Source organism: Pithys albifrons, chromosome 3 (genome assembly GCF_047495875.1).
Source record: "Pithys albifrons albifrons isolate INPA30051 chromosome 3, PitAlb_v1, whole genome shotgun sequence".
NCBI lineage: Eukaryota > Metazoa > Chordata > Aves > Passeriformes > Thamnophilidae > Pithys > Pithys albifrons.
Genome location: NC_092460.1, coordinates 72,440,745 through 72,974,168, shown reverse-complemented (window position 1 = coordinate 72,974,168; position 533,424 = coordinate 72,440,745). Strand labels below are relative to the sequence as shown.

General features: G+C 38.8%; 2 protein-coding genes across 3 annotated transcripts; both read left to right on the top strand.

Moving 5' to 3' along the window:
• The first annotated feature begins 13,956 nt into the window (after positions 1-13,956).
• On the top strand, positions 13,957-237,223 carry CNTN1 (contactin 1). The gene is made up of 24 exons (XM_071552378.1): positions 13,957-14,346; positions 81,070-81,115; positions 160,770-160,899; positions 173,661-173,790; positions 176,321-176,493; positions 178,446-178,541; positions 179,532-179,738; positions 180,996-181,092; positions 181,248-181,429; positions 182,572-182,696; positions 184,647-184,764; positions 186,358-186,508; positions 186,971-187,098; positions 189,632-189,807; positions 199,001-199,121; positions 203,365-203,523; positions 206,815-206,964; positions 210,116-210,186; positions 213,677-213,911; positions 217,477-217,580; positions 223,583-223,769; positions 225,203-225,315; positions 226,446-226,602; positions 234,850-237,223. Exons 3-24 carry the CDS (start codon positions 160,788-160,790, stop codon positions 234,927-234,929), a joined length of 3,072 nt encoding a protein of 1,023 aa, XP_071408479.1. The 5' UTR covers positions 13,957-14,346; positions 81,070-81,115; positions 160,770-160,787; the 3' UTR covers positions 234,930-237,223.
• A 44,583-nt stretch (positions 237,224-281,806) lies between these two features.
• Positions 281,807-517,416, top strand: PDZRN4 (PDZ domain containing ring finger 4). Of its 2 annotated transcripts, XM_071549986.1 has the most exons (10): positions 281,807-282,412; positions 284,740-284,826; positions 288,817-288,921; positions 478,161-478,414; positions 479,532-479,634; positions 499,846-499,944; positions 502,142-502,204; positions 505,709-505,810; positions 509,067-509,183; positions 515,301-517,416. In XM_071549986.1, the coding sequence occupies exons 1-10, from the start codon at positions 281,807-281,809 to the stop codon at positions 516,825-516,827; spliced, it is 3,063 nt and encodes a 1,020-aa protein (XP_071406087.1). In that variant the 3' UTR covers positions 516,828-517,416. The 2 variants fall into 2 exon arrangements, with proteins under 2 accessions (XP_071406087.1, XP_071406088.1); XM_071549987.1 differs by lacking the exons at positions 281,807-282,412; positions 284,740-284,826; positions 288,817-288,921 and adding an exon at positions 416,426-416,741.
• Positions 517,417-533,424: the final 16,008 nt, after the last annotated feature.

Genomic DNA, 533,424 nt, shown 5'->3' with positions numbered 1-533,424 from the left:
TCATTATTCATCTCAGTTGGCTACTGTGTTCTGGATCCTCAGGCAATCAAAAACCAATTAATACTTTATGCATTTAAGAAAACATTGTCTCTAGTAGCCCCAGAGCTAAGAGTTTTCTTCTATTTTCCTCCTACAAGTGACTGAGAGTGACCTCCACACTGTGAAAAGCAATATTCAGAATGGACTTGGCAATTTAGTGCTTCTGCTAATGGGGCACATATACAGTGGGCATTAGCATGGGATTTTGCAGAGGAACACAGGTTTAAATTCTCAAAAACCAAGGTTAAAGAGTGCATTCTGCTCTTTTCTCAATGATAAAATGGTGTTTTATTGAAAATCCTGAGATTGGAAAGGGAGCCATTTTCCAGTAGAAAAATCTGATGACTGGAAGTGAAGTGCTCCTTTATTTTAAAAGATTTTTTTTTAATGATTAAAAATATAACAATCTGATAATGAATATATGACTCCAGACATAGCATGAACCTGATATTAACACTTCATCTGGAGACCCCAAGGAAAGAAATATTATGCTTTACAATCTAAGAGGCCACTCTAGTTTAGAATAAACACCAGTCACGTATACAGCAGTTTCAGTCGACTCTTAAGCTGAAAGATATTTGCCCTGATTTTACACATATACATAAGTCACTGGTTTTTACATAATTTACGTGATCAAACTTCCTTCTTATAAGGTCTATCATTTCAACTTTATTCACAGTCTCTACCTCCTAGCTTTATCTGCTGTTGACAGCTGGAGGAGTTAATTGAGAGGTGGAATGAGGTCTCCCTATTGCCTTCTCTTTGCAACAGATGCTAGGGATCACTGTTGTGTATCTAATACGGTTATGTGGATACTGTTGGACTCTGAAATCAACACACCAGATAGAATTTATCTTAGAGAATGAGGATATTTGCCATGGGGAAAAAGAAGCAGTTCTATTCACCTCACCCTGATACGGACATCTAAAATAAGTCAAATGAATTGCATCCTAAAATTGCCTAGTTTCTCTGTTCCTCTCGGAGATCAGCATGAGGCATGCAGTTGTGGACATTTATGCTGCAGACACAGGAAGGCAAGTGAGATTAATCTGGTCACTGTCTTGGCATTTTCAATAGTTCTGTTTCACAATTGACAGGTTATGCTATGGCTGAGCAGGACCCAGGTTGGGAAACACTGTCTCTGTTGCAATATCTTCTTATGGAAAGCAGCAGGTGTTTCCATCATCATTTCGTTAATGCAAAGTAATATAGGCAAAATAATATTTTAGTTTCAGAATGCAATATTGTTATGGTCTGGATAACCTAAAATGCTACTAAAGACATTTAGGACTCAATTTTGCTGTTGCCTCTGGCTTTTGAGACAAGAAAAGAGTCTAATTGAGATTTAGACATCAATAAAGCAATCAATCACAGGGCTGAAGGAGCTTTACAGAGACCTAGTACAGACAAATTCCTGAGGCAAGATCATCTTTAGTGAAATTATTGTTGCTTTCACAAAGCTCCCAAATTGGAGACTTTAAACCTCTAGTATTTAAGCTGATGCTTCCTAGTGGTAATTTACAGCCATTGCTTCTTGTCTTCTCTACCATAGGCTTGAACAACAGGTGAACTTCTCTTCAATCCTTTCCATAATAGACTGCTGCCCTGTAACCACTTAGTTCCCTGTTTTCTAGGCTAAAAAAATCTCATCTCTGTCCAACACCACACCCATTTGCTGTTACGTTCAAAACCAGACCAGAGATGGTACTATAAGACAACCTTGCGTAAGGAGGAAGGACTGGCTCACACATTCTGCATGTTGTTGTTTGTAAGTCTCAGTACAATATTTGAATTTTTTGTAGTACTGTGACACTGTTTGCCTGTTCTCAGGAATCATATTGGTTAACCCACAGAACCTTTCCTACGGTGCACAGTTTTTTTCTGATCAAATGTCCACTTGTCCACTCTGCTTTGAACTAACACTTGTCACCTGGCAAGCTAACTGCCTGCCATCTAGACTGGCTGAATTTAGTACGTGTCGTGGAGCAATGAAGGAGAATTGGGTCCTGGCATGCATCCTCCTCCCAGTCCTCCACCCCCTTTCACTATGTCTGATGGACAGTGTGGTTTGTCCTATGATGAGAGCACCAGGTTGGTATTGCAGGAGGAACCATCTGCATGTTTGCATAATTAATTTGTTCCAGAGATGGGGGAACTGAGGTGTTTGCCATTTACGTCGGTGTACATCAGCCCACATAAGGGTATAAAATCCTGCTGGAGACTGGGCCAAAGGGGCAAACTGGTCTTGAGGTTGCAAACAGCTTCTGTGTGGATTCTTCACCCTTGGCAGGGACTCCTTCAGGGTATGTTCAGCCCAAAGATGAGGAATACTCATTTTTGGACGAGTGATTTAAAAGTGCTAAGATTCAGTCAAATATGGAGATAGAATCCTAAAGCAGCTAGCTACATATGTGCTTTGTTGGCTTGCAATTGTGAATTCCACAAGGCCAAAGACTGTAAACCTGTATGTTTCTAGCTGAACTAGCTTATATTAATAACTTCTAGACACTTACTGTTGACCAAATCTGAGACTAAGTGGACTGAGCTGCACCTAGAAGTTTAGAAAGCAAAGGGGTCTCACTGAAGCTCATGACTCAAAAGGAGGGACCATAAACCTGACTGTACAATAATCGATTGTAATAGATGATAGAGTTGTTATTTAGATACTGCACTGGCAATATTTAGATACTGTGTTACCAATAAATCTATTCATAATCATCTACATAATTACTGTGTCCTACTTCTTGCATCTGTCTGAGAGCCTTTTTTTCCACTACTCTGCCACAGTAAGTCAGGCAGTATTTTCTATCATTCCTCTCAACAATGAAAATATTAAACAACACCTGGGCAGGCCCTTGACACAACTCTCAGGACATAACCCCATTTTGACTCTGAGTCACTGCTAATTACCCTGAATATGTTTTTCCAACTGCTTTTGTAGGCAGGCAATAGCATGTTTATATAAATGCTCTTCCCCTGTTTTCTCAGAACATGTTATGAGAAACCTTAAAAAAAATTCCAGTATTTTACATGCAATGCCTTTTATCAGTCTACAAGATAGGTTGGTTAGGCTGTTGTATGAAGAGATTAGACTAGTCTGTTACAATTTGGCCTTGACATATCTGCAAAGAAACAGACAGATAGATTAACAAAAGTGCCACCTAACTGTCATTTCAGATATCTAAGATTCATATCCTCCAAACACATAGCTTCTCATAACCTGAATTCCCTGGATTGTAAATTTCCTCCAGGAAGTGTGTATTTCCCAAAATGCACTCTGCACCCCACTAAAATTTAGCTCCTGAATTCCAGCAGAATTAAGAATCTCTCACTGAAACTATGAGGAAAATAAATGAAGATTTAAATAGGAGACATATGAAGAAGAAAAAAATTAAGTCATTAATCCAGGACAAAGACCTTCAAGTTCCAGTTGCTGTTCAGAACAGTTTCTGCATTTTCCATTAGAATGTCACTGGATTAAAAAAAAAAGAAAAACAGATGGATAATAAGGTTGAACTTCAATTTTTCTTTCTAAACCACTCTTTTAACAGAGGAATTGTGTGCATTGTACTGTAATGATGCAGCTTGTTGTGATTAGTCATGGAAATGTTAGGAACTAGAGACATTAATTGTGAACTGTAATTGTTGGGAGGTTTTTCTCCCTGAGGTATATATAGCACCTGCTAAACACAAAAAGCATCAAGCCACTACAAAACAAATCCTAACTTCACTGGAGCTGTAATTTCTGACTTAACTTATTTTTATAGCCTTGTTGATATTAAATGAAATGCTATATGCATAATAGTGCATTTCTCTTAGAAATTTTATTTCTCATTTGGCCTTCTGAGTTACATTTCAGACTTTCAAAGAAGCCACAATAAAGTTTTTATTTTCACAGAACATGCCAAGTTGTCCCCCACACTTCTGTCCAGCTTCAAGTCCAGCTGAGCTTTGGCCACCTGAATTTTCTCCCTATAGTCACAAGCAGCATCTCTGAATTCTTCCCATGTCGCTTGGCCTTGTTTTCCACTGGGCATACACCTTTCTTTTTGGCCTTATGTCCAAGAGAAGATACCTGCTCAGTCAAGCCAGACTTCTGTCTCACCTGATTGGCTTCCAACATTTGGGAATTGCCTGTTGCTGTGCCCTTAGGAGGTGACGTCTGAAAAGTGACCAGCACTGATGAACCCAGGACCTACAAAAACATTTTCCCAGGGGACTGACCTTACTAAATCCCTGAGAAGCCTGAAGTCTATTTCTATGCTCAAATATTATTTCTATTCATGTACTTACAACCAGATAAACATTCCGCATGTCCACATGAATTGCATGTGAATAATTGTCACAGTTGGCTGGTAATCAAGCAGGAAAGCATCCAAGCACCAATATGTTAGCACAAAATCAGGTAATGATAGAGCAAATTTTGGATGCTAATTCAGCCGTGTTGATGTAACAAGCAGACTGGACTGTCTAAAACTAGGCTGTTTGCTTGTGTTTTACTCTATGAAAAATCTCAGTTTCCAATTAATACTGCACTAATCCTGCAGAACTGGAGATAGAGTTTTCTTATGGGTAAGTTTGAATTTATCTATCCTAGGAGCAATTTACGTTGAATTTAGGACATCTGTGGGGATGCTCCAACTCATGCAGATTTTATGATCTTTATTAGAATGCAGTTTTTCTTTAAATTAAGCCATTTACAAAGTGTTCCTATTTTGCCCTTTCTTCACTAAATGTGTAAGAATTTAGTGTGGACACTTCAATACTTTAAATTTGACCAATGGGTTTAGAGCTTTTCAAATAATCACATGGATTAGCGTGATGGAAACATGTACACTGTAAATACAGAAGCATAACTTCTATCAAAAAGGATCATAAAATTAAGAGTTAGATAAATGAGGCTGACACTGTCATTCCTAGAGCCCCTCAAAGACTCATCTTGTAGAAAGACATTCTGCTAATCTAAAATGATAAATGCTTAGTTTTACTCTGAATCCTAAGAAGTGGAGGTAAGAAATCCCCACACTGAAAACTTGATATGACTATAATCCATGTTGCCTTTCTATATAAGATCATTAACCCATGTTAAAGATGTTCTGTTCAGAATGTGAGACAGATAATTTTTACAGTTCTCAAATACGATGTTAGCAGAAAGCAAAGACTTTGACAAGGAACATGAGAATGTAGGAGATCACATGGATCAGATCCATTCCTTCTGAATAGCAGAAAACTAGACAGCTTATCTCTACTTTGGAATGGTCCAAATAACAATCAATCGTGCCACCATATGCAACAAACCACAAAGCATTTCCTAATATATAAATTCCACAAGCAATAATAAGATGCAAGCAAAGGAAAGGGGAAGATCAGAAACGTGACTAATGCCCAGGCACTTGAAAGGGTACATGTGGCTGTGTGAATAAACATATAGTTTTTCTTGTTTCTGAAATTAATTGTGCAGTTCTTATAACTTAGAGTTGCTTGTTGTGACATATTCCATTCAGAAAAGAGGGCATATTTCAGGGGAGGATTAAGTAATGCCATCTATAGAAATATCTCAATATGTGTAATGAATACACTATAGTACTTAAAAAGAAATTAAAATACTTCATTCTGCAAAATACTTACAGACATATTAACCTATATAAAATATTCATCCCTTTTGAAAAATAAATGTCATTGATGTTTCATTATATTATACATACATATAATGCATATGTGTCCACATGCATGGATTTATTTTAGAATGTCCTGTGTTAATAAAAACTTACTAAGCATATCTATATTGAATGTACTGTGTGAATCAGGTCTTGGAATTATGTGGAAAAGTCTCATATCCTGAATAACCAGAGATTGCAACTTTATAATCATTATACTTCAGAAGCTGGAATTTTCTGCATCAGAACATGTATGGGACAATATCCTGACTACAGAATCACAGAACCTGTGAGGTTAGAAGGCATTTCTCCAAATCACCTGGTCCAATTGCCATGCTTAAGCAGGGTCAGTTAGGGAAGGTAGCTGAGGGGCATGTCCTGGGAGATTGTAAATATCTCCAAGGATGGAGCCTCCACAGCCTTTCTGGACAACCTGTCACACTGTTTGACCACTCCCACAGTAAAAATGTTTTGTAATGCTTAACAGAATTACTTGTATTTTAATGTGTGCCCCTTGCTTCTCATCGTGTCACTGAACACCACTGAGAAGAGCCTGGCTCTGTCTTCCTTACACATTCCACATCAAATATGTTTCCATATTTGTAAGACACACCTGAGACTTCTCCAGAGTAAACCATCCCAGTGCTCAGAGCTGGAGAGAATGAATCCTCTCTTAAGTCAAATGGTTTGGTGTCTGAATCAGCTTTGTGATCCTTCACTAGACTTGCTCCAATAGGTTCATGTCTCACTTGTACTGGAGAGCCCCACACCATGCCCAGCACTCCAGATGTGTGTTCAGCAATGAGGAGAGGGGCAGGTTCACCTCCCTCAACCTGCTGGCAAGGGTCTTCCTGATGCTGTGGGTCCTCTTTGCTGCAAGTGTGCACTGCTGGCTGCTGGCACTTGTGCCAAGTTTCTTGGTGGAAATCCTGACAGCTCAAAATGGGAAAATATTTTAACACATTTCCTAACATTAGACATTTGAAACTTGAAAATTTGGAACACATTGAGCAAAATACACCACAATAATTATGACTGTAGATTTGCAAAGAACTTCATGAATCTCATTTTAACTTTCACATGATCACAGGTTTAGGAATGTGGGGTTTTTTTTCAGTTTCTTTCTCATTGTTAATCTTTTCTAATCCAGTGCTAGCATTCAATAAAATAAATTCAGAAATATCAATGGCAAAATGCATTAAATACTACATTAAGATATATAAACCTTTTAAAGTATGCATTTTGTTACCTCTCCCTTCATTTCTTTCCTTTTGTGTCCTCTTAGAAGGAAAACACCTTGCTTGGGAAAAAAGATGAGTGAAAAAAGTATAATCTTTTGAAGTGGAAGTTTCTGGTCTACTTTAAAGATTATTCTTTTATTAGATGATCTGAACTACTGAGCAATGAATTTGCATCAGTCCCATGAGAATTCTTTACATTAGGTTTAGTCGCACATTGCTGAGAAGATTAAAGACTTTTTGGAGCTTTGAAAGAAAAGACTGCATTGGGTGAAAATTAGGACATAGTCCTTCTCATTATTTTCTTTCAGATCAAAACTGTTCGAAATTCATTTGTATGATAGGACACGCATACACGTATGTATCTGTCTATATCAACTGTATCTATATTTGATCTATACCTCTATCATGTATCTGTAATCTATCTATATCATCTATCTACATCTGTATCTACCTAAATGCACATGCAGTCAAGGCAAGATTTCAGATATGGAAGTTTCAGGGTTTTAGCCTTGTCATTAGCCGTAGTAGGTATGTGACAAATTTTCATGTCCTTCATGATGTAGCTGTAGAGCTTTGGAGCATCTACATGGTCACATAAAACCTTGCTATGGCATTCACAAAATGTACAATCCTACCAGAACAGAAGGAAAGAAAAACTGTGCTAGATGTAGTACAACTGAAGAACTGATAAAGCTGGAGGCAGAGCATCTAGGACAGTACATTAAGAAAACAGAGATACAGTAGAGAATGTGATATTTAAGAAGGGTTGTTCTCTAATGAAATAAGAATTAAAACTAAGGGAAGATGATGACAGTCCTTGCAGATGTATTCTGATGCTGTTACAGATTACTTATCATCAGTACATCTTTTGATACACCTTATCTCCCACACTGATTATACTCTGGCAAATGTGTTGGCAAGCAGTAAACTAGGGCTTGCCTTTACCACTGAGCTGATGCTGTGGTAGTTTTGTTGAAGAAATTTGAATGGTAAGATCTCCTCAGAGCAGCTTTGCAAGCACTGCAGCGCTCCAGCCTCAATGCAGACATGTCAATATTCCTCAGCTGAAGACAATAGCAGTAACAAGGAGGTCACCCACTACTGACCTTGATGGCAACTAACAGCACAGGTAGCAGCAGCCACACAATTTTTAGCACTAATCTGTGTCTCCCATTTCCCTCCACAATTAGACAGAGGCTGTATCGGTTTCTGTACCTTGTCCTGTCAGGCTGGTTTCAGAGAGGATCTAGGAAACAACCTAGATTAAATCACACACTGTTAATAAGTAATGACTAGCAGGCCAGTGAGTGTAAAAATAAATGTGCTATAAGTCCAAGGCATCTGTCACACCCTAGAGGAAAGCATCCAATACTAATGCTAAGTATATAATACACAAATACCTACTGTGACTGAGAGTCTTCCATCAGAAGTGCTCATTCTAAAACAGCTTCTGAAAATATCATCAAAGAATAGTTCAATACTCTTCAGAAAACTGGAGCATATTGTAGCTTCTACAGATATGCTGAACCCTATTGCATAGAAAGTCTTCTCCTTTGAAGTAAATGAATTCTTTCTTTTTGCATCTCTGATGAATATTTTATTTTAAAAAGCAAGTAAAAAGTGACATTGAAATATGCATTATATATTTCTCTTAAAAAATGATGGTGAAAGAAGACCAAAATCCAAAGGCCAAACTAAAGATTATGTTTGCATTATTACTGAGGTTTGAATGAAGTGACTTTCTTTGAAATCTGTGTATTTTCCTGTGAAAACCTGACACTGCATGATTTCAACAGAAAGAGCTTAAAGCAAGTTATCAAGACAGGAGAACTAAGCTCTGTATCTTTCACAGGCTATGTGTTAACTGTGCAAGCCACTTCAGTCATTTTTATTTTTAAAGACAGAAGATGTACTCTTTATTCTTCATTCAACCAGCCTGAAGTGCCAGTCAAACCTGATTTTAAGGAATCTTTTCTACCTTACCCTTCCCTGAAAAAGAATATGGAAAAAGTTTAGGTTTTCTGAAACATCCAGGTTATCAGTATTTTGAGTTGAATATCTAGCTGCTGAGGTATTTGCAATTTATTTAGAAATTTCCACATGTCATTTTGTATCTCAGTTACACATGATGAAATGAAGATAAAATCTTTTCATACCTGTATTTTTGGAAGAAAGATTTCAAAGTCAGCAACCTTGGAGAACCCTTGGGAACTGCACTCATGGTCATAATGAAAAAAGAATAGGAATTTTTATTTAGCTACATTTAGCTGTAAATTATGTCTGAATTAATTAATTGTTTAGAATATAAAGAAATATTACAGAGATGCTGTATCACCTACAATCACTTTTTATACTGAATGACACAAGAATTCACAGGAAAAAACCCAGTAAGCTAATGTAAAGGTTCATATAATACATAAGAGTAGGGTTACAAAACTAAGGTTATACTATAATTCTTAATGACCTGCAACAGTACTAAGTACTAGTACCCTTTTTGTGTAGTGTTTATGCAGATTTTCACATACACTTAAGGAAAACTGAAGCATCTTCCCTGTGTATAAAATTGTCACTAACCTGAGGAATTTTGTGTTCATGACATGATGGTCTCTCACCTGGGCTACATCAGTAACTGTGGGCATCAACAGAACAAGTATCATGTGTGAGAAATAGAATCATAGAATACACAGAGTTGGAAGGGGCCCATCAGGATCGAGTCCAACTCCAGGCCCGGCACAGGACACCCCAAGACTCACACTATGTGCCTGAGAGTGTTGTCCAAATGATACAGGGCCACACAATCTGCTTTCTAAAAATGTTTGTTTTGGGTTTTTTTCCTTTGTTTTGCTGTAAGAAGGCTGTGTCTGTGCATCTAGCTATTAACATCTATGGACTGGACTGGTGAGAGATTGTATTTTTGACTCTGGAGAGAATCTGAGCAATTTATGTGTCTCTGAAGTTGCATGTGAGTCACCTGTCTTGTGGTACAAAGTTGATATCCTGTTAACAGCTTATAGAGAAACCAACCTAATGGGCGAGTTAAACATTTTGCTTCATGGGACTATATTCATGGGAAAGTTGAGATCTGCTTACGGAGATGAAAAGCTAATTTTATATTGACTAACCATGATCTGATGTGACTGCTTCTTGAACAAAGGCAGTGTAACTTAGAGCAACCTAATGCCCAAAGTTTCAAGCTCTGGACTGGAATCCAGAGCACATGGTAGCAGTCAGTGATCAACAGAATGTAAACATACTGTCATGTCATCCTCTTAATTTCTCTCCTGTTTCAGTTCTTTGTCAGATATTAATATTTTTGTTTGTACAGAAAAACCTGACTGAATGCTAAGCTACTCTTTTTGCCAAATCTCTAGTTCCTAATTCCTTTTGTTGAGTGAAATAGGGACAGTATTCCCATTTAAAAAATGGTTATAGAAGTTGTTCCTCATTAAGAGTACCTAATTTTGTCCCTTAGTGTCCTCAATAATGTCTGAATCATTTTCCAGAAACATTTGAGTCATGAAAGAGACCAAGTAGAGGAAATAATAGCCTCGGTGATTAAACTGCAAGCTATTGAAAACAGACTTGTAAGATACAGAATCTATTTCAAAACTAAGTCTTCCCATATGCTCTATTTTAAGCTCTATGATTAAAATTACCTTTCCAATGTCTTTCATTCACTTTGAAGAGTTCAGAATTTAACAAGAGTAGTGTGCAGCTCAGTTAGGTGTGACTCTGAAACTCTTACTTTCATTTGAAAATGTTTAAAATCATGGGAAATATTTTGCATCATTTAGGATTAATGAAAAGGAACCTGTGTGCATCAATTTCATGGATGATAGGCTTGGATATAGCCAGAGTTCAAATTATCTCTGCAAATATACATCTGGAATTCAAATAACCATGGATTTTTAAATGGATTGTTAGCATTGTTAGCCTTCTTACAGCAGCATAAGCTGTAGCAAGATTTTTCAAAGAAAGAGTACTCTTAAGCTACTTTAATGCATTACACTCTACCAGGTAAGACTCCACAGCAGTAGAAGTGAAGGGCAAATGAATTGTTAGTTTTTTTTGTAAAATTTGCAGTTGGAACATAATATTCATTCTTTGCTTTTAATAGTATTCCAAGGCAGCACTGGAGTACGAAATAACATATGGTCATTTATGTATGTTTACAAGAAAAGCCATTTTTCAAAAAAACAGCCATTAGCAAAACAATAGGGGTTCCTAATCTTATTAATCCTCTAAAAGATTGCTGAGACTGGATAGGGATATATAATGCTCATGCTGGCCTGTGTCTCCATTTTATTATCATAACAGAAAACTGTTGTCCCTGCTTCATACTCCCCATCCCCCTTTCCTTCCATGGCTGATGCTATGAGTGTTGTAAAAACATGAAGTTAAGGTCAGTGGTTGCTGTTCCTCCACAAGTGCTGGAGGCTGCAGCTATGTCTCTTTCATCCTTATGGTCGGATGCCAAATGAGACTTGTGCCTCTTTCCAGGGAGCAAATTCCTCACAGGAATCAATTATCCTGGGATGTAGGCATGCATGTGAACTAAGATATAAACTGATCATAGGGAGAGTGTTACAGAATAATGAGCAGCTGATGATTAAAAACACACAGGATGCTGAAGGCACTCCGTTTCTGCTTTTTGTATGTCTTCTGTTCCTGTTTTGCTTTGCTGAATTCCTGCCTCTACTGAAGGATATTCATATCAAGCAAAAGAAGAGACAGGGATATTCTGTGCAGTGCAGAGACACCCACTGGTTTATTTAAGTAAAAAAATGAGCCTGCCTCGAAATGCGCAAGACAGCCATCTTACCTTCTGGCAACAAAATCAGGAACTGAAATACTGAACATTAGGAAGTAACATCCTTCAGAGAGTATCCTAAATGTTAAATAGCATATAGCGTATAACTAACTATATGTGGCAGCATATAGCAGCCTCTGCTGTACAGGCGAGGGGACACACCAAGCAGGCCAGCACTCCCTGCAGCAAATCATCCTAGAGCTGACTTTGTGTTTTAGCTGCAAAATGCAGCCTGAGGCAGTTTTGGAACCAAACGCCATTCAGAGCAGTCCTAAAACTGCTCTAAATCCAGGCCAGGGCTGAAACAGTTTTATGGTCCTCACTGTGTGAAAGCAGTTAAGGTGTTTAAAAATCACAGTTCATGAGAAGACTGTGTCAGAGATTCAAAGCTCACTAATACCTCAAATGCCTCCTATTCCATTACTATGTATTGTGCCAATATGCATAATCTAACTTGTTTACCCTAGTATGATGTGCTATTCAGTCTTTTATTTCCCTCTTTTTTTCTGTACCATTGTTACCACCTTGTTTTGAGAGCACACCCACTGTGACGGCTCTCCTCCTCTTCTGCATGTTTATGCACACATACCATGCTCGGTATGGATTATCCTTGAACAACAAGCTTCTGATCCACATGGTTCTGAGAGTATGATCTCTCTAAATTTGATTTAACAATGTTTAGTGCAATCTGCAGACAGTAAAGCCATAAGGTCAGTGCTATCTTGTGTTTTAAGAGGAGCTGTCAGACATGCAAAAATTACCCAAGAGGACAGCTAAAAATAAAGCAGTCCTACCCTTTCTTTCCATGGGTTGTTGAGCAAAAGGACTTTGGATGTCTCTCTACTGCAGGGAGCTGTTTTTTTCATTCGGGCATATGTATGTGCTTTGGTGTTACTCCCAACATAAAGGATTGATCACAAAGGCTGTCAGACTGAGGGCCGTGGATTAGCTGATGTTTTCCACTCTCTGGTTCATATTGCTGTGCACATGGCATAACCTAGCCAAGTGTTGTTTGTGCTGTGCCTGCTAGCGACTGCATGTATCTGTTTCTGTAAATATTGTCATGGTTGCAACCCTCCAAAACTTGTATTTGACATACAGTGGGAATTCATGTCTCAGAGTTTCGCAGGTTCCATGTTCCATCCCTCATAAGCCCTTCCTGGAGCAGTCATCGCAGATTTTGCAACTTGTGACTCTTCATTGGATGATGGCCCTGTTTACTTCCTCCAAGAAGGTATGAAGAAAGTCTTTTTTTCCCCCCTCTTTTGAGTTTTGATTTCTGCAGCAATTTACAATGTATATACCACAGGACTTGACCTCAAGGGTCCGGTAGAGACTTCAAAAATAAATTTAGCCTTTGTGGCAATGAAAAAGAACTAAGAAATATGGTCCTGCATACAAGATGCAAAGTCCAGAAAATAAATTGAGGCTGAAGAAAAATCCTGTCACGTCAAAATCAATTCTCCTAACTTGGGAGGAGGGTTTTAATTAAAAGTTTGAACCCGATGTTGCTGGGCACTTCCCTCGAGGGGCCCGAGCCTCTTGCCCAGCTGCATCTCTGACGTCCGTTCTGTCTCTCGCCTCTTCTGCAGTCCGTGGATGCGGGCGCGGCTGAGGGCACACTTCGGGGATGGGCAACAGCTTAACCTGGGCTTCTTCCGCCCCCTGGGCATATGCAGCGTGCAGGCCTGTGCCCGTGTAACTGTCACGGTGTCTGTGTGTCCCTGTCACTGTGACTGCGTGCCTGTGGCTGTCACTGCGTCTGTGTCACTGGGTCTGTGTGTCCGTGTGACTGTGACTGTGTGCCTGCGACTGTCACTGTGTCTATGTGACTGTGACTGTGTGCCTCCGACTGTCACTGTGTCTGTGTCACTGTGACTGTGTGCCTGTGTGAGAGCGGCAGTCGGTCTCGCACACGCTCCCTGGACAGCGCGGGGTGCTGTTCCAGCTGCAGCCGTGAGGCACAGCCAGCGGGACGGGCGTGGACGGAGGGATGCTGAGCCGCCCGCGCCCCCGGCCCTGCTCACCTTCGCCCCTCCCGCTCTGCGGCGGCGCCTCTCAGCCCCCTCCCTCGCCCGCCGCAGCCGCAGCCGCAGCTGAGGCCGGTGCGCGCCTCCGAGCCGCGGCTCTCCTCGCTGCCGTTCCAGCACACTCGTGCCGCTGCTCGGGAAGAGGGGAAGGCGCACCGCACCGCTCCGCACCGCACTTCTCCGCGTTCCCTCCCTCGCTCTCCCTTCACCTCTCCCGTTTCGCTTCCCTGCCGCGCTCGGGCGCGCGCTCCCGCTCGCTCGCGCGCGCCCGAGTGACATCACCCCCGTCCAATCAGCCGCCGCCGCTCCCCGGCCCCGCTCGGCCCCGCTCGGCCCCGGCGGCCCCGCGCGCGGCCGGGGCGGGGGCGCGCGGGCGGCTGTCAGACCAGCGCCGCTGAGCCGAGCAGAGCCGAGCCGAGCCGGGCCGGGCAGGGACGCGCCGAGCCGAGCCAGTCGTGCCGACCCGCCGGGGCGGGCCGGACAGGGCAAGGCAGGCAAGAGCCGTCCGAGCCATCCCCGGTGCGCAGCGGAGGCGGCGACGCGGCGGGTGACAGCCCGGCACTGCGCAGGTAGGGCACGGCAGCGGGCGCGGCGGTGTCACCCCCCGCCCACGCTGCGAAGCGAGGTCCGCGGTACAGCAGGCAGGGAAGGGACAGGGCAGCACAGCCCCCGGCACCGGGGAGGGGGCGCCGCCCCGGGTGGGTTCCCCAGGGGCGAGGAGTCACAACTTCAGCGGTGCGGGCGGCGGTGCCGGGGAGCTGGGGCAGGTGCGGGCGGCGGGGCAGGGGGAGCTGGGGCAGGTGCGGACGGCGGGACAGGGGGAGCTGGGGCAGGTGCGGGCGGTGGGGCAGGGGAGCTGGGCAGGCGCGGGTGGCGGGAGCGTCCCGAGCCCCCGCGGCCCGCGGGCGATACCGGAGCGCGGTCCCGGACGGTGGGAGCGCTCCTGGGCGGCGGCCCTTGCCCGGCCCGGGGGTCGCTGGCACGGGAATCCTCGGCCCCGGGTGCCGGGACGGGCCGCCAACCCCGCGGGAGCCCCGGCGGGATCCCCCCGGTCCTGGGCTGGCGATGGCCGCGATGCTGCCGCAGGGAAAGCCTCGTGCGGCGTTCCCTCTCCGGTTGTTATGAGCACATATGGATTTTGGCAGCGTGTGGAAAAATGCGTCCGTATCGTGGTGTTACAGACATCATTTCAGCACCGCGGTCTGTGCCCGAGCAGCCGCAACGCCGTCCGCTGACTTGTTTGCCTTTGGGTGTGTTTAATGGTGACCGGCTAAAGAGGGTTATTTTTTTGTCCATTGAACCGTCTTACACTAAAACCAATAGGGTTTCACGCAATTTCCCCCTTGTAAAATGCTAATTATGCCGGGTTTCAGTGTCGCTTTTTCGTAATGTCAGTAATTCAGACGGACTGGCAGTAACACCTGCTGGTGAGGGCAGAAATGCCATTGCTGAGCTGCGCTAAAGGCACCTGGAGCGGCTGAGCCGCACCCGAGCGAGGGGCTCTCCAGGAATTCCATCTGCTCTATGAGGCGCTGTTTAATTCTGCTTATACCGGAGATTATCTATGCAGTTAATCAACTATTCTCCATTTCATAATGAAAGTAAACTATGACCTCTGAGCTGCGAATGTTTTCAAGTGTTACATCGTAGCATGTTTATGTAACAATATTATAAAGTAGTTATGTTAAGGCACATAAAATATTTAAAGTTTCTTAACATTTTAAAAACAAATCATTATGTAATTACTGGTCTGTACGACTTAGACAAAAATATGCCTTAAAAATGCAGCCCCCTTTGCAGACGTGGCTGTATCAAAGAAGGTGTTAACCAATATACTGTATTTAGTATCATTCTTTGTATAAAATTACTTGCAACCAGTAAAAATAGCTGATACAGGACTTGAAATTTGATAAGAACAGGGGAAACCTTTATGAAATAACCTGAAGTTGTAAAAATTCTCAGTTTTTCTCTTCACCATTAGTGACTTTTAAGTGTCCTTCTTGTAGTGCAAATATTGTACAAGTCTTTAAAAAGGATGATGTTTGGCCCATGCTGTGTAGGTAATAATAACCAAAATTTTGTTAGTAGGAACTTTGCTTAATGTTTCTGGAAACTGTTGGTAGTATGAAGCTTTTGTGTTGTTATTAACATTCAAATGTATATCATCAGCATCAGTTGCTTAGTTTTTGTATTTGTCTTCAGTGATAGTTGACATGATAACAAAATATACCTTTTCCATACCTACATTTCACAATTGTAAAAATAACCTAGGCAAAGTGCTTCTGTTCTTGTCCATATTTGTATTATCCACAGTGATGTTCCAAACCCACAAAAGATTTACAGTTTTACTTCTGACAGATGTGAATAGGTAATGCAACCTCAACACAGCTTCATAATAATGTAAGAAACTATTTGTTTTCATAGAATATTAAACTGAGTATCTTAAACACCTTCTGTAGAAGAAATTCCACATTAGTGATATGGAATAAATATCTTTTAAGTGCCTTTTTGAGCATGTCCTTCTGATACAGTCTTAACTACATGATCACATACTTTTTTTTTTCTACAGGAACCCTGTCTCTTTCCCTACATGGAATAGATGGAGCTCACTTAACACAATTCAGTGTTTTTCACTGATCTTTGTGTGAGCCCATGATTTATTTATTCCATGTTACTTGGCTCTGCTTTGAAGACAGAACTGATAACATCTGTATGAGCTTTGCTCAAATGCTTATCATTATGTGATCAGAATGTCTCACAAAGAATTATTAGTTTATCAAACACTGCCTGAGACAAGACTTGTACAAATGGTGAACAGAGACATGAAGAGGGGTTAGGTGAAAAGTATTTACTCACTTTTGTTGTTCAATTTGAAATGTCTACAATTCTTGTAAATACCTTAGCTCAAGTTATGCTTGCTACTGTGTTTTGCAACAGGCCTGAGTGCTCCACATGTCTGAGAGTGGATAGGGAATAGGAGGAATTCACAGTTAATTACGAACTGTGGCAATTTTGGGTTAAATGGTGTGCTGTGTAAGAGTAAGAGGAACGGGAGGAACTATAAAAAGGGAGAACTTCAGTAATTAAAGCCTTTGCAGTATATTACAGAGCCCCTGTGCCTTTTTTGTTTCTGCAAGCCCTCAGTTACTACACATGTTCCTGTTCTTCAGTAGGTAATACAAGAGTCTTACCTGCATTAGGTTCTATATCATCCTATGCATACATGTCCCATATACTTTCTTAAAATATAAAAGATTAAGGGAATTAAAACCTCAACAAACAACAAATCCTGAAAATGCAGAAGAAGTTGTATTTTCAAAGCAAATTTCTTCTTGTCTTACTATATTGGAGCTATAGTTGCTATCAACAGGATTGGAAAAGTTGAATCCTCTGCTAAAGCTCTGGAACTTTCACCATTATGACTGATAGCATTAAGAGAACACAGTGCCTTTCATATACAACAGTGATAAAGCAGAATGGCATAACTTGTAGTACATTTGCTTAAGTACTGTAAAAGTGGTTGAAGACTGTAGTCCTTTCTGTTCTAGGCTTTAGAGAATATTACCGTGGGAGATGAGGGCTCTTTTGTTAGTCTTCTGCAAGAACAATCCTTTTCACTTCACTGTTTCTATGTATCATAAAACGTAGAAATAATAATCATAATACTAATAATAGTCTCCTATTCATCGTGTAGCCAATCTCAGTCTTAATTGTTTAGGTATTCCTGGAATTGAAACCATTCCAAATTTCAGTTTCTTGTCTCAGTCAGTCCTGTCTCTCCTTGCTTTTTGCCTGTCATCATTCCTTCCACTTACTTTTCTTTATTCCTTGCAACTTCACCTTCTTAATTTGCTACATCAGTCTGGTCTATTCTCCTTTCCTCAGTCTCCAGCCACTTTTTCTGTGCTTATTTTTTTTTTTGTAATTCCTCTTCGTAGAGGAAGCCCAAGTAGTTTTTGTTCTTCTCCATTGAAACAACGCAGTTCAAACCAGAAGCTGGTTGGATTTTGAGACATTTTTAGAGATACATGAAAGAACATAGCATTGACTTAAATAAAGCTCCTCTGTGCTGATGACTTCAAAACATTATCATGAACAGTTTCTGAAGTAAAAGACACTTCTGCTGAAAGAAATTAAAAAATTGTTGTGTTTCTCCTCCATTGTTCCTTTTAAAAAAATGAACTCTTGAAGAAATTTTTCAATGTGGCATGTAAGTTTGCGTTTATATGCATTGGTAGAAAGCAAGGACAGACAGGACATTTTGTCCACGTTGTAACTGCTAGTAAACATAGAAATAATAAACAACCTAAATAGTCCTAATTATGAAGAGAAATCAGCAATTCTGACTGGAGCATATACTCTGTTTTTGCTTAACTCAGCTACGGTTTGCGGGGCTCTGTGCTGACAAATAAAATAACTGATGTTTTGAATTTTGTTTGCATCCATACTAAGTTCTTCATTTTATGTTAAGGTTTAGTTACAGCTTCTTTAGAGAAATATTTACAAAAAGGTGATGTAAGCCTCTCGGTCAATTGAGATCTGAATAAAACTGGTGGAGCTACCACTGCACCACAGTATTTTGTTCACATAAGATAGTCTTTTTGATGTGATAGAACAGTGATGCTGAAAGGGTTTTTTTAATTTTTCAATTTTCATATTTTGTAGATTTTAAGAACACAGTAGATATAATGCTGTAGATTTTAGTGAATTAATATTTAGCAGTTTGTAGCATAAAGTCCTTCTATCTCTACCCCTGCTCCAGAACAGGCAGCTAAGATCTGCCAGCTCTTTAGTCTTATTCTCAAGGTACCAGATTAAAGCATATCAGAAGAGAACATAAACATGGAGCAGTGTGACCCGAAGCCCTGGAGAGTGTCCAGAGAACCTTTGTGTGCTGAAGAAGAGGAGGTGGATGAAGACAGAGGGTCCCCAATTCAACAGGGGTGGGAACTGGGAGGGGACAGAGGTGGAACTGGACATGTGGACAGTAGTGATTGGATAGGTTATATTATAAAAGCTATAGAATTTAGAGCTTGCTAGGGTGTGCATTGATGTATTCCTGGATGAGCGGGGTTGCTCATTAAAGTGCCTGCCCATTATCTTATCTCCTACAAAACTTGGCTTGGAGTCTTTTTTACAGACTTTTACGGCAACAACAGTATTTACAATAACTTGGTAGCTTTCATGTCTGAAATGAGGGGCATGGTTGAGCTGTGCTTGGCACTAAGACTGAATAATTAATGTGAGACAATATCTTAAAGAAATATATATATTTGACAAGTTCTTTGTTTTTATGTAATGCTTTTACAATTTGCACACAGTGACCAGATTATACATTGTTCCTATGCAAATGAGTTATCTGGGACATAGAGATCAGGATTTAGTCATGAGACAAGTGATCTTTCTATATTTTTACTGAAAACATCCTGCTTTACCATAGACAGTTCAATTTTCTCCACTTTAGCAAGAGTTGAACACAAGAGTTGAACTTAATGAAAGTTGCTGTTGATTCCTGGTCAAGCCAGTACTCAAAGTTTTTACACATGGACTTGAATTTACTGCTGTATTAGTTTTTCCATGAAATTTCTTTTCCCTAAAGTGAGTAATGCACTTCAGCTTCACAACAGCTAAATTTCATTTGTCAAAATCAAGGAAAGGTGTTCATATGTTCAGTTGAGCATTGGAACACATTTCTCAGACAAGTTGTGCAGTTTCTCCCCTTGAAAGTTTTCAAGACTCAAATAGATAAATCCCCCAGCAATCTGATCAAGTGTCTTAGCTGACCCTGCTTTGAGCAGGAGGTGAGGATGGAAATCTCCTGACCACCCTTGCAACATGAATTATCTTATGACATCCTGACATCACTTACAGAATGAAGTACCCTATAATGTTATTCTGTCATTTTCTGTAAGGGGAAAACACCAATATGCAGCCTGAACAGCACTTTCTGAAAGGGGCAGGATGGCTTTGCCAGCAGTCAAAATATTCAATGTGTGAAGGAAGTATTTGGTGTTACAGACCAAGTTCACTTTATGGTTTTCATTGGTAGTTGTATTTAAATGCCCTGCTAGATTTGCTGTGTGCATTAGGTGGGCTTGATGTTATGTTATAGATCTGTTTTAAGGGAGATCATACCAGAATTCAGTAGCTTGGTCTGTTGAGATTGGTGTGTTTTAAGTAATTGTGGTACTTTATCTTCAGTTTCACTGAAAGAAAGGATCCCTTCTATTAATACAGCTGTTTTATATTATTAAACATATTTTTATACAAAATCTCATACTCTTAACCTGAATGTAAATATTTAAAACAAACACTGGGTGCTGCAAGTGGAACAGACTGTTTATGTTGTCTCGATGTAGTTCCAGGTTAAGATGTTAATGTTTATGGGAGTGATCAGTGCTTGCTAAATGAGATACATAATTAGGTGCCTTGTCTCAAGCAGAGGAATAGGACAACAGAAAAGTGACAAGTTCTACTGTCAGCTGCAGTGAGATGGGAAGTTTTGGGTTTACTACAACTGGGACAGAAGTCCATGTCATTTTAAACTTCTGTGTTCTGTAAAACCAACGGGTTTTTTTGAGTGCCAACTTATAATTCAAGTAATATGTGATGCCGTGATGAAAATGTAATTTCTTGAAAGCTGTCTTGATTGTGTGTTTACCATGAATTCACCTTTCACATATAATTTTGGTTTTCACTATATCTATACTTCAGATCTTTTGTGTTGAAGACTAATCATAGTTTAGGAGAAATAAACCAATTTATTTTATTTCTGCTTTGAAAAAGAGAAGCAGCCGTATTCCTTAAATATTTCTTAATATTTATTAATGAAGACTTCGTTCTAGATAAATTTATTTTCAACTAGAATGCTTTCTTTGAAACTTGAAATAAAGCTGACTTTGTTTTGATAAAGGCAGTCAGTGGTCTTGCCAACTACTCACTATTAAGAACTTAAATAAAGGTGAAAATAAATGTCTCTCTCCCCTAGGGTAAATTTTCATTTTCATTTACCAAGCATTATTAACAAACTTGTAAAAGTGCTTAGTAGGATAACTTGCCTATTCGTAAGGGTTGGTGTTTCCAGCATGAACACGAGCGCTGCTGCTGCTGGTAGTACTTTAAGGTAAAGCATGGCAGTTTTTCACTAGGAACATTTTTGAGCAAAGCAAAAAGAAAGTAATTGAAATAAATGAGAAAAAGCAGCTAGAAATACACATTTTTTGTTTTCTGAATTTCTTCTCCTGAGGAATAAGGCCATCTCTCTTTTATACTATTGCCAGAAGGCCAGCTCTGCTTTCATCAGCAGTCCACAGTTTGCTTCTTTCATAAAAATGAACTTTGGAATATTGAACAGTTTCCACTTCAGATTTTCATTATAAAGGAGCTCCAAGGGACACCAGCTGCTGTTGAAATAGATCTTGGGAAGCCAGGCATTCTGAAATGCTCTTTTATCCCCCTGTCCTGTCACTTCCTCAACTCTCTTTGTGCTGTATTTTTATTATACCTTTTCCCTCTGACTTTTCCTGATCCTGCAATTTTTCAAAAAAATTTTAGTATTTTGAAAACGTGTCCAGTTTTGCCACCTAGATTAGGTGTTGCCATGATATCCCTGGAAAATGCATAAACAGGACATCACAATGGCAAAAAATTAGTCTACAACTTGACTGTGGTAAATTGTTTTTAAAAGCCACAAACTGAAGAACGATTAATGTGAAAGTTCAGCATTAACTAATCTTTCTGTGTGATTTTGATTTTATTTGCTTTAATTTATTTCATGATTTTTTATAAAGCACTTAAGAACTCTGCCAGCTATTGTGAAACAAGCAAATAAAAACCAAATAAAACCACAAGGATAACTACTGCAACAGTGCCAGTGCTGACTTCCCTTCTGACTGCCTGGGGTGATGGTTATACTTCGTTGTTTAAACATCTTCCATGCCAGTTTTGCACGAGGTCTTGTCAGATGGATGCTTTGGTTTTGGGTTCTGGTTTTCGTTTGTTTGTTTTTTAATTTAGTCATTGTAAGAGAAGAAATTTATCCTCAGAGTTACAAAGTGAATGGTGAGTGAGATCCTAATTTCTTTGGCTCATCATAATAGTTTGTTGCCTCTTTCACTTCTTGGTGTTGATCTGGCCCATTCAGAAGTAGATTTACTGATTCATTAACTGAAAACTTCCAATATGTGGTGAATAATTCCCATTACAACCAATTTAACTCATTTTTCTTGTCTTTCTATTAAGAGTTTATCAGAGTAAGCATAGTATTACCAGTTTAGATGAAGAATTGATTTCCTTTTTAAGTAGGTGATATTTATAAACTAAGAATCTGGAAAGTGTCAGCAAAACATCATTAAAATTATTTAAAAATTACTTAATGGGAAAAATGCTTAATTGAGCACATCCAATCACTATTACATTGACTTATATTTTTATACTCAGACATATCTGTATGCAAGGTCTTTCTCCCCCATGCACTCCTATTTGTTTTAAGATAGTGAACTGAAGAAGAAAGTTCTATTAAACACTCAAAAAATAACAAAAGGGAAGGGAAGCAGATAATCTCAAGTACGTTGATTTTGAAGAAATTAGTTTAGACGTTACTAATTGCATTATTCAAATGTCAGTGTAAAAACTATTTTGAGTTACTTTCATTGTGTTACGAAATGAACGAGAACAATATGTGCTTACTTGGTAGTGGATGCTTTTTATTCTCTGGGGATCTTCTGCCAATATGTACAAAAAATGAGTCATTACTTGAGGAATTTTCTTGAACTGAACTATTTCTCACCCCTTCTTCTTGGAAAAATATTGAGTATGAATCAGCAGCAAGATCAATGTATAAACTTTCCTTCTGGGATAGTGGAGTGGATAATTGTTTTAAAAATGCTAATAGTGTTTTGTTTTCAGTGTGATGTTGATCTGTGTTTTATCAGCTAAGAACACTTGAGATGACTAAAGGATTTTGAGTGAAAAAGACTTGATTGTGTTTTCATTACCAGCAATTTGTAGGTTCATTTATTTTTTAGCTGTGTGATTACAAAATGTGATTTTGGGGCATGGAGGAAAGTGATATGTCTGAGAAGAAGGGTTCATTTGCACTTAGCTATAAAGGTGGAACACAGAAAAAGGTAAATCTGACTAAAGTAAGTGTTCTGTTGTTGCGGAAATGGGAGTTTTTAATCTACTGCTCATAATGGCAGAGAGTCCTACAGAAACTTAAAGGCATAAAGAAAGTTTTGTAGTTCAAACAGCCCCAGGTTTGTAATAAAGCCCAGCTGTTCCCACTTCCGCTCACATTCTTTTATTGTAATACATTCTGAGGGTTCTCTACAGACCAGCTGACCCAGTCTTAAATGTGGCTGAACCATAAAACCTGTTTTGTCTCATTTCTATGAGATCTCCCTTGAAGCGGTCAAAAGATATAAAGACTTCTTTTCCTTCAGAGTGGTTAACTCCAGTCCAGTGTGATGTTTGTGTCTGAATTTGCAGTAGCTTAATGTAATTCAGACCTTGCCTGTGCAGATACTGGAGGGAAGCCCAGAGATTCAGAATATTTTATTATTTTATTTTATTTTATTTTATTTTATTTTTTTCATTTTAAACTAGGACAACTCTGGAAGAACTGTGCTTCCGTGTATTACCATATGCTTGCGTATTACTTCAGTTTTATTTACTTTCATGTAGCAGGCTTTTGTGACCTACTGAATATTTTTAGCTGATCAGCCCTGGCAGTGTTGCCAGCACAGTATTTAAACTGACAGTGATTACATAAAGCCTGCAAATAGACACTAAGGTTTCCCCTGTGTATGTTGGGGTTTCCTTTTAGTTTTTAGGAAACAACTATCACCCAAACCAACAAACATCAAGCAATATGGTACTGGTGTGACAAGAGAAGAAAGGAGAGTGTAGAAGTAATATATGTGTCTTTTTGGCCACTATCTAAAGAACTCTAATAGAGCACATAAACCAATGAAAACAGGTCAGAATTTACTGCTGTGTTGTTATTTAATACTACCAAAGCACCTACACATATTTTATGTAAGAGAACTAATCAGCTTTCAGATATTCTTTGCAGATCAGCCTGAAGAAAAACTGGTGGATCAATATAAGCACAGTGAAGGTTATAGAGCACCTTGAAACATAATTTTTATTCCAGCAGTTTAGCACCTGTCTGTAGACAGTCCATTGCTCAGGTTAGCACTCTGCTAGGTAGAACTATTTTGGTACTTATTTGTGACTATCTGAACTAAAGCCTTCCAAACATACAGGATATCCTTGGCCTATTTTTAAAGGATTTTTGTGGTTAATGAGGTAGTAATCTCTTTTTATAGATGCCAAATCCCTTTATAAATGAATAAAACATCTATTGCATGGGTACTGGCCAGATACTGTGCTATTTAATGGTGTGTGAAAGTAGATGAAGAGCAGTGGTTTCTTTTGGATACGTGGCCATCTAAGATAACCCTTATTTTCCTTTTAAGTATTTTGTTATCTGTATAGCTACCAAACTAAATTTAGAAAGTTTTGGTTTATTGGCAGGGAAATTCCAATTCAGCTTCATAAAACACAAGTCATCATCAAGAGAGTCAAGGGGCTAATTCTTGCATGCTCTGGAGAATCAGTTGTTAAATACAGACTCTCAGTATTTTTTTTTCTTTTCACTTGATCTTATTCATCTGAAAGTTTTGTCAAAACTCAGGATTTGGAGTTAAAAGTAGGTGAGTTGAAATGTTAGCATTAGGTCTTTAACCTTTATCATCTACATGCAAGTTTGTGGCTGGATTGAGCTCTCTCTGGCAGAAGGTGTTTAAAATAATATAGATTATCAGTATTTAAATGTTTGGAATAACTTCAGTGAACACAGACACTTGTTCTTCTTCTAAGCAGTCCTTCATGATGTTTGCTAAGCACTCGATGTAAGAAGAGTATTTATGTTTGTGGTTTTATGGCTGTTAATCTACAGGATAATGATATTTATTCTGATTTCATTATTCCTGTTCTATGGGATCTTTCCCTGGAAATCTATTTGGTACACATGAAAAAATGCCAGTGTGTGCATTTAGATAACATTTTTAAACTTAATCTTCCTGTAAAACAGCAAAATTTTCTGTTGCTGTTTGTATTAGTTTGATATATTGTTTGTGCTTGTCTCTGAATTCAAGGCCCTTAAAGCTTGTACACCAGGCTTTCATCTTGGGTGATTCTTTCATCTTCCCCGAAAGTTCCACTGATTACCTGAGAAGTCCTTGGGTAGACTTGATCTCATTTCTAGGAGTGAGAAGTGGTGAGAGGCTGGGACCAAGGAGGTAGTAGATAACAAGTGCAAACACACATTTTGCTATTTGCCTAGCTTGTTCTGCACTTCAATCTGAAGTTGCCTCCATAAGCTTAAATTCACATCAGTGATTTAAAATAAATAATCTGATTTTGTCCTAGTGTGGATGAGACGGTCAAAAACTACACGATCCCAGCATGGGGAACAAAACTGGAATCCTTTATTGAACACTTGACCACTTTTTAAGGTTTCAGGGAGACACATGCTAATAGGTAGGAAGGGTTATGGTAATTTCAGGAATTTATGGAGGGAAGACAGCAGGGGATTACAACACAATCTGATAACATTCATTCTAGACTCTTTTCTTATGTTAAGGCAGGAGACAGCTTATCTTCAAGTTGATCATTACCAAGCCTCCTCTGTTCTTGGTGATGGAATTTCTCTCAGCCTTTGTTGACCAAGCTTGCTGTTTAAGATTTCTAGCTCTTCTTGCTGTAAGCTGGATTTCAGATTCCTACATGTGGATGAGGACTGCTCATAAATTTTCTGACTGTGTCTCAAAAACAGTTGTGTGAGACAGCTTTCAGCAAGTGGTAGGAGTGCAGCCAGTTTATGTTCCTGCAGTTGTCATGTTCGGTCTTTCAAGATTCTTCCAAGTTGGGAACAAATTACCTGTGAAATCATTGGTCAGCTTAGAGGTAGTTATCTTTAAGACTTCGTTTTCATGAAAGGCATGCAAGAATTGCATGCTCACTTGGTGTGTAAACATTTGCTATTAATTCAATGATAATTCAAAACATCAGAGTCTCAGGACTCTTGACAAGCCAGGATTATGGCCTTCACTTGATCCCAGGATGTAATACGGGAACCCAGTACTTAATTGATGATTTGAACTGTAACCTGCCATCTCTCAAAATATCTAAAAAAAATGAAGCCTTATGAAGAAGACTGTGACACCAGCCAAGGACATAACTTTCCTGTATGAAGTTCAGGAGAACATAATCAAATCAGAGATTCAAATTCTTAATCATTATTTGAAGATTTGATAGAAAAAGCCCCATGAAACTGTAATTGAAGCCAGGCAATTTAAGGAACTACTTGATGATTGAATGTACTGATAGTGTAGAGTGCATTTTTTTTATTAAAACCTTTCACTTTTGGATACACAAAAGTCTTTGCATTTTTAAGTATTTGTGATTCAGTTGATGTTGTTATATTTTAAATAATTTTGTGGTTCTTCTTGTATTTCTACATTTCAAATGTTTCTAAATAAAGATAATCTTTCTTACTGGGCATATCATACACATTTTTGCATGTATTTATGACTTACTGTGTGTAATTGGACTGTTTTTGAGGGAGGAGTTATAGTTTACCAATTAATTTATATTTCAGTTTGTGGGACGATGGGGACACTTACAAAGTTGAACTTTTTAGTTGGAAAGCTTTGCAATATTGCATGTAGATAAGTAGAAACATCTGTATTCTTGTTTATCAGTCAGCCAGATCTAGAAGGCTGTGTTGGAAGACCCTTGAGAGCAACGAAGGAATACTTCACAGATTTAAAGTCATTGTCCAGAATTTTAGGTTTAAATGGTTTCTCAGTGCAGTGTGATATAAAAGCAGAAATATTTGTTGCAGAGTTTTAAAAATATTCTCTTAAGGTTTTACAGACAGTTGCAAGTGGTGTTTTGATTAGGTGTTTTTTTTTTTTAAATTCTGAGTGCAGAAGTGTGGGAATTACTTGTGAGCGTATGTTGTGAAGTGGACCCAAGGGAAGGGCCGTGCAGAAAGACATGTTGAACTGTACAAGCCACATGCATGAGAGACTTGTTGGAGTTCAGAAAAGTTCTGTGCCCCACTGCATGGTTTCTACACCCTCCGCATTCCTTCCCCCCGTGTGTTTCTCCTGTGGTTTTTCCTAATGAGCTACGGAGGTGCCATCTCTCCTGGGCCAGGCTGGTCCTGCCCAGGCACGTCCCCTGCCTGACTCCAGCTGCCACCATGGCCGGCTGCACTGCCATTGCCCAGCGACAGCCCCACGGCCCCTCCGCTGCTGTCGTGGAGCACCTCTGTGCCTGTGCTCTGTGGTGGGGGCGGCGGCCATGGGTGGCACTCCAGGGCTGTGGCGTCCGGGCTCCACTGGTGGGTCCGAGCCCCTTCCCGGGGTGCCATCTCTGCACCATGTGGCTGGCGGTGTGCTGTAAATGCGCCTGTCTCTTCCGCCCGTCCTGCTCCGATCCCCGAGCCCCTGTTGGTCAGTTGTCCTGTCACTTGACGGGTGTTTCCCCCTTGGCTGTTCGGGTTATCAGGTATCCATTCTGCCCCTCAGATTTCCTCCCTCTTTCCAGGGCTCTCTTCTCATTGGATGTTGGCGGTTACCGACACACGTTCCACCCAATCCCTTTTTGTAGGAAAACGCTGAAATGAATCCCAAGGAGAAGCACCTTGAACCTGAGAAGATGCATACTAAGAGACTTGTTGCTGAAGTTTTAAAATTATGTCTTTACTTGTTATGGGTTTTTTAGTTGCAAAGTTTATGTATCACCTCTCTGTTACAGTGCCCTGTGGGGCTGTTACACCCCACCCCACCTTGTGTTGTATCTACCCCTCCCTGTCTCCTTTGTGTCTCCGGGAGGCTTTTTGTTCCCCAGATGAGTCATCGAACCTGATGTTGAGCATGTTACTGTTTCTTCCCAGGCTGGGCAATAGCCTCCCTTCCCCTGGGGGGTCCCTGGGACCAGGACATCACCATAGCCTCCCCCCACGGGAAACCCCTGGGGATCAGAAGGCCCCCCTCCCCTCTCTGCCCTGCTATTCCAAGGTGGGAAGCCCTGTGTGTAAGATCCCTATGCCTCGTGGTTGGAAGGGCAGGACCAGGACTCCAGCCAGCCCTGCCCTTGTCCCAGTTCCGTTGGTTAATGGACCTTAGACCCTTCCCCTTCCTAGGTTTTCACCCAATACAGTCCCAGATCTGGCATCTTCCCCCAGAGATCTTATGAAACCTCGGGATTGTCCCAATAAGCGCTCTCTCTTACCTGGACTCCTGGACTCCTGGTCTTGTTTCCCTTCTCTGCAACCCCTTGGATAAGGGGAAAGCAGAGACCTCTCCCTTCTCTCCAACGCTGCTCACCTTTTGAGTTTCCACCCCATTCTAAGCACCTACCCGACCCCTTGCAAGTCAGCTCCTTCCTTCAATAAAGACTTTTTTGTTTCACCCCCACGTTATGTGTGGTGTGTTCTCTGAGAAGCCGTTCCCCCTGGTCGGTTTCTGTTCATTGCTGTGTCTCCTTTTTCTCTGTTAGTCTGGTGACAATTGGCAGGTGCTGCCTTCCAGTGAGAGTAAGCTGCACAGCTTGGTAATTGGCAAGGAAATTGAGTAAGGAAGTTGCCTCCTTCTTTTATGCTACAATACAGGCTTTCTAAGACAAGTTATTTTTTCCAGAGAAAATCAGCAATTATTAAATTTTCTCAGAGAAAGAGTGCATATGTGTAGGCAGCATGAGGAAAAAGTCCTCTGAATGGCTTTTGTCACTAAGAGCTGACAGCTCAATCTCCCCAATATTTTTGAAAACCAGTCTAAGAATGTTTGGAGTTGAAGTGGGTGCCAGTTGGGAAGAATTTCAGAGGTACCTGTGTGAAATGAGTGACAAAAGATAATATTGTACAAGGAAAATAACCAATCTGCAGTTATACTTAGAATGACTTATTTTCCCCCACGTTAAAAATAACATTTCTATAGTGTGAATATGAAAATGTGATTCTTTACTTCTTCATTTTTCTTTTCTTTCATTTGTTTGGTTAGTCAGGGTATTTTTTGGTTTTGGTTTCACTTATTTTTTAATGGAGCAAAGTGCAGTGAAAGGTGAGTTTTTTTGTGAAAATTTAGTGCTGAAAGACACTAAATGCTTTTAACACTTATTGAAGACTGTGGCAGTGTGTATGGGTACAAATCACAGTGCACTTAAAACCAGAATTACAGAATTAACAGAAATGTGTCATTCTGTGAGACTGGTGGAGTCCTTTCATGCCTCAGATACAAGATTTGAGCTCATCATGTCTTTTAGTTTGTAGTACCTTTTCTTCTTATTAAAAGCCTAGAAACCCATTTATTTGAGTATAAAATTTTATAATTTTTATAAAGACAAATTTTATAAAGAACAAAACTGCATGTTGGGAAAAACACGTTATTCTGCAGGTATTATAATGTGTGTCAGGGTGAGGAGGAGGTTGGATCCTGATCACATTTAGAGCATCTAAACATGCTTATAAATTCTCTTTTCCTTTATAGGGGAGTGAGTCACAGAGAGATATTCTAATGAAAATGTATTAGAACAACTTTTATTAATTAAGCTTTTATTATTAATAGAATAAATCTATTATTGAAAGCAGATGACTGTTTGCATAGTACCTTTGCCTATTTCCTCCCCCTGTTCTCACCCCCAGGGAAACACTCTCACACAGACACTGCCACACACCCCCGTCCAGCCCAGCTGTTCACTCACTGGGGAGAGCTGCACTGGTGTGACAGTGCCCTCTGGGCAGGTGTGCAAAGAGTCCCTCACAGGTCCCAGGTTTCCTCAGCAGCACATGCAGACCTGGTGTCTCTGATGATGGTGCACAGCTGCCACTGGCACCTCGGATGTGGCCTGAGCTGCACAGCCCCCTCGTTGGTGCTGGCACGGCCTGGTGGCCTTACACACACTCGGCAGGCTCTGCATCTTTTGTTTCTTGAAGATACAACAGGACAACAAATCTCTGTAGCCTGTTAGTGTTTGACAGACTTTTACACCTTCTCAGCATGTACATTTCTCTTTCTAGTTTGCTCTTTTCTACTGCCTGTTGCTTACAGGTTGCATTTACAGAAACTCCCAGCGACAGGGTTTTTACAACAACACAGCTCTGGTACAACTGGTACTTCATTGGGAAACTGCAACTGGATGTCACTGACCTGTGGAACACTTTTCTCAGTTTTTCTTTATATTTGGAATTAGAGTATAATCTATTTGAATTTTGGAGTTTCATTTTCTATTCTAATTTAATTCACTGGTACCAACTTCAGTTCCATTTGCCAATTCTTGTGAAAATAGTAACAAAAAATGACAATTTGACCTAGTTTCTGTTAGTCAATTCCAATGCAAATGTATTTATTATAACTGAGTAAACTATTTCTGTGGAAGTACTCATCCTTATTTCAGGATTCCTCTTCCCTTAATCACAAATACTTTTTGTCCTCTTTACCAGAATTTCATAATTCAAATTTCTGCCATTGAAGCTCATGTTACTGTGAAACTTTACAGTCGATGTTGAAAATGGACAGAAGTAAAATCTACGGCGTTAAGGTACATTTCACCCTCTGCAGGTTTTGTAATTCCAAAAATACATAGAAGAAAGCATTATGGATTTTCACTGTGATTAGCTGGTTATTAGGGCTGACATTAATTACAAATGTGGAGATATGCATTGGGAATAATTTAGCTGGGGAGTGGCACTGACGTAAAACTGTTTTTAATGAGCTTTATCTGTAGAGAGCTTTGAAGATGAGAAGTAATTTACATAGCATCTTACTTTGTCCATGGAAAAGTAGATTAATTCAGCTTTTTAGTTGCTATTAATTGGACAGCTGTCAAAGTACTATTTGTTCACTGCAAGTAAGATGAAAAGATCTGACCTGTAACTGTTAAGAACACTACAATTACTGTTCTGTCAATGCTATTCAGTATTGTTCAATCAACTACTTTTGCTACATAAAATTATTTCTGCATGCCTGAACAATATTTGAACCCTCTTCTAACAGGATCCCTTTATAACCTCCTGTCTTACTTGCTTGGAGGTCACTCTGAGTATCTCTATGTATGGCCAGGCTTCACAAACCAAGGTTTGGAAAGGGCTATCCCCACGTGGGTGTGCCCTTCCAGCCTGCACAGTGGATTTTTTAGGTGGGGCACAGCGTGCATGGAACTGGCCCAACCCTTTAACTCCTCAGGTTCATCTGCCATGGTCGAGCGAGCTTGGACGGTGACATTGAAGTCCTCAGGACTAGAACCTACAGCCCCCGGTATTGCCAGGAGGTCTCCCATCCAAGTACTAACTGGGGCTGACCCTGCTGAACTGCCAAGATCTGATGGGATCAGATGTCAGGGAGGCATTAGATTCTTAAGCACTATATATAATACTGGCATTATACAGAAATTGTTGCCAAATACCTCTGAAATCGTTGGGATAGTATAACCCTCCAACACGGCAATTTTAGTGAGAAAGCAAGGCATTACTTTATTCGCTGCGCCAGGGTGTGTATGTGGCTGGCAAAATCCCAGCCTCCACAGGGACACAGATTCAAAACTTTTTCACTTATTTATGCATTTTTAACTAACAAGCAAATTAATGTTCATTGGTTCTAAATTACATATTCTTCTTTCATTAATTTCCTATCTTCTATTGGTTATGGATTTCTCACTTTCTATCCTAATTACTCCATATTTTTAGTCATTTTAGTATCTTTTTCCTCTGGAAAGAACTTTCCAACATATATACTAAGTCTTTGTTAGCTTCTTCTTCCACTTCTGTGCTTGTGGTCTATAAATTCTGTATTCCAGATGTCCATCCTCAGCAATACATCTTTCTCTCCCAGATTTTGTTCACTGAAGCACATCAAGGCTAGTTTAACAAAACTTAGTTTTAGTACTTTTCACAAGGTGTGTTCTTACAATGGCAGCTTATGTTAAATTCTGCGGAATGCTAGTTAGAAGTGATTTAAGGCCTAACATAGAGTTACAGAATCAGTTGGGTTGGAAGAGACCTCTGAGATCATCAAGTCCAACCTTTAATCCAACCTGACTTTGATTACTAGATCATGGCACTCATTGCCACCTCCAGGGTCAGAGAATCCAACCACCTCCCTGGGCAGCCCATTCCAATGCCTGACCAATCTCTCTGTAAAGAACTTCTTCCTGATATCCAACCTAAACCTCTCCTGGCAGAGCTTAAGCCCATGCCCTCTTCTCCTACTGTTGGTTGCTTGAGAGAAGAGACCTGTTGTAGCCCCACCTGGCTACAACATTCTTTCAGATAGTTATAGACAGTGATAAGGTCACCTCTGAGCCTCCTCTTCTCCAGGCTAAACAACCCCAGCTCTCTCAGCCTCTCCCTATAGGACTTGTGCTCCAGTCCTTTCACCAGCCTTGTTGCTCTTCTCTGGACCTGCTCCAGCCCCTCAATATCTTTCCTGAACTGAGGGACCCAGAACTGAACACAGCACTCAAGGTGTGGCCTCACCAAGGCAGAGTACAGGGGAAGGATCACTTCCCTGTTCCTGCTGGCCATGCTGTTTTTGATACAGGACAGTATCCCATTGGCCTTCTTGGCCACCTGGGCACGTTACTGCTTCACATCAGTTACAATTAATTAAAACAACTAACCAAATGGTAATTAAAACCGTGTAAAAACTTAGAAAAGTTAGATAATTTCCAAAAACTTGTAATATCCCATCCGATGATCTCATGAATTTTCTCATGCAAGTACTCTTACTTTCCATGCATAGATACGTAAAACAAGGATGAAATTGTTTACCACTCTGCAAAAGCCATTTCACTATCTGTTTTATATATTGATTTGTCTGCATTAGAAAGGCTGTATTTGAAGAACAATTTTTTTTAAATATTGCTTATGATTTAATAATTTTCATTTCTGATGCTTCCTAAAGGCTACTCAAATATTTCATAATGCTGATAAATTTAGTTTCTGCTTTTCACATCTGAAAAAAGTTGAATTTCTTGTGAGTGTTGGCAGTAGACATCAAGCTAGTTGGATTTACCATTTTATAAGACAGGTATGTTGTATCTCTGCTCTGTGGTGTCCATGGGTGTTCAGTATTTCATATGTCCTTTAGATACAGACTAAAACATGGAGTGATATTTTAATTTAATTTCAAGATTCTTAATTACCTGGACATTTCCTTTGGCACTGATGTGTACCTTTGAGCATATTGGCTGCAGAGTGTTCACTTGATGGTTTCACTATATGGGGTTGTCAATTTCATTTGATGAATAGCTCAGTAATTTTGGAGGCATTCCATATTTCATAACTCTGCAGTGAATTGAAAATCCCACTAATTATTTTAAAAATCTAGTTCAGATTCTTTAGGAATCACTAAACTGTATTTTTAAATAGCATATTTATAATTCTAGATCTAGTAATATTTTTTAAGAACCTGTAAGTAAATTAGACAATTAGATTTGATGAAAATTAAATAAAAGCTGCATTCTCTCAGGAAGTTTGTGTCTATCATATTTTTTTATTTTTGTTCTGTATTATTATGCTAATGTAAGTAAACAATTTCAATTTGTCACTACTGTTAATACAGACATAAATATTTGAACACTTTAGTTTTTAGTAAATAAAAAGTATTAATTTAGAGCCATGGGATCGTTGAGGTTGGAAAAGACCTTTAAAATCATGAAGTCCAACCATAAACCTTGCACTGCCAAGTCCACCACTAAGCCATGCCTGCAAGTGTCACATCTAAACATTTGTCAAAAACCTCCACAGATGGTGCCACAATTGCTTCCCTGAGCATCCTATTCCAGTGCTTGACAGCTCTTGTGATGAAGACCTACATCCAGTCTAAACCTCCTAAATGAGGCCATTGCCTCTTGTCCCATTGCTTGTTACATGGGAGAAGAGCCTTGTCACCCACCTGGTTACAGGTAGGCGGTTGTAGAGAGTGATAAGGTCTCCCGTCCCCTCAGCCTCCTTTTATCCAGGGTGGACACCCCAAGCTCCCCCAACCATTCCTCATAGAACTGGTGCTCCAGACCCTTCACAAGCTTTGTTGCCTTTCTCTGGACACGCTCGAGCACCACAGTGTCTTTCTGGTAGTCATGGGTCCAGAACTGAACACAGGATTTGAGGTGTGACCTCACCAGGGCTGAGCACAGGGGGCAGTCACTGCCCTGGGCATGCTGGCCACACTATTGCTGATAAAAGCCATGATGATGTTGGTCTTAATACTAAAGGCTGAGGCAAAGTCGACATTAAGTAACAACTCGGCCTTTTCCTCATCCTTTGTGTTTCGCCTCTCATCCGGCAAAGGATGGAGAGTCTCCTTAGCACTCCTTTCATTGCTGATGTATTTGTAGAAACTTTTGAGTAGCAGAAGGCCATATAAACAATGCTTAACTAAAGCTACTAAGATATTAAGAAAAAAAAAAGGCTATTCTTATTTTGTGATAGCTGCTTTGTATTTTACAGCTCTTGGTTCCCTAAATAGTTAGAATCAGGCATATCAGATAGTACCTGTATACCCCTTAACTGTATTGACTGATGTGTAAACATAGTGCTGATTATTTGGGAGCAGGGAGGGAAGAGTTGCTTTGGTAGACTTAATTTTTTATAGTTTTGCAGTATTTTTGAGCTTCATTTGTTGATAATGAGTTTCCTGATTTTGTTTCTGTTTTCTTCTAAATCGTTTCGTATGACCTGTGAATTCCAAAGTTTTTTTTTTCTCATTTTGGCCATCAAAAGGATGCAGAAACTGAATCTATGGAGGGGTATACTGCCATATTTTCAAATGGCATGCTCAGATTATTTGTTCATTTGGAATAGAATTGAATATGTTTATAAACATATTTATAAACATGTTTGGGGTGGAAAAGTAAAGCATTTGCAACACTTGTTTGAATCCTTATTTCATGTCTCTTTGGTTTAGTTTCAGTATTGAAATATGTGAATAGATCAAGGGAATGAATGCTGTCCCAGATGATTCAATCTTTTTTTCCCACAAATGCAATATATTAAATTTTGAAAAAAAAAAGCAGAGAGTGATTACATATATATTTAGTAGATGAGCTCTTGAAAAGTTTAAAGCTGTCTTCCCCTGCTTAAAAAAGGTAAAAATAATCACCTTAACTCTATTGGGTTTATCAATAGTGATGGGTTAGGGCAAGATTTCTAACATTCCTCTAGTGAGCTGTTATTTATATAATAGGCAATATTTCATATAAGGAACATGAAGAAGGTGACAGAGAATAACTTTCAAGTGTCACCCTGCAAGAGACTGTTTTTTCCCTGCCTTTGAGTGTCTAATTTGGTATTTTTTTTAAATATGAGCAGGTTAAACTATGCCAAATTCTTTTTCTCAAAATTCCAACCTCATTGCAGTTTAATGTTTTTTGCTTATTTTAATGGCAGTACCTGATTGCATCCTTTGATTTGGAAGCACTCAGAGCCCTTGGCTGGAAGAAAATAAACCACTTTTAGGAGAATCTGGGGAAACACACTGACCCCACAACTACTGTCTGAACAGTGCAAATCTCAATGGTACTTTAACAGCAAGTTCCCTTAAAATTTTCTGTCAGTGTCCTTTATCTCCTCTCACCTGCCTCTGTGGCTTAGTTTAGCTCACAGACAATGCGGAGTCTCACCAGATAATCCCTAAAAAACAGTGCTTGTATTTGTTATCTTTCTGGGCACAGTGTTTTATCTCCTGTGAAAACATTAGTTACAGGTTTCTGGTACTTCTCTGAGGGATATACCAAGTAATGTCCTTATAGATATTTGCATGAAGGATTGTTAGCATGCTGTTTTTGTTGATATGCTGTATTTTAGATCTATTTGTAACCCTTCCCCCCCCCCCCCCAGTACTCAGAGCTGTTGAAAGGTGTAAGCACAGTCAAAAAATGGAACAAAGTTTGAAATATTATCGTAGATGCAAAGAAGAAACAAATCTATTGAATTTCCTTACCTGATGACAAGAAGATCTATTTCAGTTTAAATCAATAAGTAATGCTGCAGGGGTTTCGGTGTGGGTGTGTGTGGGTTTTTTGTTTGGTTTGTTCAGAGTTTTGTGCATAATGGTATTTTTAGAATACTGATTATGTTTAATTTTGTGAAAGTTTTGTATTCTATTTTAGGATTTTGATAGCTGTTCAGACAAGAATATTTTGTATCGACACATGCAGACAGATGGTTGTCCTGTACAGTATGTGCAAGGATGTTCTTTTCTCAGGGACTGAATTTCAGCTTTGACTGTTAAAGAGTTGGGGATTATGTTCAGTTTCCCTCTGTGATTCAGGCACTGTTGTAGCCCCTGGAGAGTAGTCTTCTGGTTATCACTAAAGACAGTAAATGAAATCTGTAAGACAGAAGAAGTAGGTCATGGTTTATGTTCTGGTTTTATCAGTAAGCAGAGTAATAGATAAGTCAATGCTTATTGAAACCTCGGGTATCAGCTTTTGGTGCTGATACTGGAATGAGGTGGAATTTGACAGGTCACTGATTAAATATTTGCATGATTCGGTTTCATGAGAAAAGAGATGATGTTGATGTTTCGGTTTGAACTTGTGTATGATTTTAGTCAAATAGAAGTGAGGGTTCCCTTGGACCTTTTTTTTTCTCTATGTAGACATGGAATTGGTTTTAGTTTATTTGTCTCTGAAGAATTTGCTTTATAAAAGATACCACCTTTTTAATGACGTGGTAAATTCTAGGAAAAATAGATTAAAGATAATTTAAAAACCCTGTCACTTACTACAACTTATTATGACAAGAGTTCTCAGTTAAAGATCTCTTATAACAAACAAAAAACCCCTCACTTAATGCTGAAATTGACTATAGTAAGACAATGGGAAAGCAATGTTATTTTGTTTTCTTGTGGTTGGTTTTCATTATTTGTTTACATTTTTTGGACATGTGTATCTGAGTTACCACTTTATTCTTGTTATAAAAATATTATTTTTGTCATACTGTTAAGCTAGAAGTTGTGCCTGTTACCAGAAGTCATGTATTGCAGTTACAGCACAGTAATGGATAGAAATTTGGTATTTCTTACCACATGTAAATGCAAGAGATTAAAATACACATGCTTCAAATACACAAAAAGCATGCTTTTACAAAAATGATTGTTTTGTTGTGTTTTTTAATACCCTGTGCATAAATAGCTTGCTCTTTGAGTCATTCCCAAGAAGTGCCACATAAACTTACAAATTTTCTGTTTCATAAGCTGCCTTATTTTTGTCAGCTCCTGTATATACTGATTACTAAAAAAACAATACCAACCAACAAAAACCAACCATAATACCCCCAAAAACAAACAAATAAGTTATGGCCTTCTGTATTTCATTGTATCATAGTTTTGGGACACATGTTTTTTTGGAATGGTTACATGTTTTGATATGTGTGGTTTCAGTCTTCTCTCTCTTAGTGGGTGTGTTTTGCTATGTATTTCTGTCAAAGTAGATTAGGTCACTAAGCTAGGATTTTATTACACCAAAATCATGAAGCTGACAAAGTGTTGATGAATAGGTGAGAAAGGAAGAATGAAAAATTCCGACAAGTAGAGGGAATGGAGTTCTATGTGAGGGTAACCTTGGCTCCTGACGGCTGTGCATCTGTAGGCTTGGCTGAATGGCAAGTGAAGCAACACCTCACCGCCTCTTGTGTCTTATATGGAATCACTTCCATTCTTTAAAATTCGTTTCCTCTTCATTATGATAGTCTTATTCATGTGAAATGAGTCTCAGTTGTGTGCACCTATTTCTGCTTGTGGGATTTATGGGGGAAATGAACTGAAAAGGGATGCGAGGTCAGACACTCCAGGCTATGTTGATCTACCCAACTTCCCCTCTGGGCTTGGTGGGCTCAGCCCCTCTTAGGTTTGAGTGGTGTTATACCTGTCCTTGAATTTCCTGTGCTCTGAGCAATAAATAACCAGTGCTGTTCCAATGACAGCTTTTCAGTAGTGCCGTTAAAGAAAAATTCCTTCAGGGTGAAAACTCTTCTCCAACGGTCGCCATGGAGATGGAGAACTGAGTGATTATATGGCTTACTATCTCAGTTACATGTAAATGTTCTGCAACCTTTTCTGCCTTATCATTTAGGAGAAACATTGATTCTCCAATTATTAGTACTTTCAGCTCCATTATAGCTTAGATTTGAGATCATTCTTTAATGCAGAAAAATAGCTATCTGTGTAAATAAATGGTACAGTTTCATAGAGTCCTGCTGGCTGTTCAGGGTTTTAGTAAGCAATGTTGTTTTCTGTTGTTGTTGCATAAGGTGCATTTTATATACTAATATCCAGGGACTATTACTATTTTTTCCCTATCACAGCCCCTGTGACATTTCTAATAAAAAAAAAATTGCTCAGGAGCATTCCAGAAAATCTGTAAGGCAGGAGATACACCTAAATTGATCATAATTGCCTGAATATGCTGCTTGTTACTAGTGGAGGCAAATTATTCCAGTGTGTTGTGGTCAGGTAGAGGAGTCACAGTGCAGTGCTGGAATGTCAAATTCCTCCATCCATGAGAGAATTAAATTTCTGGAAAAATGCTATGTGAAATTTAACTTAATGTTGACTGTTTCTCTTTAACAAAAGCAAGTATAATACCACATTTATTTCAGTTTTTTAATGTGGTGTAACTTCATGTCTACTAGCAGTGTGATACTGATCTGAATGTCCTTTTCCATTTCTGTGGAGTCTCTAACATAAAATGTAACATTCTAAAGGTAATTTTAGTTTGATCAATTTCTATGTGGAACAAAGTTTTAACAGTATATTTTTATTTTACTCTGGCACAGGTCTTTTCATTTTGTTCAGTACCAGTGTAAGTGTACTCTTACAGTGAAAGAAGAAATTGCATGAAAAACCAAACTATTCTTATTTGTTATATCTAAGCTTTGCTTTATAATTGCATTTATTATTTAAGTGCTGTCTGGATTTACATTGAAGATTGCAGCGCTGTCATTGGGCATGTGAGCTCTTAGCCTGTGCACCCCTTTCCAACAAGAGCCCAGTGAGTGAGTCTTCATGGTTTTGTGCATAAATCAGGTTAAAGTTGAAGGAAGATACTTCAAGAAGTATCTCAAAATATTATTTTACTTTGCTTTGCTGGTAACTGAAAGCATAGCTTGATTCCTATCATTAGTGATTATTCTTTCTAACATTCATCCTATTTTTGGGTTTTACCATGGAAAGACCAAAAGGACGGTTGTGTTTGAAGTGACATCTCGTGATTAAAGATACATTTTTGTGTAAAGATGTGACTGTGGATGAAAGCTGATGTCAACAGAGAAGTTAGTCTGGGACAGAAAACAAGCTCTTTTTTGCTTTAAGAACAGTACATATGATAATGGAGTGTACACAGATCACAGTGACTGGTGTGGGTGTCCAGATGTGTAGATATTTAGATATATCTATACATCAGGATATGAACAATAGATACATAGTTCTTAGCTGATAATGTTCATTATTCGTAATGACGTTTTTGTTAGCAATTCAAATGTTAGCTGTTATTCTGTATGAGCCAAAAATTCATGTTGCCACTGTACACTTGTCGCATGAAAATTGCATGTTTATTCTTTCCAGATGTTGTATAGCTTTAAGACAGTGTCAACACTGTCAGCCAGAGCATCTCCATTTTCCAAGTGCACTGACTGTACTGAGGCAAGGTGGATGTTACACAAGGTCAGTAATTATTTTTTGTGTGCAGTTCCTCTGATGAACATAGAAGGAGGATCAGTTGAATATTACCAGTGAGATTAGACAAAAGTCTGAGTGACCAAATAAAAACGTGAGGTTTTAAATGAAAAAATATAACTTTCCCAAATAAATCTTTAAACTCTAGGTGCTACCAATGCTCAATTAGAATAAGAAGCAGTTAGTTGCATGATTTTTGAGATACTGGTTCTGCCTAGTATGTGAATGTGTAGGCATAATACACAGTCTTCATACGTCTTGCTGGAGTTCATCTTAGAAACACTTGCTCTGTATCTGAACTATGCTAGTCAAAGAGAGGCAATATTCAGCAACCTGTCCTGCTTACTTGTTTGAAGGATTTTTTTCTGGGACATGCAGAAACCTGAGCATAGTTCATGAGTTAATATGGATCCGAACCATTTTCCAGGAGAGAGTTTGTGTCTGCTCAGCTCTGCTGTGTACAGTATTGCAGTAGTGTGGACATGGGCTATGGCAGTGGAACTCTTAGCTTAGGTAATATAGTTCAGAGCATCTTTAATTCCTAGTGCAGTTATAGGTATAATAATGTAGGCTAACTTGAAGGGCATTAAAAGGTTTAAAAAGCTACCAGGTATTGTATTAATTAGCCAGAAATTTAGGAAAAAGTGACACATATATTTGAAGGTCTGGAAAATCTAATTTTACTCTGGAAAACTTTTATTGGTAATTAGGCCCTACATTATTCTACTGAAGGTATTCTCTTGGGGTTCATCAGCTTGTAAATCCATATGCAGGATAATGGGCCACCTGTGATTGATTCAAGTTAAGGTCTGAGGCAAAGAAATACTTTCTCTAATTCCAGACAAAACGTCTAAGCCCATGTGAGTGTGGATTTGTCTGTGCTAGCAATTTTCTCATCACGTTTCTCTTTGGGAAATCATCCTGAAGCTGAAGGAAGTTGTAGTGACTCACTGTGGATTGACTCCTCAGGTGGCACCAGCAGTTCATCTTACCCAAGGCAGATCCTCCTGTGAACAGCAGAACTTGGTTTCTGATTCAAGAGGAGGAAGTGTGTTTGAGGAGGAATGTTTTTGAATTGTACTTTGGGTTCTGACCTAACCACCTCTTTAATTGTTCAGTGACACTACCAAAGTAATTTCCAGACTCGTGACACAAAAGGAAGTGTGGTAGACAAACTCAGAATCCATAAACAAACTCAGAATCCGTATCACATGAACACTCATGTCTGCAAACCAAGATGAATGGTAGAGTTCAAATACCTAAGGAACTGTGGTGTGCATGATAAGGAAACTTCAAGAGTAGTCCTTCATCAGAAAAGTTTGTGATAGTTGATTTAAGAAACTATATTCAAGGGGCAGCAAGGGAATATGTTACATATGGATAGATATAGCTATACTGATCATATTAGTTTCAGTGAGTTTCAATCAGATTGATGGGCAGTGAGGGCAAAGTGGGACATCCCAAGCTATGAGGATAGGGAATTGGGCACCTTCTGATCTGGATGGACTGCATGTCTTTTCTCAGCACGGTCTGAGACTGCATTGAGAATCCTTAATACTCCAGCTCAAAGTTCAGCTCATTGACTGCATGCTGGTTGTAAGACATACATATATTTGTGGGTAAAATAGTGTTGTACTTATTTCATTCTGTTTCAATTTTGAGTTCTTCCCTCTATACCCACACAGCCCTTTCCATGCCTTCCCTCAGTTCTTTAATTTGGCAATTTATTTAAAAACCTGTCATTCATTCTGCTTGCTATCCTGGAAATGTCTATCTTGTAGAGAGCTACAGGTGGTGATCCTTACAATTTAGGAAATTGTCATGGTAGTTTCGGGAAAAAAACCTCAAAACCAACTAAATCCCACTGAAACTGAGGACAATATAGGTGCATAACAGCAGGTGCCTATTCCACTGTCAGAAACATTATTTTTAGAATTCATAAACATGCATGAGCTAACTTTAAATTCACTTAATTGGGTTAATTGCTAAGAAGACGGTCTAGGAGAATGGAGCTAAACAATAGCTGCAAAGGGCTCCTGGGCAATAACTCTTGAGCAATTAATCAACAATTTCTTCCATGCTACCACACTGATATAACTGTCAACACTGCACCTAGACAGTGTAAATATGCTGCAATTATAATTTTGCATAAATCACTTTAGTTTTAGAAATGGGGCCATAAAATCAAAGCATTAGTTTGCTATGAAGGGATTCTTTTAGCCAAAGCAGACTGATTTTGTTTTTGCCATGAACATACACTTTCGTTTTGGCTTAATCTTCAGTTCAGAATAACAACTGCAGTTTCTGGGACACAGCCACACAGGGATGTGGGTGGCATTCACTAATAGTAAGAAGGGGCCAAATCCTGTTAGTTTGCAGAATTTTGCCTAAGAAAAATTGTATGGAAGCTACATATGAGCATTTTTGGAATAACAAGGCTCCAGACTTTGTCATTAGTTCATGCAAGCCTCATCCTCTAAGACACATATCTGTTTCTTGTGTCTGTGGAGTGGATTTATTTTATTTACCTGTTCAGTTTAGGGTAAAAAATTCCCATATCCCACTAAACTGTTCAGCTGTTTCATTAATCTTACAAATTGGATGTTGATTTGAAAGCAATGTCAGCATACAGGTATCATAAAGTAGGTCACACTAACCTTTTCATTTTTGGGGGGGAAAAACAATTTTCTAAAGCAATGACCTTGAAGTCTCTGTTTGAACAAAGACTACTCAGGAAGGCCTAATGTAACCGGTACCAAAGACAAAAATGCATTTTTGTTCCTGGGGAACTTGTTTCACAATGTAACATTTATTTTAAGTGAAAGCACTAGCATTTTAAAACAGATAAAACATCAGGTGTGCTCATGGAGAATCACTGGAGTTCCCTAAAATAAACCATTTGCTCACAACAAGTATTGGAAGAAGAATGAAAAAGGGTAGGACAATGTAAAAGGATAAGAAATGACACACAGGCAGCAATGATAGATGTTTTTAATGAATTAGTTCCTGTTAATTTCATCACCAGTTGTATTACATGCCCTGCTTTATTGCTGAAGTGTCAGTATTTGATTATTTTGTGAACTGGTTGATGTTTATTGTGTCTCTTGAATTGAGGTGTTGTAAAATGTCTTTGCTGTGCTGTGCATTTAATTTGTGTACCATTTATTGGTGTTTCTACAGAGCTGAATGTTGTAGTAAAATGGAACAGTAGATTACCCTAATTAAGTATTTCAGAGGGATATGTGCTAAAAATAAATTGATAAGTGTCAGCAATTTGCTGTTCTTAGTAGTTATAAATGTGTAAAATATAGACCACAACTTCAAGCCTATACTTGAATAGGATTTATTTTAAGAGCTTATTTACAGCCTGCATCATCAGGGGATTTCTGTGATTTCTTTTGGAGGTGGATCAAGGCCAGTAATGACTGAACCATTTACAATATCCCAACATTTTAATTATCAATTATCTCATTTTTATGTGGCCTTCAGTCTTCAACTGGATACTTTATAGAATGACAGGCATGGGAGTAGTGGTTAACACTTCTAGAAATATGATTTGCCAGTGTGTTTCATGCAGCAGTCGTGGCACAGCACGGCTCTCGGAGGACTCCATGACATTTGTTTCCCAGCAGGGATAATACTGTCCATTGTAGTTTTGTTGACACTCAGCAGAGCAGTTATGGATTTATCTGGTAGTGCAGAAGTGCCTGACACATTGACAACTGCAAAAATTATTTCATTTGGACTCCATACAAGCATACAGCTAAGTGCTTATTAATAAAGCAACATTTATAAAGTAAACATTATGATGACAATTTACCCACAAAAGTGTAATTTGTGTTTCTTGGAAATGAATGATGAATCAGGAATTTCATTACAAGACAAAAAACGTTAGAAAATGATGATGCAGGTAGATTCATATAACTAGTGTTTTTGTTGATTTAATTAAAATATGCTAATCCTGTGAAAATGTGATTGTTTCCTTCAACTAAAGAGAGCTTCATTAATGGCATTTAATACTCCATAAATCTATTAAGTGAAAGAGCTTTAGGACTTCTTTAATAGAGAAGAAATACGATATGCTCTGTGTTGGAATATTACTACTTAAATAGCAGTAATCCTAAAGTTATTATGAAATTTAAATCATCGAATGGGCACTGTTAAAAGGAAGAATGTGTGTGCATGTGTGTCATTATGTTCATAGGAAGATGTAAACATGAATTAGAAAAAGGAGACCTTACTGCTTATTACAAGTGTATGAAAGGAGGTTGTAGCAAGGTGGGGGACAAGAGGAAATGGCCTTAAGTTGCACCAGGGGAGGTTTAGATTGGATGATAGGAAAATTTTTTCCCTGAAAGGGTTGTCAAGTATTGGAACAGGCTGCTCAGGGTAAGATGTGTAGATGGGGCACTTAGGAAAAGGGTGTGGTGGTGGACTTGGCATCTCTCCTTGCATCTTAGTTCTATTCTTTTTTGATCAAAACTTGGATAAATAATTCACAATCTATTTTACAAATAAGAAAATATGGAAGTTGGCTGAGGTACTTAATTTCCACAGCCAGAGAAGAATTTTCACAGGCTGGTGGTTCCTTTTCAGAAATTATCAGGCTACCTGTAATACTGATGGGATTTAACCAGTTACATGCTTGGTGATACATTATTTCACCTTAACAACAAATTTTTGACAATTTGATTAAACAGGAAGATGCCTGGAATGTGTGTCTTCTGACTGAGATAGTATAATATTAATGAACTCATACTCCTGTTGAAGCACCTTTGATCAGTAATTTCAAAAAGTGCTCTATCAGTATTGTTTTTTTTTAATTCAATTAATGAATACAGACTATTTGAAGTTTTAACAGTATTCAAAGCTATGCTACAATTATTTGTTGTGTAGTGGAGCTGAAGTTTCTTCAAGGCTTACAACAAAGAATAGGCCAAAGACAGTTCAAGTGAAAATATTTACACCAAGGCTGCATGTTTCTTGACTTGATACTCTGTGCCTTATCCTGCCCCTTTGAGAAGAATCCTATAGCTCTGCTCATTGCAGATAGCAATATTTGCACATGGTTGTTTAGTGAGCTGATGGCAGACTGTCATTAACATAAGATTTGTATGTCAGTAGAAGCAGTTAGACACTCTGGAATGGAGGGATGCTCTGTTTATTTTCATTGCTCTCTGTCTAGTTTAGTTTTTATAGGGTTTAGCCTCTAAAACAAACATGCCAATCTTGATACCAATCCTGCACAGATGGGTAAAGAGAAAACCCACAATGAGCACCTGTGGAATTTTTTTCTTGTTACTGGGATTGATTCCTGCTACAAGTAGTGGAACAATCCTGCTTCACTTACCCAAATCAGAGATGTGTTTTGCATCTTAGCAGTTTTGCTTTTTTTCTCAGAGTTAACAGTTTGGGTTGGTGTTAGCAGCAGTAATGGCAAAAACTACCAAGAAGCTGAAGATGAAGTATATTCATGCTTCTTACTATGCTGTGATTCATTTTAGTATATGTTAGAAAAAATTGCCAAAAGAAGTAACAGCCATAGTTATTAATAAAGTACTTCAACCCTCAGAAAGCTGATTGTAATACAAAATAATGTTTGGTGGGAAAATGGCAACTAGAATCATAGAAGTTTTAAGTTTTGCTTAGTGTCTTTATGTGTTTATTTGTTTCTTTTAAAATTACCTCTCTATATATTCTGAGTGAATATTTGCTCAGATCTCTGTGCACATAACTGTCCCTTGACTTGCTGGAAGGTGCCTCCTTCATTACGACTGATTATTTTGTCTCTAAATTAATTTTTCACATAAATACTTGTTGAAGTTACAGCTTGTTGAAATGTTTGTTCACTGTGGGTTAGTTAATGGTTTACTTTCTACATCATGGATGCTATACTTGTAAGTACTGTAAATTTTGCTCCTGTTTTTTGATAGTCTCCTGGTTTTTGCTTTAAAAATAACAGAGGGTTTTGAAATGCTGCATCTTTTGTCTGTGTGCAACTCCTGAATAATTTCAGAAATTAAACATAAAGAGTTCGGAAGTTCATTCAGAAATGAAAGGATATAACAGCTACTGGAAGGGGATAGATTTAATTTCACAGTGGTTTTCCAAGTCCTTATGTAAGAGTTGGCGAATTTGATTTGGGGTATCTTGTGGACAGGAGCTCTGACTGTGGAGGTGATAGATCTCTCCGTGATAACACAAACTGTACATATTGGCTGATGTGTTCCTTCTGTAACATACAGCCAGATGAGAAGTCTCCATATAAAACAATAAATGGTAATTTTGGAAATTATATGGCCATTTTGGTTTAGTTCTTTCACATATATTCCAAAACAAAAGAAATGGAGTTTGGTAAGACCAGTGGTTTGTCATTTCTTCCCTTTTTCCACATCTGTGAAAGATCTGAAGGCACAGAGCTCATTAGAAGGGTACTTTGTGGTCTAGCAAAAGCACCTTGCAGTGACTGACTTAAGGAGCCCAGTTTATTTAGCTTAAAAAGAGGAGTTCAGAGTTGACAGGAACAGACTGCAAATACCTGCACTGGGAAGAGAAAACTACTGTTAGTGAGGCCTTTAATTTGACAGGCAAAAGTACAGCAGGACCATAAAGCTGGAATTTGAAAATGCAAAAAAAAATCAGTAACAGTACAGTAAAATGTATTTTTTAGATGAGGGTTAATCACTCGTAAATTAACCTTAACCAAGATGGCCTATTTCATAAAAGCCTATTTCATAACTGCAAGTTATGAGACCTGATGCAAACATTACTTGTGATGGTTTGTGATACGTATTATACATGTATTACACTAAACTATTATGGCCATTTTGTTCACAGAATCTTTTTCAAGTGCATGTCCTAGTGGTTCCATAATTGCTTTGTTTTGCTGTTGCAGAAAGCTAAAAGTGTATTTTGTGGTTTATTGTCCTTAAGCTTTAACTACATTCTGTATCACCAAAAATCCCTCTCTCTGGCATTTGTGGCTTTCCATAATATATTATGGGAGTATATTGGCAAAGAAAATTACAGTAGTATTATGTTGCATAGTAGTTGAGATGTACAGGCAAAAGAACTGAACTTGTAATAGTGTTAGTGTTAATCCAAATAGAAAACTAGGTTTGGAAAACTTAATTTCTCAGAAGCATAAGCTGCATATAAAAGAATTAATGTAATCTATACTGTATGGGAAAAAAACCCTAGTGCAAAACAACCTAGATTTTTGGGGGGTACTGAAGTATTTTAAAATCCATTATAATGTTGTCTTACTTTACAACATTTTCATTTTTATTATAGAGTGATATAATTGCTTTCTTTCTACGTAAGATTGACAAGAAGTGTAATAAATATTGTATTGGCAAAAGCTCTAAGATACGTAGATGTAAGGGAGACTACAGAAGTGTACAGATGAAGTGTTAGACAGAGGTCAGATGTCATATGGAGAGAGAATTTTCATCCAAGATAGTAGGAAACCACTTCATTAAAACAATTTCCCATTTTTCTTTCTATTGGCACTTTTCCAGTAGTTAAACAAACGGTGACAGTATGCAGCACCCTCAGCATAGTACAATTGGTATGACCCAGCAAATACCAGAATAAAAGTAGATTGTTTCACTTACAAAGCATCTAACTCATATTATTTAAAGTGTACTTGGCATGATGTTACACTTAACAATGAGTTCTAGCAGCTTCTAGAAAGTTTTCAAAATAGTATCAAGTGAATTCATAAATTTCACCCAAGTTCTTGGAAGCACATTAAACTTCTTTAGATTTGAAGTACCTAAATAAGTAATCTAATGAGCAAGGAATAGCATTTATGCTATAAAGTGACTAAATAAGCTACATGAATCCCAGTCAAGTTACTTTTATGTTCTACTGTTACGAACTGATTTGACTGAATAAAAATTCCTTCTCATGTTCATTTGCCTCCAGTTTTCCATGCCTACTATATATTTTCATATGCTTGATTCCCGGAGAGCTGCAGCCAAGTACCTTCAAGTCTGTTCCCTTTCCTTTTAGACATAGCCTTGCTCATAAAATTTGATCATTTGATAATAATATTCTGTAAACAGGTTGGAAACCAACAGCATTAACTCTTTGGAAGTGCTGTGAAATATTTTTACCATGTCTAACTAGGAAAGTGAGAAAAGATTACTTCAGTAATTATAGACATGCCTTTCCATAATTCACCTAGCTGATGTTATCTTCCTCTCAATAGACAAAAGAGTTGTGTCAGCTGAGTCTGAAATGCAAAGAATGTTCTTTTTGGTAGGAGCTGAGAGATCGTGTCCATAGCCATTGGTGCTGGCTTTCCCTTGCTTGTGGCAGCCCCTTCTCTGCAGTTCTGTGCTCAGGCCTTGGGAAGTGTGGGGAAGTCTGGGATGTTTTCATGATCCATCAGAATGCTTCCTTAAATATTTTACTGATATTCATCTAACCCAATTCAGGCATCTAAAAAGTAGATATTTATGTCTGAGTTAATCACTCAGGAGAAAAACTAGACATATTTGCATAATGATTTGTTCAACCTAGTTCTCTTTGAACATGAAGTGAGGGCAAGTGCCCGAGTCAGACCCAGGTATTTAAACATATAAACATTAAAGACCAGATCAGGGGATTTCAAACCCTTTTTTTTCCCCCCTTCTGTTTTGAAATAATCTCTCTGAAACTACGGAGAGTGGAAATGGATGATAACTATTCACATCACCCCAGTTTAGCCCAGATTTGTTCTAAGAGTTAGCTGGGTCATACTGTTCACTCTTCACTCATGACAAAAGGGAGAAAGCAACTATGCCAGAGTGTAATGTAGAACAAGAAACTGAATAGGAAACAGCCTTTCCCCTAAAAAGGGGTCCTTAAGGAAATAAATTGTTAATAGGGGGTGGTAAGTGAGCTTAAATATTCTAATGTATTACTTAATCCTTTCAGTGTTTTCCGACAGTTTGTTAGGCTGAAACTGTGCAGAAAGGCCTGTGGAGCAGCAAACAGTTCTGTAATGGTAGGTGTGACTTGCAGCAGTTGTGCCTGGAAAGCTGGAAATGCGCTTGGCTGACGATTGGGTGCATCTGCATATTTGCAAGAGCATTCCATAACTGTGCATGTCTTAAGGCACTTCTGGACAGAATTAGCTGTGCTTTTAATTCTGAAGTGGAATGTAGTAGATTCTCACCAGCAAAAGTGTTGCTTTATTTGTTCCCAAATTCCCCCCATCCCATGAAAAAACCTCAAAACAAACAACCCAACACTTTTTTTTTTAATACCTGGTGCAATACGATGAAGCTTGAAATTGTAAATAGAGAAAAATAACTATGTTTAACTTACTTTTTACATTTAGGAACCATTCATTGTGGACATATGAAATGAAAAACAGATGTTGTGGCTATTTGCAAAAGTGTTTCTGGAATGGTATGCTGAAAATAGACACAAATAGAATTAAGATTCTTGCATACTGATCTTGCATGCCAGATCTGTTTCAGCATTAAAAACTTGAGATAGTTTGCCTTCTTTGTTTATTTCTCCATCAAAATTATCCTTTTTCTTTCAAAAATAGTAAAATTCAAGTCCTAGGGCACAAATAGGATGCAAAATGTTCTGCAGGTAGAACACAGCTCCATGTATTAGATGCACACTTTTCACTTTTATGTTTCAAACTGCAAATATGTTTACATTCTGAATAATGAAACTGAGGCTAATTTTATACCCATGAGGCATAAACACCAAGGACTATATCCTCAAATGTCTTCAGTTTATATATGGCACAAAACAATAATGTTGGCAGAAGTATTTTTAGAAATTACTGAGAGCGTAAGGGAGAGAAAAAGATCTCTGTATAGATTACACTTCCCACTCTTACACTGGTCTTACACTACCTTCTGAGAAATTGCTAACACTTTAGATCAAGATCAGCAGGTCAGTGGCAAACTTGGGTTCACTTTTCATCACACACAGAGCGACTGTAGCAAGTCAGCAGCTGTACAGCTCTTTCTGTAGGCGAGGGGTGTAATACCTGATGTTCTGGGCTCTGAAGTTTAGCAGGTCAGAGCCTCACTGGGCTTCTCTCTTCCACTTACGGATGTGTGAAGAACAGCTTTCACCAGACCACAGAAGTATTTTTCCATCTGAAACAAGGACCTGAGCAACAGATGGGTTATGCTTTCTTTCAGAGTGAGCCTTAGAATTAAGTGAAGCAGGAAAATGTTACATCCCGGTCCCAAAGGCTCAACTTCTACTGGGTGTTTCACCTTAATTTCAGGCTTCAAGAGTTTTTGCTCACACAAACTCTTGTAAAGCCTCTGGGCTTTTTGTACATTGAGTTCATGTTGGGAGAAAAACTATACTTTTTTCTCTAAGAAATTTCTTTTAATTTGGTGAGAATGTAGGCATTTTGACAAAAAGCATTTTACAGAAATAAACACGCAACTTTATGAAAGCATTACAACAGATTACCAGGACTAACAAACATTGTTATAGAGAGCCTTTATTAAACACAGCAAACGCAAACTCCATGCAGCTTAAGTAAAGTATGGAAAATAGGTTACCCACAAGAGGAGGAAAAGAATCATGAAATATGGATTTAGAGAAGAAAGAGAAAAGAGAGAAACAGAGGAGAGAAAAAACATAGTTACCTCTCAGAAGGTCACATGTTGACAGCTTTAAAGAGACCAAGGCAGGGCCCACTTACTAGTATTTCCCAAATAAAACCCAGTGTTTAAGTTCTCATCCTGAAATGCTTAACATCATAATGGTATAAGTGTGCAATCACTATTTCCTAAACAGATATTATTATAAAAGTCAGGTGAATGTGTATTTCTATTTCAAAAGCCTTTCAAAGCAGGTTCATTACCGTTCCATGGATGCAAAACAGTGAAGCAGTTTGAACTTCATTCTCTTTGATACAGAGTCCCTAAATAAAACACTCCAGTCTTTGAAGCTTTTGCACAGAAAAATCTCGTGAAGTTTGCTACTTGCAGATGCCTTTATGTCAGTTTTCCAGGTTGAATCCGCTCCGAGAACTGTTTCAGAATGAGAACAAAGATACTACTGTGTTCATGTTAGTCATATGTTTGTAAATGATGAGCTGCTGATGCCAATGATGGCTTTGTTTTGTGCTGATTAGTCCATGCCGTTCTGCCGTGGAGCTTGTCTGGAATTCTCTCCACTAATTTAGAGCAACACAGTGCAAAGGAGAGACTTCTGCTGGCACAGTGTGCTTCGTGGATGGGAGCTGAGCTGCCTGTGTCTTGCTTTGCAGAGAGCTCAGAAGGAAAGTGCATCTTTTGATCTTTAAGAATGAGCATGCTAAATGTTTGATTTTTGGCCGGCTGAACATGGTATTTCCAGCCGCCTTGCCTTGCCTTGCTGTTTCAGTTTGGGAGGTCTGGGCATTGTGAGGCTGGAACATCCTTCCCATCTCAATCTGCAACTTCATTGCTGCCGTTCTGTTTTTTTGACTGAAGATTTCACTTAATACAAAATGACACATGAGTAGTGGTATTAGCCACTAAGAAATACTTGTGTTTTACCAGTGATCTTTGCTTGCTGGCTTTCTTTACACTGTGTGGTTATTGAGGATTAAACTTTGAATTGCCTAATAAAAGATGATCAGAATGTTTTCTGTGCGACCTGTTAAAACACTTCCTCACTGCTTTTCTGTGTATATAGGAGGTTGCTGTAATTGTATTAAGGTGCCACTTTGGATGTACTTCATATTTTTTATTTTCAAGTACATGGTGAACAGAGATCTGCATGATAAAATTCTTCTTGTGATTTCTTCCCATGGCACAAAAGTTTTCATGTGACAGTTTTGAACTATTTATCTATGGACTTTTTGAAATCATACTGAAAAATGCAGCAATGTAAGTAGATAAGCATACTTATGTATTACAAAAAATTCAGTATGCGTAAAAATACTGTGATTGATTAGAAATACTTTATCAGTAAATTAACTGACCTGTTAAAGGAAAAAATAAGAACTACCTATTAAACACTGAGTCTTTCCACAGCTTTTACACTCTTCTATGCACTTCGTTTAGGTTTTTTTTTAATGTGATTCTATTAGCATGTAATTTCTAGTGGTTAGTCTTAGTGCATTGATTGTCAAGACTTTTGGGACACTGAAGAACCACTTTTTAAATAAATTCAGAGAATTCAGATGAAGTTCTTTGAGAGCTGATTTGAATTTTCATCTGTATAGTGTTGTGCTCTAAAAAGAGTGAAATTTAAATGTTATTTTTCAATAGTATTTTCTATTTTTTTCCCTTTTTTGTACTTTTTGGAATTTTTCCATTTGAAATCTGAAATAAAATAGCAAGGATTGATGGTTTATATGGCTAAGAATATAAATATTGGGTGTTATTAAAACTGTTCAAGAATTGGAAGTTTATTAAAAAATGTGCAATTCTTTAGAAAGTTGCTTATAACAGAGTAATGCATTTGTCTTTATCAGCAGTTTCTTTTGTAGAATGAACAAAAGGCACCCACCTAACCAAGGTAAATGTCAGGTGCCTCAGGTTAAATACAATGTGCATATGTACATAATAAAAACCTCTTTACATTTTTGTTTGCTATCAGATACTAAAACACTGTGCTAACATACTTACAGCATCTGGTTCTGCTCTTTTGTTTAATCTGAGCTGCTATGGTCTATTTTTTGTCATATAATAAAAAATTAATGGTAGAATAATGTTCCCTCTAAGACGCGTTGTCTCTGCTCAAAGAATTTATTAGATAGCTTCAATTCAGTTTATGCTCTGAAGTGATAATGTCATTACTTTATGTTCAGTAAGGCTGTTGGGTTTTATATAGTACTAATTACTGTCTCAAACCAGCCTAGTATAATTTTAAATTATGGATGTACTAAGTATGAAGTCATAATAAATTGAAAAAGTAATGGTTTTAAAAATCCAATTCTTTTAACCCTGATTATTGTTGTATGTGCCTCAAGGGTTGGTAAAGGGATATGAAAAGGGTACAGACTTCCCTAAACTGTATTCACTGGTGGGGTTTTTTTTGTAGCATGCACAGTACTGGGAGAAGTAATTCATATGTATCTTAGCTCTTCTGAAATAAGTTCTAAAATTAGGTAACTTACCATTTAACTAATTAAACTTCCAGTAGTGATGAGGGAAATGTACTTCAATGCTATTTTAAAAATATAACATATGCTGCAGATATTGTGTGCTCAGTTGCTGTAAACATGTTTGTAAGTAATCAATTGTGAAAATTAGTCAGTGCTTTTTCATATATTATCAATAGAATGCATTTTCAATATTACTAAAAGAAGCAAATAAATTATGCTTTTTTAGTGGTACAGAGGCTGGATACAGTGACCTCTCTCCCCAGCAAATAGATTATGTACAACCCGATTCTTTGCTAACCCTGCATTTGCCCACTCACATGGTGGCATGAAAAACAGCAAAGTCTGTGAATCTAAGGAAACCATTAAGAGAGGCTTCAGAATGAAATTGAGAAAATTAAATTCACAAGTGGAAATAAAAATAGTGTCTTCTGTGTGGGATGATCAAAGCTGCATGTATGATCGCTTGCCAGGACAGGTGATGTGGGTGTGCCACCAGGGCACTCTTGATTGCCCTTTGGTACTTTGGAGTAGAGAGAATATAATCTTTAATTTGTTGATGCAGAAAGCTGACAAATCCTTCTATTGAGTTGAATAGATGAATCCAGGCTCTCATGATGAAAGGCAGCATGGGGTTTATGGGGGTAGGGCTTTCTTGGTCACTGAAGATAAGGTCCTTAGTTGTGTTTCTATATGAAAGGAGCCAAGGGTGTGAAGAGGAGGCTACACTCCTGGGAAGAGGGGGAGTTGCTTTCTTTGGTTTTCTCACCTGGGAAGCTTTTGAATGAAATGAAGATCAAAAAAGGTAGAGAATTAACTGAGAAGCTGGAGGTTTATGCCAGTGGCAACATATATACTTGTTTTATTGACCTTTCTCAATAGGCTGAGTAAACTACCCTGTGTTTATTGCTTTCTGGTCCTTTGCTGAAGGGTCAGGATATTGAGGCTAGAGTATCTGGGTTGCATCTTCTTTGGAGAGAGAGCAATTCCTTGAAGAAATTGTCCTACTGTCCAGAGTGTTATGTAGAGTGCTGTTCTGTACTGCTGCTTTTTCTGTAGGCTCTCAGCATTTTAAAATGTGAACTAGAGTGTAACTGATGCCATCACGCTTGCTGACCATCTGAAGCTACTTCTGTGAAGCTGCCTCAGCAGCTGTTCTGGGATATTGACTCCGTTGCTGGCATTGTCATTCTTTTTCTGTTTCTCTGCTTCTCCAAGTGTTTACTGTGTAGATCCAGCAAAGTCTTTATCATCTCTTACCGCACTTTGCTCCTTGGAGTGTGTGGACTTAGGAAGGAGCTGTGTTTTCCCAGATTTTAAAGACTAACAATGGAGTCTGCCTGAACTGAAGGGTTCAAGGGGGAGTCAGCTGTGTCTGCCACCTACAGTTTGGCATCTTGTATTGGCACTGGCTGTTGTTGGAGATGAGTTTGTTTGCAGAGTTTAGAGTACTCTTGTCCTGGCTGTGCCTTCCTCTGCCTGTATTTCCAGCTGGTCCTGCTGACCACTGTTGGCTGTGTCAGAGTGCTCCACTGCTGGTCCTCTGGTCTGCTGGACCTTTGCTACCTGCATTGAGGAGGTCTGTCCTTTGTTTGTGGTCCTCTGTCTTTTTGGGACTAGGCTTATTTCAGTTTCAACCAGAAATTGTCCTGGGATTCATCACAAAAGCTTCCTTATCTGGAACAAACTTTTGGATGAGTGCTGCGCTGTGTCCCCACAGCTGAAGAGCTGGGGCCTATCTGCCTCCACCTGAGCTACATTTCTCCTTTATGTATATCACCTACTGGTTGGTGTCTTGAGTACTGTATTTTTTCAACTGGTTAACTACTTCTCCCATAAAATAAGTATATAGATTTAAACAACAGTGGTTTGGGTTGGGGGTGTCGATCTTCAGTGCTACATTTGGATAACAAGGCCATGTCTTTTCTGGAAATGTTTAGCCTTTGGCTCACCTGAAGATACGACAGTTACACAACTCCTTTTTCAAGCCTTCATAGCACTGCTTGATCTCTTATCGGCTTCCCGTAGCACCTCTCCTTTCTCCTCCACCTTTGAGAGGTGTCAGCATTTGGGGTGCTGGTCAAAGCCCTGTCTCAGTGCAGGGACAGGGATTGCACTTCCAGCTGTTGAATACACATGTGGGATGCTGCTAGTTTCTGTTCAGCTGCACATTTTGATTAATCACGTTGCCGGTTTTTGTTTCCTCTGTGTTACTAGTCCTGTGCCAGTTGTTGTTTGGACCAATAGTCATAACTACTGTTGCTATTCACAAGCATTTCTGATTTCATAATTTCTTTAGCATATATTTAAATATGTCGAATCGTGTTTATTTTCATTTCTGAAATTACAGAAAAACAACCTTTCAGAATTTCATTTCACCTGTTGTAGACGACAGACTATATCTGTATAAGGCTCTGTCTTCACTGGGACAGTTTCTTCAGTGGCTCAAATTCCTTTCCATTCTTCAGCATCATTTTTGTGTATTTGCCTGTTTCAAGCTCCAAGATCTGTGTTCCCATATTTGATAGTGGTGATTCCTGTATCTGAGATTGATGCTTTCTAGAACTGTAAAGGTTGTTTTCTAGAACTGTAAAGTTGAGATAATTTCCTTTTGTCTGTGAAATAGGAATATCATAAAGAGTATAATTATTTATAAATCACTGATCACAAGTAAAATCATGGGCGCTAGTTGAGTATAATTTTGGTACCACATACTATTTCATAATACTAGTTGGTTAGCTAAAATAAGCAGAAAAGTTAATGACTAGAAATCCCTAAGAAGCAGGATTTTTGTACTTCTTAGTGGAAATACTGCTCAGTGTATCCTCTGCTTACTTGGGCAAAAAGAATTTCTGCTCCAAAAACACACTGAGGAAATAATGACATCCTTTGTACTGTGAGAAGCAATTTTCTTTATTCTGCTATAAATTTGTCCTGCCATCAATAGAGAAGGTCTGGCATCCTCCTTGCTCTGAGCTGGATCTTCTTGTCCTCTGGCTTATATTGGTATTAGCATTTGGAAGCCCTTACAATGATCTGGATCATTGAACTGGTGCAGTTAAAAAGAAAAATGGTTCAGAAAAAGCCCATGGCACTGGTAGCAACCGGTGACTCATCTAGACATTTAAGCAAATCCTCGTCATCTAAAGGTGTGTGTCTATTTAAACTGTGCTTTCTCTGTAGTCAGCAGTGAGAAGGAGGCTCCCCCAAAGGGAAGCCATTCCTCCAAACGTTCAGTGGTGCAGATGACTAACTTGCCTGACTGAGCAGACATCCAGCTTTTTTGGGCAGTGGTATTTAGGTGAGAGCCGAGCTGGGTCTTGCACTTTTCAGTACTGATCTTTGCAAAATTTGGGTATTTCACTTTCCTAAATGATTCTGATTTTGACCGTATAAGTCTTTTGCTCGTTCAACTGATCATCAAATGACATAAAAAGGGAATTTGTTACAACTGAGAAACAATTTAGGTAAGTTCTGTTTATTGACCTATCATTCTCTTCTACAGTATTGTAAAAGTAGTGCTGGTTTTTTTCACTGAAGGCACCTGTCTCCTAACTGAGCTAATTAAAATTAATGTTTTATTAGTGACCACCTATCAGTCATTAATAGATACTTACATATCATATTTTGAGATAAAAGTAATGAACTAATGTGAAGGAGGCATTTTGAGGTTTCAGTCCTCAAGTATGCAATCAGAGTGATTTATGAACTGAGGGGAAAAAGAATTATTACTAATTCATGCTTTGGCATTATTCCTGGATTCCTGCTCTGGAATCTTTGAGCCAGTCACCATTTGTCAGCATTGCATACATTGTTCAGTGTACAGAAAGTTAGTATTGAATAAGAACACATTTTGTCAAAATTTATTTAATAGTTAATAGCTTGTCTAAAGAAACTTGTCATTGGAAAGGTCAGGGAAGATGCAGGTAGCTGGAAAACAATTATTTTATTAGTTGAAATCCTGTGTGATAAGATGTTAATATTTTACTCTCTCTTGGAATTACACCCTGAAATACTGTGATTCTACCTTAATGGCTTTTGACTGTAAGTTAGTAGTCCATTTTGTACCTGTCATTGTTCATAACTCCTAAAGACAGTTCAAATGAGTGGTTATATTTTACAACTAAATTTGTGGAATAATAAATGTTATTTTAGAGGTAAAGAGATGACATATAGCAGGCAGAATAAGGTTATTTCCATTTTGATACTTGTCCCCAGAACTTTAAGGGCTTATCACACTGTTATGGATTGATAGAGAGCTCCAGCACAGGATACTTACTGCATGTTTATCTGAAAATCCAGGTACCAGACTGGTTAATTTTAATGTTACTTTATTTCTTGTTCTTTTAATTTGCCATAAGAAATAGGCAAAAAAACAGATCTAAATGAGAGCTTTGTCTAAAATAGGACTTGGGCTAGCCTTAGGTACACAAATTCCCACTTCTGTAGGAGGTTTCTAATACAGTGGTAATTTTCTCTGTTTGACTAACAATTCCCAAGGCTCCTATACTGATTTTGTTCCATCTTCAAACATTCCCATTCTTTGCAACCAGTACGTACCAAACACATGACACAGCCTATGTCTCTCCACTCATTACATAATGACCCTACATGGCATGGTGATTCTTGAAACTTGGACCTCTTTGTGAAGTGCTATATTTAGATGGAAGGAATCTTGGTTTAAGTATTACTTCCCCTAAATCCTCTGAAGTCATCGGTCTTCTGCATGTGTTCAAAGGATGAAAATCTCGTACATCTCTATAGGAGCAGATCTGTGGCAAAACGCAGTATGGTCTCAGATGTTGTTTCTTTTTAGGATAGTCAGGGGATGGGTTACCTGCCTTTTCCTGTAGAGCACTCAACCAGGAACTGGAAGACCTGACTTTCAGCCCAATGGAATTGAAGTTTTTCTGCCTCTCAGGTCTCAAGTTCCTTGCATGCTAAGCTAAATTGTGGGTATGTGCATGTGAGGTGACTCCCAGTTGTGAAGACATGTCATTTGGTTAAAAATAGTCCTTCCAAATAATATGTGAGGTCTTTCTCTGTCTTCTCAAATGACAAGTATTGAGTATTTCTTGTATTGGAATGTGTAGTGCTGCAACATGGCAACACAAATGTATTTCCAGGTAATATTGTGGAGTTCCCATAGCAAATTTCTTAAATTCCTAACACCGAAACAGGATGGAATATGAAGTGTAGAAATATGACTGTCAAGAAAATGAATTCTGTCTTGAGAGTAGGTTCATACCTGTAACGTAAATAGCTCTCACCCTCAACCAGGACTCAGGAATTCAGTCAGTAATTCATGCTTTGTCACAGGATTTCAGAGCATTCAAAACCTTTTATTACAGAGAAAGGCAGAGTCAACTTGTATGAAGTTGCCATCATCTTCCCAATCTTGCCAGGAACACAGGGAACACTCCTGAATGATGCTAATCAAGTGCTCTAAACTCTTGTTTTCTGTAGAATCAAATTTGTGCACAGAGTGAGTTACAAGCATGCCCAGCCATGACGTACCAGATGGAGAGCAATGTAGAGGGATGGATCACCAATTTTCTGTGTTGGTGTTGCATATCATGAAACTGCTTCACCTACTGCGGCACAAGTGGAAGTTGTAGCCTAATCACAATTGCAGATACCTAGATTTAGATACCTAATGTAGGCATTTAGATCAAATGTTTAAATGTCATCAGCTGGATAATGTAGATCCTAGGAAATCATGTAAATGACTCCTCTCTATGGCCTTATTCATATTTAAGTGTTGGGGAAATAACATACAATGAGCTAATTACTGGTGAAGGCTGATGTGCTCCATGGAAGTGGTCTGCCTGTGTAATTAGCAGATGCGGATATTGTGGGTCTCATAACTCATGGGATGGCTCTTCTGTCAGATACTGCAAATAGTACAGGCAATAAGAGGGATAACAATATATCAGTACATCACTTGTAATTGATTCTAGTGAGACTGAGGGACTCTGCTGTGGTCACTTTGGGTCTCATGCCAGGCCTGGCCAAAGCAATTTTGGATGTACTGAGTGTCTCATGACACCTGCTACATTTTCTCTCCCACTGCATCAAGTGTACCTCACTCTTTAAAATGTGGTGGGTGGTGTTTTCATTCTCTCCTGCCCAATTATCCAAATGTCGATTAGACAGTGAAGTTACTGCATTTACCCCACCTCTGCTTACCATAATCAGTCTCACTGCTTCTTAAAATTAGATCAAAGTAATTTTGATATGTTTCTGTACCCTGTATTAAATTTCCTTGCTGCCTTACGACGAAAGAATGTCTTCTCAGGAGCACAGGGACAGCAGCACTATCCTGTTAAGTGTTTGGAAGTGCCAGTTCACAGCAGAGTCAAGGTCTTTTTGCATGAGAAGAGAAGCAGGTGAGTTTTCCAGTCTCTGAAAGTGCCAGAGAGGAAGATACCTACTCATAACAGTATTACTTCTGTGTTTTCCTTGTATAAAATACATTAGTGAGGAATATTACTGTCCATTTTACTGTGGCTTAAGACAGAAGCAGTCAACATCATCTGGTCTTAAAGAGATGAGAAAGTCAATGAGGAGGAAGCAGCGTGGGATGGGTCTTTGTAGACTGATTTCTTTGTTATTTCTGAAAGATGTAGATGGCTGGAAGCAAAGGGATTGTCTGTGTGAACTCTGTTTCAGTGTGTTTTGTGAGTAAACTGGGATGACATTTTAGGATCTTTTTCAGGGAATTAAATCTATTTCTAATCACATGAAAATGTCAAATAGCATTTTCCTCAAGATGCCTTTGTATTGCTTTACCTTCAGCTGAAAATAGACTTCTCCACTCCACTGCATCTCCTCTTCCTGTCACTGTAAAATTGGCCAGCCTGTAGGGTTTCAGCCACATGCAGCTCATGGGATAGTTCAAGTGTCTCTCCAGTGCTGTGTCTGTCATGGCTAACCCCAAGACTGTTGCCGGGGAAGCAAGCCTGCAGAGCGCCAGGGGGAACGTTCTACATTGTCCTGGAAACATGTTTATACATCCAGCTCCACCCATGCAAAATGAAAATTCACATAGAAAACAGTTTTCACCTTCCCACTGTGCAGTGTGTCTTGTAGCTTTCAGTTTGTCAAACATGTGCTGAAAGGTTTGCTAACTCTCTGTTGATTCTTTGACAATTACCCATCAATAAGGTAAAAGAACATTTAGTAGATACCTAAGCACATGGTCCAGTACCTCTTCAGACCATTTAGGCAAGACAGAGATGATATAAGGCTAATGTAAAATTATGAAGGTAACAAACGGCAATAGAAAGAGTAGTGCTTTTACCTCTTATTTCTCATAACTGTAATGAAAAGAAAATTTTTAGGAAACTAGAAATCATCCAAATAAATATGCTGATTAAAAATTATCACCTTTGAAGTTAGTGCACAGTAAAGTGGTGGAATTAAGTGACACACATACCATTGAGGGAAAAAATAATGAGGGACAAATAATAACTGGTAAATTTATGATCATCAGGGTGAAGATAAGGAGAATGGAATTGTTGAAGAACTCTGCCATTGGTTAGCTAATAATAATCTTGGACTGGAAAGTAGTTTCTGGGAATGCATCAGTAAACAGTTGTCCACTTAAAGGGAGTTGAAGGGCTTTAGCAACTGCCCATTTTAATACAGAGTATGAAGTCTGTGAACTTGAACCACAGACCCCTCTCACATATGGTTATCAATTTTAGAATGGCAGAGGATCATGATGGTTTGGTAAAACACATTCCAGAAGCAGACATGGACTGTATGACATGGTGGGATGCCTCGAGGTAGGGAATGTGTCCTGAGAAACCATAGGTGGAACTTTATGTCATACCTGCCTGTCAGAGAAGCTTTTGGGGAGCAGTGAACAGCAGTTGCTGAATGACTTGTTTCAGTGTTTTTCTAATACCCATAGCAGTACCAAGAGCTGTGTGCCCTGAGAAAAGGATGTTAAACACAACTGAGCTATGGAGTTCACTACCTGTATCTACCTATTAGAGAGGTCCTAACCATTTGATACACCTTGTTTCTGAGACTGTGAAAAGAACTGTGTCTTTTCTGGGATTTGATTTAATATATTTAAGAATAAGGTCAACTATGCATGTTTTCCAGGTTCTTTCCTATAGGTAGTAAGACTTAATTAATAATTTTTTTTTGTACTACTGTAATCTGCACAATCCATAAACTATCTTTTCAGTTCTGCCCTTGAAATGTGTCCTGTGCAAGGCTGGCAACCTTTGGGGTTTTTCTGTTAAGTATTTAAACTAGTTCAGCAATTTTAAACATCAAAAACTTTCTAGTAGAAAGTTCTACATCTTTTTAGTGGAATTGTCACAGAAGTATCCTGTTTTAAGATTCAGTTCTCAGAAAGAGCAGGCATTGACTTTTAAGTTTGCATCTCCAGCAACAGATTTGTAATGTTTGTTTGTTGAAAAGTTTATAACAAGTCTGGTTACTGGGGTGTACAGAATAAAGTGGTCATTGTGCTTTGTTACATTGAACTAAAAATTACATATGAAAATTGTCAAATATGGACAAGGGACCAAAACACATAAGCTGGTTAAATGGAACAAATTACTGGGGTGGGACGGGGGGGAGGGAAAACTTCCAGCGTTAACTATACATTCAAAAACCCTGTGTGGCACACAGCCTGCAGTGTTCATTTCCATGAGCAGTGAGTATGATGACCTTCGAGAGACCTTTCTAGTTCCAACTAGTTTGGGTATGAATATTGGAGAAAGGTGACATGTTGCCTTCTACTCTGCTCCACCATTGCTGGGTGCTTCTTTCAATAACCAGATTGTCTTTTTGAGTTCTGTGTGCGTATCTTCTGTATAAATCAAAATGAAATTTTAATTATAGCTTTTTAATAGGTTTGAAAAAGTTTGGGGTTTCTTAATTTACAGATCACAAATCAGATTAACCTCTATATTTGGGTTTCTTCTTTCCTCTACCTTTTGTCAAATTTTTGTTTTTTTCTCCCTAGGGGCACGGTAGTGCACCTGTCAGGAAATACCTGTGTGTGTGTGTGTGTGTATATATATGTGTGTGTGTATATATGTGTGTGTGTGTATATGTGTGTGTGTGTATATGTGTGTGTGTGTATATGTGTGTGTGTGTATATGTGTGTGTGTATGTGTGTGTGTGTATATGTGTGTGTGTATATGTGTGTGTGTGTGTATGTGTGTGTGTGTATATGTGTGTATATGTGTGTGTATATGTGTGTATATGTGTGTGTGTGTGTGTATGTGTGTGTGTGTGTGTAAATCAAGCAATGTATTTCAAGCATACTGTACTGAAAAATGAAGTGATATCCCCAAGAAGTGATTTGATTTGTTTTAGAGTGGAATGAACTGTTGAAGCCCTCTGGAAGTTCTCCAAGCCCTGTTGTGATGGGGTGTTGGTTCCTGCTTGACAACTCAAGGTCTGTGTCAGCCACCAGGCACTGAAAGTGTTATGCCCTGTGAATGGCCAGTGGCACATCAGTCACCACTGTCAGAGCCAGCCATGCACGTATGTTATTAATTGGTGTCAAGATATTCCAAATGGTGGCTTTAACATTTGGACATGGGAAGAGAAATACTTGGGTGTATTCAACTTTGAATAGAAAAATTTATGTCAGTGTGGCAAAACAACATCTTGCCTTAAAGATCTCTGTGCAGAGTGTGCTTTCAGGAGTGGAGTAAGTTTTCTAACAAGATGTGAAATACTTAAAAAGTTCAATGAATAATTGCCTATAACTACAGAAAATGCTTAGTACTGATGAGCTAGGTACATTCATGGTAGTGTAGGCTGCTTACTGTACATCACCTTCTGCAGGTGAAAATGTAGAAATCCTAGGTCATTTCTCCAGTGATACATTTTATCACCTTAACAGTATTTTCATTATGCTTGGTGTTTTTATTAATTTGCTGACCTTGGTTCATTCCTGTGTCTTGCATGGGTTGGGTCCAAACCACATTTTTTCATCCATGTTGTCTTCATGCTCTTGGGCATTTGATACCCAAATTCTGTAAATTACCTACTTTACAAGACAGTAAATTCAGAGCTTCAGTGTATAGTTTTTGTATGCAAAATTGTAGCTTAAATGTCCTTCCCATATTTCTTAGGTATTTGCTGGATCTCAGTAACAGGTAATTTTTTTTTATAACTCTGGGCTCCTATTGCTTATTTTATTCCTTCTTTTGCCTTATATAGATAAATTATACTGTTTTAATAATTAAAAAATCTCCAGTAACAAACTTAGCAATGAACATTATTGAATGAGCACTAAATAAAGTCACTCTGTTCATTGCTAATAGTAAACATTGAGGGTAAGACTGACTGCTTTTTTTAGTTCACCTTTTTGTTAAAACAGATAAAGGTTATTTTCATCTCCAGTGTTTGCTGGCTGGTCACTGTGTTCCATGTCAGAGAGAGGCTTGAATAATCTCTTTGAAGGCAGTATTGAGGCAGAGAATTAGCATTCTCTCCAGCCAGACTCCATTGCACACAGGTTGGTTTCTCATTTGTTGTGGCAGTGTTTTCATTAGGTCAACTGAAAAGCTGCCCTTCTCCTCCTCAGAATGCAAAATGAGCAGGGAATAGAGTGAAATGAAATTACAGAAATAAGTATTAGATAATATATGTCAATTAACCATGAAAGCATTGACATTTAATCTTACACAATTTTTAATAATTTGCTTGAGCATACAAAAGGCAGAACCACAAATGTTTTGTGCTGGATTTACAGTTCACCTTCTTTTCGTGAACTGTAGAAAATCAGGTGAGTTCCCTATATGCAGTGAGATTGGGCGGCAAACTATGAGGAAATGAGAACATTTAGCACCTCTCCTGACTCATCATCCCTCTAGAGTTCTTGGAAGTGTGTTTTCATGCAAAAACAGAGAGGTTTGACAGAAATTCTGATAGGATCATTAAGAAAACTAAGTAATAAAGCTGTAGTGATTCCTGACACAACAGTAGTTTAAATTTTCATTGAGAAATACTAACTTCATTCTTATATTTTATGTAAAACAGCAATACCACTATTCGGGGGGTGGGGTGGGGTGGGGGGTGGTTAATTAAAAAAAAATCACTAAAATATGGAGAACGTTGCATAAAATGTGTGCCTCTGAACATGAAACTGGTAATATCCTTATTTAGCCGATCTACATTTAAAGAGTTCATTTAGAATATGCAGTTTCATTAACTTAGAGTATTTTGGGTTGAAAATAAATGCCTTATATGCAGGAAAAAAGTATGCAGAAGCTTAATAAGAATGAGAGATGACCAATGAATATCAGCTAGAATAAGAAATTAGCAATTTTTGAATTTACATAGGAAGAAGTCTCTTAGCACATAATTTGTCTCACTATCAAACTGGTCCTTCCAATGCTACCTGAGTTGTTATTTTCAGTAAAGCAATTCCTAGCTGGAAATTCAGTAAAGTAATATTTTCCGATTTTTGCTAGAAAAAAAAATTGATCTTGGTATAGTCTGTGCATGGGACCTGTTGAAACAAAACCAGATCTCTACCACATGCTGGATTTTAATAATATAAATACTTCAGACTTCTAAATTACATAAATAGAGCAGACAATTTTCAGTCCTCAAAATAACTCTTACATGCAGCTGGTGGATATGAAGTTGTTTATTTTGGATTATACAATTCCCATAATGGAGAAAAAATTATGGGTTTGCTGTCCTGTTTTTATGTTGCTGATCAATTCTCTTTGCACAGTAAAGAGATGATTCTGTTTCAGATTTATGGTAAGGTTTGATCAGTCTCTTGCAGACCAAAGGGCAAAGTTCCTTGATGTTACTGTTTCATTCTCATGGTTTAGTATTCTTGCCTTTTCTTTAGCCACAGAATTTGGTTTGGGATTGAAACAAAACAGATTCACCAGAAGTGTAAGACTCAGTGTTTGAGACTGACAGCACACCTGTCAAGTGCTTGGCCACTGCTGCCAACAAGGTCAGCCCCAGCTGTGACAGCAGCACTGGAAGGAACTTCAAGACTCTGCCTTCTTCCCTACCTCTTAAGAGAAACAACAGTAACAGAGATAGTCCATTTGTATTTAGAAAAGGTTGCCTCACAGAGCTGTAAGATCTGCTGGTGTGGTTCGGCTCAGGAGTGAAACTCAAGCATGCTCTGCTGTTCTTGGCAAAGGTTTATGTGTGCTTAGGTCTAAGTATTTGCTTGCCTTATCTCTGCTGTTGGGGGAAGTAATCTATCCTTTGTGTACAAATATGTGAAGAATTCATAATTTTACAATTATAAAATACGTCTGATCGCATGTTCTAAATATACTGCTCAAAAGATACCAGAGGCTCTGCATTTCAGAACTGTCTATTCCAAAGTGTCCCGGCTTCCCCAGGTCATTTCTCAGGCAAGCAGTGCCAGCTCCAGCCGTGGGGAAAGCAGACTCCAGGGCCTGCCATCAGCAGAGTGTTTGGCACTCTCCTGAGTAAAGCCTGGTAATTCCAGCAGGGGTCGAATGCTGTTCAGTTCTTTATCACTGAAGAAATGACTGCACCATCAGTTACAAAGGAAAACCTCCTGAGTGAAAGGCTGTTGCTATCCAGAAAAAGAAAGAAAAATTGCTGGTTATTGTGCCTTCTAATCAGAAATTACTTCTACACCTCCCTGAGGTCTCCAGGGGACAGGTTATTGTAAAGAACTTTTGCACCACATTAAAATTGAAGGGGATCTTTTTTTTTTTTTTTCAATCCAGTGAAGTTACTGAGCTTTATACTTACGGGTGTAATTAAAGAGTATGTTTGGCTGAAGGTCATGTTCTGGAGTGGCTTTCGTGTCTACTCAGACCAGTAAATGATCAAATACTCCAGCCACATAGGGAAGATTGAAACAGAACTGAAAAGTAGATTTGAGATACGAATTCCAAAAGAGCTTAAAGAATGATTCAGCTAAAGTTCACTGTTTTTTCTTCTCACAGCCAGTAACCAAATACCACTTTTAGAACCTCATATAAAAAGAAAAATAACGTTGGAAAAATAGAAATAAATTTGGTGGTGTACAGTCATGTCTGTATCTGAGCATTTTAAGGTTTAGTATTTTTAGTGATGCCTGATTATCATACAGCTTGTAGGGATTTCCTTTCCCTTTGAAAACAGTCATCAGTGTGTTATGTAGACTATAGAAATATCATTTGAATGCTTTGTAAAATTCAAATACTACAGCTCTACAGTCACAAGATTCATACAGCTTAACAGTGCTGGGCTGCTGCGATTTCTCATTTTTCCTCCCATACCCCATACTTCTCTTCATTTTGGTTTGATAAAGCCCTGTGAGGTAGAATGGTGTCCTTTATGCTTGAAGGCTGCATAGTCCAAGTATTTCTTGCCTATTTTGAATCTTTCTTGGTGTTTGTGTGTGTTATCTTTGTTGAAGGACCTGAACATCCAGTTGCTTTTAAAGGAAGAGAATGGTTTACAGAAATGCACACCAACATGTTTGTGTGCTCTTTTTCAGTTGTTTGTGCTTTCAACCCATTCTTCAGTGCACTCAGGAAGTAGAATGAAACACCAAATACAGGCCAAACTTTCTGTATGGAAAACGTAGCCTGTCTTGCAGTGAGAGAGATATTGTTCATTTTGAGGCATAACTGGAGTAAATACTATTCTGAAAAACATGACATGTATGGTATTTAAATAAGCTGTTTTTTCTAAAATTAAATAGAAATGACTGAAAACAAAGCAAATAATAGATAATACTAAATAATAAAAACTTTATCACAGTGTCATATAAAAGGTAGGAAAAACTGCTGTTCAGAGATGACCTTATGACAGTCATCCACAATGGAACACCATGAGACGCAAGTTACACTGACCAAGTGAATGAACCCCTTTGAGAAACAGTGTCTGTGGGTTAGCTTGACATGGTGCTATGGATTTGAGCTGTTGTTGTCTGTATATTCTGCACTGCGATAGGCACTCCCAGATCTGTTGTAGCTCTGGAGAGCTGGCAGGAGGGACATGGAAAATGTGCTGCCTGCTGGAGGGCCCTGCTGGGTCCTACTTCATATATGAGGGAAGGGCTGAGTTAGACTGCCTAGGTCAGGTCCATTTAGAGTCCGTGCCCAGTCTGGGTGGCATGACTGTGCTTTTCCATTATAGTGTGATAAAGGAGTTTGCTAAGTGATTTCGGTCATCTGAATTACATGTTGTGGTAGACTCTGCTGTAAGAACCATGGCAAGAGATGTGAAAATGATCTCTGCCCTGCTGGTCTCAGGGTCCAAGAGTGGTGCCAATGGAGGTGGAAGGGACTGTGATGAGGAAGCAGGGTATGAGTTGTCAAGTGTGATGGCAGATCTTCCTGTAGACAGTACAGAGTGTCCTAAGGAGATGATATAAACCATGAAATTATAAAAACAAAGAGAAAATCAATTTGTGAGAAAGGGAATTATACTGGACACCGGAGGACCAGGAAATCTAGAGAAAATGGTTCTTGTAGCAGAGAAGGAATAGTTGTAAAAGCAGTCTTATTTATGCTTACTTTTCTGCTACTTTATTATTGCTCAATGTAATACAAAATTAATCACATACAGATCTTTTTACTTGTCCTTAGAGCTTGCACTCTGTAGAATGAATTAAAAAACACATTTTTAAAAGGGTGCACTAACACCAGTATGCACTTACCACTCCTCCAGTGAAGGCCAGAATCACTCATTTCTAGAGATACATTTTTAATAAATAGAGCTGGTAATACAGAAGGTAAGTGCAAATATCAAGAGTAAGTCTTTAAGTAGGTAGGAGATGGATACATTTCAGAAGTCTGTCTTGAGCATGTAAAATAAAGTAGGCATTTTCAACTGCACTAGTACCTGTGGTAATGTCATAAAGCTTAGCAATATCCTTTTTAAAAGTCCATTTCTACACTACCAAGTTCAATAAGATGCAAGTATTTCCCATGAGCCAGAGTTCTGACAACTCTGCGATTCTGAAAGTGATATCCTGAAAGTGATTGTGAATTTATTAGACACAATACATTACAAGTATGTACATCCTTCTGTAAATGTTACCATATGCAGTGGTCTTCAGCAATCTTCATGCCTCCAGCAAAGTCGTGTAACCCATTTTACCCTGCAATTGCACTGCAGCTTGTTCTGGCCATGGTGAAGACAGAAAGCACCAGCTATGATTTCCATCCTGTTCTCACAGTCATGGCAGATGAACTTTAATAATGAGCAGGGCTGGAAATAAATATTGTTAAATTGGGCAAACCAAACATTTTTCCATGATCTTTCAGAACCCACAAATCCGCTTGAGAGTGACTACTCACTCCTCAGCACTGATGACACTTTGAGTATCTTGTGTGCCTTAACAACATACAAAGTCTGCACTGTGCCCTTCCAGCGCTCTGGCCTCAGCAGACTCCAGAGATGCACACAGTTAGTTGTGTGTAGCTGGTGCAGGCAGTGGGCAACAGGGCATTCCTGGACCCATCTTGGTTTGAGTGGGAGCTGCTGCATTGCCTGAGCTGTGTTCCTCTTACAAGTAGGATGCTGTTCTCTCGACACACTGACACAAGGGACTGGAGCCTTGTAGAAAGCTTTATGGTTATAACAGATATTAAAATTGAATTTTTTTAATTAAATCTTAATTTAAAAAGATTCTGCTTTAGTAAAGAGCATAACAAAGCATTGTTTTTCCTTGATAGGCTTTCCTCCAGTTAGTCTTCATATAAATTCATTTACTGTCCTTTTTTTCTTGAAAAAATCCTTTTATAACCAAACTGACAGGTAGTGTTTTATATTATATTGTTGGAATATAAAGTATAATATTTAATTTTATGGACAAACATTAGTAAAAGCATATTAATAAATACAAGGGATTCAGGTCTGATGCGTTCCCCCGTCCCCCTCCACTAGGGTTTCTTTTTGCAGAAATGTCTGATAACTATCACGTTATTATGTAGAATCTCATTACAGGAATACCTTCAGATAAATTTTACATTTGAGATTTAAATGAAAATACGGGAGAAAAAAGATGTTAAACCATAGCTTGGCTTTTTTAAGTTATGTAGGCATCCTCTACCTTAATAGAGAAAAACAAAAATAGTGGAAATAAATCTCCCTCCATTTCAAGATGAAAGTATATACACAGGCAAATTGCCTTCATTGTTTCTGCTGTTAAGGAGCACATGATGGTCAATCCTGGAGCCATGACCACCCTTTGAATTCCACTAGGTTGTACAGGTCACTGTAGGCAATAAACTGATGGTGTGAAGTGCAGTAAGCTGATGATTCTTTCTTTCCTCCTTGCCTCTCTCAGACTTGTTGATGTGCTTTGAAAAATGACAGCACTATCCAGTGGATTTCATTTTTACATATGTGTTCATCTGCAGTGTTTTCGTTGTGTAATTTCAAAGTATTTAATATCAATGGAGAAAAAGTAAATCTCACGTTTTCACTCCCGTAGGCTCTGGTGTAGTTGTGCTGTAATGGAACTGTCATACACCTGCCGGAACCAGCCCTGCGATTCAGGCTGTTCAGTTGTGTGATGTGTTTTGTCAGGGCTATTTTGGGCAATGTTGTCAGTGGGCTGCTATAGAAAAGCTTGTGGTTGCTGAAGCACTGGATGACTGTAGGAGAGCTGGAGTAGCACTTACTACTCTAAAGAGAACAAAAATAGTTCAGAAACCAGAGTTCTCTCAAAAGCCAAAAACCCCACTTTGATGTGAAAGGGGAGTAATGGAAGAAGGACTTCAGTCCCTCAAGTGTGATTCAGCATCACTGTGTCTGTGTCTGGCATAATTTGGCACTTGATGCCATGTGTGTGTGTGTGTGTGTATGTGTGTGTGTGTCTCTCTGTTAGCAGAGCTGGCTGGCTGCCAACATCTGCAGAAATCCGTGTAATCCTCTCTCTAGGGAGGAACCTGCTCTCTGGGGCAGAGGGTCCTGTACAGCTTCTGCTGCATTTTCCCCTGCTGCACCTCCTGCTATCACTGACCCTTCTGTCCTATTTCAGCTCCCCTAAAGTATCAAAATAGAGCTGAAATACCTAACTTTGAAGTTTCAGTTTTCCATCCAGGTAACAGGCTATAGTGGATTTCCTTATCTGAAATTGAAACCCTAATTTTGAAATAGCTTTGGTTTTGAAAGACTAAACTTAAGGATGCAGAAGCAGCAGGGCCAATGACAACAGGAGTCTAACCATAAGAAAGTTCATGAAATGTTAATACTTTTCTTGGATGACATTGCATATACAGAACTGAGCTCCAGATTTTGTGACATGTCATTTAAAACTGAATGTAGCATTTTAGTCTCTTCTTATATTTTTTTGCTGGTTCCCAGCTGTCCTAAAGCCTTACTTATTTGAATAGACTTAACTGTGAAAAAAGTCTATTAAAAGTGTTCCCAGTCTGAGTATGCCCTGGTTTTAGTAATTAATCAGTCACCATGTCCATCTGAATTGTGGCATGTTTTTTCTCCATTTGTTTTCTGCTAAACGCAGCTTTCTTGGAAATTATTTAGTTATGTGAATTTCAGAAATGTAGTTTGCTTGCTAGAGAATACTCTGGTCTAGGAAAAATGAGTTTCTGGTCAGTATTCTCGTGAAACATACTGGAGAGACATGGGAGTTGGGGAATTATTTCCCTCCCTAATTTCCCAAGCTTTGAAAAAGTAAAAGCACAGGAGAAATTAGATTTGAGAAAAACATGACCTGCTGGGTTCTATTGTTAAGGTTTCCTTAATAAAATAAAAAAACCCCAGTAGTAAAAGAAAAAGCAGATTGGACCACTCTGTCAAATGGAAACAAGCCTTTTTGGGGAGCTTTTCACCAAAAATACATAATTACAGGAAGTAAACCAGGAAAGAAAATAGAAATAATTTCATAAATGATCTCAAAGGAAGGAAGCAGACAGGTTAGCCATCTGTGCACATCTTGCTGTGTTGTTCCTGTAGCAGGCACCTTCTTAATATTTTGTAAACCATTTTCATCTTCCAGAAATTCTCATCCACATAAAGTCCTCATCATCCTCATTAGTGGTTTGTCTCCCCCCCCCCGCCCCCTGCCAGTGAATGTGTCATATACAACATAAATTCCCTTCCAAAAGCTTTAATTTACTGACTCCAAAAATTCTTATATCTCTAAACTCATTCTTCAGTTGGAAAACATTTCAAAATTTGTGCCTTTTTTTTCATTATGTGACTTGTTTTGGAGAATTACCATGTAAACAAAATGTGAGAAATTAATTTCAAGCCTAGTAATGAGAGATCTGAAATAGATTGGAGGAACCAATTCCCACTTACAATAAAAATGGAATCTTAGCTGTAGAGATTTCTTCCCAGATTATCAATTGTGTAAAGGAGTCCCAGTGTGAATAGTGTTTAGTAACACTTAAGCATTCAAGTAATTCACTTAGTTTTTGGGAAATACAAGCATGTTTCGAAGTCCATTAGGACATTTATAATTTTCTTTTCTAATGCTGTTTTTGGCTACCAACTTTTAGCCAACCAACTTGGTCAATATAGCCAGATTTTATAACCCACCACTCAGGCCAGGCCAAAGCTCACAGCAGGCATGAAAGTTTACTGGGCATGGTTCAGCCAGTTGTGAGGCACAACTCAGCCTTGACACAAACAGAACTGGAGTTTGACAGGGGTGTAAACAGAGATATGTTGTCTTTCAGTGGCATTAAAAGGGAAATGATAACTTCCTTTAAAGTTGTGTCTTACATAACCTTTTATTCTGAAGCTTAGCCTTGATATCTAAACATATAGCTGATGTATGTGTGCTCCTGCATGGGCAAAAACAAACAATAAATCAAATCTAGATTTATTTTTTTTTTTGTAATCCATCATTTTTGAATTATGCAAACATATGCTCCCTGGTTTCAAGGGACCGTACTGGGGAGGGCAGGGTTCAAAGCACATGCTTGGAGTGCAGGAATTTCACAAGCAGTGTGAATCTGTTCTTGCAGTACTTTTATGATGTGCAATGATGAATTAACTTCTCTGAGTTCATATTGTAAGGGGAAACCTAGGAGGATGCGGTCACTGTTGAGGTTGTAGAGTTAGTACAGGATGCTGAATCCAATTTGATTGGTGAAAAATTTTAGAGCAGAATTTCGCTGTTATTTTGCAAATTCATATGGAAGAAATTATTTATTTATTGGTACAGGCTTTCTAGAAATGACAAGTAAGAGAGAAACTTGAAACTTACATGTAGCATCATGTAATGAAATCAACATTCATTTTTCCTAACTCCTATTTTTTATGAGATATAAGCACCACAAGGCTAAAGTTCAGTGCTTTGTTTTGCCAGTGGAGAAATTTGTTTATTATGAATCATAGAAATAGAAAACAGATGATCAGAAATTCAGAACAGTTATTCTCCCCCAGTAACTGTGCCATAGTTAAGGTAATATTGTTTACATTGCCATCATTCTCACTCCCCTCCAGTCTGAGGAAATTGCAAGTGTAACCATGAACTCTGCAGAAAAAGAAAATGTGCTTTCCACCCACTGCTTCTTTCCACCTATATTCACTAAAACATTGCCTTGCCTTGAGGAAGTCAAGTCTAAAGGTGTGTGGTTCCATCTAGTTTATCTTGGGGCACAGGTCAGTCTCCTCAGCAGATAATTATTCATGCTTGTTACATTTTTGTTATGAGGCTAATCATAGATCCAAGTCTATACATCATAACATTAAGATACATATTTTGATGCTTTTACGGTATTGCTTCAGAAAAGAGATGACTCTTTGATGAAGGTCTGGTCTGGCTGCATACCCAATATGTGGATAGGTTTTTCATAACTTTCAGCTTTTAAGCCCAGGAGGGAAGCAGAATAGAATAAAAGAGGAAATGGACTATAAGGGATGCTGTGGTAAACGAGAGTTAGTGTTTTCTGGGTCTAGAATGCCAGTTGTGCCAAACAGTGTGAAATCACACATAGTGGTTTTACAGGAGAGAGTTGGTTCACTGGATACCAAGATAAAATGGTTAAATCATTCAACATGGAATATAAGTTGGTATTTCAGAAACTGGGCAGTAAAGAAAGAAAATAAGTGTTTTTTACTTAAGACATTTGGAAGGGCACACCCACGTGGGGACAGCCCTTCCCAAATCTTTGTTCGCGAAGCTGAGCCACACACACACATTTTTAGACTTAGAGGAATCATTCTCTGTTTTTTGTTTATTTTTAACGTAAAAAAAAAGCCTCTGTGGAAAAGTAGTTTGATCAGGGAGTGTGTAATGCAACAAAAACAGTTTTGATTTTAGTTCTGATTGAGTCCAACCCAAGTGATCAGTATCTTACTGGAATTAATATCTGACATTTAGAGATGGTAGTTCATGTGACAGGAATTAATAATACAAGTTCAGTTCTCAGCGAACTGATTTTACATAAAATAATACTTTCATTAATTGATTCATTTCAGAGAAGTGAAAAAATTTGCCTTATTAACCCAAGAGAAGCTGATTTACCCTGGCTGTGTACATTTGAGATTTACATTAGTAGAATGGCAAAGAAAGCCCATGACAGGCTTCATGAGTAACTAGTTTTCCAGAGAAATATTTAATGAAAAACAAACCCCTGCATATTGTTTAGCCTGTTTTTAAGAAAATAGGACCTAGGCAATTGTACAGTCACTGGTGTTTCTCTGGCAACTTTTGAACCTCTTGTGCAATTTCGACTTCCTACTTGAGGAAGAATGGAGTTTTCCAAAATAACTGCACATGGCCCTGTTAAGGAGGAGTGTTACCTGTTCTGCTGGGAGCACACACAGCTGCAGACCTGCCTGTGCCTTGATAAGGTCTTAAGCAACTTACATGGCTGGTTGTTGGACGCTGTAAGTGGAAGGCAATTTACAGAGCATGGACATCAGTTGTCCATCAATTAAACAGTAATATGTTTATTCCTGAGGCTTGATAGTTGTGGTAGTGGTATTTGGAATATCCCATCTGATTTTGTCAGAGAAACAAATCAGTTAGAGATGCAGAATTATTAGTGATTTTTCTTTTTGTCTTCCAGTTTGAGTTCTTAGACTGAGTTATTTACCATCCTGCTATCTGGCAGAAAGTTTAAGGCATCCTACTCCAACTAATACCAAAAATTGTTTGGTTGGTTCCAAGCAGCAGATACAATGTAATTTCTGATTCTTAAGTACAGTTAAATCCAGATCTTTCTAGTTTCGAGGATGCACGGACCATCTAATAATCCCACAGTGAAGAATTGCATAATTCATTAAAAATTTGTGCACTGTATCATAGAAACAAGGGCAGATAAAACAACTTGCTCTTCCCAGTAAACCCAGGCCTGGGTAACAAACTGAGAAGTGGTGACAGTTTTATGTTCTCTGGAGTAGAAATTAATTACTCTTTCTAGACCAGATGAATTAGAGTTTAGAAGGTAAAGCAGGCTGCCTCTGAAGTCCAGAAGTCAGCAATCAGAAAACTTAAATGATGTGGAACTCATAATTTTCTGCAATATTTCTTTCTGTTGATCCCAGTGGTAATTAAGTCTGAATGATTTGGCAGTTCTTGGAACACTTTTATCAAATTCCACAGTGATGCATTGAAGGTCTCCATGTCCAGAGGTGAACAGGGTTGTTACCGTAACTGCCTGAGCAGGTTGAATGTACTTTGCTAACATTATTCTCAAGGGTAACATATGATTTTTCTTTCATGCACTAACGGAAATATATTACAGATCTTTGACAGCCCTAAATTTGGAGGCCCTTGATAAATTGTTTGAGCTTAGTTTGCTCTGGCAAACCTTTTTGAGTTGATGATTTTTATTTCAGCAAATGTTTCTATTGCAGCCATTTTTTCAAACTATCATGTTACCTTTCAAGCAAATATAGTAGTGCTACAATACATGAGAGTGAGGGAAGTCAGTAAACGTTTGATTTTCTCCAACTTCCTGTCATGTTTGGTCTGAAATAGGAAAGCACTCTTCATATCTGTCTTTAACTGGGCTAGCAATTTCTGTGGTCAGTGGTGAAGAACATCCTTGGAAATACCACCCTAGGCTGAAATACTGGTACATGATTGAAATACCCCCTAAATCTTTATAGATGTGCCCTTATAATGATATAGTATGCAGGGTGATGTCAATTCTCTGGCTGTAACACCTTATATGTGACTGAAATTTGTTCACATGAGTCTGAGTCATTTGGGGGTGGGACTAAACTGAAACAAGTATGTTGTGGTTTAAACCCCTGCAGGCAGCTGAGCACCAAGAGCCACTGGCTCACTATCCATGTTGGGGTGGGGGAGAGAATCCGTAGACTAAAGGTGAGAAAACTCACAGGCTGAAATCAAAACAGGTAAAGCAGAAGCTGCACACACCAACAAAGCAAAACAAGGAATTCATTCCCACTTCCCAGGGGCAGGCAGGTGTTCAGCCATCCCCAGGAAAGCAGGGCTCTGTCATGGGTTAGCGGTGACTGGGGAAGACAAATGCCATCACTCCAAACATCCCCCTCTTCTTCCTTCTTCCCCCAGCTTTACATGCTGACCATGACACCAGATGAGGTCAGCTGGGGTCAGCTGTCCTGGCTCTGTCCCCTCCCAACTCCTTGTGCACCCCCAGCCTCCTCACTGGTGGGATGGGGTGAGAGGCAGAAAAGACCTTGACTCTGTGTAAGCTCCCCACAGCAATAGCTAAAACATCCCTGTGTGACCAACACTGTTGCCAGCACAAATCCAAAACACAGCCCTAGACCAGCTACTGTGATGAAAATTAGCTATCCCAGCCAAAACCAGCACAGGCTGGAACAGAGACACCTCACAAACCCTTGTGCATCTAATGCTCAAAGTCTAATTATATGCAAAAGATATGGCTGTCCAAACATACTCACTGGATCACTGAAATCCAGTAAATAATAATCTAGATTTGTCCTTCAGTGAAATGGCAGGTTTAAAGATACACAAATGTCAGTAAAGTCAGAGCTTGAAAATACCACTTAATAATGAATGGCTCAGAGAGAACGTCTTGATGTTGGGTGTAGAATAAAATTTACTAATTCCTTGAAAAATACAGGTTACCATTTAAATATTCCCATCTTTTTAGAGAACCTTATTTCATTTCCCAAGATGGTATGGGGGTGGTGAGGGTAGCTATGAAATAGATTTTTTTCTTGGGTTTCTGATGTTTGATGAGCATCAAAGTAACACAGAAATGAGGGGGCTTGCAGTTTAGAGTGGTTCTAACTTGGCTCCTGCTGAGAAATTTGGAATACTAGATCTCTCTCACACACAGGACATTACAAAGAGACTTTTAATGTTTTCTAGTGCTATAGTATGTGGTAGAATGGTGACTTACATAACTAAGGTTTATGCTACCACATGGTTTCTGGAACAGTACTAACAAAACAAGCTTGGAGATTCTCTAGAAAAAAGGGTGGTTTAATCAAAAAGAAAAAAAATCATGTCTTTGTCAAATAGCACAATGTCTTTGGTTTTCCCTTTTTTTTTTAACCTCTTTTTGTATTTACAACAACAGAATTTCATATTTATATTTCACTTGCCACAGGGGGATCTTTTGGCCTTGCCAGAATCAATTTCTGTCTTGCACACTCTGGTGAGTAATACCATTATCTGAAAGTAGTAAGCTAGAGATTTCCTAAGAGATGGAGAGGATCTCCTTCTGTATTGTTTGGACTAGACAATATGCTCTTCAAATGCAAATTGTTTATATTATTTCAATAATATTTTAATATGTTGGAAATCCTCTTAGCAACACCACAGATGAGTCAGGGGTAGAACAATGATATAAACAACTATGTGCTGTTTGTATGTGCTCAGTTTCTGAAGAAAGATTAAATAAGGTCCCAGTCCTGCTGCAGGATTATTTGTGTGAATAGAGTTCCTGATATGCAAATCTTTTCAGGATAAGTCTTTTTAATTTCTCAGCAGGAGCTGTATCTGCCTCTCTGCTTTATGATACACCTCCAGTATGAATGCCTAACTAATAATACACAATTTTAATTCCTTGTGAAAGCAGTGCCATGGCTTTGGCCATGAGTTAAATTCAGAATAGATGGGAAACAAGCATTACAGAGGCTCTTAGCACACTGATGATGCTCTCTTTTGCACTGGAAGGTTGTCTTGTTTACAGCCTGGGTTTGCAGTGGGCTCATCTGAAGAAGGGTGAGACCTTGGATATCCACTGCTCAAGGATTTTGTCACTTGTGTTTGCAGACCTCAGTATCTAATGAAGCAGCCTGGAGCTTGTGGAAGGTGATGAGATGTAAAAATTTCTTAAACTCGTCTTAAGTAGCAGTGGCAGCTGGAAGTGCAGTTTTTTCTGTCTGTTTTAGGAGCTCTGGTCGAGGCAGGGCTCTGGTGCTCAGCCTGGGGCTGCAGGGCCTGTGCTTCTGTTACAGGGACAGAGGTAGCTGGGAGTCATACGTGGAGCCAAGGGTTTATCTTTATCCTAACTATAGTCTTAACTTTCTCATCAAATTACAGAGTTATGTTAGTCCAGCTCTGCTGGTACAGATAATAATACAGTTTAGACACAGACTTTCAAGTGCCTGTCCCCTCTGTGGTGTGTGCTCACCCTTTTAGCATCCTGTGAGTCTGCAGGCCGATGGTGTCGATACCTCTCAGGGAGAAGTGGAGGGGCAGATGAGTGAGGTTATGATGAGCCATTAGCACACTGGTGCAAGGACAGGTTTCATGCTAAAGTCCCTTACTGCCTCCTCATAAATCCACTTAGAGATATTTTTGCAAGCTTCCTAGCACAGTTGGCTTACTTTCACTTTATTGATTCCTGGTTCCACATCATACTTGTTTTTGTTAACTGCTACTGAAACTGGTTTTACCCAACTCACTCCTTATGCTGTGATTTGTATATGCTAGCTGATATTTTCCTATGCCAATGTTGTGCTACACTTTGGGTTTTTTCCTCGGGTTGTGGATAGTTCTGTGATTTTTCCATGACTCTACAGTTAACACTTTATGCAAAAGTTCAGAGTTTGTTTTTTTTTTCAAAATCCTTGGAAATGGGAAGGAAGCCTGGAGTGAAAGAACTTTCTGAATATTGGGCTTTTGATTAAATGAAATTGTGTACACCAGTGCATACCTTCCAGTGAATGCAGCTGTTTTTTAAGTGAACCTAAGCCGGACCTTTAGCATTTGAGCTTGGTTAGTTTAGCATCTCCAGGAAGGCTGGTGTGACCACTAAAATAGCCCCAGAAAGAGGTAAACTATGTCAACTTTTTTTCCGTTTTCAAGCATTTGTGGGTTTTTGTAGTTGTTTGTTTGTTTGTTTGTGGTTTGGTTTTGTTTGTTTTGGTTTTTTGTTTGTTTGGTTGGTTTGGGTGAGTTTTGTTAAGAACTTGTGGGATAGACTGTATGTGTTGGAAAATGAAAGAAGATATTTAAGTTCGAATGCAATTTATGTCTTTAGAACTGCTTTGTCTTATGGTTGGTACTAAGGTAATTTATTTTATTGTGGCAAACTAGCATATTGATTTCCAGTTGAACTTTAATATCTCTAGGTAGGTAACAGCTTTGCATGTCTTTGAAGCTTGGAAAATCTAAGCTCCTTGACATGCAGAAAAAACAATGCTTTTTTTTTTTAATTCATGCAGTCCTCTACATACTGTATCCCCATCCAGAAGCCATTCCTAAGCAAATCCTAAATATACAAATATCTTTTTGATGTAAACAAAGTAATTGTCTTTCAGTTTGGTAAAGTTCTTATCTTCCCTTTGTTTCTTTTCCATGGATGATGTTTTGCATGACATACTCCTGCTATAGTGTTCCCCACAATGGATTAATATATGTAACAAGTACTATAAAAAAGCTTTTCTCTGAGTGCAGGTTAATTTATAATGGCCTTTTTTTGACATTGCTATGCACAGCCAGTGCCTCGTGCTGAGAACTGATGACTTCTGATTAGCATAGTCTGAAAGTGACTTTTTCAAGAGCTAGTTATGATGGTTTAGGCAGTATTGTGTTGAGCAGCAGTCTGTCTATGTCTCAACTCTCTCTCTTGCCTCACACTGTGTTTGAAGCTGAAGAAGTGAGCAAAGATGATCTAAAATTCTGTGTATTTTTTAAAATTTTTAGTTTTCATGTATGGAGATTCAAGAAAATCAATTATCTTTTACAGCACACTGTGAATGGGAAAAGTGGGATAAAACTGAAGAAAAAAATTCTGCCTGTCTTCATTATGTTGTGAGCTAAAATTATCCAACCATGTTTTCATAACACCTGATGCAATATTGTCTGTCTTCATAAAATGAATACCATCGCTTCCCAGGTGACTCAGTGGCTCAATTCACTATCAATAGATACAAATAATGAGACTTCCAGTGCTGTTGCTTAAATATGAAAGAGGAGTCTACTTTCAGTTCCCAGAGTCACCTGTGGAAGATGGCTCATTTAGTCACCAGGAGTGAATCTTGGAGCATCTCCCTCCATCCACTGTGCCCGTGGCAAGCAGGGAGGTGCTGAGCTGTGAGGACTACATTAATGTCCATTGATTTCTTCAACCTTTTTATTGCTTCCTACATTGCATGGCAGTCACAAGCTTCAGTTGAAGAAAGGAATGTAAATCTATTAACAAATGCAGAGTTTGGTATAACACAAATGGATATTGGAAAACAATATATAGAAGGTTATGTAGTAGTGTTAGGGAGTTTCACTGAATATGGTAGGAAAGAGTTCTCAAGCCTTTATGGTAGAAAAATACATAGTTATCTAAGGAAACTTTAATAAGAAATGGACATTTGGGGCCTAGCTAAAACCACTATAAAATGCTTGCCATTTTAGGAAACCATTAAAACCTTGTTGGTTTTTTCTGCCTTTTTTCACCCCAGATAGTAAGTTATGAAGCAAACAGGTAAACCATTTTATGTAGATCTGGAAGAATGACAAAATACATTGCATTATTCTGATGGTGTACACGATAACTTGTTACTCCACCAACCTCCTATTTGAGATAAATGTGTTTCTAAAAACCAGTTTTCAGAGCTACTAAGACTTCAAACCATGCAAATATGCACTCAGCAAGGAAATAAACAGAGACTAAAACTTAGCAAAGTGAGACTTTTTGTGGCTCTGTAAGAGAAATTAAATTTTTTTTGTTCACAGAGTGTCAGGAGCAGTTCACAAGGAGGTAGAAAAAGAAATGATTTTTATAGATGAGCAGTATTTTGGTACTCTGTCCAGGTCAGCAGCAGCAGAAGGATTAAGCCTTAACATGTACACTGACTCACTCTCAAAGAAAAAGAAGGTACAGTCATGGTCTTCTCTCAGCACAGTGAAAAGACTGTGACATTGAGCTTCAGGAGACAAGGTGCCACAAGGAAGTTGTGTCGCTACACAGACATGCAGCAAAAAGAGAGAAGTGGAATTACATAATGTAATGCAGCCTTATGAGAAATTACCACATTTCTTCAATCTTGGCGAATGGTCATCAGTCACTGACAAGTGGATCTGATTCTGGGTTGCAGTAAATCAGAGTGTGAGAGAAACAGAGTAGCAAACACACTTTGATAAGCTGCCTCCCAAGTAGTACAGCTTGGGAGCCTGAATGCTTTGGGTATTTATTTGTGTCATCCATAGAAGCAGCAATTGGACTTTATATATCTAAAAAAATTCCTTTGCTCACATTCACATACTTAAATCATTGACGATTTGGCTATTAACACAATTAAAAATTCTGTTCATAATAGAGATGAACTGCAGTTACAAAAGAATGTAAAATACAGGCATGGGAGTCAGCTGGAAATCTCTTTGCTTTATGTAGCCACCTTCTGGAGCAAGTTCTCTGTATGATACAATGTCTTGGGCTGCACTAAATCTTGGAAGCATTTGAAAAATTGCAAGTAGTGCCACTGTAGTGTAGTTCCTACCTTGTATCCATTGATCGAGTAGTATAGAGGATGTTACTCCTGAACTACTAAGAGAGGCAATGAAGATTTAGAGATAGTTTGACTATTTACAGCTGTGAATCACAGGTTTGGGAAGGAGAAATCAAAGCTAAAGTTGTATAATTTTTTTGAATCTTTCTGGAAGGGCATGCCAAAACTTGACATGTAGAGACAAATCAAAGGAAGGCTCACAAGAGATACTACAGAGGGAAGAATGAAATATATTGGAAAAAGTAAGAGTTTGGTGATGGTGTACCAGCATGTGTCTGAGCAGGCATCTGTCTAATTTACTGCAGGAGAGAGCTCTAGGATCAAGTTTCTCTGATAAGGAGTTAATAGCTTGAAAAAATAGCTAAATGTGCACCCAGTCTTATTTTTAAAGGTAGTCTATAATAGCTTGTATTCCAAGTAATCAGGAAAAATAAAACTACACAAACTTAATCTGTTTTTGAACTTTTAATTTTGGTAGAATTTTATGAGTATGTCTTATATTTAGACAGGAAAGTGACTAGCTGGAAACCAACTTGTTTATGAGTTGCTGCAAAAATCTGGAAAAAGCTAAACAGAATTGGTAATTAAAAAACTGAAGATTGAGCAAAGAACTAAATCCTGTCTTTATTCAATTCTAGCTCCTGCCTCTGGATCTGCATGGAAACAGAGCCCACCTTATTAGAGGTTTGTGCCTTTTCTTTTCTCAGTTTTTGCATATAATTTGTAAAGTAATTATTTATTACCATGTTTATGTAACAAACTGAAAGATGTGATTTTCTTAGGAACAAATAATTAGTCCCAGTCAAATGGACGAAGTGATTAAAACACTGTTAATTCCGAAATGTATGCTGAAGTAATGCACAGAAGCAGAGTTGTGCTTTTGACCTCAGCAATGTTCAAATGTTACCTCTATAGAAATATAACTTTGTAGCATTAGGTCTTTTGACAAGGCTTTTTTATTTAAATGGTTCTCTGTTTTGAATTGATCTTTGATATGTATACCCATGTCCATCAGTTGCTATTTGAAGGTTGGAGTTATCTGTACTTCTGAGACTGGATCTGTCATGAAAGCCTCAGTGAAAAAACTTTTTGTTTGTGTAATACAGGAACATAGGACCTGATCTGTATTTATTTTGGCTCTTCAGAAATTACCTGTTGGGTTCTACAATGTGTATATGTTGTTTATATGTTTGGAACATGGAAGGTGGTACCCAGAGATTGGGTTAGAGAAGGCTGAAGCCTCTCCTTCCATGGCTCTGTATGTACATACTGCTGTGCAGTAGGAGCCCATAGGTCAGTGATGACTGTTCACTGCAGGAAGTAAATATATGGGCTACTATATAAAGTCCTGTTACACTACAATAAGCAACATTTCATGCCTCTGAGGAAACTAGTCTGGTGGGATGGACAGTTAAAATACTAGTGGCAGCTCAGTGGAGCGTAGTGATTTCTAACCCATCTGGTTTCCCATAGGAATATACTTAGCTTTTCATTGGGGATGTGCAGGTATGACTTTTTCCCCTGGAGTGCACTTAAAGATTGCATTAAGTTAATGTACATACCTAGGACAGTCATTCGAGTAAGAACATAAACAAGAGGCATTTTAATATATGGTTTGAAATGCCTGAAGAGAAGTTTACTGTTCTTTTGCAGAATGGGACGAGAGGAAGTCATGGCTTCTAATGACAAAACATGGTTCCTTGTCTTAAAGTTATTTAGTACTGGCATATTTAACTTCTATGTCTTTTACCTTCTTGAACTTCATTTGTTTGCTGCTGCTGGACAAGTAAAACACCAGCACAGAGTAATGCTGTAGTGAATCCTGAAGGTACCTTCTCTAGCCCAAATCTTAGTGAGAGTCTGAACCTTGGTGTCTTTGACTGATATATTGACAAACTATTTTGTTGAATATTTCTGTAGTACTGAACCCAAGATATCTATGTAATATAACCAAATGACAGTAATTCTTCTTATGCATTAGAGGTTTTTGTGAAATACTTCTTTGCATTTCTATTTCACATACTGCTTCAGTTAATTTTAATTTAATCAACAAATTAATGTAGATCAAACTTAATTTTTTAGTCATCATTAGCTAGCCTGTCTGAAAACTAATAAATCTCCGATTTTACTGTTTAACTCATTCTTACAAGAGTCAAATATTTATCTCTTTTGTCCGTTTCCAAATTTTTTGTATATGTAACAGTATATACATTATATATTGTGTAATGAATATACATTTATTATGCAATATGACATGAGTATATTGTTCGATGCTAGTGAAATGACATATGTTTTTGGCGTAATTTCAATCTTTGACCTTGATTTATCATGTAACTCTTCCATTCAGCTGTTTTTTTATTTACATTCTATAAAGATGGTTTCTACATTAACAAAGACATAAGTGCAGCTTATTAATAGTTACTTGTGACTGCAGTTGCCTGATCAGTGTTTCTGGAAGTTTGGCAATGCCTTTCCATTTGGATTATGAGTATGACATCAAACCACACTGTCATAGTTCCAGTCCTTACAGAACTGTTTTTAGGCTCTTACTTTCATTTACAGATGTAGGTGAAGCTCCTTATCGGCCAGATCTGATGGAGCTCATAGCTGGCCTTGTGTGACAGTGCAGGAGCCTGGTGTGTTTCTCAAACTTGCAGCAATGCATGCTGCTGCAACCAGACTTTCATAGCAGTTCTGTCCTCCCTCTGTGCTTATAAATGCATCTTTTTTTTTCCATGGGACAAATGTTTCTGAGACAGATCTTTCACTCCTGAAACCTGTTCTGTATCTGAAATGAGATACATCAGATTGTTCTTGCACACCTTTTCTGCTTGAGAAAGAGTTTATCCACCTTTGTTGCACTATTCCTCAATTTTCCAAAGTACATGTTGTCATACTTTTCTTATCGATAAGCCCATAACTGGCATGGCACAGGCTGTTGCTCTCTTATTGAAGAACTGCTTATTGCTCTGTATGAATGAGCTCCTGATCCCAGGAGCAGCTGGATATACCTCATGCTTTTTGTCTTCACCAAAATGGCCAGAGTCTCACGCTGTTTCTAATTTATTATTGTCATCAGTAAAAATGATTATTATGTTTATTCTCTGTGTGGAAAAAAAGAGCAACGTGAAGGACAGGTGTCCTTATGGAGGTGTGGGAGGTGGAAATGCAGGAGTCTGCACTTCCCTACAGTGGCAGATAGCATTGTTTATTTTCCTGATGGGAGAGTGCACCTGCCTGCAGGCCCATCAGTACTGCCATGGGTCTGTGCAGCTGCAGCAAGCACAGGTCAGGTGTAAGGTAATCCAGTACTTCTCCCCAGGGGAGGAAGCAGCTGGGAGTAAGCTACCTATGTCCCTGCACAGCTTTCTCCTGAGCCCCAGGGATGCAGAGAGGTAGCAGGTCACATGCTAAGCATATTATTAGCTGTGTTCACCATCTTTAGACAATGACTGTCATGTAAAATGACAGAGCCTGGGGGTGGAGCAGCACAGCTGTAATGCGACACTGTGGCTCCCTATTCCTCTCTGACCTTATGGCAATAGACACTGTTGTGTAGGGTCTGTCAGTCCTTCATGTTGTGTTCAGGACTGGGAGAGATGCTGAGCTGCCACAGAGGAGCACTTTCTGGCAGGACTGAGCACTGAGGACACTGTTTGTCTGCAGGCAAGTGGCACAAGGTACTTGTTGTGTGCCCCTCCCACAGTCTGACTCAGAGACATGATTTTGTGGTAAGACCAAGCACAATGACTCTCATCTATTTGATGAGAAAGTTGTAGAGGCAAGTCTATCATTCATCATGTATTCAGCAGAAGTTCTGCTGTTGGGGTAATGATTGAATACGCTGTAGCATCTCATGTAGCAAAGCTCTTTGATGTTTGCTGTGAGCTAATGAAATACACAGACATTCAAAACTAATGCTTTCCATATATAGTTGTATTTCTGTGAAGTAATACAGTATCTTCCTATTAAAATTAGGCATTGCAGTGCCTCAAATCTTTAAAGATTAGATCTGTATTTGGATATAACTGTTACTTCAGACTAAATATTTCTCAGTAATCTTGCAGAATTTATTTTAAATATATTCAGATGAGCATCAACAGTTACAATCAACATTTTCCTGGAAAGGCCTTCATAGGATACATTGTGATTATTATACATTAGTTTCTGTAACTGTGCAGCTGCCTTTTATATTGGAGGCATTATTTTCAAATTGCTAAAGTATTTTAAAAGTGATGCTCTTGGTAGAGGCCAAAAAAAAAAGCAAAGTACAAAGGCCAGTCTGTTTTCCACATAGTAGATTTTTGTTCAAGAGTTTGTGCCAGCCAGTACAGAGAGTGCAATATTATCTTATTCCACTCAAGAGAAATGAATTACTCAACTGCTTCAGCTCCTGCAGCTTCACATTGTTATCCCGATATTGCTGAAGTGGTGTGCACTTCTTCATGGAGCAGCCAGTGTAACTGGCAGAAATGTAAATGTGTAGCATTGTCTTCTTACAAAAGATCTTCACCTGTGAGCTGTTCTGGATATGCCCCTGCTTTCCCAACACTGCAGTTAATTTTGTGTTTGAGATTTTTGTGTTTAAAAGAAAACCAGTAGATTTTTTTTTCAACAGTAACTCTGCACAGCAATATCTATTAAAACTGCTGCACATTTGCAGAAATGGAGCTATTGATTGATATACTGTGACAGCCCAGGTTATTTATCTTGCCTTTTTTCTGTTCAGAAAATTTAGTTTAGGCTTGTAATTTCCTTGGGTGTTTGGAACAGGTAGGGACTGTGAAAAGATGAGGTAGATCCAACTAAGATTGTCTGATTCAATTACATTTGTTTTTTCAATGCATTTTCCTGTGAGATGTAGCACTGTGTGCCTTCAAAAATTAATCTTTTTAAAAGTTTGTATTTGCAGGTACATACATGCTTTGGTGTGGTTAAAACTGCAATTTCTTAACATGCCTCAGTACTGTTAGACCCCACTTGGAGTAAAAATGTGACTGGCACACTACCTGAAGGGCACCTCCCCAGTGCTGCTGCCACTGGTGATAAAACCCTTTAACTTTGCCAGGACAGCACTGAAGCACATATGTAGCTGTTGCAAAGCAGAGAGTAGAATCATCAAATCAGCAGCAAATTCTGAGCATCAAGCATGGCCGTTTCTGTATTGTGGGTGTGCAGAGAGTGTTTGCTAGACTGGTCACAAAAAACAATAGCCTTTGGAGGAAACACAGTAACTGAAGTGACAGAGGCCCTCGATTTGCAAAAGGAAATTAAACTGACATTTTGTTCAGAAGTAGTACTTGCTGCATAAACAACATAATTTATGGTAGATTCAGGATCAGAATACTTGCAGATGCTCAGAACCTTTCCCTTGTTTCTGCGTCAGTGCTCTGTGCTCCCTAGGCAAGGCCAGTGGGAGAAAGATTATCCAGATATTTGTGTAGCCAACTGCTGGTATTGATGCTGGGGTTGGATATCACCTCCTTTTCTTGAGGAAGGAAGGGTCAAGGCAAGATATTAACACACTTTTATGTGTTGCTGGCCTTCACATGTAAACAAGAAGAGATTCATATGGATGAAAACAGAGTGTACCAAATGACCTTGCAGGACTCCAGACTCCTTCAGTATGTGACTTTTCACTTTGCATCAAGAACAGTGTGTGCTTTTTATTAAAGAGAGACCAGCTCTGCAGAATATTGCATATTGGAGCTTCCAAGAATTGTGCAAAGCAGTTGTTATTCATAGATTTTAAGATGCTAAAGCAATCACTAGACAGTTGCAGACGGCAGAACTTGTTCCCGATACAGACATTAATTGGGACTGCATGGGTTTTTTTTTAAGGACATCTCAGTAAGATGCTCCAGTTGTTGATACTTGCACTATTAAAAATGCTTATTTACTATAAAGAGATTCCAGATTAAGAGATCAGATGTTTACACTACAGACTTTTTAAAAAATAGGCTGTATGAATCCCACCCTTTGTTATAAACATTGTAGTTACTATGAAATCTATTCTTGTCTGCTGGTATTTATGGAATATGCTATTCATCTTAGCTTTCTTCTGAATAAACCAGGTAGGCTGAAGCTCTTTAGGTCTTGCCTGAGGCATGTTTCACAATCGCGACTGTATAGAAACTTTTCTTTAGTCTTAAACATTCTTTTGAGGTGTTCATTCAAAGACTCATGCAGAATACTAGTCATGACTTCACTAACATCATGTACTGGTCCTAGTTATACCAAATGCAAAAGCATAACTTACATAGTAATTCTAATATTTATGTATTAATATATAATCCTCTTGTTTCTCTCTTCAAGGATGCCTAAAACTTCACACTAGAAGTTCACCTGCAACTGTTTTCCTGCTTCTTGCTGAGTTTGCTTGAGAGCTTTCTGTGATACAGCTCTCCATTTTAGAGATAAGATTTCATGCTTATTCTTTGAAATAGTACCATTCAAAAATTGAAAAAAGGATAGAGGAAACACAGTACTTTATAAATGAGAGCTTGATAAAAATCTGATCCAAATATGAATTATAAATGATTCACTAGAGCATACCTGATTTTGCAGACGGGGTATAACAAATGGCTGAGTTATATGTGCTCTGCTAATCCTGCATCATGGTAATTTAAACAGCACTGTTGGTAACAGTTCCTCATCTATTTTTGATGTCATCTGTGTACATCTCCATGTCTGTATGCACATGTATTAATGTGTATACACAGGAAGATGGATTTTAATTGAATTGGTGTCTTTTGGATGATGCTCATTTTAGTTAAGTGCATGGAGTAGGTTTGTATATTTGATTGATCTCACAGGATAATCTTCAGAGAGTCTCAGTAATCTCCTGTAAAGTATTTGACTAATAGGGAGTGTATCTTCGTTGCTGTTTGAACATTTGAAGGTTTCTCAAAAACTTTGTAGCATCTTCCTTTAAGTGCAGAGCATTGCAAATGCCAAAACAACATTAATATTTCAGCTATTACTTCTGCAGATTAGATTAGGGCTCACTGTGCTTACTGCTGACGTAGCATACAAAAAATCCAATATTAGTCTGATTAATGGTGTTACGAGTTCAGCTTCTGGGTGCATATCATGTGTGGACAGCAGAGAGGCCATCTGCTGTCTACTCTGTGCTGTCCTCCTGGTGAGAAGAGCTGCATGGGGAGCTGATGGGAAGGCAGTGAGTCTCTTGGCAGCAGCCAGGTTGGCTGTTTTTGATCCCAGGAGTTAAGCTATAGGAGAGATAATGGATCGGAAAAGTAGCTTCCACAGCTGTAGGTGAGAGTGGTGTTGGCTGGATTGTTGATTTTCATGATAGATTTGAGTCTGCTGTCACCAGAGGCTGTAACTGGAGAGCACTTTAGGAGACCTAGATGCATTTTTCATCTGAGTAGTGGCAAAGGAAATCTGCCTGGCCAAAGAAATGCTAGAGGTGATCTCTGCAGAACCAAGAGCGGTGATGGCCTGCAGGAACTGCTTGGTTTTATCTAGAAATGACTTCATTTTGAAACTTGAATTTCTTTCTAGAGCTCTGTCAAAAGTAGACATTCAAAGTGTGAAATTGTGCAAAGTGATGTATGTGGGATACAAACTGAAATAGATGGTCCAAGTGTTTGCTCTCTATTCTTCTGTTGAGTTTTTGTGTCTCATTCTCCTCCTGTCCATATTACCCCATTTTTCATAGCTCATTTTTCTCTCTATCACTACTAATCCTGCTGGAGTAATTGCTTCCACTGAAATCCAGTGCTCATTAAGAATTTTAGGCCACTAAACTCCTGCCAGCAGTTTTTCTCTGCACTTAGTATTGCTAAAGAAGAAAACAAAGACTGAAAGTAAAGACTCTTCAATCACATCTACCCCTTACTGAGCTTACAGTTTCCTACCAGGCTCTTCATAACCCTAGCAAAAATAAAACCCAATGCAGTGATCTTTTAAGCAGTAAGTAATTGTCCTGCATAAAAGATCACAGACGTGAAGCACTGAGGGTGACAAACCCACCAGCTGCCATCTCTCCGCCAGGTCTGCACAGGGGAAAGAGAAAATGGCAACAGATGCCAGGACAGTATTGCTTTATGGCCGCAGACCTTGTTACATCTTGAAAATACTCCTTCTTTTTCAGGATATAGCTTGAAGCTGAAAATATTCTTCTAAATGAAAATATTCTTCTATAGACACAAGATGCATTGAAGTTAATAAAGAATTTAAACAGTAATAGAAACCCAGAACAACAGTATGTGTTTCATTTTATCATAGTTAGGGAGATGGAGCTTCATTTGTCTTCCATTATGTTTTGAAGTTCAAACTCAGCTGTGGCTTACAATTGAAGTCTCCCTCTTGCTTAGGCTACTGAGCCCTACTCCCTTTTGTGGCTGTGCATTTCTTAGATATGTTCTGGCTGTGTGTATCTGTGTGTGTGCTTTTTTGTGCCTGCAGTACTACTTAGTACTACTTTATAAAATTCATTTTATCAGTTTTGGTAGTGAAATTCACCCAGGTTACTAAGGAGTACATTTCTGGGCTGCACTAACTAGCCGTCAGTTACTTCCCTCATCACCAATTCTTAGAGAATTTGTCTGAGGATCATAATTAAGATGTGGGATGCAACTGGTGTTTTTCTGATCTCTCTTCCCCTAGTTTTGTAGAACAATGGAAAACCGTACTTTTCAAAATGAGTGATGTTTGTGGAGGCTGGGAATATGTCTGTGTGAATTCTGCATCAATTCTGTGAACAGCATCTTTATCACAAGCTCTGTTTTGACAGGAGGCTTTCATTTAGCTTTGTATAGTTGTTTCATGAGAGGCATTTTCATGTAATAGCCCAACTACATCTGGCAAATTATGACAGAAGCAATCAGGCTGTGGATGTTTTTACAGGTAAAACAAGCAGCTGGTTACCAGCAATACTACTCAGCTCTGAGCAACGCCTCTCAGTGCAGGGCTGGGAAGGGGAACCTGGAAATTCCTCATAAGGAGTGCAGAAACCAGGAGGGTATTAGAGGGTTTTTCAGGGGCTTTCCCTGACTGACTGGAAACCACCCGACAAAGACAAGGAATGTTATTTGTCCAAAGTGCACAAACAAAAATCTGGACTAGTTGTTCCTTAGGCATGTAACTAAGAAGGGAATAAGCAGTTATGCAGGTTTTAGGAAAGAAAATACTTAAGCAACTCTGGATCTTGAAGAGCAGGATTCAGTCACTTTAGATCCAGTTCAAAGCCAGTCTACCCTTGGAGAAGGCATGGACTCCAGAGACAGCAGTAGAGTGAGCAAGACACAAATCGTGTTTGACCTTCTCTTTCAATGCAGAGTAAAACTAAAGGTTGTTTATATTCATGATAAAACTGAAGAAAGATGTAGAAGCTGTGAAGACTCGCACTGAGTAGCTGACAGAATGACTCTTACAGCTGGCTCCTGAGCCATTCCAGCTCCTTGCTCTGCCTGTTTAGGCACAGTCTTGGGACTGTGCTCAGACGTAGCTGTGTTAACAACCACTGTCACTTCGTACTCCAGCTGCTTAGCCTCGGACGTGTGCAAGGGTCAGCCATATCTCATCACCTCTTCAGTTTGGTTTCCATTTTGATGAGGGCTAAAGTTAAAAAAACCCCTAAAAATCGTCAATGCAATTCAAATGCTGTTGGGAGTTTATTTCATACCTTATAATACAGTAACATAAATATGTACTCATATAAACTATAGCACGTAGGGTACATAGAGAATTCAAAATACACATTTTAAGATATATTTTAATACATAAATTTAACTATATTGTGACAGTAATTTCTGTGACATATCTCAACAAATTTAAGAAACTGTTGAAATTTTCACAGAGCTTTTGATACCAGCACTACTGATGTAATGGAGCTTTAGTTTGGTGTAATATTTTACTGTTTCCCAAGGAAACAAGGATTGTGCAATTACTTTCTGCCTGTCAGTCCTCTCTATCAGATTTTGAACTGCTGATCTATCTCCCACAACATAGGAAGGAGACTTCATGGAAGTCTTGAAGATAACCAGGTTCTTAGAAGTTTAGCCATGGCCATGGCTCAGTAAAGAGGAAAAACCCAAATCTGACCCCCTCAGGAGTGGAAAGCTGTTACATATTTTCCTTGGCAGCAATCAACATAGACATACCTCCAGGCTAAACACAGAGCAGGTGTTGTCTCCCGCCCCTAAGACATGTCAGAAGTACACATGGGAGAGAAGCTGAATTTTTTTTCCTTAAGGAGCATGAGAGAAATAGAATTTCAGTCTGTAGGAGATTCTGTTTCAATAAATCTGTTTCCCATGGAACAAATCACTACCATTTTTTTTCATTTCATCATTCATATTTCAGTTTTCAAGCAATGTAATTCCTGAATTCACCAAATACAGTTTTAGAGATGATGCCCCTGAGATGAGAATGAGTAGGAGATGGAGAGTCCTTGTAAATTTATGCTTAATGCCGATAAAGCCATTTTGCTTCATGTTTTATCTTTAGAATTATTAGCTGTGAACAATTTTTGGTTTTGTTCTCTGACACTAGTCTGACTTGCAGCTTCAGAAATACTTTCCTCTGGCCTTTCAACAGATTAGTGTTAATGCTCACTGAAACATGATAAGAATGTCAGTCCAGAAGACCATTTAAAAAATAGACTTCTATATGGAGTCACAGTGTCTTTAAATACTTAGTCATTGGTATTAGTCTGGGAGCTAGTAATTGATGTTCTTATTTTTGTTACTATCAATATATTTACTTACTGTATTGTGACAGAAGGAGTGAGTGCTATAAATAATTTCTAAAACAAAGCATAAATTTAGTTTGGAAGTCTTGCTTTTATAAAACCTGGAATGGCCTTCAGGATCAAACCAGAACAAAAAAAAAGGTGGAAATCAAATAATGCACCTTATGCAGGCTGAGCTGAACAAAACAGCCTTTCTGTGTGCTGTAAAATTTGGCATCTGACAGGCAGTCAGAGATGCAGGTTCCCAGTGTTGAGAGATACGACCACCACTGGCCTGCCCTTGTCCTCCTTGAGTCACCAGTGTGTCAGACAGCTCAGCAAAGAGTTTGTGGTAAGATGTGGGACACAGAAAAAGTGGTATTGCTCCTAAATGGGAAGTAGTTTTGATAAAAATAGAAGTACTATGAGTGAAATATGAAGAAATAGAGCAAAGAAGAGAGCCTAGGATAAAAAACAAAGGGAAATTATTTGGCAGCATAAAAGCCTTCAAAAATATGAAGAGGTAGATGTTTTAGAGAAATGTTTTGACACATGGATGGATTGATTTGCAAATTAATTTATTAGGACAGTTCATTTTGCAGATGCAACAAAGGTGTAACTGGAGAACTGCAGTTTCATCAATGGAAGTTGACAATCTGTGTATGTAGTTCCACATAATTTTTCAAATAATACTAATAAAGAAGTGATATAGTTAGAGAATATTCAAAAAGTATTTTGAAATTAATAAAAGGAAACATGTTTTTTTAAATTACTTATTGAAGTCATCACCTTGCTTTATTATGTCTAAGGAGGTTAATAAAATTCCAAAGAATAGCCAAAGATGATTCCCTAAGAGAGGATAAGGGGAATAAATTTCATTTTGTTTAAGGGCATAAACTTTGAAAAGGTTGAGGACAAAGGGTATTTTTTATGGTAATCCAAACACTTTTCTCTTTATGTTCCTACTTGCTGCACTTAACTGAGATTGGGATAAATGAAACTAAGCTCTGCTTGCCCGTAGGTATGCATTCCACCTTTGGTGTACTCTGTTCCTGGGATATGTGCACAATCCAACAGCCCTAATCTGTAGACTTTTATGTTAGAGGATCTCCTGAAATTCAACACAGCTTCTTTCCAGCCTTTATTTGAAAGGAAAATGATGCACTTTGAAAGAAGAGTGGGAGAAGAGAAGGCAGTACAGTCTCAAATGATCTAGTAAATGGACTGGAGTTGGACCAAGGGTTTTTTCCAAGAGGTCTTTTCCAACCCAATCGATTCTATGATTTTGTGATTCTATGAAATCAGGACATAGGTAGCGTATGGCATATAGAGTCAGCACTGTCATGAAATATGGAACACAGTTTGTTTTGTATGAGCCATGACTTGTTGGTGATATCTGATATATTTTTACCATCAGTGTGGGAAAGACTGTTATGTAAAATTGTGGCACAGCAACCACATCAGGTACTGAGCTCTCCCAGCAGGCACATGGCATACAGATAAACTTTTTATTCTAGACTGTCACCCTATTTTTCACTATAAAACATTTGCTTCAAGTTTAGGAGCTATACAAAATTGCATATAATTAATGAAATGTTCTTCAGTGGTCGTGTGGGGGCTTTTGCTTTTATTCCATTTGGTTTCTGAAACCTCAGGATTAACCTTCAGCCTGAATGAATCAGTCCATTTACATTCCAGAAGCAGTGCATGTCCTTAACTCAAATATAATTTGTTCTAATACACTTAATGATATTTGTAATCATATTTTCTGGTACTGAGCTATGTTTAATAGAGCTGAACCATCATGCAACATGTAAACCTTAAAATGGCCTTTGCATCTTTTCTTAGTTTTCTTACTCTTTTGTTCTGGTTGTTTTGCATGTTCTGAGTAGACAGAGGGAGGTGGGTATGATTTGACATTAAAAGTTCTAAGTATGTAATGTTGAAACCCATTGACATTACTTTAGGAACATTAATAATCTAACCATAAAGGTAGTTATGGAGGCTAATTAAAAATGTGTGTTATAGAAATGGACTGTGGATGGAGAGATGGGAAATGGTTGTCTCTGAATCTGCACTGGAGTAGAACTGATGTTCACTGACTGCTCAGGGAGAGGGGAAGAGAGGTAGGAACCTGCACGTAAAGTTTGGAAGGTTACATTATAAAAGTGTCTGGAATTTGGACAGAGCATTTGAAATGTGATTTTGTGCAAAACTCCTCATTGTATGTTTGATTCTTAATTGTGCTGAATTAATTTAAAGGGAGAATTCTCTGTCTGGTAAAGGGCAAGAGACAGCCAACAGGTGTAGGCAGAAGTTTTGTTATTGGATGCTGGTGTTGAATTTATTGGACTCTATACATAAAATGAAATATATCTACAAAGATTCTAATGGATCTGAAATGAGAGAAAAAGTAACAGGAGAGCATGATCAGAGGCTGTGGAATAAAAAGGCAGGAAGTGGGTCATGTTGTTCTCAAAAACTGCCTATCAATTTATTTGAGTTCTTAAGAATTAATTCTGCTGCAGCTAAATGCAATTTAAATTATATTACAGAATTTCAAATGCACTCTTCCTTGACCGCTACTGTTTTCATGGTTGGGGGGGAAAAAACCCAAGGAAGATGCATGTTGATAAGGCTGAACACCATTATTGTTTATTTGTTAATTTTCAGTGTGCTAAAGAAAGTCTTTGGTCAAAAGAGAACAAATTTCCCTAGGGGCCTCTGAATAGGTGCCCTGCTTCTTTTAAGCAGGTGGGTAGGTAGTTTTAGGGAGTCTTGACACGCTGTGACAATCTCACAGACTTAGAGGTAGGCTCTCCTCATTGGGTAAGATGAAAGGGATTGGATCCCTTCACAGAATCATAGAATGATTTGGCTTGGAAGGGACCTTAAAGATCATCCAGCTCCAACCCCTTGCCATGGGCAGGAACACCTCCTACTAGATGAGCTTAGTCAGAGCCCCATCCAGTCTGGCCTTGAACACTTCCAGGGACAGGCATCCACTGCCGCTCTGTGTGACCTGTTCCTGTGCCTCAGCACCCTCACAGTAAATAATTTCTTCCTAATACCTAATCTAAACCCATCCTCTTTCATCTTAAGGTCATTCCTCCTTGTTCTGTCACTGTATGTCCTTGTGAAAAGTTCCTCTTCAGCCTTCTTTTAAGCACCTTTAGGCACTTCAGGGTACTTCAAATATCTTTGGCACTTGCTCTAAGATCTCCCCAGAGCCTTCACTTCTCCAGGATGAACAGCCTCAACTCTGTCAGCTTGTCTTCGTAGGAGAGGTTCTCCAGCCCCATGAGCATCTTAGTGGCCTTCCTCTGGATTCACTCTGATGCTGTGAGAGAACCCAAAACCAGGACTCCAAGCCAATTTAATATGGGATAAGATAAAAAGGTAGATTCTTTAATGTCCAGGTTTAAGGCTTTTAGGAATACATGATGACATGCTCCCGAACACTGATTTCCATGGTTTTTATAGTATTGCCCACCCAATCATTACTTTACACATCTCTAGCTCCAGCCTTGGTCCCACCCCTGTTCCAACCCCTTAGGATTTGGGTCCAGGGTCACTGGGACCCTCTGTCCTCATCAGTTCTTCCCTTCCTCTGGTTTCTGGAGTTCTTCCAATGTTCTGAGTCCCAAGGCTGTTTGCTTATATTTATGTCTTGTTCTGCAGACCTTCTGATATTCTTTAGCCCTTTACCTTGAAGAGAGTCTAAATAAGACTAAATAACTAAAAGAATTTGAGCTACTGATAAATGGCAGAGGTTAAGATGTATAAACAATGAACTCAGGCTGCTAGAAGTATTAACCTACTAAAAACCTACTTTGCTACAACTAGTGTGTTCCTAAAACCTACAAAATGTGAAAATCAAAAACCCTTCCTGCATCAACTCCAGCAGCTCCATGTCCTTCTTGTGTTGGGGCCCTCAGAGCTGGACACAGCACTCAGGTGGGGCCTCACAAGACCAGGGTAGAGGGGCAGAATCACCTCTTTTGATGCAGCCCTCTGGGCTGCAGGTGAACATTGCTGACTCACACTGAGCTTTTTGTGCACATGCACTCCTAAGTATTTCTCCCCAGGGCTACTCTCGATCTATTCTCCAGAAAGGTTACAGAGGCTTGGCAGTTTGTCCATAACTGCTTTCATTAGCTCCTACTCACTACTCCAAAAGCAAATATTACCAAGATGTTTAAAAAATGTGTTCTTGTGTTTCTTTTCTTCTATAAATTGTGACTGAACACCCAATTGCCTAGCTCAGGTCTTGTTTCTGAAAGAGCTTGTGCAACTGCTTATTGGAGAATATGAGTAAAGAAGAAAATATATTTCCAAATCAGATGTGAAAGACCTGGTTCAGGGTTTGGGTTCAAGTTAAACACTTGAATCTTAGCCTTATGTACCAGATACGAATCTTGTGACCATCTTGCTCTTTGTTTTATGTTTAAGAGTCCTTGGGTCCCTAAAGAATTTTTTTCTCCAAATTAGTTTCTATAAAAGTTCTTCATTTTTTCTGGTTGTCTCCCAGAAGAAAGCAGCTCCTTGGAGAATATATGATAATGGTGTAATATTGAGGCAGAGTTCTAGCAGGGGTTCGTGGATTACTTTTATAATACTTCTACTTGATTTTCCCATTATAGGCTTAACACAGCCAAGATTATCTTAACCTAAGTGTGTCAGTCCTGTTCAAATCCAGTTGGTTATTTTCATGATGAAAATTAACATTTTAAAGTGCTTTGCTGGATTGGGGCCCAGATGATTGTTACCTCTTTCAAATTAAAGCTTGCTTGATCATCGTAATAAGGGAATTATACCAATAATTATTAATGAATAGTATTACTGTGTAAATTCCTCTGCATTTATCTAACTGCATACAGAAATTAGAGTCTTGGTTCCAGTATTTAATAAATGCAATCTTAATCCAATTTATTTACTTTTTTGCTTACTGGTAACTATTTCTGATAAAGAGATGTCCTTTGTAATTTGGAGGTGGGTATTTTGATCACATGGGAATAGAATAACAAATCTTCAAAGTTGCCCCTGTTGAGGAAAGCAAGACAGTCTGAGCAGTCTGAGTTGATTTTTTAAAAATTCCCCTTTCAAAAGTAAAACTCTTTCTTTTCAAATCTAGGAAGAGAAGCAGCAGAGCCTTAGGAAGACTGGAACCTTACAACAGATCTTGCATGTAGGTCTTCGTGTCAGTGAAAAGGAGAATTTGGGGAAAAAAATGGCTCAGCTTAGTGAGAAAACCAAGGCTGGGTCATTTTGACAAACTTTTCCTACTTTTCTGTGAGTGTTTCTGTAGCTCCTTGAGGTGAATATTGAAGAGAAATTGTAGCACTAACCCACTAGACCTTTCCTGGTGACTTAAGCATCACTGAATTTTGCCTTTCCATTGTGATGAACATTCTGGGAAGAGTCTTGATGAAGATGTCTGTTGCTGTCAGTGGCAATTTTGAACACTGAAGCAGTTTAGGATGGGTCTCATTTTGCTTTTATGGAATGCTACTTGGTAGTCTTTTTTAACTTTTATTTTAATAAACCTAAGAGAATTGCAGTGAAACTTCTGGATGTCAGCACCCAGGAGAAGTCATCTCTTTTCTTGATCCAGTTGGATGATGAGGAGCTGAAGCCCTTTCTCCTAGCAGTCCAAGGCTTGGGTGCCTGCCTTGGGTGCCACAGCCGTGATCACAAGCCCTACTCCTACCAGCAACGCTCCCAGTTCAGGGATGATTGGTGATGAATAGAAGCTTAATGCTGTGGCTGAAGGAAAGCTGGAAAGAGCATAGAGAATGTGACTGGCTGGAGTCAGGTGTGAAGTAAGTTTGTTGTACTATCACACATAGACTGAAGTGGGCAATGAATAGAGAAATCATGAAAGTTGGAGATGCAACCAGAGTTTAGTTCAGGTTTTTTGTTCATTTTGTATGTGTGTTTTCCTAGGAGTGTGAGTCTTGAAAGGAAAACCCAGAAAAGTCACCTGGTTTGGTTGAGGGGCAGAGGCTACCACAGACCAATATTCCAACTAATTTCCACTGCTCTATGTCTGCAAAGTTTTTTAAAGTATTATTTTATAACAAACAGTGTAGGTACTTTCCAGATACCTTGTAGCACCACAGAGAGAGCCAAAGATGCCACATACTTTCTCCAATTCGTCTCTGATGCTTTTGTTCTCTGGTCTTCCTGTCATGACAAGTAAAATCTTGTTCTGTGCCAGCTTTCTGACAAGTCCATCCCTCAGAGTGCTTGATAGTTTGGTGGTTTCCTCTAACAGCATTTCATGCTTCTTTTCTTGGATGAGACTATATATCAAACTGAACAAGGCATCAACCATACTTAGATTCTGAAAAGTGTTCATTAGTAACCAAAAGATGGACTGAGAAGTCAGAGCATTTTTTCGCAATTCATTTATGTGACAAGCTTGTGTTTGTTTGGAGTAATAGAGGTAAGAGAAGTGGCAGAGGTAACAGGTTTATCTTTTCCTATCTGCTGACTTACTCAGAAACACCAAATGGGATTTATAAGATATATTTCAGTACTACACAAATTAATAAACTGGAATGAGTATCATTAAAAAAAATCAGTAGGCAAAACACATTCAAATAAAAGGCTTTGAATACCCATCTCTCCATCTTCATCCTTGCAGAGCTCACTTTTTCGTCTAGTTTTGTGAAACAAGTATTCAGTTCCCCTTGGGTGCCTCAGTTTTGTAAGCAGTGAGGAGTGACTTCTGATCTGCTCCTTCCTTACCATGGAGAAGTCCCTGATCATCTTTGGGATTTCCTACTTGCCTGGGGCTGCACAATCAAAGCTTGCTGTGCCTCACTGCAGCAACTAACCCCCACACTGCATGGTAGGCATCTCTGTGGGTGACATCCTGGGACAGAGATCCCTAGGAGGCCTTGTGGGCTTGTTCAGCTTGGGGATCAATGCCTGCAGAGAAGTCATGCTTATCCCTACCTCTGAAGGTCCCAGATTCCATGTGTCAGGCATCTAACCCAATTACTTCTTCCCTCCACACTATTTTTACTGTAAGCATAATCCTTCAAGGTACACATACATCACTAACTAGAGGTGGAAACGGAGGAGCCAGTGAAACATCTGTCACTGGAGGGTTACATGGTTTGGTTTTTTTTTGACGGACTCTGTTGTCCTTCATGCAGGTCCCTTTCACAGCTTGTTGTCAGAACATCATAGTCACTGCACATGGTGCCTTACAGTGTTTACTGCTTGCTTGTGCAAACCCACCTCCTCCACATAGCCTTAGATACATGTTAGAGACAAGCATTTTTGTCCCTTCCTCCTGTAGCCCCAGTTAAATTCATACTGTTTCTTCTACAGCAACATTGGTGTTCATGCATATCTCAGCTTGTTTTTATGGAGATAGCAGATGTCTTTGTATGCTTTTGTGATAAACATGACTAAAACAAAGATGTCCCACACTTGAACAACCTCACAGTCTGTTGAAGTTCATAAAAAAATTCCTGTTGCTCTATGGCAAAATTGGATCCTGTGGGTTAGAAAATGATCTTTCAAACCCTGACCACAGTTTTTAAGCTTCCATTGATCATTTAAATGTCACTAATTTGTGCTTTGTGTTTTGTGCAGCACAGCAGCAATTTTGTTTTATATTAGAAAATAAGAGAAAAATTCTAGTAAGAGACATCTACCAAATTCAGTGTTTGTTCCTAATGCAAAAGATTACTAGCTTTTTAAGAGATGATAATGCATCAGTAGTTTGAAAATACTCTGGTAAGATTATAATTGAATTGTCCAGAAGATTCCTGTCCTTCTTCATTGTCAGGTTATCTTAGGATATTACTCAGTCTGATAGGAACAAAACCTTTTAGATGCTTTTTGGCAGAAAGTACATTGAAAACAACGTGAAGAGGTGGAATATGGCCAATTTCACTCTTAAGTTCAAGACTAACTTAATTTCATCTTTAGAGGTCACTAAATACATTTGTATTTAAATCTCTAATGGATGAATTCTGTTATTTATTTTTAAAGTTGTATGCCTGCAGTTGTTTTCATTTAGAATACCCTCATGCTTGAAAGAAATTAATAAATTCTATGAGAAATTGCACGGAACTTCAATATAAAGAAGCTTCTCAGAACAGGTGGGCTGTGTCAGTCACATTTAGTCAAACCTTAAGAGCCAGATGGTATATTTGCAATTGTGTTTCAGGATTTGGCCACAAATGCGTTGTTTGTCAGTATCCACAGCTCCTACTGCTGTTGTAAGTAAACACTCTGTGTACAGAATGAGTCCATCACTTCTCGTAAACTCTAAAAATTATAGCCATGAGCATGCAATTAGGCTAATATAGAAGAGGAGTATCTTCTCATATTCTTCAGAAGTTAAAATCTTCATGTGGCTATCAGGCTTCCATATTTGCACTTCTTATTGATGTTGCTACTGACCTTCACAGGCACATAATGGTGGGTTACTGTAGATGTCCATTAAGCTCTTCATTGCATCTTCCTTTCCTTTAAAACGTGCTGTGCATTTTTCTTTCAAAAAATAGTCTCTGTTGCCTGTTAATACCTCAGCTGAAAAATAAATGAAAAATTAATGGCTAACTTCCATGAACTCAAAGACTCAAGTGGGTAATTTCAGTTATTCCCCTCACTAGTCTGATGGAGAACCATAAAAAGGCAGTATTGCAACTGCCTTTTTTTTTTTCTTTGTGCTGTCTTTTAGCTTCTGCATTCCATAAGGCACAGTGTTTAGTATTTTAATTTTATTCAGCTCCTATGGAACATTTTCTGTGTTTGTCAAGGAGCTGCTGTTTGTTTTTGCAGACCTCAGTAACTGAAAGAACTTTTGGAAAATTTTATTTAATTGCTGTTCATAGGACCGTTCATGCTTTAGTGCAGGTATGTGAGTGTCTCTGCAAACAGCAGGAGAACGTCGCAGTCCTTCACAGCCATCCCATTGTCAGCCACAGGGAAAAAAATGTTTCGTCTTCGAATTATGGCAGAAAAAAAGAACTGACCAACAACCAGAAATACTTAACTTTGAGTGAAATTGCTTAGAGTTAATTTTTTTTTCCAAATATGTGAAATTGTTAGCTTAATTTTTGTGTATTAAAAATTGGTGAACATTTATATTTCTGTACATAAGACACGTTTGTGATACTGAGTCATTTAGTTTCATTTTATTTTTCCTATTGGTTTTTGCTGCTGAAATCGAGCAAACTGTGCAATATTACAGTCTTTTTACCAAAAAGTATTATTCTTTCAGAAACAGATGACACTCATTCAAAATTTTCCTTTATTTTTTATTTACATACTTATTGTTTACTCATTCAAAAATAATATTCCTGTGAAATATCCATTATACAGCAGCATTTCATTTTGGGACTTGAAATTGAGCTCATACTTCCTCAAAGAAGACAGTCACAGTTAGGAATTTGATTAGGAAGCATTACTTTAGTTTCTTTTAAAACAAGCAAAACAGCTCACGTGGTTGCAATGGTTGCAACCCTTCATATTTTGTAGTTCATACCACTTCTCACAAAGTGCTGCCTTCTATTCCTTTGTCTGTTCAGAGAAAGTTTTAGACATTGGTGTGTTCATTCCAATTTCAGCATCTCTCAGTGGAAATAATGTGTTCCGTATGTGTTGGTGAAATCTGCCTTTTGTTGAAAAAATGTCACACAAAACCCCCAAAAGTTTATGCAGGCTTACAGTTTGGAGAGGAGGAATTAGAAGTCATGTAAACCAATTACTTCGGGTTAGAAAATAAGAGTTAAAGAAAAGAGGTCTTCTCTTTACCCCAGATGTGTGAAATTTACAGATTTAATTGATTTTCCACTAAATTCTCACTGATGACTGAAAGTTTTCTACTTCCATTAATTGCTAGACTCTTTTTCCCTGCAATCTGTGATGCATATTTAGAACTGCTTTTTTAATATTGTCTCTGCATTTGCAGTTAGTAATTTCTCACTGTGCATTTCTAAGGAGGAAGTGGAAGATTAAAAACATGATTGCTTTTGGGTTTGGGAATGCTTATTATGGTGGGGGGAAGATCCTTCCTAGGAGAACCTGAATGTCTGATTCAGTTTTCATTTGAAGGAACACAGTTGTTCCCAAGCTGAAAATAATTTCTGTTTTCTGTTTGTGTGTTTATTTTATCTCTGGTCAGACAGGGCTAACCATGTGTATCGTGCAGTGGAGCATCTGTTGATTCAGAGAACTATGAACACATGGAGATGACAAAGTCAAAAGCCGTGCTCTAGCAGAGGAGAGAGGGCTGTGTGCTTGTGGTTAATAGCAGAGGATGATTGTCACTGACAATTAAGGCTGTTGGTGGCATAGAAGTAGGAGGCTTTCTGTTTATTTTATGTCACTTTTGCGTCTTTACTGTTAAGCTACTGATCCAGTTTGCCCTGCATTTGAAAACACTGGGTGGTACTGACTGGCAAGTAAGTTGACAGGAGGATGAAGATTAAATACTGCCTTCCCACTTGAGTTTTTATGTGATTTTCATGCAGCCAAGTGTTCTCTCTTGCTGCTTATTAGGGATAGCACTGGCATTTTCTTCATTCAAAAGTGTGGTGTGACATGCACAGCTAGCAGGAAATGGAGTAAAATCAAGCAGATAAATCATGTCTTTCTTCCAGCATTCTAGAGGATGGCTGTGGGAAAAGGCACCCTCATTTTCTACATCATACAATGCAAAGGACAGCAGTCTGCTCTGGAAAGTAGCTGTGCAATATGCCCTCTCTGAACAGTTTGCAAACTGTATAGAAAACAGATAAAAATCCAAATGTGCAGATTACAAAGTGAGCAGGAGAAAACACTCCGACTGTTATGTGCTTTGTTGAGAGTATTAATTTGCTGCAGACAACATAAGTTGGTATCTGTGTGGTTCGACATCTAAAACATGTTTTCAGGGCACCAGGTTCCTGTGGCCACAAGATCCTGCTGAATCAGGACCACGCTGTTCCCAGGTTTCTAGACTTGGCAGGTGCATTCAGCAGATCCCTGTGCTGCAGCAGACAGAGGGGCAGAGCAGGCACGATGGAACCGTCTGTGCTTTCAGTCTCACACTTCTGGCACATGCCGTGCTCTGGAGGGGACCTCAGACCTGCCCTATTGCAGTGGTTTTGCCCAGTGATCCCGATCCATGGATGCCCTGGTTGCCATCATCCCAGTGCCACACTGCTTGGCCAAGGGCCAAGGGCTTGTGCCTCAGGGGTGAGGGTCTCCTATGGCTCGAGGCTACTCATGCACCTGTCCTCACCCAATGTCCCCTCCCATCCAACCCTTTTCAGAGCAACCCCAGCAAGATGTTTGTTTGCAGCAGTTTGTCTCTTGCTTGTGTGGTAAATGGCTTGTCCTTAAAACATTTCAGTCAGCTAGAAACATTCACTGGGCTTGAGCTTCGTGCTTAAAGAGCTGGCAGCCCTGAACTTGCTGTGCTCTGCACAGGCAGTGGCCCTAAATTTCTGCTTATAGTAATGAATATTTGGCTTTTTTCACTTTTCACCAAAACACGTAATTGAGTTCATTCCTGTGGTGTCCCTTGAATTTTTGTAGGTCTTTGGATGAGGATATGGGAAAGCCAGCTTTAAAGCCAAGCAGCCCAACAAGGAATTGCAGCCGGGTCAAGGATACACGTGCTCTGTTTATCCAGTGATGTCAGTTGTTACTGTGGTGCATGAGGGCCAGTAAAGCAATTGAAGGGAGTTCTTAACTAATGAGGGATAGAGCAGTCAATCCAGAGGTCAGGAACATCATGGAGGAAGCATGCACAGTAGAGTGCAAAAGCAGCAGTAATGAGGATATGGGGAAAAATCACATCAAACAGATTTATAGCTAAGCTCAAAATGTATGGAAAGGTTCAGTGTTTGAGAGTGGTGGTGGTGGTGTTGAGCTGTTGGCCTGAGGAGAATTATGTGACCAGAAAACCAGGTGAAGAAAAGACCTGAAGGACAGAATTTTTTCATCAGTGTTACAGTCAGTCTGTAGAGGTGCATACTGCAGCAAGTCATGCTGCACTTTGTGCCAGTTTTGAAGTCCCAGCTATTTGAAGTAAATCACTCTGTAAGTATGGGAAGCTGTTTGAAGGGGAGTTTTTTGTGTCATTGTGGATACAGCCTTTGTTGCTGTTTGAGAGCAAAGACCAAGGAGAACATGAAAGTAATACTCTCACCAGCTCTTTATGTGTCACTAACTCTTGAGAATCAAATGATGTTTGGAGTAACAATTGCTTCATATTGAGGGTGTCCATAGAAGAAGAAAATCTTAGACTTCATATAGATCATGTGAACGTAGCGTGACATTTTTCTCTGTGACATTTTTCTCAGAATACATGGAATCTCCTTTACACCTGAAATATGGCCACTATATACATATAGAGTACTCTGCACTCTGTCGTAACAATAACTAAGTTTCTGTTTTATTTTTATTTTATTTTAAGGTATAGCTATAAATACATAATATGATATTTTAAACCTGTGCTGTATCATGGAATACAGTATATATATATGTAATAAGGACAATTATACTGGCATGCAATTTATGGAATTGTATTAAATGTTAAGATTGTTTCAGAACAATGATTAAAGAATGATATCTTAGAACACGACTTAAACAATAAAGCAGAACAAACAGTTTTTTTGTTGGGGAACATGTTTAAGTCTCAACAGCAAAGTGGTCTATAGAGGAACAAACTCAAGTTTTCAGCTTAAATGACTTAACTGGCAGCCTTGATTTCATTCAGCCTCTTATGACTCATCTGTAGGAAGTACGGGCCAGCGCAGATTCTACTCCTGATGGCACAGGTTCTTTAAGATAGTCCCTGTTAAATTCCCAATCTCCTATGCCCTCTGGTACTTTTTATTACTGTAGTGCTGAAAAGTCAGAGTCATCAAAGAGCAACCCTGTCAGCAAACAAAAAGTCTGTCCCCTCCCAGTGAAAATTATTCACAGTAGTTATGAGTGGAAGTGTAACAGAAAAGGCAAAGACAGATGGGGAATTGCAAAGAAACAGTGAAAGAAAAGGATCATTTCAAGACAGCGTTCTCAGCTTTCCTGAGCAGCCTACATGCTGTCAACTTTTTTGTAATTATCGTAGCAAACAAGATTTAAGAAAGGATTCAAAGGAGAGCAGTGCAATGACTTTGCAGCTGTTGCACAGAGTCCTTTGGTATGAAGTATAATGGGAGGAAGCATAGAAGTATTTAACTGAAAATTTAACAAGGGGCTCATGAATAATAACTTGCATACTAATTGTAAGTTGACTGTTCAGTACCAATTTAGAATAATAATGAGTGGGGTACATGGAAGCCAGTGTGAACTTGGTTGTATTTGACATACCGAAGAAAGAAGTGGAAAGAGACAAGGATAGAGATCACACAGTCAGAGTGATGCACCAGAAGAATGGTCTTTTCAGCAACACTCTGATTAGATCCTATGTTTGTCCAGACCAGAGGACACGATTTGGATTAATTTAATCCTGAGATGATGAGGATCTGGACAAGGGTATTAATGAGGGGCATATTAAAAATTGTATATGAACAATATTATGCAGAAAGGTTCTTCAAGACTTGGTTTAGATTTGATGACCTAAAGATCATCTGGGTTAGAGATGACATTTGAATTGGTGACTTAAGTGGTGGGCTAGATGGTGCCACTGTACACAGTGATTCTGGAAGGATCTGATGGGCTGGGCTTGTGGGGGCAGTTAATAAAAACCCCAATTTGTCGATGTGGAGCTTAATCTGATGCTTTAATTTACAATACCAGAAATACTGGTATTGAATACTTCTACCTAGGTATAGTAAAAATGTGAATGCCTCATACGACCTTTTATATTAAAAGTGTGGAACAGGAACAATTTAGCAAAGAGAGCAGACCATCTTCATTATTTGCTTTTTATCACTAGCGAATCAGGGAATGGTAAAAAGTACAATTAAACACACAGACAAGACTGCATATAGAAGTTTTCTATCAGCACGGATTGTCAGATTTTTTTGGGATGCATGTCTAACACCGTGAAATACATAGGCAGTACTTCAATATAATGGAATACACCTAAACCACTCATATTTGTGTTTGCTGACACTAGTAACTTCAACAAAACACTAATTTGTCCAGCTTCTAGATCTTACTCTTTTGAATAGTATCTTTGTGATCTTGCAAAGAAAGTGGAACCAGTTTCAATTTTCATTGTCCATGCTTCTTGTGAAGTTCCCTGATAGAGGGAAGACTTTATTCTCCAGAGCTTCTCAGTCTTCCTTAGAGGAACCAATCAGATTACATAGAAATTACAAAATACCAGGCAAAGACGATGTCTTTTTCAACACAAAATTTATTTAAGTGATGTGATACAATACAAATCACAACCACATTTCAAATAGGAATATCAACTCTGAATTCAGTGTGTAATTTACCTTTATCTCTCCATAAAATGGAGAGTTAGTTTCTTTCTGAGTCAACAATCAAAATTCATATTCTGGAGAAAACCGTCCAATATGGCACCTGTGTCTTGGCATTTGAAATCAGATTTAAGCAGTTACTCATTGGCTTTGTGGAACCCAAACATAGCTTTAATAGGGAGAGTAGGAGATGACCAAGTGATCCTGTTTCAAAAATTACATCTCTTCTGTCCCGTACCAGTGTAATACTCTTGTTAAACCATGTGCAGGGGGGATACAGTGACAGATTGAGATCTGTAAATTAAATGGTCTACATGCTGATATCTGCATGTGATTCACGTGTCTGCAGCCTGATCAGAATTGGCAGAAATCTAATTGACAGAGTCCGTGGTTTTAGGAATTATTTATTTAACTCCCCCTTAAAGACCACAAGGGCTGGACAGCTGAGCAGGTTCTGACAGAGGATGGGCATCCTACTCTTGAGTAGGCACTCCACTGCTAGCTATCCAAATTTAGACATCTATCTGGAACACAGTCCCAATGCAGAAAGAAGTGGCAGATGTCCACTGTAATGGGCAGCATATGATGAGCCAGTCTGCAGTACCTACATGAGTGTTTTTGTCCCTTAGAACTTATTAGAGTAAGACCAGAGTGAACTTGTGGGCATTTTTGATGGTTTTGACTTGGCAAAATGCCAAGTAATCACTTGGGAGAAAAAGTCCCTCCTTCTCCCCCCAAAAAACAAAACACAGGCCATAGTTCCATAGGATATGGTTTATTAAACAGAAGAGAAAATAAAATAGAAACCAAATAAAATACCAACTACACACTAGAATAAGTTTGCAAGAGCAAACAGAAAATAAATTTCTACTTCCCCAGTAAAGGCAAAGAACTGCCAGAGGGCATTGGTCTCTCCCCAGGAGCTCTGAGCTGCCACCCAACTCCTTGCTCATCCAGAAGGAAGAAGAAAGAAGTTCCCTTCTCCCTCTCTTTTTATATCTGAGATGACATCAGGATATGGTATGGAATATCACTGGCCAGTAGAAGTCAGTGTCAGCTGGCCTGACCCAGCCTGAGTCAGCTGATAGTCCCAGCCCTGCTCTAAAACCCAAAGCCTAAATCTGGGCCTAACTAAAGCCATGACAGGATTGCATGACCTGGGGCACGAATCTCATCTCTGTGAGGCTTCTTCCCATTCTAATCTGGTTAATTAAGCAGCAGGTTCACTACCTCACATTTTCTGGTATGTCTTGTAATTTCTAGTTTGATGCTTGTGAGAGATGATTGTGACCCAGCACTCAGTAGAGCAATTGGTGAAGAATTTGGCAAACTAAACTGATGTTTTTGATGTATACCAAACCAGAGATTAACTGCTGTTGTATTATAGACCTGGTAGCTGTTGAGAAAGAACCAGACATACAGTAATTTATTGGTGACATCTTTGACAGCTTACTGAAATATATGGGCATGTCTCAGCTTAAGGGAAAGCAATAGACACTGGGTGTACTCAAAGGTGATTGCTTTGATAAGAGACAAACCAAGAAAAACTTCTTCACAATTTGCTGCTGAAAAAGCCTCCATTCATTCAAGTTTTGGTCTGTATGCCAAATCCTGCTCACTCCAGACAATTTTCCATTAATTTACTTGTGAGGATTCTGAATGTATAGAGTTACAGGACAGTTGATAGGTTAGATTCAGATTTTCATCAATATGTGGAGTGTCTCTGTTCATGCTGCAGTTCCGTCAAGATTTTTTTTTGTTTTGCCAGTTGTACCTCCTTTGATTCTAGCAAGAAATAATTATTACTGGTCCTACCAACCTCTTGAATATCTATTAACAAGCCTCAATAACAGTTCTTTCTTTTTTCTTTTAGTGATGATGATGTATTTTAGTGATCAAAGATCAAAGATCACTAAAATCTGTCAAGGATAAGGAGCAATTCTATGGCTTTCAAGAAACTCCAGGTCTGTGTGGTTCACACACCAGTGACTGTGTTGGTTGTCAGTACTGGAGAAACCAAAGATTCTTGTAATTTTATTTTTAAATACCCTTTTGGAGGTTCACTTCAGTGATGGCTCTAGTATTTTCCTTTTGTCCATCTTTAATCTCTCATATTTTTCTTCTGAAACAGCGGCATTTGTGGTTTTCCTGTGTATGGTGGGAGAAGCATGTGATACTCAGAGACTGGGAATGCCCACAGGCAGCTAAAGACAGGGGTGGTACACTGCTGATGAATCACGTTTAAATGACAAGGGTGCAAGAAAAAGGATTATGATGATGGCTGGAAGATGTTTGAGGTATGGGAAGAAATTGAAACTCTGGGATGTGTTTTAATTGATCTGGCAGATACAGATTATGTGAGTTGTGCTAGACAAAAAATAATGCATGTGTGTGTGCAGATAGAATACAATCTATGCACTGTAACAAAAGTATTCAAGTAAGAATCGGCTCACCTGGTACAAACAAGGTGCAGGTATATGTGGGGCAAAGAATGTGTCGTGGGGTAGATAGCTTTTACATCTGCCCTTTGCTTGTGTGGTTCGAACATGGGTTTAGGAAAAAGCACACTTGTTTCTCATGCTGCATAGAGTTAAAAGAGAAACAGTCTGCAGGGAATACAGGCTGCAAATAAAAGGCTCAGATAACACAGCATTTTTTGGAGGTCAAAGAAATGCAGAGTCCAGGTTAAACATTCTGCAGTATGTAAATGCCACGCCATGTATGTTGGAGTTATGGTTGAGTGCTGCAGGGAGGACGCTTGTGTCTGCATCCTGTTTTGGATGGAATATTGTTTGTTGCAGCAAAGCAATTGCCCAGCCCCGATTGTTTTACCGATGGGCTGATCGATACCCCATTACTGGATGTAACAGTTGCTGCAGGAAGTGCACAGAAGATTTTAATGCATGAATTATGTATGCTGTCCTCATTCTTTAGTCTCAGAGCAGAGTGACAGAGATTGTAAAGATGACTGGGTTGTTTCTTGCACAAAGTGACTGCAGTGAAATGCTTCATATTTTCATGCACACAAGCAGCATTGAGTGGGACGGCCTATTTAAGAAGATATAAATCCCTGAGCTTACAGCACGGAATGCTTGATTTGAAAGCATTGCAGCCATGTACAGAGTCAGTTTTCCTGCTGTCTAACCTGCTTTCCACTGAAGGTTTGCTGAGGGATGTTCACAGCTGTGCTCTGCTCTGAGGTCACAGTTTGAAGTCATCCTTTTTTTTTTTTTTTTTAATTTGCTTTCTGCCGCAGGAGAGAATCTGTGAAGTTTATTGGTGCTACCATTCCGTACATTTTTCAAAGATACAAACTTGGAATAGTTATTATGAATAAAAGCACAAGGAGGAATTCACCATCTAAGGTAAAAAGGGATATTTTTTATTTATGAATTTCAGTGCAGGAGAGGGAATATGCTGATGCAGGAATATGATGATGCAGTGTGGTTACATTGACTCAGATACCTGCACTGGAATGCAGAGTCAGGATTCTCAAGTGAACATGGCTGTACAGATCCTGCTAGTCTGATTATTTTTCACTGGTTGTTTAAATATTGGTAAGACTAAAACCGTGTTTGAATCCTACAGTCTGTTCAAGAATGTGCATTTCTGACCAATTTTTGTCTGCTATAGATGACTGCATTGTGGGGAGGGGCAGGCCAGTCACTGAGATGATCAATATAATAGTGTGATCTATTTCATTAGAGGTCCTGACTGAATAATGACAATGAAATTCCATTGACTTTGTTTTTCCCTCTATGTGTACATTTTCATTTTCTGTAGCATTTGCAAGCTACAGTAAAATTTGTGTCAGGAAAATGAGTCCCAGAATCTATTGCTTGTCTGTCCTGTAAATAACCAAGCTGATCATCCTGCTACATTTTAGATAAAAGTCTGGGCTTTCATTCAATGAATAGACAAGCCTGTCCTAACTGTCCTTTAGAAAACTATGTACTCTCAGATATTTTACATACAAATACAGCTATTTCTAATTATTGAATTTGCTGGAAACTTTAAAAAAAAGGCATCTTTTGTTTTACTTGCACATTTGACAACTTAGGGTACAGTCAAGAAAATGGTCTAACCAATATGGATGTCCAGTAAAGATATCACCTTCATAAAATACAGAAGTTTTTTCTATTTAATTATTTAACACAATGAATGCTTAAAAATCTATATTATTAATATTGTTTTGCACTTGTATGTTGTCATATTTTGGAAAAAACCAGTACAAATGCTTTAATTTCTGCATTCAGTAACTTAAAGATGTATCCATACATTCAGAGACATGTTGTCACAGAATATTGAGAAACAGTTGCTAGTTTAATAAACCTGAAAGCTTTTTGCTGTGTGATCTGGCAGAGCATTACAGGCAATCCCAACAGGATGCTTGCTACCCTTCTTGGGTAAATGCCTTTTATTTTGAGTTTACGTTGTTTGTACTTGCCTCTAATAACACCTGATGGGCCAGTTTGGAATCTCGGAGTCTTTATGCCGTGTTGCACAGAAGCACATATGGAGCGCTGTCTCAGTGAACAGTGTGTGTTCAGTTGCTAATTACCACACAATCAGCTGGAAAAATAGCGTAACAGAGATCAGGCATTGTTAGTACTGCTCGACTGAAAACGTGTCGAGCAATGCTGAGGCTGAAGCGGCATTTTTGAACCCACCCTTCTGTGCGGGAATGCACTCCCTGTGTGCGGGAGTGCATTGCCCTGTGTGCGGGAGTGCACTGCCCTGCGAGCGAGGATGCGTTGCCCTGTATGCGAGGATGCGTTGCCCTGTGTGCGGGAATGCATTGCCCTGTGTGCGGGAATGAATTGCCCTGTGTCCGGGAATGCACTCCCTGTGTGCGAGCTCACCGCCCACCCCCGCTCACGGCCGGGGCTCGTCCTTTCAGCCCCTTTGCCTCCGTGCGGAAAGCTCCGTGTCTCGGGAATACGGAGTGTGCGGGGTCCCGGGATCCCGAAGGGTGCGGGATGCTGAGTCACAGCCCGGGCGGGAAGGGCTCACCCGCCTCTGCGTGGAACCACATCAGGTCTCGCGGCGAGATAAAGCCTGGGGAAGGGAAATAGAAGCATCTAGACGGGAGGGAGGGAGAGGGGGTTAAAAATCCTCCCTGGCAAAGACTGCATCTCTGTTGCGATGGGTGCAAACACATTCCTGGGCGTGCAACTCCAGGCTGGGAAGCCAGGGCGGGGACGGCAGCGACAGCAGTGAGGAGCTCACACAGAGTAACAAGAGAGATGAGTACGATAGCTGGCGGCTTGCAAATGTGCTAGTCATTCTGCATTTGCCATGGACTGATTCTCTTTCTCTGCTTCTGCCATGAAATATCACCTGAAATGCGTAATTTGCAGATTGAGCAACCATGAAAACAGATATAAAAATGGGAATCATTAACAGCAGGAAAAACCCTCCTAAACAACTTTCATTTGGTTAATTAGGGAATGCATAACTTCATCTATCATGGAAAGTAAGTAAATTAATGGAAATATATTTCTGAGAGAGAGAGTGACACACGTGTACAGTTCAGGGTTGCACATTCAAATACTGAATTTGGAACATACATAGTTTACTGAAATATGCATCAGCTGTTCAGTGCTTTGCTACTATATCCAGATGTATCAGTGAATGAACATGGCTTACATTCTTTGACTATCATAAATGAAAAGCATCACAGCTACATTCACAGTGATATAGACAGATGTTAATCTTATAATACCACGTCCTCATTTTTTCCCTTTGAAACTGAGATACTTAAATGACGTGTGTTTAATGAGGAAACAGATATAGTAATAAATAGTAAGAAGTGGAAATACCAATATTTTCTGAGAAATAATGTCCAGAGTTTTCTGAGGCACTTGAGGGAATTATCCAGGTCCATTGAAATTCACTAGGGTCCATGATCTTTAGTCTCTTTGGCTATGATTTTCAGAGGAACACATATAAATATTTTATTCACTACAGAGAAAACAACTTGAATAAAAAGCAAGGAAAACAAAGGCAGCCCTACTGCAGCACTATTTGCTGTTAGTAAAGTAATTGGAGAAAGAACAGAAATTTTTGTTATTGTTCTCCCCAATCTCCTCAGATAATTGGGTAATTATATAATTAAAAAACCCAATAAATAACCTACAGTACTATACAGAGAAAGAAGTGAAGAAGGGAAGATCCTTCAAGCATCTTATTAGTAAGGGATACTATTAGAAAAAAAAGCAGCTTAATGTGAACAGAAGTCTCCATTAATAACCTGTTGGAATATCGCCTTTTTTGTTCTTATTATAATGTCAAAGATTCAGTTACAGTACTTGATTTTCTCAAGTTGCAACTTTGCAAATTTTAAGCAACTTGGACTTAATTCTGGAAAATTGTCTTGTAATAAATACATTTGCAATCAGAGAATTGATGCCTGCTACCATATCTTACTGATTTTGTTCTTGCTCTGGGGTGCAAAGCAAATCCATTCAGTACACGTAATAATGAAGGACTGACTGCTCAGGAAAATCAGAAGCTTCAAGAGCTGATGTTTAAGTATTGTGTGAACTTGAGTGAACACAGATCAGTTCTCACTCCCTGTTTCAGTAAAGTGGCATTGTCATACTTCTGCATTTTATGCCCTTGTGATAGGTAAAAGGAAAGGTTTGTCCTTCTGCTCTGTATTGGTTTTCACTTTGTGCTATAAAAAGAAAGCAGAATTAATGAATATTTATAAGAGGAATTAATAACAGGAATTAATTCCTATTAAATTGGAATTGTTCCAAAAGTGGCAAAATATTAGAATAGCAGTAAAGAAATGCTTCTAAATCATTAATAGCATGGTAAAAAGTGTGTTTTGTCCTGTAATTCAGTGTTATATACTGTTACTAATCACGTATTTATTTTTACATTTCATCTTGTGGTGTAGAAGTGATCAATGAGAATAATCAGATTGCTTATGATGACTGAATACATTTTCAGACACTTAAAAATCAGTAATTGCATAGAATCATTTTAAGCACGTAACTTACAAGTACTTTACAAGTGTTTGTTAACAGAAAAATATGTCAGTATGTTTGCCTGTATGTAATACCTTCTTAGTCAACAAGTCTGTTCCCTGAGTACTCATTTTTCAGCAGTAACTGAGAATCGGCACATTTTTCCTTCTGTTAAAATTTACTGAAGGGATGACAGAGGTGAATTCTGTTAAACATCATTCACTGATAGCACCAAAACCTCATTTGAATTAGCTGAGTGGCAAGAGAAGCGAAACTATCCCATTTGCTGAAGATATTATTCACAGTACAGTAACATTTTGGTATGTTGGAAATTAGGTCTTTAGTCTCAGGAGAAACTGGTAAGAGAAGCCTGTGTCGTAGGATTTCTACTGGTAGCATTTTTACTAAAAAAAAGTCTGGCACACTAAAGATTACTTTATAAAAATAATTATTCACCTGCTTTTTTAACTGGAGGCTATAAATTCATTGATTAATGTAGGTCAGTGAAACTATTTAGAATTTTTCAGCTGAGATTTTTGAGCTATATCTCATCTATTTTAAAAATTAATTTAGTGTTTGAAAGCGTGGGTCTGGTGCAGGTATTCTTCCTGCCTCCTGCACAAAGGACTGGTGCAACAGTGTGGCAGAAAATAAAATCGTTATAAGACACCAAAATCTGTTCCTCAAGGCTCAGTGTTAGAAGCAGGTATACTGCATTAAGATAATGGCATTGAAATTCTGCAGTCCTTTCAGGATGGGGAGTTCAAACACAGGCTGTTCCTCTGGGTGCTGGAATCTGACTTGACCACAATGTTCATTCCTGTTCAGCCCAGCAACCAATGTCTGTGTCCCCCCCCCCCCCCCACCCCCAAGTCCTTCTTCAAAGGGATAGAAATGATGATCTTATTCATTAGATACAAGGCTGTTCCTGTTGCACCCTGTTACAGGGTGAAATAAATTGCCCTTGGGCTGTTTGCTTCTATGTGGAGAAGCCCAGCAGACTCCAAAAGTCTCACTGTGCTCTTGACATCAGCTGAATGCCAGCAGTTTGACATCTTTGTGTCACAAGATTTCATACTAGTTGTTACTGAGTAAAATATGGTGTTGAAAATGAAATAAAAAATTTTGATTGGATTAAGCAATGGAAGTGAAAAATTGTATTGTTAAGTGTACATATCTGGGTATGATAATGATGATCACTTTGATAACAGGAGACACTTGAAAAAAAGCGTGTGCCATATTTTCTTATAGGAAAACACTGATATCTGAAAAAATTGAATCTTTTAACTCATTAGAGTACCAAAATAATGAACTTACTTGTTAGAGACCATCATCAAAAAGTGTTTTGAAATTCTAGGACCTTGTGTTCAGCCTGTGACAGATTCTAGCTTAGGCTCTGTGACAGAGGCTCAACTGCTCTTAAGGACCAAAGTATGTGGCCTTTCACAGTAGGGCTGGAACTAGACTCTTTTTAAACTCGCTCTATTTAACTTTCCAGGTCTGGAAGACTTGCCCCTTTGAAAATATTCTTAGTGGAGGATGAGTGGGATTTCATAGCTGCAGGGAATGACTGCAGAACAGTCACAAATTTGGTCGGTCTTTGTCCTCCTCCTGGGGCAGAGCATGCTGTTCCCTTGCAGTCTTTGGTGAGAAAATTTCAGGGACAGCCTCTGGAGAAGTCTCAGACGGGAAACTGCCAAGGGCTGTGAGCTGGGAACCAGCAGACAGCTTTCTCCTGCCAAATGGGACAGAGGTATCAGAAGGATTTCAGCTTTGTTCTGTTTTTTTTTTTTTACTTCTTTTAGAAAACTTTTTTCTTAGAGTAACACAAATTGAGTGCTTTCAGGTACGTTCACATCCAGTTTAATGGAAATGAAGCCAGTGGAAACTTCCATTACTGTTGTTTCTGCATTCAGTGGGATGCATTAAGGAAAAGGGTTTGGGATGGAGAAGGGGAAGCCTTGCAAGGAAAAGCAAGAGCTTCTGCAGACTCCCTTGCCAGGGTGGTCATCTGGAGTGACCAGAGGTTTATTTAGGTTGATCTACAGTTTGAAGCTGCCATGGCTAGCAATTTTGTCTGCAGTATGTGAATACAGTCAGGTCTGTTCAGTTAGAGCTTTGCCAACTTTTCAGAGTAATTTAGGATAGGGTGTTCTCCAGGCTAAATGATTCTATTATTCAAAGATCACAAGTGAGGAGCACATGAATTACTGATAGCATTGATTGGGTTTTGATGCTATTGATCAGATACTTGATTATGTAGAATGACATTTATACAAATTGTGATTTGTCCAGGCAACCCACAATCATCTCTGACATAATTATTACATCTTACATGAATCAGACACTTCAAAACAAAGCCCAGTGTGAATAGAAATAGTAGCATAGAAGTATAAACTCTGCTTCCCTGCACTGGGATTCATGGGCCTCAGTAGCAACCGGCAGTGAAAGCCTCAATGCAGTGTTGCTGGTTCCTTCCACAGCTGATGTTTCAGAGAACTCAGCAAACACATTGTTCTTAGAGACCATCAGCTGTGCATAGGAGCTGTACCTGAACTGGTTATGAACTACACACAGCTCCAGATCTTGATGTTGGCTACTGCTGCCAACCCTATCGCTTCTACACCCTCTTCTTGCCTGCAGGAACACCGTACTTTGGGAGTTACTCAGGGTTTTTTTGTGGATAGCAAAAGAATTTGGGATGTTAACCTGCATAAATAAGTGCTTTTTTATCTTAAAACAGAAAAAAAATCCCAAACTGGATTTTTAAGACATTACTACATTATTGATGGTAATGTAGCATTGTATTATCATAGCTGCATTTATACAGTCACTTTTGTACTTCCTTTCATTATTGGTTTTTTACTCTGCTTAAAGTAGGGGAAACTACTGGAAAACAGTTGTATAGTTCTACTATTCCAGAAGAAAATAATAGTTTTGCTGGTTTACTGGGTTCAGAATGCACACTGCAATGGAAGTATGAATGCTCTGCTATTTATCTATTACTTGCTATTACCTATTAATCTGCTATTAGAGCTCCTGACCTGATTTTTTTGTTTCTTTTCTTATTCCCATAGCTGATTTGAAACATCCAGTTGAAAAATATTTGGGGAAGGAAAAGAGTGTATGTGTGCTGCTAGTGTTAGAGAAATGTTTATTAGTTACTACACCTTGCCAGAGCACCTTATGCAAACCAGAGCTGTGTGAATTCCAGGGGCAGTGGGTGGGAGTTTGCTCCTTTTACACCATCCTTACTAGAAAAGTGCTTGATGCTTTGCAGCAGGCTTGTGTGTGAGTGGATTCTGTTTAGCCTGCTGGGACAGTGGCCTGCTGTGGTTGTGGAAACGCATTCGAGCAGAACTAGCTCACCAAGTTAAAAACAGTGCATTAGTTCCTGCTGATTTTCTCTCTTCTTCTTTTCTCCTCCTTTCTTAAGTCCTCATCATAGAGCTAACCTGCTCTTTCTGCTCTGTCTCCTCTGCCCCCCTGTTCCAGGGCTCATGTAGTAACTAACCTCAGACCCCAAAGCACCCCAAGAGTCAGTACTTGGGTTGCGGCATGCCATCCTCACTTTCACTGCAAAATTTCAACCCTTGATCGTGAGCACTTCATCCTCTTACTAGACAGCTTCAACACACTGGGAAAAAGTCACTCTTTCCTCTCTTCCTGTCCTCCTAGCATACATAGCTGCTCTGAAACCTATGGGCAGCTTTCCCATTGGAAAAGTTAGACTTAGCTAATTAATAATTTGACACCAGTGATGTATGGCACTCTCCTGTGTATTTTCTCCGTATGATTTTAGTCATAAGAAGCATGGAAAAATCCAGAAGGAGAAATTTATCATTCAGTCTATTTCTAGCTTCCCGAGGGTTTCACATGTACCATATGAAATTGTAGATTATTGGTTAATTCACTGAATAGGGGAGAAGAGTTCTCTTCCTGATGAGAAGGTACTGAAGGGATAATCACAAGTTGCAAGGGGCACAGTAGGTCATCTAGTCCAACCTACTCAAGCATGGTCATCCTAGAGCACATTGCACAGGATTGTGTCCAGACAGTTCTTGAATATCTCCAGGGAGGGAGACTTCACAACTACTCTGGGCAATCTGTTCCAGTGCACAGCCACATGCACAGTAAGGAATTTCTTCCTCATATTCAGGTGGAACTTCCTGTGCATCAGTTTCTGCTTGTTACCTCTTGTCCTATTGCTTGGCACCACTGAGAAGAGCCTGACTCCATCCTCTTCACACCCACCCTTTAGATATTTATACACATTAACGAGGTCCTCTTTCAGTTGCCTGTTCTCAAGGCTGTACAAGCCCAGCTCCTTCAGCCTTTCCTCATAAGAGAGGTGCTCCAGACCCTTGACCAATTTAGTAGCTCTCTGCTAGACCTGCTGCAGGAGATCTGGAGCTCTGGAGCCGGGAATTGCACACAGTACTCCAAATAGGGCCCCACCAGGGCTGAGTCACCTCCGTTGACCTTCTGGCAATACTCTTTTTAATACACCCCAGGATGCTTTCGGCATTCTTGACTACCAGGGCACACTGCTGGCTCATGGACAGCTTATTGTTCATCAGAACTCCCAGGTCCTTCGCAGAGCTGTTTTCCAGCAGGTCAGCCCCAGCCTGTGCTGGTGCCTGGGGTTGTTCCTCCCCAGGTGCAGGATCCTGCATTTGCTGTTGTTGAATTTCATGATGTTTTTCTCTGCCATTTCTCCAACCTGCTGAGGTCCCCCTGAAGGGCTGCACAGTCCTCTGGGGTATTGGCTGCTCCTTCATCTTTGTGTCACCAGTGAACTTGCTGAGGAGGCACCTGCTCCTTCATTCAAGTCATTGATGAATAAGTTAAACAATACTGGGACTAGTATTTTACCATGGGAAACACCACTAGTGGCAGGCCTGCAACTATACGCTGAACCACTGATCATGGCTCTCTGGGGTCTGCCACTCAGCTGTTCTCAATCCATCCCACTGTCTGCTCATCCAACCCACACTTCTTAAGTTTGTGAGGATTTCACCAGAAAGTGTTGAAAGCCTTTCTGAAGTCAAGGTAGGCAGTATCCACAGCTCTCTCTTCATCCCTCCAGGTAGTTGTTTCATTGTAGAAGTCAATCAAGTTGGTTGGTGACTTACCTTTAGTGAACCCATGCTGAGTACACCTGATCACCTTCTTGTCTTCTGTGTGGGTAGAGACTATCTTCAGAATGGGGCGCTCCATCCCCTTTCCAAGTGTTGAGGTGAGGCCAACTGGTTGATAGTTCTGGGTCCTCCTTCTTGCCCCTTTTGAAGACTGGAGTGGCATTTGCTGTCTTCCAGTCCTAAATAATACTGTGCATCATTGCCACTAAAGGTAGGACTGTAGCACTTCAGGGCAAACTCTTCTAAAATGCATGAGTCTTCAAACTGATGGCATTGCACAAGTGGCTGCAACCCACAACACAGCTTCAGAATGGAGACAGGTTAATTTATAAGAAAATCCATGCAAATAAAATTTTTCTGTGGAGGCTCCATATCCTCTCATGATCCTAGGAAAGCAAGAAAATGCAGTAACCTTCTGCTCTGGAAATGCTCCATTGCTGTTTACTTCTGCCTGCCATGAGAAGGATACATTTCCTTTCGTGGCCAGGGCATTCCCTAGTTTTGTGAGTGGGCTTTCAGCTGTACCTGCAGAGGTGGGGACGGGATCTGCCTCAAAAACAGTAGCTCACTGCTGAATGCAAGGCACTGAATTCAGCCTTTTCCATCTGTACTTTGGTTAAGTCCTCCAGATCTGTTTGATTCTTGAACTGGGACTAATTACAGCAGAGAACATATATATTTACATTTTACAAAAAGTTTCTGACTCTTGTACACTGTAGCACTTTCCTCTTGGATTTTACCTTATAGAGCAAATCATCCTCGAATTGTTTCTGGAGTATTTTAGTGGCCATCAGTTTATATACAGCTAGCATGAAAAAGAAATGGTTGATTCATTGTATATAATTTTCTGTATTCGAGTTGGTCATATCTAGTCTGATTATTTCTTTGGTATTGCTAAGAGGAGAAAGCCTGATGTGACACTGCGAGAATTACAAAACAGGAAGAATTTTGTGGTTAAGTAACCAGATTGTTCAAAACAAATGAAATAGCATAGATGTAAAGTATGTGTCTTGAGCCTTGGAAAGAGGTGGCTGAGTGGAGTGAGGGGAGCTCTAATATTATGAAGGGTGTGCAGAAGATGACTGTTGCTGTTTCTTGTAATTATTTAATTCTTATCTTGCTCTGTAGTGAGAAAAGACTCTTGTTGTTTCTTGTAATTATTTCATTCAAATCTTGCCCTGTAGTGAGAAAAGCTTCAGAATAAGCAAAAGACAGCATTTTTCATTTGAGAAATGATTAAACTGAACTGTTTGTGTTATTGCTACAGGTGCAAAATGTTCTTAGATGAGCTGTGAAAGTGATGAGACAAATTTGCAGAGGAACAATTCATTAAAGGCTATTAGGCAAAAAGGCACTACTTCTGATGCAAGATGTTTCAAAATCCCATAGTTCTGTAAGGAGAAAGTGTTTTGAGGAGCTGTCAGGCTTGCAGCTTCCCAGGCAGATTCTCTGGGGCGCTGTCGGGAGCAGGACTGCCAGGTCAGATATACTGTGGTCTTACTCTGCTTCTTGTTCTCAGGTATTAAGGTGCAGGCTGTGCCAGTGGTGTGGCTGGCAGTCAAACAAGCTGCCATGTGTGGGGCTGTGTGGTGCTGTGGAGGGTCTGGGCAGTAGAGCTGTCCATATGCAGGGATCACAGGCCACTGGGATGTATCCAGACTCCTCCAGACCATCTGGGTTATGCCACAAGCTAAAACTACAGACCAAAATCAGAAGGTTACTTTTCCTGGCACTGATGATAGTTTCTTCAGAGGATTTTTACCTTCTGTCACTTATTAGTGGAATTACAGTGCAGATTCATCTTTGTCATTTTGGGGTTTGCCTTTTGGGATTTTTTTAATTCACTTTTTTGTAATGCTCCGTTTATTGCAATCTTACAGAGTAAGTAATGAAAAATCCTTCTAGACATTGTGTGTTCTGTAAAATAAATAGATATGTTCACACATGGGGTCAGATAAAATAAACCAGTACAACTTGGAATAGAAACAGACACACTTGTGTGTGAAAGTCTAATACTTAAATATACTACAGGAGCTATAGTGAAGCTATATCTAGGAATCACACTTCTCCCCTCCCTCCAACACCTGCTCCTCTGAATCGCCACTTGGGACACATTTAAAAATAAAACAAGCTTCATTAATTTGCACCTGAAATCTAGTTAGTAATGAGGTAAGACATTGAAGAATGAGATGCCAAACAGTTGAACACCATCGGGCTTAAAATATAGACCCCTTTTAGCTGTTATATTTGTGTTGGAAAGATCTGTCTGGGCTACAGCAACCAGAAGTCCATTGCTGGCCTGTAACCATCCAAACCCTGAAGATGTTTTATGGGCTTTTTTTTAAGAAAAATGAGAAACATAGTTTTCCAGAGGCTGGTAAAGAACTGTGGAGGATTGAATCCAAGTAAGCATTTAGTAGTATTCAGAAAACTGGTTGCATTGGGTGACTTTGCTGCCATCCTTCCTGCAGAGCATCTGTATCTATCTGAGACACTCCGAACTGGCTGATCACACATGATGTTTTGGGTGCAAGTGGATGCAGTACAGAGCTGTTGAGTGGCATAATGCAAGGCCGTAAGGATGGCTGTGCTGAACCAGCCCTAGTCCAGCATCTTACCTTGAATAGTTGCTAACAACAAATGCTTCCCTGCTTTACTTATCAGCTTGCAGCCTTCAACTGCTCAGAGAATCCCTGATCCAGAGCCAGCTGGTGGCTGTTCAGTAGCCTCTGATTAACCTGTCCACCAGGAGTCTATTTAATCTATTTTTGAACTAGTATTTCTCTTCAAATGCTCATAAAAGCATTTTCATGACTCTTCTCTCTGTACTTCTAATATGTTCTTGTTTTCAGCCCAGTGGGAGTTTAGACAGTTGTGTCAAAACTACCTCAAACAGTGAAAGTATGAAGATAAAAGAATTTAAAAACAGAAATATGTACTTTCCCAGAGAAACTTCATTCTCTTAACTACTACTGTGTGTCTTGGATGCTGTAATATGCTTTATCTTTGTCCCCCATGGTGGAGGTGAATGGTGCGCCTCAGTACTTTCCAAGGTGACTCTTTTTAAGAGTTTTTCTCTTTTACTGTTTGCTGTATCTCTGCTGTGCCTGCAGAGATTTCACAGGTGATTTTGCTTTCCTGGTTCTGGTGTGCATCTTACCATGAATTATAGACTTCTTTGTATTTCCAGCTATTTATAATGGAGTCGGGGGGGGGGGGGGGGGGGGAGGGTCTGGGGGTGGTGAAGAAGAGAAGTAAATGTGTGCTGTTCATTTCTATACTTTCCATGTTTGTTTTCTCTCGGTCTGACAATAGAGCCTTATATAAATGTTACTATTTTGCACTAATAATTTGTTTATTGGATTATTTTAAATAGTGAATATGATGGTGAGACTCAGAAAAAAACCCCTAGAGATCTTTTTTCAGTCGTGAAAATAAAAAATCCATACAGTAGTTTCCATTTGTAGTGCCGTTTTATCCGTAGGCTGATTTTTGTGCATATCTGAAATCTGATTTACATTAAATGAAATTTCAGCTTCAGCTTCTAATGGAGGAGGTACTTTGAGTAACTGAGAGCAGTGGTTCTTGAACTAATGGCAAAAAGAGACTGGTTGCAAGAGTTTAGCAGTTGTGAAACCAGACCCATTGCCTGCCCAGTGGCTTGACAGTGTGAGTCAAGTCCTTTGGTGTAGGTGCCACATGGCTGTGCAATGGGATGGCTCTTTCCTGAGCGAGGATTTATCATGGGGAGTAAATACCAGGACTGAGCTCTGCTGTCAGTTGCAATGAAGGACAAATCAAAAAGGCTGAGCATCTTGTTTCACCTGAGCTCATCACATTGAATATGAGAATAGCATATTTAGAATTCCATGTTTATTAATCTTGTTTATTTGGCATGAAATGCTTAGGAAGCACAATTAAATTTTTTGTTGTATCCAGAACAGCAGTTTTTGAGCTTTCATTTTGTCCTGTAGCACAGATAATAATTGTATCCTTGATTTTAATTACTTTCTCCAGCACTGGCAGATGTCAGAAGTCTTTTTGTGAACATTCTATACATCTTTGTCAGTATTTCTTGCTGTGTGGAGCTCAGCTGGCAATGGCTGCATATAACCCACTCACTGTAACTACTTTTGAGGGGAATTCCTGCAATAATGTCTGTGCTGGAAGTATATAAACTAAAGGCTAATGCGTATTTGTTCATGGAAGCCTAAAGAACGATAATTAAATAAATTTTTTATTTATTAATAATAATTTATAAGTAATTACTAAGTAAAGTATGAGGGGAAGAAATTATATCTTTGGGGCAGCAGACAGAGGTGAGGGATTTCTAAGCTGAATTGTGAGTTTGAAAGTGAAGGGTAAATTTCAGGGTGTGGACATTTTTGCTGATTTGATCGACTTTCTGTTCTATCATTCATGAATAGCAAGTAGTTGGATTTGTAAAAAATTCTACCAAGTCGCTTGATTTTGTCCAGTAGCCACAGGCCCCTTTTGCAGGTTGCAAACTCAGATGTGCTGTGAGGCCACAGCTGGGAGACAGCTGTGTCCAGTGGTGTGCTCTGTCACTGGAGTGAGGGACTCTGATAATGCCACAGGGTCTGGAGTGGCCATGGAATCTGAAAGACTAATGTTCTCTTCATTATCAAGCCATATGACATGCTTCTGTGTGACTTCTGAGTGAACAAAACCAAAATTCATCTTCAAGATGTGTTTGTTTGATCTATGTTCCCTCAAAAATGTAACTAGAGATTCTCAGTATTTGAGAGTTGAGAGAGTGTTATGGTGTAGAGTCCCAATAATTTTTAAAGGAAATATCTCATAGGCAAACTCTAAAGGAAAATGTGAAGCAAATTGGTTCATCTAAATCTTCCCCATGTTTCAGTAAGACTTTCTTGTTGGTTCATATGTGTTATAACAGGTAAAAACAGCCTAAAAAATAGAAATGGATGATATCTTTTTCCTCTGACATTTCAGAAGTGGCTTAAGTTAGATTACAGTTGGTTAATTTTAAAATTATTAATATTTTGATAGCTTGACATAAATTAAAACTCTAAGAGTAGCTTTATGTTTCCCCTGCTAATTTCAGTAGACAATATTCCTACTATGTGCAGCATTCATACAATATACATCAGTCTACTTAAAATACAGATATTCGGGATGAGGCTGAGAACTAAGTGCTGAGCATCTTTAAGGCTTTAAACCATGAGAATCACAATTTTTGCTCTCTTAATTTTTTATGATGTGTAGAAAATAAAACTGAGGCTGATTTCGTGTTCTGCAAGCGATTCTCTTCTTTCTCTCCCCAGAAAGGATGAAGAATGGGATTTATGCACTATGCTTAGACATTGTCTCCTCCAGCACTTTATTTTAAAATTATGTTTTGACTGTAAATTTAACTGGATATAATTTTAAAAAACTCCCGTTAAGATATTGAAATGAAAATTAAATGTAAGGAGACCAGCATAAAAAACCACTGAAAATTTCCGTTTTTTTTTGTTTAGTCTGAAAAATGGTTAACTGCAAATATTATTTTCTTAGCTCTGAATTTGCTGTTAATGGAAGAGGAATAGCTGTAAATCAATTGATGAACAAGTCTGGCTCATGAACCATCACTTAACTACTTTGCAGTAGCCTATTGTGTCACCTAGTTAAATTTTGTGATGTTATGTTAGGTTATCCTACATGCTTGCTATAATTAAGATAAACTAACTCCTTAGACGATGTTCCAACAGATTGTGTCCATGTCCTTAGCATAAAATTAGAGTGGGGCAAGAAACCTGACAGCAGGAAACCTCTCGACTGTTTTTCTGTCAGGTTGCAGACTCTGCTCTTCATCCGAGCCTCTTGGCAATGGGGTGGGCCTGCTCCAACCATAAGATCTCTCAGGTTATCAGGGCTGCTGGTGTAGCCGAGCACAGCAGTAACAACATACTGAGCCATGGCTGCAGGGGAAACATCATGTTTGGTACAAGCAGATGAAGCTTGCGAAAAGCCAATAGAAAATAAATCGAATTCCTTTTCAGCTTTGAGATACTTGTTACTAGCAATTTGCTTGGAATACAAGGTTAAATATTTGAGGAGAAGGTGGTCCAACTTGATTTTTTGAATCAGAGCAAGAAACATCTGGATTGGGGTGACTCTAAGGTTGTAGTGGGCATTGGGGAGGAAGTTACAGCATACAAATGGAACTTATTCTGCATTTCATTTAAAAAAAAACCTCAGGAAAAAAGTTTAACTTCAGTACTTAAATGGCATGCAATTATCTTAAAATAATTTTATTATTAGTTCTAGCAACCCTAAATTGCAGTGGTCAGAAAGGCTCTTCTGTGGTAGCTTTTATGCCTTATTAAACATTAGTAGAAATATTCATTTATTATAGTGAATCAAGGTAATATACTTACCAGATTTAAATAATGAATGAGTGATGAATAAGGTCAGAGAACAGACAAATCAATCTGTTTTATTTTACATTCATCTTCTAGATTTGTGGTACTGAAATGTCTGTATACAAAGGTGTTCTCACATATATGTGCAACATGCACATCAGTCATTTAGGGACTGCTTTCATTTTCTATTTTACTTTTTAATGAAATGTTTGCAGATTTAAATGAAATGTTCTCAGATCGATTAGCCTTTTTATAAAGAAGCTCAAAGAGCTAGACAGTTCTTATGAGATGTAGCAACACAATTGTTAGGGATTAAATTATTTTGTTACACAAACCTAAGCAGTTTGCAGAAGTGTTTTAACTACATCAGCTAAATTCAGAGGCTGTATTATAAGGAAAACATCTTCATTATATTTTAAATTCTGGGTAAAAAAAGTCTAAAGACCTTTAAGAGGATTTCTGTAGCAAACTGTAGTGTAGGCCAAGGTAAACAGATTAATCTAGCACCAGAAATGTTGCTTAAAAAAAACCTTCCTGGACTCACTGGTAAATATTGTGATAAGTGAAATACAGGTTACCTTACTCAAGGGATTCATTGATAAAACAGATGCATGTGCCGAGAGAACCACAAGCAGAGTATGAAAATAAATTTTTAAAAAAGGATACGACAAGAGCAGAGATAAGTTTAATTCAAAACAAACAAAAACATTAGAGTACAGCTGTCAGAACTCCATGCAGAAGAAGGATGAGGCCAAAAAAGGGCTTCAGGCATTTGGAACCTCCTCTAACCCATCTGTTTTCTATGAATATTAGTTAGTGCTTAGACATAAGTATTTAGGGCATGCCTACACCACACATCACAAAATGGCACAGCAATGTACGCCAGGAAGCTGGCGCTGTGGTGTGGGCAGAACCTGTGCCTGTCTCTGTGTGTACAGAGTGCTTAAGGCTCCTGTCAACCTTCCGCGCTGTGGACTGTATCGGTTCCCCAGACTTGAGTCCAGCGGTGCTGCTTCCCCAGGCTGCAGAGTCTGAAGTGATTGTCAGCAAATAGATGTTCAGATGAGGGTGTTTTCCTCTCTGATCTCAAGTTAAATAGTGCATTAGTATATTTTTCCCCAAATGGTGGTCTGGATGCATTATAAATTGCTCTAAGAGCTATCTGTGCAGATTCTTGATATTAAAATCTATTAAATTAATATTAAATATTAGTAATAAATATATTCAGTATATAAAATAAAATATATTAAAACTACTGGCAATTTTAAAAGTTACAAACCATAAATAAATTATCCATACTTAGTTGACCAAGGGAAGCCAGCTGATGTAATCTTGGATTTCAGTAAAGATGTTGATGCTGTGTTTCACAGCATCCTTCTGGACAAAATGTCCAGCATCCACGTGGATAAATATGTCATGTGGTGCGTGAGCAACTGGCTCACACACAGGTCAGGCACAAAAGGTAATAGTGAATGGGATAACATCTGACTGGTGACCGGTTACCAGTGGCATTCCATGTGGCTGCATTTTAGAGCCAATGCTCTTCAACTTGGTCATAAACTACCTGGATGCAGGACTCAAAGGTGTACTGAGTAAGTTTGCTGATGACACTAAATTGGGAAGAGCTGCTGACTCCTTCAGAGGCAGAGGGACCAAGACAGATTAGAGGGCTCAGCAATCACCAGCTCTATGAAGTTTTACAAGGGAGGTGCTGGATTCTACACCTCAGATGGAGCAACCTCTGTGTAGGTACAGACTGGGGAATGAGATGCTGGAATGCAGTGCCATGGAAAGGAACCTGAGGGTCCTGCTCAACAGCTACATTGTGATGCACATAACTGCACACAATATCCAAGGTGAGGCTGCCCCAGTGCAGAGCTGAGTGGGACAATCCCCTCCCTCAACCAGCTGGTGATGCTGTGCCTGATGCCCCCCAGGACACGGTTGGCCCTCCTGGCTGCCAGGGCACTGCTGACTCATATTCAGCCTGCCACCAACCACAACCTCCAGGTCTACATCTTCCTTGTGAGGGGAAGAGGAGGGGCAAACACTGATCTCTTCTCTGTGGTGATCAGTGACAGGACTCAAGGGAATGGCCTGACGTTTTGTCAGAGGAGGTTTGGATTGAGTATTGGAAAGTATTCTTCACCCAAAGGATGGTTGGGTGCTGAAACAGGCTGCCCAAGGAAGTAATCACACCTCCAAGCCTGACAGAGTGGACAGTGCTCTGCAGCACATGGTGTGACTCTCGGGCTTATCCTGTGCAGGGCCAGGAGTTGGATTCGATGATCTTTGTGAGACCCTTCAAACTCAGGATATTCTATGATACTATCATTCTGTTTCAAAATTAAAGATTTTTTTTTACACACAAATCTAACAGCATTGACAAAACCACACAGTAAAATATGAGACCAGTAAAATTAGAAAAGGGATATATTGGAAGTGTTAAATATCAAAAGGAAGCCTTCCAGTAATGGGTGTCTCTAAGATAAATGTCAGTGGATTTGCTTGTCACCTTTAGACCTTTAGAGCTTGGAGCAGTGTCCCTGAGATCATATTTGTACCATTTGAAACTAAAGCAAGAAACTTTCTGAGTCCCTGAACTCCCTAAGTTAAATAAATGTGATTAAGCTTTCAAAATGTGGATGAGCTAATTCCTTTAAACTTCAAATGAATATGTAGATGCATGACATGTTTAATTTTTAATTAAAAGATCATATGTGCATTTTTAACCTACCTTTAATAACCTGGTTTTACAAAACCTGAGTTACATGTTATACCTGACACTGGATCACATATGACCTCTCCTGTTAGGGCAGTGCAGGCATTCCCATTTTGCTAGCTCCCAGTTGTGGAATCAAATAATCAGTTAGTCTAGAAGAGACCTCTGAGATCAAATCCAGCCTATGACTGCACACCACCATGTCAACTAGACCATAATACTAAAATACCTTGTCCAGTCTTTACTTAAACACCTCCACAGATGGTGACTCCACCTCCTCCCTGAGTAACCCATTCCAATACCTAGTCACCCTTTCTGTGAAGAAATTCTCCCTGATGTCCAACCTAAACCTCCCCTGGAGCAGCTTGAGACTGTGTCCTTTGTCCTATACCTCATTGCCTGGGAGAAGAGACTGACCCCCACCTGGGCACAGTCTCCATTCAGACAGTTGTAGAGAACAATAAGGTCACCCCTGAATCTCCTCTTTTCCAGTCTAAATGACCCCAGCTCCCTCAGCTGCTCCTCATTGGACATGCACTCCAGACCCTTCACCAGCTTTGTTGTCCTCTGGACATTCTCCAGCACCCCCTTCCTGAATTGAGGGGCCCATAACTGGACACAGGATTTGAGGTAGAGCCTCACCAGTGCTGAGTACAGGGGGAGAATGACTTCCCTGGTCCTGCTGACCACACTATTTCTGATACAAGCCAAGGTACCATTGGCCTTCTTGGCCATCTGGGCACACTGCTGGCTCATGTTCAGCCAGCTGCTGATCAGCACCCCCAGGCCTTTTTCTCTGGGCCACTTCCCAAGAACTCTTCCCCAAGCCTGTAGCACTACATGGGATTGTTGTGGCCAAAGAGCAGGACCCAACACTTGGTCTTATTGAACCTCACACCATTGGTCTCTGCCCATCTATCCTGTCCCGGTCCCTCTTCAAAGCCTTCCTACCCTACAGCAGATCAACACTTGGTGTCATCTGCAAATTTGCTAATGGTAGACTCAATCCCCGCATCCAGATCATCAGTAAAGATCACCAATGTTTCCTTACATTAATTATCTTCCTAGATGATTCCTTCTTGACATAAATATTTTTGCCTCTCATCTTCTTTCAAAGTTGAAGTAAATTTGTTGTGATGTGATAATCAGGAGACTGAAAAAACTTACTTTCCTCCTTATGAAAATCTGAGTAGTGAAATGACCAACTACAGGTGGAACGATAGATGTTGGATTGGTGTGGGCTTTTATCAGAGGAAGTTATTTTCACTGTTCTGGTAAAAAGGTTAATTTGATTGACTTACTGGCCTTGAAACTACCTGAGTGAACAGTGTTCTTTTGTTTTTTTGGTGAAAGAAGAAGAAAAATATGTGTCTTAGAAAATTGTTTTCTATAGAGCGCTGATTTTGTTGTAGATGTGTACTAAAGATCTGTTCATCATCATTGTGTGCACCATCATAGAAATCTCTTCCATTCAAAGAGTAATTACAGTTGCTTTACAGTACATGGGAGGTACCATACGCAGCCATCCTGATTCCTGTGTTAATGCCTGAGTTCCTGGTGAAGTTGTGACCCTGTTCCCAGCTTGATTCCCTTTTTGCCAGGAATCTTACGTAATCACAAGACTGAGTTCTTGAGAGCTGATAATGTGCCACACAGCAGATGTTTTGTCATGGTGCTAGAAGATTCAGGCTATGGTGAATACGTGAGGATGAATTGAGTTCAGTTGTTTTTGTCATTTTTAGCACAGAGTGACCAGAGGAGAGTTTTTAGCACAGAGTGACCAGGGGAGAGTACAAAAATATTCTGTCTTGTAAGGAAGTTGTCCCTGTTAAGACAGTCTTTGGAGCTGGCAGAGAGGAGACATATTCCAGTGAGACTGTGGCTAAACCAAGAGGCCTGGTTATCCTGGCTTTTCCTGACACTGACATTTGAGAGTTTTACTGTGTATAAACAGGTTTTATATTATATATATGATTACCTAACTTTTACGGAGTACTTGAGCAAAGTCATTCATCTGGTTAAGGCAGCAGTTTGACATGACAAGCAAAGTAATGTCAAACAAGTCATGTCCAAAAAAGGCTTGTATTTTGCAATAAGAAGATGAAAGCAGATGATAACAAGAAATCATTGCTTATTACTTTTGGCTGCAGAGGGACTTGCATGTAAGATGTTATGCCAAGTGAGAATACACATTAGCAAAACTCTGTCTGGAAACAGGAATTATGTAAAATTTTGAAAAAGCATATCTCTCTGGCAAAGTATTTTCTCTTCAGGACTTTAAAGTAGCATAAAGTGAAGAAAGAATGTAAAAGAAGGAAAAGTTTGCATAATGTACTCCTACAATATTCTCTCTGTCCTCAGAAATTTCTTACTAGGAATTCCCAAGTCACAGCTGCCATGTTTAGGCCTAATTGCATTGTAGATATTTCTGTATTGCTTGATTGTGCCATTGCATTGAAATTAATTTTTTAAAATTGACATCCTTATATGATCAGCAGTAAGATACACAGTATGCTTTGATGCCAGCTGCCAAATTTTCTGCTTTCCCTGTAAAGCTGCGGGCAGCACAGAAACTATGAATTTCTTCTGATGAAACCAAAGTGCAACTTGTGCTTCGCATACATCTTTATTTTAAATGAAGGCTCTCTCTGGGACATATTACAGAAACCTGTTCCTTGAGAGACTCTGCAAGTAGGATATATGAAGCTTGGGAATACAGTGTATACTTTACTACTGTACACAATAGATAGGACTGAGAAGCTACCATGTACCATTCTCACAAAGATCTGCCATGTGTTCTTGCTGTTCCACAGCAGGCATCAGCCACATGGGGAAAAAATGAGCCTCTGATGTGCCTTGTATTACCTTCAGTGTTGCTGAGTTGCCATCTCCCAAGTCCCATTTTTCATTCTTGGGTTGTTAAATCTCTGAGTTTTAAACCTTTAAAACCTAATGGTTCTAAACCATTACTTTTCCTCTTGAACTTCTCTGCTGCTTTTACTTTCCCAGCAATTAAACTGCTGTCTTCACTTTTCCTTCTCTTACCTCACATAACTGTAGGTCACATGATATTTCACACTTTCTTACACCTCCCATGGATAAACCTGGCGGAGGTCCCAGGGCTGTGCTGTGCTAAGCTAATGAGCAATGAGTTTCTTGCTGGCTCCATCAGCTCCAGCAGAGTTGGGTGGCATGGTTTCCTGCTAACAAAACCAAGTAATCTTCCCTGGTATATTGCAGTTTAAAAATTACAAGAATATATGTGCATATATGTTTTGTATGTATATATATAAAATATATACTTTTTATGTATCTATAATATATATTTATTTTATGGGGTTTTTTTAAGTTACCATTCCATGGAAGATTTAATTTTTAAAACAATAATTGCTGCTTTTTCTCATAATATACAGAAATACCGTAATTTTTAACTATTTTTTCAACAAAAAATTATACTGTTACATACTGTGTTCGATTCCTATTAATTACTTTACTATTGCTAAACATGTAGCATCAATGACTGCAAAAGAATATAACATACATAGGTAATATAAAAATGCTGCAGTTTTTAGTCTGTGCACAAAAAATATTATGGAGAAATACCTTTTACTAAGTCTCAGCTGTGCCTTGACTACTAAACATACTGTGGTGTAAAATAATGTATTTTAGTGCATTTTTGTTAATTATTATGGTGAATTTCTTATACATAATACATATGTATGAAATATGGTCTATAAAATCAAGTAGTGTGCTTAGCTGTGAGTCTCAAGTTATTTATTTGGAGCCCACAAGCAACGCAGTAGATGTTGAGAAGGTTTTACAAAGGTACAGTGTTTTGTGACTTCGGTTTACAAAATACTGGAGAAAACTGTTCTTAAAAAGTAAAAATGTCTTTTAAATTAGTAATTGCCAGAGTTTTGTATTTAAAAGCATAAATCTTATGTGAAAAGCAGTAAAACGAAATTACTATCATGTATTTTACTTCCTCTTCTTCCTTCTGAGGTCATCAGAGCAGCTGTAATTACTGTATTTAAGCATTTAGGCTTGCCAGGGAAAAGCTAAATACATGTAATTGATAGCAACAGCTCAGTTTCTCAAGTGAGGAGAATGAGTGCTTGTGCTTATATCCAGTAATTGAAGCCAGTTTTCCTTTCCCAGTCTGCAGCAAGTGGCCTTGCCATGGCTGCAGTGAAAGATAGCTGTTTCCTTTGTGGGATGAAAGGGTCAGAAAATGGATAAATCCAAAAGAATGTGAAGCTTAAAAAAAATTGAAGTGACTGATTTCTAAAGGAGGAAGAAGAAGCCACTGTCACTGGTCTCAGTAATTCCTCTCCATCTGTGCCTGCTGCGTTTGCCTTAGGTTGTAGCCTGTTGTCCATCTGAAAGACGAACACCCAAACGAGCGGGGAACTAGATGGAGGGAGAGGATACCTGCGTGTTATATGGCATATTCTTTCCAGTTCGTAGGAATAGAAAGACAGTAGTATATGTCCTCCTTAAAATATCTTTTTTGGGTTGCTGATCATCAAGAATGCACATCCTGGTTTATCTCCACTGATTTGAAAAGGGAAGGTAGGGCAAGAGAGCCAAAAACAGCGTGCATAACTAGCTATGCATTGAAGACAGGCTGAGAGAACTGGGGTTGTTCAGTCTGAAGAAGTGAAGACTTTAGGGCCTTCTGGTGCCTAAAGGGGGATTACAAAAAGGAAAGAGGAAGAACAACTTCTTACATGGACATATAGTGATAGGACAAGGAGAACAGTTTTAAACTTAGAGAGGAGAGATTTAGATTAGATGATAAGGAGAAATTTTCCCGATATCATCGATATCACTGGTTCTATTGCAAGGTATAGTGAATAATCACTCTTTTAATTTTCTCTATCTCATTCACAAGGTTATAGATCTCCTAACATCAGGCACCACTTTTATGAAACAAGTGGTATTGGTTTATGCAGTTTTTCTCTGAAAGATGTTCATACCTCTAGACTTCTTTCTTCACCATCTCTGTAATTTCTCAAATTCTGCTTTTTTTTTCCTTTTGATTGTGAGTGGCCACAATGGCTGCTAGATAAAAAGGGTAGGCACAGCACAGACTTACAGAGCAACGTAATGAGTTTTTTCTCTTCTCCTGAATTAGAGACATCAGTTTTAGGGCTAAATGCAAGCTGAAAGCAGTTGGTTTGAGTTGAACTTAAGTGTTTAAATTTGTTAGATTAAGCTGTGAGAACAAAATTTGGTAACCTGTGGTGCAGTGTGGAAGTATTTACAGAAAAGAGATGAGATCACTAGTTGTTACAAGAAAGAGAAGCTATTCATTGCCTGAACAAAGTGGCAACCCTTGCTGGAAGGTAGCTGAGATTTAAATACAGCCCAAACACCTAATAACCTTATTGAGTCCAAGATATGTAGTACATGAGCTTTTTTTCTGAGACTTACCTTTATAAGCTGTTGGGTAGATATCCTGAGGTCATCACCACTGAGACATCAAAGAGGAAACCATTGTTTTGTAAGAAGTGTTTTCCCACTGGTGATGGTGTGTTTCTATCTTTTATTGAGGGGTAGAATTTGCTCTGGTGTCAAGTGGTTGTTCAGTGTTGGCCACATAGGTGTCTGTGATAAGGGCATTTGGTACATTGCATGAAATGTATCGCTGGCCATGCAGATACAGGAGTTTGGATGGTTCGTGGATGAGCGGCACTTCCGTTTGCGGGTTGTGCAGGTGGTCACCAAGTCTTGTGTTTGCTGCCCCAGCCTGACCTGGTTCCAGTGACAGCATGTGTTTGTATGAGGAGAGTCTGCTCCTAATGAGGAGCTTAGCAAAGCTGGGGAATTGCTGGAGCAGCAGGAGCAGATGTCTTGGAGAAAAATACGAGGTAAGATCATTTTTCCATATGGACTATTATCCTTAAAGAATTTTTCAGTATAGCTTCCCGTGGAAGGCTGTGTTGTGACATCTGTGGATGTGTGACAGTGTGAGGCTTCTTTCTGCATCAAAGCAAGTTTATACAGAGCATTTGTAGAGCTTGTTTAAAGCTGCCCATTAGAGTTAGATGCTTAACACCCGCTTTTTGCTCCACATGGAGTAACCGCATGACATAGTTAAGTTGAACTCAGAATTACTGTTCTCAGCTTGCAGTAAGGTTTGAAGGCTGCTGCTACTCTTAAGAGCTGAACGAAGAGTCAGAAAATCAGAACACTTTTTAGGTTTTTTCCACATGTATGAGATATCACTGTTTACAAACGATTGCCTTTATCTAGAACTCATCACAGCTACAACAGTAGTACCATTCCCAAGTCTAGTTCCCTTTCTGACCACTGCTGAAAACTGGACTGATACTTTTAGAGACCTTATTCATGCCAAAAAGTGAGGGTTTTGAGTGGTAATGACTGATTTAGACTCTGCATTTCTGTATGTACAGTTATTTTTCCCAATGTTCATCACTTTCTATCACTAGAACTGAATTTCATCTGCTATTTTACTATTTTTTTCAGTTACTTCGTATCATGATCTCCTGTAATTCTTCACAGACAGATCTTCCTTCCTTGAATAGTGTTGTATCTTCAGCAGTCTTCATTTCATCATCAGTGTTCTGCCTCGTTTCCTTACCTTTATGGATCTGCTGAACAGCAAACTATCTGAGGGCTCCTTCTGGTAGCCTTGTTCTGTTTTCAAAACCAAAACATTAAGCCTATACTTTATTTCTTTTATCTTCTGCTTACTAATTTAAGAAAAGAGATTTTTGGAGGAGACAGTGTTTGCCAGGGAAGTGCCCTGTAATTTGGGCGTGGAGTCTGCATGGTAGGTCTCTAATATCCATCCCTTTGGGGCTTTCAGGTATTCCTTTCTTCACAGAGCCAGTCAGCAAAGGAGAATGCTTCAATATAATTCCTGTTGGACTGGACTGTTTTTGCCTTTCTATATAGACTTGCCTGTGGACTACAGTAAATAACCAGAAGTCTATAAAGATACCATTTTCAATTTAGGTATATCCTGTGTAGGTGAAAGTAAGGTTGTATCATGACTGAATTCCAAAGCAAGATAGCAGTAGATGCCTGAAGTTTGATGGTTTTCAGTTTTAGTTTGGACACATCTGTTGCAAAAACTTGCTACCTAGGTTTGTAGTAACTGTGTAACCTATTTCCCTGGCCAGTAAAATTCATGGTGTGGTAAAATATGATGTTAGCACACAATAAGGAAATTTTCAAGTCTGTGTTGATTAGACACAAGAGTAATTACAACAGATGATATTGCAGGAGGCCTGTTATACCTACTTTAAAACAAATCACAACATGTTAGGATTAGGATAATGGCTGTGGTATGATTCCTAGCTGTAAAATTATATTTTCTTCCTGCACTTCTTTAAGTGTTATTGAGGCTTACTGAGGAACTTCAAATTCTGGAGTGAGTTGTAGAGATGATAAAAGTGTAAAGCAACTTAAAGAAAACTATTAGCATGAGAGTATTTCCAAGTCACAGTACTACCATTTCCAAGCTGTGCAGCCTGAGAAATGGGCACACACTGGTTTGTTATGGAAACACCAGTGACATCCAGTGGTGGCATCTGGTTAGACAACCCCCAGTCTGTCGACCCATAAATTACCCAACGTTCTTTAACACTCAGCCACTGGAAGCTGTCAATTTGGGATTATTTCCCTTCCTGACACAGTTCATCTTATCTTTGTTTAATTGTTTTCATTTTGGTAGAACAGGATTTCTTTTATTGCTGCATTGACAATGAGTTTCAATTACTGCATCCAGCTGGTATTGCCTTTTTTGTTGCTCTGCATGATATCCTAGTTGACATAGTATTCTGGAATCTACTTGAGATTATGTACTGTATACTTTAGCAAAAGACTCAGGGATCATTGAGATTGCATAGTTGGTTTCCTGTAGTTATTAGGGATGAATTCATGTTTATTTGTAGTATTCACAACAGAAGCTGAAACCACGTATCCTTCTACTTTACGTAATAGAAATCTTAAATCTCAGCTGGTTACAAACTGTTATTCCTGTATTAAATTTCTCTTCAGGTTTTTGACAGGTGGTGCTCAGTTTGGTCTCTTGGTACTCAGCATTAGCACAAGACAGATGCATTTAGGATGTTAATTGTCACACTTACTAAGTAATTTCATGGCAGTAACACCTGTCCAGCATTTAACTGCTCTCCACATGTATTAATCAATTAGAGGGAGTGACTAGTTTTTAAATGCATGCATTTTCAAAAATAATTTTAGCAGTTTGTGGGGTTGCTCTTTCCTGTTGGAGATGTAAATGAGAGCAGTTAAATGCTAGATTCTTGGCTCAGTAATTTGGTGGTGTTGTGTCATTTTACTTTCAGCAGAAAAGAGAATATTGGATTTTAGTAGGGCTTTTCATATTAAAAAACCTGAAAGTAACATCTCGGACAGAAATTGTGGTGTGTTATTGTATTTTCCCCTAAGACACAATCTTTCTGAAATATTCATGAAGGGGCTAGTTCTGAAAAGTGAGAAATCATGTAATTATTTTCAGCATCATTGTTTTGTTGACTGCCATCTTCTTTTCTGATGGGCACCATAACTGAGACTGTGTAGAGATGTACTGCATATCAGAGAAGATGAAACTGAAAACCAGACCCTGTCACTAAATCAGGAATAGTTTTAGAGCTATGCTTTTTATAAGCACTTTGTCTTAGTCTTTGTTGGTTTGCTCCTAAAAGAAATAGAAGATTCGGATCCTGTCATTTTTAATAGGGCAAATGTTAAAAGGGTCATCACACCTACCTTTAAACATCTAAGTGAGTTGCATGAGTTAGATGTATAGTCTGCTTTGCCCCTCTTAGGTGGGGGGCAAGTGAAAGAAGACACTCAGGCACCCATTAAGAGGTTTAGATCTTAGGCAGGTCGACCTGTGTTTCAGATCAGTAGATTTCTGTCCTACAACTACAGATGGTGTCTTGAATGACTGCTCTTAAGTTTTTAAGAACAGAGCTTCAGGATGTGCTTCAGAGTATTAGCCTTTGCTTCCAGATTATGCAGCCATAAAAGATATGTATTTAAAAAATCACCCATTAAAATGTGATTTGCCAAGCATTAACTGGATTAGTTTGTTAGGAAGTAAAAACCATATTTGAAATCATGAGCTGTTTTTAATTACATTTGCAAACCATGAATGCTCTTCTTGAATAGATACTTTAACATAGTGCTGCATTTCCACTGAGTCTGTAGAGCATACAAGTGGCTACTATGAACTAGAGGGCATCACAGCTTCTATAGGAAATCTTGGGGTTTGTGCTGATTGTTCATGGCACAATTATGGTGATAACCCGTGTTCTGTTTATTTTCTAATGAAGCAGAACAAACAGTTCCTGGTTAAGAGAACTTTAGGTTTGAACCCCACAAATTAGGACCCTGTAGCAATGTAGGTAGGTTTCTAATTTATCAAACTGTTAGTGTTGTTATATCTGTTACTGCTTTTAGAATAAATTATGTTAACAGTTGCACTTTAGTGGAGTGGTCAGTTGACAAAAAAAAAAGAATCGAAGCAAAATATATGCTAAATAGCTTTATTGATATAACATGTCACTTGTAACAACACTCAAGCCCACTCATATTCCAAATCCCAACATGGCAGAAAACACAACACTTGTGTAAAAAGCCCCAAATATTTTTAGAACATATTTGTCCTCAAATGTGCTATTTTTGTTTATTGACTAATGGTATTAGATGTATGACTGTACTGCAAGCCAGAGAACCAATACTCCTTCGATTTAATATCACTTATTTGGTATTTCTATCTCAATTTCATTAAATACTGTACTTGATTAGATATGAAACATATGTAGGGTGATATGTATGAAACTGAGGAAAAAAAAACAAAGCAAATTTTGTTAGGAAGTCTTACTAAGTTTTCATCTACTTAAAATATACTCCAAATTTTAACAGGTTTTAGTGTATTGCAGGCATTAGAACTCTTAATATCTAATGGAGGAGGAAGACCATTCTCCACCCCAATGACAAAATATCTTCTGCATATTCACTGTAAGAATTTCTGGTTCTGTCGGTCTTCTCTTCAGTCTCACATTCTTCCATTCATTCCAACCAAATTTCTAAACCTTAGAGTCTGACATGGAGGCAGCTCCTCTGCAGCACAAAGGCAAGCTGCCTTAGCTTTATTAGCAATAAGTAGGTTTTGTCTGTTGCCAGGATAATGCTGTTATTTACAAATAGGAGAGCAGAGGAATAAAGAGGCTAGTTTTCTGGGCATAGGGGAAAAAGGGGTTGCTCGAGAGCATGTGGCACTTAGGTAATGTTCTGTAAAGTACAGTTTGTTCATATGGCATATGTTGCCTTTTATCCCACAGACCTTTAAAGAAATTTCTATTTTATATCAGTTAATTATTGAAATACCTTAGGCAGATCTTCAGTTTCATTGCTCTCAAACATTTGCAAATTCTTCTCCATAAAAGAGGTAGTTGCCCAACAGTTACACTCTATCGAAGTTATCATTTGGACCAAAATTATTTACAGGAACACATGAATGAATTATTGGATGCTGCTGAGCAATGACAGTAACACAGTTAATGAAAATCAAAGTGCTCAAAGAAGGGGACTCCATACTCCTCTCCTGGAACTGTTCATCCTCCAGCTTAAATGAACAAAGCTCTATTCAGATCAATTTAGCCATGATTCAGTCTCCAAATTCAGTCTAAATGATTATGCTTAAGAATCACTGTAAGGGGCCAATTTTGTGTAATTGTGCCAGTGATAATAAAATAGAACACCAAATGTGAATAACTATAAATAATTGAAGGGAATGAATCTGAGGCCTTGAAAGATTGGAGGTGGTTTCAGCAAGTGAAATTTGATACCATTTACAATAAAACTTTTGTTTATACTATAGGAATGGAAAACAGTCCCATCCTAAAATCCCCATTACAATTATGTTATGTTGTTAACTACAGTAGATGGCAATGCTTTGCCAGTGGTCTTCTCCAGAAGACAACAAAAAGGGATTATGGTGGAATTGCCATCAGAGTTTTCTCTACTATTTTTCACTCACTCAGGCCTTTGGATTCTAGTGCTGCGTAGCTCATTTCCTAAGTTTCCCCTTCATGGTTAAAATGTATTTAAAAGCAAATTCTGCTTGTAAAAACACTGCCAAGGTGGCCTGCAGGTTCACCAGTTGCCGTAGATGTGCAAGGGCAGACTTTCGCCATCAGTGAACAACTCAGTGTACTGAAGGTGTGAACTTTGCTGGAATGCCTGATTATCTTATCCTTAAGATCCCACAAAAGCACCATCATCACCATGTCTGATGTCCTGTCACAGCAAAAAAGTGGGTGCAAAGGCATCACAACTATTTACCCCCCTGTGAAGGAGTACGTTAGACCACAAGAAGTGTATAGGGCATTTTCTCTCCCCTCTTTGATGGGCATTGTTCTGGGTTTTTTTCCTATAGCAAATGCCCTTTCATGCCAACACTCTGCATTGGCTCCCAACTGCTGCAATCAATTCCTGGCAGAACAGTGAGAACTGGTCTCCTGGAAGTTAAGTATTTGGGGAGGGCACAGGCCAATCAGGGCTTGGCAACTAAGACAGGATAAGTCTGATTGCTTCATCCTGGATATGGCAGGCTATGGAAATATTTCTTCTCTATCACTGCCAGAGACCAGAACAAAGCAGACTGTAGAATCTAGTTTTCATCAATAGTGTCTCCTTTGTCTTATTTAATTTGGGTTTGTTTTGGCATTTGTAGCACAGAGGATCCTCCTGAACTGAATGTTAATTTATCACTGCAAAAGCTACAGATTGGTTTTGAGAGACAGTTTGTGGGTTTGCATTAGTCTTTTCTTGCTTCAAAGAAAGATACATATGTCCTAAGGCACTTTGTCTTTGGGGGTTTACATGACTTGTACACCTCATTAGGTGGATAAAGTTCAGATTTAACACTGTGATGGCATTTTACTTTAAATTGTAGAGACAGACCTATTTATGTTTTTGTAAAACAAGCAGTTGCTCTTCTGTGACATTTAAAAGGAAGCATGTATGTTTAGGAAATCCTTCATTACATAGTGAATGACAAGGAAAAATTAGAGGCTCAAGAGGGAACTAAAAGGCCATTTACCAGTTATATAATCAGAAATACATTTCTTCCTTTTATTTCCTTACCACCAAATAAAGGTTCATGTTAATTTGGTTACTTTCCTAATAAAGCAGTTGGCCAGATCTTCAGGCTTAATGAATCTGACTTGGTGTCAAAGAAGGGAGATGGTGTTGGTGGTGGTGCATAGGATGATAATACAAACATCCTTGAGATGCAGAACTGTGGCTGCTGAATTTTTTAGTTATTCCTGGAAAGGCAGGGACTGCAGCAGAATTTCTAAAGTGACAGTATTTTAAAGCAACATGCACCATAGAGTCGTATGAAGATTTTCATTCAAAACCACATAGAGAATTTCAGCTTTACAAACAAAAGAAGCAGAACCACTGAATTAATTGTCTGCACCTGAATGAACGTCAGTGTGGATATGTATTTCTTCTTGAACTAGGTGCTACAAATGTTTATAACTATTTTAGAATTGTTAATTAAGTAACAAATTTTCAAGTATGAAAATCATAAGATTAGTTCATAGATAGTGGAACAATATCTGTGAGTGTCAGAATAATTGCAATTAAATGTTGGCAGAACATCAGCTAGAAGAGGATAGGCTTTTCTCATCATTATTGTTTTCCCTTTTTTTAAACTTGTAAAAAAAGAATATTTCTGCACATCAGCGTGAGTAAAGATAGAATGTTTTTAACATGTTCGTGGTTAAATGGAATGATGGAATTTTTACAAGCAAGATTGGAATTAAGTAAGCAAATCCGAGATATTTTTCTTGTGTCTGTTTTATGTATATATGCTTTTTCCTTTTTTAATTATATATACTTGTACAGGTAGTTCAACAACAGACTGTCCTATGTACTAGCAGTAGGCTACATCAAATAACTGGTATCTCTAAGGTTAATGTTTGAACAACTACCTTTGTGATGAAAATTATCTTCACTTGTAAATAATTCATAGTTCAACACAGGATATTAAAGATGAACATGTTGCAAAAATCTGGGAAATAAAGGGTCAGCTTTATTTTGCTGTAACTTTCTGAAACTGGGACAAACAAGCTTGGCATTGAGGCATTTGGAACTGAGCAGTCTCCCGCTGCTTTCATGATGTAGGAAACTTGCCACAAAAGCATGGATAGCACCTCAGTGATTGTCCTGGAGTTCTTCTCTGGCTCTGCAAAAGGAAATTGATGTTTGGCTGGCAAGGAACAGTAGTAATTCTCTGGCTGGATGCTTACAGAGAGCTCAGCAAAGTTTTAAACTCTTAATTTCATTTTATTTCCTGAAAACATGCACAGTATGAAAATGTCTCCTTGATGTGAAAGTTACCCAGTTGTATTCTGCTTGACTTAATTGTACTAAACTGCTGGATGCAGTACAGAATGGCTCTCCATGAATTCAACAGATCTGATTCAAATTATGGTCTTTAAAAGTTACCTATTCTGAGTCTCCTTCCCCTTGTGTACAAACACAGCTGTTTGTTTGCCTTTAGAAGGAAGTGATGCCATCTCTCAGTGCCTGGAAGAGCAGGCTGCTCAGCAGGAGAAAGTATGTGAGCCAAGGCAGGGCCAGTGTCCTTAATCACACCATCACCACTGTTTGACCACACACGTCAGCTCATTACAGCCCCTACTTACATACTCAGCCTGCCATGATAACCTTTCCCACCCCTCTTTTGTACACAAATACACATGCAAACATGCAAAGCCATCTGTTTCTTATCACTGAAACCATAGTCATTTCCAAGTAAATGTACATGGTTATATACACCTCTCTGTCTGTAACTGAAGAAGAGCAGAGGAGATGCAGTGATGGAAACCAGGAGTCAAACAAGAGACTGGATTGCCAGTCAGGTTTACAGTGATGGGGCAAATCCAAGGTCAAATCAACAAGGCAAGGTTGGGTCTGGGTACTGGTGGCTGCAGTGTTGCTTCAGCAAGAGCCTGAGTGTGGCACCCCTTCAACCCAAGGGGCAACACTGCATGAGTGAAGGCCTTGGGGAGGCTTCTCACAGCCCTTTCTCCTAAGTGCGTCATGACCTTATGAAGTGTGTTCAAATATATGTGCAAAATACAGATACAGTTTAAGAACAGCAGAAGTTGCTTTTATAAAGGGTGTTCCCACTATCCGTGGAAAGCATCCATTTTTAACATGGCAGGAATAGGAACAACTCCGTGTAGGTGAGAATTCACCCTAAGCTTCTTAATGGCAAACTTGGCATAGTAGTCATTTGTTGATGCCTGCATTTTGTGAGGTCTGAGTCCTTGAACTCCTCATCGATATTTTATAAATATAAACATTATCAGTCAGACCAGTTTTGAGAGAGATTATAATTATAGTTTATTTATTAGTAGTACAATCTTTTGAACTTTGAAATACCTTGATAAAATCTTGCATCGTAATATTATAGCTGAAATCAGGCAAATTTTACCCAATTTTCCAATTTGTATCAAATATTCTGTATAGACCCCAGTTAATAAAAATAATAAATAGTTCACTTCTTTCCAAGTAACCTGCAGCCATATGCTGAGAACATAATTAGTGCTTTTAGGACCACCTGCAGTTTCTAGATTATTTAGTTTTACTTAGATATTTTGTTGTTGTTTAGTTTACTACTTAGTAGTATACCAAGTTTACTTAGTATACCAGTTTAGTACTTAGGATACTTAGTATTGTTTAGTCTAGGAATTAGGCTTAGTTCCTCATAGGCTTTCATGCAGTGTATTTGTTTCTTCTTCAAAGTATATGTAGAATGCCGTGAAAGTAACATGTTTAAAAACTTCAATATTCCTATTCTGTGGTACAGATTCTTACTGAGTATCTAAAATGATGGATGAAATGTGATTATATTCAGATGATAACTAGTTCTTTGGCAAGAGAGAACTTTCTGCTGAAAACATATGTGGCCAATGTTGTTAATTAGGATATAAGTAAAAGTTAATTGATGCAGAGAAAAAATATTCACATGTAATTAACACTGATGATAAAAAGTCTCCCTCACTGGAGATGTTCACGGACCATCCTGGGTGCAATCCTGTGCTATGTGCACTAGGATGACCCTGCTTGAGCAGGGAGGTTGGACCAGAGAACCTTCTATGGTCCCTTCCAACTTCAGCCACTTTGTGATTTTATAGTTCTCAACTATTGAATTTTTCCCAAAGCACCAGTTTCATGATTTTGCAGTGCACAGCTGATAACCTTGGGTAGGGCAGGGTACAGTAGCATGAACAGTATTGTCAAATTGATTACAGTATTTAGTCATCAAATTCATTATCCTGTGAGGTAAAAGGGAGATTAGAAAACAAGTGGCTCTGTGAGCAGCAGAATTTGTGAATCACGTTTTGCTGTGGATTTGTATGCTGCATTTGCAATACCCAAAGACAGCCAGCCCCCAGCAAGTGTCTCCCATGACTGAGATGCCCCTGACTGGCCGCTATCTCGTGCAGTTCTTTGTTATCATGTCTACATGCCATTCCTGCCCTTTCCTCAGAGTTGCAGCGTGACAGGCCTGTCTCCTGCACCCAAGCAGACATTTTGATGACACTTCTAATAAATTAACTTATTCTTATCCCTTATCCTGCAGAATTCCAGCAAGTGTGGTTCAAATAGGCGAGTGAAGGCAAAAGTTAATCAGAAGATGAAACTGTCAGATCAACAGGCAGTGACACACATGGAAGCGGCAGGATTGCTTCCAACTTCTTTCCTTAGGAGCTTAGAAAGAAGGCAGTATTTTTGGAAGTATTAATCCACTCTTTGACAGATGTTCTATCAAAAGGCTGTGGGGTAGGAACAGATGTGAAACATAAGGAAAAAGACATAAGTGAAAGAAACCTGATCAAGAACCTCAGCCTGTCTGTTTTGCACAGGAGATCAGGGGTTTACATTAACTGCACCTGGCATGGCCAGTGGAGGAGGAAGTGCCAAGACCTCTGGAAAGCATACAAAAGGGAAGCATTCTCACAGTACCTGGGAGGCAGAAGTCTGTTAGCAATCTAATCTTTTCTTTCTCTCCCCCCTGCCTTTTTTTTTTCCTCCTGACTCATTCTTCTGGCAGGAGGGCTCATGAGCTCTTGGAATTGGGATCTGCTTGCTTTTATTACTTTTAATGAGCTTGTTCAGTACCAGCTCCTTTTGTTTACTTCTAATAATAATTTTCTGTATAGCAGTTCTGGAGGCAGACAGAAGCACACTGTCAGTATTGTTATTTCCCCCCATTTTGTGATAATGAGTGAATGCCAACCCTGTGTTTCCTGTGCTAAACAATACTGATGTAACCTTCTCTTACTTACCTGAAATTAAGTTTTAGAGGAAGCTTTTGAAAAGTATTTTGACATCTATTAGAGAATAGTCTGTTTTATTTCTAATGAAACATTTTGAAAAAAGCCAGTAAGTGTCCTTGTGATGGAAAGCAGGATACCCCATGTGTCAGAAGCTGCAAACATTTAAAGTTGCCTGAGGATCTACTTCTGTATAATCTGGATATTATAAACCACTTCTTCCTCATAGAAGGTATTTGTGTATGAATCCCCAAATCTGCTATTGTTACTGTTGACTGCAAGGGGAGGAAGCTCATTGAGATGCCAGTTGAGGGACAGGATACAGAGCAGCCGATGATTACATTGTCTGAGTTTTACCCTTGCACAGACTATCCTCCAGTGGCACTACTTGTTCTCTTTCCCAAATGTTCTAGTTCAGCAAGCTGGGACCAGTTTATCACTGTGAGGGTGTGACCAAAGCTAAACCCTCTATGCCATTTCTCAGGAACTGTTAACAATGAACCATTTGCAGCAGCTGCCCAGGGCACACCCAAACACTCAGGCTGTAAGATGGGTGTTAAAGACACCTGTGAGATATGAGCTGTGATTACTGCCCTTCAGGGAGTCGTTAGCACCTCCACACCCAGCCTGAGGGGGCATGTCTGCTAATGGGCCATCGATTCCAAAAATCCCCCATGACTCACAGAGTCAGATCACCCATTGTGGAACTCCCCGCCCTGGGGGAGGGACTGGGCATTCCCACCTGGACCTGAGGGGGTATAATCTTGGGGTTTGGGGGATTTCTGGGACCACTCATCAGGTCCAGAGGAGGATCAGAACCTTGACAGGACTGTGACTACCACTCTTGTTCAGACTGACTGTCATCTGCACTAACAGGTTTTTCTCTTCTTTTTGCTTTGCACTTGGCGGAACCACGTGGGTCTCAGCACAGGGGCTAATAAACACCTTTCTGTTTATGCCTCGGGGTACTGAGTTATACTTCTGGCTTTTGTGTGTTATAACAAATTTCTCTTTGTATCATTGCATTTATTGTAATATTTTTATTAAATTGTAACTCTGACTTTAGTCTCTTTTTTATTGGGTTCACTTCTCCTTCCGGTTTACCTTTAAACCAACACACCAAGGAACTTGTATTTTATACCAATTCAAACAAGAAGATAAGAGCTGACAGCAAAATGGTTATTTTCAATTATATTTCTCTCTGTTTGTACATATAAATCAAATCAAACACCTTACGCTGTGAATTACAACACCAGCAACACCATATGTACTGGCATGCTTTCTGCAAACTCTGAAGGAAAGAAAAACGTAGATCTTGTGTTAGGACTGCCATTTATTATGCAGTCTCTAAGTTGTTTTTCTCTAAGCTCTTAACATGTGGTAAAATTACATCCATGGGAGAGATCTTTGTCATCTGCCCATTGTGGTTCACCCAGCTGAGGTGCTGGAGGGCAGTTTATGAGCAAGGTCCAGAGCAGGAGGTGTCATGTGCTCAGACTCACCATCAGGACCATGCAATAGGCAGTTTTGTATTAAAGCTGTATCCTTCTACTAAACCCACATTTATGGGATAGCAGGAAACAACTCGCTCATTTGGCACAAGGGAATGTAAAGCAAAGCTTGGGAAACCTTTGTGGGAAATGAACTGTATCTAATCCAGTTTGATATAGTAGGCGGCATATTCTTAAGCGAAATCACCATGTTTATCCCTTTTTTCTTTGCACCCTTGTCCCTGAGGCCAGCACTCTTCCCTCCTCCAGGCAAGCTGTGAAAGGTTTTATAATTGGAAGGATCAGTGAGCCCTCCCGCTGTCCCCTCCCCTCTTCCACCCTTGCTGTCTCTCAAGTTCATGCCTGTATTTAGTGCTAAGATGCAGCACTCTATTAAAACACAAATCACTGAAATAATGAACTGTAAAAGCTTGCCAGGGGCAAAGTGTGTTTTGTTAAGATACCAGATAGACCAAGTCTACACAGGGGCCTGGTCTTTGTACTTACTCCCATCAGATGAAAAAGGAAGTAAAGAAAACAACACAACTACTAGGATGCTATCCTAATTTTATTTTGAGACTTCTTGTATTTTCAGCATTGAATCCACTTTTTGCCCAGTTTTAGTTTGGTTTTTTTGGTGTTTCTTTCTGTCATTTTTCTGTCATCTTCTGTCATGTTTCTTCTTCTTTCGTTGCTTTTCTTTTCAAGTGATTCTGGTCAGCTGAAATGGGAATTGGCTCCCTGTAAAGCCAACTCAAGGATTTGCAATTTATTTTTGCCTGTAACCTGTTGAAAAAGGACTGGAGATTCCTTTTCTGCCAACACCGGAATCCATTACTGACACAAAAGCAGCAGCTGCATCATGGCAGGGAAGCACAATAGTTACATACATCACTTACTCTTTACCTGGTATAAGACATTAGAACAGATTGTTGCGTGTAGTTCTCTACCTGGGAAAAAAAGAGTCCCTATAGGGCCTAAATTCATCTGCTTTCGATTTTACCTTTTGAAGTGACATTTCTTATCCCAGAAAACCTAGAGAAATTAGAAACAAACAGAAGACTGTACAGCTGAGGACATACTCCTAGTTCAGTGCTGCATTGCTTCTGCTTTTAGGCTGTATGACGTTATCCAGAAGGTGTAGTAACACAGTGGTAAATCAGGCGGCTTCTGAAGACCCTTTCAAAATCTGAGATGCGCTTAGGCTGATGTGGCTGAGAATTCAGGTTATAGTCCAAAGCCATAATGGTTTTATTCATGCAGAAAAAACCAGCAGCAGCCAATGTATTCATTATTTCTTTCCTTATCTTCTGCATGTTATTTTGCAGCAGAAACGTTGCAAATATAAATGGTTGTGTTGTATTTCAGCTTTCATTAAAAGGAGGGGAAACTAATAAAAATAAAATCTGTAGGATTCCTAAGCAGATTACAGCCAAGAAATCTGAAGAATGCTGTGGTCAGTTTTTAAGCTTTCTGCATTCTCTTCTGATACGCAGCATCACACTGACCTTTGGCAGGATGCTCCCTATTGAGATTGTTTTTTTCCATCTGCTAGCCTTCTTTAGTCTTTGCCAAGTGCTGGTAGTGATGGAGTTTCACACACCCTTTCCAGTGATGGAATTTCATATACCCTTTTCCTTTGCTTTTAGTCCTTTCAGAAAAAGTACTTTCTGTCCTGGTAACCTGGTAACATCAGCAGTGCAAGCAGTGTGGTATGTTGAACTAATTGCCAATTAAATAATAGGGAGGGCCAAGATCTAACAGAAAATCATTGTGCACGGTTCATTAAGTACATTTCACACCGAAAGTATGCCACACGATTTTTAGAAATAGATTTAAGGAATAAACAGTTTCTTTCTTAATACTGAATAGCTGCAATGCAGAGCAGAATGGAATGATATGCAGACTAGCAGTTCCTGGGGTTTTCAGTTCTTCCCCCTCACCCAGGTAGATATCTGTGCAATGCAGAAATTTCTGTGGATTAGTTTATCTTCTCCGTGAGATGAATGGCTTTAAAAAAAGACATGGGGAGTCTCAGAGATAACCAGCATCTTAGTGCTATGTGTAAGTATCCCTTCTCTGATGTTCAAGTGCAGTAAAGTAGGAAATAATAAGATTGAGGAAAGCACTGCAGATGCCTTTCAGGCAGATTTTAAAATATCTGAGTGGCTTCACAGAAAAATCATGAGACTAGTGGAAGTATTAGAAAGCGTGCCTTGTCATAAGGGGTGAATACCATAGAATACTTAACTTACAAAGATTCAGCTAATACCTGCAAGCAATGGTAAAGTACTATAGGAGGAAGCTTTTGTTTAGTAAACAAAGGTACAAAAAGTCTGGTTCTAGACGCTACTGGTTCCTGATGCTAGACAAACTGGGACAAGAAATCTAATGGATGTGTATGTGTTCATCTGAATGTGCTTGAGTTTAGGCAAAAGTTGCCAAAAATGAAGAAAACGAGACCTAAGAAGTGAATTGTGTTTGGGGAAGAAGTGGATGTGTTGAAGAATAGGAGTGAGCAGCATTTCATCTGGAGCCATGTGATTTGAAGTGTCAGTGCTAAACTCATTTGGTGGCTTTGGGTAAAATGCTTAGGGGAAAAAAAAAGAGAAAGGAGAGAACACCCAAAGATACCTGAAAAATATATTTGTTTATAATAGATCTAGAGTCAGTCTTAAAAGTCTTTGCCTGTAACATTTGAAGTATCAAGATGAAGGTTTCTCAAAATGAGATGTTTGACATATGGTCTATTGCATAAACTTATGATATACCATGAAACTTACTTTTAAGAGAGAAGCAGTGACATCAAGCCGTAATACACCGAGATCTATTTTTAATCTTGCTGCTGCCGAAATGATGAGTGACTGCTGGTTATAAAGATGGTTTTTTTGCAGGTAGTTTATTTCAGTGTGAATGGAACATCTTTCAACATAATTAAAAACTCAGGATCATCTCCATACCATTTGTTATTGATGTAGCTATTATCAAGAACGCATTTTTTACAGTTTTTTCTGTGTTTTTGGTCTCTTGATCTCAGCTTTGTTTGCAGTTTCCACAGCTGTTTGTATTATTTCAACATGAAGTAGGTTGCAGGTTTTTTTCCTTGTTAGGAGCAATAAAAGTTGCTGCTCACTAAAAATTATCTACTTTGAACCTCACTGGAGCTTGACAGTTTCATTTATGGGCTCAGAGTGGCCTTTGCTGAAAATAGTGAAAGGAGGTGCTGTAAAATGATGTTGGGAACAGGTAACAAGGCTTCTCAGTCTGAAAACACAGGATCCCATTCCAGGGAAGTACTATGCCAGAACATCATCATCTGCCTTCTGTCTGCAGTGCCAGTTCCTAAAAAGCTGTGAGAGCTCCGAGGTAGGTCAGTGAGTTTCAGCCAGCCGCCTCAGTGCTCAGTGTACTTTATGCCTTGCAAGAAGGTACTTAGTAGTTACTGAAGACCTCAAGAACTGCAAATGTCACTGTATTCTTTTCTAAAATTTCACTATACATTCTGTCTCAATCACTCCAGAATCAATTTCCAGCTTTTTTGTTTTTAATATGCCTCTTTCTTGCAGGTTAAAGGATCTTTTTGTCTCTGGTGTTTTGAACTCATGTCCTGTAGCCAGGACATTTCCCAGTCATCTCCTTGGTATGCCAGACAGGTTGAACAAGGAAAGCTCTTGCCATAAAGTATTTTCTCCCCTCCTTTTTGTATATGTGTGTTACTTTACATCTCTCCACACTCTTTTTGTTTCAATGTCTTTAAATAAATATCATCTAGCATCATAATTATTTACAGTGTTCACATATGAGTCATGGTAGTTCCAAGCATATTTGCTTATTTCTAACGAGGAAATTCACATGATAATTGTACTTCTTAGTCATTAAATCCCCAAGGGTCACACAGTTCTTTTAGCCACAGCATTGTCCTGGAAACCCCAGTTAAATCGCTTGTCCACTGTATCCCATAGATGTTTTTCGGAGTTGCTGCTGTCCAGAGAGCACCCGTTCTGGTTTATGACCTCCATAATTTATTCTTTTCTGCACTGAATGCTGTGGTTTTCTAAGCATTGAAGAACACTGTGACTGCTTTGTACTGTTAATTGTGTGGATTTTTTTAAAATCAGACTTTTTTCATTTACAAGTATAGCAGGAATTATTTTAAATTTCCTTTCAAATAACAAATATTACCAAGTTACACAGGTCAAAAGCCTCCTGTGAAATTTAATCTCTTTTTCCGTGTTCGTCCTTTGGCATTATAAGACAGGAAAGACCCATGACTTCAGAGCTTTCCTTGTATGTTGCAGTTGTCTGCCTGCTTGCCTGGCAGCATGAACATCAATAAAGTTCTGAAAGGGAAGACATCAGAAAGCAAGTTCCCTGCGTCAAAGTGACCCTGAAATACAATCTCAAAAAGATATTCTTTAAAGTGTCTTCTTGAAGGAAACTTTTACAATGTCTGCTGTAAGAGGCTAACGAGCTGTCAGACTGCTTCCACTTGAGTGTTCTTACAAGATCTATCCTGTATCTGTTGGGAATTAGGAAGAACAGTGGTTTGTATACCACTTAGAAAATGAAAAATTCAATCTACCAAATCAGTAACAGAGAGTTGGTGGGTCAAACTTTATATAACTCTTTAGAACCATCTTCATGATCCATATCCAGTTTTGAATACAAAGTTTTTCAATATATCTTCAAAATATATACAGATTTTATTAAAAATCGTTAAATTGTTTCACAACAGCAGATAATCGCTTTACCTTCTCAATTTAAAGGAGTTGATTATTAAGTTTTTACATTTTATTCTAAGTGATTTAAAGAAAATTTATGAGACACTGGATGAGTCACATTTATTTCAGAACAAAATGGGAGTCCAAGACCTCTTGGTCACTTAAAACTATCATCTGTCCATTTCTCTCTGTTTGATTCAAGTGCCCTTAGTTGTCATTGTATGTTTACAGTGTTTGCAAGATAAATCCAAATTGCTAAATGCATGCCTTTTTATTATAAGCACTAATCATGTGTTAGAAAAAATAATCTTTAGATGTGCCATGAAGCATAAAAGAAGCATACCATCAACACAGAAGCGCTCTGTGCTGAGACCTAGACGTACTCTTTGTTAATTTAAAAAAAAGGTGATATATAAAACTACACTGGAAAATGCCTGTTGAGTTTAATTGTGTATATCAAATATTTTGTGGTAATTGTCCCATTAGAATTTTTTTTCATATTGTTGATCCTGTAATGCCAATTATAAAATTTTCTTATCAAAAGAAGAGACCCCCACAAGTTCTCAGAATGTTGCAGAACAAATTTTGTACATTTAAACAGTGACTTATTATAATATTTTGAGAAATTACCATATTTGTGTTGCCATAATGATTCATTTCACAGATGCATGAGCAGACCACAGAATGCGATATACAGGAGGTTTTGGTAGCTGCAAATATCATCAACCTTCACATTGCTTTTTTAAATATCCTAATACATGCTTGGATCTTCATCAGTATAAAAGCACGGAGATGCCAATGAAGATTATGATGCTATTCCTAACACTTTGTTCTCTTGTCATTTCAGCTGTAAATCAAGGGGGTCATATCACATTTTTTTTCCTAGATAAATTGAATGGGAAAGTATCTTACATGCCTCTCCAGTTAAATTGGTTTGATTAAGAAGGGTTGAGCACTTTGGGGAAAAGGTCAAGGAAGAAGGACAAATGGAGGAAGATAGGAAGTATGTGTAAAAGTTAATAGATTAAAGCATCTATAATTGATTTTCTTGAAAGACATAATATGTGGACATTCCTAATTTGTAGAGGCACTAGCGTGTCACCTAAGATATTAGAATAATTGCTGATTACTTGTCTTTTACTGGGTAGAACAATGTCTACAGGTGATGATGTTCTTTCCCTTTTCTCAGGTATTTGCCCTTCAATTGTAGTACCAGGCACTGAAAAATTTGTGTGAGTACTTTACAGTACCATTTAAATGACCAACCTTCTTTGTTGAATACTTTTGGTCATAATATTACCTTCAAATAAACCTAAATTAAATGAAACATTAAAATATAATATTAATAATAATTATCTTATTTTACCCAGAAGTTTGAAATCAAGAATTATAAAGTATTACTCTTTGTCCAAAGATGAAAACTAGGACATATCAGCGCAAATTAATAAAATTTCTGTGCATTTTCACAGTCTATCCAAGCTTTACTAACATCAGGAGCTCCTAAACAGGGAAGGCTCCTGTGTTGGAGGCAATGTGTTCCTTGGTGTGACTGCTTCAGGTCTGTGTCAGAAATGCAGTAAATACAGAATATCTGCGCAGGACCTGTAGGCAGTGGTGTAGCAGTCTGTGGGGTCTCTATTCCGTTGCTTGGAAGAATGTGGAGTTGCTGCAAGATGTTAGGGCATTATTTTCCAATCGGCGCCCTCTAAATGAGGAGGTTATTTCGTTCTCTTGGCTCATTGCCATAATGAAATAGAATCTGTGAAAGAATTTGCTCCTATGTTACATTCAACAGAATAGTTATCAACTAAGACGTTTTAATATTTGAATTCAATCTGTTGGGATGGACTTACTAATGCAACTTTTATAGCTAAAGACAAATGTCTGTTTTTGTGGCTGACTTGCCTAAGATGTATTTATCTACATACCTGAATGTATCTTTTGACATGAGAATGGGAAACTTCGAACAAGATTGCTAAAGTGTGGTTTTCTAGGCTTCATTCCTGCAAATTACAGAGTGTTTGCTGTGATTTTGCTGTATGTTTCTTTGTATACTTAAATATTTGCAGGCACTTCAGTAGATCAGGCCTTTGGTTGTCATATACCTGTTTGGTTTAGTTTTTTGGTTTTTTTCTCCTTGATATTTAAGCATAAAAGCAAAGCGGAATGTTTTGGGTGTATAAAATCAAGTAATTCTGTCTTCTGTTTTTATTTATAAACGTGTCAAGTGCTTATAAGTGATCTTAAATAGTTATCTGAATTAAGTCATTAAACTGATTAGTCATAGTTTTTATCATACAATTCTCATACTTTCTATGCAGAGATTATTGTATTACAGAGGTAAAATACTGGCATCTTCAAAGATAAAACACTCACACACTTGTGGAGCTAATCCTGTATATCACTGTAGGAATTCACCGTCAGATGCATCTCGCTGAACTTTTTAGTTGTTTTTGTTGGGGATTGCTGTACCTGGTTGCCTGGGATAGGTGAGCCTGCAGCAGCTCCCTGTGCCCATGGGCAGCCTGCAGTGATGCTCAGCAGCTCCCACAGTGCACGCACACATCTGTTCGTGGCTGGCCACCTGCATCAGCAGCCAGGCAGCCACAGCAGTCACAAACAGGAACAGCCTCAACAGCCTCATCCTGTCTATCTGGTCAGGATGAAAGCCTGTTAGTGGAAAGCATGTGTGCATACTTAAGTGTGGACCCCTCCCATAGCTGGCCTGAGACGCTCAGCCTGCCCTGCCCCTGGATTCCGGGTGTCTCCAGCTGGGGACAGGAGTGGCACCAGTGCCTGCTCCCCAGGCTCTTACAGTCACTGCTGACCAGTCCGTGGCTGCTGGTGATCACACACTGTGCACACAGCATACATGCCTACTGCAGCTTCCACAGCTGCTGCCACCCTGGATACGTGGCCACCTGCAAACTATGACCCCTTGTCCAGGTGCCACCACTAGGACCTCCCGCACACTCTGGTGTCTCCAGCTGCTGCCACTACAGGCACCAGGGCCCCCTGGGCTCACAGTCTCACCCCAGTGGTGGCAATTGCAGCTCCATACACACGCATTCATGCAGACCTCCTCATCCAGGAAATGAATCAGAGATGGAATTGAATAAGAATACAGAGCACACTTTGGTGATCAGACCAGACAAGTGTAGTGACCTACCACTCCTGATTTGCAACTAGGCCCTCTTGTCCCCTTACCTGTCCATCTTCCCACCTATTTTCCTCCTTAATCCATCTTGATTTAATCTAAGTGCAATCATGATTTCAATATTCTTTCTTAGTAGCATGGCACAATGTTATTTCTTGTGTCTGTCAGGTATAGTGGTTTTGGTTGTTCCAGTGACCACATGTCCTTGTGCCCCACCCTTGCTGACTAAGTGTTAAGAGGGATTTCTGTAGCTGCTGTGTGCTTCCAAGGCTCTGCTGAGTCTGGTAGAGAACACATGTATGAAATATCAATGGACAATTAGCAAGCAGGAAACTAAGCTTTCCAAAAAAAGGAATTGCTTTCAGGTCCCTCCCCCTCCCCCCCCCAAAAAAAAAAATCTGCAGACTGCAGAAACAATACTTTAGCTGTAGTTAATGAAACCATCATTTGTCTTTTAAAATCTTCAGAATACAAGTAACTTTACCTCATAAGTAAGTATCCTTGAAAAGGAATCTTTAAAACACAGGGGATCTTTGGAATGGTGGATGACCATTCAAACCTACAAAATATGTCAGTGGGTCTCACCAATAGCTGCTCTGAAATCTGTAAGGTTGAAACCAAAAGCCACAAATAATGCATTATTCCAGAATCCACCAGCAAATTCTAGTAAACATTGAGTTGATTTTCCTTTTTTCTCCTTTTTGCAGCTGCTAGTCTGATTTGAACTGTTTATTCACAGGATGAAAGAGATGTTTTTAAGCATTCTCAACAGTTCCAAGTGAGTGATGTAAATTTAAAAAAAACTACTCTGATTTAAAGAGAGTTGCTAGGAAACATGCAGTTTGAAGATGAAATCTCCCACTGAGCTTATCTTTGGCTGTACAATAGGAATTATGTTATAGGGTATCCTGACTTACAGATTATATAGACAAACTGTTAAATTTTTATATATGCAAATACATCTGCTGTGAACTTACTGAATACACATGATTCATTCCCACGTCTTCATTTACTGATGAATAAGAGGGTATTACTAAGTTCAAGAAGATGTGAAAATCAGAAAATTCTGAGAGCATGGAAAGATTTTCATATAGTCTTGTTTCATTTTTCTGAAACATGAAATTATTTTTTTTCTTACTGGTGGGTTTTTTTAAGAATTAATTACAAGATGATGTTCTGAGTATTCTGTTTGGGTTTTTTTTAATACAAACTTTGGAAAAAATTTAAAGTTCCAACAGAAAATAGCAAATATACAATTAATTACACTTGAGAAGTTAATGGGTTTTGTCCCTTGGAAGCTGTTGGCCACAGTAACCTAAAAAAATCCATGTTATCATGAAAGAGTGCCCAGTTTTAATAGTAGATATTCATTTGTATTTATGGCTGATTTTTTTTTCATGTTTGTTTTAGAGACTTGGGAGTGTGTGGTTATCTTGGAGTCAAACTACTTCAAATTTAAGACACAAGTGGAAGCTCCCTGTATTTATAGGAACAGAGTAGGATGCTGTTCTGCGTGATGCTCAGTCCATGGCAGGAGGTCTATTGATTTTTGTTTGCTGGAATCTCTTACCAGGCAATCTTGAAGCAGCAAAGCCTTACAGCGTGCTTTCAGAAAAGTGAGTAATGCCTGTGAGTTATGGCAGTAACTGCTTATTTATTACTTCTTATTTATTGTCTTAGAAGAAAGAACAACAAGTTGCTGATAGAGCAAATGGTGTGAAAAGGGATGTGGAGCACTGACTGCCTGACCCTTTACTGCTGACATGATGGTTAAAGACAGTGTTTAATTAACACTAAGCAATACTTCATGATCTGAAGGTATTTAAAACTAAAACATTTTTTTGCAGTTCACTGACTTAAGAAAAGTAACTAAACTGTATTAATAATTAATAGTAAAGCTGAGTTGTTGAGCTTACCACAAAATAGAAGATGCCTGTTTTTCCTAAAGAATATGTTTGTAATAGCATTACCAGATGACTCTTCATTACAGAGCAATTGATTAACTGCAAGATGAGGTAGATATGTGACCACTGTAAAACCCTTGTAGGGAAGAGAATTAATGTTAATTCATGATAAATTTGTGGATGCAAATAAATAAGACTTCTTACTAGTTGCATAAACTGGGAGGATGAAATAACAGAAAGACAAAAGAGAGTGAAATAATGAAAATGGGAAGAAAAAAGAGAGTGAAATAATGAAAACGGGAAGCATAATGCAGCAGGCAAGCAAAGAAAAGTCCTATAGGACTTCTTAATTGCCAAACAAAAAAGCCAAAGTGCCTACTGAGCAATGAAGAGGTTGCTGATTCCTGAGGTCTGAATTCTTTGATGTGTAAATGTAAAGGAATTAGGAGAGTTAAATTCACAGTGTGATGAACTCCCAGCGTGTTGTCCTGCTTGAAAAAATGAGACATTAGAAAATTGCCACAGGAAGCAGACATCTTCTAACAGTAAGGTTGCCCACTGATATCCCTGGTACCTGCTGTTTTTTACGACTATCTTTTTATGACTATATATTTTATGGTGTTGTTTTTGTTACAGACACTATGTTTTGTTGCTTTGTAGAAGAGGCACTATTTCTTTTGAGTGCAAAAGGCATGACTCAAAACATGTCTAGCGAAGGAGTTAATTGTCTTTTTGGTGGTTGGTTCCTGGAGAGACGTCACAACTGCCAAAGAAGGAGGAATGTAGGGGATAAAAACGGGTAACTGAGCAAGAGTATGTTGTAGATCATCATTGTGCCAGGATGTTCATTAATTCTCTCTCCTCATCAACATGTTGTGCGTTCACCTTGGCTGAATACCTGGTGCTCACCCAGCTGCTCCACCCCTCCCCTTCCCAGATGGACAGGGGAGAGAGTCAGGGGGGAAAGGGGGGGGCGGGGAGGGGGGGGGAAGAGAAAATGACAAAAACCGTGGGTTACAATATAGGCAGTTTATATTTATGCAAAAAGAAGGAAAACTAAAAACAGCGTGCACATGCACAAAGCAGAAACTGGCAGTCAATCTCTACCTCCCACAAACAGTGAAGGTCAGCCAGCAGTTCCCTGGGTCCTCCTTCTTGCCCTGTTTGAAGACCACGGAGACGTTTGCTTTCTTGCAGTCCTCAGGCACCTCTCCTGATCACTCTGACCTTTCAAAGATGTTTGTGAGCAGCCTCATTGTGGTGTCCACCAGCTCTCTCAGAGCATCCTCTTGTTACCGAGGCCTCACCTCCATTTAGCAACAGGCCCACACTGTCCTTTTGTTAATGATTGAAGATGCCCTTCTTGTTTTCCTTGACATCCTTGACCAGATTTAATTCCAGATGAAATTAAATTCCTCATCACCCCCAAGGTACTAGTTTTTCGTATATTCAAGTTAATGTTTGTTAAGTAAAATTACAGAGCAGGTTGAATTGTCCAGTAGTGATAGAATCACTTACAAATTTAGCCTGTTTGTAGGTTTGGGAGTTTTGTTGGGTTTTTTAACACCTGTAAGCAGCAGGGGGAAAAAGAGTAAGTGGCAGTGGGAGGAATTAGACTGCACTTTGCTCCAACTTCATACTTGTTTGTTATGTTATTGCATGTTGCCCTTGAAATTGTAAATTCTGTTCAACATGAATACCTTATTTATGGGCTATCAAATTGATGTGCTTCTTAGCTGGACTTCATGCATGTGAAATGGAGAGAGTAGCTATATTCTTTATAGGACAAAGTGGAAAATATTAGAAGCACGATGGTTGTTGATAGACTGTTTGGGCCAGTGGACTGTATTGTGGGCAGTGGATTTGAAATTCTATTTCCACTTGAACATATCTGTCAAAAATGAAGGTTATCATTATAGAAATCACAAGGAAATGAAGTGTTTCCAGAAGCCTTTATGAGGGAAACTAAAGTCACTTTTGGACTTGTGAAAAAAAAAGCCAGCTAACATCTAAAATTTATTCTGTAGATGTAGCAGTGCTGTAAGAACAGGGCTGGCTTGGAACTTTACTAAAGCAATCCCAGACTACTGAAACGAGATAAATATGTGCAGTCATAAGAAACTTCACTGTCATCACTTTTCCAGTAATAAAGAAAGCTGGTAAATTCTAGTGGCTGAAGTGTTGGTGTCAGGCAAAATAAAGGGGTTGTGAGTGATGGTTGAGAAGCCAGACTTTTGAACAAGATGTAGTGTTTAACCCGGAATGCTAAAACTTGTTGATTGGTTGCAAGGTTAAATTGCAAAGACCAAAATAGGAGAAAAGTACAAAGGTTGATATAATAAATAATATATAATGTACATAAGTATTTTTTTAAATTCAACAGTTACTGAGCAATTCTAAATACTGAGCAGATAATAAGATTTATGAGGACTTAGTTATCATAGCAGAAAATGCCAGCTCTGTTAAGAAAATAAAGATAACGAGCAACAAGATGCTTACAAAAATCACTAAAAGAGGCTGAAGTAAAAACAAATACAAAACACTAATTAGCCAGGATTGCTTATAACGTCACTGTGTTAATTTAGACGTGAATTATTGCAATTATATATATTCATGTTTTGAAAGAGGGTAGAGGACCACAGATTTCTTCTAGATTGTTTTATCTATTTATAGGCTAATCTGGACAGAATCTCTACCAGTTCTAAATCTCGAATGTCTATAATTATCATAATATGCCAGGAGATGAAAATCATAACAAGTATCTTGATTTACCTCTCCTAGCGAGTGTACCATGCCAGAGCTCTTAAACACTTTCTTCTGCCTCCCCTTTTCCCATTCAGCACTTGGAGCTGCTGACAGGAGCCTTGTGTGGATGTTGGGGACTGACACAGTAATCATCACACTGCTGCCACTCTTGAAAGCCTCAGCAAGGGAGGTTCAGGGAAGATCTTGCCATGTTGAGATGTACTGACTTCTAGTTCTTGTACTCCTTTATCTACCTACATCATCTTCGCTTTTGCTCTCTTTCTTTCTGACTGCCCTTTTGGGTTGGTTTATTGCTTCCATCCTCCCCCACATCACTTATATGTCCCACATGACATCCCTCCCCTCTGTAATGTTGAGATCTATTTCTTTACCTCCTCTTTACCCGTTCAACATTCACCAGTGTTACTCTGCTTTCCCTTGTCTATTGCTACCCCTTCTTGATTTCAAATCTTGTAAATTATGTAGCCTATTTGCACTGCCTTTGATTTTACAATCTCTATTCAACTGACTTCCATTGCCTGCTGTTTGTAATTTCCTTTTGTATCTAAATGTGTAAATGCCTTATGTGCTTACAAAATGATGATGTCATCTACTTGTTTGAGTTAGTAGTGAAATGATGGAAAAAACACTGTCTCTTTCCATAGCTATAAAGGTTGTGTCATTTTCTCCTTAATGAATGCCAAAGTATGCTGAAGACCCGAAGAAAGCCACACAGAATATGGCAGAAAATGTAGAAGTTTTCTTAAGGTGCATTTAGAGAGATTAAAGAATCCCTTAGAAGTGGGTAGTATAGAGAGGCAGGTCTACCCTTGTGTCCTGGGAACACCTCTCATCCTAATGAAGCGTCACAAGACACTGCAAGCCTCCAGAAGCATTCTGGCAGGTCCCTGTGTTTAAAATCGATTGTGCTTCTTATTCAGTAGTCAATGCCCGAGTTTTTTCCACTTCCTTTGGGAGGATTGCACTCCAGACAGCTCATCTAGCAAGGCAAAGGCTCTGTAGTGGTGACTAGCTCTTTTGGAAAACTGAATAGTCCGAAGGGACCAAAATGTGTTAATGAGCATTAGGTGGTAATTAAATATGACACGGTTGCATTTAAATGCCTGTTCATTTTATTACATATTCTTAATATGTCTTGTTTGCTAAAATTATGGTGCTTTGTTTTGAGAACAGGTAGTATACTGTGCAGACTGATATGAGTGTCTAGATACGTAGTCACTCATCTTTTACAGGGGAGAAAATGAAATCATGCTGATGGCTGTCCTTTTGTTCAGGAATGATTTTTCCTTGGGCAGCAATATCCTTCTCATTCTGCAAAGAAGAAAGGTGGAGAGCTATGAAGCAAAAGAGGCAGTGGAACGTGGTGCCTGGGCACTGCAGCCCAGAGTGCTGCCCCTGGCAGTGGTGCTGCCACTCCAGATGCGCCCGGACTCCTTGGGCAGCTGGGTGGTAACAGCATGTACAGCCACACCACCTGACACATACAGACAATAACCTGCAGGCTGTCTCATCTCATAGCAGGCAGTTCTGCCAAAATTCAGCAATGTGAAACAGCCTCACTTCTCACCCACAAGCTGAGATGAATCAAGAGGGATGGCTGTGCTATATATACAGAACCCACTCAGCCGAGACAAGTGAGAGCAGGGAAAGCATTCAAATCCCGGCAGGGTGGATATTTTTGTATCTCAAAAAAACGAGGTATTTATAGCATTTACTGACACAGTTTTTATTTACAGTAATTGGAACCATTGTTCAAACCATTTTTTTTCTGAACCAGCAGAAAGGGATTTTTGGAGAGCTGGAGGACATTTTAACTTTCCAAAGCTGATCTTGAGTTCTGCAAAAGAGTGGGAGGAGGGAACTTTGTCTATGACTGTAATGTCAGAGAATGCAGTTCTCTGAGCAGTCTCCTCTATCAATACACTTGAACACAATTATTATCACCATGAGCTGCTGTGTAATTACCGTTGTTCCCAACAAAGTTCCTGTTTCATTGCTGTTAAATTTTGTGCATTATTTCAGCATAACTGAAATAAATGTTAAAGCATAAATGTTAAAGACAAGACAGTGTCATATCACAAGGATGTGATAGGCAAGGTGTGGCTGCTGGAAAAGGATGCGAAGCCATTTCTTGATCTAACCTACCACTGTCTTCTAGAGAAGACACAGTAATTCATACTTTGGTCATTTAAGGTTGATGCCTGAAATAGTTGTGAATATCCCTTGTGTGAGAGTCTGAAGAAAATTACATGTCACAAGAAGTGGAAAGATAAATATGTTTGGTAAATTCTTCCCCTGTAGCTTCCATCTACAGTAAGCATATGCATTTGTTGGCAAATGTAAGACTAGATCTAAAACATTTGGATTTTGGAAAAACAGAAGAATTTAGTAAAAATTTTGGCATGGAAAGAGCAAGAGTCGTAAATGGTAGAAGGCACTTGCAGAGCAGTACTTGGCAAGGGAGACTGGAAAGCGGTAGCATTAAGATTACACTTTTCAAAATGATGATGCCATATTAGAATTATTTAGGTTGGGAAAGGCCTCATGAGGTCATTGAGTCCAACCTCTAACCCAGTGCTGCCCAAGTCCACCACTAAACCATGTCCCTAAGTGCCACATCTATGTATCTCTTTTTTTGCATGCTCCATGTCCCGGGACACTGAAGGGTGTTTCAGTATTTATAAGCATATTTTATAATTAAGTAATAACAAAATTAATATACAGAGAGGAATGGATGATATTGGCATGTGCCTGAGATACAAGATTCTGTCAGTAAAGTTTTTAAATAGTGCTACAGCAGAACCAGTCAAGACGTAAGAAGAAGATGTGATGGATGTAAAGGATGCATTTATATATTCATGGCAAGAAATCCATTAAACAAAACAGAATTGCACACTGTAAACATGGTGACATGTTGCCCTAAAGAAATAGATAATAGTCACGAGCAAAAAACAAAAGGCAAACAAAATATTCTGATTGAAAGAAGTAAAAAATCTTAAAGAAATATTCAATATTCAATTGCAATATTCAAAAGCAGCTGCAGGCTTTTTTAGCTTCATTTTAGTATACATACAGGCAGTTTCTCCCATAGGGAAAAGAGAAAACTTCGAATACAACATTGCAGTAGTGATTATGTTCAGTATTTAAAAGAAAACTCATAAAAATTAATATTGCCTTTCCAGAGGATCATTAATTCTATATTAAAAGGTTATAATAATGATATGCTAAACAAAACACATGAATTCTGAAAGAGATTGCTGTACTTCAGTTTCATTGTAATTTTCTTTATAAAGACTTTGAAATCATGAAATGAAATGTAGTATTTGCTGAGATGAGGAGGATAGAATTTGGAAGATGAGTGTGAAAAAAAGGATGTTTAGTTTTAACATTTACCATATTACTATCACTGGAAAATCTGAGTACTCTGAAACAATGTGCTCTCTGAATAATAGAGATCATTATTTGATGCAGCAAATTTGATAATGCATTATTCAAAAGACTGTATCCTGTATTAACTCTTAAGTATTTAGTTTAGACATATAATCTGACAGGTCAAATGTGACACGAGATAAAGCCTTATGTCAGAATTGCTCACTCTTTCATCTTTCCCTGTAACAGATATTTTTAGCTCTCTGAATGATGGTATTGCAGTGGACAATTCCTTCTGAGATAATGGCTGAACAGAAGATAACCATTTGGTTCTTCATCTATCATCTTATTACACCCTGTTTTGTCTTCTCCCTGGCAGGTAAGATGACCTACTTTTTTACTTTTATTAAGCTAACAGTTGTTAGTTTTATATGTTTCAAGTTCAGTTAGACTGTTTGTATGGCTTTAATTTATTTGTGCAGATACAATGCATTACTAAATGTGAATGGTAAAAGCATACTTATAAGAACAGATGCCATAATTAAAAGTTTACAAAAAGAGAGATCTGGACTTCAAATCTGTTTTTTTCTGTTCAGATTTAGTATATGAAATTAAATCTTTCTTTAGATTATAAAAATCCTATCAACTATCTATTGTGCACAGATGATCAACATGCTTAGAATAATGGAAACGTTGCCATAAGAAGAGACACTAAACACAAAATTCTGTCATACAGACCCCTTCTAAAATTCAGAAATTTTTTCCAGCCCAGTTCAGTGGTAATTTTCATAATACAGAGGGGTAATTCTGCATATTCTTTAATTTTTAATTAAAACATTCAAAATATTTCATGACTAGAGATAGAGCCATAAATATTAAAACACTCTGGAGTCATATTTCTAATATCTAAATTTGCAGAGATGTTTGGAGCTGAAATTTCAGTTTCATTTTGACAGATAGAAGGAGGGCTTTGGAAAGCTAAAATCTGGTTTCTGTTCCAACTGTTCCAAACAACTTTGAGGTTTCTAAGGCTTGTTTCAAATTTCCACACCAATTTAAATGAATGCTGGTTTTTAGTTGCTGTGATGAATTGTACTGCCAGCATAAACAGCATACGAGAAATATTGATCAATATTTGAAAAGTACAAATATTATGTACTAATATTTTGTTATTTTCAAGGTAGGCTTTAGATCCTTCCCTACTTTGAGGGTCATAACTTGCTTAATCTGGCATACCATTTCAGGCATTGCCTCAAATCTACTAGCATGAGGTCATATTGTTTATTATTGAGTCAAAAAAAAATGATTAATACTGTGGTGTAAGCTCATTGCCCTTAAGAAATTACTCCATAGCTCACAGGAATGCTTTCTGGTTTAATGGGAACACTACTTTATTCTATGAAGGTTTTGAATGTTGTTCTTTACTCCTTGTCTGTGTTCAGTGGAGGATTTACTGATGCCTAATAAAAGCCAATACTTTCAGAGTGCATTTATTATGTGTTTGAGGGGTCTTTTTACTTTGTTAAGATATGAGGCTTGCTGATAGCACCAAAATTGAAAACCTTAACTCACACATGGGATTTTGCTCTAGACCTGTTGACATAAAACAAAACAATCAGCTTCAGTAGCCAAGCAAGTGCTGGACATTGGTTGGTAAAAAATTTGAGTCAATCACTGAGAACACATGTTCAGTTAATTTCTTGATAGCAGGAACAAATGATTGTTATTGGGTGTTCTGCATGTTGCAGTTGCGGTTAGAGGACAAAAACATTGGTACCTCCTGGCAGGTACCCTCAGAATGATGTGGGAAGGTTTTGTGCTGTAAGGGCCACGAGTAAGTGACATAGGAAGAACAAAGAGAGCTATGATGATATTGCATGCAGTTTGAGTACACATTTGTACTGTCATAGCAAGATCCATTTGATGTCTCACTTGAACATTCCTGGCTCTGTTAGAGTCCCAATAGAAGAATAGGAGCCATTGATGGGGAAGGTTTTTGAACCGGGGGCGGGTTCTAATAGCACCATTACCATTCAGAGAAATTTACTAACTTATCTTCTGCTATGGAGTAAATACTTAGTTGCATTTTTCATCAAAAGACAAAGTTACCACCTACAACCACCTCTAAAGGTATGGCACCATCCTTCAATGTCAAAGATTCACTGTCTTATACCGTCAGAGGGAGTTTGTTACTGCAGTGTGTTACTGCAAGGCTGAGTAGCACACACGTTGCTCTTGGCACTGCTCTACTTTGCATAAGTAATTAACTATCCATTTCAGTGGAGGGAAAGTCTGCTTCCGTCATCTAGGGTTTATGGAACCCATCTAGATTATATAAATCTGATGCTGAAGTCTTTGCTCAGCCCCACTTGAAACTTGCTGGACGGTTACTCCTTTCTATTGGGTGCTAGAGCTGCTGGCACTTAGTCTGAGCAAATTTTCCTTTTAAATGTGTTTCTTGGCAATGAAAATGTCAGGGTATCCAGAAAGTACATAGCTGCAGTAACCAAGGTGAGATATAAGGATTTGCTTGGAAGTGTTCATAGTATGGTTAAAAGCGAAAGACAGATCCTGTAGAGAAAGACAGAGCCTAAGTAGAGTGGTCAGGTCAAGTTCTAGGATATGTCTTTCATGTATGATGCTGTCAGAGGGAATGCTGGCAGCGTCAGCAGTACTGAGTTCCCATGTCAATAACAAGACACATCAAGCTCCTCCCCAGTGAAGAGACAAGTTAGGTGGGAGCAGATGTCGAAAGCAGAATATTTAAAAAGTTACTTTAGCATCTTTTAAGAAAACACAAGGTTTCTCTGGTATATATTTGGCTCACCTTGCCTTCTATGGTGCTGGACCCACAGTTCTAGGTAGTTCTACTCCGTAAGTTGCCTTTGGTGAACTGGTCTGTAACTCTGTAGTCAAAGTTTTTGCAACCCATGGTTCCTAAACAGACCTAATATATTAACTTCTCTGAATCCAGGAAACTGATAGCTTCCAGATATAATGTCTTTGGAGATGTCTCAGACTATGGTCTTCCCCAGGTTCAAAGATATCAACCAAAAAATCCTGAAAGTGTTCAGAATTCATGCATTTAATTGAGCATCAAGAGCTTTCTGACTTTAACAGCTGTAGAAGTATTTGGGAAATGAGAAGCTAGGAACCTGAAGCTGCACTGACTTTAGATGTTCAGAGTTGGACCTGAAGTGGTGACAAGTATTCTGATACTCTTATAAGCTTAAGCTAAAGGATTTTATTTGTTTTCAAATTGATATTTTTCCTGCTGCAGAAAATTCTAAAAAAATTTCCCAAACTGAAATACAATGTTTTTTTAGAAATGTGGAGTTTGCCTTGGAGTGAACACTTTGATTTTTTCATCCAGTTCTGGTTTATAGTAGTCAAAAACAGAAGTTGAGGATTGTTGCAATAATGGGCCAGTTCCCATCAGTGGGGAATGTGCACTGGCTTTACCGAAGGGAAGCAAATATTACATGAACCAGTGCATCGGAACTTTAGACAGATTGTCTTCTGCAGTGAAGCAGGAGCAGTATTTATTTTCCAGGTAAATTAGTGCTTGAAATGTAGTCTTGCAGATATAAAGTGGTGAAAAAGCCGTAAATAATTTGGTCTTTCAGTTACTGATAGAACAGACAGTTATATTAAGCTTTGCTTTTCAGAGTGCACTTTGAGTAGTACCAAGGCAAATGAGAGCAGCAAATCACTCCTCAGGGAACATGTCGGTGATTGTCAGTCCACTGCCAAAAATGTTATTTCATGCCTATTAGTGAGAATATTTGACTCTTCTTCTCTTCCCCCCTGACATTTCTTCAACATATTTCCAACTTACCTTTGACTCCTCATTAGATTCATGTCCTGTTGCTAAGTCTGAATTTTAAACTTTTCTTTCATCTGCTACCTGCCATATAATTCAGTGAACCAAAGTGTATCTTCACTTGGGATAATAACCTTGCACCAAAAAAATTCAAACTATATTTCAGCTGCAACCTCTTTCATTCTTTCAAATGGCTAATTAAAATCTGCAGAGACCCTGTGTTTTTATTGTGCTTAATAAACAGTTGGTTACATTTGGCTATGAGAGGAACCAGTAATGAAAAATGTTCCTCTGATAATTTATTTCTGAGCAAACTGTTCTACTTTTTACCTTGGGATTTGATAGTGCAGAGCCAAGCAGTACCTGAGTTTGGGTCAGATCAGGCTTCAGAAGGCAGCTTGTCACTCTAGTGACTCTTCTGAATTGTGCAAAATGAAGTAATAGTCCAGTGTTAAAAGTGGAAAAAGCCCTTCTGCTTTTTAAGCGGCCTAATGCCTTGTTTCAAAAACCACTGGGAACTCAAACTTCAGTGAAAACTGGTTAAGCAAGGAAGCCAATAAAGCTCAAAGCCTCTCAGTACAGAACAGTTGTTTCCGTGAGTACGTGCGGATGCAATTAGACAGTATGCTGAATTTCTGAGTGAGTATGTTACTGTTATTTCATATGCACCAGAAAGGCTTGTGTGGGGAGATTATGTAGAATGACTGCTACACTTTTACTTCATCCCTAATTTGCTAGGCACTCTTTCCCATGAAATCGACTTAGGCTCTTCAGTCACTTTTGAAGTAATAACACTTAGGTTTTTAAGGAAGAATCACCTAAATTGTTTATGTGTCTAATAGACAAATGGGAGTATGTTTAAAGTGCAGTAATTATTATTGGCTGTCATTCCCCTTGGCAGTATGAGAAGGCAAGCAAACTTTACCCTGTCATTATTAAGCATAAGTGGAGAAACTTTCTTTGCCAAGGGCTGGAGCTTTTCATACTTGAATCTCACTGTAAAGGAGAAAGGACATCATTAACTACACAGCTCTTCAAGGTCTTCACTGGCACGTAGGAAATAGGAGTAATTCTCCTGCTGTATTCAGTCCTGAAAAGTAGAGGCAGTGTTCCCAAAGACAATCTAAACCTTTCCTCTAAGATGAAGTGGGACTGCCTACCTCTTCTGTTTGAATGCTGACTTGTTCTTGGAAAATGATGTCCCTTTAGCCGCTTGATGACTTATGCTGGTACCTCTTTTCCATCACATAGATGGAATCTTCTTTATAGACCACAAAAATGCTAGATCATGACTTCTTTTGATATGAATACATTGCTGCTTCAGCACATAAACTTCCCATGAATGCGAAGTGTAATTTTTCCCACATGATTGAGAGACGTAAAACATATGATCCAGCTCCCAAACCTTAAATTATTTATGGCTTGGACTTCTTCCAGAACTGTAGGTTCAAAAGTATATATTGTGAACTGAGACCTGGAATCTACATTATTTAAAGCTTTTTATCACAACAACATATACTTAATACCTGTTTACCTGGTCTGTCATGTCCCTGCTTAGATTTCAGAAGACCATTTCGTGCTGCTGCTGAGTGTCTGACATTCATAAATAAATAATCATAATGTTTTTTGTGATCACGGTGCTCAGAAACGCAGAAGTGCCCTGTTTATGTTCCCGTGAGCCTGGTCGAGGTACTTTGGTTCATTCCCTGACCATCTTATTGCTGAGCATGAGCATCTCAGATACTAGTAGGTCCTCATTTCTCTGACATGCAGAAAACAGTAAAAGATCTACTTCGAAGTATCAAATGATTTCTAGGCTTGCAGTGCTGATACAGAGCCTGACAACTTAGTTAAACTGATAAAGAATGAGTCCCTCATTCTTACATTCAGCATTCCTTAGCATTCAAGGTTAATGCAGCCATGCGCTGTGTCAGCAGATCTTTGTCCCTCTTTCCTGTGCAAATACGTAACCGTGTACAACACTGTCAGATAGATCAGTTCTGACACTAAATGACTGTCTTGTGCAGCCACTTTTGGCTGCCAGGAAAATAGATAGGTGTACAGAAAGCAGAAGCAGAAAGAGAAGACTAATTAGAAGAATAGAGATGTTAATTAAAATAATGCTATACTGGTGCACAGTGGGAGTGAATGTGATCTTAGGGTTTTTCACGTGGTTTAGCTTCTTTCTAACATTGACCTTTGAAAGCTGTTTACTGTGACTTGCTGTTGATAATCATGTCACCATTTGTGGTTTTTATAATTGCTTCTTCTTCAGCAGAGAACTTGGAACATGTGCTTAACATTGCACTTACGTGTAACCTTGGTCATTTGGACCAACTTAGATGCTTAAATTTCGTGATGTGTAAGGTTCCTGAAAGAATATGAGAGGCCTTTACTGAATTTATATAAGTACTTTCAATGCTGTCTCATTGTTATTTCCTTTAAGAAAACAGTGTTACCATTTTCCCCTTTCTAAAGATGAAGTTAAAGATCTCAATATTTCTAGCAGAAGCTCTTCTAGCTATCCCTTACTAAAACTTCACCATCTTGTCATTGATAATATATTTCCTTTATAGTGGAATTCTTAAATGTTTATCCATGAAAAAAATGCTTAACTTCTTAAAATTAAGTTCAAAATAGGTTTATGTAGACTTTCTGAGTTAAGTTTTTCCTTTTCCTTGCTAAAGCAAAATGGTAATTTCTTAGTTGAAGAATGCAGTCTATAGGTCTTGGCGAACATTCAAATCTTTCTCTCTTTGTTTTTTGGCACTTCCATATGGAGGTGTGGTCCTCTTGAGACTGGTTTGTTTGTTTTTTTATTACTATTGAGTCGAATGCATTTACAGAAGTGTTTGCAGGATTAAGGCCTTAGGATGCATCTACTGTATTTTCTGAATATATGGATTTGAAGGCATATATAGCCCCACATTTTACTGCTAGCCCTTCAGTGTATTTCAGTAATATGCAATGTAATTTCCTCTGTTTCTTTTACAAATCGTACCTTACATTATCGTGTTTTTCTGTTTGACATGTAAAAGCAAGTTGTTCTTCCTGAGTAAAAAACACCTCCTAAGTGGTGCTGGATGTGGGAGCCCTTCCAGGAGCCCGAGCGCCTTAAGTAGTGGATAAGTGAATGCTCGCTCCATTTTGTTTAATGGAGCTGTTTCTCTAATTAGGATTCAATTAGTTCTCTGGTTTAATTTGGTGATTTAGTGAGATTAAAGACACTTTAGAGCAAAAAAGATAAATGTACAGATGGACATCCATTAAAAATCTCTTGCACATTGTTCACATTATGGGAATGATTTCAGAGAAGTCACTTGCTCTTAGATTTGATTTCCCATTTAATCTAGTTTCCCAATGAATTTCCACATAACTATTATGTTCAGGATTTCTGATGAATCACTTGAAAAATATATCACCTTATAGAAAATTGTGTGGTAACACTCTGTATCAAACATGACAATTCTGTTCAGAAACGAAACACATGTCACTTTAGTAGATTTCATAGAAAGAACCCCATTAATAACTTTATAAATAAGGAAAAAGTCACAAAATTATTTTTAGTCCTAAGTAAAGAGTATTCCATAGCTCCTGTATGGAAACATAAATTATAATTACCCTATAAGATAACATGGGAAGATACATCTTGTAAAGTAAGAGTAAATGTTAATTTACAAGATTTTTGCTTATTCCCATACTAGCCATATGAAGACAGAATGATGCACAAGCGTCCAGCATGCTTTAGTGACCTGTATTTGAGAGACATTTGAATAAATCACTAGAAAAGACTAATAGTAAATTTGTCGTATGCTATTCACTTTGGGAATTTCCTATTTTATTCTAGTTTCCTGTATTCAGATTGGATGAAGAATTGATTATGCAGAATGTAAGAATGAGTATATTGAAAAAGACAGGTAGCAGACTGTACAAATAATTTAATTAAATTGCAGGAATGTTCCATTTCAGGTTCTCTGCAAGGTAGCATTTTGGATCAGTTCTGAAGTAGCTTCCTGTGTGCACTTGTGGCAACTGTCCATGAGCAGAAGAAAACTTGATATTTTTGAATGATCACAATTGTTAACTGTGGACTAATGTGTAATTATTAGTAGCTGCATTTCCCAGTAAACATGGTGGTCTTTTTTTCCCATTTGTGTATTTTCTGCCATATGATGCAGAAGTTCTGATTCAGATCATCATCAGCATTGTGATTCCATGTACAGAAAGTGACAACAACAGGAATTGTACTGCCGAAGAAATGTGCTGCGCTGGGTTTCATGTGCAGCCACTTGCTCCTTTAACCTTACGTCCTGGAAAACAATGTACCAGCAACCAATTCTCACCTCATCAGTGCCAGTCCAGGAAATTCCTAACTCTGAAGCTATCCAAGAGTATAACTGATTAAAAAAAAAAAAAAGAAAAAAGAAAAAAAAGAAAAAAAAGAAAATATCATAATTGAACTCGAAAGAGCCATTAAAAGTTAGTGGTGATGGTGATGAGCCTGAGTCTGTTAAACAAAGTACTGCAGTATAAGTTGCCTTACTTTAGTGAGCTATGGTGTGCCAGATGCCTGAGGTTACCATTTTCTTTGTACAAAATTGCTAAACTTAAAAACTGTCTACTTCTGACACATGTGATGCCGTGAGTGACACCGCCTCCCCCCCCCCCCCCCCCCCCCCCGCCAAAGCAGAACTCCAAGCCACTTTAGGGTAGGGTAAGATAAAAAGTAAAGGTCCTTTAATATCACAGGCCTACAGCCCACCTGAATACATGATGACATGCATGTGTCCCCAGTTCTAGTTTCCATGACTTTTATAATAAGATCCCTCCAATCATTGCTTTACACATTTCTCAGTCCAGCCCCAGTCCTACCCCTGGTCCAACCCCCGGAATTGGGTCTGGGGTTGTCAAGACCCTCTGTCTTCATCAGCTCCTCTTCCTCGGGCACACAAAGGTCCTTTGGAGTTCATCCAGTTCTGACTTCTGGGTCGCTCTGACCTGTGTTTATGTTTTGTTCTGTTTTGTTATGTTTTGTTCTTTCAGCTCTACCTTGGAAAGGAGTCTAAACAAGATTAATTAACTAAAGGAATATTGTATCTAATGTCAAATTTAATCTAAGCACTATATACTGCTTCATAAATGAATTTAGGAAAGCTCTCCAGACTTTACAGTTCCATGAAGGCAGATCCCCAAAGATACAGTAGTTTAACCCCCAGGAACTTTGTAGATACATCTAGATAGTAGCTGTACTTTGTAGATATATCTACTTATTTTTATCACAGTTATGTCAAAGCAGCCCAAGAGCACTTTGCCATTCTCCAGAAATATACCATAGACCTAACATCTGCATCCTCCCTTTTCCACAGTGTCCCAAGCATTATCCCTGAGATGCTCTCACCATGTATCTTCTGCATGTCTAAGGCTCCTCATCCTCATATCCTAAACTGACCAAGTGACCGTACTCTCCTCACCCCTGCTCAACCTCCTTCCTGTCAGCAGAAAGTCCATATGAAAGGACAGATAAGAAGACCCTCTAGTTTAAAGAACTGATTAGATCATTTTCCTCTATGTGTTTTTAAATTAAGATCTGAAAACTGGAAGGTTGCATGGTTCATTTAGAGTATTTTTAGTGTACAATAACCGCGTTTGATTTTGGCAAATCAGTCCCTTCACTTTTTCTTACCAAAGTTATGACGACTTACATCCTAGGCAGCTTTCATCAAGTTACTTATCTTTCAAATATCAAGTCAGAATTTGTCTGCTATGTTGTTAATTTTATGCCAAATTTGTACCTGTTATGAGTAATTTAGTGTCAGTGTATTTAGAACAATACATAAAATTAATAGATTTTATAGAATTACATTATGAAAATACTGAACTAATGAGATGTGCTCTAATAAAAACAGTGATTAGGCTTTTGGAAATAAAACACAAAAAGTGGACCTATAAGGTGACATATCAAAAGATCATATTTACATGAGGGACATGAGGGAGAGCCAAGAGCAGGGTATGCAGAGACTGCAAGGCCTTTTGAGTGGGAAAATGGTTATGAAATGGAAGAATGTGAGGTGAAGAGAGATCACAGAGGACTGGCACAAGGGTGAATGATTACTGATTAGGTTTTATTTGTTCTTTCTATGACCTAAGTAATGCAAAAGCAGTGCATATGGGCTGGAAACTCTCTTGGTCTCTATGTTCTGCATCAGTGTATACCATAAGAAATTAAGTCATTTGAAAGATAGTTAATTTTTTTTTAAATACATTTATATGGAAAAGTCTGACATTTCTTGAATTAAATATATGTATGGAATCAGAGTGCACTGAATAAGCCTTTTTATTGTGTCTTCCTTTTCCCTCTTCTTGAGGGATATTTCTTGACATTGATATGAAAAGAATGACCTTAGGTAGTTTGTGATTGTTGTTTTCAAATATCCTTTTGGTATCTTTTTCTATGAATGTGATGGATATTTTGTATAACGATCTCTCACAGGCTTATTCAGGGGCATTAAGGTGTAATAATATAATTTTGTAGCCCATCTGTAAGTAGTGGTAAGGCTTTGAGATAAATACGTCTTACTTAGGTAGTAGTTTTTCAGATGGTTCAGTTAATAAGACAACTTTTTGCCACACAGAAGGTGGAAGGAAGTCTATAAACAACCCCTGCTCCTGTTCCACTCTTTGTACTGGCACAGGTTTTCATCAGGGAAAAGTTTCACCTCTCTAAGCTGACAGAAAAATAATCCAGAAATCAGAAATTGAATAGATTTCCACTCTCTTTAGCTTTAACAGCTAGCTAAGAAGTCAGACAAGCACAAAACATGTTGCAGGAAAGCTGAGAGGGGAAATGACACTGCCCAGCTGCCAAGTGTGACTTAGAGAAAGGATGAGAGGACCACCTTCCCAAGGGAGAGGTTCTTATACAGGATCTGTGGTCTCATCAGTTGGGAAGAGATTTTCTTGACCTTTGCACAGACTTCCTAATACCTTGTAGGACTGTTGTGAGGTCTGAATCTCATTTGCAGATGTACCTGCGCAAGTAAAGTGGCAGATTTTGCTCCCATTTAAAGTATAAATCACAAGAAATGTACCCAAAATATGGGACAGTAAGGGTGTTTGAGGTCAGATATTCCAATGTGTTGTCTACAGCCGGACCAGAACAGATGAAATGTGCTTGTCACCTCCTTACTCTTCAAACTTTGTCACACAGGCATAGTACTTCAATTTAAATGTGGACATTTCTTGCTGATCTTTTTACAACCCCTTTTCCTTCTCTTTTCTTCCACTTGCTGTTTCATATCACTAGTCCACACTCAGCTTGTGACTGAGAAAGATTTATTGGCTGCCACACCTGACATGGTCTATGTATTTTATTCTGCTCAGCCAGACATCTGAAAACAGATTCATAATAGATTGCATCGGAAGTGCCATTATAAAGCATATTTGATAGGTGTGAGAAGCAGGCATTCACTCGGTATAATTAACAGTGCTGGAAGCATTAAAAATGCATAACATGAATTGCATAATTGCTCTGTAACATCGTTTGTGTCCTAAGGTGGAGAGTCAGCTGCATATGATAGGGCTATTTAGTGCTGGAGGCTGTTGTTATTCTGTATTAATATTTAAGAACTGCACAGAACATGCCAGCAGGTTTGTGGCTCTGTCATTCCAGGCTCCGAGCAAATATGTGAATCTTACCTCTTCTGTCTGAAATTACTTCTTTTGACTTAGAAATATGTAGATTTTTACATCATGTTGGGCTTTAAAATATGAAAGAAAGCAGACCATTTTTCAAGAGCTCTGCCTTTATTTCTAACTGTACTTCTTTTCTTCTTTGAAAGAAGCATCATTATATTAATTAACTTTTAAAAATAAAGTTGCCTGACCATATGTCTCATGGTGTAATTCTTTTTCCCCCCAGATTTGCAGTGGAAAGGGAACTTGCTTTTCTATCTGTAACCAATCTTCTTTTAGTGCTGTAATCCAGTGTCTAGCTATGAATATAGACTTTAAGAACAATAAAAAAATCTATCTGCAGAAGGAACGTTTTATGTGTAGATGTGTATAACACTGACATAATTCACATTCTTTAGGTATATCAATGCATTCTTTCTTCTTTTATAGGTTTCCTAAAAACTGTCTAATTTAGTCTAAAATGTTTTGTTACCAAAGACAGGAGTTTTAAGGGAATGAGTACAAAACCATGATTTGATTTAAGGACATTCATCTTTTACATTGCCAGTTTATCTCCTGCTCTGTGAAGATGTTTTAAATGTAGCTTACAAGACAGGTATGGATTTTTGTAGGCATCACAGATAATATTTCAAAATGTTAGAGTTTTTCCATCCTTGCTTTTTGCAATTTTTATAATTAAATTATTCAGCCATCTCTGAAGGTCTTATTCGTAAAACTGCTTGTTTGGTTTGTTTCCCTTGTATTACAAGATTCTTGCAGTCATTTTCCAGGTCTCTGGCATGTCTAGGATTTTGAGCAAGGAACGGAAAAAGAACCTGATAGCAGTCATGTACTCCTTTGCTTCTCCCATGAGTTTACTTATGAGCATCCATACTGTTAGTTCAGTTTCAGTAGAAACCTGTGAGAATTAGAGAACTGTGTTGCCTCAGAATTTTATCTATATGGAGCATGCACCATCTCCTCACAGAACCATTCTGTATGTGGAATGCATATTTGCCATTTTCACAATAAAAAATCCCAGTCTCATCCCGGATTTACTGATCAGAATTTTCCCAGAACATTCCACCTTTGCTCCTAGTCTTGCATCTGCAGATCCCAAAGAGCAACTTTGTGTGCTCAGAGGATATAAAAGAGAAAGGAACGCAGCAGGGGAGGGGCAGAGCCTGCCACGTTTACAACAGCATCAGAAAATGAAGGATAAAGATTTAAAAATACAGTTTGTTGTCAAACCTGTTTGACATTTATTCATCTTTAAGTGCTTGACTTTACAAACTAAAATTACTTGGTCTCACTGCATTTCTAAAGGGCATAATTCAGCTCATAATTATCTCCACATTGGCATAAACAATTACAAATAATTGATTTCATCAGGGAAAGCATGCAAGGTAGTATTAGAGGGACATAGCTTGAATTGCTTCAGTTCTCAGAAGGCAGGGGTCCATGAAGGACAGCCAGCACTTGCGTTATCCATGCTGCCCCAGTTTTGTTGAAGCATATAGAACTTGACTTTCGGGGCCTTGCTATTTGGCCTTCACATTTTGAACCCGGACTGTGTGATGCAAATTCATCTTCAGTTTGACTGGTAATTAAAAAGTGATTAATTTGAAACTCTGTTCTGTTTTCAGAGGAAGGAAACAAAGGTTATGGACCTGTTTTTGAGGAACAACCAATTGATACCATTTATCCAGAAGAATCTTCAGATGGACAAGTTTCAATGAACTGCAGAGCTCGAGCAATTCCTTTTCCTACTTACAGGTAATCTCTCTTACTTTGATTTTCAGGTCTTGCATATTTGACTGAGCAAGTTTTTCAGATTCTGTTATTAAATGATTGTCTTAAGAGGTTGGCACAAAGTCTTTAAGGCAGGAAAAGATGGGCAGATTTGCAAGTTTTAAGTAAGACTCAACCTTACTTCAATTTGCCAAAATGTCTAGACAGTGTTTAAAACAGTATATTTCTGTTGGGTTAAATGTTTTCAGCTTTTGAAAGGAATATGGATTCAGATGTTTAAAAAACCCCAAAACCCAAAAAACTTAATTAAGAGGCTAAGGCTTCCAACTAAGGCTAAGAATGACTGAGGATCGTGTCCTTGTTCTTCTTCTGTTTTCATAACTGCCTGTGTATCCTATTTTGCTAAAAAGAAGAAGGATTGGCTGTAGAACCTGCATATGCTACATCCCACATTGCTTTTGCATCTGTGTTGTAGAGCAATGCTCAGGAATGTGTCAGTTATGCTACTGAAGACGTGTAAAGGAGAGATTCACACAATACATCTTTCACAGCAATTACATTATTGTAGAGATCTATTCTGCTTTGTTGTGCATCCATACGAGTTCCTTGGCCATTATCTGCTCATTAGGTGAAAGGAAATGTACTTGAGATTATCACTGTTAAGGCTGTGTCTAAATTACAGCCTGGTCATAGGCAGAAAACTGCTGTCATTGTACGAAGGACAGACACAATTTCTTAAGAAAAGAGATTCATTTCAGTAAATTATCCCATGACTAGTCCCCAGCAATCACTTATGTGTGTTCCCAGACACTGGTTTCTAGAACAGAAAAAGTAGTTGAGTCTGCCACCTATTCTTAAAAATCTGTTACATTATAGTGGTCAGCTATGGTATGCTTCCATCAAAACAGCTTAGTCTTCATTGCCTTTTCTAAAGATACTCTTAACAGGTGGTCTGCCTATACAGAACAACCTGTGAATAGAGCATTTGAGTATGATCCCTGGTACATGGCATTTTGCTGTTGCACTTACTTGCTCTTGCTGTGCTTGGAAAGGACTGGAAGTGTGGAAAGATCAAATATGCTTACATTTGGTACCTTTCTGACATACTTCCCCATCTCCTGTCTGCATATTTGCAAATATACCATCTGTAGAGTGATTACAGCCTCTACATAAATTTTAGTGTTCTTTATCTTTTTGGGCTGTGCAAAATCTGAACTAGTAAAGTAATTCTCAAAGAATTACATCACATCTCCAGAGATTTTCATTCTAGGAACAAATCTGCCAATTAGCTGATGTGAAGATAGTTGCAATACAGAATAAGGCCACTTTCCCTGTTTCCTGATATCATTATTTTTAGTATACTTCAGTACGTTATCTTCATTTCTGTGCCCTCTAAGAGTTATTGAGCCAAAATTCTCCTACCTCAGAGCTAAGTAAGTCCTTCCTGCTGTTTTTTATTGCAGCATAAGCTGTCCTCAGGACACTTATTCCTAGGTATTTCTGAACAGAGGATTTACTATTTGTATCACAGACATGTCTCACAGGAGTGAAGCGATACCTTTAAAATTCAATAAGATCATAATTCTATTTACTGCACCTTAAAGATCCTGCTATTTCGTTAAGACTTTATCTTTTTTGTTCATGCCACTCTTACTGTTTTTTTCTTTCCATGACAACGCCAAGTTCCACTTCCAAACTAGAATTCTGTAGATTTCGGTGTATTTTCAATAATGCAGGAACATACTAATGCCTGTCTTTGCCTTGAGACAAAAAAAAAAATATTTCTACTGAAATAATCTTGGGATTTTTAAGTGTATTTAAGTTGCAACTTTCCTGTTTGTGCTTAGGAACTGTGCAGTGTCTCTCCAAGAAGATTATGGGCTCCCCCTTGTGGACACAGTAATAAATATAAATCCAAATAATGAATACTCGTTCTAACTCCGTGTATTTTAACTTTATTAAAATCAGTAGAAACCGGTTAGGGCCATATCAGGGCCACGAGTTTCTGTCTAAGTCCCTCAAGTGAAAGTTGCAGTAACTCTATTAAGTGGCTGTGGGGTTTTACAGTTATTAAGGGAAGACTGTTCAACAATTTCCTGAGTGTAGTAAGTAGGTTTCGAATCAAGTGTGCCACAGTTTTTGCACTGACTTTGCTGACACGTTAGGTCTTGCAAAACATCTTCATTTCCTGCAGCAGGTTTACAAAAATCTCTTCAAAATTTCATTAGCCCATACTTTAAAGGTGCAAAGGGATTTTATTTTTATCTAGTTTGGCTTTAAATAAATATTTGAGAATGTATTTAAAATTCTCATGCTGATTCACAGCCAGCTCAAGCATCTCTTACTGCTTGGTCAGCAATCATGTTTTAACCTATATCACATCTCCAAGAATGCAGAACTTCAAATCTGTGCCTTTTGCTGAAGAAAAATGTAGAAGTACATTAATAACTTCTTGTGTAGTTTATCAGAATTTATGAGTTATTTTTTACATCATATTTCTTACCAGGTTGCTTTTTATGGACAAATCTTACATCTGGCTTTTCTTTTTTAATAGGTGGAAACTCAACAACTGGGATATTGATTTAACAAAGGATCGCTACAGTATGGTGGGAGGCAGACTTGTTATCAATAATCCAGAGAAATCGAGGGATACTGGAAAATATGTCTGTGTAGTGTCAAATATCTTTGGAACTGTCAGAAGCAGTGAAGCCACTCTGAATTTTGGATGTAAGACAATGTTTACGTCAAAGCATAGAAAAATTGTGGTTAGCTTGAAATGCTCAATATTTTACACTGCAGTGTCTTCTGCTTATGTGTGCTATAGATATATTACTCTGTAAAAACAATATCATATGTGTCTTAGTCTTCAGAGATCAACACAAAATAAATTTTGTAAGCATTTTATGTTCTTTAGCATTCAGCTGACATGACATCCTTCATACAGTGAGTTACTGTTACATTATTAATTAAAGAGACTCATGGAGCCAGATCTTCAGAGAATAATGTCCAGACTCTTTTAAAATCACGCTAGAACCTGAGGGGGAATAGTCACTGAACAAAGACACGAGTGAGGGCACATGGTGATGAGGTGCTGCTGCAGTGCCAACACAATTGGAAGGCATGGCATTTGCTAGTAGAGAGTGGTCCCTGGGCTCCAGTGAAGACCCTGCTGAGGGTTATTTCTATCAACTTCTGACAATCACGAGCTAGTCTTGTGAATGCATGCATATATACAGACTTGCACCATCAACAAACACATTGTAAAATGCATTGTAAAAAAATGATGTACTACATGAAGAGTAATGTAAAATTGTACTGACAGAAGATGGTGTTTGGGATTTTTATTTTACTTTGCCTTAAGTTGCTTTTTTCCCTGGCAGAAGGCAAAAAAAGGAATCAAAAAAAAAAAAAAAAGGAATCCACTCTTTCTGGTGTTCATTCACAAATACTTGGGTGCCCTGACACTAAGTGATTAATGCTCCTCTTGTCTTTCACCAGCTCCTGTGGGCAGAATTCACTCCTTGCTGTATAAGATCAGACATGAAGTGAAAAGTTCTGTTTTCTGATAGTAGTAGACTATGGACCACATGTATTAGGGAAATTTAGAGGCTATAATGAGCTGATGGATCTAACTAGTCAGTCTGTATTTATCCAGTGGATTTTCTAGGAAAAAAATTTGCAAGCCAGATTGTTCCATCCTTGTAGAGGAAAAAGCATTAAAAACCGGTTTACAGGATATTTATTTATACCTAAAGCAGGCTTCGGTGGTGTCAGTCCTGAATAACCAGTAGTATCAAGAAAAAAAAATGCATGTAACAGATGAAAAAAGTAGAATCAAAACAATCTGAGGCATATTTTCTGCCTACCAGCTCACTGACTACATAAGCTGAATGTTGGTAGTGTACTGAATAATTATACTGAACAGAACCCAAATATATATTATTTTTCAAAGGGTTTATGGTTTAATTTCAGATTGGGCAAGAGTGAAAAGAAGCGGTATAGTGCACTTATTGATGTAGCTGATGTTACTCACACAGCTGTTGTCTTATCTCTGCAGATACCATTACTGTTCTCCCACAGTCTGTGGGATAAGAGACTTGTTTCTTTATTCTTTTACAATAGTCCTGTCTCCCTGCTCCATGGAAGTTGATTTAAAGAGAATCATCTAAGGTTTCACCTGGGATGTAAGTCACTTCTGTCCCAAACCTCTGGCACTAAAGATGTGTCTGAGCTAACTCCTTGCCAGTCCTTGGCTCCTGGAGTTGTCAGAGAGAGCAGCCAGATTATTTTAGAGAAGCCACTTTAAGTTACAGTGAAGAATTAAAACTTTCATTTTGGGGAAACCTTTTGAAAAATAACCTAAAATCCTTTTCCTTTCTCTTCCTGGGATTCCTTCTTCCAATGTAGCTCACCTGGATACTCCTAGGGATGCAATCTGCACCACTTTTTTTTTTGTCCTGGCACTTTCAATTATGATGACAAAAATGTTGTAACAAATTTTTTATTTGATAATGGCAAATAAGAAAAACTGGCATTAGGGGTCCACAAGTATCTGTCTGTTGTGTTTCTGTATTACTCTCTACAGGACTGGAAGAAACGATAATAATGATAATGATGATAATAATAATAATATTGTAATGAAAAACCCAATTCTCTTCCACTTGCTTTTTTAAAACTAGATCTGGATCCCTTTCCACCTGAGGAACGTTATGAGGTTAAAGTGCGAGAAGGTGTTGGAGCAGTGCTTCTTTGTGAGCCCCCTTACCACTACCCAGGTAATTCAGCTGAAAGTCCTTAATTATTAATGTCTTAAAAGGCAAATAAATATTTATTCTGCAAGTTTCCTTTAAAATTACTTAAACAGTAACTTTTATGCAGCTTGAGCATCAGACATTTAGGTTAGGTTTCCATTTTGAATATATGCTTGTTGTTGACCATATGTAAAGAATACGGTTGAATTTGAAAATAGGTTTTGAGTACAAATAAAATTACTCAGGGTAATCTGGATAAAGGAGAGGAGACTTGGCCAACCAATCAGAAGACAGGAGTACATATCATTCTGTCACTGTGTCATCCCATACTTTCTGCTGGTCTTGGACAGGGCCCAGCTTCATTGTGCCTAATGAAGTCACCTCAGCTGTTATGATTATGGCTCCTGTTAAAATCATGAAACAGCAGTAGGCACCCCCAGAGAGCCAGAGATGAAGTGATTTATGCCCTGGAAGTGCCTTTTTCTCATCAGTAGCTACTGAAGAGCTCTGCAGGGATTATGCCCATGAACTGAAGTATGTGCAGTTCCATCATGAGGGCTGAATTTAGCTGTTAGCATCTCTTGGTCCTTGTAAAATGGGATAATGCTTTAGTTTTCAAGAACTGAGACATATTGCTAGTTAAAATACTCTAATTTGCCTAAATCAGGAGACTGGTGAGGACTTCCCAGCTTCTGAATTGTGTGAGATCAGGACTCAGCTGCCTGTCTCCTCCCATCCTACTCCAGTGGGATGGTAGTCTCCAAGGGGAGCTGTGCATGCTGTAGCCAGGTCCCCAGTAAGCTGCACTCATGGCAGCAGTACCCCAGTATTCAGTGTGGACAGGGGTGAGCTGGCTACTGAGACATGTATAAATCTTTCTCACGTAGCTGCCTCTCAAAAAAAAGATTTTAAGCTAGAAATCAAAGTGAAGTGATTTATATGCAGACAGTATTCGTGATTTGAAGAGCTGAGAGTGTTCGTTTTTAATATTGACTAGAAAATGTTTTCCTACAGATGATCTCAGTTATCGCTGGCTTCTAAATGAGTTCCCAGTGTTCATTGCTTTGGACAAACGGCGATTTGTGTCACAGACGAACGGCAATCTCTACATTGCAAATGTAGAAGCATCAGATAAGGGCAATTATTCATGTTTTGTCTCCAGCCCTTCAATAACAAAGAGTGTATTCAGTAAATTTATTCCGCTTATTCCGCAATCCGATCGTAAGTATTTATTGGAAATACATGCAGTGCTTTAACTGTTTGTATTATAATTTTGATAATTCATAACTACTTTCATCTCTGTAAGGAGAATTACGTGACAAGTTATAATGGCTACTACGCAACATTACTTGGTGTTCCAGATGCTGAGGTCCAAATCATTCCCATCTACAGTGAAAACTCTGTGAAGGAAATCTGCATTGATACATTCACAAATTTCCTTTTAAATCACTGAGAACAGTTCTTACCCCTTTCCCTCTTCTCATCTCTTTTATTTGATAAGCCCCTGTACTCATCCAAAAATCTTAAATACCTCCTGTAGTCTTGACGTGGGTTCAAAGGGGTATGACTGTAAAGCAGAAACTTTATGTAAAAGCTGATGAACTGCTTCAGGAATTACCTTTTTTCCCCAGGCAATCCCCCATGAAAATGGAAAATCCTTTTCCCCTGCCTCTCCAATGGTGGCCTAAGGGCTTGTGTATCATGGTCAATTCCCTAATGCATAAACCACGTGTTACTAGATTCTTCGCCACCATTTTTTTGTGAGAACTGCGTGTTTTCCAAATACTAAACAAGTTCACTTTTGCCACTTCAGACTGTCAGTCACTGAAATCTCATAAACTGATAATCAGTATTTCGGTGACCTTTTTATCTGTTAAATTTCCCATATTGCAGTGTAGAACTGTGACTGAATTTGAGTAATTATAAATTAGTGATCTTTATGCAAATTTTCCATGGCCAATATTCACACTGCAATCTTCATCTAGAAGAACTGGTAGAGGAGTTTTACAGGGACAACCACGAGGTAGATTTGATTACATTTACATCCTTGTAGCCTCATTAAGATGTAGATTTGTGTGCTCTAGCTCCTTCATACCCTTACTGAGATAAAATAGAGTTTAAATTCAAATTAATTCTAAATATTCCATCCAGTAAAAGAATCTGTGGAAAATAGAGACTCAGGTTTTTGTCTACCCACAAACATGGTATATCATTGCACTTCAAGTGGAATTAAAAATTCTGTAAAAAATGTTAGACATTGTCATCCAGAGAAAGATAACTAGTTGCTGAGTAAAACAATTATGCCTTACTAGTAAAAGTTCACTGCTTAGTCAGACTTTGTGGATGGCCAGGTTGTTTATTCACTGTAAAGAAGAATTTTGTCTGGAATTTTAAGAACTGTTTTCTTGAACTGTGGAAATTTTAGTAGCTGTATAACTTTCTGCCGTGCCTTTTCTGAGAATCTTTTTTTCATGTTAGGAGCAAAAGTATATCCTGCTGATATCAAGGTGAAGTTCAAGGACACGCTTGCTCTCCTGGGGCAAAATGTGACACTGGAGTGCTTTGCTCTTGGAAAGTAAGTGTGTTTTAAAGTTATTGTAGAGCACTGTTTGCTGTCATACTTCAGGGAATGAAAATACATGTTTGATGATCAAATGCTCTTTTTGTAGTCTGCAATTTAACAGCCAGTTCTTGAACATGCTGATTTGTACTTTACTGTACCTTTTCAAGTCCGGTTCCTGAACTGAGATGGAGTAAATACCTTGAACCCATGCCAGCCACTGCTGAGATAAGCATGTCTGGTGCAGTTCTTAAGATCTTCAACATTCAATATGAAGATGAAGGACTTTATGAATGTGAAGCAGAAAACTATAAAGGAAAAGATAAACATCAAGCAAGAGTTTATGTACAAGGTAGGAGGAACAATTTTATTCCTGATGATGTATGTTGCTTTTATCTTATGTTGGAAATATATGCATTTTCACACTTGATGTCAGTATTGATTCATACCATCATCCTCACACGCTGCTGTTCAAGTTAATAGAGCAAAATCAAAATTCACGCATTAAAGGCCAGACAGAACATTTGTGGGATAATTGAATGAATACTCAATTTGTCTGGTTATAATAGCTGGTATATACACCTTGACAGTTCTGTGTGTTATTAATATAATTATGCATAGTGGAAATTAAATCAATTTAGAGTACTTGAAGTGAAAAGAAATTCCTGGAAGAAAAAGAGACCATTAGGTTTGTTACACTTTCTTGTTTTCTCATTTTGTTTGTGTTTTCTGCCTTAGCTCTCTCTCTTATTAGCTATACTCAGTTCTTCATTCTTCTACCCTCTGCCACTTCCCTTTATGCATTTGTTAAATTAGGTAACCAAAAAATTGTATCTTACTGCTCAAAGTGGAGTCGCCCTAAGTAACTGGACTCCTTGACTGTGACATGAAAAGGATACATGTAAAATCTGAATCATCTTCAGAAGATTTCTGTCTCTTTTCACTGACAGTACTGAAGATCTTCTGAGTTAAGATCCTCAGTTAAGTGCTAGAATTTCAGTGAGATAAATTCAAAATTAGTGTGGGACGGTTGTTACTGTTATAATAAGTTAAGCTAATAAATAGGTTTGTTTGCTTAGCAAAAGCAAAATGCTGGACTGTTTTCAATATTAAATATCCTCTCTGGATCCCGTACATACATGGAATTGCACAATTTCATGTCATTTAACTATCACTTTTATGCTGTTGGTGCGTGATTTCCGCATTGTATAATCTACAGATCAGTATAAGTGGCAGTATCTTCTGTCTTTGGTCATTCAGGAACCACTGTGTCAATTCCATATTTTCTTCTTATAAAAATAGTTTTAAGTTACTTTGAGTCTATATTGTAAGACAAAAACTTGTTCATTCTCTGTTGTATATTGCTGAGTTACCATTATTACTTTGTGTTTCCTATTTAAGTATTATGGAAAAAGCAGTGGAATTAATACAATATAATTCTCATTAAATATGTATGTTCTATATTAACAATGCATTATGTATTTTATTCCTCAGCTGCTCCCGAGTGGGTAGAACATATCAATGACACAGAGAAGGATATAGGCAGTGACCTGTACTGGCCTTGTGTAGCTACAGGCAAGCCTATTCCAACAATTAGGTGGTTGAAGAATGGTGCCTCGGTAAGTATTTTGGTATAGATAATGAGATTGATTGCTCAGCTGATCGAAATGATTTTTGAATCATGCATTATTTAAAAGGTTAAAAGAAAATTAATTATAATGATGCAAATATTTGCTGATTACATTTGCATTAGGCATAAAAATCTATTTTTTAAAGTTTTATCTCAATTTTCTCTTATATCTTCAGGTTATTTAGTATACATCTTTGAATTACGTACTTAGGTTTTCACCATATGTTTGGGAGGTGGATATCTCTTTTTTCCCCAGGGCTGTTTAAGTAAATGCTCTTTTCTCTTACCTGGATAAAAAAATGTCTATCAACTTTGTTTGAAAATTAATCCTTTTTACCAAGTTAAAATTGAGTGTGTCTTTAAAAGACAAAATGGAGTCAGTGGAGGTATGAGAAGATTATTAAATTATCAATAGTGTTTCTATATCCTGTATTATTCACATTTTTCTAGACACAGAATGCTTCAAATGTTTAATTGATGTGCATTTTAAAGGAGTATTGTTTGATAATTTCATTCTGTTATATTGGATATTTGGTTTACATGATACAGATTTTCTGTCATAGAATCACAGAATCACACAGTGGTTTGGGTAGAAAGCATCCTTGAAGATCAGCTAGTTCCAACCTCCCTGCCATGGGCAGGGTCGCCTTTCACTAAACCAGGTTGCTCAGAGCTCCATCCAGCCTAGCCTTGAACAGTTCCAGGGCTGGGACATTCACAACTTCTCTGGCCAAAATTTGTCCAGGCATTTCAACAATTTACTTAAAGTCTATTGCTTATACTTTATAAAAAGCCATTAAAACCCAAAGAGATTATAAAAGAGCACAGTGTAGTGCTGCATCTCTTGAGCTGTGGGGACTCTGATCTTGGCAAGCAAACAAAAAAAAGACAATGAGGCAGCTTGTTCACAGTCTATTTTGAGGAAAATGTGTGAGATTGGAGCGAGAACAGGGATATCACCATATGGAGATGTCTTAAACCTGGAAAAACCTAGCTTCAGTAGTTATTGCAAACAAATAATATAGCAAGCGAGTTACTTGATGGTCCCCACCGAACTTGGATTTCACTGGCAAAATCTGCATACTGGATTGCAGAAAGCAGTGTATAATTCTCTAGTAGTACACCCAAAGATTTTGCTGTGTGCTAATACAACGTTAAGATCATGTCCAAATGCCAGATGGCAAAAATTTGTTAATTGCCTTGAAAATATAGCTTGTTTCTAAATCAGATAATTTTTAGTTAGGTAATTCATTAGCACGAAACAAAGATTCCTTTTTTATATAAAGCAGTCAGGAAATATTTTTCCTTTAATCTGTTCTTTTTCAGAACTCCAATGTACTTACAAACAAGGCTTAAAGCTTTTCAGTTTGATTTTCACAAGAAAACAGAGTTTATTAACATGATCTTTCAAAAGCGGATTGACATCTATTCCTAATTTACAAAATATCCCATCACACTTTGCAATTTTGTACACAGTTTTTAAAAATCAATTAAGTACCTTATTTTGATTTATTGTTTTTTTATTTTTTATATTAAAACAAAGTATATATAATTCAGAAAAACTCCTACCTCGTTTGGATTTGGTTTGACATTTTGCTGTTCTGAAACAATGTACGTACAATAGAAAATACCAAATAGTGATCATGGTGTAACAAAGCTTATGTACATAAAATTAATTCAATTCCTTGTTTCTTATTTCTGACTCAGTACTGTTTGCATTGGTATGATATCAGGGGACTGAAGAGTAAATTTGTGTACTGCCACTCATCTAGGACTTTTCCAGAAAAATATTGAATGACACTGAACCTGAAGAAGGTGAACACAATGTCACTGAAAAAAAAGAAAAGAAAAATAAAAGTTAGAATGTGAATGGGTGTGAATTCTTGAACATATGTAGTCTATATTAATATCTTACTGTTTTATTGATTCTGTATTTTAGTTCCGGAAGGGTGAACTAAGAATGCAAAGTCTAACCTTTGACGATGCCGGCATGTACCAGTGTATAGCAGAAAACAAGCATGGAATTATTTATGCAAATGCTGAACTGAAGATTGTGGGTCAGTGGGATTATTTCTCTATTTAATATTTCAGGATTCAGTAATATAGTAGTCATATTTGCAAGTATTGCTTGGTAACAGATTTCTATGACAGTAAAGCTAAGAATCCTCCCTCAGTCTAGGTGGGGTTTATTTGAGCTCTCTAGCTGAGGTTTGGCGCTAACTTCAGGAGTAGTAACAAACTTATGGGGCATGTTTACTGTCTTATTTCTGATGTTTGCCTACTGATTTTATCCCTCAGAGAAACTGATAGTGCGGAAATTATATGAAGCACGTAGACTTGCTGCCTATACTTGCAAGCTTGCAAAACTGGTTGAGCATTTTCTTTTTTTGCTCACCTGTGCTTACTCTTCTGTGGGGCAAAATCTGCCTTATCAGAAACCATATTGTCAGGCACTCGGCCTTTGAAGCTCTTCCTCTTTCCCTTTGCTTTTGCCTTCTGCATCCCATTATAGCAATGTTTGTGTGCAATAGATCTCTGCCATTTGGTGGCTGGATTTTGTTATTAATCCATTGTGTCCTCCTAAGGAGCACCCTATTGAAATTTTGACTTTCAGATCCAGGGTGATCAGCCTTAAAACATATTCTGACGTTTTTACCAATGTCATTAGAGCAGTTGCACTGGCCGTATGACAGGGTTTTTCTAGATTGCCCTGCAGTACTTACCCTGGGTTCTTTCCATCTCACACTTGCCTTCAGACCTTCCCAAGAGCTAAACTACTCTTGGTTTTCTCAACCCTTTGCACAACAATATTCATCCTACACTACTCTTCCTTTACTATGTGCTTACTTCCAGCCCGGATTACACAAAATGACCTCTTTTTACATGCAAATTTTCAAAATTCACTGTTTCTAAAATGTGAATGTTTGCCAGAACTTTGCTCTGTACTTCTGTAATTAACTAACAGCCTTATTTCCTCAGGCTATGCACACACTTGCTGGCAAGATTAAAGATAGTATGCCCAGATGCAAATAATTAAAAGATTCTTTTCTTTTATTTGGTTTCAAATAAAGAGAAAATTGGTAAACAAAGATCTGACCTCAGAGACATAAGTGAGGTGCTTACTATTGTTATGTCTCATTACTCCTGTGCGTCTGAGAGTGCATATAAGGCCAGCTGGCCAAACAAAAAAAACATAAAGAAGGGCAGAACCTTAAAGTTGCTAGAGAGGGTTAAAACCCACTGAAAAGTAAACCCAGCTATTCTTTGGAAGTATGATTGAGTGAACAACTTGTTACAGAAATTCATCTCCAGGAATCTGAATTTTATTAGGACTGATCAAAAGGTCTTTTGAAAGGGAGGAACTTCCTATTGATTTCAGTGGACTTTGATCTTGTTATATTAAACTTAGATGGAAGTTTGAGAAAGAAACCTCTAGTGTAACACAGCACAGAACTACATAATGATTTTTCCTGTTTCTTTTAGATCCCCATCTACTTCGTAGTGTATCTGTGTATCATTAATGTTTTTCTCACTGGTCTAAATAATGGACATTTGTAAAAAATTCAGTAGTTCTGTCATTTATTGAATGTTGCAAGAAAATTTTCAGTAAAATCACTAAGAGCAATACTTGTGTTAATTTTTGCTTTCAGCTTCACCACCTACTTTTGAACTGAACCCTATGAAGAAGAAAATCCTAGCAGCTAAAGGGGGGCGTGTAATCATTGAATGCAAGCCTAAAGCTGCTCCTAAGCCAAAATTCTCCTGGAGCAAAGGAACAGAATTACTTGTAAATGGGAGCCGGTTAGTATTGACTGTTCAGTGAAAACTCCAAGCCTTAAAAATGTTGCCTTATGTTTCTATCTATCCTGTAGTTTTGTTCTTGCTTTTGCAGACTTCAGGGGCAGGAAAATAATATGCTGAAATGTTGCTAACAGTGTAGATCTCAATAGCTAGCAGGGTATCCAACTTTAACAAGTTGGGTGCTGGTTACATTTAAGAATTGAATTATATCATAAAACTCTTAAGAAAAATATCTAAAGTGAGTCCAAGTGCATAGAAGTACATTCTCTTGCTCCAACAATGTGAGACATCTGATCATGCCACAGTCTCTAAATATTTCTAGCTATACAAGTGTTTATAAATTCAGGAGTTAGATGTGAGCTTTCAAAAGATGTTTGTAGCTTGTACTACAGTTCCAGAAGCAGCATTGCTTTCTAATATTAAACCTGATTGCTCCTGATGTTTTTTTTGCACTTGACATAGCATACGTATCTGGGACGATGGGAGTCTGGAAATTATCAATGTCACAAAGCTGGATGAAGGTCGCTACACCTGTTTTGCAGAAAATAACCGCGGAAAAGCTAATAGCACTGGTGTTCTAGAAATGACAGGTAAGCCTCTGAATTGTGTTAATTTGTTTTGGCTAGATTCTCTTAATTCAAAATCCAGTGTTGCACTACTTTTGCAAGCTGTTCTTTTTTTTTTCTTTCTAATTTAATTGCTCGTTAACAATGAATTGATGCTTTTAAAGCATGTTGCTCAGTAGAGAGATGGTGTGTTTGCACCAATTCTAACACTGTATCTCTATCTTCATGTTGTTTTTTTTTTATAAGAGGTACTTTAAATTTACGTATTTTAATGTATTCCTTCAGTTTGTAGCTTAGCACTCGTGCTAGAATGGGATTCTGGGACCAGGATTCAGAGAAAGGGGGCTCCTAGTGACCTTCCTTTTTTATTTTTTGTCTTGTCTTGTTTTGTTTTGTGAGCAAGTTTGAGAGCGAATTGCTGTTAAAGCAATATGCATGAAATTTGTGAGATAAGGACATATAACCATATGATTGCACTACCTAATTCTCTTCCTTTATGAGTATTAATGTTTATTGGTTGAGTACTGATATCCTTAATTGTGTATTTTAATTCTGATGTCAAATAATTAAATAACTGTAGACTACAGACAGGAAAGACAATATTCTGTAACAGCTGTGTCTGTCAAGTACCACTGGTTGTTGGAGAGTCATTCATCAAATACATTTTTAATCTCTATTCCAGAAATTATGCTGTATGTGACAGTTCCGTGCCACAACAGTGATGCACTAATGTAAGAATTAATCTCTAGCATCAGAGCATATGAAAACAATTTTCTGGACGATGCATAACAAATGAATTGTAGAACTTTATTTTGATGTTTGCAGTTACTTTTTGTCATCTCCTGCTGTTTCATATGTCCTAACATTACCCTCAGGCATATAATAATTTTGAAAGTTTATGTAAATAAATATATCCAGCCCCTTAATAGTTATATCATACCTTCTAAAATCAGGAAGAACATTTGCAAATTATATTCACACAGAGAAGCACTTGAACTGTATGTTTCTAAACCTTATGAACTAGTATAAAGAAATTTTTAATTTTGAAAAATTGTGCTCTGATTCATCTAAAAATGAATGCCAAGAGAGTAAGACACCACAGCAAAAAGAGAAGGGTCAGATGACATGTTTCAAAACTATTTTCACATTGTGGACAAAGTGGACAATGATGAATATTGACAAAGAATGCTTTAAAAGTGGCAGTACCAAGCACATTGTGCGGCCCGTAAAACTTCTCAGACATGATTCCTGACTACAGGAAATTAAAGACTTAATTCTGAAGCTGACAGGTGTTGCAAAGTCTGATGTTTTTTCCCAGATGTTGTTCATTTCCTGCCACTGGGCCACTCTTTCAGCAGTGTTTTAGACTGGTAGAATATTTATATATACATTTAGAAAATCACTGATGGTAGGACCAAATGCTGAGCATGCAAGCACCACCACACTGGAATGAAGCAAGTATCCTAAGCATGTGTCTGTAGCTAAGACTTCGGAGATCAAATGTTAACTGGTTGCTCCAACGCATTATGGGATGCTCCATACTGCAAAAGCCAGTAGTTGTGCCATCCTCAGAATCTCAGTATTAGGCAGGTTTTAGATTACTAGAGTAGGATCTTGGGAAAGGTTTCCTTCTGAGGCAGATTGACAAAATATTCAGTTTTCCAGGAATATTTTCTTATTCTGTGTATGGTGGAATGCAATGTGCTCCTTGGAGCATGCTTGAACCTAGGTTTTAACTAGTAGCAATAGCTTTATCTTATGGATGCTGTCTTCCAGGTTTTCATACCCTACTCCCACTCTCATATTGATGGGACAGATATTATAAATAATGGTATAAGGAAGATACTCTGTGGCTTTTTGTTCTATGATAATAATTATAACAAAAGGAATGGGTCTCACCAATCCAGAACAGTTGCTAATTTGCCATGTGAGTTTGATGCAATTATCAAGACCTCTAGCAAGTGTCATGAGATCTCTGCCTTCTCTTTTATTTCTGTAATGATAAGGGCCATTCCTGGGGAATATACAGCTCTCTTCTTTTCCTTGTGTTGTTTTCCCTTTCTTTCCACATGTAGCTATTTGCACAGTTTTTTATGCATCCATTGTATTGTTCCTCACTACATAAATTAAGATCTCAGTCTCAGCAATGCCCTAATGAAAATCTGACTCAAGCTGAGAAGAACTTTCCATTCATTAAAGAGACAGGTTTTAAAACATAAAAAATACTATAATTGAAACAAGAAATGCAGCACAAGTCCTATAAGATTCATAATGTTTCTTGTTTCTACCTGAGGTATAGCCAATGAATAAAAATATTTTTTAATAGTAATGTCATTCAGAGACTGAAACAGCTAAATATAAGTCTAGGCATTTTAGTCATAAAAGGTTTTCTTTGTTCTCTTTACTTTGGTTCTTTGAAATGTAGCTGTATGAATAACCTGTTAACTCCAGTTTGAGGGAGTGGTTTAATGTACAGTCAAACAGTTATGGAGCTGAGCTTACACTTGAATAAACATTTATTTATTGGAATTTTCCATGTTTGCCATTAACTTCACAGAGGCTACAAGGATTACTTTAGCTCCGTTGAATGTTGATGTCACCGTTGGAGAGAATGCTACCATGCAATGCATTGCATCCCATGATCCCACATTAGACCTGACATTTATTTGGTCTCTAAATGGCTTTGTAATAGATTTTGAGAAAGAGCACGAACATTATGAAAGGAATTTTATGGTAAGATACTATAGATCCTTATTTCATATGGGAAAGCCTAGTTTACTTTGTTGTGAATAACTCTCTTTTCTGGTTTACTTCTTCTGTTGTGTTGGTTCAGGTCCAGAAAGATGCACTAGGCCAAGAACATAAAATAGAATTACAATTTAGATACCTTACAGACACATAGACACTTGCAGGTAAATACCTGGAATCGAGTATCTAAATTGATGTAAATATTTTGATACCTCAATTAAATTCCACTCTAATTATTAGTGAAAATAGCTGGTAGATAGGTAGCCTGGTCATAAACAGGGTGCAGATTCTCTCAAAAAAAGGTGTGCATATGCATTCACTTCTACTTACCCATGTTTTCCTCATCAACGTTTCTGGAATTTGGCAAAAGGCTGGGCCAGATGGTGGGTAGGAATCAAACAGTCTGTAAACACTGAGCAAGAAGGGTTTGTGTAAAGACTAAACAAGTTAATACAAAGACACTGATTTTGGCACATAGAAAGAGGAATCATAGTTCTTTTGTATTTGCATGTATGGTTATATTTTTAGTCTTCTATCAGGTTTATTCAAAATTAATATCTCTATTAGAATTCCTTTATTGTTATATCTGTTCACATGCTGACATACCTGCTATTCAGCAACCTCAGAGTGGTTGCCTATGTGTGTAAATACTCTGTTCTTGGTTTAAATTATACAAAAATCCTCAAATTTTTATACCTTTATTTCTTTTGTGCTTCCAAGAGGAACTGTGGATATGAAAAGGTTGCTAGTGGTACCTTTACTGTCTTGGGAACACCAAGGGACCATGTTTATAGTTTCAGCTCCGTGTTCAAAATGATGTACCATGTAACAGCGCCTCCTGCAGTCCTTCTCCTGGGCTGGCAATATTACCTGATTTTGCTTGGATCAAGAGATTCTCTTTCAATATCTGTTTATCTTCATGTGAAAAGATGTTTCAAACATAACTATTTTATTTATTCTGATTTGGACAAACCAGCCCTTCAAATAGTAAGAGTTGCCTCAACCTGCTCATTTACTGAGTTGCAAAACATCCCTAAGAAGTCACGCTGCTCTCTTTCTGTAAGAGTGCAAGTCCTTGTTCAACAAGCTAGTGGAAGTATGCTAAAATCAGCTGAAAAACATTTAAACCCAAAGACATAAACCCTTTCTACAGTAAATCTCCTGAAAGTGCACATCCAGATTCAGTGGCAGGGTAGTAAGCAGTTTGCAGTGTATTTTGTGTTCCCTCAGGAATTAAAAAAAAAATTACATCTTCACCACAACACTGGCATCTTTCAAAACATTTCCTTCATGTGGCTATTAAGCCACACTTTTGATAGATTTATATTTAGACTTTGGTAGTAATCAGTATATAGGAATACCATGAAAAAGCTTGAATCACCTGCTAATGGCATTCATCTCTCTTAGATAAAGATTGGAATGAGTCTGCCTGTCAGTCAAAATAAGAACTTGAAGAGTAAAGCCCCAATAAATTTATTCCTTGTAAAATAGCAAATAAAACCAGTCTGTTTGTGTCAGAATTTATTTAGTTGATTGCTTTTAGCTGCCTGACAGAAGTCTACAAAGAAAGCATGTTCCATAAAACAGAAAATCAGGCTGAAAGTGTTGATGAATCAGTGATTTTGATGTGGAAAGTAAAAACACTTTTATCAGAAGAGTTTGTAATGCAAGAGAAAGGAACCTGAACTTTCTCCATCTGTGGGTCATGTGTTGAACAGAAAATTTTGTATCACTGACATTTACTTTTGGTCAAATAATGAAAATAGAAGAAATTCGATTTTTTTTCTTTTAGAGGTAATTAATTCTGAAATTTTATCCTGATTTTAGAGGACTGTCTAGCAAAGCACTTCAAGTGAACAGATATGGAACCAAATAAGTTTTCAGAAATTGTGTAATTCTCTTAGAAGACTGGTCATATATAGTTTCCAGCCCCCTCTTTAATCTTCCAGATAGCCAGTGGTTCTGGACTCCTCATCCCAAATTCTGATTAACTCCACAGTATTTTAGACACTTTACGGAAATGCTTGATTTCAAAACCAAATTAGCCTAACTTTGCTAGACTAGCTTGGTCTCTACAGACTTCTGTGGTCTGCAGAGTGAGAAAGAGGTGTTTTACTTCATGTGGATGTTGAACTTGTGCTGGAATATTTCCTCTTCCAATAGATTATAGGGATGGATACTGCATAGGATTCAGAAATAGCTGAAGAGCAGCTAACTCTTAATTCATTTAGACAGTTAAAGTTTAGACTAGATCCAAACCTCAGTTAATTTACTTTTCAGTGCATAATTTCATCTTCCTGAAGGATATTTCTTGGTTTCTTGTGTTCCCTTTTGCATTTGATCAATACTAAATTATTTTAGGAAGGACAGCTTCTTGTTTTGCATTCCTAGGCCTTACTTCTGGGCTTTCAAATGTAAAGCATGTGCAGATAACTTCATTCCTCTTCTACAGGCAGCTTAGTCTTTCTCAGGGACAGTAGGATTGCATTTGAAGTCTGCATTGTAATTATTAGGTGATTCAGCACTGAAGTAATAATAAATGCAGAATTTTTAACAAATTCAGAAAATTCAATACGAAGGTTGATATAGGATATAAATCAGAGGAATGAACTTTCTATATTTCTGTTTCATTCATTTTTTATTGTCTTCTTGCAGTAAGGGGTTTTCTCCTTCCTGTGGAAGCAAAGGGATTTTCTTCTGCCCGCTTCCATCTCTGGCAGTTCTGAGCTGCAGTCACTGGGTGGCAGGTTTGTTCAGGCTTTCTCAGATGGAAAGAGTGAGCTGTTGTGACTTGATGGCAGCAGCAGGAACTGCTGGGCTGGAAACAGTGCAGCCCCATGCCCCTCAAACACAAAACAAAAAGAGTATTAAAATCACTGGATATGTGAAGCATGTGCTCTGTGCTATAATTTCCTGTTGATAAAGAGTCCTGTCTTCCTGATAATACCACAATTAATTTATGTGACTGTGGAGATGAACATGCTGAAAGTTGATAGAGCAGCAGTATTTCAGTTCTCAAAATAATGCTAATATTGTTGTCATATACACATAATGAAACGCTAATGAAACTCATGTAAGTACCTGCATATTCTGGATATACGTGGCCAGACAGTTACTTTAAAACACACATGGGAGGACCTGTTTCTTTGTTTAACTGTTAAAGGTGGGTGGTTCAGACACCAAAATCCACACTACCCATTTCTAAAATAAGTGAGATGAATCCTAGATTGGAGACAGTGTTTGCCAAAACTCCAAAACTGATGGTTTTGTAAATCTCAAAGAGCAAATTGAACTATAAAAAAATCACATTAGAGTAGGATGGATTTTTGTAAGTTTTTTGGTAAGTTATTACTGTTTGCAGTTCCTTGACTGGTAGACAAAGTTCTACTGCATACTCCTGCTTCAATAAGGGACACTTAGTTTTATTGTATAAACCTCTCTTCCAACCCAAACTATTCTAGTTTTCTACAGCGGAAAATACACAAGGATTTTAATTTTAATTTTTCTTCGCTCCTTTCCCTGGTTATCCTCATTGCAGAGTGTGGAGTCTAGCTCCAGCTATAGATCAGAAAATTAACAGAAGGAGTAAAATGTTTAGACAGAATCATTTAGGGTGAAAAAGACCATTTAGACCATTGAGTCCATCCATTAACCCAGCACTGCCAAAGCCACCACAAAACCGTGTCCCTAAGTGCCACACATGCACATCTTTCAGTTACCTCCAGGGTTGGTTACTCAACCGCTTCCCAGGGCAACCTGTTCCACTACTGAAGACAATTTTCCCTTGGTACTTGTGAGAAGAGACAAACACATACAATTGGCTTCTGCCCACAGATCCAGCCTGTCCTGACCTGTCTGCAGAGCCTTCCTACCCTTCATCAGATCAACACTGCCACCCAGCTTGGTGTCATCTGTGAATTGACTGAGAGTGCACTCGCTGCCTTGTCCCGTTCATTGATAAAGACATTAAACAGGACTGACCCAAATAGTGAGCCTTGAGGCAGGTCACCAACTGCATGTAGCACCATTCCCCACGCCTCTCTGGGCCCAGCAATCCATCATGGAATAGTGCATCCATCCAAGCCATGAGCAGCCATTTTCTCCACAAGAATGCTGTGGGAAACAGTGTCAAAATATTTACCAAAGTCCAGGTAGACAATATCCACAGCCTTTCCCTCATCCACTAAACGGGTCACCTCGTCATAGACATTAGGTTAGTCAAAATGGTGAAGTTCAGTAACACACTGACAAGGTAGAAAAGGTTATTTATTTATGGACTGGGATAGAACCAGAATTGTAGTGAGCTCATTTAGTACAGTTGTCGATTATATGGAGGTGGCAGGTGATTATTAATGAAACATGGCCAAAAAAAAATCAACCACCTACGGTGTTTTTTTTCTTAAAACAAGTCCCAGAACTCTCTGAAGGCGCTGTCTTAACACATTGCTATCAGTGCCCTGATGTATTAGGGAAATGCTTTAGACATGACTGAACTGAAAGTCAAATATTTTGGCTAGGTTTGGGGTAATATTTAGAGATTAGGGCCTAACGGTAACGTAGTAAGCATGGAATGAGATGGGTGGAGTCAGTGGTTAAGAGCAAGGAGGGGAAGGAAAGCAGAAGACATAGTGCTGAGGATGAAGCCAAGAAGCAGTTCTCTCTGACAGAAGCCTTTGAGGAAACCTATTATTAATCCACAGTGCTATTCCCAGCACAAATAGTTGTGGTTGGTTTAAGGATGAAAATCTGCCAAACTCTGTGCTAGAATTAAAAAAATAGTTTGCAAAAGCAGTAGACTGTAACTTTTCTGTGCTTGTGAGACTAAGCAAGCTACCCAAATCTGTACACCATCCCTAGTCAGGTAGCAGGAGCTGAGAAAGCCAGGTGTGAGCAATGCTCAGAGAAATGTAATTTGCAGTAGATTGTGAATTTTTGTCATGAGCCATAAAATTGTGAGCCAAGAGCATATGTGATCAAGTACCTAGGCTTTTTCTGCTATTGGAAATGAAATAACAAGGGGTATCACCACAGAGATGTTGGTACAAAGCACAGTGCCCTCAAGCATTCTCCATGGTACAGTGAATGGAGTAGAATAATACTTCTTGGATATACTTCCCAGTCCACATTTCAAGGGTAGAATTAGCACTGTACTTCCTTTACATACAAATATAGTACACTGAAGGAAGATATTTTTCAGTGTGAAAGACTGTCATCATTATCCAGCTGAGTTGTTTCTTTATCTGTAACTTTCATGTCAGCCATGGCTTATAAAACAAAACAAGGAAAACTCTCCAGTGAATAGAATTAAGACAATAGAGCTGCCACTGGTGGTGTCCCCATGTTATCTCTGATCTCAATATCAGGAAAACAGATATAGTTGCATTAACGTTAACATTCCTCAGTAGCTGTTGGATTATCTGTTCTGTGTGTAGCAACCATGTAGCAGATCCTTTAAAAGCAGGATCAAACCAATTCACATGAACTCCTTTAGCGTTAATAATTTTAGGTAAAAGTAATGGAAAAAATCTTACAATTAATACTCGCTTTGGAAAAACTGGTCTCATTACCCAGAATCCCATCTCTTCCAGATTATTTCTTATCAATTCTCCTGCCATTTTACTGCAACTCATATATCTAACTTTAGAAACTGAATGGGAAAAAAAACACACTGTCTCTGCTTACCAGATTGTTCTATTTGTGCCATGTTAGCTTTATTTATTACAAAGGGCTTGTTAGTCTTATATTAACCTAAGTTTCTTCATTGTCTCTGAGGGCCTAGCAGGAGTGGATACTGCTTTCAAACAAAATACTGGATTCCTGTAAATTATTTTTTGATCTCACAGGGGCACGTTCTGATGGCTTTAAGTACTAGGAGGCACTGGCAAAGGTGACAGTCAGAAGACTGAACATCAGAAATAGGTCACACAGTGCTATTTTAGACATCCCTATTAAATCATAAATATAGGGCTTATATGATGGAATTCTTTGCTTGAAACTTCTTAAATACTGAGTGGTGAACCACAGATGCTCTCGAAACATCCCTGTGTACTGCTATCACTATTTCCAGTATGTGATTCAGTCTTTTCTGAGTTAAGGAAGGCATTTTTACACATAGCCATGCTGAGGTTTTTGAATGAAAACATACAGTACATTCGTATCTAATTTGTGGACAGAATTCGCTGATGTCCATGTTCTTTACTTGCTTTGTAAGCTCTTTTTACCACTAAGAACTTAGGCTTCTTCTGAAGTACAGAAAACTTCATTACCAAATGCATAAAACCTTGCTCCAAGAGAGCTTCTGAACCAACAAGATGCGATACCATATCTATGGGGTTTTGTACCATATCTATGCTTTATTTTTTTTATCCTGATTTTTAAATTATGTTACATTTTCCCATCTGTTTTTCATTTAGATTTTAAGACCAAGTTCCCTTAAGGGAAATTATTGTTAGGGCAAGTATATGGGCACTGTTACCATTAATAAATACAATAAAGTATTTTAATTGAAGTGCTAACTAAGGAATTAAGGAGTACTAAGCCTATTAAGAATTTGCAGTAATGTGTTATTGAAGTAATAATATGATCATAAGAATTCTGTTTATGCAGTTCTTATAAACCTTGTTGCTTTGCCCAACCTTTGCTTACGTTTGTTTGCAGATCAAAGTGCAAGCAATGATCAGGGAATCAAAAGGGGTGTGGTTCTTTCTAGGATGACATTTAGTGTTAATGAACTAAAGATTTATGCACAGCAGTGAAATAAGGAACTGTTTGTATTTTTCATTAAAATCAAAACCAATAAGAACAGAATTGGGAAAAAACAACCAAACAAAACCTAGGAACTGAAAACTCAAGACATTTAATCTTTTGCAACTTCTTTGATGTAATTTTTTGGAGGGCAGAGAAGCAAGTAGCTGCCCTCTCTGTTCCCTCAGAACTACTGACACTCCCACTGATTTTTGTTCCTGAAAGCCATTGACAGCATGACCTAGACCACTGTAGGGCTTACCTGTGGTTAGTCAGGCAGGCAGACAGTTCTGGCTTACGCAGTTCTCCCCCAGATTTTCAAAGGATGCTATCCTCAATAGCAGTCTCTCTGGAGTTCACTTGAATAAACTGGGGGCCACCAGCACAGAAATGCTGCTATCGCAGACTTAGCTGAACTCTGTATACTGCATGCACTTTGGCAAGTTAAATTAAAAGCTGTGTCTTATTAGCCGTGAGTGAAAAGTGAAAATATTTATATACACATGGACACAGTTTAATAATAACTGAAAGAGAAATGCTCTGAAATATATCAAGAATATTGGATTGTTCAATGATCATTGGTAACAGCACTCACGTCCACTCCAAAAGAGAGAAAGTACAGTGTAACTTGCATTTCTTGCTGACCCTATGAGTCCATCAGCTGAGGTATCACTAGCCAGGATTAAGCACCTTTTTTCATGTGTGCTTGATTCTCCTTTTATCAATTTACTACAGTAATTTTTTAAAGTGTGAGTGCTTATGTTGGACCAAAAAAAAATGGTGTTAATAGATTTCAGTTTGTGCTGAAATTTTATGTCAGCAGAAATTGAAGCTGGCAACCAAAATCCTCACAGGAGTTTGGAAAAGAAAAGAGTGGGTTTATCTGGATATTTTAATCTCCCACAAATATAGACTCTAAACTCTCATTCTAGTTTCAGAACATTTGGAAAAGTTTTAAATCTTACTTCCCCCCCCCCATCCTTTTCAATTAGGAAACATAAACTAGATGGCATAGTTTTATTTCATTTCTTCTTAATGTTTACATGCAGGGACACAGCCCATAATATTCGAGATTGTACTGAAAGTTTTTGTTGCTCCCCAGAACACCTAAATATTTAGCAGCTTCTTTTTTTACATACCATTTTGCATCTGACTTCCTTTTGTTCCTGCATATGAGGGTTTGTGGATTGCAGTGAGTTATCTCAGGTTTTGATTTTGGTTTTTCAATTGTATTTGAACAATTTGAAGTGAATTAGGAAATTTGAATACTGCCCCTTTTGATAAAGCATGTTATAAATACATCTGTGGTTTGTTGCAGCATTTTTACTTCCATGAAAGCAATTAAGTGTATTTTGGAGAGAACACTTGGGTTTTTTCTGAAATACCTTTAAGACTAACACATGTATAACTGGTGATTTAGCCTAGTAATCTTTTTCTGGAATAAAATGCAGGATAGATAAGCAAAACATTTTAAGTGTGTTATTGTTAGACATTTATGTAAATGCCTTCACATAAAATATGTTTTTCATTAAGAATAGCTGTGGTGTACACAGTGGTGTCTGTTTTATCCCTTGTTTTATTGGTACACGTCTGGTTTCTCAGTGGGTTCACAGAATCATCACAGGACAAAAATACTTTATTTGGTTTGCCTCTCTGTACAGCCACAGGTAGCAGGAGACAGTGGACCATATAGCCAACTGAAAACACGGCTGTGTATTTCCCAACAATCTGCCACTGGTGCAGTGTTGAGGAGGGATTAGGGTCTGTGATAATGAATGTATGAGCCTTGTTGAACCATAAATTGCCTCCCTGGGGGCCTGCTGTTTGACAAGGAGCAGCAAGAGCTGAGCTGAGAGAAGAGCTCGTAGAGCCAGGAAGGGGCATCACCAACAAGGGCTGAGGGAGGGAGGGTGCAGGGCAGGTCTTGGTGCACCTTCATTTGCGCTGTGATTGTAGCCTCTCTGCAATAAAAACTCTCATACTGCTTTAGGCTTGTAAAGTAAGAGCCAAACAGCATCCCACTCTTTTAGAAGGACTCCATGACATTACCATGCCAACGTGGTTAAAAAAAGCAAGCAGTGGTGCAGAAAAGTCATCTAACTGTGGTTTATGAACAAATCCTTGACTCAGTGTAATGTTCAGATATGGGTTTCAAAAAGTAAAAGGGAGAAGTTGACTTGTAAAAAAAACATTTACTAAGATGTCTGGATTTTCATGTCCAGTAAAGAGTAGCAACTTCTCAGGAAGCACAGGACATTTTCAACAGCTGTGCTATAAATCAGATTTATCTATAAGGATGACCCATTCTCAAAGCAAGCACTTGCTTTTTGGAAATAGCATCCACTGAAGATCATTTGGGAGGGATGGATAGAGAGGTATCATGTAGCTGTACAGGAATGTTTACCAGTTTCACTAAGTGCTGTTTTTGTGACAGATTAAATCCAATGGTGAGCTGCTCATTAAAAACGTTCAGCTGCGGCACGCGGGGAGGTACATGTGCACTGCTCAGACGATTGTGGACAACTCCTCAGCTTCAGCTGACCTTGTGGTAAGAGGTAAGGTTCTCCAGGTAATAGAGAAATATGACTGGTTTTCATGTAGACAAGCAGAGTGTTCCTGATTGTTTAGAATATGTTATTTCCTATCAATAGATGACAAATTAAAATGAGAAGGGCATGAACATGCAAAGGCCTAAAATTCTACTCAGGGTAATGATTAAGTTGCAGACATTTAGAGGTCTAACTCTGAGCATATGTTTTCTTGAAAAGCAATAAAGATTTTTTTGTTATAGATACTTTCCTTATGTTAAAGCAATTTTTAGATATTATAGTTTGGTGTTTATTGTTAAAAATAGATTTTCAGGATCATTTTAATATATGCCATGTATAACATTTTGAAACCACTTCTCCATTCTTATAAAGCTTAATGGATTACAATATTGTCTATAATACTAGGCCTACATTAGAAGGATTCCTAGTTTCAGATGAAACCAGGACATTTGAGGTTATCAACTGATTCATGCCTGTTAAGTGTTACTGCAGTCTCAAAATGCTGTTCTTGCTCATATAGTAGGTTGCATGCAAGATCTATTACAATGTGAAATTTTATTAGCATGAGTTAATTCACATCCTTGGGATATTTTACTCTGTTTTGTTCCTCTAGGCATGGCACATTCTGAAGTGCTTATGCTCTGTAGTGCTGACAATTCAAAGCAGACATAACTTGTACTTTCAGCTACATTGCTGCTGTGTTTTGTCCCATGTTCCTGTTATACTATAGAGATGTATACCAGCTGAAGTGGAACTAATATCTTGGTTCTGAGTTTCTGTCATCTGAGGATGTTGTGTACTTGAGTATTTCTGTATTTAATTTTCACTGGGTGTCAATAGCCTGTGAATAGTCACCAGTTTTGGATAAAATGTCAAAGCCAATATGGTAAGTTGTGACACTTCAGAGTATATCTGCAAACTGAAAGAGAAATCTCTCTTACTGTACCTTAGTATTATGTAAGAAATTCCTTTTGAAAATAAGAGAAACAAAGAGCTTTATGAAGCTTCTGATTCCCTTTCCAAGATGGTAATCAGAATCATTGCTCAGAGGTTTTGTTGTGGAAGAAATTAGCATTTGCTTTATGCTCAACATTTGGATTTTAATACAATAAACACAATTCTGCCTACTGATGAATAATTCTAAAGTACCACTTTTGTTAGTGGAAGACTCAGCATCTTACAAGAGTAAGGGTCAATGTCTTATGAAATATGACAAAAGTGACACTATAGTTCCACTGCACTGGTAGGAAGAAGCAACAGCGAAGTATGAAAACAAAGAGGTAGGTTCCAGAGCATTTCATCAGTGAAGAGGTAAAGGTTAGTCACTGTCACTGCAGGCACATGAAGATATTTTGTCTGTCCACAAAAGAATTTAACAGTTCATATGGATTGTTCTAAGTGATCTTATTTAAATTGTTGATGTGTTCAGAAGAGTTGCTTCTGATACTAGTACCCTGAAGATTGTGAAGACCCTGAGTGCACAGCAGACCTTAGTGGCCCTGCCCAGCCTCACCCAGCACATCCACCCATGCAGCTGCCCATGGGCCCGGGAGCCCTGCCAGGCTCAGCCCTGGAGCTTGCCCTGACTGCGGCTGTGTTACAGACATGCCAGCTTCCAGCTCTGTCCCTGGCCCCTGCCTCCTGGATGTGCTTCAGACATGTGCTGTGACTAGCTGTCTCCTGGATGGACTGCTTGGATATATGCAGCTGTCTGTCACCTGGTTGCACCTGGTTAACTGCCCATGGTTTCTAGGACTGCAGCTCTGCCCTGTGGGACTGTTCCCCGTTACTGAAGGAACTGTCCACCTTGGAGTTAGTTGTGAGTCTTGTCCCAGCATTCCTGAGGGAGCACCTGGCCCTTGGTGTTTCCTGATACATTCCATTTTCAGAAACTGGTGGTGAGGTAAGAAGCTGTAAAAGGTATCTCCTGAAGAAAGAAGGAAAGTTGTTGGGAGTGATGACCTTCCATACCACTTCTGAAGTGGACAGCCGGACAGGCTACCTCTCAGGCCTTACCTACCAGTGTCCTTAGAGCTGGGATAGGAAATATGCATGTTACCAGGGCGGAGAGTTGACCAGGAACCCTCATCTTAAAAATTGGCTCTTACAAACTTCTGCTTGGTCCATTCTCTGTGAAGAGGAAAAGGCTGTTTCCACATGCATTGACATACTTAGCCCTTACCTTGAAAGGGAAGTCTGAGGAATGAAACTGCTTGCTTGTTAGAAGGCTACATTAGTTGAAACTGGTAGCATGTCTTTGATTCAGTTGATTTCATTTGAGTCCTTTGGCTCAGATGTACAGAGAAAATCAAGAGTTCAAGAGCTGAAGATACATTTGGCACACTGTGTGCTTAGATTTGATGTAGAAATCTCCTTCCATTCTTTTTATTGAGTTGCCTTTGTTTTGATTTTTTGTGGTTTCTCTGTAAATACTGCAGAGAAATGTATCTTGTTGGGTTTTTTTTAATATTCTCTGGGACTTGTTCAATCAGATTGTTGAATAATTGTCTGAATCATGTTAGCATATTATTGTCTCTGAATGTGGAAGCAGAAAATACTTCTCCAGTAGTTCTAATGCATTGTATCTGTTTTTACACAATAGTTAATTTATCTCAGATAACTGTGTATCATATAAAAGAGAAGCGTAATAACAAAACCAGAATAGTCAATGTGAATAGAATGATCTGAAAATACAAATAGGCCAAGATTTAAAGTGCTATACTTTTGACTACATAATTAAGTTTTTGGGGTTTAGCATAGCTTTACTGAACATAGTGGCATCTTTTACATATGAAGATTCCTTGACATATATATATGTACCTGCATCACTCTCTTCTGAGTTTTTTAATCCATGAAAAATGGCCTGTGCCTGTTAATCTGCACATTTTAGCCTCTTCTGGGAACAAGGCATAGACAAACAACCATAAAAAAGTTACCCTTGCAAAGCAGAGATGTAGAAATAGTAGTAATTAAAAGAACATATTTAAAATCTAAAAAATTAATTTAGAAAAATTCAACCATTCACTTTGGCAGGTATTTTATGTGTTATTATTGGTCAGAAATAAATGAGAGGAGATTGAAGAAACATAATGCTGTTTATTAGGTTTAGTGTTACACTTGATAAAAATAGGCAAGTTTTGGGAACAGAGGCCTATCGCTTCAGATCTGAAGTGCAACTAACAAGCTTAAGCCAACAGGACTGAGAATAATTGCTGTTATTTTAGTGTAGCTACTTACATACCAAAGCACAAATAGTATTTAATATCTGAAAAGCACAGATATTAGACTGGGAATTAGTTTTGTACAGGCAAATTCTACGTGTAGTGATTTATCTGGGTCTTGGGAACACAGTAGGATGTCATCAAGCCAACATCTGAATCTGTTCATGACTTTATATTGACCAGAGCCATGCATTTTGGAATTAATCTGTGCAAATATCTGTCTTTTAAAGAAAAAGGAAATACTCTTTAGAAATAATTTTATAAGTCCTTCTTGATGATCAGTACTGAAGGGGCAAATGTGGAATGACTGTTTTGTCAAAAGTGCTTTCCCTGTGGACTTCCTGCCTCTGTTCATTTGTGGGATTATTCTTTGTGGGTTTTCTGGTGCTCAGAGGTTGAATTTCACCCATATAGTTCACAAGACAGCTTATAGTTTAATAGGTGTATTGGATTCCACTTTCTGGCATAGATTTTTGAAATTCTGATTAGAAGGCCTTTGTTGAACTATAGAGATTTCATTTCAGTTATATTAGTCTATAGATGTTTGAATTCGATGACAGGTTTACCACACTGGAGTAATATGAAGGCCAAGAAAAATGTGGAGGTCTATACAAATGTCTTTAACATTTTCTACAATATCAGTTACAAAATTTTCCGTATAACTTGCAGTCAGGGCCAATACAACACAAGCGGAAGGGCAGGTTAAAGGTGGACCACCAAAAAGGTCATTATCAGGTAGAATTTAAGAAGGAACATTTTGTGTATTTTTTTCTAACTCAGAGTTTACTTGTTTTTGAAAAAGCACAGCAACATTTTTGAAGTTTCATCTTTTCACTTAAGAAGATCTCAATATTACTTGGTAGTTAACTACCAAATGAAACTTTCATATCTCTTGCCTAAGTAGTATTGAGGTCTTGCAAGAGCATCTGTCCTGTGAATCACTCTGTAGAATATTAAACTTGGTGAACTTTCATTTTCAGAATATTCAATTTTTGAACTGAACTACCATTTTTTTTTCTTTTCCTCAGGTCCTCCAGGCCCTCCTGGAGGTATAAGAGTAGAAGAAATTAGAGACACTGCTGTAGCACTTACCTGGAGTCGTGGAACAGACAATCATAGCCCTATTTCTAAATACACTATCCAATCAAAAACTTTTCTATCTGAAGAGTGGAAAGATGCCAAAACAGGTAAGAGGAATGCCAGAAGTAATAAATTCAATAGCTTTTGAAGTTTGATTGTTAAAAAGCTTGGCTAATCAGAGAATAGTTAAATTGAAAGGAAACCAGGGATGCTATTAATGTCTGCTGCAGAGTTGGGGAACAGGTACTGTCCTGTCGTGTGTTGTCAGCAAGTTTGTTCCCAGCATTTGGAGGGCCTGAACTGAATATCAAGAGATACAGAAAAGAACATGCCAAAATTGTTACCTGTTTTTTGCCTCTTTCCTTTTTGCTTGAAACATTCCACATCAACTGCTAGAATTGCAATATTGATTTACAAGTTAATTTAGATGACAAGCAGATGTCTTCTCTTCTGTATTTGTTATGGAGAAAGTTGTTTAAAATCATCTGCTTTTTCTTGGGAGCAGACTAAGTTCCACTTGCATTAAAATTGGCACTCCTAGAGAAAACAGAGCTAAAAGATTATCCTTCTAACCACTGGATGTCATCGTTGTGCCAAAAATTACAGTAAAGGAGGCACCTATCTGATCACAGGGCATGCTAGCTTTTTTTTTTTTATTTAACATATATGCATAAATTTTAAGATATTTTTGAACTTCTAGCATCTTTGAATGCTTTATGAAGGGTAGCATTGCCACAATTTATACAGAATTTTCCTATTAACATGATTCATTATCCTACCCTAATAAATTATAACTTAAGTGCTTTTCTTTGGAATTAGGAAATCACTTATTCAGCATTTCTAATACTAAGGTTATTAATAGTTTCAGTGATTGTCTTTCATTTGTCACTTGAAACTACAAATAGATGTGTGAGAAATAGAATGACATACTGACCTGAAAATCTGTTACATTTTTAGAGTAAAAAGCTAAAAATACTAGGCCTACTGCCTTAAATAATATTTTTCTTTTAGACTATGTAGCTCTACTGGATATAATTAACCTCCATCAGTACTAATACATGACTTACATGAAAGTAGCTTGGAAAATAAAACTAGAAGGTTCCCCAGTCCCTTCCTGTCTTTATGTCTTGTTTAATAGTTTCTGTAGGATAGATTTCTTTGAACTTTAAAAAAATAATTAATGTAAAAATGATAGCTGTTTGAATAACTGATTTTTTTTTCAGTAGCAGTACATGTTGGAGGGAGAATCCTTTTCAACCAGCCTCTGCTTTCTATAGGATAAATTATATTTATTTCCTGTTAGTTTTTTCTGGGAGGTTGTGTGTGTGGTTTTTTTTTGTTGGGTTTAGTTTTGTTTGTCTTCTTTTAGTGTTTTGGGGGTTTTCAAGGAAATAAAAACAAGATTGTAGGAAGATACAGGACAAATTTATGAATGGTGGGTGGCAACTCTGATACTGCTTCCTTTTGTGCTGCATGTTACTGGAACTAGAAGTGTATGTGTAGGAGATACAAGTGTTGGTTTCAGATCTTTGCTTTGTCTGGTCCAGAGCAGGCATTTGAAACCATCCCTCTTACATCTCAGGAAGATTACTTATTTGCAGTATAATAGACAAGATGGAATATGCTTCTCTGCATCTCTGAAGTTCTCTGCTTCATAGAACTGTTGAGCTACTCATTGAAATGTAGTCTGACTATGACTCTTACCCTGTAGCTTGTTGAGTGGGACTCACATCTTGAATGGGAGATTGTTTGATTCCCTTTTAAAGAAGGTAAAAGAAAAGATAGAAATTATTAATTTCTGAAAAGTTGAAGTTAACTTTTACAGTGTTTTCAAAATTGTAGCTTTTTCCTTTGAACCACGCTGAGGAATTTTGATAAACAGATGATTCCTTTAAAAAATAGCTAAAATCACCATTGTAACCATCATAGTAACTGGAACCACAACAACTTTTACTTTTTCACTCAGTGTTCACTTTCATCTGAAAGAAGCGTGATGAATATCCAAACTGATCTCTCATCAGTGTTTAGGCTGTCTGTTAATGCTGCTAATTTTCCATGTGTGGAACAAGAAAATATACTTTGGCATTGCACTTTGGAAATATTGTTGTTATTATTACTGCTTTCATTATTACAAGTCATTCATCTTGGGTTTCATAATACTGAGTGTGTTTTATGAAAGAAGTGTATTTTACTTCACAGTATGGAAATATGTGTGAATAGGTTATGTAATAAGTTGTTTATATTTATGGTGCTCTTTCCAGTTAAGGGGATCAAATTCTCACTGTGCTGAGGAATTTTAATTTCTCTGGGCATTTGTGGGACAGTAAAATCAAACTAAGACATTGAAAGTACCCCTGGAAAAGAAATGCAGATTTTTATCATGTCTCAGATGGCACAGAAGGTTTGCAATGGCTCTGCTGACTAGACAGAAAAATAATTTCAGTAAAGCTGAGGGAGAGTGGTGGGCAGGTAAATAGGAAAAAATAGAAAGTGTTTTTCTTTCTCCTTTAGGGCCTCACTTTGGAATGAAAAACTTAATGATCATTAGGAAGAGGACAGTTGTGTTAACAACCTAGTGCTTACACTGTTGTGCCCAGGTTTTTTGCAGGCATTGAATTCATATTTCAATTCCAAATCAGCTGCCTTTCTAGTATGGAATATCTCATTTCTCATCTCCCTCTGAACCCAAGAGTCTAATTTGACAAACAACTCTTGGCCCAACCAATAAATGAAAACACTCTCTCTTTCCTAAACTGCAGACAGCTATAGAAATAATCCCTGTTGTCTCTGATTTGTAGACAGTCCTGAGTTACTCATTTTATTTAAGGTAAAGAAGCTCATCTTTTTAAGACTAATGAAGTATTTTCACAGTAATTACAAAAACACCTATCATTGTTGGGTCAGAACTAGATAGCAAGTTGTAACATGCTCACTAATAAAGTGCACCACAGTAGGAACACATTTTATAAAGCACTCACTCTCTATCAATTTATTGAACACTACATGTCTAGCCCTTGTCTATCTCTATAATGAATTTTTATTTTACTGTATCTGCGTTCCAGATTTTTCATTGCATTTGTCTGTAGGTAAAACTAAATTCTACTCCTACAAAATATAATTAGAAAGGAAATCTCACATGTACTAGTTTACACCCTGTTGAAACTTACAAGTCTGGAAGGGTTTACACAAGATAGCATCATGGTTTTCAAATTCCCAGACCCTGCCATGAGTACTCCTTGTAAAATATGATATTCCTGATGTTCCATATCTAGTTTCCTCCCATTGGCTATGTGTGGTTGCGGAATAGTGGAAAGTTGTGCCAAAATCAACCACATTGTTGATGACCTTATTGTAAAAATGCTGTTTTCTAAAGCATTTAATCTTTTTTTTTTTTTTAGATCCATCAGATATCGAAGGAAATATGGAATCTGCTACAGTGATTGATTTGATTCCATGGATGGAATATGAGTTCCGGATAATTGCAACAAACACGCTGGGGACGGGAGAACCCAGTATGCCATCACAGAGGATTAGAACTGAAGGCGCTCGTACGTAAACAGAACATGTCGAGTTTTTTTAATGCATTTCTTAATTTTCACATTTTTATAAACAAGTGTTTTAGTTTTGGTTTTTATTTGAAAAAGGCACTTTGTAGGATCCAAGCCTAGAGAATATGTTTTCAGCTACCCATTACTATAGATTTTAGTAAGCAAATATCAAACTGCCCATAGCATCAAAGCTCACAGGAAAAAAAACATCATGATGTGGCAAATAATGCCTCCATTACTGGAACAGAATCATACTGTGTCTTTCAGAGATCCCCCACTGTATCTGTCTGTCAGATTATATGTGTATGAATGCGTGCACATGTTTGGGACCAAGGTACAAGAGAACACACATGTGTTTAACAAGGGAAATGTCCATCTGCCGTTTGGTTTGTATTCTAACTGAAGAGTACCTGATAGCATATGTGTTACACTGGATAATGCCAATCTTCTGTGATGGAAGGTTTGGTCTTCTTACTCAATGTCAAAGATGTGACATTATCCAACACAACATACACCCTTAGCAGTCTAATTGCTCAGTGTTAATAACTCAGAGCATATTTTTAAGTATACCCTTTAGGCTGAAGCACCTCCTTTTTAAAATGAATTATCCAAAATGAGGAATTGGATGTTGTTATTCAAGTTAATACATTCTGGTTTGACTGTGCAAAGGAGATAACAGCAGTTTTCTAGGAGGTAATGTATCACTGCAAAAAGTGTGTATCCAATAAAGCCTGTACACCACATACTAGCACCCATGTGCAATCTGGATATAATTGTTTTCCCATAGCTTGATATTTGAAACTAAAAATGAAAAGCCAAAGTGAAAAATTAAATTTTGCAATTACACCTGCTAGGTCATTGCTTTCAATGTATTTGAGTTGGAAATATAAAAACATTTATTAAACATACATTTGGTCCATTAAAATTTTTGTTGCTTAGGAAGAAAGGAAATAGAGTGGTTTAATTATTCTGTATAAAGAAGGAAGACCCTCAGAACTTTAATACTAAAATAAAAGGAAACTAGTGCCTAGAAAATGGCGTATTAACATCATATGTTTTATGACTCAACAACTGTCCTTGAAGGCCCAGGAATCTCACTGAGAAATCTTAACATGCTTCTTGGAATTCTTGGTGCAAAAGACATTTTTATAATGTCAGAAAAGACACAGATACACAGAGAAATAATGCTTACAGGTGGAATAGGGGTAGTGTCCTGCAGTTTACAGTGTGCCGTGCTCATGGCATTTCTTGTAGCCTCCCCAAAAATGGTATATCCTTCAGCAGCAGGATGCAATGCGTTTATAAGAACTAGTCTGTTTAGTCTGTTGTCTGATTCCCCAGGCACAGCACCACTGTCATCCCTGGAAGACTGTGAGACATCTTTTGGGAAACAAAGCAAAATGTTAATGTAGTCTTACTAGGCATCACTCAGCACTTCTTGCCATGACAAAATAGGGTATAAATCAGTTACCGTGCACAGAAGAACTGCGCCCAAGTGTGTTTTCTGCCAGGAGCTGGAATTTGTTATGAACAACAGTAGGATTTGGGTTGCATTGTCCGCATCAAGGGTACTACAGAGAGAGTATGCACAACTGCATGTACATTTTCATGTAAATCTCAAAAAGGTAAATAGCAGACAACAATCCATGTTCACACACTGTAAATTTTTTTAACATTTGTTCTGTGTTAAACAGCATCAAATAGTGCTGTGTCTTTGTTGTACTCTATGATGATAAAAAATATCTGTTAAACTCAGAAGTTCTCAATGTCTTTTTCAATTCTGAAGTCTCTCATCTTTTAGATAACTGTAACTTCAGTAACTTCTATTAGCATGCTAGGAATGTGTGCTATGATTTCTGGTTTTAATTAAGTCTGATTGCTTCATCAATAACATATCACAGTGATTTCTTGAAATTCAATGGATCAAAGTCTGCTTTAATGTATTTTAGCTTCCGGATGCATTAAGGTAGTTGTCTAAGTATAGTTTGTCTGAATTAGTAACCTGGTCTTAATGGAGAGAGAAAGCTGGGTTTAATGGCTGAGAGAATCAGGAAGATGCTTTTGAAAAGCGTGATTTGTGAGACGTCAAACACTCTTGAGTTCTCTTCTTTGGGAGGCCACTATCCTCTTTGACAGCTTAAACGTTCTAACAACCCTGTGCTTCTAACTTAGCACTAAAGCTATATACTTACAATAGGCAGTGTGACTACAAGGTCAAGTAAAATATTCAGGCTTCCTCTCAAATGGTCATACGTACACTTGGTCTTATTCTCCACTAATTTGTGTTCTGGAAAGCCAGATATAAATAACACAAACCATGGAGTATGCTGAGTTCAATTTTAAATGTATTGTTTCATATTTTTATCCTTTCTGAAAACATTAATTCTGCTCTGCTTTATGTTTCTCTTCAGCTGACCCTCAGGGAAGGCCTCAGCAAATGTCTTACTTACATAGTACAAGAGAACTTAGGAACTATCCCATTATTACCTTATGCCAATCGTTTACTAGTGGAGAAAATGCCCAGTCCTGTAAGAATTTTTAACCCAAAGAACATGTTGATAGAGATAGGGCATGTAGCTAATGCATGCACACCTAAGGCATATTTAAAACTAGCTTTGCTTATGTACGCCTAACCATTCTGAACATGCCAATCAAGAAGACATGTGCCACTAGTCTAGAACAGGACTAGGATGCCAGTGTTCCAAAGAGAGATCCATGGGTGTAACCTTACACATGGCAAGTAAACCCATTGAAGTGATTACAGATAAGGTAACTAGAAGTTCAGTCCTGGGTCCCTGAGCCCTTGACATACCAGTATCTGAGGAAGCACAGGAACAGTACACAGTGTTTCTCTTAAGACATATGAGAAATCTTCCATTCCTGAATATTGAATTAAATATTTGTAGACAATTTGGTGAAAAAGAGGAGTGATTGCTAGTTATGGTTAGTACTGGCATGTTTCCTGATACAGTAGCTATACATTAGTCTTGGCAAGACCACAGGCTCTCACAGCAATTACAGACTATCATTATTTTAATTGTGTGTGCCACGTGTGCTTGTTGGCTTTGCACGTAAAAAGAAAAGTAAATAGTGATCTTTTTACTGACTGCATACTTTGTAGTAATTTTTCTTGTCTCTTCTATTTCACTAGCTCCTAATGTGGCTCCCTCTGATGTCGGTGGAGGGGGTGGAAGCAATCGAGAGCTGACAATAACATGGATGGTATGCATTTCACTCGCAAAATGGCATGAAACTTACACTTCCTTGTATCTGATCTGGCTCCTCCTGAAACCATGGATGATTTGTCACTGGGTCTTGTGAGAGCAGGATTTGTACACAATATATAGGTTTTCGGACTTTCTCCTAAAAATACATAAGAAAGAATGAGGAAAACAGTACATCAGCTGTTTACATATTGACATTTTTAAAATATGATCTAAACCAGTCTAAAACAAAGAGATTGAAACAGATACTGACTATGATAGTGCATTGATGTGGCTGTATTCAAACCTTCTGCATATTGCATTTTTCTTTAAGGCTTTTTTTAAGTTACAGTGTGAATAGCTTGCAGAATTGCTTGCTGTAACTAAAAGTCTAAATCTTAATTATGATTTTAATGCATGGCACACAGATTAACAGGCTTAATTTTAGATCAAGAAAATATATGTAACTATTCTGTGAACTAGCCTGTCATAAAAAGCATGTTACCTTGTGACAATTCAGCCATTCATTGATATCCACATTCTAACAATGGTCTTTTCCTACAAGCTATTAATTCTTTAATGATTACATATTAAACAAAATAAAGAATAAGGGAAAAATATAACATTAATCTCAAAAATAGTGGAATATTTTTTTAATTAGAGTGTTACCAAAAAACCTTTTCAGTAACCAGAGTATTTTGAAAATTCCACTTCTTTTATATAGTGTATGTATTCAGTCCATGATATTTGTCTTTAAATGTCTATTATATATAGCTATATAAACATATAAATACTATCTTCATTCTGATATTGAAGCAATGTGTTTTGCAATTAACCTAACATAAGGCAAATTACATGATTTTTGTCTTTTGGGGAAGTTTGTTTCATATGTAGCAGGTTATTCACCTCTATGAAGAGTGCGTTTTCCTGTGGGAAATAATGTAAAAGTGTAATAATTCCAATAGCAACTTTGTTGTTGTTGTTTGGGGATTCTCCTTAAGAATGTACAAATTTTAATCCATATGCATATGAATTCTTTTTGTACTTAAGCGTGATCATGCCTCTTTTTGAGAGTCCTCAGCTATGACACAGAAACAGCCAACCCTGTGTTTGAACTAACAGATTTGGGCTTTCCTGGGTTTTTGGGTGGGTTTTGGTTTTGTTTTTTGTTTCGAGTTGTGTTCTTTCTTTTGTTTTGGTTTTAGTTTTTTATTTTTTGTTAGTTTGTTTTAAAATTTAGTTTGAAATACTTAGTCTTCCTAAGTATTTTAGCCATGAAGAAAATCTTTGTAAGTTTCTGAAAAAAGTAGGTCCTCAGTTCTGTTAATATATTGAAAAGGTTATTTATTAATTCAGTTAATAAGTTAGGAAGTAGACATGTCCTAATGGGCTTGATTCAGGTCTTTTTATGATAAGCAAAAGAGTATATGCAATGGAGAGATGCAAATGACCTAAAATATTTTGTTATTTCTATACAAGTGCTGTCTTATAAAAACTAACAAACTCCAGAGCCACTTCTTACATTGCATGTAAAAACCAATACTCATGCCATTTTCAATGTAGTGGAAATTTGGCTGTGACCAAATTAAAAAAAAAAAAGAGAATTATAATAATGAGAATAATGACTAGTGCAAGACAAGTACAAGATCATTTCTTTGTTTCCTGTACACCCAAGTAGATTTATAATTTCATTTTTTCTCTTACCTAATGTCATGCTTTTCACAACTATTCTGAGTCCCTCATTTAGTCAGACAAACTAAGCATGGCTTCACGTGCTTTTTTCCCAGGATTATTCCATACTACATCAGGCAAGTGTGTTTGAACAGAGGGTTTAGGTTTACAGAGTCTCAGACAGACAACAATATCTCTATCTATAAGGCTAAGATAAAGATGTATATTGATTTTCATAAATGTGCTGGCATTTGCATATGCTACTCTAAATAGTCCTTAATTAAGAAGAGAAGAACAAAATTTATGGCAGGTTCACATGTTGCTGCCAACCTCCTTTCAGCTTTTGTATGATTCATAAGCCCAGGTTGAATGAGACAGCCAGAGATGCAATCAAAGCTCTTCTAAGTCTTGTTTTGAAAGAAGAACTGAGAAGGAGAGCTAGGAGTGGCGTGCCCATTCTTCCTCATTTTCCCCCATTTGTCTTTCCCTCTTCCATTTTGTTTTTCAAATTTTTTAGTGGATGCTAAAAACTATTCAGCTACTTATACCTACTTACTATGTGCAGCCATTGAAGGACAAGCCGCTTTTTTTATTTAAGGCCTTCTAGAATATAATTTTTAAGCACCAGTCCTGGATTTCTAAAGTTTGCTCTGGCTGAAAGTCATTCTGAGACTAGGGCCTCATCCAGGCTGCTTACTTTGGCATATGAGAAAGAATTCTGGTTTATTTTAAGCAGCTAGATAAAGTGATAGATTCAGAAGGTGAACTGCACCTGAGTTTCATAAATTGTTGCTCAGAGTATCTCCACACATTGACTGAAGTGCTGCAGTAGTGGGCAAACACCTATAGAGAATAATTACTCTCTGTGTCACTGCTCCAGGACCTTTGCCTCAAGATAACCTATTTCATCTCTGTGAGGTTTCCATTAGGGAAAAATGTGATGCAGGAAGTTTATTTTCAAAGGATACTTTCATTCAGCCTCCAGATACACAGATGAATTATGTGATTTTGGCTGTTTGGGTGCAGTGTCTAATAGTTATGGTAAAGGCTCCATGGAATGAGGAGGAATCACTGAATGTAGGGCTTTGGTAAATCAAGCAAAACTCATTATAGCAGACTGTCTTCCATAAGTTTGCATTTTCCAGTATTCCTAAGATTAGGAAATTAGCTGTTGTTTTAAGAAATACTTTTAATAGGTACCTTTAATGCTCATGCTGAAAGTGGGAGTAATTTCATTGAAAGATTTACTAGTTAGAAGATAGGCAGACAGTCTAATTCAGCAACTGGATCCCCTTCATCATCAGTGAAAAGTGGTAGGATGAGTCATTCTTTGGAAGTGCCCGTCTTTTTTCATCAGTTTTGCCAGTTGCCTAGGTGATGAACTTTAGATAAATTAATATAATTTCAGCCAGCCATATAAATTTTCTCTCTGCTCTTTCTGTTTCACAACATTCATGTCCACACATATACATGGCTTAGTGTGTCTGTATTACCTATCCAGTATCCCTTAGACCTTAAGTCTTTTTTGCTAGCTACAGCGGTTTTAGTACACAATTATTCTTGCTTTCTTTGTGTGGGAGGTAACATGATGTGTGTTGCACTGAGTTCAGATGAGGAACAAAGTCTTAAAATGTTTTAGTAGCAAATACGCTGATACTGCAGGTCTATTTTTAAAGGGGTTAGGGGAAAGCCATAGAAGGAAACCAGGACAAAATGGAAGTTTAGTTCAGTGTTCTTCCAGTGAATGCATTGATACTTTCTGCATTATTTATATTTCATTCTAGACCCAGTTATTTAGCTGGCTACAAAAATTGATGTTTTATCTTTTGCCTCTCCAGCCTTTGTCGAGAGAATACCACTATGGCAATAACTTTGGTTACATAGTGGCTTTCAAGCCGTTTGGTGAGAAAGAATGGAGAAGAGTTACAGTTACTAATCCTGAAATTGGCCGATATGTGCACAAGGATGAATCAATGCCTCCTTCAACTCAGTATCAAGTAAAAGTGAAAGCTTTTAACAACAAAGGGGATGGGCCGTTCAGTCTCACTGCTGTCATTTATTCAGCACAAGATGGTGAGTAAAGGATCCAAATAAGGTTTACACTGAAGGTCCAGATCAGTACTGCCAATATCAGCAGAGAACCTGGTCCTTGACACTGATTTGTATAGCAGCCTACATGTTCAGCTGGGGGGGTGTATATTGCTCACGCAGAACATTTGCCATTGTTCTGCACAGACAGCTTCAGACTGCTTCCTACAGGATGCACAGTGCTTGGTTGAACTTCTTGTCCATGAGCGATACACAGAGGCATTCAAGATTCTTCACACAGCTTGTTAAAAGATTTAAGAATATAAAAAAAAGGAATTCTGATCTTCATACTGGTCACCTAAAACATTTACATCTTTATCCAGTAATGTCTCTGTGATCTTAATACATGTTTTTGACATATGTGTAATTCTTAACTTCTTAACAGACCACACTAACCCCTGTTATTCCAGTAGATTAGTATCAGAATTTAGTCCAAAACAGTGAAGGAATGATCGTTTGGTTGTACCTTGTTAAATTTCCAGCACATTTAGAGTCTAATATAAATTATCCCTGTCACATTCTTTATTCTGGTTTACATGTTAGAGCTATGAAGTAAATAATGTAATAGAAACCTCTTTGAAATTCCGCTAAGATATTTCTCTTAACTATTACTGGAATTATTTCACATGCTGTGATGTTTAGGATTGGAGTTTAAATGACTTTTCAAACTTAGAAGAAGAGAGAAAGTATTAGAAGAAAATTTACCTTAAATCAGTAGAAATATATACAACATCCTTAATTGCAACATCATCATTCAAGTTTGTTCTAAAAAATTAGTTTATTAATTTCTGCCAGAAACCCAAAGAATTGCTTGTATTTTTCTTTCCATAGAGGAAAATTTTCACAGTCAACAGATGTAGACCAAAGAGCCAAGAGGAGGGATATGATAAAAAGCTTCCGATTCTGTTCTTTATTCTGTATACTTTATAGAAGATTTATGTTCATGATTCCCATTAGCAGTAATGGGAACTTTGCACACAAATCAGCCACACAGAAAGAAAAGATAAGCAGTTCTTTTTTTTCTTAAGATAATTCAGGATTCAAACTTGCAACACTTACCTATCTGACCAGGCTAACACTAATCTTTTTTCTCTGAAAAGTGTACCTTAGGAAATAATCAAAAGCTGCTGAAGTAACACAAAGGTTATTTTTACAATTGTGTAAATGTGTTAGTAAATGGCTGTGGTGTAATGAAAGCACTATCTGCCACATAACACTTCAATATCCATCCTTTCTCAGAGGCTGTATCGACAGCTGACTAGTAAGCTCCCCTGTGTTTATGTTAGGATTATACTAACCATGTCAGGGATAGAAAGTGTGTTTGTATAGCTAAGTTCAGGGGCACGGTAGAGCCTAGTAGCTCCAAAAGACAGAGGAAAAGCAAATGTGTAGCAGCTTCCAGATAAAGAGGTCACTTGAGAGGCTGTTGATGTTCCACCATAGACTTTAGCAAAGTCCAGGCACCTGAAAAAAAACATTTCTGCTTAAATTCTGGCAGATGCAGACAGCAAAATGAATAGAAGCTCAGTGAATTTACTTCTTTGATTTCAATCACAAGAGTCCAAACTCTACCAGTAGGACTCACAGCTGCTGTGTGGAGCTGTAACACTGACTACTGCCCATACCAAATCCAGGAACTGCAGGGCAGGTTAGATGGGAATTTTCCAATAGATGTAACAGAATTTACTTCAAAGAGCATTCTGCAGAGTTTTCCTCTGGCATCAGAACTTAAACAAATCATCTCCATACTTTGTAGTGTGTTAACTGGCTGCCAGCTTGAACTTTGTATAGTTATGCTTAAGAGATAATTGTGTGATGACCACTATGTTTTCAGTGAAGAGAACATATTGTGAAGCCCAGAGATTACTTCTTTTATTGGTAGAATTACTGAATTTTAAGTCTGGACGAAAGCAACTGACTTCATCTTTCTGGCTCAGGAGAGACTGCAAAATATTTATAGAATGTAAATGTCAAATAGGGATATAAATTATTTGTAGCTCATAAACAAACATAAACAGATGAAATATTGTTTAAACATTGTATTAGTATTGTGTCAGCAAAATCCCTGGCAGTTGAAGCTTTTCAATATGAAATACTTTGGAAGATTCTGTAACTGATACAATAGAGAGGATTCTGACGGTGATTTGAGAATAGATTAGATGATCACAACTATGCCATCTGTACTTCTGTACCTCTGATTCAGCAAGTGATATTATTACTGTTAGACAACACAGTTTCTCAAAGGTATTAGGGAGATCTTAATATAGTCATACAATATTCTGTACGGGTATATATAAGCACACTTATGCACATAAATATAGTGACAGCTTTTCCACTAAGTTGTGTGTTTTATAATAGATCTATGTTTGTCTAGTTATAACTGTGGGCACCGTTATTAACTTTAGTGACTGGAGAATTTCTGTGTTCCCACGTATTCTAAGCCAAGTTCCATGTCTGACAACTGCTAGTCCTACCTGCCATTGCTGGTAGTGAGTAATGATTGCTAGTAATGAGTGCACAGGCCTCTTGCTTATCGAAATTCCTGTCATTGTGAAAACAATTTTGCAATAATGTGTAATTTTTTAATTAGACATTTGCATTATTAACAGCCATTGAAAGACAATTACAAAAGGTAACTTTGCATATAAGATTATTTTGTTACCCAGGATACTTTTCATGAGAGATGTAACTGATGTTTTTCTTAACAGTGTCTGTTTTGATGCATAGTTGACTGGATGCCCAGTTGGAGGATTAAGTATATGAAAGCTTTCCTCAGCTAGGGCTGCCATGCCTGTCTGTTACAACTTGTTTCAAAAAATTTGTGACAGAGAATTGTTCTTAGCTTGAAAAACTTTTATAGACATTGCTGTTTATGCCTTTTTTAATTCCTTACCTCACTAAAAATGCAAGCAGCAGTGAAATTAACAGCTTCCTACGGTGAAACTAGAATTTAATATTCTAACCCCTGAATAAAAGCCTATCACATCATAGTGGTCTGTACTCTGCATTGGATGATGTCCAGAACTAAGAACACAAACAAAACCAGCTGTGTGCTGTATGCCTGATAGAAGGGTGCTTTGGATCATTTCACACCTATGTTCAAGTTTGTGTGTCACTTGACAGCCCTGTGCTCATAAAAATTTGCATCATCATGACTAATTGACATACATGAGGATTTGTGTGTAACTAACTTAAAAAAATTGATGTATGTAGTCTGTGAGCTGCGGTCCTGTTTAGGAAAAGATCACTGGATGCTTCATTCTGTTTACTGAAGCCTGTTTTCCGTTCACGCTAATTTCAGCATGGAATCTGTTGAAGCATAAAAATTCATAGTCTGAGCCAAGTAACAGGATCATTGCTTTGTTTTTATAGTGTCATTTTCCATACACTGGATTTGAAGTTTACTCAAGTGAAACCAGATTAAAGACTAACACTTGGCTCACTGATACCAAGAAAATAATATGAAATACTGAAGTCAGAAGAATCCCTGTAAGCAAATATAACAATATCAGGATCAGATTGGATATTTAACATATGTTTAATCTTCCAGCTCCAACTGAAGTACCTACAGATGTGAGTGTAAAAGTTTTATCGTCTTCTGAAATGTCTGTTTCTTGGCACCATGTTTCTGATAAATCTGTGGAAGGATATCAGGTGAGTTTAGAGGTGACACTGTATATCTTGTTATTAATTTAATTTAATTTAATTTTAGTTGTTAAATGCAAGAATAATTCTAGCATTCTGTCTCTTAGGGTTCACTTCTCTTTAAGTTGGCATTTTCTGTGCAGATTTTGCATCCTGAGTAGCAGATTATTTTTGGTGTTATGTGAAATGAATGTTTTCACTATTCAACTGATAAAAAGTATCATTACTTCGTAAAAGAATCTTGTCTATGTTGTATAATTGAATACCTATCTCTAACTTCTCAAAACATACTGAATTAAATTCTGGGTATGATTTTCAAGACATACATAAAATTGAAAATAATTGATGGTCCACTTAAATTATCAGCAGTTATAATTTTATTTCACCCACAAACCCTATAGTAAATGGGACTACATGACAAGTGCCCAGAATCCAGTATAACAGAGACTTTGCTATTGTGCAAGACAGTGATATTTTCCTCCTGGTTTCTATTCTCCATGTGAAAAAGAGCTTCAGGGCATGTTCATCTGATCATCTGAGTGGTGCTACTGGATAAAATTGTTCTTGTCCTTCTACAGAGATGACAGTGACAGAGTGGGTGCAATCAGAAATGGCCACGTAGTACTCCAGCAGGAAAGTCTGAACATCATCCATGCACAGTGGATGCTGACAAACTCCTGCAGTGTACAGCCTGCTTACTTGGGCTGCACTCCAAAATAGGAGTTCGGGTCTTAGTTTTGTTAATTACTTGCTTTGTGATTTTAGTTATCGGCTACTTGATATCTTCTGTGTTCCAAAATGAGCACATACAAATGAGGAGTAAGCTCATAGAATGTATTTTTATAACTGAAATCTATAAATAAATGTTCCTTAAATTAGTAGTACTTGGGTTTATATTTCCTCATCTCTATTTCTGTCTCTGTGAGATTTATGTAATACTTTTGGGATACTGTAATAAGATGATAGTGTGAAGACCTCAATAGGAACTGGCATAGTGTCCCATGTAAAGCTTGATTTTATACAGTGCAGACAATAGGTTTAAAAGTTACAAACAGAGGACACTGGGCTTTGAAACTGAGACACTAATACCATTTGTTATTCCTCATTTATTTAAGTAGCCCACTGTTTTGGTGTTTCATAATTGTGCAATTTGAATAGGATAGACAAGTTGATGGTCATAGCTGAGAGCTGGGTGGAGTGCCCAGATCTGTGAGCTTTCAACCCAGACTGCCCTGTAGCAGCATTGGACTCCTGAGCTGGAAGTGCAGAAATTGGGCTTGAAGCCTGCATACCCAGAATAACCAGAACGTGCACTTGGCAGGCACACACTGGCAGACTTGTGGGAATGTGGAGACAGCTGGGAGAGTTGGGATTGCAGTTGTAATAGACCATGACAGTGGATGTTGAGAGTTGAAGTAGACACTGGATAAGAAGGCAGGAGGGGTAAGGATCAATGGGGAAAGAACATGGGGGGGGGGGGGGGGGGGAATGGCCATAGGTACGTTTGGCCTTTTTTTTCTAATTTTACCTTCTTTTACATAAAGTCATGTGAGTTGCTTCCAGGAGACATCAGGGAAGAATGGAAGGGAGAGGACTCAGAGGAAAGACCAGGAGGCATGGAACAGTCAATAGGAAAAAAAAAGTCAGAAAGAAACCCAGAAGATATTTGGGCTGAAAGGAAAATAACTGCTGTTGTAAAGAAAGGTGCTCAGTAAGGTGTTAATTCTGAGATCTTTTTCCCCAGAGCAATCACCAATCTTGTTCTAGTAGAAAGAGAAGCAGCAAAAGGCATAGAGGGGAAAGCGGCAAAAGGCAAGCTTGTGCTTCACCAAGAATGAAAAGAAATTCTTATGTTCCTGAAAGTCGGATCTTCCATCAGTTCTGAAGGAGCCATAGGACAGGAAGGTCAAGGCCACAGAGAGCTTTTGTGAAGTTCACAGAATATGGCAAGTTGGAAGGGATCAACAAGGATCATCAAGTCCCACTCCTGGCCTTGCCCTGGGCCATCCCCAAAAAGTCACACCATGTACCCAACCACCCTCTGGGTGAAGAACCTCTTTCTTACATCCAAGCTAAACCTCCCCTGACACAACTTCAGGCCGTTCCCTCGCATTCTGTCACTGGTCACCACAGAGAAGGTGTCAGTGCCTGCCCCTCACAAGGAGGTTGTAACTTCAATGAGGTCTCCCCTCAGTCTCCTCCAGGTTGAACAGACCAAGTGACCTCAGCTGCCCCTCATATGGCTTCCCATCAAGGGCTTTCACCATCTTTGTTGCCCTCCTTTGGATGCTCTCTTAATAGCATTGCAATAAAAGTTGTGGTGGAAGGAGAACTCAAAACTTCATTGAAAATTCCAGTGACTATCTCTGGAAGGCTCTCTGTCTATTGAAATCAATGAGTATTACAATAGTTACTTTTTAATTACTGCTCAGCTGTTAACATAGGATAGAAAAAAACAAACAAACAAACAACCAGTTCACCAGAACTCCACCTCAGTTTCCTTTTGATCTTTTTACTATTACCTGAAAATTGCATAATTGACTTTTTGAATGCTAGAGTTTAAGAGGTGGGAGTACCCTGAGCAAAGTACCTGAAGGCCTTTCACCTGTGACACAACACTTCTCACACCAGGAAGAGTCAGATTTTCTTGACACTAATGCATACTGTCGGGATGACTGCCCTCATGGTGATGAGCGTGAGCTGATATATTTTGCCATTACAGAGGCGTACCCTCAGCTCACACTTAAAGAAGAGATAAAATATGAAAACTACCTCCATCCCTATAGAGAAGTTAAGATGTATGAATTCGTACAATAGCCTGCTAAAAGACACAGCTCTTCAATGCATGCAGTACCAGAGACACTATCCATATTTCCTGATGCTTCTATGCAATAGTCTTATTTTATTAAACAAATTTATAACTACTCACCACCATTGTCTCTTGTTGACTGAAATACGCTATTAGCATTCTTTCTTAGTATTAGTAAAGTATGTTTTTATGTCCTTCCTGTGTAAAATTTTCATGAATATGAAATCTGTTGTTTCATGACACTTACAGAAACAGCTTTTGATGTATTTCAGTATATTAAAACTTGAATAGAGGACCGTGAAAGACCATGTGACTTCTTGAAGCAATGGAGCATTTATTCTAGATATCTCTTCCTCAGAGGCAAGAGAGTGAAAAAAAATTCCAAGTTATTCCAAGACAATTTGAAATTATTTAAATTAATCTAAGAAATGTAGGAATAGTATAAAGAAAACAGTACTTTTTTCTTAGCTCTCAAGGAAGTAATTTTCATTTTTTTCTTTTCCAAGAGTAGTTAACAATGTTCCAAATATGTAAATATGACTGTGTTTTAAGTAGGATTGTGTATTAAAGAACTTTCTGTGTTCATGACACACAGCTCAAACACTATATGAGTAAAGTCCACAGCATTGCAGCCAAGAACAATAGTATTTACAATTTAAATTTAATTTAATTTTTAAATTACATAACTTCTGCCTGAAATGTAATATGCTCTCAGTGAAGTAATTTACATTTTCATTCATTGTTCTCGCTTGTCTTGTTTGATGCTGTATGTTACGTGTATATTACACTCTTAGCATCACTGTAATGCAAAAGAACATTAGGATTGTAAAAAGCTTTGCAAGTCAGGGGAGTTTGAAGGCTTCCAATATATGCCACATGATTAATAAAAGCTTCACATAAAGTGTGTTTTTAGTTAACATAATAACTCGTACTAAAAACTAGTTAATTAGTTTTCAATGGCCAGTTAATATCAACAACAAAGCTATGTTTGGTCCTGTTGTGGTTAATAAACTTTTGGTCACCTAGAACTTCACAGACATCCCTTTGCTGCAGTGTAGAACTTGTTTGGACACAGAGGTAGACATGATGTCCTCTAGCTCCTGATGTACACACCCTCTCACACTTACGGTTTACAACTTCTGGTATACAGCTGGTTGCATTTAACAACAGCAGCTTATCTACAACATGTTAATTATAATCATATAAAAGAAATTCTGATTTGAAGATCATAATCTGACCTTCAGCTGAAATGACAGTGACAGTTTCAGATCCATGCCAGTTTGAAACCTTTCATCAAGTGGAGGTTACCACCCCGCTAGAGAAGCCTGCAGGATGGATTGGGTGCACAGTCCTCACTCATTTTGGGAAAAAGGCTGTTGACTCATGAAAATACCCACCTTGACAAGTGGAAATTTCATGAGTGTGAGTGCCTAAGTTAGAGTAGACTGATGTTCAGAGTGCTAGTGGATTAAAATTCCAAAACAGTATTTAGGACATACATTTCTGTAACTAAAAATCACCTATTTGCACCTGCTGAAATTCAGGTATGCATGCTGAATTTAAAAAGCAAAGCCAGACACAATGTGAGTCTTTCTGCACTAGGAAAGAGTGACAAAAGCCATTAAGATGTTGTCACATTTATAGTGATTAAAGTATGAGTAACCTGTAACACTGGTGGGAAAGACTAAGGCAGCAAACATTAACAAGAGATAAGCTGCAGGAAGTATTTAAATGAGAGTAACCTCTGTGTAGTGATACTGGATGTTCTCATTTTCAAAGACATTTGAAGTAGGTGCAGAAAAATCGTCTACTGTCAGCTACTGCATCTCTCCTCATTCAGCCACAGCATATGTTCTGAGGTAAAAGAAATAAATATTTTTATTAAATATTGTAACTTAAATATGAACAGGGGAAAATAAAGCCTCACCAAACAAGAGTTGTATCCATAACTTGTAAAGAGGAGAACTGTGATATTAACATCTTGACAAGCTATCTGCACTTCTAACCTGTTCCTTATATGAAGTTTCCAAGCACAACTAATGTCAGCAGAACAGAAGATTAAAGCAGTTGCTATTCAAAGGAAAGATGACAGGATACCTAATGTCACCAGTAAAATCTTACAAAGCAAGATTTTTCCTAGACCCTGAATTTATCAACAACATTAACTTATTCCTAAATTATTTTAAAAGGCCCTTTTGTAGCATATCCAGAAATCATTATGAAGATGGGCAGAAGCTGGGCAGAAACGCTTAGAGTTAAAACACTCAAAACCAAAATGTGATGGGCACAGCTTTCCACTCAGTTGATGCAGTAATTTAGTCCTGTGCAAATTGTTATAAACCATAAAAAGCCAGTATACTGAGTGTTTTACTCTTATTTGCATCTCACAAGGCCATACAGAACAAGGCCCTGTGTATGTGAGGGACTGTATGGAAAAGCGTCACTCCATAGGAATGACTCTATTTTAAAATGGTGTTTTGTAACATGTAGTGAATTAAAGTAGGATGGAACAAATTCTTGGAGAAAAAAAACCTCAGTAATTTCTATGTGCTCTTAATTGGCCTTGGATTTTAAGATGCCACAAGCTTACAGTCATGCTTTTCCCATAGTTTAAGCATTTTCAGGTTCTTTTTCACCTACTTCAACAAAGGACATGTTATACTATGAAATCTGATTGAATTTAGCCAAAGAACTTCAGAAAATGGTTAAGTACTGGTATCCAGACCTACACATACAGCTAACATGACTGAATACTTTGCATTCCCTAGACAGAAGTACAAGAGGGCTAAATTTCTCAAACATTCTAAAAAAAATACTTGAAAACATAGCAGAATTTAACCTCTTCTAGTTTAAGAGAACAGTATTGAAGTCCAGAGTAAAATGCACAAACAAAAGAGCAAGAAGAAAATAGTCTTATTCTTTGAGGGCATATCCATCTCCCAGACTTCTAATGACATAGTTGAGAACAAGTTAAACTACTGTAAAAAAGTTTTCATAATAAAATCTGCATTTGTTTTTATGTCTTTATGTCTATATATAACTTAGTTAAAATCTCAGCCTGTAGAAGGAATTCCATGCTATTGCTGTTAGATTTTTTTTAGCTCATTTTTTACCCAGAGTATTGTAGTATAGAAATATATAATATTTTGTAAAATTTATGACTAAATATGTTAAAATTATCCTTCAATCTGCTTGCCTACAGATTCGTTACTGGGCTGCTCATGATAAAGAAGCAGCTGCACAGCGGGTACAAGTGAGCAATCAAGAATATTCAACCAAACTGGAAAACCTGAAGCCTAATACTCGCTACCATGTAGATGTTTCTGCCTTCAATAGTGCAGGCTATGGACCTCCCAGCAGCACTATCGATGTCGTTACCAGGAAAGCACGTAAGTAAATGGAACATTAGGTTACATGTAATCATGTCCGTCACATTTTCAAACATGGCTTCTCATTCAAATATTGAATGTTCTCCTTTCATGTGGTATTGGTTCTTTGTCTGAAAATTTCTGGCAAGATTCTTCTTCCTCTCTTTGTTGCAATGTACAACATGGATATCTTACAAAAGGCAGTAAAGATGCTAAGATTATAAGCTTTTAGGAGGGTCAGCTACAAGCTCAGATCAGGTTGCTCAGGGATTTATCCAGTTACATCTTGAAAAACTCCAGGAATAAAGATGCACAACCTCTCTGAGAAACCTGTTCCACGACCTGACTTTCTCTGAGCATCTAATCTGAGATTCTTCTAATCAAATTTGTGCCTTTGGGTAATCGTCCTTCTGCCCTACCATTTTGAAGAGCCTGGATCCTTCTTGATAACCCCGCTGTAAGGACAGGGGACTATTGGGTCCCCTCCAATGCAGTCTCTTCTCCAGGATGGCCAAGCCCCTCTCTCTCTCTCCCTCCCTTCACATGCCAAGTGCTCCAGCTCCCCACCAGGTCAGTAGCCCTCTGCTGAGCTCACTCCATATTACTAGTGTCTTTCTAGTACTGGGCATCTCAAAGCTGGACATGATATTCCAAATGATGGACACTTGCAACAGCTATTACTTGGGCAGCTATAATCTGTCTTTCTGTTCAGTCAGTAGTGAGAAGGATTCTGAAAATTAAAATGTGACCAATTGCCGTTTTCATTAACAGTAGAGAAGCAGGATCAGGCATCCTTGAAAAGTGGGTGATCTCAGTCACCCTAGAGTTTACATACCATAACAGGTTTTTAATGACTTAATGATGATACCTAGCACTAGCATTGACTGAGTGATGTAAGAAATACACACTTACATGGGCTAAAAATATGTACAACTCATTTCAGAATTTCTATCAGTAAATAGCATATTGTACAATTTGAACATGCATGGTTCATTTGTGTTAAATAAGAGTCCATTTTATAAGCTTATTGTGTGAATTATAATTAATGGTTTCTGCTTTGGGGTGCTTGTATTTCTAGCGAGCTAAGTGCTGTAGAAATGCCTGTACTTCGCTAAATACTTAATCTCAAAGAGTAAATATAACCTAAGCCACATTTCTGGGGGGTTCTGAACATAGTTGCATGCCATGAAATGCAAATGGTCAGCAACGTAGTGAAGAGTAATGTTGGCTTCTTCTATTCTGGCAACACAGAAAGGCAAACCCACAAAGCAGCTGCTGCACAAGCCATCCAGCATTGCCTATCTGGAGCTGTAGCAGTTCATTCCAGGAAGGAGACTATTCTTTGCTCATATAATGGCAGTTTAATTTCCCTTTTTACATGTTTTAAAAACAACGTCATAGAACATCTATGAAATCTCATTTATTGTGTACATTATACATATGTTGCTTTTCAGCTCCAAGCCAACGTCCAAGAATTATCAGTTCTGTAAGATCTGGATCAAGGTACATCATCACCTGGGATCATGTGAAGGCAATGTCAAATGAGTCTGCAGTAGAAGGATACAAAGTATGATACCTGAGAATATTTTTTACCTGCTACATGTGGTGCATTTTATGGACTGTGTCAAATTTTTGTATCTGATCAGACTTAAACATAGTTGAATACTTAAGGTGAAGATATGCTCAATAATCACAGCCATCCAGTGGGCTTAGGGCAAAGGCAGTGGGCTTAGTCAATATGATGTGAAAACATTGAGGCACTGAAATTCATTTTGGGTGGTAAGCCATATTATGGGAATGTTCATAGTAGTGACTGCAGCAACCTCATTTCCCATATGATAACATTTATTGTCTGTTGGCTTAAAATAATGCTTAAAAAAGGTGAATGCTTTATAGTTTTTTCTTATACCAATATGCACTGTTTCAACTTTCCTTTCCCATCTCCATGGGACCTACAGTTCCTGGAACATGAGTTCTTTAAAGTCTGAGGAGGCAGAGGAAGGAAGGGAAGGGACCTTTAATGTTGTTAGATGCAGTTACTGTATAACTAGAGCAAGTGTATATACTAACTATAGGGCATATTGAAGGCTTCAAATATTAATTCCTGTTTCATTTTGCTGTTTGTTTGGCAGTAAGAAAATTAGTATCATGCTCTACATGTACAAATTTGCTTGAGGAGTTGACCTCCTTCCTGGGAATTGCTGACAGTGTTTCACAGAGCTTATTTCAGAAGGAGCTGGGAACTTTTCTAAAGGTCCCACAAGACATACACCATGACATTTGCAATAGTTTACCTTAATTGAGAATTAATAAAATTTATAATAGTTTCACCTATGTAAATGGTTATAAATTTTATGTCAGAACACTCAGCTGTGTTCTCATTTGATGATCTCTGCCCACCCTGCTTTATTATTCTCCATTATTTAATTACTCATTTTGAGTGGAAGCCCTGAAATTATTTTTCAAAAGGTGGCATAATTTTAGAAAAGAAAAAACAATGAGGAAACATCCTGTCTAGATTCACCCTGTGTAAAAATGGGAAAAGCAGTATCAAGCACTAAGTTTTGAGATATACTTACGTAGGCTTCATATGTAAATAAAAACCTAATACTTTTTTATTGGCATACTGTACATATGTGACTATATCTTAATGGAAATGTAACATTTCAATAACTGTACTTATTATGACTTTCCTAGATACTTTATAGGCCAGATGGACAACATGAAGGCAAGTTGTTTTCAACTGGAAAGCACACAATAGAGGTCCCAGTTCCCAGTGATGGTGAATATGTTGTTGAGGTCCGAGCACACAGTGAAGGAGGAGATGGAGAAGTAGCTCAAATAAAAATTTCAGGTGAGCAGATAACTTCCTTTCTTCTATCCCTCATTCCCTGGAAATCTTGGACTGAGTATTTTCCTCATGCATACTTTGAAGAGATGAGCATGCCATTCACATCCAAAGTCTGAGAGACAGCCTTTCAGCAGTGACTCTACTCAGAGTAAGAGTTTATTGTAAAACATTTCTGAGGACTTCACCTACACAGTACACTTCAGTAGCAGTCCAGTTCAGTCCTGGAAGCACTGCCAATCTTCCAAATATCAAACTGCTTCTACTAGTGCCCCCGGTTAGGCTACCACTTCTAGTAGGTGGTAGCCTGGTAGCCTCAGGATCTAGGTGTCTGTTTGCAATAACCCTACAGGTCCTAGTACCTGTTGCCTCTGTATCTCATTCCTTTGTCAACTACCGCTAAGAAGAAAGTAATAGAGAAAGGGAGTCGCCCACAGTGATCCACAGACCACTCACGGGGGAGTTCCACTTCTCAGTGACAAGGGGACCTGTGACAGAAAAATGATAAATAAGCAGTGAGAAACTCTACATGCTCAACTTCAGACTGGTCTGGATGATTGGTAAAGAAGAGAAGGAAGCATGTCTTAGAATGATTCAAATTGTGCTCATTGTTGACTAAATACGAGTTCAGACATGGTCTGCACATCTCTTACCTGTTAGTTTTGTATTTTTAAGTAGTAGTATGCCTTGGCACACATTGTGTGAAGTAGAGCATATGAATAGACATAAAGGACTTGGTTATAGTTCAAACACTTGCATTGTATTCTTGTCTTTTTAATTAAGAAAAATTAACTTGGGGAATAGTAAAGATTAAACGTCAACAGTATTCTTGTCACACAAGCAGTGCAACCATTATTTTAGCTTTTTAAAAAAAAGCAATGCCTATGAGGTATTATCTGTACTGTTAGAGAAGCTGGTCATTGCTAAAGGAGTGGACCTCCCATTTGCAGGTTTTCAGTAATATGTACAGTTTATATCACCTAATGTGAATTCATGGGTATCACCATTTTTGTTTTTATGAAGTATCTTTACATCTTTGATCCAATGATTAATCGCCTGCACTGTTGACCTTTTTTTACCCAGTTTCATTATCTATATATATCTGGGTTTGAGGTCTGGCCATTGTTTCCTTTTGTTAGACTAAAGAGTCCTTTTGTGTCTGATACATTCTTCCCAATAAGAAATGTATATATAGCAGCCAAGTGACTAATCAAATGTTAAACAGACTGAGTACCTTGAATTTCTCCATGATAACATATTCTTCAGGTCTTAAATAATTTCATCAGCTCTTTCCTTCACCTCTCCAGCTTCTGAGACTTCCTTTAGGACTGTAGGCACTTAACCATATGCACTGTTTCAACTCTGCTGTCTGCAGGATAGTCTCACCTTCCTACATTTAACTACTCCCAGCATTATTCATGAAAGGCTTTCAATAGCCATCTATTACCTTGCACTGGGCTATAAAATTATGTTAATCTTGTTTGTCCAACAATAACTCTAAATCCTTCTTGTAATTCTTGCTTTCCAGGATACAGTGTCTCATCCTTATCTGTACCACCCCAGTGTCAGGTGACTTTTTAACTTGATGTATAATTTTGCATGTGACTCTGACAAAGTACAGTTGGTTTGAATGGCTTAGGTTCCCATGCTGTCTGAATTTTTATATGAATATGTTGTTGTCATCACTATTTTGCCATTTTGGTTCCTTAGGTTTTGATGAAAATGATTGGATTTTGTTCAGTCTACTCTTATTCACTGTGTAATTCACTAGAAATTCAATGACCATTCTCTAATAATTGTGTGTTAAAATCTGCGAGTGACTGAATTCTTAATCCATTTAGCATACACATTAATTGTGTATACCATGTTCTATCAGACTGTTTTGCAGTACCAAGTCAACCATTTTTAAAAATACATTGTGTATGTACACTGAAGCAGTCACTTTTGGTATATTTTATGAGCTACAAAAAAGTTGAAGTAACTGCTGTCTTTAGGTCATGTCCTAGGTATCTGTGTATCATACACATTGTATTACAGCCTGTAATGAGTGTGGTGCAAGGACCCTTTTGGTCACACCAGATGGATTACTTCCAGAGTGGAAACAGAACCCTCATGTCAGCATAAGTCAGCCCAAGCTGAATAGTCTTGCCAGTATGACCTGTCTTAAGCATACCTGTACAGAACTATGACCACTGGGAGAGTTAGCACCCTGTAAATGCTAGTTCTGCAGAGTTTTATATTATCTGTCTTCTGCACTGTGGACAAGTTTTCATCCACAAATTCCACCATAAGCCAGCTGGACAAACAGGGACAGTGCCTCTGGTGACCTAGATCAAGGCAGCCTGCCCTGGATTCAGTTTAGGAAAGATAGAAAAGGAGACAAAAGGAAGGGGTAATCTCTTTGGAATACATAGTATACTGAAAGTCAGGCAAGAATTTCAGGCTATTTCTAGGCTCAATCCATACTTTTTCCAAAAAGCAGAACAAAGTGTAGTTAAACTGCCTACACATGGCAAATTATATCTGCTAATTTTTATTCCTAAGAAAATTTTCCAGTAGTGCGTCAGGGTTTAGAATAATTGCACCAAAAGAATGATAGAGTGGTGAGAAACTTTTAAGTAATGGTAATTTTTCTCAGAGTATTGCCAAGAAGTGAAGATACAGTTTCATAGGAATGTATATTTTGGTGGTTGACTGACCAAAATGGAAGTTACATATTTACAGAGATGCAAGCATTAGCTAAGATAAAATATAAGGCATGTTACCAAATTCAGAGAGGAACATTGCCTTGCCTGACCTTTAGGCATCTGATTCCAGCGTTTACAAACCTAGTTAATTTCCTGGATAAATGAATGGGCAGAGTTAAGCAGCTGGTGCAAAGGTTCAGAATAGCCTATATGCTGACCAGGAATGACCAGATCTTAAGCAAACTGGAAGGATGTACTGAAGAGAGAGGATTGTCTAGAAAACTCATGTGTTACCCAGATCAGTGTTTTCCTGCTGTTTATGGGATATCAAATCCAAAATAATCCACATAGTACAGCTGAGTTAGGTGTTCCAGCTGCCATTAAAATCAGTTGTTATCTAGGGTGTAATTCAGAATGTTAAACAAAGCCTGAAGCATTTGAGAAGCCCCAGATTACCAAGGACATCCAGAGAATTCTGGCAGCCATGACATGATCTACAGGAAACCTGAAGTCTTGTGGATAGACAGGTGGAGGCTAGACAGGACACCAGAAGACGTCTTTTGGCCTATATTTCAGGTTTAGGAACCCTAAGTGGCCCTGAGGTCTTAATTTAGGTATTAAAACTGTAACTCATTTTAACTAACATAATTACATAGGAAAGTCAAATGTGACAGAAACTGGGTGTTATTTCTAATTCAATCCCTTGTTTAGGAGAAAACTTCCTTTTATGTTTTCTTCATTCTCTTCCTTCTCACAGAAAACCCAGTCACTTGCAAAAAGGGCAGGCAAACATCCTGAAGCTACTGTGCTCTCACATTGTCAGCTTCCTATGGATTCACTTTCTTACCTGAGAATGATATAAAGAAAGTTTACCAAACACAGCTGTCTCATGTGCATTTCTTTGAATATATTTCATCTTGAAATATAAATTCTTGTCATAAACTCTCTCTCTGTATATATGCCTAGCTGCATTCCAGCATACAGCTATGATCAGTGTAAAATACAGTCATGGACTGTTCTATTTTATTGGCCAGTGCCTGTTGTACAGTTAGGAGTTTGGGGATATTCTTCAAGCCCATTATAGTAATTATTGAGCTACACAATTTAAAATTCATTCTTGAGTTGCCACAACCAGATAAAGGCTGGAACCAAAGGAGTCTGTTTCAGTGGTTAATAACAGGCTTATCTGTTTTCTTTGAAATATATTAGAGGCTGAGATTTTTTTTGTCTCCTGCATGCTTTTTGGATTGCAGTTCTTTGTCTTAATACTAATAATTGGTGTAATCAAAGCAGTGTTGCAGTCAATAGGAACTAAAACCATATGGCACTTTCTTCCTTTTTCGCCTTACTTGTATACCTGCACTGGCCCCAGTGCAATTAATTTATGGCAAAGTAAGGGAGAACAGAAACAAGCTCTCAAATTTTAAAACCTCAGCTGGAGAAGAGTAGAGGGTTTCTTCTCATTTGGGAAAATATTTGGGGAAAAAAGGAAAATACTATACACCTACAGCTTCAAAGATGAAATCAGGGTAATGTTGCAGTTTAAATAGTGACATGGGCAAAGAATAATTTATGTATTGTATATGCTTATAGCAAGAGAAAAATATTACGGCTTCTCTGTGTTCTCTGCGCACACATATATATACACACATATGAATTCCATTCGCCAGAGGCATGTTTGAGGATCCTGAAAGAGTATTTACTTTGAAGTCTAGCTTTTTCAAAGGAAAATACAAAATGTTTGCCTGTAATAACTTACACAGTCATTTTAATAGTTTTTAAATTTTTTGAATTGTTACTTGAAGGGGACATAAATGTATACTGCTTACACTAGTATTGAGTAAGTCAGGTGATCATTCACTTTTCATGTGGTATAATTAAAAATTATTTGGAAATGGCCATCTGTTGCAAACACAGTGTAGTAATAAGAAGGAGAGAATACAGGGAAAAATCATAAGTAATGCCAATGAAAAGTCCCCTTTGTAACTGACATGACCGTGCTCTGTTACTTATCTTGGATTCTGTTATGCATCTGTGACAAGAATGTAGCAAAAAGTTTCTACTAAACTAAAAGTACACTTCAAATAGAGTTCTCCTCTAAAAGAACAGTAATTTTCACAATGCATTTGATGTTGTCTCATGACTCAAAAATTAAGTAGAAAATACTGAGAATGCCATCCAACCTGCTGTCTAAATCTGCCCAAATCAACATACTTTGTTCTCTGGTATTTCTCTTGATTTTCCTTCATCATCACATCTCATTTCATCATAGTTCTAATTTATTAGTACTGCCTCCTTTTGAGCCTTACTTTGATGAATAAGGCTTGACAATTCCATGCATTACAACATATTCCATGTTATAACAAGCATTTTCTTGAAAACCCATATTCACTTTAATTCCATTTTTTAATTTTTTTCTTGTATTCAGACTCAACATTTGGGCAGATTGTGGCAATGTTTTCATATCCAGTTATGTTTTCTTAGTCTGCATTATCCTGTGATAATCCCAGTGGTGTTTGACATTTATGTTTATTTATAATGCAAAGCTTGGATAACCAAAGTTTGAACACTTGTAACTAAACTGTGTTGTGGTGGTTGACAGGCCTTATAGCTAGAAATTGGATGGGCATGTACATGAACAGAGGCTTGTAAGAAAACAGTATCTCACAAAACAAGAGCAGAATGGGTTACTCTTTATCAAAGAATACTGACAAGACAGGAGTCCATAGTTCCTATACATCAGAAAACAGAAAAGAAATGGCTATTGTCTTGAAAATAATTGTGTGCTTTTCCTCCTGCCTTCATCTTCAGTCTGACAGGCCACATGCCTATCTGTCTGACTTGGGAACTGCCTGCAAAATCCCGACTGATGCATGGTCACATGAAAGCATGAGAACTCTGCAGTGCCTTTAAACATTAGCAAAACCCTCGAGATTCTATGACAACTCTGTGCACCTTGTTACACAGGTTTTAACTTGTTACATGTTGGAGTTTCTGCTGGCTATCTCCAAGCTTGCAAGAATGCTATAGGAAGTTGTGACTGTCTTGGAAGACACATTCTTGTTGGATCTCAGACAGTAAAGACACTAAAGATAATAGAAGTTACTCAAGAAAGATGCCATAAAAGTATAGAGAAAACCAGTGAAGGTAACACAGTTATAGAGTGAATTCTGTGTGAGCTATGTGAGAGAGGCAAGGAGTTGTCAGCTGAGTAAGGATTGCTAGTAAGGTAGTCATGAATAAAGAAAGAGGTAAGTAGGAAAAGATTATTCACTTTTCTTCAGACTGTAATCTAATAAAATTAGCAGGCAAGAGATTGAAAACTATCAAATACTCTCTTGCATGTCACAGAATTAAATTATTGTGGTGGACAAAGTTACAAAGAGAGGCTTGGTTTATCAGTCCCTACTTAAAACCATGTCCTGTATTCAGCCTGACTCAGGAGCTACTGAACAGAAGCTGCAAGGTAGCTCAGGAGCTACATGGTCACAGTGGAAAAGAATATAAAAAGAAAGTCCTGTCTGCACGCCATGATATTTTTTTCCTTTTCACTGCATCCATTATAGAGCACTGTTGGAGCTGTGCTCAACAGGCCTTTGGTCAGACACTGCAGCTGACCTTATACTTCCAGTTTCAGGAAATTGTGCTGTGGAATGGCTGAATAATACTTAGCTGATGGGCAAATGAATAGTTCTACTTCCAAAAGCCTTAAATAATTTCTTCACTGTTTTCAGCAGTTTGGATGTTACCGGCCAAACAATGACTGATTTTTAAAATACTTAAGAAGAAGATGAAAACTAAATTTTTATTCACTGTGAATTGAGAAATACCTTTTTTTAAAATTTCAGCAAGCTTTTGGTTGCCAGTATTTCAGCTAAAGATTTGACATTCAGGTTCAGTTCAGCTGAACTGTACTTCCCCATTATTTTATCCAGTCATTGAGACATATCATACAGGTACTTCAGGTTTTTTGTTACACCAACAGAGGAAAAATATACTCCTTCCCTTTTATGAAACAAAATTCTTGGTATTTATATTCATTGTATTCTACTATTAGAAGATGATGGGAAAAAAATCCAGAAGATAGTTATTTAACTCTCCTATGCTTAAATATAGCAACATAGCAAAAAAAGAAAATCACATAGCTCATAGGCTGAATGACTATATTAGTTTTTTGCTTCAGGAAAGTAGTCCTTTGATGCAATAATAATTTAATACAAATCATATTTGCTTTCACCTCTTGGTAGTACTTTGTTTTTGTGGGTGGGAAATACTGTAAGAAATAAATACTTGAAGGTAACTTCCAAATGTTTATTTGGACAAATTCTCACTTCAAACCTGCATTTTTTTCAGCCTCAGGACCTTGTTTTGCTAACTTAAAATCAAGAAAGCACCTTATTACAAGGAGCTATAAGATGTACATGCAATTAAGAATTAAGCTCTTTATTTAACCTGAAAGATGTGAAACTTCTCAATCAGACACAGAAAACCTACAGATCTATCTTTCTAGGAGCCCACATGACTGCTGTTTTGAGACCTAATGCTATAAAAAATACTTGACATTTGTCATTAGGTAAAACAAGGCTGCCTGCTGAAATCTGCTTGCTTTGTGTGTTACCTTTTCAGTATGGTTTTGCTGGAGAGCTGTCCCGTGGGACTGTTCCAGCAGCTCCTTAGGACTGTCACTACCAACTACAAGCACTTCTTTCCTTAGCATGTGTTCAACGGCAAGACGAGCAGTAAGCTGGGTCCTGCACAGCCCATCTACCATCCTGACACAGACAAGCCCTCTCTGGAATGAAAGAATAGCCAGTTCTCCATCTCCTTTGTCCCATCTCCAAGACTGACAGTGAGGCACAGTTTGACTTCTTTTTTTTTTCATGTAGATACTTCTTAACAGGGAGCTGGGCCATGGCAACACAAGCCACTTAGCAGCAGCAATTTTTATGCTTGTTTGCCTGAGCAAGTCATGTAAAGGTGGTAAGATTAACATTTTCTGTCTTAAAATATTTGTTTAAGAAAGATCCTTGTGACTTTAACAGATGTAAATGCCACATTGCTAGAAGTCAGCCATCTGGATTTTGTAATCTGGCAGGTAAACAAATGGACCAGGCTCTTTGACATCTCTTAGATTATTGCTTTTCATATGAACATTAACATTTCCAAAGGTGTCTCTTTGCTTCATCACATTTCAAAGAATCCATTAATTTTGTTTTAACATGCTTAAATATTTATTTTGACCTTTTACCTCCTGTATCATAACCTCCTGGCTTGTTGGACTGGCCAAATCAAAATACACTGATATGTTCTAAATGGCCATGTTTCTTGTATAAATACACTGCATAAACAGCTCTTGCAGAACAAAAGAGCAAGTCTTTCACTGTATTGTACCAAGTGTCCTTGTCTGTTTCAGATTATCCATACAGGTAGGGGCTGTGCTGAGATATGCCAGTTGTTCTTCCAGCCTCCACACCCTGTGGCCTTGCTCACACCCAGGATTATTGCCCCCACTGTGAGTAGTGCTGAAGTAAGACCAATACCATGCTGTTATCTGTTCAATGCACAGGTGCCGCTGTTGGAGTACCGACTCTGCTCCTGGTCCTGGTGGTGCCTGCCATGGGTGTCCTTGCCTGCTCGGGATTCTGAATGTAGCTGGATTTATCTTGTCCTCTGCCTAACACAAAGGACTCACTTTGAAGATAAGGACTGCAACTCTTTTTGATTCCTGTGGCACCATCCTAAGCCAAATAAATTACACTTTAAAATTAATTACCCTACCAATTTGCTATGAACTTTAAGAGGACTGAGGCATCCAGGAACTCCCTCATGAAGTAAATCAACTTTTGAATGGCTAAGAAATATTTTTAACTTGTTCCAATATGCCTTATAAAACACTTCTGCTGATCTGTGACAGTTGCATGATTTGGTCCAATGGGGCAAGTTACAGTGTTAAAACCCAATAACATAGGCTGTACAGTGAAAAGTAAAATCACCATACGTAGGTGCTTTAACTTGAATAACAAATTGTGAAATATAATAGAGATTGAAATGTTGATTGTATGTGATAAATGTAAGAGTCTGTCTGTACTATCCTATATGTTTTGTGTACTGCATATTTTTGAATGGCCCCGTCATCATTTATTGGGATTACTGGTTTTTAGAGAGACAGTCAAAACAAAAACATTTCATTATTTAGAGCTATATTTCTTGAGGCTATTGGATAGAATTTGAAAGGCTTGAAATAAAAGTCAGTGATAAGGGGTTTTTTATTTTCAGTATGTTAAGAACACCTGAGACATGGACAGCGTGCTCAGTTTAAAGGAATTTTACCTGTACTTCACTGACATGAGATTTACCATATTCTTTTCTTAAAAAAATTCTTTTGACAAAATCTGTTATGGTCATTGTTGCTGATTTGAAAAGTCAAATGTCAACTTTCAGGGACGCAGCGTAAGGTACTGGGTTTGGTTTAGTCTTATTACTTTTATTATTATTAAGGTAGCAATATAGCACTTAGGAGTTTGGAGATGGAGTCCATGCTAAGATCAGCTAAGTGGACCACGACGTGGTAGGAAATGTATGTTATTTTTTAAGGTAAAAAGTTTAAAATATAAAAAAGAAAAAGATATACAATAAATGGCAAAAACAGAATAGCACAGTAAAAAAATTATTTTATTTACATTTTTATGCTGCAGACACCAGGTGTTACCTTCCTGTGTTGAAGGCATACATTTGGGAGTACTATATGCTTTTTCAAGAACTTGATAATATTCTAATGTTCATAGTTTTGTAAATAAGAGTTTTAAACTTCTGAGACCATTTCTCTATTGGATAGAGTACTGAAGAGTGATCCAACTGTGTGTTAGTACGTGAAAGTCAGATCCCAACTGTTAGTCAAAGCTAAATGTTTACTATGGCCTTTGCAAAATGGGACCTCTTAGAGATAGAGAATGTTTTTGTTCTGACTGTGTCTAGAGTGTTACAGTGTTGGGTTTCTTTGTTGGTTTGTTTGGGTTTTTTAAGTTGTTCAAGAAATGCACATTCCTTTAATTTTCCATGGTGTGCTGGGAATTAGTTTGAGTGTGAATGGTGAAGAAACATGGTGATATTGAATCAGCTGGCTCAAGTAATAGTGCAATGTCTGATGCTTCAAGAATTATAAGCTTTGAATCATATTTTATTAGCACAACCTTGCTAGCTACTTAGAAATAGATTTTATCTTTTTAGAACTGATACTGTAGAGGTCTGTAATAATAATATTTACATGAAGCAAGGATAGGTCTATTAATAATTTCCACCCTTTTCTTTTATTTGTATAATTTTGTACTATATATTTACATGTAAAAGTATAGAGTCTTCATTAAGAAATATCAATAATACTGTTTTAGTTTAATTTTAACTATTTGTTACAAGATGAAAATTTTTTAAATAGGTGAAAGTGATAACTTCCCTATAGAGGAATGTCAAAGTGTCAAACACTACTCAGTTTCATAAATTGTATAATTCTTTGAAAGAGAAATGAGCTGTCTTCATACATAAGAAACTAATATGCTGTAAGCCTTCTGTGAAAAAATGTGTTTTATTGTGTTTCATTTGGTTTTGTTCTTTTGCAGTATGATTCATTTTTAAATAGTCTACAACCACAACTAAATCTTTTGCCAAATGCATGACTGCCTTTTACTTTTCTAATACATGGTGTAAGAAGCAAAACTGTTTCATTTTTGCATGGAAATGACCTGGGAAGGAAAACCACTTCTTTTTTAAATCAGCAACACAGATGAGGTAGGTGTCACATACTGGTCAGATAGTTGGAGATTTTTCTTTTTCACATAATTGTGTAAATTTGGGACCTTCAGTTTCAAACTGTTGTCAAGAAAAACTGACTAGTGTATCATCTGCTTTAAAATGCAAGGTTCTTAATTAAAGTTTATATAGATAGACATACTTGTTGTTTCTTTATATTTCAGGAAAATTGATATTACTATTATTTGATACTGATGAATATTGAACTGGTTTTTTAGTTACTTTTTATCTTTTTTTTTTCAAATGAGTAGAGCAGGACTGTGCTTTGTCCTTTTTATGAAATGAAAAGTAAATTACAATTAAATAAATGTATTAATGTTACTCAAAGTACAGTAGCTGTCTTTTGAATTGGAGCTTTCTGATTTCATAATAATGATGTAGTCATGTCTGACAGAATAGGTGTGGATGGAATTAAGTCCTGTGTATCCCTGCCCTTCCTTCTCATGAATTTTGCTGGAGTTTAAGAGCTTTTGTAGCTGTTTTGCTTTGATTACAGGTGATAGAGATAGAAAGGTTTTTCTAACATCAGCAACAGAGGTCCTCCTGAGGTTTTTGGCATTTTTGGAAGCAAAAGATAACCAGAGTATTTTTCAGGTAACATTTTCTACTCCAGTAGATACATGCTGTGATTTAACCCTAGCACATAGTCCCACACAGGCATTTGCTCACTCCTGGACAGAGAGTGGGGAGAGAATCCAAAGAGTCAAATGGTGAAAAGTCATGGATTGAGATAAAAAATGTGTAAGATGAAAAGCAAAAGTTGCACACACAAGCATAGCAAAACAAGGGATTCATTCACCACTTTCCATGGGCAGGCAAGTGTTCAGCCATCCCCAGGAAAGCAGGGCTCCATCACAGGTAACAGTAATCTTCTTCCAGAGATGATTCAATTGTCTTTGACTTTTCTACCACTAGTTCCTTTTACTTTGGGGTTTATTGATTCCAAAAGGTAGGAGAACATGATTTTTTTCTATAGGAACGGCATAATTGCTGACCTAGTCTTTTTCTAATCAATACTGAGCAAGCTTGAAGCCTTCACTCTCTCAGGAACACAGGATCACAGAGGGTATGAACTTTGTTAACACAGTTTATTTTCCTAATCTGCATCTTCCAGGATGTCCTTGCTGCAATGTAATAACCTGGTGGCTTCTGGCCAGTGGTCTCCCAGCACTCAGCCCTTCAGCAAACATAAACTAAAAGGCCTTTCCTTTCGCCTTGCCTTTTTCCTTGCTTTGCCTTGCCTTGCCAAGCCTTTTCTTCCAAAATCCTTTCCTTTCCTTCCCAAATCCTTTCCTTCCCAAATCCTTTCCTTCCCAAATCCTACTTTCCTTTCCTTCCCAAACCTTCCCTTCCCTAACCTTCCCTTCACAAACCTTTCCAAATCTTCCCAAACCTTCCCTTCCTTTCCCAAACCTTCCCAAACCTTCCCTTCCCAAACCTTCCCTTTTTCCCTTTTTTTCCTTTTCTTGCTTGCTTTCTCTCTCTCTCTCTCTCTCTCTCTCTCTCTCTCTCTCTCTCTCTCTCTCTCTCTCTTTTCTTTCTCCCCTCCTTTTTCCCCCATACCCTCCCCCTTCTCTCTTCCTTTTCTCAAAAGAAAAGTGGAATAGGAACTTGAACATTGGTAATGAAAAGCCATAAGCAGGGAATATTACCCCTGGTCAACCTCTGGAGCAAGAAGTCTCTTAAGGACTTTTAAGGTGTTAAGAGATTTCGCAAGCACTCATTTTCATAGACAGTTCTGGTACAACAAAAAGGTAGGTAAAACCAGCATGACTTTTATTACTCTGTCAGGCCCTGCATAGGTCTTCTTCCCAAAGCTCTTAATCAGATTTGAAGTATAAAGGATATATTCCAGTGATTTTAAAGGACTTGGCATCAGTGTCATAGACATCTTGAAGAATTTGAAATCATGTGCTCTGAAAGCGAAGTGAAATGCATTTCCTGGTGACTAACACAATTTCTAGTCTAGTTTCATAATCAACATGATAGACTGTTGAATGCCAGCATTTATTCTAACTCACAGCATAGCAGAACAGGGGGGAATATTCCTATGTTTGGCTTTATGTTTAATGACAGGGTATTTTCATCAATAAAGGATTTATGTGCCATGGCTAACTTTACTCCATCTGAACTCAGGCACCTCCAGTACCAACAGGACATATGGGAAGGCAGCCAGGCTGCAGTGACAGGCTGATCACCCTCCACTCTGCCCATCGCAGACAGGGCTCACCTCAGAGAGCTGCGCTCACTGCTGAAGCCAGGTGGGACCCACCTGGGGGACTGGCTGTCTCCCAGGGTTCTAAAGGGAAGTAGAAGGAGACTGTATTCCTTAAGAAAGGCAACCAACATACTTTCTTCTTTGATTCAAGATCATGAAATTAGATTAATTGTCAGTGACTGTGTTGGGCTGTGCTGGCAAAATGCCAAGTGCCCAATACAGAGTCAAAGCCTTCCTCCTCCCTGCTGAGAAAAGGGAAAGAAGGGGAAAAAAACTTAAATCAGGTTTATATATTTGTACAGAAAAGATAAAATTAAAAGAAGACTACAGTATAACACACACCTATACAAGTTAGAAATAACAAATCATAACTCCCCACTCCCCATGGAACACAAGTCCCACCATTCTAGCTACAAATCACCCAAGAGAACTCAATCCCCCAAGGGACAGACCCAAGCGGGGAGGAAAATAAGAACAAACATTTTACTCTCCTAAGACACCATAGCAGCAAGCGAGGTAGGGCTTGGTCCAGGAGCACAACATTAATACATCTTTCCCAGATGAGCAGCCATCAGGAACTGAACTAGGCTCCTCCTACACTTGCTTTTATACTTGATTTGACGTCAAAATGATATGAAATATCTCTGGTTGCTGAAGTCAGGTGATGCTTGTTGCCTCTGATCTACATCAGACTGTCTGGGCCTGCTAAACTGAGGCCTAGCTAAAACTAAAGCCAAAACTACCACAGTGACACACTTGAAACTTATAATACCAAAAGTTAAATCCTGTGGAATGACTGCTCAAGAGAAATTGAGTTTGTACCATTTTAACATAGATGAAACTCAGGACAACTGAAGTGAAAGAGTTAGTATTGTGAAATGTGCCACTGGTGAAATAACAAACGGAGAAGTAAAAAGATCCATTCTAATGATATAATTAAAAATGAAAGTCTTGTTGACAGTTTCTCAGGAATTAATGAACTAGAACATTCTGTGAGAATAGCTGCATGTAAACCACAATAATGTTGATGTTATGCCAGAAGCTGTGATATCTATTAAAAAATTGACAAAATGAAAACTCTAAGCAAGTCAACTCCACTTGCGACCTTTAAAAACACAAGTAAACACAAGATCAAAAAGAATCTTGTGAGAAACATTTGTAAAACTGCAATGTGAGATCTTGCATCTAGAAGATTCTTTTCTGAAATGGCAAATATATGATTAGTATTTTAAGCATTTCCCATTTCATGTGTATTTCTAGAAAGTGGTAGTGTGTTTTCTGCTTTCCATATTCCTAGTATATTGACTAATAATTTTTCCTTGGCCTTGTTTTCTCTGATAATTTCTTGAGATAAATATGCAAAAATAAGTTACATCTTTTTGCCTCTTTGTGTCGTGAATAGATTCTCCATGAACACATCAACAGAGTGTCCAGCTCTCCACAGCCCTGCTCTGCTATTGCCAGTGATATTGTCTATATCACTACCAAAAACTATTAAAGGTATTCAAGCAACTGATTTGACAAAGCAGCTGAATTTGGCAGATTTGCCATAGAGAGCCTTAAAAATCAATGTGGTTCTGAAATCAAGTAAAATGTTGACTAGGTAATAGCATTACTGCACCTCACATGTAAAAATGACACAGCATGGTGGATTGAAGGTTGATCAGTGAACCTAAGATCTGTCTGACTGATGGGCAATCTGTCTGACTGATGGGCAAATAAGCTTTTTTCCCCCCTTCCCTCCCCCCCCCCTTTGTTTTTAATAATGGTTCACTGATTTAGCTGCAGGAGGCTTTGAAAGAACAGGTGGAAGAGTGAGTCTCAAGTTAGTCATCTATCTGCAGAGCTGTTCAGGAAACATGCTAGTTCTCTTTCCCTTGAAGGTTTTCCCTCTTTTCTTGAGCCAAACTCTGCTGGGAAGGGACAAAGTTAAAAATGTAGAATGAGCCATTCCCAGTGCAGAAATAAATTTTCTTTGCAGTGGGCCTTAGTTGATCAGAAAAGGATCCAGGGAAGTCCTGGGGATGTCAGTCTGGGAGGAGCATGCTACCCCTGCCCCAGGACTTTGAGTGAGAGCAGACAGACAGGGTAGGTTGCAGCAAAAGTGCAGCTGCTCTTGTCATCACAGGCAAGTAAGAAATATCTCTAGTAGATTATGTATGCAAACATCATGTCAGCTGTGTGTTTACCACTGGTGAAGCTATGAACAGCATCAGAAAGCCATAAGAAGTATTTCTGAAAGCTTTTATTCCCTTTTGCATGAAAATTAGTTAAGAATGGTATGAAGTGGAAATTGTAGAGCTGCAAAATTCAGCAGAAAGCAGGCCTTAGTCTAGAGTAAATGAAGGGAGTTGAGAGGACATGCCCAATCTTCATGGGTTCACTTCATGGAGCAGCAAGCATGGAACATGTGGACTTTAGATGAACAAGCTCAAATGAGTCATAGGTCTTGGATACAGTTTGTAAGCACTGAGACCAATGAATGAAAGCAGTCCCTATTGGTACCAACAGCTATCAGACACCATATTCTCAAACAGGGCTGCAAGATTCAGGTCTGAGCTCAGTTCCACAATGACGCAGCCAGTGCTGGGTGGCTGTGCAGTCTCTTCAGCTGCCATGTATTAAACAGCAGTGCCATCAGCCATGTGGTCATGGGGACAGTAACTATGGTTAAGGGGTTATGAGGGACATATGACTGGGTTGTCTGTGATTAGTACTCTGACCCTCTTTCCCAGTACCTAGTCTCTTGTCTCTAGTTCCCAATCCTGATCTCCTATGAGACATATGGACAGGACCTGTAAGTTATTTGTGTATACAAACTCCTGAAAGAACTGTAAAGGGGTTAAACAGTAGCTATATCAAATACATAATCATCCCACTTCTCTGTGGTATTAACTGCAAGAAAAATCTAGATCAAACTTATGTGTACATCATTAAGGACACATAAAATATGCATCTGTCTTCTGCTCATAACAGGAAGCTTCCATTAATTTCCTTTAGAAAGTATATGTGCTCAACCAGAAATAAAAAATAATTCCCGTTTAAAAAAAAAAAAAAGTAAAATACGTAGAATGAAGATGTTTTTACACATATCCTTCAAATATGGATGTTAATGTTTCTGTCCATTAACCATCAAAAACTAATTTTCTGGAATGGATATGTTAAAATTACCTCTTATTACAAGCTGATGACTGCCGGATGTTAATAAACTATTCCTAAATGCTTGTCATTAGGTGTAATAGTGACTAAGCTCACAATGTTTTGTGCTTATTTGCCTGTAAAACACAGTGGAGAGCCATAAGGTGTGATCATAGAAACATAGAATGGCTTGAGTTGGAATTGACCTTAAATATCATCTAGTTTCAGCTCCCTTCCATGAACAGGGACACTTTCCACTATCCGAGGTTGCTCAGGACTGTAAAAAACCAGTTGCTTCCTACAAGACAGTAAGAGGAAAAACTTCACTACAGTCCAGAGTAATCTAATAGCTGTGGGAGCCTTTCCACCCCATGTTGTGGTCAGTGTTCCACCTGGAGGTAGATTCATTTCTTGGCTAAACCTCCATCCACTGTTTACTTAGTCAATGGCTGTATGCTGGATCCACTGTCAAAAAGATCAACCTTTGTAATGACTGGGCTGAAGGGAAAAAGAGTTAACCAGCAAGTTTTTATACGCTATTCATCACATTATCTATTAAAAAATTCTTCCCAGAATATCGACACAAAACCTGATCCTGTCTGAAGGCCTTAATGGCAGGTGCTGACTACAGTGACAGCAGACTGGGGCTGAGAAGATTGCTTCTGGAGAATGTGTGCAACAGAAGTATAGAAAAATTGCTTTCCTCTCTGAAATGTTTATTTTCTAAAAGTTGTGCTATTTTTATGTATCTCCTGCCTTTTTTGTTTGCTGATCTAATGTCCCAGTTTGCGCACCCCAAGCACTTGCTGTGAGTATCTTTAAAAGTAACAAAGGAGTTCATAAAGTTTTATTTTTGCCATGCTATACTCCTCAATGATAGGGATGCACAGGAGAAACCTTGAACTACCCTCCTGTGTGTTAGGGGAATTCATTAGTGAAACACTTGTCTATTTTACATTGCCCTGGACTCAGCAGAGCTGGCTTTCATTCCAGCTTGACTAGATCTACCCAAGAGCCAAGGGAGTTGTGATCCCAGTTGAAATCTCACAGAGCCGGACCTGTAGGGCTAGGGAATCCTTCACCCTCCCAGGCACAGCGGAGATTTGCGGTGTAATTCTTCTGTGCCTCCCTGGCCACACTTCTGTAAGAAGAAAGAGGCTATGACTGCACAAGACTGTAGCACCAGGTTGCTATTGTTACTGGGATAGAACAGGGTTGGTTTAGTGTCTGTTTGTACAGGGCACAACAGGCAGCGCTTTCTTGGGGAAGGTCTTCATGCCCCTGCTGGGAACTCTTTCTTGTGGGCAGCAGTGTTAAGTCTTCTCGCTCTGTGGGGCTGTGCCTGCAAAAAAGGGGAAAAAAGAAGAACGAGAAATAAGCACTAGGGCCTGCTTTCTCCTCCAGTGAAGCTGCTACCCCCACAACACATGCACCAGAGACAGCCCTGCACATCCACAGTGACACTGACTGCAAGCAACAGTTTTCACCAGCTCAAAATCTCCTTGCCTTGGTAGCCCAGTGCCTTTCAGTTGTGCTGAGACGTCTTCAATTTTCTCATGTATGAGTCATGAGATTTCACAGCTACACATTGTTATGGAAAGCATTAAAGCATATATGGAAAATCCAGTTTTCTATATCACTTTGATTGGTTAGCAATGTCTTAAATTAGGTAACAGAGTAAGTTAGCTTTTAGCTGGAATAATTTCTTAAACCACTAAATTAATTGCAATGCTGTATTTGCTGTTTACTCCTATCCTGCTATGTAAAATATCTCTCCTTTTTCTTTCTTTTGAAGAAGTACAGCTGGCTGAGCTTAGAACATATTCTAAAGACCTCAACAACTTGACTGACTTGTTTATATCCAGTCCTCAAAGTCTGAAACTCCCAACAAGTCTATAAACATTGTTCTTCCTCCAAAGAAATATGGAAAAGTACAGCAACATGTGGAAGGACTTCCCTCTGGATGCCCCCTTTACACAGCTCACTGGGATTTACTTAGGACTGCCCAGGTTTCTGATCCTTCTGGAAAGATGGACAGGGAACGTGAAGCAATGGCTCTGACCACAGAATGCCAAGATGCCCCACACACCATGCTCAGGCAACTGGAGAAAGGAGGAATGCGTGATTTTTTGTGTCAACCAGCTGGCAAATGTCCCCAAATCTGTCACAAAGGCAAATACTTCTGAGGGATTCTTTAAGTTTCTCTCAAAAGCTTCAGATCACAGCTCCAGCTACCCTGGGGACTCAGCATGGCACTGACCAGACCATTGCTGCTGTTGTGAGGACTTTCAGTAGACATGAACATTAGTTTTCCCCCTTGGATAATCAGCAGCACCAGGAGGAAGGGAAAAGGAGGGCAATGAGTGCTCCAAACTAAAAAGGCATGGCGAGTGAAGCGACACAGACTTCAGGCACTGCTGGGCTGCTCTTGGGAGGCTAACAGTGCCTGGATGTGGCTGCTCCCCACCCATGGGGCAGAAAGGGTGCACTGCCCTGGCCCAGGCTAAGGACCTCTGTCCTTCCCCTCTCTCCTTCCTATAATTTCCCCCATACTGTAATTTCCTGCTACCTAACTGAATGTGCAGGATTGAATTAGTGGTCCAGACAAGTGATGGGTGGGGAAAAAACCTTCCCAGATGAGAAAGGAGCTGCCAGCAGCCAAGGTCCTTACAAAAAGGCAGTGCTTTCTCCAGCCAAAAAAGTTTGCTTCTCTCTAGCCAGACAGGCACATCCTCTGCACCTCCATGCGGGGTCCCCTGAGCTGCAAGCCAGCTTTCCCAGATGTGACACAATGGGGACCTAGGAGTTTTAACTTGAATAAGGCCTTAAAGCAGCTCATTAACTTGTGGGATGACGTCATCAAACCCTGTTTATGCCTACTGACAGAAATCAGACACCTACCGACTGAAGAAACAGCTAAGCAATGTTTATTTGAAGATAGCAGTGGCGCCTAACTGGTGGGATCAGGCACCTACATACCTTTGAGGTACTCGGCCAAGAAGATTAAGTGACTTGCCCACGGTCACACAGGAAATCTGTGGCAGAGCCAAGAACTGATCCAGCTTTCAAATTACTTAACCACAAGATTATCATTCTTCCGTGTATTAAATTATTAATTCTGATTCTTGTCAGGAAGCCTGAGGCACAGGACGGGTGCTTATTAATTTGAGCCAGACACTTAAACATGCACATTGATTTATGTATTCATATATTTAAAACTGGATGAAAGAACTACCTGGTATCTCATGTTGGATCTTATTTTAGTTGCTCACCTCCTGGTTTACATAGAGTTGAGGATGCGCTGGAAAACAACCAGTTTTCTCCTATATATGGAACATTTGCTTATGGGTCTATACATGCAGTAGGATTCATTAGAAATTGGGAAGGATGGCTTGACCATGTATCATCCCAGTCTATCTTTCAGATTTAGACATTGTTGTCACAAATTCCTGGCCAGGGCTTGCTTCTCCATTAAGCCAATGTGGCAACAGTCTATTTTCGCTAGTCTGGGTTTAGTTCAATTGCTTATAATACCTGTGGTTCTTTCACTATTTTTTATTCCCTTAAGAAATGAAAATAGAAAATATTCATGGGAGATGGAGGACAATGACACTGCCAAGGGTAAGGCCTTGAACTGGATGCCTTTGTAAAGAAATGAATCTCCCTCTCCCCTTTCAGAGTCAGTGGACGAGGGTAACTTCTCTGGTGGTGACTCAGACAGGAGCCTTAGTTATAGGCTCTGACTTGCCTGCTGGGGGAGACGCTCTGTCTGCACTGACTATCAAGGGAGGCCAGGGAGGCAAGGCTGGCAAATGTAGGCATTTAACATTCAAATGTATGTGCTTTGCATACATTCCTCACACCTTGCACACCTCCTGCTTATGCTTGAGGTACAGTGCTGAGGACTGTGGAAATACTGGATTTCTGTTAGATGTTCTACTCCGAGCTGACATGCAGCTAGAGGGGGTAAGCCAACAAGATTAAACTCAATCTGTAATGGTGTTCTTGTGAGTAATCAGAGGTATGTTCCAGTTCTGGTGTCAAGAAAAAGGGTAGTGAAGGTCTTTGTAGCATCTTACAGAGCCTCCATGATCAACTCCCAGCAAGTGAAATGAACACCAGCCACACGATGGCCAGGGAAGGATGGTAGCAGTGGGGGCATTGCTGAAGCAGAGGGTTTTAAGGAAAACAAAGCCCAGGAGTGTGAGACCAAAGCTGAATTTACACTTTAGACTACGGGGATTGTAAACCTCTGCAAGCAGCAGTTCGGTGTGTTAAATCTGCTCCATAGCGCATCCAACCAGCCACCAGGAGTGTTTGTGGTCTCTAAGTAAGATCAGTCACTGATCTTAAAATATCCAGGGGCAAAACATTTTGGGGTTAAGTTGTATTTTCATCAGATTATAATAATCAGATAAATAGGTTTTGTAAACCAGGTTGGTGACTTTTAAGTTATGTATCTTGGTAACTAGCTACATATCTGGGTATTTGTCATCAGTGTTTTACAACAGTATGGAAGCATTTCACCATGTGTATTGTATTTCAACCTGCAATAATTCAGTAATGTAAGGAATTAGAATTATTACTTGTCATAGAAAGAGCCTAAAAGACTTAAATAAAAACATGGGAGTTACGACTAAAAGGTGGAAATTGTTCATTGTTCTCCCCTACACAGAAGGATAAGCTATGAAAAAGTACCTCCTATAATTCCTCATCCTTCTGCAGCTTGCCAACAAAATGCAATCTGCTCGTGCTTCAGCATTGGGGTTATTTGAATAACACTGTGTGGTTTAGCATGGCAAACACAAGCATGACATGCAGAAGGAATGACTAATGGGTAGATACAGTGACAAGCAACATCGAATAGTGACAGAGGAAAATGCATTTAATCAGCTTTCCCATTCAAAGCCAGCGCAATCTTGCTTTTTCTATGCCTGTCACTCTTACTGGAGTTATAATCAGACAGCAATGCTGTTGGTCTCAGTGTAATTTACGGGGTGCTTGGCCCTTCTGAAATTTAAGCTGCATACACAGCCTACTAGCTTTTGGTTTGTTTTACAGTTGTGTCTTCATCTAGTCGTTTTGTGATAGTAGTATTTTCAGACACCAAATCTGTATATAGATACCTAATCTTCATCTTGTGTATCTTTTCAGACACCATTAGGTGCTAACTAGTCAAGTTTCTTTAAAAATCAATTTTTCTGCAGCAAGTTTTCCCTGTTTTTTGAGGACAGTAAGTCCTGCATTCAGGTGGTGTGCCCAGATGAGCAGGTACTGGCAGTGTGCGGTCTGCAGGACCTCCTGTCCCGGAGCAGCCTCTCTACAACCATCATTTTTGCAGAAGCTTTTTTAAGAAGGTCTCTGGAAAGGTGGGGAAGGAAAAGGCTTGTATTTTGAAACTTTTTCAAAAGTGAGCTGCACAGCTGTTGTAGAAGAACCTGTAGATTAGTTTTGCGAACAAGATGTTCATGAGAACCAGGGTGGAGCACTAGGTCGTGGCACTGGTTTAGGGACTTAGCAGTAAAATTATGAGAGGAGAAAGCTAAGGTAGTGGAGAAGCAGAAAATCGCCATCAGAGAAAGGCATTGGCAAAGCTGTTCTTTTTGGAGAAATTTTAATTTGGAGAAATTTTAAGACCTTGAATGTCCAAATACACATTTCCTCTAACCAATGATGAAATAACAGTATTCTGGGAAATCCTAATCTAATACCAATACATACAATTCATCAACCAGTTGATTCCCAAGGAATATGACCCTTGGGGAGTTCATGCTTCAGCACAAGTAATCTGTTGCATCCAGGCCTGTATGCACAGATGCAGGCAAACCTGGCATTCCTACTGTCATCAGCTCATCAGACACAAATCAGGTTTGGACTGAGAGCTGTCCTCACAGCTGCCTCTCAGCATGAGCACACTGCCACACTAACACAGCCCTGTAGCACTGGCCTGTGCCTTCATGTTGGGTCAATGTGGAGAGCAGACCTCACACTTGCCTGCTCACTGGGTGGTCACTTTCATGTCCTGGTGGTGTGGTGGCTCCCCTCAGAAAAATCATTCCGAATTCTCAGTGACTGCAGACTTGTTTCTAAATACCTTCCCCATTTCCTGATCTGATTGTAAAGGAAAGGCCTTTACATTTTCTGTGTGTGCAAGTGCAATTCTTTTCCTTTCTCCATTTTTTGTGCTTCCCCTATAAGCACCAGCTATCTGTGTTTATCCTTGCTTGGCTTTTGCCCAAAATGCTGCTGTCAAAACACATCTGTAGAATAAGTGGTGAGTTTTTTTAAAGGAATGTAAACAGCCATAAATTATTATGGGGTTTACCCACAGACTCCATTCAGCTTTGATTGTTGGTGCTTGTTTTTTTTTATTTAATTTGTTGTTGGAAATGTGTTGGGTTTGTTTGTTTTTTTCCAAATAACTTCTGGGAGCCCACAAACAAGTATGACAATGTAAGAGACAGTTTTTGGTTACTTTGGGCAAAACTTCAGGGTGCTGAGAAGGTCCTGAAGGAAAAAAAGAAACAGGTCAAGGCAGGCTGATCCCTGCTCTCAGCTTCATTATATGTGCCCACAGAAGTGTCACAGCAGATTCAGGCATGTGGATCAACTAAGAAGTCTTGTGGTTTCTTTCACATGGATTTCCATGGACTTGGGGAAATCTGCTACCTCTAGTACAGTAGTATTACTGACAGAGACAACAGAGACAACTCTTTGGATTGCCTACATAAAGAGTGACAGATGAGGGAAAAAAATTCTTGACCCCTGCCAGTATTGGCTACTGCAAAATGGTGATTGCAGTAGGTAGGGAGAGAATCAGAGGGTCCTGTAGAGACTTTGGCCACAACATTCTACTTAATGCAGAGGACTCATTTCTGCAGCTTCAGATGACACAGTTTCATTCACAATCCGGAAATACACCAAGACAAGTGTATAATCTCCTTCTCTGTTCAGATGTAAGAGATGCTGTAAGGAGATGCTGCCCTACACTGCAGCATGGTAGCATGACCAAACTTTTGCACTGGACTTGTGCCACAAGCTGTCCACACTCAATCATATGATCATTGGATCTGCAACAGTAAATGACGTGGTCACCAAGGCTGAAGAGTCAAAGAGAAGTGGCTGAAGGCTAACCATGCCATTCACAGTGTGGCAGTGGCTTCAGAACATGATTTGTTAATCACAGTGGTGTGAAGACCAGGCTGGACTTTGAATCTTGATGCCATGACTGTCAACCACCTACCAGGCCCATACTGAGTCCCCTCCACATATGTGGAATAATCCACCGCGCAGCTGTGGGCAGCAGCCTTCATGTGTTCCCTGTGGTATATGTTCGTGTAGCTAATTGAAAGTTATTTTTGTGTGAGAATCAAATGAGAAGCATATCTGTGGGAAACCGCTCTCTTCTATCTTAATACTGCTGGTAGTGCTTGGATAATTGATGACTATGGAGAGTGGGACAGTGTATGTCTTTTCTCAGAAACACTTATGGTGGGACTAGGAATATTTGCCCACAGAGAACTTGATTAGGAAACTGTGATAAGAGTCTTGCTCTCCTTTAGCATCAGCCGTATACTTCTAGGAGAAGAGCCAAATTCTTAAATTTCTGTTGACAAGCTGAGGAAACTTAGATGTGTAATTGAGTGCTTTGAGTAATATGTTGAAATAGAAAAGGGGAAAGACCACTTCAGAACATGCACAAAGTTCAAATTCTTGCCACCCCTTACTCGGCTATGTATTTCCTATTGCTAACTGGTTGAATACCTGTGGAACATGAAAAAAAGGGGAGGCATCTGTGAGGCTCACTCTCACTGTCCATCTGACAAGAAATAATGGTGTGTTAGGAATATGTTTGTTTCCATGCAGTTGTTGGCATAAAACTTGATTATTATTTTTCTTTCACTGATGCCTGAGGGCAAAACAGAGATTGCAACACACAAAGCAGACAGCTATAACAGGCAGAAAGAGATATCTGTCAGGAAAATCTAGACCACCTAAGTAAGATGCAGATTTCCTTCTCAAAGAAAGATTTCTGCCTTTAAACCTTGATCCAGTAAGACTTACATGTCAAGCAGGGATCAGGACAGAGCAAACTTTCAGGACAGAGTAGGCATAGGAGTACACCCAAATTTCTGCTGCCCTTTGGCCCTGGAGCACCTGCTTCAAGGCCATGTCCTGTTCCTATGTCCACAGAACATGGAGACCTTCAGTTTCATGACAGGGTTAATGGTCTCCTACGGGGAAACAAGTTCTGAGCTTGCCTACATGCTCGTGGTACCAGCCTCTTTCTCGGACAAGATTTGATCTGTAGACTGCCTTAAAAAGGGCATCTGGATAACCTCTGTCTCTCAAGGGATTATAATGCCTGTTTTTAATCACTAGCCAGTAAAACATCCTCAAGAGGAGGCACAAGGAAGGGGCATGTCCTCATGCTCCTGTCAAACTCCAGCCCCTGCTGACAGGAATGTAAGAACCATGGGGCAGGAAAAGAGCAAGCAAAATGGAGCCTAATCCCATAGCTAGAGTCCCTGGGAGGGAGGGCAGCCTGACATCCCAGATGAGGGGCAGGCAGTGAGACTCCACTGAGTGGAATCTCTGTCCACCACCAAGCAGGAGGCACACACCCAGCTGGCAGTGGATGTGATTTCATACCTTCTTTCTGCAGGGGATGTTCATGAAGGAACTGGCAGCAAGAGCCCACTTGTCCTGGCCCACAGCTTGAAACGGTAATTAAAGAGCAGAAAGAGACAGTCTTCATACATGGCCAGTGCCAAACCTATTTCCTACTACACCAAGGAGCTCCCCAAGAGAGACCTGTGCTCTCCTCCACACCCAGGCAAGCCCAGATCATTGAGAAATTTTGCATGCAACCAGAGAGCACCTACACAATCCCTCCTGAGACACGGATTCACTCACATTGCATCCGATAGAGAGGCCAGGCCAAACCAGAGGTGAGTCTGACAGTCATAAAGGGTGGCTCTGATTGTAGTGTCCTGTTTGCCCCAAAGCAACAATGATGTTGTCTTGGGATAACCTCTGAGTAGTTTCTGATCTTTACTTGCAGATGGGCTATCAGAATCCTTTTGGGGGAGGGTGGAATTTGTGAAGCCATGCACCATCTTTCCATCCTGCTTTTCTCCTAGTTGAAGGAAGAGGAGCAATGCATCTGGGCAGCAGAAGGAATGTTTTTCAGAATATCACCTGTTGCAGGGCCAGCATGGGGCTTTATGATATGGCTGAGCTGATAAAGGGTGCAGGTTCATGGTGCTTCCTGAGCATCCTTTGTGAGCTTGAGTGTAGTGCTGGCCTTCAGAGTGCCCTGTGCATCCCTGGTGCTGTCACAGGCGCTGCAGCAACTGCACCGTGCGCCACCTCAGTGGTGTTACTGTCTGAAAATATGTTTAAGCATTTAGGCTACAAAGTTTATCATAACTATGTTTTCCCTGTCCAGCACTTGAGTATCTAGGGTTTCTCTCTCAATCCATAGCTCTCTCTCAGGTGGATGGTGTGTGTGCCTAATGCCCTAAACAGGAAGGAAGAGAGACCTTAAAAAATACATATAATTAAATGACAGTCTACATGGAAAGAAGTCAGACAAGGCACAGGACTTGCAAAGAAGTCTGCCTTCTCCTGCAAGTACATCAAGTCAATAAAATAAAAAATTGAACACAGTGCATTTGATAATGAGTTTAAACAGTAATGTCAATCTCACAACTCTCCCTCCTGGGATCCAATTCACCTGGAAATAGAAATACTCATAAATAATCCCTGGTTTATTTAATCTTAACCTGGGTGGCATGTTCAACTTCAGATTTGGCTCCGACATCTTTTGGATTTAAGGGTCACTAGTTTTTCCTTAAAAAAATTCAGTAGGAGTACTACCAAAAATTGATATCAAGTTCTGTACAGAATAACACATATGAGTTTGCATATTCACTTCAGGAATACCATTGTCTTACTCTTGCTTATTTACCCTGGTAGAGTTTGGCCCACAGGCACTACAGCAACGCAGTTTATTTAGGTAAAGGGAGGCCTTCAGACATATTTATGAGGACCATCCATCTTGCAAGAATTTTAAGGTACTTTCAGTACTAGTTTTAGTTTTCAATTGATCATATGAAAAAATATTATATCCTCTAGTTTTCCTAAGCTATTCCTCATTTTCATTATTGTGGTTTTAGGATATGTGTATACTGTGGCACATTTTACTGTGATTTATGGCTTTAGGTGAACAATATGCTGTATGTGATGTTAATTACAGTGGAGAGAATCCAGAGGCATTAAAATGCTTATCTTCCCATTGTGCTAATGAGCTTTGATTTCTAACCTGTCAGCAGGGATTATTTATTAAAGCATCATGTTTGTGATTCTCCACAGCAGCTTGAGTGTCCGCACTGTCATCCAAACACCCTCCATTCCCTCCTCCCCAACATAGGTTTGACACAAGAAAAATTTTTGTGCTGAGTCTTGGCTTAGGCAGTGTCTGAATGCAGTTAGGGTATAATAGGAATAGATACAGGAGTTCAGAAAAGGTTACTGAAGGAGTTTCCTTCTTTGGATTTATGGCAGTCAAATGATCTCCCTACTTAGATTTTCCATTTCCCAAACAGGACTGAATGCTTCCTATTTCTTTCAGATAAGAGTAGGTTAATTGGTTAACATCCACAGAAGAGACACACTAGTTAAAACTAAGGAGTGGCTTTCATAGGAACTCTGGATTTTCTCCTTAGTTAGTTAAAAAAAATTAGCTTTGATTTTTCTGGTCAGTTTGAGCATTACCTCACACAAGTCTATCTAATATCTGGTAGTATTTCTATCAAACATTTCCATCAAATATGAAAACAAGTCCATATATTCTCTGAAAAGAAATTTAAACCCTAAATTAATATGTCAATGTGCTAATGCTTCAAAAATTAAATGGTAAAACAGGACACTTAGGAAAGAAAATACAACAAATGTAAATTCATCTGTCAAGTGTTTCTTATGACATGCACTTGATACCATCAAATGCAGTGTGTTCTGCTGCAGATTTAACTGGAAAAACTGGAATAAAAAATACTAGTGATCAAGGCAGCTACATCAGTGTTACATCTGGTTCCTTACAGTGTAGTTGATATAAAACTTTAGGACTTTTTAAAAATTATCTTCTTAATCCAGTGAATCTCTCCCACTTTCTGAAAGCCTGAATGTTTATATTTCCTACATTTTTGAATTTTTTTTAGCTTTGTAATTATAATGTTGTACTGATATAGGTTTTTTTATTTAATTGCCATGTTTGTTTTGAATGAAAACAAACCTGTCTGCTCTTAATAATCCAAACAATTAAATATTCTCAGCAAAATTCTCACTGTGCCAGCTAAGTGTCCTCAGAAGATATTTTTTTAATTGCTTTATATGTTGCTTTTAATTACATTCCTTTCCCAAGTGATTATATCCTCATATAAGCCCCATTCCTGCAATCTATCCTGGCACAGAAACAGAGAGTTAAAGACAGAAGAGTACGGGGAAGGACCTCTTGGGGGAAAAGACCCTTTGGTCAAAACTAAAGGATGCCAGGAAAGCTGTAAGCCTTGCAAATGCTTCTCTCTGGTGAAAAAAACAAAGGAAGAGTCAAATTGTTTTGGAGGCACAAGGAAGCAGTGTGCTGTAGTTATTGACTTGAAAAATCTCAGGTAGGACCAGAAGGAAATACGAAGTACAGGAAGGGTCTTCCCTTTGGGGAAAAAGGGTAGTGTGCCTGATGCTGGGCCCCCTGAATTTCTCTTCTTGGGCCACAGGGTTAGAGCTTAACTGTTGCTTGAGGAGACAGGTGTGAAGGTGGCACAGGGACCCCCAGGGAGACTTTGAGGAGATGAGCTGTGATGTCCAGGAAGAGCCAGTGCACATCAATGGTTGAAATGCTATGACTTGGAAAGGAAGCAAAGCTGGCAGGCAAAAGTCTACCCTGGTCACACAAATATTTTCCTCAGGAGGGAACCGAACTGCTGAATCTAAGTCCCATTCCATGCCAGGACTAAGTGTTGTGAGTCTTTGCACACTTGGTTTAGCACAAAGAAAGAGTTCAGGAGTTCTGATCTCAAATGTGTCTATTTTTAATGATCTCCCAATGCAGGCCTGGAACTCTGCATTTTAGAAACACCAGCTGGCTGTAGGAGTTTGATGCACAAAAAAACCTTTCAGGTTACAAGAGCTGAGAGAGACACAGCTATAGCCGACAGCTGGTAATACTGATTGATTACCAGCTAACACAGATTCTGAACTTCTCTTGCCCTACTGACTAGAGCCAAGGAACTAAACATGGACAGTTCTAAAACTTTAGAGTTATGTGGGACTATCCCATTAACTGAGCATCTACAGACATACTTAAGCCAAACTACTTGAGCATGCCTTTCTTAGCTCTAGTCTTCATTTCTCCAGCTCAGACTGAAGATTGAAACTTCTTTTCTGAAAAAACCCTGTATCTTCGTATTTAAAAGTATCATAAATTTAGCTACTCATTCCCGTTTCTAGAATGAAAATGATTCTGTTACTTCTGTTTGGTGTATAGGCAGCATGGCAGGTCCAAGCATGGTGAGATTTAATTAAACAAAAACAGGGTTCATGTTTTCATTTTTTTCTCTAGCAATCAGAACCAGGCAGCAATATGTGGTGCAAGGTTGTTTACTTTTTAATGCAAATTGCATTTCTGACATAATTACATGATACTGGAAGGCCAAGCAAAGGCAGTTGATTAAAAAATTATTATTGTTTAATGCAATATACTACTTATAAAAATTCTGACTCATTCCTTCCTTTCTGTTGGAGTTTCTACTTATTCAGGTAGACCTTAGTAACTGAAAGAGTTAATTTCACATTCTGCACAAATGCAGTGGTGGAATCAGGATCAGCTTTGTTCTAGAAAAGCATGATTAGCTCCCTGGTAATGATGACCCTTAAATCCTTAACATGGTTAATGATTTCCAAAATATAATCACCCTTCTGTAACACTAACCTACATTTCTGATGTCAAGGTTAATGACATTATGCTAACTGCATTCAAGTGCATATTGTTCAAATGAACCCAGCTTATCAAGCAATTCAGATTGCTCCCATGTGTCATCTCTTTATTTAAAAGCTAGCAGTCATAATTGATTTTTTTGTAATATTTTTAAAGCAAAGCTGCCTCATAGGCACTAATGAGCTTGGCTGAATGTGTATATGACAGAATGCAAAGAAAGAAATTAAGCAGATTTTAATTATTCTTTCTTTAATTCCTCCTTTGACTTTTAACAGATGCAAAATAGTTTTTACCAGGTGGGATAGTGTTGCCTTTATGGAAATAATTCTTGGAGGATCTTCTCAGCATAATTTGTTCACTTCTTAATCAAGTTTTTCAAGGAGTGCAGCCAAGTATTTTGATCTCCACCTCAGGTCTAGTGTCTAGAAGGTTAAAAAGAAACAGAAGTTAGCTGTGTTTTCTCCTTCTGCAGAGGTTTTCTCCCCACAAAGTGATTCAATGAAGAGTCTGATATTTGACAGCTTTTGATTTCTTCAAGGTCTCAGTGCCTCTGCTGGAGAAAAGAATAATAGAAGTGCTTCTGTCCAATATTAGAAATGAGGGAATAAAATTCCTTTCCGCAGGTTCTTACCATGAGAAAGGGAAGCTGTGACACATGAATCTAAGTGTGTACATAGAGTCCTCTGTGCGATCCAACTCTAAAAGATAGGGCAAGTGCACCTTTTTCTATACCCAAAGGTACAGGAGAGCTCAGGTCTACATCCTGGGATAGGATGTGAGGGCCACGTCTAATTTTCTAGTAAAAGCTTTTTCTGGAGGAATGAATACCAATAAACAGATAGAAGAGACTTGACCTTATGACAAATTTTGTTTATGAAGAATGTAAAGTCTATTTTTTCCATAAGTGTTGTTGTAATATGAGCATGGAATGCATTACTATTTATTTCTTATAATACACTACTACGTCTTTAAAAAAATTCTCGCATAGGCATAGATGAAGAGCATAGGTACTTATGTATATTATGCAAGAGTTGCTTATATTTCTATCTGGTTTCTTCATTTCTTTTACACTTCATTACTGCTATTAGACATACATGCCATATGCAGCAACAAGGGGAGAAAAATAGCTGAGTTGTTGCACCCAGCATGTTTGTGGTTCTGCAGACTCAAAAATTAAGATAACAGAAGTGCAATAATATTGCATAGAAGGAGGAGAAACGTGAAAGCCAGTATGTACCAAAAATAAATAAATGATAGCCAATTCAGTGAGGAAGTTTAGTTTATGTGTCAAATCATGTGTTTAGCACATATTAATGCTAACGGAGGCAAAACAGGGAAAAGCAGGTCTACATGCATCCAGTTGTAAAGTAATTTTTTTTGTCTGGAATATAGATTTCCTTTAGCCACATAAAAAATTGGGATAGGAGATCTTTTGTTTGCAGCCTTTGCACTGTGCAGTAGTTGAGATTGTTAATTTTCTGCATTTGACTATGATTCCCAGACTGTAAAAACAAAAATTCCCCTTGTACATTATTCAGGTTCTCTTCCTGTGTCTGCAACACAAGCCTGCTTTTCTACCTGCCAGCACTTATATGTACAGGACGGTATGTAAAGGAATGCTCAAATTAAAAGATTTATTAAATTTTTTGCTATGAGAAAGTTAAAATTCTGTAAGTACCTTTCCTTTGCAAATGTCCCTCCATGACTTCATTTTGAAGATACTTTTCTTCCAACACAAGTCATCCATAAGCCTACGCAACAGATTCTAACTGGCACTCTGCTTCATCTTCCCTGGTCTTCAGAGTGAAAATAAATGCACCCGCAGGGTGGGGACCCCAGGACAGGACACTTGCCAGTGGAGGTACAGGGAGCTTCTTGTTGCCCTGTGGAAGTGCTGGCGTGCCTGTGAGTGCACTCTGGGATGGGTGTTCACAGCTCCTCTGGCCATGCTGACAGCCCCCTACTCTGTTTTGGGGACTGAGGGGATGGAAGGTGCTGCCAAGGGGTCCTGGAAGGCACAATAGCTTCAGCTTCCACTTCAAACCTGGAAATCAGTTACAGTTTTTCAGTATAAGTGGCCAAAGTCACAGGCAGGAACACTTTCCAAGAAACTGTTGGACAGTCATAGAAGACAACTGGACAGTTCAAGTATTAAATGTGTCTTTTTACTACAAATAAACTTTGCACTTAATAGTCACAAAACTGTAACATGTGGTTTGACATCTGATAACTTCTCTCCAAAGCGACACATGGAAAGATTGAGTTTCTTTACTGCAAAACCAGAAAACTCCAATCCTGACTTCTAGTCCTTTCTCTTTTTGGAAGGAGCCAGACCTGCCGGCCATAAAACCTCTTCATCTGGCAGAAGTGCTGCAGGGGTGCTGTGAGGGTTGCAGGACACCACCGTGGAATGGGGAGTAATGGGAGACTCTGATGGGGATGTAGCAGCAACACCAAGCTTCAGAGGAGTAGTGCCAGTGGCAGTAGTGTTGCAGGGCTTGTTAGTAGGTGATTAAACACTTCAGTGTTTTGTAATAAGATTCTTCATAAAAATGAACCTGGCATATTTGCTGCCTGACACTCCCTGGCATACATTCAGCTGCAAGGATACACAAGCTTTCATCCTAGTACTTTAAAGTACACCTCAGTCCTATGTCTAACTCTGAATAGGCACTGGGATTTGTCTTCATGCAGTTACTGGGAAAAAATGGGGAAGGCATTCTAAAAGATCTCTGACAGGACCTTCGATGCTGAAGTTAATTGAATATTTTTTCCAGGATATATTTTCAACATTTTTTTCCTCTGCTTGTCCAAAACAAATGCTCCTGAGAGTGGGTAGATGACAAGAATTAATGCCTGTTTGCATTAACCCAAACTTTATTCTCAGTTAACTGTGATTAATGTCAGGAGGCATAGGAGAAGCATCAAGCTATTTTCAACAGCTCTGTACTGATGAGTTCAGGGGGAAAAAAAAAAGAAGCAGTGGCATGGCAATATTGACTGTGATAAAATACAAGCAAATGATACATTGTTTTGGAGTCAGAGTTTGTTCTTCAACTTCAGACAACATCCTGGTAAATTGACAGTGACTGTAACCTTTAGAAACCTCAGTTTAGACGCACTTTAGAACTAAAAATACAACACTACCCCCAAAATTAAAAACAGAGGAGAAAAAATCATCCAGAAATACTCAATACTCATGAATCTGTGTAAACTACATTTGAGCAATATATTCTCTGTGATTTCAGGGAAACAGAACAGCCCAGTTTTATATTGGCATTATTCCATATTAATCTCACAATTTGAATACACATTTCTGATCTAATGTCAAAAATAAATCACAGGTTGAGTAGGACACCTGCTAGGTTCCACAAAAGAGATCAGACAGCTGTAGGCTAGTGGGAAAAAAGCAACAGATATGGCAGGCCTGGCATTTGAACTGAGTTGCTAGAGAAAGCTAAGCTCTCTAAGAGCTCTTTTTTAAGTCATTGTAAGGGGAAGAGATTAAAGAAATTAAAATCAAATTATGATTGATATTCTAACTTTCCCGAGTTCTTCATTGGGAAACCTGGGACTTGCAAGGGCAGGGTGAGCTCCTGATGGCTGACTGTGCCAGGAGATTATCTAATCTGAAGTACTAGGGTAATTTGAAAATAGACAGAAAATTGATCAATTACTTTTTCCAATGGATGTGACTGTGCAGTCTTTCTAATGGTTCATGGGAAACCATGCACATCTGTTCTTTTTCTAGAAGCGATTGTTTCTTTATCTTGATATCCTTGTGGTGTGGGAGCTCCATGAGGGAACTCTTACTCCCTATTTCCTCATATACAGGGAGAAGGGAGAATTTCTGAGCTGCAAGCCTTTGAATGGAAACAGCACAAAGCAGTGGCTGGGTGGGAATTCTCCTGCTTTTCTCTCATTCCCACGGGAGTCTGTTTTTCTATGTGCTCCTTCTACTTTCTTCTGTGGCAGGGTGGAGACATTAGCTCATGGCTCCTCACTAGCAAAGGAGGAATAGGAAAAATAACATAAAATGAAGGAGCCACAGATGAAAAGGGGGAGGGATAAAGAGCTGGGAAAAAAACCCTGGGCATATTAAAAATTGGAACAAAGAAAATCAGGGACTGATATAGGGAAAGGCAAAAAAATTATAGGAAAAAAAGCAAATAAACACTAAAACTAAGATGTTCAAGAAAATGGAAGTGGAAAAGGAAAAGTTTGAAAAGTAAAGGAAGGCAGAAGTTTGTAGATTTATTTTTGTGGATCTGTACTTCTATTCTGTGTTTAAGATAGTGGATTACTTTTTTGGACATTGAAAGCATTGCCTCTTGTTTTACCATTTTTTTTTACTTTTTTTTTTTACCTTTGCTTTTTCTAGACTCTCTAGGTAGTCTTGCAGCCCATTGAGCACTGGCTATTCAAAAACAATTTTTGTTTATAGAGAAGACATTTTTCCACATGCATTGTAGAGTTGTGTTTTCATTTTAGCACAGAGTAGGGAGCAAAAGCACTGACAAACTAATAAGGAAGGCTGATCTAGTCTACCCAGTGAAACCAACAATTTGTGCTTTCCTTTTGTCTTCAATTGGTCAAATTCTTTCATATACAGTAGGAATTCATTTTGCTGAAGACTCATGCTGATAGCAGTAATCTTGCTTTGAATAAGTCCTTCGAGGAATTTTCTTGTTTACTCAAGGAGTGAGAGTTCTAGTTTTAGAAAAGCTTTCCCCTGCCTATTCATTCTAAATGGAGTTTTATGCAAGGAAATAAAAGTCTTTTCCCTCACAGCTGAACTGATAGAAAATATCTGAAGGAATAAAATTGTCATGGGTGACCACTTACTGATGTCATTCTTGTTGAGCATTCAGCAGAGCAATCATTTTAGGGAGAAACAATTTGCAAGTAGCACCATGTTTTCACTGGACTATGGCCTTGCCACTTGTAATCTCTAGGTATGGTCTCTGGTTGGGAGGTCTATTGCCCTTGGTGGGTTTTAGTGGAGTCCAGTAGGCTAGTTACGTAGGCTTTCAGAGCATTTCAGTCTTAGCCACATAATTATAATGTCTTTTGTCATGTGGCCAGCCTGGGTAGAGTAGCTAGTATGAGTCATGTGGATTAGAACTTGATATTTCATAATAGCATTAGTGGTTTTCAAACAAATTTCTCTCTCTTCATCTTCCTCTCTCTCTTTGAATCCACTGTCAACAAGTTTCTATTTTCCTGAACTGAAGGAGATAAAGCAGTCTGTCATCCCCTTCTCAGTCCTCAGAATGCATGTGGAAAATATTGCACAACATTGTAGCAGAGTAAAAAGGTGTCGTCTAAGTGTGTGATGTGATTTTGTGAAATGGTTAAATGCAACAGAAGGATATATTATTGCTTATTCAGCATTTATTTAACTGTTTCTAGAATGATATCCTTGGTCAAATGAATTCTAATTTAATAGCAGAAATTGTCTTGTAAAATTTTTAACTCACATTCTAAATAATTATGCTCCTGTAAATATGTCCTTTCTTCCTCCAGTAAAAAAAGAACCTAAATAAAATGTGCTTGCAGAACTCTGAAAAAACAAAACAGAACATTTAAATTTTATCATTAGCTAACAAATAAAAGTATTTCCATCAGTAATTTTAATCTGTAAAGCAAAGCTTTGTTCTCAAGGTCTTCACAGCTTAATTTTTCTTGCCAAAATAAATCAAACCCTCTTCTTAAGAAACCCAGGCCTGTTCAGCCAGTCAGATGCATGACTAACCAACATAGAAGCCAGGCTAGATTTGATTCAGGACTAATAAACATTGTCAAAAATAACGTGTAGTGCTAATTCTATGTTGTAATGTGTCTGCATCTAAACCCACTCATAACATGACATACTGAATGGGAAAAAACACTAAGATTTTCTTTTGCACCTTCTGGGCATACTTCAATGTATGAACCATACTGGCAAAGGTGCAACACTTCCTCTGGGATCTCTGGAATATTGCTTTTAGTCTCCTTCAAGGCAGGGCCTGTGAGGCTCCTCCAGACCATTATCATCAGGGATAGGAACAATAGTTTTAGACAGGCTTTGCATTGACCAATACCTAAATATGAAAGACTACGTATCCGTGACTGGGGAGATCACATTTTTTTTCCCTATGGCAATTAAATTTAGATTTTTTTTTTGTACCAGTTTACCTAAAAGTGCCTGCAACTTTTTCTAAAACATAACATATTATTTCCAGGCTTAGATAATCAACTAGATGAGTATAAGGTTCGATACAAGTTAAGACCCAACACAAGTCTCTTCCCAGCTATAAGTTTTATCATATCAATAATGTTTTGAATAACGCTTACTAATCATGAATGAAATTGGTTTCTAGTTGTTTCTGTAATTTGTGTTGTGTTTTCAAATATAATTTCTGTCACATGTACTTCTGTAAAGTGTAGCACACACATGCCATGTTTCAATTTGAAGTTATTTCTGGGTGCCCAGTCAAACCTTGGTTATTCTTGTTCAATGTCATGTGGTTTGCCTCTCAGTTAAAACATATTAATGTATAATACATAGAATATTATGGCAGTTTGGCCATTCATGCTTGATAATATCTTGCTGTGTGCCTATAGTCATTGTTCCCTTCCAAGCCTGTCAAAGAAGCTTGGTTGTGAATCACAACGGACATACTGAGAGGAGGAGGTAAAGGAAGAAATCATTGTAGAAGTCTGAAGAACAAAGATTATAGAAAAAAAATTCATTTTTAGATATTAATAATGGTCTATTTTAGCCACTAGTATTTGTTTCTAAAGTCATAAGACATGCCAGAAAGGAATCTGAGACAAGTAGCAGAGCATGCAAAGAGGTGATTAAACTTGGCACACCTATATTCTGAATTACTGGTGGGAAACGTGCTGGCCAAAGCACCATGACAGCAGAGCTGTTTGGGATCCTGTAGTGCAAACCCAATTGAGTACCTGCTAAGGGATAAAGTAATCTGTCTGCAGAGATCTGTTCTTTGTCCATGATCTCTTCCAATATCTGGGGAAAATTTCCTGTAGCAAATACAAAAATCATCAGTATGCCAGAAAAAGGAGGCAGTGAGCTACCCGCCAATACAACAGAGTTAGAAAGACTCTCATATTTTCCTACCTATGTCTCTGCTGTCCCTACAGGACAGCCATGGTCTCCATGGAAGAAAGAGGGAAGGCCTCTGAAGTGGGAAAACCTACAGCTAGCCAAGATAAGTTGTTCCTGCTCAGGAATCAAACAATCAGCTGGAAAATACCTAATACATAGATAAAATATTTGCTGTGCATTGAAATGTATCTTAAATCTGGCATTTACTGCTGCCACTAGTACAAAAGGGTTGGCATTTGCAGCCACTAATTCCCTGTTCCAGGAAGGCATCATGTACTATTATTGTTCCTTTCACTGCTTTAGTCACTGCTTTAGTAATGAGAAAATAAAAGGCCCTTCCAAGTTTCCCCTCCCAACTTGCACTTATATAGTTGGGCTCCTCAAAGAGTGTCCTGACTCCCCATCTACTGGCTGCTCTAGGATCCAGACTGGGTCTTTCCTTCTACAGAAGCTGAAAACAAGATCAGAAAAACCACATCCATACTGGAACAAAAAGATTGATTACTCTGTCCTCTGCTGATTAATTGACTCACTTGGATAATTACATTTTATTCAAAAAATCTTGGCAAAAACTGAAAATCCAAGGCATCTGAAGAGCTCTAGTACCTAGGGAGATATGAAGAGATTTGGCATTCCAGCTTTGTAATTGTGTTTATAAGCCCATACTACACATTTGTGTGCTTCTTTCTGGTGGATTGTCACCTTAGCAGAAGCCTTTCACAATTCCATCAGGAACAGGGGAAACCTTTCACTTGACACCCAGTCCTTCATCAGTGGAAACAATGGCTCTTATCCATGGTAATGAGGAAACAGTGTATGTTGCTTTTCATGGGACTTAGCTGTGCTGGAAGCATAGTGGGGAGCTGGCCAGCCGATCCCAGGAAAGGAGGGAGAAGTTATAGACCATTGAGGATATGTGATTAGTGAAACCCAACTGAAGTACAAAGCATTAGCCAAATGCCATGAATAAGAGATGTATCATTGACTGCAGGGTTCATCTTAGATGGATAACCCAGATATTGAAGATTTTTTTTCAGTTCTGATTTCTATTTTTTTTTCAAGACCAAACTTCCTTAAAGTTTGACATCAGTCAAGTGGATTTAATGTGAGTGAATGCAAATACTAGTTCTTTTGGGTGATAGTCTTTTTTTTGTTTTTGTTTCATGGTCTGCTCTCCAAAGCTCCCCACTACTTCTTTGTTTCTTGTTCTGACTTTGCCTTTGTCAAATTTCCTGCCACATTAAAATGTGAATTTTTTTCTGGGCCTCATCCACAGGCTACATAAGTCAACAGGTTCACAAAGGGTTCAGAGAGAACTATTGCTGGCACTACTTCCAGCCATATTCTTCACACGTAGCATGTTCTGTTTTTACAATGCTGTTCTCTTTCACCAATATTAAAACAAAACCTCCATCACAGTGCAGTGCAATCTATTTAATATTCACATTTTGATTTGCCTTTTATAAGTAACAGTTTTTTCATAGCATTCCTTATCTTGCTGGGATAGTATGTGAGGCCAGTGCATCTAACAATAAATTGTCAAGCACAAACTGAACTTCAGTTCCATATGTCAATGAATAATGTTCTGCTGCTTAAATAAATAGGACTGTGAAATGTATCCTTGATTTACTGAGTCTGTGCTAAAATAGTTGAGTCATGTTTTTCTGACAGAACAAAAAAAAAGGATCAATCCATTATCTTTCATGGCACATCGGAAATTGGCATTCAGAGCAAATATTCAAGAATGTTTGGTTCACCCTCATCATTAGACTTCTTTTTTTTTTTTTTAACTGACTTGTAAAAACTTTGATTTAGTTTTATTAAATGAGTAAAGTGAATTCTCCCATGCAAGATTTTCCCCCCACTTCTTTAATTTTTGCTTGTAAGCCTAAGAACATAATCTGCTGAATGTCTCATCTGGGGTTGCTGTTGAAGTTCACTGCTCATCTTTGCACTCTTCAGCTCCCATCCGTTGCAAGTCATCATTCAAAAAATTCTTCTCTTAATACATTAAACCGATAAACTGTACTTCCCTCAGCTCCACTTGAAGGGAAGAGGCCAAACAAGCCCATCTCTTAACCCTTCTGGGCTCTCCACGTTACCAATATTCTACAAGAGCTTCAAACTTTATGGGATGCAGTGGAACAAAGAAAGAATAGCCCTGTATGTCACAACACCAGGCAGATTCCGGGGGGCATGCCAGTACCACTGCTCAGTACCACCCACTGCTGCGAATAAGATCAGAGGCAGCAACAGCAAGCATCTATCAGAGGACATCCAGGACAGCCTGACTGTGCCCAGGGGACCTGAGATCTCCTCATGCTGAACCTGGATTTGCCTGTAGGTCCTTGGGCTCCCACTAAATTCTTCCCCTTCTAAACAACAACCAGTCCAGAGCTGTGGCATTTTAAAAAGGTCCCATCCTTTTTTTTCTGTAGACAAGTCTACAAAGCCCCAAACATTTTAATCTGCTTACTAGCCTTTAATTATGCTAACTGCCAATAGGTTCTAGTACTTGTCAAAAAAAAAAAAAAAAAAGCTGGCTGTTATGTACTTTTTAAACTCTGATTGATGAAGCATATTTGTGCAATATTAGGTCATGTTTGTCAGACTTTAACTTCTTATTTGGCAACCACACCATTAATTAGCAATATTGCTGATAACCTCTATTTTATATAACCAGCAAGCTGGTTTTCTGTATAAGCTGGCAGTGGAAAACAAGAAAAGGATATTTCCATGGTGCCACAAGTCTGTAGTAGGAATGACCAGAGAAATACATACAATGTTCTCTGGATTGCTATCTGTTAAACATTCTTTATTTTTTTGACGGGCATTTTTTCTTAAGTGTTATTATTATTTCCTTTCTTTTTAGCATTACAGTCTATTCCTTTGCATCTCTGTTTTGAATGCTGTCTGAGTTTGTAGTCAAGCCAGTAGCATATTCCTGAGGTTGCACATTTCCTGTTATAATACCCCATTATTAGCTTCTTACAACTCTTCCAAATTTTCTCCGTATGGAATGCAATTTTCCATCTAACTTCCATGTAACTTATGCAATTTTTCCAAAGAGTATTTCAGCTAAAGCTGTACTGCTGAGTTTTTGCAATAAAGAATATATTTCTACTTGTCTCAAGACTGCACAGCATCTTTTACTTTAAATGTAGCTTCTTCTAACATTTGCAGCTGGGATATGAAGTTTTACAAAAGGATAAATATTATATTAGGAGCTTATCTTTTACTGTCCTGTGATGATGTCTTACTGTGAAAATTCAACTTTGGTCAAATGACAGCCTTTTGCAATACTATATTCCATGCAGAAGTTCAAAAATTCTCATAGAAAGTGGCTATCATTCACCAATGAAAGTCTTCAGAGGCGTGACCTCTCCCTGTTCAAACTTCCAAGGACCTTGCAGCCCTAAGCATGCAAATGCTGTTCAACTCGAGATTAGTCATTCTGCACTGCATTTCCAAACCTGAAACATGGGAAATATGCAAAGTCCATGTGTCAGAGGAGCTTTGTGAAACTAGGTTATAAATTACAATGAAGCACACACACACTGCAGTGAAAGGCATTGTAAAAAGCTCTTGAGTATATGAATAACCTTACTTTGACAGGCCAGCTTCATCAGTGGAAAAAAAAAAAGCTTGGGTCATTGTTGTGGTTTAATTCCAGATGGCTTGTTCACCCGCACACACCTTTAGTGGATTAAGGAGGAGGATTGAAAAAAAGATAAAATCTGTGGAAGTAGATAAGAACAGCTTAATAATTAAAATTAAATAAAGGATAGTAACAATAAGTAGTTAAAAGAAAGAGAACAAAAAGAGAGATAAATAAAACCCAAGAGAAACAAGTGATGTGCAATCCAGTTGCTCACTACCCAATGAGTGATGTTCAGCCTGTCCCCAAGCAGTGATCTGTGTCTCCCAGCTAGCTCCCCCCAGTTTATGTACTTGGCATGGTGTTCTATGGTATGGAATGTCCCTTTGACCAGTTAGCTTGACCTGGCCATGCGCCCTCCTGGCTTCTTGTGCAGCTCCTCACTGGCAAATCATGGGAAGGTCCTTGACTTAGAGTAATCGCTACTCAGCAACAACTAAAACATCAGTTTATTATCAGCATTATTTTCATCATGAATCTAAAAAATACAGCACTGTACCAGCTATTAGAAGGAAAATTAACTCTTTCCCAGGTGAAACCTGGACAGCCTTACACTGAACAATGGAAAGAAAATAAAATTGTGTGTTGTTACTCATTAATTGAGTACAGTCAGGTTTTTGGACTAAGAAAGAACGTGAAGAAAGGAGAAGAGAACATGAGCATATGACAAAAGATGGCATCCTAGGGAACATGTACAGCCTTGCTGTTTCAAAGTTCCTGAGTGTCATGCATTTTCTAAGTCCTAAACTCTTAGTAATGGTCTTTAACCAAATCTCTGTTACCTATCTCACAAATGATAGGTGAAGAAGAATGACTTTGTGATTAAAATGCTGACCTGGGACCTGAGGACAGTAGGTTTTTTCTGGATTCCACCATTAAGGTTTGTAGTAGAAACTAAAGTTATACAATGAATATAATTGCAAAAATATATATAAATCAAATGGGCAGGGTTTTTTGCCTATTATCACATGTATTTGATGGTTTTATTTCAAAATTTTTTGGAAGTTCTTGTCTCTTAATCAGTATTTTTCAGTCTCAGCTGAGGCCTGTAGTTGTCATTTTAAGAGTAATAATGACTTTATGAACTCAGTTCAAAGCTCACCAAAACTTAAAAAAGCTTTTCCAGTGGATACAGGGGCATTCATGATGGCTGTGGGAGATTCTCTATAAGCAACTCCCTAAGCACAGCATCTCTGCTCAAAAAAATATGAAGACAAGAAGCTGGTCTTTTTATCCTGAGATGTATTTAAGATGTTCAAAGTAAATTAAATGTGTGGTCATCAGTGGATTGATTGTATCTCCTGAGAGGAAAAATACACTAAGGACTTTGTCAGGTTTAGCTGCAAGCCCTGGGGAAAGACATTCTCTGACATGAGAGGCAGGTGAGGAATCAAGCGGGACATGGCAGGACATGCAAGTGGCACTGGATGCCTATATTCAGACACTTGGATTTGTTCTGTCCTTCTGAGATAGGATGGAAATAATTTAATATGGATGATATTGTGCATTGCTGATGTGCTAACAGAGAGCCTACTGTGGCTTTATAGTATAATAGTAAGCATATATTTGAAACTTTGTCCCAGGATGTAACTCTTTTGTGCCAGTGCAAAACTCTTTGGCGAGTGAAAAACCATTGCAGTCTCAGAGAAAAAAAATGGTTTATTATACCTCCTAATTTTAATATTGTAGATCTAAATGAAGAAGTTTCTCATGGTTCACCCCCACCCACCCTCCTGAAATCACAGCTTCATCAATTCTGATTTTAAGAATTAGAGTAAAAAGTAGAAAAACAGCAGCATGAACAAGGCAAAAATAGTTATGCAGAGATCCATATTATAATATGGCTTTAAGCAAATTTCCCCAGTAACTTCAGCTTGCGCTTAGAAATCAAACTTCTGACAGATGCATCAGAAGGACTTTCTTGTAACCTGCAGCACACAACACTTTGAAGAATTTTTTTGTTCCCAAAGAGCAATGGTATTAAATCGCTGAGCAAAGAGGAGGAACTGTGTTTTGATTAGGTACACAGCCTTCCTCTTACATATTTCCAGACCTGCAGTCTAGCAGATGGCACAGTAATAGACACAATTTTGTTTCTCTTAGGTTGTCTGAAAAATTCTGTGCCCTTAGCTTTGACCACATGACATGTTCATGAACCATTTTCTTTGCCTTGGGTTTTTGCCTAAGTCCTCTTACAGGCTGTTCTTTATTCCTCCTCAAGTATGCTGCTTGTTTGTGCAAGGACCACAGCCAGGAAGCCACCATTAGCTTTGCTTGAGGCTGAGATGGAGCAGGCTGTGACTGGGGTCACGGTCATCAAATTCTACCACAGTACTGTCAAAGTAAGGGGCACTGCCATCACTGCCCAGGACTGAGCTCCTGGTTCAAACTCCTCCAGCCTCAGCACTCCTGCTGAGCCCTGTTCTGCCATGCGGGACTTCAAAAAGGCATTTGGGTGTGCTCTGATAGCAGTGCCTGTGCACTCAGAATGATGGGGAACTGCCTGTGGAGGGTAGATTCTGTCTGTGGATAGTGTTCTCTGGGCTTTGTTCTGGGTGTGGATGATGTCCTCTGGGTTTTGTTAAATTTTCTTTGAACTTTAAAAGAAAGCATTTTGTTTAACACAGAATGCCATATTCATCTCTCATTTTTTTTGAGTGACTAATACATGTCTAAGATTCAAGAAGGCCTTTGTTTGATTACTGCAAATGGTAAAGAGGATGTAAGTGGTGTGACCATCTTTTAAAAGTAGAAATCCTTTTCAAAATGTTGAGAGGGTGACAGTGCCAAAAGATGCCTATGGCAAGAAAAGCTGACAGATGCAAAGCTTCTCCACAACCTAGAAAATAAGCAAAAAGGGAAGTTTGGCTTGATTTGTATTTAGAGGAATATCATTCCAAGTAAATAATGCAATTATTTTTATTGTAGAGGTATTGTTTTATTAGGATTTTATTGTAAACATGTATTTAAAAAAACCAAAACTGATTTGAAACAAGAGACCCTTTCCAGGAGGTATGCAGTACAGAAAAGAGAATGACTCATAGGGAGCTAGAAGCAGGTAAACAGCCAGTCTTGGTGTTTCTGTCAAATACACTATACAAACATTCCCCTGCATGGCAGTCACAACAGCTCTGTGAGTTACAGGAAAAAAAATAGTTGATAATATCTTATCCTCAAAATTTAGTTTACAGCTCTGCACTGATGACAGGGATTCTCTTTTCTTAAATAGATGAGCCAATAAAAATATATGTCCTCTGTTATTCACAGACTATCTATTGCAGCAGCAATATAATGTAATTCATTGATTAAAAAAAAAGTCTCTGATGGGAAAAATTCCCCAGTTCCTCCTTTTGGGAAATAACAGCAGGTGGGTGACACTGGATAGGCAGAGGTGTGGTTCTGTTGACTGCAGCACAAGCTGGCTCATGCCTCTGTGTCAGACCCTTTTCTGATATGACTTGGTGGTGCTGAGACAGCTCTTGTAAGCCCTTATGAGGACTTCTCACAGTGTAATCCTTCACATACACCTTCTTCTGCACATCCTTTCTGCTTTATGTAAGCAGTTTTTGTAGGAGCAGAATGGGCAGAAAGGAGGAGGTATGCCAGCATACAGCAGCATATCTTTCATTATTTGGGACACAGCCTTGTCAGGGAGCAGCAGAGAGGTGCACCATGCCAGGAGAGCCACTGGAGGGATGACATTTTGGGGAGAGATCATACCTCTGTACTTCCCCAGTATGAAGTGGGGGCATAAAGATTTCCTTTCCCTTAATCCTTGGGGCAGCTTGGCCTTCCTTCTGTCTACTATGCACAGCTGATTTTCCACTTCACAACTGTCCCAAGGGCATGTTGAGGAAGCCACCCTGAGCCTGCAAAGGCTTCTGATGAGGAGGGCACAAAAGGCTCTTTTTCCATTCACCTCCACCCAAAAGGCAGGAGCCCGACGGGTTGGTGTTTCTGAATACCTCATTGATAAACTGTTTTAAATCTCCTAGAAACTAAGAAGTCCAGACTTGCTCCCAATAAAATCGATGACAAATACCTACAGAGAATAAAGGGAAAAGAGCAACCCCTAAACAGGTGTCCATTTTCATTTCCAAAATGGAAGGTGCAAACTGCATTTGACAGTGTTTCAACTAAAACTAATACTTCACTTCAACTTATGTCTGAATGATTTAAAATACAGCAACATCCCTTTGCTCTATTGTATTCAGACAATCAGGATCCCAGCAAAATATTTATTTTGGATAGTCTCTATATCTAGTTCCTCTTTTTATCAATAGAACAATATTTATAGAGGTCAGGCTGCCAACTTTGCCAGACAGACGCCCTTTGCATTCAAAAGAAAACATGATTCATCAGAGGATCAGGATTTCTGCAGCAAATTAAAACTTTTCTTTGATAGACTGAAAGAGACAAGTCAATAAAGGAAAATTCTTGATAACTGGAAAGGAATGTCTTCCTTGAGACTGCCAATATTAAGTTCTGATCACTAATATCTCAACTGATGGATGAGACTTTTTTCTTTATCTAATTATATCCCAGATGCAAAGTTTAGAAGATATGGAAAGACAGCTATAAACAATTGTGTTGCATGAAGATGTTGGACTCTTTCTGTTATGTCTTTGAGACCATTAATATCTTATAATGGGTTTGTGCAGCACACAGGACAAAAGCGCTCTGACCCAAACCTAAGGGTTCTCTAGATAATACACAGAATTAACACTAAGCACAGTAAGAACAATAGCAACAATTACAAAAGTAGAGATAAGCTAACGGACTTCTGCTTTGTTAGTCTTCAGTGCATGAGCCTACCACATGTATGAAAATAGACACACTCTAATAGCCACAGTGCACAACAGAGTAGGAAAAATAACCTCTATGCTGGATGAAAAAAAATCAGATTTAGTGAATCTTGTTTTTCAAAGGTGTTACTCCTGGTCTTTGCTGCAGATATCCCACAAAGTTATTTTTTGCCTCTCACTGAAAATACGTAATATATTTTCATCATGTACCCTTTTAATGATGATTAAATATCACAACCCTACCTTTCAACTAATTGTAATGGCCTTGTTATTTTTGGTTTTGCCTGACTATGATTTCAAACTAGTGATCATCAGTAACAATAATAGTCCTCTACCCTTTTATCATTCCTTACATCTGTGGGACTCTATGTTAAGCAGTGCTACCTGCATTACACCAATGCTCACACTGAGTCATGGAGGTTAATTAACTTCAAAAAGATCTGAACGCACGTCAGTGGCAGAATCAGGAATAATGACAGTCAGTCATGAGCTCTGATCTCCCTGGCCTTGACAATCTGACTGTTCTTGCTAAAGGGCTAGACAACTTTGTGAAATGCTATTATTCACTAAAAGCTGGACTTCTTTAAGAACGGATTATTTGTGTGGGAAGGGAAGAGGAGAGTAGTTTCATTTCTAAAACGAAGATGCAAGCAGGACTAATGGAAAGAAAAGTTCCTGCGTGTCTGAATCACACTGCTTGAAGGCATGGGGTGTTGCAGAGGGTTGGTTCTATTTGTTAAGAAATCTTGAGATGTTCACAAAACCAGCCTGAAGAGCAAGATGCTGAAATTCAGTTCCCAAAAAATACAAAGTCAGATTCCAATGTAATTTTGCAATCTTACTCATATCCTCAATAGAGAACCTGGGAATAGGAATAGGGCAGCTCTTAATATGCAGGCTGCCAAAAGATCCTGTTCATCTAACTTTTGTGTCAGAGACGATTGCCACTTATGGACCTTGTCCTAGTCAGCCGTGAATCACTGCTTGCTCAAACACACATCTGGATAAATTTTGATGTTGTAAAGAGTAAGAAAACTTGGAAACTTTGAAGACTGATTGCTACAAAAGAAAAGGTATTTTCTGTGTCTCTCCCCAACCACCATGCTGTTTATTTTAATGTGAGTGCCTTTGACAGAAGCTGTTAATGTTGCTTCAGAGTCACATGGGATGGAGACTGGCAACACTGAATTTAAATTGGCATTTTATGCAGATGGCCCATTAATATGTATGATCTAGCAGGGACTTAAACTTTTATTACAGTTTGAATCACTACTAATTTTGGAAAATTTTCTGGCTCAGAAATGAGATGTAATAAATCTGAAGCACTGCCTCTGCATATACCAGATAATGCACTTGCCATCTAAGTATTCCCATTTAAGCTGAAATGCTATGCTCTCCCAAACCTCAGCTTATGTATTGCCTGTTTCTATTTAAAACAGAAAACCTGATAGCAAAATATCAAATTCATAAAAAACACTTTGCTGTGCCTTGATCCATTTTAAAAATTAACCAAGGGCCAAATCCAGCTTATCTCAGGCAGGGATCCTCTTAGAAGTTAATAGGTGAGTCTTATACTAAATTATATGTGATTGATCTGAACCTTCGGTGATACAAGCAGAACCTAATGCAACTATAATAGAGCTCGAGGGTGAAGGGTGGCAATGCAATGAAATATATCTGAGTGGGCTGAACAGGACAATATTAATAGGTATGAAGAAAAATCATGTTCACCCTTTCTAAAAGTGCACCTAATTTTAGCCTTTTTATCTCATGTTGATGTCACTGGACCATCTTGCTGCTCAGCATTTCTAAAACTCAGTGTTCTTTCTTGAAAACCTGTACAGGTTAAAAAAATAGTTATGAGGTAATACAGCAGGTAGGAGCTGTATTATCACTTTGACAAAACAGCCTATAACAAGACTATCAAGCTGTACATGTCAATCCTCAGTGCAGCAGTAGGTAGTCATTAGAAAGCTGCATTAGTACACAAGAATTAATGTTCATGAATCCGTGATGATAGGCAGCTTAGGAACAAATACATTTAACTTGTCCAAATATGCTTTAATTTGTCATCTCTGATCTTTCAGGTCTGAGTCTCTCACAAAAAAATAAGTAGAAATTTTTAAATATTTTTTTAAAACTTTTCAAGCATCAGAAACTTATTTCTCTTTTCCATTTTTGGCCTCATTAGGATAAGAAGTATTAAACCATGAAGTTGAAAACTGCTAATTCAGCACTCTTGATATTTCCAGAAACAGAAGGTATCAACTTCTTTTGTGAATATTCACCCAGAAGATGCTCAGCTAAACTACACTCCCTCAAGTACTGAGATAAACAGCCACAACATCTTTACTGTGGATTTCCTGTACAGATTACTTCTTATTTTGGTCTCCTAAGAAAAGAAGGAGATGTGGCATCAGCCTTCTCTGTGTGTATGCATGCCTGTTTGGGTCCCCTGCTTAATTATGTTTGAAATCCTCATTTCTATCAACTACATCTTTTAAACGTATAGGAGACAGAAAGATCCTAGAAGGTTAATAAAACCTGACAGACTTCTGGAGGAGAAACCTCTTCCCCTGGCTCTTTCCATCAAAGGACACTGTAATGTGAACCCCACTGTTCCTGGACACCAGGAAACCCAGACACCATCCATAACTCTCAGGAAAACAATGTTCATTTCTTCTGCCAGGGTCCTCTAGTCAGCCTGGGGATTCCCTCCAGTAGCAAGGGCACTGGAAGGCCACCCCTCTTTACCCTGGAAATCCCCAAGCAGCACAGATATAGGCTCACAGTGGCCCTCTGCCTGGCTTAGGACCTGAGTGACGGGAAGGGGACAGAAAGCATGGAGCCTGAACCCAGCTCCCTGCAATTCCTTTAGTGCTGTCACCTTGCGGGTGTTACCCAAAATACTGTAAAAAGCTGCTGTCAGAGGAGGTCATGGTTTCCAGCCTTGTCAAGGGCAGGCAAGAAGGGCTGTGTCAACAGTGAATCTCATACACCTACAAGTAAAAAAATCACAAACTGGAGCAAGTTCTGACTATTTGTAGTAGGGGTGGTAAACAAAACATATTGATAGAAAGAATAGTGTTCTAAATGTGTTTTTAGAACAACTAGTCAAGGTGGTCTTCCACAGAAGACAAGTACAATAAATCCAAATTATAAGTCAAATAAAATGCAAGCCATTCAGATGGTTTAACTTTACTTGTAGACACAACTGTATGTATTTTGATTCAGACTCATTAATAAGCAATTTGTGAAAGTGTGGCTTTAGAAAAACAGGACTCAAGAAAAACAAATCTAAACAGATCAAAAGCTGGAAAAACTACAAAATCCAAAACCATTCTTTCTCACTGCTCATATTTGCTTCTATATTATGTTGACATTTCTAAAGATTTGCTACCATACATCATCATACCGTATTATTTCTGCTGTCAAATGCAAACAAGAGACTTTAATGTTGTAAGTCTATGATGAAGGAAATAAAATATATCTAGGAATCATGTTTGCTAGAACACTAAAATACATCATTGTATGAGAAAATCTTTCTTTCTTGGGACCGCATTATTTGTTTTACATAGGCTGAGCTGCAAAGGGTCTGGCCTTGGGATCAATAAAATATTTGCAGTATCGCAACTTTCATATGTTAGGAATACCAACAGAGTAAAGTGCTCCTTGGCCATTTCTGTTTAGCCTATTTTTTACATGGAGGCAATAGGCATGGGGTTGAAGAGGATGCTTTAAACTGCGTAAATTGCTGCATGTGTAACAAACAAATAGAACATATGGAAGAAATAGAAACATATTCTTATATCCTCATCTTAAGGCCCATATGAACACCAGGATATTTATTTTTAATTTCCCTGTTTGTATATTGCTTCCATATTTCTAACCTGTTTTCTTTTTTTTGTACTGCACCTTGTAAGAGCTTAATAACACTGAAACAGTGCATGGATTCTCATATTTCCATGCACTGATTATCATTGGTTTCTTTCATTTTTTTGACTTATTTTCTTTGACTTACTAATAGCTTTTCCTGGTCTGTGTCATTTTAAAATGCACAAAGTAATCATAATTCTCTAAACACATTTCTTAGGCTGCTCGCCTGGCTTAGACTAAGACCAGCCACATTCTGGTGGCAATGAGATTTCACTTTAATTTCAAAGGCTTAAATTTCAATGGATTTACATATGAGTTCTGAAAATCCTACCACAAAATTCCCACATTTATTTCTTTTTACTTTGTTCTATTTCACTCTGAACTTTTCATGTGTGTTTTTAAATTATTTACTTCTCTTACCATTTGATAGGTAAAGGCAGTTTTCTAAACACTGTGCACTGGCAAGAGATTTGCAGAAGACAGAAGGGCAGAAATAGCCTGAAGCATTTCTACTACTCTAAGCAGCTGTCAAAGCCTTCACTGAGTTTTGCTGAAGTTAGAAACTCAGGTTCTGTTTCTGTCTCAGTTTGTGGTGTACCTTATTTTACTGATACTATGTGACTGTTTTTCCATCTTTGACTTTTAAGTAATTTTGCTTCCTGAAAAGGAAGCCACAGGAACTGTCACTAGGTGTTTGATGGTTGATCAAGTACTTCAGGGGCAAGAGGGACTTGATCATAATGAGGAGGGACTGTCATCAGTGATGAGGCCTTTCCAATCCAGTTTGGGCTCGGTCATCTCATGTGAGCCTGGCAACAGTGAGTGGCTCCTCTCAGTGACAACAACTGATGAGACTACCTAATATGAAAAATTATCCCCTTAGATTTTTTTTCCTGGAGTTAATGGGTGCTAAAATAGAAAGCTTTTGGTATCCGCATATCCTTAGGGAGCAGCTCTGTGAAGAAAGGAGGTGTCTACCGCAGGAGAGTGCATTGTGGACTGGCTCTGCAGGGACAAATTTAGAAACTGGAACATCTGGAAGTTGCAACAGTTGGGTTGGGAAAGGGAAATCGGGTAGTAACACCCAAGACAAAGCTCTGATGTTCCTTTGTTTACACCCACTGCTAGTGCCTTCTGCTCAGGCTGCAGCCAGACCCATGGTTCCAGCATGGGATGTAAGGCAGTGCGGGTGTGCTAGGCAGGGGTGAGCAGCCAACACAGCTTGGCTGTGGGAATGTGGTACAGACCTGACAAGTATGAGAGGTTAACACAGCAGCAGCCCTGCTTTCTCTTAATGTCTCACCTGTCCTTGCTCTTTCGCTCTTGGCATATTAAAAAGTAGCTTTTGTTTAACATTGAACAAGAGAGGAAAAAAGAAGAAAGGGAGCAGGAAATAAAGAAAAAGCAGTCTCAACACTAGAACAAGTGTATTGATATAGGTCAAGTGCATAGTCTTCTCCCACCTTTCCTAGTGCAGTTTGCAGTTAGAGATTTAAAGAAACACATCACCCCAGGCACTCCTGCAGCCCAGACACCTGTATTCATTTGCCTTCTCCACTCACTCCTAGGGTTGCATCTCTTGGCTTTCCTTTTGCTCTCCCTGTCTGATCTACTGTCTGTTCTCACCGCTGGTTTTCTTCACTATCAGAAACTTCTCAGTGAAGGCCAGGGCAGACCTGGATTTCCATTTTAGGAGATGGCCTTGCCTTGCCCATAGTCTCCTAAACCAAAAGAGAAGAGCAGCCCTGTTTCTGTGGGGTATCTTCTGCATCTGGGGATGCAATCTGCAACAATATGATGGGTTCTCCTGGTCCTGAAGTTTATTCCATTACCTAGGAGAAAATGTGCTCCCCCACTTCCTTTGACCGTGTGGTCCCCTGAGAGCCAGAGAAGGACACACAGAGACGGCCGGAGAAGGAGGAGAGACATTTTATTGCTGCTGGTCAGGGATTTATATGGACCTTGGAGGGATCCAAAACGCACCAACAGGAAATAGGAGGGGGTTTGGCTTTGGGCCAATGGGAATAAGGAGATTTACATTCAATAGGAAGGGGATCAGGTAACACGCATGTCGCAACCTTCCTCCAGACCCCTGAGATGACAAGGTCTCCTGGGAAGAAGAAGCAGTGACTTTGCAAAAAAACACAATTGAAACCATTTTGTGCATTTAAACAACATTAAAAACATCTGTTGTTAAAACATTAGAAGCAGGTTCTTCATTTTCTTCACAAATCCATTTCTGACAGGATTTTCTCCGTTCCAAATATTGTAAATCGATCCCCACACAGTCCCAGTTTCTTCTCTGACTCACACTTTTAGTGTGTGTCAGAGACCATTTTGACCCAGACTCTAAAGAATTTTAGATATTTATCTCCTCATCTGAAAACAGGGAGAAGAGCACTTTCCTCCCTCTCAACTGTTTAGTGTTAAAATCTTCTGTTAAAAACGTGTGTGGAAAAGTGACCTTTCAGTGCTCATATCTACCCCTCACTGTACCAAGGAATTCAGGAGAAAATGTACTGAAAAAAACAACTGTTCAGCTGTTGGAGGTGTCCAAAGCCAATAGCATAATTAATTTCCACCAGTTACGTTCCTAAAAGGCTAAACAGACATGCTTAGGAGCATTTGGTTGTTAAAGAATTGGGCAGATTGACTCTTAGATCATGTATAATCTATTGTACGCCTCTCTCTGCAAGGCTCTGTCCACGGGGTGTGACCACAGAGCACACCTCCTAGGTCAGGCACATCTTGAATGGTTCTTTTGCCACTTGTTTCATTGGAAGGCACAGATTTCCCTTCTGACTGCCCTAAGGTGCCTTACTGTGACCTCTTTGTTAGCTACATGCATTGTACAGGGACTTGAGTTGACTGCTGTGAATTCTGCTGTGGAGCATTAGCAGTAAATGAAGTGCAAAGTAATTATAGGGCTTGTTTATGGCAATTCAGTGGATGAAAGAGCCAGGACAAAAATCCAGACCTCCCACTTACTGCTTTTTAATACTTATTCTCATTTTTCTAGTGGCCAGAGTTGATTGTTCATTTTTTGATGTCAAACATAGTTACACAGAGACCATATAATGTCTTTGCGCCGATGAACAACATAGATCACAAATGTTTTCTGTACGTAGTCTTCTTCACTGATTGCAGTTTTTCTGAGATTTCTTTCCTTACCTGATGAATGGAAATACTTTTGCAGATTTCAGCTTTCAGGCTATTTTTATTCCTCCACCTTAGGGACTGTCCTCAGTCTTTCTTACCATGCTCAATGATAATCTGTGGTACAGGAAATTTCCTGGTTGACTTGAAAATAAAGTGGGATAAAAAGCTTCTCAGGTGATTCTCTACAATGAAACATGAGTAATATGGGCTAACTTTATCCTTATATTTCTTTTGCAAAATTGCAATGTCATTCATTCTTTCCAGACTTTTGATAATAAGAGATTTTAATAGCAAATGCTCAGGTCTAAATTCTTCTCTCAGAGGGAAGTTGCTGAGCCCTCCTGGCTCTACCTTAGTTACAGTGTTTTAGTACTGTGACTGGGAAAAGAACCTTCCTGTGAAATCCTATGGGTGAATAATAGGGCTAAATTATTATGAAAATGAGGGAAAATATACAAAAATACACGTTTTATTCCAACATATGAGTTGAAAGTTCATAGGATTTTCCCCATTGTCTTCAATGGAGCCTGAAGCCTTACAGTTACTTTCAGGATTTCAAAGCAGTAATTGCTATCTCAATATTCTTTCATCAGATTTGGAAATCTGATAGTTTGTATAGTTCATCAGTTCATTTAAACTGCAGATACTTTTAGGGTGAGATAAAAACCATGGGCAGAAATGACCCTTGATTTATAATTGAAGTAGCTCTTCCTCCAATCTCTGATGCCCAGGAGCAGCAGGCTTTCTGTGCTGATAAAGAACTGCTTCAGCAGCAGTTACCCCCACCAAAATCCTTCCTTGAAGCGTGCCTGTGCCTCTGTGTGTGTGTGGGGGGTGGGGTGTGTCTAGGTACATGTGACAAAGGAAGCAAGTGCTTTCCTATTTCAAATTACTTTTGCTACCTTACCAAGCAGAGAAAAAAAGAAGGTGGTGGAAGCTGCTGAAAACATGGACTGACCTGGAGACAAGGCACTGCTCATTTATTTGATCCATGACTGGGTGCATGCCCATTGTGATGCTATCACAGCTGTCTCCCATGTTCATGAGGCACTGCTGTTCCTGTGCTCCTCAGCCTCTCCTCACCACCCTAAAACTGGATTTCCCTCTTTGAAGCCATGACTGGAGTGGCTTTATGAAACCTGGAGCAGTAGGTGCTGAGACCTCAGAGGAGCAGAAAAAAATTATAGTTATGTTGTCTCATTAAGAATAATTAAGACAGTATGAGGATTGTGTTTTTCATTTCCTGATTATATTGGAACTAATAGTACTAATTGTAGGAATAATCCCATGTAAGGACATCAGTAACGTTTGAATTTATTTATCCATGTGTATCCATTTCCGTGGAGGTCTGGTATGCAGACAGCTGTTACCTTCGGATGAATTTAACAAATATGTCTGTATTACAGGTTGCTATATTTGAAAATTACTTCTGCTATGAACACAGTCACCTGTGCTGCCATCCTGGCAAAGAAAGATCATTTCTTAGTCCAGCACAAACAGAGAAAAGGGTGCCACTGCCTGGAACCATTTTGCCCGTGCCCTGACATTTCAGCAACACCCAAAGTGGGCCAGAAAGAACAATGTTGTTTTTTTCAAGTACTCCTACCACAGGGATCCTAAATCATTGTTTAATTAGTCACCTAATCTAAAAGAAGCCTAAAGGCTCTGAGGCCCATACCTGGCTGTCTCATCACTTTGACTGCATTTGCCCTGGTGAATAAAATGTGCCAAGGGCCCCAGAAGGACTTATAACCTTGCCCCTAAGCTGGCACCCCTAACACAGGGCAGCGCCCCAAACTGTCTCCTGAGACTGGCCTCTGCAACCCTTGCACAGTGCCTGACTGTGGTTTGGGAGGCTGCTCATAGGTCTTAGCCAAAACCATTTCAAGCCTCACAGTAGCAGATTAACAGAGACAATACCAGTTTAGCAGATCCCGAGCCAGCGTCAGGGCCTGTTCTCTGCCCAGTTTAATTTATGAATGGAGACATTACTGCCAGTGTTCAGACCGGAAATTCTGGGCCATATAATGAGATAAAGGAGATACATCAGGACTCTGGGACAGAACAAACATTATAAACAAGTAATGAGGGAAAAAATGGTTAAATTCAAAGATTGAGTGTTTTTTAATAATTTTCTATAACAGTTAGAAAGAAATTGATTCTAACCCTATGAGCGAAGGAATTAAAATCAATGGCTAGGTGATCAAAACCGGTATGAAAAGGACAATTAATTACTCAGGTATCTGATTTCCATTTTTGTGTGAGAGAATGTGATTTTGTACTGCAACAGAATATTGTATTATAGTGCATTGTCTTCAAGGAGAGAGACTATTTGATAGTGCAGTTCATTTGCTTATTTATGCTATGGCCATAATGGTAATCCAACAGAAACTGAATTTCTGTTTGGCAAGTCAGAAATGGTAGGTTGAGGGCGCTTTTCAGTAATATTTTGGTCTGTAGATGTTTTGTGAGGCATTGCCAATCTTTTGTTAAGTACATTATGGATAGATGTAACAGATCTGCCATCCCAGGTACAGTTCTAGAGGCAGAGTTTAATGTGCAGAGTTTTCTTTCTTGCTTTGGGAAAGAATTTGTCTCTGCTGCATTGCTCCCATGATGTCTGCTTAGTTATGGAAAAGAACCATTCATTAGTGGGTCTCAAAAGCCCTCATGGCTTTCCCAGAGGGATGCTCATGGGATTCAAAGTTTGAGGCAGGAATTGCAGACCTGGTGAGGACACACCTTGGCTCTGCCTCAGAAGTTATCCCAGAAAACAGCCTGTGATTTGGATCTGGACAGACCAAATCTGTCATTCTTTCCAAAAGTAATGGTGTCTCATCCACATGTGAGGGAGCCCACTGAAGAAACCCCTCAGAAAGCTTCATCGCCCTCTCCTCTAGAAGGTTTCTCACAGCGCTGGGGGGCAGCAATCTGGCCCTGTGTTTTCAATAGTGAAGTTATGTGGGGAATGTGTTAGGGGTTTCATGTTTCAGTGTGTCATGGGTTGTGCAGCAATGAGGGGTAGAATCCAAGCTGACTATTGATCCTAACTATGCTTTTCCAGATTTTGCTACGTTTTAGCTTTTCTTTCAGTGAAAGTGTTGTTTATACATACGTTGTTGTTTAAGGGAGCTCAACAAGAAATTTTCTTATCCTGACTGTATTTCCTTTGTGGTGTGGGAACAAAGACACCACTAGTACTGAGGACTTAAGGATTCTGTGCCCCGACGGATATCCCAGAACAGGAGGAAAAGAGAGGAGGAAGCCTCTTGAAGCGATATGAAACAGGCGTGCTCACACGTGCGCGTTATTTACCGGCACATCTGTGCAGCAGTCAGAGCCTGAGCGACTCGCTGCACCGCAGTCTGTCAACTCTCTCCCTCCGCCACCACAGCCCAACTTGACCTGGGGCTAGTGCCGGGACAGTGCCAGCACGGGGCAGGGCGGGGTACGCGGTCTGGGCGACGGTGGGTTTTTCCGCCTCGGTCCCTCACCCCGCCGCGCAGCGAGGATGCTCCGGGAGGGCGGAGATGGTGCCGGGGCTGGGCGTGGGGTGGTAGCGCCAGGGAGAGCGAGCTAATGCGAGAAGGTGGGGGGAGCCGCTGGGATCTCCGTCTCGGCGTTGCCGCCCGCCTACCCCGGCGCGGCCCCGCTCCTTCGCCCGCCCCTCGCCGCTCGCCCGCCCGCCGGGAGCGGTTCCCGCGGCGCCGGGCCAGGACCGCAGCGTCGAAAGTTTCGCGGTGCCCGGCCGCGCCATGGGCTTCGACACGTCGCGGTTCGCCGGGCCGGTGGCGGTGGAGCTGCAGTGCGGGCTGTGCAGGCGAGTGCTGGAGGAGCCGCTGTCCACGCCGTGCGGGCACGTTTTCTGCGCCGGCTGCCTGCTGCCCTGGGCGGCGCGGCGCCGCCGCTGCCCGCTGCGCTGCCGGCCGCTGGCGGCCGCCGAACTGCGCCCCGTCCTGCCCCTCCGCAGCCTCGTCCAGAAGCTGGAGGTCAAGTGCGACTACAGCCCACGGGGCTGTGGCCGCACGGTGCGGCTGCGTGAGCTGCCCGCCCACCTTGCGGCGTGCCGCTACGGACCGCCTGGCCCCGCCGAGCCGCAGCCGCGGGGCGGGCACCCCCCCGGCCTCTCGGGGCGCAGCGCGGCGGGGCAGCTGCGGGGCGGCGGAGCCCCAGAGCCGGGTGCCGAGCTGAAGAGGGAAGCCCTGCGCTGGAGCAGGAGGGAGAAGGCGCTGCTGGCGCAGCTGTTGACGCTGCAGAGCGAGGTGCAGCTGACGGCGCGGCGGTACCAGGCGAAGTTCGGCCAGTACATGAGCCACATCAGCAGCATCGCCCGGGACCTGGCGGGCAGCCAGCCTGGCAAGGTGAGTAGGACAGCGGGGATCGACGGGGCACCGCTCCCCGGCCTGCGCGCCTCCAGCTGTGCTCTCCTTGAACCTGCTTTCCCCGTGTCCGACTTGTGGTCGACTGGCCCTAGTGACCGTGCAGGCGGTGTCCCCGGGGACTGGCAGTCACCACCACGGCAGTCCGTGCCGGGACCCAGCCCGATCCTGCTGTGCATCCCCCGGGCGGTGCGAGCCGCCCCTTCTCGTCTCTCGCCGCCTTCGGGCAGATGGACGTGCCAGCCCTCACCGGGGATACGCTTCTTGTCAGTCTTTTCCTGCACCCTTCGGTGTCCGAAACCCTGCGCTGTGATGAGTCCAGCAGTGCCTGGCAGCGACGGTGTCGGAGCTCTTACTTGGCCGGAGAGGATGGGGAGTGGGCGGGAAGGGTGGTGGATTCACTCCTGGACTGGCAGGCGGCAGCCAGGTCCCGGTTCCTCCGAGCAGGGTGTCCCTATCAGGCATCCGCGCCTCGCAAGGACACGGTTGGTTTCCTGCTCAGTTTGCTCCAGCCTGGACTGGCGGCAGTTCAGGGGAGTGGAGCTGGCTCTTAACTTTTGTTAGAGCAGCTGGGAAGTTGTCTTAAAAAACTGGAGCGTAAACTTTGGAAACGATGATGAAAGGACAGCAAAGCTGTCGTTTGGTAGAATGGAATGACAGTTATCGCCCTTGATAGCAGAGGCTGGAGCAGTGCTGCGCTCTCCGTTAGGATCTGAGGGCGTTGCTCAGAGACCGACTCGGTTTCTTTCGGTGAAACAAACCATCGGAGAGTACCGGTGAGCTGGCTTCACTCGCTGTGATGGAGCTGGTTGATTTCAAGTGTTGCTGGAAGCTCACTGTGCAGGCTCAGGCAATGATAGTTGCAGCTGCGGTGAGGGGTGTTTTAATACAAAGAGATTTTCTTTTTACCCAAATCTTCCCGGATCCTGAGATGCAAAATCTCGAGTGGAAAAGGTCTGAGAAGCCAAACTCGCGCCTGAAGCAATGTAGTGTGCTGGGCATCTGACTGCCGTGTGGGAAAGGGGTAACGGGACGTTGTTCGCACAACATCTGCATGCTTAGGAACACAGGTCTCCCAGGTCTTCGTGTGATTGAGAAACCTTGTGTTCGAAGACTTGATTTTTTTTTTAAGTTTCTTTTCGTTAGCTAATCCATGAAGTTTAAGCTGCTGGATCTGAGAGGGATACTTGTACATTTGCTTCATCTCTTGGCGGATGTAATAAGGTCACGTGAAGTGGGGCAGCAGAGACTGTAAAGGAGTGTGGGGTATGCAAGGAAAGCGGTAACTGAAGAAGGGAGGAGAGATGAATGGACTTTCGGTAAGGAGCTGGCAGGAGGTGTGGGTGTAGGCGTGGAGCATCGCTTCTCCTGGGCAGCGGCGGAACATCTGCCCTTTCTGAGCGCTGTCAGGAGGTGTCGCTGTATGAACTGTCGCTCGGGGATCTGCCGCCTTTCAGAGCAAGGGAACGAATGAAAGGCAAGTTTTGGGGGAAACCTGTCAATAGAGTAAAAGTATACTTCATTAAAATCAAATAGATCATGAGTCAGTAAAACACGTCACTGTCACAGCTAGTTAAATATGGGCTTTAGCGTTAAATAACGTAACTTGCTGTGCTAAAGCCTCCAAATGGTTTTTAAACAAAATTATTTACCTGGTCCACTGAAAGAAAAGGTTTCTCTTTTTCATTTTTAACTTTGACTCCGTTTCTGCTTTTGAGCGTTTGCTTTGTATTTCGAACCTTATTCCGAAGACCCCATACACTTTACAGATGTGGTTTTGATGCTCGCTTTCTGGAGAGAAGTGAAAGTTTGGGATGAAGAGTTGGTTTTTATTTTCTATGTGTCTTCCATGAAAGTTGCTATGAAATGTATGCTTTGGGGTCTGAAAATTACAGTGCTGTGTATTTTGACTTGTATGTTTAATATTTGAAATTTTGACAGATTTTTGTATTTATATATTTTATGTATTTGTATATATATATAATTTATAGAGATTTCCAGACTCTTGGAGGTCTGAGATTTTTGTGTGGTACTGAGTAGTCCTTGCACCAAAACTCTGAACTTTTTTTTTCTGTTCAGCTGAAGGCAATCTGAAGATAATCAGGTGTTACTTGTTAACTTTTCAGTGACACCTGACTTTCCTTGTTTTGTTTTTTTATTTCCATTGCCAAGTCTTTTCAGCCCAATTTTCATTTAAGCCTTTACTTCTATATTCTCCAGCTGAAAATCTTTTGTAGATTAGTGCTCTCATTTAAGAACTTAGTCTTGGGTTTGTGTTCTTTAACAACATTTCACCTCTTTCTTCTTAGGGAGGTGAACCCAAACCATTAACGATCATGCTACACCGAGAAAATGATACCTTGGGATTCAATATTATAGGAGGACGACCCGATCAGGTAATGAGAAAAGTAACTGTAGGTAATTTTGACCATACTTTCTTGTATTATATACAATGTTGCTAATTAAAGAGTTACTTTTGATGACAGTAAGTATGGAATCAGTTCCATAGACAGGAGAACTATATATTATCAGATGTAATTGGCATTATTTTTTTAAATACATAATCTTGTGAAGATTGGGGTATTGTCATTTTCAGGAATGATGTTCACAGTGTTTTTGCTTTAAAATTTTAGGCTGATGTTCCCATGTAATATTCATGCAGACTGTTCAATGGAAATCTCTGGGACTATTTATAAGAGTCATTGTTGCAGGATTAAGCCATTGGAATTGTGTGAAACAGGCCTGTTTTTTTTTTTTCATTTAAAGGAGAGAAGAAAATTTGCTTGTGTAACTCAGATAATTGAAGCACATGTCCTGCTTTCACATGCCTTCTATCCATTTTTTCTTTGTGAATTGAAACAGTTTGCATTGATGCTGTATCTTAAATCAATCCAATCTCATCAGCTGAGATTTAAAAAGTTTACTGCAAACCACAGAATATGTGTAAGGGTCACTAACACCCACCTAGAATATGCACATGAATTTTCTTGCTATTTTTTTTAATTCATCTTTCCCAAAGCATTAATCAGAACTATCATTACATATGAAGGGTACAGAAACCTGTTAAACTGGAAGATTAATAGTTGATTAAAAAGGCATGGTAATAATTATGTACTGATCAGGTTCTCGTTAAGTGGGAGAATTGTAGCCTCTTGCTATTATTGAGAAGGGGAGTGGGACCCTATATATTAGTTTGACAATTTTCTGCTCTAGAGCTATATTTAGTGGTGCCAAAGAGTCTGTTCCCATTAGCCTAAGTCCACTGTCTGTGCTCCAGAATTACTGTTGCCTGTGGGTAAATATGAAGACCAGAACTTATCAGATGTTGGTACTGTAAATCCAAAGCAAGAGTTTCTTAGATTTTCCAGAGGAAGGATGAGACAACATCCCTAGGTGGCTACAAGTTAAAATACACATGCTTTGATTATATTGCTATTTTGAGTGTACCAGTAATAAAATCCAGACAGTCTTTAGTTTGGATTACATTATGACTTCTGTTATTTACATCTGTAGAAAAAAACTGCAGGGAAATGGGAGCATTTATTCAGTTTTCTTGGGATAACAGTTTAATTTCTTTAAAGTACTTAAGTGCTGACAGTGTATATTGCAACAGTTTTATATATTAAAAACTGTCAGGCTTTTTGAATTAATATTCTGGAAGTTTAAGGGGTAAATGATAAATATATAAAGGTTCATAGCACTGTTTTTTGAGAGAACTGCTGACTGGAGAGAAGGAAATGGTCATGGATTTCCATTAACACTTGTATTTTGAAAAGGAGAAGTTGGAGGAGCTGTGAGGCAGGGCTGGGTGTCAGGTGTTTTTGAGTCTTTGAAGTTCAGTTTGGAATTTTTTTGTGTTTCATTCTTATTTTGATAAATGTGAATACTACAGGTGTTTGATTTGCATTTTCCAGATATCACTATAAGATCTCACTCAGCATATCTGGAGCCAAAGGGTAGGACAGGAAAAAAAGGCTTGCGTTTACTCAAATACTGAAAATACAAAATTCTGCTCAAAAACTTAATTTCTGGAACAGGAATCGTTTGGTAACAAGACAGAGTTCCTGAGGGTGCTCCCTATATTCAAAGAAAAAGTGCCCTTGAAAGTGTTGGCTCTTGGAGCAGAAGAGCAGAACAGTGTGTGTGTGGCTCAGCTTCAAGAACGAAGATTTGGGAAGGGCTGTCCCCACGTGGGTGTGCCCTTCCAGCCTGTGCAGTGGATTTTAGGTGAGGCTCAGCGTGCGCAGAACTGGCCCCACTGTTTGAGTCCTGAGGTTCATCTGCCACGGCCAAGCGAGCTTGGACAGTGCCAGTGAAGTCCTCAGGACTAGAACCTACAGCACCTGGCATTTCCCGGGAGGTCTCCCATCCAAGTACTAATCCGGGGCTGACCCTGCTTAGCTTCCGAGATCTGACGGGATCAAATGTTATTAGTCACCTTTATGGGGATGTGTTTCATCATCACATGTTGTTTGTGTTTTATAAGTACAGTGCACATTTTCTCCATGAGAAAGCAGGTGACTCTTGGTGTCTTGGGGAATGTACGTACATACTTCCCGTTGGCTGTGTTTCGTTTCAGTCCATAATAGGCTTCCCCATTGTTCAGCTTCTACTTGAAGGAAGGCAGCGAGGAAAGGAACAATTCATCACAGGCCTGTCTTTTAATTTGTCAGAAATGGGCTCACCTCACATATGTGTGTTTCTGGGAGGTGATTCATAGCCCTGTCTGGCTGAGAGGACTTTCCCTGGAGGACACCAGTCACAGCCAGGCTGGAGGGAGGTGTGTGCTGTCCATACAGCTGCCGCACAGCCTGTGTAGTCTGTGTGACGTGATGCTGGGGCTCAGTGTGCCTTGTGCTGTGTTTGTCCCTGAGCAGTGGTGGGTACCAGCACATGCAACCAATGAAATACTGAAATACCCTTTTTTTTCTAACAGGTCACACATTGCTCTTGAAAAAGCCAGTGAAATTTCTGATGAAAAGAAATACAATTTTATGTGGGTGAAGGTGTTGTAATTGAGCTTCTTGTTTTCTTAAGCTGAAAAGAAACCATGTCCCTCCTGCATTTTCATTAATGGCTATTATGCTTCTTTTTTCAAAGTTTCATTTCTCACTGCTTAGATCGGAAGTGAGTGGAGGTCTGTTTCTTCACCATTTCAAAATATTGTTGGAACTGTTAATAAGTTTCCTTTTGCATTTTACCAGCCACCTATGAGTCTCTGTGACAAAGGAGAAAAAAAGAGTTTATGAAATCATAGTCTTGACTAACGTTATGTTGAACAAATATTTATTGACCTGAAATCTACCTTTGTTGACTCTCCACAAGACTGTTGCTACATATGCTTTAAATATGCCTTTATAATTTTTTTAATTAAAAAATTTGTAACACGTTTTCCCCATGGGTGTATAAGACTTAGACACCTGGGGGAATATGAACTGTGCTGTTGGTCAGAGATTCACCAGTCACAGAAGAAAAATAAGTATCATATAAATGGCTATCTAAAGCATAAATCAACTGGAAAAAGTTTCCTTCATTTATTGCTATCTAGATTATTATTTTATAAACACTTAAAAGCCCTTAAGTAGGCAGTGTCAGCTTGGCATTATTTCTTTAATAATAATTATTTAAAACTACTCTTATCTATCATTTGATGAAATAAAGTAATTCCAGGATGTGCAGCAACATCAGTTATATTGTTGCAGCTGTGATAGATAACTTTTCTGTTTTAAATTCGACCTTATGTGAGTTGTACTTAGTGATGTCTAGAGATCAACTGGAAATGGGTTCTCTTTTTGTCCACAGCTGAATCTGCACATACTTCATAGTTGAGCAGGTTCTCAATCTCCCATGTGAATAGGATTTATGAGGTTAACCACTTTCAACCAAATCCTATCACTGTTACTCAGAAAACTAATGACACTTTGTTCCTTGGAGCTTTATTTTCAAATGTGGTAAAGAAACTTTCAAGCAGCAGTACTGCAAGAGCCCTTTCCTGAGAGAACCACTTGTGTATCCATTTTTATGTGTATCTTCCTCTGTGTATGTTTGTGTGGTAGTCAGTGCCTGCTGTGAAGTCTGAGGTTTGCTCAAAGTGTTTTAGCTGGGATCGGATTACCATTGCACCCTGTGTCTTTAGACTAAAATAACCAGAAGTAAATGGATAATCTTACAAAAATTGCTGGAATAGCTCATTAATTCTGTCCTGTTGATTAATGACTACTTTGTGTTAAACAGTTTAAAAAAAGAAAAATAAAAATCCCGAGGAGCTTAATTCTTAGCTAGAAAAGTAAAGTGAATTTATGTTTTTCATTGCTGCTGATTTTAGTAGTGTCTCATTTCTTGCACTAATGTGACTCTTTTTGCAACTTCCCTATTACCTGGTACAGAATGATCAGGAGGAATCTGCTGAGGGAATTTATGTGTCAAGAATTTTGGAAAATGGACCTGCAGACAAAGCAGAAGGCCTGCAAATTCATGACAAGATTATTGAGGTAAGAAAAAACCCACACCAGTGGATTAGTCTGTCATATTATCAGATTAATAAAGGATTTTATGGTTTTTACACTAAGTATGTTGTAATTTTCTTCTTTTGCTGTGTCTGAACATGATTCTTGTACATTGAACTGCTTGAACATTTCTTAGAATTGAAGACACACGATGGATTTTTCCAACAAGTAATAAATTTATTTTTATTGATGTTGGGATTAAGCTGATCTAAGCAAAACAAAAGTGTTGATGCTTAAATAACAAGCAAGAGAGGCATTTTGAGTTTCTTTGCATTAAGTTGAGAAGAAGGCAAGCAAATGACTTGAAATTTGCAGGTTTAGTGAAACTGATTTTGTCCTGTGTAATAAGTATTACTGTTGTGACTCTGGGACACAGCATAGAAGCTGTGCTGGCAAGCATTCCTGTGAACCCTCTTGAGCAATTAGAGGAAGCACTTTCTGCTGTGTGATCAGAAGAAGGTCATTCATTGTTCTCACCAGGACCAACATATCTCATTCATGGTCATGCTAGCATGTGCTAGCATGGAAATTTAATGTTCTTCCTGCTTTGTATGCAGTTTTTCCCATAAAAAAGTATAAACAATAAAAAATATCAGTAACTCGGAAGAATAGGTTGCTGTTTAGCCTACATGTGTAACTGTACCTAGTCCTGTGAGAAGACTCAAGGGAACAGTTTCAAGCAGTGACCATAATAGGCTCCTTAGGGTGCTGTCAAAATGGATTTCATATCACAGCTCTAATGCAGCTCTGAGTGACAGCACATACCACTAGCTGCTGGGTTTGTTTAGGCCATGTCATTCCAGCCTTGGACGTTTAGGGGAGGCTTATGTGTATGGTGTGAACTTGCCAGTTGGATGGGTGCTTGAACAAAGACATGAAATAAGTGTATTGGAAGACAAATGCAGAGAGCTGCTGCTGGTGTCTTGCATTATATTACTGTTCAGGAGTAGAAAGATAAGCTAAGAATGTTTGGATGATGGCATTGCTCTTGATGTTGGGAGCCTAGAGCAGTGTGTGAAATCAAATTAATACATTTTCTTACCTGGCAGATACATATATCTTTAGTAGAAACCAAGTGGGCTGAGCAGAACTGAATTTGCAGCGTAGGACCTCCCCAAGGTATTCAAAAGCTTTCACATCCAAATTTTTTTTTGTAACAACAGCCTTATGCTGTAAAAATCTATTTTCTTCTGACATTACTATTTCACTTAGCATATTGGATTGGGTTTTTTTACAGACTAATCAGCTATATGGTTTCGTGCATTGGCTCAACACTTCCTGACTTATTTTATTGTGCTTTTACAGTGCCTTGATTTTTAAGACAAAGTGGAGTGTTTTTGGAGAAAGGAAGAATAAAGTCACAAACCAGCATTAATTAAACATGAGGTCATTTCTGAAAATGCCACCATAACCGATGCTTGATTTTTATCTGCTGAAAAACTCTGGCTGCATAAAATCATACTGAAACAGAATTCAGTCCTATGTGGTCCAGTCTAGTTTAAGTATTCAAAGAGATCTGAATGGAGCACCCTTTTTGCCATATTAATATGCAATAGCTTTCTATATAATGCTTTGTATTCAGGCAGGCCTTGAAGTGTTCAGGGTTAGGCCAAATATTTTACTAAATGTTTCAGTGTTTCAACATTTGTCAGATCAAACCGAATAGAGGAGGAGAAATAATAACATTTAGACTTTCTAAAAGAAATGCAAGATACATGCTAGATACAGGAAGCAACTTGAGTCAGAACATTGAATTTTTCATTGCCCGTGCATAGCTATTGATGTCTTCTTGCAGTAGTATGCCCTGCCCAACGCTGCTGTGGTTGGTTGTGAAGGATCAATATGAAAGCTTTTGCTGTGAGGGAATAATCTGGATGCTGTAACTAATTCAAAAATATTGTCAGATACATGGAATGTGAGTTTTGGTGAGAAGCTGATCAGAAGTGAGACTTATTATTGCTTGCTTTTCACTTATTTGGTGATCTGATCTGATGGGTGTTATTTTGAGACCGTTCTTCAATAATCAAGAGCAAAAGAAGTGATGGTGTTTGAAGAGCCCTTAATAGCTGAAGTAATTTGTTTGGTAGTGTGATGCTCAGGGTGTTTCTAGCAACGTGTATCTGATGGGATAATGGAAAACACTATCCTGTTAGATCAGGAGGAAATCTCTTCTCAAGATGTTGCAAAATAAAGAAGGTAATTTGTTTCTGTGGTTTATCACATTTAACAATTATTAACTGTGTGTGGCTGACTACAGGGAGTGGTGCATATTTCAGATGACCATCTCATAGGTAAACTAGTACATCAAATGGATTTCATAGTCCTATGACATTGGCAGGTGGAATTGTGCGCCAAGGCTTGCAGACTTAAGTAGTATTGCTTTTTGCTTTATAGCTGTCATTATGACAGCAACATTGCCAAATAATTGTTAAGAGTATTTGGAAAGATGCCAATGGGAGAAATCAGATCCCTTTCTTAAGGTATTTATTCCAAGTGTAAAAATGCCACACAAATGAGTTGGGTTACTGGAGCGTTTTGAGATCAATGTGCCCAGGCCATAGAGACTCTGACACTTCCATTTGAAAAAGGTTGGTTTTTATTTTGGGCTTTACCTTCAGCCGAGCATATTTTGTGCCTGATGACCTGAAAGCTGAAACAAACACCTATGGGCTGGCAGGGTGGTGGTAGGTGAGGCTGACAGGGTGAGGTGAAGGATGAGAGCCCCAGGTACCCTGTGGCAAGGAACTACAGCTCTTCACAGGGGATGGTCAGAGGACCCTTGCTGATCATTTTCACTGTTCTGAAGAAGAGATTTCAGGAACAGTGTGGCCCTCTCTATTCAAAGTTAACTATTCTGTGAAAAAATTACTTGTTTAGACAGTGTAAAACTGACCTGGGACAGCAATGTGCACAAGCAGATTGGTGATATGTACTTCCAGGAGTCCTAATACAAGCTCCAAATGATCATTACTTGTTCATCAAGGAGAACCCCTTCCTCATGAATTACTTCTACATAGCAGGTTCTTCTAGATGGCATGGTCTTCTGCTGCTTTCAGAAGCCTTTATGCAAAAATCTAGCTTCCTAAATTGACACAGTGCATTATGTGTTCCAGGACTAAACACTGTTCACATGCTATAAAAAGCATCTCATAAAATGAGATGCAGCATTGGTGTTTGAGACTCACAACGTGAAAGCCTTCAATATGAGCAGTGGTATAAACCTACCAGACCTCTAACTTTTGGATCTCTGTCTTCTTCATTTCCACCCTGCCTATGAATCCCCATCAGGAGTAGAAAGCTGTGCACAGGACCATCTATTAGTCTGTGCTGGTTCAAAGAATTCTGGTTGCTGCTGGGAGAAAATACAAAGTATGTTTAAAATGGTTCACAGCTGTATAGCTCAACATCAGTTCATCTCCTCTGCATGCTAATCTTTCTTACTGAATAAGTTCATCGCTCATCTTTGTTTCTGCTAATTGCCTCCTCAAGGCAGCATAAAACAGTTATGATCCTTGGCAGTGTTACTGATACACAGAAGTGTTATACCTGCTGCTATTTTTTTATCCATATTTATAAATCTGAACAGTTAACACTGGAAGTAGCTCTTTCCATATGGAGGAAAATTTGACCCTGAATTTGCAATCAGTTCAGCTTCACGTAAGTGTGACACCAGAGCTCCAGGCATAGTAGTTAATGCCTAGTTAATAAGTCATTCAGAACTAGTTCTTTACGCTTGCTTTGAGTTGCTTTTTCTTTGTGTGATATTAAATTTTACAGAAATTGGTATGTCATTTCCTCTACTTTGGAGCCCAACTTTAGGGAACCCCCTCCACCCCCCAGTGACTGATTTTTCTCATCTCCTCTTCCATTCTGTAAGTTACAGTGTCTTGCAAAATACTGTTGAATTACTAAAGTGGGATATGCTGATTTTACCTTTTGATTTCAGTGTTGTACATTAAATACATGACCAGGACAGAATTTGCAATCCTATGGAATTCCTGATTTATTCATTTTTCTTTTCCTTAGAAAGAGCAATATTTTATCAATTTGAGGGAAAAGAGCAACTGCTAATTTCCATTGCCAAGGTATGTTTGCCAAATAAAAACCTTGTGTGCAAATAAAAAGGGCTCAGTCTGAAAATAAGATATTCATATGTGGAACTGTAAGCACATCGTCATCAGAGAGGCTCAAGTGATTTTTCTGTTCTTCGCGCTGCAAGGAAAAGGCTTCTGTTCTTTTACTCTCAAGTGAAATGAGAATATTGGACCTTCTGCATTTTAGTCAGTTGATTCTCATTAATTTCATGGCTAAGAAGTAGGCATGATGGAGAAGGGAAAGGAAAACATTTTTAATCTGGGATCTTTGTCTTTGAAAAATGAGATGCATGCATATATATACCATGACTGTGTATATTTTGTTTATGCAGCCGGAGCTCCAGAAGTAGATAATAAATAAGACTTCATCCCTTATTCCATGTTTCCCTTTGTTCTGTTCACTTTTTTTGGAGAGTACTTGCACAATGGCTTTCAAGCACATGTCAGCAAAGACAGTTTCAATAAAGATGAAGTCTTAAGGCTTATCCTGGCAGAATAACTTACATCTGCTAAGCGCCTACACAGAAACTTTTTTAACTATTGCCAGACTGCTGACTGTGCTGTGTGTCAGCCCTGTGGTGTTTTATCTTCTGCATGTTTCTGTCATTGCACTCACTATGTTGCTTAAGCAAAATCTTTGATACTAGTCATGTTTATTTGGCTAAGTATCTCCACTGTCAGATTATGTCTGTAGAAGTAGTGAGTTTTAAAATGTCTTGCTGGGATCAGAGCTAAAAGATTTGGGATGACTTTGAACCAAAGCTGCACCAGATGTGGCTTGCAAGATCTGTCTAGTAGCTAAGAAAACTTAAAATAGCTAATTTTAGTGGTGTGAATTCAGTGTATCTAAATATCCCCAAAAGTAACCTTAGGTATATTCTCTTAAATATGTAACAAATTCATAATGTTTTGTTGCAGGTAACCAGGTTTAGCACCTGCAATGATTAGGCAACTCGTAATTAAGCTGAACGACTCTGACATAATAAATTAGTTATGCCATAGGCTTAGAAATGTCTGTAGCATATTTTCACCTCTCCCTCGCTTGTTGGAGTATCGGTTTTTGGACATCTGAAGTCTTTCATCTGTCCAAAAAAATTTTCAAAATCAGGTGAGACCAGATCTGTGCATGGCTTCAGTTCAATGGGAGCTACTGCCCCCACCACCTGTTTTTACTTAACAGAAAGTCTTAGAGTGCTTCTTGAAGAAGTGAGAGCACCAAGTTGTGATCTCTGCCCTGTCTGCAAAGGGTTGAGCTTACCTATTCAGGTAATTGTCCTTGTTGGTAAGGCAGAGGCTGTCCTGTGTTAGACCAGCATCCACCCATCCTCCTCAAATGGAGCTTGGTGCCAGCAGGTATACTGAGAGTCAGGATTATCTAGTGACAATCTATTGTGAAACAGACACTAGTTCCAGGGAGCTGTATCTGGAATACTGCCCTTTTCCAGGTAAGTCCTTGTAACAAAACATTAGAATGTTCCTCTTTCTTGCACAGTCTTGTGTCTTATATGACACTTCCTTTAATGATACTTGCATTTCTGACTTCATAGTGCCTTGATTTTGAGAGGGGAGGTAGCAAATGCTGTTAACCAGGACATCCTCTAGCTAGGATGCTTCCCTAGGTATGAAAGGGTGGGTTCCTCTGACTGAATAAATACCAGTTGCAGGGGTTTTCCTCCTCCTGGTCTTTGTTCTAGCTGCTTTGTTATCTAAAAGGTATTTACTGCTGCTGATGCCCACATATGCTGTACAGGCTGGATCTCACATAGGTAAAGACTTCAGTATTCAAGGTACTGTCTGTTTTAGAAGTTGACAATTCACTGTAATTTTCCTGTAATTCCTGAATTTTGTATGTTGTTGCCTGAATCCACAGGTACCACTACCCTAAATTTGACTGGACTTGCTGTAGGTCGTTAGGGTGCCTGCATTCCTTTCTATTTACTGAAGTACAAATGTCGTGTTTAGAAAAACAGATTATGTTCCTTGCAAAAAGCACTTAAAATTCCAGCAATTCACTGTCTGTGTTTTAGAAAGAAAAAGTGAGACACTTGTTTTTTCATTGTGAAGTATGTTAGAGGATGGACTTCTGAGATAATTACACTTCCATATGTAATGTTTTCTTGCAAATCTTACTGGCTTCACAAAATACTTTCTATCCTGAAGAACAGCAACACATAAAACAAAATTAGATTTAAGTGGTGAATTTGATGTTAATAGGGTAATATGGAAGAATGCCTTAAGGTTTTGTGATCAGAAAATTCAGTATTTGATCCCTTAGCTGAGAGAATAGTCTTACATTCATAAACAGGAAAATTATTATTTTGCTACCTATGTAATTGTGGCATGATGAAAAAGTTCAAAAAAGCCTTGACTTCTAAGAGGTGGGGTTTTTTTGTTATTGTTTGTTTGTTTTTAATTTGAGGTATAAACGGAGAAGTTTCTATCAACTGAGCCCTTGTTCTGAATGCAGCTCTAGAGGCACACCCTGTAGGAATGTTTCCTGTCTGTGTTCATGTGGGCTTATTCTCACAGACAAACCAGGCATGTGTGCAAGTATTATGCTACATTATGTTTGTGGAAATATGTATGCTCACAATGCTTTTATCTAATAAAAGGGCAGAAATGCCAAACATGTGGTTGGAATATGACCACCAGATGAACTCTCCAACCTGTTTATTTGCAGAATTGGTATATTCAAGAGATAAGGCAGCTTTGTCCTTTTCAGCAAATCTCTTCAGCTTGTGAGTCTTCTCTTTTGAGACGCAGCTGTCTGGCATACTGTGCCTTTGTATGTGCCTCAATGGTTCTTTGCAAGGGGGTCCCAGTAAGCAAAGCCAAGGAGAAGCTACAGTAGCCGGAACAGGGCACAAAGCAGATGGGGCAGAAGGCACAGAGTGTGAGTACTTCTGAAATATGATACAGCATAAAAAGTGTCAAGAGAGCACGTGAAGTTGAAGTAGTGAAAATTTTCCTTTACAATGGGTTTTAGGCTACTTCTATGCTGGACCTTTGTCTAGGTGGCTTAGGTTAAGCATGATAAAAGAGGCTTCAAGATCTTACATGAACATGAATGTGCATAAGCAGTCTCTCCACAAGTTATTTCTGTTTTACTCTGATTGTGGGGGATCTCTACAGCAGGTGGATCACTGTAGGAGCAGAAGGGGAAGAGTGAAGCAGATTATGCAAGGAAAAAGAAAAACAAGGGAGACTTTACAATTAAAGAGTATAAAGCACCCACCTTATGTTTCCATAAAAGGGCTTTTCAGTGCTTGCTCATAAATAAGAAGTGTGGGAGAAATGTAGGAATAGGGGTAACTGAATTGTGAAATAGGATCAACTATACACATTGCCATGAAATCTGATAGGTAAATAAGGAGGAACAGTATTGGAGCAGAACTATGATTATAAATTTGCAGATGACACCAAGTTGGGAGGGAGTATTGATCTGCTGGAGGGTAAGGGGGCTCTGCAGTGGGACCTGGACAGGCTGGATAGATGGGCCGAATCCGATGGGATGAGGTTTAACAAGACCAAGTGCCAGGTCCTGCACTTTGGCCACAAGAACCCCCTGCAGCACTGCAGGATAGGGACAGAGTGGCTGGAGAGTGGCCAGGCAGAAAGGGACTTGGGGTTCCTGATTGACAGCAGGCTGAACATGATCCAGCAGTGTGCCCATGTAGCCAAGAAGGCCAATGGCATCATGGCCTGTATCAGGAATAGCATGGCCAGCAGGACCAGGGATGTGTTTCTTCCCCTACACTTGGCACTGGTGAGGCTGCACCTTGAGTACTTTGTCCAGTTCTGGGCCTCTCAGTTCAGAGAAGCTATTGAGGTGCTGGAGTGGGTCCAGAGAAGAGCAATGAGGCTGGTGAAGGGACTTATATGAGAAGAGCCTGAGGGCGCTGGGGTTCTTTAGCATGGAGGAGACTCAGGAGAGATCATCTCACTCTGTACAACTACCTGAAAGGGGGTTGTAGCCAGCTGGGGGTTGGCCTCTTGTGTGAGGCAACCAGCAGTAGAGCAAGAGGGCGCACGAGCTTAAGCTATGCCAGGGGAAGTTGAAGTTAGTCATTAGAAAAGCTCTTTACAAAAAGAGTGGTAAGGCATTGGAACGGGCTGGCCAGGGAGGTCATTGAGTCACCGTCCCTGGACTCAGTGATCTCAGAGATCTTTTCCAACCTAGTTGATACTATGATTCTATAACTACTGTATCTGGAGAATTGGGCAGTAGCCAAATTGGCAACCCAGTAGTGCTGGTAGGTAGAAAGGATTTTGGTTAAGCTGTGGAAATGCTGACTAATGTAAGAATTTGCAAGATCCCATAAATGCTGTTGCTTCCATGGGCTGCAGATCCTTAGGCACTCTGTGAAGGCCTGCTCATACCCATCTCCTTTATAAAGTGTCTATTCTCACCCTGAAGTATAATTTGTCAGAAATTTGGCAAGTTGAAACTCAGGATCTTCCTAGATGCTCTATTTGAGATTGACTTTGCTATGTATCATCTTTCTCTTCCTTTCCATGAGTTTTTTGGGGTTTTTTAAACTTTAAAGTAAACTTTGCAAAACAACAGGATTTTAGCACGCTCCCATCTTGCCCAGCAGTGAGAGCAATGCAATTCTATATGTAGTTTTATAGTAGTACATTTGGAGGAAATTTTTTTCATATGATGTTTTAGAGGTGTTTATAAGCACTTTCAGGAATGCATTCAACAACTTGACCAACATCTGTCAAATGCTGCTGCATTCATCACTTTCCCATTAAAAGAAGGGTTAACGCAGAGAAGTGGTTTGTTTAGGAATTTTTCAAATAATTACATACACACATAGGCAGTTAAATGCCACCCTGACACCTGATCCCATCCGATCTTGAAAATTAAGCAGGGTCAGGCCTGGTTAGTACTTGGATGGGAGACCTCCTGGGAATAGTGGGTGCTGTAGGTTCTAGACCTGAGGACTTCACTGTCACTGTCCAAGCTCGCTCGGCCATGGCCGATGAACCTGAGGAGTTAAAGGGTGGGGCCAGTTCCATGCACACTGTGCCCCACCTAAAAAATCCACTGTGCAGGCTCGAAGGACACACCCCTGTGGGTGGAGCCCTTTCCAAATCTTCATTTGCAAAGCCAAGCCATGACATACACACATATTTACATGTCAGTGCCTGTTTATGATAGAGAAGACAAGGTCATAGAAATGCATCTTTGTATTTGTAGCTGGAGGTGGTAATGTTTTGTGGCAAATACCCTTCTTTTTGGTCTTTGCTCTGGGCATACTCTTCAGTCAGCCCTGAAGAAAGTGCTTTCTCATCCATTAACAAGTCAAAGCTCCATAACAACTGGGCTGTAGGTGTGATTGTGTACCACTGCCTTAATCTTGGACTAAGTCTGTTTTACTGATACAGTGGACTTGATGGTTGCTGTGGAGCTCAGGAACACTAACCTGATGAACTATGGAAGGTTTGAGAGGAGGAAATACATTTTCCAATGATTTTCTTTAACCTTTTCAGTTATGTAGTGAATAGAAAAGGTCAGAAACTTCAGCGAGCACTTCAGGATATATCAGGGAGAGCTAACCCTTTGAGGCCCATATGAAGAAGACTAGAGGGAATAACTGATGGTAAGCCCGGCTCTGAAAAGCTTTGTTAAAGTCTGAGACCATGCTGAATTTGTTGTTTAGAACTGAATGATGTGAGAGAAAGCTGTGCCTCCAATGGCACATGGTGCTGGCACCCCAGAAGCTCTTGGCATTTTCAGAAAGTGAAAAGAGCCTTGTTCAGCTTTTCATGAAGGTTGTTCTTTATTGTAGTTGAGACAACTTCACAGTTAGAGGAGATGACAGCTTACATGTGTTGTGTGAATGCAGTATTTTATCTTAAAGCACTGAACTGTTTGTTGCAATCCAAGGATATATGCTCCAAAAACTTTGATTTCTTTTGCCCTTTTTCTTAACCAGCTAGTTATATTTGTAAGGAATAGCTAATTGCAGTTCTCTATAATTGGAGGCTGAATTAAAAAAAAATAATTGGTATCTGCCAGTGCAGAGCCAAAATGAAGTAATTATTCAAGACTTCACTTGAAAAATTAATAACCCAGTTTTTAAGAAGCTGTGAAATGCAGCAGTGTGTTGAACAGGAGGATGTTCCTCCTTAGAACTTTTGAATAGGAATAATAAAAAGCATGTACAACACTATGCTTTCCAAATGCTTTGAAAATTGAAGTGATAATGTTAAAAAAAAAAAAAAAGAAAAGCTGTTATTTGGGAACTTATCTCCAAAATGCAAAATTGTGCACTATTTAAAACCATACTGTAATGGAGAAACAATTTTCAAACTGGCAAGAGCAGATGTGATCTCTTCAAACCACCATCAAAGACTATGTTAAGTAAAATCAAAATATGCTACTCAAAATGCATTTGTTACTAAAACACAGACATTTTAGTAAATATATGTTTTGTTTAGAATTGCAAATCTGATGTCTTTTTGCAACTTTGTATGTAGACTCAACTTGATTGAATCACTGCTGCTGTAGGAAAGGAGCACAGAATGACTCAACACTGTTTCTTGGCTGCAATGTTTATTTACATAGTAAGTTTATATATGTTATTTACAGGATATGATTTACATATTCTTTTCTTTGAGGAACATATTTGTCTTTCAAGTAGCTAGACTGGGAAATAGGAAGGGGAGAGGGAAAAATTACAGGAAACAATTAATTCAGAACTATTGACATTCTGCTGGTTTCTACTTGGTTTTTAGGTATGAATACCTTATTTGAACATCACTGTATTCCAAATACCTATCAAGTGGTTTAACAGCTTTAAAATCAGCTGAATTATGAATCTGTGTGCCTAGAAGTATGCACCTAATGAAGGACAAGTTCTGAAATGGGTTGATACAGAATATAAGGTTTTTTCCCCATCATCTCTCTTTTCCTCGCCATTTGGAGCATCTAATGTTTGAGGGACCCCATGGCTCAGAGCTTGCCCATCTGTTTCTAAGTACAGTCTTTCAATCTTGCATTTGTTTCTTTAAGCATGTTGATCAAGTGGGTAAATATCTGAAGTCCTTCCAGCAGCTTGTGGGAAGGAGGCATGCTATTTTAAATGGAAGGGATTTGCTGTCTTGAATGAATTAAAACATCTGGATCCCTACACTTCTCTGTTACAGTCTGATTGATTTTGGCTGGTCTTTGGCAGAGGGCAAATATGGATCCATATGGTCATCATGCTGTCAGCAAGCTTTTTCAGCACATACCTCTGCCTACCCCCAGCTTTCTCTGAATGGTAGCTGCTACTGTGACCTGAAAGATAAATGTTCCAGTAGCTTTCAGGCTGTTGTGCCCTTCTTGAATGGATTATTTGCATTTTTTGCATGGTTCACCATCCAGCATCTGAACCAAAAAGCTGAATCCTTTTCACTTCCCCTGAAGTGCTCAGAGCTCCAGTCCAAATCAGACACCTTGTCCTGGTGCCAGATGTGTAGCAGCACTTTCTGACTTACACTTTGTCCCTTGCATCTTGTTTTCTTAATTTCTTCATGAAATCTCTAAGTGCTCAGTACAACTGGGTTTTAGCATGCTCTAAGTGTGTGATTAAATGGAAAACTGGGTGTTCTGAGAAGTTTTAAACAGAAATTTACTTCCTAGTGACCAACAGAATGGTGTTAAAGCAACAATGCACTTGCTAGCACATCTTATATTTTTCTTTTTTTTTTTTTTTGAGTGGTAGGAAGAAACCTTTCTTTAGGATTTTTCCAAAAATAAAAGCATCCTTTCTTGTTTTCAACTGTTAAAAAAAATTTAAATTTATTTCAGTAAGTCATCTTAACAATTTATATATTTTTTTTATTTAAAAATGGAGCAAGAAGGGTGTGAAGAACTAGAAAAGTATTTTTATTTTTTTAATATAAAAAGAAACGATGAGAAAGTAAAATGGTTCATATGTTTCTTTTTTAAAGAATTCTATTGCTAAAATTTCCCATTAATTAAATGTAGACCACTGTTTTCAGCTTTATTTTCTGAGTTATTTGAGTACTGTACCCATGTGCTAAAGAGTGTGAGATCTTTTGTACTTTTTCCTTCCTCCCTGCTATAAGGTAATGGAAATCTAAAGAATCAGTATTCAGCATTTAATCCGGTCATTTTATCTTTTAATTAGAACAAACCATGGACAGTATTTTAAAGATTAAAGAAACAATGACATTTCAGAACACATTAGAGAGTGAACTGTTCAGGCAGTGCTGTTAACGTCTTAGCAGAGCAGTTTAAAAGCAAAGTTTTCATCCGATTGCTTAAACTTGTGTCTTATGTTAGTCAGTGCCCTACAGTCCATCACAGCTGTTCTGCTGATGGTGTTAAGTACTTTGGGAAGTTTCAGTATAAAATGAAGAATTATTCATGTATATTATTGACTTTTTGCTTTGCATTTCTCCCTCTATTTTTATATATTTTGAAACCAAAACATAACCTCTCTTCCTTTCTTATCCAGAGCTGCTTAGTGTATAAGTACCCTGTTGTCTCAAAGTTCTTATTGTCTGTTCTGGGAGGAGAAGCCTAAACTCTATAATCCAGTTGCAAGTTTTACCTTTGATGAATGAGACCTTACCTTAGAGATGAATGAGACCCTAGAGGCTAATGAAGTGGGTAGAGAAATGTGTGCTAGACTATCACAGAACATTGGAGTCCAATTATAAATTGCAAGTACTATGATGGGTGTTGCCTTGTTTCTGATTTTAAGTGATTTGAGTTTTCTCCAAGTTCATGTATTGTACATTTTATCAATTAGTGACTAACCAAACCATGACGAATCTGTATTACCAAGTAGGAGAACAATAACAAGCAATGTTGACCAGTCTGTGCCAAGGTATCTGCTTGACATTTACATTTTTGAACACTGATAATGTGTTCGTGTACAAACCTCTGGAAAAAGAAAAAAATCTAAAAATTGTGTCAGAGAACCTAGAGCACACAGCACACTTAAGATGAGATTCATGTTGCCTACTGATAAATATCTTTAAGTTTCCACTCTCCAAGTATTGAAGATGAGTTAGGCAACTATTTTTTAGCAAAGGTGATTAGTTCAGCCTGAAATATTTAACTTGGTGACATTTGAGTTAGGATGAGATTCATATGAAGAAAATATGTTATATCTTAAACTCTTGGAGTTTGCATATGAAACAACATATTTTTATTGCTTTTTAGTGCTTTTGAAGTTGGATTGTTGGGATAAAAGGTCTTTTTGTAGGCAATTCTTCCCTGTAAAGCCAGAACAAAGCTTACCAAATCTTGTGTCATTCAAGAATGAAAAAAATTTAAGGAGAAAGAACATAATTTGTTTCATTCTTCTTCTTGCATCATGTTTCATATAGGTCTGATATTTAATTCTTCTGGAATTACGTATTTCCCTAGTTTAAATGGGAGCTCACTTTTCATGTTCGTAATATGTAAAATGCCGACTTAAGTATGAAGAGAGAAATTCAGGTGCAAACTGGGCTTGGAATCCACCTACTGTGCTTTGGTCTTCCTATTTCAGGTGTCCTGCTCCAGCTTCATGGTCTTAGTGGCTTTCCCTATGTTATATTTTTAATTAAACTAAAAGAACAAAACAGGCATGCAGCAAGAAGATCAAGCCTTAGTCCATGTTTCAGATATTTTGATTACTAAATTTTGAACATTGTTATTCAAAATCTGGCAGGAGTTGGCATGAGGAGAGGTGCCCTTGGAATGCTCCAGTAAACCCTCCCTATTTAGAGACTAGCTTTGAGATCATTTGAAATACAGTTTCGTGTCATATCCAGTCTCATTAATCTCTGTATTTCTAGGACTGGAATAAAGTAAACCCAAGTGTTGGATAGAAATCCATATTCCCTAAGAGGACAATCAGTGTTCTGGTTTACCTGACTCTGCTGTAGTGGAAGAAATGAGCCGCTGTGTTGGCTGAGAGTGCTTCCTAGATCTCCGCTTTGAATGTTCTCTGCCTTTTTAAAAGTCAGCAAACTCTGATTTTGGCAGTTTGTGGAGGAATATGAGTAGCTGTTTGTAGAACCTTGGTGATGGGTTTTAGCAAGTGAAGATGCAGATTTGTGTATGAAATGGTACAGAGTAGGAGCCATCCAGAGCAGTGAAGCAATGCTTCATTTTTCAGCAGTCTTCAGAGAGACAGACCAAGCAAAGACTGAGAGACTGGTAATGTTCTTTTGGCAAGAGAACAATAAAAATTATCTCATTGCTCAGAGTAAAAAATTTTTATCTGCACTTTGCTTGTGGGTTTAGTATTTTGTTTGGAGACAAGTTACGCAGGACAAGAAAGGCAGTGTATTTTGTCAAACACTTGTAAAATGTGGGCAGACTTTTGGGGAAAGGGTGTTTTCATTAAATCTGTCATAGAAGGATTTACTATATATCTCTAATTCAATAAGTTTTCAGTTTGTTATTGTTTTTTAAACCAGGACTGAGAAGTTAAAAGATGTGGGGTTTGCCTCCTGCAAAATATTCTTTTCCTGTTCTTAATCATCTTTATTGATATGTGTATGAGTTTATACTGGATTTTCACGATTTGGTGTTTCAACTCAATTTCAATGAGCATATTTGAGGACTGAATGAGCATATCAGGTTTTAGAATGCACACATGTGAGATACATTGATTCTGAGGATGCCTCTGTGGGGAGGCATTAAAAGCTAGAGTTGGAAGGATATGTTGGCTGTAGACGTACCTTGGAGGCATTTGGAGGCTACAGAGAAAACAGGGAACGCTTGCAGTACAAGCACAAACACCAGTGTAAAGTATAAGCATGAATTAACCATCTAGAAAAGAGTCAGAATAGAAGTTACAAATATTTAATATTCTGTATGGATTTTCTAAAATATGTTTTAGCGGAAGGATATGTAACATTTTATTTCATACAGTTAAGAAATTAATAGGCTTGGAGGTAAGGCAGTAAGCGATAGTATAAAAGGAAGAGCTAAAATTTTATCCATTAAACAGATTTTTCCAGACTCGCCTTTTTTTTTTAATAACATGTTTTTTCAGCTGTGCGTTCTGGATATCATTTACCTCTTCCTTGCAACAGTTATCTATTTTATGACCATAAAACTGTGGTTTTGGGGTGGAACTTGAAGTTTCTTTTTTCCAGTTTGTGTGAGCTGTACCTTTCTGTGTTTAGAAGGCAGCTACTATAGTTTCCCAAACTACTGTTTTACAAGGATTTAGAAGTGATTAAACTATAAGAGCCACTGTGAGTAAGAATCTGGAATATAAAAGACTAATTTCAATTGAAAGAGACCTACTCTAATCATGTACTCCAACTGCCTGACCAATTTGGTGGATAACCAAGGGACTGGCTTTGAAAGGGCAGTTGTTGACCACATTAAGACTGAACAGAGAGCACAAATTATTTTTTTATTGTGCTTATATCTTTGCAGCCTCCTCAGCCAGCACCAAAAGAGTCATTAACAGTAAAAGTCAATGACATTAAATTTGATGAGACAAGACTGCAACGTTAGCTCTGTGTCTAGGTTCTGAGGTTGTCTGCTGTTTTTGTTAAGGCTGGGGTGTGCTGTAAACAGGCAAATATGAGTCGGTGTAACAAAGGGAATATAGCCATATTGCTGTGTCTGTACTGCCCATTCCCAGATGATCTTCCAGGAGAAAACAAGTCTCCTCCCTGTTCTGGTTCCCCATCCCTCCTTCTTCTGCTTCTGGTCCTGTTGAGGAAAGGCTATTATCTGTGCTGTGTGCCAGCATGGCAGATCACAGCACTGGCACCTTACAGTACAGTCTCTGTGACAGGTTTTAGGTTAGCAGTGAAATGAAAAGACCTCTGTCTTTCAAAAGTTATTGTCTCTGCAGGCAAATTTGATACTAAATGTAAATAGTGTGCTTGTAGATACACACAGGTGATGTGTAGATCTGTGTGATGTGTTCTACATGTGCAAATGGCTTCTCTGAAGAAGCTGCTGTTGCTTAGTCTGAGTAGCAGTATAGACAAAATTTAAGTGTACACTCCAGCAACTTAAACTAGTCTTAATATGCCTTCTTGAAAGTTAAAAGGGAATCCCTGAAGGTCTATGTCTGACTACTGTGAGCCAAGCGCATTTATAAAAAGCGGATGTATTCTCCTGAGGTTACAGTTCAATACTGACCTATGAGGAGTTTTCTGGAGAGTCTGTGTAAATTTTGATGTTGGGGACTTAGAAAAGAAAAATTACAGTAGATTCAGTTTCAAGTGTATATCTTGAGGTCAATCAGATACGCTGTAGCATATAACTCCAAAATATTTCAATTGCTATGTCCCTAATGATGTGTGAATATATAACAAATGGATATTTATACGTACATGGAGTTTTCCAGAATGACCTGTGAACTGATTAAGCTCAGTCTGGAGTCAATCTTTGCATTTACTTTTAAAGTTAAAAAAAAAAGGTTTCCAAGCTTTTTGCATAATAGATCAAAAATTTTTTTTTGTACTTTTGTTAATTCTTTCAAAAAGAGCAGTCAGTGATTTATTTTTTTTAAACTCAAGTAACATTCTTCAGTTAAATGCAAGTGTTCTGTACTAATTGAAAATCATGAGCAAATATAAAGAATAGATGTATGTGTTGATTCCTTCTTACTTCACACTTTTATCTGAAATCTCACTGTAGGAAATATTTCTTCCTTGATTTTGAGGTTAGAGAAAATGGTTTCACTATTTCCTTTTAAGGTCCTGCTGACAATATTTTGAAAACTCTGAAAACTTTGCTTCCTTCTTGAACATTTGTAGTCACTAATGTTTTTCACATAATGCTCAGATCACTGTGTGTTAGTGGCAGTTACTTGAACTGGAGAAATAGTGACACTTCTACTGTATTTCGCTTTATCTCCTGGAAATTAACTCTATTTTTCCACTTCCCTGCATCTGGAATTTTTTCTCATGTTCTTGGTGCATAGGCATTCAGCTCTGAGTTGGTGGCAACAGTCATCTGAAAGAAACTATTCTTACCCCTTCTTATTTTTAGGCATTTTTTTGCTGCTGTTGGTAATGCTGTTAGGAAAGGTTTTAAAAGTCGAGGTCTGGGTCACTGAAGCCATGAGCTGCTCTCAGTATGGTCAGTAAAAAGAGGCAGGTGGCCATGCTCCTGTGTGAAGAGTGGGGTGGGAGATACTAGCAGGGATTAGAGGAGAGTCTTGTAATCAGCAGCTTTTATGTAGTTAATTAATGAGTTTAATTCTTGTCATCTGCTTATCTTCTGTGCGCTTAATTACTTGGAAAAGATTTCGTTTTACTGTGTATTGACTGCTGTCAGGATTTTTGCATTGTTATCATTTATTAATGTTTTATATGATTGTTTTCTCCCTGTAGCTTTTTCATAAGCTACGTCAAAGCACAAGAAGTGAAAAAGGGCTTTGCTCTAATGCCAGATGGTCTTGGGTAGTTTCTGGTAATATTTGAGTTGCACTGTTAATATAGAGACAGGTTGAAGAGCAACTGGTAGAGTCTGTAGTGTAAACTAATTTAGAGCTGTTTCCTGTGAAGGAAACCCAGCAGATGGGGATCTTTGATGAAAAACTTGAAGCTGAAAAGTGGTAGTGTTTTTTTCACGCTGATTTCGATATATAATACCTATCCAGCTTATCCAGGAAAATCTAATGAATATTTATTAACATCTCTATCTTCACAATAACAATCCATAAGATTTCTCTAATTAAAATACACTGAAAGGACCAGAGTATTATAGTTTATGCTGGTTTCCTTCTCTCTTTGTAAATTCATGTGCAAAACAGTGAAGGTGGAATCACAGCCAAGAGCACTTAGCAGTGCTTTCAGGTCATCATGTCCCTTGTGAATATAAGAATTGCTATCTCCCAATTTATAAAGCTGGGAAATGCCAGAATGCAATAAGCTGGAGCTGAGGTGAGAGCTGTCTAACTTGCAGGAGCTGGGAAATGTGAAAGTGAGGTCTGCTTTCTTGTATGTGAAACTGAACACTCTGTCAGCCTTGAGGCCTTTGGGAAATCACTCTTGTGGTGGAGGTTTTCATATAGTCTCTGGAAGCTGTTAGGAGATAGGTACTGCTGTGTGCTCTAAGACCAGGAGAGGGGATTTGCTACTGCATCTAGATTTGTCTGTTACCCAGGAAAAACTATCACAGTACCAAGGCAACTCAAACCACAGCCCTGTAGTTTGCTCTAGCTCACTGAGTAGGAGCCTTGGCTTACAGCAAGACTTCCATTGATTTCCTTACTGGGCTGGATCAAAGGATAACAACCCTCTGAAATAAAGAAAAGCCAGGACTACTCCCCATTGACAAGCTGGATATTTTATTAGTCATTCTGTCCACAGAATGCTTGTTGTTGAAAGTAGTCACACAACCTCCTTGTCATACCTGAACAGATGCATTAAGAAATGGAGGCACCAGCAGGATAAGGTCTGCTGTTTAGGGTTAGGGTCTGCCTCATTTTTCCTCAGTGCTGTGTTGCACACTGCTGCTTAAAGCAATAATATGTGTATGCTCAGAGTCAACTGCTTATGCAAATATTTGCAATAGTTGTGGTGATGATACTATAAAATTGTTCTTGACTGGTTGGAGAATTCAAGATTAGAACTCCCAATAGAAATTATGCTGCTTGAGAAATATGAGGCTAATGTGTCATTTTTGTCATCTTCCTCATAGTTCCATTGACTTAAAAGCTGCTCTGAAATACTGAGATTATGGTGGATCTCACATCAGAGAGTTGGAAAAAGAGTCTGGATTGAGTAGTGCATCATTTAAAGTCCAGAGTAAGGAAATTAATTTCAATATGGAGATGATGCATTTTGTGGAGGGTAAGAATGCTCCTGAATAATTTTGCAGTGTAGTGCCTTCATACTGTGACCTTGTACAGTAAGTAAGGTTATTATAAATAAAATTTTTGCTATGCTAGAAAACTTGTAAAAAGACTTGAAAAATCCAAAACCCTTCTCACAAAAAAAGTTGCTTAACTTGAAGTCAAAGAGATCCTGCAGAGAGGGCTGGGCAATCAGCAGCTGTATGAAGTTTAACAAAGACAAGTGCTGGATTTTGCAGCTGAAACAGGGCAATCCTGGATGTAGGTACAGACTGGGGAAGGAGTGGCTGGAGAGAAGTGCTGTGCAAAAAAAACCAGGGAGTCCTGGTCAATGGCAAGTTGAATATGAGTCTGCAGTGCCCTGGCAGCCAGGAGGGCCAACCATGTCCTGGAGGACATCAGGCACAGCATCACTAGATGGCTGAGGGAGGGGATTGTCCTACTCTGCTCTGCACTGGGGTGCCCTCACCTTGAGCACTGTGTGTGGTTTTGGGTGCCACAATATAAGAAGGAAATAAAGCTATTAGAGAGAATCCAAATGAGGGCCTTAAAGATGGTGAAGAAAGGCTTAGAGGGAAAGCCACATGAGGAGCAGCTGAGGTTTGCTCAGCCTGGAGAAGAGGAGACTGAGAGGAGACCTCATTGCAGTTACAATTTCTTCATGAGGGGAAGAGGAGGGGCAGGCAATGATCTCTTCTCTGTGATGACCAGTGACAGGACCCAAGGGAATGGTCTGAAGTTGTGTCAGGAGTAGTAGGAAAAGGTTCTTCACCCAGAGGATGGTTGAGCACTGGGAGAGGCTCAGCAGGGAAGTGGTCACAGCACCAAGCCTAACAGAGTTCAAGAAGTGTTTGGACAATGCTCTTGGGCTCATGCTGTGACTTCGGCATGGTACTGTTCAGGGCCAGGAGTTGGACTTCAATGATCCCTGTGGGTCCCTTTCAACTCAGGATATTCTACAATTCTGTGAACTCTAGAATTATTATTACAAGAAGCTTTATTTGACTTGTGATAAAATGCTAAATGGCCATAGTACTATATTCTGTTCTGTCATTGTTTTTTGATTAAATTCTGGCCTGTAAATGAGAACAAGGGTTTTGACATTGATAGCTGCTCTGAGACTTCACTCTGTGCTTACTATACTATTTCTTGGTATATACCTCTAATCTTCTACATTCACATGTATACCTTTTAAAACCAGGTAATTATAGTATTAGGACATGAACCATCTCAGTGTTAAATATTTCCATACATTTGTTTTGCAAAATTAGGTCCCGAAAGCATCATTGCCCATTATCTTGTAATGATATAGTACCTTAAAAATGGAAAGATTGAGTTTAAGAAGGGCCAACATAGGCTTGATCTCTTTGTTCCCTTTAGAAGATTTGTGGTGAAGTAAAGGTTTCTATTCACAGGCAACAATGTATGTCTGTTCTTTCCATTTGGAAATAGCAATATCTGTTTATTTCTGTGTATTGAAGGCTGAAAGTGTTGTAGACTTTCCTCAATTTTCATTTGAAGTAAGTGTTTTTATAACATGTACATTTTCATTTTGGCCTGGCTATCCATAATTTGAACTTAGCGGATGTTAATTAAAATAGTGAAGATTTCTTGGAAGTTTGAAAAAAATCCCACAAGCAAAACAAAGCACCTCTTCAAAAATTGAATCTGAGTACATTATATTTTCACAGTTGTTTCTAAGAAAGTCATTGAGAAAAACAGGTCAGGAAAGAGCTGCTATATTTAAGGTAAAGAAACCCAGAAAATAATAGTGCATAGAAAATTAATGGCATGCTTGTCTTGTAAAATGAGCCAAACATTGTATGTCTGAAATTTCTTTTCCTTTTTTATAAATGTTATGAGAAGAGACAATAACCTTGATTGAAGCGTGGAGCCAGAGAGAATGAATCCTGTGTTTGAGAGTAATAAGGAAGGTTATTATCCACCCTTTCCTTTATCTGCCTCTTCCAGAGAGCCCAGATAAAGCATTTTCAAGCTCTCATCTATCTATGGAACAGTGGCAGCCATTGATCAGGATCTTGCCATTTACTTGTCAGAATAATGATCTTGCAATGCAGTGAGGAAATTCATAGTTTGCCGCTTTAGATTTTAGATTAACTTTTATTAATTGCACCACATTGCTGGGTCATAAGTTTGACTGACTGAATGCATTTTTTTAACAAACATTTTGAAAACCTATGATAACAGAAAAAAATCAGAATGGCATTATCTGAGTATCTTGATAAATTTTCTGATAATGCACCAAAAAACTTAGGCTCGAATATTTTACGTGAAGTGACATCTTGTAGCTGTCTGCACTTAGGAATGTGATTTAAGTTCCTAGTTAAAATGAAAAAAAGTTATTTGTTTTTTCTCTGAAATGTCTTTGGTTTCATCCAAATATGCATGCAGACTGCTTTTATCTGTTCCATGACAGTTACCATTTCATGACTTAGAGGTAAAGATAACCCCTTGTAGTTAGCAAGGAAACCTAAAAACTTTGTTTCTACAAAAAACGTTTCTCTGCCTCAAGTGAAAAAAAGCCCAAAACCCAATTATTTCATTGTGCGCCCATTGAACCTCTGGAGTAGTTAGTCATATATTTCAGACTCAAATAATAGCTGCTAAAGTTGGTATCTCAGTGTTTATCTCATATTGGAATGCATAAAAATCTAAAGACATACTAGAAAGATTACTTGAAAATTGATTTTCTTGAGGAAAAAAGAAAAAAAAAACAACAAAACAAAACCCCCAAACTCTCCCACAAAACCAACATTCAGTGATTTTTCAGACCATTACATTTAAATTGGCAGATTGACTGTAACCAGTCTGATAGAAGAGTGTGGGTTATTCCATTTGTGTCAGTAGTGGTTGAATTTGTGTTTTGACATGCAAAATTTAGCCTGTGATGCACATCTGTATTTTACCAAAAATGTTCTAGCCCTGTAGCAAGTAGTATGAAATGTTTCCTTAGAATCCTGTAGGTGAATGAACCAGGATGACTGGGGTTTGGTAAGGAAAGCCTGAGGAGAGTTTGTATTTTGTTTTGCTGTGTATGCAGTATCAGACATTACCTGGGAGGTTACCACTGGCACTTTCTATGCCTGGAGCTGCAAATCAGATCTCTGATTTTCTCCATCTCGCTGTTTTCCACCTGCAGCATTTCTGGAGAAAGGAAGATGCTGTGAGCACTCCTGTATGGCCCAAGACAACTTTGTCATGAATAGACAGAAAGTGCTTTGCAATTCTCTGTATATAGTCTGCTTGTGTTGGAGATGGTGGCAGTATTTTTTCTACTTGGCCTTTGTGCAGTGGGTTTAAGGGAGCATTTTTCTGGTAGCTTAGAAAGATAAATTTTCTTCAAACTCAGTATTAAACTAGTTCTTCTAGGGAGTGGGAAGCACAGTATGGGAAATTGCCTTCTAGAAATAAAATTTAAACAGCTCATAAAGATAAGGATTAGTTGCAATTGGATCCAAATTCTAGTTTTGTCAGCACAATATTATCCAAATCCACTTTTTGTCTGCCTTTTTCTCTGTGGTGCCAAATTACTTAATTACCCCATACTATGTTGCTGTCTTGAGCCATTTAGTATGTTTTGTAATTAAAGACTTTGAGTTCTATACTGAACTGTAAAACTTTATCACACAAACACTAAAGGTTTTGGCTAGAATATCGCCAAAATTTTATTCCAACATTTTTTGAAACCATCATGATAAATTGCTTAAATTGCACGTAATTTCACTTGATACAAATGAAAAACAAAGTAATAGATTGATGGAGTAAAACACTCTGAAAGGCTGTAAACTCCACTGTGAGTTTCTCACCAGTAGAAGCTGCCAGAGCTTACTGGGGCAGGTACATGTTTGCTCTGCCCTGACATTTTTCCACTGGCTCTGGGTACTGGTCAGCTGCAGAATGGACCTTGAGCTTGATAGTCCTTTGGCTTGAGTCAGCACAGTTCTTATGGGAGCATTTTGCATTTGGTGAGATTTTGGTCAAATTACGCTCATTAGCAGTCAAAGCTGATGCCCAGGGTGTACCTGCACTGACATCCTACTGCAACAGCCAGGCTTCCTGTTCCAGCTCTGCCTCAACTGTTTGATCACTGTCGAACCCAAATGTCTGTTTTCCTTTTGTAACCCTGTGATAACCTTGAAACAAATGTGTTTTCTGTAGGCCACTATTTCCAGTGCCAAAGACACCTTTTCCTAGTTAACCTCACAGGATGTGTAAGTGGATGTTCATTTGCTTTTTAAGTTGGCTAAAAACTGCCAAAAAATTTTCTTTACTGGGGTGTTACTGAAATTTTTAAAAATATTTTTTATATTCCTTCCTTATCTGGCATATTTGATAAAACAGCTTTTTAAGATTTGCTGATGAAAATATCCTTTTCTGAGGGTTTTGATTTTGTTTTGTTTGCTTTTGTGTTGGTTTCATTTTTTCTGGTTGAGGTTCCTGTATTGTGTTATGTTTTAGTAGTGTCCAAAGCCTCTTTCAGATAAACCAGGGACAGTGACTTCCTTGAGTTAGGAAGGCTACATACAAATTATAGTCTACATTATGCTAAGCCTAATGTGCCAAAATTATTTAATATGTAATGGCTCTTAAACTTACTCCTAAAAACTTGACTGCAGATACTGGTCTACTGCAGTAGACTGTTTGGTCAATACACAAGGGCATTTTGTCTGGTGATAACTGGAAATGATGAAAAGTGGCAAAGATCTCTTTTATATGTACCTGTTGAGTTTTGGAGCAATCTTTGAAAGCACACTAAAGGTTTTCATTCCACCAGGCTGATGTTTCACTGATACCATTGGCAAAAAACTATAGGAGAAGGGAAAACAAATGGGCTGCCATTCTGCAGGACTAGTCACTGTGTAGGATGCACTGCAAAAGTTTAAGGTGGCCAACTGTGCACAAGCAATGCATTTTTCTAGCTTAACCAGCCTTCTGTTGAGCCACTTACAGGGAGTGATAGCAAAAGAGTAATGGCACTGATTAATAATGAGGCTGATGTTACTTAGTGTCATGGGCAGTAGTGTAATTTATCTTTAAATAAAAACATCCTGGAAGACAGTTTATAAATTATGCCCTCAGATATACTGACAATGTGTTTCTCTGTTCCGAAAGTGTTTATGATGTGTTACTCTCACAGTTCATGGCTAAAAATGGTGTGTATACACTCTAGTGAAATTTGAGTATCAAGATCTGGATGGCAAGAGGCCTGTGTTAAGAGAGCTAAGAGCATCAGTGTCAGCACTGGGATATCTCAGCTGTTATGTCACTTAATGAGTGAAAAGTTAGACTGATGGGAAAGTACATCACAGGCAGAAACAGTAAAATGTAATTAAGAAGAGATAAGAGTAGATAGGTTTAGGGACACATCCTAGCTCACCAGACTTGTTATGGTTAATGTCTGTTAGAGAGTGTTGCCTTCTGTAGGCTTTCAGAATGGCTAAGTAGCCAAACACATTGTCAGATTTATGGTGTTTCCTAAAGTTAGAAAAACACATATTTCCATATTTTAAGGAATATTGAATAATAGCCTAGAGAAGATAAAATGTTCTTTGACTTTCTTTTCCTAAAAGAACTTTTTGTGGTTATAGATTTTTTTTTAAAAGCAGAAGAGAACACTTACTATTTGTAACTGTCATGGTGATAAATATAGTTCTGCTTCTAAGACTGTTCAAATTCAGGTTAAACTCTGCTTGCCTTCAGCTTGGAAGGGACCAATTAAAAACAAAAAAAAGACCTCTTGAAAATCTTGGTTGTTCAGGGCTCTGTTTTGCAGTTCATAGAATCTACTGAAATCAGAGATGGTTATTTAACCCTATGGCAGATGGAGCCAGGATGTCTGTATCATCAAAGAGAGGAAAAATGAAATGTGACTGAGCACAGAAGTCAGTAAATATGAGAATAATTGGAGTGGGCATGCTGAGAGGATAAGAAAGGATACATTGCTGTCACATATTTTCAGCCATCAGCTTTGAAGTCAGCTACTGGTCTGTGGAAGTGACCTCTACAGCCTAAGCTGAAAGAGGTTAGAGGGTTAGATAAACGTGCAGTTCTGTATAAACCTTTCAGGAACATCTATCCAGAGCATTTTTTATGATGACAAGACAGTTGTTGTTCTTGCAGATGATGAACTAGATGATCTGAATTTGTCTTTACTTTGGGAGGTATTTGTTTTACAGTTTGACCTTGGTTGTGAGCTAGAGTTTTCAATATACTTTGAGGATTTCCTGTGGACTCTGTTAATAAGTACAGTCATCTGGTTAGGAAAAAAAAAAGTCATGATTATATACATAATGTCTGTCTAGGGAAGGAAATTGGCCTAAGATAAAGCATAATGAATTAGAGCAGGCACTAGAACAAGCTGAATGAGATGTGCTGGGAACTGCCTTGTGGATAGTTACTAAAGGCTCTTGTATCATCTGTTCAACCTCCCTCCTTTCTGGTGTTTGGAGTAGACAGGAGATTCCGAGTCTTTCCATTTATATGCATGTCAGTACCTCTCTGTGAATGTCTGCTTTCAGACATCATCTTAAGTTGGTTGTGCGATTGGTTTAATGTTGCTTTGGAGAGCACAGGGGATCTGGGGAATGTTGATTGTGGTTGTAGTGTAGAAGGTGTGGTGCAGACAATCAGCAGGTGCAAGTCAGCCCTATGGAGCCATGATTTAGAGCTTGCTGAACCTTTTCCATTGCAGCAGATTAGCTGGGTCACCTGTCTGTGCTACAAGAGTTGTGTGAATAGATGGCTATGTTTGTAAAGACAGAGTAGGCAAGTTGCCTAAAGAGATCTGGTAAAGGAGGAAGAAGATTCTGGCAGCAGGTAGGAGATTAGGCTACCTGGAAATGTTTGTGAAAGAAAATGTTTCTTCCCCTCCCTATTCTGCCATGTTAAAAATATGCAGTGACTGTGTGCCTCTGTCCACATCCTCAGTCACCTCCCAGTACAAACATGCATTTAGGAAAAACGATCCCCTCACAGGCCTCTGCCCTCTGTCTTTGAGTACTAGAGCTGCTAACAGGAGCTTAGCCAACAGTCAGGCTCTCACCGGCAGCTGTTATTTCAGCTGCCTATTTGTGCTTGTTTGATTGGTGCTGTTTTGATTAGCAGGTGAACATAGCCTAAACACAGCTTCCACATGTAATCAAAATTGATTACTGTTTCAAGAGCTAGTTAGAAAAGAAGAAAAAAATCAGTTGGAAGGCTTGACTCAAACACATGACTTCCACATAGCTTTGCTGCTCATGATGAGCTCAAAAAATAGTTCCCTTAAGGTATCACAAAAGGTAGAGCTTGAGGGTATTATTTTTTTTCAACTGTCAGTCTTAAATCTTTGAAGTTAGCCTGAAAAAATGTGTTTATTTTTCTTGTAGAACCTGAAATCTCCTGTACTAAATAAACATACTGAACTCAAGGCCACTTACATGGTGAACTTTCTGAATTATCAGCACAGCAGCATGAAAGATCTCCATTCCTGTCCTGATAACAATGATAGATGTGAAAGACCCACAAGAAATACTCATTATCTGTCTTACTCTTTTTGTGAAAGAAATGGAGTGCCCCAGGTCAATACTGAAAGTTAAAACAAAGCAAAAAGCAATTAACTGTTCAATACTTATGCTAGGTAAAATAATTTTCAATTTTTTTGGCAGAAGAAAAATGTTTTTGAAAACAGTGCTCAGAATACAGAACCAGTTGCCATATATACTGTTTTTAGTGAGAGAACTGAAGGGCAGTACCATTTTCTTTTCCTGTGCTTGTCTGAGTATAGTTATTTTACAGAAAGATGTATTGCCATGTACTCTTCCATGAATCATCATAGATTTATAAAAATAAAATGAAGTAAGCGAGAAGGTTTGACGGCCAGAAAAGCAGTGAAGTGAGGAGCTGACTATTGAATTAATTACCATTTGAATTGGAAGATTTATCAAGATATATTTCATATATCTTTCAAATTTTGTGCAAAGTATTTGGGTTTGTAACTACAGTAAGTTTGCAAAAATCTAAAAATCCAGCCAAGTAAGGTTTAAGCTAACAACATACATTTATGCATGACAGCAGTAGCACTACTGAACTCTTTCAATGAGTTTTCCATAAGCCACTCCTTGAATTTTTTGCAGGATTTATTCCCAGCATCCATTTTATTTCAAATATGAGATTTTGAACACTGAAGAATAAATAGAAGCATCTTTTTAACCTCATTCATTATATAATTTCCATTTCATGCATCTCTCAAAAGATCAAAAGGTCAGGAAAGCAAAATTTATATTAAGAACAATCAACTAATATAACTGTGCTGAATTCCTTAAAAAGCTAGAATTGCTTGTCAACGAAATTTACCCTTGAAGCATTTGCTACTGTCTGGTGTATGTTTAACTATTGCCCCTTTCAAGATAATTTCTTTCACTCTGTTAAATGGATTATATCACAGCTAACCACTACAAAAAATTAGGCTTTTGTGAAAATGGGATATGATATCTGGCTTTCAAGGATCAGGTGAGACCATGTCTTTTGAATTTAAAGAACTGGTAATTCATATAGGGCTACATTGGTAGAAAGCAAGCATGCAAAGACATGTTAGGTTTGGATGGTATTTGAACACCATAAATATTTCCCACCATCTGAGCTGGATACAACTTCTACTCTGATGAAATGTTTTAAAGTAAGACTAAAGATGGCCCAAATTAAGTAATTCTACTTCATTTTTCAACCTAGCAGACAGTTTTTGCATCTTGGCTGGGGAGATGAGCCGTTATGAAGTGATACTTTGCAGTTGCCTGGATTGTACCAGAGAAAGGGTGTGAATAAATGCAGTGTAAGTGATGAGTGATTTTAGAGCCTTTTAGCTTGCTCCTATGGACAATGTAGACTTATCTTCAACACTTACCAGACAGATTTAATTGCCTACTCTAATGGCAATCTTCCCTCTCCCCCTTACTGTACCTTCTACAGTCCTCTTTTATGATAATATTGAAGGTCAGGCTCCTGTTTAAATAGAGGAGCACAAATGGAGGTATTCTGGCATGTGAGTAAAACATCAATGTTATTTTCATCCTACAAGACTTTTTGAATTATTCTTTCCAGTGTTGGACTCTTTCAACTCTTCCCCTTTGAGACCCTAATGTGTACTGTGGATCTGGCTTCTGAGAATGAGAGAGGCTCCATATCTTGTGGTCTCTGAAGGTGCTTTGCCAGATGTTCAGACAGTGTAGTTTTGCAATACCTACTAATATGTATTTATTTCACATTTGTTAACTGTGAGGAGAGAAAATAGAATCCTGGACCAGTAAAGCTTCAATAGCTTTAGCAGCTGAAAAAACTCAGGACAATTCAAACTTCTGAGACACTGCTATCTCTCCTGAGGCTCTGGCCTTGTAATAAAGATGGACCATGCATCTTTAAGTCAGTTAATGCTGCAGCCATGTCTGAAGAACTCTTTCTGAAAGTGAAATGAAGTCCTTTTATTATGTCTTAAAAGATATCTGTCATTCACATTTCCCAGAGACTTGGAAAAACAGCCTCTCCTGCTGACACAAAGTTTTTGCTTCCTAAAGCCTCAATCTTTTTGAGGGTAGCTGAATCAGAAACCCTGTGTGCTTAATAAACTGGTATTCACACTGCTGGTAGCAGGTGCTCAGGAAGGGAGAGCAGCTTCCCTTGTGCAAGGTGGTGAAGAAGACACCTTCACAGTTGCCATTTATCTGTGCAGGACATACAAAGCCTGTAATTGCAACCAGCAGACAAATCCCTTGGACACTTGTGGTGTGTATGTTACATAAATACACTATAAATAAATTGAATGTGGAAGTAAGGGCTGAGGAGCAAACATTTCTGTTTTCAAGGAGAGGGATGGGAACATGGGTATGGGTGATTTGACATAGATGAAACCAGCTAATGAAGAGCTAAAAATCTCAATAGGCTCTACCCCCCTCTTGCTACTGGAAAATTCATACCTGTGGCAATGATTTGAAGTATCCTGGGATCTTAGCCTGTAAGTGAGCGTCCTGTTTTCTGTTCTCTCATTGCTGACTGTATTGGTGTGCGTGTGCCATGAGCGAAGGGAGCTGAGATGTCCTGCTGTGTCTTGGCTCTTCTTGTAAATTTGCATCATATTTGGATGTTTTCTAAGTGTTCTGCTTTTTCAACTTTTTTTAACTCAGCAGCTAGTTCTTCAGCTGTGCTTGTATAGGTAAATGGTTTCTTGATGCGCTCATAGAAAAGGCTGAGTTTATATCTTTTGGAGTTGATTGCTAACCTTTTTTTTCCTTAGGACTAAGCCAGTTCTTTAATGAGTTGCCAGAGGATGTTTTAGGCATTCCTTATGCCAATTTCTAATAACACCATGTGTTCTTTACTTGCAACAGCAAGTAAGCTTATCTTTATTAGTCATGAAAAAGTTAGAAGTATCCTAGCAATTAATTCCTACTAATACTCATCCTGCCTCTCCACCTTATTGCAGCACTCTGAGTGTGCATATTCATCCTAAATATTGTACAAGCTGCAAAAAAACACAAAGGCACTCGTAATATAGTAGCATAGTTATTAGCAAAACCTGTCTAGGAACATGAGCGGGTTTTGCAGCATTGTAAATGTAGCATTCATATACTAATGCTTACTCCAGCATTGCAGATACTGGCAATACTGTTCTCTACAATCTTCTATGCTGTTTTTCCTATGTTGCCTGCATATTCCTCCAGCAACAAGATGAGAGGCAAACAAGAGATTTCAATATCAAGAAAGGAAGGAGCTTACACATCTGCATCTCTGCCTCAATGTGACCAATGGCGTTACATGAGTTGAGGAACAGAATTTATCCATGCTATCTATCAGTGTCATGTAGTCACTCATCTATCAGTTTATTTTCAATTCCTGGAGTAATGAGTTGAAAAACATTTTTGCCATTATTGAAAATAAGACACAATCATATCTACCCATTCTTAATTTCTGTTGAGTTTTTTGGGGTTCAAACAAAATTTTTTTCTGTATTGCTGTTCGGTAAAGGGAGCGAGTCTTGAAATCTTAGGCATGAAGTGTAGCAATCAAAAGTTGAAGGGTTTCTGCACTGTCAAAAGAACGTACAGATCAGCTTTTAGGAACCACAGTGCAGAGGAGTAGTACAGAAAAGTGTGCAATGAAAGTACTAGAGTGTGTACAGGAAGTCATGAAGTAAACAGGAGTAAGTAGTGCTTGTGTGGTTCTGTTACTAACCTTTCTGAAGGTCATGGAGTATATTTTCTTCTGTTTGCTGTGTTCCTGTTACAGGAATTCCTAGTTTAGTTTCTCTTACTTATTTCTGCTAGGATCAGTTGCTAAGTGTGTAAAGCAGCCTGTGAAGTTTTCATCCCTGTTTTGAAGTTTTCTGTGCTGTAAAAATTTTCAGGTAAAAACAGCAGGGTATTGTCTCTCTGCAGTCACAGAAAGTGCTTTCCAACTTGGGCTGGACGTTGGTGTCCATGACTTGCCATTACTTTTGAAAATTAGGGGATTGAAGAGTCTACTGCAATAGAAACTTCAGCAGAGTGTCCACCAGGACCATGACCCTGCCCTGCACCCACCCCCCGCTGCTGTGGCTTCATTTAATACCCTTTGCTTCACTCTCTCTTCTGAAATGTCAGCACCATAATGTTACTTTATGTAGTTTTCTGACCTCATATTGGAAAAATCTATTCATCTTCTGGTTATTATTATGCCCAGCAAGCTATTAACTCACAGCAGTTTAGGATATTGCTAAATACTGCTGCTTTACACACCCTCTGAACTCTTTTGTCTTGTTGTTGACCACTTCTAAAGGCTCTGGCTTCTTTTCCACTCCTCCCTGTTTGACTGGCGGGTCATCAATCTTGCTTATTCTTCTACTTGCTAGTAGCATAGTTTATTTTCACTTTTTAATAAGAAGAGTTAATGTTTGAAGATCTGCAGAGCATCTGTAGTTTATTAAATGCTTTTGTGTTGATCTTGTAATTAATTTTCTGCTGTGATATGCAGCAGCATATCCAGTGTGATGGGCATGGCACAGCTAGGTTCACAGCACAGTGTTTCTGCCCAATCATCAACAAGAAGATTTTTTCTTTCTGTATTCTTACACAATCTTCCTGACAGTTTTTCAATATCCACTAATTGAACAGTTAAACTTTTACTGACTTTTACTGGGAGGGATGAAACAGTACCCCAGGATGTGGATAAGGAAAGAGAAGTTCCTGGGGTTGTGGGAATGGTTTCACTTTCTTGCCCTCTTCAGAGTCTGCAGTTTGACTGCATGTGCTGGTGGAATCCAGCAGGTGATCCCAGCTGGGATGTGTCTGCTTATGGTATTTTCCTTCTGACGCAAAAAACATCTGATCGTGTTTTTCCTTCTCTCTTCTGATTTTAACATGAAGATGCCTAAGTAATGCCAGTTGGTTTGGGCAAGGTACAGTATTTTGTGTCAGAGGGAAACACATGAAAGGAAAGACTGTCTTGGCATTGCAGTACATCATCTGTGATAAAGATCTTCAGCATGTGCCACTTTGGTCTGCAGCTGCATTTCAGATGCCAGTTGCTATGGCATGGGAGACATGGCAGAAGCACTTGGTCAGGATGTGACCCCAATTCCTTGCTGGGTGGTGTCTGTATGTGCATTCTTATTCTTTGAATAATTACACAAATGCAGTTTCACAAATCGCAGAGCATTAGTGCCCCTTCTGCTTTTGCTTTCTGCATATTATCCATAGGGATTTTGAGAGTACTCCTTTGATCTAGTACAGCTTGGATACCTTAGAAAGAAATCCTACATAAAAATATCTGATTTTTCTCATGACCTCTGGAACCTTTTGGATTATTTTATCTTGAACTTATCCACTGTCTTCTGAGGGTTTCTTCACCAGCACCCACTATTGTCCCCTGCTTAGCACTCATCCTACCTGCCTTTCTTTCAGCTTAATGAATTTTGAGGGGATAAAACCCCAAAAATTTCCTAAATACTCTGATAATTTTATCCAGTTTTCATCTAATGAGTTTCTTTCCCCCCCGCAACTTTAAAACACTTTTGAAATGATAAGATGTGGTCATACAAAGTTCTCTTTACTTGCATTAACCAGATTCTTTCCAAACCTTACTGAACAACTCAAATATTATTCCCCAGAACAATATTGTCGGGATAGACCAGGATTTTATTAAATGGCAGAGATACTACAAGCGATGGGTTGACGAGGATGCAGAGATCGGAGAGCCTGAGGCTGTGGGCTCAAGCATTTCATATATTGATTTAATGGCGTCGGTCATCAGGTCTACCCATAATGTTTCCCTACAGGAGTCCCTGTCCAAGTTCTTCCCAGAACCCCTCAGGTTTTTCCCGCCAACCCTACCCTGATTGGTCCCTGTTTGGTGCAGTGCAACATTTCCCTTATATGGTTCTCTTCTCCCATTGGTTCTTCCCTTGTTCCACCTCTTCATTTGCATACCCACCAATCAGATGCTTCGCTCCTCCCTGTCTCCTCCCCTTACTCCGCCCAAGTTCTGGAACCTCCCATGCTCCCCTATAAAAGTCCGGACACCCCAATAAAGCTTGCTTCTCTTCGTGGACTCCTGACTCGTGTAGACTTCTTCCTTTGGGAACCGTCGCTGGGTTGGGAGTGGGAGGAGCCTCCCCCAAGCTTCCAAGGAGCTTGTCCCTTGAGAGCATAAGCCGTTGCTCTTCGAGCCCTGCTCCTGGGAGCGCCATCCAATCTACCATATCGGTGGCTAATTAATCATCTACCAATACAATATAGCAATAAATGCCTGACTTTAGCATCTACCAGGTGAAAACCATTGCACTCGAACAAAATAGCAAAATATCCCAGTGTGACAGATTGTTGTTTTTCTGCTGTCAAGAGTCCGGAGGCAAGCAAACAGAATACAGGGAGTCTCTTTCATTCGCAATGAGCAGTTAAGCTGTTGGCCTGCTCACGAGGGTGAGGGCTGTCTGACAAGCTTAGCTCTTACCCAGCAACCTTCTAAGGAGCGTTGCTGGTTCAGGCAGAGAACTTGGAGTCTGCAGGTCCAGGCTGTAGGTGGAAAGCCTCCTGGTTGAGTTGCACATCTCCAACCAAAATGACCATTTCTCTACACCTGTAAAGGGCCTCTGGTAGGCCTTCATGGGCCTTTTGGTCAGGACAAGGGAAGGACAAAATGATGTGCTCTATGGCAGAAATTCCCCTATGTTTATGGGTCATCCAGACACACTCAACCTGCATGTACTTGGAACACATAAGGGTGCTCGTTAGGCTTTGTGTAACCTGGGTCACGTCATCTGGCAAGTAAACAGCTGAGCTGAGCATTCAGGTTTTTTTGCAACTCAATCCTGTGCTTTAATCACTGTTCATCACCATTCCTTTCATTACTGGCCAAATCTGTAGCTTAATTCTCTGTTGCAGGATTTCTAGCTCAATTTTAATAACTTTATGTTTCTCTGTGAGTGTGAATCCATGGTCTTGTAGAAACTTTGAGGCTCTTGCTACAGTCATCTTAAGGCTTAAACGATTATCTTGACTGCTACAATTAGATGTTCTTAATCATGTATTAAGCAATGTGCCCTAGTCCTCCACATCCATGCTATGTGTGGTATAATGCTGCTCCCCATAGTAACTCCAGGACAGTGGTTGTCTGGACCCCGGTGAAAGCCTTTGGAAAACAGCAGGTTCAGGAACATGTCTTCTCCATTTTGTCCTCTCTCATGCATGCTAGCAGCACTATAGCTTCTGTCTGAGTATCTTTTGAAGTATTAACACCTGGTTGTTTTGTGATGTTCTGTTTTCCCTCATTGCTGGCGTAATTTGCAAGGGAAGATATGCAAATAAGAACTGGTCAAGAATAAAGTAAGGCTTGCTACTGCTTTATTTAATAGAAGTTGGTAAGGTCTGGGGGTTATTTCCAGTACAGTGAGACTCTTGTGGCTTTAATTTTTAAAATAAAAGAAAACAGTGTGTAATTAGTTTTGTTCACTGGAAATATAAATTCAATGTGATTAACTCTCTGAGTTAATCTTACTGTAATTAAAATGTACTGTTGGTTTTTTTAATCCAAAGTAATTTTGCAATTTATAGCATTGACCTCTGTGTATGTGCAGATTAAATGAAGGAGAAAAGTGCTATATGAAGGATGCATTAGAGGGAGAAAGAATAACTCTTTTGCTTGGAGAAACTCTCAGGGAAAGGGCTTGTTTTGCAACCTCTGGCAGAAGGCAGACTGCAGCTCACAAGTTTAGTGAACTTGTAACTTCATTGGATGTTTCAGCTGAATGAAGGGCTGGCACTGATCCATTTGCTGAAAGGTTTTACATGTGCACTAGGCAGGACTGTAGTTCTAGGCAGGCAGGAAATGACCTGTATGTAGCAGGCAGTTAATGAAGAAAGATGTGAGTGAGTTGCACCTCTCCAGGATGGTTAAGGAGTTGTTGTTCTGAAAGTTAACCTTATATTGTTCAAGTTAAGTAGATCATCATGTCTGGTCTTTGCATATGGTACTGCTGAGTTCATACTAAACCCTTTGAAAGTTGACAAAGGTGTAAATTTAAGCTGCATGAAACTTAGAGAAAGGCTGGATGATGTCACAGCATTTTGATGATACAGAAATCTCTCTGCAAAGACGGAGATGCAATGCATCTGCAGATATTGTGTTGTACTCATGGTGTAGAGAAAGTTTCACTGTGACTCTACTAGTCTTTGATAGACACAACTTTTAACAAGCTCTGAAAATACTGTTTCGTGTGTATGTATAGATGCACATGAATGTTCAGGGCGGAACAGGGAAAATGCGATTTGTTAGTGTAGCAATTTGTATAAAGTGGATTAAAATAGCCTTAAGCGAGGGTAGATCCAATTTAGACATTATTTGGTTTTTTTATACTATCAAGTACCTAGAGATGATGGAGGTAAGTTGTGTTAAGGAGTGCAAGGTGCACTTTTTGATGACTGAAGTGGACTATAACATTTCATAACCAATAATTAGCTGAAGATGCCACCAGATGGAAAAAGTCTGTATTTTAACAGAAAGGCAGCAAGGCAGAGACCTCCATAGTACTGCAAGGGAGGTGTGTGTCTGTTCAGAGTTTAAGAATTTTGGAAAGTTTAGCATAAGTGATTAATATAGCATAAGCTATCCTCTGCAAGTTTGTATCTTGTCAGGGATAACTCTAACAAGGATTGCGTTCATTGGGTAGTGGTCAGGAAGTGTTTATATTTCACAGTTTAAATACTAAATTTGTGTTTCTTGTAACATTTTGAAACATTTGTTTTAAGTATGTTGAAGTAAAGGAGTGTTTCACTGTAGGCTTTTTTGTAGTTTTGCGTTCTCATCTCAGATGGTGAATTCTTTGATCACTTGACACCACTAGAAATAATCTACTTCAGAAGATGTGATGAGATGGTAGAATCTCATTGTCATATTTGGAATGCTCCAAAGGTACATCTTACCTTCATTCATCAATAGTTTGCTGGTAAAAAAAGCTACTATTGGTGAGATCATCAAGGCCATCAACCCTTTCATCTCACATGAAGACTGTAAAGCAAAGTCAGTTGCTTTAACTGAGTTTGGTGGTGTGACACTGTCTTCAGTGTGATTCTTTCATGTTCTGTCACGTTGCAGCATTCAAGCTGAACTAACTGTACATTTTTTGTATCAATTTTGACACTTTTTTCTTACAGAAGAGAAATAAGTGATCTAAGAATTTCAAATTCCTATTTGAAATATATGCGGAAGTACAGAATACTAATTTGCAATCTGGAAAGGCTAACTAAATGATTTCCATCAAATTAATAGCAAATTTTCAGTCTTTTGATTCAATAATCCAAAGTAAAGAATGTATGTGCTACTCTATCTGCATGAATTTAATGGATTTAGTAAATGTACCATCAACAGTCAGTCATGTTCTCTGTACCAGCTTTATGGGTGGCTTAGCTAACTGCTTTTCTAGAAAAGCTCACATGCTGCTTGGTTCTGCTGCAAGGCTTTACTTGGCTGAAGCATGACTTTCCAGTCACTAGCTGTGTGCCCCAGTTTGTTTTTTGTTGCTGGGCCTTTGTTCCTGAATTTGTTTTACTACATAGGGGCCCCCTCAAGGGCAGGATCTGCACAGCATGGTGGCAGCTGGCAGATCTTGGTTTATTATCACTGCCCTTACCTACATTGTGTATTTTCAGAATAACGGCAGTTGATTAGTTATAGATAGATCCTGCTCAATATCTTGAGGAAATGCATACTGTGTGGCTTTAACTCAGAAACAAAGTACCAAGTCTGACAGAATTCAAGAAGCACTTGGACAATACTCTCAGGCTTATGGGGTGACTCTTGGGGATGGTCCTGTGCAGGGCTAAGAGCTGGATTCGATGATCCTTGTGTATATTTTCCAACTCAGCATATTCTGCAATTCAATGATAAGTTTTCACTTTTATGAGCACTTTAGAAATATAGTATGAAGACAGCAATAAATTAAGGTTTGTTAGTTTACGGTTTACTTTTATTCTTCATTTTTATTAACTTACCTTGTGCACTTTCTGCAGGAAAAATGTTCCAAATGTGTTATGAGCAATTTAAACAGTATTAGTCTAGAATTTTTAGGCAGTCTAGATTCACCAGGATCCTTTTTTGGCTGAAATGAGTGATTGGGTTGTTTTGGGGGTTTTCTGGTTGTTTTTTGGTTGTGATTTTGGGTTTGGGTTTGGGTTTTTTTCCTTTATACATTTTCAGGTGATACTTGCTCTTAATTCCTAGAAACACTTGAAGCCTATGGTAGCATTTTTTTCCATCTCTATGAAAACGGTAACAATGCACTTGGTGTCTTCTGTGTTTAATGGTGTTCTATCCACATGAAGGGCCCCTCTTTGTCACCATAGTTTCATCTCTGAAGTTCAAAGGAAAATGCAGTTCATCAAACCCCAGACCTTAATTATGGCATTTCTCCTTCATTAATTTTCATTGAGACATTCATGGCTACAGTTTTGTAGTACAAGCAAAGTAGTTTAAGAAGCAAGAAGTTGGTGTCCCCTTGGGCAATAAGCCTTATGGTCCTGTGGCTGGGAGGCAAGAACTGGACTTAAGCCATCAGGGTTAATTTAAGTGACAGATTTTCTGTGTATTTTCAATCCTTTCTTAAATCTTATTGAAGATTCTTATAAAATGAGGCAAAATACAAAAGAAGTATTTTTAAAGTGTTGCTGAGCTTCAAAAATATAATGTTTTAAGTGAACATACACAGAATTATCTTTTTTACTGATTCAAAAATCTGTTCCATCTGTTTGCAATGTTATTGAACATGCATACACATTTACTGGCTTTTCTCATGTGTATTTTCCTCTTTGAACTGATGGTTTTGTTTGTGCTCAGCATCAGGAACTCTGGATTCCATGTTTTTGGTGTAGTGTGTGGGAGTTTTTGGTGTTTTTTTAGTTTTGTTTTTTTTTTTAGTTGTTGCTTTTGGTTTTTGAGACTTGCTTTCCTCCAGAATTTCCTTCTGACGTGTTGTTCCACATATGCATAACAGCAAGTCTGAAATTCCTAGAGTGATTGGAGGGTTAAGCCATGGCCCACATAAACAAATATGCTGTCTCTTCAGTTTCACGACTAAGTAATTTTGTCAGTTGTCTTATTTGCTGTCTGAAATTGCTTGCTCTTTTTAACATATGATACCAGAACAACAGCTGATATTCATGGCCAGAAAATGAAGTTGACAGAGTTTGTAAAGAAACAGCAACACAAGCCAAGATAAGCTGTTATAATATGCTGTATTTGTCAATATGGCATTTGAAGGAAATATTTTTGCAGCCTAGTGACATGAATGATAAATGACTGCTGCATTGAACCACATGATCTTGATGAACTGACACATCACTGGGAATTTGTATCCTTGGGGCAAACGGCTAAAGAAAACGAAGTTGTTGAATAAAAGTGCTCTAGACAGTCAAGACAGTCAAGTCTTTTCATATGTAATTTTAAAGTATTCTAAAAGTGCTGATAAAACCAAAATGGTAAAGTGTCTGCACTGTCTCAGTATTTGCTTTTGATGGGTGTGTCTAAAAGGTGTTCTTTCTGAGAGTGTCTGAAGGTGGGACTAATTACTGCTGTTACTCTAACTGATCTCATCATGGGAAAACTAATTATAGCAGTTCACAGCTAAGTAATTTGAAGACATTACTGCAAAAAAAGATTACCTATATTAAGAAGGTGCAGTGAGTAATGGTACAGTACTGTTGGAATCCAACAACAGTCCACCTGATCTTCTGTCTCCTCTTTAGCAATGACGTATACTTGGTGTAAGGTTGCTTTGGTTAGCATGTAGCAGCAGGCGTTTTTTTTTCATTACACCAATTAAGTTCATGACTTTTTTTGATTGATATTGTCAGAATTATGGTCATTCGGGTATTGCCAGGAACACCAATGCCTTGTAGAAGTATCTCGGTTTAATCAGCGTATGTTCATTGATCCTTACCATTTTGGAAAAGAAAACCTAACTTGGTTTGTCAAATGAATTTCCTCAGAGTTAAACAGAACAGGTTTTCCTAAATAACAGGTCCACAGTAATCTCAAAAATTTTGTATCCATGCTGAGAAAATGTTAGTGGAAAGGTCTTTTGAAGGAGATTTAGGATGTGTTCCTCAGAGCAACAGTGGGGAGCGTATCTTCTGCTGTGGATACCAGTTCTGAAGGTTAACTTGAGATAGCACAAAGTTGCTCAAAATTCAAGTTTGTTTTGCACTTGGGTTGCAGTTCAGTTGTTGTTGAGAGAAGCCTTATTGAGAAAAGTGGTCCTTTGTCTGTTGAGAAGAATATTTTCTATTAAAATTGGTAACTAAATAAAAACAAATGAGAAAATGCTATAGGAGGAATTTGAAAGCTTTTTTTCTGTTTTCCAATTTATTAAGATAGAAGAGCTTTTACAAGACATTTTATGGGTTCTCACAAAATCTCTAGTGGTTATCTCTGAATCACAGGGTCAAAACCTGCCTGTAGCTCTTTTGTTTTGGTTTGGTTTGCTTTTGTGTTTTTTCCCTTATTTGCAGTGCCTCCAGCAGCATTTCAGAAATGCAGCTCACATCACAAAAAATAATCTCCTTGCTTGTGGCTGGTCAGATAATCATTGAACCTGCATCTCTTTGTCTTATGAAAGCACCTTTTTGTCTCAAAAAAGACAAATACTAACTCTGTCATGTCAACTTTTTTACCAGAAGAAAACATTAATAGAAAGCTGATGTTTTTCCTGTAGTAAGTATAGTATCGAAGCATACAGACCTTGACTGATGTTGGCACTTTCAGGGATAATAAATACATTGACACTTCTTCATTGTCAATAACAAAACATACCTGCTCAGGCATGTCTCAGCTTGTGAGCCCTAGAGCACCTTTATTGGGAAGATTAAATATATTCAGTATGAAGAGGCTTACATCGGTAGCCACTGTTTTTTCCATAAAATGTGTGTATTTGCTTTTTCTTTCTTCTTTTGTATTTCATTGGGATAAAAAAGCCCAATACTAAAAATCCAGGAAGCTTAAGGTTACTAAACCCCCAACTCTTCTCTATTAAAGCTTTTTCCCTGTTGTGTTATGTAGGCTCACTTCATGTGAGAGAATCTACCGAAAGGAGATTTCACTTGGGTTACTTATTGAAATGTCTGAGAACTGTCTGAATGCAACTTTATTGTGGTTTTTCATGATATACTGTAACTTGGTGGCAGTGAATTTGCATCTTCTTTGTATATTTTTATGCAACTGTTTCTGGACTTCAGAGTTGTCTGTGCCTTTCTTTAAGAAGTAGCTTAGGAAGTAGTTTGGGAAATTAGAAATACTTTTCTTAATTATTAAGGCTGTTCCCTCCGATTTTCCTTGCATAGGGCTGAGTTATTGGGGAAAAATCTTACATACTATAAAACAAAGGGAAATCTCTTAGGATTTTATGTATATATTGTAATTTATTGGAACTGGGCCCTGGTAATGTTCAAATGCAGGGCAAAAAATTATTTCAGTTATAGCTTGCAACTCAGGTATCAGCCTAAAAATGTTGAAGCACAATAAATAAGCTAAATATCTTAGTCTAAATTCTGCGCTTTTAAAAATTACTTTCCTGTTGCAAATGAGAGATGTAATGGGAAAAAAAACCCAGCAGTGGGGTTGAAGAAACTTCTAAATGAAAAATGAAAGGGAAAATGCTTCTCACTTGCAAAACAGGAAGCAGAAATTTGAGACTGATGCAATGGTGAGTTATAAACAACTCGTTTGGTACAAAACAAGTATTTCAAAAAGATAGTTCACAAAGCCAATTTCTCCTTACTTGTTGTACATATACTTGTTCACACTTTCAAAGATGCGAGAGTTTATGCCCTTCAAACTGGCTTTGAGGGGAAAAAAATCCAAAAAAAGTGTTTATACTTTTAAATATTAGAGTCCAAAAGGTGAAATAATTTTTAACCAAAAATTTTCCATTTAAAAATACAGTTATGTGTAGAAAACAATCCCTTCCAAGCTTTATTATTGCCAACAGCTTCCACCACTTCTCCCCACCTCACAAATATGCCCAGGTTGGTTTTTTTTTAAATTACGTGGCTGCTCTTTACTGGTATATACTTTCTGTTGTCTCTCTCTGTTTTTCCTAACATTTATCCTTCATCACCTAATGATGTAGTTTTGTATCTTTGCCCGAGACTTGAAAGAATTGTTGCCAGAACCATAAGTTGCATCTTCCTATTCGGATGCTTTTCTGAGTTCCTAGGAATTTCATGACTGGAATGTAATTTATGATCTCTAATGTTCACCTGTCCTGTAAAGCCTCTCCAGGCTCATCAGCTGATTTAAAAGATAGTCCTTTCCCTTCCCCTGTCAGAAGATGGTGGCTGAGATGAAACCAAATCACAGGCTTGCTCCGAACCATATCAAGCCTTTTTTCTGAAGCACCCTCTTATGTCATCCCCAGGTTTACATACAGGGATGCTGAAGCAATGGTTTGCCTTTTTTTTTTTTTTTCTAGCAACATGAGATATGGATCTAGAAATGAGGTGGAAGAAGTGGAGGAATGCATTTCTAACAGGAGAAAACTAACACAACCTGAAAACTAACGCAACATGAACAAAATCTCAGAGATGGTATCTCCCACCCACATACAACAGAACAAGTAGTCTAGTTAAGCACCTGGTTATTCTGCAAAGCAATTGCTTTTTCTCATAGAGCTCAGTAAGAAGTGTGAATTGCTAGTCAGGCAATCAGATTAACTTTCAGGTTAGTTTTTTTTTCCCCCAAGTTACGGTTTCCATCCTGAAGGCGTTAGAGTGCTTGTGATAAAACAGCCAGCCCATCCCTGTTCTTGTTAATACTTTTAAAAACTCTATTAGCCTTGCTTTAAACTTAAAATAACTATATCCTTACAGAATTTTTTTTTTACTGATATTAGTAAACACTACTCATGTAGCAACTTCAAATAAGTACCTGGTGTGCAACAAGAGCTTTCAGAAGTCTTAGTTCCCTCAGATTAACTGTGCATATGGATGTGGGGTCTCTAAAACACACAGATGAGGATGTGGTAGGCTCTCACTGAAAGGGGCAGTTCTGCTGTTTTAAGGATAAAGGTCGTTTGACTGCATTGTTGCCTCCGTAAGAGATGTGAAGGTGAAGTACTACTTTTTGTCTTCAGTGTGAATTAATGACCCTTTGGGATTTTCTGTTTTCTCTGGAGCCAGTTGTTCAGGTAAACTGTCCTATGCAGGGACCTCAATTCCTGCTGCATCAGGATGAGTGTCAGCAAGGATCTTCACCCCTGTTTTCCTCAGAATGAGCATGCTCATGTTAAGGGATTAATTGGAATTTGTTTAGAGATGATAATGATGTACCTATTGTGTTTTACTTAATCCTAGCAGTACATTTTGGAGGAGAAAAATTAGCTTTAGACTTTATTTCACGTTTTCATAAATAAAATAAAATATGATTTCTGTCATCCCAAAACTGAACTAGTAATCCATAATAATTTCAAAAGTTTTTTCATTTTAGTTTGAAAAAAACCTCAAAGTATTGTTAGAAGAATAGACTACTGCTTAGAAAAAAAGACAAAAAGTGCTATAACCAAAAGAGAATAGAGGAAAAATACTCTCCTCATCTGTTTACTTTATTTGGAAGTACTTCTCATGTCATGTTGCACCATTTCCCATGGAGTCAGACAGCTTCCTCTGCTATTTGTAGAATAAACATTTCTGCTTCCTATTGATCTGTGAAAGACCTAGACAATCACTTCCCCCCCTTCTGCATTTTTTTTAAATAATAGTGCTAAGGCTAGGAGACAAAAATATTAGCTAAAGCTGCTCTTGACACAAAAGTGCTACAGAGCCCTTCTTGATTACTAATCCCTTAAGACAAAGATAGCACTCTGAGACTTGTGTGACAAATAATAAAAAAAAAATCACAGCTACATGTTTTTCTAAATTGTTGTTAAGGACCTCTCTATGGTCTTTCTAGCAGGTCATCTCACCTTCCCTGCTTTGTTTTGCAAAATTGTGTCATGACCTTGAGGTTACACATCAGTTAGCACTTCCTCCTTTTCCCTACCCTTCGTGACCTCTGTGTGGTTTGTACTGAATAGTTTCCATAGAATCATAGAAAGGTTTGAGTTGGAAGGGTCCTTAAAGATCACCTACTTTCAACCCCCTTGCCATGGACAGGGACATCTTCCACTAGACCAGGTTACTTAAGAAACTTTTGTTTGATATATTAACCTCTCTCCCTTTATACTTCCAGTTCATAGTGAGCAGTCTGGTTTGAGGTTTGAAACAGACTTTCAAGAATTTTCCTGAAAAGCCGATTGTCACTGTTCTGTGTGTTTGAGAGTTCCCCCTTTACCGTAAGGTTTGCTACTTGTAATCTCAAACATACTTTTTTTGTTGGACTGCAAGTCAACATTTATAATTCTTCACACAATTTGGTCTTCTGTGTTTGACATATTCTTTCGGCCTTTGAATATCCCTGAATAGAGATACTTGTTTCACAGCAAGGTTTTTTTACTTCATTAATTAATTTTAAATCCTCATTTTTCTTTAAGGAGAGTAGAAATTTTTGCATCTCTTTTCTTTATGTGAGTGGGGTGTTTATTTATTTATTTATTTATTTATAATGCTTTTCGCCTTAACTTGTTTTGTATTAGTAAGTTGGCTCATTTAATCAAACTTGACTCATTTAGAAACTGATCCATTAGTTTTAGGCTAAGTTACAACTTTAAGAGAACAAAAAAGGAAGAAATAACCTCCCGAAACAACACTTTTCTTTGGGTAAGCGTATTTTTGAGTACTTGGGTATGGCAATATATGTCATCTTTACTTTAGTCTGTTTCTGTCCTAGTCAGATAGTCAGATGCTGGGTGGTCTGGGGGTAAAAATTACTTCTGTTTCAGTTTGCAAATGCCAGAAGTTGTTCTATTTAGGAGCATAGGTTAGACCCACTTTCATGGGTGAAAATGTCATAGCCAGTTTAGTGTACTTTTCTTTCATTTTTATTTATTTTAAGTATAATAGCTCAAATCTCAGTTCAACCAGAACAGGACAAGAATTGCTACATTAAATTACATAGCTTTGCTGGAGATGCTCAACCTTTATAAGCTTTAGATTAAAAAAATCTCCGATTGAGTGATTAGAACTTCAGCTGGAAACTTCTGTCTCATGGTACACTGGCTGAATAGTATCAGAAAGGCTTATTTGTTTTGTTTGTACATATATGTATTTTCAGATTGAATTAGCTTGCACCTCATTATAAGAACAAAAGAAGAAAATATAATTTTCTTTGATACCATCAAAACCAAGTAACTCTTGCAGCAAAACCCCCCTATAATTACTCAAACATCTTTAATCCACCGGTTTTGGGACAACTTGTTTTGACTTCATAATGTAGATCTAAGGTGATCTCTTGTTCCTACCACTGTTGGATGCTGGCACTTGTCTATATGTTGCTTATACTTCATTAATTCTTTCTCCTCTGCAGGATGGGATACCTCCAAGGTGGTGACTTCCTTCTCACATCTAACTTGTGCTCAGGGGAATACATCTGTGTTTCTTTATTAAAATGCATGAAGGTTTTTTTATTGAACCGTGCTGGGGTATTGTAAATTGGATACTTAGGCTGGATATATAGTAAAAGCTTCAGTTCAATTATTTTACAAGCTTTAAAGCAGAATATCTGCAAATCACTATGTAAAATAAATCCACTTGCCTGTTGTTTACTTTACATATCGCTTTTGGATACAATTAGACTTCTTCACGAAGTGTTGGAATTTTGTAAAATTCAGTTGTTTCCCATCTGGAAGAGAGAAACACTTTCAGGGCAGAAAGGCAGGCAGTTCATCCAGCTGACACGAGAGAACAGGGATGGAGTCAGCAAGTGTAAGGTCTGGTTTAGGGTAGATGGTTGAGCTCAAAAGTTGAGTTGGAGTATTTTGATGAAATTTTCTTGAAAAATCCATTGCTGGGTCAGCTTCTACTTTATTATTTTATAAGAAACTTTTTGACTCTAGGTTTAACATTTACCTTAGAGCCTGAGACCACTTTAAAACCTGAATCTCTGCAGCACACGTTGCTTCATTTTGCAAAATGTGATGCGGTACAATGAATTTAATAAGTAAAATGAACAGGTTTAAAATTTAAATTTTGAAAAGTTTAATTCAACTCTAAGAAGATAGTTAAATGGGAGTGAAAGCAAAACAAAACAATTTTGTCTTTTCCCATTTCTCGTGCAACCTTGTTTACTTAGTCAAGATTTTTAACAGGAAAATCATGCTTGTGCAGTTGCGCAGGTAATCCATTAGAGGGCAATCTAATACTGCTCTGGAAAGAGATGAAGCAAACAGCAGTGGATAGTCAACAGGTAGGAGTTTGATAAAAGCTGGATTAATTGCAGAATGTGTGTTAACTCAGTGGTAGAACAGGGAAAATAGTTTAGACAAAGAAAATAATTACTTCATTCTTTTTAGGGTGTTTTAGTAACTGTATTGAATTTGTGTGTTGTAATAGAACCTCCTTAAAATCCACTTAGTTTAGAGAAGTTGCAAAAGGATTTGAAAAAAAACCAAAACATTCACACGTTTACATGCCAAATTGTGCAGACAAGAATTTTGTAACATTTTTGAGGAAAAGCTAAGTAAATAAATTCTTTTTAAATAAGTAACTTCAGGCAAAGAAATCAGTGGAATTTGGAGCACTTACTGTGAGTTTTTAACAACTCAGACATTCACTACATCTATTCTCTCAGATTTTAGAAAGTTAGTAAATCATAAAACCTCAGAATTGTTTCCAATTTTAACACTTAAATAAAATGTTATCCCATAAACATACTGCTATAAATGTAGTGTCACTGTCTGCACTTTAGAAGGAAATGGTTTCTTAAACTTCACACTTTTTGATCTATCTGTAATCTCCCGGTAACCACTGGAAGTGTGAGGTATGCCAGCAAAACCACTGCTTTATATTTTCTCTCTTTCTTAGCATGAATTAGGAACACTGATGAAAAAAGAACACTGATTTGAATAGAGTTTAACTGATACAGTATGGTGCCTCTTATGCTGAGATGCGCACAGAAACTTTATTTTATATTTTAATGGTTTTGTTCCTAGATGGGAAAGCAATTAATTGAAGTCAGTGGATTGGGAAGGTTCCTATGTAGGGTTCAAAAATGCACATGTGATTATCAGACTTCAAAGGGAGTTCTGGAGAAGTTTTAGGTTGATAAATTGCCTAAGTGTGAATGTGAATATTTAAAAAGTTTAGCAAGACATCTGTTGTGATGGAAGTGGCCACGGACAGTGGTGTGCTGGTCAATGGTAATTGTGTATTTTCATATTTCAAGCAAATGTCTTCTTAATCATAGATTAATAAAGTCAATTGCTTAAATGCATCATTTTCCATTTGGTTATTCAGCAAAACTAATCTACCTATGACTATAAATTTAAATTTTTTATTATTAAATTTCCCTTTGCAAATATGAAACAAACTGACAGTAGGGATTAATACTAATCTAAGATGAAATGCAGTATGTTTGTTTCTGCAGCAAGTGGTGTTACTGCAGATCTGCTTTATTTTGCTCTAAAGTACTTTCTCATCAGTGTTATTTTTATCTGTAGCCTCTGGTTAGTGCTGGTTCCACTACGAAAATGTTTGCATGTGTTTCCCAGAGGGTTTAGAAAGAAACATACACCTCTAGTGTGTTGCCTTATAAATATGGTTAAATATATAACCTAAAGGTAAAAGGTACTTTTTTCCTTAATTTTGCACACACGTGTACTCCCATCCCTCCTTTCCAGGACTGTTGAACAGGAGTTCCATCTCTGATGAAAAGTATGGAAAAGATGAACTTGCTATGTCTAACAGTGTCACACCCTTTGCTTCCTGCAGATTTGGGAGAGGGACTGGTCCTCAGAGTGCAAGTGGGAGAGCAGAGCTCTGATTCTTAGAGTGGATGTTCCCCTGAAGAGGGTGTTTTTGTGCAGTTTTTCCTTTTAAATAGATGAAGCACAGAAAAAAAAAATCTGTTTTGAACGTTCAGTTGACTGTTCAGAAAAGATCTATATAACACGGCCTTTTGCTTTAGATTTTTATTTACCTAGAAACTTTTTACAAGGTATGACTAGCTGGTTTTGTATGTGATGCATAGAATCTCATCTTAACAAGATAAACAACACTCAACCAACTCAGCTTTTACAATGGAAAATGCTGTTATTTGTCAGCTGTCAGAGGTTTCTAGTATGATTGATGAGCCAGGGTTAAGTACCTGAAAGTTAAAAAACTACTTCCTAAAACATGTCAATCATTTCGTTTTATGACCCCTTTTCATTGATAAAGCCCAAGCAATTCTGATTTGCGAGCAGTATTTAAAGGGTGCTGATGACATTGAACTTCTCAGAGCACAAGGCTGATCCCTCGGCTGCCTGCCCTGAGTGAAGCTCCAGCATTTCCTTCTGATACAAATTGGAGAGAAGCACAGATAGACCAACTAACTCAGAAACTGGAATTAAGCTCTATTGCTGTAGTTCAATAGTTAGTGATCAATCCATGAGAGTGAAGATATCATGACTGTGCCATATCTTCTGGTTCAAAGTGTGTGGCCTCCTTGGTGTGCTACTGGGGCCACCCCTGGGAATGGATTTCTGAAAAAGTGACTTTCCCAGCTGAGGAAATATGTCTAAATATGTGGCTATGTAACTGAATACCAAGATGTTGTAAGAGATTTTTTGTCCTTTTTTTTCCTGCATTTTTCTTCACTCACACACCCACACTCCCATTAAGTAGTTTAAAAGATTTCCAGTTGTTTCTCTGATTGGAGCTTCTATTCATTTATTTGGAGAAATCTGCTTGTGTTTCAAGTCTAATTGCTTGGTAAGTTGTAATGCCATAAAGACTTACCTAAAATTGACTTTTTGTTGTTTCTCAAGTCAGTATTGTTTAGTCATTAGCTTATAAATGATTCATTCATGTTAACATTAATCTGTATAAAGCAATATGTTAATTCTTAGACAACTATAATAATATAATTTTATATTAGATATAGAATTATGATAACAAATGAAAGATTCTAAACGTGTTACAGTCCATGTTGATGCAAGTATTAACTGTATTATTAAGAGCAGTGCAGGAGTACTGATGGAGCTTGCCTAAAATTACTTAGCTATTTCCACGAAAATTCTGGGTCACCCTGTCCTCTCTGTGCTGCAGAGAAAAGTATACAATATTTAGACAGATCAAGTCAATGGAGTACAGAGTATATTGATGCAGTGAATGACCCCTCCCCCAAAAACAGGACTTCGAGCCACGTTAGTGTAGGGTAAGATAAAAAGTAAAGGTCCTTTAATAACACAGGGCCTACAGCCCACAGGAATACATGATGACATGCATGTGTCCCAGTTCTTGTTTCCATGGCTTTTATAATAAGATCCCTCCAATCATTGCTTTACACATTTCTCTGTCCAGCCCCGGTCCCACCCCTGGTCCGACTCCCTGGAATTGGGTCTGGGGTCGTCAAGACCCTCTGTCTTCATCAGCTCTTCTTCCTCGGGCACACAAAGGTCTCTTGGAGTTCATCCAGTTCTGGCTTTTGGGTCACTCTGACCTATGTTTATGTTTCATTCTGTAGGCCTTCTAGGACAGGGGTAGTGATAGAAAGGCATTAGACTTAAACTGTTAGAAATATTAACCCTCTAAAAATCTACAACTACTGTGTTCCTAAAATCAACAAAATGTGAAAATCAGAACAAAAACCCCTTTGGCATCAATATGAAAAAGATGGTAAGATATAACTGGTCCTTTCTGAATGGTGGTCGGAAAATTGCCAAGCTTTTTAGGCAGTTTACACCATGGCTGGAGTTTTGGTTTTCTTAGTTGACTAAATTCATGAGTGGTCAGCATTTTTTGTAATGTACTTCTGTTGTCCCATTCAATCATGTATTTGATATCTTACAGAGCTGAAGAGAATGTGATATCTAAGTCTAGAAGTTAGTAATTGCCATTAATGAATAGCATTAGAAGTCTTTTTTTTATTTTTTTTTCCCTGAAATATGTTAAATATCATTCTCCCCTGCTTCCATGGTAACAAATAGAAATTATACTGAATCTTTTAAGCCTTTGCTTCAGCCAGTGGTTACAATGCAACAATTATTCAATTCAAACAATGGGAAGTCTAGCAATCCTGCAATAAAATTTGCTAATTGGTTCTTTGGTACAGCCACCACTAAAAAGCTGGATCATTGTAAATGAATTCCCCATGCTTCTAAATAATTGGTTTATCCTCTTAAAAATGTGAAGGCTTTTCAACCTTTACAAACCTATGGGATTGTTTTCTTTGTTTTGTATTTATGCTTTGTTCTGTCCTTTTGTCTCTTTCCTTCCTTTTTCTCATTCCAAACTAGCATATCTATTTCCACAGTTTCCTAATTTGATTCCAAGTGCCAATCAGCTGTGATTAAGCCAGTTTAGAGACTGCAGTCTGGAAGCCAGATCTGGCCTCACCTGCATTTGGCATTTTGATTAATGAACATATATCAGGGGTGACTCACTCAGCTGGAATGCAGGTTGGGACTGAAGATGCCAAAAGAGTGTGTTCTGCTCTCTCTTTTTCAGTTGTATTGGAAACAAATTGAGATAAAACACTTACTCTGAGCTGATTTTTGCAGCCTAATATATTTGATGGGTGTATGTGATTCACTAATGTTCATCAGTTTGTATTGCTAAGAAGAAATAGCAGTATATTTGAAGGGAATTTTTGAAACTTCGTCAACTGTGTTTCCATTTTTGCTGGGGACTGGAAGGTTGAAGATGAAATAAGTTCTGCTTAAATGTTAGTGTTTATAATGGTAGGACAAAATCGTAGGATATAAGCAGATTTCTTTTTAAGAAGGGCTCCACTGGGCTTACCTTTCCTTTTGTAACTGATATTAAATGTGGATGAATGGAGTTCTTATGGTGACATTGTTCTGGGGTTTGTAGGCTGAAAGTAATCTTAGACTAAAGACTACATGCATTATGATTTTTACAGTTGAGCTTTGTCTGTATGGCTCTTCTGGTTAAGAATTTAAGCTCATTATTTTGCAGTGAGATTGTTTGCTTCCTGACACTGTAACCTGATTTACAATGAATGCTATTAGTAGTTTGTTTTTTCTTAATGGATATAATCAGGCTGAAGACACATGAAACACAATAGACAAATGCTGGGTATTGATTTTAAGCCTGAGCTGATTGACGTACTAGAAGAATAGACAACTTGCCAATAATAGGCTATTTGTCTAGCTAAACAAGTGTTAAATCTTGACAGCTATTTGAAATTGCATTTAGGGGGTGACTGCTTTAAGTGCGTCGTGAAGAAGATCACTTACAAAAATCTATGCATTGCCTTATCGCTCATATGCACATCTGCAAATGTGTAAAGGAACTGTTAGGAGACATGGAATGAAAGCAAGTGTAGAAGAAAGCAAATGTCCATCATAAGGACATGAATTATCACTGAGCTCTGGCACCATCCTGTTGGAAATACTTATTTCACTTTCACTAAGCAGAATTTGCTTTTCCTATCCAAAATTTGTTTGATACAAAAAAAGTTTCTAATTGATTACTCAATCTTGTGTGCTGGAGGCTCACATATATGCAATGTATTAGAAAGTCACTGTAGGAAATACGTTGTGCACTGTGGTTCTTGTTTTGAGTATTTTTGACTTGTCATAGAAGGTCCTGGTTGCAATACAAAGGGCAAGAAATTCTGTCATTTAATTCCAGTCACTCAGTGAAAGTGTGATACTCTCCTTTTTGATTTTAAGAATTGATGTGATCAGTTTGTCTTTGAAGAGCATGGGCCCCCCAAGTGAGCTAAGTTAAAATTATTTCCTAGTCTGATTTTATACTGAATATATTTGCAGATTGCAGTTCATCTCTTTGAGCTTCATCTGTAAATCTATGTTTTCTTCTGTATTATGTGTTTATCTGTAGCTGCTTTAATTTTTTTAATTTTTAATATTTTTTGTTTGTTAGTAACTTTTTATTGCCTACTTGCTGGTGATGCTTTTCAGTGGAGTTTGAAGTAATGCTGGTGCAAACACAAAAGCTGGGCACAACTTCAGAAAATTCCTTTTGAAATGCATTTAAACAGCTTTCTTGCATTTAAGAGTTTTGTGTAATGTGTAAGCTTGGCACTTGAGCAATCTTTCCTTTAAGCCATCAGGTGAGAGGAAAGCACCCTACTCTTAGACGTGTCACTTTGCACATTCAGTGCAAAACTGAATGGGAGACTACAGTGGTGATTAGTTATGCAGCTTTCTCTGGACCACCAGCATCATTCCCGGTATCCTGGCTGGCTTCCAGCTCTAGCAATTGTGCTCTGCTCAGCTTGTGATTTCTACTGGATCCAATATTTGAGTCTACTTTCCTTTTTACAGTGTTATTGTGTTACTCTACAGTGCAAGATAAACTTTTTTTCCCTGCTTAGTCAGCAGCCTTACTGAGTGGATATGAAGTAATTGCTATGATAAAACTGTTTACAGTTGATTTGCTAAGTGGCTGAGGTTCTTTGGTAGTCAGGTTATTTGAAAAGTATTATGTGTATTCATACTATTTCCTCTTATAGGCTTACAGAGGAGTGTGCATATTTACAGGGATGGCCCATAATATTTAATGGTATATTTTTCTGAATAGACTAGTGTTTTAAGAAGTAATAGAAATAATAGGACTATTTTGACATTATACCCTTACTAATGTAGGCAGAAAGATTCATATGCCTTTTCAAGGTTTTTATTAAGTTAGAAAGAACCTATGTAAACTGAGAATTCTGGTGTGTCACTTTGTTCTTTAAATGACATGTTACATTCTTCATTGGTTATAAATTGGACCGTTGCTGCTGCAATGGGGAAAAGCTTGTGTTTATGTTTTATTCAGTCTTAAGCATTTTTTTTTGTAATTCGGAAAGTGTTAAGCCAACATTTTTTAATAGAATAGCATGCACAGAGTGTTCTTTTTTCATATCACAGTTCTTAGGAAGAGTTTCTTAAACAAACACACCTTCACTCTGTGCTCCTCTCTGCCTCATCCAACCAGCTGTCTGATGGCAAAATACTCCTGGGCAAGTGTGTTGCATGTTGGTATGCACACTCCTCTCTGGGTGACCACTTTGTGCCTCATCCTCGATGCCTTTCAGGGCAGTAAGGCAGACTTGCCTACACCCAGGAGGATGAACGACCCCACTGCAGCAACCGCAGGATTGTAATGTCCGTGGAAATCCTGAAGCTTTCTCCATGCAGTTGTTTTAGGTTGGCATGTGTGTTACCTTGCAAGCTAAGTTATAGCTGCCTCCAGTGCAGCCTGGAAGCATCTATTCAGAATTAGCTTGCAGATGTGCAGCACTGACTGAGCACCTTGATCATCAGGATCCCATGCCTGTAGCCTGGTGTAAGGTACAGTGGCCTCTGATGTTTGTGTCAGCTTTGGAGGGTCATGAGCTAGAAAAGAAGCTATTTGAGATGACTACAGTGGCTCTAAAGATTTTACAGCCTGGCTGGTATGGAGTTGGGTAGCAGTAATGGAGTTGCCTCACTCCTGACAATAGAGGTAATCCAAAGTTTCTGTCTTCAAAGACATAAGGGTTATTTCCTAGTTTTATTTCCAAGACTTGTTTGGGGGGGGTGTGTAGAGGTGTCCCCTCCTTTCTTTTCTCTGGTTTTCTCAAACTTCTTTACTTGACTTTTCCTTGAAAATAATTAAAAGGTTCAGATTCTTGTGAAACTTCCTGGATCCAGCATCTAAGGTTTTAACTGAAACATAAACTACCTCTTAATCCCCCAAAATATCAAAACACTTGGATTAATTTTCTAAAAATAAGAAAACTATTGGAAGTTATGAATGACATTTTATCACCAAATCTTTCTAGATTAATGGCATTTTGAAATGTTTCTTTTATTATTCAAATAATGAACAAATTCAATTCTGCAAGAACTAGTGTGACTGTTAAAATTTACAGTGTTGATATTATTAGAGAAAATTGAAATGGTATTATAGAATAATGCATACTCCAGAGGACCTGTATCATGCGCAGAATGATTTGCACCTTTTTTCATAACTCTATTTGGTGTCATTGCATTTTAAAGGTCTGTAATCACATACAGGGGTTGCAGAACTTCAGCAAGCTGTCTGCTCCCAGCAGATGGCAGGATATCCCAGTCTATCCCATCCAGCCACATATTGGGTGCAGCCCAGACTGCCTGTGTGTGTTTATACTTTTGATAGATTCCCTGGTTTAATATGGTATCCTTTCAATGCGTGCAGATGCCTCTAAGGCTATGAAGTATTCCTGTGTGTTACTTCTATGACACCCTTAAGAAGATGGACCTTACTTCGGAATATTCCAAGTCAGAGAGCATTGAGCCAGAGTGAGGTGGAGCATTTGGGAGCAGATGGTGGCCAGGTCCCTTTGGTGGAGGAAGGGTGTGCTATGTGCAGGTGGGTGGTCACAGACTTGCCAGGGCCACCTTGGCTATGCCAGCTTGCAGAGGGTAGTTGCGAGATGGAAGAGATCCTGCTGCTCCAGATGCTGCTGAGACTTTCAAGGAACTGAAGGTCATACCACCCTCAGGTAGTGGCATGGCTGTGTCCATGCCCAGCGCTGGGCAGGCAGTCCTCATTAAATGAAATCCATTTCCCCTTTAATGTTTTACGCAGCTGCCTGAGTGCAAGCTAGTAATTCCTCTTCATACAGGAAGGGAGCACATTGTTTTTAGAAAAACCACTGTGTAAATGGTGGATATTAGGTATTTTAGCCTGCTGCTAGGATTTTAAGGCAAACAACCCTTCATCTCTTCCAGAGCCAATTATGTTAATGGTCTCATAGATCTAAAAGCCATGGCTGTATATCAGACATAGCCATCTTGCACAGAATGCCTGTGTGCAGATAAAAAGGCACCTTACCTACACTGTGTGCCTGCCACAGATTAAAGTAGCATGCTTTCTCTTGCATTTGTGCTATGATCTCTTAGTAAATATTAGTAAAATTTTAATGAATAACAATTAAGTAGCAGAGAACCAAATGACTTTCATATTTTTCGTAGTTGTTTCAAGTTGTAATCAAAACAGAATAGTATAAAGGATAGGGAATAGTAAGATTTAAGCCTTCCAAAAGATACCATAGTTTATGAACTGTAGAGTTTTGGTGTTTGTGACAGCTGTTATTTTTAAGGTACTAGTTTATGATTGTTCTTCTCTGTTCTGCATCTTATGATACTAACCAGTAGTGTTAGAAAAAAACCCACAACTCTCATAGTATCCTGGTATCTTTAGGAATATCCCCATTAACTATGCTCTGTGTAAGGCACTAACATCAATGGATAGTGCCAACATCAGTCAAGACTCATGTAAAGCAATTTAATAACAGGCAAATAGTTCAGCTTATGTCTGTCTATCAATATAGATAATACTTTTGAGAGTAATTGAATGGGTTTGAGTGCAGGGTGTTGTATTTTCAATTTTTATATTTTTAGTGAGATGGTTTTGTCATCAGGACTGATGACCAGTGGTGGAAGGGGCTCTCTTGGCTCATTTGACCTGCAGTGGAGGGACGAAGAAATGGAGATGAAAAAAGAAGAAATCCAGATAAAGATTCTGAAACAATCCTTGTTTCCTTTTCACCCCATCTGCATCTATGGTAGTGTTGCTCAGCAGCACCTATATCGGCCTCTGTAGAAATTAACCTCACCTTAGGAAATGGAATTCATCTTATGGAGCCACTCTGTTGGCGGAAATACACCTTTGAAGAGAAACCTGTGAATGCCACTTGGTACCTTCAGTGGCTTTTTTTATCCTTAGTACTGTTGCATCCCTTGGCACTCCTCAATTCTGGTAGCATGGACTTTTGCCATAGCCTCCTCCAAATACTGAAATGCAAAAAATTAAGCACTGAAGTGGAGGGAGAGCTGAGAATGGAAACAACCCTTGCAGCCCTTTTGTTTTGTTTCTGTTGAGGTGAACATGTCAACAGCTGTCAGCAATAATGCTTTTTCCTCCTACAGCAATTTGATGGATTGATATGTATACCAAAATATGTTAGAAATTGAAATAAAATATGCATTTTTTTATAATTTATCAGCATTATGATGGCACAAAAAAAAGCCAGTCTTATGAATAATACAGAGATCTGTAACAGGCATTATGTACTATAGGTAATAAATGCAACATCTCTCCTAGACTACCAGGAGAGTTGTAAAGCAGAATGCATTAGTTCTGCTATGTGATAATAAATCACTTTAGTTTGTCAGAAGGCTCTGGCTAACTTTTACTCCTGAGGTATGAAAGAATGCAGTGCCATACGGCTTTGGATGGTTTCTGAAGTGTTTAGGCTGGCTCTGAATCTCCTGGGTAATGTTTTGAGTGAGCGATATGGTTAGATAACAAGTGGCAATATTTCTCGGGTATCGATGTTGTGATGTCTCCTGTTGTTTTATTGCCTAGAGTGGCTGATTTTGTCCTAATTGGAACTGTAGCTCTTCTGTGATGTTTTGTGTCTCTATTTGCAACATGGTCTCCCTGTCTCTCTGAAGAGCTGTGTGAGAATGCTGAGTGACAAGCTGCTCTGCTGCCTGGGCATCTTTTGGAGGGGGCAAATGTCAATTACCCTTTTGTTTTCATTTTATATGCCTAAGCATTGTTTTAGTAAAAAGCTACATTTCCCTATACATCTATGCATATCAGCTGATCATTTCTGCAAACAGCCCAGATGATGGCAACACAGAGTAGGTAGAAGCAGACCTGGGCTGAATACACAAAATTAAAGGAAAATCTACTTGTGTGAACTTCACTAAAATATGTGAGTTATCTCAGTTGATGAATTACCATTTAATTTTCGGAGCATTATGTGTTGTGGTGTTCTTACAAAAGATAGTCTTTCTAATTCAGGCTTTCATAATATGCACAATTTTCTATTTAAATTGAAAAAGGTGGAGTCTTCCCATTTTCTAGCCAAGAAATAACAAAAGAAAGTATAACAAAATGTTATTAGTAAGTTTTATCACCTGAACAAAATATGCTACAGTGTATATACAACATGCGATGAGTTATTACCAAAAACTCCCCCCATTTATCTAAACTGCCTAATATTACGTGGAGTGTGACTGTAACATGTTTTGTTTTGTATGCTTCCTATTTGAAGAAAACTTTGTGATTTTACTGACTGTTATTTTTGTTGTTGTATTTATAAAGTCTTAATGGACTTTATTATCTCAGGTGATTAGAAGACCAGTCCTGTATTTCTGGCTATACATTACAGTATTTGTGAGGGGATTGGTACTTACACAGATCTTGATACGCAACAAATAAAATTCCCATTGCATAGGAGCAGCACACCAGCTGTTGGAGATACTCACTTTTGCCCTTGCCACTGTCTGACCACAATCCCCTTTCTTTGTTCCTGTCTTTTGCAAGAGGCACTGAAAGCTTCCATCTGAGAACAACAGTATGCTTTGGCAATGGTAGTGTTGTGTTTCCAAAGTCGCCTGCTACATTTTTCCTCATCCTTGCATGGGTCCTTTTATGAAATATGATTCTTCATTGAGCAATTTGCTTTGGAGATATTGATACCAAGGCCAAAACACGTGTTTTTTACACCATTGCTGCTGCTGTATGCCTGTATGCTGCTGTGGTGGCAGTGGCACCTGGTAGCTTTGTGGTGGTCAGTGGCAATTCAGGCTGTTTGGCCCTGTGTGTGGTGCCACACACAAACTTCCTGCTCAGTGGAAGCAACAGACTTTCTACATGGGCTGCACAGGCAGTCAGCTCTTTCTGCTGTCTGTAGAAAGGCAGAAGGAGTGGAAAGCTCTCTGTGTTTACATGAGACTTTGTGACTTCTTTTTCCTTACTCCATACCTCAGGTGGTTCCCTGATCTACAGTCCATCTATGTGCTTGGAGTACTCAGAGTATGTGACCTGTGCAACTGGGTGCATCCAAGTACCTTGGCTCTGTATTTCGTGGACAGTAGCACCTCTCTCTCTGTTCTGTGTATCAGTACAATTGAACACAGTGCTCTGTATTCTGGCCTGTGTACTGAAATCACATTGCTCTGTCCTCAGCTGACGCTTTCCCTAGCAGATTTTGTGTCTCTTGAGTTGCATCCTTTCAGAATATTTCTGTGCAGTTCTTACAGAGCTCTACTGTAATTAGTCTCATATTTATGGTAACTGATCTGTAAAACTTCAAGCTTTACTCTGTAATTGTTCAAAGAAAGTATTGTGTACTTTAAAGAATGGAAATATCTCATAAGAATTTTCTTTTTGAAAAGTAATCAATTGCAGATTACTCAGTGTTGTGACTAATGTTCTTTCTTTTCTTAAGAAATTAAGTAATAATGAGCAGTTCCATTACTGCATTTAACAAACAACAGTGTACCTTGTATTAGAGGAAAACGAACAAAATAGAGTTGCTTTTTGGAGTTTATTTTGTTTTAAAGCAGTGATGTACTACAACTTTTACTTTGCCTCTGTAATGGTTTGACCCATGGCAACCTCCAATTAATGTCGCAGGTTTGGCCTAGCTGTTACCAACCCTGGACTGGACCCCCTTCCCCCTCCCAGAACTTTCCCAGCAAAGAAAAGGGAAAAAAAAATGAAAAGAAATGCACTCAAAAGAAACTGAACTGAATAAAAAGAAGAAATTATATTTTCTAGCATGTACAACCACCCTGTATAAACAGTACGTAGGATCCCACCCCCAGGGGAAAGGGAAAAGGGGACTGATCAGCCAGAAAATTGAGAAGAAACAAAACCAAACCAAAACAACTGAATGAAACAGACAAACACAATTAAAAACCTCATGGAAGGGGAACAAACATGAAACAATCTCACCCAGGACAGGAGAACCACCAACAACCAGAGGGATCGGGCTCCAACACCTCCCACGAGCTCCCCGGCCAAGGAAGGAATAAAAAAAGACCATACCACTCCTCCCCTGCTACTTGGAAGACCCGTGTGGAATACTTGTAACTTGCTTAGATAAAATGGTTACTGAGGAAGCCTTGGGTCAAATCATTACAGCCTCTCACCCTTTTCAGTTCTGGTAGTGTGTTCTTACCTGCGTGTTTTTCTCAACTTAGCCACAGTTAATGACTGTTACCACAGTGCTGTATTGCAATTTTATTTGAGGATCCAAATGCCTAACCTGAAGTTCTTAGTCATGGTCAGTGTAATTATCAGAGGAGACTGTGACAGAATCACTGAAATGGTGTCCATTTTGTCTGATAATAGAAATGAAGAATTTTCAGAACAGGCTTTGTTAGTTGTGTGTGTAGCTTCCTCCAAAACTAAAGAGAAGTTAATGTGCAGGGAAACTAAACAACATTGCAAATCTTAGTGATTATATTGATGACTGTCAATGATGATTTCCCTCTACTTGGGAAAGTATCTCTAAAGCCTCCAGACTCTCTGAACAATCCTCTTTCATTTTGCTTTATCCTCATTTTAAACAAACACCAGTTATTAACTGCATCTAGGAATTTATGAAAGCAAGCTGCATTTGGGTTAGTTAAAAGAACTGCAGGGACCAAGTCCCTGTCTCTTCTATTCAGTAGTCTGGTGCGCTCAGTCCAGCGTGCAAAGGCGCTTGTTGGCAGAGCCCGTATGTCTGATGCCAACACTACTGAGGTCCTACCTGCACCTGCTGGTTCACTGCATGATCACAGCATCACTTAATCTGCTTTGAGGCATTCATTCCCTTCCTTAAAAACTTCAGCCACAGTATTTTGCTTGACAGATTCTGATTTTCCTTTTTGGGATAACTTTTAAAATTTTCTGTAATGCTAACACATTTTGAAGTCTTTGGTTATGGCTGTAGGCTTTTGGTGAAATAATAATTGATCTTTTAAATCAAGCTGACTTTATCATAACACATCATAAAGTATAAGAACTGCTTCATTCCTGCCTGAAAGAAGTTGCTTTGGAAATTACAGTAGAATGTGACACGGACTTATTTGATCTAATGGCTGAATGTGCTTTCAACAAAATGTGATGTAGACTCTGTTCTTTGATCTCATTTGTCCTCTAAAGCACACTTCTGGAGTGTTTCATGTAGAGCATTCATTTTTTTACAGAATAATGCAGTGCTGGAGAAATGAAGCCAGTAATATATGTTTTAATGCTGAAAACTGATGCTGCGGAGCATTATTGCACATTAACAACTTTATCACAGGCAGACCTGTTCTTACAGGTGCTCTGCAAAGCTGTTATTGAAAATAAAACACCTGGAATCTTCAGAGCAGAATTTGAAAAGTTTGACACTAGGGTGTATTTGATTTTTCCTTCTATCTCAATAGCATTCCAGCTTTCCTTTATCAGACCATGAATGCTCTACTTGCTATACGTGGTCTTCATGATGAAATGCAGTGTGAGAACGAAGGAGTAAGCCCAAATAAAATGCGAGTCTTTCAGTATGTCTTCCTAAGACATCGAGTGTATTTGCTGTGACTGATGAGATTTTTGATTCCAGGTACTGCATTGATGCATTAGCTTGCAAAAGCTTCCCTGAAAGCAGAAGAAATAAGACCTCCTCAAATTTAAGAATATTCATAACTTCACAGTAAGTGAAGCTTATGAAGTGAAGCAGGTCCCAGTTGACAGTTGAGAGGGGTTCAAAGCACGATGTCCAAATGCATACAAAATTCTATGGCCTGATGTAAACGGGAGAAATAACTACAACTTTACTCACTAAAGGTTTCTGTTTATGGTTTGTGAGTGACGGGGAGAAAAAGAGGTGTCAGGCAGGGAGAGGGCTGGAGATAAGGAGCTAGGTTAGATGGTGTAAGAGGTGAAAGGGAAGAATGGGTTTATGTCACAGTGGGTAAGAAAGACAACCAGGAGCAGGTACATAAAGGCAGCAAGGTTTAATGAGAAACATGTGAGACTCAGGACCTGGGCTGAGGTTTATAACACCAGGGTTGCTGCGCTCTGTGGCTCAGTGTTCCACGCAGGTTCACACACACCAAACTTTCTTCACAGGATCCATAGACAACGAGAACCACCAGCTCTTAGCAATAAGTTACCTCGGGCAAAAAAATAAAAAGAGAAAATAGAAAGAAAACTCCCCCCAGTGGCCAGCGGTGCAGAGCAGAGACAGGGTCCCTGGATCAGCTGCTTCCCCTCTTGTGAAGAGTGGGAAACAGGAGTTGAGGCCTGTGCAATAACAATGGATCATTTGGACTTTTTAAAGACTAACAGCAATTCCAGAGAAACAGCCTAAACTTCTTGGCACTGATGACATTTCTGTTGCCATCATCAGAGCTGAATCTGGCTTCTTTATTTGCCTTTTTTCCTTCGTGATCTGATGCTGTAGCTGAACTGTATTTCTCCATTACGCAGGATGGCCTGGCATCATTCCCTGAATGTCATGTCTAAATTTTTGGAGGTCATCATGCTTCCTATCTTCTGCACCATAGTGTAACATCACTCCTCAAGGCTTTCTCCCTTTTTGGAGTTCTAGCAGTTTCTTCTCCATATGGCTATAACTTAGTAAATGTTTGCTATTTCAACTATATTTCAGAGTATTATGGAAATAATTTTATTTATAGACTCTATTGAAATGTGTTTCAGAATAGTTTCATAGCATAACAAGAATGATAATAGAGAAGCTTAATACTACAAAATCTTTAAGGGTTTATCCTATTTGATATGCAAATTTCCTATTACTTTTAACACTTAATCTCTTTCATCTGCAAGCCCATTGACAGTTATAGCCAATGGGTCTGTCCTAGGTGGTGATGATGGTAGAGAGAAATGGCTCTATCAGATCCAAAATGGTTCTTGAAATTCTTGTTACAATATTTTAGGTTCAAACTCTGAATATGAAAAAAAGACTTGAGTAATTTTTCTGAAATGTTGTGTTTGCTCTGCTATTAGTTTATTGCCTCCTTTTCTCACTTATGAATCTAATATACTTATGAAGGCAAGTGAGTTAAATCACTTCACAACTGGAGTACATATATTTGGGTTTCGCTATAAAGTGACTTGCAACACCTGATGGTTTCTGGCTGACCTGCAGGCAAAAACATTAAAGTCAATTTCAGCTTTGAAGATTTCTTGATTCCTGTGCAGATGGAGTGTTCTGGAAAAAGAGATAATAATAACAACATTATCTTTATATGCTCAGTACTACAATTCATTCTTCACATGTTGCTTAAGGGTTCCTGTAAAGAGTCATTAAGTGCTCCCAGTCCCCATTCAAATCCAAGAGTTTAAAACTTCTGTTCTTCCATTTCTTTTCGTAAAGCCACTTTTAAAGTCTTCAGAATTATTCCAAGATTCATAAATATATCATATTAAAAAAAAAAAAGCTTGCCCTGTGCTTTGGAATTAATTTCTGCAGCCAGATGTATCCTTCCTTTTTCCTTCTTAATTCCAGTTTCTCTGTATTCTCTTGCTCCGAGTTCTCCAAAGTCCAGCAGCACCGCCTTTATGAAAACACAATGACCCAACAGTCACAACTAGTATTGTGTGTAAGCAGGAGTTAATGGGAGTTTCTTAAAGCTTTTCATAATGTGAGACTCTTAGTGATGGAGTATTACTGTCTATTTTGTGTTTTCATAATAGAAGTTTCTTTAGCTAAAAGACACAGAGTGTTTTGAACTAAATTTCTGGGTATGTTTAAAAACTCTGTGCCCAAGGGATTCATTCTCTGTAGTTTACACAGTGTGGGGATTTTGAAATGAAGAATGTCAAAAAGCATTGTTAGAAAAAGGTCAATTTTTCTCTTAAGAGACGTGACAAATATAGACTAGACTTGTCTTCATTTCTTGTATCCATCAAAACACATCACTTGACTATTGCTTATATTAGAGAAGTGCACTGTTCTCCATAGTGTCTTTTCACATAAGACTTTTTATATCTTCATATCAAAAGAAAAGACTATACCATGGTACTTACTATAGGTGTAAGAGCCATTCATTGTAAATCATTTGTTCCTGTCTGGTCTCAGTTCCAATGTGGATGTAGGCTGCTGAAAGGCTTTGACTTGCTCATATGTTTAAACTTCCCCATTGCCTTATTATCCAACCCATTCTTCTGTTAGGAGCTTATTTGAGCTCTCATGACATTTCAGTATTGCCAAGCCTGCAGCTGTTGAAGTTGTGCCATAGTGGCAGAAGTTCAAAGTTAGACACTTAGTTCTGTAACAAAAATTCTCTTTTAGCAGTGCTCTCAGCATGGACAGGAAGCTGTCAGTCAGTGAATCTATTACAAATGCCGATTGTGGCCATTTCTGCTTAGCCTGTTCAGCAAAACCAGTTCAGTTCAAGTGGTTCAATTCCGCAAGGTAGCCAGAGCCTTAAGTGCCCACCTCCTCTGTGCAGAGACGGGGACACGTTCTTTGTCTTGAAAGATCTTGGGAGGAGATCTTGGGAGGAGATGCCCGCACACGTCTAAGCTCCAAAGGGCTAAACCAAATACCAATGTACGTGATTTCTGGGAATAAAAGTCATGCATAGTTTTGAAGGTCATGGTCTCTGGCATTTTTATTTTTTTTTTTTTAAGTTATAACTATTAGCAGTATTTATCTGGTTATTGTTCTGTTGGATTTGCAACTCAGCCATGCATAAGGTCAGCAGTTTTTATTGTTAAAGGCAATTTAGGAGCTCTTATTTATTGATATCTTGCATTATTTATATTTTTCATCTCCAGATAGTAATGTGCAATATAGTAGATAGTATAGGTTTCTAATGATGTACTGAATGGGAAAGCTGTGCAGAACAATGAGTTGGTATGATATTAGCAAATGTATCTTCCTTTAACCATTTTGAGCTGTTTGTTTTGACCCACTTCTGACCTCTTTAAAAACAATTTTCTTTTCATATACATACAGTTGACTGGCCTAATGCCTTTCCTAGTTAATTATGCCTCATGTAGGCAGTGTATGTGCCAGGTAGATGAATCAATTGGGACGTCACCTGTTTCACCACTTTCCAGGAGCAGCAATCAGTTTCTAGTGATGTTCTAGAATTGAAATGGTTCTCTTAACTGAAATAGGAGGTCTAGAAAACATTTAATTAAAATAAAAATCTATTATACATGATTTGTTACATGCAGTATTTATTTGCCTCAGGGATAACACCAATAGGCTTCTAGTTTTCACAGTGATCATTATGATTTCTTTGAAAATGACCCCATAGAAAGATTCCTTTAGCCAAGTGCCATATTAAGAATATGAGGGGACGGGAGGGGAAGCCAACAAAAAAATCATCCAGAACTTATTAAGATTTCCCATAATTTCAGAAGATACTTTCAGTAGTCAAAACTACTGATGGAATAATGCCCCTTTTCCCCCCAAGATTCAAAAGGCAATCATATTCACAGTGGGAGGTGAAACACAGGATGCTGAATGTGGATTTACAGTGGTTTAGCTGAATGTGTTTATTTAAACAGGTAAAAGCTTGTGTAGGTAAAACCTTCCTAAACTGGAACATTTTACTTTGTATTTGGAGTAGTTTGCATTTCCATCTGCTCGTGTTTAATTTGAAAACTGGTCCTGGGTACACTGAGAAATCATTACCTGATTTGCCTTCTGCTTATACTTACAGTTTCACTGATGCTGGCGTTAAGCAGATAAAACTTAAACTTTTGATTTCCTCCTGTATATTCTGCTGGTTGGCTAGACTGGACTTTTTCACTGTTTCTGTACTATGTAAATCTCAAGAAATTCACAATGAAAGGCAGATTGCTTGTGTTTTCATGAAAAGTAAGGTCTCTTAATAACTTACTGACCACTTGTGGTGGTTTAACTGTGACTGGATGCCATGTACCCACTGGTAACACTCTATTGCTCCCTTCCACAACTAGGTAGAGGAAAGATAAGACAACAAAAGGCTTATGGGCTGAGATAAGGACTGGAAGAGATCACTCACTGATTACTCTCACAGACAGAACAGACTTGACTTTGGGAAATTAATTGAACTTATTATCAATCAAAATCAGAGCTAGATAATGAGTAAAGCAAATCTTAAAACTACCTTTCACCTACCTCTCCCTCCTTCTGGGAGACCAAGAAAACAAGGAATGGGTGGTACAGTCATGTAATAGTTATATGTTGTTTTTGCCACCCCTTCCTCTCCAGGGAGAGAAGTCCTTCCCCTGCCCCAGTGTGGGGTCCTACCCATGGGAGACCAGTCCTTTTTGAACCTCTCCAGTGTGAGTACTTCCCAAGGGCTATAGTTCTTCATGAACTCTTCCAATGTGGGTCCTCTTCCATGGACTGCAGTCCTCCAGGAACAAGCAGCTCCAGAATGTGTCCCCCACAGGATCTCAAGTCCTACCAGGAAAACCTCTTCCAGTATGGTCTTCTCTCTCCATGGGGCCACGGGTTCTGCCAGGAGCCTGCTCCAGCATAGACTTCCCACTGGCCAAGGTGTTCTTTCAGGCATCCACCTGCTCCAGCATGGGTCTCCTCCATGGGCTGCAGGTGGATCTCTGCACCTCTGTGGACCCCTGCAGGGGAATCAGCTCTGGTGTCTTCTTCCTCTTCTTCTGCACTGACCTTGGTGTCTGCATAGTTGTTTCTCTCACATATTCTCACTTACTTCTCTGGCCACAATTACTTTTGATCAATAACTTTTTTTTGCTTCTTAAATATGCTCTCAGAGAGGCACCACTACCCTTGCTGATAGGTTTGGCCATGGCCCGCAGCACGCCCACCTTGAAGCCAGCTGGCATTGGCTCTGTTGGATGCGGAGAAAGCCTCTGGCAGCTTCTCACAAAAGCCATCCCTGTAGCTCCCCCACTACCAACACCTGGCCACGCAAGCCCAGTACACCACTACAGGGTCAAACTTACTGTCCAGTGCAGCTTCAGTTTTTCTGTTTTTCTATTCTTTATTCTGTTCTTTCAATTTCTTTTTGTGCTTACAGAAGTTCCCGATTAACCTTAAAACTGTCACAGTATTGAAACTACTGTGGTGTATAAATTGCCACATATTGGCCTGTTTTAAGTAAAAAATGTGAACAACCTCCAAATTTTGCCCTTGTTTAGCTGAACTGTTTTAAAACTCCACAGACAGTTAAGTCATGTTTTTGGTTAGGGTGACATTACAGTACATATATAAGAATGTTAATACCTTCTTACAATTTCTTCATAAAACATTAAAGGAATCAGGATGGTGTGTGAAAACAATGTAGAAGAAATTTTTCGTTTATTTTTCCCCAAAGTAAATCTGACCTTGTGGATTGACCAACATCTTTATTCTATGAATTCTGTCTGATAACATAGAACAAGGGTGGCCAGTGACATTTGGTTTCTCAAGCAAAGTGTCTCAGGATCACACCAGCCTTTTGAAGGTCATCAATTTGTTTGACATTGTTTTGTGCCTCACATCACTTGTAGATGCAGTTATGCTCACTGAATTTAATCTGAAATTCAGAATTATGCCTGTCCATGGAAATGTTGACCACCCTTTGGAATGTGGCTGTAGATTACTGTAAATTCAGATTGGTAGCTTAATGGAAAATTTTCATGTTTTAAGGATTAATTGTTAAGGGTTTCACTGTACATCTGTCTGTACTGCTGTGTGCGTGGGAATTCCAAATATTATAAAAGCCACGGTGCATTGTGGAGAATGATCAAAATTAGCGGTATAATTGTTCCTTCATATCTGAGAGCTAATGAATTACCAGCATCGCACCTGTCAGTGCATTTACAGAAAACCCTTAATTTCTTAATCACAGTTTGTTTTCTATATCATTAATGCTGTTTGGCACTCTTTTACTATCTTGTAATATTCTCTACTAAGACAGCAGACAGCTAAGTGTTGTTTTGTGAGGTCTCTACTTCTGCTCTCTTTTTACTATCAGATCAAATGAAAGCTTTCAAAATGTATTAATTAAAGCAACTGAAGCTTGAATTGAGTTCAGCTCTTCCTAATACCCTGCTAAGTACTTAACCAATTCAATTCAGAGATTGCTTGATTAGTCTAATTATATTCTTAAGACTGTATGGGACTGAAAGGTCATCTCTTGTTGACTATAGCTATACACAAAGTGACATCATGACTCTTTATTAGATCTAGTTCATCTTTGGGGGCTACTATAAAATATTATATGATGCTGGGTCAGGCCAGGTCACATACAAAATTAACGAAAAAATTAAAGGAAGTGAAAACAGCATTACACTGTAAATACAAATACTTAAAGGTATATGTGAGTATGGCAGAGGACTTAGCTGGATTTTTAAGTACATGAATGATCTGTCTGATGACCTATATTGTCTTTTTTTTGTGTTGCATTTTACTCTTTATGAAGATAATCATAGAATCATAGAATTGATTGGGTTGGAAGAAACCTCCGAGATCATCAAGTCCAACCCTTAATCCAATGCCACTTTGATTACTAAATCATGGCACTAAGTGCCACATCCAGTCTCACCTTAAAAACCTCCAGGATCAGAGAATCCACCACCTCCCTGGACAGGCCATTCCAATGCCTGACCACTCTCTCTGTAAAGAACTTCTTCCTGATATCCAACCTAAACCTCCCCTGGCAGAGCTTAAGCCCCTACCCTCTTGTCCTACTGTTAGTTGCCTGAGAGAAGAGACCAGGCCTCACCTGACTACAACATCCTTTCAGGTTGTTGTAGAGAGTGATAAGGTCTCCCCTGAGCCTTCTCTTCTCCAGGCTAAACAACCCCAGGTCCCTCAGCTTTTCCTCATAGGAATTGTGCTCAAGTCCTTTCACCAGCCACGTTGCTCTTCTCTGGAGCCGCTCTAGTACCTCAATATCTTTCCTGAACTGAGGGGCCCAGAACTTAAAACAGTACTCAAGGTGTGGCCTCATCAGCGCTGAGTACAGGGAAAGGATCGCTTCCCTCATCCTGCTGGCCACACTATTTGTGATACAGGCCAGGATCCCATTGGCCTTCTTGGCCACCTGGGCACACTGTTGGCTCACTGTTGGTTCAGCCACCTGTCAATCCAAACCCCCAGGTCCCTTTCTGCCTGGCTGCTCTCCAGCCACTCTGTGCCCAGCCTGTAGCGATGCATGGGGTTGTTGTGGCCAAAGTGCAGGACCCGGAACTTGGCCTTGTTAAACCTCATCCCATTGGAATCAGCCCATCTCTCTAGCCTATCAAGGTCCCTCTGCAGACCCCTCCTTCCTTCCAGTAGGTCCACACTCCCTCCCAACTTGGTGTCATCTGCAAACTTGGTAATGATGGACTCAATCCCCTCATCTAAATCATCAGTGAAGATGTTAAACAAAGCTGGGCCCAGCACTGATCCCTGGGGAACGCCACTTGTGACCAGCTGCCAGCTATTATCTTATTTGATAGTGACCATGGAATGTAATTTTTAAATACTATGGGACACATTTAAAATGTAAATCTAAAATTTACCTATCTGCTTATATCACTGAAGAAGGTGATGGGACTCACCTATGCAGCAGAACTGCATATGGTCACTTTGAGTAGCTGCATTTAAAATGCTAACCTGATTTGTTTTCCAGAAGCCAGCACATGAAATTTTATGGCAAAGCCTTTAAAACATTGAAATAGAATCAACTACACTTTTAAAATACAGTATATTTTTTCTTACTTTGGTAAGAAAGGAAGTCAGGATTTTTTTGGTATGAGCTCAGTTTCAGAACGCGGCATCTGGTTTGGTGGATGAAATGTTTGGGTGCAGAGAAGTGCTCAAGAAGAGCATGTTGGAGGCAGGACACAGCTGAGCTGCATGTACGAACAGCATTACGTTCTATGCTATAATCTCTCCAGTGAAAATCAGTATGACTTCAAATCTGAAAACAGTACCCTGAAATAATATTGTTATAACTGAAAAAAGAAGCAGGGTAAGAAAGGGACAAAGGCAGGTTGTTTGGATGAAAACTTCCCCAATTTTGTGCAGGGATTTGAAGCATTTTTCATGGGGAAAAAGAAAATAAACCTCAAATGTGTGTTATAAAAGCTCCAGAGAATTACTTCTTAAAATCACCTTCTAAATTATGTTTCATCATATTTCACTGAAGGTAACAATCAGCTAGAGGTTTATTGATTTATTGCCCAATTTCAGCTAAGTCAGAAAGTCGTGGGATATTGTGGTAGCTGTCATAAGTGTATGAAGTCCTTTCCCTTTCCCTCTGTTCTTTCTTTTTCAGTATGTATCAGTATTCCATTTTAAAACTACTTTGAAAGGGAAAAGCCCTCTCCCTGGTTCCCTATAAAGAATGTTCCTCTGGCAGGTGAGCTGCTGCTCTTCACGTAAGGCAAGCACAAGGTCAGACTCCCAAGGTGTTTATTCAGGGTATGGTTTTATCCATCACAGAACAGATAAACACCTTAATGTTCTACTGTCAACATATTTATTATCTGAGTTCAGGAAGTTAACATAGATATTTTCATCTGAAAAAAAAACCCCAAACCACAGTGCAATGCGTGAGTGTTTTGCCATAAGCTTTAACATAAATTTTATGGAAGAGTTCTTTCTAGAAGCTCCAATCTGATAACCATAAAATGAAAGCCTTTTGTTTAAATGTAGGTGAATAGAGAAATGCTGCAAGTTTCATTTAATGTCCTTGCTGACTTTATACTTATTTGTTATTGATGGATTTTTGTGTTTTTAGCTTGATCCTGCAGTCAGATCTGTTCATTACTTCTTAATGCAGACAAACCCATAACTCACTGTCATCCAACCAGGTTTAATGAGTTACTGCTCGGTATTTTCTTGTGCCTAAACAGTTAGCCTCTGCTGCTAAAATTAAATACTGAATTAGTGGTAACTAGAAGATACACATACAAATATGACTGCTTTTATCTTACTTGTTTATTACTGGCCTGTGGGGAAGAAAATAAATAAATAAACATGATGATTATGCGTATCTGATGTAAATGAAAGCAGCCAAATGTAAGAGCAGCCATAAATAAATGACATAGTTCTTACTTTTGTGAGATATTAGGGTATGAATGCTTGGAAGAGGCTTCAAGATTTTCTCTCATTCAGGTCTCTGTTATAAAGTAGAATGAGACACATCACCATCCTTGACAAATACTAAGGAGTCTGGAAAATCTTCTGTGTTGATGTTTTCCCAGTCTGGGAATATGGTCTAAACAGCATTGGAAAGAGTTGCTATTATAGCTATAGATTTGTGTTTGGGCTTTTTTTTCCCCCAGTCCCCTCTCACAGAGCAGATTAAGGTGATTGTAACTTGTTCTATGCTCAGTGAACACAGAAAACAACTAATGGTCATCTGGCTTGTAACAATTTCCCATATTGGAAGGCTTTTTGTCTCTCGTTTTTCTGGTAAAATGCTATCACCCCAGACATTTTGTGCTGTTGGTATCTAGTCAGCTGTTCCCAATATATTTGTGTGCATGTACATTGTCCAATTTATCAAGGTAGTTATGATTTTTTAAAGTTGTTAAAAAAATAAAAATTGCAAAAAGTTTGTTGACTCAGTAACAAGTCCTTGCAGATCTTCTCGATATCTTTTCTTGGCTTCATGGAGAACAGCTGATAACTATCCTTTAAATTGTGTGCAGTTCAGTCTTGACCATATTTCTCTCTTCTCCTTCTGGGAATGTCATGTGTGACAGCATCAATAGCTTTAGTGAAGTCAGGTTATATCATAGGTACTGGATATCCCTTATCCATTGGAGCAGTTGGTCTGTCAGAGAAGGAAATGAGATTGGCCTGACTGATTTTTTCTCAGAAAACCCATGTTGTCTATTCCTTGTCACATTATTATCCTTAAGGTCTTCAGAAATTGATCATTTAATAATTTATTTCAGCATCTTTCCATTTATTGAAATTAGGGTGACTGTTTTTTCCATTTGTAAGGACAAGTGCTGTGTTTGACCTCCCGTCTCAAAGTTCTTCATTCTCTGTAAATTCTCAGTGAACTTCACTTGGTGCATTGTGTGCTGTACAGTGGCCACTATCAGGCCTGTCCGACCTGAGAATGTCTAATTTACTAACATAACTAAGTGACTTCTTCCTTTTTATTCCATTTTTTTCTTTTTTTTCCTTTCCTTTTTTTTTTCCCCCTGGGAATAAATAGTCTGTGTAGGTATGTTGATTTTTTTTCTTCTTTTGTGCCAGTCATCTATTTTGAAGATGCAGTGTGGAGGTGTATTAAAAAAAAAAAAAGGTAGTAGTATGGCCTCTTGAAGATGCTTTATTCAGATGCACTGTGGATTGCTACTGTGGTAAAAATGATTATAAGTCAAGATTGCAAACAAGTTTAAGTTTTGTTGAGCCATGGTTCCTTTTGCATGACTTTACAAGCCAAATTGGGATATTACTGTTTTGATGTGTGTTTAAACTAGGCTCTGTGTCAAGTCTCTAAGGCAACAGCCATCTCTGTCAGAGCACTGTAGAGGTAAAGACAAAATAATCTCCAGGGATGCCTGTGTCTCTCTATAGACTAGCCATGAAGTCTAGCTGAGTATGTTCCTTATTTAGGCACCTAAATGGTAAAAGTTACCCTGGAGGAATTAAGGTGTTTAAGACAGGTGTTTAATGTTGCTTTGGTACCAAGAGATGCAGGTAGAAGCATCTGCAATGCCTGTTTGTTTATTTGTTTATGCTGAGGTGTGTGGCTTCTGCATTGCAGCAGTGAGTGCTTGGTGGTATTTAAGTCTGAATGAAAAGGAAGCTATATTTACCATTTTAGAAATTATGATTATTCCTAAAATGGGTTATAGTGATACCTAAATTCCTGCAAAAAACTCTCAAAAAACTTAAAAACTCTGTAAGATTTCTGTGGGCCCTACTATGATTGTATTAGAGAAGAAAACAGGGCTATGGCCTGAGCACTGTGCTGTGATGTATTTTTTGACTACTACATTTGTATGTGTGGCCCAAACTTTGCGAATGAAGATTTGGGAAGGGCTCTCCCCAGGTGGGGGGGGGGTGTGCCCTTCGCGCCTGCGCAGTGGATTTTTTAGGTGAGGCTCAGCGTGCGCAGAACTGGCCCCACTGTTTTTTAAGTCCCAAGGTCCATCTGCCACGGCCGAGTGAGCTTGGACAGTGACAGTGAAGTCCTCAGGACTGTCTACAGCACCCGGTACTAACCGGGGCTGACCCTGCTGAGCATCTGAGATCTGATGCTCTGATGGGATCGGGATGGCAGGGAGGCATTTAACTGCCCGGTACGGTCTCCACTGAGACTCGAACTCACGACCTTGTGATCAGAGTCCAGAGTGCTCACCATTACACCACGGGACCGCTCCACTACTACATTTAACTTTACTACATATAACTGCATTGTTAAAGGGCACAGCTTTCGCCTACGTCAACTGGCATTTTCACAGATCATCTTGTTCATGAAACAGGGCTTGTTCCAAGCAGGCATGGTGTATGAAGTCACTGTTGTGGGAATGAAAAGGCTACATTTGTTTGGATCTGAGCCATCCATGCTTTGATTTGAGCCATCCATGCTTCTTACAATGACTAGGAGGTGTGGGTCTGTTTTTTATGTTTTTAAGTTATATTGACGTTGTTATAAAATAGGAGTATAAAATAGGAAAATACATTAAAGATGTTTATTACTTTGCTATTCTTCACAAAAAAAAAATCAGTTTAAAACTTATTGTTAAATGAGAAAATAGAATGGGGGGTCAAGAGGGGGAAGCGACTTCAGCAACATTCAGTGTAGCCTGAAAAATCAGTGGTCAGTGAAACCTCTTTTTAACTTGCTCTTTTTAAAGGTATGTATTCAGTTTTTACCAGGCCTTCCAGCTTTGCAGAGAAGCGTTGAGCTGGAAGGGGATGTTGTTCCATTTGAAACAGCTATCTACAGAGTGTAAGTACATTATAACAGCATTGATAGTTCCATTATCACAGCGTGACTCTATCAGACTCAGTGAGGTTGCTAAGTAATCAGTCAATTGCTGGTCTTAAGAAGTAGGGTTCTGAAAAATAAAAGGAATGCTGTATGGAAAAGTATTGCTTTTGGTATTTATTTCCAGTGGTGGAACTTATTTTCATAAAATACTGCCATATTTTATTCAAAGATGGCAAATCCACACTTACAATACTGATGCTTTAATGTGAGACTGCCATACTGAATAGCACTAATGTACAAGGTCACTTCGAGATGCAAAAGAAAAATGGATAAGAAGAAAACAGAGATGCAAATCTGATGAGCATGAGAGAATGATATGTATCATGTTTGAAACAGGTCATCTGTAGCAATAGACTATCAGTTTCAAAACTGATACCCTTACAGATATAATGATGGTTCAGAAAATAGCCACCATATCAAACAGGAGTCAGATTGCCTATTACCACAACAGCAGGATCACCTTTACAATTGCCTGTTGCAAGTTGTCATTAAAAAGATTAGTTGAATTGTTGGGCAATCTGAACACTGGTGCCAACATGTAAAAAATGCAATCTAGAGACATTTTATTTCCCCTAAAGTATTTCTGGTGTTAATATCACCAGACATTTGCAGGCTTGGAAGCTTGGCTTGCAAACTGGTCTTGTAAGGCTTAATTTCATAAGTTTTTAATAGAAATTCTAAAATATTCTTTCTTTAAGAACTTGATCATTGAATCTTAAGGCAACAGAAAAACCTGGTAAATCTGTTAAGCCTAGTCTTGCTAACCTTAATTCAATGTAAAAAAGTACAATGTAGACTGAAAAAGCTAGCCAAGAGTGAGGAAAAAGAATCAGGAATTAAAATAATTGAGAAAGAAAAATCTTAGAATATTTTCTATTCCAACAAATAGAACATCTTTAAAATAATATTAAGTTTTTGTTTGGTTATATGCACTCTTCTGGGAGAGCCTAAGCAACACTTCCTAGTAGACATGTAACATAGGGGATGCAGGGGATGAAGATTTCTGTGGCCTTGATCTAAGATACTTGGAGCCTTCTCATTTCATGGTCTGTTCAAGCTACAGTAATATCTATTCATATTACATATTTGCATTTTCTCTTCATCCAATGAGATTGATCATTGTAGTTTCTCTATGCAGTGAGTAGATAGAGAGCAACTCCTCCAGAAGATTTGTCAGAGCAGCTAAGTTTAGCTCCTTCTTATTGACCTTTTTAGGGAGACTTAGGTAGCACATCCTCAAAAGGCCAAATTGCTGAGGTGTGTTGCTTCTCCATTATAGCACTGAGTGCTTGGTGTTGTTTGAGTCTGAATGAGAAGGAAGCCGTATTTGCCATTTTAGAAATTATAGTTATTTCTAGAGTGGAGTGGGTTATGGTGATGCCTAAATTCCTGCATAAAACTCTCAAGCAACATTAGTGGAGATACATAGGTAAAATAACCCTTTTTTTGAAGCTTTCAGGTGCACACCAAAAGTATGCGCACCCACGTCCAACGATGTTGCAGTTTTTATAACTTCCAGTAATTTACATATATGATATCTATAACCAACCTGTGACTCTTATTTCCCCTGTTGCCCACCTTCAGAAAGCTCAGAACTGCCCCTTGGAGCCCCAGAAGGGCACTGAGCTTTCTCTTCTGTTTTGTCTTCAAGCTATCTTGCAGGTGCTTCTTCAAAACAACATGTCCTTGGCAAAGTGGGAGAAAAACATGCAGTGCTTTCTAAATGCCACCTAAAAATATGAGCAACCCAGCAAAATCCATCCAACCTACATAATTCTAATACACACACTAAAATCTTTAGGCATCAATGGGAAGAGCTTCTTTGGGGCTTTTCCTATTTCTACAGCAATTGAGCATGGACTTTTGGAGCAAAACTGTAATTCAGATTTTGGATTCAGAACTGCAATATTGCCACAACCGGTAGTGAGTACTCAGTTTTGAGCAGCCTTGGTGCATCTTGATCAAGACAGAGGGTGTATAAATAACTCTGCCTTTCATTCTCTCACTGCATGTAACCTTCTTGTACCCCTGCTACCACACCCTTGAGAGATAAAAGGGCCAGGAGATATAGCTGCAGCACACTGTGGAGTTCAGGGTACAGTGTAGCATCATGTACATGTTTTGTTCAAAGAAGTGCCTGGAGAATTGAAGGTACCCCTGAGTCTTGAGCTGCTTCCCATTGTGCAAGCACAGACTTGTGAAGAACATAAGTGTGTGTAGCAATGGTACTTTTTGGAGTGGATGACATCTGTATCTCTGCATTTGTTAACTGTGGATCTGATGGCATATGCTGGAACTTGTGTCAAGAACACTGATTTAATAAAAACCAGTAGTGTGATTTCTCTAAGTATCTCTGTAAGGATATTTGGGTGCCTCATATTCTTAGACAAACACCAAATTAATTACAGTATTAAAGTAAAACCCATATAAAATTTATTACATTTTTGCCTTATTTGGAAAAAAGAAAAGGGCAAAACATTGGTGTGCAGAATTGATAGTGGTAGCTTTTGTTTACACATGTGATCTAAGTTAGTAGTGTGCATCTATTTTTAATACAGCTCTACCGTAGTGTTCAATGTTTTAGAAGCAAAGGAAAAAAATGTGAAATTAAATATCACTGCTGGAATTTGTAAAAATAAAAGCGGCAATATGGTGGAATTTTCAAGAGAGGTGAGTATAAGGATGAAACTGTAAATCCATTTAAGAGTTAAGGTGAAATATGTATATCAGGCAGTATTGTTATTACTACTACATAAAATTTGACAGAGGTCCTGATGCATGTTTCTTCTATAAAAAGTTCACTGCCCTGCAGTTCAGATCATTTGGCTGTTATAAATGAATTGCTTGTAAAACAAGGAGGAGTTCAGATCATTTGCCTCCTCCTATAGATTTTATTTGCATCTTTGGTTAGAACCAAGTTGTGCATGTGTGAAAAGAAGTGCTTAAGGGGAAGGTGTCACTTTTAAATTCATTAACAAATCATGATGCTTTAATATTTTATGGATAATCTTTCCCAGTAAATTTTCAGTACAGTATAGGAGAATTGCATACTTACATGTTTTGCTTTTAGACAAGAGGCTTAGTCACTTCCACTTACAATGACTTCAGGATTTGTTGTTCTGAGATTTTTTTTTTTTTGGTAGCAGATGCCCTAAGTTCTAATAGTTCATAGCCACAAGTTAAAAATGTGAAAAATTGTACTAAAACTTTCTGTTCGTATTCAGCTGCTGTCTTTTACTGTTTTAATATCAAATAAAGCTCAAACCTGGAAGAGGTATTTTTCCTTGTTATTGCTTATGATAAAAGTGGCCTCAGAAAGTCAAACCCTGTCCTTGTGGACTCAAAGACAGAATGTAAATATTTGTCTTACTTCCTTGTACAGTGTCATATTGAACTCTCTCTGTTCTTCTTCACTTGTATTTATTTAATCACAATGAGAGATTCCTGTGCTAGACAAATTATTCTTTCTACTTTGTCTTGGATTAGTAACAATATGTTCCAAAAGTGGTTGATGTCACGTGGGCCCAGGGAGACTCCTCGAAGTGCCCAGCGTGGGGACTGTGGTGATCCTTTCCCTTGGCAACTATACCCAGAAACAAGAGAGGGAGTTTCTGAAAGCACTGGGGATTTTATCCCCTGTCTCCTGAGTTTTCATGATGCTTCACTTCAGGGACCCCCCCTGCTTTCTGGCAGGTCACAAGATGCTGAGGACAGTCCCTCCCTGGCTCAGCTCAGATGGCAGGGTAGGGTGTGGTCCCCATGGTCTAAACCACCTGATGGCATGAAAAATTCACCAAAAATCTTGCTCATTTAACAAAAACTACAACAACTTTCATGGCCATAGTAGTGAAATAAGCAAACTGACATTTCAATTTCTCATTTCTTGCATTATGATGTTTTGATCCACCCTGCAGACATCTGCCCTTTAGGTTGGGCAAAAGGCATTTCAAGACTCTGTTGCCAATGTATACTTGTAAGATTCTTGCAGTGAAACATAGAGGCCTCAGTGCCCTCTCTGTAAGACAGGAAATTTCACAATTTACTGTTGATTTTTCCGAATTAGTGTTGCAACTAAACACAATAATATAGAAGACATTAAAATATGCTGTTTATTGTAAAGTGGAACCCTAAAAAATACAAATTTGCTTTAAAATTTTCAAATTTGCTCAAAAGTCTATGGCTACTTTACTAGTGCTATGTGAGTGTTGTGAGTAATTGTTCATGAACTAAACCCCAGACAGGTTAAAAGAATAACGAATGAGATGGAGAATGTAGGCCTAGGAATTCTATTTTAGCTCTGTAACCTTTTTTTTTAGAAACTGTGAAAACTGAGACTTTATCCAAATTTCACACTTCAATTTTTATTTAAGTCACTATCTAAAATATCCAAAGTTGCTACTAATTATGGCAATATACACTTGTGGAAGGTATATTTAAACTATGTACTATGTTCTCTACTCCACTTTTTAGCATACATTGGTCTAAAATCAGGTGTGGTAATGACATAGCAGTGATCCTGTGTTCTCTTGGAAGACCTCTTTAACACATCTAGTGCTGTCTGCTAGTAGAGGTGAGGAACAACTTTAGGAAGATCATGACATTGCTCCACGTAGCAGTCCTTATTTCATTTGTGGGTGGATGGGCACCTGCAAACCTACATAAACCAATGACATTGCTACTCCAAATCCATTCAGAAATTAGGTTTTTTTGCTAATAATGTCCAAAAATTGCTACCGTGACCGATTGTCTTGTAGAGTATATACAGACTTAGACATGCATTGACAAGGATTATCAACTCTATATGATTTAGAGTTGAGTATGACCACCTACCTACCTGGACACATTTTCTAGGTCTCTGAGCCATTAAGTTTCCTATAAATAGTTGTAAAATATAAGACACTGTGTTTTTCATGTCATCTTATATAAACTTAAGAAACAAAATATATGAACATAAAATATACTATGTTTAGACTGTACATATGTAATTCAACATGTGGAAAGTTTTTTTTATTTTAAAGGCTTAGTAATTTAACTCACAGAAGGCAGAGGTGAAGTCTTAAATTCAGGAAGAGTTTCAGTTCTTAAAAAGATTTCTATACTGCCTCTACAATAAAAGAGCAACCTCATTCTATTTTTAGATTTATCCATAGTAAGGGTAGAAGCACTGCTCTATATGTAACCTTTTAGCAGATTGTTACCATGAGGGTATTTAAGTAGAACTCGTGTAAAAAACATGTAAAAAGACATGAAAAGTGTGGTCAGAAAGCTTAGCTGAAAGGCATTTTTAACACTGCATGGGTTCATTTCTTTTACTATTGCTGTCTTGCAGGTACTTAGCATTTATAGACATCATACCCTTGTAATTGAACTTGCATGAATCATTTATTTACTACGCTGCACTTACGGGTAATATATGTCAAGGGAATTCATTTTTTATTACAGCTGATGTAGCCATTATGATGTCATAATATATACAAGGATAGAGATACCACTTGAACAGAACTTCTGTCCCTTAAATCTGTGAAACTCAATGCTGTCTACATTTCTATTTTGGAAGAAGACATGCAAGATTTGATGGTTTAGCATTCTGCTAAGCTAAGACAACAGCTTTTTGGTCTGGATAAAGAAATATTTCATCCTAGATGTGGCAGTGATAATATCTGAATTTAATTTGGTATATTAAAAAAAAAAGAAAAAGACAAAATGTGGAAAATTGCCAAGTAAGAATAACATACACTGTTTTCCTTTAGGAGTTTAAATGAGAGCAAGTATGTTTTAAGGTTCAGTTCTAAGAACTATCTGTAAGGAAAAATATATAAACATGAGCATTATATTTGTAAGAGTAATTGAGCTGAACTGCATGATTCCAAGTCTAATTTTTTTTTTCCACTGAGGAGATCATGAAACTGTTCATTTCTATACCTGTTTCGACGCTGGCTGCTCTGCCAGGTCTGGACAAAGTGAGCCAGTACACAATGCCTACTGAAGCCTTTCCCAGCTGGGGAGTCCTAATTCTTGGGGTCTTCATGTCTTGAAAAGTCTAGTGTCTTGGCGAAGGAAGGGGATAAGTGAGTTTCTTTGTGCAGAGAGAAAAGCAAAAGTCATTTGCTATAGGCAAAAAGCAGCTTGGTGGTCTAGTCACTTAAATGAAAACTGTTCAACAGATCACCTTTATGCTTTCACCTCCTCTTATCAAGCAAATACTATAATATGCAATTAGAAAATGGCACTTGAGAAAATAAAACCTCTTGTCTTTACCTAGAGAAAATAAAACCTCTTGTCTTTACCTATAGCTAAAGTAGTTCAAATATAATTTTGTAGATATAATGGGCATAGCTTTGTATTTAAAAGTAGAATGCTGAAATAGGAACAACTTCTTTTTATAAAGAAGCATACAATAATTTTTTTGAGATAAAACCAGTTTTTTAAAGACACAATGTTTTCTGTTGCTTTTTACAGTCCAAAAGGAATGGGTGTATTCAGGAGGAAGAAAGGATTTGGTGCCTAAGAGTAATACATTTACGTTAGCCAAATCTCCGAAGAAGCATTTTCAGAAATATAGCACATAAATTTTTAAGAATGCTTTTGAGAAGCTTTTTTTTTGAGTTGTAATAACTGGTCAAAAAGATCTCTTTCTGACTAACCCAGTGCTATTTTAGTTGCTAAGTCAGATGCATCCTTTCAGCACTCAGACTAAACTGCCAGAAAAACTTGATTTCTTTCTCTTCTGGAGAACTGGATTTCACAGATTAGGGTTTGCTAACTCAAATTTAAAAACTTTTTTCTAGTCAGGCATGCAAGAAAATCTAAATAAGGACTGTCATAAATAAAATAATTTGAATAATCCTAGCTTAGAGCTCCATCTCTTTTTATGACAAAGCTTGCCGCTCTGGTTAGTTGTTTATGTGGTAGTCGGTATTTCAGTAAAATTTAGAAGTTACTAGAAACAAACCTTCAATTTGAAACAGAAAGAGAAGGCCTGTGTCTCTGTTCTTAACAATCTATGATGTTCATACCAGTGTGCAGGTGTCTGTGCTATGCACTGTTACTGAAATATAATACCTAACTCTCTGTGCATATAGTGGTAACTAACATCTTAAAATTTTTTGTAAGTCTGTAGTTGTCTAATACCTATTTTTATAAAACCTTACATGCTTGCTACTAAATAGTATCAAAAGAATTACAAACTTTATGGATGTGTTTAACAGAGCATTGTGGAGCAAGTCTAATAGCTGAATCTGAACACCGTTGGTGTTGATTGTGTTACATTCCAAAAATGCATTTTTTCAGTAAAAATAGTAGGTTTTAAACCACGAACTGAGTCAGACAGTCCTTTTGGAAATTTTAGATGAGAAGAACAGTTTGACAAAACTCTGATTTTCTGGAGAGAGAACCTAATAGGAAAAAAAATGTCTGAAAAGCTTAGATTTGGAAGGAACTCCTAGGCTTTTCACTTATTTTTCATATTATCAGAGATTAATGCCAATAATTATGTAGAAATAAAAGAAGGATTTTAGTGCTATTTCAAAAATGAAAAAATTTTAAAAATCCTTCAGCTCTGCTTTTTTTTTTTAAGTGATATGTTAGTTAACGTACTAGCTACACTAGAAATTTATGAGAAAGTGATTAATACATCATCTGAGAAGCTGAGGTCAAGTAAATAATTGTTTGATTTCCGTAACAATCAAATCAGGTCTTAAGATACTTTATAACCATTGTTTAGTTCCAAGTTCAGGTTTGATGATTTTTCACTTCTGTTTATGGCAGTTAACTCTGCTAAAGATCCACTGACAATGTGCATAAAGAAAAAAAAAAGTAGGCCATTTTTAATCCAGAGGAAGGCTAAACCTCATCTAAAATTTAAAACAGATAAATCAGGTGGTTCATCAAAAAATACATACCATCTTCTGCAGTGCTGCATGTGACCTGCAGCTTCAGAAAGCATGAGCTCACTCAGAGGTAGACAGACAAAGCACATTTGAGTTATGTTCTCCTTTTAAAAGCAAGGATTACTTCTAATTTATTGAGGCAAGAGATAATTAATTCTCAGATTGAATATAGGGACCCAAAGAATTAGATTACATGTTTCCATTCCCAAATAAGGCTTAAAACTAGAAACTGGGAAGTCAAGAGGGTGTATGTAAACTTTAATTCTGAGGAATATCAGATGTATACAAGAATTCATGGAGAAATCTGTCTGCAGATGGTCTCTAACTATCATGTTACCAAAACATGAGAGAAAAAAATAAAGATCTCATTCCAAATTTGTTCCATCCTCTAGGGGGAAAGCAGGAGCATTGCTTTTCTTTTTCTTCCTTCCTCTCAGTCTTATAGGGAACTGCAATCTTTTAGGTGATTATACTGCCAAACTGTGTTTCCACAGAGCTGATCATCTTGACTGCAAGACAGTGCAGCTCTTCTGACTGTGAACCTCACATTTCTCTTTTCATCTGTCTTATCTTTTTGAGTGCATCAATGCCATTGCATACCGGGTTCCTGTGACAGTTTGTTTTATCAGCTTAATGGGATAGATTGCAGTGCAGGCCCTCTAAATCTTCAGCCTAAAGGTAATTCGTTGCCTCCTACTGCCATCATTCCCTGCAAGGTAAAAATACACAGAGGTTGCTTCTTATTTGTCAGGACTAAGAAGCAAAGTCAACTAGCAGATCTTTGCTAAACTTGTAGTTCTAATTTCATTTTTGTAAGCTTGAAAAAGCACACTATTAGATGCTTTGTAGGCTCTTCTTGCATAGCAAGGCCTTCCTGACTGTTGATTTTCTTTGCACAACACTAGCTGCATGTTTTCTGTGTCATCCATGTTCCATTCTGACGGAATAACTGGATGAGGGGCAAAACAGGACTCAAGCTAGACTGGAAAAGCAAAGTCAGTAATTCAGGGAAGTAATTTGCAGCATTGCTAGAAAACCTTAGAACAGAAAATTGTCTTCTGTATATGGACCCAGAGTGCTTGTGCTTGTTTGCTTGAGATCAAGGCTCTTTCTTGCCTCTTCCATTGTCCTCTTTCATGTTGACATGTTTTCTCTCTTCCAATATGTGACTGACTGATTGGCAAGTGTGAATGTATAACCTGCAAAAAACATATGCAAAACCTCATCATTTCACTCTTAATTTGAAAAGTGCTTCAAATAATAAACATAGCCTGGATAGTTTAACATGATTCTGAATTGAGCTTTCCTTGTAGGAACTGAAGTTTCATCAGACTTGTGCATGTTAGGTCCATGTAGATCCTCCTCCCTCTCCCCCATTTTTAATTAACCATCCAATCTTGTTTTAGCAGTCAATTCTCTGTGTAGTTTATGGTGGTAAATTATATTGGCCATTATTGTTTTGTTGTGCAATAAGCTATTGCTAATTGGCATTTCCTCTTTTATAGACTCTGTTAAGAATTATGTTAAAATAATTACTGCCAGAAAGCACAGTGCAGAACTCTTAATTACTGGCTAACAGTTCTGTCCTTCAGATCCTTCCTCCAAGCTATGCTTTCATAGAGCATGTGCTTTTAATTTGAATTCAGCTCCATAACACTCAGGAGATTCTATTGTCTATCAAAGCCAAAATCATAATAACTAGGGACTTGTCACAGAAGATCAGACACCAGGTCTCTGTAGTTTGGTACCATGCCTCTGGCAGTGGCTGTTTCTTGATATTTTAAAAGAAGGTAAATCTCTTTCCAAATGGCTAATGCTTCTTACCCATTTGTGTGACACTGTACATTTCTTTCTAAACCTTGCAGGTCATTGTCTTACACCCTGAAGCATGAGGTCTCATTTGCCCTTATTATCTTACCTTGCATAGCTACAAATGTCATTAGCAGTCATAAAATTATTTAGTTCTTTTTAAAAACTGTACCTATGGTTTTTATCTTGATGATCTCATCTGACAGCCAGTTCCATAGTCAATGGAAGAAATGCTTCTCTATATTGTTTCTGAATTTATTATTCTTTCATTTAAAACTCATTTTATTTAATAGAGAAAAGAGAGGAACCTGATCGGATTTTAATATATCCTACCTAATTCTGAATACCCGTATGAAATTCCCTCTGAGTTGCATGTCATTTTAGGTGTTACAAAATTCTATATTTTTTAAATTCTTTTATTTCCTTCTATTTATTGGTTCAACTTTAGAATCAGTCAATTATTTTCCTGTGGTTTTGGGTTTTTTGCTGAACACACTAGTGGTTGTTGAAACTTACCTGGCATATGATCCGAGGCCTATATTTTTAAATTTTATATCCCTCCTTTTTTCTCACTAGTGTGAAGAAATTTAGTAAAAGAAAAAATATTTCTGAAGAATTTTATTTCTAAGTTAATAGTAGAGTAATTATAAATTTTGAACAGTTGAAAATTATGGTCTTTTAATCAACGGATCTTTTGTGTCTGAATAATCAGGATGAGATACACTATGGGAATTATGTAGACCGTTTATAGCCTTTAATTTGCACCACCTTGTGTCTGTTAAAGCTAAATTTAGTCAGTCATCGTGACAGATGATTTCTCTTAGATAGTTACTAGGAAAAAAAAAGATAGTTTGGTATATCCAGAGGCAGATGGAATAACTACATACTGTATAGCATATATGAAAAAAAATACATGCCCAGTTGTCATAGAAGCATAGAATATTCTGAGTTGAAGGGACCCACAAGGTTCATGGAGTCTAACTGCTGGCTCTTCACTGGGAAGCCCCAAGAATCCCACCATGGTGCCTGAGAGCACTGTCCAAGTGATTCTTGAACTCTGGCAGGCTTGGTGCTGTGACCACATTCCTGGGGAGCCTATTCCAGTACTCAGCCATCCTCTGGGTGAAGAACTTTGCATACCACCCAACCTAAACCTCTCCTGGCTCTACTTCAGGCCATTCCCTCATGTTCTGTCACTGATCCCCAGAGAGAAGAGATCAGCACCCACCCCTCCACTTGCCATCATAAGGAAGTTGTAAACTGCAATGAGGTCTCCCCTTAGTCTCCTCTTCTCCAGACTAAAACAGCCAGATGACCTCAGCTTCCCCTCATATGGTGTTAGACCCTTCAGACCCTTCACCATCTTCATGGTCCTTCTTTGGACATACTCTGACATCTTCATATCCTTCTTATATTGTGGTGCCTGAAACTCCACACAATATTCAAAATGAGGCTACCGCAGTGCAGAGCAGAGTGGGACAATCCCCTCCCTTGACCGGCTGGCGATGCTGTGCCTGATGCCCCCCAGGACATGGTTGGCCCTCCTGGCTGCAAGCAATGCTGAATCATATTCAACTTGCCATCAACCAGGACCCCCTTTCTGTGGCAGTGCTTTGCAGCATCTCATTCCCTGGTCTGTACATACATCTGAGGTTGCCCCATTCCAGCTGCAGAATCCCGCACTTTCCCTTGTTGTTCTTCTTACAGTTGGTGATTGCCCAGTCCTCTAATTTGTCTAGATCTCTCTACAGGGTGTCTCTGTCTTAATTTTTCTGTTTTAAAAAACTATTTCACAGTCCTGTAGTGTACACTGAGATCTATTTCTTCATACTTATTTTATTTTTTATAATTAATTTTCATTTTACCATTTCTAATGTCATTGAAGTTCTTCAGCTACTTGAAAACTTGAAAACTTTCTGGTATTTGCAGGAAAAAAGCCCCAAGAAATGTAATCACATTACCAGAGTTTGTAACTGATGCAGTTTCATTTCAAAGCTATTAATAAATAGCGCTCATCTCAATAGCAGACCCAGAAGCACTCACTCTTACATTTTCTTCATTTTGAGGGGCAACCACTTGCCATTATTAGTTGTTTCCTATCACTTCACATATTTAAAATCAATTCCATGGCTCTGTCTTTTGCCTCACAGTTATTTATTTTCCTTAATAAAAGACTGTAATGGAGGAAGCTTTTGGAAAGCTCATTGGAAGCTCAGGGAAATTAAGTGCCTTGAGTCATTTAAGCTGCTATTTCAGCAACCGTTTCCGAAAGAGCTCAGGAAGCTGATCCTTTTGCTGTTGTTGTTCTGAGGGCGTTCTGAAGATAACCGAGTTTATGCCGTGTGCCGCAAACGTCCCGGCGAGTGTGGTGGCATTGTCCCGGGGCCGGCGGGGCGCCCGGCGCTGTCCGCGGTGCTGCTCGGCGAGGAGACCGTGCGTCCCGTGGCGGGCTCGAGTGGCGTCCTGTGATCCTGCACAACGCTCCTTGCATCCTTACTGGAGAGAAATAAGCACGCTTAGTGCTCAGACTGGCAGAAAGCTAACAGCAGAGTGCTACTTAAGATTCAGTGCATGTGCCCATGAGCAGCAATGAAGTTAGAGATAAGGTGAGGTTGACGTGAGGGCTGTTACCAGAGAATTACTCATAGAAGTAATCAGTCATGGAGGTGCAAATACTGAATGTAGAATAATTCTGCATTGGATCAGATCCTGACTTTACAAAATTCTTTATATTGAAGTTATTAATTTTAAAAACATGGTACTGGATCTTATTAAAATAAAAATCATCTTGATAGATATCTTTCTAAATTCAGATGTATTGATTATTTTCTGGTATTTTTCTATGTAGAGTGCCAGCATCATTGCTGTATTATCACTATCTTTGAATCAGTCTTGCTGCCCAAACTGATGGCTGGAACAATAGAGATCATTCTGGAGCAGGAACTTCTCTCACAATCCAGGTCTTATCGTGGCTTTAACTGGCAAAGACTGCTATTCATACTGTCACTCACTGATGCTATATAATGGATGGTGTCTGCCTTGCACACCATAGATAACTCACCAGATTAGGAGTTGGATTTAATTCTACAAACTCAACTGACCTCAAAACTACCCAACCTCTCCAAACAAAACAAGAAATCCAACAACAGCAGAAGATAAATCACTGATGATTTAGATTGCCTGAATGTGTGACTTTCTTTTTCACGTTATTGGGAATGCTGACATACTCACTTTCGATTAGGGCTGTTAAATACTGTTTTCCCATAAAAGTTATGGCAACGTAACCTTATCTGTAATTTTCCCACAAGTACATAATGTACAAAACCAGTCTGTGTGCACTCACAGTGATTATTTTTATCAAGAAATAATTATTCCCGATTTTATTCTGTCATATGTATGAAACATGGCATAAATGAACAAAATATATACATGTATTCATTGGCAACAGTGTTTAATAGTTTATCTGGTGGTTTTTTGCTTTGGTTTGGTTTGGAATTTTTTTATGGGTAGGCCTGTAGAAATAGTCCAAAAGTGGTATCGACAGTACCATGTGCTTTATGGTATACTGTCAGGGAACATTATACTGACAATAATAGCTGCCATTCACCATCATAATTTTTTTAATTGTTTTCGCTTAATTGATTAAAGGTATACTTAAAGTGAATAACAGGCTGTCTAGGGTTGAGCAGGCTGCTGTTCTTGTTTATACCTTTAAATAAATAATAAATCATATTCCTTTTTTTTTTTACTATAAAAGGATTGAAACAAAGTAAGACATGTAAAGAGAGGAAGTCCTTCAGAATGTGATTCAGAGCTTTCCCTCTGATTCACTGGTATTTATTTTATTTTTTTTTTTTTTTGCATCAGGAACCAAATTGCAAAAGAGCTCCAGGGACACCATTTGGTAAGACCAAGGAGGCAGAATCTTTCTAGCCCTTTTTCTTGCCCTAGGAATTGAAGTCTGTGCTGAGAGGGGCTATGTGTAGCTCTTCTCCAGCTGGGCAGAAGAAGAGGGGCTGTTGTCATATGCAGCCTTTATCCCCTGCACCTGCTTCAGCTCACCAGCTACTAGAAGAAAAGGGAAATACACTGCAGTCTCTATTTAGTTGAAGTAAATTACTTTTTTTCTGCCATCACAGTAATGGAAAGAAATCTGTATTTGAATCACAGTTCCTTCCTAGGACTCATCCTAGACTGATGCTATGGACTGCTTATTGTACATCTTGAGTAAAAGGGGCTTATGTTCTCTGTCAATTCAGATTGGAGCTATAGGATCTACTTTTTCCAGCAGTAAAAATAGTGTGTATATACGTGATCCAATTAAAGGCTTGATATTTTATATGTATAAAATTTATCAAAAATGTTTTTTATATGACATATAAGTGGTAAAGGGGCTTTTCAGGTACATGGTAAATCGTTCTCAGTTGATCTTTTCAAGTAAGCTATTACTTCACAGCTAAATAATACAAATTAATTTTTTTCATCTCTGTGTTCAATTTAATCATTGTTTAATTTAACTAATATGGTGGGGTCCTGCTTGATCAGAATGCTGTGTGACCAAACCTACACATATATATATATATTTTAATTTTTTTGTTGTTGTTCTAATAAGTGTACGTGAGTTTAAATGAAAATGCAGTTGCAGTTAGTTCCAGTGTCACTTGCTCACAGGAAAATAAACCTCAGCCTTTCCCTGGGGTTGCTCCAGCCTGGGGACCCTCCCATGGGAGACAGTCCATGAACTTCTGCAATCTGAGTCTATCCCACAGGCAACAGTTCTTCACTAACTGCTATAACGCGAGTCACTTTTCCATGGCATGCTGTCTCTCAGGCACAGGCTGGTCCAGCGTGGGTCCCCACAGGGCCACAGGTTCTACCAGGAAAACCTGCTCCAGCATGGGCTCCTCTCCCCATGGTTCAGCAGGTTTCTGCCAGGTCCCTACTCCAGCATGGGCCTCCCACAGGGTCATAGCCTTTTTGGGCATGCACCTGGTGGTCCTCCATGGGCTGCAGGGGCACAGCTGCTTTACTAGGGTCTGCACTGTGAGCTGTAGGGGAACCTCAGCTCCAGTGGCTGGAACATATCCCACCCTTTCTTCTGCACTGACCCTGCTGTCTGCATTGGTGTTCATGTGTTCTTATTTCACTCTTCTCTGGCTGCAATTTTATCTGTGCTATTACTTTTTCTTTGCCTTCTTAAATAAGTTATCACAGAGGCATTACTGTCATTCCTGACTGGCTTGGCCTTGGCCAGTGTTGGGTCCATCCTGGAGTCAGCTGGCATTGGCTCTACTGGACATGGGGGAAGCTTTTGGCAGCTTCTCACAGAAGCCACCCCTCTAGTGTCTCACTACCAAAAGCTGGCCAGACAAACCCGATGCAATAGGCCACAGTTCGACCCCCTCTGTTTTTTCCCCAGTGTCATAGTGGCTTAGGGACAGGGTTGTGACAGCGATGCACTTGTCTGATAAAGAGGATAGTATGGTCCTAAACTTGCCTTGAATTCACAGGTTTCAATTTTGTATGCTGTGTTGTTTGGGGTTTTTTGTGTTACTTGAGACCTGTGCCTAACAGTGTCTGCAGTGCAACATGGGTGAAGTGTATAATTAGACATATAGACTGTAGTGCAGCATACCCTTCACCCTTGAAAGCCTATGGTTTGATCTAGGAGGCATTTTAGATGTCTCTAAGGCAATCATACACTGCTGAAGGCAGCAAAATATTTAGCAGAGTAATAACATAAATAGGCAATGGTGGGAGGGTGATGAGAGTGCTTTGGTAATGACCTGCAACACTTCTCATTCTTTAGCGTGTCTGACTTGAGAAGGAATAAAATATCTACATTACTTCACTATAGCCTTGTGAAGTTGGGAGGGCTGAAGGTCAAGCAGTCTGGGTGTGTTGCACTGGAGCACGCAATCACTATGCTGAGTTCAGTGAACACATTCATGTTTACCTTTATAATAAAGATCTGCCTTCTACTTCTCCTTAATTCTTAGTTATTTTATGTTGGTTTTTCTTTGGGCTTCTCTGTCACTCCTAAGCTCTCCCTGATATATCTTTTTAATCTTTTTAAAATTCATTCTTTCTAAATGTGGCAGTGAAGTGAGTTGCCCAGCGCAATCACTAATTATTCCAGGGGATCCTTGACTAGTTACATTTTTGATAGGCAGTGATTTTTAATTTTTTAAATTTTTTATTATCAAAAATTTATTTGCTCTTTCTACTGAAAACAATGAGTGGCTGTTACTATGTAAACAGTAAATACCCTTGTTAAAGAAATATGAGTGGATGTGTTTTTCAAATGTGACTACATTTAATGTAAAGGTATTAAGAAACATGTTTCTGTGTCTCCCCTTAATGCGATCAGTAAATGAAGGGGAGAAAAAAAACCTCTTCTGGATATTATTCAGGTATCCTTTGTTTTTATACAAACCAAAATCATAGTAAGATGAACTAACTACATGATAAAAACATCTACAGGAGAGACAGTAGAACAACTTGGAGAAAGTTAAAAGAGCCATTCTGCTGGGAACCTTACAATCAACTGAACATATTTCTAGCTACAGGCATTATTTTTCAAAATAAATACTTTAATTCTAAGATTTTTCTGAAAGGCTGTTATGCATGTGGGTGTTTATATACATGTATTAAAAAGTATAAAAATATCTCTATATAAAATATATATGTAAAATATATATAAAGAATACATACATACACACACACATACATACATACATACCAAGTATAGTCTCCCTAGGTTCTTTGCTGCTTTGAAGATGGGAGTTGCATTAAAATAAAAATTCAATTCGGAGTATTATCTCCCCAGCTGTCTGTGCAGACCATGGGGTTGTCCTGGTAATATTCTCATTACATGTACTGAAGCAGTTAGTCAGTGATTGATGCTGTATTAATTCACAGCACAGACGCTATGCCTTTGTTACTGAACATTAGACAAATTAGTTCTCACAAATTCACATCCCACCCCCACTGCATCAAGGCTCCCCACTCTGGCTGGTTAGTATTGCTAATAACCTTCATTCAGAGCAAACTGGAGCTTTAGGAAGGGTTTGCTACAGGAAGGGGCAGAAAACGGGTAGCAGCCACTGGGGTATAACAATGCAGTCGTTTGCTGGCACAGCTCAGCTCAGTAATGACAAATGATCTTTTCATTGTCAGACCCCCCAAATTAATTTTCCCTCCCACTTCTCATGAGGCCACATTCATCACGTAGATTGCATTAAATGTACTTTTGACAGGACAGAGAAAGATGAGTAGTAAAATAATTTGATTCTAGTAGCTTCTTATCTGGGGAAGTTAACCAATGGGATGATGCCTGTGAAGGTAAATATTTCTGTAAATGTTCCTGAGATAAATCTGCATTAAGATTTTCCACAACATCTGGGCAGAGGGTTAAGCTCAAATGAATGAGTGAGAAAGCAGTGGAATGAAGGCGGAGTGATATCTTTAGCTGTTCCCACAGACCTGGGAATTAAGCCCTGCTATGTATAGAGGGCACAGCAGCTAAAATAGAATGTGTACAATTTATCTTTGTAATATCCAAGAGAGAATAAAATTGCTATTTTTTAATTCTCTTCTTTGAAATTAATTAGTCAGAGATGGTTTTCAAGCACACTTTTATAACTCCTCATTAAGTTTTTGCTGTATGTTGTCTTTCTGGCCATTTAGAAAGATGTGGGAAATTATGTCGTATGGAGGAGAAGCAAGCAATTTGTCAAGGTCAGCAGAAGCACAAGGAGGCAGGGAAATCCCAGCACAATCTAGTTGTCTGAAATATTCTGCTTATGGCTGGATTAAGTCATGTTAATTGAGCATAAAAGGAGAGCAGTTAGTGCTTAGAGTGTGACTGGAGCTGATGTAAAGGTTCTTGTACAGCAAAATGCAGAAAGTGTGCTTACTGCAATCTTGTCTCTAGTATTTTCTGTATATGATTGTCTCTCTGTATTTTGTTTGCATTTTTTTAAAATAGCCTTAATAAACTAAACTGAGAACAGTAGCTGCCTTGCTACAGATCATATTCAGCCCACAGTGCCATACTGTTAGCTTAGGTTCTGCTCAGATCTAAGATTGTTTGGCCTCTCTTCATTCCCACCAGCACTAATTTTGTTAAAAACATCTAAAATGGCTTCCATATTGCATTGGCACTTCCTTGAGCCACATGGTGGATCAAACATCTATGAAAATTCCCCATGAGTGTCCAAGACCAGATTGGATGGAGCTTTGAGCAATTTGATCATTCAATATAGTGGAAGGTGTTGGGGGGGGTTGTAACTACGTGACCTTTAAGGTCCCTTCCAACCCAAAACATTTTATGATGATTTTCACATTTTTCAGCTAAATTCCTGATCTCTTGCTGACATCTGCCATAGTGGGGCTTCTTGTTATTCTCCTTTTTGTTAGGATCTTATTCTGATTTCACATTAGCCGTGCAGAGTGTCATTTGTGGTGCAAATGTGGATTTAATATACAGATGCACTTTTCTTCAGGGAAATTCTGCTCCCAGGTTGCGCTGTTTCACTCACCTCTCACTACTTTTGCTCCTGTACCTGGATAGGAGCAAAATTCCACTTTGGAATTCTTTGGTGCTTTGTCTAGTATGCTGAAGATAATGTACTTTTGTAATTTTGTATGTATATGTTGAAATAATTCATACTTCAGCAATTAACTTCACCCTGAATATTACTGACACTTGTAGCCAAATTTTATGTCTCAGGTAAATCTTCTGTGTTCCTCTTTAGTGTTGCAAGGGAGATGGAAAAGTGAAGTTGAAAAGTTCTCATGATCTGTGCAGGTTATCTGTTAATCATCGTGTTCCTTAAAAAAACAAAGCCTTTGAACTTTTATAACTTCTGATTTTTGTGCAGGTACATTTGGAAGAACTGTATTTTTTATGAAGACCATTGTATTTAATGTGCAATTTAAAAAGTGTGCTACATATTATAATATGTATTTCAGATAGAGATCAAACCCAGATTTTTTCACTCTATTTTCCCCTCAGAGTTACAGGAAGAAAAACCTGTTGCATTGTTGTAGGAAAACAAACATTTCAGCGTTATTTCTGTATTGCATTTTTCTTTCACTGGTGACAGCTAGATAATACCACATTAGTGAATGCAACATATGTTTACCTTATGCATAGCCACAGTATTAAACAATAAGGCTGTGAAGTCAAGGGAATGGAAACGCTTCCAGGGAAAATTAATAAAGGGTGGCAAAGCAGAATTAGAGTGAGTTGCTTGCTTTAAAGGTCATTGCACATCTTGCCAGAAAAGATATGGCAGAAGAGATCACTGTGAAACTTGTATGGTTTATTTTTTTTTTACTCGGGGTGGGAATGGAGGGTATTGGTACATGCATGTGTGTGTTGGGGCTTGTTGAGGTAGGAGGGAGCATTCTGATGTCTGTCTTGGAGTTCTCCTGTTTACCTTTTTATAGAATGTGGCAGACCAGATTGGTGTTTAGTCTTGTTCTGACAACAGTAAATTAGGCTTAACTCTTTAATTACAATGAGAAGGAAATCACCTTTCTGATATCCTTCAATTAGCTGAAACAGCTGTTAAGTTATAATTAAAATTTCACATGGATCATTTGAGATTTGGGGATGTTTCCATGTAATATAAAGAAATTTTCATATATGCATTTGCTTTTCAACAACTTTTTCTTATCTGGCAGTGCTATACTAGGAATACTGATACTATGTTAAGCAATCTATTTCTGACTTTATGAATAGACATCTGGTTCAGGGAAAATGAAAAATGTATATAGAAGAAGGTGAATAGAAAATTCCAAAGCTCAAAGGTGCATTGGAGCTAACTCAGAAGTAAACGTCCTTTTTTCTCATCTTTCTTACTTCTTATTCTCTTTGAGATTCTAATATGATCTTTAAAACAGGGAGCCATCTTTTACAGATGATCAATAACTTAAGCACACACCCATTCTTCTATTCCTTGCACCTTTTAAGCACCCAGATCTGCAGATATTTTGATCTCAATAATCCGTGAAGAAATATTTTGCATACTGAAGGGAATTATATTCTGATCTTAAACAACAACCAAACCCCCTAAAATACTATTATTTACTCAATGGATTTTGCTTTTGTGGTACCTCTTGCTTCTGTCTCTATCTAGGTGCTCAGGTGGTGGTGAGGCCCTCAGCAGCATGCAGGAATGGAGTATATCAACAGTGGCAAGCATTGGTAAAACCTTGCAGCAAAATATTTTAGATGGTTGAAAGTGAGTTAACCAGAAACTGAATTAAACTGCTTGATGTGCTAAGATAAGAAGTGTTTTCCATACAATTTGTTGCTTCTTAATTATTTAGAACAGTAAGTTTAGGAAACATCAGAAGGAAGGGAGATTTGCCAAGTGTGAGAAAAATACATCATGTGATCCTCTTTTTTTCTTCTCTGCAGTCTCAGGGTGCCATTAATAGTGTATTTTATCATGACTTGAAGGCACTTTCAGATTCTGAATTTGTCTTGTGGTGGGTTGACCCTGGCTGGACACCAGGTGATCACTAAAGCTTCTCTATCAATTGCCTTCTCAGCTGAACAGGGAAGAGAAAAAGAGAAAAAGAGGCTTGTGAGTCAGGATAAGGACAGGAAGAGGTTACTCACCCATTATTGTCATGGGCAAGATAGACTCAATTTGAGAAAATTTATTAGCAATCAGAACAGGATAATGAGAAATAAAAACACCTTTCCCCAAACCCCTCTCTTCTGTGAGGTTCTACATATCTCCCTCCTCTCCACCAGTATCACAGAGGAGTGCAGAATGGGGGCTGCAGTCAGTTCATCACACGTTGACTCTGATGCTCCTTCCTCCTCAGGGGGAGGACTGCTCACACTCTTCACCTGCCTCACTGTGGGGTCTCTCTCACAGGATAGAGTCATTCACAAACTGCTCCAGTGTGCATCCTTTCCATGGTGCACAATCCTTCAAGCACAGATGCTGCAGCATGGGTCCCCTAGGGGGTCACAAGTCCTGCCAGCAAAGCTGATCCACCGTGGGCTCCTCTCTCCAACAGGACCACAGGTCCTGCCAGGGGCCTGCTCATGCACGGCTTGCCATGGGGTCACAGCCTCCTTTGGACATTCCCCTGCTCTAGTGTGGGGTCTTCCAAGGACTGCAGGTGGATCACTGCTCCACTGTGGGTCTCCATGGGCTGCAGGCGAACAACTGCCTCACCGCAGTCTGCACCACAGACTGCAGGGGAATGTCTACTCCAGCACCTGGAGCCCCTCCTGCCCCTGCTTCTGCACTGATCCTGGTATCTGAAGAATAATTTCTGTAACACTCCTCTCTCTAGCTGCAAAATGCACAAGATTTTTCCCCCTCATCTTAAATTATCCCAGAGGCACTACCGCTGTTGCTGATGGTGCTGGCCTTGGCCAGTGGCAAGTCTGTCTTGGAGCTGGCTGGCACTGGCTCTGTCAGATATGGGGGAAACTTAACAGCTCCTCACAAAAGCCATCCCTGCAGCCTCCCTGCAGCCTCCCTGCAGCAAACACTTTGCCATGCAAACCCAGTACATGGCTCTACAAAGTACTCATTGAGTCAGCAATAGCTGTTTCCTAAATAGGGGTTTTACTATTGCATATATAATACAGGTTTATCTGTGAGACTTTGTATGTCATCATTCTAATTTCTGCTATTTTCACCAAATAATTCAAGAATTAAAGCTAGGTTTTATTCTCTTGGTGTGTGCGTTGGAAACAGGAGGGTTTAACTATGGGGGTTTTGCCTTTTTTTCTCCTGGATGGAAGCAAACTTCTTTTTTGTGGCTTTTTCTGAGCCTGGTTCTTTGGAATGGAGGGAGTTCAGATGTCTGGCAGTATGTCAGTAGCTTGCAGAATTCAGTATTGTTGTGCATGTTGGCAAAATGAAAGCACACACATCCTAAAGGGTGGGATTGCCATAACCTTCATTCTTTCAGTCAATCTCATCTTATTTTTTTCTTTATTTTTTTTCTTTCTGCAGCTAATGCTGAGATGAGTTCTGGCTTAATTGTCTTCAAAGTATTATTGCACCATGTGGTTTTTTTAGTATAACATGCTAAAAATACATTGAAGGCTTAGGTCAAGTCACATACCATCGAGAATTTCCACTTTACCATAGATGAGGAAATTTTTGATGTTTTGCCTCTAGAAATGGTGCAGTGTGATTTCAAATTAACATTTTAGCAATTTTATCATCTAGTTGTTTTCCAATCAATGTCTTTTTAACCCTCTCATTTTTAATATGGCAGGATGGTGGTGTTTCTGTGTCTCTGTTGCACTTCTGTTTACATTATAACTTTGGTGTCTTTACTTCAGTGCCACATTTACCCAACAGGATTTTCTATTGCTATAAGAAGACTCAAATTTAGTTTTGTAAAACCATTATTTCCATTATTTTAAGAGTGTCTATCTTTTCAAATACTTTACTTGAATACCTAGTTTTCAAGATTAGATGTTAGATTTTCTTAAATGCCTGGATTTGTGGGAGCTCTGCAGAAGTGTATATAAAAGTCAGTAGATTACTCTCTCAAGCTAAGCAGAGGTAGCTGTAATACAATTTTCAGAACTGTAGAGGAAGTGTGTGAATAGTTTCCAATGGCATTTTCACCTCATGGGAGGGTTTGGTTTTTTTTCCATTTTGAAGGATATATGCCACCTTTACTTATGTTATGAATTCTTGCTCTACTTTTTAAATTTTTTTTGTGATGTGGCATATTTATTTCGGAGCTATTGAGAGATGCATAGAAAATGACAATTTGTCATTTGGAGTGGCTGCTTTTATGAGCTCTTGCAATTTATTTTCAAACTTGATCATTGGCTACTCTATGTTTATCTACTCAAGTAAAGGAGGGCAGCTGAACTTGGATATAATTGCAGGTGTCTTATCTTCAAAAGCAAAGTTTCTTTGGTACAGTTGTGAAGAGCCCATACTTGAATTATAAATGAGTGCATTGTTCTGCAGTTACCAGCTCTTATTATTTGAGGAGGGGAAAAAACCAAAGCCAGGAGTAAGGTCTGAGAGAATAAATATTTATTCAATGAGGTATGAAGCCCTGTCACTGAGATTTTTTTTCATTTATCTGTATTGTATTGTATTGTATTGTATTGTATGGCCAGACTTCACGAATGAAGATTTGGGAAGGGCAGACCTAGCAGGTGCAGTGAAAATTTTACTTGGATTTTCTTTATTTATTTTCCCTCAGGAGCAATGATATTTTACATCAGCTATAAGGGTTGTATTGCTCAGTTTAGAGACATCTCCTCTCCTTAGAAGTTCTGAGTTGATTTAGGTTTTTTTAATTTTAAAGTTTTGTAATTTTTTTTTCTCCAAAGCTTCCACCATGTAAACTCTTGTGGACGAGGATGTTGCTGTCATTTTGTCTAAATCAACTTATTAGAGCAATGTTGTTACAGATGTGCAGACTGGTGGATAGGCAAAACCTCCTGTTATCATTGACTGTTTAGCAGAAAGCAACTAGGTGCCAGTTCTCATATAGGGCGAGACTCAGCTTTACGGTTCCAGATTTAGATTTTTGGTGTTGGTGCATAAGGTAATGCTTTAATACTTGCATATCAGTTTTATCATAGTGTAACACCATTATGACAAATTACATTAAGCTGGAGTAACACAGTGAAAAGCCAAATGTAATGTATTTTGTCTTATTTAGTAAAAAACATGAGCATTTAAAAATACATTTATCATTGTTATTTGGGGCATGCACTGGGACTTGTCGTAAGTCCTAACCAGAAGATAGTTGAAAATGGTCTGCATGTATACTGTGCGATTAAAGATTTTTGAACAGACTTTGATTGCATCTCAGTAAAGATCACGAGTGAGTGTAAAACTGCATATCTTCGTTTTCCAGTGCTACATTGCATTGATTAGCAATACTATTTGCAATGTGCCTCACAAACTGATGCAGCTAAATTGACAGAAAGGAGAAAACAACATTAGCTAGTGTCTTGCCATGTTCCACCACACAGCTTTTATATTTCTGATATCCAAAGGCTTAAAATATTTTAATAGAACCCTGGCTTGTAATAAAATTTGAGAGCCAGGCATAAGTAATTATGTCTTATATTTATGTTAAGTCATTGAAAATGCTAATAAAACATATTTGTGGGTTTTCCCTTTAATGAGTCTAACAATAAAACAAAATAATTGCACAAGTTCCCAGTAGCTTTCAAGCCCTAAAAGAGGAGGTTCATCAGTGTCTTGATATCAGGCTTGTTTGTTGTGAATTATGGCCACTTTCTGCAATAAAATTTGTTTTGATGGAAGAAGTGGATTTGCAAGCCCAGTTTTATTAGTATGGCTAAATATTGTGGAACTAAAACAAGGGAATTCTTGCATACTGTCACAATTTGCAGTCACATGCATCATAAACTCTTCTACGCATATTTAATTTGTAGACTTCAATTGGCATTATCTCATCACAGAGAGGGTAACAAGAAATACACTTAAATTTAGAAATTGTCCTCGTTACTGAATGTCAGATAAAGGCAAAGCCTTTAAATAGGAGTCTCCCTGATTTACTACCTTTAATGTGCACAGGAAGGATGTGCAAAGCACATCGTTAGTGTGACAGGGTGAAAGGGGCAACACGTTTCTTCTGTTACAATGGAAAGAGGATGAATCTGGCACAGCTCTGATGTCATCACCTCCATCACCTTTCTCACAGATGATGTAGATTTTAATTGTACTCTGGGCTGATTCACATTGCACCAGCTCCTACGTGACATTGAGATAGATGAAGCCATTTGTTGGCATTATCAGAGCCAGCTGTGTGCTTGGCTGCAGCTACAGCAGGCATTATATCTCATGCATAATCCTCTCATTGAGAGAGGATCACAAGCATCTGAACCATATGGCAAATAATTTTATTATGATCAAAAAAAGGACTCTTGAAGCTAGTTAAACAGAAGAGTCCTTGAAATTCAATCAGAGGAGGTTTTTATTTTCATGTAGCATTATCATCTTAAATTAATTTTTAGCTCTGCCATCATCAGTGAAATACAGGAATTTTATTTTTCCCCAAAAGTAAGGAATTAATGTTGTGATTACAAGAAACAGCAAGCAGACTTGCATAGCTTGATTTTTTTGATGTCTGAAGAGTGCCTTGCAGATGTTAATGCCTTTTTTCACTAATTGCACACTTGCATCACTCCGAAGCCCAAATAGGAAGTAGAAAGTGCCTGAAATTAAAAAAGCTGGGGAAGGGAAGAGAATCATGCACATTAAGCCGTGGGAGTGCGGTGTTGATGTCTTAATGCCTCGCTTCCTGAGGGCTGCTACCATTTCCTAGGGCTGAAAATGTACAACCGTAGTAAAAGGCCATAAGCCATAGTACTTTACATGAAAAAAAGAAATCATGTTTTAATTAAGTCAATGCAAATGGGTGATGAGGAAGAAGAGAGAAACTTCAACTCTGCATAGTTACTGATGGGAAGCTGGGGAAGAATGTGGGCATCAAAGACAATAGCAGCCAAGCTTTTTAGCCTAGGAATGGGTGATAGCAACTCTCAGCAGGATGAAGGTATTTCTGAGAGGTCTAGTCCTGTTTCCTTTTGAGGATACAATGAAAAACTCTTGATATCTCTGACCACCCTTGGACATATCAGCTATCATAATGAGAGGCAGCCAGAGCAGGTACTCAGTGCAGGGCTTGGTGGCTGCTGGAGGATGCTTGTTAATGGGGTGGCAGTGTCTGCGGTTTCAGAGCTTCAAAGGCAGAAAGCAATAACACGAATCATGCCGCATGTGAATAGACTGCATGTATACTGGAAAAGACATGTGCTATTGAGGACTTGGCCCTGGGGACACAAGCAGTTTCCATGGGGCACCTGGTAATAACATGCATGGCCTATCAGCAACTTTCATGATGCAAACTTATGGATATAAATAAAGCCTCACCAGAGCCAAATGGAAACAGATGCCTTATCTAGACGATACCTTTTTTATTTCGTACTTTATTGACAAATAATAAAGCCTTTAATTGGGGTGTGGGAGGAATATAGCCATGTAATTTACAGGACCTTTAATTTCTTAGTGCTGCATGCCTGAAACAGATTGTGATTATTATTGCTGCCTCCTGAGTTAAGCAGAGGTCCTGGCTGAATTGCTGAAGAACCATGGATTGCACATCTTTATTCTTGCATTTAAAAAATGTCTGATGTACACCTTGAGGGAAGAAGAGGAACAGGGGAAGGAATCCCTGTTTCTTCTGCAATAAAGTGGTAATTAAGAATTTGTGACTTCAGTTACTAAAATGAGAGTACATGTAAAATCCCCTGCCAGGCTATCACTCTGGAGGCTTCCCCTGCAAACAACCCATCACTCTCAGCAGGATGTGAAGCAGAGCTGTGCTTATGGAGCAGGCTAACAGGGAAGAATTGCTTTTGCTGCAGCAGCTGCTGAACTGAGACTTTCTGGATCATGAATGTATGTAAATATGTCCAACTGTTTGCCCTTCACACATCTTTGGCAAGTTTGGAGTAAAAAATACTGCACTGCTCCATTAGTTTGCTTGCCTATTACCACAGCAGATGCTGTTAAGACCACTGAGATGTGTTTCTAGGCGAGCCTTCCTGTCTGAAATAGGATAAAGAAATAAAGGCTAGAGGGGCCCCAGATAGCCTCTTGAAATGGATATAAAGCAAGCTTTGACAGCAGGGCATGCCACAGTGTCCACTGCAAAGACACAGGGGTGGTAGCTCTTCAGTCCATTAAGCAAAGCACAAAACAGTTGTGGCTTCTGTGTGTTTGTTCTTTTCTGAACTCTCTCTCTCCAGCAGAATAACAGCTATTTTGGAGAGTATGTATGGGTTTGATTCCTGACTCTATCTGCTGAGTGACTGAAACTGCTGCATTTGGATACCGAGCTATACTTCATAGGGATTTCACTGGCAATGAAGGTTGTGTATAAATAATGGATGAAGAAGGGTGACAGGACCTGAACACTTGGGACTTGACAGATTATCTTGTGATGTATTACAATTAGATATGCTTTGGTGTCACTTCATTTATTCAACTAGTAAGGGCGCATAGCTCTTAGATCTATTTGGAAGTGGATTTATTAAGAGCCATAGTCATGTCCTCTCCAAGTTTGGAATTGATTTTTGAACATCCTTAGCAGCTTTCTAAATCACTTTGCTCTTAACACGTATGTGATTTTTTTTCAAGTACTTGGGATTTTATTAACACATATAATAAAGGAGTTGGTTAATTTTAAAAAATCATTTACTTTATTCAAAGTAAGTAGTTGCTAGACGAGAGACCACTTTTTAAATTTAGCAGGACAACAGATCAGTTTGGGAAGGGGTTGTCTACGTTGTTTGTACGAGAATCTGGTAGATAATAAGCCCTTGCCACTTTATACTAAATGACATTACCTAGAATTGGGACATCTAGTGAATAGGAAATTTTGTATGTTTTTTGCTTTTTAAATAGTGGTAATTAAAAAGGCTGACATGGAAAGATGCAGAATAAAATGCTGCAGGAGATGTGAGAGATCAGATCTGACTTTATTGTAAATGGAGCCTCTCAGACTGATAGGTTATAGCAGAAAAGAGATTAGTGTTATGATCCTTGTAAATTTGTAACCTACCATAATGCTTTCACTCTGGTTTTCTTCCAGATGTGTTTCTCTCCATCATAAATGCAGATACAGAACAATTTGCAACAAATACCAGAGGTGGGCCCGGTCTTTCCAGTTCACTGTAGGCAGAACCCTTTTTGTACTTTGAAGCCGTAATTTATAAAACAAGCCCTATTTTTCTGTTTTTGAGTATTTCTTGGCAAAAGGAGTGAGCGGAGGACAGCAGGTGGCCACAGAACCCAGCAGAAGCTACAATCCTCCAGAAAATTAACAATGCCTCCCCCACTGCCTCCCTCCCCAGCACATGCCAACCAACAAACATGTTACTCACTTCATAGCAGCCTCCTCATTCTTCAGATAGGAACTTAACATGGTTTGAGAATAAATTACACTCACAGCAAAGCTGATCCAAGCCAACAAGGTTTCAGAGCATTTGCTCATTCTTGTAATAGCAGATGATAATTGATGGACGACCAGTGTGCAGGACCCTGACAGGCTAGTTGGCTGCCCTTTGCACTCTGCCAGTTCAAGCCTTACAAGTGTGAAATAGACAATTACTGGAATACCTATTGAAAGTAATAGGCCAGTGAGCAAATGGCTACTGTGGGACGCGGTGGCGGTGTAGGTGGAAGAACGCCAAGATAAAGTTCTGCTCTGAGCAGCTGCTCCCACCACAGCTTGGTAATGGTATTGGATGACCAAGTGATGAGAGAAAGGTATTTCCCCATTTGAACTGCAAGTGTCCTGCCTTGTATTGACTTAAAGTTTATGATGCATGATACCGTCTTGTTACCCAGATCCTAATTTGCAGAAATAAATTCTCCTTTTAAAAGGTAGTTAAATAGGTAATAGGGATAGTCACGGCCATAGATTTTGTGCAAAAGCATTAAATACAATTTTTGCTTGGAATGAAAAGTCATATAGTGTGCAGAGTGTTAATACTTGCCAGCCATTTGCTATTGACAGAACAATTTATCTTGATAAAGGACAGTGAAAAATTCCAATCTATTCACTGGCATCACATTATCAGAAGTAATATATGACTGCATCTAAGTATAAGGTTCAGATCTGATACAGATGAGAGATTTCTGGTAATTTTCCTGTAAATATATTGTGTACTGGACAATGAAAAAATGTGATTTTTGCTATGTAATTGGATGACCTATTTTTATGTGAGATTTAAAGTTTTACTGTGTTTAATGGGACAGACCATAATGTTTCCTTTTTGGGTAACCTGTTTCTTTTTATAAGACTTTAGCAATAAAATGGATATTACTAGGTTTGACAGAACAGAAATAGCAAAGAGAGATGGAAGCTTAAGTATTAATCTGGTGAAAGATTCTGTGACCACACAAACATGCCACAGGGGGAAAAAATCTATCTCAAAATATTATTGTGAGAATGTCTGCTGTCAGTCATTACCTTAATGTGGATAGTATGTCTTCTTTTTGCCATGATAGCAATCCTTGTGAGTATCTTTTAGGCATGTGCTTCTTAGCTTTCTTAGCAAAAAGATATGTTTCTTAATGTTTAATTGTATCCAGAACCTGGCTTATTTACTTCAAAATAGGTTAGAAAGAAAACTGACAAGTAGCTTTGGAAGAAGAATTTAATAAGTGTTTTGCAAATTCTTTTAAGCAGTCCATGGCTCTGTAATCAGAAAGCAACCATTGTGTAAAGACCAGAAGTGTAAATGAGCTAGTGCTAGCACTCTGTATAATCTTTTTTCTTTTTTTTTTTTTCTGTTTCCAGTCACTTGTTTGGTGCTGAAAAGAGTAATGACAAATGACATTTTGCTTTCCTTTCAATCTCTATTAACAATTATCAAGTACATTTTAGATGGAAAGAATAGAAGATTGATTGATTTGATATTAAACAGAGATCAGCCACAAAAATAATCGTTTACATTAGGGCAAAGTATAGAAAAAAACAATGAGCTAAAGATGCAGGCATTTTGATCATGATTGCTTTATTACCTTTAAAAGTGTGACATTTTTAGCATTATACTTAAAACCCTGAAGAGAAAACTATTATCCATTTGTATTTTTCATGTTGTGTTTTCTCCTAAGTACATGATTGTTACACCCCTTTGTGTGGTGCTCTACATGAGGAAGAGAGCCTCACTGCTTATCTCCTGAAAAGATGATAGATATAGCTCAACTTGCAAAGATTTCCACCAGAGGCATTGGCGCTGTCCTGAAGCTTAAAAAATTATTAGGCATGTACAGGGAAAAGAAAGAAAGTTTCTAATGACTGGAGCAGTGAAAAAGCTTGCTAAGGAGGGCCAAACCTGAATAATTCATTTCCATTTTAAGGAATAAGATGGGTTCAGAAATTTCTATTAAGTTTTCATTTGTGGACTCCTCTGCCAGGATAAACATTTTGTATGCTTTAGCAGAGTTGGGACATTTAGCCCCGCCATTGTTCTTAGGAGAGTGAGAAAATGTTGTCATTTTCTTTGTTCTCTCTTTCTTCAATCCAACAACTTTCTTCTACTATTTTGCTTTCCAACTCCTTGGCTGCCCTGAGAGGAGAAACAGCCTGGTGTTTTATACCCCAAACCATTTGTCCTTCCTCAGAAACTGTGTCTACTGAACATGGGTTTATTGAGCCAAGGTAGTATCCCCAAATTAAAGCAATCCTTCTACCATTCCCTGGTTTGTTAACTCCCCTCTGTTGCTCCTGTGAGAAGTTACAAGGAGATGAGGTATCACGCTTGCCTGGCTGCAGATCCAGCGGTGACTAGAGGCTCACATTGGGGAGTTTGTCTACCCAGCCATGAGAGGAGGCCTTGCTGTTACTGGAGGCATCTTTTCCTCCGCAATTGAAGGCTTGGCTCTCAGCAGTAAGAGCTTCCTGTGCTCTGGGGATCTTAAGGGCCTTTGCTATATTGCCCTCTTGCTTCTCCATTTGTTAAAACTCCGTGGGAGTTCAGTGTCAATGTCATGGCTTTCCAGGAAGGGAATAAAGGCTGCTTCTTGTTTGGAGTCCTGTTCAGTGTTAAGGGCAGAGGAGAAGATCTCAAGAATTGTTCAAGCTGCTTGAGATCTTTTTTGTCAGGGATGATATAATTGATTTGCTTCTTTTTTTTTTTTTTTTGTAGCTTCTTGTCACAGGCAAGAAAAATGGACTGTATATCCCTCAAATGAATGTCCAGGTATAATAAAGCAGAGGCAGTTCCTTTTTTCCTGGTAAAGATCTCTGTTCCCTTCAAAGAAAAGACCTTCATGTCTTTCAGAGAGCAAGTTCTCCTATAAATCTATCTGAGGAAATCTTGAAGAAAAAAAAAAACCTGTAGCCAATGCTGAAGAAAAAAAAAAGGGGGGGGGGGGGGAAGAATTCCCTGGGAATTTTTGACTTAAGGAGAACAATGGACACTGAAACTGTTAGATATGAATAAATATTGAATATCTGGAGCTGTGCATTTATGTTCCTTTAAAGAGTTTGTCCTAAATTAGTACTCATAGTCCTGTGCTGGTTTTCCCTCCTGTGTTTATAGTGTTTTTTTTCTTCCCTTTCTTGAAGTTTTATATATTTCATCCAACTTTGACTTGATGGTGTTATACAGTTCTACCGAAAAAGATGAAAATATCACAAAAGGTGGAAGCAGATATGTCATCAGTGTGTCCTTTTTACTTCATCTTTCACCAAAACTGTCCATTTGTTTTTGTAACCTGTGAAACTGCAGTATTGCAGTGGAGTTTAGGCAGTATGATATAGGAGAACTTCCCAATAGGTCTTCCTGGCACAACACTGAAATTGCAAAGTGATGAATCAGACGTCTGGTTTTCAACACATGAATCAACAATACATATATTCTACTTATTTTGTAGGTTATCCATGTGAGTACAAGTATCTTGTACATCTTGCATCTGGTCTATCAGCTTCACCATGCCTTCTGTTTGTGTAGCACCACAGGGATATGTTAGTATAATGAGATGCAACCACTTATGTGTGAAGAAGTAGTATGCTGATGGTTTATGAACAAGTGTACTTCAAGCTGCAGTAAAAGTCACCTGGTGCTGCTGATGCCTAGTGCGTCACATTTTACAGTAACACAGATGAGACAATTCTTTTTTCTTCCCCTGAAAGGTGTTTCTTTGAAAGCCTGGGAAGGGCAACAGGAAGTCTCCCAAGGTCAAGCTCACTCAGAGACTGAGGGCAGGCACAGTGGTGGGAAACTCCCTTGCTGCTATGCTGGCACTGACTCGTAGCCTTGCTGGAGGATGCCTCATCAACACACAGTGTTTATGAGGAATGTGTGTCTCACATGTGGTTTTCTTCTGGTAGACCCTATTATGAGGCCATCATATCTCAATTTCAAGAGTCTGGTTGTAAGGCTGTAGTATAGTGTGTTGCTCAAAGGCAGTTCAGCAAGAAAATCATACAGTAATATAATTATTTAGATTGGAAAAGTTCTCTAAGATCATGGAGTGTGACCATTAACCCAGGACTTCCAAGTCCACCACTAAACCATGTCCCTAAGTGCCACATCTAAACATCTTTTAATTACTTCATGGAGTGGTGATTCAGCCTGTTTCAATGCTTGGCCACCCATTTGGTGAAGAAATTTTTCCTAACATCCAATCTAAATCTCCCCTGATGCAACTTGAGGCCATTTGCTCTTGTCCTGTCTTTTGTTACGTAGAAGAAAAGATTCACCCCAGCTGTGCTACAGCCTCCTTTCAGGTGGTTATAGAGGGGGTGGTAAGGTCTCCCCCTCAGCCTCCTTTTCTTCAAGCTAAACAACCCCAGCTCCTTCAGCTGCTCATCATAGGAGAACAAAAATGTGAGTGCAAGATTCTTTACTTGGTGTGACCAGAGACCAAGCAGTCACTAGGGCATGTGGCTGCCTCTGCTGCTGAGGAGGGAACCTTAACACCAGATTGTTTTGCATCCATTATGTCTGCAGCCTGAAGAGCCTTTGTGACTCTGGGAGAAAACACATTGCTTTCTGTTACAGAAATTATCTTAAATTGGGATGCTTACAACACTGGTTTTGATTGCTCTTCTCCTTCAGTGATCCACCTAATAAGCTCACTGATGAAAGATGCTGTTGATTTTTGACCTTGGGACCATGTTCTATTCAAATTTACTTTATCTGTCTGATAGACTAGTTTTTAAAAAAATGAAACACAAGAAACTAAACAAAACAATTCCCAACATTTTGAATTACTTTATGGCAATTAATGATACAATGCTGAAATAAATTACTATTTCTCATTTTCCTTTTTAGTAGTGGATTTCTTGTGCTGAGATAATTTTCGCCTCTGTGCATTGGCTGATGGAATCAATTTAATAGAAACAGGAGGAATAATTTGGGGTGATCGGCTACTGCTGCCTGCCTTAATTTTTTTAAGCTACCATATGCTTAAAAAGCACTGTGGAATACAATAGTGCAAAAAAGTACCTGAAAAACTATTAATGCATGTGAATTTTAGAGTCTTGTTTCAGATATGATGTAATGAAGTAGTTGAGCCACACGAGTAACAAAGTAGTGGAGATTTTTGAATAGAGGACATGAGGATTTAGTTCTAGCCAAATAAAAAGCACTTTAAATGTCTTGGTTGCTCTAAATCTGTGTAGATTAAGGAAAAAATGCAAATTATATTTATTTCTTGCCTTTCACCCTGATGTCTTACAAACTTGCTTTCAGTCTATGTGGATGAACTGATTGCTCTCAAACTACTGCACTGTAACTGTTCTAGGGGCTTTGGTTTTAGTATTTTAGGGGGAGAAAGGAAGATCATTGCTATTAAAAGTTAGACGCAGTTTTCAGAGTTTGAAATAAAAGGATACTAGTTTATTAAAAAAGAAGTGCGTGTTGCAAAGTTGTGAATTGCACCAGTCAATCACTAATGGTGACAAACATGGATTTTTGCACTGCTGTATACAAAGCATGCTCAATCAGCTGCTCTCATTCACTTTCACTTAATTTGCAACACTCATTTTTAACTTCTGTGTCAGAAGCATCTCAAACATTTTTGTTCATTTGGCTCTTCTATTCTCGTTCTGTATTTTGCCCATATTTTTCATGTCACTCAGTGCTCTTGCATATTTGTGTGTTTGGTTTTTTCCCCTCTTCGTGGTATTTTGAACTTTCCCCAGTGTATTCCTTCCTACTTTGACATTTACAGAGAGTTTCATTTTTTTTCCCAATACAAATAACGATGTAACTTAAAAAAAAAGTGGATAAAATCCCACAATATTTATTGCACTTATTGTTTGCTTTGTTTTGTTTTCATGTCTTTTTGCCCTCATACAGTTTTTCATTGCATCATGTTCAGACCAGTTTCAAAATATTTCAAGCCTTTATGTTGGCACATCCTCAAACCCTATGATGAGGCTCCCTTATATAAGCAAAGATGAAAAAAAATTAGGCTTTATACTGTATATAGAATTAGAACAGGTGCTCATCAGCTGTGTCATGACTGACAGACTGCTGTGTCTTTGAATAGAAAGTCTGTCTCCACTTACAAATATTTGTTAATTTTTAATTAAGTTCATTTCAAACAGTCATTTGATATGGGATGATAAAATTTCTATTTTCTTGTGTGCATTCAGATATGTTTCAGCCCTTACATTATTACTCAGCAAATAACATCTTTTAAGGAGAAAAATGCTCTTTTATGAAGTTTTGCAAATGAAAGTGAAACCTGAAAAAATACTTCCTTTTGCATGTGATAAAGTAACTATGCCAGGTAGGCAAAGCAGGGTTTTCATGTAAAGACTATCTAAATGTGGCAATTAACTTGGGAAATCTTTGCACACAATAAAAAGTTTGGATTTGTTAAGCACCTCTAGATGAAATAAAACTGCAGTCTCTGTTCAGTAGCCTGAACCTCAAAGTGGCCTTTTGGAAAAGATAATGCCAACAAGCAGCTGGCTGTGCCGTTAATGGAGTTGCTTTGACTGCCTTTGGGATTGAAGTGACCTTTACGGGAACTTTCAGGGAAATACGAGTGTCTCCTCTAACTCCAGCATTGTGTGCATGTATGTTTTAGTTATCTTTACCCTTAAAACTTGCTGGAAACAGTCTTGCACATCTAGCCTAAGCAAAAGATGTTTCAAGAACTAATAGAGACATCAGAGATTTGGTTCCTTCTGGAATCAAAGGGAGAAGAGAGGCTTGCAGGAAGTGTTGGACAAGGAAGAAAAATTAATCTGTTGAGTGGTTAACTATGCCTTTAATAAAGCCTTTTATTTGGAAGAGCAGGGCATGATAGATCACTAAAGTACAGCAGAAGGTATCAAGTAATAAAGAATTAAAAAAGATTGAAGAAATCTAATAATTCAGCAGTTTGCACATCAATTACAAAACAGGGGCAGTAAATGTTGAATGGATGAGCGATATTAAAAGCCCTCTTCATGGTCCAAAGTTAATTTCAATAACATTAATTTACAATTGATAAATTGTGTCTTTTTAGCATTGATAATCCAACCGTTTATTAAACTATAAAAGCAATGGTAATTATTACTGCCCAGCAGTGTTAGTACTGTTAGTAACAGCAGAAGTAGGTGTGAAATAACTTGCCTTAAAATATTAGGGAGAAGGGAAATGTTTGCTTTCCTTGGGAGGAAGGTAGGAGAGGCATGATGTTGCCATGTGGTCCTTGCCATCTGCAGCATCCTCTTCCTCTTATTTTACCCCCAGAATCCTTTTTCAGTGAAGTGAGAGAGGAGTGGGAGGGGGACCGAGGAACAGGGTGGGTACTTTGTCTTTTGCTTGTTGCTGAATGGAGCATAACAAAACTACCAATGCCACTGACACCCCTTCATCCTTCTACTACCAAAGGGTGAGGGAAGCTGTGAGCCCTCTCTGGTCATCCTGTCTTGTGTCTTCATTCAGCCAGCGATCAAAGGAGGTTAGAAACAGACTCAGGGATGCTTGCTCCCATTCCTCATGCTCCTGCCCCAAATTATATTGGCCTCTGACATGTGGCATCCCCTGCCATGGAGCAATGGTCTCACCCAGGTGTCCCACACTGCTTTTCTTACACAAGCAGTAGTGTGACCCCCTTGCCCACACTGCCTCCTGCCAGAGTCACCCTGCCTTCCATGCAAATTCCATCTCCCATGTGAAAATGCAGTGTTTGGAGCAGAATCACAGACTGAAACCTCCTCCATCCTGAGGAATGGGGAGATAAAGGGAAGAATTTGCAGGCAAATGTCTTTTGTCCTTGGAGACAAATGTGAGTTTCTTGAAGGAGCCACTGTGCCAGGATGCTGCTGGCCACGTGGTAGGCATTCGTTGTCTGAGCTGGAAACACAGTTAATGGGTCTCCTCCCCAAAATACTTGAGCTGAGCATCATGTTACTTGACATACCATTGAATCTCAGCCACAAACTCACATTTTTTTCTGATAGGTTCTGAAAAGTGTAGTATTTTTGTGAATGAGTAGTGTCTTTCTGGGTATCAGCTTTCTGGAGGAGTTTCAGGTCAAGGCTTGGCTAAATGCACAGGGAGTCCCATGCCTGAGGGTGCCTCAGTATCCCCACATGCTGCAGTTTCTCTTCAGGCCATGTTGGCTGTGGGGAACAGGAACTTATTTTGCTATCAATGAGCCTATCAGCAGGAATGACCATCCTCCTGCTTATTTTACAAGGACTCTTGCTCTCTGAGCTGCTTTGTTTGACTCCAGGTGTGATTGCCTTAAACAGAAATAAAAATTCTGGTGTCAGCCTAGGTAGTAAAGAAAATTTTGTAACAGGCATTTATGTGTTCTCTTAAGAATTACTCATGGGCTTCACATGCAGTTTAAATTGTCAGGGATCAGTATTGTAATTTCAGTCCCTTTTATGCTAGTGCAGAAGCCTCTGTCTCTCATTAAAATTCTGTGCTTGTCTGCTGCATATTTCTTAGACCTCCACCTGTTATGTCACCCAGACTTCTGATAGAAACTTATTTGGATAATGTCTGCAAGCAAAGAATTTTCCCCAGAAAGGTTGAAGATGGAGACACTCTGTCAGTACCTGACAGGTGTAAATTTCTTAATGTATGAGGAGTATATGAAAATACAAATCATCACTGAGAGCCAGCCTGAAGCAGACTGAAAGGCTGTCATAAGCAATTTTCAAAAAGTATGAGTTATTTGGTTCTCTTCCAGAAGGAACAACTCCACAGGCATAAATTTGTGAATGGTACTTGACAATTTTAACAATTTCTCCTCTCCTACTGCTGAACATGTGACAGAGATGTGGTAGGGACTGTGTGCTCTTCTCTCTTTGCCGGCTGTGGAGGTGCTGCTATGATATTCAGGGGATGAATCCTGCTTTCCTGGACATAAGATATTCCTCCACTGAAGCTGTTTTCAAGGAACTAATTAATCTAAGAGTTAGGCCATGCTGGAGCTGATTATTTGCCAAAAAATTTCATAGATCTTCCTACTTTCCATCTACTGAGAGCAATGCTAGCAAAGAAAATAGCAGATGCCTTATGAAAGACACCTTGGCTATTTTTTATGCTACTCGGTTTGGTAGATTTTTACTTTGGGCATGTGGAAAGATCATTGCTAACTGGATGGGCCTATTCACTGGTGTATGGAAATCAACTTTAAGAAGCATTGTGCATGATTGGCAAATCAGTTCTAATTGAATAAATGTCAAGGTCAAAATAAACAAGTGATGAAGACGAGAAAGCCCTGGAGTGGTATCTGCTTCAAATCATATTAAAGGCTGTTCAGTAGCAAAGTGCTTCAGGGGAACGATGTGAAATTAAAGAGCAATGAAGTTGCTGCGCAGTTTTAAAACCAAAGTATCTGTTTCCTCAATTGAAGTTGAAAGCTGGTGCTTAGGAGTTACCCTGACTGAGGTGACAAAGTTCATTTCTCTCTTGTGTGAAAGTGGACTAGAACAGATCGGGTGACAGGTTTCTGACAGGTAGGTGGGCACGTGGCACTGCCCTGCTTAGCACTCTGCACTGGGGAACAGTGGTGTGCCATGGTGGCCTTGTGCCCCTCGCTCCAATCACAGTGACCTTGACTATTTATGTCCATTTATATATCAATTATGACAATTAACATGATGAACATCTTATCCTGGTGGTTGTGGACATATATCTAATAACAAAAATTTGTTACAATGTAATATGTAGGAACAGTCCAGCATGCTAAGGGAATCCTATGTAAGGATATGGGTTATTTTGTTTTAAGTTATTGTAAAGCATGCATGTAAATAGGCTACAGGAGACACCCAGTTTTTTCTGATTATTTTACATCTTCATTAATTTTCACTGATTATGGAGGGTCCCTTGTAAATTAGAAATGTAGGTGACTATAAAGGAGTACTATGAAGAGCCCAACAAACTCTTTGCCAGTGTGACATGCTTTTAATTAGGTGTTATGTGCCACAGTATGTCACTAAGTGCATACCGTGTTCTTCAGGGTCACATCTAAATATTGTAAAATATCAATACAGCAGATTCCTTAAATCATTGCGGAGGGGGGACAAGACCATATAAATTGTCATTTTAAAGAAGTATTAGAATGTTGTTTACTGAGTTACCGTTGTAATTTTTTAGGCAGCTATGGTCTGATTTCAAAGTCATTAAGGCGCTTGGAGATATGTTTAAAGTTCAGGAGGAACTGCTCAAGTACTTAAGAAACTTAGTCTGTTTCTGAACTTTTAAGTGCTTAACTTACTGCAAATAAGTATCCAAAATGAGATTTTTGTTTTTTCTTGCCTCTATTCCCCAGGTTTTGTTTTGGATTCTGGAGGAGATCACCTACTTAAAGTCACAATACCAAAATCAAACTACTTAAATGTGAAGAATATCAGCCAAGAAATGTCTCATTCGTGGTTGATGTTAACAGTAAACCATGCTGAGGTCTTTGGGGCTTTTCCAGACAAAGTAGAAGAGCTACTGTATATTGTTGCAATGGTGCAAAATATGTGAAAGAACACGTCTGCTTCATGTGAATTAAATCAATCATAAATCTGCTTTCTTGAGGTAGTGAGATGAGCAGTTCAATCTTGACTTAATTGGGTTAAATTTATTTTCCTGAAACCAGCTAATCATTTTGGTACCTGTGTTCCTATAAGAAAATGAGATGAGTTTTTAGGCATCTAATGATCTGGTTTTAGGATTTTGTTCGACATTGTTTTCATCTTTACACAAAATGTTGAAAGGGAAATATCATCATTCTATATTTGTATGGTTGTCAAGGACAGGTGAGGTGCCACAGGAATAGAATACATCACTTGCGATGAAAGTATTAAATGTTTTTAAATGATACTGAGAAATGCAAATGCCTGCACAACTGTGTTGTCATCCAGAATGTAAGGAATAAAACAGAAGGAGGTGCTCTACTTTAAGGTATTTTTGCTGTTTGCACTGCCTTGTCCTGATGCACTGAATGCCAGCTGCCCTGAGGTACCTTCTGAACCATCTGAGTGACTTCTTACAGACTTGGGTAAGACTAGTAGTTTATTCTTGTGCAGCATTTGCCACTCTACATTGTAATGAGCTTAGTTTCAAAAATTGTACCTGATGACAGGTATGAACTTGATTTTTAGAATCTTCATGTCAGCACTCCTGTGTGACATTGTAGAATGCTGAGGGAAAGCTGCTCATGTGAGTAAGGATTTGTGAGCTTGGTCTCCCCTCTCTCATAGTGATACTTGGCCTTTGTTAGTCAGTCTACTTGTTGCAAATGTGGTGTAGAGAAAAGATTGCCAGATCTTAAGTGTTTACATACTACTGTTACAATTCAAAGTAGTTTATATTTTCCAAACTAGCTGTAAGCTGTTGCATCTATCTTGCTCCTGGTTTCAGATATTTTCATGCCTAATCTGATCACAAAGGAAAGCTCTGTTTGATTTTCAAATGTGTGAAAATGATTGCTGATCCTACTGTATCTTTTGAAGGTAATTTCTACCACTGTAACAAGCCAGAATCAAAATGACTAATCAGTTATAAGCTAGTCCTCATTAACTGGCACTAAATTATTTTCATTTGGCAGATAAAATAGCCACTTTTCCACCCTTAATTAGAATTTGGTCTAATAGGATTGACAAGTCAAGCTGGGAGGAAAATGCCTTTCTTAATTGCTTTTAGAATGGTGTAATTTTTTTAACAGCAGATTGAATTTTCTATTTGTGTTATAGGAAAAATCTGCCTGGTGAGCAAATGTATTCTTTTTGTTTTTAAAGCTTGCTGGGATTGCCCATAGCAAAATAAGCTTAACTAGTGTTATCTTTAAACAAGTGTGTTTATACAGTATTGCACTGTACTAAGACTGTAATCAGGATTTTAAAATTGAAGGATTTGAGAGAAGTAGCTTTTCACTGACTTCATTCACTTTTCAGTGTCATGATCAAATGAGATCACTTCTTTAAGCAACTTTCAGTGAAGCAAAAAAGGGATATGCTTTATCACCCATTTTCCCAACGTAGTGGTGTAATTTTTTTTCTTCTACTTAATGGCTTTAGGAACACACTAAATCTCTCTTTTGAGGGCTGTTCTCTGTACATCTTTTCTCTACTAACTTGACCAAGCATAGTCAAATTCCTATTTACTTTCACATTCTTGAAAATCTTACTTCTAAAAACTTTGCCAAGTGGGCATAATTGGTGTGTATCTTGATGGCTTCAGTAAGATCCTTTTTGCTTTCTTTGGCCCATGAATGGCCCCAGAATTGCTCCTCATGACAGAAGTAACATTCTCCCTGCTACATTCTCCCTTTGAGTAAGGACAGATGTCACAGAGTCTGTAACTATTTTGAAGAGTTGCCACAGTTCTGTTTAACTGTAGCTAAAAGTGCTGGAGCTGATCCCCTACTTTCTGGGGCACTGACTATGAGGTATCTGCACTGACTTCAGTTAAAGGTAGTAATTAGGTCTACTTGTTACATTGAGTTTTGTTTTAATGCTGTACTCATACCATTTTTTAACATAAATCATAAAGTAATGACTGTTTCCCTGGAGATCCCACAAATAAGAGTTTTGCTCTTTTCAGATTTCTTTTTTTCTTTAACTAGTTTGAGTTTTTTCTTTTAGCAAACAGTGTATAAAGGTGCTAAAAACCCCAAAATGAATGTCCTTGCCCCTCCAAAAATACTGGTCTTTTCGATTTTTTTAAAGGGGACTTGCTTCCATCTTGAATTTTATCACATATTTTTTAATTTTAAGAGAATTCATGTGAGATAAGGAATTCTAAATAAGAATTGAAAACTTTAAGGAAGAGTTAGCTGAAATGCTTATGGTAAGATGGAGAAATATCTTGTGTCTTGAATAAGTTCAGTCAAATCTATCGTAACTTGTGTTTCTGTTACTTGTCACTATACATCCATCCTAAAGTAGCCAAAGCTGTTTTGATTCTCATTCAAGAGAACATAAGCAGTCCCCAAGTCCACTCTATCCTTGGCCTCTTTGCTGAGACTGCCACCAAGGTTATTGAGTGAAATAGGGTAATTTTAATGATACAAACACCTGCCCAATACGAACTTTTCTGAAACTGACAGCTTATTTCAGATAGGTCATTCAACAACAGTCTCGTCATAGTAATGTTCAGTCACTAGCAACTGAGGTTGAAGGCAAACCTGTGCCTGCAGGTGAAGGTCTTTGTAGCCATTACCTGTACCTTGAACCATCTATTGATTTAAATGTCTTCAGAAGGGACATATTTTGAAAATTTGGTTGAGAGGAGAGGATTTTACAAAAAAACTTGTCTTTTTTTTTCTCCAATTAATAATTGCATGCATTTTGTATTTGCATGAGAAAGTTAAGAAAGTCCAGATGAAATCAATTATGTCTGTGGGCCAGGCAGGTTCTTGCATCATAGTCATGCTCAGAGGTGGTGCAGTTTTATGCCATCGAATGCATCTTTTTCAGCTCAATCTTCACATATGTGAATGTCTGTCCATATAAAAAGAAGAGTGTATTGACACAGTGTCTTTGTTTTGTATAGATCCTGAATCGGCAGTTTTGTAGCAGCTTTCCATTCCCTATAGTGCATTTAACTCAGATTTGACAGAAACTACAGAATGGTTTTGTAATGGATATGATCTGTGCTCCTGGTCCCCGAAATGCCTTTTAGATGGGCTAATATCAGCAAAATTTTAGTAGGTAGTCAGGGAATTACATAGAAAACATGTAATTGGACTTCATGACAAATTGTTGACTAATATCCTTCTGATGGTACCTTGGTATCATCTATGACTGAGTAATCTGTGTAAAGTGATTTGTGTCACAGCTGAGTTAGTGTCAAGGGTATACTTTGAACAGAAGGCACACTTTAGAAATTAGGATCTCCTTTTTTTTTTTCCATGTGAAAATACATTACATATGCTCCCTGTTTTTCTCAGGGACTATCACAGAGCCCTAAAACATTTACAGCTTTGCTTATGCTAGAAGGAGGGTATGAGAGAAGAGAAAATATGACAGTGGGGGTTGGTGGCAGCATGAAGCTGCAGCTTTCCATGTGTTTCACTGCCTTGTTTATTGCTTCATGCAGCACAGCGTAGATGATGCTCATCAAGAGCCAACTCTGAAGCTGTCCTATAAAAGTGCTGCTATGAGCAGATGTGGCTGCACCAGGGATATTTTTTTTAATGCACTTAAAAATATTTTAAGACCTAAAATATCTCTGGCCAGGAACAAGATAGCTGGCACAGACCAAACATTTAAGCTTTATCGCAGAAACGTATCTGTTTTCTCACCAGTCAGTACTTGCTGTGTGCTTTAATGGTTTTCAGTCATGCTTTTTCATCTTGACAAAATCCACACCTTTTTGATAGATTTTTATTTGAGTTTGGAGAAAAAAGAATCTCTCATTTGGTAAGAATATCAGGGAATATCTGGGCACATTTTTAACTTATGTTTTCACAATCGGTGCTGAGTCCAGCTTTCTTGGGTGTATTTTTCCACCTTCTGCCAAAATAATTTCATGCCTATTGAAAATATAGCTGGGTTTCATAATCCTTTTATTACCCACATATTGCAACAAACGATGGCAGCTAAGATGCTGCTCATCTCCACTCAGCATGGGAACAAAATACAGCAAAATTCACTGTGGCCTGATCAGAGTAAAAAAAGGTGGTAAATATGTGTGGTGAAGAACAGTTATCAATGCCTGGGCAGCGAAACCCAAGCATGTGAGCCTTTCTGGCTGCAGCTTTGTGGTAGCTCACTGCAAACAGCCTGACCCCGTTCAGTAATTCCCTCTCCTGTCACTTTCTGGAAAACTGACCAGTGAATTAAAATGTGGGCGAGTCAATTTAAGTGAAATAACCTATTATTTCATATAATTTTGGATTCACAAAACAGCCTTCTTTGGGAGTCAGAAGCTCAATAGAGAGGCATTTTCTGGAATATTCAGAAAGGTTGAACAAATGTCAAAGCACTTGTAGAAGGTGGGTAGATGAGTTTTATTTTAAGCTATTCAGGCTATGTCCTGCTAGTAGAAAAAGGACTTAGATAAAAAATCAAAGCAAACTAAGATTCATGACTTGAATGTGAAGAAATTATTTAGCTTTTAACTGTGCAAGGTGATGGCTGATTTGTGAGTGTGATCCCTCCTAGGCTTTCAGTTGTGTGTCCTGATGCAGAGCTTGTGTTTCCAGCACATCCAGCACTCTGAGACGTATTACTTTATCTTAGGAGAACAGACATTGTCTTAGGCAAAAGTGTCATGGGCAGAGTGCTCTCCTGGACGACCAGTGACTGGCAGTGGTGCCATACCCTGGTTGGTGTTGGAGCCACTGGCTGAAGCTAGGAGGGCACTGAGGAGGTGGTGGATAAGGCCAGGGAGGATAAGGTGGGAAACAAGGAGCTATTTTGTAGCTGAATTCTGAGCAAAGACTTCTTTGTCACAAGTGCTGTCAAACAGCCTCGTTGCTATAGCAACACCAGCTGGATAACCCATTTGGGAAAATACTTGTAGGACCTAACACTCTATCATCTGTCATTCAATAATTTCATGTTCATAATAACTAGGAAATCAATGGCCATCCTCCGAGACAGTTTGCTGAAAGGGTAACACCAGCCAGTGTGCAGCCCAGGCTGGTCTCAACTCACTGGGAGGCACACACTGGCTGCAGAGCGTGGAGCTCCATTGCATGGACCTGCTCAGGGACTGAAGACAGGTTGAGGGTTGTGATCTAATTAAACTGTGCTGTTGTCATCCATAAGAGAGAGAAGAAAATGGCAGATAAAGCAGTTGATGTAGTGTGAGGAAACAAAGGTTTAGGTAGAATTAGCATTTTGTATTTTAAAACACCAAGGAAAACTATGTGCTTAAGTTATCACATGGCCAGAGTGAACAAATTCTGTAACTTAAAGGCATTTATTCTTATCTTAGCTTTCTAATTAAACTGCTTATCATCATAAAGGCTGTGTTACCTGCATGTTACATATTGAATATAAAGCAATTACAGAAGAGTAATTAAAATTCTTAAACATGCACACATTGACTTTACATACAATTAGTTTGCTGCAGTGTATCATTCATTAATAGCACAAATTTTCAGAACTGAGACCTTGGTTGGCTATGCAGGGAAAGATGTGTTTAGTAATTATTTTGGCAGTGTTTATCTGTTTTGAAAAAATGTGCTAATATATATCTCTGGAAACCAATTCTGTAAATAAAAAAAAACTTTCTAAATTGAGGCTTGGGGAGAGAGAGTCCTCATTGATCAGAGTATTACTCACATGACTAAAAGGTAATTCTTATCACTCTATTTGAATGATGCTCATTCTTATAATTCACAACAGGGCTTTCTTTTCCTTTCAAAAATTCTTTCAGAGCACAAAGATAAGGTGGCTCTTTTCCAGCTGACTATTTTAGCATGTTCTAAGTCCAATTAGCAGACAGTGCAGGGCCACAGGCTGAAGTTTTGGAAACAAGCTTCTAATTTGTGCTGGGTAGTGTGGTGAAGAATCAGGTCAGGTTTTATGGGTTTCTGCAAAAAGGACATGCCTTTTGAAGGGAAATTCTTGGTTCATTCAACAAATGTAGTAGTCAGCAATCATGAAGTGACATCTTGAGTGTTAGCATGGGAAATGAAAAGGCACACATTTCTTCTTGTTTTGTACCCAGAGGTCAAACTGTGAGCTTTCAGGGTTATGACTTCAAACTCTTTGTTATTTGATGCCCTGCTATGGTTTCTTGAGGTAAGCACTTGCTCTTGCAGCATTTGAAAACTTGTTTGATTACAGCACATTCAGTTACAGGCTCAGTGTGTGCTCTCTGTGTAAAATATTTTAAGTTGTTCAAATGAGCAGAAATACTTGCCGGTCCTAATTTCTAGCTCTAAGTTGTGTTAGTTTAGTCTCATAAATTGTCTGTTTACTGTTTAGATTGGCTTGTATTACTGTAATACGTTGTTAAGTTTGGAAAAAATAATTTCCTGGAATGGATCTATTTGGTACAAAAGACCTGTTCCTTTCATATTCTCCAACATACTGAGTTCAGAGGAGAAGCCAGAGGTTCAGTAGGGTGCTGGTAACTATCTAGCTGTGAAGAAACCCAGAACTCAAATTTTAGAAGAGGAATCTAGATTTCATTGTGAGGGACCCGATGAAAAAGGACTCCCTGAAGGAGAGAGGTTTAAGTAGATGTATGAATGGGATCCCAGAAGAAGTTTGGCATAGAAAACAAGAGCATAGTTATCCCCAGGCAGTTATCTACTACTTCATAAATAAAAGTAGAGAGATGTAATGGGAAGAATAAAGTTGAATGGGTTTATTTCTTTTTTTTTGAAAACTAAGTAAAGTTCAAAAAAAAGTTGAGAAAGTTAAGGGCTGTAGGAGCAGGAACAATGGTAGGAGAGAGTGAGAGATGAGCTTTTAATTTCAGAGTCCCTGGTGGTGAAGGTGACCACCTTGAAAGGGAAGTGATTAAAAATATGTTATCTCAGCAAAACTACTCAAAATGGAAATGCTCAATAAACAGCGGGCAGGATTGACAATAGCCAAGCTGTGATGTGTCTCAGTCTTTCAGGGGGCTTCTTTAACTCCATATGGGAAACAATCTGGTCAATATGGACAAGGCACCAAAGCACTCAGCAGCAGACCCACCATTGAAGAGAACTGAGAGACTTTCCATGAGAGAAGTACATCCAATTAACAGGCTAAGAAGAAATAACAGCAGATGGCTGGAAAAGAAGCAAGTAGGTGCTTGAAGTGGCAGAAGTAGCTTTTCAAATCAGGTGCACATAGAAGTCCTTGTAGCTATCATTTTTGTATAGGAAGTCATCTTCTCTCCTGTGTGACAAAATTACAAAGCCTTATTTCTTTCTTGACACCTCCAGTGTAGCCATTGCTGGGGCAATGCTCCCCCAAGTCTCACCGATTACCTCCCTTCAAACTTGGGCATTTGGCAAGGGAAAGGCTTTTATGGGCAAATGAACATGCTCTGCTGTGTCATTAGGTGGCAAGTTTTATTCAGTTAATAAAAGAAATGTAGAGGAGCATTGAAAAAGTTCATTTATTTGCTTTTATAAACACAATTGGCAGCTTCCATGACTTCTTATCCAGATTCTCATATTTATTTTATTTAGACTTGAAGAAAGGAATTATAGAGATATGGATGCATATATTATTTATTGTTTAGGTCTTGTGCTTTCCCCCAGCATTTGTCAGTAACTGCTACTTTTTGTCACTCGCTGGAAGATGGAAAGGAAGAGAATTTGCAAGAGCACCAAGGGAACGCAAACTGTGACTGCCTGTTCCATACTTAATGTGAGTGGATAAATACACAACATTAGTTTCCAGTGCTGGTGCTCACTTTGGCTGTGAGAGTCCTTCTTTCCACTCGTCCCTCCCCTCCTCTACTAATAGAAGAGGAAAGCCAAGAGGAAGTTATGACATTCCCTGTGTGTTGCAAAGGATAAATATTGTCTCCGCTGGTGCTGTTTTGATGTATCTGTTTTTAGTCAGAGGTTACATCAGTAAAGCTTGTACTGGAGAGTGGTACATAGTATTGATCAGGCTGACTTTTGAAGCAGGGTGAAAGACAATCAATTATACCTGTGATCCAAGCATCCTTGATTATTTTGTGTGAAGGGAAAGTAGGTGTGTAGCCTTTGCTTGTTTTAATAACCAAGCTGGGACTGTCATGGGAAGCAGCCCCAGGGAGCACACGTGGCTCAGCCCAGCCTGCTGCAAAGGCTTCAGCGGACTCTCCCACCTGTTAGCCACAGGCAGCCTGAGGCGGTCTCCTCTCCTTCACAGCCTTCTGCCAGCCAGAGATGTTATTTTAGAGTTCAGCTCCTGGGAGATGCATGGGAGAGGCAATACTGGGGAAGTTTTTAAGCCAGAGGTGAAGTGATATAAGGTAGAGAAGAGCTGGGAAGGAGTAGAACGTGATGAACAAAAGCAATGCACAGCAGCAGGGACCTGTTTGGAGTCATGAATGGTTGAATGGGGAGATAAATGCAGAGTTGTTGCAAGACACAGAATTTAAGCTGGACCAAGGAAACAAGGAAATACAGAGAAGGATATGCAAAATTAAAATCTCACCATAGAGTAAAGTTAGTCCTAGATGTAGGCCTTAATTTTAGTAAGCCCTGATAGTGTTACGTAGATTAGGAGGCTCAGGTGTCACCTGACTTAAGCAACCAAAGGAATATTTCATACCAGGTGACGCAAACTGGGATATAAATACAGCGGAGGAGGAAGAGTTTGCTCCTTCTCCTGATGGCTGTGGTGTAGAAGGACATGCTCTGTGCTGCTCTGCTGATTAGGCCCAGCACCACCTCACCGCTATGTTATCTACAGAAAAGTAAATATTCATTCTTAATTTTCTCTCTGCTTGGGTCTGTCCCTTGGGAGTTTGAGTTGTCTTGGGTGGTTTTGTATCTAGAATAGTGAGATTTGTGTTCAGAAGAGTTCAGTTTTCTGTTGGGGGGGGAGGTGAAGGAATTATTTGTTACATCTAACTTGTGTGAGTGTGTGTTATATTGTAGTTTACTTTTAATTTTCCCTTTTTCATATAAATATATAAGCCAGTTCTACTTCAAATGTTAGTGTCCAGGGTTTTTTTCCCTTCCTTTTCTTGGCAAGATGGGGAGGGAGCTTTGTCTTTTGGTTTATACTTGGCATTTTGTCAAAGTATTCAGACCAAAACAGACATGTAGATTTTTAATTATTTTTTTGTATAAGTTAAGTTTAATTATTTTAAAATAATCTCGTTTACTTGCTTGGAATTATTTGTTCTTCTGTTTGTACCTAAAAAGGTTCTTCACCCAGAGGGTGGGTGGGCACTAGAACAGGCTCCCCAGAGAGGTCGTCACAGCACCAAGTCTGAGAGAGTTAAATAAGCATTTGGATGATACTCTTAGGCACATGGTGAGACCCTTGGGGATGGTCCTGTACAGAGCAAGAAATTGGACTCGATGATACTTGTGGGTCCCTTCCAACTCAGCTGATTCTGTAATTCTGTGAATAAAAAGTATTTTCAAACAGAAAATATACCTTTATTGATCTCATCTTCACCAACAGTACATAGAGGGTTTAGCTGAGGATGACAGTTTTTCAAGATCTTTGCTTCTCATCCGTATTTTATCACTTAACTTTCCATTAGGGTAGTATGTGTTCAGAAAAGCACCTTAATGATTAATTTTGTCAGTTGAGTTGTGACCTTTTGTGAAATGTTTATTTGATGAACTATAGTATGCAGTAGAAAGATGACACAAGTGCCTTCTGCAGTCCTTCCTAGACATAAAGAAACCTGAGCATTTCCTGTGGTGATTTTTATGTGGTCATAGCTGAGTCTGCTGGTGATCAATATATGTATGTCATAACTTTAAATAAAAAATGATACTCTGTAATCAAAGATATTAGAGCTAAACATGAGTTTTTGATCAGCTGGTGCCTCCTCTGAGGTCAAGGAGAACACAGCTTTGTTTATGAGTTTTGCTAACAAAGCCAGAAGAAGCTAATTTAATTTGAATTTCTAGCAGGTTTCCAGGAGGAGTAATCAGTGAAGTTGGCAGGATTACTGTATAAGACTCGTGTATTTTTGCAGCAAGGATGAGCCTGTCCTGCTGTAGGTTCTGAATACCTTGTGTCAGGAATATACTCTATTTATTGTTTGGGTCTTTGTGTAGGAGAGTTCTTGGTGCATGCCTATGTCTTGTTGACAGAAATAGCCATTATGGATGCTTTACTAAAGTCTCACTGGGGTTTACTCTGATTCTTTAAATGTATCACTGATTTTCTGCCTTAGGAGTTTCAAATGCCATTTTGGATGAGAAGTATGCTGAAATCATGGGAGTTTTTTCCTATAATTTTTATTCCAAACAAAAGTGGGAATGTTTCTTAAAAATCCTCAGTCCTTAACGTGATAACCCATTTCTGAGGAATGTGTAACATTCAAAATTTTGGGTAGCTCAAGTACCTGAATTCTAGCTTGAGACAGATTTCTTGTTTTTCCTGAGCTGACAATGTAGTTGTTCACTGCATGAGTTTTCTAATTTATTTGACCATCACTAATGGGTCCCTAGACCATTACAGTAAATCCTTAACACATCTGCTGAAGGGAAGAGAGCAACCTTACAGCTTCTGGCTAGTCACTCCAGTGACAGGATGAGGTCACTGTTGGAGGCAGTAACTTTTGAAGGAGAACACAATGGAACAGAGAAATATGTTACGTGCAAGTAGTGTTTAACCATAGAAAATTTGTTGTCTTTTGATAGAAGTCATTGACTTAGAAAACTTGTGATTCAGGTGCTGGGGAGGAAAGACACTGCTTGCCATAGCAACCTTAACATCCCCTTACAGTATGTCTGTCAGTTGTGCTGGGGCTAATTTATCATGTAAAGTTTATGCTATGTATGCCGCATTTTACTGTCTGTTCATTTGTTTTGATAATCAACATCTTGACAGATTTGTCCTACATTGAAAGATTTATAGTAAGGATTTTCTTATCACTGAATTAAGTTGATACATATAATCCTAGTGTCCTGCACAAGAACTGAATAGAAATGAAAGATATTCAGACTAGATGCAAAGGTTTTGCAGAAAAAGCATCAGCCTTCCCCAATCAGTTATTCTCCTTGATTTTTTTTTTCCCTTCTTTTTTCCTCCTGTGATTTGTTTCATATCCTTGCAGGAAGAATCACAGAGAAAAGAATAGGCATTGACTTTGAGAAGGTTAAATATTTTCTCTTTTATTAAATGCCTTTCTGTTTTATAAGGTGAGAAGTGTAATTCTGTAAAAAATTAAACATATGTGAGTTTTGGAAATATACTGCTTTTCCCTTCAGTGTGAATGCTGGCATACATGCTGCCTGTAGTTTGAAGCCTGATAAGTAAATTCATTTTTCAGAGATGTCACTTCTTCCTCTGTAGTAAATAAAAGCATCTCACTCTCCTTTCTGAAGATGAGGTGAAAATACGGGGTCTGACTTCCTAACGGACAAATACAAATGTGTACAAATTTAGCCACAGGAGATGCCTGCCTGGCCTGAGGCCCCTTGTTTTCCTTTTGTGGTTAAATGGTTCTGTAATACTGAAATTATCTCTTAGAGTATATGAGATTACGCTTATCCATTTTTATATTGCAGCAGGGTGCTTTGGTCTGGGCAAGCAAGTGGATGGGTAGGTATAGGGACACAGGGAAGGTCCATGTCTGCCTGTCAGCATCTTTAAACTGCTACACATGTAAAGACAGGATCTGCCTGACTGGAGGACCTGAGATAGTGGCCTTGAACAGTTTGAGGTCAAGAACTCCAAACAGTACCTCCTAAAATATCTATCCTTCAAAGATAAAATTTTATTTTATAATTTTTAAGAAATTGCATTGTTTACTTTTGGTAAAGTATAAGGGTACCAGGGGCACTCGCAGCACTGTTTGACAAAGTAGGGTGGATGTTTCCTAGTAAGGAAAGAAGTTCAGGTAAAACCACAGAAACACGGAACACACTGGGTTGGAAGGGACCTTTAAAGATCATCCTTTTCCCAACACTAGTACTGGAGAGAACATCATGGGAGAATTACAAGGCAAAGATTCTTGGAGCAGGAGATTTCTGTTTTATTTCTCATCGTTTTTCTTCAGTCTATACTCTGCTTTATCTTTATTTATGACTGATATTGACAACCAAAATGCACTAGGGAGCTCAGGTGCCTGTTTCAAGAAGGGCATATTTTGAAATCCAAAATGCAAAACTTCTGGCAGAACGTGTTTTCATCCCAGATGGATTGCGCTGGCATTGCTACTATTTAATCTATTAATACTTATCAGTGGAGAATGGTGCTAAGGGGTTCATCTTCAGAACACAGTGAGGATTCTAACTGCTTCAGTCTTGGTAAAGTGAATGAGAAGTGAATTGCCTCTACAATTCTGGTTTCCCACCTTAAGGCTTCTTTTAAGTGATCTTGATGTTTGTATTATTGCATATGGGTTTTTTTGCTAAATAGGAGTTAAGCACTTCAATTTGCACCATTCTTTGACTGTAAAGTGATTGAATTCTTTTCCTCCACTGTACATTTCCCTTTGGCTATTTTACGAAGCTATGTTGAAAAAGTGTTTTTAATGCACCTATCCAGAGGGCTCAGACAAACAGAAGTCATGGCAAGCTGCAGTAAGGCTGAAGCAGAGCACAGGGGTGGCAGCAGCTGAACAGAGGCTTGGTGGCAGCAGTGTCCCTTAGGCACCCACCCCTGCAAACCATGAAGTGTGGCAAATCTCCCCTCTGAAGCTGACAAGTTCTTCATTTTGGCTTTTTATTCCAGGAGAAAGGCATGGGGTTCAGCCTAAGCATCTGAAATTTCATTTAGAGATAAAGCAGGATTTGCTATGCTAATTTCTTTTCTACAGGACATCAAAATAGAAAAAAAAGAGGCGTTGTTAATCGGATTTCATTTGTCTCCATCCATGTAGTTCTGCAGGAGTTTTTTCACTCTTTATACATGTTTTTTTCCCTAACTTCTTATTACCGGAGTTGAGAACTGACATTGCTGTTTCACAGTGGCCTGGGGGAGCATTGATAGGACCTGGGGTTTGGCAGGCCCATTGGCAAGTCTGAGCTCTGGTGTGCTATTGGGGCTCAGGGCACTCTTGACAGTGGCAGAGTGGCTGACACAGTGTTTCAGCAGTGCTGGAATGGGGGCAGGGACTGGTGGGCTGTGCCTAGGACAGCTGGGTCAACATCCAGCAGAAAGACCCCTGCATCTCCTGACAGCTGTCACAGTAACCAAACACCAACAATTTTCTGAGAAAGACACATTTCATAATGTTAATTTTCTTCTAGAGCAGATGGTAAGGTAAGTAAAGCCTGGTTGATTGGGCTTTGCTGGGATATTTACCTAATGATCTTCTAGAAGGCAGGTGCACTGGCAGTGATTTTAAGCTTCAGAAAGCCCAAATAGTGTACAAACTAAACCTTTGACGCTGTGGGGATTTTATAGGAGGGGAAGCTGCATTAGTTTTAGGGCCTTACAAAGCATTTGCTGATGACAACAGAATTAACGGCACTTTTATAGTGGTCAGTTAATGACTGTCAACAGACAGCATCACTTGCAGTTCACATTGATATTTTAAATTGAACAAGCCAATCTAAACAAAACTAGCTAGTCTGACTAGCAGTCAGACATGGGAGTAGTGTGGACAGTTCCTCCTGCAGCATCATGTGATGCCACACCTGCATCTGTCATTCTGTCAGGTGTGTGTTGGGAGTCAGACTGACATACAATCACATACACCACCTAATACTAGCTTTAGGGTGATGAAGTCCTAATTAGTTACACTAAAGCAACCAACTTCCCTTTACCTCACTACTCCTTTAAAGGCTTAGGTCGTATCTGTGTTATAATTTTTTGTTATAGTAGTATGAACTTCTGACAGTTATATTCCAACATCTTTATGCTTTGGCAAAGGAGGAAAGCAGTTGTTCTTGTAGCCTCATTCAGTACAGATCTCCTTTTGAGCTTCAAAACCATGAAAATCCACTCAAGGCCATGAAAACTTCCCCAGTCCCGCGGTGTTTTTCTAGGGCACAATAGGCCATTTATATGGGGCAAGACAGAATAATCTGTTTTATTGCATGAATCCCTCAACAGTTCTTCCAGACTGTCAACTGTATCAGCTTTCAAAGTGAACAGTGGCATGTTCGTATTGGTAAATGTGTCTCTATACTGGTAGTACCATATTCATGACAAACTACTCCTCTCCAGCATCTTTACTTCACCTTGGAAATACTCAGGTGTGCCAAAACTGCCCTTGCAGATTTATCCAACTAATGGTACTTAAACTGGAAAGCAACTGAAAAGGAAATAGTCCAATCTACCTCTAGCTAGTTATTTTAGCCTCTCCAGGATGCAGGCATGTTCGAACATCACCCTTGCCCGAGTATGTATCTGGTTAACTTTTCTAATCACTCGAGTTACTGTGATTGTTATTTTTAGCAAGGGACTTTATCAAGTCATGAGTAATTTTTCATTTTGTAATTCTATACTGATAAGCAGTATAAAACTTAAACATTTTAATTAGAAACCACACAAGACATGTTGATTACATTTGAGTTCTGAAGGCTAAAAAGGTGGCTTCAGCAGAACTTAGGTGGGTGTAACAGCCCTCCATGACACATTCTTTGAAAAACTCTACAAATTCTTTAAAAGTTCATTGAATTGATGCTCTTGCAAGACAGGTTTTACTTATTTCATAAGAATGTAAAAAGGAAGAGCTTTTCTAATGACTCAGGTATTAGAGGAAAGAACAGAGCCAAGGAGTTCCTCATCACTGCTCTCATCCTCTGAACTAGTTCCTGTTGCTACAGCACTTGAATTACAGTTTTGTACTGTGAAGCCTTTCATTGATATTTGCCTTTGTTTGATCTGGGTCTGAACTTGGCATTAGACTCAAATGGTCTTTCTTTCCCACAAAGATGTAAAAAACTTGAGATATAATCTTCAGGTGGAGGGGAAAATTACTTTTTTTTTAATGGTTGTAGATTGAAAAGCTTTGAAACCAATTAGGACAATAATAAAACATAAAGAACATATAAAGGAGAGAATAGTGTTTAATTTTCAGTGTTACTGTCTTGAATTTTTTGCAATGATAAACTTTCAAGCATGGATGCTTATAATTAGACATTTCTATACCTCAATGAGGAAGCTACCTATCAAATATGTAAGTCATCTCCCAGATACTTAAAATTATTAGGGGACCTAAACAAAGGCGCCGTGTTTACAGAAATTTTGTTGTAACTCTCTTAAAATTAAACTCCATCTCTTTTCATTACTGCATTGCTGGTTTGATTGTGAATAATGATTTTAGTCTTTATGGTAGGATTAAATTGTTGGCAATGAACATTAAAAACTCCACAATCAAGAAAAGCATTGAATTATTTAAATATCTTTGAATTACATATAAAATAAGAATTACTTGATTTTGGTTTAGTACCTTTTTGATGCCTACAGCTACAAAATTTTGGAGAGCAGTTAAGCTGAGGGAGAGAAAAAGGGAAAGAAAGAGTTGCTTTCTCCCCAGTATCAAATTCAATTGACCAAAGCACATTATGATTTTTATTTTGTATTTCCATCAAGTTTTACCTCAAAAGTTTAGTATTTTGACCACATGTAAAATCAAAGGTATATGTTTAGGTGGAGCTCAAGATTCTGAAAGTACACCTTTCCTTCTCAAATAAATCTATTTAGCCCTGCAGCCTCTGTCCCATTAGTGGTTGCAGAAGCAGAAGACAGAACCCTTTTTTACTCTCTATATGGGCAGAGAGCAGGCACTTGATAAATGAATGAAGAAGCCTATGTTGGCTCCAGAGAAGTAAACAAAAGAACCAGAGGAAGAACAATGAAAAAAGCTAGTGTCAGGAGAAATGGCTGAAAGCTTAACTGTACCTTTTCACTGCTTATTTTGTCTGTTTTTGTTGTTGTTGTTTGTTTCTTATATATAACTGTATACCTGTCGTGATATATCCTTTTTTCCTCCCCTTTTTAAAGAACTAATTTTAAGAGACTATCAAAAATACACCAGGGTAAATCATGCCCCTTTCAAGAATGTAGTTTAGCTTTGAAACTATGTGTCAGATGAAGTAGTGTCCGTGGAAGGAGAAAACACTTTCATCGAAAGATGGCATGGTTGTCCTTGCATGACTGTTGTCTTGTTCATTGATCTGACTTTCTTAAGTTCAAAATTTACACATCTGAGAATCCTTCTGCACCTCACAATATAGAACCTTCAAAGATTGAGTTGATGTTTGCTTCATGGGTTTAAGCCTCTCAGAATGAACAGCATTTCATGTGAATGTGGAGAAGGAGAACAGAGGCTGATTCTTTCTAACAATGATGAAGCTGCCTCCATGGTTCATCTTTGAAACCTTTGGACTTTGGAGAAAATTCATAACCAAACTTGCCTGCTCAGGTTCTTCCCCCAGATAAAAATTAATCTTAATGTTCTGTTTCAGAACAGTGCTGGAAGCTGATATGAGTAGAGCTAACTCTGTTATGGTCATTATTTGATTCCTTCTGACTCTGATCATTTATTAAAGGAGATGAAATTTAATTAAGATTTAGTCTCAACCAATATGTAATTTACATAGAGGTTCTAGCAAACTTTACTAATATGAACAATTTGCCGCAATGGTCCAGTTTTTCCTGTAGATTTCTCTGCTTGACTTTTTTCCTGGCTCTTAAGTAAAATTAGAGCCCCAAAAATTGGATTATTATATCCCAAGGGGCTGAACTGATAAGCAGCACATGATTGTTGATCTGCTTGGTACCCAGCGTTGGTGGTGTTTGAGGTGCTGTTAGATGCAAAGCCAATTTGTTATCATTTAGTGCTCATTAGAATCATTTCCTGTTACTGATTTTAAATGTTTGACAAAGGACTTTTAAGAAATTGCAGCCAGAAAAACCCAGTAGCTGCACATCAGTGCTTAACAATTGCAACTCTTTAGGACACAGTGTTAATCTTAACTAACTGGTTTCATGGGTTTCCATGTAATTATTTCTCCTTTGGATTTCACCTGCTATCTGCTCCAGATTAAAGATGGTTTGAAGCAAGGATATGGTTATTAATAAGCAAAGTTCCTGAGAAAGGAAGGATAAAATGGAAGAAAAGTTTGGGGGTTTTGGTCTGGTTTGTCATAACTTGAGCTTTTTATCTTGCATAACTTCCAATGGATTATTATATACAATAAAGGAATTAATGTCAGCCTCAAATTAAGTGTGATTTTCATTGGCCCTAATATTTAACATGTGGATTTAATTTTAAATGCATTCTTGCCTTTATACACACATTGAGAATAGTAGCACCATTAAAAATCTAATTTACAAATGGTAAAATTGGATATAATGACATGTTATGACAAAACCTTTGATATCTAGGAGTCCAAGAGGTTGTATCTCTTGAGTTTCTGAGAAATTTTGTTTATAATTAATATTAATCTGTTATACATGAAAGAGAGTGATTTGAATGTGAGATTACTTAATAGACAGCACAATGTGTGTATATATGTAAAGAGCACCAGGGCAGGCACACCTGCACTTCCATACATTTACTGGATATGTATGATGAGTTGTTATAAACCCATGCCTGAAATCTGGCTAAATTTCACAGTGTCAAAGTTGAAGCCAGTAGTATAGCCATCTGGATTATTTTTCTGTCCTTCCTTCTTTGCTTTAAATTTTTAGCAACATCAGCTCAGGTTTTACAAGCACTCTCCTAAAATGCTTTCAAATATTTTAAATGTATTCCATGATCCCTGCTGCACAAGGGGGAGACCTAACAGAAGACTTGATTTGTGCTTTTCCCATCCCTATTAATAAATTAGTCTCACAATTAAGGTGTGTGTGGGTGAAAGGCATGCAGCTTAGTCTCTCTAACCTTAATAAACAGAGTTGGTATTGACACAAGTGAATTTTGTTTAACTACAGTACATTTGCTTCTTAATTAGTGAATATTCATCTGTCATCAGCAGCAGCTATGACACCCCTCCCCACTAACACGTTCTGTCATAAATAATCAATGAGAGGCTATTAATATTCATGAGTGGGAATCTGTGTAGTCATGTGCACTGATGCAGAGACAGGGGGAGTGTTGCCATGAACTGAGTCGAAACTCTGTGTGTGTATACGTGAGTGTAAGATAGTTAGAGAAAGGGAAGAAGAGCATGCTGCTACACACTACCCTGCCTTGTGCTTCCAGCTAACAGTGGCGTGCCTGTGTGTCGGGGCTGGAGTGACTGATGAAAAACAGTAGACAAGTCTGGATGGTGATTCCCTGTCAGTGTATTTGGTCTTCAGTGCTGGGGAAATTAGAGGCTTTGCTCTTGTGTTGCTTATTAGGATGGGCTGCAATCTGTGCACTTTTCAGAAGAGAGAGGAGCACTACAAACTGCTCTATGAAGTTTCACAGGTGAGTGCAGAGGATATTACCAGAATCTCCAGAGTAAAAATGTATGTTCTTTACAGAGAGTAAGTAGTGCTTTTGTTTTGCTTTGCCTTTTTTCCTTCCTTTGCAAAATTGCTGCCTAAGTTGTTAGGGGGGAGGTTGGTAATTATTAGTATTTTGGGTGCCTGTTGTTTTCTGCTCATATGCCACTCCCCCTTCAGATGACTTCCTGTGGGATTCTTTTAACATTTTTGTGCATCTTCTGCCAAGATGTCACTCATATAGCAACAATCTCATTGAACCCTATCGATGATGTTTTAAGGAAGCCTTTGGCTTTGGTAGTAAGACTGATTTCACATAAGTTGCATTGCTGCCTCTGAAAGCATTAGGTGTGTGATCTCAGGTATTTCTAAGTTAAGGAACAAAGTTTTTATAGCATGTCTGTGCTGGCTGAGAAGTACGTTAAATTTGCAGATTAATTAATTAAAATTGAAATGATTCTGAAATGTGTCGTCACCTTTAAACAGATACTGAGTACAACAGAGTGGCTATGAGTGAGATTTGTTCATTCATTGTGTGTGTGTTATTTCAGTTTACTACTAGACAAAGATCCTAATCCCATGTAGATATTTTAGTGTCTCTTTCAGCATCATAGCAGTGAGGTATGTAGCAGAGTAGCAGTCTGCTGCTAACGTGTTCCCAGGTCCCTTCAGAATAAGACGAGAAAAGACTAAACAAGCACTTCCCATAGTAGCCCACAATTTTTGCTCAGATCCTATTGAATCAGTATTTGATTTGCAGCTTTTTGTTTGTTTTTTTCCTCTTGGCACAGCAGACTCTCACGTACTAAAGTTTAGTGCCTTTCAGCATCTGTTCTCCCTCTCTGTAATTTGTCCTGGCTTTGACACATTGCCGTTGACAGAGGCTGAGCGCTGGCATTTTTAGACTGCACTGCTGCTGACAGGCAGTGCAGAGGAGAAAAACCAGCTTAGAATGTTGGTGGTCTATTGGCACAGCAGCAGCTAGGTGCCCAGTGCCGAGTGGTTCTGAGTTCCTCCTGATGTGATTCATTTCACAGTGGGCTAATTATAAAGTGGATTCTCTGCACATGAAACAGCCTCCTCAGTTGTGGTGTTAATGCACATTTTCATGGTAATGTGATCAGAGCCTCATTAGCCAGTTTCCAAAATGATCCTCTGCATTAATTAAATATAAAAATTGCTCTTTTTATCACCATAGAGAGGAAGAAGAAGATTAACATTGTTAATTACTACTGGGGGCAATACCTCTGCATCATTTTTTATCACAGAACCAGCAGACATACTCACTCCTGAAGGAGTGTCCATTTGTAGGTAACATGCCCATTGCCCTCCCTGGTGAGGATGGTCTCTAGGTGGAACACTTCCCCTTAGTTCAATATTAGTCATACTCCTATAATCATGTGTTCTTAAAGCAGTAGCACAAGGAAAAGCATAGGAGCACATTTCCCTCTCTTTCTTTTTCCCTTCTCCAGCTCTTGATTGCCAAACTGATCTGAAAGTGTAAAATGGAGTAGAGTAGACTGCATTTCTGTGCCAGGAAATAAAAAATGCAGTCTCTGCTATGGAGGGAATTGGATATTTCCTAGATGTGTGTAGGGAAGAAAAGAGGCTGAGCCTATTTTATAGCAAATGCATTTTCAAAATACGCCTTGCAGTAATGTTGCATGGTAATAAATGTGATTTATCAGCAAACCCAAAGGTGGGGTTTTTAAGAGATTCTAGAGAAATTCTTCCCTGTATCTGTTATCTTCTCTGCTGTTGAGTTGGAGTGTCTGTGGATGTGAGCAACCAAGGTGCAAAATTAACTAATGCTTTCACTTTTTATTCTGTGCTTGCCAGATGCAGTGTTATCCCTGGGAGAATCTGAATGAGTTTCCCTGGGGAGTTGAAATGCAGTGAGCCTAGCACTGCATCTTGTGCTGTTAGGGAAATATTACTGATAAGGTGCAGAAGGAGAGCAGAGAAATGACTTGGTGTGCTCGCTGCCAGATCCTGTGTTCATCTGTAAATTCATCCCTATCTTTGTTTCAATGTATGCAGGTCAGAGCCCAGAGGATACTAAGCATATTTTTAACTAGGTGTTGCAGCAGAGCTCAGGTAGTGTCGCACACCATGACTGCTTCTATGTACAATACTGATTTGCTGCTGCTGGGAGGGGGGAGCAGCAGTAGAATAGGATACATTAAATTAAGCCAAGGCAGGCATTACTACTTGATTTGCAAATCCCTTTTTAACTCTCCAGTCCTGTAATTCCTATACCACAGGCTTGGCTCTTTCATCTGCATGATTTCTGGAGAGCTTGGGACAAGTTAGCCTGTCAGGGACATGAATTGACTGAGGATGAGCTGTGGCTCACTAGCATATGTGGAACAGATAGATTAATTTATATTCATATAAAGAATCGATCTTACCTTCATCTCTTAGCTTTCCCAAGCTAGGCTACCTGATACTGTGGATGGTCAGTGAATTCATGTACTTAAAGATATAGTAAAGAAAGGAAAACATATTTGCAGAGGAAAGCCATGCAAGCACTTATGGTGTGGCAGGTTTTCTGCTACTGTTTTTAGTGAGGTCAGATTCAGCACCACAGAGTTTTTCTTGTAGAGCTGCTGGGAAAGGAAGACATCATTAGAATATCTATAATTCCTCGCTCTTCCCCCCATTCCTTTCCTCCAGACTTGTTTGCTGTTCACTGAAATAACAGTTCAGAGACCAGGGATTCTCTTGCCAAAAGCAGCATTTGCTAGTGTGACGGAGATGTTTATTTTGATAACTGTGTTTTGCATGTGCAGATTTGGATTAAAACAAAAAGTCAAATAGTCATATTTTAAGAATGAAAGCTTTTGAGTTATCACTGTGCATTGGTGAAGGACCCTTATGCTTCTGAGTGCCTCTTCACCAGTCCTCAAGATGTGAGGATGGCTCAGATTTACTTCTTGATTTCACAGTGGGAAGGTATCAGACATATTACCCCTCTCAAGCCCTCTTCTCCAATGCCTACAAGTGCAGAAATGGAAGATGTCTCAATTTGAAATTTATGGTCCTACATGTTACTTTGTGAAGCACTTTAATATTATTTCCTGTGTGCTGTATAAGCAGGATGGAGCTAATGAGTGTGCAGCCAGGAAGTCTATGTCAAGTCACTTAGAAAGGGTGGGATCTGGTGTATGCTCATGTCCATTAGGAGCAGACCTTTGCTGATTTTCTCTTGCACTGCAGGGGTGAAAGAAGTGAGTTTAAGTAATTTGTTAGCAGCATGATGAGGACTCTTTCCATTTAGCTACAAGGGTAAGATAAATATGGCAAGGATTAAAGGGAATTGGCAGTAATCTTCAGTAGCGTTGTGTGAGACTCAAGAAAATGCAGATTTTCTTCAGAATTCTTTGGGTATCATATAGAAATAATTTCTGTTTGCTTGAACATCTGTGCTTTATTTTCAAACTGTGTAGTTAACCCAGAGAAATAGAGGGGAGAGTGGACACTGCTTTTGGAGGTCAACCAAAGGATGCTGTGAATTTCTTTTTCGAGTTACATCTTAAGAAGCAGATCTACCTCAGGCAAGCTTAGAATTGAAAGGGAGAAAGGAGGAAAGCTAGAAGGGAAAACAAAGGCTGTATGGGATGGCTCACAAAGTCAGTGGTGGAGCTGGGATTAAAACTGGAAAGTTGCACATTTATATTTTACATTTGACCTGAGATTATAGTAGAGCCTGCTCACAGCATTTTAAAATCCTCTGAAGACTGATTATGGAGTTTGCTTCTCATGTTGGTTTCCATAATTACCATAAAGCTCAAATTTTCACCAGTTCAGAGTTTTGATTTTATGTTCATTTTGATATCCCTTGGGCTACTTGAAGTACTAAGTTTTAGTGGTACATGTCTTCAAATTCAAAGGCACTCGCAAGAGAGACATCAAGCCTGCCCACTGAAACAGCAGAGGCACCTTTGTGTGTTTCAGGATCTGCTCCTTAGAGCTGGCATTGGAATAATGAAAGAAGACTGCAGCCCACACAGTGTTCTTGGCACTGGGACCTACTTTGGTCTTGGTGAAGTTTGAGTTTGTTCAGAAGAATAATTAAATAGACTAGATGATGTAATACTTATTTTCCTCCTGAACCAATCTTCAGCCACCAATATTCTTTTTTGGTACTTACTTCATGTGAGGTATTTACATGACAACTCTTATGGGGCGGCTGCCATTAGCTCTCATTCTTTTCTATAGATACGTGCCAGCTTTTGTGTCATCTTTGCTGTATGTCAATGCCACCTCCAAGTACTCCTTATGAATTTCACTACCAATGGGAAAGTAGTATCTTGTGTTGCATCAGCACAAACACATTTTTGTTTTATATCTTTTTATTAGAATTTCTGTAGCAGCACACTATTATGTCTGGAGAATATGAAAGGAAAAATTTCTAAATTTAGATATCTGGAAATTAGTTGAATTATCTGAGTTGAATTAGATCAGTAGCAGAAGTAGATCTGATTTTATCTTACCACATTTCCTATCTTTTTCGTCCTGCTTCTCTCTAAATTTTTCAAACAGAACAATTTATAACCCCGTGATTCTTATTTTTTTCCTAAAGTGCTCTTCTGAATACTCATTTATCTGTTCAAAAAATTAAAAAATAAATTTTAAAGTGCTGAATGAGTCAACAAACTGGTAGGAGTACTGTTACAGTTTAAATGAAAAATTTTATAGATTTCCTTTATGTAATTGCCCTCAAAGCTGCACTGTCTCATATTAGTAGGGTCATGTATTTATGGTAAAAATGTAATCAAGCAGAGTTCGTCATGCATTTCTAGCCATGTCCTAGGAACTTTCTCAGAATTTCCTTAAAGAACCTCTGCTGAACTGAAAAGACTAAAAAACAGGTTCAAAACATTGACTTTACAGATATGATCTCTGGTTAGCAGGCACAGCTTTCCTGGTTCTTCTGTTTCCTTGATTATTTACTTTACACCAATAATTAAGTAGCTTTAAATCACAGAAATTAGATCAGAAATTACTTATCCCATTGCTATAATGTTTCTGCAGGCTATACGCAGGAAGAGACACCATTCTTGTGACATTGCTAACAATTGAGATTTTGCTTCTGGTGGAGGAGCTCACTGTCCCACACTGGGTATTTGTCGGTGGACCTAGAGAGCATTGGCTGCCCAAGACACACCCACTCCTCAGCTCTCTGCTTTGAGTCACCACATGCCAGTTCCTTAAAAGAGAAGAGATGTCTTCAGTGCCACCTCTTGCCTGGTTCAGGCTCCTACGGAATTCTTTTTGGGTGTGAAGGCTCCTTGAGGAGTCCTGGAGGATTAGGATTTGGGTCTGGGAGCACATAGCCTGCTTAAAATAACCAGCTCTGGCTGCCTGGTTATGTGGTGGCTGTAAAGAAGACATCCACATATAAAACTACTCATGTAAGGAAGTTGTCATGTGATTTTCTAAAAACATAAACCTGGTGGCAGGATTTTTTACATCATTCTTTTGAACATGACACCTGAATTTGTATGTCAAGTGCCTAAGTATTATTTTGTATCTCATGCCAACTGTTTTTGGTAGAATGCATATTTTTTTCTGGTAAAATACAGGAAACTCTCAAGTGTTACCACTGACTTCACTGGGGCAAGGCTTTCATTTTCTGTCCTTTATTACTGCCTTGTAAAAGGCATATAGTTCCTGTGCATACTTCAAGAGGAAAGATAAAGAAAGAGTCATCCTGAGATAAGAAAGCAGACAGTAGAATTTGAGATAAGAATTCAGGGGATGGGTACAACCGAGACAGCTATAAAAAGTCATACTGAGATTGTATCTGTAATCTGCAGGGATATTCTGTGATTCTGTGATTTTATATGCAATGCCATGAAAATAAAATAAAAAAATTAAAAAGGTGGTTCAGGTATTGAATAGCAGGTTTTCTCTGTAATTTTGCTGTTCCTTGCATCTTGAATCTAACAATGGGGATTGAGGATTCGTCTAATGATCAGATTTTTATTTTTTACAGAGCTGTTCTTTCTTGAGCCTTGCTTCCTGATGTGATTCGGTATGGACATAATCCTTAGGCCTAAGGCAAAATATATCTTTGTGTGAGTTCTGTACATCAGTGGTGCAATGAAGTCAGTCTTGCTACCTTGAGCATTCTGACAAGGAAGCACATTTTAGAGGTTCAGTACTTTTGTTTGGTGGTTCGTTGAAGAGGAAGGGCATTAAAATGTCAACCAAACACAACCATGTATTTGTTTGGAGTTAATTGACAGTAGGTTGTTTCATCAGCTTTCTCTCAAGAGCTAAGAGCTTAATGGAGACATATACAGCATGGCTTGGTAATAACCAGCAGTCCTTCTATCCCGAGGGATTTGGTGGGGTCTCATAAAAATAATTTAAAAAGAAATGCTGAAAAATTACTGGAGTTTTGTCTTTAAGTTTGTTTAGCTTCAGAGTATGTTTGACCTTTTATTTTAAGAGGCATGAGCTTTTTCTATTTGCTTTTCTGTCAACTCCATAACTTTGAACCAACTGGTTAATTTCAACCAAAAAGGCTTTTCTCATCTTTTAGGTTAGTGCAAAGTAGTTTAATGATACTGTTTAGGTAGATCTTTTTTTTCAGGTGCAAGAGGATTTCCTAGTTTGCAAACATCAAGACATGAAAGAATTTAAAACTTTCTATTCTCAATTATTCTCAATACACTTCTTTTATGGTTGCAGTGGAGAGAGTTACTTTTCTATTTAGTCTGTAATAAGCTTGCCGTTTGATTTACTTTGCTCAATAACTGTAATGAAATCAGTCTGTTAAGGGAAGATATTAATTAGTATCTGTTCAAAGGTTATCTATATTATTTTTATAGCAAACAGTGGGTGAGAAAGAGAATTTTACGAATACTTATGTGCAATGAACTGAACCTAGAAATGGAATTGCAGTGTCTTCATATAACACACTGCAAACGCTCATCTATAGTTTTTGTTTGTATTTTAATTTAAAATACTAGTATGGACAGGCAGAGAACAAGGTGACTATTTGGCCATTTCTGCATAATAGGATGATGTAGACTTAATAATAGGATGATGACCCTCACTGTTACGGCTTTTTATTGTTTCACTGTAGAAGTTAGGAAATTCTAAATACCCTTTTCTCAAGTGGAAAAAAATTATACATTCTTTTTTTTTCTCCAGGAAAAGGTTTGGGAGTTTTGTTTGTTTGTATGTTCAACTGACAGAAAAAAAACCTGATAACCAACAAAGTGAAGCAAAACAAACATTAATTTTTCTTTGTTTTGTTGTCTGATTTTTTTATGGTAGTGATTATTCCCTACAGGTTTTGGCCATGACGTTTGACCTCTGAAACAACATAAGCACAGTGGAAGAAGTAATAACATGTAGACTTCCAGGGCTTCATATGTGTTGATGTCAGAGTTGAACCTGAGAGGGCTCAATCTGCAAAAGTCTACAAGCATCTTTTATTTATCTAGATACGATTTATTTTTGGGATTCTTGACTCAGCTGGAGAACTTTTCCTGTTTTATTTCATACCTTTCAGTATTTGAGAGGGTTTTTTAGCTAGCTCCCAGAATCATGTATTTATTGTAAAAAACACTTTTCATTAGAATTAGTCTCACTTATGATCATTGAGAAAAGTTTTCAAATATCAGTCAGGTTTAATTTATGGTTTATGAAATTTGAAAGATAATATTTAGGAAAAGTCTTAATTCTGATTTGGTGTTCTTCTGCATGTCTAGGTGTTATGGTTACAAAACAAGGGGGTGGAGCTTTAGCACTGAATATTCAATATCACCACATCACGGCAGGGGAGCGTGGTTTTCACCTGAAAAGCGAAAACAAAAAGGCCACAATTCATATCATATTCCCTACTGTGCACCAGCCTCTGGGAAAGTTGAATGGTACAATGGACTGTTATAAACCACATTGAAGGCAATGGGCTGTGGGACCATCAAACATTGGGATCTGGATTTAGCAAAGACAGCCTTGTTAGTTAACAGGGTTTACCAATCAAGATGGCCCTCCCCAGTCAGAACCCTTACGTACCTTAGATGGAGACAAAGTCATATGGTGTATATGAGAAATATGTTACGAAAGACAGTTTTGGCTAGTCCTGCCTCGAGCAAAGGCAAACCCATCTGTGGGATTGTTTTTGCTCAAGGACCTGGGTGCACTTGGTGGGTAATGCAGAAAGATGGGGAAACATGATGTGTGCCTTAAGGAGATCTCATTCGGGGTGTGAACCATCTGTAATGTCAAATTGCATAAATAGTACACGTTACTGAATAACATTACCATTGTATACTGCACACACACCATGGACAAATGAGTATGGACTGCTCTAGTTACACCAGTTATGGACTTAATGAATTCAACAAGCACCCCGGGAGAATGGTCAGTGACTACTGAAATAATACTTTTGTTGATTTAGTTATATGTAAAGCTGGGCATGACATGGATGATATAGAATAAGGGGTGGATAATGTTATGGTTGCAAAGCAAGGAGGTGAAGCTTTAGTGTTGAATATTCGATACCACCACGTCGTGGCTGGGGGGCGTGGTTTTCAGTTTAAAAGCATTGCAGGCAGAAATGGAAGGACGGCCACTCATTGCCCCAGCTCTCAGAAAAGGTAACCCCTTCCAGAACTGCACCATTGTTGCAGGAGGAGAGAGAACCTGCTGTCACTGCCACCACTGCTGCCACAGCAGAGGGAAAGCCCTCCTGGGCCCCCTACTCAGCTGCTGTTGAGGAGCAGTGTTATTGCTCAGTCATCACTAGCTGCTGCCACTGACCGAGAGAGGAGGGGTTGCCCCATGTAGCCATTTCAGGGGTTTCACAATCGCTCCACCATAAGCTGCTTTCAGGGTTTATCACTAACTGCTTTTTCCAGCCACCGTCAGGGACTGCTGCTGTGTTGGGGGTTTTTGCTGTTACTCTTGCCTCGCTGGCCCCCACCGAGAGAGAGAGAGCCTGCACCCTGGATACTGCTTGCTGTCCACCCCTGGAAAAACATTTGCTACACTGTTTTATATTGTTTTCCTGGCCGTATGGTCCAGGGGAGAGGGGGAGGCCTCTCTACCATCTCCTGTCTCTCTCAGTCCTTGGGAAGACCACGTGGCACACAGGGCAGGGATAAGACCCCTATCACGGTAGGTGGCATTGCTTGAGAGGTGAGGCTGAGACCCAGCCACATGGTGTTGGCAGCAGTGCATGGCCCTAAGGAGGAGGAAATGGTTTGGCTCTGGACTTTCAGGGCTTGTCTAGAGACATCAGTGCCAACAGGAGCCAGCCATGGCTGTGTCAGCACATCATGGCACACTTCAGACCCCAGGCTATTTCTGGTAAGGATCTGCAGACATGCTTTCAGAGACCATCCTGCTTGCAAATGTCAGTGCAGCTTTTGTGTCCATGTGCATCAAACTGCTGAAGCTCCTGAGAAAAAGCTACAAACTTATTCCATGTTCCGTTGCTCTGTAATGTCAGCAAAGTAATGAACTGCAGTGCCAGAACCTGTGTCCTGAGGACCAAGAGGAGCATAGGATTAGGTGAACTTGGCTAAACCCTTAGGAAGACTGAACAGTTGAAATAATCAGAGAAAAGGATTATTTTTGGTTACCTGTAATGCAACAGAACAATTGACTGATCTATTTAATATGTTTGATTGTATTTGTAACGTGCCTTTTGAATATTATAGTCATGAATTTGCAGGGAAAGCTGCTCAGGGAATAATCATTATTCAGGTCTTTGACTTCCCCATGGCTAGAATGTGAAATATTCAGATTCCTCTTGATGTCTATGGTCATAGGAACTACCAGGTCAAAACAAATTTTAATGGTAAGAAAGGATGGAAGAAAAGATTGATTATTAATAAAACTTCAGCACTTGGAATGTTTCCTCAGAGGTCAAGATTTCTAAAAGTGGGAGTGACATCTTTCATTGCAATATCTTTTTTTTACTTTAATTTGTCATAAAGTCTACTATTACAGTCAGGAAAGACAGAGACACATAAGTTTATGAATGGGGAGTTCCAGAAAGTCTGTGTGGTATCTACAATGTTTATCACTGAGAAACACAATTCCATCAAAATGCTTCGTTTTAAAAATAAATAAATAATTCAGCAAAACATGGTCTTAGAGAAAAAAAAACATAGGAAATAAATTTCCAGAAATATCTGAATGTTATTTATGTATCATCATAGCTAAATATTTACATTGATTAACTTTTGAAACATCATATCTTCAATGGTTTATAAAATTTTGTCTTATCTCATATAGTATCAAATTTGGAAGCCATAACTGAGTCAAGTGTTCCTTTATTTTAAGGTAATTTGCTGTTTACAGTTAGTACTGTCTGTGAAATCTCAAAACTTCTAACATGGAATTTCCATGCTCTCTCGTTTAGAGATATGTGACTTACTGTGGGAAACTCCTCTCTATGTGCAATCATTTTTACCAGCATGCACTTGTAGAGATTTTCTTAGAAAGCAGCCTCATATCTTGTGGGAGAGAAGGAAATTAGCAAATACACAAATAGCTTCCAATAAGGTACTTGATAGAAAAAGACTACACCATCACTTCACAGTGCATCTTGTGAAGACATAGATGAATGTTGCCCTGTTTAAGAGAATTTGTTTGCCAAAAGATGTCTTTTTGCTTTCTGGATATTACATGCCATTGGATGGGTGATTGGGGTATATTGAGGCATAGGGCCTATTTAGTGCAGCAGCAGGACATGGAGGTCTGATCTAAATTCCTTCTCTGGTGGATATATTTGAAGAGGTTCTGGCTTCTTTTTTCCCATTCTTGTATAAAGTTCTGTATTATTTAGAGCTTTAAAGATCAGCTGGAGAGATCTTGGCAAATGGCTAAAACCAAATTAGTATTGTCTAATAATGATGATAATTATCACAATAAGCATCGTAAAATGGTAGATCAATCCACTTAGCATTTATTGGGAAAGTTATAATGCAATTGCATCATTGCAGTAGTGTGTAGACCTGCCTGCATTTCCAGCGCCTCCTCAAAGTACAGAAAAGGTTTGACTTGGTTTGTTGTATGACTGTTTTTTCCTTCACTGTACACAAAACATCAGTTTTTATAGGAATTTTCATTGCAATTTCCCCAAAACTACTTCTCAGATAGCTAATGGGACATACTGCTTTTTAATTCATAAATTTTCTTACATTGTGCAAATCAGAAGTTTATAGTGTGAAGCAATTTCTAAATGTTAATTTATTGATATTGCTTTCTTCATGTACTAGTAAAAATAGGGGATTTTTGCCACTTGTTCATTAGAAGAGGAGTCCTGTTGATATCAATAAGTTCCACATAGATATCAAATCTCCTCACTTCTATAACCATAATACATTTCATATCTGAAGGGTGAATCTTCGTAAGCCATTTTAAACCTTCTTGATGAAGTAGTTTTAACTTCTAAATAGATGAGCCCATTCCTATTTATCTCCAAATTACTTTTTTGTCCCCAGATTTACCTTTTTTCTTGATTTAAAAATATCGTTTGGTCATGTTCAGTAGGAGAATGTCTTTGAAAAATCTGACCTGTAGGAACATGATGAATAGTGACAGGGGAAGGATTTTGCCCAGTGAGAATACCAAATCATGTAGCACTGTAGTTTCACTTACTAAATATTGTCCAGGCTCTATTGTTGAACCTTATGCTGCCAGTGTCACTTTGTCAGGATGTTTTCTGTCCTGTGACTAGTGGCTTCAAATGTACTCATCCATCTTGTTGTCCCATTACATTCCGTGTGACTGATGTTCTGCACCCATTAAAATTGATGGGAAAGAACAAAGAGAAGAAAAATGTGCCCTTCAACTGATTATGCCTTTGAAAGAGCAAATGAGACTCTACTGCTGTCTGGAGTAAATGAAACAGTTATTTCTGGGTTTAACTATATTACTTTACTTTAATATTAGCAGTAGATCCCTTACTTTGTTTTTGGTGGTTTGGGGTTTTTTTCAATATTATATTGAAAGCATTACATTTGCATCAATATTTTCTCCTTTAATTTTGTGCAGTAAGTGAATATTCAGACTCCTTTAGTTGTATCAATTGCCTCTGGTAATTTTGCCAGTGAGATATTGCTGGCATGCCTGAATTACCCTGTCAGGGAAGGATGAAGGCATGTGTGACAAGCCCAGGCCTTTCCTGTGAGGAAGAACCCACAGGGTTTTGTTTGGCCAGAGTTCCTGTATTCTGGGAGAGCATTTTTGTGGGATGTCACAAGGTTCTGCTAGGTGATAAATCTTGCTAACCTTTTGCTAAGTTCTTCAGGGCAATTAATAGGAGACTAGAAATGCAAGAGACCTTGTAGTATTTGCTTTATCTTTCTTTCATGGATACAGATGGCTTGACAAAGTGCTAGTCCAATGTTTCAGAGTTAGATGACGGACCATTAGCCAGGTGAATGGACAGGACAGATGTCATATTTACTAACAACTGAAGACACAGAGGAAATTCAAAAGGAAAGGCTCCTGAGTGATCAGTATGCCTGATTATTTATAGATTTATGGCAGCCTTTTCAATATAGCTGACAACTCTTCTTTCTCATTTGTGCATAGTAATGAGACTGTAATTTCTTTTATTGAAATTTGGTCTTTGGCCATTGGCATTTGTGTACCCCAAAAATGCAACATCATGGGCCACTTTAGGCTCCCCGATGTTCTTGTAGAGACTTCATCAAGTGCTGGATGCAGGTGTTCACTTACCTAGTGGTACTCTGATGCATTAAAGTTTTTTTCCATGCAAAGTTCAAATATGTTCTGGATTTGTAAAATTCTGTGGAGGGATTTTGGGTTTCTTAGACTTTGACTTGATGTTGATGCTTTGTCTTGGTAACTCAGGCTTAGCTGGTGTTCTGTCTGGAGTTCATAAGGTGTATTTGGGTTGGGGGCCAGGAAGTTCTTCAGAGAGCTCTGAGTCTTGAAAGACTGTTTCATATACCAGTATCTGTAAATATTTGAGATTGCTGATAGTCTTCAAGGACTCTTGCTTTGTCCAACATTTTTCTTAGTTTGGAGATGATGTATTGTGAAGTGGATAATAACTTTATGTTGGCAGTGGATTCATTTGGTTTATTATGAAGACAATTGTTCATATCTAAAATTTCTGAAGAGGAACTTGATTAAGATTAAAATAGGCAAATTAGACTTTAAGAACCATAATTTAGTAATTTCTCTATGAGATTTCCTCTCTCTTCAGTTGCTTAGTTGACCTCTAGATGAGACTGGATTCATTATTTTAAAATAACATTCTTACAGATAATTAACTTTTGAAATGAGGGGAAGTTAAGCAAAAATACAATGAACCTTTAGTCAGATCCTGCTTAGTAGTCTGACCCTAGAAGGACAACTCTGGACTATTTAAGCGCATTCTCACCGTTAGCATTAGAGGACTTGAGCAAGTAACTGGGTAACCAGGGGCCTAAATGTTATGTACAGTGGTATATTGCCAGTCTTTTACTTCGTGCTAAAATGACTTGTGGAAAAGGGATTGGTGGAAGAATGCACCCTATATTTTATTTGGTACAAAAGTAGCAGATAGCTGATGCTTTGAAATTTGCACCCCTGTAATAGTAATTCTTTCCCATGCATATGGTCTTCAGTATCACTTGAGAAGAGATAGGTCTCAGCCTCCCACCTTCCCATACCTCAGGAGATTTTAGCTGGAAGCTACTCTAAGCCTGTGGTGACAGATTTTCAGAAAAGCTGCTTTTCCTATGGTTTTGATTCATAAGACACTTAGCCTTTTTTTTTAGCTTAGCTTTTTGTTTAGTGAGGAAAATCTGAATGCAAGAGAAGAGATGAGAAAATGGGATTTCCTTTTATTGCACAGGAACACTGAACAACACTGACAGAATATTTACTCCTGTCTCTTCCTTCTAATTGGATTCTTGGACTACCGTATCAATCTTTGTTCACCGGCGAAACAAAATTACAGTATCATTCTGCTTGTACTTTAGAAACACTAAAAGATGGGAAAGAATGAAAGGTTTGAGCCATTCTATAAGATCTGTTTTCAAATTCATCCACAGTGAAATGTGCCAAGTGTACAAAGTGGTGTGAAATGGCTCCTCAAGCCTTTTCTGCCAAAAAGACTTTTATAGTTCCTGGTTTTTTTTCCTCTAGTGTGAGATTTTGTATGTATGGTATGGATATTTTCAATACAAGTATTGAATTCTGATTGACCAGCTTTCTTTCTATTCCACAGCACATGCATGGTTGTTCAAGTAATACAAATTACATTGGCATTAGTAATATGTACAACAATGTGGAGTAAAACTTTACTGTCCTCAGTTAAAGTCCTGTGAATATTATTCCAGTGGTAGGCTGTTTGTTTTTCCCTAGTGGACAGTTATGTCTTTTATCTTACTATTCAAGAAGCAAATACAGTGTTGCACCAGGGAAGTTTGCCTTGCCTCTCCATACTGGCATGGTTTTTGTTCAGTCCATGCAGCAGGAATGATCACCCAGGCCTTTGCTGAGCAGGATGTGACACTGGTTGCAGTAATGGCAGGGTGCTCTCTTTTTTCTTATGGCATCAGAGGATGATCCATAAGCAAGCTAGTCTTGTAGTTACATTTGTAGTAAAGGGCTGTGTTGGTCATTCCTTTCCAGGTATGTACCTTTAGGCAGAGTGAAATTAAAGATACATAACCAGGTGCTCTTAAGCTATTTTCCCCATTGTTCCTTCAGCTATCTCTCTGCTTACAACAAGAAAGCAACATCCAGAGTTAAACCTTTCACTGAGGACACGTCTATACCATAAGTGTAGTGGAGGTTTGTGTTTAGGGCAGGAAAAAAAGTCATGCTTCATATAGATTGGCAGTATGTTAGGCCTATTTGGAGAAGAGTGGCAGAACTCATCTCCAGAGAGTGTTTTCATAGCATGTTGCTGGAAGCACAATACTATTTATTTCCTGTTCTTAGAAACAGGCCTGTAGTTTTTAATCTATTTAGCATTCATAGAGTACCTTACACACTGAGATCTTTGTTAAGTGAATTATAGGCTGTGTAAGTCAATTAGGGAGAAAATAATGTATTAGGGATAATCACCTGACTAAAATTGGAGGGCAGCATTTTTGATAGGACTTGTGAGAAAGTAAATTCATGGGAAATACTTCAAACCTCACCAAGTTATATGTAATTTACAAACAGCTTCTAGAAAATACTGTGTGATGCAGATCAGAATAGGATGATGCTAAAATTCATAAATATGTTGACAGTTTTGAGTGACAAATGTTACAACTTTCAGAGCTGAGAGTATATTCAGGAGTATTGCCCATATGCCTCTATTGGCTGCAAAGTAATGAAGCTTCTGTTACACCCTAAATGAACATTCAGGGATTGGAAACTTGCCGTTGTTTGAGAATTTAGACCCTACTAGCACCTGTCTACACAGTATAGACTTCTGATTATCCTTTACAAATGTTTTAACTCTATGAAGCATTTTTTAAATTACATACTGTAACGTCCTGTAATGTTACCATGCTGTGGATATGTACTGTTTCTACATTTGCAGTAGTTGGAGTAGCTTAGATAGTATGGATATAACCAGGTTAGATTTTCCTTATTTCTGCAAATTACTATAAAAAAATCCCAGAGTTTAGATCTGTGGTTGTTTATCCAAGAGTGTAAATCATTCTACAGAACAGGCAACTTCAATTAAATATTACTTTTTATGCCTTGCTATATGTAACTGATTGACACTGGGAAACCGAGAAAGCAAAGTCCTCCATCACCTATATCCAGGAATGTGGAGAAAATCCTCATTAAATTAACATTAGCTTAAGAAAAATGAAACTTCTGAGACAATTACAGTTTGCTGTTTAGGCTGAAACAAAAAATATGAGCTTTGTTACATAATATGTGACTTGAATGGGCAGTTCCATATGAAACTGAGAAGTTGCAAATGTTGTGCACTTGAGTGATGATGTGCATGTGATCTTAGTTCTGCTTCATTAGTCCCTAGTGAATGTGTGGTAAATTTTTCCTATTTATACATTTCTGTCAGAGGATCATAAACACAGCCCAACTAGTGCATGTTTTCAGTGCAGCAATTATTTTTTTTCAGCTTTGATGAATAGTTTATATTCCACTTGAATAAATTTTTCTTTTTTTCTGATATTCAGATAGGTATTAGCAGTGGTTAATTATGCACTCAGTACTTTTTCTAATAGAACTATCTGTCATTGTGGCAAGCTTTTATGTTGCATTTGAGGTATTCAGTCTTCTCAGTAAAATACAGCTTTTGCATGGGAACAATCAATTTTATTTTTTGCTGATTTGATAATTTTCTACTAAAATTTAATCTTCTGTGCTATGGAGCTTGTGGCCAATTGAAAGGCTGTTCTATCTGCTAAGAGAGTATCCAATGCCTCGGCCTTTTATTTCCCACTTCTGTAAGTACACCTCTAGATTTTTCTACACTTTGATGCATTTATATCTCCTTTTAAGTGTAAGAAATGTGCAGATAGCTTGTTTTGTGTAATCTACTAATTCAGCATAGCAGGGATATAAATAACACTTCTCTTTTTTTTAGATGTTTCTCCATTGTTGATGTTTTGTGTAGCATATACTGTTAAGCCACCAGGGCTGGTACAGACATGATGAATATTGTACAGGTTGATAAGTAGTTTGTTCTACTCAATCTTTTTTATACAGATGCAAATTATGTTGTTGACTTTGTAAAAAGGAAGTTTTGTATGCTTCCATATCCCTATATTATTGTTTTTTCTGCATTCAGTGTTTTATTGTCCAGGATTTTCAAAGGCCCTTATCCAGAGTTAGATATTCATCACAATTGAATTTCAGGTGGTTTCAGCAATTTTCTCAGTGTTCTACAGATCCTTCAGTCTTAAACCCCATTAGATGGAGCCAACCAAATTTAAGTGGAAATTGCTATCTTTGAGATACACCTGAGCAATGTTTCCCAAAATCCTGTGCTAGCCCTATTACACCACAACCACTTGAAGGGATGAAGCGTGTTACATCTCCAACTCCTGGCAGCTGACTGATGGTGCCAGCAGACATTTGGCAGTTTTAGTCTGATAGCAGTCTACATGTTCCATAGAAAGAACATGAAAAACTGTATGAGCTTCGGATGGTGTTCCACACAGTGGTGAATTTTACATGGTTGGAAAAAGATCAGAGGGAAAGGTAAGGAACTTTGTAAATGACAGTTACTAAAAATACATAGCAGAGCTGACGCAGGTGTGTCTTAAGGGATATGGTTTTTTATTGTCATTGTCAATGCCTGGGGTTCTCTGCTACATTAGAACTGCTCTTCTAAGCACAAGAAGACAAGATCATAAATGGGAAGAAACTTAGTAATAACAACAAATACTGTCAAAGTCTAGCAGATGCTCTTGTAAACTGATTGCTTATTCCTTAATATTGACTGTTCATAGAATCCTAGAATCATTTGGGTTGGAAAAGACATGTAAGATCATTAAATCCAACTGTTAATCTAACACTGTCATGTCCACCACTAAACCATGTCCCTAAGTGCAACATCTCCACTTCTAAATACCTCCAGAGATAGTGACTCCACCACTTTCCTGGGCAGCCTATTCCTATGCCCAATAACCTTTTCTGTGAAGAAATTTTCCTAATATGCAATCTAAACCTCCCCTGGTGCAACTATCACTTGTTACTTATATGAAGAGACCAACCCCCACCTCACTACAACCTCTTGTCAGGTAGTTGCAGAAAGTGAGAGGTGCCCCCTCAGACTTTTTTTCTCCAGGCTAAAGAATCCCATCTCCCTCAATCACTCCATATAACACTTGTGTTCCAGACCCTTCACCAGCTTAATTACCTTTCTCTGGACACTCTCCAGCACCTCAATGTCGTTCTTGTAGTAAGGGGCCCCAAACTGAACAGAGGATTTGAGGTGTGGCCTCACCAGTGCTGCGTACAAGGGGACGATCACTGCCCTAGTCCTGCTGCCTGCACCGTTGCTGATACAAACCAGGATGCCACTGGCCTTCTTGGTCACCTGGGCACAGAAAATGCATAGGTAAGTTTAAAAGAAGTCAGGATAAACCATCAATGTGTTAATAATTTTAATTACCATTGATGAAGAATCATGCTCCATTAGTGCAAAATAAATTGAAAATTCAAGAAGGTGAGAGGACTCATGAAAATTTCAGAGAACAAATGACCAGAAGCATAAGTTTCCAGACAAAGCAGTCTATCTAAGGGTATTAAATAGCTCCTGTTTTCTTTGTTGCACTGATGAATTCCTAGTATTCTGCTTTTCTTTTAGCCTTTAACTTCTACAAACCTCTGTGTACTCCTCTTTTTCAAAAAACCCAATATGTATAGGAACCTAGAACTTGATTCACAAAACATCTACAGAGACATTGCACATGAAGTGTAATGGTACTACTCTAGGTCCATTACCCTAACCGTAGCATCAAAGCATCCATCAATCAGTAGCATCATCTTGATCTGAGACAAGGAAGTACCAAAAAAGAAGAGAAAGTATAGGAAAGTTTTCCTTAAATTAACACATAGTGGCAAGAACATGAAATTGGTGTTTCCATCTCTCCCTCATCTCAAAAAAAGAATAACAACTCTGCTGAAGATAAATAGAAAAATAGAAATGTAGTTTATTGTACCTTGTATTGTTACAGCAGTTCTTCAGCTAGAGAAAATGTTTCTTGCTTATGTTTTGTGGAAGGATAAGTATGTGTAAAAATAATTATGCTTGGATCAGCATCTTTTCAGGTTAACAATCAGCTGCTGATTATGTGCTGATTCTTGCAAAACAGAAAATCTGTTCTTATACAAACATTAATTATGGAATATCTGCAGAATCACTCCAAACTGGTTTAATTATACACAGTTTTTATACCCTGTTTAATTACATTTTACACTGAAGAAAGATCCAGACTGATCATTTTACTGGTCTGGATCTTTCTTCAGTGCAAAATGCAATTTTACACTGCAGCTCTTTTTACATCTTTACTTTGTTTTAGAGGTTAAACTGGCTGGATTGTGCAGAATTCTTTGCTGTTGTGGTAGACAATTTTTGAGCGGCTCCCCAACCTCTGTTAATTACCATATTGGGGTGAGCCTCCTGTACACATCAAACAGATTGCATCTGTTACATCCAATAAAATTGGTGTGTCGTGGTTATTGATGGGGCCTCAGCCATCCCAGTTTTATTAAGACCACTTTTACACCTAGGTTGCAAGTTAACAGTGCCATTATCTTTCCCTCAGATCCCTTGGCAGTTAGTACTGCCAGCAGCAGTAGGAATTACAGAGGGATTAATCTCTGGCTCCAGCCCCCAAAAGCTTTTCTCTGGAGGTACAGAATGGTATGTTGAACTGTGTTAAGCAGTGAAAGATTTAATGAAAAAAAAAGCCCCAAGTGCCTGCCTGCATCACAGTCAGCGTCTGTCCCTTTCCAAACCTGTCAATACCACTTTCTGTCTGTGAAGGCCTCCTGGGCTGCCGTGATAAACATTAAGGCTTAGGCTGTTTTGTAGCTGTGGTTGTTTTTAAAAGCCTAACCCTGCAGAAAGCTGGTCGGCACAGTCGATTTCAGAGGAAAATGAGGAGATGAGGTAGAAGAAGAAGGGAATTACTGATCTCTCTAGAGTCCCTTTCATTGCAAATCATTATTTCAGCTGTGGGAGAGGGTCTGGCACAGAGAGCTGAGCAGGGAGAGACAGATCCTGTGGATGAGGACAAAGAGCAACAGTGGGCACAAAAGGGTGAGGGAGAGGAGAGGGGACACATTGACTTGGCAGGTCACTCCCATGGCACCCTGCTCTGCCTGATAAGGGTGGGTTTTACAGTGGAGATGCTGCCACGGACACACCTCTGTGCACACTGCGGAGGCACTGGGGTTTGGGAAAGGAATGATAAGGAACACAATGAATAACTAACAAAGCTCATTTGATGAATGCAGTCATTTGCATTATAGTGCCAAATAGCTTTGCTCCTGGTGGCTGAGTGTCATACCCAGCTACCAATATTAATATTGTTTCAATGACTTCTAAGGATGACAGTAGACTGTATGGGGGGAGAGGTTGTTAGGAATTTTCAGATTTTGCAGGAAAACAGGGAACCTAAAGAGCAGTGAGCTGCCTATTCCTCAGTTTGGGGTTTTTTGTTTAGGGAAGTTATGGCAAGATTGCTAAAATAGGCTTACTTGAGGGTGTATACAAGTAAAGGAAAAATACAAGACAGAACCAACATCATGGTGTATATATAATGCCTTCCTATTGACATTTTGTGACTTATTTGAAATGCCAAATGAAATGCATGGTAATTGATGGCTTTTATACATAGGTAATGCCTGTACATGCAGCACGTACATGTCATGATGTTCTGGAAGACACCATATAAAAAGTTAGCATTAGAGATTTCCTTGTGTCTGTTTTTTTGGGGTTTTTTTCACTTCCACTCACAGTTTTCCAGTGAAATATAAATGGATACATAATGTGATATGTTTTGTTCTTCATGCCTCATTCCCCAGGAAAAAAAAAGTCATTATTTCTAATGTCAGAGAGAGATCATACAGGTAAATCATACTTCATTCTTTTACCTAGCACAAGCAGAGTATAAAAATCCATGACCCAGAGACAAATGCAGGCTTCACCTTCCACTCAAGTTATGATCTACCATGTGATCCCTGATCTGTATCACCTACTTTTGCAATGGAAAAAAGCACAGAACATAAAAGACTTGTACAATATATCTGAATGTTAATTCTATTTACAATGTGTGGTCTTGATCCTCAGACACAGAAGCTAAGAACACCCTTGAATTAATAAATAACCTTTGCTTTCTTTAGTATCCTTTTTCCTTCCTAGTGTTTATTTCACTGGTCATTTTCTTTGGACATTAAGTGTCCTGAACTCATGAGTATGGCACTTTTTATGTGTCTGTGGTTCATATATATTTATATGCTCTATATTTCCACTAGCTGATAATAGCTGGTGGCAGAACAAAAAATGTGTGTGGTGTCAGAAGGTGGAAAGGTGCTAAATACTAGCAAAGCACCTATGTAACTCATGTAAGAGGTCTTTAATGTCTTATTCTGTTTGGGGTACTTCCTGACTGGAATACTTCTGAAAAATTACAAATAAAAGCTGAGAGAGGAGAGTGACACCTAAGAGCCTTAGACCTAAGAATTTTAGGGGTTTCATCATTCCTAAGAAAGCCAGTGATTGCAAACAATTCCCAGAAGCATATAAGAAAGGAACATGTTGGTACAACCTGATGAAATGGCCAAGGTTTGCATTAGCAAGGGCCCCATCAGACCGTGGGCAACCTACAGCAATGACCAATCATTCACATATTTCAGGATTGACACAATAATTTTCTTATTTGGGTTTTACTATTGTATGATCATGTTTTGTTATTGCTGCTATAAAAGTCAGTGAATCATTTTCTCCACTTCACTTGTGGTTGCAAAATAAAGGTACAGAAGAGCAAGAAGATTAAATTTGGGTTTCTTGCTTGTTTTGTGTTGGGGCTTTTTGTGTCATTGAGCATGTAGATTATGTTTTGGGTATTCAGTTAATGTGTGTAAGATATGATCCAAATTCAAGCTAAATCAGTTTCTAAATTAGGTAGGTACAAAATTTGTACAGTCCACAGGAATACTTAAAGAAAGTAATTGCTGTAGAATTTCAGTACCTAGTAAAGGGAATCAGAAGCCTCTGTAAGGAAGAAGGATATACTTCAAACCAGTGTTTTGTAATAATCTTATGTCTTCATATTTTTGCAAGTGCATCTTACATATATTTTCATTTCAGTGAGTCTCCCAATCCTAGCTAGGAGCACAGTAAGGAAATAATAATAAAGCAATCACAAAAATGTGAGCTATCCCAGTCGTTTTTGTTTTTGACATAGTCCAGCAAAAAGTTCATTTATTAGTAGGAAGCATTTTCGTTAAAAATCAGATTTAACAATTTCTGTTTCAGAAGGAATAAATGGAATTTCTTAATGGACAAAACATTTTTCTCCACTGAGATACCAACTTTTGTTGTGGTGTCAAAGGGTTGTAGGCTGGAGTCTGAAGAGCCTGACTTCAGGTTGCCATTATTTTTGTGAGCTGTGACATGTTGTATGCCTTCTTCCTGTAAAAACCTGTGATGTGTATAGATCTATTTTCAATTAAATAAATACAATTATGCATGATTTATGGAAGTGTACTCAGAGGAGAAAGTCTTGCCTCGAAGAGAAGAAAGTATTTAAAGCATAAATAGCTAGATAGGAACAACACATTTATCTGAAGACTCTCAGCATCCTGGTATGCTGGCTGGGGAGGAAATTCCAGTTGTACACTGGTTTGGTGCAATGAGGCTGTCTCCAAAATGTGAATGCAACTATGAGAACATAACGAAGCTGTGAGATTTGAAAAGCACATCATCTCTTTCCTTCCATTGCTGTAACTTATTCACAGGCTTTACTGGGACTCTCCTAGAGCTTAAAGTGCTAAATGCATAAAGGCAGTTTTTCATTGTGGAAATTTGTTGAGCAACAACTGCTTTACAGTATTTTTGCAAACAAAATATCATTTTTACAGTTTTCCAAGTCCTCTGCTACTGCAGGGTAACCCATTGTCACTACCTTCAGTTTTCATTCTTACCTCTGTGTGAGTGTCCTTTTGTAGTTTAGTCTATTGCCGGTGTCAATCCAAAATTAAGACATTCTTGCTTATTAATAGATTATGAATACAGTGCACCTCCAACAGAACTTAATCTCTCAAACTGATGCCTCGTTATCTTTCAGAAGTGTACAGAAAGTGAAAATGGGCCACTTGAAACATTTTAACCTGATTGGAAAAAATCTTTTCTCTCCTTATTCTTGCAGCTCCCTGGTTAAAATTGTGTAGACTGCTGAGCTGAATATGAAAGCAGAGTGTTGTTCAGATGACCACCCTTCACTGTGTGCTTATTGATAGGCTTTGAAGGAGAGTGCTGTGTGACTGACAGATGCAAAGCAGCACGTGCTCCACTTTATATTTGGCATTTTCAAAATAGTGAAGTACTCTTGGAGCAAGCCCATTACTGCTAAGGATATGCAGTGTGGCTCAGTGTGTAAAGCTTCATAATTTAGGTGAAGCAGAAAACAGGGGAAGGAGAAAGAAAGAATAAATATGCACATAACTGAGAATTATAGTGCTGCAGTCACACCTAAGGGATGTCGTGAAAGTGAAGCTCAAAAGGTTTGCTGTCCATAGGGACAGGAGAGGTCTGGTTTTTAAAGGGGCATATTGGAATATTTCTTCTCCATGCTTAAACTACAATACCAGTTTGGGTTTGAGTCCATGTCACTAATGAGGGGTTTAGCCACTTAAAGAAACACCATTGAAGGTATTGGCAAAAGCAGGGTTTAATATGAATTTGTGAAAATGCGACTTTATGGAGTTTGATGGCAACGTTCAGTCTATTGCCTACTACAGGTTAAAGCATACAAAGCAGGATCAAATTAGAAGCAATTTGGAATGATTTATGCAGGAGCTGGAAGTGGGAAAGGTGGTAAGGGTGCAAAGGATATGGATGCATAGATAAGGGTGCAAAAGGGTTTAGCAGCACATAATCATTGAGTACTTTAACCCTTACAAAGCAATTCAGTAGGGCTCAGTGCAATTGTAACAGTGATTTAACTGCACATTTGAGATAGCAACATTCATGCCATAATCAATTCACATACACATAAGTAAAACGATGTGTACATCTATTTCTATGTGTACTTATCGAAAATGCCCCTTGGGTTTAGCGAAATACTGACATCAAATTCCTTTGCATTCCCCAACAGGCAAGTGTTTCACCTCAAGGAGCATGGAGATTTGTGTTGTAGGTGGTATTACCGTAGGCCTCATTGTCAGTGATGGTTGAGTATCAAAAGCTTGAGAGCTCCTGAGCTTTGAGAGATGTTACTCAGAGAGGGTTGCTGGCACAGCCTGCTGCAGTACAGGAGAGCTCACTTAGGACCACTCTTTATAGTGTTGCAAGATGATTGAATTGGGTCATTGGTAAGTTTCCATTCTGGCCATAAACAAGTTGGTAACTACTGGACTTTTTTCCCAAAGTGCAGTAAGATAGTACCATTTCAATCCATACAATTCACAATGGTGCCACTCCACTTGGATCAGGGGTTTCATAAATGTTTTATCAAGGCTACAAAGGATAATTTCTTATCCTTTGTTATCTTTTGTTTCCCACCTTAATAGGGCAGCTGATTGTTTCCAATTGTTCCCATCTCTACCATGCAAGAGCTCTTGGTAGGATCAGGGAGTGCCTCACAGCTCAACTGGTATGGTCAAGGGACACTTCACCACTCAGACAGTTTGGTCAAGGTTTATCAGGCTTCTGAGATGAGGTCTGAGGATGGTCTGTTGATGAAGTGAGGGAATAGATGCACCACCACAGTCTAAGAACACTCTAATGAGAGTGAGAAGGATGGCTAGGAGTTGCTTGTAGGCATAACCACAGAGTTACAGAATATGTTGAGTTGGAAGGGACCAACATAATAAATATTCTTTAGTTAAATCCTTCAGACAGGGGTGGATTAGTTGATCTCTTGAGGTCTGTCTAGGCCTATTTTTCCATGAGTTTACATTATGATTGTGTGTGTGCTGTGCTGTTGTATATGTGTGAGGAAGGAGAAAAAGGAGAGATGACTATTTTTACTTCATAAGGAAGTTGCATAATATCCCTCCATTCTCTGATCCCTCTCTGCAATTTCATATATTTTAGAAGCAAAAGAAAAATGGGCGTTTTTAAAATAATTTAGTGAAGGTTGTATCTTCATTTGGTATTTTGTAAAGCAGTGTAGAAGTGTGATGAGGAAAAGTGTGGTATATCACTTGGAGGTAGAAAGGGAATTGTAAAGTAGTAAATACATGGCTTCATTTATGTGACTATTTTTATTCAATCTGAGCACAAGTTTTTCTGGTATGGTGGCCAAGCCCCAGACAGCCCCACGCCATGGCTCATGGGATGCCCTGTGATTGCCCATCTAGCTGCATCGAGCAGGGACCACTGCCCTGCCCTGGCTGTGTGGTGCAGGGTGCTATGGCTGCTGTTCTTCCCCCTTGCCCAGCAGTGCCCACCCACCATCTAGGGCAGGGAGCAAATATGTTCGCATCTACGTGACCTTATAGAAGACAACATCATACATTTCCAATCTATAACGTGCTCTGAGGTTTTCTATGTCAGGATGATGCCCTGATCATTGAACTATGAGTGGCATGCTGTTGAAGAGTCAGTTTCTCAGAAAACAGGAGTCTTGGTTAATCATTTTACAGTCACCGTAGTCTGTTGGTGGTCTGCATTACCTTAGGGATTGAATCCATCAAAAAAGTTGTACATTTAAGTTGAACTCCTCTCCCTGCTGGTGGTAGACCTTAGCTATCAAGCTTCTGTGATCACTGTGCAGCTGTAAAATTTTATTATTTTTATGTAGCAGGTGACTGAGACTTCTCTTTAAATTAATGGGTCTTCTACTTGCAAAATATTTTATATATGGTAGTTTTGTCCTGATCTGATGGGTATCATTTATTCCTTTGCACAATTGGGTATTCTAATGCTGCAGTTTGAAGGGAAGATATCAGTGTAATTGCTTGTCTTATTAGCCCACTGGAAATAATGGAAGACTATAGCATTGAATTGCCATTTAGCTACCATAGCCCTGGGTGTACATGGAGCATACCATAGCAGAGTTAAATCATTTATTAACTCCTTAACAACATATATTTAATCAGTTTTCTGGTGCTTCAGACCTTGCAATCAATAAGTGCCTTTTACTTTCTTGCCCTTAATTAGTGTATATTTGTCAAGATTGGCTGATTTGTAAGCTGCAAATGGTACATGATAGTGAATTCTTTACATCATTAAATGGTACATGGCAGTGAATTCTTTACATCATTAAATGGGACAGTTGTGAATTCTTGTCAGGATACCCTTGAAAGATAAAACAAAATGAATCTCACTGCTTGACATGAATACAGTAGCTGGCTTTTTCCTTGCTAAACCAGTGAATGAATTATTAAAACTAAAGCTGGCAAGGGACAAATGTCCTGTAATAAGTCAGCATTCATAGGTATCATTGTAGTTTTGTTTCCCCATGTTTGTGATTAAAACCTAGTGTATTGATGCAATCATCTATTCATATAGAATGCTCTGCACAGGTGTAGAGTTTCTTAAGGTTGTGCCCAAGTTTGCATCAGAAATGGTGTCTACTGAGGTCTGAAAACCTCAGAGCATTTGATAAAACCACAAGTGAGCAGACGGATCTCTTACCAAGATCTAATTATACAATTTTAGTCAAATCTAAAACAGATGCCCTTCTGCTTACCTATTGTTGAAGCCATTTGGTACCATTCTAATATTACACTGGCACCAGGAAGGAAGGCCCTATGTGTTTCCTGCTGAATCCCATGGCTTGGGTGCTAATGTAATAACTTCACAGTCCCAGGAACCAAAGAAGTGTTTGCAGCACACAGGCGTGTAAATCTCTCTAGGAGGTGAGGAAGAAGATACATTTGTTTATGTCAGTAGCATATGAGAAGGGGATTGACAAGCAGGAGCACCTTAATAGCTTCAAACTACCTGTTAATGATCATAGCGCTGGTGCTTGCCTGACAGCCTCAGTCTCCAATTAAGCATCTGCCCGAGCTGGAAGCAGGGCGCTTAATTGGAAAGGAACAGATTCAAAGCAGGTTGCATTTTCTGCCAAGAGAGATTTATCAGCGAGGCCATGCCTTAATCTATTGTATCTCCTTTCCCACCCCCACCTGGCTTTTGTCTCCATGTTCTCTACTGCTGCAGGCATGGCCCTAGAGCAAGGCAGGTAGCATGGACAGATGTTCAGCACCCTGGGGAGGTTTAGTTCTCCCCTAACCTTTGGCTGACCCGGGGCCCAGTGATGGATGCTGTCCTAATTGCAGACCCTCGACAGCACGCATACACCCATTAAGATATATTGCCTAGTACACATTCAGGAGATCTGTTTGCAGCTATCTTTTACATAGAACTGATTGTTTAATTGCAGATTAAAGATTAATGCAAGTATAATGATTCCATGAGGACACTTCAGACAAAAGCATCCTGCATCAGGCAGCCTGCCTCCATTTTTCAATTTGGCCATAAATTTGGCTGGGAATTAAATAGTAAGTAGCTGTGATTGCAACACTGGTCTCTGAAGGCACTCACGGGAATGAAAATAAATGAACAGGCTCTCACACAAAGCATGTTTCATTATGGTCATTAGAGAACAGATCCTCAGCAGGGACTGAAGGTAAAATTGTCTACAAGAAATGTTGACACATTTCTGATGAAATTGAAAAGGTATGGAACTGAGTATGAAAACTTCCAGGTTAAATAGCCTACAGATGACAGACTTATTTTCTCTGAGCTGTGGGCATAAGCCACAGGAGGTACAGATTTGGAGAGACCCTTGTGTGTATTTCAACAAATCTGTGTCTTATGTTTTACGGAGTTTATGAGAGGAAATGTTTGCAATATCATGAATACATAATTGTGTATGTTGTTTGTGTACCAGAAGTTACTACCATTCATTACCCTGCTAATTTTGATAAATTGTTAAGTATTTTTTTCCTTTATATTTTTCAGGTAAGGGCAATTTTATTTTCCTTAAAATGTCCAGCTGGCTGGTAAGTTGCTTATTTCTCTTCATTTTTCTTCCCTTGTGTTACAAACTGTGAACAGAATCATGGACTATTTAGGTTGGAGGGGATGCCTAGAGGCCACCAGGTACACCTCTCCTCCACAGCAGGTTGCTCAGGGTTTTCTCCAAGGATTGTATCTGCACAGCTCCCCTGGAGGACCTGTCCCAGTGTTCCATCACTCCATCACACCTGATGTCTGATGGGATTTCCCTTGGTTTGACTTGTGCCCACTGGCTCTCTTCCTGCTCCTGTGCCTTTCTGGGAATGGCCTGGCTCCATCCTCTCTCTACCTCTCCACAAGGCTCTTGGTGGCAACATTAAGGTCTCCTTAGGCTTCTCACAGTGCTGGAACCTATCTTAAGAAATGGGCCTGAGTTTCAGGCCTCTAGATCTATAGACTATAAATTATTTTGGCTCAGTTTGGTTGAAACAGCTTTCTGAGGACTCCTTGGTGTCTTACACAACTTTCATAAATCTTAGCATAAGCCACTAATTTTGAGTGATAAAACTTCCTATTTCTTCTGTGTAAATAGTATTCAGGATAATTGATGCTATTTTGAGACTAACGAGCTATCCTAAAGTTAAAATTGTTCTTGTGGAAAAGCAATATATTATGATAAAATATTTCCTTTTTTTTCCCAAGTGACTAAAGGAATCCACATGGGGTTTACTGAAATGTAACAAAAGGAATCCATTTGGGGATTACTGAAGTGTATTTGGCTCAGCTTGACAGAATTTCATGTAATTGAAATAAAAGTGCTGACATGTTTGAGGATGTTCAGTAGTTGGGATTTTGTTTGTTTTCCACTAGCTGAAGAGTATGAAGCATTTGTTTGAAAATAAAGTCCAGTTTCCTCCATTGTTTAGAAGCTTTTTTACCTTCTGTTGCATTCTTGAAGTTGCATTGTATTCTATAAATCATTAAAGTGGCACTAATTATAGTCTCAAAAAGTCATATGTTTTAACATTGGTAGTAAATGACAGAATGTGATGATGACATAAATAATAGGCTGATAAAGCAAATTTCACAGTCTTGTTGTCAATCTGTGTTCCTCCTTTTATTTTTTCTGTTTGCTTTTCTTACATGCTGATATACAGAAATTGTTAGTTACACATTCATACAAAGACAATGTATCAGTTTCCTGTTAAATCCTCCACATTTTAGAGCTGTTAACATGTCAATATACATTGATAATGCTAATCTTTTTTTCTTTCTGAACGTCTGTGGAAACCCACATGCCCCTTTGTGTGTACGAGAAAGTAGATATTTTTGAGCAGTAGTGTCTGAGTGGCAGCACAAGCACTTTCAGTTTTACTGCATTCCCTGAGAATAGAATAAAACTCAAAGTGTTTGTAGCAACCCACTGTTATCTTACTATCTGTAGCATCAAGAGAAAAACATGCTTCCTGCCTCCTTTGACCCATTTCACAGTTTTCAGAAGGGACTGCTGTAGCAATCCCCTGCCTGTCTGCCCAGCCATGAGCCCTGTTGTCAGACCTCCCACTCATCCTGCTCTTAGCAGACTGGTTTGTTCCTGCCTGCACGATGTTCCGCTGTACAAATTATTCCCTCTTAAGAGCCAAAAGGACCATTTAGCTTAAGCTGCATCTACTTAACCATCCCATACAGATGAATTTGGATAGGGAAGTGATAATCATGGTGAGGGTAAGACAGGATAAATTTTTACTGCCCAGCTTTGTCAAAGATCAAGGCAAGGACGACTTTTATCAGCAATGGAAGATATTTGCTGCTTGTCTGTTGTCTCTGCTGGAGAAGGCTTATGTTGTGGTTTTACTTGTTCTGGTGAACATTGGAGGTCTTTCTTGTATTTTGATATTCCCACCAGAATTGGTGTGGTCTTTTCTTGACACTGAAAGTCACAGTATTGACAGTTCCATCTCTGAATCTGCCTCTTGCATGTGCACTAGCAGAACAAGTAGTGAAACAGTCACGCTTGCCTAAATATTTGCTTGGACTACAGCATACATATTTATTCTGAGTTTAAAAATGCTTTAAAGTTCAGAATTAGTTATGTTACCTCTGTAAGAACAGAGCCCTGAAGCATCTAGGAAGACTGTGAAATTAGAGCTAATTTCTGTGCCAGAGGTTTGTAGATACTGCTGTTCTACTGCAGGTCTTCTATAACTGAAGAAGCCTCTGTAACAGTGTGTGCAGTGATAGGGACTCCATCTCTGTAGCAGCATTCACACTAGCATTTATTTGAAGACTGAGAGGTAATGTAGAATAAAGAATAAGGTATCTTGTATTGAAGAGACTGCTATGTGAGTTGAAAGAATGTGAAGCTCTCTGAACCTGGCTTTTGGTCTGAAGAAAATAAAATTATGCAAAAACTGCAAATGGAATTACTGTGTTGAGTTTCTAAGTAACCAACATCATGACCTAGTGAAATAAGAGATTTGTGACTTCTGCTAGATTTGGTTAATGCTGGTTTCACTGAGAAAATCTGATGTGATTTAGGAGGAAATAAGAATGACTGGTCCTTGTGAGTTCATGTCAAATTTGATATTTCAAATAGTCACCAACTCACTCACTCTCAGTCAGACAGGTTAGATACTTGTCTTTGTAACTGAAAATTAGAAAGCCAACTACTTCATCTGGAGTGTTAACCCTTTTCTTTAATGCCCTACACATTCCACTTTCTATATACAGTTGGCACTAGTAAAACTTTAGGGACCACTTAGGTCTGTCCAAAATTTGGTGGCTTATTCAGTGATTAACATTTAGCTTGCGCTTTAGTAGAGCAAACTAAACCGTCAGACAAAGAAAATTGGTACCTGAAGTAATGCCCTATGGCATGAGGAATAGGGCCTGGATCTAGCAAACTATTTAGGATCTTGAGCATTTTTTGGATTTTCTTTTAGGAATTGGGAGCCTTTGAACGAGAATCTAAGTGTTTTTCTTCTGGGGAAGGAATAAGAGATCTGTTTGCTAATTAAGCTACAATGAAATACAGGAAGTCCTTGTGAAATCAGAAGCATATTAATATAGAAATATAGCTCAGCAAAACTAGTGTCTCAGGTACTGTGTGACTTACCCAGTAAATAAAATTTATTTCTTTTTATTATTCAATTGTCTGTGCTGAATTAGGGCACTGTGATATGAATTGCTAGATGACATTTCTGCGTTTTTTGAGGCTTCTGTGATTGTCAAAATTGCTGGAAGAAAATCCTTTAAAAGGAACAAAACGGCAATCTTACAGTATTTGCCAGTTATTTATGATGAACTTTTTCAGAGGTATACGCATTGTGGGATAAACTTATTAGGAGTCTCTATTTTCTCAGCTGAGATAATAAAGCTTGAGAAAGTGCTCTTTTTACTTTAAAAGACCACCGTCCCTTTTAATATATTTATTGACTTTTAATTTTTAGAGGGTAGCCTTACTATAAATAGGTTAGTGTCATGGTTCTGGTAGTTAATTCAGAAAGAGAGAAAGATTATTCATCCTAGGCATGTTTTATTTATCTACATGATTTATTATAAGATTTTAACAATTCATAGTAATTTGTTTGTAATTGATCAATAATTCAAGTAGCATAGGACATGGGCCCTTCCAGTAAATGTTCATGCCTTTACAGCAATTACCTTGTATAGATGTGCAAATACAAATCTGATAAGGGCTCTTTGCATGGAAGTGCTAGTACTTAATGTACAGTGATGCTGCACTTTGCAACAACTCTCCTGATGCACACACAGGGCAATTTGTTAGCACTGTGGGCAGGCAGAGGAAGGCATCTGTCTTGTTTCACGGAGAACACAAGACTCACTGAACTAGTTTCAGGAATATTGGTCTATCTTCTATCCTGTTGTTTCTTTGAGAAACTGGGTTGAATATCCAGGGTGAGCTTTCTATTATTGATTAGGTATTTCTTTTGTACTGAGCCAACAGTGAGATATAGAGAGCCATCAATCATAGTCCAGCATTGCTTCAAGATAATACACTTAGAATAGATTATTAAAGAAAGATTAAGGCTGTGTCAAAATAGTTTATTTGATATTAATACCACACCTGAAACACGTCTGGTCATTCCAAGGTACTACTTTAGTCTATTTATATGAAACAAATGATCTCCCTGTAGTGTATCTGTTACAATTGAACATCTGGAGATACAAAGGTCACGGAGGGAGTTCCTTGGACAAGAGATGGTGTGTTGGCTTGGGAGTAGGAGATGGAGTGAGGATACAAAGGTGCATTAAAGGAAGTATGGAAAAGGTGTGAAACAGAAACATTTGCAGCATTTAGGATTCTTGCCAATCACTATGTGGAAGAGAAAATCTTTAATTTTAAGAATATTGACAAGATAAATTGTAATTTTGCAACAGGAGACACAACACTAGCAGTCCTGCTGTGGGTGGACTGTGCTGAATGGTGAGAACGAGAACAATGTAGCCCAACAGTGTACTCGCTTTGGCTTTTCATCTCAAACAGGCTGTTCTCTCAGCAGCAACCTTCACAGTCTACAGGAATCAAAAGAAATACTTTTCTGTTGGTATCACCAAGAATATGAGTGAGTAACTGTGGAATGATAAGAGCAGCTAGATTAGCTGTCCTCAGAGACCCTGCCAAGGTGTCAATGTGTAAACCCTTAATTGGGATGGTTTTCACTATCTAGAAAGTCCTTTAGCAGTGTTTTTCTTATCCTTTATTGCTCTAAATCAACTCTTCAGGGCACAGGAAGGAAGACATAACCCCAGTCTGGAATCCGTGCTGTTCAGGCGCTACTGAGAGCAAAATATGTCCTCACAGACAAGTCTCCTGTGACCTCTCAGTCCAATAAATTCCCCTTGTAGTGCATACAGTGTCAAAGAAAGGCACAGAAAGCAAGTTACTCACTCCAGTAAATGCCTTTGTGAAACTTCTGGCGGTTTTTAATTTATCATGTGCTGCATGTAATCAAAACAGAAACTGCTCAGATGCTGAAAGATTGGTACCTGATTAATTTGTGACATGAAATAGTCTATCTCTGATCTGGTGCTTGCAGAGTGTGAGGAAGAGAAATCTGTTATTGTGGGGTCTTTTATTCATTCTGCTTTCAAGAGCTGGAACAATCTGTTTCCATGCTTAATTAATTAATGAAATGTCAACAGCAATATTGTGTTCAATAATATAGAATGAGTTGTAAACAAAGCAGGATTTGAATCTTCCAAATCAACAAAAATTAATTGGCCGATCTCAGGGGTACTGTAGTGCTGAACCTTCTTCTAGAGCTTTATTTCCTTTTCTGTGAAGAATGAATGGTTTCCATTTTGAAGCATTGTGAAATATTACCAGTTTTGCTGTCTCACTTTGAGATATGTCTCACAGTCTTTCTCAAAAAAAGAGGAAAGAAAAGAAAAAACAAAGAAAAAAAAACCCTGTCACTGAGGCATAGAACTAGATCCCAACTTCAGTATCCATCTGAAGCAACACTGGAGGTGATCCTGTGTGAACAATGACAGTATTCAAATTAAGCCATTAAAACACCAAAAGCTGATTTTAATTAACAAACATCTGCATTTAGTTAGCAAAGTGTAAGTGAAAGTAAGACTACCTGAGTGAAAAATTCTAGTGAGTTGTTAATTAAGCTTTTTTTATTTTATTATACACTTGTTAATTTTTTTTATTGTACATTTTCCTCTCCATGGAGGCTGATGCCCAATTACTTACTAGATGAAATACTAACTCTTTGAGGTCAATAGGCAAGCTTCCAAGAGATGAGTGACACTTGAATAAAATTCATCAATGCTATTTCAGCCATATGTCTGGACTTGGGAAAAACAGGGTAAGAAACAATCACTATGAGAGAACAGCTAACCTCTTCCTTAGCAGAGCTTAAATGGATCATATGCATTGATTTCAAGCTGCCTTCTTCCCCACTGACTTCAAAGGAATCACAGAAACACAGAATATGCCGACTTGAAAGGGACCCACAAGGATCATCAAGTCCAACTTCTGGCTCTGCACAGGACCATCCCCAAGAGTCACACCACATGCCCACGAATATTGTCGAAGTGCTTCTTGAACTTTGTCAGCCTTGATGCCGTGACCACTTCCCTGGGCCAGTATGAGGGTTGGTTTCTTGTAGCCTCGTTATGCTGTGTGCTGAAGGAATCTGCAACGGTATGGAATCTCCTGGTCCTGGATTATCAGTCCATTAACCTAGGAGAAGTGTGTGCTCTCTGCTTACCCCGACCATGTGGTCTCTGAGAGCCCCCAGAAAGGACACACAGGGACCTCTGGCGAAGGCAGAAACAAAGAGGAGGTTTAATCAGGGGTACAGGTTTATATGGACTTTGGAGGGATACAAATTCACCAATAAGGGACAAGAGGGAAGTCTGGATTTGTGCCAATGGGAGGGGGTTACAGGAAATATGAGGTCACTGTCCTTCTCCCAGCCCCCTGGCCTGGCAGGGGTTTATGGGAAGAAGAAGCAATGACTATGCAGTTTTTACATTTAGTAAATTTAAACCACATTAAAAACATCAGTTGTTAAAGCATTCTCAGTGGCTGGCATATTTTCTTCATTCATCCATTTCTGGCATGACATCCTCCAAGCCACGTATTGAGAATGCATTGCCACAGGCCAGCACTCAACCACCCTCTGGGGAAAGAAGTTTTTTCTAATACCCAACCTAAACCTCCCCTTGCATGACTTCAGGCCATTCCCTTGTGTCCAGTCGCTGTTCACCGTAGAGAAGAGATGCCCCTCCTCTTCCCCTTGTCAGGAAGTTGTAGACTGCAATGAGGTCTCCCCTCAGTCTCCTCTTCCCCAGGCTGAATAGACCAAGTGCCCTCAGCCACTCCTCATATGACTTCACCTCAAGGCCCTTCACCCTCTTCATTGCCCTCCTTTGGACACTGTTCAGTAGCCTGATATCTTTCTTCTGTTGCAGTGCCCAAAACTGCACACAATACTCAAGGTGAGGCCGCCCCAGTGCAGAGCAAAGTGGGACAATCCCTTCCCTTGACTGACTGGCGATGCTTTACCTGATGCCCCCCAGGGACACGGTTGACCCTCCTGGCTGCCAAGGCACTGCTGACTCATATTCAACTTGCTGTCGACCAGGACCTACAAGTCCCTTTCCACTGCACTGCTTTCCAGCATCTCATTCCCCAGTCTGTAAGTACATCCAGGGTCACCCCATCCCAGCTGCAGAATCCAGCACTTTCCCTTGTTAAATTTCATATGGTTGGTGATTGCCCAGTCCTCTAATTTGTTGAGGTGTCTCTGCAGAGCCTCCCTGCCTTTGAGGGAATCAACAGCTCCTCCCTGTTTTGTGTCACCTGCAAACTTGCTCAGTATCCCTTCCAGTCCTGTGTCCAAGTCATTTATGAAGATGTTGAAGAGAACAGGGCCCAAGATGGAGCCCTGTGGAACCCCATTAGTGACAGGTCACCCTCTTCACTGTTACTCTCTGTGCTCAACCCATGAGCCAATTGCCCACTCACCACATGATGTGTTTATCCAGCCTGCAGCCACTAGACATATAACTTCAGATATCTAAAAGACAGGTGAGGTGGATGCTATCTCATGTTTTTATGGTAAATAAACCTGTCAGTCCTTCCAGGCAGGATGGACGCAGTGGCCTAAGGGAATCTTCTTTGTCTCCATGCCTCTCCAATGCTTATTTATTTGACCTAAAGCTTGCTGTTACCTTAATAATGAGCTCTGAGACCTGGCCTCATGTTGAAGTTTTCCTCTGCTTTTTTGCCTGCACAAGCATATTTAGCCTCTGTTTATGCTGCTGTGTTTCAGTTTTGCTGCTCTGAAGCAACTGGAGAGAAGAAATAAAGGAGAATGGGAAAGTTTCTGTTTAATTTTACATTAATCTGGGGGTTTATCCATCCTTACTTTCAATGGAGAAGAAAAGTGATCTTACTTTCTAGAACTCTTGAAGTGTTAAGAAAAGGAAAGAAGATATCCCTTGTTTGTAATTTTCTTTCCTTTTACTGTGAAACAGTAGTCAGTCTGTACAATTAGTCCAAAATGTACAAAGAAAATATGAAAGCCCTCTGTGGACTTTTTTTGTGTTTTGTTTTTGGGTTTTCTTCAGATTCCTCCCACTGTGCCACAGGCTTGCAAAAGAGTGCAGAAACTCTAATATCTTACTTTCTTAGGTAACAGTGGAGGCAACAAAAGGACTTTTTTTCTTTCCAGAGTTCAGATGCAATACAGAGAGAAGATGTATGACATGATGTTCCTTTGTGAAAGTACTGAGAATATTAAAATACTCCTATTATCAGTGCTTAGCCTCAAGCTTCCTTTAATGATTCTGCCACATCTTTTAGGAATTAGAACTAAATTGAGTACGTGACTTCAGAAGGTGACAATTAATGGTGCTTGTCAAAGTCCTGCGCAGTCAGTATCCATGAATTATGACATCTAACTGCAGCCTTTTTAGTCTCTACTAAAGGTTTTTGGGTTCCTTATTAAAGTATCAATCTATGGCTCACAAAAGCAAAAATTCTCTCAAAAGCAAAAATAAACAACTAATCAAGTAGACCATGTTCTTTGTGGTTTAATTCAAAGGCTGCTCTTGCACATGGATTGCATTTATATGCTAATATCAGTTCATCAGGCATTTAGACACATGTTCTTTTCATCTATGTTTTGTGTCCTCATTATTATGTCAGTCTGCTGTTGAACTTTCCCCCATTCACCTTTCAGGGAAAGTGGCTAATACAGTCAGCCAAGAAGATGAAAGAGTTACAGAAATAGGAGTTGGATCCTGCTGTTCTTGTTTTACTCACCAATAAAAGTCATGCAACTTGAAAAAAAAAACCAACAAACAAACAGAAAACTCTTAACAAAGATGTGAATGGCAAAAAAGAGCTTGTAAGTGGTCCATAACAAGAATGAACAAGCTTTGCCTTTCTCTATAGGGTTTCTTTTATAATGTACTGTATCTGATCCTAGTGCCTTATCTAATTTAGATAATAACTATAGATGTGCTTTAAACTTGTGAGAGTTAAGAGCTGAGACGCATTTACTCCTGGGTTTGGTTTGAAGAACTGAGACTAAAAGTTTGCTTCCCCTTCCTCTTTGTCACTCAGCCTATGTACCAGCCAGGCCATTGCCACCAGGGCAGGTGGTGGCAGCATATTCCTCTAACATGGGGTGTGCCCTGCATTTTAAGTATAACTCTGTCTTGATCAAAGCCCTCTCATGACAGGTCTGAAGTTTGTGATACTTAGCATGGATTTTCAGGAGTGAGTCACTCTTAAAAAGGGTATAGCAAATCCCGTCTTGTCTCCTTCACTAAAAAATGAGCTCACTGTGGCCCTGAGAGGGGACAGATAAAATTGACTTGAAACCTTTTTCCCTGGTGCATGACTGTTGTGAAGTTTCAGCAGATACTCTGGTATTTTTCATCTCTTTCTTTCTGTTTTTTTTTGGTTCACATTAATCTTTCTCCAGGAACATAATGATACTTCTAGCCTCAGCTCACAATTTTGGATCTACTGGTGATTAATTTTGGATGTTTTCAAGGCCTTCGTTCATAGTTCATTATTTTTAAACTTTTTTGTTTGGTTGGTTGGGTTTTTTTGGTTTTTTGTTGTTTTTGTTTGTTTGTTTGTTTTTGTTTTTGTTTTAAGAATTGCTTAAAGATGGCTTAAAAACATAAAGACTGATTATGTCCAGTAATCTCAATAGTGAACTTCTGTCTTTGGTAAAGGACCTCTGGGTGTGGGACATAAGCTTTTATGTGCAAGATTTTTGCACAATATCTAGTGCTTTAAAGGTAATGTTTCCTGAGTAGAAAATCTGTAAGGGGTTTGATTTTCAGACACATCCTAAAAAGCTTTAAATTCCTCCTAAGTTCAGGAAACTTAGTTCAGCACTAAATTCAATACATGTTTGTGATAAGTCTGCTTCTCCAGTTTCCCTGAGCGGGTACATTCCTAAACTAGGATGGGAAATTTCTCAGAATCAGGCTTTCAACATGTAATTTACAGTCTTCGTCATACATGGAAAAAATATACTAGAATGGAAAAGATGGATCATTTCTTAAAAAAGTAAAAAATGGAAACTCTTTTGCATAGATAAGTGAAGGTTAAAGTATTTCACCTTTCAGTTCCAATGTAATTTTAGCATCCTAATCAGAAGATTAATTATCTCTGTATACTTCCTTCAAGTCTTGCAGTTATTTTCCCTATTCTTAGTGGGTGATGTGGTTTGACATTGCCTTGTTCCAATGTAGTCAATATTATTTTAGAATTTGTTAAATCTGGCTTTAACCGGTATTCTCCTGTAATAATAACAGATTGATTTTTTTTCTACTTGTTTTACACATAAACTCCACTTTTGGAGTCTGAGAAAACAATATATAATTTTTTATCCATTTTAATGGTGGATCCAATCTCCATCAATCAATAAAGAACATTTACTATGATAACTTACTCTGCAAATGAAATAAAACCATTGCATAACTGGTCCTTGAAAACAGGAAGCTGTGCTTGGGAGACAGACAAATGTCAGCCATATCCCAAATCATGAACTAGATAGAGACATTTGAGCAAATCATGCTATTTTCTCATAATCTACATCTGACTAAGGTAGTCATTCACTGTTCCAACCTGCTGATTCCTTGTTCTTCTCTCTGGGTTCTTACACTACCTCTTGCTCTGCATATGCTAACTACCATTTTGTTAACCTTTGTATAATTAATATAGCTCAGTTTAAGTTAGAGCAACTGTTACCGTCCTCATTTCATTTCACCCCAGCTCTCTTGGGCTGTCATGCAGTGATGCAGGAAATCTTAGGCTCATAAATACTAGAGAGCAAGTTCTGTGACTTTACTATACTTACAATTGACTGGGTTAAAATTCATGTTCCAGTTTTGTTGAAAAAATGTTGATTGGCTAATTACCTACCAGCAAGCTTATGCTTAATACCAAATCAGATATCATCTGTCTGCACCATTCTAACTTTATGCTGGGTCAACAGTTGTCTGTTCTCCCACAATGTCATGTAACTGGCATTGTACCATAAACTTGCTATCGTGCACTACAGCAATACATCAGAAATGTGATTATAATGCAGAGTGATACAACTGTACATATATTTGGGATCAGCAGATTGTGTAACTGCTGCTTGACCTTTTCTTCTATGAGATATATTATCATGTTCTATGTACTTTGATGTCTTTAGATAATAGTAGCAATAACACTGTAACTAGCTCTGTGTTTTTTGTCATTGAAACAGAGAAATGCTCTGATACTAGATCATTTATTGAAACAGTCGAGATGAGATCAAGTCCAACTTAATCTCTTAGAGGAGAATGAGGCATATTGTGTATTCTGATGTTTTCAAACCCACCTGGGGTTTTTTGTTGTTTTTTTTTTTTCTTTCCTAATGTTCAGTTACTCTGGTACCTTTTTAAGTAGATCCTAAATGTATGCAAAGCACAAGGATGAAAAAGCATTTTGATCATTTTTCGTCATCAATCAGATTGCCATTTTTACTGTTTTGATGCACTTATATTTCTACTAAGTTTGAGGTAGAGAATCTACTCAGAGCAGAATGGATGAATTATTTCTGCTGCAATAAGGCCTGTGAAAGCAAAAGCAATCCATTCTCTTTAATAGTTGCATTTATTAGGCACACCTCTTTCCAGTCTCCTTTCCCATGAAATATGCAGAGGGAAACAACTGTGTAAGAGAACAGAAGGCAGAGCTTGAGGATATGAATAGTAAGTGGTACAGATATGAAAATTTCTACCATTTCAGGATGTGCAACATGAAATGTTATCTGTACCATGTGTAAGTGAATATACTGCCTCATCTGTGTTTATTGCTCTTCTTGCATGCACAGGTGTTGATCAATACAGCTAATTTCAACTACTTTAAAATTTCATCTTTATCTTCTGATCATTTCTGTCTCAGGTATTATATTTTAGCGTAAGTGTTTTGCTCTGGAAGATTCACTGGAGGAAATGAAGGGGTCTATACCTTAAATTCTGTGATTATGGTTTGATTGATTCTCCTCCAACATGTCTTTACTACAAAGAACTTTCTGGCCTTTACTATTCATAGAACAATCTGACTGAGTAAGGCTAACATATACATGGGGTGACGGAGAATACTAGGAAAGCCTGTCAACAAGATGGAGCTCAAATAGAAATCGTTGACTTGTGCTTTTCATGTTCTTGATGCGTAGATCGGACATATGTATTTATGTCTTCATTGCAAAGGTACCCACATACCTTCATCGTATAATTGGAGAATGTCTTGAAAAATAGTGATGATATATTGAACAATGGGAAGTATCCCAAATGAAGTAGCAACAGCGAGATCCAACAGAATGAGCTGTATAGTGAGAATGGTTTGCTATTAGGAAATGCTGGTTACAGAGTAAATATGCAGAGTGTGTGTGTGTGTGGCTCGGCTTCGCGAATGAAGATTTGGGAAGGGCTCTCCCCACGTGGGTGTGCCCTTCCAGCCTGTGCAGTGCATTTTTTAGGTGAGGCACAGTGTGCACAGAACTGGCCCCACCATTTAAGTCCTGAGGTTCATCTGCCACGGCCAAGCGAGCTTGGACGGTGACAGTGAAGTCCTCAGGACTAGAACTTAGAGCACCCAGCATTTCCCAGGAGGTCTCCCATCCAAGTACTAATCCAGGGCTGACCCTGCTTAGCTTCCGAAATCTGACGGGATCGGGTTTCAGGGAGGCATTTAACTGCCTAAATATGCAGAGTAAGCCCCTTTGTAATTACTTTGTAGAATCCTGTTCCAGTGACATTTTTGCATGAGCAAGAATGAAACTGATGGACTAGCTGACTAGGACATATTTGCTATGGAGAAATGCCTAACTGTAAATCTTGGAAGACAAAAAGAGAGTTTATACTTAAATTCATTTCACACTTTTACTGAAAAGAGAAAGTCATTTAAATGCTATGCCTTTACTAGACAGCTGAGATGTAAAGGTAACTTTAGATCCTTTGTTCAACTGTTTGACTACAGTGCTAAAGTTTTCTAACAACATTAAATATGTGCAACATGCTGACAAAGATAGTATTTGCATGAGTAGCAAGAAGACCAGATCTTGATTCTTAGATATTAAAGAGAGAGAATACACTTGAAATCTCCACAAAAAGTAGAAGACAATCCATCAAAAGATAACTGCAGCCTTAGGTTTTACTACAGGAAAAGTATTTACAGCCAGTCTCCCTATAATGTTACAAAATCTATGCAGATGTGCTGTACTTGTGTGTGTTTATAGTAAAGCAAGGATCTATACGTTTACTGTAAATCAGTCATAATGACCAGAGGTTGCATTGTGTGCATATTGCATAATATATATCATAAATGAAACATCCATTTTCATTTCAACACTAATTCCCAATAAGATGGTATTCATCAATATGTTTGCTAGCAGATCAATACCTAATCTGTTTGCCAATTTAATTGTATCAGGAGAGTACATCAGACTGAAGATTTTCAAATCAGTTTCATGTGTTAACTGACAAAATAAGGTAAGAAGTTAGTTTTACAATTACAAATGAATAAATGAAGTGTTTCAATGCAGCTAAAATGCTTTGCATTCTGACCCATCTAAGCAAGCAGAGACTCACAGCTGTTATTTATATTAGAACATTAGGTATTTTAGGAGCAGAAGATGCATCATGTTAGATTAATGTAGCTATTTTATTTAAATTTGCAGTGTCCAGTATAAAGGAGTGGAGATAATTCAGTGTGGGACCACATGAAAAACGTGTTACAGCAGCACAACTGGGAATTTGTGTTACATAAATGAAAGGAAGTCTAGTAGAAAAGACGCTGTAGCAGCTCTTGGCTGTCACTCTGTAAGTAGACGGATGAGTGTTTTTGTGACTCCTGAAGCTGGAAGGTTTATACTGCATTAATGGGGCTATTTTCATCTGATTGCATTGATCAAATCCAGCACCTGGCCAGGCTGGCTAGAGCTGGAAATCTGCCAGCTATTATACTCTACTATTTGGAAACAAAGTGAAAAAAGCTGTTTTTCAGGTTCTTTGTGCAACTGACATTTTTAAAGGATGGTCTGTAAAATTCTCTGAATGCCTGGAAGGGTATGTGGGAATGGATTGCCAAAAGTAGCTGGCCTCATACTCACTTTGAACAGCAGTTGCCATTGCCATTGCTGGAAGCAAGCTACCTAGATGGAGGTGGTTGGTCTGAGCCAGTGGGACATTTCTTGCCTTCTCTCTATGGTTCACTGAAAAAGTCAATCTCATTCAAACCTACTGTCAGTTTAGATTATTTTTCCTCTTTTGGAGGAATCCAAGGCACTTCTGGGCATCTTTTTCAGAAATTACTGCTATGACTTGACATTTAAATTTGATTTTGAAATAGTCTTACATATTTGAAAGGAAAACAACATACTCTCTGAAGGTTGGGATTGGAATGATCTCTCGTCAGAATGGATCTTCTATACATATGAAATCCTGCAAATTATATACTCTGTTTTTTCAGAATTACTATGTTTATTACCAGATGAAAACAGATTTTTATTACAGCTAAAGGCTGCTTTGATTAAAATAAAATTAATTAGCTATGCTAAGCACATCCCAAAGCTCACAATATTTTCAGCTGAATGGTTTTTCTAGAACTTTTAATTAAAATTGTTCTAAAAAGCCACAAGTTAGCTGCATGTGTACTTAAAGTGAAGTTAGCTCTTCAGTTTTGCTGTTTTCTGTATGTCATCTAATTAATCTGTAGTAATTAAATGTACATAAAAATCATCTGAAATACAAGGTAATTTGTGCAGATATGGAACAGTGAAGAGCTTTTATTAGTCCTTGATATAATTGTTTTATCTTTGGAAAATAATTTCAAAAGTCTGCAGATGATAATTGTTTTGGTGAAGCAAATGTGGAAAACAGCATAGCAACCACACATGGTAAAAGAAGCAGCAGCAGCAAAGACTTACAGAAATGGAGGGGTTTGCTTTTCAGTGTGCAGCTTGTCTTTGTTTCTGGAGGTGCAGGCTCCTTGTTGTCTGTCCTCAAAAGTTTGGGAATCTCACCTAAATTCCTCTCTGCTGTCTGGCAGTTTGCATCCCACTCCTGTGTTGTTGAACTGACTGTTATGTGGCTAGGAGGTGGCTTGGAGCTATGTTTTCTTTCATGATTTATGAATAAAGTTAGGGTTGAGTTTTCCAGTGGGACCGAGAAAGCAAAAAACTCTTACAAAAATCCACAGGGTTTGTTTTTATGTGTACCATCAGAAGTTTCTCTTTCAGCAAAAACCTCTGAGAGATTAGTTTGCTGATAGTGAAGATTTCCTTGGAAGGGACAGGGTGTTTGTCTTTTAAAGCTCAAATGCCTGGAATTTTTGGCAATTCCATGTGTTCTTGTGGTCATGCATGGAGGTCACAGACTCTCCATGTCACAGTAGTGATAAAGAAATTAAGGGATTGGGTCAGGGGTGTATCATCACTGTCTGAAGCACCTGTCATTCCAGAGACAGAAAAGGCAGCCCCACAGGCCATGGTGATCAACAAGGAAGGGGTTAAAGCACACACGTCCAAGTGCACTTTGCCCAGAGAAGTATCTCATCTCATGTCCCTTACCAACCACTTCTGCATTTGTCCTTTTCCTGTAGTGGCAGCAGAGCTATCCAGATCACACTAGCTTATGGCCCTGTGGTTAGAGCAAAGTCCCGCAAAAGTTTGAGTCTTCCAGAGTGTGGAGGGCCTTGGATTCAGGTCATCTATTTCCTGGTGGCCACTCCAGCTGTAAGGCTGTCATTGTATCAGACCTGTGAGCCTCAGGTTGTGTGCTCACTTTCCTCAAGGTATGTGGTCCACAGTTAACATTCTTTTGTTTTGTTGGTTTTTTTATTTTTTTTTAATTTTTGTTTGTTGTCTTTTGTCTTTGTTTTCTGTGTGGTTCCCCCTGAACAAGCAGGAACAAAGTTGCAAGTGATTTTTTAATGTTAAAAATATCTATTAGCAAAAAGGTCTGAGAGACACTATAGGGAAGGGAGGCAGAGGCAGCATGGAAGGAAGTTTGATTTTGTAGCTGAAGGTGAAGACAAGCAGTGTAAGGATAATCTCCAGTGTCCTCTGACTGAACTTTAGTTTACCATTCTGGGCTGTAAGCTTCTTTTCGGTCTTATTTCCTCTTTTTCCTTCTGCCCCTGAGAACAGCAAAATTTCTCTGTATGTCTTCAATGAAGCTACTGCAGGGTGAGGAATGTAAGATCTATCTTAAGGAAGAGCTGTGCATCATGACAAAATGATATATACTGTCTTCAGAAATACAGCCTTACTTCTCATAAGGCTTCATACTTTTTTCTCTCTTTTTATGATTCTTAGCTCTTTTCACACACACAAAAAAAGTGCACCTTTGTTTGGAGTAATATTAGTGTTCAGAAGGCTCATTCTAAATATGCCACATGAGAAGCAGCAAATAGATTTTCAAGTTCTTAGCTGGATGCTGGATCATCCCTATCATATCTCTGCAGAAATAGTTTGTCATAGCACAGTCTCTGTCCTAATCTCATGATTTTAATGTGTATGAGCCTCCAGTTTTTAATGGTACATTAGCTTAATTTGTACTTCAGAAAAACAATGTTCCAGTTTTGCACATCTTGGTTTATAAATATCATTCTACTTCAGGCAACAATATTCTGGCCTTCTATCAAATATGCCTCCAACTTTTTTCACAAAACTTTTTTTTTAATTAAGGTTAATTTTACATTCACAAGCCCTGTTTTACATGTGCATTCCAGGGGGATAATTAGTGTATACAATTGCATATATTCTAGGTATTTTTATTTATCCTGAGGACTATTCCACTTTATTACTTTGACACAGAAGGTAATTTCGGAATGTGTCAAGTGTACTGTGAACGGTAGTTTGAAAGTCTTTTTCATGCTGTGTGACAAAGAATGGACTCCAGGTACAAACAGGCATATGCTACATGTCATAAGTTAAAATCAAACCCCTGTAGTAGTGTCCTAACCCAGCTGTATCCATGTGCTATAGCATGTAAGTACACAAAGACCACAGTTTTGTGGTTCACTGTGCCTGTATCCACTGTTACTGAAGCTGAGAGTGAGAAACCTGAGGACAGAGCTGGTTTTGGTGCCATCAGTGTGCCAGCCTATTGCTGAAGGATTGTGCCAGAGGCACAGCTGGATGGAGCCATGCAGAGCACTCACAGTGGGAGTGTTCTTTACAGTCATCGTATTTTCCAGAGGCTGTACCTGTAAGCCATTTACATCTGTATCTGCCAACTGGTGTCCAGACCTTAAATGGAATCCTTCAGCTGTCTGATAGGCTGGAAATGCAGATATGCTGGCACAAGAACTGTCATATTTCTGCTAACACTGTGCTGTTATTACTCTCTTGGTAACTCATCCAATACCAGTCTGAAACATTGGTGACATTTGGACATACATGAACAATGGTCAGACGTCAGTCATAACTTTTGCCTGGTTTTGCTTTGTGCTCATGCTGCAGATGTTTTCAAACTTCAACATCTGTCATTAGTTTGCTTGGCAAATGGACTCTTTTCAGGATCAGAGGTGCTTTACAAACATGAGCTCAGCTGCACAGCATTTCTGAAGTGCAGTGCAACAAGCATGTGTCATGTTTGGATATAGTTGTCTGCATATATGGCAAAAAAAAGTTCTATATTAAAAAGAAAAAAATCAATACTTTATTATTGAAGTCAGAGTAGAAGTCTACTGTTTTACCTCCAGTGTAACAGCAGGCAGAGAAAAAATCATAACACAGTCGTTAAGTGACTGTGCAAAGATAACAAAGACTGTGCCTGTGATGAAGGCAGACCTTGGACATTTTCCATCCTTCCCTGTCCAATACCTAGCTCTGCTTCCACCTTTTTTCAACATAACTTTTAAATGAAAAGGCACTTATTATCTGAGTGCAAGACCTGGCACAATACATATCTCCACCATAGCTCTTCCAAGCTTCAATATAAATACCTAACACCTTTACACACTCTTTCAAATCCAGTTCAATATGATCTTTTTTGCAAGTCTTTCTAAAATCACAGATAATTGACAAGACAGACTCCAAGGGGTTTAGAGCCAACTATGTTAGTGAAGCTGCTTTAGTAAGTTCTAGTGCTGTGAAGTCTGATTTTTTATGGAAGAAAAAGAAATTATTGCCCATACATAGCAACAGCTATAATAAATGAAATACCTCAGTTGTTTCTATTTTATTTTTTCACAAAATACCCAAAGTCAATAATCCACTTTCTGGATTAACAGCCTGCTAAATATTGCGCTACAAAATAAAGCCATTTTTGAGCTAAGTTCTGGCTGCACAGAAGGGATCAAGAAGCAGCAGAGTCTCTGCTGTGTTGTACTTCTGTAACTTGAAACCATGCTGAGTGAACGCTTTTTTTCTGCTTTTGTAAGACATGGGAGGCATCATTTCTGTCCAAGACTATAAATCAGACCTTATCCTGAGAAATATCTGTACAACACCCTTGAATACTACTATCTATTCATACAGATGTTCTCACTGGATTAACAAATGCCATAATAAAATATCTTTATAATTTTTCAGCATTTTAAGCTGCTCTCTTCCTGTCTTTCACCAATTTTATTTTAATGTCTGATTTTTTGTCTCAAAATTCTCCAAAACTGAGATCACATCATTTAGTAAATTGGAAGAATATTCACACAAATATGAAGTGTTTAGTACTAAAGAGCAATGGCTCTCTTCCTTTTCAACCTGAAGACCTGGTTGGCCCTACTGTACATTTCCTGTACCTTGTGTCCAGATAGTAGCATGAAATACAACTTAGAGTAGTCATTTTACCACAGTCTGCCCATTTGGAAGACTTTCTACGTTTTAGGAAGTTACAATCTGGGTCAAGCAGTAAAGTTTTAAACTTACAGCAGGATTTGCACAGGTACATGTTTTGAGTGGAAGGGAAAAGCACCTGAAAGAGTAGGAGAGGGGATTTGTGGGGAACACAGGTAACATAGAGGGAGAAGGCAATTGTCTGTAGGGTAAATAACCCTAGTATTTTAAGAGAGATAGTTTCTCAAGTAGGGGTTTCCAGTGGTCCTATTTTTAGCACAGTCCCCAGACATAGTTATACTGGCAAAACTATGAGTCAGGGGACATGAGGGTTGAGTAAAGTAATAGCCAGGATGAATAGGGAGACTTACTAATCTCATTAAGCATAGAGGAGTTGGTGGAATAAAATTAAATGTTATACCTATGCTTAGGATCATTGTGGGATTTGCCAGCCTTCAAGTTCAGCATACACAGCGTGAAAAGTGATAAAATACAATTTGATGTAAAGGATGATTGCATTTAGGGAAGGCAAAGGGTAAGTGGGGCATAATGAATCACAAACTAAGCAGGGTTGTATGGTTATGAAGCCAGGCTAACCTGATAGACTTTTTGATTAGCAAATGCCTTTTCTTGATGAAGAGTATGTGTAAAGTGCTCTTTATCTAGACTTCAGATAAACAAAAATATCTGGTCTGATATTATAAAGGGAAATACTAGCTAAATTGGAACAGAATTGATTAGATAAGTGGTTGTAACGAGGATATGGAGTTGACTCTGGAGAAATATCTATCTACATGTAGTGCTAAAAAGGAAAGTGAAAGGCTGGGGAGAGGTTACTGCTGGAGCTCCAGAAGAGTTTGTCTTAGCAGTGATCTCATTTAATACTTTTATTCGTGACATTTGCAGAAATATCAGCAAGCTTCACCTGCCAATTCCTAAAGACATGCTTAATGTCTTTTAAAATACCAATGACTTCAGCAGGACTGGAAGGTTTACCTGGGAACCCTGAGGGGGAAAAGGATGAAGGAAGGAGGGGAGAAGGCTAAATTATGAGGCAAGAAGGTGGAGGAAAAAAAGAGACATGCCATAATGAGTCATGTTTTAAGAAAGGACAGTAATCAGAGTGTAATAATAAAGCAGAGATTGAGATTAGACCTGTTACTCCTCCCCTTTGCTCCACTACTGGGAGGTTTCTAAACATAGCAGTTGTACTCATTTGACTGGGATGGAGTAGTCAGAAGAGTAGCCACAATCTACCCACATACTTAACTCCTTAACTCCAGCCCTATTTGATAGGTAGGTAGATTATATTTCATGACTTGAAATTACAGCTTCAGAAAGCAGTGTATATTTTCTTGCACTCAAAAATGTCCAATAACCTGATGGAAAGATTGCCTTGCAGAATGAAAGATGTGATTTCATAAACTTTTGCTGAGTTCAGCTTTCTCAATTTCTAGGCAAATGACTTCTTTGTTAGGATAATGTATCAATATGCAGCTGCTACTTCTCCCATTCTGTACTGTCCTCATTTTTGAAGGGAAAGGGAAAGTCTTGTATTTCACTGGTTGACTTACTTTTTTAAGAAGTTAACTATCCTGGGCCTGGAATAAAAGAGTAGACCTACTGGGGAGAAGTGACTGCTTAACTGCCAGGCTTTGATGGCAGCTCCAAAAGTGCTTTTTGAGTTCACTAGCAGCCTGTTGCACATGATGGCTCTTCACTTGCCCCATGGATTATGAGCATCTCCTGTCTGACAGTCTTTGAGGAACTGTGCCTCCTTCTACCCAAATAATCCAGGGTGAAATTAGGATACCGACACTTTTTGATACTCATGCACATTGGCTGTTGGTCATGCATAAGGATATCAGATGGGATGCCATTGCCCTCTCTGAGATTACAATGTCACAGTCTGCTCCGAGTAATCCCTTTCTCGCTCAATAAAGCTGTGTGATGTACAGGATGTGATGGTTGACCTGCAGCTCATTTCCACTGATGGCAGCAGGCATCAGGGGGAAGCTGGAGATTAGGAGTGCACATCTGGGTACCTGACCTCACAGCTTCTGAGTTTTCCTAAGGCTGGAGTTTGGAGTGAGAGGTGGGGAAAAAAATGGATGTTCTGAATGTCTGTAAGATAGCACTGGCTACCTTAACTGTGTTTTAGGGAGGCTTACACACTGACAACTGAGAGTGATGATATTTCCATTTGGTATTAATGAAAGCATTCAAGCCCAGTATGAAAAATATTTTCCCACAAAAATCTTCTTCTGTGAGAATCTCCATTAAGACCAGGTCTGTTTCCAATGTATCCAAACATTGAATTTTCACAGAATGAGAAACCTACGGTCCCTTTTCTCAGATATTTTCTTTGTTGTCCAACAATACCAATAATTAATGGCAAACTAGTCACAGTGAGACCCAGAACTGTGAATATTAACTGGGTACGTTTATTTTTAAACTGTCTGCCTGAGAAGTGACCTGTACCATTCTGGTATTTTCCATCTCTTATATGAATAGTAATCAAAGATTTTGTTTATAGTGGCAGAGCTGAAACACAGCAGGTAAAATGGTTTATACTTGATACAAAGAACAGGGTTGATATAAGGGTTGGAGACCTGTGGTCAGGTGGTTCATTCTCAGATGTGGAAGCTGGCCAGATTTCCCTAGTGGCCTGGCCTTTCTGCCATGGTTCCACATCAGTAACCGAGCCCAACAAGTGTCAGGACAAATTCAAATAGCAGAATTGATTGCTGGGAATGATTTATTCCTGTCTGCCCCTCCTCGGGTGGGGAAGGTTTGTTTAAATTTGGCCCTGCCATTTTGAGCTGGCTTCACACATTTCTCAGTTTATTGGAAGTCTCTGCTTTTCAGATGTGGTCCTTTTCACCAATAACTTTATGCTGTGACATTTTACTTTATTAGCTTGTAAAGCCACTTTCCCATGAAAGTTTAAAAGGAACCTGGCTTTCTTAAAGAATATACCCATCAGTAGTAACAAGAAAGCTACTGTCAAGTCCTACGTGATGGGGATTTTAAAACAAGAACAGCTTTTACTTTAAATTTAAGAGGAAAAATACACTTTTCTTAAATGACCCATTCTAAAACATAACCTTTTTAACAAATAAGCTGAGAAGAAACCTTTGAATTCAGGTACATCTGAGCTGTAAAAACAGATAGGATTTGGTTGCACGTCACTACAGTGTATTGATTCAGTTGCAGTATGCTTCTGCTCCCTGACTGCCTCTTATTTAAAAAACAAAAATTTTACAAGCTGTGATGTTGAAACATCATATTTTGGTTTCTGTGAGAATAGACTAGACTAGGATATCTACTCTTGGAAGGGACCTACTACGATCATCTAAACCAACTGCCTGACCACTTCAGGCTTGAGCAAAAGTTTAAGCGTGTTGTTAAGGACATTGCCCAACTGCCCCTAAATACTGACAGGCTTGGGGCACAGCCATCTCTTTAGAAAGGCTGTTCCAATGACTGACCACCCTCTCAGTAAAGAAATGTTTCCTAATATTCACTCTAAACCTTCCCTGGAGCAGCTTAGCACCATTCTCATGTGTCCTTTGACTGGATACCAGTGACATCAACACTGCTCTCTCCCCTTCCCCTGCTCAGGAATCTGTAGAGAGCAATGAGATTGCCCCTCAACTTCCTGTTGCCTTAAAGACTGTAGAGAAAAGACTCCAGGCCAATTTAGTAGGAGATAAGAAGAGCAGAAACTTTAATGAGCCTCCAGGCCCCAGGAATACATACCCACACGCATGCCCTCTGACACTGGTTCTATGGTTTTTATAATAATATCCATTCAATCCCCATTCTGCCACCCCCCAATTCTTCCCCGTTCCGCCCCCTGGCACACCTTCTTGGGAATTGAGTCTGGGGGAGTTTGGGACTCCTCCTTAATTATCTTCATCTTCCTCGTAGCACATCAGGCCATTGGAGGCCTTCCAAAGTTCTGGGCTTGGAGGTCACTCTGTCTGTGTTTATATTTTCTCATGCAGGCCTTAAGGTGTTTTTCTGCAATTCTACCTTCAAAAAAAGACTAAACAGCTAACAGAATTTTGAGAGATTGATATAGGATGGGGTTGGTATGTGGAATCATTAAGCTACTCGGGTTACTTTTACTGATACATTAAAATCTACATCTACTACAATTACTTCTAAAATCTATAAAAATTAAAAAATAAAAAAACTTTGAGACATTAGTCCTGTTCAGCAAAGTAGGTAAACACAGAGTCCTAAACTGCTCCTCACAGAAAATTGCTTCCAACACTTTCACCACCTTTGTTGCCCTCCTCTGCACACCAAGTACCTTCACATCTTTCTCAAATGTTGCGACCCTGAACTGCACAGAGCACTCCAGCTGAGGCCACACCAGTGCTGAATACAGCAGAGTAATTGCCTCCTTTGACAAGCTTGTGATGCACCCCAGGGTGGGGTTTGCCCTCTTGGCACACAGCTGGCTCACACTGAGCCTGCTGTCAACCAGCACCCCCAGATCACTTTCTACAGGGCTGCTCACCAGCCACTCTGCTCCTAATCTATACTTGTGTGCGGCTTAAGTGTTTTGTATTTTACCATGGTTTACTGCCTTCTTCTGGAATAAAGCCATGAAAATTAAAGAACAACTTTGTCAAATTAGTGTCAAGGCAGCATGAGAAAAGAATGGACAAATAATGAAAGAGACCCTCGAAGTTTTATTTCCAAAGAGGAGGAGCCTTTTCTATTTCTTCAAGATAAAAATTAAAACATGCACAGTAAGAAATGCATATTAAAGTAGAGCAAGTCTCTTGTACATTCATTAAAAAGGCCAGAGTAGGTGCATTTAGGGATCACTCTAATCTTAGTTGTTCTTATGGATGGCACCCAAGCAGGACATTGGGTTGTGCTAGATGTGTGGCAGAACCTGGGAATTAGCCAGGGTGTTGACCAGGGCTGGGACCTGGCTCAGTGCTCTCATGTTGGTTTTAATGTTCCTGCAGTTTTGCAGTGTGAAATGCTGGCACATGGAGTACCCTCCTGGCCAGGGCAAAACTCTGCTTACCAGACAGTTTGGAGGCAATGTGCTGTTGACTGCTCTTCTCTGCAACTTCATATGAGCCAATGCAGTGGTGCTTGCTGGTGGACATGCTGGCAGGAGGGGGCTCCCTTGATGGGTTGAGGATTGCTGTGGCACAGGGGAAGTGGGCTCCTGGTCCTGGCAGTGCAGTCAGAAGCAGGGTGGTGAGACCCAGGCAGTTGTCTGCACTACCACAGCCATCTGTCCTGCTCCTGCACAGCTAGAGTGGCTGGGAGTTAGCCCTCCATGCTGGGAGAGTTCTAGCTCTTGCTGTGCTACCTTAAACTGAATTTAAAAATAAAAAAATAGTCTGCCTTGTGCTTAACTGCATGCGGTAAATGGGGAATTTTAATAATGTGCCAACAGCAGCAGTTTGGAGTATCTTACCGAGGAAAAGGTCACTATGCCCATAAGTTATCCTAGCATTTGATCAGTAGACTCTTTTCCAAAGACTTTAAGTCTCATTATTCACTACTTATAAAGTCACTTGAGATATAAAAAGTCTTTTTATAGTAATGAAAGAACTCCCACAATTAGCCAGAAGGCAGCCATCTATCTTTTTAAACTACTCAGTTCAGAGGAGACCAGGAGTTTCAGTCGTCTGTATGTGGATGAATTGTTATGACAGTGATAAGTGTAACATTCAAGTGGAGATGCCAGCTCTGGCTGAGTTCATAGAAGGGTGGAGTTTTTTTTTAGAAGTCAAAGAGAAACTTTTCTGTTAGTGAAATGCAGAATATGATTCTATGAAAAGGAAAACAGTGGCTACACATCATTTACAGAGTCCTGAAATCTGCCATTCAGTCTCTTCCATTATTCTTTGGGAATTGCAAATGATTAAAGAATGTTGTTAATTTGATCTCCTAAAACTTTAATAGCAACTATCTTTTGAAGACCCTCTCCCCTGAAAAAAATACATACCTTGTAAGAGAAACAGGAGAGTGAGCTTGTGATAGAGTAGGGACACCGTTAAGTTCACAGGAGAATACAGCATTCAGTGCAAGGGCTTAAGGATAAAAAGTGTTTGTTATGAGTACACACATTGGCCTTTGATTGTATTTTCCCCACCATCAAAGAGTTGCTGTATGTGGTAGATCTCAAGAGATTTATTTAATGTCCAATCCATAAATAGTAAAAGTTTGTAATGATTAATGTAATAAATGATGGTCTAATTTTATCAAGAAGTAACACAACAAATTTTATGCATGTCACAGCCAGTTTGGTTTTTATTGCCCTCGGGCAGAATCTTAATATCATCAGAAAAACTGTTTGTCAGTATTAAAAGCAATTTGCATAGTAAATACACCCCAGCCTTGCAACATTACCATCTGGGTTAGCTGAGCATTCATGTTGGTACCAGGAGGCGCTGGTGAAGGCAGACCTCATGAGGGTTCAGACTCTCCAGCTGTCACCATGGGAGGATGGCAAGTGCCAGTGTTCCCAACCTCCAGGTAGGGAACAAGGTCAATGACAGGGCCGTGGAATGTCTTTGTGGAGAAGCATTCAGGAAAGGAAAGATGGAAGATGCTGAAATCAGCAAGCATGAGAGTAAGAAGACTCCTAGGAAGTAAAGAAGGGTCCACACTGAAAGAAGGCAGAAGAGTCAGAAGAGCTGACAGCCTAAGAGAGAGTCCAGAGATAGCAAAGCAAGGGAAAGGAGAATGAAACTGGGAATACTTGCTGGAAGAGGATGCAAGAAAAATGGCCATTGCAGCTAGTCACAGGTCAACTGAGTAGATGAAAGAAGTTGGGAGAGGATAACAACAGCTGATCGCAAATGCATGTCTACCTGCAGTTGTCTCTGGGCAGCTCACTCTGAAGCTAATACAGTGATTTTTGAACTTAATTAGGTGTTTTCTTTTCACTCACAAACCAAGAGAATTGCAGATAACACAACCCAAGAGAACTGCAGATAGTAAATTCTCTCTTTCAAAAGTTAAATGAATCTTTTCTGAGCTGTTGCTGTGATTTCTGAGCTGAACTTTTTGAGCTGTGCTGATGTTGTTGGACATCAACATTAAAGGACTTGAAAGGATCTTTGTGAGATGTGCATTGCCTTAACACACAGTTATGAGCTGGAGGAACAATTTTCCAGTTACACAATCTGCCAAGCCTCATGTTATGGAGTGCAGAAATTGAGTTTGCACTTTGACTACTGTCTTAGTTTGAGGGAAAAACCAAAATGTTTACCAAAAAACAGAGGAGAGGATTCCTCCACAATAATCACTCACTCCTTATTAAATTTAAGAAAAAGGAACTTTAATTAGAAAATGGATATAAGAAGGATAACTGTTCTTGACTACTATATATACACATATATATGTAGACATAACTATAAAGAGACCAGAGCAAACTTCTCTCCCAGCACCAAAAGTAATAACAAAAGAGACTAGCCCCCAGATGGTAGATTCCTCCTGGAGCAGTTATATTTATGGACAGTGTCAGTGTCACACCTTGGCTGGCTGCAAGGTGAAATCTCAGTGTTTTCCCAGCAAGGCAGAGACAAGGAGTGGACACTCATGTGGACTCTCTCTCTCTCTCTCTCTTTCTCCTTGTCCTTTGTTCCAAACCAAGAAGGAAGGCCTGGCAGCGGAGAAGTGGTGCTAATCCCCAGGAATCTTCTTGCAGTCTAAGTCGGTCCCCAGGAAAGAAAACAAAAGCCTGCAGCATGTCTCAAAACAGCCATGGATATCCTCTCTCTCTCTGAAGCTCAGGATGCCCAGAGATGGAGGGGGGAAAGCAAAGAGCAGAGCCAGAAAAAGAGCTCTCAGTAGCAAGCAGTGGTTCTTTTACTGCAGCTGCCCAAAGAAAATTCCCAAAAGTCAAGCCAGTACACAGGGTAAAAACCTCTCCCCATCCCCAGGTGCTGGAGTTCTGTTTTCTCACCTCCACTCCACCATTCAGCTGGAATCTGAAAGTCATCAGCCATCTTTTGTCCTCAGTTCTGGCACTCCAAGCCCAAACCTTTTGTGTTGGTAAGGTGAGAAAAATTCTCTGAGGGGCTCCTCCCAACACCATCTTTCTGTGTTTGAACCTTTAACAACCACAAGTTAAAGGTGGAACTCAGTGGTGATTTTAAGCTTGGAGTAGGCAAAATTATCCAGCCGATGTGACTTGTAGCATCCAAGTGTTTTTTTAAGAGATATTGCAAGGTGAGGGCCCAAATCTACAAAGAGTCTTTAAGCATAGAAATGTCCCATACACTGTTGGAGGAGATTGAAATGTTCATGTGCATTTGTAGTGAATGATCGTTGTGCCTAACCCAGCTAGCTGGAAGCAGGCTATAGACAATGCATCTAAAACACCGTCCATTTCCTATACTCAATACCATAAAAGCAATTAAGCAGTCAATAAATTTTTTGTTTAAAACCCAAAACCTCCTCCTAAAGGTAAGGGGGATCTTCAGTGATTGCTTTGCTTACGATAGACTTGACTTTTCTTTCGAAACATGGAGCACAATTCTGCACACAGAATTTTGGGAGATGCTTCATCTAGCAGCATTTTGTTTTAGTTAGAGATGACTGGGATTGCACAAGCTTATCCTTATTGGTTTCCTTGCTTACTAGTTTACTGTAGTTAACTGCAGTTGTGATGAGAACTATTTGTCCATTCCAAGTACATCTACCTGGGGGATTTTTCCACTCCAGTTTAAGAATCTTTTGAATTCCCTAGTATATCTTGTTAGGCCATACTTCCAGACAGTGTCCAGCTCTTGCTGCAGTCTCTTGGGGATGTGTCATGTCCTTCATAGAGAGAAGCTGTAGCTGTCAGACCTGCCCACAGATACACTGACCATGGTGAACAACTCTGACAAAATGGAGCGTTTTCCTGAGGTCAGTTGAAAGAAGAGTGCTTTTTTCCTGACAGCTGCTGTTAAAGTAATCAAAATTGCCAAGAGGTTACTGGTTTGTTCCCCTCTGAGAGGAGGTTTTACAAAGCAGAAAGAGGTCTATTTCTCTATTTTCCCAGTTTTTGTAGCAATACGGGTAATGGAGATGTAATTCTTGTTACAAGCTTGTGGTTCAGCTTGAAGAAAGCAGCCAGAACATGCATGTTCAGCAGCTTGTGTAGGTTTTAGGAGAGATGACAATATTTTGCAGGCCGGGCAGCAAAGGATCAAATTGAAATGTATGTTGCTTACCTCATCTGGCTAAGGAAGATGAAATGTCATTAAACAGTGTCTTGGGTGGAGTAGAATAAAAGTTATCTCTTTGCTGTACTTTCATGAACCCTGACTGAGATAGTGATATTGGATAACAGCTGAATTTGCTATCTTTGGATTAACTTGCTGAAGAAATGCAGCTTAGTACTAAACTGTCAGCTAAAAGGTCAGGGTCTCAAATGCACTTTCAGTAGATGAGCTATCATATTTGTGTTAGCAGAAGACTAGCAGTGTTCTCTCTGGCATGTGTGTCACTGGTAGCTCACAGGTGCTGTGCCACCCTGTCCTGCCCACAGAGCCTCACAGCTGTTGCTCCTCAGCAGTGGAAGTTTTTCTAGAGTCTGTATGTGCCAAAAGCTGTAAGTCTGGGAGGAAGGTGGTATGGTTTTGTTCTTTATTTTTTTTCTGTTGCCTACACTTAGGAAGGGCTCAAATTCCATTCCAAAAGGAGTGGTCAAACATAGGGACAGGGTTTGATCTTTGTGCCAATCTGCTGTCCAAGGATGTACCCAGGGTGTGGTAAGCCTGGGTGTATTTAGGGTGAGGGATTGAAGGTGAAGAGACTTCTGTGATGAGAGTAGATTTAGCACCTGTCAGGTCAGGGGCATCTTCTGTATGGGTGTTGAAATCTCCTAGGACAGAGAGCCTCGTGTGAACTTGATCATCACGTCAGACAGCATCTCTGTCATTTTGCTAGGAGAGCCTTACATCTAGACATCTCTACTCTTGCAGAACACTCTGGTTACTCTTCCCTTTGCCTCTACTGAATAAATGAAGCATTTCCAAGGATTTTACTTCAGAATTGATCCTAAATTTCAACTTGCATATGCCAGATATTTGCAGTGGATAGGAGGTTATCTCATGAGCTGGTAATGCAACACCTTTTGTGACGATTGCATTCATATGACTGTATATATTTCTTCCTTTTTTTTCTTTTTTTTTTTCATTTTTGCCCAATGTGGAAAAAGTAGACTACAGGAGACATATCTACATTTCTAGCTCTTTTGGTTCAAAAATTCTGGCCAGTGTTAAATTATCAAGAGTAGGAAAGTATTAGAAGACAGACAGGACAGTTCAAATTCTCAGTCTCGGGCACTTAAATCCTGGAAACAGTTTTCATCAAAGGACTGATTTTTTTCGCCTTTTCTTCAGAATTCATAACATGAGGATAACCTAACAACCAGTTGTCTACATTTTTTATACTCACTATTTTGTTGTTTAGTCCTGTCCTTCCTTCTCTGCTGTCCACCTCTGTGTGAATGGGTGTAAGTGTATGTACGGTGGTGCTGGCATTAGAAGTGGCAGTTGGCCAAAGTCGGTCGATATTTGCATGAAAGACAAAGCCCATTTTCTTCTTTATTTTCTGATGCTGATGAAGTTTTGTATGCAGCTCGATTTAGAGCAAGAATCCAAAGGGGATGGCCAGGATCCAGGCAGTGGCCACTAGTGACTCTGGGGTAGGTGTTGACAAGTGGCCCAGACTTTGCAGTGTGTCCTGTAGAGGAGCAGGGGATGTGTGGGGGAGAGAGCGTTCATTAACCAATAGCGTAATAAAACAGGGCAGGAGGATGGTTTGCATGAGAAAACATATATTCTTTGCTTAAAATTCACAACTTGCTTGTGGATTAATTAGCCCATCTGCTACAACAAATGTATTCCCATGTCTTTGTGTTGACTATTAAAAGTGACTGATTTGTCTATCCACTTAAAATAGTACCCTGGATTCCACTGAAAGTAACCTTTCTAAAGCAAGGAATTTATTTAATCATCCACTAAGAACCTGTAAATGGCTTGCTGTAAATAAGTGCTCAGCTGTATATGGCTCCCAGGGTAACTATGTGTGAGTGTTAAATTGGGGAATAATACAGGAGACAGAAAATCCTTAAAGAAGCTGCATGAAGAGAGCTTCCAACCCAATCTGTACCACTGGCTTTAGATTTTTAAAAAAAATTCTCTCTTCTCAGCCCCAAGTGGGCAGGACAGCTGACAGCACAGAGTAATTCAGCTATAGATTTTCTTCTGAGAAAGGTGGCATTCATAAATTACGTGACCTTTATGCAGATTGAGAAAGTGCGTTGATCAGCTTCCAGTGACCATTGAAACAAGTATTGGGGCCAATGTGCTTGTATTTCATAAGAAAACAACATAAAGGATAGAATGTTTTTTAAGTCTTCAAATTAAATAGGCATTTAAATGAAAATAGAGATCAATCATAGGCTCCCAGGATAAATGAAAATGTGTAACTTTTGTGATTTTTTCACATTCATGTGATTTTCAAATATTATTATTCTTTAGAAATAAAATTTGTATGTAAATGGCATTGTTGTGAATTTATGTCTGTTTCCTCAGAATAAGTATTGACTGATGGGAATAAACAGAGCTTCCGGTTCTCAAAAAAAAAAAAAAAGAAACCCAACTAATAATGTTTTTTGTATGCTATCCAAATATCTTTTTGATTTCCTGATGTGGATCTGTGATAAAATGGTCAACTTGTGCCAAAATCCATGTGGTTCAGCTGGGATACAGAAGAGTTTTTGTTTTATACTTGAAGGGGGGGGACACTGATACAGTGCTATGTAGTATTTTTTTCTAGGAGAAACACCATATAGTTACCCGAAGCTTAAAAAGTATCAAAAAGGTTTGGGGAGTTAGAAAAGTAATTTTTCTGTTCTCAGGGCTTTAGGAATGAGAGTTCCTCACGGAGCCTACAGGACACACTTTTTACAAAAACTTCAGAAACTGAAAAATTGTGTCCTTGATAGGATATGAGTTAGAAACAAGAATGAAGTAGAGATTGGAACTGAAGAGTGACTAGAAGACCTAGGCTTGAAGCTTTATCTCTAATTGCCTCTATTAGATGGGGCTGACTCTGAACACCATGGTGGCATATTGGAAAGGGTTTGTAGAAGCTCTCTCCCTGGATAAATTACGTTGGTTTTCTTAAAATGTAACTTGTTCTTTGACTGCTCTGGTTCTTCCTCTTAGATATCACTGATTTTTTCCATGTAACTTAGATTAATGTAGCCCAAGGTTATAAGGTGATGGATGATAATTTAAACAAGAAAATTATAACATTAAATCTTATTATTTTTGGCTTCAGTCAACAGAGAAATCATAGATATATGTTGAACTTAGGTTACCAAGCAAGCTGCTGTTCGTATTACCTGATCACAGTCTAGGCTGCGGTGGTATGGTACTTCTGGGTATCCCGGGCAGCATCTCAGCACAGGGAGTTTTGAGCTTTCTTATGTATAGAAATCTGTTAAAAATTTCCAGCCTTCTCACCAACACATACAGCATCAGGGCTAGCTAAAAAGATCAGCTGATCTTTGCATTGGTGGCTATGCTGTAGTATCAGCGGATTGTAAATAGCCCACCGATACGGTGGAGAGGTTTCCGCTTCCAGGAGCAAGGCTAGGAAAGCGACAAGCAGGGCTCCCTAGGATCAGGCCCCTTAGAAGCGAAGGTTGGCTCCTCCCGCCCCCGGCCCGGCGACCGTCCCGAACGGAACAAGCCCACACTTTCCAGGATTCCACGAGGAAAAGCCAAGTTTATTGCTGCGCGCTGGCTTTTGAGGAGAGCATGGGAATTCCCCGGATGTAGGCGGGGATGAGGGGCGGAGACGGGGCGGAGTAACACAGTTCATTGGGTACATACAAACGAAGGGAAGGAGGGAGGGGAGGAGCGGCAAAAGGACCAATGGGAGAATGAGATGGGCGGGGAAAGTCTACCGTAGGGCTTCCGGCACTTCGAGGCGGGGACAGCCCCCGCCCAGGCTCCAGCGGCGCCTCGTGGTCGGCCCCGCCGGCAACTGCCCCCATGGCCAGGTCGGGCCAGGACAGGGGCTGTGACCCGGAGAGTTTTGTGGGAAGAGGAAACTTGGATAAGGAACGACTAAGGGAAAAATAACCAGGGTAGCCACATTAAGGGTATAACATTCAAGCTGGGGAAGTGTCCATATAGGGTGTGAACATTAGAGTCCTTATAAATCTCTCGCAGAGTTTCCGTATTCGGAGAGCCGGGTTCCTGGACTTCGGCGTCCTCCTCTATCCATCTCTTGTAGTATTTTTGCCACTGTATAAACCCTTGGTCTCCTCCAACACTGTAGTGTGGTTATTTTGCACATCCTCATGAGTAATGTGGGTGTGAAAGCACTGCTTCTCTGGAAGTTGTGTCACCAGAAAGATGATTCTAACTTGTGCTCTGGCACATACTCTGGAAAAGTATTGGCTTGATATATGCGTGTAATTAATGGTCAACAGTATCATAGCCATGCACATAAATAGACAAGACTGTGGCTGAACATGTTGCCTCAAAATGTTCCTGAAGGCTGCAAAGTTACTGATGCTCTTTTAAGTTTGCTGGCATTGTTCTTGTTTGCATTTTTCTTTTTTTTTCTTTTTGGACAAGGAACTTCCAAGAATTTCTTGAATGAAAGAATGATGTCACAAATAAATTTTTGTTTCACCCAGTATTTGCAAACACTGGGGAAAAGTCAGTTATGTGGTCTGTATCATTTCAGGGGAGGGTTTAGGCTTAGTTCATTTATCAGTCTTATGACTCAATGTCTATACAACACAATTTGGATATAAACTTGCAGTAGAATCTTATTTCTGATTTTCTGCCAGTTAATAAAGATTTTCGTGGGAATATAAATTTTAATCAGGTTTTGGTGCCCTCAGATATTCACAATTTGTCCTAGAAAAACCTGCCTTTCTACCCCAGCACAGGATCATCTCGTTTCCATAGTAGCTCACAACATTTAGGTCCTGTGCAGCAGTCTACAGTGATTCCATTGCTCTGGAAATAATGGAATAGTATTTTCTGTGTAAGCATGTTGCACAACCCTGTGTCCAAGGGCTTAGCTACTGACTGGCATTGACAAATTAGACTTCACATTTTGTAGTGGACTGATACTTGAGAATCTTGCCCTAAACTCTTGAATTCATATGAATCTAGCATAATCCATCCTTGCAGTTACCTTTTTTAATAGCCAAAGTCCTCATCTGGACTGGAAGGAATTTTCTACTTTGCCTGTAGCAGAGAGAAACCTTGGCACAGTCTTTTAGATTTGCCAAGTTGTGCTGCTTTTGCAGCATAATTTATTATTTTCCTGTTCATACCAAGTTATTTATTCAGTTAATTTGTTTTAGTTTTCTCTTTCCTTAAAAAAGAGCATTAGCTGACTATGTCAGTCAAGTCTTACTATCTTTGGTCATAATGATCGTATAATAGCCATAGCAGGTAAGTGGGAAAACGTTGAAAATTGGCCTTGTTTCTTTTTAGACATCGGAGGCATGTTTATTGATATCTTCATTAATAACAATACTATGCCTGAAATCCTTTTAAACAATTGCATCCCACAGAAAATGCTGAAATTCAAAATTATAGGCACTCCTCCTTTTTCATTTGTATTTTATGAGATGAATAAAATAGGATGACAGCAATAATTTTACATTACTTTTAAAATATTCTAGTTTCTTTGCTGTGTTTGGATTTAACTGGGTGGAACAGTTATTGGAAAGGTTCTAAGTATTTCTAATTTCTAGCCAAGTTTAAAGAATTTATTTCTTCTCCTAGCTGTATCTTCTCTCTTGCTTGGATACCAAATATATTCCAGTCAATGTCATCAAGTGGCTTGATGCACTCCACAAATATTTCATCCCCCTATATTTTACGTCCATATTTTTAGGCTGTCTTTTCTCTAACCTTTGCTGTATCTTCCTGTTTTTCTCTAGGTCAATGGGAAGGACCTCTCCAAGGCCACTCATGAAGAAGCAGTGGAAGCTTTTCGCAATGCCAAGGAGCCAATTGTGGTTCAGGTTTTGCGACGAGCCCCAGTTAGCAAAGGTCACAGTAGCCCTCAGGATGTTCGGCTTATTGATGCCAGCACTCAGACTGACATCACTTTTGAGCACATTATGGCTTTGGCCAAACTAAGGCCTTCCACACCACCAGTTCCTGATATCTGCCCTTTTCTACTTTCAGACAGGTACAGTTTATTTTCTTCTGCTATTTACCTGTGGGATTGAGGCATTGCAGTGGTAAGCTTGTAGCCTTATCTTTGAAAAAACATCAGGAACACTTTAAATAAATTACAAATGTCTTTGATAACCACTGTCTCATTCAGGCTTCAGTGACAGCTTTCCTAAACTCTGCTTGTGAATTAGAGCTGCAGGAAGCAATCTTGGCCATGTTTGCTTTATGTTCATGTGTTCATTCATCCTAAACTAAGCCCTAGTTCTTCTGTGTTCCAAAACACCAAAAAGGTTTCTTCCAACCTAGAAAGAGCTTGCCTTGCTGTTTCCTGTTCTTCCAAATTTCATTAAAAAAATCAAGGAAATGAATTATTTAATATGAAGGTCCCCTTAGCGAAAGCAAAACAATTCCAAAAATATAGAAATCAAAAAGTACAGTTTCATCTGTCATATGACAAATTATATGAATTAAAGTATCCATCAGTTGAATTCCTTGGAACTGAATTGGATAAAAACACCAGCAGGTGGTGCTTATACATAAGTAGAGTTCTTCTTTTGACTCCACCTCATGAGAAATGCCATCTAGTTCCCATGCCCTCAGCATGAGGAAGAGTTTTCTGCTAAGACAGATACACCCTGGGTGCTGCATGTTTGGGATCCAGCCTTGGGTCTAAAGCTGTTGTAAAGACCTCATTCTTTGTGTACCAAGCCCATTTAACACTGCAGTTTACTGACATTTGTAAGGGTGCGGTTGCTCAAGTGCACTTCACCAACTCGTTACCACTTTAACAGAAGAGGATATTGCAAGTTGTTTTATGTGAATTCTTGAACAGTTTGTGAGCCTAGTGTGGGTTGTAGATCGTGGGTATTAAGGACTATGACCAGATAATTAGTGAGTGGCCCCTAGCCGAGTCTCAGGAGTCCCAAATTGTCACAATTAAGCAGTTTGACCTATAGCAGACCCTTTAAGAAACCACCCTGTGTAAAATCTTACAAAAGATGAATGCAGAAAAATAAACTCAGCCAGAGCTTGAGAAAACTGAAAAGAAATGGGGTTTCTTTTTATCACATTTTAATTTAAAAAACCCTATTGTCTCATCTACTGTTGTTGTACTGCTTTGTTCTGTATAGCTGCCATTCTCTTCACCCAGTGGAGCATGAATTTTATGAAGGTAATGAGTATCTTTCCAGCCTGCCTGCTGAAGCAGATAGAGCAGAGGACTTTGAATATGAGGTAAGATCACTGGCACACTTCAGCCTCTCTTTCTGTTATTACAGATATGGCATTTACACAGCTGATAGCAGGCTCCTTTGAGAAAAGGAAGAGTGGGAATCCTTCTTAAAAAATCGGCACTAAAGACTATTTTATGTTATACCTGTGTAATGTCACAGGATTTACTGGGGTTAGGCTAAATGTATGAAATATGAAAGCAGAATTCTGCAGTGGTGACTACATACAAGTCTAGAAGGCTTATTAAATATGTTCCCTCTTTCAGTGAAAACTGCAACTCAGATGCTTTGCTTTAGCAGATTTAACAGTTTAAAGCCAGCCTTTCCACAATTAAAACTGCTCACTGGAATTTTAATTTTAATCTAACTTTAAGAATCTATTGGCCCTATATCTTATGCCTTAGAAATCAGTCTTTCAGATACTTGGGTGCATACTTGAGTCTTCATAAGATCAGATTTTAAACTGAATGTAATTTCTATTTCTTGCTATTTGATATTTGACATGGTAAGTATTGCATTTACAAGAAATTGTGCTCGCTACCACAAGTCTCCCTTTGCTGTTAATGTGTTGCACTTTTCAATGGCAAGGGTGGATGTGTTTCTAAGTCATTGAAAAATCATTATGTGAGGCTTCCTAAAATGATAGCATGTGATTAGTGATGTTGCTCTTCATTAGATTTTCATTTCAACATCTAAATAGTCTGCTTGTCAGTCAGTCATTAGCTTTTCATGTTTTCCACTATCATACAGTAACAAAATATTTATAGGCACAGGCATGAGAAACAGATGGTTCTTTTTATTATTAAACAGTGATGAGTCTTTGCATAAGTTCAAGTTACTGTATTTTAAATAAGCATGATTATAAATAATTAAATGTCTTTAATACAAGATTAAAAACATCCTATGTTTGTTGTACCTTAAGAAACCTTTTTAAAGATTTCATATAACTGTATGACATTTGGAAATTAAATGAATGGCGAAAGCTTTGGCAAATATGCAGTGAGTTCACTTTTATTGTCTTTAGCAGCTAAGATGCTCAACTGCAAGTTCAGCCCATTGTTCTTGTAGCAGCCAGGGGAATCTGCAGTTCTTATTCCAGGAAGCAGAAAAATCAAATAGCATCTACTTAGTAACTCTCATCAGAACAAGCAAACTTGTATTTGAACTCCTCAAAAAGTCATTGCTAGGGATTACTGAAATCATTATTTTTTCCCATTTGGGTTTTGTTGTAGTATCTTATAGCATAAGAGTCTCAGAATTTAAGTTCAATTTTGACTCTCCATGTGTAATATAATACTAAATTTTGCTGTCAAGTGTGTTTGATCATAGTACTTGTTTCTTAAAAGTCATAGAAACTATTTATCTGGTAAAATTTAAATATAAATTAGTAATGTTAGCATCTAGAAAGAATATTTTTTAAAATGGCTAAATAAAAATAGTTTTCACCATTTAATCAAAATATCAATGACAATTTTTGAAGGGTCTACTTGGTGGAATCAAGTCCTCTTTGTGGCCCTTATTAATCCCTAATAATGGCTAGCGTAAATATTGTGATGACATCGAATGTTTTGGCAGGTTCACAGTTGCCCATAATCTCTGCTAATCACACCATCAAAGTCATTAGTTTGCTGTCAGCTGTGATTCAGTTGCCCAAGGCAAATTCACTGAGTGACTGAAATAAAGTGTTTCAAGTGCAATTTAAATAGGAAGGGAACTGTCTAGACTTCTTTGAGAAAAATGCTTTCTACTAAATATAAAAATTTAGTAGGAAAAGCAAGACCATCTCAGAGCCTTTAATTAACAGAGGTCTAAACATGAAAGACCTTCCTAAAAATTAAGCCCATATGGTAATATTATGGTTTAGGTTACTCATTGGTTGTATTATCTGCTATTTCAGGCTTAATAAGACATGATTAACCTACCTTGCCATAACTAAGGAGCTGGAAAAATTGAGAGCATTCTTCTCAGAGATAAATATCGCCATCCCCAAAAAGGTCTCAGAGTCAAAAAGAGCTTCCTAGCTCCTTTTGCCAAGCCCGGGGAGAAGTGGCAGGACAGTGAGTGGAGCAGAGGCTATGGTCCAATGCTGTGACACTCTCTTCAGCTGTACTGGCTTAGGTGTACCCTGCTGTGGCCACTCAATTCCTGTACAGAAGGACTTGCCCTGATGTTTTCTGGCCCTTAAATTATGCCAGCGTTACTTACTGAAACAGATGTGGGAAGTAATCCAATATTTTTTTAAAATAAATTTTTAGGAGGGTTGTTTTTAACCTAGCCCAGCTGCCTGATCTAATTTTCAGCAGAACTGCACAAGTTGCTCTGCTGTGGCAGTAGCATCAGTGAAGGAAAAAAATGCTAAGCACTTGGGAAGACAAGATTATAAAATCATCACTGTCCATCCACCATCTAAGGAGGAAAGCAGCAAGAAGCTCTGCTCATGCCACCCTGTGGTCTGCAGGCTGGATGAAAGAAGCATTGAGTGTTCTATATCTCACACTATTTTATTTCTCTTGTGTTCAGGGAAAACAGGTTTATTGTTATTTACAGTGTTTTATGTGTGTGTGTGTGGCTCGGCTTCGCGAACGAAGATTTGGGAAGGGCTGTCCCCACGTGGGTGTGCCCTTCCAGCCTGCGCAGTGGATTTTAGGTGAGGCTCAGCGTGCACAGAACTGGCCCCACCGTTTAAGTCCTGAGGTTCATCTGCCACAGCCGAGCGAGCTTGGACAATGCCAGTGAAGTCCTCAGGACTAGAACCTACAGTACCCGGCATTTCCCAGGAGGTCTCCCATCCAAGTACTAATCCGGGGCTGACCCTGCTTAGCTTCTGAGATCTGACGGGATCGGATGTCAGGGAGGCATTTAACTGCCTCGTTTTATGTAGAAGAAAGAGTATATAAAGTGCTCCTCGATTCAGTCTTTTGGGTTTTTTTGTTTTGGTTTTGGTTGGTTGGTTGATTTTTGGGTTTTTTTGTTTGTTTGGGGTTTTTTTGGTGAAAACTTTCTGTAGCTAATCACACCAAGCAAAAAACCTGTCCGGTGTCAGGACTGTGGTTCAGTTTCCAAAATGCTTATTAGCATTCCCCTTCTACTAAAAGGATGCAGATAAGCTGCTTGTTGGTCTCCATGGCAAACTCAATAATTTTTTAGTTAATTAAAAGCCAAACCTGGAGATTTCAGAAAGGAATTGAAACAAGATAGTGAACAGAAAAAAGAACTAGTGCAACACCTGATTATGTCCTAGAAATGGTTTGTAAATGAAGAATACATCAGTTCTGAGACACAAATCCAAAATATTCAGCCAAATTAGGAAATAAGGAAATAAGCATGACTAACAACTGAGGTGCTGTAAACAAGAATGGTTTCCAAGAAAGGGAATATCCTAAAAAACTCTCATCAGTTTGGAACTTGCTTACAAATATGTGCTAGTGTTTATGTACCTGAGTTACCATCACAAGAAGCCAACAGGAATCTCACATACAATAACCAGTATTGGGGACATGCACTTATATTTGCAGTTGATTTGGTAGGATTAGACACTTACAAGACTCTTCTACTCTATTTGTAAGCCAGAAAAGCCCAGTGGATTGTGCTTAGATTGTTGCAGTGCAATGAACTCAAGTATAAGCCAATTGTCTTGGAAGGATAAACTCCCAGGGAGGCTCATTAGGCACCATACAGTACCATACTTTAAACAACTGTCTGGGAAGATGATGAAGTGGAGGGATTGCTGATAGTCATCTTGAGCATGGTTATGTTGCTGCTGCAAAAAGTGTCCTAAAAAGAATCTGAATTGTTTGTAAATATTGAGACAGGGGCAGAGCCAGCATCAGTCAGTGGTGGCAGAAAGAGATCAAAAGATTTGCAATTCTGGCATAACCAGATACTCTTGACTTTTAAGAAGCAGGAATTGACTGGTTTGTAAATTCTCAGTTGGACTTGCAGTCAATATTACTGATAGAGAGCCAAAAATACCAGGAAAAACCTGGCCGTGATTGGCTATTGTACTGCTGGAATTACATCATGTAATTTTAGAGCATGTGTACTTCCTGATACCAATGAGGTAAATATAAGCATCACAGCCCCTAGTAAATCTGATGGTAAACATGGCTCTAAAATTTGACCTTGTAAGAAGAATAGAGGATACTGGTGCTAGAAAGGAGCAAATAAGGTAATGGATGTGGACTTATTAAATAACATTTCTAAACCTACTATCCAGGAGACAGAAACATCAGCTACTTGGTTTGGAACGTTGGCAGTAACACAGATTAAGGGGACAGAGTCACTTAAATGGTGGAACAGTTGAAAAACAGGTAGGAAAGAAACCTGAAAGAATGTTGTAAAGACAAAGCTGGTCAAAAGAAAGCATCACTGATGTCTGATATGTCCTATATATTCAGTCTAACGAGAATGCCTTTCAATGAGAGAGGCAGAAAGAAATACAGGGTTATAAGCAGGCACAAGTTAGGAGCACTGTTTAGTCAACAGTTCCTTATCCAAGGGCAGAGACCTTCATACCATGCAAGTACTGAAGTACCTTTTGAGCAAAAGCAAAATGGAAAGTGATCACTTTCTGCTGGGAGATTACAGCTTTTAAAAGCTCCTATATCTCACATAGGAAAATATTCTTATTTCCAGCTGAATGCTTCTTGCAAACAGCAAAAGCAGATATCCTTTACAAGGAACAGCAGTGGGTTGAGGAATCTGTTGTTGTTGCATATATGAGGAAAACTAGGCTGAAATTTTCTCTCAGAACTGAGGAGTTTTTTTGGAGGGAGGTTGGATGTTAGTTGATGTGGATGTGCAAAGGAGATGACAATAATTGCCTATAAGACTTTTCAGCTCTGATTGTTCTCATTTTTAGGCACAAGCGATTATTTCAGTACAGTGACACAGCTCACAGGAGACTGGAAAACCACATCAACAGTCCATCATGCCAATATTAATATTTTCAAAGTCAAAAAGGGGGAATTACAGCCATTGTGTGAACCTGCTCATGTCTGATGACTTTAGTTTTAACATGTGCCAATGCTAGTGCTGACAGATTGAGACAGTGTTAAGACCGGTACCTGGGAGACATTGCTAAGGGTAGAGTTGACTCTGATGCTGTTCACATAACGTCTTAGAAACCACTTAGAAGAACTCAGCTGCTTTATTTTACTTTTTTGTTCAGGAAGTTTGTGCATGTCACTAAACAAGCAGACAACCACATGAGTCATGTGCAGGTGAAATCTTTCTGTGGTCAGTTTTTATGGAACCTTTTGTGTCCAGGCAATGAAAGGATAAGAGTTCTTGCAGGAAACAGCAGCCACAAAAGAGCATAGTATTTTGAGAAAAAGCCATGTGACATTTTTTCTTTCTTGGACCCTGATCTAGAAACTGCACACATGCTATTTGGATTCCTCCTATGTTCTAGAAAATGTGACTTCTGGAAATTAGAGCATTCATATGCATATTGCTTTACTATATCATCAGTACCTCCTCATAAGAAGAGCAACCCATAATGCTCAGAGGAGTGATCAATACTTCTGGACAAAAATTATTACTCATAAGATAATGTTCTGATTTGTAGACCCAAGGGATAGATTTTTTCATCATAATAAGGAAATAAATGCTTGTGTATGCATGTTGAATGTAAGTGCTTATTTATGGTTATGCATAGCCATTCATTCAACTGTTTTGATAAGTATTTGCACTCATAAATCTGTTACCTGTAAATTTAGATTAGTTCTTCAAGTTTAGCACTGGCCTGATCCAAACCTGCTGAAATTGCTAACATTTCCTATTGACCTGAGCATTTCTAGATCAGGTGCTGTTGGTTGTTTTCGCAAACAACTGAAAATGAGCCTTGAAGAGCAATAAACTGGAAACCTCTCAGAGTCGGCTATGAGTAAGGCTTTCTGTAGACCTCTTTTCACTGGACACTTAAAAGTTATGTAGGGGAAAATTTTATCCTGTTCTCTTAATTTCTCCTGTCATATCTGAGCATTGCAGTAGATGCAATGCCACAGTAACACAATAGTTCACTCTTCCAGTAACACTCATCCCTTTTTGATGAGGGAAGACATTTCAGGACAAAATTCAAATTTACCATTTCTGTGTCATTACACTTTTCCAGTGATTGATTTTATTGGTGTTTTTTCCTTAGAACTAAATAAGGAGTAATTTTGTCCAGATTAGCAGTCTGAGTGAAGGCAACATTATGTGATGGTCAAAAACTAGACGGACCCAGCTGGGGGGGCACAAACTGAGACATTTATTAAACATGCGCTTCACAATATAAAGGACTTGAGGGCGGGACATGTAAATTAAGAGGATGGGTTATGTTAATTAGGTGACTAGGCAAATTCTCTACCACACTGTGACAAGGGCAGTTAGTACTTCCCCAAAGCATGAGGCTGAATAAGGGGAGGAACAAAGGGATTTCCCTCAGTCTAACACATCACTGCAAGGTCTTTCCATATCTTACTATAAAGCAGACAGAGCTATCAAACACAGTTAAGTATTAGCAGGTACAGTCTTTGTGGTATCTCTTGAGGCTTCAGGCACTCAGAGTGAAGAGTTCCTCCCTGCTGCCCCATGGCTTGCTGCTCAGGCCTGTTAGCTGATTGCTGAGTTTCAATCCCAACAACTTTACTTGAACACCCATAACTATTTATGCATTGATGTCCTCATGGGCCACTAAAGTAGGGTCTCCAGTGACATTCTGAATAGCCCACCATTGCTGTAACAGGCCAGGAGAGACCTTCCTGCCTGCCTGATGAATTCCTATTTAAGGCCTTTTTGACACATGGATTATTTAACCAGTAAACCAAACAGATCTGTGTATCTTATAAAAATATATTTAGGACCTTTTTAACACAAGTATTACTGAGCTCACAGCCTGTAACAGCCCCCTCCAGAGCTGTGATAGCCTGCAAACACCCCTCTGTGAGCATCACAGGAGCTCACAGCCATGCAACCAGAGCTCCTCCTCAATTGCTAGCACCTGAACAAACAGCTTTTATGGAAAGCTTCTGTGCACACACTGCAGGCACTACCTACTACTGCAGTCAGGCTCTTCTGTTTTATTACCTAATGAATGTTTCTGTACAGTGAAGCTAACCCTAAAGATGGATGTTTAACCATCAAACTGGAAAATGTTTCTTGGATAAGAGTTTTCTAGAAATTCCTTAATGTAGCATAGAAATTCTCTGCAAAGCTACTAAGTCATGTTTTCTATTTAGTAGTGTAAAGTGGTGAAAGAGAGGGAAACCTTGTTTAGGTAGGTGTCCCTCAAATCAAGTTCCAGCCATGTTCAGGAAGGATGACAGTGATCTGTAGGTGAAGAACCACTCTAATACCTCTGTGACTTGGCATAAGGTTGTGTTTGTTTTTTTCTGTGCTTCCTACAGTGATTGGAGGGTTTTTTTCCCTGTACTGCTTAAAACTTACAATGAATCAAAAAAATATCCTTTAGCAAATAAAGCAATTTTTTAATTCAGCATATAATTTAAAAGGAAAGGCTTCAATGACTAAGGATCCTAATAGAGATGTGGCTGTTGTAGTTTAGAAGAGCTGAAATGGTGGGCAAGGTTGTGTCTTTCCGTTGTCATCAGACCCGACTGGTGTGGTAAGAGGAAAGGAAACAGACTTGCTGTGGGTATAGATTTTCAGTGGGAAAGCAGATACTTCTCATTACATGCTTGACATTATGCAGTTGCTGTTGTGGTGGAGGGGCTGATCATTCAGTTCAGAGTGGACTTGGATAAACTGGGACTTCATCTTGGAGTCAGAGAATGGTTTGGGTTGGAAGGGACGTTAAAGACCACCTGTTTCCAACTGCCCTGCCATGGGCAAGGACACCTTTCATTAAATCAGGTTGCTCAAAGCTTCATCCAGCATGGCCTTGAACCCTTCCCAGAAGGGGTCATCCACAGCTTCTCTAGGTGTCTTGCCACCTGTGTAGTAAAGAATTTCTTCCTAATATCTGATCTAAATGTGCCCTTTTTTGTTTTAAAGCTATTACCCTTTGTCATATCGTGACACACTCTTGTATAAAGTCCCCCTCCAGCTCTCTTGTAGCTCCCCTTTAAGTGCTGGAAGGTTACTCTAAGGTCTGCCTAGACCTTTCCCTTTTCCAGGGGGAACAACCTCAACTCTCCTATCCTGTTGTCATAGGAGAGAGATTTTGTGCATTATGTTTATTTTCTGACTATCAGTTCATAACCTGCCTAGTCGTTATGGCTGAATTGTGGATGCCTCATGGTATAGAGACATTTACTGATAACTTTATTGTGATTTTTTTCTGGCAATTCTGAATATTATATAGCATCTGCTGATAAGTGTCATGAAGTGAGCAGGTTTGTGTGTGCCTGTAATCTGTGGTCTTGGTTGCTTAGGAGAGTCTGGTTTGTGGTGTCTTGAGGTGATTGGGGTGGGGTTTTTTTCCATTCCTGCCTGTTGTGTCATACAAATCCAGGGAAAAAATTAACTGTATTATGTAGCTATTAATTGAAAAGCTTGTGAGGAAGACTCCTGGACAAGTAAATAGATTATTAGAGTAGTTTCAGTTGGACATGAGAAAGCACTACAGTGACTGGGGTATATAAAACCCTTCCTTGAGATTTTTTCTTTTATCTCTAAAGGATTTCCGAGCTGCTAACACTTGCACTGTGATCCATCTGACTGTCACTATCGACTAAAAAAGGAAGAGGTCATATTGAAAAGGGAAAAGTGGCACTGGAATATTTTTGCTGTATTTCTTTGAATAACACTGTGTAGTAATTAAAGGAAGACTCTTAGCATGCATTTGGCATACAACAGCATAAGGTTATGTATTTCAGCAGCATTTTTATTTTTAAAATACCCATGAATTTTTGTGCTTACAATTTACACAGAGAAAATAATAAACATGGAATTTCTCCCTAACTGTGGCTGATTGTATACTGTAAATGAACAAAGGATTTGTAAAAAGAGAAACCCTTCCCTTTCATTTTTTCATTGGTCTTTTAAGAATGGAAGTCACTTTCCAAGTATAAATTAATTACACTTAACACCATTCTACTGAGGTTCTTCAGTGTTATGCTGTCTTGTATTGCTAAGGAATTCACAAGCAGGTCAACTAAGGACAGTTGTATTGAGAGACTTGCCAAGTCACTCAGTGACAGAACTGGCAGTAAAACCCAGGAGCCTTTAATTTTAATGCATCTCTTTTTTGGCTATTTACTTTCTCTTCTTCCTTTCTAGTCAGCGGATCATTTAGATAGAAGGGGATGTCAAAGTAGTTTCTGCCACAGTTTGTTGGTTTTGTTTTGTTTTTTTTTTATTTTGAGTGTATTAGTGTATGCCATCACAAAATTCTGACATTCAAACCCAATGAAGTTGCTGTCATCTCACCTTCCCTAAGTAATGAATATCCCAGTTTAGGGTTTTCATTTGTGTCCACAACTGCTGAGGATCATGAGAGAGTAGGGAGAAAAAACCACAAAACTGACATGAGGAAATTTATCAAAGTTATTACCATTTATTGTGTTTTAGAACAGGAGGAAAATATATCAAGTCAGTGATACTCATTTTGTTTCATGATTTCATAAAACAAACATAGGGTTACTCTTTACTTCACCTGGAAGGTAATAAAAATTCTTCCTTGTTGTCAGAGCTTATGTTTTTCTAGGAAAATGAAGAAAAGTGACATTAGTTCAGCAACACTTTATTGTTGGGCAACATTACAACATATGGCATGTGTTTTTCACTCAGTGAAGAAAGAGAAGGGTGCTGGCAATATTTTCATATTTATGAAAATCTTTGTATTATCAATCTTCTGGTTTGGAGAAATTCTTTGTTTAGACAGTTCTTACGTTATTATCCCACATATCTCCATATATGCTTTACAGTCAAAATGTTTCTAAGGGTTTTATTAATGCTATTTTTCATAAGCCTTCTAGTTGAATGTTCATATAGTCTGTCTTGGAGACGTGGAATCTAGCTATACAGACAAAAGATGGGAGAAAATAATTTAGTTTACATATTCTTTTAAAAATAGCCTAAGTCATGTTAACTGGCTTATTATAATGCCACTATTTTCAAGCTTAGTATCCTAGGCAAACCTAGAGACAGGAAGCATGGGCTGAATCCCCCACACAAGAGGGAACCTTTTACAAGAAAAGAGACTTTAAACAAGGTTTCTATATTATGCATGCTGGGCCTTCAGAGGAGAAATCAAAAAAAGCAGGAGAGGCCTTTTTTCTAGGAGTTTCTTTTTTTATTTAATGAGAGATCTCTTCAAAGAGAATGGGATAGTCATTCCTGGAGGGCATGGTTTGGTGAGCAGGAATACAGGTGAAACTGTATTGTGCATCAAAAAAGCAGATGATGAGTTTGCTTTGTATTTCATCTCATGATTTTATCAACCTACACAAGTATGTGTTTGGGGGTGGAGGACTTTTCCATGTGCAACAGAAGTTCGAACAGCTGAAACTCAGCATGGATATGGTGCCCATAGACCTCATTTTGGTGCCAAGAAAATAAAAACGTGTTTAGAAAGTCATTGCCTATTGCTTCATGTGCTTGATTTATAGGCACATGTATGTGATTCAAATTTGCATATTTTAACTATACTTATGTGTACCTCAAGGTATAAAAGAGCATGGATTGGATGGAATTTTAATAGTGCTTTTTAAGAATTTCTAATTTCATAAATTCAACTTTAAATCTAGTTTTTTCATAGTGTTTTACCTTTACTGTGTCTGAAAAGACAAATTGAACTACAGGAAGGTATATTTCACAAATGTAATGTCATTTTCAACTTGATTTTAATTAATATTCCAGTATAGCCTTAACACAGTTGTAGATCTAGGCTGTTCAAACACATGGAAGTGTAACTAGTTAGGAGTTTGGATGTACAGCTCTGTGTTCTTCTGTCCAGATAAATGCTTGCAGCAGCAGATCTTGGCACATCTGTTATGTCTCCCCATTTCAATTGGCTGCCTGGGTGTTTAGAAAGTGCTGATGAGGCAGATAAATCTTATGACATGTGGCAGGCCCAAAGCAGTCAGGCAGAAGTAACCATGATGTTTACACAGCCACGTACTGGGCAGTTACATATTGAAATACAGCAAATATAAAGTATGATTTTACCTGCAGTAGGTGAAATTCATTGTCTTGTGTTGTTTTTATTTAATTTACTGTATTGTGAAACCTAACTATGCCAAGTGATTCTCATCTGATTTGAACTGCAGCTATGACAATGCATGAACCCCTGGACTTTGTATGTCTAGTGGGGTTTTTTTCTAGAAAAAGGCACTTGCTACAAATTTGAACCAGCTCTGAACTATGAAGGGGTTCCTCATAAAATTCAAGAGCATTGGTAATCAGAAACAGCTGCAGCATATGTGTTTTGTGGAAGAGGAATAGCTATCTTCTGGGGACCTGAAGTTCCTAGTCTTGTCAGAGTTCCTACTTTCCACAGGTTTTTTTCTACCCATTGCAGCATGTCAGATTTGAATGTTTTTGTACCATTAGGTCCAGGAAAACTTAGAAGTATCAAAAAGTACATTCACGGACAGAGAAGGATTTATCTGACAGTCTCAAGTGTGGAGACTGGTCTCCAAGTACGTAGAGCTTTTGGAGGTGTTGGATCCCTTCCAGACCTTAATTTCCAACACAATTAATAGTAAACAGAAATGTAGAAGTCACTGTAAAGATTCTGGCACTGATGTCATGTGCTAATATTGTCCCATTTCCTGCAGTAGATATCACCTCTAAATTTTCCAAGTTGCTTTCAATTACCACTGTTTGAGGCAAGTCCAGAAATTGCAGAGAGCCTGTTTGAAGAGAGGCAAAGAAATGGATCCTGATTTTACGGTAGATATAGTTATAGTTGGTTATGTTTTGCAGTATACAGTCTATAACTTCTCAGAACAACTGTTCCAGTCTTTGACTACCCTCATGGTGAGAAGCACTTCTCTAAATATCTAATTAGAATTTTCTGAGTAACAGCTCATATCTATTGTCTCATATGGCTGTCACAGTGCACCTCAAGGAAGAGTCTAGTTCTGACTTCTCTGGACTATTGCATTCAGTACCCAAAGGCAGCAATAAGATCTCCTTATTCAGAAGATAACTTCTCTCCAAAAGGCTAACCAAATGCAGTTCTCCCAGCTTCTCCTTGGAGATGTACTTCAGCCCCCTAATTAGTTAATGGGCTTCTAGCCAGACATGGAGTGCTGTATTCCTACCTGATAACCAAGAGAAGGTCCATTCCAACATTTTATGTCAGAGCCATTTTCATTGGAAAACAGATTGGGGAACAAATTCTGAAAAGCACCAAAACAAAAAAAATTGAACTGGTAATGTTTGAGGTGTTCTTTCTCCCCACACTCAAGGAGCTCAAACCTATGATTCCTTAGTGGTATCTCTGATTTTTCAAAGTTGAAAGCCAAAGAGTTTCCGTATGGGGATCAGGATAGGAACTTCAATGAAAAGTCAGTATTTTTTTCTTCAAATGCTTGTATTAACATATCTCTTTCTTTTATTTTTTGTAAATGTTGTCCAAACACTAATGACTTCTTTAGTATATACAGGCTATGAGCCAATGTTTAGTATGTTCACACACACTGCACAATAGAATAGGTACTTACTCCAGTGTGCTTATTTTACCATAACGTTCAGTTTCTGCCTTATCTATGATACTCCTACCTACTTTATTTAACGAGAAGAAAGTGAGAATGTAGGATCTAAGATTATTGAAAAGGAAACCTTTTGCTGCATATTAGCATCTAGCTAATGATACTGTAATCTCCTCTTGTATCTTTGCAAATTCACACTTCTATTGAGTGAAAGACCAATAGTGAGGACAGAAATAAAAAATATTAATAGGAATGTGGAAAAATTAGAGAGAAAGGTGATACCACAACTTGTTTGAAATAAGAAAGTGGATATTTTACCTTCCAGCAAGTTTGATCATCTAGACAAGAAGGAAAAATGTTTTTTATTAGCATTTAGGGTATTTTGCCTTTAACACTTCCCAAAAGGATTGATTTTTGAATTTATAGTTTTTACAGGAATCTAAAGATTTGGTATTATGCATGGGAGCTAAGGGAGAAAATTCAGCTTCAAGTGGAGGTTTGTGATTTCCTGGAGGATACACCATCAGCTGTTGAGCCTTTAGCAGCCAGGAAGCCAGTCATCTGTAGAGAATTTTTTTCCATTCCTTGACTTCCATATGAAATACTCACTGTAAAGTCTACCATGTGTCTTCAAGCTAAAATATCCTTTAAATGCAAATCAGACAGGCCACATAAGGCCTGCCAGGCCCACAGAATTAAAAGTTGTTTCTCATCCCCATATGCTTAGACCCTTCCTCCCACTGCAACGCTATATTTCTTCATAGCATACTGATCAAAAGTTTATCACATTTGTAGTCCAGCTCCATCATTCGTCCAACCCAACCCATTCCTCCATCTGCTTGTGACTGCTGTCTGCTCCCAGTCCTCACCTGATGGGAGTCTCAACTGACGCCAGGGTGTCTTCCTCCTCCCAGTCGTGACCCTCAGACTGGTACTGATCATCACACATCAGACTGCTGATTATGGACTGGCAGGCATACCATGCCTCAAATTACTCCATTGCTTGATTTTTTATGTAGAAGTGTAGTGCACACCAAAAATGTTCACTCCAGAGCTGCAGGGTGAGTGTGAATTCTGACATCCAATGAAGCTTCTTTATTACTGAAGGATTCATCAGCTCCAGGGCCAAATTCTGCTCCCACAGCTGCAAGATGGTATTTCATTAATAAGTGCCTATATGGCAGGACATTAGTTTGAAGGTTTTCCTGCTAATTATTTCTCTTCTTTATTTCTCTCTCTCTCTCTTTTTTGTTGTTGTTGTTTTGGTTTGGTTTTTTGGTTTTGTTTTGTGGGGGTTTTGGTGTTTTTGTTTTTTGTTTTGGTTTTGTTTTGTTTTTGTTTTGGGGGGTTTTTTTTGGTTTTTTTTTTGTTAAACAGCGCTATCATTGTCTACAGCATCCTGCTGTCCCAGAGCATTCTTTGTCTGGACACAAAACAGCATGTGACTCTTAAGTGTAGCTATAAAGCAGAGATCAGCAGGAAAGTGATTTTGTTTCTAAATATTTCCATTCTACATTGTGTTTGAGTTTGGATTATGCATTTGAGAAATATTTCCTTGCTGATATTTGTCCTTTCTGCTTTGATGTAAACAAATCTTATGTCAGAGATTCCTAAATCGAAACCAGCTTTAAAAGAGGAGGATTAAATGGGACTTTAGCCTATAAGATAGAGCTCCCACCCCTTAGACTGAGCATTGTTTCTCCCCACCATGTGAAATGGAGATAACCCTCTGTTTCTTTGTGGAAAGCTACCAACCAAAACCATCCTGGCAAATCTGACACCCAACGTGATTTGTCCTTTTTGATGCTGTTTATGAGAAGTCAGGACAGTCTTCTGTCAAAATTGATAAGTGAGAAGACAGTGGGGAATGTAATTTTATTTGTAACAGCACAGCTGCCATCAGTTCCAGCTTGTTTACATCTGGACTGGCTCTGTCTTGCTCCATAGCTTTTCTATTTCCATCCAAATAGCCCCACAAGTACATTGTAAAATCTGAATAACAAAACATACTGGGACTGAGAGAGAGGAAAAAAGAACTTATTTCTTTAGGTTATTTTCACAACTTGAGAACATCAGTCAGATTAAAAGTGAAACCTTGAATTCCACCAAACCTCCATAGGTATTTACAGAATAGGTTATAAAACTGAACTCTAGTCTGCTAAAATCCTGCAGTGCTTTTTACCTTCTGTGGTGAAGGTACGAGAGGAGTTAACAGCTTTGCTTTTCTGATGAAAGCATTGTTTCTCTAGTGGAAGTGGCCAGTGTTTGTAAATTCAATCCCTTACAAACTTAAATACAAGTTTATTCCTTGTGAAAAGAATGCAGTGGGACCCTGCAGTGACCTGTGAAGGGGAAGGCCATTTCATTGCACTTTGTTTCACGCTGAATGCTTCTGGAACATAGCCTACAATTAGCCCGTGTTACATAGACATTAACATATTTCCTGGAAAATCCCTTTGACAGGAGACCATAACTCTTGATGGCATTAGGATAGTTCTCAAGTCTAGGATGCCTTTGTTTGCCTGTGGTATTACTTGCTTTCAGTCTGACAGTCCCAGAATCCCAGGTGGTTTTGATCTTTTTTTATTGACACACTTAACAAAGCTGCAGTGATAGGCATTTCCTCTATATAGTCTCTCATGTGAGCTGTTTCTTTACAGCAGCTCACCCTAAACAATCAGTTGTCATGGAGGTAAAGTGAGAGAAGGGGTTTATGTTCGACTGATCTATTTTATGACAGAGGAGCTTTTCTAGCAAACTGAAAATTCTTGTTTCCTTTTGCCATTTCTCTTTTTGCAGTTATTAATAAATAGTCTTCTATATGGTTTGTCATTAAAAGGTGGTAGAGTCCAAAGATGGCTGTAAATGTCACTGCTCTGGTTCTTTGAATTCTGAAGTCATCTGACACTTTTGCTTTCTCATTATAAGAATATAACTTGTCACTGTGTTTTCAAGAATTGCAATCGTGCTCTTAAATGAATTGTTTGATGATTGTCAGGAAAGACTCTCTGCAGTGTAACTGATCTGCCTGGCACACACTTAAACACAGATATATACACACTGCATGTACCTATATAGTTATATATGTAAATTTTCATACACAGACACATGTACATGCAAGTAAAGAACTAAATATTTAACACCCACCCCAAGCCTAAAAGCAAAATATCTACCTTTGTTTGAAATTATTTGTCAAACGTACAGTGGAGGCAACCCATAGGAAAAAAAATAATCATATTTAAAATTTATTGTTTTGATGAATTTTACTAATTCCAGGACTTCCATCTTTTTTTTTTTCCTGAGTTTTATCAAATTACTTCTAGTCATTATTAAAGACATAAATTCTAAGCAAAGCTGAGCTAAAAGTGTTGGCAGCATGATTTGGGTACTGTGAAATGTGATACCTGTTTGAAACACAAAGTGTCTATTTTAAGTGTGTAGTCTTACCCATTGTACATGACATTGTACTGATCATTTATACATGACACTCACAACTCCTTCTGCATGGCATAAATTCACAGGTGCTTTAAAATGAAGTCTAAAGAACACCACTTATTCTGATGATGATGCTTTTCTTTGGTTACAAACCCAGAATGTCCTTTACTGTTTTACTCCCACTCTCATTTGCAATATATGATTTTATGTAACGTTAATACTATTATCATTTCTGAATTTGAGATGATTTTTTCTTTTTATTAGCTATGCTGCTAGCTATCTACCCTCCTAGGGCTTCATTAGATGAACTGTTCTGTAAGAAGAGTGAAGGTTTTGTTTGTATTATTTATTTTTATTTCATGAGCAGAATTACTTGCCAGTGATAATGAGTGTGGCATTATGAAGATTAAATATTACAGAAGGTAGCAATGAATATCAGGAGTGATTTGGCAGCCTGAAAAAGAGAAATAAATTAGAGTACTGGGCAATCACCAACAATATGAAGTTCAATAAGGGAAAGTGCTGGATGCTACACCTGGGATGGGACAACCCCGGATGTATGTACAGAATGAGGAATGAGATGCTGAAAAGCAGTGCCATGGAAAGGGACCCAGGGGTTCTGGTCAACAGCAAGTCGATTCAGCAGTGCCCTGGCAGCCAGTAGGGCCAACCATGTCCTGGAAGGGCACCAGGCAAAGCATCACCAGCCGATTGAGAGTGGTCATTGTCCTGCTCTGCTCTTCACTGGGGCGACCTCACCTTGAATGTTGTGTGCAGTTTTGAGCATCACAATATAGGAAGATATTAAACTATTAGAGAGTGTCCAAAGGAGGGCGACAAAGATGGTGAAGGGCCTTGAGGGGAAGACATGTGATGAGTGGCTGAGGTCACTTGTTCTGTTCAGCCGAGAAAAGAGGAGACTGAGGGGAGACCTCATTGCAGTTACAACTTCCTCATGAGGGGAAGAGGAGGGGCAGGCATTCTCTTCTCTGTGGTGACCAGTGACAGGACCTGAGGGAATGGCCTGAAGTTCTGTCAGGGGAGGTTTAGGTTGGGTATTAGGAAAAGCTTCTTCCCACAGAGGATAGGTGGGCACTGGAACAGGCTCCCCAAGGAAGTGCTCACAGCACCAATCCTGACAGAGTTGAAGAAGCATTTGGACAATACTCTCAGACACATGGTGTGACTCTTGGGGATGGTCCTGTGCAGGGCCAGGAGTTGGACTCAATGATCCCTGAGGGTCCCTTCCAGCTCAGCATATTCTGTGATTCTGTAATTCTGTGAAAAATAAAACATGCTAAGAGGTGTCAGTCACAAAATACAATGGCAAATGTATTTGACCGTGATGGTCCATGTTCTCTACTGTCTCAGTTGCTGTTCTGCTGTTGAAGTTGTTTCAGGTGTGCTTGTGGGCTTTTGCTCTGAGAGATGATTTAGCATTTTATGCAAAGTGTTTTTAAATTGTCCAAAGATGTTTTTTTTTAGCCCTGGTTTGTTTGCTTGTAACCAGGATGTATTGTGTTTGTTGTAAAAAAGAAGATGCTGTGAGGTTAGTAGTGCAGATGTGCCATGGACAAAAGGCAATTATCTAGAATGACTTCCAATGCAAAGCAAGAGACCTCATCCAACTTCTTCCTCATACTGAATGAGATACTGCTTGAATAAGTACTTGCATCTAGACTGAAAATGAAAGATGAAAGCTGTGGTAGCCCAGGTACTATGCGCAGCCAGGGCTGTTGCATCCCAGTCAGAGGATGTTAGCCACTGATACTTTGCATCAGCTTGTTCCCAGGCGCAATTTTAGCAAGCCTCTTGGACTCCCAGGAAGCCTGTAGGGTCATCGTCATTTTCCTTAGCTCTTTCATGCCCTAAAGGGTTAAACTATTTCGCTCGTTGAGCTACTGCACTGACAGGATTCAGTTTGTTTGCAGCCTGAAACATTGGTACAGCTTTGTAGGAACATTTTGAGACAAATCATCAATGAGAACTTGAAGGTTGTTCCCATCCAAAGAAATTGTGTTTAGAGCAGTCCTTGGGGCCCCTGCCCAGCCTTAATGTGGGGATACAGGAGGTTGTGCCAGCAGGACAATGAAAGTCAATGGATTTCTGCTTGTGCACAGATCCTCATTTACCTTGATTTAAAGGTCCCAGTTTCAGTCCTTTATGGTGTATTTAGGTTTCCTTATAGGCCTCCAAGGGACCGCAAGCTTCTTTATTCCTTGAAAGTATACCTTGTTGCTGTAATTGAAGCCATTTTGTTACTGTAATTTCTCCCTAATATTACAGTTCTAGTCAAGTGTTCTTTCCCTGTGGAGGCATCAATTATTATAGGTTTTGAATAGGCCTCCCTCCAGTACACATAATTTTGTTCCCGATGCCAAAATCGGGTCACTGTAATTGTCTTCCCTAATGAAACAGAGTCCTGTGTTTCTTCTTTCAAACCCAGTGTATAAATGTATATTGGTTACTAATCCCACTCTTTACCACACTATATAAAACTCCTGTCATTTTTAAGAAAATCTAAAGAATACTACAAGTTTCATGTTCATTCTCTTAGTTTATTTTAATACACTGAATGCCCAAAGTCCAGGGAAGAGCTTACCGGGTGTGTGCAGGTAGTGAACCCTTGTAGATTTGCATGTTGGTGAGGGAGTAGTGGAGTGAACCATAGCACTGCACATTGTGAAAGATGTTCAGCTGAAATGGAAATGTCACGAGGTTCATTGGGTAACCCATGTGTGTGAAGTGCAGGTTCTTCTGTAGGTTGTCGGATTTTGTCATCTGGTTCTCACAACTCAGAAGACTCAGTAGTGTGTCCTCACTGATGTGCACCCTGGGGCTGTTTTGGATTAGTCGGCATAACATCTCTGGGAATGGGGAGGAACAAACTCTGTATCACTGACTGAGAACTGAAGCATGAGTTGGTCTTTCTTCTTTTATTGCACTGGCACAGAAGCAGAAACTGTTAGACTCCCTTTCAATACACATATCAGCTGTGTTATTTGGTTTGTTCTACTTTATTACAATTGTTTGCTTCACACTGTTCAAACCAAGTGCAGTTTCAAACTTTTTGTGAATGGTTCCTCTATGAAACCCTAAAGATGCTCAGCTCAGATGGGTGTATGTAGTAGTTATGACTGAGCCATCTGCCCTGAATCTTACACTTTTCATAAGATGCCACTGCTGGGACAACTTACACTAAGAATATGTTTTCTGCATCATCTCACAACTGAGGAAGATGCCATGACTGTTCAGCTCCATGGGAAATTCCTTGAAGGATCCTCCTGTTACCTAGCAGCTTCTGCAGTGAAGCTATGGCACTAAACTGGCCAAAGAAGGATTTATACAATTACTGGAAAGCTGTGTTCTTGCTTTATGGCTTTGATTGCTGTTAGAAGGGAGTGGCACTTGTGTGATGGATTGATTGATGTGTAGTCGGTCTGTCTCATATCCTATAAATCAATAGCTGGTATGATGGGACTAGAATGACAATGTAATCTGTTGTAAGCCAGCTTCTATTATCCAAAAGTCAAAAACCTGCAAAACTGATGCACAGCTGTATTGGCATATCTTGCTGAACAGTTTCTATATAGCTTGAACCTGCAATGTACTGGAATTTCCTTCTTAATTCTCAGAATAGTTTCCCCCTTAAAGATTGTGAAGTAAGATAATAGGCAGGCACCCCCTGTAAGGCCAGGCAAGGGAAGGAATTCAAGAAAATTTATTCCAAAGTCGAGGAGACTAAACCTTAAAAAGGAAAATTGCACTGGGCCTGGGAAAGACACACCTCTTGTTTTTCTTCAGGTTTATCATTGTTGGCCCCCCTACCGTGGTTCTCCCCACTGGCCCACAGGCCCGTAGGATGTCTGTGAGTGTTATTGCTCTCCTCACATACCAGAGAGAAAGAGAGAGAGAACCTGCAGCCCTCTCTGGAATGCAGAAGGAAAAGGAAAAAAAACAAAACATCTAACCACCCTTGAGAAAGGCACTTTCCAGGCAGGAAAGACTTCCCAAGTGAACTCCTCTCTCCAAAAAGTGAATTCTTCCAGCAAGATGCACAATAAATATTGTCTCTTAAGACCGAGCAATATAAGTAGGTCATGCAGTATGAGTGCTGTCCAGTTTTTTCCACCCTTGGCAAGAGCCACCACACAAGCCTGTATATTTTCTTGTAGGAGGTGGAGCTGTGCCGCATTGGCAGCCAGGAGAAGCTGGGACTGACTGTCTGTTACAGAACCGATGATGAGGAGGACACAGGAATCTATGTCAGTGAGGTAAGGACAGGACATTGGGGAGGAGTGCGGAAGATGCTCATGGTGAAGGGTTAAATGTTCCAGGGAATGTACAAGCAAGTGCTCTGAGACCAGAGTGCAGAAGTGGAGTGCAGAAGTGTCAGCCAGCAACCAACCTGTGTCACTCTCAATTCATTTATGTTATCAGTTTAAATGATGTCACCCAAGCAGTGTAGTCATTAATAGTGGGCTTCTTTAATGTAAGTGCTTTTCATCGCAACATCTTAGTTAGGGAAGTACAAAGCAGTCTGAGCATGATCTGAATTTTGAAAGAAATGTGCCCTTAAAATGGAAATCAGGCAGAACTTTTAAGGAGAAAAGTGCCTTCTCCACACCCTGCTTACATTCTGGCCCTGCTACAGCCTTGGTAAACATAACAGTGGTCAATCATTATTGTAGTATTTTTGGGTTTGTTACGATTGTGGTACACACAGACATACCACACATGGGTGGAGAGAGTAGCTTGGAAGAGGAGTATGTTGGAAAAACAAAAAATAGAATGCCGAATACTCAGGCTTTCATTTGCTTCACCCACAAAACATGGCACCCAGCACGGGATGTTAGTGTTTCATGATGTGTCCACAAAACTTCCAGGAACACTATCTCTCTTTGAGTCTCCAGCCAGGAAAAGAGGCTTTTTTTCTGGGTAAAGCAGAACTCTTGAGTCCAAGGTCACTGCTGAGTCCAAGTTCACTGGTGATTTTTCTGTATGAACTGTGAACCCAATTTGTTGCTTTTTTGACATGTTGAACCAAATTCGGACATTGGGAAAAGGTTCTTCACTTATAGAGTGGATGGTTCCTGGAGCAGACTCCCCAGGGAAGTGGTCACAGCACAGAGTTCAAGGAGAAACTGGATGATGCTTTTAGTCATATGGTTTAGTTTTAGGTGGTCCTGTGAGGAATGGGTCTTAATGATCCTTATTGGTCCCTTCTCAACTTGAGAAATTATGATTCTGCAATCCTACATTCTGAGTGAAGCTCATGGACAGAGAGGATCAGTAAAGACAATTCTCCTGTGTTTCAGTGAATGGGGATGAAAGCAAGGTTGCATGTTCACAGGCCAGCAGCAATGTCAAAGAAGCTTAAAAGCACAGCCATGGAACAAGAATGAAGAATTAATATAAATTACTCAAGAATATATCTTCCACCAGTTGTATAAGCACTGCTGTTAATGTCTGTTTGACCTTGTGAGGGAAAGAAAGTTCCGGATTCTCTTAGTGCACTCCAGGATTGTTTCCAAAATGCTCTGGTTTTTCTACATTATAAAATTTTCTCAGGCCTGTGAAAGTGAATGTAATAATATTGTCTCTTGTACTTGATTAAGCATTTCAGATTCTTTTTATTTCCAATGACAATGTACAGAGGAAAATGGTATCTGAGACTTTGAGGATTCAACCTGTGAAGCAAATGCTCAACTCAAATGTTTGGTTTGAAAAATTAGCTCATGGCATGATGTCACAAAATAAATTATTTAAGATAACCAGCAAATGAAAAGTGATAGATTGAATTGCCCTGCAACAAACAGTAGGTCATTGCTCAGGGATGAGCTGTAGTGACTTTGATAAACTATCAGTGGAGCCCTAAACATTTATTTAGGTTAAGATAACTTAAAATTAACTGGTTCAGACTAGGAATGATATACAGGACCTGTGAGTGATCTATACAACATGGATCCTTCGTGACTTTTTGATGTTTTCTCACAAACTAAAAAATTCCAGAGGAAATAACAGATTGATTACTGCGATAATAATTTAATAGTAAATGTTTCCATGAAAGAAAAAGAAACGTGCTCTTTTACCAAAGACAGGTCCATTTGTATAGAGGTATCATCTGCTGCAGAAGCACCTCAGTCCATAGTGAACTTCCACAGAAAAAGGTCTCTGTCATTAATATTGAATACTCTGACAGCTGAAAGTTAATGCCTGACAGTGACATAGGAAAGTATTAATGTGAAAATCATATGCTCCCAGCCCTTTCTGTCTTGAGGTCTTTTATCTAAAACAAGCTTATACAGTCATTTGAAGAACTGTTGAGTTCACGTGACTAAAGGAAATTTCAGATTGCCTCTGTATGGTGTAAAAATGATACTTTTTAAAACCATGCAATTAATTGTGCGGCTGTTGCAATTTCCCGTAAAAATCCTTCCATGTTCAGTTACTGGCTATTGTCCTGTGCAGGTTGATCCAAACAGCATTGCTGCCAGAGATGGACGAATCCGTGAAGGAGACCGCATTTTGCAAGTATGTGACAATAGACTCTTCCTTAAACTCCTTCTTCAGACAAACATGCAGTGCCATCTTCTTTGTGGACTGTTAATGAGGGAAGGTAGTTCTCTTTGTTACTGTGATCGATGAGAAAATCCGTGTCTGTCTGTTTTTAACACAATAGCTGGGAGCTAGAATGTGTGTACTGAAAAATGAGACTGACAAACTCGTTCCAGCTCATGCACTTATGCCCCATGTCTTTTTTCCCTTGTTTATTAGAAAATCTCATTTCCACTATGTTCATCTCAGTGTCAAATTTTAAACAGGATCCTGCAAACATAAATATGAGTGTCAGAGACTTGATGATCATTCACCAATCGCATATATTTGGGTGAATCTCACTTTTGCTGAACATAGATGATAAGAGTTTTCATACAAAAAATGTGCTGTTTAGAGAAGGATGATCCTGAACATACTTCAGGAGGAGGTTCATTAAGCTTTTTTTAATGTTTTCTTTCCTTCCCCAATAAAACATTGATTTTCTGAATTTTTTCTAATCCACCATCTTGACTTTTTTTAGCTCTTCTTTTCTGTTGTTTCACCCACTTAAAGAGCTGCCCTGAAGACAGGTTTTTGTGACACAGCAGTTTTTGTGGATGAGGGCAGTTGGCTCCTGGCTCTGGAGGAGGGAAGTGTACCTTATGCAGAGAGGGAAGTAGCTGGAATGGCAGTGGGTTTCCATTTTCAGCCAACAGTGGATAGTGCATTTTTGGCTCTAGTGCAAAATCATGAAAGAGCTACAAAAATCACTAGACTGGAAACTCTTTGCTGTATTGTAGCATTCTAATTCAGGTTCCTAGTTGACTTCCCTTTTGACCTCTTTTCACTGACACCCCAGAAGTAGCTCCTGGTGATGACAGGTTGCTTTTCTTTAACATGTTCCATAACTACCCTTCATTAACACATGAGCTTTCAGGCTGACACAAGATCAGTCTGTTCCTTCCTTCCTTCCAGTCTTTTAATTTCTGCAGGAAATGTCTTTGTTGAAACCTGTACATGTTTCTCTTATCCTGATACAGCTTACATTGGCTTTGGAGTATAGCTACACAACACAGTTTACTAGCTGGCTTGCCAAAGTAGCCAATTTTCTGGAAAGGAAACAATAAATTAGATTTTATTGTCAGAGCTCACTCAGGGGCTGCTGCTTCTCTGTGTGGTTGGGAATTTGAAAAAATTCACAGGACAATGTTCTCCCCCAGAAGACATAGATGCTATGGTATGAGGGAAGTGAGGTCCTCAGCACGACTTGGGGTGAAGGGTCCACACCATGGGGTGCACTTAGCAGAGGAGAAGTCAGGGCACTACCTTCTGTGTCATTCTGTAAAATACCTACAGAAGAAAGTAAACAGGATATAATAGTAATTTTAACTTTCAAAAATCAGAAAAACACCCCGTTTTTTATTCAACAGAGTAAAAACAACTTTCATTCCTATTTTATGTGTGTTCAAAGTAAGGAACTAGAGAGTAGGTCCATTTTCTGCTCCTTTCCTTACTTTGTAAAATTTCTGGGTGAACAGCCAACAGCAGCTCAGGTGAATGTTCTCTAGTTCCTAATAAAATTCATTTCAATTTTGAGTAAAGACTCTGGGGGTGAGAGAAAACATAGATAATTATGCCATCCTCTTGTGGACTAGAGCATTACTTTAATGTCAGTGCTGATATATAGCTATGAGTTTGATCATTAAAGTTAACACCCAGAGAGTTATGAGGGGTTTACTTTCATATCTGAAAACACATTGACCCTCTATCTACTCTTCTTGATGAGATAACTCAGAGAAATAGAAGGTGACAGTGCCATCATGGGGGGATTACACTAATGCTGGGAGAGATGGATCCCTGAGCATGGGGGCATTTTCTGTGGGTGGCAGATGGCATTGGTTAAGGTTGCAGGGGGACATTGTGTTTTGTGTATTCCTCACAAAATTACAGCAGGTTTCCTCTCATTTTTGGGGCTGTCTCCATTCTCGTTCTCAGAAACTGCCAAACTTCAGAGTCTCCTTAAGCATCTGAAAACTGCCTGAATATTTTACATGAAATGTTAAAAAGTCAAAGAAAGGGTCTTATAAGGACAGTTCTAGTGAGTTTTGTCTAAACTTCTTCTATTTTCAGCTGTGAACCTGCAGGCTAAATGCTGTCCAGTGGGGTCAGATGCTGTTGGGCAGGCCTAACTCCTGCCCATCCTGCATAATAGTGCAGATGAGGAGGGGTGGGCACCTCCAGGTAGCATGGGGACAGCCCGGCCACCCTGCTGGGGTCCACAGGGAGCAGTTACTTAGCTGATAGGAGTCACTGGAGCAGCCACCATGGCTGGAAATGTTTTGCACAAGCTGGAAATCTACTCCTGGGCCTCTCTCTGTGGCTGCATCTCTGCCTTTCCAGGTTAGGGCAGGTCGGTGTTACTTGGGTTGTCTGGTCTCCAGAGACCACAGCTATCCTGTCATGTAAGTTTTGAAGTGTCTCAGATGTTTCATTCATTGCCAGTTAGGTCATCAGGGTACAGTGGAGTTTTCTTTAATCTGAATTAAAGCTGTATATTTGAGAAGGTTTTCAGGCCAAATATATGTACAGAAATGCAACTTTATTTTTCATTTTCAACAAGAATTTCATGCTACTTTGAAATTGAAGCCTTTTTTTTCTCCCAAATATTCAGATGCTTCTGTCTTCCAGTTTTGTTTTCACTCTTTTTCAAATACATCATATTTTTGATGTTTTGTTGCCACAACAAGAATAAGCCAATTCTTGTGCTGTGAATCGGACAAAGCCAAATGCATATGGGAAATAAGATTTTTATTTTATTCACTCAATAAAGGGTTTTAGACAATGCAAATTGTGTTTTTTACCATGTAGTCACTATTCTGTAGTGACAGAATATGAGAAAGGTAGCAAGAAAAGCACAGACTCACTGAAGAACCACTTTTATTTTGATTATCCCCTTGTAAGGGCATAATGTTTTGTGTGGTTCTGTCTACTAAGCTGTCCACACAAATATGAAATGATTAAATGGAGCAGCCATAAGCAGTGGCCTGTAAGTATTGCCTGGTAAGAGATAATACTGTAGCTCTCTAATTGGCTCTCTACCAGTATACAGTGTGACTGATTTCAGCTGTAGCATTACCAGTCTTGCTTCCACCAGCACTATTATCTCAGAGTGACACTTCCATTACTCTGAACGAAGAAAGATGAACGTCACCTGTCAGGGGCTGGTTAATTGTGTTGCTAGATGTATGTTACGAGGGCGCAGGTTGGACATTTATGAACATAACTGCTTCCTCTGATGTCCACCATCCTTCAACGATCAATACAGCTCTTACAGTAAGCGCATAATTGAGTGAAGGCACTTACCACTGAGGGGCTTCAGATGAGCCCATTGCACAATTTTCATTGTCCATACATTCAGCACAAATGAGCTGATATCTGCCCTTTATTGTGTGTTGCTTTGTGGAAATAGAAACTAATGTGCAGCTTTCATTTGTTTTCTAGATAAATGGCCAAGATGTTCAGAATCGTGAAGAGGCAGTGGCATTGCTCTCCAGTGAAGAATGCAAGAAAATTGTATTGCTGGTTGCAAGACCAGAGATGCAGGTTAGACTAAATAGGTGCACTGAACCAGAACCTGGGTTATACCATGCATTCACTGTCACTGTAACTAATGAACTGCCAAGAAATAGGATTGCTGAAGTTACTGACAAAAGGAACAAACAGATAATTGTGGAGTTTTCCTTCTATTTAGCCAGCAAAGAAAATAATATGATATTATTAGGGCTTGTTTTCCCCAAACTAAGCAATTTCTTTTCCAGCAGAGTAAGCAGGTATATAAATAAAGCTGGCAGCACCAATATGGTACTAGCAAAACATGAAGTAGAACTTGAAAACTATGCATTACGTATTAGATGATTCAGATTTATTCAGGGGATAAATTTTGCAGACTTGCCTTTATCAATTTTATCTTTTATATGAACTTTATAATTTATATGAACTTACACAAAGCTGTACCTTGTCGTTGGTTAGGTATCTTTTTTTGCTAAGTGCTTATAAGCAGGCATGTAAATGGTTTGTTTATGTAGCAATTACAAGATTTCGCTACAATATCATACAGGAATGAAATTGGTTTCAAAGTGCTTTGGTCACAAAAACATGCTTGTATTTTGGGAAGTGTGTTTTCAAAAGCTTTTAGAAACATTGTTCTGGTTTTAAAAATAAGATTATGTCAATGCCAAGAATCTTGCCATGCCAGGAATTTTCAATATCATTGCAAGGGCAGATGTTAGATTCATCATCAGACTAAAGGAGAGGTAGAGTGGTAGAAGACTACTGTTTGTACTTCTCTTTATATCCTATTTTTCTGATATTCTCAGTCTCGCTAGCTGCACACTCTGTATAAATTCAATTAAGTGTAATTCACTGCCACTTGGAATCTCTACTTGAATACAGTAGTTATAAAAGATCCACAATTTCATCATTCATTTCCTTTGTGTTTTTCAAGAATCTAAACTATTCTCATGAAACAGGTGACAAAGTACAGAAAAAAAAGCCATGCCTCAATTGTAGCTCTCAATTGCAGAACTTTTGAAGGAGGTTTTTCAACATTATTCTTACTGTTTTTCACTAGAATTCTGTTTTCCAGTAGGGAACAGAAACCCACACACTTATAAGATACCTGCCCAGGGAAAGCTCATTCTTTGCATTTGTTTAGACTGGTTAACATAAAGAAGTAACATCTATCTGAGTTAAGGGATTACCTATCTGTACCAATGTTGATTCCCATATGGATGCTCATTACAAATTATAAAATGTGGTTTGTTTTAGGTATGGGTCTTCAGTGTTGGATGTTTTTAGTTTAGTTTGTGTGTTACAAGAACATACCCATACAAAACTTAGGGAAAAGACAGAGTATGTCAGAGATCAGGCTGTCAAGTCATTTCTGCTAGTTGTGTTGGTAAAAGACAACAGAATTAAGCAGGCTTTCTTTTCTAGATAGAAAATGGTAATGTCAGTACTGCAGTCTTCAAGGATGACTGCTGAGCACATTTTTGGTAACAGGGAAGAAAACCACTCTGACCATGTATTTGTGCAGTAAATACCGATGAGTAGTTAAGTTTTGAGTGAGAACACCACAGGAACACATAACACACAGGCACGTGAATTCTGGTGTGTATATGTATACACAGTGTATGTAGTGCACATGTATGCTAAGCCATGTATTAGTTTTATTCTAAAAACTGCAACATAACATAAGCATTCTCATTAGTTAGGTACTGGGTCTGCTGCAATCAAAGCAGCAGATTAGCTCAAGTGAGATTCAACTTTCATCCCCCATATTTGTTAATCTCTGCAATTTCCTCAAATGAGGAAAACTAAACTGTGTCCTTTATAGTAGAGGAAGGCTGTGTTCATGCTTTCCTTGGGGAAGAAAATAAACAGGTAAACAAAACTCGTGGCCAGTACCAGATGTTTCATAGAATGGTTTGAAAGTCCCATTAAGGACAAACAAAAGTTTTATGTCCTCAAGAAAAATAATCTCCTCCTAATCCCAAACTGTAGAAGGCTGGCTTTGCCAAGGGAAATGTTGAAAGACTTATGTTCTTTATGATAGGAAAGAGTTCACTGACATGGGCAAACACGTACCAGACTTTGTGAAGTTAACAGTGGTTTCCTGCCCATAGTCTGTTAGAAGTACTGCACAGCATCAGTCGCCCCTTGCACAGCTTGGAACTACTACTTGCTGGCTTGGTGTAACTTTCCAACTGACATCTGTGCCCAGAGCTATTCAGGTTTTGAGACAGTGGTACTTTTGCTCTTTGCTGTTTTGGGACATGAGTAGTTGGTAGTCTTTTAATTTGTCTCATGCTGAGAATTTTTCCTTCTAGCATGTTTTTGTCACTGTCATCCTTTGGTTCCTTCATCAACGACAAAACAAGAACTGTTTCTTTCTGCTACAATGCTATCATTACAACTGAGAGTGCCACTGGCCAGTGTTTCACTTTTCAATGCAATCTGACAAGGGATTGCAGGTACAAATGGATGTGCACCACGTGCACACATGTACAATGAACAAAAACGGAAGAATAATTTTTTAGGCCAGGGTATCGGTTTTATCAGTTTAGAAAGATGTGAAAGGTGTAAAATGGGTGCAGGAAGAGGATATATGCACTTGACATAAAACATAGCATCCCCTCTTGTCCTTTTGAAATATTGTCTTCACCAAATGTCAAAGTATTATCTTACACTCAGGGTAAAAAACCCCAAACAAACAGATAAGCCTTGCTTCCAGACATACTGGGAGAACAAAAATTGCCTCCATTCAAGTCACCACATCTTTCTGTCACCCTGCTCCCTTTATTTGTTTACCTGGAAGATCAATGGGAAAATGGTGACAGAAATACAGCATAAGGTTTCTATTGAGGTGGCAGCAGCAGGGCACAGCACTGGGATGGAGATTGTTAGAGAAAAGACCCTGGTTGCCTTCTGGCCCTGTTAGTAATGTTGCCATTCTTTCAGTGCAGAGGCTCTCAGTGGTAATGAACATGACAACTTCAGGATTAGGCGCTGCGCCTTTCATACCTTTTGAAAGGAAATAATGTCTGTGCTATGCAGTCTTCTTCATTATGAGAGAAAATCAGTCATACTGTTTTACGAAAGGATAAAAGCCGCAAGAGTCCTATTTTCTTATCCTTCCTTTTCTCCTTTTTTTTTTTTGAGATGTGAACTCCTTCCACCTGGCTTTCTAAAGAGAATCATTAGGATAAAAAGAACTAGTCAAGCATTGCTATTTGGGTTTGCTCTATTTTAGCATGTGTCCTTGCTAACATAAAATAATGTATTAATGTATTCTTTGCAGCTGGAGGAAGGGTGGCTGGATGATGAAAGGAATGAATTCTTAGAGGAGTTAAACCTGGAAATGTTAGAAGAGCAGCATAATGAAGCGATGCAGTACACAGCCAATGAGGTGGAGCAGGTAGGACCACTAGCAAACATATCATTTGAAATTTTCTAGGAATACTTTTTTATCTATAGAGAATGAAACAGTATGCTGTAAAAGGGAGTCAAGGGCTTTGATAGAGTTCTGTCTCTAAAATGCTATGAACTGCAACATACCTTAGGTAAGAAAAAGAACAATAGATGCTTAGGCTTAGTATGGCAAGTTAGCAAACAATTTAAGAGGGTGTGATAAGTGCATATTTCTCATTTTCTCTGAACACTCAGAATAATATCGCTTCCCTTCTTTAATTCTGAAGTGTTTGGGGTTTACGATGTTGTACTTTATTTCAGTCTTTTTTTTTAATTAATTGTATCAATGTAGCACCTGGAGCTCCAAGCTGAGATAGGTGCTCCTCTTGTTGTATACATGCAAGGTATGAGCCAGTCTTGCACCAGAAGAGCTTGCAAAACAAGATGGAAGAGGTGTTTAAAATAAACAACAGGTGGTTTTGTAATGAAAGTGTATTTTTCTTGCACCAACAGTGCACAACTTGGCACTTGTTTCATTAATGGAGACAAATATGCATATTGTTAGCATAGTCTCAGCTTGCTGCTATCCTGACTTTTACCTGCCCATATGTTCTGTAGGCAGTGTAACTGTGACAAAGATGCCATACAGTTTCATCAAGGAGTCTTCTCAGTTGTACTTTGTTGTGGAAAGTGTAAGCATCCACTTCTGGATCAGGTGATCTGTCCATACACACCTGTGTGAAGCCAAAGACATAAAAGCCAACGTCCTGGCTTATGGATTCTGCAGCTGGGGAGAAACTGTTTCTCCCTCCACAGAATTTTGTGACTTACAATTTTTTTCCCCATTCTGAATTGCTCAGAAACATCCTGAGGCATTTGTCTTTTAAGTGAAGAGAGAGAGAAAGACTGTGAGACCCTTCCTTCTTCACAGAATCACAGAATATGCTGAGTTGGAACGGACCCTCAGGGATCATTGAGTCCAACTCCTGGCCCTGCACAGGACCATCCCCAAAAGTCACATCACGTGCCCGAGAGTATTGTCCAAATGCTTCTTGAACTCTATCAGTCTTGGTGCAACCATTTCCCTGCAGAGCCTGTTCCAGTGCCCAGCCATCCTGTGGGGGAAGAAGCTTTTTCTGATATCCAACCTAAACCTCCCCTGACACTTCGTAGTGCACCACACAATTTCAGGCCGCTCCCTTGGGGTCATCACAGGTACCACAGAGAAGAGATCAGTCTCTGCCCCTCCTCTTCCCCTCATGAGGAAGTTGTGGACTGCAATGAGGTCTCCCCTCAGTGTCTTTTACTCCAGGCTGAACAGACCAAGTGCCGTCAGCCACTCTTCATACAGCTTCCCCTCAGGGCCCTTCAGCATCTTTGTTGCCCTCCTTTGGACACTCTCTAATAGTTTCATATCTTTGTTATATTGTGGTATCCAAAACAGCACACAATATTCAAGGTGAGGCTGCCCCAGTTCTTCTGGAAAACAGGGAGCTTATTTAGCTTCAGATACCTCACTGCCTGGTCCACGCTGGGGCCCTCAATGTCCATCTACTCTGTTCCCTTCTGTCTTCCCCTCCAGCATTGATGCTGGGCTAATGAGTACGTGATAGCTCCTATTAGCTATTCACTGTACATAAATGAAATATTCATTGGGACAGAGACAGTGACAGAATAATTAAGTTAATTATCTGGAGTATGAAAGATCAGATTACAAATCTTTGATCTTATAAGCATTTAATTATTTACACAAAGTGGAATAACTCCAGGGTCAGAGGTGAAGGGAACCCTGCAACAGGATTTATAGCACCCTTTTAGTTGTGACTCTCTTTTCCAGGCAGTGAGCCAAGTCTGTTTCCCAGGTTAAATGTGCTAACTGCTGCACTGTTACCTACTTTGAACAGATAATTGGCATCGTGTTTATTGTTTTAACCAAAATTTTATCTTACATAGCAAAAGATTTCCTGTTAGAAAAAAAAATTTTTTTCTTTGGAAAGCAAAGTCGTTTGCATGGTAACATTTTCACACAAACCCCCACTTCTGGTAGAAATTCTTAAACAAGTCTATCTGCAAACTCATACTAGGCCTTCATGTGACATAATGGGACCTCTGAAATCACATCGGAGTTGTGACCTTCCACTCCAAAGTTCTTGTCAAGCTTTGGCTTTTTCACTGAATTTGCATTTTTGATAGTATTAACTCTTAAACAGTGGTGTTCTGTGAAGTGGTTTCACAGAACCTACTGGGATTGTTTATTTTCCGTTGGATCTTTTACCAAGGATATTTTTAACCCTATTAAGATTTGATATTACTGTAAAAAAGCCCTACCCTTGCAAAACATTATGGTGGTCACTTGTGTTCTGTCAGTATTTGATAGTGGGTTGCTTGAAGTAATTCTAGGACAGCCAGACACTTTGCCCTTCTGATGAGTAATCGAATCAACCAAATGCAGCTTGGTGTGTAATGGGGCATCAGTAATTTGTGACAGCTGCTGCCTCTCTAGATTCTATGTAGTGACTTGTCAAGTCGGAAAACGGATTCTTTACTCTGTATTAGTCTGGGAAATGTAGCAATTTCCTGAGGGGAATCACAGAATCCATTGGCGCTATGAAACTGCTCTCGTTGCAGTTGCCAGTGGCCAGTTTGAGTATCTTCAACCTCCCCGGATGGCTGTGGAGACCAGCCTTGATTTTTGTGAACAAAAACTTAGTCCTCCAGTTTCATAGTCATCTGTCATCATGAATCCTAGAGCTGAAGAATGAATACAGTCTGTATCAGAATATTCTTCCAAATATGAGTTTGTTTTACAGAATGCCATTTTAACATTTAATGTGAGCTGTCTCAGAAAAGTTTGGTACCGTTTATAATAGAAGAATCAAGTAGATAGTCATGTCTTTTCTGTATATTTTTGGCCCACTCTATAGAATTCAATCAAGAATTGTATCTTCTCTCTATGGAATAGTCCAATAAACCTTGAGGAAATATGTAATTCTCCATTTTTTATAACTCATTGTGTTCCTTCCCCTTTACAACATCATGGTTCATTGTGCAGCAAAGATAATTTTCAAAAGAATACCATACATTTGCCATGCAGAAAGTCTTATTGGTATCATGGAATATATCAAAACCTATTAAGAAGAGAAAGAATTGGATAAAAAGAAATCATTCTAGTTCATTCAAAGCTGAAATGCAGTGAAAATATCTGGGAAAAAAATCCTTTTTTTGTTAGAGAGGCCTTTTAGTGCACCAGTGAAATTAATTCCAAATCTCCCTCATGGCTGGAGTGGTTAGCCTGCCACTGGAGATTCATCTCCCTGTGGCCAGTCTTCCTCTTGCTGCCAGAGATGACCAGAGATCCCAGCACCAGCTATGTCTGTCATACCCTTCAAGTGAATCTTACTGCCTTTGGAGTTTAGTAGCAGTCTGGGTTTTAGGTCCCAATACACATCACAGGTTGTAAAATGAGAATAGAACTGTGTCTGAATTCCTGCAAGATTAGCCATTTTATGGGCGTGAATTTTGCTGGAGAGGAAATGCAGAATCTTTTGAGGTTCATTTATTGCTTGATTGTATGCACTGCAGGGTTTGCCTTCTCATCATCTCAGTTCTCGCTGCAAAGATGAGGCCTAAGTAGCCCTTCAGTATTTCAAAACAGAAGAAATTGTGGAAGAGATTGAAAATGTGCGTTTGAAACCTAACACTTTGTGTGAAATAGATCATAGATAACACCGGAAAAAGAAACATACTGACACTTTTGGACTCTCTCTTGTTTTCTAACCTGGAATTAGGCTTGCAACCTTTCAAAATAAAATTGTCACATATTGTAAAAGACTGCTCAGTCTGCACATGTTTAGGAGAGATGGCATGCATGAAAAGTCCAGGACAGAATTTGCAGGGACTACCTTACTTGAGTCTCAGTGGATTTTTTAATAAAATATATCTCACAAACACGTAGTACAATAAATATCTGTATTATTTTTCATTTTCTTAATTTAATTATATGGAAGTATCAACATACTGAGGTAAGATTTAATATGATATGGATGTCTGCTTTAATTTAAGAAGAATTTGATTGTATAGGCACTTGTTTCTTCTGACCAGGAGGGGAACCCAAAGTGACTACCTGACATTCAGATGCCTGTACTATAGTCAGTTTTATTCCATCAGATCAATCCCACCCATCTGGTTTCTGTTAGACTGGAAAGATGGCTTTGCTTTATTTGCATCATTTTTTGTGTGTGTATTGATTCCGGATAGTGCAACTTGACTAGATAGCAGTGTATTACATTCAGTCAGTCTAAATGAAGTGGAAGTTGAAGGACCAAAGTCTAAATTATTGATAAAAGTGGTATGGAAAACAAGAGCCTCCAATTCTGAAAGTGTTGATTGCATGGGATCAAACTGTAAAGTCTGTGTCAAACACCTATTATGCTTTGTCCCTCACCCTCAAGGGTCAGAGAGCAGATTCTGGCCTTCCTCATTTGCTATGAATGGAGCCCTGTATTTGGGACTGGCAACCAAATTCCTGACTATTCTGCAGCACTGTTTTCCCATTGTCTGGTGGAGCTGTTCTTCCTCCTGTCAGTAATTAAGTGTTTTCCAGAGCAGTGAGAAACACAGATTGCACAGTTCAGTGACTGGGGTGCAGTGTAGGTGAAGCAGAATAGGTAAATACAAGCTGCAGCAGCTCCAAACCAGGTGAGAGAATAGCATAAGTAGCAGCACTCACCTGGAGGAGGTAAACTAGAAAAATGAAATTAAACCTGAATCTCCTAATACATCTGTTCAGAAATTTTAACTCCTTTCTCACAGATACTGAATTTTCCTGGTGGTGCATTCCTTTCAATATTTGTTTTATTCCACTCTTACATTGAATTGAGGGTGATTATTTTTGGTTTTCTGACACTAGGCCATTATTTTTTCCTAACACCTGAAGAAAGGAAACCAGATGAACGGTGTATGATCATGAGGTGCACATGAAGAGAAGAAAAGGGATGAAATAGGAGGCACATTTTCATACTGCTTTACTGTCTGTCAAAGTAGATAAAAAGGAAATTATGATAGTGGCCTCTTTGAGTTTGTTTCCTTTCACTGAGTGCACTGTACCTTTTTTCTCCCTCTGTCATTATACATAATTATGCAATTATACCTTCTAAAAGAGATATGGCATTTGGTTGGTACTACGTAAAATTAGGTACTTGGTCATATAAATTGCACTCTTCGTGATTCTTTGCTAATCCAGTGTCTGTCTCTTTAGAGAGATATTATCTCATGCTCTATGAGAATATAAATAAGTTGAGAATATAAATAGGTGAGGTACAATGAGTGGAGTGTGAATCAACAGCCAAAAATCTCAACACTATGCCCATGGCAAAGCATTCAGTGTTGTTCCACACGTAACAGTGAAAGACTTGTTTTTGTTTCTAAGAAACATAAACTCCAACAATGGAACAGAAATGGTCTCCAAGGATGCAATAGACTGAGGTCTATTTGAGCAAAATCCTAGGTTTCAAAATCAACACGCTTTCAGAAAAAGGCTACTGAATACAAGAATTGTGAGTGAGGGTGGTGGAGGATGTAGTAGAACAGGCTAGCCCTCTGCAAGTCAACCCTGCCTGTCTCCATGGAACTAACAAATGTTCACTGATTAGAAAAAGAAACTGTAGTCTTTTGGCACCCTCTTAGGTTGTACTAGTCATTGTTTGATTGACTGCTTGCTCTATTTGTTTGAAGTGATACTAGTACTGAAGTTTTTCCCAAGTTTGAGAAGATTTCATCTCCACCAGTCTCTGGCCATAATCCAGAATCAAAAACAGTGCACCATGTGGTGATCATTATCTTAAAGCACTGCAAAGATATGGCTTAGCTAGAGAGGGAAATATTTCTTTCTGGACTTCAGAAACTATTTCACTAGTACTGTACTTCATCTGCTTTGCTTAGTATGGCCGCCACAGCATGACTCAGAAATGTTTATAAGGTGAGCATCAGTAGGACTGCTGCTTAGAGATCTGTTTTAATTCAGCTTAAATCATATCCCAGCTGTTAAAGCAAAACAGATCTGGAAAATATTGTCCTGTAATACGTTCTGCAGTTGATAGTAATTTTGGTTTACTCAATTTTCTAGCCAAAGAAACATGAAGAGGAGGATGGCACTACAGACACTGCAACTTCATCATCCAACAATCACGAGAAGGACAGTGGGGTGGGACCTACAGATGAAAGTCTCCGTAATGACGAGAGCTCTGAGCTAGAAAATGCACCCGAGGAGCAGAGCAGTGCTACCCTGCAGAGCAAAAGGGATCTGGGCCACAGCCAGGATACATTAGGCAGTGTTGAGCTCCAGCGCAATAAGAGCTTTGTGTCTGGGGAGTACATTGAATCTGATTTCATAGGAAACCCAGAGGAGGAATGTGAAAGGTTTCGTCAGCTGTTGGAACTGAAGTGCAAGATTCGCAATCATGGGGAGTATGATCTGTATTACTCAAGCAACATGATAGAATGCAACAGAAGAGAGCAAGATGGAGTGGAACATGAGCTGCAGCTACTCAATGAGGAGCTGAGGAACATTGAACTTGAATGCCAGAATATTATGCAAGCTCACCGACTCCAAAAGGTGAGAGATCAGTATGAAGACATTTGGGCTTTGCATGATGAAGGTTTCAGGAATTATAACACCAGTATAGATGTACAAAGAGGCAAACTGGATGACATCATGGAGCACCCTGAGAAGTCTGACAAGGACAGCTCCAGTGCCTACAACACAGCTGAAAGTTGCAGGAGCACTCCGCTGACAGTGGAGCGATCTCCCGATAACTCTCTCCAGAGGATGATTAGCATAACCAACAGGAAAAACCTGAGGAGCACAATTGTGGCCAATCAGTCATCCTCAGGACAAAGCAAAAGAGAGACAACCTCAGCCAAAACCAAACACACTGAGCAAAGCAGTGCTGCTGAGAATGCAGTGCTGTCATCAGAAAGCAGCAAATTTACAGACCAAGAAAGGCAGGGCAGTGAGCATATTCCCTATTTGTCTCCATATCACAGTTCTTCTTACAGGTATGGGAATATACCTGCTCATGCAAAGCATTATCAAAGCTATATGCAACTGATCCAGCAGAAGTCTGCTGTGGAGTATGCCCAAAGCCAGCTCAGCCTGGTGAGCATGTGCAAAGACTCACAGAAGTGTGCAGAGCCCAAGATGGAGTGGAAAGTGAAAATAAGGAGTGATGGGACAAGGTACATCACAAAGAGACCAGTTCGAGACAGAATCCTGAAGGAACGTGCCTTAAAAATTAAAGAGGAGCGCAGTGGGATGACAACAGATGATGACACAATGAGTGAGATGAAAATGGGTCGCTACTGGAGCAAAGAAGAGCGGAAGCAGCATTTGGTGCGAGCTAAGGAGCAGAGGAGGCGGCGGGAGTTCATGATGAGGAGCAGGCTGGAGTGTCTTAAAGAAAGTCCACAGAGTGGCAGCGAGGGCAAAAAGGAAATCAACATTATTGAACTGAGTCACAAAAAGATGATGAAAAAGAGAAACAAGAAAATCTTAGACAACTGGATGACAATCCAAGAACTAATGACACACGGTGCTAAATCCCCAGATGGCACTAGAGTGCACAATGCCTTTTTATCAGTTACTACTGTATGAATGCAACTTCTTTCACAGAGTATACTACCAGTTTAGGTAGAGTACAATTGCCTCGTTCAATGTGGCGTTTTTATATATTTTGTGACTGTTTATAGTTTGATCTTTTTGTAAGCAAAATTACCTGGTAATTTTTCATTTGTTTTTCATATAATGGTACCTTCTTTATCTGGCAGTCTTTCTTTATCCTGCAATATATTCATATTAATTCATTTGTAGGAAAAAAAAAGGAAAAAAAAGCAAAGCAAAAAAAAAAAGTGGAGAAACCAATTAATTTCTTAACCTTATACATATCCTGTAACTTAAGATCTGGATTTATTTCTTTAATTTTGCATTTTCTACTTCAGCAACAGTACAATACCAAAACAAAATGCTTTATACTGTATTCTTGGCTTAATAAGTTTTAAAATTTTACATCTTAGATTGAATCTGTTTATAAATCATATGTCACATCCCATCACACAGATAAGACTGACATCTTTCCAACTACACATTGTACAGTACATTTAATCTGTAAATTGCAATTGTATTTGTCCAAGTAAAGTGTAAGTGGACAATTCTCCTGTGTTATGTAGTGGCATTGGTCATGTAGATGGGCAGTATGTGATAATTGTGAAGATGAAAGAAAAATAAATTATTGCTTATCTTTAAGAAAAAAAATCAAGAGTTCTTTGGATTAAATTTACCTTTAAAGTATGTCATTTCACTGTCAATGGTGTTTACACCATATAAAGATTTCAAGAACATGGGACACAATTCCATTTCTTGTGAATTAGTTTTTCATTTTGCAGAACACATAGAATTGAGCAGGTCTTTCTGGTTTTCCCTTATCTGCTATCATTAGCTGATCGAATGATTCATTAATATATTACTGTATTGTATGATGTCAAGTAACTACCATGAGTTCTTTCCCTGCCTGAGCTTCCTATCTGTTCTACACATACAAAACATAAACACATTGTATGGTTAACTGAGCCAAAGAAAAACTAGGAGTGACATTTTTATAGAAGGTGAGTTAAGGAATATAAAGAATGAGAAGCAAGTAAAGGAGTTAAGGGTATAGCTTTATTGTTGAGGAACATCCATGTCTTCTAGAAGAGTTCCAGTGTGAGCTGGCTGGGGCTCAGGAACGATGGCAACTTGATGTTTGGGTACTTGATGGAGTCCCTGTCTCTCCATGAAGCAGAGGCACCTCAGCTGCCACTGGGGCATCTTCTGAGCTGCTGCTGGCAAGACAGTGAGTTACAGCAAGCTGAAATTACTAATCTTGGACAGTCACTGGGGTCAAGGGCCTTGCCTAATAGCTCTGTTTTCATTGTGCCTATTTTCATTGTGCCTACTTGCTTGACTCATAGCCGTTCCTAACTGATGGTAGTGCTTTCGATGGCAGGATTAGATGCTGAAGTCACTTGGCATCAGGCTTTAAAAGATATGCTTAAAGATACAGAGAGGCTCATTATGGTATTTCCAAACTATAATTCTGGAAATCGCTCTTTTGTTTTCTAACCACTTTTGGCACCAGTTGGCATTGGCAGTGGTCTTTTCATCTCCAGGCATGGAAATACCATAAAAGCAATGCTCTCCAAGTGCTTAGGAAAATTATGCCACTGACAGTTCAGTTTGATAATCAGAAAATTCTCCCCATCAGACTCAGGGAAACATAATGCTTAATCTTCACTAAACATACAGTTGTTCAGGCACAATGAAAAGTACTTATGCTGTTTCCTATTAAATTAGAAAAAGTGTGGAATCCAAGACAGAAAGGATCACAGGGTGATGCAGTATTGCTTCAAGGGGCAGATCTTCTCTGCAGCTGAGCCAAGGATTGTCTTTGCCCAGCCTAAGTCATCTAGAAAGATACACCTTCTTTTTCTGGAGACATCAAAGCACAGAGGTTTGGCTGTTTCCCTCCTTGCATTCCAGTGATCATACTCAAACACAGGTTCATTCCTCATCAGAGTTCAGCTGCTATCAGCTCCAGACAGTGGCTACTGTTATGCCTTTTCCTTTAGACACAGTACTTACTATTTTCTTCCCATTCTTAAATCATGACTCAGAGCTCCTCCCAAATTAATGTAATGCCCAAATTCAGAGCCCAACATGAATCCTTGGAAAGTGTAATATCTTTGTTCCATCACTGAGAAATAAAAGTAGGAAAATCCATGTCTAATTAGAGAAAAGTCCTAATTGGAGGGTGGTGGGATGAGAAGTCTAACTGGAGGGCAGAAGGGGAGGCAAGTAATAGATAATAGAGAAACAAGGAAACATTATTGATAGTATATTAATAGACTGTAAATTGAAATGTGTCCAAATCTGAGGAGATCTGTCAAAATCTCATGGGGAACAAAGAGGAAACAGAGAGGTGATACAGTAGTACTGTTAGTGGCACACGTGATGTGGTTTCTAGCTCAGCACACACCTGCCAGATCCTAGTCACCTTCTCCTTTCTTCTCCACCTGATGAAATAGGCATGCCCCTGCCTAATCCTTAGTCTGTGGGTTTTCCAGCAGCCCATGGTTTTGACTCCTATTTTCTTAACTACACTTAGTGTCATTTTCCTTTTTTTGTGAGCAGTTTTGGGGAGAAGCATTCCGTTTGGCCCTAATGAAATGCCTCACTTGTTTGTGCTAGCAGAAAAAAAAATGCACAACCCCAAACTGAGGCTGTGAGGCCACCCAGGGTGGTAGTGCAGAGGGGCTCAATGGCAGGCCAGTGTTCTACTGCTTGCTGCTCTCAGCTGGCTTCTATGCAGGGCAGGACTCAGCATTGCGCTCTTTCATCCCAGCAGTTCTTTGTCAGGGGAATCCAATGCTGACATCCCACATATAATTTATTCCTGTATATACTTTTTTTCCAAACGTCATAATTTTTACTAAGGAAAATAACATTTTAGCACCAAGTCAAATAAGAAGAAACAAAGTACATTTCATGTTGTCATAAATCTTTAAAGACTCGTCTGTTGCAAGAAATTTTTTTTTTGTATGAAATAACATAAAAACAAAAATTCTTTCCAACTGGAGCAAGACCAGATCTTGCTTTGCAGGGTTGCTTGCAGCTCTGGGATAAAGACCAAAAGTCAAGGAAGAGGACCTGCATAGGTGTGTTAACATGGCCACATCACTGCTGCGAAAGGTATTAATGTCCCACTCATTCTTTCCCCAACACTAGTACCCAGCTGAGACCAGTGGGAGGTAATTTTTCCTATGAAGCCAACAAAATGGCCTTGTAAAAAGGATTGTGTCACTTGATAACTGTATTGCCAACTGATTTAGAAACATTGCTCACCAGAAGCAAGGTTAAAATCAGTGGGATCCCTTAATCTTCCTCTCCTATGTAAGTATCCTTAAAGGGAAAGTGGTATTTTTGATATGATCATGACAACAAACTAAACCTAGTGCATCAGAGCTTTCTTTTTTTCAAAAGAAATTGGTAATGCTATCTGAACTGAACAAGAGCAACCAGGGGTGAAGTCTAGTCTGTGCTTGATACATTGCCTTGTGAGAGGGCACAAGGACCTAGAAGCAATAATACAGCAATTTTAGCATTATGCTTTTGAACTCATGGAGATTTGATTATTTATTAATATCATAATTTTTTGCTTTTTTCTCTTGTTTTTGTTTAACTAATATTCATTTCTAACCCACATTTCTTGGTACAAGTTATAGAATAGCAACCTTCATGCATGGCATGGCTTTGGTGATAAAATACTGCCTGACTGAAGGCTGGAATTGCTCCAGGTTTTTTTTTTATTTGGGTTTTTAACCTTTAAGCTGTTAATCACAAGCATGTATGTGCTAAGTGCTCTATTAATATCCATTTTACGGACCCACTGCTTTTTTCAGTGTATTAAATGCTCTTCTGGAATGTGGTTAAAATGAATGTGATGGGCACTAGCATTTGGCAGCAGCAAAACAGAGCAGCTGTCAGAAACCTGGTGGTGGTACTCTCAGAGAGGCATGTTGGCTACTGCCTGGAGGAGGAGAAAAGATATTGCAGAGGGATCATGAGCAACTTTTTTTTCCTTTAAATGCCTTTACTCTGATTTACGTTTCTTTGTTTAATGAAGAGCATACCACTTCCAAGGATGGCAATTCCTGCACTTGTGAGGCTAAGGACTTTACTCCAATTTTTAGTTGCAGATAACTGCATTATGTATAGATTTTTCCCAGGTTTTTAGATGCCATTAATCTTGCCCTAACGTCAGCTACTACATGGCCAATGGATGACACCTGTGAGACAAGGTACAACCTGGGATTTGGGATGCACCTGGAAAGGCAGCCAGCCCAAGTATAATCCCTGGGCCCTTTTTGGAAGCAAGCAGGTTTCTGTTCTTCTGGGAAAAGGGTTCACTTCTCACTGTGAGAGCTTTCAGGTAAGTTTAGCTTTTCCTGCTCCTGGCAGTTAAGGATCTTTACCTCCTTGGCCCAACACATCTAGTTGAGGCAGGAAGAAATGTCATTTGTACAGCAGTTCAAAACCTTGATATCTGCAAGGGTAAGAAGTAAAGTTAATCTGTTGTAAAGATTGCTTAGGTGGAGAAGACTACTTGATAAACAAAACCTATTTGGCCAGTGAGCCATGTTAGACAGATATTTAGAAATATCCTTCCTTTTTTTTAACTTTTATTTTTTTCACAAATGAAGTAGCTCAAAGGAAGAAGGGATTGTCTCTTATACCACTTTGTGACAGCTGTGGGTAGTGGGGCTGAGCTGCAAGCATATTGTTGACAACTGACGTGAACCATAAAGTAAAACTGACAGTTGAGTTACATCCAGATGTATGTGCTGTTTCACGCAGTCACTGGACCATGGGGAGGGACCAAGTCCTTACTAATTAGTCCATCTCATGCCGATATTCCCTGCAGAAAGTTTCTTTCTTCATTAAATGTACAAGTAGGTCCCAAAGCAAAGCTGTCCTTCTGGCATACAAAAATCTGGAATTGATAGTGTCATCTAGGAAGTCAGAATGTGTTCTGGGATACACTCAGGTACCAGGGAAGGGTTATGAGCAATGTTTTACAGAAAAATGCAGGCCTTCTCCCCCTCCAGAATAGTTCCTGGTGTAGGTATGAGCCTCTAACTTTTCTCTTTTTTTGCATCTGGATTTTAAATTTGGTGTAAAATTTTAATTAGCTGACTTTGTAAGCTTACATTGTACTTTTAAGTTGCCTTCCTCCCTCCCTCCCTCCCTTTTTCTCTTCCTTTTTCTTTCAGAAGCAAGACTTTTCTGAACTTGAAAGGTAATATTGAAGGGGGATTTATCTAAAAGTACAAATTGTTTTTCTCATAGATCTGCTTGTCAAGACAAATGGAAACCTTTATCTGACTCTAACTGTAAGTTTTCATCCCTAGTCAATTTTAGATGATTTGGCTCATTTGGCCTATGCCACTTGAAGCTCATTCTGCTGAAGTGCTGCAAATGCCTCTGCACAGAGGCATTTTTAAACCTTGGAGGAAAGGAAGACCTTTTAAAACATATGTTCCCTTGTTTTTGAGACTCACAGTAACATACAAAGTGCATATTAACCCAAATGCTTTTATAATGAAGAGACTTTTTACAAACAGTAAATTGTGTTTATCTCTGTATATATACACAGATTGAATTTTAAGGATCTCCATTGCCCAAAACTCAGTTTGAGAAGTGAGATGTTAGTTCTGCTCTTTTTATGCATTTTAAACAGTTCAGTCCTTTATTTTTCTGTGCTTAGACTGATGCTAAAGTAGATTAGCAAAGTCTGTTTTGGCCAAGGAACAAAAGAGTAAGCTTCAATTAGTGCAGTGTCTATGTTGGTTATTTATTGGAATCAGGTCTTGGTCATAAAACCTCATAGCATTAATTGTTTGTCTTACTTCAGTTGGAAACATCTGCACTGTAATAGGCATTAGACATACTGTGGCATTTGTTCTTCCAGTACAGTCCCATACAGAAGTGTTTAACTTATTCCTGAGCACTAGGTGCAAATCAAAGCTGATGTCTTACTCCAGTGACAAAAAAATTGAGAGCACAGAGAATTTTAAGTGTGAAGGGAATGTAGGAATCTCTCAGCTTGACAGTGGATAAGAAGCCTAAACAAGAAAATTAAAATTTCATGATGAAAGATGAAAAGGTTGAAACCAGTGTTTTGACCACTGGACCTTGCAGGAAAGGTCTTTGGAGAATGACTGAAACAGAAAGCTAAGTGGGTGAATAACACATAAAATTTACCACTGAAGACTTACTTTCTTTACACGTCAAAGGCAATCCTCTTATTTTCATAGGTTATTTCACCCTATTGGCAATCTCTGCACTGTGTAAGTATTTTTGATGAAATGTGGTGTCTTCTTAATGGTGTACAGACGCTATATAGAGAGCAGATTGAACAGTATAAATATTCATGTCACCAAAGGTGCTGTCAAACTCCTGACTTGATACGATATCTACAATGAAAATGTGACAAAGATATTCTGTGTTTTCACCTCCTTTTTCTCCCCAAATTTTGGACCTGACTGCATAGTCAGAGCAAGGAAATGCACGTGGAAGATTGTGTTTTGGTTAGGTACAGGGAATTCAAATGAAAGCTCCTCAAACTCGACAGTTTAATTTACTTCTCTTAAGATCTTTAATGCCAAACTTATCAGTTCTCACTGTTAGGCATTAACTTGTTAAATGAGTCTTAATTATACATAAGCAGATGGAGATTTGAATTAAAATTACCTTACACTCGAGTGGCTTTAGTTCATTATAACATATCTTCCTCTTAATCATTTAGGCAGTCTCATCATCTTTCATATAGAAAGTTATTAAAATATTCCAATTTCCATATTTCTTCAGATACATCCACTATTAAACAGCACATAATACACATTAGTTGGTGACTTATACCATTCAATAGTTAGTGAATTATTCATGTCAGTAACAATTTTTATACTTTTCTGTCATCTGTATAATTTTATTTTAAAGGGGTTTTATTTACAGAATGTCTCATCTTTTACCTGATCTCAATTTTCAGTGCAAATTTGAATGCCTCACCATTTTTGCTGGTGTGAAAAGGAATAACCTCCACTGCAGTTTTTGCACTCACATTATCTGAGGAATGGAAGTGAATCCAAAGGGTCTCCTACTCTCAAACAAGTGTATGCTTACTGTGAGGTTTGAGAATGAGATAAAATTTCCAAAAGAAGTCAGAGTTACTCTTTGCTTTTGTCTTGCTTTTGCACTGTCGTCATCTCTGGATTCTGTAAAACCAAGGTGCTCCTCAGAATTTGCCTGGCCTGCAAAATTAAAAGAATGTTTTGCCTAAGGGAGAAAATTACTGAAAGCTTTTGCAGACTTTGGTGGGCATCACCTCACCTAACTGTAATGACTCTAAAGTTGGGATACTAGTTAAATTAGCCATCTATGTTAAGAGTTTAAGTTCGCTCCAGGAATGATGTCTTTAGGAAAGATGTCTCACGGAGGACATTGATGCAGATAATTTAGGCTGGACCTCTAACTTTCACATAGCTTTAGCAGAGTGAAAAAAGTCAGTCTTAAAGTATGTTAATGCCTTTCCAAAAAAAAAAAAAAAAGGATAGACAAGAGGTAACTCTGTATGGAAAGCTCTTTTATCACCAGTTTTTAAAGTACCCTAAATGCATATGCTGAGATAGTCATGTCTCTGTTTCAGACAGAGAGCAGCACCAAGCAATTTAAACAACTGTTGCTATGTACCTCCTGGGTAAAATCAAGAAAGAATTGGACAAAAAGTAGCATTTTAGTTCCAGTAACCAATTAACAACAATTCACAAAGGAAAGACCATTGGTACTTTTCAAAGGCAAAAGCATTCACTATTCCCTGCTAAAGGCAGCATACTATCCTCGGTATCCCTTTAGCTAATATATTAACCAGGTATCGTCAGTGTCAAATAATACAGAAATAACTGTGTTAGCTGGATGAGGGAGAGTGGCTGCTCAGCCAAGAGGCTGAGTCTGCACTGGCAAATGCTGCAGCCATCATCAAGCAAAGGAACAGGTCTTTGAGATGCTTTTGCAGAAAGACTATACTAATATTTACTTGAATGTTTTTAGAAGGAAGGGAGATACACTGCATCCTGGGAGCCTCAGCAAGGTGCTTGGACCATGGGGCCATTTCATTCCCCAGCTCCTCTGGAAACCTTGATCCACTATAAGATGTGGATTTATCAAGGTTAATCTCAATTAATTCCAATTCTGCTTTCTTGAACAAGAGAGGGTGCTGCTGCTTGATGAGGAGGAGGTTTATGAAAAGAAACCACCAAAGCTTGGGAAGTTCTGAGTTGCTGGGAATCTTGTCTAAGTGCAACTTGTGAATTCAATGAGGAGTTTCCTGCACTCTTCATTACAAACTGCAAAACCTATCTGGAATATACAGTTTATTCGAAAGTTCTGTTATTTTCTTCGCATCCTTGCAAGAACTCTCAGGATTAGTAGTATAAAGGTGATCAGAAAAACTCAAATGATTTGTCAAATTCAGTGTTCTTCCACTGATACCTAAATGCTCTAAATGATAAGTTGAAAGTGACTTGTAGTCCTCATTACCAAATTATCTGGCAGGAGCCTGTCATTTCCTCTTGAGAGATTTCAGAAATCTTTATGAAAGAAGGAACTGGAAATTTGTGAAAGAGATGGATTTCCTTTCCTGAAAAGGTGCGGGTGTGAGTGTGAGTGTGAGGGGGTGTGTGGGTATGAACACACAGGTGTGTGTGTTCGGGGTTTGCTGGGTGTGTGATCTCAGGAAGGAGACATTAAAGGGGCCAAGTGAAGCAATTCCTGCTTTTCTGCTTAAGCCGAGACAGCCACCAAAGACCAGGCCAAGGATGTGTTAAAGCTCAGGGAGCTATAGTCCACACATGTGCTTTTCCAAGTAAAAACCCATAAAAATATAAACTCCTCTACAGTGTATTCCTAGATTGCTCACCGCATGCCCCTAAAGACTTTGTGCTTTGTACAGGCCAGCTAAGTATCTGAAGATCAGAAAGAAGGTGTGTATATCTGTATATCTTATATCATTCATGTTCTGGCAGCTGGTGCTGCAGAGCTTCTTGAAGACCTTTCTAAACACTAAAGCTTGTGTTCAAATATCATGTCACACAAGGGGAGTATCTCTGATGTGACAACTTTAGGAAGATTAAGATGGGTCCATAATCCTTGTTTTACACCCTGTCCCAAAAGCTGTTTTCTGTGTGGCTTTATATGATGCATAGCAAGTCTCATTTATGTCCATGCTGTGTGCAATGATATGCATGTGTGCTACTAGGATTTTTGGGGACATCCCTGAGGTTGATAGCACTCATGGAAGGACACTGCAAGAAGCTCATCTGTGGTGCAACACAAGTTTCTGAGGACTGTAAGGCATAACAAATAGAGGGGAGGGGAGGGGAGGGGAGAAGGCAAGGCAAGACAAGACAAGAGGAAACCCGATGAGATGAAATATCAGTTGGAAGAAACCTACAGTGATCATTTGGGCTGCCCAAAAGTTAAAGCATGTTATTAAGGGCATTGTCCAAATGCTTTAGGCATGGACCACCTCCCTAGGAAGCCTGTCCCAGTGTCTGACCATTCTCTCAGTAAAGAAATGCTTCTTAATGTCCAGTCCAAATCTCCTCTGGTGGAGCTTTGCACCATTCCCACATGTCCTATAACTAGATGCCAGGGAGATGAGATCAGCACCTCTCTGTCCACCTCCTCTCCTCAGGAAGCTGTAGAGATCAATGAGGTCACACCTCAGCCTCCTTTTCTCCAAACCCAGAGTCCTTAGCCATGCCTCATACCACATTTCTTCCAGCCCTGTCACCAGCTTTGTTGCTCTCCTCTGGACAGATTTTATTACCTTCACATTTTTTTTGAATTGTGGAGCCCAGAACTGTACACTGCACTCCAGGTGAGGCCACAACAATGCTGAATACAGCAGGAAAATCACCTCTTTTGACCAGATGGTGATGCTGTGCTTGATGCACCCCAGGATGGGGTTTGCCTTCTTGGCTGCCAGGACATGCTGCTGACTTATGTTGAGACTGTTGCCAAACAGTACCCCTAGATCCTTTGCTGCAGGGCTGCTCAGCAGCCACTTTCTCTCCTTCAGCAATATGCCACAGCACAGAAATGTTCATTTGTGAACATGGCAGTGAAACAGAGCTAAAACATGAAACTCCTTATGAACATGGCCTAAGAGCTTTTAATGTGTGGCAGCCATGTGGAGAGAGAGGGAAAGCCCTCCACGAACTGCTAGATCAGCGCATGAGAAGTAAGAGGGACATACATGGATGAGGAGGAGTAGTGGATGTTGTGATGGCCTCTTTCCCTTAATGGTGATGCTGAGGAGTAAACATGAAGCAGTGTTTCACAGCTGGAGGATGGAAGCAGTAATTCCAGCCCTTATGCATAAAGAGGGTGATTTATTGTTTCTGTGGCATGAAATTGGCCCACACAGCTTAGTACCAAAATACCAGCTTGCAGGAGGTTGTGTTTGAACAGAAGCAACAGGGCTCACAAACCCCTGCATACACTCACACCCACATCAGCTCCTCACCTGCCACAATGGGACCTTACTGTAACTGCATCACAGTTTCCTGCTGGTGAGCACATTGAGTGCTTGTGATACTTCCACTGAGGAGATTCTTCATTCTCATAGGGTATTCAGTGCCTGGTAACGTTGTGGACTTTGTCAGGCACTGCAAGGTACCGATGACTTTGTTTCAGTTCAAGCCTAAGGCTCTGGTACCTGGTAGTTTTGTGGTGTCACTCCTTCAGGCTGTACAAACCACTTGCATCTGACAAAACAGCTATCTGCTGTTTGGATGCCAACTCTTGCTATCTTCTAAAATATACTCAAGGAAAAACACCTAACAGTAGTGTAGTCTTACTTTTCAACCACTAATAGAAAGTAAAAAGTCATCTTGCTTATTATGTATATCCTAGAAAATGTTAAGATATAAAATGTCAAAGATAAACAAAGCATGTCACATATCTTATAAATACGCTGCTTTACAGCCATTGGCAAAAGTGCTATCTAAGGCAAATTGAGCTTCTTTAACTAAACTCCCCTACAATATTACAGGGAGGTATGTTATTTTATTTGTTTATACTCACCTTGATAGGAGAGCTGCCACAGACAAAATAATTCATGAAAGAGAAAAGAAGGCCGCCTTCACAGCAGGAGGATATTTCCATTTGCCCATTAATAGTGCAGAAGAGAGACGGACAAAATGTCCCCCCATGCAGAGGAAGACCAGGGAAGCTGGCTGCACACTTCTTGTCATGCAGTTGTACACCTGCATGGATTCATGGACTCTTTAGGTCCAGTGGATTGGGATTCAACTGAGCAGCATAGTCAGCATCCAGGCAAGGAGAGATCAACAGATTTGTGACTCTCTGAGAATATAGTGATAGAAACCATGAATTTCCTTAGTCATATTTTCCCCCTATCTTCTTCATTCATGACTTCACTCTGCCAATGTGGCAGAGTGTACCCTCAGCAAGTTTGAAATGATAGAAAACTAGGAAGAGTTGCTGACACAGCAGCTGATTGTGCTGCCATCCAGAGGGACCTGGATGGACTGGAAAAATGGGCCAACAGGCATCTTGTGAACATCAACAAAAGGAAATGCCAAGCCCTGTGCCTAGGAAGGAATAAACCTATGCACCAGTGTACACTGGAGGCCAACTATCTGGATAACAGCTTTGCTGAAAAGCACCTGGGTTTCTTGGTTGACACTAAGTTGAATGTGAGCCAGAAATGTGCTCTGACCACATCAGTGGAGAGTGCTATGTTCAGTCCTGGGTTCCCCCACACAAGGCAGACATGGATATCTTAGGCTGGGTCTGGTGAAGGGCCACAAACAGGATTAAGGGACTGGAGCACCTATCAAAAGACAGGCTGAGACAGATGTATCAATTCAGCCTGAGAAGAGAAGGCTCAGGAGGAACAAATAAATATGTTTAAATACCTGATGAAGGAAGAAAGAAGATGAAGTCAGACTTTTCTCAGTAGGGGTCAGCAACAGAATAACAGCCAGTGACCAAAAACTGAAATATAGAAAAATCCGATTAAACAGAAAAAGGCTATTTTTTACATGCATGATCAAACATTGGTACAGGTTGTTCAGAGAGGTTGAAAACCCTCCAGTCCTGGTGATATTCAGAAACTGGTTGAAACATACATGCCTGAGCAACCTACTCTAATTGACCCTGCTTTGAGCAGAATGTTGAATGACGAGGTGCCTTCCAGTCTCAGTGATTCTGTAATTCTGTGGTCAATGATAAATTACAAGCACAAAGCTTTTGAATGCAGTGAGAGCTGATTCAGTCCTTTGGGCTATGTAAGTCATCAAGTGCTTTGCCTCCTGACTGCAGCTCACACAGAATTCTTGGAACATTTTATGTATGAAGCCCAGCCCATTCACTATAAATGATGAAATTTAGCAATATTCTAAAGGACACCAGCAGCACCATGCCAGAGAATGTGACCTCACCAACAAGCAAAGCCCATCTACCAGTCCACATCACTATGAGACTGCCCAAAATTCACAGCCTTGGGATTTCTGAAAAAAGTACCCAATGTGTTTTCAGTTGTTGTTTTCCTCACAGGCATCTTGCTATCAGTATGTGAATGTAATGTTAACTTCTAATTGCATCATATTAGCAGTTTGACATTACATCTTACTAATGCTTGTTTTTTGAGAATATAGTGGAGAAATATAATCATATTAACACTGTGAAAGCAAACACAGAGGTAGTATAAATTCTTGCTGCAATCTTCTTTTGAGCAGCTTATTTGAACAGTGCATTGGTGTGTGAGAAAGTGCCAGCTTTTCAGGCTTCTCCAATAGTGCAGTGCTTGCAGTCTGCTGCAGAATAAATGTATACATTTTGTTTAAGGCAACAGATGTTCATTTGCTGTGTGTTCCCATGAGCATCCAATCTTTTGCCTGCATTCTGCTACCATTTGTCTGAGACCCACCTGTGAGCCAGCACAGCAGTTTCTTAGACACGAGGTTGCCTCACTGGCAAAAATGGTGGTGTTTATATATTCTTGTACGTCGTTCTTTCTTTTTTCTTCCTATGAGTGGCACCATTAGTTCTTCTGACTTGCATTATTGGACTGAAAATGGCACTGTCCATACAGAAAGGCTGCAAAGCTGTTTGGATTCTTCAAACTCTGAAGATCAGCCTTTAAACCAACTAATTAAGTTTTCTGCTTGCTGCCATTGAAAGACTCAGTCAGATATAATTAAAACTGAGCAGCAGATGACAGCAGTGGCATTTGTCAGAATCATCCAGTGGTTCAAATACCACTTCTGACAGAAATGTCAGAATGATAACACTCCCATCTTCCCTTTGCATGCCAGGAAAAGCAAGAAGAACTTTTATTATAAATGCCTGGCTGATAACCTTTATGAATCCCAGAGCATCAAACACAACACATAAGATTTCATTATCCTAAGAGAGGATGGTCATTTCCAATCAAGTACACCCTGCAGCTCCCTGGGCTTCCTGGTAGTGTCTGTGCCTTTTGGGACACCCGTTCAGAAATTCAAAGAGGAAAAAAGCCCTCATCCTGAAGTATGGGCAATTCCAGCCTTGCAGGCAGCTAAGCTGGAAGAGATTCCTTAGAGAGTTAATGAGCTGAAACCAGATCAACATATTCCTCATTTAGAAAGGGCAAAGCCATAACACGGCTGTGTAAGCTATCCTTGAGCTTTACAGAAAGGTGAGAAGACAGTCCTTTCTGCACAGAGTTTAAATCGAACTGTTATTGCTAAAGATCACAAAACAGCAAAGTAAACAACAGAGACAGCCAAGAACAAATGAATAGGGAAAAATTACTTTTGGAAACATTTTGAGATTACAGTTGCTGCAGCTTCATACACAGATTTTTCCTATTTTGTCTCATCAGTTTTGCCAACACATTTATAACACACACTTCTTGCTACTCTGTCTTTCTTGCTCGAGAGTTTGCTTGTTTTCTTATTTCTTTTTAATTTTTTGTTGTGCATTTTTTTGGGTTTTTTTTAAGTAAATGGAGAGTAAATATAAAACATGTCAGAAAGGGAATCAGTGGCACCTTGAAGCAGCAGCAGTAGTGCAGATGTCATCTCCAAGTCCCTCAGCTCTACTCTTGCCTTTAGCAATTGCATGTTGCCTGTGTGCTGCCAGAAAGCAGGTGTCACCACAGCAAGACCAAGGAGAGGGAATGTGCTGGTTGTGCCTTTTTGGCAGTCCACAGGGGAAGATCATTGCAGTGGGTGGTTCAGCAGCTTGACCTCAGGGGGCTGAGCTGGGGCAGTGGGGTGAGCAGGGAGCAGAACTGTTGCTTATGATTCAGCCTCGTTCCAGAGGAAGAATAGCATCAGAGCAGAGGTGCCTATTGCCAATGTCTGAGTTGGAATTTTGACTTACTGAGCTGCAAAGGCAAGACAAACCATTAAAAATAGTAATTGGCTGCTTCTATTGAACAATAATTAGACCATGATCACAAAAGAAACCACCAGCCCTAATACACTTTTTGAAATGTTGTATTTCTAGAGGTGAGCCTGACCATTTACTCTTCAACTTCACTAGTCTGTCTTATCATCAGGAAAATCATATTTCCTGGCCATAATCAGACCTGAGGCTATGTTTTGCCCTTACTATTCCAAGAGATTTTTCTGCTGGGGTTGTGCAAATATTTCTATTGTATTGCCTTTTTTTTTTTTTTTGGTATGGCTAGTGAGGAGGTTTTTACCTGAACTATCCTCAGAATTACTTGCATTGAGTTATTACCTTAGCTCTGCAGTAGTTTAGGATGGTGTATGGTCTGGCCAGGAGCAGCATTACACTTTTGCTCTTGTCATCACACTGTACTATGCAAGGACACAATCTTCTGTCTGAGGTCTTTCATTTGTAGTAAGTGATCAAAGAACTTATACACTTTCCTTTCTTTTGACCTTTATTAGATAAGTTGGCACCACCAGGATGTTTTTAGGTGAGTGAAGTCTGAAAGGAATATATTCCGGGATGTAAAGGTCTCAGGGATCACCCTTAGTATTTCTGGCAGAACTGCAGCAAAATTAACATATTACAACAGATTGTGTCACACTGAATTTCAAACTTTTCTGAAACAGAGTGAGCAGAAAGGTCATATTCCTCATCAGCTCATCTATCAGGCTGACTGAGGATATGCAAAGAGTTTAAATATTTCTTCCAGGAAATAAAACCAGAGTTTCCCATTTTCAGGTCTCAACTGTGCCTCTGAATTTCCATTTATTTGAGCAAGAGCTAGCTTAATTACTTAGGCATATTGTTTTGGTTTCAGGAAGTATCCTAGTTTAAATTATAAAGTTTCAGTAGTAAAGGCCCTTTTGTGGTGACTGCAGTTAATACAGAGTTCCTTCCTGCCTTTCTCACCTACATATAAGTGCATATTGTGTGCTTCGTATTCTGTCAACTGGATGACCTGCAGAATGATCTTCTGCTCCCAAAATTGATTTAACATCTTTTGCTATTATTCAAATAAAAGGAGAAAAATAGTTCCCTGATTTCTTTCGACAGGCTGAAGTGAGCAGCTCAGGACTGCTTACTCAGGTCTCAGCGGTGTCTGTGAAGCTGCACAATAGAAGAGCAGCTGAGCACTGCGGCATCATCCCCATTCAGAGCTGGGATAATGGCACTGCAGCTCAAGTGGAAGGATGGGCTTGTCCTGGCTTCATGCCTCAGCATGCTATCAAAGTGACAGGCAATTTTCCATTGGCGGTTTGAAAGACTTTTTGCTTTATTAATCCTCTCATCAAGGAACAAACACAGAGTTTTGTCTTCTGTTAAACACTGCTGCAAAATCTCACAGCTCCCACTGGCTTTGTTTGGGCTCATACTGCCTTTGGGTAAGTCAGTAAGTAGATGTGCCCACCTTTGTGCCCATCTTTGCCTTCATGTTCCTGGGCCAGTGAGCAGTGTCAACAAGCTGAAAACATCAGGCCACTGCTTTGGAGATGGAGCTTTTTCTTGTGGAAAGAGAGGTAACCAGCTTAACTCATACAGAAGACACGCATAAGCATCTACCATACTTCATGCATGGTGAACAAAGCAAGGTTATCATAAAACACCTATGAGTTCTTTTCAGAAGTTATCTTCTCCCTAGAACATGTCACATAGAACTACAGCCCTAGATAAAATACTGCATTTAAATATTTTGCCTTTGAATTTCATTCTGTCTCTATCCCCTTTTCTGTCTCTTTTCTCCTCTCTTTTTTCTTTTCTTTTTTTTTTTACAAAATTATGCTGTCTTTCAATTAACATAGTAACGACCTATTGTCACCTCTTATCACACTAATCCTGAGCTGGTGTGAAATTACTTTATAATAAACACTATGCTGTTCTGACTTTCAATTAATTTTTCCCATGCTGTGCTAAATCAGATTAACTGTACCACACCCTTTTGACCACAGACATAATTCCTTCCTTATAATGAAATAGAGGATTAATTTATATGAAGCATATCTATACACAATTGCAAATAAATGTAAAGATAGACTTTGTACCATATTTGCTTTGCTCACTGTGTCAGGTTGAATGCAGACTTTCTGAGATTATTAATTTTTGTGTTCACTTGGGTGGTGAAGGATATTGC

What these genes read in the sequence shown, in the direction of transcription:
- PDZRN4 (XM_071549986.1), top strand. Translation starts at nt 281,807, where the DNA reads ATGGGCTTCGACACGTCGCGGTTCGCCGGGCCGGTGGCGGTGGAGCTG. An exon ending in CGGGCAGCCAGCCTGGCAAG is followed by an intron (nt 282,413 to 284,739) that starts GTGAGTAGGACA and finishes CTTTCTTCTTAG; the next exon opens with GGAGGTGAACCCAAACCATT. An exon ending in CAGCCAATGAGGTGGAGCAG is followed by an intron (nt 509,184 to 515,300) that starts GTAGGACCACTA and finishes TCAATTTTCTAG; the next exon opens with CCAAAGAAACATGAAGAGGA.
- CNTN1 (XM_071552378.1), top strand. Translation starts at nt 160,788, where the DNA reads ATGATGGTATTGCAGTGGACAATTCCTTCTGAGATAATGGCTGAACAG. An exon ending in GCCCCCTTACCACTACCCAG is followed by an intron (nt 178,542 to 179,531) that starts GTAATTCAGCTG and finishes GTTTTCCTACAG; the next exon opens with ATGATCTCAGTTATCGCTGG. An exon ending in GATTAGAACTGAAGGCGCTC is followed by an intron (nt 206,965 to 210,115) that starts GTACGTAAACAG and finishes CTATTTCACTAG; the next exon opens with CTCCTAATGTGGCTCCCTCT.